Source organism: Cotesia glomerata, linkage group LG2, assembly GCF_020080835.1.
Source record: "Cotesia glomerata isolate CgM1 linkage group LG2, MPM_Cglom_v2.3, whole genome shotgun sequence".
Lineage (NCBI taxonomy): Eukaryota > Metazoa > Arthropoda > Insecta > Hymenoptera > Braconidae > Cotesia > Cotesia glomerata.
Window position 1 is genome coordinate 24,241,755 of NC_058159.1, and position 452,001 is coordinate 24,693,755.

The 452,001-nt window shown below is 29.5% G+C and overlaps 14 protein-coding genes, 2 long non-coding RNA genes and 1 pseudogene across 23 annotated transcripts; 13 read left to right on the top strand and 4 right to left on the bottom strand.

Annotated features, from left to right (window-relative positions):
- Window positions 1-7,995: 7,995 nt before the first annotated feature.
- Window positions 7,996-312,259, bottom strand: LOC123258652. 3 transcript variants are annotated; one of them, XM_044718793.1, is made up of 17 exons: window positions 310,775-312,259; window positions 201,437-201,559; window positions 160,786-160,956; window positions 152,401-152,545; window positions 74,022-74,149; window positions 66,210-66,929; window positions 63,541-63,714; window positions 48,930-49,014; window positions 48,692-48,844; window positions 46,716-46,853; window positions 45,791-45,996; window positions 44,204-44,521; window positions 40,749-40,813; window positions 40,239-40,443; window positions 38,740-38,885; window positions 33,594-33,722; window positions 7,996-8,628 (listed from the first exon to the last, which is right to left on the bottom strand). In XM_044718793.1, exons 1-17 carry the CDS (start codon window positions 310,983-310,985, stop codon window positions 8,362-8,364), a joined length of 3,384 nt encoding a protein of 1,127 aa, XP_044574728.1. In that variant the 5' UTR covers window positions 310,986-312,259; the 3' UTR covers window positions 7,996-8,361. The 3 variants fall into 3 exon arrangements, with proteins under 3 accessions (XP_044574728.1, XP_044574729.1, XP_044574730.1); XM_044718794.1 differs by having other exon boundaries at window positions 7,997-8,628; window positions 66,822-66,929; window positions 310,775-312,255; XM_044718795.1 differs by lacking the exon at window positions 66,210-66,929 and having other exon boundaries at window positions 7,997-8,628; window positions 310,775-312,254.
- LOC123258653 (general odorant-binding protein 56d-like) lies at window positions 37,112-37,980 on the top strand. The gene is made up of 5 exons (XM_044718796.1): window positions 37,112-37,262; window positions 37,341-37,416; window positions 37,518-37,609; window positions 37,676-37,781; window positions 37,877-37,980. The coding sequence occupies exons 1-5, from the start codon at window positions 37,215-37,217 to the stop codon at window positions 37,963-37,965; spliced, it is 411 nt and encodes a 136-aa protein (XP_044574731.1). The 5' UTR covers window positions 37,112-37,214; the 3' UTR covers window positions 37,966-37,980.
- Window positions 115,317-136,266, bottom strand: LOC123258654. The gene is made up of 3 exons (XR_006508112.1): window positions 136,254-136,266; window positions 132,714-132,718; window positions 115,317-115,398 (listed from the first exon to the last, which is right to left on the bottom strand). It is a non-coding gene; the product is annotated as an uncharacterized LOC123258654 (long non-coding RNA).
- An 18,147-nt stretch (window positions 312,260-330,406) lies between the features above and the next one.
- On the bottom strand, window positions 330,407-379,032 carry LOC123259870 (phosphatidylinositol 3-kinase regulatory subunit alpha). 2 transcript variants are annotated; one of them, XM_044720644.1, is made up of 17 exons: window positions 378,776-379,032; window positions 378,582-378,695; window positions 378,329-378,412; window positions 377,957-378,004; window positions 351,745-351,854; window positions 345,881-346,015; window positions 341,351-341,735; window positions 341,039-341,137; window positions 336,546-336,731; window positions 335,208-335,336; window positions 334,914-335,121; window positions 334,516-334,743; window positions 333,771-334,095; window positions 333,437-333,687; window positions 333,144-333,320; window positions 332,825-333,076; window positions 330,407-331,640 (listed from the first exon to the last, which is right to left on the bottom strand). In XM_044720644.1, exons 2-17 carry the CDS (start codon window positions 378,664-378,666, stop codon window positions 331,370-331,372), a joined length of 2,973 nt encoding a protein of 990 aa, XP_044576579.1. In that variant the 5' UTR covers window positions 378,667-378,695; window positions 378,776-379,032; the 3' UTR covers window positions 330,407-331,369. The 2 variants fall into 2 exon arrangements, with proteins under 2 accessions (XP_044576579.1, XP_044576578.1); XM_044720643.1 differs by lacking the exons at window positions 377,957-378,004; window positions 378,329-378,412; window positions 378,582-378,695; window positions 378,776-379,032 and having other exon boundaries at window positions 351,745-353,953.
- A 4,338-nt stretch (window positions 379,033-383,370) lies between these two features.
- Window positions 383,371-386,362, top strand: LOC123259871. Its single transcript, XM_044720645.1, has 9 exons — window positions 383,371-383,778; window positions 383,867-384,139; window positions 384,208-384,326; window positions 384,600-384,642; window positions 384,953-385,228; window positions 385,297-385,415; window positions 385,513-385,546; window positions 385,612-385,997; window positions 386,083-386,362. Exons 1-9 carry the CDS (start codon window positions 383,769-383,771, stop codon window positions 386,104-386,106), a joined length of 1,284 nt encoding a protein of 427 aa, XP_044576580.1. The 5' UTR covers window positions 383,371-383,768; the 3' UTR covers window positions 386,107-386,362.
- A 978-nt stretch (window positions 386,363-387,340) lies between these two features.
- Window positions 387,341-390,924, top strand: LOC123258773 (BTB and MATH domain-containing protein 38-like). Its single transcript, XM_044718986.1, has 10 exons — window positions 387,341-387,672; window positions 387,931-388,215; window positions 388,504-388,622; window positions 388,698-388,734; window positions 388,804-389,076; window positions 389,152-389,270; window positions 390,116-390,149; window positions 390,219-390,491; window positions 390,572-390,693; window positions 390,790-390,924. Exons 1-10 carry the CDS (start codon window positions 387,663-387,665, stop codon window positions 390,838-390,840), a joined length of 1,323 nt encoding a protein of 440 aa, XP_044574921.1. The 5' UTR covers window positions 387,341-387,662; the 3' UTR covers window positions 390,841-390,924.
- Window positions 390,925-396,731: 5,807 nt separating this feature from the next.
- Window positions 396,732-398,665, top strand: LOC123258813. The gene is made up of 8 exons (XM_044719041.1): window positions 396,732-396,864; window positions 396,943-397,224; window positions 397,302-397,414; window positions 397,494-397,536; window positions 397,641-397,907; window positions 397,980-398,098; window positions 398,192-398,225; window positions 398,302-398,665. Exons 1-8 carry the CDS (start codon window positions 396,855-396,857, stop codon window positions 398,619-398,621), a joined length of 1,188 nt encoding a protein of 395 aa, XP_044574976.1. The 5' UTR covers window positions 396,732-396,854; the 3' UTR covers window positions 398,622-398,665.
- A 65-nt stretch (window positions 398,666-398,730) lies between these two features.
- LOC123258814 lies at window positions 398,731-399,005 on the top strand. The gene is made up of 2 exons (XR_006508147.1): window positions 398,731-398,765; window positions 398,934-399,005. It is a non-coding gene; the product is annotated as an uncharacterized LOC123258814 (long non-coding RNA).
- A 171-nt stretch (window positions 399,006-399,176) lies between these two features.
- Window positions 399,177-403,950, top strand: LOC123259332. The gene is made up of 15 exons (XM_044719714.1): window positions 399,177-399,765; window positions 399,865-400,149; window positions 400,223-400,341; window positions 400,433-400,514; window positions 400,675-400,752; window positions 400,841-401,116; window positions 402,004-402,125; window positions 402,194-402,272; window positions 402,341-402,616; window positions 402,690-402,808; window positions 402,888-402,963; window positions 403,045-403,155; window positions 403,229-403,501; window positions 403,579-403,697; window positions 403,793-403,950. The coding sequence occupies exons 1-15, from the start codon at window positions 399,672-399,674 to the stop codon at window positions 403,856-403,858; spliced, it is 2,175 nt and encodes a 724-aa protein (XP_044575649.1). The 5' UTR covers window positions 399,177-399,671; the 3' UTR covers window positions 403,859-403,950.
- A 761-nt stretch (window positions 403,951-404,711) lies between these two features.
- LOC123258602 (ubiquitin carboxyl-terminal hydrolase 7) lies at window positions 404,712-416,866 on the top strand. Of its 5 annotated transcripts, none has more exons than XM_044718732.1 (17): window positions 404,712-404,927; window positions 405,876-406,524; window positions 407,326-407,451; window positions 407,716-407,991; window positions 408,089-408,207; window positions 408,364-408,498; window positions 408,606-408,800; window positions 408,903-409,074; window positions 409,206-409,552; window positions 409,633-409,827; window positions 412,060-412,281; window positions 412,433-412,727; window positions 412,819-413,041; window positions 413,118-413,790; window positions 415,620-415,691; window positions 415,751-415,850; window positions 415,966-416,866. In XM_044718732.1, exons 2-17 carry the CDS (start codon window positions 406,425-406,427, stop codon window positions 416,061-416,063), a joined length of 3,348 nt encoding a protein of 1,115 aa, XP_044574667.1. In that variant the 5' UTR covers window positions 404,712-404,927; window positions 405,876-406,424; the 3' UTR covers window positions 416,064-416,866. The 5 variants fall into 5 exon arrangements, with proteins under 5 accessions (XP_044574667.1, XP_044574670.1, XP_044574668.1 ...); XM_044718735.1 differs by having other exon boundaries at window positions 415,757-415,850; XM_044718733.1 differs by lacking the exon at window positions 404,712-404,927 and adding an exon at window positions 405,229-405,444.
- Window positions 416,867-418,483: 1,617 nt separating this feature from the next.
- LOC123258603 (serine hydroxymethyltransferase) lies at window positions 418,484-422,706 on the top strand. Its single transcript, XM_044718738.1, has 6 exons — window positions 418,484-418,594; window positions 418,805-418,966; window positions 419,360-419,559; window positions 419,885-420,078; window positions 421,191-421,402; window positions 421,510-422,706. Exons 3-6 carry the CDS (start codon window positions 419,395-419,397, stop codon window positions 422,499-422,501), a joined length of 1,563 nt encoding a protein of 520 aa, XP_044574673.1. The 5' UTR covers window positions 418,484-418,594; window positions 418,805-418,966; window positions 419,360-419,394; the 3' UTR covers window positions 422,502-422,706.
- A 368-nt stretch (window positions 422,707-423,074) lies between these two features.
- LOC123258606 (Golgi to ER traffic protein 4 homolog) lies at window positions 423,075-426,608 on the bottom strand. Its single transcript, XM_044718741.1, has 6 exons — window positions 426,229-426,608; window positions 426,030-426,108; window positions 425,661-425,895; window positions 425,441-425,579; window positions 424,003-424,143; window positions 423,075-423,922 (listed from the first exon to the last, which is right to left on the bottom strand). Exons 1-6 carry the CDS (start codon window positions 426,339-426,341, stop codon window positions 423,658-423,660), a joined length of 972 nt encoding a protein of 323 aa, XP_044574676.1. The 5' UTR covers window positions 426,342-426,608; the 3' UTR covers window positions 423,075-423,657.
- Window positions 426,609-427,561: 953 nt separating this feature from the next.
- Window positions 427,562-428,699, top strand: LOC123258607 (microsomal glutathione S-transferase 1). The gene is made up of 2 exons (XM_044718742.1): window positions 427,562-427,826; window positions 428,111-428,699. Exons 1-2 carry the CDS (start codon window positions 427,710-427,712, stop codon window positions 428,432-428,434), a joined length of 441 nt encoding a protein of 146 aa, XP_044574677.1. The 5' UTR covers window positions 427,562-427,709; the 3' UTR covers window positions 428,435-428,699.
- A 1,432-nt stretch (window positions 428,700-430,131) lies between these two features.
- On the top strand, window positions 430,132-433,180 carry LOC123259078 (annotated as a pseudogene).
- Window positions 433,181-434,725: 1,545 nt separating this feature from the next.
- On the top strand, window positions 434,726-438,339 carry LOC123258604 (probable cytochrome P450 6a14). The gene is made up of 4 exons (XM_044718739.1): window positions 434,726-435,691; window positions 437,409-437,630; window positions 437,695-438,114; window positions 438,193-438,339. The coding sequence occupies exons 1-3, from the start codon at window positions 434,833-434,835 to the stop codon at window positions 438,111-438,113; spliced, it is 1,500 nt and encodes a 499-aa protein (XP_044574674.1). The 5' UTR covers window positions 434,726-434,832; the 3' UTR covers window position 438,114; window positions 438,193-438,339.
- A 173-nt stretch (window positions 438,340-438,512) lies between these two features.
- Window positions 438,513-440,425, top strand: LOC123258605 (cytochrome P450 6k1-like). The gene is made up of 3 exons (XM_044718740.1): window positions 438,513-439,534; window positions 439,604-439,825; window positions 439,897-440,425. Exons 1-3 carry the CDS (start codon window positions 438,676-438,678, stop codon window positions 440,307-440,309), a joined length of 1,494 nt encoding a protein of 497 aa, XP_044574675.1. The 5' UTR covers window positions 438,513-438,675; the 3' UTR covers window positions 440,310-440,425.
- A 3,164-nt stretch (window positions 440,426-443,589) lies between these two features.
- Window positions 443,590-449,666, top strand: LOC123259079 (probable cytochrome P450 6a14). Its single transcript, XM_044719346.1, has 6 exons — window positions 443,590-444,627; window positions 445,269-445,490; window positions 445,644-446,054; window positions 447,036-447,896; window positions 448,790-449,011; window positions 449,098-449,666. Exons 1-6 carry the CDS (start codon window positions 443,769-443,771, stop codon window positions 449,514-449,516), a joined length of 2,994 nt encoding a protein of 997 aa, XP_044575281.1. The 5' UTR covers window positions 443,590-443,768; the 3' UTR covers window positions 449,517-449,666.
- Window positions 449,667-452,001: the final 2,335 nt, after the last annotated feature.

Sequence of the window (452,001 nt, forward strand, 5' to 3'; positions counted from 1 at the left end):
CTGGAATTCGATCCCTGGCGATCTTATTTCATAGTCAGACCAACATAACCGAACGCAGCCGTATGCGTATGTATAGAAGCTTGTACCACATGCGGCGTCGTAATTTTAATGATACAACGTCGAACTTTAAGGTTATCTTGTAGTGTTTTTTCTTCCATTAAATAAATTCACAAACTCGTAATTATAATTATTCTTAAATTAATGAAAACAGAAATAATAAAGTAAAAAAAAACTGTCTTTTCGTGTTTGTTTCAACTGCATTGACATTTTTAACTTATTTCGCGCAAATTTATTTACTTATCTTAAATTCTCAAGTTTATTATTTAATGAAAAAGTATTTAGTTGCCGCTTAATAAAATTTATAGACGCAATTTATTTGAAGTTCATAAAACTTTAAGAAGTTAATCTTGTACTTTAAACTTCTTTTAATGTTATTAAAAAATATATATTATGGAATAATGAATTCCACTGATTACGAAGTTAGTGATCAAAGTAACTATATCACTTTTTAAACTTATATTGAAGTAAAAACAATTATTCAAATAGTTGTTCTGGATTTCAATTTTTTGAAAATTTCTACACTATTCATATACTTTTAAGCCCTTAAATAACAAAATAATAAAAATGATTTCACACGTTAAAGGCCCATAAAAAAAAAAGTTCCAGAAACATTTCTCAGAAAAGTTCCGATTATCAGACGATCCGGAACTTTTGCGGAACTTTTCGGGAACTTTTTCGGAATTTTTTAGAAACAACATTAAAAAAGTTTACTTACAAATTTTTGAGTATCCAAAAATTTAAAATTCTTAAAATTTTTGAGGAACTTTTCCGGAACTTTTTCGGAACTCTTTTGAAACAACATTAAAAAAGTTTACTGACAAACTTTTGAGTAACCAAAAATTTTAAATTCTTGAAATTTATAAGGAACTTCTCCGAAACTTTTCCGGAACTTTTGCGGAACTCTTTAGAAACAGTTAAAAAAATTTACTTACAAACTGTTAAGTAATCAAAAATTTTAAATTCTTAAAATTTTTTAGGGACTTCTCCGGAACTTTTGCGGAACTTTTACGGAACTTTTTCGGAACTCTGTAGAAACAACATTAAAAAAGTTTACTTACTAATTTTTGAGTAACCAAAAATTTAAAATTCTTAAAATTTATTAGGAACTTATCTGGAACTTTTCAGGAATCTTTCCGGAACTTTTTTTAAATGTTTTTTGGAACTTTTTTAATACTGTTTCTACAGAGTTCCGGAAACGTTCCGCAAAAGTTCCAAAGAAGTTCCTAAAAAATTTTAAGAATTTCAAATTTTTAGTTACTCAATAGTTTGTAAGTAAATTTTTGAAGTATACTTCAAAGTTTTATAAAACTTCTTTGGGCGCGACTAGGGAGTAACTCAGATTTTTTTTTCTGACGGAAGTAACGCTTACTATAGTCTGTGTAGTTTCCGCTATTTAAAAATAATAATTTGGATTGGTCGTAAGTAAATGTTATATGCTCCGCGCTTCTTGACTTATACGCCAGCTAGTGGAAAATATTATAATCAATTAAGATTATTTATTTCCAATATTTTAAAACGGATCAATTGTGAATAGCAAAGTGAATAAAAATTCAGCAGTTTTAAAAAAATTATTTTAAATTGCAAAGTTTTTTGAAAATTTCTAAGTATACTTATTTATTTATTACTTTTGTAATAAATAAATTATTAATAAATTTTCTGACGGTTGCGACATTCTATAAAATTCAATTTGGAAAATCCAAAAGTTCACGACTCATAATGCTCATTTAATTATGAAATATTAAAAAAAAAAAAAAAAAACATAAGTCGTTCAAAATTAGTTGCCGAAAAAACAGCTGTACTAGGTAGGTAATGCACAGCCGCCCCTGGTAGGATAAATGTACATAATTTGTATAGATATATCACCATCCATGTAAATTGTACATGAATATATATATATATAGTCTTCTGGCTTTTTTATTTTATTAATTATACATGAATGATACTGAATTACCTAACCATTCGCATACGGTGGCCTACAATTATCCTAAAGAATTAAAAAAAAAAATTTTAACTTAATTGATGCATTTTTTCGCAAGTTATAGTGTTTTCAGAGTTTCATACATGACGGACAGGAAAATTTTTTCATCTATTTTGAGGTTTTTTCCGTTTCTAGTAAACTAAATCAATTTTTGAAAAGTGTCAAATTAATCTCCATTAAATTATCTTGACAATGGTATGCAAAATATCGGTGACCGTCTCTTTTTTCTCATGCAAAAATTTCTCACGACAAAAATTGTCAGCAATAATTTCTTGTACAATATTTTTTCACACAAAAACCATAATAAAAGAGCCATGTTAATGTTTTTTTTTAGAAATAATTGTACTTAATTGTAAATAATTGTGAGAAATTTTGGCGGGATTAATAAAGACGGGGAGCCAAATACAGAGTGTCCCAGAAGTAACGGACGCCATTGTAGCATCTGATAAAAATTGAGACGAAAAGTCCCAGCCATTTAATCAGACGCATAGATAATTAATTACATTAAAATAACGTCCTTTATGCGTTAGAGAGAGAGAATCCAGTGTCAAGTCAAGTGTTCCAACGAAGATGCTTTGCACGTGTGAATGTGGCAAATATGTGTGACTACGTTAGCTATAGAAACTAGTTAGTCATACAGTTAGTTGTGTCTTTGTTTGGCACATATTTTACTGGACACTGACGCTCTCTCTCTAACAAATAAAGAGACGTTATTTTTAATTAATAATTAATTATCTATGCGGTTAATTGAAAAATGGCTAAGGACTTTTCGTCTCAGAATTATTTTTTTCATCAGATGCTACAATGGCGTCCGTGACTTTTGGGACACCCTGTATAATTAAATTATAATGTGATATTTATTATTCAAGTTAAAATTTAATCATTTCAGTGATATATGCCGTCAACGCCAAATAAGTTTTACTTCAATCGCGCGTAAAGGTTACATGCACACACTTTTTTTTTAATACTGTTCCAAAGAGTTCCGAAAAAGTTCCGGAGAAGTTCCTAAAAAATTTTAAGAATTTCAAATTTTTGGTTACTTAAAAGTTTGTAAGTAAACTTTTTTAATGTTGTTTCCAAAGAGTTCCGGAAAAGTTCCGGAAAAGTTCCGCAAAAGTTCCAGATCGTCTCATAATCGGAACTTTTCTGAGGAATGTTTCCGGAACTTTTTTTTACACGGGATTATATTGAGCCATTTGTTTAAAAATATATTTTTTAGATATAAGAGACAATATATTATACCACATGACAAAAATTATTCCTGTACCAAAAGAAAAAAATAGATATTACTGTGAATAACTAGTTCACTTTTAAATAAAAGTTCAACCGTATAAATTTTCTTGCTGAAAATTTTAGATTGATCAAGAATAACATATTGAGACATGGAATATCACCAATTATTCCGAATCACAATATAATATGTATCGTGACATATATTTCGTGGAATGTAGTATTAGTTTATAGTTTCTAATATATTATTAACTCATAGTTAAAAAATATATAAGAAGAATATAATCGATACTTATGTACTAAGATGTTGTAACCCAAAAAAAATGGACATTTTTTTTGAAAAATCGATTTATAAAAATGTTATGCAGCTCATATTACAAATTTAAAGGTAAAATTATTTAGTAAATATTTTGATCTGTTTTTACCGTCTGCTGTAGAATTTTATAAATGTCAGTTATTTTTTTTTTTAAGATAGTTTTTATTTTTGCCCAAAAAAATACATATTTTAAATAGTTGAGTTTAAAAATATAAGAAAAAAACTTAGTCAGTAGTATTGCAAGTAATTAAATAATGGCTGGCTGTGGAGGGTAGATCTTGCCATTTACATATATGTAATTATAAAAATAGACATTTATTTTGAATTATGAGAGTTGATATAAATTAACACTATAGTTAACCAATAAATAAATATAAGATGTAAAAAACCACGGTATTAAAAATTCATCTTTTGCACTACAGCATCTTAGAATTTGGGTATCGATATGTAATGGGATACATGTTATACTATAAACATGTGTCGTATAAAAAACCAGCCAAAACAACTATATTATATCATACATATATTCTTTCATATATTATTATGTTATAAGAATATACTATGTCATATATTTCCGACGTATATTATCTTTTCAAACGGATAGTAATAACAATAATCCCATGAATATACAGAAAGAAAGATTTCTTGACTGGAGAACAAAATTCTTGGCTCAAGTAAATTTTCGGTCGCCCGAAGGAAGACCGAAGTTGTCTTGGCCGAAGTAAAAATTTTTCTTGAAATTCTATTCTTGGTGGAAGTAATTTTTTCTTAATTCAAATTTTCATAAATACTTGATACAAGAAATTGTTATATTTGATCAAAATTTTTAGATTAGGGAAGCAGCGCCATCTAGTTCAGCTGAGAAAAAAATTTTCTCATCTTGAGAAAATTTTTCTCTTGAATATTTGATACCCATTTTAGATTATTTTAGCGCGCAATTATACATATTGAATGAAAAAAAATGATTCAATATTATTTGATCTTCCCATTTGACATGTTAGTCAATAGAAATATTAAAGAAAATTTACTATCAAGATATTTAATTTTTTGGAGCAAGAGAAAAATTTTCTCAAGACAAGAAAATTTACTTCTGTCAAGAACTTAATTTTTTGGAGCAAGAGAGAAATTTTCTCAAAACAAGAAAATTTTCTTGACTTAAATAAATTGTCTTGGATCAAGAAACGTATTTCTTGAAGCAAGGGAATTGATTTGTTGGAATAAGTGAAATTTCTTGTGTCAAAAAAAATTTTTTTTTCGCCCAAGTAAATAATTATGAAGAAAAATATTTTCTTGGCTCAAGTGAACCTTTCTTTCTGTGTACCCCTGATTAGCAGTAATAACCGTCAATATAAAACAATAACCTTTTCTACACCCATAAATATTTTCTACGTAGACAGATCCCATAAATTAAATTTTAATTCGCAAAAAAAAAAATCAGCTGCACATGATACATGACCCGAGAAAATATTTATTTAGCCATGGTCATTATGCACTTATATTTACCACATAATACGGTGGCGGTAAAACAGAATGAGATAATATTTGTGAGCTTGACAAATATGTTCACCTTTAACCGTTACAAGTGCCCAAACATTACGCATGATAGATTGCGAACGCACCCACGCATGTGCATTGATACGTAACGCCATCTCTCTCCATTCGCCCTAAACACGTAAATGATTGTATCTACCTGTATCTATTTAGCCTATCTTCAGTGGTATTGGTATATAGAGCAAAGAGAAAGAGAGAAGTGTTATGTAGTGTGTATATGCTCGTTATCCGGCCCTACCGCGTGACATGCTCTCGCTGTATCATAAACTCGCTACATTATTGCTTTTCCGATAACCACGTCATACTTGGTACTCTGGCTCACGGTCGTACGTCTTGACTTAATATAACTCTCTAGATCATACTTATATGTCCTATGAATGTTTCAGGCTGACCAATTCATCTCCACTCGGAGGTTTTTTCGTTTATCCGTGTCGAGGTCACGATCTTTTTTTTTTACTTTTTAAATTCGCCAGCCAATGGATTTTGTGGATTTAACAATCAAAACGTGACTTGTGACATAGTGCACTATTAATTTCCCTCGTAAATTAAATAATAAAATCATTTTTCAGTTTAAAAGTCAAAGTTACTTGATATCTTAGTCTTGGCCCATAACCTTATGGATGATGCACTATGCCCGTGAAAAATTTTCTGATTTGGCCTAATATGGTTTTATATTTCCTGATTTAGTCAGATAATGTCCCCATCAGAGCATACATGAAAATAAAACTATGTTATAATTTTTCAACTTTTTCTTGAAATGTGTACGTCACAATATGTTTAATTAAACAAAGATTGGATTAGAAGTCGATTAAAATAAAAAATTGATATCACAAAAGTCCCAATTATTATATCAGATCATATTGAAGCATATCAGGACATACCAGAAAATTTTTTTATGAGAATTTACTTAATTCCTCGATCTTGGCCCATAACCTTATAGATGATACACTATATAATGTTTTATTATTGTTGTTGTTCATCATAGAATAATTATGACTAAAAGCTATTGGAAATAATACTGGTGCTTTTTTTTGTTTAATTTTGACATGTTACATTTTGATTGTTAGATTATCATTAATCCTCCATAATTTAAAAATATAAAAATATTGGACATACTAAAAATACTTTTTCCGTATAAAGCAAAAATTTCCACGATTTTTTAAAGTGACCAAAAATTATGGAAACTTTGTGAAAAAAGGAAAAAGTGTTTTGATATCAACCAATTGATATTAAATAAAATAAATGACCGTGAGGCAGTATTAAGTATTGAGTGTCAACAGTTCTATTAAAATTATTTACCTCAACTATTTCTAACGGTAGTAAAATTTACAACTATTATCGTAGACATGTACACCTGACAATTTATATCAAACAGTTGTTCGATTAAATTGACATATTTATCATACAATCGCTTCCACGTAACTTACATATTCATTTTTTATTATCCTTCATTTGTTTATCGATCGGTAGAAACGCTGCCTACAGACTAAAAAATTTTTCGTCATTGTGTAGAGTGTTAAAATTTGTGTGTTGAATATTACACTCTAGTGTGTAGAATTTAACATTCTTATGTGTTGATTTAATGATTTAACACACTAGAATGTTAAATTCTACACACTAGAGTGTAATATTCAACACACAAATTTTAACACTCTACACAATGACGAAAAATTTTTTACTGTGTAAACGCTTTTTCTCCCCTGTTTATTTTGTTACTAAGATTAAGAGTTATTTATTATTTTAGTAAGCCGTGTCTCTATTTAGTAGTTTACACATTAGAAACTTTACATTATCATTCGTTTATTTGTCTTAGCAACTCGACGTCACGTAAAAAAAACACTCATCTTCTATAATTTGAAATTTTTTCATAATTGAATTTCGATAATTTCGGGTATGTACAATTTTAAAGGACATTTTTCATTTTTTGGCTGTAAATAAATTTCGAATAATTTTATTTTTAATTAACAGTTAGTCATTTGTCTGTTCTATGATAAATTGAATCGTCTGTGAATGTCTAATAATATATCATAAACCCTATGAAGTTAAATGATATTAAACAAAACCATATATTATAAAATATTGAACATCTTCGAAAACGTCACAAAAATGTCTGAGAAAACTATCAATAATATCTCATAATGTTTTATGTCTGATGTATTGGCTGCGTTCAGGTTTACTAAGTTCTGAGCAGGGCTGACTTTATCTACCAAAAAATTAATTTTAGACACACTTAAATAAATATACCTTGCATTTGTTTCATTATAGATTAAAAAAAAAATAATATAGTTACTTAAAGTTGTTGCTACAAGATATGCTAAGATCTGCCAAGAACTTAGTAAACTTGAACGCAGCCATTGTCTTATCATTGTTAAAAAAATTATTATGTTATAGTACCTCACATAAAGCCTTATTATGTCGAACAACACATTTAGTGAAGAAATTTTTTTATTCGACAATTTGTTTGACAATATAAATCTGGATTCAATTAAAGATATTATGATGATAAGTTGTATTGATAATTTAAAAAAAAATTTTTTTTTTTAATTTAGTGGAGTGAATCCGAAAGTTTAATTTTTTTATTTTCAAAATCTTTTCAAAAACATATTTTTATAAAATTTTTATTTTTAATAAACATTCATGATTTTTACTAAAATCTCATATCTTACGACGTTAAATAATCAAATGATTCATAATATCTTACCGTATTAAAGTTTAATAAAATTTAATGATGTCGATTTATATTTCATAGCGTCTGATAATCGTATTATTATATAATCGTATTATATTCATGAAATTCATTATGAAACTCAATAAAATTGAGAGACATTTTGTCTTTTAAATTAATATTAACTTCTAATAATATTTTAGAAAATTTAATAGCCGATCATTTTTTCATTTCTTTTGTAGTAAAAACTTGTGAAATGTTTTTTATCATTCTAATAATAATCAATAAACTAAAAGCTTTTTGAAATATAAGGAAAAAAAAGTAACGTGACGACGAGTTGACATATATTCTTTCGATCCATACGATAATTGACAGACACACGTAGCAAATAATATTGAACTTTATACATTAAATAAATACTAAAAATTGCTCCTCAAGCTTTGTTGTACACATTCGTAGACAAGAGTACTTTTTATAAAGAAGATGGACCTCCTGTTGCGTTGGTTTTATATATATTTATCTCAACGCTTATATATATAGCGGGGGCTGTTACGTTCTCTGTCACGAAGTTAAGTAACTATTGATATTATTGTTATCGTTATTAAAAGTCGTTAATAAGATAGAATTAATGAGTGTTGTTGTTAGTAAAATAAATATTAATTGTAATAGAGACATTTTTATTACAATAGCTGTTGCTCCGCTGCCTTGAGGCAGCTTAACCTCAACTTCGGCCATTTTGAAGATGGATAGAAGTGGATGAGTGTGGACTTCTTGGTGCTTGTTGTTTATTTTATCACTTAAGTCCTGGAGAATTGCACCGCATTCCTCCTGAAAGTTATACATTTTAATTATATTAATATTAATATTAATAATAATATTCATTTGATAAACTTTATACCTTAATTAGTATGAATTTATGATTCAACTCTTTAATTGTAAAATATTAAATTAATTAATTATAAATGTGTGATTTTTACTTTCCAGTAAAATATAAAAAAAAAAAGAAAAAAAAAGGAATTCTAAAGTCGAAGAGAATAATAAAAATGAATTTAAAAAAATGATTACGGCATGGCACCTTTTTGGAGCTTTCTGCCGGAAATTAAAGATTCAACGAGCCGTAGGTAATTCTGGGTAACAGACTCGAGAAACAAGAAAAAGCGAGAAACGAGGAATGAAGAATGAGGAATGAGAGGGGACAAATCATAGAGGAGAAATTTTAGTTGGATAGACGGAACGGAACCCAGTAATAATGAAAATCGATGCTGGTATGCGTTTGGTGACCGGCGACTGTGCGTTGTCATTAACTTCAACTATGCACTCACTGAATTCCGATTTCATTTCATTTATTCCTGATCTGTAAGCTCATTAACTATATTGCTCGTTATGAGTTATGGATTATGATCAATTGTTAATTTTCCAGTCAATAAAATGTTTATTTTATTTATATATTTTATTGCTATCATTCGGGGCATATTTGTCGACTTTATGGTACACTATTTGAAACTATGATTTCATGACTTAATTAAACTAATATTCATCAATTTATAAAACAGTAATAATGATCTAAATAATAATAATAATAACAGAATAACAAAATTTTAGTGTCTGGCGTATTTAAATGATAAAATAAGTTTTTTAATTGAACTTAGTATCATTGACAAGGTCTTGACCTGATTTTGTACCTTTTTAAAGTTTCATAAGATATTTTCTCAGATAGTTAATTTTTTTGATAACTTATCATAAGTTTTCGAAGTAATTCAAAATAGATTTAAATTTCGCTCTAGATAAAATTTGTTTATTTATTTGTTTTATTTTGTAGATGTTATTGTGGTAATATGTCAAATATCAATCAGTATCATTAAGAGAATAAGAAAAATTTTGTGATGGGCACATTTGTATTAAAAAATGAGTTTATATATATATATATATATATATATATATATATATATATATATATATATATATATATATAGTGAAATTTCATGCCATCAGAAAAATCGTAACCTGAATTTATATCTTTTCTGCTCTCTGGCCAGAAAGTGGCAACTTTCTGGCCGCTGCGCTAAACAAAGTTGCCACATTCCGGCTACGTCGAGCAGAAAAATAGTATACACACCTTGGCCAGTAAATAAGAAAGCCTCAGATCACCTGTTTGTCAACCTCGGCTTCGCCTCGGCCAACAATTACATGTGATCTGAGACTTTTCTTATTTTACTGGCCTAGGTATGTAATATACTATTTCAAGGTTTGATATTTTTTTCAGTGATAATCAATTTATTATCTATATAATTAAAAGAATAAGAAAATTTTTTTGACGGGCATACTTCTATTTTAAGTGGAATTTTTATAGCTAAATTCAGAATCATCAAAAAGGTGATTATCGTGGCACCAATCATCGTGACCTAAATTTGTGCTTTCTCACGATTTTATATATTCTTTGCTGATAGATAATTTTTGTACAAAGTTTTTGGAGGAGTTTTGAATAATTGGTTAGATCTTCTATAAGTTGAGTCCGTGACATTTTTCATTAAATTGTAAGTAAATAATTTTATTATAGCAATATTATTTTTTTAATTTATTTTAAAAGCATACTGTGAATATAGTGATTAAAAATACCGAAAAATCATCGAGCCAAGCTATTTTCATTCACAATTATAATAATTCTTGACATTCTCATTGTGATTTTTATGTTCTAAATAATTTATTAATTTTTTTGAAGTATAAAAATTTTTTTACCAAGCTTCATTTATTTATTTGACAAATAAAATAGATATTAAAATAAAAAATTATTCGATAGATGCACTTGGCAATTAATTTTTCGTATTTACCTCCCGACAAATTTAATCGGTGTGGAAAATTCTAAAACTTGTTCAGTATTTCTCTAGAGATCCAGTATTTTCGTTGAATTAAATAGTCGTAAAAAAGTTCAAGAGTTATAAATATATTTTTTTTCTTTTTTCAATTTATCAATCAATTAATGAATTTGTTTGTTTTTTATTTTTTTCTCTATTTATATTTATCATTTTTATTGACTGTTTTCTCACAAAAATTAAATACGTCAGCGTGGAAAAATAAAAATGAAGATACATATATACATGGGACTGTCAATTCAGTGGTTGGATTGCCGGCGTATGTTTTGGTACAATTGAATCGAACGATCGTCCTGGTATAGGATGAAAACTATATGGCACGGTACGGGAGCTCACTAATAACCAGCTCGCGCTTTCACTCTATCAGCAGGACTCGTAGACAAACACACACACACACACACACACACACACACACACAAATGAACATGCGCAAATATACACACTGACGTGAGCACGCCGAAAACCAACCCGGGATAATAATTCATTTTACATATCGCCCGTGCTAATTGTACCCAGCTTTGGTCTTCTCACCGGATGCGGGGAATTATCCTACCCCTTTTGTCTCACAGCCCCTCTCCTCCTTCTCCACAAACACTCCGCTCCGCCATAATCCTGGACCGCATTTTGATCTCATTTCTCCCGGTGAAATCCTCTGTTTGCGGTTTTTATTTTTCACACGCCAAAAATTAATACTTTTTTGTTGATTTCAACGTACCGTCTACCAACTACCGACTTACTTTCACATTTCGATCACATTTTTATTATTTTTTAATCCTCGAATTATTTAGTTCTCGTATTTATTGTATAATTTCAATTTAAATCTCGTAATACTAAAAATAATTACCGTCTACGAAATTAATTAATTTTATCTGCACTCTGGTTCCTGCTATTTTGGATCCGGAATAATAGATTTTTTGCTTAAATAATTTAATTAAATATCCTATTTGTATGCAAGCTAAATTGCGATCTTTTATACCCTTAAAAGTTTCACGAGATGACCGTGGGTGGACGTTAAAGCTTGTGAAATTATTATGGTATTTTATTGCCAAACAACTAATTAAGGGGGTCAACGTTTCAAATGAGCTCGTTATACTTAAATAGTTATTTTTATTTATTTTTTTTTGTATTTTCATTTTTTTCGAGACTGTAAATGAAACTATTTTTCGATAGAAATGACTGATTGTTATTTTTAAAAATAACGATGTAAACATTTTTTAATCTTCATGTAAATTTTTCCGAGAAATATACATATTTTTTACTCCAGTTTTTTTAATAAAATCAATACATTTTCTAGTGGAATGTAAATATAAAATACGGATGGATAAATAAAGCCGCGATAGCATAATATTGAATTTATCTCTCTTTAAAATTATATTTAATTTAGGTTTTGTAGGCGTCAAGTACTCTCTTGAATGACAAATTCCAAATTTGAAGGTAAGTTTAGTTTATGTTTAATAAATCCATAAAATTACAATATGTATTTATATATTTCTGATAAACAAATGTACTGCCCAAATTAAATCATATTTGTTAACCAAAAAATATTAACCCTAGACTGGTCACCTGTATAGCGTGACGCCGCGTAACAACTATTCAACCTATACCATGTAGGAAACCCCCAGAGTTGACAAAGGGGCCAGGCTTGGGCCAGTACTGGGAAACCTAGCTTCGGCATACCTGTATTGGCCCATGCGTGGGCCAGGCTGTTTAACCCAGCCTCGGCCATGCCAATGATTACCCAACCTTGGGCCAAGACTGGCTAACTCAGCCTTGGCCATTCATTGGTGACCCCAGCGTGGGCCAAGACTGGTTAACCCAGCCTCGGCCATGCCAATAATTATCCAAGCTTGTGCCAAGACTGGCTAATCTAGCCTTGGCGATTCATCGGTGACCCAAGCTTGGGCCAAGATTGGGCAACCACGCCTTGGTCGGCCCAATTATTACCCGAGCCTGGGCCAGAACTGGGTCACCCAGTCACGGCCACAATGATTACCCAAGGGTTAGCCAAGATTGGGAAATCTACACTGAAAAAAAAAATTAACTTAATTCAAGAGAAAAATTTTTGAACCAAGAAAATAACTTTGAAGAGTTTAATTGTCTTCAATCAAAACGAAAAATTCTTTAATTAAATAAAATTTACTTAAATCGAGAAAAATTTCTTAGTTTAAGAATTTTTCTACTCAAATCAAGAAGATGAAATTCTTAAAAATTATTTACTTGATTTAAGTAAATTTTTTTTTCTTTGTAGCCATGGGCGTTGAATGGCAACCAAGACTTGAGCCAGAATTGGGTAACCTAGCCTTAGCCATTCAATGGGAAATTCAAACTTAATAAATCATTAAGTAATAGAATTTTAAACAGTAAACATTTATTGCTTAACGAATATTTGCTAACAAATTCTAAAATTTAAAATTTATTATTTAACCAAGACAATTGCATATCGTCAAAATTGATGTAGTCTTAAAAAAATTAAAATATAATAATTTACAGTTGAATTTTTAATATTGATAATTTTAAACATGAAAATTAATATTAAAAGATTAATATTAATTAAGATTAATATTAATCATAAGATATTAAAAATATACAGAACGATGTACAAAGTTTAAAGTAATATAACAACTTGACTCTTTCATTTTTTTTAACTATAATAAACATTTGTAAAAAATAGTTAATTTTCATCGAAACACAATATTAAATAACATAAATTATATAAATAATAAACCGTCACACTTCGTCACTATATAGATTTAGCTTATTAGAATAATAAGATGTGCATCAACTTATCGGTCGTACGGTGTAGGGGTTAGTTATCGGTCTGGCAAGCGCGCGGCTCGGGTTCGAATCTCGGTTAGAACGGATACGATTTTCACTTTATTTCACGATTAGCAACAGTTAGGTTCGAATTTACTTTACTTACAAAATAAAATAAAAAAATAACATTCCAATAATTCTTTTTTATCATTTTTTATCAAATGGCATGGGCCAGACTTGAAAATTAACTATGGCTCAGCCCTGGTAACCAGGCGTGGGCCAGTCCTGGTAACCAGGCTTGGCCCATCGTTATCATCCCAGACTTCAACTAGGACTGGGCCAAGCCTGGCTTCCAAGCTTGGCCCAGAGTTTTACATAGTTGAGCCAAGGCTGGGCCAAGCTAGGCCCCGTGGTACTTTCCTCTATGGGATAGAGACTCGCTATAGTGCGAGCGAGAAACTAAAAAAATGGTGACCAGTCTAGGGTTAAGATTATACATTCAAAATGATGTTTTGATTTATTACTAAATTATAATTATTTCAATAATTTAAAAACATTGACAAAAAAATGATTTTTCTGTTTTTTAAATAATGTATGATGTTTAATAAATAATTCGCCTAATTAATTTTTTTTCCTTAAATTTGATTAGTAAAAGAGATTTTAATTTTTTCAAAAAATTTTGAATAATTTAAAACCTTTTTTTATCAGAAAAATGTGTTCATAAAACACTATCATTAATCATCAATAATAACAATTTTTATTTCTAAAATTATGAATGAAAATCTCATCTCATTAACCTAATAACCTATACAGCAAGAAATAGTTATAAAACCATCTTATTAATGCATCCATACACTATCCAAAATTTACCAACGAGAATTCCGACCTACTTCACGGTACATCAATGTGGAGCGAAATATAGGTAAGTGCTTCAGCTAGCAGAAGTGACGTTTCACATTACACGGTAAATATTAAATAAACGCATCGATAAAAGCAGTAATCATTCTCCCGGTAATTATGACCATCATTTAGGTAGCGAGCGGCCGGGAGACTGGATGTGAATCTCTTATTAATGATAGGTTAATTGGATCGCCCGAGGCGGGTAGAAAAGGGAAGGCAAGGAGCTCTGGAGCAGAGTTTGAGCAACCAGCAAGACCGATGATAGCTTAACCAGACATTCCCATATACCTCTATCTCATTCTCTCTTTCAGTGCTATCCATCCTCATTTTCGGGCGCCCATCGAGCTACTCTGCTCCTATCCTGTTCTTCCGCCATCCATCCATTTCCATAGTCAATTGTCGTGCGGTTGGATAAACGGCCGAGCTGATCGACCATCCGATTCATCCAATGACCTCTGGTCATATCGATCGCGTATAATAATCGCCCAATATTCTATCAATATTATTACTATTGTTGTTGTGGTGTCTATTTATCTCACCAGAGTTTCGATTAATTACATCTCAATTAAGAGGCATGATGAATCACAAGCTCGGAGTTCAATTCTGGATTTTTAGTCTTCAATTTTTTTTTTTTTTTCAATTAGATAAAAGTTTTATTCTAACTTTTGACGTTTTTCACAGGATCAAAAACGAAAGTTTATGTAGGAAATGTGTCAACTTTTTGTAAAGCTTCATTAAAGTTTTACTTTTGCAACGTAACTTTCGTCTTCGTAACGTAACTTTCACCGAATTTTGGTTTGACCAATCACGTTACTGGTGGGAAAAAAGCGATAACATGACAATCACGGAAAAGGGAGGAATTTTTTATCACATATGAAAATAAAATTTTTTTGTAGAATAAAAAAATTTTGGACATAATGTAAAAAAAATAATTTGTATGAAAATTTTGAACTTTTACAAAATTGAATTTGTTAGAGACAAAAAATAAAAGCTAACAATTGATTGAACTGAAAATAAAGTGATTGACTTAATCAAGTTAAATTTAATCATTTCATATTTTTTGAAAATAAATTTTTAGATTTTAAATTTGAAATGAAAAATATAAAATAAATAAGCATATATAATCAATAAAAAATTAAAATAGAAAAGTTAAGTCACTTGGATTACGATTAGTGGAATTTAAGATTAAGATCGTGCTCAAATCTCGAGCCTTTCGTGAGCACTAAAAACGACATAAAAACGCTATTCACGAAGTATAAGAAAAAAAAATAATAATAATGCCAAATAATAAGAAAGGGCAAAAGCGATTGAAGGAGGGGTTCATTTACATTGCGTGACAAGGCATTTTCTGTAAGCCCGGACGTCTTTTACGTGTTAAAATCCCCTTTATACTCATAAGCCAACTTGTGCGTTGCATGTCATTCTTAGACTTTATTATAATAATATTTTCTCTATTTTTTTTGTTCATTTTATTTCCTGTTATTTTTTTTCTTTTAATATTTTTTGCTCGGTTGATTCTACTTTAAATTTTATTTTTTTTTAAATATGAGCGACAGTCTGTGTCGTTATTGATCAAGTAGAGGGCATGTATAAGTACCGAGGCAGGGTATAATTTCGACCGAGAAACTAGCCTGTTTTTTTGTCGCTAAATTACCTTTAAGCAATTTCTTCGTACTGTTGTATTTTATTTCTTTTTTAGAATTTATGTATGCAGTTTATTGTTTCTGATTGAGCAAAAGTGCGGCCAGAAATATTAAGATTAGATCTTAGTTCAAGAATTTCGAGGCTGAAAAATTTTTGATGCAGCCAAATAAATTTTATTGGTTTAAGATTATTTTTTTTTTATCAAGTTACTCCGACAAATTAATTTACTTATTAAGTTTCTAAAGAAATTCGTAATTTATCCTGATTATGAATGGCACGTTTGTTACTAAATGATATTGAATTAAAAAAAAAAAAACTTTTGTGCCTGGAGTCAATTGACGAAAGCAATTAATTGTGGACAGACGGAAATTAGTTTGATAGTTCGTTGACTTGGTTGATTGGAACAAAAAAAGAAAAACTTTCAATGCGTAGAAATTAATTTAGGTTCAACTATTGCAATGAAAATTGATATTAATTTCGTTCATTTTCTTTGTAATGCTACTGTGCCGAAAAACTTTGTTCGGATCCTTGACCCTGCAGAAGGGCAAATTTATTTGGACTTCTTTGTCTTTGATGTTTGACTTCCGACGAGTATACTTCTAACCTCTTGGCATTGATTTTTATCACTCGACAATGTTTAGTTGACAGTCGAATAATCGTATTTTTCAGAGCGTGAAATAATTCACAAAGCTTTCAATATTTTCTGATTTAGTCTCGTTTATCTTCACAGAAATAGTTTGTGTAGTGAAATTAATTAAAAAATATTTCTGAAAAAAATTTAATGAACGTTGTTATTTAAAGTTTAATAAATTTATAGACTTTGATCTTTGTAAAGTAAAATTCAATTTAAAGATTGATTATTCTATTTTCTTATGAATGCATTTCTATGATTTAATTTGATTTTATTTAAAAGAGCAGAAATCTACAATAAATAATTTTAATAAAAAATTACAGGTCAGTTTATTTTTCATAAATAATTATAACCAAACAATTACACCGTGAATCAATACTTCTACTCGGATAATTATCATGTTCATTCAATTCTACCAACAGTTTAATAAATAACAACTTAGAATCAATAAGACGGTAATAAAAAGAAAACATTTCATTCACAGTAACGCAGTAGTAACAGTAATTGTGTTATCAGACAAAATACCTCGAGCATGTACGCGAACATTTAGAATAAATAATAAATTTCGTAATATCAGTCATACACTTCTTGTATTATTCATCGTGCTATCTACTTTAATTCTTACTAGTTCATGTAAATTTATTTTACCTCTACCTTGCTTCAATGTAATCAATTATTAGCTCACGTTCTTCGAATAACTATACACCGTCTTTTTAAAAGAATAAATGTGAATACATTGTTAATGAAGGAAGTGCCCGTGAAAAAGTTTTTCGATATGGACTGACTTTTCTCTACATATAGCTATATTAGAAAATTTTATATGTCCATATATGGTCTGATTTTGCCATTTATAATTTTTGATATGTCTTGCGATGTTTATAAATGACCGAATATGAAAATTATCCATATCAGAGTTAAAATTGTCTAAAAAATTAAAAATCTTTATTTCAAGGATATAGCACGTCATTTGGAGTAAGAAAAAAAAATTGCTATTGCTTCTAATCAGGCCTAAATTCTTCTATAATTAATTTAAATCAGGATGTTGTAGACCAAATTGATGTTATGTTTTTTATTTCATTTATTTTAACATGCGACGTTTTGTCAGTTTTATTCTGACATCATCAGGCACCTTAAAATTTTACAATATAAAAACACATAGTCCTTAATTTACAAAAAATTACTGCGCATGACATTTTAATATACAGACAAATTTTTTTTATTTTATTTTTATATTTAGAGTCCGTAATAAATAAAATGAACCATATCCAATTAAATATATTAGAAAGCTCGTCAAAAAATTTATCCTATTATTCTCTAGTCAATATTGACAAGTAACAAATTGTCAACAATAATCTTCAAATAAACACGAGGTTTCAGTCCTTGCTTTTTGGAAGATATATCTTTTTGGAAGGTATACTAAAAAATTTCATGCTCAGTAATTTTTTGTAAATTAAGGACTTTGTGTTTTTATATTGTAAAATTTTAAGGTGCTTGATGATGTCAGAATAAAACTGACGAAACGTCGCATGTTAAAATAAAAAAAATAAAAAACATAACATCAATTTGGTCTACAACATCCTGATTTAAATTAATTAAAAAAAATTACTGTAAACTTTTTAGCCATTAATATTAAGAGGTTGATCATCGTTATTTTTTAATCTTTTTTTTTTTTTTGAACGTATTATCATTTTAAACTTTGAAATTATCGAGAGAAAAAATCTCATCGACATATATCATTGAAGCAAATTGAATTCTGTATAAAAGAGGTTTAATTAAAAATTTTCGTCGGACAAGCCGTTTCTATGTAATGGAATCGCAAACATTGATCTGTTTTAATCATTTGATTTTAAAACTTTGGAATTTTGTTACCAATAAACCGGACAATAGTTAAAAAAAAAAACCAATAAATTTTTTTAAAGTAAATTAAATGCTTTTTATAAAAAAAGTCTCTTAACATTTTTTAACAAATCGACTCCTTTAAAAATTATGACCAGATCAGACCATATATGTTACATCAGAAAATTATCAATAAGAAATTGAAGGGTGAAATAGTATATTACACACCTAGGGAAGTAAAGTAAGAAATGTCTCAGATTATATGTAATTGTTGGCCGAGGCGAAGCCGAGGTCAACAAACATGTGATCTGAGGCTTTCTTATTTACTTCCCGTGGAGTGTATACTATTTTTTTGCTCGACGAAGGCAGAAAGGGGCAACTTCGTTTAGCGCAGTGGGCCGAAAGTTGACGATTTCTGCCCGTCGAGCAAAAAAAAAAATTCATGTGAGCTGGTACTAACAGTAATTTCAGTAAGTTTGGAGCCCTCATCTAGATTACACGGTCGAGAATAGCGTTTGAAAATGCGAATAACTGGTACTAATACTATACAAAATGAAGCAGAGTAAGATAGGTGTCTCGGTGCCTGTGTGTGTTGTACCAAGGGAATTAATTTTCATGCCGGTAATGAGAAATTCAGGAGAAGTTAGCAGTGTTGAGTAAAAGAGAGAGAGAAAAAGAATAGAAATGAAAGGAATTAAAGGGATAGAAAGTGAACATAAAGTACTAACGGGCATCCCCCTGTGGGTCAGAACAGAAATCGGCGAGTCGTCGATTCTCAACGGGGAAACGAGGAATTTTAATAACGTCCCAAGCACGTAGGCAAATGTCGATAAAATAACTAGCATGAGAAAACTTTTGTAGAGTAATGTTGAGAGAAAAAGTATGTTTGCTGGTTTGGATAGGGAGACCGGGGTAAAATGAGGACATTAAAAAAATATTCCGAGTAAATGGATTTAAACTGGAGAATTACTTTGTTCTGAATTAAACTTTTGGATATAATGGCTTATATATTCTCTTGTTGCCTAGCTATTCCTTTTAATTCGCAGTAATTCAGACTGACAAATCGAACTGAGGATACAGTTCAAGAATTTCTATAAAAAACGAACAGTTAATTTAAATAAATAGAATAAAATAAATATTTTAATACAAAAGATTATTTGCGTCTTTTTCATTAAGATATAGCGTTTGATGGGTATGGAAACGTCACAAGTTATCGTATATGTATGAAGATCTTAGCTTTTGTATTCTAACTGGCTTGCGGTAACGTCTTTACAGTAAATGTTAAACGTGAAGACTGAATGCGAGTATCATATAACGATAATAATAATAATAATAATAATAATAATAATAATAATGATAATAATAATAGCAGAAATTGAAGCGAGACAGAAACAAGTCTATCGAAGATCTTGTCACCTCGAGTCTGAATTAATGAAACGGAATATCGTTGTCATTATGGAAATTTTAAACTCAACTACTCGATTTAAGAGACTTTGTAATGAATTTCTTTAAACAACCTGACCTATTAATTCCATTCAATACTCATTTTTTATTACTTCTTTTATTCATTCTTTACTTTGTTAAGTAGTTGGCTCAATCATTACGTCAGACTATTTTTTTCTTTACTTCTCTTTTACTACGATTCTTTTCTACTCGAGTATTCTGTTATCTAAATACTCAGTACAAATGAATTCATTGTTCTATAAATTGTATAAATCACTTTTATTGTATCGGAATTTTTTTTTCGATAAGAATATTTCTTTTATAAATAATTATTTTATCGATAAACACAACAATCTGTACTAATAAATGAAGAGACTTAATTTTTAATACCAAACTGAAAAAATGATTAAACCAATAAAAATCTGATTAATGTCATAAAATTGATTTTTTCTTGAGAAATGTTTTAACATAATCATATTTTGTCAATATTTTGTTAATTGAAAAAGTTTCTTTTATAACTTTATTTAAATAAATAAAACGTAATAATTATATTATTTATTGACTCATTTGATAATTTTTAAGTTCAATAAAATCTTGATCGCGATGATAAACGTGTCAATATACAAAACTAAAAACTATTTGTATTTTTCAAGATAAAATTGAAAGGCATTTTTATATTATTGGCACCATTTACCCCTCCAAATTAAAAATTATAAACTCTTACAAAAGTCATCACATTAATTGTAAATTAAAGACTCAAAAAATTTTTATGTTGTATTATAATTTTTCTACACTGGAAAAATAAAAGATTTAAGTAAAAAAATTCTTGAACTGAGAAATTTATCTTGGTTTAAGTAAATTTTAGTTGATTCAAGAATTTTTCGTCTTGATTCAAGGCAGTGAAACTCTTCAAAAAGATTTTCTTGGTTCAAGAATTTTTTCCTTGAATCAGATTAATTTTTTTTATTTTCAGTATAAGTATTTATCACACATAAAAAATTAAATATTAAAATTTACGTAGATTATCGCTACTTTATACTGTTTAAAATTGTACATCGAACTCGGGAATGCAATAACGTAGAATGTTATGAAACATAATGCGAAAAAGTATAACAAAAAATTTTAATTTAATATTGAAAAAAGTTATAACTATTGTAAATAACAAGTCTCACTCTTTTAAAATTATCGTTTTAAACAGTGAAAAGCGTCAAGTCAATTAATATGGTTTCTTTTTTTATCGCTGCGTTTAAAATTTACTTTTTTACCTCGTAAATGTTGATGTTGGCTACATTAAACTATTAAATTCTTACCATTGAAATTTAGAAACCTTTCTTGATATTTTTTACATATTATTCGATAATCTTTTATGTACAAGATAATAAACATTGATGTTTGAATTATTGCTTACTAAACTTGAACTTTTTTTGTATTTTCGTAGCTTCTATTATAATTTGAAATGCCGTTTTTTTTGTATGATGAATGAATTGTAACATTTGAATAATAAATATCATAAATAAACTGTTAAAGTCACGATTTTACTGTTTGAGATAGTATTTATTATCAATTGATCACTATTAATTATAAATCCATTATTATTTATCATAATTTTTCCTTTTTCCATGTACTTATTGAAAAATTTTAACAAAAATTGCAATTATTTGTCATTGGTTAAAAGACATCATAAAAATTCGTCTGAGGGTATTACTTTTTGGTTAAATTAAGCTAGCGTTTGCTTTTTTATTTTATTGACTGTACTCTCTTAATATTGACTGTACTCTCTTAAAATGAATCAGCGGAATTTCACTGTTTCACAGCTATAAGTATATCAAGTGGTATACTTATAACTGTGAAATAGTGAATATAACACTAATTTCCAGTGATTTTCACTGTTTCAGATTTAGAGAGTGATATAATGAATGAAACCAAGTCACCGAAACAAGCTATTAAAGCACTGGAGTTTGCTCAAAACAAATAGATTCGCGCGTTCAAGCATAAATCGAGATTTCCGGAGCGTGCTAACTGCGCACGTTTACTACTCGAGGGTTCCTAGTAACAGTCGCGGTTCCGGTATACGTCAGCCGTCAAAGAAAGCTTTCATTCCCGAGAGGAGAGCTTTAGCTGTTTAAGAAAATACTCTGATGCATCATCAAGCCCCAATGAATTGCTTTAGGAACTGGACGTGTAAATAGCAAGCCCCTGGTCGTGCGCCAGGTAAAACTTATGCTCTATCTATACATTTATTTTCGCTACTAACCACATGAGTTCTGTACTAGCCGTCGAGAGCTCTTGGCTAGGATAAATATACACGCGCAGGTGTTCCACATAGATAGGTACCATTGGCACAATGCCAATAAAAGCACCCCATTGCCGCGACTAAAGTATCGATTTTGGGTATGCGACTTTTCATCGTATTTCCCTAACGCCAAGACTTTACTGCAATCGTTTGTCTTTTCGCTCTCTTTACCCTTTTCATGCTTGTATTACTTTATATTAAAGATCTGTTTGTATAAAGGAAACTACCAACCTACAGCCTTACAAATTGAGCGAATAAATTTTATATTAGTGTAAAAAAGGCGTGGGTATATTTAGGTATTCTCGAATTTAATAAAAGAAAATTTTTTATTGTAAATGTACGCTTTAAGAAATTTTTGGACATCTAGTAACATTTGAGTTTGCAAACTTGTGCGACATAATAAATGATTGGATAAAATAAGTAATGTTTGAAAAAATTATTAATATAATCTAAAATGTTCAAGGAACAAAGTCAAATTTTTTTGAATAATTTTAGTAATTATTGAAGGTGTAATAAAAAAAATATAATTGAGCGCGGCATCACGCTCATACGTTGGCCAGTCTAGGGTTAAATTTACTAATATTTATATTCATAAGATTTTAAAATCAGTTTATTATATATTTGTAAAACATATTGATAAAATTACAAGTCAAAAACATGATAAAATAAAAAACCGGATTTATCAAAGAAAAATCAAACTCTAGTACTTTAGTATTTTTACATAACCGAGTGAAATTACATTACGTCAATTTTTCGTTATTATCAATTCTGATTTATATAGATGCCAAATTTTTTTAATAAATTTATTACCAGACATAATCTTAAAAAAGTACAATAATTAACACGAAAATTTTCTTCTAACAAATTTTAGTTAGAAATTGATTTCTTGTATTTTAACAGTGTATGTGTTATTCATGCAAAATTGTTTGGTATTTTTTTATAAATTTATCTAAAATTTGTTAACTCAAAAAATCAAGACGATTTCAATCTTACGATAAAAAGTTACAAAAAAAAAAATAACTATTTTTTATCAGTTTTTTGCAGGTTATAAATAGTAAAAAGTTTCATAAATTAAGATACAGACTCATGCAGACATATATATTTAGAATGTTCTCAAAAAAATCTAGATAATGTTAAAGTTCTGATCAAAAGTCACATGAAAAAAAAATAACAAAACATGTTTTTTGGTAATTTTTAAAGGTTTAAAAACATTAAAAAGTCAGTTTCAGACTCATTGAGATTTCCAGGAAAAAGTTTTACTTTACGTAAAATGAAACTGTTCTAATTTTTTTTTATTTCTATATTAATAAGTGTCACGAGTGTTGATCAATACACGTCATATACACCTCAATTTTTTATGTAAATTATTAATCGCAAAAATTACATCGTTAAAAATTAAGGTCACACAATATTTTACCACGAAATATCCCGTGACTGCTAGCATTTCGATTAGATAAATACAATCATAACAATATCATTAAAGTGCTGTAAAAAATTATGAAACACATAAAATCAAGCAAACATAAAAAACAACAATGGAAAAATAATGAATTTAGAAAACTAAAATCACGCGATTACATAACTTTTTAAAAGAGTTTGTTACTTGAAAAGAAGTAAGTAGGGGGGGTGCTCGAAGATAGAACACTCGGAAAAACGTTAGATAAGCAGTACACTAAATTATCAAAAGAAGCTCTTAGCCCGTTGTGGCGTTCACTCTAAAAAGAGACTCAAAAAGTGAGAGTAAGAGTGAGAGAGGGGCAATAACGTTAGTTTCGCTGAAAGAAGAGGATCGTGGGGTGAAGTAACGGTGCCCATTATTCAACTATACGAACCCCCGTACATGCTACTGCGGTTAAGTCTTTCCAAGGATAAGATATATATTGTAAGAGTATTCCTTATCGAGGTCGCAAAAGTCTACAGGAATATTCTCACCCAGAAATCGATTAATCGATCATCAAAAAATTACGGAACTCCTGTTTTTTTATCGTCATCTTCCTTCACACCAGTGGATAAAATATTAAGAGCACGATCTCTATCGCGCTCTGGAAAATCGTTTTTACGCGAAAAGCTATGGAGATAGTTCATTTCAATGTTATGATTATCATCGTCACGCCTTATCTAAAAGAAAAATCATGGAAATTCTCGGTATCGTAATTTTGCTGAGCTTTTCAAATTTTCAATTTTGAATAAAGATAAATTGTATCGGTGGTTAAAGTTCATTGATTTAAAAAAATTTTTAATATTCCAACCCAAAACTTGGAAAATTTAATGTTTGATTAATTATTTTTTTTAAATTTATTATTTCAATTCACAATATGTGGATGTAGAATACTGGTTAAATAATAGCTTATAGTAACAAACAATTACGAATGTCAATAAAATACATCCTTAGAAATAATATTTATCTAATTGCATAAACTTTTGTTATAATTATAATCGTACAAAACTTTGTTAGAATCAATTCTTATTCGTTAATAACTGATCACTGACATGCATGTTTTATTGAAAGCCTTTGTTTAGCTCGGGTAGTCAAAACTCACCCTCTTCTGAAATTGTCTTATATAATTCATTCATTGCCACACAATATACTAGAAATGTTTTAGACAATATTCTAGAAATCCGCGTTAGAAATTGAGGTCGCTGAAGCAACAAAAGGTTTAACGATAGCAATAATTTTCTTCAATAAAGTTAGGTTAGTTATTTAAGTGAGTACGAGTTAAAACTTGAAACTTTTTTACGCACTCGAGATCCCTTTGATCCCGTTTTATTATTAGTACAAGAAGTGTATACCCGCACAAGCTTTGGAAAAGCTCAGAAGTTGTTGAGGATAGACGTAAAACAGAGTTGGGTTACTACAACTACTATTCGGCGCATGGTTCTCCAAATTTAACGGACCCTGACCTCTCCTCCTGGGGAAGCCTTCATCTCCTCAAGGGGAAGCTTAATCCCAGCGTGGCAGTTTCTTAGAATCTTGAAATTACAGTGTTGGACTTTCTGAGAAGTCTAAATCGATTTTTCGTTAACTCGAAACTTTAAAAGCTATGAGACTCTTAGACAAAGCTAAGACTACCCATACTGTACCCATACCCCTATCTCATTCCAGGAGACTACACTGCTATATCTACCCCCTTCCTTCCTATTCCTCCTACTCCTCTATATCCAGTTAACTTGCACCATATACCAGTACAAACATACTAACTTCTATTCGGTTAGTATAGTACAAATACAACTATACTACTTGAGTTCGGGATTTATAACACGAGCGTGACTCTATCGAATTATCGACTCAACATAATAACCTCTGTATCATTGATGTAATTCTCTCAAATGTTAATCAATATGATATTCATTTCGTCGTAAACTTTTCCATAACTTAATTGAGGAGTTTAGCTAAATATAATGATAGATGGATTTAACAAGAAAAAAAATTTTTGATATAGTCTAATATGCGAGTATATAATTTGTTTGATGCCTTGATATAGAAATTGGCCATATGAAAATTTTTGACATGTCTTTATATGGGCTTATATGAACTAAAAAAATATACCGGAAATATTTTTGATTTATAAATAAAATATAAATAGCCAGATATATGGAAAATATACTAAAAATGTAGTGAGTGTATATCGAAAACATTTTCGGTGTATTTTTTTTATCTATCAAATACACTTACTAAATAATTATGGTATATCCTCCAAATTATATTTTTTCATATATAGCAAGTATACGCTACGTATATTTTTTTAAACTTCTATTGCATTTTTTATTAGTTATACAATATATATTTCATGTATAATAACATTACTTTGAGCGTATATTTTAATTATATGAAAACTGGCCAAAAGTTATGTAAATGAAATATATTTCAATTGTATGTGTTTTATAAATAATATATATTTTCATGTATTTCGCTTATATTTGACTTATATTTTCTTCTTATCTCATGTATAGATCATTTATATCTGAAAATATATTTGACACATAAATTTTTTCCATGAGGGAATGAACTGTTCTTACCATCTGCTGTAAAATTTTCTAAATGTGAGATACGACGTATTAGAATCGCAGTATTAATATATAATTAATTTATATGAAAATATATGGTCTGATATATCTTAATCAGAACAATTTTCATGTCAGGATATATCAAACGTTAACAATCAATAAATATTTCTTCAATTTTGAAATCTGTTTTATGGAATATTGTATTATGTATTATATTTTATATTTATTGTAAGGATGGAATTTAAAGACTTATTTGACAATTTGTATATTTGACATGTTTTATTCGAATATAATTTATTTATTTGATGTATGTATTTTTAGATTGCCTGAAGAAGTCGGGATGTCCTACGAAACGTAGCAATAAAGTGTGAATTAGATGTCAACATTGCGTTTGTGCTCTGATTAACCTGATTATTATAATTATATATTCCCTTGAACTTGATTAAAACAATTATGGATAAATATTTCTTCATAATACTTATTTATAGTCAATGAAATTTTGTTAATTGTTAATAAATATTCATTAACTGTTAATGAACATTTGTTTAGACCCTTGCAGAGCTAGTCAGTATAAAAATTTCAATTTAACATTTTTTAAAACCCCCAAAATTCCATGATTAATAGAATTTCACCACATCAGGTTAATTATTATAGTTATTTTTGTAAAAAAATAGAAGAATTGAAGCGAATGATGAAACAATAATTGTAATAAAAATTACAGAATTGTTGAGCGTTAAAAATTATTAATGCATCGAATCTTTATTATAAAAATTCATGGCATTATTTGTTAATGAACAGTCTTCACATCGCGCTGTAAACAAAATATATATTCACTCTAAAAAATTTTTTCTTTATACCTCGGTCGAAAGTACGCATCTTTTGCACCTATTTCACGGCAGAAAGTTAAAGATTCGTGCATTCATTAAGCTACACATTCACCTTCTATAACAGCGGGAGCAAATGCTTTCGCTACCGCGACTGACATTAGTCATTTGTTACTAACTATGTTTTGTTTACGCTGATCATTTACGATTGATGGTACAATACAACTTGGTTATATTTCTTTCTTTCTTCTACTTACATGAAATATTTCATATATAGATAGAGATATAGATAAAAATATAACTGTCGTAAGAGTGAGTAGATCATCCGATGTGACTTATAACCAGGTTGTACTGTACTGAGATTCAGTTTGACAGTGACGTGTGTAAAATGGATCAACTTTATTTAATTAATGAATTATTTAGAAAAATGTACGCATTAACAACAATTTAATTTGATTTTTATTAATTGTTGTTAATTTTCAGATAATATGCTCGTTTTTTCTATTTTTAACCGAGAATAATCTTTATGTTTGTTGAATTCAAAAAATTTCAGTTTTATTTAATCTAAAAATTAAAAAAAAAATGTTTTTTAATTATTTTTTATTTTATTTTACATTAATTTTTTTTATTTGATGCCTGCCCTCCGACCAACAGCACTCGCTTCGCTCGTGCCGCAAATGTCGGGGGCAGGCATCAATTTTTTTTCGATACAGTACATGAAATATTTTACGTACTTTCGACCGGCTATAAAGAAAAATAGTATACACTACACGGGCAGAAGTTTGAGAGCTCTGAACTGCGCGCCGTGATGCCCTCGGCTACGCCTCGGGCATGATGGCGCGCAGTGCAGAAATCTCAAACTTTCTGCCCTAATAGTGTAATATACTATACTAACTGATATTGAATATTTGTTAACTTTTAATAAATATTATTCGCTGTTAATAAATATACTTTACAAAAAAATGCTTGGAAATAGTTTAAAATTATTTATTATTCACATTTAATAATTGAATCTACAGACTCGGTAGAAGTCTGGCGCCAAGTATTTTTAATTAATAAATTTAAGCAGCACAAGCTATAGCAACGTAAATTTTTAGTTTTAGAACTTTTTTGGGTGCAAAATCTGACATTCATAGACTATAAAAAATGGTTATGTGCAGTAATTTTATAGGTAGACTGGAAACTCCAGTCTAAAATTGAGTTTTAACAGTTTCTATTTCTACACACTAGAGTGCGACGCGAGAAATTTTACATACACTGTAGTAACTGGATAAAAGTAAACTTTAGGCGCCAAGTTTTAGAATGTCAGACGTAACTATGGGATTATTTGTTTCGGTCATTAAGGGCCAGATTTTTCTATACAGAATTAAAATTATTATATTTCATAAAAAATATATTTATAATAATAATTTAAGGATGTGCCCACGTTCATAAGACTCATTTGAATAACATTGGCACTTTACAAAAAGATGTGAAATCCGAATATATTTTAACGTCATTTCCTACAATTTAAAAGAAAAAAAAATTTTTTAATTTAAAAAACAAAAAAAATTTCTTTTTTCTAACTTTTCTTACAGTAATTTTTATCGTCATTGTGCATCGTAATAAATTTTTTTTCACATCTACAATTACTTTTTCTAAATTTTTAAGTTCTCATTTTACAAATGAATGATTAAAAAAAAAAAAAAGTTGGGGAGTCATTGGTTCCATGCCAGTTTTCGAAAATCAAGTTCGAATCTGATCTTCACATTTTTAAGGTCCTAGGAACTAGTTCTTAATATTCCTACGAGGATATCTGTCGGCGTGAGTGTATGTGAGTGTAAACCTCTAATGTGTCAAAGAAAAATCTTACACAGAAAGAAAAATTTCTTGACTGGAGAACAAAATTCTTGGCTCAAGAAAATTTTCAGGTGCCTGAAGTTGTGTTGCCCGAAATAAAAATTTTTCTTGAAATTCTATTCTTGGTGGAAGTAATTTTTTCTTAATTCAAATTATCATAAACACTTGATGCAATAAATTTTTACATTTGATCAAGATTTTTAGATACTTTAGGGAAGCAGTGCCACCTACTTCAGCTGAGAAAAAAATTTTCTCATCTTGAGAAAATTTTTCTCTTGAATATTTGATACCCATTTTAGATTATTTTAGCGCGCAATTATACATTTTGAATGAAAAAAAATGATTCAATATTATTTGATCTTCCCATTTGACATGTTAGTCAATAGAAATATTAATGAAAATTTACTATCAAGATATTTAATTTTTTGGAGCAAGAGAGAAATTTTCTCAAAACAAGAAAATTTTCTTGACTTAAATAAATTGTTTTGGATCAAGAAACGTATTTCTTGAAGCAAGGGAATTGATTTGTTGGAATAAGTGAAATTTCTTGTGTCAAAAAGAAAATTTTTTTTTTCGCCCAAGTAAATAATTATGAAGAAAAATATTTTCTTGGCTCAAGTCAACCTTTCTTTCTGTGTACCCCTGATTAGCAATAATAACCGTCAATATAAAACAATAACCTTTTCTCCACCCATAAATATTTTCTACGTAGACAGATCCCATAAATTAAATTTTAATTCGCAAAAAAAAAAATCAGCTGCACATGATACATGACCCGAGAAAATATTTATTTAGCCATGGTCATTATGCACTTATATTTACCACATAATACGGTGGCGGTAAAACAGAATGAGATAATATTTGTGAGCTTGACAAATATGTTCACCTTTAATCGTTACAAGTGCCCAAACATTACCCATTTTATATTATTTTAGCGTGCAATTATACATATTGAATGAAAAAAAATGATTCAACATTATTTGATCTTCCCATTTGATATGTTAATCAATAAAAATATTAATGAAAATTTACTTCTTTATATTTATATTTAATTTTTTGGAGCAAGAGGCTGAATTTTCTCAAAACAAGAAGATTTTCTTGACTTAAATAAATTTTCTTGGATCAAGATACATATTTCTTAAAACAAGAGAGTTAATTTTGTTGGAATAAGTGAAATTTCTTGTGTCAAAAAGAAAATTTTTTTTTCGCTCAAGGAAATAATTAGGAAGAAAAATATTTTCTTGGCTCAAGTGAACCTTTTTTTCTGTGTAAACTAACCATTCTAAAATAATGTCTTTTTCAAATAACTTCGAAATTTACTCTCGGATAATTTTTGATGTCATAATTTAACTATCAATGCTCAGAAAACTGTGTCAGAGGCCGCCAATTTCTTCAAAATCATTTGGTGGGCTTGTGAGATATTTAATTTAAAAAGTAAGATCTTCAGGCCTACAAGATCATTAAACTTGAAAAAATTTTCCTGAATCCTTAAACCAAGAAAGAGAGTTCAAAAATATTACGAATGTTTTTTTTCGTGCTATTGCTTAAAATTGCGTGAGAACTATGTCTAAAAAATTTTTCACCGGGAGATCCAAAAATTAGAATCTTCTCAAGGGAACTCTTTTTTTTATCTTGATATTATTTTTACTCAAGCGAAACCCGTCAAAAATTACTACAAAATAAAAAAATTTTTTTTGCTACCTCAATTTTTCTTTTTTGGGTGATTTGTTCATCTCTCTGGGTTCTTTCGTAGACTTATCGATAAGAAAACGTTATTTTTTTAACGACATTTCATTTTCGGATAATGAAATTTTTTTTTCACTTTTTCAGGGGGTACGCCATTATGCCCGCAAAAAAAAATTTTTTTTCTACGGCAACTTGAAATTTGATTATTTTCCTTCAATTACGACTGAAAACGAGAAAAATCAGCATATTTAAGTCCTTAAAATCATAACGGTTTCTTAAGTACCCCATTTTGCCCCCCCCCTCCCCTATAAAATCATATCTATAATTTTGCCACAATAATATAAAAAAATATATTATTTTCATGTATAAACCATATATTCATCAATATATTTGCTTCATATATGCACAATCCATATGTGTATCGGTATAACTTTTTATATATTGATACCTTATACTTAAAATAATGTATCGATAAATATATGGTGTCACATATATTCTTCATATATTGTACATGATATATTATATATGGTTTTTATGTATTCGGTAATATAGCAGATGATATATATTAAACGATATATGGATCATCATGTATTAATGAATATATTATTTAAAATACATGGTTCCATATATAAAATAAAGTTATACTCTTCAATATAGACAATTTTGCCGCCATATATTCATCACTTATTTGCAATATATTGTATAATATATTTTTAACGATATATAGTATTTTCATGCGGGGTACTTGGCGTACGTCATTGAGTACCCCAAATTTTTTCGTGAGCGATATTTAATTTCATGTGCACAAACATATAGAAAACGTTAATGTCTTAAGTTCTAAAAATTTAGGGTACTCAATGACGCACGCCAAGTACGTTAAAAAAGATTTTCATTAAGTTTTAAACTTGCTACTACTTTTTTTCATATTTTTAATAAAGTTATAAACAGTACTTGGAGTTTTTTTGATTTCATATTTTTTTGTAAAAAATGATTATTTTTTTTCGAAGTCTTATGAACGTGGACTTGGCGCGGATTTTTACAGTGAAACTATTTTTGTTCGGATTATTCGTTTCCAAAGAAATTAATTTATTAACTGTTAAAAACTTCTTCAATCAGTGTACCAGGACAATTACAATTCATCGAGTTAATTTATTCTGTACACTTTTTTCCACAGTACGTATTTTAATTTTAATTATTTATTACACCGATCAATAGTTTTAGTAAGCAACTGTAATTCCAATTAGTGTGTATACGCTCACATGTTGCTTGCAACAGTATAGAGATTGTCGGTATACATTGACGTAGAGTCGTTTAGCCAATCCTAGTTGATTATCGGCGTGTATTCTATAGACCGGAATGTCAATCACTTAATAATCCTTGGGTACTTTGTATGTTCAACGGACGGACTGTTTCATATTTACATTATCAAATTGTTTTTTATCAGTTAAAATACACTACAAGGTTAATTTCAGAAGATTTTTTTGGAAATTTGTGTGGTGAAAAAATAAAGGTCAATTGTAGAGAAAAAATATGGAAGAGACAAATAGGTACACTGATAGAAGGATTTGTTTATAGTTAAAAATATTTGTTAATATTTAACAAATCATTTATTAGAGACCACTTTTTAGTCCTTAACAAATATTTCTTAGTATTTAAAAAGATTTATTAATATTTAATAAATGAATATCTGATTTATTAAATACAAACAAATCATTTTAAATACTAAGAAATATTTGTTTGATACTAAAAAATGGTCTCTAATAAATGATTTGTTAACTATTAACAAATATTTTTTTAATACAAATAAATCCTTCTATCAGTGTATGGGGGAGGGAGAGCAAATCACTCTAAAAATAAAGTGAAAAATTTTTAATTAGTGAACAAATCGGAGCGTTCTTATCATCGGACATGTTATGAATAATTTTTATTATTACTAAAGTATCTCTATGTCTGTATAATAATGATCCAATACTATAATTGGCAAAAGAATCGTTAACGAAAATCAATTTATTTGAAACAACACAAAGGAGCTAGTCAATAATAATAGAACGCAACTCAATTATTTAATTATTTTTAATTATAGCTAGAGAGTTAATTAGCCTTCAAATTGGCTCTATTGAAATCACTTTAAAATAATACGGTGTTTTTGAAAGTTTAATTATAAATTTTTCTGTAATAATTGAAAGTATACGAAAAATAAAATTGTAGGAAAAATTAAAATTGTCACATTGTAATTTAGGACCAGATTCTAATATCTTCACTTTCATAATTTTATATTTTTATATTTACGATGCTCCATCGTAAAAATTAGTACGTTAATTACTTTTATACGTATTTTTGTGATGTAACATCATAAATTTTGATACATGTAAAATTATGAAAGTGAAGATATTGAAGTCAAGTTCCGTAATACGATGTAATTTTTCCGACAATTTTTTTCCTGTGTATAATATGACTATAGATAACTTGAATGTTCTAACAACAGAAATATGAACATATATGCACGATTTATGATATTTATTCTAATCTGTATAGTATAGGCTCCCGTGAGTATGGCGCATATTTTTAGTTTGTTAAATATATTTTCAAAAATAATCGATCGAAATATCGAGGGAGAAAATGTGTATAGAATTTTGTAGGGCAAAAATAAACGGAAGCCGCATGAATAGCTTCAATTATTCATATTTTGCGGCTCGTCACAAGCCCGCGTATGCGAACAGTTGACTCTTTGATTAATTTCCATAACCAAACAATTTCATACCGATCGCTAGTGTCCCTCGATGAAATTTATTTTTAATCGTACTATAAATAAATATCATTTATATTTAATTAAATAATAAAATATAATTGTTTGATTTATCAAAACATATCAAACACCATTTCATTCATAGACTCCCTGCATCAAAAATATTATTAACGATTGAATAACATTGAATAGCGCTCTACTCGGTGTTTCAACTCCAGGGTAAGAGTGAGGGTTTAATTAGTTGATTGATAAACATAAAAAATGCTGAAGATAATGGGATTGAATTGAATTGTAAAAAATTTATTACTTTTTTTAACCTTACCTTGATGCGTAGCAGGTGCTGTAAGCTCTGTGCTTGACTGCTATTAGGCGGTGGATTATTTCCGCCGAGTCGCGCCACTGCTATTACATTCTCCTGTGTGACGTTGTATAAGAAGAGGGTACACATGGTCTGGAAAATAATACATTTTCGTTAAATGTGACGCTAAAACAATTACATTGTTCATTTTTCTTTTTTCTAAGATTTAATGAGATCCGCAAATTTTTATCATTCTTGTTTACGATTAAAATTAGCTTATTTTTCATCGATATGATGTCAAAAAAATGTAAAGAGCTTAAAAGACAGAGCCTTAACAGGCGAGACCATCTTTTTCTCGCTTTGCTCTCACGGAGTTCAACGGAACTATCTCTGTCGCACTCCCAACAGCAGAGCAATTGCAGTTTCGATTGGTTTCACGCAACGAATGAAATTTTTGAAAAAAACGCTCTGTGGTGAAATAGTTTATTAAATTATCTAATATCTCTAAAAACGTTTTTTAAAAATTTCCATTTGTTTCGCTAAGCCGATTGAAACTGCAATCACTGGTCTCGGCTGTTAAAAAGGCTGTGTCACAAAATATCCGAACATTAATATCTCAACTAATGATTGCATAGAAAATTGACAGGTGGTTTCAAAAACTACAAAAAATATATCTACCCAGAAAAAAAAATGTTCTTGAATCAAGTATATAATTTTGAAGAACTCGATATTCTTTATTTGAGTAGAAAAATTCTTAATTTAAAGAAATTTTTCTTGATTTGGGAAATTTTACTTGATTCAAGAATTTTTCGTCTTGATTCAAGATAATTACCCTCTTCAAAATTATATTCTTGGTTCAAGAATTTTTGTCTTGACTCAAGTTAATTTTTTTTTCAGTGTACAAGAATCTGACATGAATTTTCAAAAAAAAAAAAAAATTTTTTTCTTTCACCTTTACATGAACGTGAGTATTTCATCCGCGGATATTTTTTCGTGATACCTTCAAAAGATATTTTAGTCTAAAAACTTCAAATTTTGGGCGCTTTTTCAAGTTTAATTAAACAAAAAATATTTTATTTATTTAAAAAATTTAATAATCATTAAAATTAATGATGATAAATAAATGATAAACTTATAATGATACGACAAAGAGATTGACTTGAAGAAAAATGTTATCATATCTGTATTATATCTTCAATTTTTACTATTCGTGTATGCATAATATATAACCTCTGATCTCTTACGTATATTTCAATGACAAAAAGTTACGCATAGAGAAAAAAATATGTGATCTTTATTGTAACATGTTGATTCACTTTTTTTCTACATCTTAATTTTTCTTAATTTCTGACGGAAAATTTTCCATCAATTTTCGATATTGCAATGAATCAATCGACAAGTTATCGTTAATTATAATAAATAAATTTTTTTATCTCAGGAATGTGGACAAGATAGGATCATAATAACAAATTACATTATTATTTCTGCGACGTTTCGGTCATTCACCAATAATCGGTGCCATGCAATAAACAATTTTTATAAGTGTCGTGTTGACTTTTTTCCTGGAGTTTGTAATTAATTAATAAATTTACCAGTTTTATTAATTCTGTAAAGGTTTATATGACTAAGGCAACTGTACAATGTAAGATAGTGATTGTTAGAATGCGTATTATGATGCCTGAGGAAGGTCAAATAAATGACCGAAACGTCGCAGAAATAATAATGTAATTTGTTATTATAATCCTATCTTGTCCATATTCCTGAGATAAAAAAAATTAATTTATGATAACTATGGACGATAATATTAACTATGTTAATTACAATTATAGTTAATATTATCGTCCATAGTTATCATAAATTAATTTTTTTAGCTCAGGAATGTGGACAAGATAGGATCATAATAACAGATTACATTATTATTTCTGCTTTTTTTTTTTTTTTTTTTTTTAACTTCCCGCTAAGAAAATCGAAGATTTTCAAAAATCGGAAAGTTATTGTTTTCACCCCGTTTTGCAAAAATCGAGTTTTCATCAGATCTCGACGTTTGAAGGTCACAGGAAGCTTCCCTGACTATCCCCGCGAGGTTGTCACGGTGTCTGTATGTATGTGTGTGTGTGTGTGTGTGTGTGTGTGTGTGTGTGTGTGTGTGTGTGTGTGTGTGTGTGTGTGTGTGTGTGTGTGAAAGTATGTGAACCGCTTATAACTTTTGAACGGCTTGACCGATTTCATCGCGGTTGGTGCCATTCGAAAGGGCTTGACCAAACTTAGATTTTGAAAACTATTTGGACCGATTCAGATCAATAGATTTTGAGAAATCTTAAAAAAACTGAAAAAAAAATTTTTTTCAAATGTGGTTTTTATGGAATAACTTTTAAACGGCTTAAAGGTTCAATTCCAAAAACTAATCAGCTCTTAACCTCAAAAAACCACGTCGATCGCCACCAGTCCGGTCAAAATCGGTTGATTCGTTCGAGAGATATCGTGAACGAAAGAAAACTGAAAAAAGTGTTTTTTCGGAATAACTCCAAAATTCCTAGCGCGATCAATTCAAAATTTAAGATTCTTCGTGAGGCTTGAAAAACTGCGTCGAATGCTTCTAACCGCGTAAAAATCGGTTTATTCATTCAAAAGTTATTGCGGTTTAAAAATTCAAAAAATAGTGTCTTATCAAATCTCTATTAGACTTTTGAGCTCGAAGAGCTTTAAAGCATAGGAAAGCAATCTCTTTGAGCTCGGAGAGCTCAAAATAACCCATAAATTGTATTTTTGAGCTCGAAGAGCTCAAAAACGTCATTGGTGCAATTTTAAGCGCCTAAGTATGGAATTAGCGGGAAGTTGCAGGGATGGCCTTCAGGGTCAACCGTTTTCCTAATTTTTTTTTTTTTTTGACGTTTCGGTCATTTATTTGACCTTCCTCAGGCATCTGAAAATTTCACATGTTAATAACCAACAACATAACATAACAATTGTTACAAATACAATATTTACTATAATACGAATTCTAACAATCACTATCTTACATTGCACAGTTGCCTTAGTCATATAAATCTTTACAGAATTAATAAAACTGGTAAATTTATTAATTATTACAAACTCCAGAAATAAAGTCAACACGACACTTATAAAAATTGTTAATTGCATGGCACCGATTAGCCCGCCTCCAAAACATTAGGTACATGAATCATAATATACAATCTAAAAACATCTGTCATCTATACTAGCGCCGAACGCGCTAAGTATTAAAATTCAAATGAAATATAAATACAAAATAAATATCAACTTTCCTTACAATGTAAAAATTATACAAATCACAATTACAATTAAAATTATTTCCTTGTTTTAGATTTATAATCTCTTAATATATCATTATATAAAATACTTAAATTATTAGTGTCAGTTCTTTTATTCACAGTATCATTTATTTTAATAAAGAAATAATAATGTAATTTGTTATTATGATCCTATCTTGTCCACATTCCTGAGATAAAAAAATTTATTTAGTTAATTATAATAAAAGTTAACATTGACCTCAATTACTCAATAACTTTGATATGAGAAGTACATAAAATAAATTATTCGATTACTTTTTCATTCAGTAATTACAGGTTTCTGATAGCAACTACAAGTGACAACGTTATATCAAAAATGAAAATATTCGCTTCTATCTTTGTACTTTATTTTGTTGGGGTTTTAGTAAGTACTGGTAATTTTTTTTATCATCAATTAATTCATAATTATTTTAATTTCGAACGAATTTTACTTTTGTACTAGAGCAACATAGCTGATGAAGAATCGGATGACCGCGATTACTTGAAGCATTGTATAGAGGAAAGTGGTGTTGATCAAAGTAATGAATAATTAAATAAACTACAGCATGAATAAAATATATTCATTGAAAGTCTAATTAAATATTTATTGAAAGTCTAATTAAATATTTAAAACTTGCAGATGCCGTTGATAAACTACAAGACAAAATATGGGATATGGATAACAAGAAACTTCAATGTTTTATGAAATGTTTCATGTTACAAATAGGAGTCGTAAGTAATAAATAGTTTAATTTTAAATAAATTTACTAAAGAATTCAATAAAAAAATTGTAATTAGATAAATAATGATGGAACTATAAACGAGGCAAACATGAAGGAAAAGATATCCCATGAGTTTTCAAAAGAACGAATTGATGAGGTCATTATGAAGTGCAAGGACCCGAGTAAGTCTCAATTAATTACGAAGTATATTTTTATAAGTTTTCTTGAGAAAAAATAAGTCATATGTGATCTGGTTTTTTTATTTTGTTTTTTTCAGAAGGTGCCGATGCATGTGAAAATTCTTTATTAATGTTAAAGTGTCTTCACGACAATACTCCATCGATGCAGAAAGATGAAGATAGCTAAAAATAATTTTTAATTTTCATTTTATTGTCTAATTTAAATTTATTTACGATGTATTCTGCAGCAATATTCATTAATGAAAAATAAACAAGGAATTATGATATACTAGTGTTTTTGTTGAATATTGATGAATTGATAGCTCGTTTAAAAGTGTAACATGAACAATCACTGAATTGTAAATTCAGTACTGATTTGCAGAATTATCAGGACAACGTAACTATCGTTGGATTAGACCATAAACATTGGCTGGCAGGAATATCAGTAATTTGATATGCTCACAAAATATTGTATTTCAATGTTTGAGTGAGTGACTATCAAATTTCACGCCATGAATTATTATTAATTAAAATGGTAGGATTTATTAAAATAATAATTCCTCGTGAATTAAATATAATAAAATAAATAAATAATGAAATTTAGTTCTCGTGATAATTAAATAAATTCGTACATTTTCATATTTTAGTAGCAATAATTAATTACTTCACTGTTTGTTGTTAAATTTGTATTAATTTTGTGCATGTTATTTATATGGGGCATGATAATAACGAATAATTAAATAATTACATTAGTTATAGTCGACAATTAATTTTATATGGAAGATAATTAAACTTTTATTATTATTATTTTTATTTTTATTATTTTAAATCAATATTATTAAAATAATGAAAGCAGCTTAACTTATTACAAATTATTTATGAAGTTTTTCGAATATTCAAATAAAAAATTGATATTACTATTATATATTATAGAATATAAAAGTATTAAAATTATAAAAACCTTATTGTTAGCTTCTTCACGAATAAAGCTGTCAAGTGAGTTAACCGCGTCCAGCACAGTTAAATTATTGTAAGTTTTCATGAAATCCTCGTCAGTTTCGCTGTACCCAAGGAACATGAAGACTCCGTGAGGGATATTGTAAGTTTCTGTTTAAACACAAAGATGTTTGTTTGAACGTGACAAGAACAAGAAAGTTATACTTGTACAGTTAAAGTTTATCTATCCACTACGGTAATTGTTCAAACAGTATTTAAATTGAAGATAAATTTAACAATCTATTCCAAATTTTCGTTTATCTTTGCGCGTTTAATCTGTCAATTTATATTACATGTTAGATGATTAAATGGTGATAACTTATAAGTAACAATAACTATTACTACACACAATAATTGTAACCATTTATTACCTTCTTGGGTCACAGACTTTACTTTTATTCAACTAAGTAACAATTATTACTTCAAATATTATTACAATAATAGAAAGATAATTTTTTATAGAATTTTTTCATTAAAAGCCAAGAATAAATTGAAAAATATTAGGTTGGGAACTCGGTTGGTAGCTTAATCAGTCGATAGGTAAACATTAATATATTGGAATAATTAATAAATTAATTTTATTATTATGTAAACGCTTTAATATACCCTTATTAAAAAAAAAAAAAGACAAAACGATTCAACCCATGCAAATTGTATATCAATATATTTGTCAAGTTGAATCTTTCTTAATCGCTTTAAATCATTTCGAATTTTTTCAAATCTCTTTTTCTAATCAGGGTAGCTTAATCAATTAACTGATTATATTAATTTTCATTACTAATAACATTCCAGATGTACAAATAGTGATTATAAAGTAGTGATTATAAATTATTGATTATAAACTAGCAATTAGTGATTATCAATTACTAAAAATTTTTATCTTTTTGTTTTTCTCTTCTCTCAGATCTCTTAAATCTTAAATCTATCTTCTCTTTACAGATGCTATTTATTGTATATAAACATTACTAAACATTCTACCCATGCAAATGTAATATATTCTTGTAAATTGTCGAAGACGTTTCTTTACAAATAAATAAATAAATAATAAATAATAATTTTAGTGACATTAGATAATTTTTTAAGTTTTAATTATTAATTTAAAAACAAATAATTAAAAAACATATTATTTAAAATGCATAACAATAAATTTGATAAGAAATTATCTTCTTGTTAATGTGATATCTAAAGTAAAAAATTAGTTGCTTAGTATAGTTGGGTGAGAGTAAAATCAGTGAATTATTTATTCTAAATTACCGCCGTTAACTCCTTATACCTTTAGTCTAACCTCTACTTTTTATGATTAAAAGACTAGTAATTAAAGATAACCAAGAAGTAATGATACAAGATATAGTAATAGTTCCTTTATTTTTTTTTTTATGTTCTAAGCGAATAAGTTTAAGCATATAATTTACATTATAAATTACGACTCAAAATGATTAATGATAAAAAAGATTGCCTATTTACCAGGAGAAGGCCGCATACATATGAAGCGACCACTGTAACACAAGCAGCGCCCCCTGAAAGCCTGGTAGGCTGGCGCTGCATGATTATAAAAAGCAAAGGGAGTTTTGCAAGGTGAAGGTTGAACGCAGATTGTGTTGCAGACAAGGGTTACACCCTCTCCACACTGACATAGGTCCGAACATTCGGGCTCGTTGTCGCGGTAGAGCTGAAAGTAAATTTTTTAAAATGAATGAATTATGTAAATTTTATATAAAAGCAATGTTCTTTGTAGAGAATTAATATGGGCGTTTGGGGCGTGCATTTTTTGTATTTTTAAAAGTCTTTGTTAGATGTTAAGTTGTAAAGAAAGAAAAAGAATTGATCGTAAAAAATAGTTCAAACACAAGACACAAAAAATAAAAATGCCAATACTGCAAATGACATTTGATTTTTTCAAGGGGCTAAAGTAAAACAAAAATAAAAGGTAAAATAGATTTTTAGACCAAGTAAATTGCTTTTCAGTGTACTTACTCTTTTTCCTTTGCCCTCACGTATGTACTGATGATTTTGCCTCGGTCTTTGAAACACACAAAAACCTAAGAACATAAAGGTACAAAAAATGTATAAGCAAGTGAGCAAACAAACAAAAAATGTACATATAAATATACACGGTCTTTCACTTTTCTACGTCAATTCTTTTACTTGACTCAAACACACGTTCTATAACACTTTTAATGTTTCAGTAGAACTATTCCTATTTCTATTTACTATCTTTCTTCCTCTCTATATATATTTTTCCAATTTCTGAGAGTGTTACTACGATTGAGTAGCTCCCGCGACAAGCCTTTTGGCTTGGAAGTGATTCGCGCGACTGTCGAATGTCGCACCAACGATCAAAGTGTTAGCTAAGCCAGCCATGAATTTGAAAATAAAAATACATTCAAGGAATATTTTTGTTTTCTCTGCTCGGTGCTTAACGGTACAGCACCTAAACAGTTTACTTTAAATTTTTTTCGAGACTTTGATCTTTTCTATTTACATTTTTTAAAATACTCGGTTCATAAATATTGGGTAACAATCACTGCCACTACGAAAGGTTGATTTTTTTTTTTAAAGAATACATGAGTTAACTGAAATTTGACAGTTTGAAAATACTATTCAGAAAATTATTTTAAAGAGAATCGCTTGCTTTGATTTAAAAATTTTTTATTTTAAGAATCGTTCTCTTAGCTCAAGAAATTCTCCTTGATCAAAAGTATCCCGCGAAAAAATTTTCTTATCTGATCATATGTGGCTATTTCAGACTTTATGAGAATTAAAAAAAAAATCTATTCAAAAGTTTTTTTACTTCTTGAACTAAGAAATTTTTCTTGATTTTGAATTTCACTTGATAAGAATTTTTTTGCTTAATTCAAAAAGATTGAACTCTTCAAAATGATGTTTTTGATTCAACACGGAAAAAAGTAAACTGTAATAAATAATAGTCGATTTATAATATGTAATGATCAACTGACAAAAATTACCATTTCAAATTGTGAAATCGTGATTTTAATAATCACTTTATAATATTTATGATTTAAATGTTACAACACGGAAAATAAATTGTGGTAGTGGCAACAGCAACTGTAGTTCCATTTACCGCAGGCTGTAGTATGACCTGAGACAACTCCAAACTGTGGGTAGATTTACTCCAATATTGTAGTTAAGCGTTAACTATAGTAAAAAGTATGATATGGTACAGCATGCGGTATTTGTAACTCCAATTGTAGTTTAATTTACTTAATATGCGGTTAACCAATTGCATAAAAATAAACGGTATATAACCTAAAACTTTTATAGTTTATAATTAAAAATTACTTACTGAGTTATTTATATATAATAAATATGGTAATTATTTACAAGTGGGGTTCATCCATGCTGGGCCATAATATTTTTTTTTTTTGATCAAATTGATCATTTTTTTTTAATTGTTCATTTTTTTATGTATTTAAAAAAAAATATATATATATATTAAAAACATCAAAAAAGATAAAATAGAAACTTTATCCAAAAAAATGAGAGCCAATTTTTTTTCCAACTTTTGATGGCAAAAAAGCTGTCGAAATCTTTATTTTTTTCTCTCACGACATTTTTTATCATATATAAGTCGTAAAAACAAACAGAATAAAAAAAATTAGATAATGTTAATGCTTCACCTAGATATGAACAAAAATAGGGTGGACCCTACTTGTACATAATTACCCTAAATATATTTAGGTTTTAAAAAAGTATGAATTTAAAAAAAATGTCTGTATTTTTTTTTTTTTAATTTTTTGTTTTTATAAAAATAGAAGGATTTATTCGTATTAAAAAATATTTGTTAATAATTAATAAATCATTTATTAGAGACCAGTTTTTAGTATTAAACAAATATTTCTTAGTATTTAAAATAATTTGTTTGTATTTAATAAATCTAATATTAATTCATTAAATATTAATAAATCTTTTTAAATACAAATAAATATTTGTTAAAGACTAAAAAGTGGTCTCTAATAAATGATTTGTTAAATATTAACAAATATTTTTAACTATAAACAAATCCTTCTATCAGTGTTACGTTTAGTATTTTATTTACAGATGATTATTTATGAGACGCTATAATAAACGAGTATACTAACAAGAGACTAACCCCAAATTGGCGAAATAGCGGGAACGGTTCCTTCTGTAGTACTTTCAACTCCCACGTGGAGTATTTGTTATTGCAGTGTGCAGTAGAATTTACCGCAAGATTGGAGTAAATTCAACTTATTGACTTAGTAAAATTTGACGCATATTGAGTAACTGTTATCACTTATATGATATTTGTAACTACAGAAACATTTACTGCAATCTTGTAGTAAATGATACTGCACATTATTTTCCGTGTAAGAATTTTGACTTTGATATTTATCATTTCGTACTTAAAAAATGATCGCATGATATGTAAAAAATATAAAATACAATGACTAAATTTTTGTACAAGCAACGTCAATAGTTAAAAAGTAAAATTGTAAATTTTAAACGCAACGTTAAAAATGAAACTATAATTATTGATTTGCTTAGACTGGTAAAATCTACATTTCGAGTAGAATTTTTACTGTTTCTCTTGTTAAATTCTCCGAGTGTGGGACCTTCCCCTTCTCCTCATTTGTAAAGTTAATGCTCTACGAAAGCATTAGTACTATCTTTTTCGTCAATGCGCATGACTTTATACTGAAATGGCAATTTTTACTGTTTGAAACTATAATTTTTTAAGAGAGAAAGAGTCGTTATTTACTATAGTGACAGCTACCAATCAGTTATTTTCGATATTAAATTGTAAATTGTGGCTTTTACACTTTCTACATTAAGTTTTGTAATATTTACATTTTTGCCATCCCGATGTCCGCTGTACTGTTTGAAACTATAAAAATTAACCGGAATCCGAGTGAATTTTATTGTTTACTTTTTTCCATGAAGATTTTTTTCTTTTGAATCAAGTTAATTTTTTTATCAGTGGGAAAAAATTATGAAAATTAATATTCTAAAAAAAAGTCGGTCATATCTTGAATAAAAGTTACAACGTCTTTGAACTCTTAAGGAAAGAATTCTAGAGTATTAAAAAATACATTCTCTCGTTTGAAAATACTAAAATGCTTCGATTAATTTGTAGAATCATTAGGGTCATGTGGGGCAAGAGTGCGCAGTGGGTAAGAGTACGCAAACCCATTCATTTGAGTCCCAAATACATGGGATTGCACACTCTTACCCGCTGCGCACATTTGCCCTACATGACTCTAAAGGAAGAATTTTTTGTCTTTATTCTCAAGTTTTGGTTTTTCAACTCACAGATGAATTTATTGAATTAATTCAGATTGAAAATCTCAAGAGAGGGCTAAAATTTTTAAGACAATATTTTTCTCGAATCAAGTAGTATTTTCCGGCCTGTGTAATAAAAGACAAAAGAAAAATAAAACCCATGAACTTACGTGGCGGAGTTGTACTTGTAGTAGTTGTCGAAGGAGTAGTAACAGCAGTAGTAGTACTAGTAGAACTAGTTGTACTAATAATAACACTGCTACTAAAACTAAATTGATCTACATCATTCATCGTTGGCTGAGTCGTTGATTTTCTGTTGACTTCTGGAATAACATTATCTTCTTCAACGCTGTCAGTAATCAGCGGAGTGACGGCAAAAAATGTCGACGACGTGCTCCAGGAGTCTGTAGATAGGGTCGTAGTACTGGGCTTTGTATTGGAATGATGGTGATGTTTTTTCCGCGCATGGAAATCCTTCTGCGACTCGACTGTAATTAATTTAACAAGCAAGATTAATGTCGATATTGCGGCGAGTTGGTATTAAATAATACAAATATGGCAACAATGGGTCTAGTTCTGATGAAGGGAGATGAAAGAAAACGTCAATGCATGACCTCGAGCAGCGTTTGTATACCCTCTCTGACAATAGGACACATGGGAAAATTGAATAGTGACTTGTGAACTGGATTTCCACTCGTCTCCTGCTCCATTCGGGCACTTACTTTGAGCATATACGAGGGAGTAGCAAAGGCAACCAAACCAATTTCTTGATATCTAAATTACTTATCTAGTCGGTTGAATACCAGTCACTATGTACTCATGACTGAGTCTTACAACAAATAATAATCAATAATGTAATATACCTTCACGATCTTCATGTGCGTCTATTCATACGGGATAATTAAATAACTTTATTAATAAAAATAGAAGTCTATATTTATATATAGATATTAACAGTGACTCGAACATTCAGCAACACGTTGAAGGACATTTTTAGTTAAATAAAATTGCAATTTAATTGACATAAATGCTTAGATAAAAAAATTGGTTAATTACGTTTTTTTTGTCGAATTTGTTCTCGTAAAATTAATAGAAAACATTCATGTTATTTTTTAAATAAAATTGGTTAATTTTTATAGAATATGATTAAAGCTTAATTCGACAGAATCATAATATAAAATATTGTATATCGAGACAATGTATAATATAATATCAGTCAAATAATTTGAAATCTATTGAAAAATTAACTTGATCGGAGAGGAAAAATTTTTATTGAGAAAAATTAGTTAATATTTAGTAAGCTTTATTAACTGTTGATAAATAACTTATTACACGCAATTTATCAATAATTACCAAATCGTTCATTGAACGCAATTTGTTAACTGTTAATAAATGTACTTTTCTTTTTAAAAAATATCTATTGAAACTTAAAAAATAATTATTTACATTTAATGAATGAATAAATTGTTTCCAAATAATTGAATTCATTAATAGCTAATAGATTTTTCTATCAACAGCAAGAATGAAGAACAAAAAGTTTTGTACTAAATAATATTCACTAAAATAAAAAAAAAAATTTTTTGATTTCAAGAATTTTTCTGGCTAATTAGAGACAAAATAACTTCTCAAAATCTTCTTATTGATTTAAGATTTTTTCTTCTAGGGTCAAATTAATTTTTTTTATCACTGTAGACTAAATGCATCAGCACTTTTAAATTTTCGACTTCCCAATTAATGAAATCGGAAAAAAAACTCACCAACACAAGGATTAACCCAAAGTAATCTCTGCCATCCCAAACAATCATAAAGCTGCGTAAGTTCAGTGCCCTTACAAGCGCAATTGGATCTCAGTTCCGTGCCAAGAATTCCTAGCATTGCTCTTCTGCAGTCAGCGGGCGGACCCGCGCATTTTTTCGTCACGCTATCCACGGCACAGCTCTGCTCGTAGTGCTCCAATTTATTTCTTTAAAAAACACACACCCAGCAAACAGTCATTAGTCATTTTCATTATCATTATAATTATTAATTTTAACAAACTCATCAGCTAATTAATACAATATTATTTAATAAAATATCATCAGCGACAATGATAGTGAGGATCAATATCACCGGTATTAATTAACGTTATTGATAGAGTATTTATTATTTATTTTTAATTAATTTGAATCAAGCGACTGTTCAATAAACGAATGAAATAAAAATTAAAAAAACTTTATGATAGCAAAATATCGCAATACGTTAAAGTAAATTGACAAAATAAATTGCCGAGGAAATGAAAATAAAAATAACCTTAAATTTCGCGGTATTATTGTTATTGAGGTCAAGTGCTAGAAGGTAATCGATTTTTTTTTAAGGTATAACAGACATAAAAGAACTACTGCTCTTAAATTATTTTTTTTTACTGTTGTTGTTGTTGTTATTATTATTGAGCTCGGAATGCTCGATCTTAATTGTATAATTTATAATATATTTCGCGAATTGAGGTCAAGTTTCAAGTGTACATTCGAACCTGAACACCGGAAGAAGAAGTAGGGGTGCCACTTTGGATGAGGCTGATGTAAGGAGATCAAGAGTAGTTCACCTTTGACATTTTCATTACGCTAGTATACTAAGCCGATGATCGTACGGATGATGATGATGATGATAATTATTATGGGTTATTTGATAGGATTAGTAGATTACCTGCATGTGATGTCCTCACGACATGCCAGGGCTAAACTGTGACAGGTTGGGAGCTCGGATAGGTCGTGACCTTGGGCGCAGACTGGGTGCATCTTTTCTTGGGCCACTATGCACGCGTCATCTTTGTCTTGAGTTTTTCTGAAGATAAAAAGCAATAAAAGATCCATTCATTATTCAGTCGTAATTAAAAATTATAAACCGGAAAAAAAAATTTTATATAATTACATAAAAAAATAATTGGTAAATCCAAGTGTACGTGCTTTGAGCGCTCATGTTTTACGTAAACTTATCGAAGTAGTTTAAGTATAATAAAAAAAATAATAAAGCAATTTAAAAGTTATCTCAATAAAGTTTTTAGGAATGGTCTTACAAGTTGAACACCCTCATGAGTATCGAAAGTTTTTTACAAATGACAAATACACGTGAGCACATGAACTCTATAAGAAACTCTGTTTACTAAAAAATGTAATCCATACGGCTGCCTGTTGAGTAAATATTACGATAATACGATGATAGAAATTTTCTATTTCCAATTGAGCAAATAATCATTGAGTCGTGATTTTTAAATTACCTTTAGGCATTATCTATACGGATCGAATCTAAAAAAATTAGGTTAATTAACCGTACTGTTCGAGAGCTATAGAGTTAACAACACTAATATGTTTGTATAAAAAATTTCATTAAATTATTTTTTATTAATTATTTATGTTAAATTGTTTATTACTCAATTCTTACGTATTATTATTTTTCCACTGTTTAAGGAGGTACTGTGCAAAATCACTTTTCTTACAATATTCTTCAATTTTTGAATACGCGTACTTTTCAGTGTCCTCTATACGAATAAATTTTTTTTAATAGTCCTTGCGGTGCTAATTTTCGAAATATTAGCAATTAAAAATCGTACATTTAACATGTATTCCCTATCCTGACCGTAGTTAAAGTGAACATTTTATAGAATAACAACCATATTTTCTTATGATTTTTTTGAAAAACTGAAGAGATTTAATTGAAGTTATAACAAGTATTTTTTATCAAAAATAACACAAACGAGCGGTATTTATTTTTTTATAAAAAATGTTTGAAGTTAGTGACTTTCGATATTTTACGTGAGTGGAAGTAAGTGAGCGATAGTCTGTAAAGAGAGGCAGCACTAGTGCGTGAGAAAGAAACCAATAGCCCTAACCTATTGGTGTCTTTTTCTTGGGGCAATACCTCTTTTACTGGATGTAATTAATTTAAAAAGAAATTAAGTGTTGAAATCGTAAAGTTTTCATTTTTAGATGATAGTATAGAACACACCCACGCACTTTGCATTAAAGATATGCAATTATATATAAATGTTTATAGATAAAATTATACAAGAATTTTGGCCATAAATAATCTTATATGATACATTTTTCCGAAGTAAAATTTTTTAATGCTAAATTTAGATTTTTTTCTTTGTAAATTTAACATTTTTTCCACATGCAAAATTTATTTTATCTTACAACGTAAAATTTACATATTCAGGATAACAGTTTTTTAAAGAAAAAATTACGTATCTAAAAATGTGAATTTAACAGTCATGTCTTGACAGGAGTAAAGTTTTAAATTCAACAGATTGTCCTATAATTTTGACAAAACTTTTTTCCGTATGCAATTGTTAATTAAAATATCAAAGTGTTGTAAGATAAATTGGACGGTTAATTAGGTCCGTGTAAATTTGCGATCGGGATTTCTTGGGTGGTATCTATATAAATGTAACGAATGAATCCAGTTCTAAATTGGTAGAATGTCGAGCGTAGTTGGTTGTTACCATCTCTCAGCTCTTGGTTCATCGTACTTCATGATTACCTTACTCACTTTACCTTACTTTTCCACTCTCTCAGTGAACGGTACTCCAGCTACTAGTCGCCCAACTACAAGTTAAGTCAACCCGCTCGCTGCCCTTATATCCTTCTATTCAAGCCCCAATGTAAATTAAAACAATTACTCACTTGCACAGACAAAAAGCAATCTCCATCGAGTGACTATCATTAGCTTTTTTGTAGAACTTCTGCAATGCATTCATACACTCATTACGAGCACAGCTTGAAGCGTCACAGTGATTCAATATCGGCTGCAACAATCCTCGGCACTCCGTATCATTTCTATTAAATTTGTTTATTGTCGAGGTTATTGTTCAATTCAATTAAAATTATTTTTTTAAGGTTTTTTATCTATGTCTTTACTTACCGACACATTGAATAAGCTTGGTGACACGTACTTGAAAGTATTAACTTTACAGGTTGATGAATTTTTTCAAAATCGATCGATGAATCTGTAAAAAATCACAATTTTATTATTATTATTATTATTTTTGTTGTTATTATTATTATTATAAAGTAAAAAATAAAATAAAATCATTCATAATAAAGTTATAAAATTTGCTATTCAAATTCCTAACTTTTGTATAAATTTCATTAAAACCCAACTATTGTATTTCTTACAAAGTGTAGGTTATATTACATTTTTCAACGTGTTCCAATTAGTAAAAAACTTTTAAACTAAAATTTCACGAATTTTAGTTTAAATGTTTACTTATGGATTACATTTCACATTGTTATTTAGATAACAATAGCAGATTTATTAAAAGTCTGAAAACGAACAAGTATACCATATACGGGGTATTCTATGCCAAATCGACCACTTTTGAACCCGACCCCTTTCGATTTATCTGAAACTTTTCTATTCTTTTCTACCCTTTGAAAGACATTTTTGAGAATTTTTTCAAATTTTTTTATCCAACCCAAAAGAAGTTATGAATTTTTCAAAAAAATGGCTTTTTCATTTTCAAATAGCCATAACTTTATTAGACATTGACCTTTGGGTACCTTTTTTTAACTTCCCGCTAAGAAAATTGAAAATTTCAAAAATCGGGAAGTTATTGTTTTCACCCCGTTTTACGAAAATCGAGTTTTCATCGAATCTCAACGTTTCGAGGTCCTAAGAAGCTTCTCTGACTATTCCCGCGTTGGTGTCTGTATGTGTGTGTGTGTGTGTTTTTTTTTTTTTTTTTTTTTTTTGTAAAGAGGTACGAAAAAAGATCTTCAAAAGACACCGGTATCGTTAACTCTGCCGCCCATCTTCCGGCAGATATCGATAGTCGGTAGTGTGGAGATTTTTACCCACTAAAAAAAACATTCCTCTTCCCCTCTCCCCTAGATGGTACGGGGAGGACTGGATTGGAACCGCGTTAGCATTACTTCAATCCAGTCGTGCTGCGTCTCACGACGCCTACTCCTGGCTACTGGTCCCTTTCTGCGATTTTGTCTTTCAGGAGGTGCTGTGCATAAACTGCAACAGCTGACCAGTTTTCCTCTTGTTTGATCATATAGGTCACCAGGCTTGAGGGGGAGAGCCTGGTGCCTATGATCTCTTCGGTGCTTCTTCTGTAGTCCTTCCATCGAGCACCCTCGAAGAATGTGTGTTCGGCGTCGTCGATTTTATCCGGGCAGTATTTGCACGTTGGTGTGCTGTGCAAACCCATCTTGAAAAGATAGGCGTTGAACTGCCCATGTCCCGTCAATAGCTGGGTCAGGAAGAAGTCCGTATCCCCGTGCTTCCGAGAGAGCCAGACGTTGATGTTTGGGATCAGGCGCGCCGTCCATCTGCCCGTCTCTCCCGATGTCCATCGGTCCTGCCACTCTTGCTGCGTTTCCGCCTTTATCCTCGTTCTTGCGTCCTTCATGTTATCATCACTGTCTTTAGCGTCATAGAGTTTTGCTCTTTCGAACGCTAATAGGTCGATGGGCGCGGCTCCTGCAATGACCAATACAGCCGCTTCGGAAACTGTGCGGTAGGCGCAGGCAACCCTGAGAGCGCCTCGCCGCTGTACTGCTGCGATCTTTCGCCGGTAGGTCTTCTGCTTTAATATGTCTGCCCATATCTCCGCTCCATAAAAGCAGTACCGAGTGGACTGCTTCTAGAAGAACTCTTCTCTTTTTGTTCTTGGTCCCATGGTGTTGGTCATAATTCGTGCTAGGCTAGACACAGTCTTGCTGGCTTTCTTGCATGCACTGTCGAGGTGTTCACGGAAAGATAGTTTCTCGTCTATCATTACCCCTAGATACCGCAGGGCCCTTGTTGACGTCAGCGTTGTTTCTCCCATGTCCATAGCGAATGGTTTTGGAAACCATTTTTGACGAGTCAGAACGACCATCTCGGTTTTCTGTTTGGCGAGTTTCAGGTGATGCTTATCGAGCCAAGTCTCGACGGTGTCGATGGTTTCCCGAACTAGCAGTTCGGCCTCTTCCACGCTGTCCGCCACTATAGTAGCTGCAACGTCGTCTGCAAAGCCTGTTAGCTCTACTTGCTCTGGCAACGGGATTTCAAGAAGCTCGTCGTAGTCTGCGTTCCATAGATCAGGCCCCATTATTGAGCCTTGCGGCACGCCAGCCGTTATGGTGTATTCTTGTGGGCCTTCAGTAGTTTCCACTATTAGCTTTCTATCGTCAAGGTAGTTGTCGACTAGTGCCAGATTTTCTGGCTCCGCGTCAAACTTGTGCTCCAGAGCGTCTAAAATGTCTCCCCAATTTGCGCTGTTAAATGCGTTTTTGACATCTAGCGTGAGGAGAAGACATACTTTACGAGCTTTGAGGCTACCAGACCATGCTTGTGTTGCTGTCTTTATGACTTTCTTGATCGCTCCGACTGTCGAATGACCTTTCCGGAAGCCATGCTGGTTGGTGGCAAAACCTCCAGCACGGTTGATGTCGTCGCGAAGTCTCCCTTGTATGAGCTTCTCGAGCAATTTTCCAGCAATGTCTAGCATACAGAGTGGTCTAAACGACGAAGGTGTTATGGGGGTTCCCTTACCTTTGTCTAAGAGAACCAATCTCTGCTGTTTCCAGACCGCGGAAAAGGTGCCAGTTGCCAAGCATGCGTTGTAGGTGTTCAGGAGTAAGTCTGAGTATTCCAGGGCTATAATCTTGATCACCGATGCCGGGATGCCATCAGGTCCAGGTGCCTTTCCTGTTTTGAGTGACTTGGCCGCGTCTTGTAGTTCCTTAGTTGTGAAGGGCGTTACTTCGTTGTTTTTAGTGTAGTGTTTCTTCTCCCGCGGCGGGTGTTTGGGGAAAAGCTCCGCTACGATGCTATCCATTAAGGCTGGAGGCTTCGGCGCCTCTGGTGAAGCCTTTCCAAGTCGTTTGGCGACAATTTGGTAGGCTTTACCCCAGATGTCATTGTCGAGATCGTTGCAGATCTCTTTCCACAACTTTGCTTTACTTGCTTTGATGGCTCGATTTAGCATCTTTTTGGCCTGCTTGTATTCTTTTGAATACAATTCCTGGCTTGGGGAGCGTTTGGCGGCTCTCGTTGCGCGGCGACGTAGTTGATGGCACATTTTGCGAAGTTCCGCTATGTCTGTTGACCACCAGTACGCCGGCCTGCGAAAACTCCGGTTTTTCAACCGCGGCATAGAGGCGTCACATGCGGCGGAAATCTCCTTCATCGTATTTAGTACTGTCCTTTCTGTCTCGCTGCAAGTATCCGGAGTCGGGTTGTTCTGAAGGGTAGACCAGCTCCGCGCAAGTGAAGCTCGCAGTGCCTCTGGATCAAGCTTCCTGACATTCCACTTTCGCTTAGAAAGGTCGTGTTGTGGTACCGGAGCAGATGCCAATCCAACGTTAAATGTCACGAACTGGTGATCACTGCCACTGTATTTTTCGGATACTGTCCAGTTTTCAATCATGTTGGCAATTTTTGGAGTCGCCAACGAAATGTCGAGGATGGACTCTTGGTACCCCGGTCTTCTGAAAGTCGTGGTGCTCCCAGTATTTAGCACTATGAGGTCGAGTCTAGCCACGACGTCAGCGACCTCGTTGCCTCTGGTGTCGGAGAAATCAGCGCCCCATTCAGCCGATTTAGCATTGAAATCACCAGCTACGATAACTTCGCCGTCGAACTTGGTGATCACATCCTCTATATTTGCCAGTTTCTGTCGGAACACACTAATCCCTTCGTTAGGTGAGAGATAGACGCTGATGAAGTAGGTTATGGGGGTTTGAATCCAGACAAAACCTGCTCCACTTCCGCTGTTGATGGTGGTAACGTTCTTTGTATTTGCAATCCAGATTGCCGCCGTGCCAGTTTTGTCTGCGAACCATGCTCTATCTTGGAGGTTTAGATATTGCTCACAGATGAAGCAAACGTCGATCCTCTCTTCAAAGACTCGCTGGCGAAGTAAATTTTGCGCCAACGCACATCTATTCAGGTTTCCTTGAAGTATGCGTGTCATTTCTGCCCTTTTGTAGCTTCGGCAAGTGCGGTGCGGAATACCTTACAAGCCCCGGAGCCTGGAATATGACATAAGCTATCTGGAGCTTCTTGTTCCTCTGTACAGAGGAAGCACTTTGGCTGTTCAACGCAGTCTGCAGCTTTGTGGTTTCCTCCTCCGCATTTAAAGCAGCACTTGCTTCTGTCAGGCCCCTTGCAGGAGTTCGTCGCGTGCCCGTATCCGAGACATCTGATGCAGCGTGTTACTTTTACAACTGGTCGAATGCGGCAGTTGACCCATCCGATCATTATACGAGCCTTGTCAAGGATTTTGAACGCGCTAGCCTCGTCTATCTCGCAGAAGGCTGCCCGGTTGCCCCGTCGAGTAGGCTTTGTCAAATTTACCCGTTTGATCTCCAAGCTGTCGGTGAAGTCACGTTTGAGTGCTTCGCGGACGTCGTTCTCAGTAGTGATGGCATCCAAGTCCAGGATCTCGATCGTTGCTTTTGGTGCAAGCGTTCTGACTGTACCGATGTTAGCAGTTGCTGTTTTTATCGCAGCCGTGAAAGCGGTAGTGTCTTCAGTCTTGCGACCTATTTCTAGAAGAACGCCCCCTCGCTTCGTTTGTTTGATAGACTTTATGTCTACTCCAGTCTCTGTCGGATTAACCTTGGCTTTGATTTCCTTGAGGAGATCGGCGTATGTTCGCCCTTCAGCTGGTTGGACAAGCACAGCTTTAGTTTTTATCTTCTTCCTCCTCGGTTTCTTGGAGCCAACATTGCTTGGCTGGTTTTGGGCTGTAGCAGATTGAGCCACTGGCTCCTGTTCTTCCTTTTTCTTGTTTTTCCGAGTCACTTTGGTCCAGGTATCACCCCGGGCTGTCTTCTTATGTGCTGGCTTATCGATTTCCGAGGAAGGGCTAGGCGTGGATAGCGGCCTCTTCTTGTTTTTCTCTTCTCTATGCTGTGTTTTCTCAGGAGTGACCGAAAACGTCTGGGATTTTTTGTTCAGATCCGGAGATGTTTGCGTGGTTCTCACCGTCTTCGTTGCTGGTTTGTTGGCCAACTTATATGCCGTGGCAATGGACGCTACTATTTTTCTGAGTTCATGGTGGAGATTTCGTTTATCCTTTATGAACTCAGCTAATTCTTCGATCTTGCTACCGAGCCGTTCCATTGGCGATTGTTGACCGGTGACAGTCGGTAGAGAGTTTATCCTTCCTCGGCATGTGTGAGTGTTGACGGGAGCAACAGGTCTTCCACCTATTGGAGGAAAGTTTGTTTGCTGTGCGTCTACTTCCATCAGAGCTGTTTCTTTACTCCCTGTAGCATTGCTAGCATTGCTAGACAGCAGAGCCATGGGGTCTACTCCACTGTTCAAACGGTCGCTTGATAACGACGAGTTCAGGCCCGTTTGTACGCCTTCCCTCGCCGGCACTGAGGTATCCCTCCTCTGCACCGTAGACGATGTTTGAAATTGTTCTGACATTTCCATACCATCTTTTACTAGGTTTTGGTCCACCCCGAGTATTCTCTTTCCTCGGTACCCGACGCATCTGACGTGCAGATATGCCGGGCATTCCCCTATCCGCCACCTGGGGAGGCGCCCGATGCGGGACCCAGCAAGCCCGACACGAGGTGTGTGTGTGTGTGTGTGTGTGTGTGTGTGTGTGTGTGTGTGTGTGTGTGTGTGTGTGTGTGTGTGTGTGTGTGTGTGAAAAAAAATCGTCAAATTTTCTGAAATAATAACAATTTTTTTTTTTCAATTAAATAAAAAAAATATAAAAAAAAAATCGGCCCTATCCGGCATGAGTGGGAATAGTTGTCAAATTGATTGAAGTTTTTTTTGAGAAAAAAAAATAAAAAAAAAAAAGCGGCCAACTTTGAAAAAATAACGATTTTGTTCAAAAAAACCGATTATTTTATAGAATTGATCATATTTAATTTTTTTTGTATATTTTTTCGAAAAGTTCATTCAAAAACAAAAATTAAAAAAAAAAGGTACCCAAAGGTCAATGTCTAAAAAAGTTATGGCTATTTGAAAATAAAAAAGCCACTTTTTTGGGAAATTCAAAACTTTTTTTGGGTTGGACAAAAAAATTTGAAAAAATTCTTAAAAATGTTTTTCAAAAGGTAGAAAAGAATGATAAAGTTTCAGCTAAATCTAAAGGGATCGAGTTCAAAAGTGGTCGATTTGGCATGGAATACCCCATATACTTATTCAATAAGACTATAAAGTACTTTTGTATCATGAAAATGTCCATAAATAGAATAAAAGTCACAATAAAAATTAAAATTTACAATGATAACATCTAGAACTTTGAAAGCATAAAAAATTTCTACAGACCATAAACCTGTAATAAGATGATCCAACAGACTATCATATTACACATTACATATTATACATCTCTAGAGCCATAATTTTCCTTGACAAAATCCTTGGAAAAAACAATTTTAATGTTTATCCATTTAAAATATCGTAGTGGATTTTTTTTATTATTTTTTCTCTCTTTTATTATTTTTCCAGAAGCATGACGGAGGATATTAGGTCGATATATTCAAGCACCTTGGATATTAAAGTACACCCTCTTGTACCCACGTCTCACGTCGTAGCGGCGCACACCGGCTATGTTCGATTCGATAAGAAAAATGAGGCCAGAATACCACTACCGCAGTAAAGCCAAAAGCCAACGTTTCTACGTAGGATCACTGTACAACCCCTTGCCTGCGATTCCCTTACTACCACTTCTACTCCTACTTCTACTTCCACATCAACTATTACTTCTCTCTTGACTTCCTCTACTGCAACACTAAAGTCTACTTATATCTCGGCGTGCATGAGATAAATTCGACGTGGTTTATTAAGACAAACGAGTAAAAGTAAAACTAACTTCTCTTTCACTAAGTTAACCCTTATTTCCTTCCTTCCTATTCCGAGAGTTAAACTCCGAGACATTTCATCGAAAATGAGACACATCCACATTACACATTACATTCAGTAGTACGAGACGAGTATGGGCAGACATTACATTGAATTGTGTAAACTAAGCACAAATAAAATAATTATTCTAGTGAAACAACTCACCGGGGTTAGAAACAGATTAACACAAGCAAACCCAAAAATAAATATATAATTTCAACGGAAAATACCCTGAGGTTGATGTAAATTTAATACATTGCTGTTTGCCGTAGTTTCTGATGTAATTCTAGCACAAGGTGTCTTACGATATGCTTCTCCTACAACCTAAAAGCAGGAGGATAATATTCCCCGCTCTCATTTCGAGAGGGGTTTACGTCAGGTCGGGCGAGCGAGTTTATCTGGGGAAGATGCCAGCAACAGGGACGCTGAGATGCACCATTTGTGCCTCTAACGGCGCAGTACAAACCTCTTGGCTATTTTGTCAGTTCTGCATAAAATTACTAACCAACAACAACAATAATGATAAAAATAATTATAGTGATATTAGTGGCTGTTATGGAGATGGAATTGCTATTTTTCCTATTTCTGGAGGATTCTTGCTATTTTATCTGAATATTACACGTGGTATAAATTCTTTGTTGTGGAAAAAAGACGGGTTTAGTAAAGATGCAATTGTAAATGAAAATCTTGGTTGGAAAATTCGACATTTATTGGAGTTTTTTTATTAAAGGAATCACAAATAAAAATTGAAGATGTCAAATTCTTCTGAAATGACTTTTTTACATGATTCGATTCATTCACATATGACCATTTTAGATAATTTTAAATGGCTATTACTTCTCTCTTGACTTCCTCTACTGCAAGATTAAAGTCTACTTATAACTCGGCGTGCATAAGATAAATTCAACGTGGTTTATTAACATCAGAAAATTTTAAATGGCGAAAACTTCTGTCAAATTTTCAGAGAGTTTTTTCATTTAAAGGATGACAAAGGAATAAAATACAATGTGATTAATATTCTCACGTTTTGTATTAGCTCACATGAAGAAAAAAACTTTTCTACAATAATAGGAAAATTTTAACTATGCGAGTATAGGAAAATAGCATTTTTTTTTGTTTGACAATGAGTAAAAATTAAGCAAAAAAAAAATCTCCAACAAACGCTCATCCCGAAGACGAATCTTAAAGTTTTGGTGATTGATTAAATGAAAAATAGAGAAGAAAAATAAGTGTTTATTCTTGTTACTAAAGGCTTAGCTTGAACTATTTACTGTAATGAGCTTTTGTAAAAAAGCTGGTAACGACGAATCGAATTTCACTATAGTATAACCTGGGATTATTTTCATTTATTTCTTTTAGTACTTTATCTGTTGTTCGATTTACTTTTTTCAGGAGGATTGTCTTTGATAATGTTGCTATTTGTTTGGGGTAATCGATAAAAAAATAGCGGGCTGGTAGGTAAATATAGTTGGTGCTTTTCGATTAGTTTACTCGAGTTTCGTCAACAAGGGGTCGGGATTGCGATGAGTAAATACACGGGTGATTGATGATACAGCTAATGATTCGAGTTATTGTGTGAATTCCAAGAACTGTTGTCGAGATTAAGATCTTGTTTAACGTTGAAGCGAAATAATGGCGACAGGGATAGGCTTGTTTAAATAAAAATGCTACTACTGAGCGAATACACACGCTCAATCTTTTTTTTTTTTTTTTTACTAGAGAAGAATTTTATAATTTTTTAGTACTTTTGACAGTAAAAATTCAATACCTTCATGATTTTCACGACAAAATCACTTTTTTCTTCAAAATCTCCAGTAAAAATATAGCGTAACAAGTAACATAAATAAATTGGTTAAATAAATTAAATTTTCAACTGCATAAAGATAAAATAATAATTTACGAGTGAATAGTGACAAAAATTATTAATAAAAGTAACCACGTGTGTCGACGAAACAGCTTCAGGTATTATCTATACTTTTGTAATTCTTACGAGTAGTTTTTGAATGTTAATTAACTATTTGACAAAATTTTGTAAGAAATTTAATCAATGAAACTAATTTTATGTTCTACAATATATTCTATAGGGGAAGGGGGGGGGGCAAAATGGGCCCCCTAAAATTTTCAATATCCAAAAATATTTGGGGGCAAAATGGGACCCCAACATTTTCAACTCTCGAAGTGTTTGGGAGGTATAATGGGCTGATTAGACTTTGAAAACCAAAGAATATTTTTCAGTTAAACGTGTTCTAGAATTTTTGAATTATAGAAAAAATTATATAGGTAAAGTACGAACTAGGTCGCGAGTTAAATGACAGCATTATTTACTATATTTTTTGTTAAAAAACTATTTTACAAAAGCTTCCCTGACTATTTTTGCAATGCTGTGTGTGTGTGTGTGTGTGTGTGTGTGTGTGTGTGTGTGTGTGTGTGTGTGTGTGTGTGTGTGTGTGTGTGTCTGTATGAACGTAAACCTCTCATAACTTTTAAACGGCTCGACCGATTCAAACGGGATTGACAGCAATCGAAAGAGTTTCTTTGCCCCTAGATATTTTAGAATATTTAAGGTGATTCAGACCAATAGATTTTGAGTAATCTCGAAAATAAAATTTTCAGAAAATGTTTTTTTTTTTAATAAATTTTAATCTGCTGAATCAATCGTTTTCAAAAACTAATCAGCTCTTAGGCCTAAAAAACTGCGTCGATTGCCGTCAACGCGATCAAAATCGGTCGATTCGTTTGTGAGGTATCGTGAACAAACATCAGGGAAAAAGTGTTTTTTTTTTTTCTTACATAACTCCGACATTTATTCCTGGATCGTTTTTGATTCAACGAGATGATTTTTAGAGCTTAAAAATCACTTCAATCGCCGCCAATAACTTCAAAATCGGTTGAATGGTTCGAGAGATATTTAATTTTAAAAAATTAAAAAAAGTATTTTTTTAACACATCTTTGAAATTTCACGTCCGATTGTTTGGCTAGTGATAAATAATCTTTTCGTTCTAGAAAGACTGCATAGAATGCCTTTAATTTTTTTTAAATCGGTTAATTCATTTGTGAGATATCGTAAAAAAAATTCTTAAAAATTGTTTTTTTTTATGATACATTTTTATTAGCTTCACCAATCGATTCGAAAAACTGATCGGTTTTTAAGCTTAGAAACCCGCGTTGATCGCCTTTAACGCGACTGAAATTGGTTGATTAGTTTGAGAGATACCGTTGTCGAAATAATTCAAAAAACGCGTTTTTTTAAATTACACCGACATTTTTTACCTGATTTATTATTGCTTTTGGCGTGAAATGTGGAGCGCTTAGGTATGGAGATAGCGGGAAGTTGCAGGGATGGCTTTTAGGGTCTATTGTTATCCTAATTTTTTATACTGAATACATAATAAAAAAATTCAAAATATAAAACAAGTAAGAAACATATTGAGTTTTTTGGGAGGCCCGTTTTACCCCACTTTTCTCAATTTTTTAATTTTGATATACACAAAAAAATTAATACCATAAACTCAGTAAAAGGCCAAAAAAAGTAAAACGAGCTGAAAAACTCATATTATAAAAATTTTCGGAAGGTGGCTCATTTTGCCCCACATTTTCAATTTTTCATTTTTAATGGACAGAGCAAATCGAGGTCAAATACTTGGCAAGGGACTAAAAAAAAGTAAAACCAGAGAAAAACACTAAGGATATCAACATTTTTTTCTTAAGGGGCTCATTTTGCCCCCCCCCCCCCTTCCCCTATACTAAATTTGAGTCATGATATTATTAATAAATAGAGAAAGAATTATTATGAATAATTAGAGAAAGAAAAAAAAAAGTGGTTGTATTAGACTGGATAACCAATAAACTGAAAATTTTCAATGAGTTACGTCAGAAAAATATCTATGAAGTATTATAAACCAGTCTTTAGAAAAAATAAATATTAAAATTATACCATCGGCTTTAAAAATGTATTAACAGGAGATCAAGGAAAAAATCAAAAATTAATATCATACTATATTAGAACTACAATTCATGGTTGAGTTTGTCATTAAAAGGTGACTGAATGGTAATTCTGGACAGTGTCTCGGATAGCTTAACAGGTAGAGGCTTTGGCGCGTAACCAAAAGATCCAGGTTCGAGTCCTGGTCTGGGCCGTCCGAATTATTTTTTCAGTCAAATTTATCTTCAATGACAAATTTAGAGACGGAGCGAGTTGTGTTAGCGAAGACGGGGTCGGCTCAGTTAGTGATAGTCTAGTTTAGTTAGTTTTTGGTCTGCGAGCTAACTGGTTAGCCTCCTAGAAGTTGTTCAGTTGTGTTTTAATCAGGCTATGGCGAAGACCAGGCCATTAATTAATTTATTCTATTTCTGGGGATTGTTCATGGAGAGCCTACCTACTGAAGACGAGTTAATTTCACGGAACCGCGACGTAAGCTGCCTTAACTTCGTTTAATCAATTATTGGAGTTTTGATTGTTATTAGATTCATTGACTAAATTGATAAAATCCTTTGTTTGTTAATTAAGAATAAAGTCGTCACGTAGATTCAAAGGAGGAGTAGATCCGAGGGGTTCCTTGTGAGCCTTCTCCTTTATTCAATTTGATTAAATAGTTAATTGTCGAGTCATTGGAAATAAATTTGTTTATTGTTATATCTGTGCCAATAATTTCAACAACCGAGCCTCTTTCCTCTTACTTAGTAGTAATTAATTAAATTAATTTTATTCTGTGACCGAATCAAGTTTTGAATTACCCACTCCCTGAGTGTAAGCTGGCTAAGTAACTCGGTTCCAGGAGGCCGAGTGAATTCAACATCGATAAATTCTCCTGGTGGCGTCCAGACCATCTCTGGCGCGAAATAGCATACCTTGGTTAGGGGGTCACAAAACCTGTCAAGGCAACACTGTTTTAGTCTAATCTGAACCAAGATAAAAAATATTTGGGTCAAATAAATATGTACCTCGTTTAAAAACAATAAAATACTTAGTCGAAGGATAAAATTTTTGAATGAAGATTTTTTCGATCTTCATCCAAAAGTTATAATATAATTTTCTTCAATTAAGAGATGTAAATATTTTGGAACATGACGAAAATTTGGAAAAAAAAATTTACTTAAAAGAAGTTATTTATTTTATGTGCTTTTCAAAGATTTAAAAAAAAAAAGTAAATAAACAAAAGTGAAAACGTAACAATAAGGAATATCTCTTCTTAATTAGCGTGAAGAAAGGACAAAGTGTAAGACGATGAAAGAAAGACTTTCATGGATGACAAAAAGGTCCATTGTGTTTGTTAAAGCCAGTGTGACACTCGAGATCCCGCAACAATAATGAAAGAAACCGAAAGTTTATTTTCCTAAGTTAAGAAACGGAGAAGCCACAAAGGGAAAGAGACTGAGATTAAGACAGACTCGTCAGTCCTCGGTCTGATAATAAAGGTTATTTAGTAAACGTCTTATTATCGGCAGTGTTAAGAAAATCAGGGCGACAAATCGGATTACTAATGAGTAGGTTTCCGTCCTGGGTAAGGTAGTAGCTCAAGTTTCTTAAACTTGTATTGGCATTCAAGTTCTCTATCTGCAGAGATAAGTTACGTAAAAAATAAAAAAGTTGTTGAGATAAATTGGACGACAAACTGGGACTTGGAAGTTGTCTTACATCTAGGAAAAGAGCTAACTTTACGACAGCCATTAGTGTTATCATGATTAATCCCAAAATTTTACCTGGTAAAACTTATTAATTTCAAAGATTTGTGCCAAGAGTCGTATTTACTCAACTATCTTCTAACTTGTCATCGTGATCGTCGGTTATGTCGCGACCGGATTCAGATATATTCGGCTCAGTGACTGAGGAAATGAGAGTCCTGTCAACTAGTTTTAATTTAATTTCATTTTATCTTGCTTGAGTTTAACAGTTTATACTTTAGGGAACAACTTACGACACATGTATATGTTATTTTTGAAGCGCATTTCATTCAATATGAAAATTTTTTCTGTCATCAAAAAAATTGTATCTAAATTTATCCCTTTCGATTGAGGAAGAAAATTTGGTTGAAAGAAACGGTACAAAATTAACCGGAATTTTCGAAAAACTTCTCCTGTCATTAAAGATACATACATAAAAAAAAATTATTCAATTTTTTTGAAAGTAATAAAAGTAGTTTTCATTAAACTATATGACTGTCAAGATTTAAAAATTATTATTAAAAACTATAGTGTAATGATTTTTCGATATTTTAAATTACAATGAACCCAGTTAGGGTACTTTTAAAATAAATTTAAAAAATAAAATTGCTATAATTAGATCAATTACCAATAAAAATCCATTTAAAAATAAGAATTTGCCCGTTAGAAAATTTTCCTTGTTCTCTTAATTATTTAGATAAAAAATTGATTTTAGCCGAAAAAAATATCAACTATGAGAAGGCATAAATTCAGCTCAAAACCTTTTTAATCTTACCAAATTTCATTCTAAGAACCTATTTTATAAAAAAAGATATGCCTATCCACATTGATATGATTCACATTGGTATAATACAAAACAATAGTTATTTATGCTGCATGTGGGATAAGTCGCAAATAATCTGACATTATTATGCGATTATTAATATGCGATTATTATGTACTTCGGAGATGACATACAGCGCTCGAAAAATCAACTTCCAGAACAGGTGTTGTAAAAAATATATTTTCGTCTTCTAGCAAATGTTTGTAACATTCCAATCAAGTTTATTTCAATTGTCAGTTTATAACAGCATAAAAAAGCATTCCTGCAGAGCAATATCGCAGTGATACTCAAATATTTGTTAACTCTTAACATTTAATGGACAATTTTAGCTCTTTTGCCCACACTAAAACATTGTTTTATTTTGTAATTTTTTCACCTCACCGGTCGCGTCCAATTGCATGCAGACGATAATGGAAAAAATCGCTATTTTCTTCGGACTGTAAAATAAGTCGTAAACCCCGTGCCGAAAGTTATAATTCAGGTAATCAGAGGATATTACCTTCGGCAAAGATTTCCCGATTTCGTGTTAAGCTTTAAAACAAAACAAAGAACGAGGGCTTTAAAATATCTGAGCAGAAGATCACGGCAACAGCATTAGTGCAATTCTTGGGCTTATACCGATGCAACTATCGATATTTAGCTTCTCGACATTTTCTCACGTGGAAATAAAATAAAAACAGGGCAGTATAAATCGATTTGCTTTATTATACCCGTCTTCTATTTGGCATTGTATACTTGGCCAGCCGTACGTACCGAGTACTCGGTAGGGGTGTAATTTTCCAATGGTGAAAACCCGAGCGTAACGATTCATCGTATATACTCGATCGTGTCATTACCATCAGCTTAAAGTGCATTTCTAGCGAAAATAAATAGATTCCATTTTAACAATTGCACATATACAGACTACTGACTATCGACGACCGGAGTATGCCCTATCATTTGTAATCGACTCTATCTATTTCGGATCAACTGAAAAATTCAGCGTCTATCTGATTCCAGACTACTTTTTACATTAAAATGCTTTTTATACCGACGGAAATTGTTTTTAAATTTCAATTTTTTTACACTGAAAAAAATTTTTTTTTGAATAATTTTAATATTTCATGTCTTTAATGTAATAAATAAAATCTTACGTGACAACAGATTAGTACAATTTTTTAATAAAAAAAAAAAAATTGACTCACCATCGTCTTCAGTAGTGTGATTCTTCCGATGATGTGGCCGATGCCTGAACCCCGGAAGTGTGAGCTGCTTCAACGCATGAAGGTCTTGATGATCAGCATCAATCAGCGGGTTCTCCAGTTGCGACTCGATGATTTCAAAGCTCGTGGTGTTGTCGGGATGCGAGATGATTTTCACTGTAAGCGCGTAAGCGTGTAACCTGATGATTCAGTTCTACTACTAAGGCTCCTTACTTTAAAGGTTTCGTACAAAAGGAACTGGCGCTTCTGCTAATTAACTAGTTAACAATACTCAAGCCAGTGAAAAAGTCCTTTCAAAGACTCGATTATTGATCTTTGATAATATTAATTTCGTGCAAATGAAAATAAGAGTTTATTAGTTAGTGAGATTGTACTCAAAAGTCTACTTGGGCAGTCCATTCAGCTGAAATTACAACTTTTTTAAGTTATAAATAGTTGGAGATCAATTCTTAAAAGTACACGGATAAAGTGGTGTTCAAATCATACCAATCATTTCGTTGAGTGGATTTTAAAATTATTTTTAAATCAGGGATATACACTCCACTTTTAATGTTATTTACTTAAATAATACTTATTGAATTTGATGGGCATTAATAAATTTTAAAATTATTTATCACTTAAATTCTCAAAAATCGTAGCAATAACTAATTTTAACAAAATATCAAAAATGAAAATAAATTGTTTTTTAGTTAATAAAATTAAATAATTATCACTTATCTGATGGACTAATATTTATCAAAAGAATAAATTTTTTCGTATTTTATATTGACAATTATTTGAATGCATTGAGATCATTTATTGATATTGATTATGTATCGTAAACACCACACAGAAAAAAAGAATTATTTGTCTCAAATAAATCAATTTATTTAAGTCGTTTTTTTAAATATTTCTTTATGACAACCATATATATTTGGTACAAGTAAATATAACAGTTGACTAGAATTATTTTATTATTTGTCAGAAATATATCATTTATTTGTGGTAAAGATGCTAAGTTTGTCCGAAACAACGACATCTTTGGCATTAAAACTCTCAACTACTGATCTCATGACGTCACTTGAACGTTGAAAACAAAACTTGAATTTTTTGATTGCAACTTAAGCTACATCGACGTTTCAAAATAGTATATTACACACCTAGGGAAGTAAAGTAAGAAATGTCTCAGATCACATGTAATTGTTGGCCGAGGCGAAGCCGAGGTCAACAAACATGTGATCTGAGGCTTTCTTATTTACTTCTCGAGGAGTGTATACTATTTTTTTGTCCGACGAAGGCGGAAAGCGGCAACTTAGTTTAGCGCAGCGGGACGAAAGTTGCCACTTTCCGCCCGGAGGGCAAAAAAATAGTTTATTTGCATACATAATAGTGTTTGCTTAAATAATATTAATTAATAACTATTCATTAACTGGGGATTAAAAAAAGTCATACCTAACCTATATGGTAAGGTGCTTAAAATATTATATTTTACGAAAACAAATCTAAATTATCCTTAACCTACAATTAACACTTTCATTATTAAATACAATTAAATATTTCATTATTCAACTAAAAGAATAAAAAATAATTTTTTTTCATTTTAAAGCCATTATAATTTCTGAAAATTGATAAAAATAATTTAGCAGATATTTAATAATTTGTAGAACTTTTGTTAACAAATAAATTATGGCAAAAAAAATAAGAGAAAAAAATTGACATGTAGAAATTTTAAAAAATTAAAAATGCAATTTTTAAAAAATAATTTTTTAGAATTAATTTATTTGTTAAATAAAAATAAAAATTGGTCAAGTGACAGCTAACTTTAATGTTACAATAAATTTTAAAAGTTCATTATTGTCGTCAACTATGATTTATTTACCACAAATAAACCATATCTTTACCATGAATAAACTATTTATTTGACGCAACTAAATCGCTCAAATATATTATATATTTACCAGAAATAAAGATTTATTTGGCCATATCCAACTATCTTATATATTTGGCTCAAATAAATCTTATTTCGATCAAATATTTCTTTTTTTCTGTGCATAATATATTCATTTATTTTTCTGTATTTTGCGGTTTTTGATTAAGTATCTATAAATAGAGATAAAATTTAGCAAACTCAATAATGGTTTAGTTATTCAATCAAATTTCTTTAACTATTGAAAGCAAAACTCACCTTGAAAAAAATTTTCGAGGAATCAAGACCTAGCCAAGAGTCAAACCTGGATCTCTGCTTTCAATGAATAGAAAAATTTTATTTGTGTTTTTTAAAATGAAATCAATTAAAAATTAAATTTGAATAATAAAAACTCGGATCAAAAAGTTTGCGTTTTTTCATTTGTTGAAATTTAAGGTTAAGCACATAAATAGTCATTTGAACGTCTGCAAAAGTTCAGGACCTAATAGTAATTACTAATCAAAAAATATTTTTACACATATATTAAACAAACAAATAAAAAATTACTTCTATTATTCTGTCAATTTTTTTTGCCCAAAAAGAAACCTGCCTAATTTTTGTAAAAATTTATTTTCACCACTCTTCAAGACTCAATATTAGTATGACTTGAATACCGAACTTTTTTTCCGTGCAAGAAACCAAATGATGTATGATAGTAAAACAAAGTAACGCGAAAAGTAACAAACCCCCTTGAAGAATTACGAACCTTGAGCAACGAAGCCCTCGAAGGCTTTACGGAGATCAAAAAGTCGATCAATAGGCAGACCGAAGTCGTCGTCAATCCGGTCGACAACAACAGGTCCATGCTCGTAAGTAGGTCTCGGTGCAAAACGGTTGGTGCCAGGTCTTAGTGCTGGTGCCGATTGTGCAGATACTTTCTCGTTCTGAAGTGCAGGCGATGCAGGCTGTGGTATTGATGATGATGATGGTAATAGTGGTGGTGCAGGAACAGGTGATGGTGCTGAGGGACGATTGTCGTGATGGTGCCGATGGTTGTGATTTTGGTGCTGGTGGTGGTGGTGTTGATTACCGCGGTCAACTTTGTGCTTTTCGAGGTCATGCTCGGTGTCGTTAGAAGCATGCTTGCCGCTGAATTCGTGATAGTAGGAAGGAGAAGAAGCAGAAGAAGAAGAACCGGCTACAGGGTTGCGATCGTGGGGACCCGGGCCCGAAATCGTACGGTCCGATTCCGCGCTGCCAGGCATTTCTGGCAGCCCGTAGTACCCATGACGATGTCGATCGTGGTCGAACTCGTCATTGTTGCTATTGTAGCTGTAAGTGCGCGCGGTCGCGGGGAATAAAAAATAGGGGTACATACTGGTCGGGGGCAACCAGATCTCTTGAAAGCTCTCCTGCTGGGGGTCGAACGGATATAGGGCCGAGTCCGTTCCTGATAGGTCTAAGGACGCGGAGAAGGGCAGAAAGTCTGAAACACAGAAGCAGAGTCCCGGGCACACGAGGTAATAAGTGCACGAGGAAATCTGTCATTTTTGTGAAATTATTATTGTGCAGTTAATATTTTTAATTTTCATTAGAAATTATTTTCTTTGAGAATTTTTAACGTTATTTGAGTTGTATTTATTTTATAAAAAATTTTCCTAAGATTTTATAATTCTGAAAAGAAAATTTTCCTGTTTCTAATGATTTGTGATTTTGTTAAGAAATTGATATTTTTATTTTTTACGACCAAAAAATAGACACTTATTTTTTTTTTTTGATAGCTTTTATAGTCAAAAAAACAATTACAATTATTTCTATATTTTTCAAAATATTGTTTTACACATGTCACTATCAACATTTTTGTACTTTTTATAAATTTGTTACCCGTGCAAAAAAAAAAAATTATCCACTGATGAATTTGATCCTTAATCCAAACTTTTTTTTTTCTAATGTAAATCGATATAAAACGAATAGTGAGTCGAATTTTATCATTTTTTTTTCTCCAGTCAAAATAATAGGAATTTTCCGTTATGTTATGTTATACCACAGAATTTAAGGTAATAAAAAAATGAATAAATTTGGTAGTTTCCTAAAAAATTGATTTCTTTAAGCATATAATAATAACTTTGAAAATTTTATTTTGCGATTGAATGAAATACAGATTTTTGAAATTTACCTCACCATTTTTGAGAAATTGATTTTTTTAATTTGCTTTAAGACGTAAGAAAAAAAAGTTTTAAAAACAAGTTATTGATACTTTTTTGTTTAACCTAATAATTTTTTAGATTTTTAGAAAAAAATTTTTTATGACGAAGAAAAATGAGAGCATCTGCACAATTATAATTTATTTGAAACAAAAATATTTGAACTAATTCATAAAAGTTCAAAATTTCAGAACAAATAGTTTTATTTCACGTATAAATATTTATAAGCATGTAGTAGTAGTGGTATCGTGTACTGTTGAAAAATTTAGGAATTGTTTTGGGGTGGTAAAGAAACACAAGCGGGAGAATAAAAATAAAAGTTTTATAAACAAGATTCCCGTGAGTCACGTTTGCTTTTAAATTTTCATGGCTCCGAATATCTTGTCAAGTAGCTCGGGCTCACTATTTTCCATAGTAATGTTATTTTAATTAATTTTGGTAAATATCAGGTAAGTAATAAGTAATATTTGGCAAAAATATAAGAAATATTATAAGAAAATATTTGTCTGGTAAATAAAAGAGTGTGTATATGTTCGATCGAGTAAGAAAAATATCCAAAGTTTAATTTAATTCGATAAAAAAATATTGTATCTGAGATGTCATAATATAATGTAGTATTTTCTGAAGCGGAATAAAATAATATTTGATCGACGAGCAGTGGACTTTGGGATTTGTGGTATGATAAATGACTGATGGATTCAAGTGAATTCAATGAAATAAATAATGAAAGTTTTAATAGTTTCAAGTATTGAGTTTTGTTGATGTGTGTTTAATTGATGAGTCGATGGAATTACCAAGCTTCTTTTGCTCTATGGGAAAACTCTTTTTTCATATCAATATACACATATATTCATGTAAGTCTGTAAATAGCAACATTTCATGTTTCTTCAAAATTGTCTCATATTTATTGGAGTACACACAAAAAAAAAATTTCATTACACCTATTAAAAAAAAATTTGAAACTTTTTAATTTTTTCTCACAACTAAATTTATAAAATGAATTAAATAATTAATTCCATATTAGAGAAATTTTTTTATCTCAAAAAATGTATTGATGTTATTGATGTTCGTATAATGAAAAAAAAAATTTTTTTTTAGGTAAAATAAATTTCTAATATTTGTATTAAGTAATAATTTTTTAATTAAATTAATTAAAAATAAAGTAAAAGTCTCAAAAATTAAAATTCCATAAAAATGGAGACCTGATTTTTTTTTTATTCTAGTTACAATTATTACATTAATTAATAATATACATAAATACAATATCAACTCACAAGAAAATACTAATTTTTTAATATTCAAAGTTCAATTAAGATTTTGATTTTTTTTTTTTGAGCAAAATATTAATTTTGAATTAGTTATATGTAATTAAAGTAATAAAAAAAAAATTATGAGCATAAAAAAAATTTAATAATAAGTTACATAAAAAAGATTTTTTATGAATACATAACTAAAAATTTTGAATTGTAAACATGGGTGGAAATGTCGGTATAAAACGGTAGACTTTTATGTGTGTATATATGAATATATATGTATATGAAACATAGTTTTATGAATAAGAGAAAGAGGAACATAAACATGCAGAAATGACAAAGCATGCGGTGCAAATATTTTTATATTTTTAATTTTATTTGAAACTTATGCACGGTCTACTTGTTCGTCACAAACAAATTATACATAAATAAAAAATTCATTAACGCATTTTATTTATATTTATATTGTTTTATAATTACACATATGATACACGAGTGTAAACCGCGACTGGAAATGTTTTTTACTCTGGAATAGCGTGTACTTTAACGTGTACACAGCTTGGGAATCGTAATTTTATAGTTAGCAAACAATTTATCCGTTTTATATGATATTTAGTAAAAAAAGGAGTATCTGAATGAATAGTGAGTGGAACTACGAAAATATTTGAAGAATTTATGCAATTCTTCAATTTTCGTTCCATCAAATGCTTGCTTTTATCTTCGAAAACATTCGATGGATTATTTTATACTTTTGGAAAGGACAAACAGCTCGTAAATTCATCTGTATGATGGCGCATTTTATGGTGAGATTGATTCGTGCTCACGTGATGCATTGCAATGACTAGCATTCTGATGGTGTGCATCGGCATCTGTCATGGCTCATTCGAATCTTTATGCGCTCGTCAACATTATGTTTTATGTTTTATTATATTATTTTGTATTATTGTTCAATTACATTTACGAATTGTTCAGTTTATCATTCATCCCATCACGTAAAATTATATATGTTATTAAATATTATTTTAGGTTTCAAATAATAATAAAGTTTTTCCACTGATTTATTATGAGACTATTTAAATTACAAATATAAAACTCAAAAATTAATTTTTTTATAGTGACATAAAAATAAATTGAAACCCGTGAAAAAATTTTCTGGTTGACCATATATGACTTATGATTAGAAGTAGTGTTAAAAATTTTCAACAGAGAGCGCATGCTCGCTGAATCTTCTCCCTACAAGAGAGTTAACTTTTAGATGTTAAGTAATAAAATAAAAATAATTTTTCTGACCATTCTAAGAGGTTTATCTGACATCGATTATTAATTTGATTAACATATTTTTAGATAAAAAAATTAATAAAGTATTCACTATCGTAATATTACCTAATATGGCCTTATATGACCAAACCAGATCATTTATGGCAACATCAGAAAATTTTTTTACAGATAATTTTTAAATTCAAAAAAAAATTTTTGCACTTCTCGTTTTTAATAAAAACAACATTACGGTGTACTTAAATTTTTACTTTTATTCAACTGTCAATAAAATGTTAATTATTTGTAAAAAAAAAAAGCGCTTCTATTACATAAATTATAATTAATCAATAAATCATAAAAGAAAAAGTAAGTAATAAAAAAAGTAGTAAGTACACGTATACTGATAGCGCAAAATTTCCTCGGAAAAGTTATATCTTATTGAAGTTATCGAAAAATTTGCTCATTCATATTCATACACCACAGCTGTGGTTCTATCAGAAAAAAAGGGAAAGGCTGAGGCATTAAAGAAAAAAATAAAAAAAATGAAAGTTTTCGTAGTAAAATAAAATAAAATAAAATAAAGTATAAAGAATCTTTCTCGCTAATAAATTTGAATCCAACCTCAAAAGTTTTAAAACTATCAGCCTTTAGAATAAAAATATCTTGTCTTGATAAATTGTAGTTTTGCAACATAAAAATATCCGGTGAAGTAATATAATTTTCTGTTTGAATTAATTTTATTTTTCCTAGGGAGTTTCGGAATTAAATAACTTTCTTCGTCCTGTATTATGATTTTTTACTTGACTTCACGAGCGAAATTGGTTGGTATATGATAAAATAATAAAACAAAAACATAAATAAAAAAATGATGAGTACAGTTGAATGGGAATTACGTAGAGAGCTTACGGAAATACGAGCAAGGGTATAGCATAGTGATTGTTCCATTTGAGAGGATAACTTTAGAGAATCTCAATGGAAATGTCTGACGGAATAGAGTCCTCGGAAACTTTCAAGAGAATAATACCACTTAAAATTGACTTAAACTCACTCTCACTCACTTACTATATTGCTCTTTGAGACTTTCGTAACCTGATTTAATGTACTAGTAAATTAACTTTTATAAATAGTTTTTATAGTTAATCAATATTTTGTTTTTGTTTCAGGGTATCCATAAATAAATTTACCATTACATTTTATGGGAAAAATATTTAATTTTTATTATCGCAGTATCAAAAAATAAAGCTTTTTTTCAGATTTTTTTTTTTCACATGTTAAATCGATAAATATACATCGAAAAAAAAAAATTTTACGAGCATTACACTACATGACATAAAATTTTATTGAACTGAATTTTTAACTTCCCGCTAAGAAAATCGAAGATTTTCAAAAATCGGGAAGTTATTGTTTTCACCCCGTTTTACAAAAATCGAGTTATCATCAGATCTCGATGTTTGAAGGTCACAGGAAGCTTCCCTGACTATTCCCGCGAGGTTGTCACTATGTCTGTATGTATGGATGTATGTATGTATGTATGTGTGTGTGTGTGTGTGTGTGTGTGTGTGTGTGCGTGTGTGTGTATGTGTGCGTGTGTGTGTGTGCGCATGTGCGCGCGCGCGTGTGTGTGTGTGTGTGTGTGTGGCTATGTGACTCGCTTGTAACTTTTGAATGACTGAACCGATCGGAAAGTACACTGAGAAAACAGTTTGTTTGGCTCAAATGCGCAGATTTATTTGAAATAAATTACAAATATGTATTTAATGTTAACAAATTTCTTCCATTCAAATATATATTACTTTGAATCAAATACTACATCGTTTTGGTTTATTTAACTGAATCGACTCATTTATTTCATTCAAATAAAGATTTGTTAACTATTAACAAATCTTACTTTAAGTAAATTACGCCTGGTGCCGCTGCGGTCGCCACTGTTATTTCTCGACGTGATTTGTAAAAAGTAAATAATGAGAATTAACTCATTTTACAAATGTGTTTGTTTAATTTTTATAGAAATAAATAAAATAAAAAAAAATATACATATGCTTAGACAAATATATGTATTGGAATAGTTAAGTATATAGACATTAATAATTATGATGCTGAAGTTAGCAGACATCTGTCAGTTTTTTTAAGATTTCTCAAAATCTACCCGTCCGAATCGTTTCAATGTATAGTCAAAATCTAAGTTTGGTCAAGCCCTTTCGAATGGCATCAACCGCGATCAAATCGGTCAAGCCGTTCAAAAGTTATGAGAGGTTTACATACATACACATACCCACACACACACACACACACACACACACACACACACACACACACACACACACACACACACACACACACACACACACACACACACACACACACACACACACACACACACACACACACACACACACACATGCGTACATACATACAGACACCATCGCGGGAATAGTCAGGGAAGCTTCCTAGGACCTCAAAACGTCGAGATCTGATGAAAACTCGATTTTCGAAAAACGGGGTAAAAACAATAACTTCCCGATTTTTGAAATTTTCAATTTTCTTAGCGGGAAGTTAAAAATAATCTTGCAAGTATTTTACGGACACACTGAAAATAATTAACGAATGAATAAACAAAAAATGAACCGTTTGTCTTAATGGATCAATAATAAAGAAATTTTATTTGACTTTACTTTAAATTAAAGTATTAATAATTAGTAGTGAAGTGAAAAATATTGAAAAGCAATAGCATAAAAAGTTAAAAGAGATTAAAAGGAGAATTTATCATTGACATTTTCTTTCTCGAATTTCCTCGTAAGCTCTTGAATCCAAGTGAAGATCGATTGGACGGGTGGGCAAATGATTTAATGGATGAAAATCCTCTCGATCTTCATTAATCCAGGTACAACTAATACATTCAGCACATCTATTTCTATATCGAGCTCTCAGCGATACTATAGCGTAAATAGCGTTTTATTAAATTTTAAATCGAGAAATGCTTTCGATATCTTACATGTCCTAATGGCCAATTATTTCTTATTCATATTTAATTGAATAAAATACAACTTAGTTCGACTTCTACTCACGGATAATATCAACATGTGAAAGTATTGATATCCAATTGCCCAATTTCGATATAGTAGTACTGAGGCTATAATGAATGATTATTTATTTTGGCAATAAATTTAATGAAAATCCAGCAAATATATACTGCGTAATGATAATGGTAATAATTAGTAACAGGTAATGAATTTGATAACACAGTTGCAATTAAGTGCTCAGCATGATTATGAACCATGATTCATGATTAATTATGATAGTTAAAGGAATATTCTTTTTTGTAAGTTTTTTTAAAAAATACATATTTATTTTTCGATCAGTTTTTTAGCTTACTTACTGAAAATACTTTAAACATGCATTTGAATTATGGCTGAAAAAAGAAAAAAGTCATTTTTCAAAAATGGGAAATTTAACAATTTTTTTCTTCCAAGTTTTGTTCACCGAAAAAAAAAACGACTAAATTTGAAAAAAATACTTTTTGAAATAAGAGGAAAATTATGAAAATTTGAAAAAAAAATTAGTTGGCTTAATTTAAGAATTTCTTGTTTTGAAACTACATTGCAAAAAATCCTTGATTAATTAAAAAAAATGGTAATTTTTTAAATAATAACAAACGATTTTAAATTCATTAATTTTTTGACTAATCAAGAATACTCCCTTAATGATTTATGACCAATGATATAATAGTTAACGCAAGGACTTGTTTTTTGTATTGTCTTGAACATGTGACAATGTATATGACATTTAATTATGTATTTTATATAGTCAATCATTTCCAAACAATAAAAATATTATTAATATCAAAATAAACTGAAAACGACTTACCCACACACGGATTATGATTAACCGTTGAGAATATTTTATCACAGCGCTTTTTCGCTTGATTGCCTGGACAAATGCATCCGAACATCGGCGATAACCTTAATTGAGTCCAGGCATCATGACAAGCTTCTCTGAAAAATAAAAAGAGGAATTTATGATTAATATTTTATAAAATTGAAATAAGAAAAAATATTTTTTGGGAGAATAGAATGCGATTAACGCTGAATAATTTGATAGTAGCATCGGTAGAAGTTTAAACGGCGAAGGAAAAATGTTAAAGTTAGTTTTGGAGAGAAATGGTAGTGGTGAGTTGTATATGTGTGTGATAGGTAAAATTTTATCAACGTTAGAGCCACTAGGGCAGCGGATGATTAGCGTCGTTATCTAGATCGTTACATGCGGCTGGTGCAAACTATTCCGGGAACTTGGCGAGACACATCCACCTGAGGCCTGAAGGAATGCGAATTATTCCAAATCGTTGGTTCTTGCATTCGTGTGTGAATACGATTAGATATATATCCCATGAGAATTTACGCCTGTGAAAATCTTGTGATGATAATGCCCAATATTTTCTTTTATGTTTGCAATTATCTCAGAAATTTTTAAGTATCTACCCGTGTAAAAAAAAATTGTTCCAAAAATGTCCCAAGCATGGGACATCCAAACGTGACACAATGAGGGACATTTTTGGGACAATTTTGGGACATCTTAGAAATAATCAGAGATTTTAAAATAGTGCATTTAAGTAATTTTTCGTCGATTTGAAGTATTTTTTTTTTAAGATTTTCAGAATACTTCTACAATTTTATGACAATTTTATTACAATTTCAAACGTTTTTTAAATGATTTTGCAAAACATAATTTATTTTTCCACAAATGTAGATTTGTCTAGAAATTAATGGATGAAACATTGATTAAACATTTTTGGGAGAATTTAAGGATTAATTAAGGAAGGCGGAACAAGGAGGGGAGCGACAGCGGCTACCTACTCGACGGTTCAATTCTCGTTTGATTTAATTTGATTTAATGTTGTTTATCGTTTAAAATAAACGTTTATAGTTATATTTTTTTTCAGATAGGTATTATTATTATTATTACGGTTTACTTAGTTCAAATATTATTTAAACTATTAATTTACTTCGTTTTTTATATTAAATTACAAGTTATTTATTATTATTTGTTTAAAAATAAAAAAAAAAAAAAAGACAGAGTCTTAATTATAATTATGACCCAGATTTTACTTTTGTATCTGAGTATTTTAGTTTATTTTTTTTATTAATTACTTAAAAATTAATAGAAACAATTATTGTTATTAGTGCGGCGATTATTATTTAATTTTTGTATTTATTTAATAATTTTATATTATTGTTACCGAAGGTATGATTAAATTGTAAAAGAAATTAAAAGACTGGTAAAATTATTCTAAGTTCCGAAGAAGATTTAGTATGGGAAAGCGATGAATGGATATATAATGAAAGAAATTACGATTAAAATAATAAAGAATTGTGAATTTGACGAAACGAATGGATAGAGAATGAAGGAAATTGCGATTAAAATAATAAAGAATTGAGTTTCAAAAATAAAAACTTAGAATTTGGCGAGACAAATGGATAGAAAATGAAGGAAATTGCGATTAAAATAATAAATAATTATTTTTGAATGCTAGTTCGAGGACACCGGACAGGTGTCTAAAACGACCCTTCCGGTTCGTTACAAGAGAGTTAGGGGAAAAATGATAAACGCCAAAATTTGGCTCGGCAAAAAGGAAGTCTTGTAACAGAGTGGTTATTGTGGTGAATATTCTTCTGACAATAACATCTGGAGGAACATTACCTTGGTTTCGTTTAGAACATTGGTAAGTACCTCTGCACTTTTAACAAGATTTGACTTCCCTGGATTTTTGACCTTCTGTCAAAACTCCAGTAGGTGATCATACGCCGTGTAGGTGGGGGCGAAGAGGATATTCTCCATTCGCTCTCGGGGTAGAGGTTTAGGCCCCAGGGTGACGGCTAGTCTCCTGGGGAAGCGGGGAACCAGCTTTTGGAGTTTAGTTCGCGATTTTGACGTTCACGACGAGCGAGTGTGTGAGGATTTTTATTTTGTAAAGACTAGTTTTGATCGGATCTTCGTTACTGACGAAAGGTACGCGGGCGTAATACCGACGTGAGATAAATTGTTGAATTCGTTTCTTTGTATTTTCGTTTTGATTAACGACACCGGTTAATCTAGATTTAGTTTTGGGGTTTATTATAACCTCAAATTGTACCACGTGTATTTTGTTTACTTGTAAATTTTTTTTTTTCATTGATTTATTTAATTGATTTTGATAAATAAATTGTTTATTTTGTCTTTATCATAACCTGTTTGACTTGGATTTATTTCTTTAGATTTATTTAGATTTAAGTGAGTTTTGTTTTGGCTTTTCTTTCGGTTTTGTATATTGATGACAACCCCTTTTCAACCCTGGAATTCGGCGAGCTTCAAATTCGAGCAAAAGGGGGCGTTTTGTGTCGCAGTGTCCGTTCTTTTTGGTTTTAGTTAATAATAAAAACCTCAAAAATTACCCGTTACAAATTCCAAAAAAACACGTATTTCGGTTTTCTTTCGACAACGATAACTCACGAACGAATCAACCGATTTCGACCGGGTTGGCAGCAATCGACGTGGTTTTTTTTTTATTTTAAGAGCTGATTAGTTTTTGGAATCGATCCGTTAAGCCGTATAAATTTTATTTCAAAAAAACCACATTCGAAAAAAATTATTTTATAGTTTTTTTAAGATTTCTCAAAATCTACTGGATTGGATCGGTTTAAATTGTATTCAAAATCTAAGTTTGGTCAAACCCTTTTGAATGGCATCAACCACGATAAAATTGGTCAAGCCGTTCAAAAGTTATGAAAGGTTTACATACGGCCACACACACACACACACACACACACACACACACACACACACACACACACACACACACACACACACAGCCGCACGAATACCATCGTACCATTATTAGAACCTTAAAAAGTCGAGACTTGATGAAAACTCGATTTTTGTAAAAAGGGGTAAAACCAACAATTTTCCGAATTTAAAAAAATTTCAATTTATCTTAAGCGAGAAGTTAAAAATTCGATTCAACGTTTATTAACAAATTTCTTTTGACGAACAAACAGTAACATTACTTTATATAAAAAAAAATAATCATCTAAATAATACAAAAAAAGTTTTAAATTTTAAATTTTGAAAAATAAGTCTCAAGTATTTTAACTATACAACATAATCTTTCTTTTAGTTAAGTTGTCTAGGCGTCATACTCATACAATAAGTTAATGATTGGGAAATTTTCAAATGCATCAGTCAAACAATATACACTTCATATATGTACACAATACTATATAGATATACAATTAACATGAAGGTAATTATTTTTAATCCTGTTGTGGAATAGGGGGCTCCGGCTTCCAAAAGTAAGCAACCATAAATTATTTTCTTTTGTGAGCACATGCTATTGTTACTGATCGTAGGCGAAAAATTTGTTTGGGCAATTTACACTTTGGCTAACTAGAAGTCTTCCAGTCTTATTTAAGTTTACTACTTACTTAAGTTTATATCTGAGATATATGACATTCACTAATAAGAATTCATAAAGCATACGGTGCGATTGTAATCAAATAAAAATATAAGCTGACTCATAACTTTATAATAATAAAGTTAAAATTTACATAAAAGAAGTAAAACTCAGAAAAAAAATTGTACTTATTAATAACATGAGCAAAGCTTTGGAATCAGTCCGTTCATAAGCAATTATAGAACTTAAATGATTAAACAAAATTTTCTATATTATTTTAATCGAAAAAAAAACCTGTGAAAAGTGACATCTTAATAATAATATTAAAAGTTACGTTTTCGATAGGCATCTTTTTTTACTTTCCCGTAACTATTTGAGAATTAAAAAAAAAATTTCTTCTGCCAGAATTGAAAAATTCATAATTTTGAAATAAAGAAAAAATCAATGCAAAAATTATCATGGTATTTTGTGATTATTCATATCTATATTAACATATTTAAACCCAGAATTAAAAGTAAAAATTCGACAATCTTGACAATTGTTAAATACCCAAAATCGGAAAAATTTTTTAAATCGGGTAAATTTCTTTTAAAACTTTATAGTTTGGCCAAGAATGACCGAAATCACAAATTTTTTTTTAATTTTCTTCGTTTTTGAGTGTAGTTTCTAAAAACAATACAAAAAAATTATTCATATTTTGTTAATTAACAAAAAAATAATTAATAAGAAGAGTGAAATAAAAATTTTTTGCCGTCGTATTATTGTTTATTCAACTTTTCAGCAGGTATCTGATTTTTTTATTCCTTAAAATTCAACTTTAACTAGTTGAAATAATTTTTTTTGTTCAAGCGTCAGAGTAGACCGATGCGTGCGCGCATAGTCACGCGTTATTTCCGTATTTTTGCTATTCAATTAAAATGATTAATAACTATAGTTATTAATCCTATAGGTGTACTTAATATCCTACCTAATATCTAGGTGTACTTTTTGTTCTTGTTGACAGGGCTATTAAGTTTTGCAGCTAAAAATATATTTTCCATAACTATTGGTCGTAGAGAAATTTGATCTCGCTCATTTTACTATTTTTAATATAAAAAAACTTTAAATCGGCTTATTAATTTTTCTAAATCGTATATAAACCGAAGAATACTCCTCAATTGATTGGACTATATACATAGCATAGAATATTCTGTAGCAAGTTTTTCTTTATATTACATTAAGTGGTGCCCCTACTCGGATACATCAAAAATCAGCACCCCCACTCCCTACTTCAAGTACACTTTAACGTTAGCAGTATACTTACTAGTTTAGTATTGCTGCTCAGCTTTTAGCATTCACAACATGCAAATACTAATGTTATATTTCAAACCAAGTGTCATATCGAGTGTTGTTGATAATTTTTAAAATAGCTCATTTTGCAAACCATCAAGTTAGAAAAAAATGGCTCAATTTTTGGGATCTTTTGGTGAAAGAAACTTGCAGTTCACACCAAGTCGGCTCAGCGGAATCGACGAGGTAACTGAACTCCAACTTCTGCAAGAAACGGCGCTACTGATTGGACAAATTACCAAGGGTCTTGGTTTACCAGAGGAGTGCGCCTGGGTGGCTATGACCTACGTTCGTATATTTTATCTTTATGAGTCGCGGGAGTTCTACCAGGATGACCTTGTAGTACCAGGGGCAGTTGTTTTGGCTGCTAAGGTTATCGAGAGACCTCGAAATGTGAACGATGTCTTGGGAGGTCTCTACTTCCACCTTGAACTGCCTTTAGAAACATCAATTGAAAAATATCGTCAAATAGTGCAAGGTGTGTCTAAAATGGAGAGTCAACTTGTGAGATTATTTTCTTTCAATTTGACGATACCACTTCCTACTAAATACCTAAGCAAATTTTTTGCAAAGATCAATGCTAAGGAAGAGCTCATCGCTTCTGTTAGAGGTGTAGTTGGGAACCTACTTCAGTACACCAACATCGGACTAATGTTCTTACCCCAGGAGGTTGCCTGTTTCTCTATTTATATAGTGAAAAAGATGACTTGTTGGGAAATTCCGGAGAAGATTTTGGGGATACCGTGGATGGAGTTCATCTACCGGACTGCGACTCCTGAGCTACTTCACACAATGGAACTTGAGTTCGCTAGAAATTATTCTATGGCACTGTCGTTCGTCAAGTCTCAACTCTTGACAGTGCTCAAGATCGGAGTTCCTGCTGATGACCGGACATATAACAATAACAACAAACGAAAAATCGAAGAAGATCCCGATTTGATTGAAGTAGGAATCAAAAAAATAAAAAGATAGTTTTAAATATTTTCTTTTCTGTTTTTTTTTTTGTTATTCTTGTTCGTCACTTTTTTATTTGATGGTAGCTATAAGAAAAAAAAAACAATGGCCCTTTTCAGGGCCACCAAATTTTTAAAAACGTAACTGACTTTTCAAGTTAAATTTTTACTTGAAAAAAAATTTAGTTATTATTGTGCCCCAATAATGGAATTATTCAGGCTCTATAACCACCTATTTTCATCTGATCTTAAAATATCACTAATGTATTTTCACAGCATTTAGTCCAGTCAGCAGGAGAATATTAGGCGGTTTGTTTACGACTTCCAATGCAAATAGGGTAAGTTGCAATTTTTTTTTTAAATACTCAGAAAAAAATGTAGATCATTAAAAAAAAATTAGGAAAATTTTGAAATTGCACTTATGACTTTTTTGAGCTCTTCGAGCTCAAAAATACAATTTGTGTGTTATTTTGAGCTCTCCAAGCTCAAAGAAATAGCTTTTGTATCCTCATATTATTATTTTATTTAATTTTTTATTCCACGGAATTTTTTTATAAAATAGTCATAAGAATTAAAAAAATCATAGCTTCAAATAAAATTTTAACGCTAGTTAACATCCTAAATACCGTTTAAGTGTTTAATAAATCATTAAATCTAATAATTTATAATTTTACGCATAAATTTTACAACCGCTTCGTTCCACCTTTATCGGGTTGCGAGCATAATACATTAAAATACTACATCGCGCAGATCAATAAAATCTTAGTCTCGAGCATAAACATAAAATTAATAAAAATTTCAATTATAATTAAATCTTTAACTGACAGATTTAAAAAATACATAAAAAGATAGCGCATTGAAGTGGGTATAAAAAAATATTCGATCGTAAAAAGGGTTCTCGTTACACTGTGAACGTAAATCAGAGAACTAAATGTATGAAAACTTGAATGCCCTTAAGAGGGTACTAAAATTTTTATCTCAAGATAGAATTTTAAGAGGATAAAATATAACAAATGATTTTTTTTTCTGATTATAATTTCTATCATTATTATTATTATTTTTATTCCATGGAAAACGTATGTAAGATAAAAATTTAATTCACTCAAGTCGTTGTAGCTCGAGATTTTTAAAAAAGAAAATCCAATGTCTTAAACTAAACCATATGCTCACATTATTTACGTCCTACTTTATTCTGTACTTAATATATATATATATATATATATATATATATATATATATATATATATATATATATATATATATATATATATGTACGTACATACATTTTTTACCATTGCTCAGATTCAGGTTCAGTCGGATACCGAGAATCGTATTATTTTCAAGCAATAATAAAATCGTAAAACATTATTTAACTGTATTGCGCACGTCGAGTCTAATATGAGAGATAAGATGATCGTTGTAATCGCAATGCTGTACTATAAAACTAAAATATTCTTTAATAAATTTTTAATGCATTTATTACGTTCTATTTTTTGTTATTTTATTTTATTTTTTATCAACTTTCAATATCTCTAGAGTCAGCTTGTCTTGTTTATATAAAAAATCATGTATCGATGATCGATTATTGATTATTGACTATTTATTATTTATGATTCATAAGTTACAGTTTAGTTATGATAACATGGATTTAATGAGGGCGAGATAAATTTATTGAACATTAGATCGGTATAAATGAAAAATTAATATTTATCTACGACTGCTATTCACGGAAACAAATAAATAGGTGGTTCAACATGAATCAATCTAGGAGGGTCAACATGATAACTCATGTTGAAGCAAGCTTTTTACAGCTTTGTGGTGGCACTCTGTTGATTTTTATTATTAATTAAAATTGAGTGGCATTCGTTTATTATTTCAAAATAATAAACAATGATACCTGTAAAGTAATGTTTTACGGTGCACTGAAAAAAAAGATTTTTTCCAACTAGGAAATTTTTCCCTCCATTAAAAAAACTGGTATACCTGTGTGGAGAATACCAAAGTTTTTTTCCTACACTAATAAGTATAGTGATTTTTAAAAAACTCGGTTTCTTCCTCAGTAATATATCAAAATAAAAATATGGCCGACTTAACCTCATTTGACACAGATGCATATATGTTTATGATACGGTGGATTTTTTTTTTATAATTAATAAATTAATACTTATTAATTTATAAATTATAATTAAATTTAAGAAAATTAAATAAATTAAATTATAATAATAAAATTAACCAATGACACTGAAGTTGACACACATTAAAAATTTTTTGAGAGTTTTATGGCAATTAAATTATTATAAAAAAAAAATTTTATTAAAAAATTCCACATGTGAAAATTAATAAAAATAAATAATAAATTAGTATATACAACTTTCCAATAATGTAAACAAACACGCCAGGACTATGAAATTGGAGGGAATTCAGAGAATTGGCGGCGCCACCGCTGTGTAAGATAATATATAAGAAGGTATTCCAATCCTGCAATGCATGATGGGAAATGTGTCAAGCGGTTGCGCCACCACGAGTGTGTCAGACACACTAACCGGCAACTAAAGTATTTTCATGCTAACTCTCGCAATAATAATAAATTTTATTTAATAAATAATCATTGCATAAAAAAATTATTTTCACCCTCTAACAATAATAATAAATAATCATAATTAATATAATTAATTAATATAATATAATTAATATAATATAAATAAAAACCTTTAAATAACTTTTTTTATTGCATCCGTAAATTTTCCGGTAAAACCGGTTTTTCTTAAATGCAGTTCATAATTTACCCCTCACATCATTACTTTAAGCTCTGTTGTGGTGTCTATATTTTTTGATAACTTTACATTTACCAAGTCCGGGTTCGAAACTCGGCAATTCTAAATTTTTTTTTTTTTTTTTTTTTTTACAATTATTCTATAGTTTTATTATAATTTTTACTATTCCAATAGATTCTCAGGTCTTATACTGAACGTATTATTATTATTTATTAATTATTGGTAAAAATAGTTAGATTAGAGCTCGTCTAAAAACAGGTAAGTAATTAGTATGTATACAGTCATTTTAATTTATTGAAACAAGTACTTTTTTTTAAGTTTATTGTGTAAAATATATGAAATTATTATTGATCAAATTAACAAATTCAACGTATTACAATGGAAAATATGATGGACAGTATATATAGATAAAATATATTTATTCCAAGGACTAATATATGTATAAAATATTGTCACCCAGCAAGTAACTTTTAAAAATTGAAAGCCTCAATTTTATTGAGAAAGAAGAATAAATAATGTAGTATAATTAACTTATTTACGGACGGTTTTTGTTGACGTGCACATATATGCGCTCTTAGAGCTGAAGACTGCAACATTGGGATTATCAGGTTGCACTGTAATGTCTTTTGCGAGAACATGGAGTCGCAATGAGATAAATTTTCCGAGTATTTTGTCGCGAATACCATGACATTTTGGGAAGACTAATGATTGATCGGCAGTTTCCAGGACACTCTTCATTACTTTTTCATGCACAGATTGCAAATGGAGAAGAGATTTTCTGTAAGTAGCAAAAACTTCTTCCGCAGTCTTCAAAAGTGTATATACTGCCTCTGTCGGATGTTTCAAGTTTCCTCGATTCATTGCATCCGTCTAAGCCGTACTCGCGTTAGGCAATGGAACTGAAGAGATTATTGCTGCCTCACGACATTACAACCGTTCGCACAAGCAAACACTGCCCAACCACAAAGGTAATAAAGCCCATAGTTTTGTATTTCGGATAATTTACAATTTACCGGAATTTCAAGGAAATTTTGTGAATCATCATTAGTAGTTTGGAGTTCAGTTTTTTTTTTGCTTGAGAAACTCAATGTAGTACGGCTCATCATCGTCTTCATATGATGCAGACGCAGGGACACGTAAATACTGAGCCACTGCAATCAAGCGCATTCGGTGGCGTAATTGGCGAAGTTTAGGGTGAATATCACCACCAGCTCGAACCTGAGAAAATAAATTTTCTACAGAACTAGAAGTCTGACGCCCCGTAAGAAGGTACTCCAATTTTTTTGTCAGAACTAGATCTTCTCGTAATTTTAACGCAGTAGTAGTAGCCAGAATGACGCCCCGTTGTATCGGTTTCCATCTATTATCAGAGCTAACTTGTAGTTCTCTGATAATCTCAATAAAGCTCTGCAGAAACTCTACTCATTCTAACGATGCGCCATAAATTCCGTGAGTTACTTTTGTGCCGACAAACCATGAACTCATACCACTGACTACATAATAAAATAAACCACCCAGTGGTCATAGCTGTTTGCGGAAGAAGACCAGTTTGCGCCGCTAGAATTAATGTATGTCCCATTTCATAGCTAAAAATTTTTCTAGCCAGTCCAACGTGCATTTTATCGAACTGTGGTGGGTCTAAAATAGCAGTGGTGAGACCTTTTACTAGAACAGGCCCACCAAGTGATTGGTACTCTACAAGCTGTCGAACGGTGGGTAATATTAACAAAAATGGGAAAAATTTTTTGAATTTAGAAAAATGTACTGAAACGAAGAGTATTATCTTAGATTAAAAATTTTTTCTCTTCACCCAGAAAAATTATTCTTTTCCAAATAGATTTCTTTTTTGGTTCAAGATTTTTTTTCGTCAGGCAAGTTACTTTTTTTATCATGGTGGTAAATACCTCACACAAACGAGAATTCTCAGTAATGGGTTTTGAAATTTTACAAGCAGATGCCCATTTACTTCTCATCTCAACTGAACGAGAAAACCTCAGCATTTTAAAACCCTTTTCACTGCTGTTATGACAGTCAGGAAAGCTACATCCACCCATGATCTGCGTTAATAAATATTAGTTAAGGTATTGTTACATACAATAAAAAGTTATCCAAATGCAGATTTATTAAAAATAAATATCCATACTTACTTAATTTAGCTCTTCAATACACACTCTCAACAACAAAACGTTAAGAAAAAACAAATTGACATTTTTAAACAAATGACAATCGCGAAATTCTATACTACTTGTATCTATCAAATAAATTAAAAATTTTCATTTGACTATACACATACATAAATAAATATTTTTAAGAATAAATAATTGTCATCATAATTTCTATAAAAATATGAATTAATTAGGATAAGAAATAATTTGCAATTAATAAGTACAATCAGATACCTCATAAGGGTAAAGATACCTCATAAATTTGAAATTTCCCACCAGTAGCATTTGAATTGTGAAAAATTTTATTGTTAATATAACCCGATATTGTTCATTATATTTATTATAACATTTTGATAAAAATTTCAATAAATTAAAATGACTGTACATACTAATTACTTACCTGTTATTAGACGAGCTCTAATCTAATTATTTTTACTAATAATTAATAAATAATAATAATACATTCAGTATAAGACCTGAGAATCTATTGGAATAGTAAAAATTATAATAAAACTATAGAATAATTGTAAAAAAAAAAAAAAAATTTAGAATTGCCGAGTTTCGAACCCGGACTTGGTAAATGTAAAGTTATCAAAAAATATAGGCACCACAATATAGCTTAACGGAATAATATAAGAGGTAAATTATAAACTGCGTTTATGAAAAACCGGTTAAACCGGAGAATTTACGGATGCAATAAAAAAGCTATTTAAAGGTTTTTATTTAATTATTATTATTGTTAGAGGGTAAAAATAATTTTTTTATGCAATGATTATTTATTACATAAAATTTATTATTATTGCGAGAGTTAGCATGAAAATACTTTAGTTGCCGGTTAGTGTGTCTGACACACTCGTGGTGGCGCGACCGATTGACACATTTCCCATCATGCATTGCAGGATTGGAATACCTTCTTATATATTATCTTAGTTACTACACTGAGAAAACAGTTTGTTTGGCTCAAATGCATAGATTTATTTGAAATAAATTAAAAATATATATTTAATGTTAACAAATTTCTTTTATTCAAATATAATTTACTTTGAATCAAATACTACCTCGTTTTGGTTTATTTAACTGAATCGACTCATTTATTTCATTTAAATAAAGATTTGTTAACTATTAACAAATCTCACTTTAAGTAAATTACGCTTGGTGTCGCTAGGGTAGCCACTGTTATTTCTCGACGTGATTTGTAAAAAATAAATAATGAAAATTAACTCACTTTACAAATGTATTTTGTTTAATTTTTGTAGAAATAAATAAAATAAAAAATATATATATATGCTTAGACAAATATGTATTGAAATAGATAACTATAATAGACATTAATAATTATGATGCTGAAGTTAGCGAACAGCTGTCAATTTTTTAAATTTTTATTACAGATCAACGATAAAACACATATTTTAATGCACTTGTAATTTTTTTTTAATTTTTAGACGTGGAACTTTTTAATTAAAATTTTTTCGTGATAATTTTATTATTATAAAAGTCCTAAAAATTGACAGATGTTTGTTAATTTATGAAAATTAAGTTAGCCGTCATCTAAAAATTTTTAGAATTTTTTTTATTGAAAAAATTGTTACAAAAGAAATTTTTTTAAAAAACTTCATTCGTAAAAAACTTGAAAAATTATATTATTGTTAATTTCAGTATAATTAATAATTCCAAAAGAATTGCCCATTTAACCCCAAACGTTCGATATGTCTACTTTTACTACTTTCCTAACCTAAAACTAAAAATCATTGCTTTGAGTATATTCAAACATACCATTTATTTATAGTTAACAAATCTGATTTGGTTGAAATATATTATTGTTAGCACCAAAGAAATATTTTTTAACTATAAACAAATCTGGATTTCATTCAAATATACTGTAACTTTGTCTCAAATAAATCAATTTATTTGTATCAAATAAATATTTCTTGTGATATTTAAATAAGAGATTTATTTATAGTTAACGAGCCTCATTTCATTTAAATGAACTGTTTTCTCAGTGTATGGTAACGCAGCATAAAGTTTTAGCTCCAGAAAAAACTTGTATTCTCAGGCGAAAAATACCAGTTTTTTTTATATATTAAGAAAACGTATATTGGATATAAAAAAACTTGGACAAAAATACTTTGTATTCTGGGTGGAAAAATAGTATATTACACACCTGTGGCAAGAAAATGAGAAATGTCTCAGAACACATATATGTTGCCCGAGGCGAAGCCGAGGTCGACATATATGTGATCTGAGATATTTATTATTTTCCTGCCATAGGTTTGTATACTATTTTTCTGTCCGACAGAGGCGGAAAGCGGCAATTTCGTTTAGCGCAGCGGGCCGAAAGTTGCCACTTTCCGCCTGGAGGGCAGAAAAAACTTTTTCTCCCCTCCAGGCGGAAAGCGTCAATTTTCCGCCCGCTGCGCTAAACGAAAATGCCGCTTTCCGCCTCTGTCGAGGAGAAAAATAGTATTCTCACCACGGGCAGGTAATAAGAAAGCCTCAGATCACTCAGATTACATGTAATCTAAGACACTTCTTATTTTCCTGCCCTAGGTAAGAAAAATACTATTTTTTCAGTGTGTAGCATTTATTCAATTTTTACACTGATTTAATACTGGTGTTTAAATACTGTAAAATAACGTTCATTTTCAAAACCAATTTTTATTACAGCTATAAATTTTTTGTAGATAAAGATGATAAATAATTGTCATTACATAACTGTTGAAATTACTAATTATTCAAATTTATATTTTTTCTTTTCTTCTTTTCTTTTGTTTTATGAACTAGAGTCATTAGATGGTAACTTAATTACTTAGATGGACTTTGCTTTGAGACAACGTTACTTATTCTTACTGTATTATTATCATTTCCATTACTGTTGACAACTTTTATTATTACTAAGTATTGATTTATATGTAAGGCCCTTATGGAACTAAAACTTCAGGGTCTAAAATTTTTGATAAATAAATAAATAAATAAAATAATGACTGCTATGTCACCGCAACATGATAATTCATGTTAACCTACCCAAACTGGTTCATGTTGTACCATCTATTTATTTTTTTCCGGGTTCGGGTATAAATGTTTGATAGAGGAAAGTACCTTGAGTATCTTGAGGTATAAGCGTGATATAGTCTGTTAAGAGTGTCTCTTTTTTATGCAGCAAACAATATTGCCTCTTGTTCCACCAAAGAAGTTTTATGAAACGCTTGAAACTCAAGCTCGAGCTAAGCTTCGAGTAAGCTCTTAATACTAATACTAATATAAATCTCAACCTCCTTGTATTTTTTAAAATAATGGTAATAATAATACCGGTAATGATACAAATTGTTCCAGTTTGAACTTTGGCTCCACTTGAGTTTATTATACTCTCGGTCAAATCGTTGAATTGTGAAAAAAATGTAATATAGTAGAATATAAGAGGAACTTTGTTAAAAAAAATATTATATTGGATTTTCGTAAATTTATAGTTATTTTAAATTGTAATTAAAGACACATAAAGAGAAAAGAAAAACCGAGGTTAAAACTGGACAAGTAATAGCGATTCTATTTTTAATTTAAGAATACTGTCGTAATTATAAAATGAAAAAATTACGTGATACGTCATAAAAAAAGTCATTCCGGTCATTTAATAGTTTTTTATTGTAAACAACTCTTAGTTTAATGGAAGCAATAAGATCGACCAGGCTGTATTTGTAGTTAAGTTTAATTCTTAAATAAATTTTATTGCAGTAATAAAATATTTACTTGATTCAAAAAAAAAAAAGTTTGAACCAAGACAATTATTGTGAAGAATTTAAGTATTTTAAATCATGCAAAAATTTTTTTTGATTTAAGTAAATTTATTCAAACTAGAAATATTTATTCTTGATTCAATACGATGAAATTATTATTATTTTTTTTTCAGTGTGGATATAATATGATTTAAATTTGGATTAAATTTATTTTATGGAACAGAATAAAGATAATAAAAATAATAACATTTTTTATTAACCGACTGGACTCCCGAAGTTTTATTAAGTTAAAAAATTAAATAGGAACCTATGATAAGGCTGTAAAGTATTATTATTTCAGCATCATGAATTCAGAAGACTTAAAATAAGCTGGTTTACAAAAAAAAATATAAAATGTTGATAGCAATATATTTTTTCGTGTTCGAATGAAATTCACATGTGAATTTATGAGGTAGAGGACGTATGGACAGTATTAACTGGCAGTATATTTTTTTTTGTTTCACATACATTCTCTTTCATTTTTAAACAAATTATTTTTATTTAACATAGAATGATATATTGAGGTAAAATATAAATATATGAAGTACGAGGAAATTTTTTTTTAATAAATATGTTATTCATATTCTCACTGTCCAATAATTTCTTCAATTTTCATAGATATTTATTATTTTATATTATTTATGATCGAAGGTAGTTTCTCAGCAAGGTTATGGTTTATCGAGGTGCTTATTTCTTTACTTTATAGTGCTGCTTCTCTTATAGACCATCGCTTACTCGTTTCTACTACTAATTTATGATTACATTCAAATGAATTACAAGTTTATTTTGACAAATTTTAAAAAGTTATGTTTTATGTTTGATCTGAATTGGTCCCTTTTCACAATTTTATATATTTTCAGGTTGTTACGTTCCCAAATTTTGGGTTATTTAATTAAAAATTATTTATGTCCAGATTTTGACCTCATTAGGATGTCAATAGACTCCAGGTGGGTCGTGTCACTGATTTATCCGCGAAGTCACTTTAAAATTAAAATGTATAAGTTTTTGATATACTTTCAATTTACCTGCCTTCAGGTAGGTGATGGATGGAGTGCCTAAACGCTGGCTAGTGCTTTGAGCGATTTCACCAGGGTGAAAAACAGCTAATAAGCGCTTACACCTTGGGGGATAAGGTTTTAATAAAAATCCATATTAATCAATTGACAATTAAATATAGATTTATTAATAAGGATTAGGCAGGTTCCGCCTCGGACCAGCAGAGGTTGCTCCTCTGCTAAGTCCGAGGACTGACTGCTTCAGATGAAGTCTGAAGACAGAATGTATTAATAATAATTTTTACAATGAGTTTTTATAATCATTTTTAGCAACGTTGCATCTCAGGTTGCCCTATGTGAACATCAACGCAGTCCAAATCTCACAACGTAGACTGTTTAGTCTACTGGGCTGCGTTGACGTTCTAGAAATCTCTTATCTCGAGGTATTTCCGTTACGAAATACCTCGAATAATAATTAATTAATTAAAATAATAATTAATAAAATTTTAAAATATATTTAAAATTTCCGAGAACGTAACACAGGTGATAGTTCATTTTTTGTGTAAAGTATTGCGAATCAATTTAAATAGTTTGTTGGTTTTAAAAGTTTTTTTTCATCACATTTATTCATTAAAATATTAGAAATTTATCCTATTATAGCAATATTATTCTTTTAATTTATATCAAAAGTACTTATACTATTATGTCGGGCAAGTGTTTAAGCATTTAAAATAGTGTCAAAAATTAAGCGATAAGCATGAAAGAAAAATAAAAATATACATCGGAATAAAAATAAAAATATTATTATTATTATTATTATTATTATGCTTTACTTGTACACCTCTCGGTTTTTACAAGGCTGATTCCTCTTTTTCTCCTAGCTCTACGCTTTTTCTATTTCTCATATTGGACCTCAGCAAGTCCCACCCGACACTTCATTTCTACTTTTAATTTTTGCGGCTGTGGACCGACTTGTGCTTTCTGTACCGTATTCACCCTGAACCTCACCTTCTCAGGCTGTTGGAACAGAATCATGGGGAAACCACAGAGAAAACCCATGATAGTACAGTCGGAGCTGGGCTAAGTCTACAGTGATTGATAAGAAACTCTTCTTTATCGAACACTGGAGCATTAGGCCCCTCTCCTAGTGTGTAGAGATCCCTCGCGCTAGCCAACGCTGACGAAAGTGGTCACCCATTCAAGCTGTTGCTTAAATGTGTGATCGCCCAAGTCAGACGTGTGCCGCCCGGCTATCTCTGCCACTTCCAGAGGCTGGCAACGTAACGTAACGCACATATTTTTAATTATAATCACTGAAAAATATTGGTGCGTGCTGGTATCGAACCCGGGTCCCACTCTTTCGAAAAGTGAGCACCGAGCTGACCAGGCCATTGCCAGCCTTCAATAAAAATAAAAATATATTAATCGAATTCATATTAGCCCCGTACTGCGGGTAAGTATGCGCACTCGTGTGGGCTAAATTTGCGCAACTTAGGGAAGTTCGTGGATTTTTAATGCCCTAATTAGGCAGAAAAAATTATTGACAGAAAAAAAATTAATTTACTTTATTTACTATCCGCAGTAAAGTGTGACAATCTTTGCCATGACAGCGAATTTTATTTTTATAACACCAGATTCTTAGTATTTTCTTTTTTCAAAAAATGAATAATATCATGTGGATTTTTCTTGCATAATTTAATTTTTCACCAACAAAACCTTAATTTGCTTGTACATATCACAAACTTCTCCCTCTCCATTCATAAATAAAGGAGTTGTGTACACTGACCCGCTGCGCACAGTTACCCCACGTGACTCTATACATTGTGATTGAATATATCGAAAAATCATTAAGCCAAATTTTTTTATTTATATTTCTCGATAGTCTCACTTTGACTGCGAGTTACTAGTTCATAATGATAAATAGAACACGTACATGGAATAAGTTCACTATCATTTAGATTTTTCTGCCTTCCAGTTCACTAAAAAAATAACTATAAATGTAAAAATTTAATTAAGAAACACTCTGGAAAAGTGAATTTATAAAGTTTAGATTAAATATAATCAGCCATAATACTTTAGTATAATGATGATACTTTAAATAACAGCAATTTCTTGGTAACTAATTAAATATTCCAATAAATAATGAGAACTGGATTAATCCCGACAATTTATTAATCCAGAAATTTTTCAAAAAGTTTCAGCAACTAAGATTGTAAACAAAGTAATTATTAATGTGAGGTATCAAAGTGGATTTAAGCCGGAAAACACGTGACTGGAACTCAAAATAATATCAGTATCGCTAGTAAGAAGAGCTGTAGGTTAGCAGTCTTTGATTAAAATTCAAAGTGCCGTAACTAGAGAAGCGTCATGAAAATTCTCAGTCCTCTTGTGGGAACTCGTTTGAGTAAACCCTCTTCACATCCCTTCGCTATGTTCTCCCGAGGTTCCTTTGCCGCCATGGCACACACTCAGACTTAGAACTAACGTCTACACCATATCAATCCAGTTTACAGTTCACAGTTTACTGTTTTCAGTATACAGCAATTTACTTACGACTTTCACTCGGTAGCACCTTTAAAAAGGAGCACTAATTCTACATGAGTTTACTTTACAACTCATCCGCAATCTTGAGCAATGATGCCTCGTTCGTTTTAAAATTTAGATTTTTTTATCAAAATTCAAGACGACGGTGATTTTTTTGGTAGAGAGATTTTTTATCATTTAAAAAAAAAATTAAAGCAAGAAATTAAAACGATTACGATTTTCTGTAAAGTGTTATTCCCAATGCAGGATAATAAATAAAAAGCAAGAGCAAAGGAGCAATAAATGTGTAATTAGTAACGCCGGTAGTTATAAATTTATTCTTGCTTTAACGTTTAAAGCTACTGAAGGAAAACGGATGTACACGAGCTAGATGACCGAGTGTTATGAATTTTAATAGGGGCTTACACCGCGATAGACTTAAAGGCTAAGTTTAACAAGATACTATGGTTTTAGATACTTGCTCTGGGCTTTTCGATGTTAATTGTGGCTAAACGATTTTTTTAATTTACTGTGTATTTAATTGAATTATATTAAGAAGCAAAAAATTAAGATTATGATGTAAGTTCATGAATTTCTTTGACTTAATATAAATGAACCATACTTCGATTTCTATACCGATAAAAAACCAACTTGATTTAAGAAAAAAATTTTTGAGCCAAAAAAATGATTTCAGTTGTTAGAATTAAGACAAAAAATTTTTAAATCAAGTAAAATTTATTTAAAATAAGAAAAATTTCTCAATTTAAGAATTTTTCTGATGAATTCAGAACAATTATATTCTTCTAAATAATTTTCTTGGTTTAATTTTTTTATTAGTCTAAAAATAATTGAGTAATAAGCAGTTTTTTTTCTTAACCAAATTTTGTAGACAAAATATTGAGGTTGAAGTTATGCTTAATGTAATCTTGTCAGAAAACAATTTTTTTCAATTTTGGTTAAAATATTATTGCTTGTTTAATTATTTTTGAAAATCGATAAAAATTATTGATTTTGTTCCGAGTTATCTTTTATATAAATTAATGATGATGAATAAGTTCCATTAGTATTGTGCCAATAATTGAATATATTTTAATTGAACATCAAATAAATAACTACAATCACTTAAAATATTACAAACTATTATCCATAACACAAATTTCCGGCAGACTTGTACCGAATTTCAATACCCATATATGTATATAAATATATATAGACGTAACATATACATTACTAATTAGTTAGACAACGTTTGATCTAGCATCTCTAATGCTTCAATTAATATTATGGTTCAGATCCTTCGATCAATATACGCCTCAATTCTATATGTGTTTAATGTTATATTGATATCAAAAGCATTGATATTTATTGTTAATGTTAAGCACAATGGGTACAATGATATATTTTTGAACATTCAATTAACTTTATTGATAAATTATTAAAAAATATTTAATCTATTAAAAATAACTTTCTGTTAAAACAAAAAAAAAGTTACTGAAAAATAGCATCTATTTTTTTTAGAGTATACAAATAAACGGTATACAAAATGAAATATCGACACGTATATAATAGGTTCTATTAAATGCCGCTAGCTAAATAAAGAGAATGAATGAACGGATGAATGAACAAAAACCAATGACAATTAAGTTACGATCAAAATTTCAATAACCAAATAATGGTTATTATTTTCCTTTTATTCAACTCATCACGTGGATAAAAATATATAATTGTAATATCAATTATTAAAAATTAAAAATTTTACTATTTAAATTAACAGATTGTTTGCGAATAACTGATTGATCGTTAAATTAGTGGAGCACGACGCCTAGTAGCGAAAATAATGATGAAGCGGTAAATATATTTAAATATTATTAATAACGATAAAAAAGAAAAATTAGAGGGCTCGGAGGGGAAGGAGGCTATGGAGTGAGAAATATCAGAGATGATAAGAGAGCTCAGACACTTTAAGGAACAATTAATTCCAACAACGTTGTCGACACGTTGTTCGTCATACCATACGCGACATCGGTTCGAAGAATTTGTGGAATTTCGGCTCGTAATCCGCGTCAAGATGAATAATTATTGTGCTTAGTAGATAACGACCCTAGGCCCTCCATTCTTATGACACCTGGTGTCTTCTATCCCTTATCCGTTCATTTTTACGATCTTTTATTATTTTATCAGTTTTTTTTTCTTTTTGTGACAAAAAATAGAAAAATTCTTAGCTTCGATAATCACCTCGTTAAATTATATTTTTTATCTGGCTGAAATAGTTTAAATTATTAGAAAAGATTTAATGTTTATTTCATGACGTTAAGTGTTTTTAATATTTTATCAAAATATTCTGCAAACTAAAAACTGCAGAAGCAAATAATAATACGGGTGGAAAACAAAAGTATGAAATGTTTTTAGCATGATATGAAATGAAATTTTATTTTCTACATGAATTTATTATTACGGCGATATAAAATGAGTATATTAACTTTATCGCTTATTGTGCAATATTAATAAATATTAAATTACTATTTTATTTTAACTTTTCTCATTTTTCTTTATTATGTTTTTGCAATAGTCGTTATAATATATATTTTTACTTACACATACTAAATTTATCAGGCGAAATAAATATCCGAATTATGAATTTGAATGACGGAGAGAGTACAGTCAATGGAGGTTTGTAAATATACAATTAGATCAATGGTGAAAATTTTCGTGAAAACGAAAATAAACTCCAGTACAAACGACTGAGTATATATGAAGTATTATTATGATTAATTAAGTCAATACGCAGAATTAGATATCGGAAATCTCAGAATAGTACAGAGGTTCAGTGTTGGAAAGTTATGGTTATTACATAAATACATTAAACCGCGGGAAAATTTATAATTGGATGAGATCGTTTTTAGTCGTGTATTCTTCTGTAGATATAATATAATTCATTAATATCACTCAAATCGTTCACAGATAGACATATTTAAACCGTTCTTGCATTCCCTATTACAGCGTCCCGAGAAAAACGGATTGGATCTGGCCATATATAAACAGATCTGGTCAGATCTTTAAATTGTCTCTATCTGACGAGATCTGGCCAGATATAATCAGATCTGACCAGATTGTTCAATTGCCCGGGTAAAAAAGATTATATGTACTCATACATAATTATATACGAAAAATGGCCCTATATAATTATATAGAATTATATAGGCGAGCGCGGGAATCGAACCAGGGACCCGACGCTTGAAAGACTAATTCATTACCTGTTTACCTACGAGGCTTACTTGAAGAATAGAGTTTGTAATAACTACAAGTAATGTGAATCTTGTCCATGATCGATGCGTAATCAACAAAGTTTTTTATCAAATTTGCAAATTATTAATTATCAATATACGCTGATAGAAAGATTTATTAACTATTAACAAATTAATTTATTCAAAGACAATTATTTAATTTATTAAATTCTATTAAATATTTTTTAACATTTAATAAATATTTATTTGGGAGGAAAGTATATTTATTAAAATAGTTTATAAGTATTTATTAATAGTTCACAAATATAGTTAGTCTGATGTATTTTTCAACCCAGATATAGTTATATCTGTTTAGATCTGATCAGATATGACTAGATCTGATTATGTCTCCAATCCCGTATCTGATCAGATATAAATAGATCTGACTAGATATAATTAGATCTGACCAGATAAAATTATATCTGGTGAGATCTAAACCTTTTTCCCCGGGGTTGCAGCAAAACTTGATAACAATGACATGACAAAACTATTAAAAAACAACCATTGATTTGAAAATCACGTTTGAAAAATATGACCTAAAATATCCAAAATTTAACAATGATAATTTTTTAGATCATAATCAAATTTAATTTAATTAATAAGTCTCACGAAACTTCGGTCAATGTATTATTTAAAGCTTGAACTTTACCTCCGACACTCTTGACACCAAAACCTTTTATTGATTTATTTATTAAAATAAAACAATGATTTAAGTAAAGATTTTTTTCCCCGAGTCAAACTTTGAACTGCTCCTAAGTGAATGCAAAAAATATTAAATCAATAAATCAAGTGTCTTCAATTATCATGTGTTTACAAACTTGTGAATTTCCCTTTGATCAATCACCAACAGTTCCAAGAGATATTTCGTTTTTAAAATAAATATTCGAGTAATTAGATCTAAAATGATGTCATTTTTACTGTGCAGTATAAATAGATGCAATTTAGATAAAATGTCAGTGTCTAAAATTCGAAATTCATCCAAACAAAGTGTGTCACACTAGAAAAAAAAAAATAACTAAATAGTTGTTATTAATATTTAGTACGTGAATTTATTTTTAATTTAGTCTGTACAAAAATAAATAGCAATAAAATAAACTCAGTATACGATAGAATTCATAACACGAATAAAAATAAACTAGTCGTGTATGCTGTTATGAATACGTCGCAGGCAATTAGTCTCCAGCAATGAATTTTATGTTGTTTTGTATTTAGTTCAATTGTCGCAAATAGTTGATGAACATAAAAAATAAAAATAAAAGCAAAAATCATTTATTGATAAAGTAAATATTATTTTAACTAGATCATTGTTAATGAACTATTTAATAATAATACTGCACAAATAATTTATATAAAAAGTTTAAAAAATAAAACATAATAGTTTTATGAATTTTATTTGCTTTTTTTTATATTTTGATAGTTAGTAAAGCAATGTTTATAAAACGATCCATGTACTCTACAAACTTGTAATAATTTAATTTCAATCTTTCTTAGCCGTCGATTACTAATTAAAAACTAATTTATAATCAACTTAAAAAAATAAATTCTGTAATTAGAATGAGTTTAAATATTTATGACAAATTCTGTGCATGATATCACTCTTAATCAGAGCATTTGTTAGTAAAGTTTAAAATAACATTTTTTTTCAATTTATTAACTTTTATTTTTTTTTTTTATACCCGCCCCGACCAGCAAAGCCTTGGCTTTGCAAGAGTCGGGCGGCGCCCCCCTCACGCCCGGCAAAACCTCGGCTTCGCTTCGGTTTTGCAAAACCCCTTCCACGGGGTTGCGTACTTTTGGCTGAAGAGCAAGAAAAATAGTATACAACTACGCCTCGACCATCATATCCCATACGCCAGGGAATCCAACTTTCTGGCCTTGGGTTGTAATATACTATTTCAAACGTCGAATAAACGCCGAGTTTTAATATAAGTGTAAATATAACACGCTGTTAAAAGCTACGATTATCAATTATTCATTATTAGTTATGTATATAATATACTATGTATATGTATAGATATTTATTATTTATTGCTGGTGTAGTGTTTTTGAAATTTTTTTAACGCCGGTAAATGTGTATTATGTAGGAGTGTACATTACATAGCAAACCGTGGGAATGATGAAAATGAAGAGAGAGAAGAATGTATTTATGTTGAGAGAGAAAATTAACGCAGTAGTTGTGCAGGTAGGTAAATGAGCCCCTCTCACGTTAAATCGCACTGCAAGCATGATAAATCCCTCATAATATTAATATTTCACGTCTCTCAGGGTTTTGCTTACTCACGCTAGATGTTTCATACAATTAAAAGTATGATGCTAATTTTAAACTTTTATAAATAGAATTATATTTACTTATTTTACAGCATACTAATTGTGATAAATACCTACTGATGACTTTGTCGGTTTTTTTTTTTGGACTAATAGAGTTGAACCAAGCGATTTTCACTTTATGATGATTCGCTAACTATAATCATAATCATAATCATCGTCATAATTATAATTACAATCACAATCAGCTCCTATATAATTTATAATCATGATAATTATCTATGTCGTGATTATTAACATTATCTCAATTCCTAACATTATCATGTCATTTAATCACTATGATTATCATCATACTGAAATAAAAGAACAATTTAATTCAAGAAAAATTTTCTTGACACAAAAACATAAATTCAAAAAAATTTTCAAGAATTTATTCTTGTCTGCTGAATTGATTTGAATAATTTTTATTTAATTCAAGTAATCGCTTAGCTAACGAGTGTTTAGAATGACTACATCATAATTTTATTAAGTATGGTGTAGTTTTGTTATATTTTATATCGACTGAGCTGGCTGCATAAATGTGTTTTTACGGAGAAAAATATAATACAGAAAGTAAATAGTTACAAGTATTATCTTCATATAGTAAGTTTTATTTTTTTGGCACTATTTACACTACTGAAGCTTTTTTTTTCTACGTGAAATATAATCTTGTTTAATAAAACAAATATATTAAAGATTTTATGTACCTCGATATATTAATCATTATTATTTGATCGAAGATCTGGCACTCATGGTTTAAAACTAAAGTAGATTCTGAATAGAAAAATTACCTATTTGACCTTTTATATGCATGAGTAAAATCTTGAGATTTTTTTTTAGTCAAGTAGTTTTATTTTGTGTGAAAATTGATAAAATCACAAGTGTAAATGTTTCGTCACTATAATTAAAACACACAATTTCATATTTCAAATTTTTTTAATTCTTTTTTCAAAAATTTCCTTTTCCTTACACCACATTACAATCAAACATAAAACTTCTGCATAAAAAATTCCAGAAGAACGGAAAGTATTAACGCATACCTATGAAGAATTTTTTCGAGTCTTTTCTCCAGCGATTCCCAGACTATTCATATTATATAACGTCTGGCCGTTCCCATCCATTCTGCACTGAATTATCCAGACTCGTTGAGTGAAAGTAACCTCTCCTTTGGCTGTAGTTTTAACATTTGTGTAAAATAACCCCAGAAAAGTGCATAAGTCCACCTGTGTAGGCATTGCGGTACGTATCATCAGTGCGCACACGCAACACATATTCAAACATTTGGCTCACGTTCATACCCGTGCTACAGGTCATTCCTGTCTCTCTATTCTTTATAAATATAGGTACAGGTACAGGTATAGATATAGATATACAGATTGCATCTGATCTGGTCAGGTGAGCTGAGGACTAGAGTGTTGCAGTGCAGAGGGTGGTGGTGTTAGTAATCGTTACACGATAGTAGTGGTGATAGTAGAGCAACGCGACAAGGCCAGACGAAATGGGGTTGAAGTCGAGCGGCATCGGTGGTAGGATAGCTGAACCGTAGCTACCCGTATCCGTATATACGTGGGTTAAACCGCATTGCAGGATTACCCGGCCAGGTTCCTTCTGCCCGGCGAGCATAAAATAACCGCTTCTGAGGATACCCATCAGCTATGAGGAACTATACTACTTCAGGAAGAAGCTCAAGATGTACTTACTGATGTCGATGTGGTTAGAAAACTTTTTTAAATAGTGTGTGTGTGTGTGTATTTGTGTTCAGTCGCGATAAGAGGTATATGGTAGAAAATATTCAGTCAAATAACACAACTTGTATTAGAATTATTTTACACAAAGATAGTAATGATTTTCAACGAGAAAAATATAATTAATTTAAATAATTTTAATGCGATTTGAAAAAAATAAGTTACATGTAAATTTTTGGCCATGCTTGAATAGATATGGATCAATAATTGATTGAGTACAAAAATATTTTTGTGAAAAAATTTTCTGATATGACCATATATGGCCAATCTTTGAGTTTTTTTTTTTTTTCTTGGGGATGAATACGTCAATAAGTATATTATATTCCACAAAAATTGGTTTAGTAATTGATGAAATTAAGAATCAATATCAGATTTGCTCTTTAGGAGAGTCAAACTAATTACTTTAATATTGAAATTGAGTGCTTCAAACTTAACTCTCTTGTAAGGAGATAATTCAGTGATCATGCGCCATCTGTCGGAGAGTTTCAACACTACATCAATTGAAAAATTATATATGATTATATGTGACCTGATATAGTCTGGTATAGTAAATTTTCCTATTCAGTCATATCAAAAATTATATATGGACCTATCATAAAATTTTCCATGGGTTGTTGATTTTGGAAGTATTGTATAGTAAAATTAATTGAAGAGAAAATAAAAAATAAGAATTATTTGAAAAAAGTGTTGATTTATAACAAATCCAAAAAAAAGTCATATTTCCATCAGAACATGGGAGAAATGAGCTATATATCAATTTTTAACTATGTTTGAAGATGTGTAGACATTAAAAGTAAATATATGTTAAGAAATTCTTTGTTTAATAAAAATTGGAGAAACTAAAAAATGAAGATTTTCAGTTAAAATGATTTTTTTCCATGTAGCTCTATAAAGATTATTGACATCATCATCTCAAACACTGAACAGTTCGTAATGTGAAAATAGAGCCTATTTTCAGAAATAAATGTCACATAATAAAAGTTATTGAAGACTGAACGAGAAGAAAAAAAGTATGCGGAAAAAGCGTTGATTCACTAAAAAAAATTTTCAACACCGACCGTTTGCGACGCAAATTCACAATATTTTTCGCTGATTCTAGTCCAGTTGAATATAGATTGAGTTAGATTGAAAAAAAATTGTAAAATATAAAATACAAAACGGTAAATTTAAAACCGCTATTGTATTGTGTCGATCTGTTGTCTGTTGAATAAACTGGATTTGATGCTCAGTGACCTATAAAGTTTGTTTACCGAACAAATTTTTGTTGATCACTTTATCCAGTTTTGAATAAATCCATATTGAGGAATCGAACATTGATAGGTTTTGGTTCAGTATAGCTTTGAGAAGAGGTAAAAGCAATGACTTTGAAATTAGACGCTGAAAATAGTTTTGAATTGGTATGTAAACCCAGGTAGAAGTGGAAATAGGGTTGAATTTGGGTTTGGAATTAAAACTAGTGGTTAGGAATTCCCTTGGCCTGCGACTGAGATAGCTAACGAACTAGTTGACCGACTGAAAATGCTGTGTGTTGTTTTAGTGTCAAAGGAACCGTGTGATGAGTTGAAAATCAAGTTTTCGTGGGTTTGGTAATTTGCTAATACAGAGACAAATCATTGCAAGTCACCAAAAGGACGTCTGGTCATTTAGTGCGTCAAAGCTCCAGTGGTCTTTTGATGTTTCTCGGGGATGTTTGTTTTCGATCAGCCTAAATTTTAAAGCTAAAAATTTTGAAGCTATTTTTCGTAAATCAAATAATTCTTTTCTGAATGTGTAATAAATAATGTCGGAAATAGTCCAAAAAATTTTCTAATATAGCTATACATGGCTTATTTTCATATGACTAGATGCAGTCATATGTAGCCTGATTCAATCATATACAGCTGTAGCAGGCTATATAGGAAGAATAAAAAAATAATTTAATACAATTCTTTAATTTTTTTCTTAAAATGTTTAAGTCAAATGATTTTTATTTGAAAACCTAATACCTCAAAATAAATTCTTTTGTGGGGAGACGATTCATCGATTATACGCCCTCTCTTGGAGAGTTTTAACACTATCTTTGGTTTAAAAATTATATATGAGCAGATCAAGTTATATCAGGATATATTAAGCCGGATACAGGCATATCAAGATATATTATAAAATTTTTTCACGGAAATTTATGAACCCGTAGTTGAAATGCTATCGCACAGCTGATTAAACTAAAATAATAATGAAAACTAGTCTTAGCAAACAGAAAGCTGTAAGAGAAAATCAATTGCCTAGTTGATTGAGGGAAATTTGATTACGGATGATAAATAGCCCGAGGATAGTAAACCCAAAAGCGAATGGCATCGAACAATGAGCAATACAAAATAGACTGACTGACCTTATAATAAAAAATAAATAGAATAGGTTTTTCAGCAGTCTCTTTTACCCAGATAATTCAATTCTACATAACCTTTATATCCCCTCAAAGCCAGTTTCTATGTAGCTTAATAAATTTACTAGACATTTCATCCTCCTGGCTATCCTTTAGATCCAATGTATTCTAACCTTAACGCAATAAAATTTAACACAATTTTTAGTAAAGGAAGAAAAACGGTTCTGTAGAAATAGAAGTAGGAATAAAATGATTCATTTTATGATAACAATGTCTTTGTGTTTATATCGTGTCGTATTTGTAAGTGTAACAAAAAGCGAAATGAATAAAAAAGATATCTGAGTGGAAACTCGTATGGAAAAAATAAAATCTAAAATCCCCCACGGATTTAATGTATTCTCTTGTGAATAATATTTTTTTGTTTTATAATTTTATTTTTTATTTTTTCAGTTGATCTCTAGACGCAGCCACAAAAGAATATATAAAATAAAAGGGGAAATCGTTTGAGCCAGTTGAATGCGTGCATAGAAAATCGGCGCTCTATGGTATTGGTATATGTATACTTTGCCCATGGGAGAGAAGCTTTGGTCTAGATCAAATGGAAATACTGTTGCTAGTAAAGAAGCCCGAGAGGTTTCTCAGCCAATTTAACAGCCATTTGTCGATAGATATCCTCTAATATATCCACGGTGAATCCATCAATTTTATACGTACTTTGTTATATTTTACAATTTTTAACTCGGATTAATTTATTACTTTTCATAAAAATTTTATAAATTTCGAATTCACATAAATTTTCGTTTAAAAATGTAACATAATGTAATATTAACTAACTCTTCAAGTTCACAAAAGCTCTTCAATTAATTACTGCGGCTGTAATTTTATTATTTATATGAATTCTGAAACACTCGGCTCATTACTTATTGAATAAAAACGTTAATAAAAAAATTAACGTAAAAAAATGTTAAACTCTTCATATCCAGCCAAAAAAAAAATTGAAAGTCATGAGAGTATAAAAAAAAAACACTTTTTTGTTATACTCGCTCCAAAAAAACAATTTTTGAGCGCTGGGTGGCGTCCGAAAAGATACTTATTTCTAGAGACTCTACCATACCGTCTTTTTTCCGCGGCCTAGGCCACAAAGTTTACTTCCCCCTTTTTTTCCGTACTGTTTTTGTGCGATCGGATGAAATTTAGAACGAAATAAATCAAATTCTAGTGTACCGACCGATGATTTTGAATCAATTGAGACTTAGTTACTATTGAGTGGCGCTAATTATTTCTCTGCTGGCAGTTTATTACAAAGCGGACCAAATGTTAATAAAATAACAACCACGCCATAAATAAATATTAATAAAAAGATAATTAATATAAAATTAAGTTTTTTTTGCCCTTGTAAAACTTCATAAAATTTGAATATGTCATTATTTGCCTCCTATCCCTGAAAAGTTAAATTTATGGAGCGATAATAACAAAAAATATTGTATGTCATTAGGCCACTAAGTGGTGATTTTGACAACGACGATTTTATGATATTTGCTTTAAAGTTTGTGACGCGAATGTACGAAGACGAGCGTAAATTTCCGTCCTCGGCTTCGCCTCGGACGTTAAAATTACGTCCGTTTTCGTACATTCCCGCCAAAAACCTTGAGCTCATATCGCAACATCGTCGTTGTCAGAAAATCGTCACTATGCGGCCATATGCCATAAATTACTATTTTTTCATATAGTCATATTTTTCCATCTATTCTAGAAATGAGTTATTTTAATATGAAATTTTTCTTTATGGGAATAAGAAGAAATTCCCAAAAAATTGATTTTTTAAATATTTTATCTAATATTGTTTTGCTTGAATAGAAAAATATATTCTTGTCTTTCTCTAAAACCAAACGTTTTTACCACTTGACCTTAAAAAAATAAAATAAAATGTGAAAAGTCGTAGGTTTCCAATCATCAACAACTGTATATCTGGGATCGATCATTTTCTCATCAACCTCACCAGTCAATCATCGTATCTCTTTATCTCAGCTGAAGCACTGAACCAAGTTTCTACGATTACTCGAGACCTCATACATCAAACTCCCCAATCGTCAGACAGGGACAGAGCAAGAAACTACCCGAGCTCTATACCCATATTATCCACCGAGATATATCTGTAGATCCATACATCCATACATCTATGCAGAATGATGAAATACAAAGACAGTGAATGTACGGGATCAAGAGGCTGAGGCGGACTGGGGTGAGCTGAACGGGGTTTTCAAATTGAGGAAAGAGGTGAGGTGAGGGTGAAGAGGGTTGCTTCGGGGCAAACGTAAACGACGATTCCGCGTACGTGCTATCGAAATTCTGCAGTGCAGCTGGCGCACGTGGGCCACAGCCAGAGCAGATGAGGACTGAGTCGGGGAGGATCTACGGAGGGTAACATGGGAAACGCAGATAACTCGAAGCGACTGGTAATGTTAGTGTTGAACTAAATATATATCTCTGCTAAATATGTACATATACATATACATTGGCATATATATGCTAAGGCTTAAGGTTACGTAGCCAAGAAGTACCAATGGGCGCTGACGTTTGCAGGAGCAATATCATCAGATTCGATAGCCGTTTTCGAAAAGCGAACACGTTACCACCTCGCCCACTTCCTCCCGCTTACACCTAATGGCCTCTCAGTATTCTAAGTACGAGAGAACCTATTAACCTATTAACGCCCCGCTCAACCGGTTGCTGCTGCTGCTGCTCCTGCTTCTGCTGGTAGCATGATCACCAATCCTCTCAACACCTTTTCCCACATTCAATAGATATTCCGATTATTCAAATGCTGCGCGATATCTCCCGTAAGAGGACTAGTTCCTGCTCACTGTGCGGTTTGGTTCATTGGAGCTCGTTTATAACAATATTTTATTGATCGAAAATTCAAATCATTGTTATCATTACATCGATAAGTCCTCTGATTAAATTCCCTTGCAAAGAAAAATTTTTCCAGTGAAAAAATTTTTGAAGTGACCATATATGGCCTGATTTCATTATGTATTACCACATCAGATTATATATGTGAATAAAAAAAATTATTCCATATAATTTTTCAAGTTTTTATAGAAATGTGTATGTCCCATATACGAACATGCATGTCGTTATATATGTAGTGGTTTGGCCCCAAAATGCTGGATGGCACGAGAATCGTGCGCCTCTTTCAAGTACTTGTCTACACACCTGTTTCAATGTTTAAAAATTTCCATCTTCTACTGGAAAAAATATATATGATAACATATATGCGATATATCTACATGGAGAAAAAAAACAGCACTCAATATTTGTACAGTACATGGTGGTGTTTTGGAAAAAATTAAGGTTATAATGCTTGGGACAGTACAACATTACCGAGTAATGTACAAAATAGTAATCGTTGCTGTTTTTTTTTTTTTTTTTTTTTTTACCGTGTGATTATGCTACTTTATCTACTATTTTGTCACTTATAGTCCTAAAAAGGATAGAAAGTTTGGAAAATCCAAATGTGCATGCCTTAAGCGCTCGTATTATTTGTAAATTTTTCAAATTCCCGCGGATAGAATGGAAATCTTTGCTAACGCCATCTAGCACGCTCTGATAGAAGAAGCAGATCTTCACTAACTCTGTTTATATATATTTTTTTTATATATGGCAGCCTAAGATGTAAATTTTTTAGCTTCGACAGTACACATTTTATTATTTTATAATCAATCGAATAATAATAGAGTTGTGGTTTTTTAATCAGTTTGTCACAATGAATTTATGGACATATTGAAATAAAATTTAATAGAATTAGTTTTGTTTTTCGAAAGTTATGGTGATTACAAAAAGAGTGCTACATGAATTTGACAGGATTTTTTCTGAAAAATTCATTTTTTATCTAAATTGTGGGTTGGACCAGCTGTTTATTGCTTAGAAAAATGACGATGTTTTCTTTTATTGTGGCATGAAGGCCGATCGACTTTAACCACTATATAATTATTTATTTTTTAAATAAAACTCTGACGGAACCCAGTTTTTTCATTTTTAAGCGAGAGTAGAGCATACCTACGCTCGCGCTTAAAGCTTGCAATAGTACCACGGCTGAAAAAAAAATTAAAATAACAATATTGAAGAATGACAGTAAAAGCTTTATGAAAGATTATATTTTCTTAAAAAGCAGAAGCATGCTGCAGATTGAGTCTAATCCGTGAGTTAAACAATTCCGTCCGTTCCACAGGTTAAAACTTTATTACATCCAGTAAAGTTGCTATAAAATAACTAACCACAACAAAAAGTTGACGGAACATAAAAAAATTCCATGACGAGTTTACAGAGAATTTCTCAGCCTACAAAAAAAGGTCATGACACAGAATAGCAACTTTGGAAATCAAAGTTTGAATTATTTTAAAATTTATACCGTAAATAATAAATAATTTGAATATTTAATTTTATTTGAGAGTTTCGAATTCTTTGTCCTATAAACTCCCTCAGTATATGATCAATAAGAGTAGAAAAATTATATAGACACTAGAAATACCAATGAATATCTGTCATTCCTTTGTTGTCAATAAAAAATTTGTCTCGAGTAAAAATACAAATTATGTTTTTTGTTTCAAAAATTTCAATTTTTCTCATCGTCTAAATGAGAATTTCATATTTGTTTTAAATAACAATTAAACCTTCAAAATTTAATACAAAATTTGACTCGTGAAAAATATTCTGTTACTATTTATCAAAATTAATATTTAAAAAAATGAAAACTAATAAGTTCAACGTGTCATGCAATAGAGACTCGATAGTTCTTTCAAAACAGCATTGGTTAATTTCTTTTACTTAAAATTACAGTAAAATCTAGAAAAATGAGAAACCTCTATAACTGAGACTTTTTGTCAGATCCTGGCACCTTCATCGCTAAAAATCTCTTCAACTGATACTGAGGAATCTCTTTAACTAAACTTTTTTTTTAATCTATTGATTTTCACTATCATAGTTAATACTATTTATTTGATTATAAAGATAACATTTCTTTTGTATGCGTACATAAACGTATATTAAGTACTCGTCAAAAGTGATTATTTACAAAGCTCTTATTTTATTTTTCTACCCTGATATTTCAAATTTGTTTATTTTTACGTTTAGTATAGTTTGCTAAACCATCGATGAATTAGCATGGAGTGACCCATTTGTATTTCACTTTTATTTATCACGTTGATCTTACCTATGTAACTGTCGCTCTATAATTACGAAATCTTGATAAGTGAGAAAAAATTTTAGTCTTTTCGACTCTCACTTATCCAAGTGTTATTGTATCACTATCAAAGTATCAAGTCCGTATAGAGGGGTAAACACGATAACTTTTAAAAATTTTATGTTATAGGTATGAGCTTAGAAATGGACATCAACACTCTTTCATGAATGTACGCATGGTACAAAACAACCATGTCATATTATAACGTCACCGTGAAATTAAGCTCGGCTCATTGAGGCAGAAGTGACGATGGGAAATGGGGAGGTTGTGTAAAACGGTATCGCCCGCAGGATTTGCCGAGTGCTATTACAACAATACAATTACGTCGGGTTTTGAATTTGGAAGGGCACAGCTGTTGTCCCTCATACCTATTCACATTTGTAGAGTTCCTCCTGCTTTAGTTCCTGTTACTGTACTCTCTCTGCAGCCTGCCATCAGTACAATCGATTCCATTTTGGTCAGTTAATTTGTACAGTATTTAATTACCATCTTTCATCCAAACACACACACACACACACACACACACACACACACACAAGGAACACTCATGTGTATGTATATGTACATTAGAAGATACACACTCTCTTTAGCTCCGTGTACCATCCGTTAAATGAATCCAAACGCAACAAATTTATCATCAAACTCCCGAAGGTAGAGGCGACTACAACGGTAAATGGAAAGCCAAAGGTAAATTTTTATGTAAATACAGTGATATAGTTGTAAAGTAATAGTACTGGTACAAGCAATCTATACTATAAAAAATCGGGAGTGAATTTTAATTCGCATTCACTCCCATTACTTGGAGTACCGGAGTGAAATAATTCAACATTCCGCGTTTGGAGTGAATCCGGAGTTTTTTTCAGCGAAGTAATTTCGGAGTGGTTCCGCAGTGAATCTGGATTTTAATCCAGACAACTTCAAAGTACGAAGTTCTTATACTATATAATATATAATAAATTGTTATTTAACTGAAACAAATTTTATGTGCCAAATTATCTTTTTTCATCGGTATAAAATTTATGAATAAATATATACAAATATATACCGTATTGGAAATGGCTGCCTAATTCAGAGTCGTTTAATTATAGTTAATAAAAAACTGAAATTTCGTGTGTCTACACTGATGAAGAATTTACTTTAAACATAAATAATTTCCAAGGTCAACAACTTTCTGGTTTAATTCAATAATTTTTGTTTGTAAAATGGCAGAAGTTTGGAAAAGAAGGTATTCTTAAATCTCTTTCTTTTTACTTTTCCAAATTCTTAAAAAATAGTAAGAATTAAAATTCTTTTATGTCTATTTCAAACGATAAAAAGTGCATTAAGAAATTTCACACCAAATTTCATGTCAATTGGTTCAGTATAATTAAAAATTTAATCATAATTTTTCAATTTAGAAGTGCTTGAAAAATATAAAATTATGTGTATGTTTTTCTAGCACTCCAAGACAAAATACTTATTAATAACTTAGATACTTATATGAAAGTAAATATTTGGAATTTCTTTTTTAAAAGAGAAAATTATCAGCAACTTCAGCAGCCAATTCGAATTATATTTATCTTCAAAATACCCAAGATACATTTATTTCCACAAACCCACAAACTTTAAAGTTTAAAAAAGAATCATAAAAACGTTTTCAATTTTAAACGAATTAATTTTGATCGTTATTATAAAAATGATTCCGAGCATGAATTTCACTTATCTAAAGGAACTTTTCTATACAAGAATGATACAAACAGTTGATTTTTCAGCAAATACAGTTCAACAACAGAAGGAATGCAGCCAGGCGCTTATCCGTGATTTCCGATTTGAAGAAGAATCCGAGATGTACGCTCGAGTTGGTTCTATTTCCACGGTAGAGTGAAACGAGCATTGCAATGTACCAGAGACCGCCATCCGTCCATTCGTACTGTCGTTGTCAGAGCAAGGATACTCTCCACTTTTTTTTTTTTTCGCAATGCTCGAGCTACTGTCGCATTGAATAGCCTGGCGGAGTAGGACAGGTGTAAAATGCTAAAGATGATGCCCTGCTTATATTATTTACAGTTATTATAATAATAATATAAACCAAAGTCCAATTTACACGCAAATAAATCGATCTGTCATTTTACGGAACAACTTTTCAGTGATTCGAAGTCTCAATGCATTAATATTTATAATAAATTACATAAGTGTTGAAAAATTGTAATAAAATCTCGGGAAAAAAAAGTTTTAAACTCGGCCGATGGCTGGAAAATACGAAGGCTTCTATCTACTGTAACCAATAAATACACAAAATAAGGTAAATATTTATTTATCATATCCGACACTTTTGCCCTACTTCCAGTCTATTGTGGGGCTTGGACATTAACGAATGGCTTTTCTAGAGCTCCTGTCTATTGTGGAAAACGTTCGTTCAATTTTTCTCGAGTATCTACAACCTAGACCATCTTTTTGACTCACTAGATATTTCTTTCAACTTACAGCTAAGTATTTTCTTTCCATCTCGTTACTTTTTATTTTTAGGTTATTTTATTTTCTTGGGTTTCAAAGATAAATAAGAGAAAATCTTATGACAAAAACATAAAGATTATAATTATAATCAAATATTAAAGCCCTTCATTGAAAAAATTTTATGATATGTCTATATTTGGCTTGATATAATAATTGGCCATATTAAAATATATCTAGCTTGATATTGCTTAAATACGACCTGATTTGGTCATATATGTACATAAATGATTGTTTGACGAAATTTAATGCTGAAAATCTTTAACAGAGGGCGTCTGATCGCTGAATTCTCCCAATTATAGAGTGAAATCTAAAGTATTAAATTATAAAATAAAAATTAACCCTTATTATCCGTTATTCTGCGACATTCTTCTCTAAAAGGAAATGTGCGTGTCATATACGGGAGTAGAACTGTGCTTCTTATATACGTAGGTTGCTAACTTCATAACAATAACAATAAAGTTTCATTTCTAAAAATAATATAATTTTTCGTATTAAATTTTTCCTACACTGATAGAAGGATTTATTTATAGTTAAAAATATTTGTTAATATTTAACAAATCATTTATTAGAGACCACTTTTTAGTCCTTAACAAATATTTGTTAGTATATAAAAAGATTTATTAATATTTAATAAATGAATATCAGATTTATTAAATACAAATAAATTGTTTTAAATACTAAAAAATATTTGTTTAATACCAAAAAGTGGTCTCTAATAAATGATTTGTTAACTATTAACAAATATTTTTTAATACAAATAAATCCTTCTATCAGTGTACAAATTAAACATATATATTTTAAAAAAAACAAACTTTATAACCTGAAAAAATGAATGTACAGATAAAAAAGTTTTTATAATTATAATTATGAACTGTACAAGCTTATAATTATAAAAACTTGTTTTTTTTTGTACATATGAAATGATGTTAATTAAATGATTACAAAAACGAAATAAATTTTTTTTAGTCTACCAAAGAGCTTATCTGACATTAGTTTTTAGTTTAATTAATTACTAAGCTAAATTTTCCTTGAATACAACATGTTATTGACGTAAATATTAAAAACTCGTAAAATAAAAATTTATTATCCTTAACAATCGATAAGAAATATAATAAATATAATTTTCGATTAAACAAAATAAAAATTATTAATTCCGTAAGCAAGCACCACAAATATAACAATAAATTACAATAGCAAATAATTAATTAGACGTAAATCTGTTTACGTAACAAACAACAAATTGAATTTATCCTAGTCATTAATTTACCCGGAACAGCACACATGCCCACCAAGGCTAGTTACGATCATGTTACGAGTAGCGCGAGTACAAGCATAGTCAGCCATACAGATTCAAACGTTGCCCAATTCTCCTTTTTTTTTTTTTTTTTTTATTTAATTCTCCTATTTTATATGCACTAAATAATTTTCACATTTTATTCTATCCTGTGGTTTTACTGTCGCTGTTTAAAGTCATTCTGTCGGATTTTATACTACAGACCCGGAGTGTCTTTTTTTACAAAATAAGTAAAAGAATGAATTGATTAATATACCGGATCTTGTTCTTATGGAAAGTAAATGCGGAGTTTTAAACAGTAGGTGGAGCTAGTGGATAGTAACTGTCCGACTGCTACTATTGCTATATACATATATATAATATTATACTTGGGAAAATGTTACGGCCGGGCAGCCAGGGAATCCGATGAGTTTTCCGCATGAAGTAACAAATTTTACTCGCACGAATTCCACAAGGTCCGCGTTATCGTTTGTACTGGGATGTGAAATGCACGTACATTGCACTAAAGCTCATATAGCTTATATGTATATTCACATGTATGTATAATGTATAATATATGATGTATGCATGTATGTATCCTTAAATATTATAGAAAGGCATATCGCATGTTCATATGAGTATAGATATTATACACAGATTGAACTCGTCGTTGACTATTAAACGTGTTAGCTTACGTTGAGATGGATTCATAAGCAATAAAGCTAACCCGCGTGTGTGATACAAATTATATCGCAAATCTGGGCAGATGCGTGTACGCACCATCCACTACTCTGTGTATATAGAGCACAGCATATAGCGGTGCTAACGTATACCAGATGAGGGGTGGCATTTAATATGCAGAGGGTGAAGAGAAAGAGAAGGGAAGAAGAGCTAGAATGATACAAAGCGATTGAATCCGCGTGTGATTCCCGGTGTAACGGCTGCGTTGTTTACCGTAGGTTACTTCCAGACTCATATTAGACTGCACGAGTGCCTCCCTGTGTTGAGGTCACGGGGATGAGGAGTAGGTTGAGTGGAAATTACTCCTTATGATACTCCACGGGAAATTGCCCTGAAGAGAACTGAATTGAATGTATGATTATACGATATATTGTATTTTTTTATGATTCAATTTTTTAAATTTATCGTCTGGAAAGTAAACATACTTTTTTTTTTGATTGTGTAAAAGAGATAGCTGAGTAGATAAAGTGATTGAAAAGAATACAGTGAAGTATAATTTTTATAGGTCAACGGGACCTATAAAAAGCACTTCTATATTATTAAAAAAAACTCGCTGTAGCATTGACAGAAAGTTCACTTCGATTTCACTTCCGATTTTTCACGATGAAATGTTACTAAATTTTTTTATTTTTTTTAGGGTTTAATTATAGAGATTAATACAGTTTGCTTTAGAGTTTGTCGATAGTAGAGTGAAAGTAGTTAGAGAAAAAAGTTTCTGTTTTAAATGAACTCTTGTTTTTACTTGTAGTTTTTTTTATAATTTTTTTTATTTAATATTCAAAAGATTGAAAGAAATTAATAAAATCAGATAATCATAGAAATTTATTGATGTTTAATTGATAAGTTCATAAAGAGTGATAGCAAGAAGAGGATTTCAAATTTGATAAAACTATTAATTAAAGAACATTTGAAATCTATATACATTAAATTGCAGCTTTATATTCAATTGAACTTCACAGTCATGTATTTGAAATATTTAAACATAATTCGAGAAAAATACATTGTTTAAAATTTTATTTTCGAAAGAACAATCAATTTTTTTTTATTAATGTTCATTTTAATTCCAGACCAATAAACGTAGAATTTCTTGAGTTCTTTATCAATCTAATAATAGTGACACTTACCCTATTTAATCATTTAATAATTTAAAAATAAAAGTTGAAGATAAATCTGTTACCTTAATTAAATATAATTTAAAGATGGTTGCCCGAGCAGACTGAAGACATAAAATATATTTATTAGTCTTTTTTGTTTTTAATTGAAGGGAGTTATGAAATACCGCACCGTAACGATGTAAATTACTTCCACTGCGGTCGAAATTAACGAACGAAGTGGGAGCTCAGGAGTTGGGTATATAGTGTTAGTGTAGAGGAAGGTTTTGGCCAATGGAAATGAAATTGGGTCACGACTGGACTGGAGCTCGAAAACTAAAGAAAAAGTTGCTTCCTCGTTATGAGGATACTACTTGTAAGAAAGATATAACTCTGCGGAGATATTCGTGAGTTTCCATCATTATTGTATCATTTATTTCTTTATTTCTATCTCTTTTTTATTTCCGGGAAGCCAACAAGAACTCGATGTTATTCTAATTAAAATGTAAATAAAAATAATCTTTTTGTTATTGCTTATTATTTTAATTTTGTTTGAAGATTAAGAGATAAAATTAAATTTATATCTGACCGATTACAGATTAGAAAAATTATGCAAATATCAGCGATCAAAGTAAAATAACGGAAGAGAGGTCAGTGGTGAATTATGAATTAATGACCTCTGACATTTAGTCCTCTGAATAAAAACATATACTTGTATTTTGTTTTGTTTTATAAAAGTACAAGTCATTTTAGTAGAGCGAAATTGATGATGATAACCTTGTAACGTAAACAGCTCGTAAACCCATGAGATATAGCGTCTATCAAACTTTAAATGTGACGCGATCGCCCGTCGATAAAAGTTTATCAATAAACATAAGCTGCGAACAACAGATACGACCTTTTTGATAACGCGATTGATGTTGTGTGTTAACGCTATTGTTCCATTAATAAACAAATATAAAAGTCGATAAAGGTGTAGGTAGTGATAAAATTTAAAAATATAGATGACATATTGTTATTTTGAGTCATTAAAAAATCGTGTCATTTGAGGAATTAAATCCTGTAAATGTTATAGGCTTAATAAAATGAGGGAGAACTTTTTCGACCGCTGTTGGACCGGGCTCGATTGTACTCTGTACTCTGGGTTACAATTTTTAGATTTTATCTTTCGAAGAACCGCAGAGAGCGTGTTAACATAAATTGTGGGGTTAGTTACCAACTTTGTTCTTTAAATATACAGAATTTGTTTTTTTTTTTTTTTTAGAGTTTTGTGTGCTAACTTTTTCAGAAATGCACTGAAAAAAGGATTCGTACGGGTGTAATAAATTAATTGATTTCAATTTTGCTAAGTGACTTTTATTATAAAAAAAGTTATAAGTCCTATAGGTAGACTCTATTTTAACGTTTTGATTTTTTTTCTATAAAAATATGTATCCGTGTGGTACTACAAGGAGAAAAAATTTTTTGTTAAAAAAAAAAAGGACATTGTTGTGACAAGAAATTAATTTGTCGAAAATTTTAAATAATTTTATTTCTTAGATGAATTAATCAAAATTTTTCTCACAGTAACTGTTTGTTGAAAAGTTTTTTAGATTTGGAAAAAAATAATTTTAGATAGACAATTTGCAAATTTATTTCAAAAATCGTTTATTCCAAAATCTATAAAATAAATTAATTTATTATTACAACATTATTAATTTTTTTCTTTCAGTGTAATATGAGTATCTGAAACATCACAATATTTAGTATCGGTGTAGGGCTTATATTTTCTGTACGACACTATAGCAAGTCAACAGTTAATATAGTGGTAAAGTAAAATCATCCAATATAGTCCCATTATACCGGAAGCCTCAAATGAAATTACATTTCTACATATAAATCAATAAAATTTTAAAATGTATTGGCTCAACTTTAAAATAACTTGAAGAATTCAATATAAATTGAGCTTTTAAATTAAATTATCTACTTTATGTTAATTCAACTGACAGTACTGAGTTTATAAAATATAAATACGCAGCGCTATACTTGTTAAAAATATCTACAAAATTGACAAGGTTTCCGGTCGAACAATTTTATTAATAACTGCTCCAATCTGCTGCATATGTTATTTTAATAAACACTCGAGAAAAAAAAATTTTTAAGTAACACAAAAAGTTGGAGAGTAGAAGTATAAAAGTACACTTGGACTGGATATCTCTTGAGATGGAAAAACATAAAACAGTAAAGACGACACTATTCAGCGAAGCACAACGTCAGCCGGATATCGAAACGAGATTACTCGAATGAGATGATACATACAGTAACTCTTCTCGTCATCTTGTCTATTTGCTGCAATATTCTCAAATGGATATTTCGCCTTGGTGTCAATTGCTTTATCTATATATAAACATATTGTATAATATAAATGGATTCATGATCGTGAATATCATGAAAAATTGTCATTTTTCTACTAAAAAAAAAGTAAAATGTTATAATATTTTGTACTTTTATACTTAGTTTGATTTATTTATCATTTTTTTTTTAATATTTACTCAATAAATTTATACTCAATTAAAAATACAATAAAATAAAAACATATTTTTTTTATTATTAGAATTTAACGTACACGGAGAAAAAAATATCGTTAGAATACGGATACGTATCGTTATTCTGACTATACACCGTATATATATTCATGAATCCTTAAATCAGCAATCCGGATCGTTATTTTAAAGAAACGTCATTTGAGAATACGTTGGATAGTCATTTTAACAATATTTTTTTTTCCGTGTATGAAACTTAACTTTCTTGTAACAAGACGACTTAGTGATCATGCGCCGTCTGTAGGTAATTTTAAACATTAACTTTTGTCGAAAAATTATAAATAGCCATATCATGATATATCAAGTCATACATTGACATGTCACGTCATATCAAAAAATTTATTCACAAAAGTAAAAAAAAGACTAATATTTTCTTTTTTTTCCAGCTTACTATATCAAGTATCCTTACAAATTATGAAAGCTCTTAATTCAATCATCCAAAAAATATTGAAAGCTTACACACTTACACATGTGAAAATTTTAAAGGTTTTGTCGTAATTTCTCATGGATTATTTGTTATATTTGTTCCGTGTAGAACGAAGCGTGTGATTAGTGATAACAAGCAACAGAGACATTAGTAGATTTTGAGCTTAGCGGTTGGCTGATATCCAAGAATCGGAGTCCATGTATCTTCAAGCCGACAAGGAAAAATTCGTGAGGACAACCAAGTGACCTATTGCTACGAAGTCCACACGAAATTCTTTAAACTTATGTAGGCACCCATAAATGTTCTATTTTTTGTTTAAAAAAAGAATGTTTAAATTACATCCAACATTTTTCGCAGTTTCTCAAATTCTTTACATTTATGAAAATAACTTTTTCAATCAATTCTTCTCTGTATTAAACATTAGTATCGAAAGAATTAATTATATCGAGAAGAACCAATATTAACATACTGCTTGATATTTGCAGGCTCGTGTGTATATATAGCTCGTGTGTATAGACCCGTTCACATATAAGACATAATTGATAATCACTCAGTCTCAAATTGAATGGAATACATGAATCAACAATTATCCTTTGTTCTCCCTTAATACATCCGGTATGCATACATATCAATATATACACTTGGAGGTATTTGGAGGCATTCATCTTGAGGTCTACGATGATGGTCGTCATCATCATCATCATCACACGATACTCTATTAAGCTACCGGGGTGCAACCAAAATTGAAATGTGATTAGCAATTAGTGATTACAGACATCTGCACCTTGTTGATGGGTGGCTCGGCCGCTGATCGATCAAAGGATTGAGAAAGCGCTCCTCCGATACCTGCCAGGGGATGACATATTGTTTGAATTTGCCGAAGCACAACGATTGCGCCTCTGGCAGTACGGAAATTCTCACTACCTCGAATGTACACTAGCAGTTTAGGAGCAAACCTGTTCGACTGAATAAACGACATCGCACACTGCTTTACTTGCTTCTGCGTTTGATTGTTTTAACGTCAAGAGCCAAGAAACGCCTACGATAACTCATTATCTTTATTATCTTCAAAGTCACAACAATTGTTAGTCTATCAATATTCTCTTCTGATAATGTCTCGCTTCGATTCCTCGATAGCCTCGAACTCATCTTAACATTACCTTGAACTCCTTCGATTCAGTTAAATTAGATTGATTATTATAATTTAAATTGCAATTATATCAAAGAAAAATCACTTTTAAAATCTTTTTAATATAGTTTAATATAAAAGTTCTTATTAAGCAAACAAAGCGAGCTTTTCTATCAATGAAAATTTTATTTTTTATGGAACACTTTATACAAAAAAAAAACTATAGTAAAATTATATTTATATCTACACACAAAAAAGTTTACTTAAGAACATGTAGGACAGAGAATATTCAAATTTTGGACAAAATACTGAGACGCTTTTTGACCAAGTAATTTTTGAACAAAAAATCATTAAACTTGGCAGGAGTATGTTAATAATAGTCTTTCGTAAATTGATTCTTCTATTTTTAAATTTAATCATTGAAAAAAAATAACAAAATGATAAATAAATAGGTAGAGTTCGCGCGTAAAACTGCCTTATCTCCGGGCCCATCATATATTGAAATAAATAAATTTTACTATAAAGAAATTACTCATAAACTTACAACCAATATAATCTTTGAGATTGATTTAATTTTTTGGTTAATCTTTATTTTAGTTTAGATTACTTATAAGACAGAATTATTTAAATGCAACTAGGTTTGAATAGAAAACTAATTATCAACAAAAAATTTCATTTACTATAGTAAATAAACTATAGTTTAATTTTTTTGAACAGTGTTGGGAGTATTGACAGTCAGCTTGATAATCTTCAGTGCATTTTATGTGTTTCAAATAAACAATCCGATATACTCAATTGGCAATTGTTATCATTGGTCCAAACTGATTTACCGACAACAGACTGCATTACATGCTCTTAAATTAAAGAAAAATTGTGAAAAAAATCAAAATTGTTTTGAAACAAGAAGAAATTTTTTTAAGACAAGAAATTTTACTCGATCCATGATAAATTTTATCTTGAGTCAATGTAATATTTTTAACAATATTTCTGGGATAATTCATTCAGACGACTTGTATTGGAAGACATAATAAATAAATGTGTGTAATAAAAATAAACGATTAAAAAAAAACTTTTCGTTAATTGTGTAGTCTTAGACTTTGGAAAAAATATCTGGAAAACGGTTGACCCTGCAGACCATCCCTGGAATTTTCCGCTATGTACGACTTTAAAACGCTCGAGAAATTATCTATCCCGAACTATTAAGCTCTTCAAGCTCAAAAACATAACTTCTCTATGAATTTGAAAATCTAGTGTTTGTTAAAAATATATTTTTTTGAAAATTTTTAATTGCAATATCGTCCGATCGAATTAATCGTTTTTATGAGTCTTGCAGCATTCTACGAAGTTTTTCTTGAACAAAAAGATTGTTTCTTACACCTTTTTGTAATGTTTTAAAATTAAATAACTTCCCGATATTTTTAAAATCATTGAAGATAAAAAATTTACAGAAGACAATAATATATTAATAATTCATCTGACAGAACAAAAAAATGTTTTACATAGAATTTATGTTCTTGATAAATTTTCTAATTTTTAAGATAGGAAAAATTTTTTAATAAATATTTTAAATGATAACTTTACATTTTTTTTTTTACTCTAAAAGAGATGTTCAAAACATTTATGTAGAAGTACACAGAAAAAAAAGTCATCTTGACTCAAGAAAATCATTTTCTTCAAAATTTACTTCTTGTTTCAAGTTATTCTGCTATCTTAGTTGAAAAAATTTATTCTTGAACTAATAATGTCATATACTTATCCCAAGTAAATCTTTCTCTTGGTTTGAGAAAGTAGTGCCAACGTTGGCGACGTGATTTTTTGGAACTAAACCGAAATTTTTTTAATAAAGAATTAAATTAAAAAAAATAACCTTATGCATGATTTTTATTTTTTGTGTTCATTTAATTAGACATTTTGATTAATTTTTAACGTGCTGATTTCCCATTATATTACTGCTTTACAGTTAAGTGTGTAGTGACAAAAATATATGTATATACAAGTATTTGCTCGACTTATACAAAGTACACGGTAAAAAATTTGTTGCGTTAATAAATCAATAACTATAAGTGATATCGACAATCAGAAAAAAGATCCTTAAAGAGGAGGAAATTTCTGAAAAAAAGTCTTGACTCCCGGAACTCTAGCTCCATAAACAATAATTTTTATTTAATGTTGAAAATGGGTTTCCGCGCGGCTGCTGTCCTACTCGGGCCTCGATGCGCCCGTGTGTACATCAAGCAAGTTCAAAAACCAAGAGAATGATTTACTTGGATTAAGAGGTTTTTTTCTTCACTTAAGTTGGTAAGCCTGTTGGAGCTAGGGAATATTTGCTTAAACCAAGATTGACCAATACAAGAAAAAAATTTACTCAACTCAAGAATATATTTTATCTTCAGTTGAATATACTTGGATCAAGTAAATATTACTTGACTCAAGATGACTTTTTTTTCTGTGTAGTAATTCAAAAATGATGCATTGAAAAAACTTATGAGTTTTTTGTTCCTCAATATTGAAAGGCCAAAAATATAAAATGGTAGTTTTGAATATGGGAAGACTTTTCTAGAGTTAATTTAAGAAAAAATCATTTCTATGAAGAAAGTATAAAAATAAACGAAGAATATTTTCAAGGTTGGGAGAGTTGAATTTGAATGAGTGACATCTTGAATTTGGTCGTTGTGCGGGAGGTTGTAATGTAACGGAGGAAGTTTGAAGGGAAAAAGAGGCGGAGTTACAGGGAATGAAAAGCAAATGAGAGTGAGACAGAGATGAAATGAAAGAAAAAGACGGATAGCATCTTGTTCCGCGTTGTAAGGATAGATCTTGAGCAAGACCGCGGTGGTATTGTAGATCCGAGAGTCGTGTCTTATCACAAGGGAGCCATTGCTTCGGGCGGTTAAAACTCGTCGATTCGTTTTTGAAAGTTTCAAGAGATTGAGATGAGTCGTGAGACGGTTTAAAAACATGCATGCGTCGACAGAATCCAACTGAAATTCAACATTTTTGCCTTTTTATTGTCATTGCTTTTTTATTAGTGCTATATGATTGTTATCTTTAGATTTATACTGAATAAGTTATTCGTTTTGGAGGCTATTCTCAGTTTCTGTTTCTGCTGTCTACTCGTGAATCCCGAATACTCCAGCGGCCCGCGGCTAAACTGCCCGGCGTACTGCAATGCAGTACCCACTTTCATTGCCCCCAGGTAGGTCTTCAAGTCTACACTGCGCTGGCAAACGAACTTCCGATAGATCTGTTAAAGTTGTGTGAAGACACATTTTAATAAGGTAAAAATGATTATAATAATATTTATAGTAACAATAATAATAATGACAATTATGACTGATGACATAACTTCATTAATTAGTCAAGTTTGTGCTATAAATTTTCACTACAGAAATTATACTATAATTATCTCTATTGTTCAAAATTTTTCTGGAAAATTTTTCTGTATCCAAGTTCGAGTGTTGGTGCAATTAATTTAATTGGATAACTTCTGTAAGTAAGGACTGATGCTCATTCTTACACTGTCAGCTTGGTTGGTCATCTTGAAGTTTACTATAAATAAATGTGACTCTGACAGCTCGGAACTTAAAGTTATAAACTAATGCACCTGGCAGAAACAAGGAAGTTTATTCTCCAGGGAAGAAACTAATTAGTTTCTCTAGTCTGATTTACATTGGTCTAAAATTGAATAGTGGTTAATCACCGAACATGGCTTGAAACTAAGCTTTTACCAATGTAAGACAGTTATATAATATCAATAGATTCTTGGCAAAGGAACGCTTCAGCATGCTATTATTAGCAGGACCTGTATATATGTATTTATGTAACGGAATCTTTTAACGTCAGTTTTACTTATTATAAAATGTTTAATTTATTATAATATTTTTACATGTATCAAAGACCAATGACAATTCAACAATTTTACAACTCGATTTAGGATCCTGATCAAAATTATCAAGATTAAAAAAAATAACTAATTTTACCGGTGAAACATACACCATCCATGGAATATATGACAGCAAAAATTGTCCTTTCTTTAATTAAATAAGAAATTACAATTTAACATGTGTTAAACAGTGCATTTTCTCATGATTTTTAATTATACTAAAGTATTTGAAAATTAATTGAAGTGAAAATACTAAAAAACATAGTTTAATGGTGGATCAAAGTAAAAAGTAGAAAAAAGTTTAAGAATTTCTTTCAATTAAAATAAGAATACAGTGATTAACAAAAAATTCCTTTCATTGTAAAAGAGCGGAGAGGCGTGAGTTTAAAATATTTTCGTAATGACTCTACTTTTGGAAATGTTTACCAATAAAATATTTATAACAATCAATATCAAAGTATATCAAGTTTTTTTTTACACTATAAATAATTTTTTGTTAATCAAACTATTCTTATTTTAAACTTGTTAAAAATTATCTTTTTCGTTTTAGCCTATTTTCGTTTAAAGCGTATTTTTTGTTCTTTAAACTATAATTTATTTATTCTTGATTCTGATTTTTATTTGAATACAGTGTGTTAAAAATTATCGAAAAGTTTCGAAATTTCTTTAGCTTCATTAATTTTTACGATAAGTGTCTTGCTTCATCTTAAAATTTTTCTCCCTTGCACGATTTGTTTATTTGGGTTCTTTCGTTAAATTATTGATAAGAAAAATTGTTTTTTCAATTTAATTTTTTTATTTTCAGAAAATAAATTTTACCTTCATCTCTTAGAGGGTATCCCATTTTACCCCTTGAAAATGACATTTTTGTCACCATAACTAAAAATTTCTGTTATATACTTTGAATACGACAAAAAATAGAAGACTCAGCGTATTTGAGTCCTTAAAGCCTTAGTATTTCTTTAATTACTCCATTTTGCGTCTTCCTTTGTTTACTGACAAATTTAAGTTGAAAAAAATTTTTGCAATTGAAACTGTTAATATTAAATTTTGTATTTCTATGATTTTAAACTGAAATTACTCTTGTAGCAAATGACAAACGCAAGGATGGGTATTCACAATACACAAACGTTAGCAGTGTTTACGTTTCAATAATTCAGACATCGTCATTTTCAGTTTCGCTCGCCAATTCCTTAATCGATATCGACGTGGCTCTTAATTAATTCTGCTAGATGATTCCGATCATTAAAAAACCCTATAACTGCATTCGAGAGATGGAATAACTTCACAGCGTGAGTGATTTTGAGTGGAACAAAAACCATTGATTCATTGAAGATCGTAGATGGTAGGTTGTAGAATCATCTCCATAAAATAGACAGAACAAAGTAAGGTGAAGAAAAAGCTAGCGATCACCAATTCTGCACAATGGCTTTGCTGTAGTACTCGCGTAGCGGTTGTCTCCCTGGCTCTCTCCTCAGGCGTCTGTAGGCGTCGCGACGGCATCGTGTTCGCGACATAAATCTTAGGAAAAACACGCGTCGCAAAATTGCTACGGGCCGACACTACTCCAGAAAATATGTCACCGTCTTTTACCCAACCGTTGCGCGCTGTATTCTACCCTTTTTTATGTTTTTTTTTGTCTCAGGTTGAGCTTTTTCCTTGTTTCCCATTTTTTTCCCTCCACTTCATATGTACCAATGTATTTTGCGATACCAAATAGAACCGGTTTCTACACGCGACTCGATTTTTCTTTCATGACAGAAAGCACTCTATTTGAGTTACAATATACACTGTAAATATATAATCACTTTAGAAAGCTTAACATCCTTACTTCTTAAATTAAAAATAATTAGCTTACTTACTTGATTAATTTTAAAAGTTGATAAGTTATTTTTATTTAAAGATCTTGAAATTAATTGTAACTAATTAATTTAAAAGTACATCAGTTTTTTTATTCTCATCTATACTAATAAATGGAGAGCCGGTTTTTTGTCCGGTTACACTACGAAAACTACTGAACCGATCGTAACAATAATAACACCATAAGATGCAGCGTGTTTTGGAGAAGGTTTTAGTATATAATATGTTGCTGATCACTTATCCGGAACCTATATGTTTTTTACTTATAAATAATGAATTTTTATTGCAACTAAATTTATGCTATTCGATTGTCATTTGTTTGAAATAAATTTTTTAATTCTATTGGTTATATTTATATACTAGACAGATTTCTTCACTTATGAGACCTGCAATTTTTTTAACTGAAACTTTCAATGCTCATTACATATTTTTTTTTCATATCAATTATTATTCATTTTTGTAAGAAAGACACGGGAATGTTATAATGATTGCACATTGAAAGTTACAATGAATATTAGCGAGAATAATTACATGGATAAAAGGTGCATGCTAATTCGACAGAATTTGGAATCTGTACAAGTCAAAACAATACTCTAATTAAATTTCAAGTCTAGATCTAAAAATGCAATTCTATAAAGCGCCCAGTGAAGCGGGCGAGTAACAGCTAGTTATTTATAAATGACGAAATCGATATAAACATTAAAAATTTCAATCGTTATGTTAAACATATCAAAGTTTCTTATCATAATTCTTTCACTTTACTCTTTATTAAAGTGTAGTTCTCGTTCATCTGAGCCCAAAAATTTAGATCTCTCTTCGAGTACTTTTATGCAACAAATAAAAAGAAATTTATTTCAAGTGAAATTTCCAACGAAAACGAGCCAATTTGTGTGATTAGGCTGCTCTTGAATGCAGCTTCACTGGAAATAGATACTCAAATCCAATTACATCGACGACCCACCCTCTTGTGCTTTATTTATTATTATTTTTTTTTTTTCAATTCTATCAAATTATTTTTCCTGTTTTTGTTTTTTCTATTCACGGCCTTGTAACTTATTCAACAGGCGCATAGACTCAATTATTTTAAATGTTTACATCATTTACCACACCAATTGTTAACAATCTATTTTCAAAGCTTCAATTCTTATTACAATAACCAGAACTTCGTAACGCACTGAAAAAAAAAAAAAAAACGGATTATTTGACTCAAAAAAAAAACATTCTTTAAAATCACTCTTTTGGTTCAAAATCTTTAGTTCGAATTAATGGAAAAAATTTACTCTTTAATCACTAAAGTTAAACTTGAAGATAAAGAGAAAAAATTGTTTATTTAAAAATTTTACGAGTTAATCAATGTTGAAATTTCTTTGATATTCATAAACAAATGCAATATGAAAATCGTAAAGACGATAGGCATTATAAAAAACATTATTTGATCTTGATGTATTAATAGTTGTGAAAAATCGATCTCTAATTCCACTCTAAAAAACTTTGGCGAAATAGAAGCTCATATCGCAAAAATAAGAGCTTCATAATATGGACACAACTTAACTCTCAATTAAACTTACCGAAAGTTTTTTACAACACCATAGCAGTATTCATAATCCGGCTTATAATCGTGTCATAATTATCGTCGATATCATTCAGTATAACTTTGTCTCATTATCATAGCAAGCGTCGTCGAGTGAGACTACCACGTTATGTAGCAGTACGACATTAAATTAACTCGGTTAGAAGTCAAATGGAGTCTGCGGTTTTACTGTGAAACATCCTAGTAAGACCGAGTCTTATGACTATAACACACCTATCCGTTCACTGACTTGCATTCACCTTCCACGCTTTTATCCTCCAGCACGAACTGTCTTTTTTTCACCACTATCCTTCTTTCTCTAGCTCTTTGTCTTTCTCACTCCCTTCAGTCTTTCCGTTTGTCTTCACTCCTTTTTTTCACCTCCTTACCACCCCTGGCTCGAAGCGGCACCATCAAGCTTCGAACGTTTTTCACGTACACTACACTCGTAAACTAGCTCTTTCATTTTATTCTCATTCCCTCTTCTTGCGCCCTTGTCGCCTAGGTAATTGCGTGTTTATCTGCCCAGCTTAATTACGTGTCCGCTTGTCCAGGTGCGGGTGCTAAATTTTATCCTTTAGCAGAAGACGTTTCAACACTCGACATTAATCCAATATTTTTTTTCTTTACACGCTATAATAGTGTACCATTAATTGTAATTAATTTTATTACTTTCAAGAGCCATTTTATTCATGTTATTTTTATTTAATATTAATTCATTTTGCGTTAATAAAGCAAAGAGGGCGTATGAAAAATTTTTTTTTGCTCTAATCAACTCAGGAATGTTTGAAATGTGGAAATTTACTATGAAAAATGGAAAATGACTTTTTTTTTTGAGTTCCACCCTTTTTGCTTTGAGAAATTTTTTTCTCATTCAAATTCTAATTCAGTGGAACAAAATACATTAAAATCATATTCACTCTGAATCTTTTTCATTCTTTTTTATTCTTAACTGGTTGAATTTTTCGAATAAAATGAAGTCGCGCGCAAGGACACCGCTACTTATATAGGAAATGGGGCCGATTGTGGGCGAGGGGTATGGTGCGGGGAAGCGGAGTACAGAATGTTATCAGTCCTCAGATGACCATCATCGAGAACAGACGTATTTTCTGTATGATACATATGAATTTAAGTTGTCAGTAGCTCACCTTCATAGCTACTACAATACCCAGAAAAGGAGGGAAGAGGGGGGGGGGAGTAACTTACCTAAAATATGACTTCCATCTCATCATTATAATCTACTAAAAAACTTGTTCTGGCGAAGGGAGTTGGACAGCCTAAATCCGTGTACACTTTAAAACAGACACGTCTCATCTATCGCACGGATTTAGATGGCCTAAATCCGTGTACACTTTATTAGAGGTGTGTCTCAGTTAGTTTTTTGCGTTTTATTGAAAAAAAAAAAAAAAAAAAAAAAACAAATAAAGAGCTGGGGGAGGGGGAGGAATAATTAATATAAATAGCAGGTGATCTGTTAAAAAAAATTAGTATTGCTAGAGAGGACATTCATTTTTATAATTTAATGTTTACTCAAAACAATATTGATGAAATGATATTAAAACAGTTGAAATGGAAAATTTCAATATGTGAAAATAATCCTATTAATTTACAAAAGTACAATTTAACAAACACCAGACTTTTATAATAATCCATACTTAACTGTGTGCACCCTGTACAATGTTATGTATTTAGCTTGGGTAACTAAACCGAATGATTCTCATAGTTGTGCCGTATATACTTGGTGTCAATTGGTTCGAATTTGGAATCGTGATTAAAACATCAAGTATTAAAACTTCATGGTGAAGAGAAATTCACAGATTCGGTAGAATCTGGCGCCAAGTTCCGTTTAAATCCGTTGTAAACGGAGCGCCAGACTACCGACTATGTTTACTGTAAGCAGAACGGTTTTTTGAGGCTGCGAAATTTTATTTAATTCTACGGTACTTTTTTTACCCAATTTGTTTATCATAACAGTAATTCATAATTTATTTCACCGTACTAATTAATTATATTCACTTATAACAATTTATTTACTTGAAATTATTAAATTTTATCAGCACATACTATAGCTCGCTCACAAATTTCGATCCTGACTTTTTTTTGATGGAGAAAGGTCAGCGCCACAGACTAGATAAAATAAAAATGTGTAGTAATCCTTCTATAGATAAGCAACTACAGTTAAAAAAAGTAATTCACAGCTAACATTTACGGCCGCCAGGGTGCACTGGAATTACATCTACATAAACTGTAGCTTCAAGGGGATAGTTTGCAGTAAAAAATGCAGTCAACACGAGATTTAAGTTGGTACCAATTGTAAATTTTCATTATAATTACAAAAAATACTAAAATCCGAACAAAAACAGTTTCACTGTAAAAAAGTCGCGCCAAGTCCACGTTCATAAGACTATTAGGAAAAAAAAATTTTTTTTTTTCTTTACAAAAAGATACAAAATAAAAAAATAAAAAAATCCAAGTAACCGATATGATTGTTTATGATTTTCGGAAATTAAAAAAAATTTTATTGTAAATTTAAAAATTAAAAAAAAAATTTTAGAACGTACTTGGTGTGCGTCATTGTGTATTTCAATTTTTTTAAAGTCCTAGTAAATAGATTTTACGAATTTCATTAAAAGTAAAATATTTTGCAACCACGCACACTGAATACGTTCTAAAATTTTTTTTTTTATTTCTAAATTTACAATAAAATTTTTTTTAATTTCCGAAAATGTTATGACTTTAAATCGAAATGCCGACATGTCTTCTAATATAAATTCTAATATAAATAATGCTATAAATAATGCAAAGGATGACACGCAAAATCGTGAAGCGTTCCACATTTTTACAAATATAAATAATGCTGTGAAGCGGGAAAGAATAGGAGTTACGGTAATTATTACGTGAAGCGTTCCACATTCACGTAACAGGATATTGGTAGGAGAGGATTGAGAAAGGAATGTGGAGAGGATCATCTTAATGTGAGTTTATAGAATATGCGAGAAAAAATTATTAGATAGCTCGGACTGGGATTCGAACCCAGAACCTTCCGATGACATGTCGGCTACTCTACCATTTGAGCTATCCGGTCTATACTAAATTGAAAAAGAACGTTATGACTTCAATGACGACACTGATGGTAATACCGACAGAGAAGCTCACATACAACACTGTTATGCGGAAAGGCTAAAGAGTAACCATATTCTGTACACTGATAAAAAAATTAACTTGGCTCAAAAGCCGATTTCTTGAACCAAGTGTATCATTTTAAAGAAAATTATTTTCTTGAGTCAAGAGAATAAATTCTTGAGTTAAGAAATTATTCTTGGTCTAATAAAATTTTCTTGTTTCAAGAATTTATTCTCTTGACGCAAGAAAATCATTTTCTTCAAAATGGTATTCTTGGTTCAAGATTTTGGCTCTTGAGTCAACTTAATTTTTTTATCAGTGTATGCCTCTGGCGTAGAGGCGGACAACAAGAATAAATACAAATTTGATTGTTATCAAGAACAATTTAATAATCAACTTTATGGGTATTTTCTGTTAAGACTGCACACATACCATTTATACTCATAAATAATCGTGAAAATATCCATTAAATAAACAATTAGGAAAACGGTTGACCCTAAAGGCCATCCCTTCAACTTCCCGCTAATTTCATACCTAAACGCTTAAAATTGCACTTATGGCGTTTTTGAGCTCTGAGAAATCTGACGAAAACTCGAATTTTGAAAAACGGGGTAAAACCAATAACTTCTCGATTTAAAAAAATTTGCAATTTTCTTAGTGGGAAGTTAAAAAATCGTTGCTTATAAATTAACTTTTATATTTGTCGGTTCAACGAAGTTGACTTTTTGTAAATTTTTTATCAAAAGAAATAATCCTGTATTGAGTAAATAATATCGTATAATTAGAGCGAAATAAAAGTTAAACAATCCGAACCGGAGATAACGAGAGTCAAATCATAAAAAAGATCTAATCCGACGATTAACAAAAGACACATCGATTATTTAATGATAGTTGGGAGGGAGAGCAGAGTGTACACAGATACAGAGAAACAAATAGAGGAGAACGATTGAAATAGATTTTCAATAGCAAAACCAGTGAGGCGGGAAACAGGAGGCCATAGAATGTGTGTGCACATATAAACGACAAGAGAAAGCGAGGAGCGATAGTAGCTCTCTACTCGGTTTTGTGTCGGCTCTCTCGAATGACTAGCCAACCCGAGAGATTGTTTTGGAGAGAATTAGTGGTATAGTGATTCCACCGAGATCCAGAGTTGTTGGGTATCCGACATACGGCCTACAGTACACTAGTGGCTTCTTGGTGTAGAATCGACAAACACCGATCGGTAGTTACCTACAATCCACCTCTAAACCAATAGTCGAGAACTTTAGCAACCCCTTACTCCTTCCTCCTTCTCATTCTCTCAATACACTTTAATGTAATGTCGGCTCCCATACTCTCATACATTGTCTACAACAGACACAATCATCTCCAGATTTCTGACCAACTGAGATACGCCTCAATTCACAGTTTAATTCAACATTTACGAGAGCATTCTTCTTACCATCGCTATAGTATATTTGTTATTTTTCGTCATTAACTCCATCTTTAGTTTCTAACTTTTGTTTGCTCTTAAGGTTACGATAAATAATCTCTGAAAGACAAATTTTTCGATGATTAGCAAGCGATATTGTTCAATAAATCATATATGACAATTGTACCTTCAGTGTCGAGATACACTGAAAAAAATTTTATTTAATAAAAAAAAAATTCGTAAGCTGAGAAAATTATTTTTAAGAGTTTAATTTGATGTATATTACCATTACAATAGACGTAAGATATCATACGCTACCCATAGAAAAATTTTATATTATTTTCTGTGTATATTTTATTCAAGTTGAATGAATAATAATAAATATATAAATTAACAAATTTATCGAATACATAAGGTGCTTAATAATAATAATAATAATAATAATAATAATCAATGATAATAATAATAATAATAATAAGAATAATAATAATAATAATAATAAGCATAATAATATAATAATAATAATAATAATAATAATAATAATAATAATAATAATAATAATAATAATAAATATATAAATTAACAAATTTATCGAATACATAAGGTCCTTAGTAATAATAATAATAATAATAATAATAATAATAATAATAATAATAATAATAATACGATTACTTGAACAATTTTTCTTAGCTATTTTATTCAATTTTAAAAGCTTTGCAAAAAACTACCGTAAATTTTATAACTGCGTAAAAAATAAAAAAATTCTTTAATCAATATTGACCATCTCGCATGCTTTATTCAAACATTCAATAATTGCTATATAACTTTACTCAGTAATGTTATTTTCGTTTAATTCTATAGAATGAAGACAAATAGAAAATTAGAGAACTGTGTTTAAATATTTTAGTAGCTTACGGATTTGGTCTAGGGGGAAAAGTATAGCCCAAATAACTTTTTTTTTGTAAAATAATTTGAATTGATTAATCATTTCATCAGGTTATGGACCTACCCGACTAGAAATTGTAGTGAGGAATGCCGAAGAATTAGTGAGGGGCAAGTTTGGCTTGCCTAACTTAGGCTTGCCTAGGTTGTACCTCATAAAAACCAAGGTAGGCAGAACGAAATGTTTGGCTTGCCATTTGAACGTAACTAGGAAAGTTTCATGGATTCCTTAAGTCTTATATATCATGGGAACGCCGAACTGGTTTCAAGTAACGATAACCTGAGTTTTGCTAGTTTGGAGCGAACTTGGTTTTCCGAACTTAGGCTAGCCCAATTCGAATCTTATTTGTTTTAAATTAGTCAAGCCGAACATTGGTTGTGCTTATAAGTATCTTGAAGTAAGAGGTCGCTCATCATCGGCGTAGCGTCGCGGTATGGTATAGGGCCCTCGTGCGTCGGGCACCGTGTTCGAGTCTCGCGTTCGACATGTACGATTTTTAATAATTAATAATTACTAATTATAATCTACAGATTCAGTAGAATCTGGCGCCAAGTTCTGTTCAAAAATCCCGTTGCAAACGGAGCGCCAGACTACCGAATATGTTTACAGTAAGCAGAACGGTTTTTTGAGGTTACTATTAAGGCGAGTGTGAAGTAAAGTTAAGTGTTATGTGTGATTAGTGTATCTAACTCCTCCATCATCTCCTTCCCCCTTGACTTATTAAATCTACCAATCAAAAAAACCTCTTCACATTAAAAAACGCTCCAAAAAACAAAAAAAAATTACAGAAAAAATAAAATTAAATAATAAAAATAATATTAAATAAAAGCAACAAAGAATTTGTTTTTTTTTTTATTCATGAAATATTTAAATAATTTAGTCCTAAATTTAATATTTATACTTAAAATAGTAAAAGAAGATAAAAAAATAAGCATTTGTTATTATTAATTTTTGCTTGATAATAAAAAAGCTAAAAATCAAGAAATAATTAGATTTGGATTCTTCGTTGCGAATTTGGTTTCCAAACTGCAACCTAATCAAGAAGCCAAGTTAGGCTGAGCCTTGCAACTGCGTTACATCCCAAACTTCGGCCTGGTTTGGATGCCTCACTTACTGCAAGTTTGGAATTCGGCATGCCTTACTTGCGCCAAATCACTGCCTCACTGAAATTTCTAGTCGGGTAGATGTTTCCTCCCGAGTCAAAATTAAAAAACCAATTTCAGCTTCCAAATTCTACTCGAGGGTAAGGAGGCTGAAATCAGTTTTTTAGATTAACCCAAGCTGTACAGCGAAACCTTAATTTCAGCCTAAACTTGGTATTTTTGTCCACTTTTACCAAGTTTAGGTTGAAATTGGTATTACAGAACCCTAAAATGACCCTCCAAAGCCTACAGTTCGATCGAGAAGAAAATCCTCATTGGTTTATATGAAATAGGTGAGAGGAAAGAAGGGAAAGGAGAAGGAATTTAAATAAAAATGGCTGCTGGGAGCGGGAAAAATTTTTAATTTTTATTTTTTTATTTATTCATTATCCTCTTAATTTAAATAGATGAAATATAAATAAGTGTGAAGTTAATTAAGTATCGAATTAACGCAAAAATATGGTGGAAGGGGAGGGAATAAGGTATCACATCACATTTACATTCATTCATCTTAATTAAGTATAACGCTTGCCTTATAAATAATTTTCTAAAAACGCCTATTGCTCTAACCGAGATTCGAACAGTACACCTAACGCACGCGAGACTACAACTTATCCGACAACGTCGCACGAGTTGCACATACTATTTTGTATTACAAATGCGGCGATAGATGAGGGCACAAAATCGGAGTCCACGGGCAAAGCCCCGGCGGGGAGTTAGGGGGGGGGCGCAGCCCCCCCAGTCCATAAAAAACAAATAAAAAGTTTAAAAAAAAGAAACAAATATATATAACATAATAAATGCAAAGTAACTATAGTTAGTTAGTAAGTAACTTAGTTAGTTAATATTATAATATTAGTTAGTTAGTTAGTAACTTTGTTAGTTAATATTATAATATTAACTAACAAAAAATAAATTTACACATTGAAACAATCAACACATAAAATTAAATGACATTAAGTTTAGCTGTCACTACAATTTTTTAATTTTCTTTACAAACAAATTTGTTCCAAAAAGTTATTCATAAAAAATTGCATTTTTTATTTTATAAAATTCCTACAGGTCAATTTTAGAAAAAAATTTTTTTTTGTCATAATTCATTTTTTACAAAAATTATTAAAATGATCAAATTTCTGCTAAATTAATTTTTATCACAATTAGCTCAATATTAATCAATTATTTTTACTTTCGTTAAAAGTATGAACTTTGTAATGTCAACATGAGTAATACAAAATTACTTATTTCAAAGCATTCAAACAAAGAATAATTTATACTAAATTAAAAAATAATTTTCAAATTATTCACTGTTACCAGATATTCTACCGTCATGTTTCACTGTTTTTTATAATGTCAAATTTTTAGTACTGAAATAATTGCTTGAAACATTAGTATCAATCGTAACTCAAATAATGTCAGATATACCGACTATTGAATAATCTGGTGGTAAATTTAATCTTTCATAAAGTCGGATGATTGATATAGCTGAAAAAAATTTTTTGACAATGAAATACGTCAGAAAAACTAACTCATCAAATTAAGCTGTCACATTTCTAATTAAGTACAGTTGAACTTGAAACAGAAAAATTGTTGGATAAAATAATTCTTGTAACAAGTTAAAGCGTAGTTACATTTTATTACTATGATTTTGAAAAAAAAAAAAAAAAATGACAATGCTGAGATATGTTGAGTCTGAAATGATGCAGACAATGGGAATTACCGGGTTAATTTGACACTAGATTAAACCACCAAATTGATAGAGCAAAACAACGATATCCCTTGTGTAGAATAAATGTGTGTACTGTTGCTGTGTTCCAAGTTGGGAATCTGTATAGTGTACAGTAGGGCGGAAGTCTAACAGTGGTGCTGAAGCAAATGCAGACACAATGTCATGTCCAGCAACATTGAACCTCGTTAACCCAAGAATAGGAATACGAATATGATTGCGGCCTCATGGATGACTATGACTATGACCTACTTTACTCACTCACTCTCATCTGTCATGTAATCCGTTCGGTTTCCCACAATTTCTCATTTACGTCCACTTCCATTTTGTAACTCACCACAATATGAACACATCTCTAATTTCAGAGTTTAAACTCCTTTCAATCTACAATCCTCGCTTTAAATTTCCTATCAGATATCGTGGATTCTATTATCAATTTTTTTTAATCTTATTCATCTGCATAATAAATAATTATAGTAATAATAATTTATAGAATTATAAAAATAAGGAAAATTTTGTTTTAAGGTTTCATTTGATTTTTACTAATATTTAATTTTTTATATTAAGTTTTTGGAGCAGTTTTGATTAATTTGTTGGTTGTAAAAGTTTGGACCAACACATTTTCAATTTAATTATTGATAATTGATCATATTATAGCAGTTTCAATTTTTTAATTTACATCAAAAGTGATTACAGATTACTTGTAATAATATTAATGATAATAATTATACATTCTGATTATGTGTAATGTAATATTTAATCAGTTTATGAAACTCCGATTACTGATTAATTTAACATATTCCATCAACCCATAAATTTTGCTTAATCAACTTAAAACGATTTAACTAAATAAATTGTTTTAGTTACCGCTTTACATATTCAATTGGCCTGGTCCTGTAATACTGAGAGAAATAAACGATAAATGAATTTTTATTAATTACAATAATAATAATAATTAAACTCTAAAATAATTGTGCCATTAATAAAAAGAAAGTAGGTTACAAATGAAATTAATTTTTTGTGAAAAATGTAAGACAATAAAATTTAACAATTGCCAGAGATTTCCGAGATGTCACGAGGGAAATAAAAAATGTATATTATAATTCATTTTTTATTTTATTTCGCGTCAACATATGTGATCCAACATGAGCTCAGTGTAAGTCCGGGGTAGTTTAAGACATAGTTTATCTTCGTCAAGCCGCGGGAATGTAAAAAATTTTCGTATGGAAACATTTGTTGCGTAACTTTAAAGATGTCCTTTTATTTACATACACAATGTTTTTTTTTTTTTTTGTTTTACAATGTATTGTACATCAGTATTCTTTCGAACAATTGATCGATAGAAAAAAAATGTTATTTGCACAGTAATTAATGAAATGGTTGGATAAAGTTTATCTAGAGGTTAAATATTGAATATCTTTAATTTGCATTCCTACGATAAATTAATGAACTTCCTACCGCATTGAGTTAACGAGGAGCTAAGAGGCCCTCGTGTATATTTGCCAAAGTAACGAGATCTTCCATTTGTGGCTCGGGTGTTTGTGGTTCGAATTGAGTCCAATCATTATTTACCACTTGATTGAACTTTGTGATTTGTTATTAAGTCTCTCATTTTTTAAATAAATATTTCTGTTCGCGAGACTATTTACTTATGACCAGGTAAATATTAATTGATGCAAAAAGTTTTGATTGATGTTATTAAAAAGATAAAATTCATCAAAGTTTTCTTTGATTGAAAATTTTTAATCAATTGTTTTTAATTAAAAATTTCGTTTTATTTATATTATTAATTTTATTGACAGTTAATTAAAAATAGGTATGAAACTTTTTAGCATAAAATGATATTTTATTTTCTACATGAATTTATTATTATGGTGGTGTAAAATAAGTATATTATTTTTATCGCTTATTGTGAAATATTAATAAATATTAAATAGATTTTTTATAATTAAACTTGTTCCATTTTTTTCTAACGTATTTACATTAGCCGCCATAGGATATATTTTTACTTAATACGTAAAATAAATGTATTTTTATTGCATGAAATAAATGTCCGGGTTAAAAAATGTGAACGGAAATTTAATGACAGGGTAGTTACTCAATGAAGGTTCGTAAATGTACAATTAGATCAATAGTGAAAATTTTAGTGAAAACAAAAATAAACTCCAGTACAAATGATTAGTAAATCCGAAGTACTATTATGCTTTTATAAATTATGCACAGAATTGGATATCGGAAATCTTAGAATAGTACAGAAGTTCAGTGTTCGAAAGCTGTTGTTATTATATAAACACATTATGCGCGAGAAAATTTATCATTAGATGAGATTGTTTTTAGCCGTGTATTTCTGTAAATATGATATAATTCATAAATGTCACTCAATCCGTTCACGGATAGACGAATTTAAACCATTCTTCCATTCCCTATTAAAGCGTTGAAGCAAAGCTTGATAAAAATGACATGGCAATAATTTTCAAAAACAACAACCACTAATTTGAAGATCACGTTTGAAGATATGACCTAAAATATCCAAAAATTGCAATGATAATTTTTTAGATAGTAATCAAATTTAATTTAATTAATAAATCTCATGGAGTTCCCGTCAATGTATTATTTAAAGCTTCGACTTTGCTGCCGACACTCTTGACACCAAAACCTTTTATTGATTTATTTATTAAAATAAAACAACGATTTAAGTAACGTTTTTTTTTTTTTTTTCTTGAATCAGAGTCTTTGAACTGGTCTTAAGCGAATGAAAAAATATTAAATCAATTTATCAAGCGTCTTCAATTACCATGTGTTTGCAAACTTACAAGTCTCCTTTTGATCAATTACCAGCAGTTCCAAAAGATATTTCATTTTTAGAATAAATATTCGAGTAAATAGATCTAAAATTACGTCATTTTTACTGTGCAGTATAAATAGATGCAATTCTGATAAAATTTTAATGTCTAAAATTCGAAATTCATACACTGATAAAAAAATTAACTTGACTCAAGAGCCAAAATCTTGAACCAAGAACACCATTTTGAAGAAAATGATTTTCTTAAGTTAAGAGAATAAATTCTTGAAACAAGAAAAACAAGAATTTATTCTCTTGACTTAAAAAAATCACTTTCTTCAAAATGGTATTTTTGGTTCAAGATTTTGGCTCTTGAGTCAAGTTAATTTTTTTATCAGTGTACAAACAGAGTGTGTCACGCTAGAAGAAAAGTAACTAAATAGTTATTAATATTTTAGTACATGTATTCATATGTTTAATTCAGTTACTATTAACATAAAACAGCAAGAAAAAATTAGGAAAACGGTTGACCCTGAAGGCCATCCCTGCAACTTCCCGCTAATTCTATACCTAAACGCTTGAAATTGCACATGACGTTTTTGAGCTCTTCGAGCTCATAAATACAATTTGTGTGTTATTTTGAGCTCTCTGAGCTCAAAAAAATAGCTTGTGTATGCTTTTGAGCTCTTCGAGCTCAAAGTTTGATACAAGTTTGATAAAATACTATTTTTTGAATTTTCAAATCGCAATAACTTTTGAATGAATGAACCGATTTTCACGCGGTTGGTGGCATTCGACGCAGTTTTTTAAGCTTCATGAAGAATTTCCAAGTTTAAATTGATAAAACGAAAAGTTTTGGAGTAATTCCAAAAAAACACTTTTTTCGGTTTTCTTTCGTCAACAATAACTCATAAACGAATCAACCGATTTTGACCGGACTGGCGGCGATCGACGTGGTTTTTTTATGTTAAGAGCTTATTAGTTTTTGGAATTGATCGGTAGAGCCGTTTAAAAGTTATTCCAAAAAAACCCCATTTGAAAAAAATTTTTTTTATACTTTATTTGCGATTTCTCAAAATTTACCGGTCCGAATCGGTCCAAATTGTATTTAAAATCTAAGTTTGGCCAAACCCTTTCGAATGAGGCCAACCGCGATGAAATCAATCAAATCGTTTAAAAGTTACAGGAGGTTAACACACACACACACACACACACACACACACACACACACACACACACACACACACACACACACACACACACACACACACACACACACACACACACACACACACACACACACACACACACACACACACACACACACACACACACACACACACACATACAGATACCATCGCGAGAATAGTCAGGGAAGCTTCCTAGGACCTCGAAACGTCGAGATTCGATGAAAACTCGATTTTCGTAAAACGGGGTGAAAACAATAACTTCCCGATTTTTGAAAATCTTCGATTTTCTTAGCGGGAAGTTAAAAATGTTTGTCGAATGAAACTATTAAAATTAAATAACTTTCTAATGAATGTAACCCTTTTTCGTGCAATTAAATACGTCAACTTCCCGAAAGAAATTAGGCGTATATAATACATCCATAATAATCAATATTTGTCAAGAGTGTTGGCATAAACCTACAAATGAGCATGTAATTGTATCAAACTAGCAAATGTGTTTATCAAACTTGGTAAAGTGACGTTATTCGCTTACATTTAATACAAATATAACTAATTACCTCTTACGCGAAACTGTGTGATACACACACGCAGAAAGGACCGTCAAGAAATGGCGGGGATAGGCGACGAGAGAAACAAAACCCTTCTCGCTTTTGCAGCCAGCTTATTGCTGTCGTCTGGAACGCGAATTACCCCATCTTGTATAGTGGATACATGAAACTAACACCAATGTAAACTTCACGTGCGATTGTTTAATTGCATTTGGTAATCAAGGCTTAGATCTCGTATATAAAATAAACCATTCGAATAATTCAATTTTTTTTTCTTAATTAAAAAGTTACTTTTTTCACATTATTTTTCATACGTTACAAAAAAAATTATAGAATATTTTCATTTTTCACCAACTCACTGATATTTCTTAATAAATGAAAAAAAAAATAAAAAATAAAAAGTAGCCGTCACCAAGTCAAAAGAAGAGCATCTTAGAAATTTTAAACCGGATTGTGATTTCGCTCCATCAACTTTTATTCCAGGAAAATATTAAAAAAGCTATTAGTTCGCCCGCAGCGAATCTATTTGGCTTCTCATTGGCTTCTGCCATTTTTTTGACTTACCTGTCAGTCAAATTACTAATAAATGGCGAGTGTTGTCGAGTATTTTCGACTGCATAATCAATATTGAGTGACGTATAGACATTATTGATAAGAAATTAACTAGTGACAGCCACTAACAATAAAGAAATTTTTTTCTCGTAAGCTATAGAATAAGAAGCCGATACAATATTCTTCATTGAATTCATAAAATATTTATCAAATTTATATAAAGAAAAGGAAATATTATTGAAAGAGGAAAACAGCCCGTTTAATTCAAATCTGTATCCATCACTCGGAGTTTCGGAGTGAAGTAATTAATCACTCCGCGTAGGGAGTGAATCCGGAGTTTTTATTTGCGGAGTGATTTCAGAGTGATTTCGGAGTGATTTCGAATTTCACTCCGAAATACATCCACGTTCGGAGTTTTTGGAAATAAATAAAATAAGGATGAATTTTCGTTCTACAAAAAAAATCTCAAAATTAATCTTTATATATATATATATTTCTTCTGTGCGTGTGTTTGTCACTGAACTCCTCCTAAACGGCTGGACCGATTTGAATGAAATTTTTTGTGTGTCTTCCGGTGGATTCCAGAATGGTTTAGATTCACAATTCAGTCCACGAGAAAATGTTTATTTAATAGATTTTTTATTTATAAATTGTTGTTGATCTTGACTACCCACATGCACTTTTCATATATTTTATAAATATCATATATATAAGATATATGAAAAAATGCATGTGGGTACTCAAATGAAAGGTCTCGATGAGTATAAAATCATACTGGACTTATATTTATGAAAATGATAATAATCAACGAATGATAATGTATTTTGTTAACTAATGATGTTTTTAACGATATAAGTTCATTCCAATGTTACACTCTTCAAGAGCTTTCATTTGAGTACCCACATGCATTTTTGATATATTTTTCATATATACATATATATAATATATATAAATATATAAAATATATGAAAAATTGATGTGGGTACTCAAATGAAAGGTCTTGATGAGTGTAACATCGAGATGAGCTTATATCTTTAAAAATATCATTAATTGACGAGATTGTTCCGTCGTACGATTAGTTTTATTAGAAAAATTTAAATTAATTAAATAATTTTATATTTTTTATTGTATAGTCAAAAATTATTATTTAAATTAGTAAATAATATAAATAATATATTTTATTTTAAATTCAAACCCGTATTATTAAGTATTTTATGTTATCTAGAAAAAGGTTCATTCATTTGTTCAACTTTATTTATGAGTGTAAATTTCCCAGTCTATGTATTGCAATAGCAGTCTAGATAATTTTTTGCTTTTTTTATATTTTAGTTATTTTCTAGATTTAGAATAGAAAATAAATTTTTAATGGTAGTTTTTGGGATATTTTCCTAAATAGTTTTTAATCTGCTTATGGTCATAAATTTGATACCTGGGTTATATTACTCTGGGTTTTTACTTTTAGTAAATTTTGTATTTTTAATCTTTTTAATTGCCAACTAAGTTTAGAAATATTTTGTAAATCTCGCATGTGGTTCCAAATGTATATAGAATAAGCGAAAGGAAATTTAGTATAGACCGGATAGCTCAAATGGTAGAGTAACCGACATGTCTTCGGAAGGTTCTGGGTTCGAATCCCAGTCCGAGCTATCCAATAATTTTTTCTCGCATATTCTATAAACTCACATTAAGATGATCCTCTCCACATTCCTTTCTCAATCCTTTCCTACCAATATCCTGTTACGTGAATGTGGAACGCTTCTCGTAATAATTACCGTAACTCCTATTCTTTCCCGCTTCACAGCATTATTTATATTTGTATTTGTAAAAATGTGGAATTGTCTCCACTCTCTCTATCTGTCTGTTTCTACATTCCCGCATGGATGCTAAAAAGTACTATAGGTTATTTAGTTTCGTTTACTTCTACAATCGTCCGCCAGGGAAAGTATAAATCGAAAAAAAAAAATTTGGCGACGTCGGTTCTTGTAAACAATTTTCACTTATATTTGAGTTCGTCATTTATTTACGAGTGACAGTTTTATTTTTATTGACAAGATTTTCATATCCGCTAAAAAATATTACTTTAAACTTTAATAACTGTACTAACATAACATTCAACTTTAATGAAAAATAATTGAATTTCAGACATTAATAAAGTTAGTAAATTTATTTATAAATGAATAAAATTTTATTTGCATCCTCTCAAATCCGAATTTCGCCGTTGGTATTACAAAAAAATTTTGTTCGATACAAATCTGCAAAGGTTGGTATTTTGGTAATAAACTTGAAGTGATGACACTCGTCTGAGGTTATGGATACATTCTCAAAAAAACCGAGCACGTTGGTATACGGTCGAGTGAAGCGAGCCCGGATATTACGTACTCGTTTTTGTTGAGAATGCGCCCATAACCTCAGCCTCATGACGTCACTTCAAGCTTACCAAAATACCTATCTTCGCGCATACGTATTGAAAATAACTATTTTCTTATTGGTCGTAATATGCTCATAAATTCTCTGACATCAAAAATTGACCACGTAAGACCATATCAGACTTAATATGGTCACACATGTCTATATTTACGTAATTTTTCAATAAAAATTAGTGTTAAAACATTTGCGACGGAGGTCGCACGATCGCTTAATCGTCTCGTTATAGGAGAGTTAATTTTCAGGAGTTAAGTTTTAAAATAAAAATAATTTTTTTAACTATCTTAAATAACTAGATATTAAAATCGACCATATATGACCGTATCAGAAAATTTTTTCACAGAGAACTTTTCCACGAGTAACTAACTATATTTATCTTGTATCATTACAATTATTAAAATTCTATGTTTACCATTAAAAAATAAAAGCACATTTACAAAGCAAGCTGAAAACTAGAATTTGAAATAAAAATAATCCTCTGTATGGAAATACAATAAAAAAAATACAGGTATTTTTTATAATCCTTTAGATATCAAAAATATATAAAGAGTTGTCTCATATGTATTTTATTTGAGTCAATATTAAATTGACTTTTTATAAATTTATGCACACAAAAGAGTTAACATGATATCTAGAGAAATCTATAGTATCTAGTACAGTTTCATTCTGGAATACTTGAATACCTGGCCTCTTTTTTAGTAGAAGAAATTTTTCTCAATATTTCGAAATAGATGTCGAGTTTGTCATCCTTTTGTACTATTTCCTTTTCACTCGGTACATCATATCTATACACACAGAATTTCATCTTTTTTACTCTTTCTATTACTTTTTCTTCATACTACACTACTTTCTTACAGTCCTTTTATCCAATGTCTTTTTCTCTACTCGACGATAGCACGAGACATAATCTTTCAGCTGCGAGGCTTATCTCATAATGGACATGATGGCTCCTACTGCCAGCCATACTGCCAGATATATCTTGAAAAGTCCATCGTTACTATAGTTTATATACTTACTCACGTTTTTTTAGATCTTGCTAAAACTTTGTAAAAAAAAAAAAAAAACATTTAAAAGAGTACGAGATCGTTAAAACTTATAAGTATTGAAGACTCAAATTTCCAATGATTCTTTTCGATAAAAATACATATAATGGTCTAAGTAGGGTTTACCCGTTTTAGCCTACAAAAATATTTTGCCAAAGTTTGTTTTCTATGTTTTCCTAATCACTTTATTGACCGTAAATTTGAAAATAGAAAAATTCCAGATAATGCCTCTGAGAATCGAAATTGAATATACTTCGAGATTGCAAAATCATAATTTATTTATTTCTGACAGTCGTAGAAGAAATTAAAAATTAATAATCATTTAAACTTCATTGTTTCTATCTTTTTTTTTTATATTGTGATACGTTATTGATACAAAAGTCAGGATTATATTTCTTAAGTAAATTAACAATTCTTCTGAAGCTTAAATATTCAATGTAACCTGATTTAATCGACACGAACTCGATAAAGTTAAATAATTATCATAATTCTGATCTCTCAATGACATCTACTAAATTATTATTGCCATTCTCCATCAAAATTAATAAAGTTTCAAATTTAGTAAATTTATAAATTCATTATTTTGCATTCAGAGCATCCGTTCGCATTTAAATTACTTCCTTATTAAACTAGAGAAAAGAATTTTTTTTCAATTTTTTAAACTCAAAAAATACATAGTAGTTATCAAAGACTTACCACCGCACCAAGCTCTCAAATTAATAATAAGATAATAGTTTATGTTAAAAAATTTTGAAAAAATTCAAAATATTAACTTACTTTAAAAAAAAAAAAAAGAATTTGAAGCTTCAATATATTGTTCGATATAATTTGTTAAGTGAGGTACACGTTTCCAGGAAAAATTAAAAATTAAAAAAATTACTTTTTCATTCTCATATGTAGCCACATATTGGAGCTTACTACATTAAAAAATTTTTAAAAGGATATTAATAGAAAAGTTTCATAAAGAATCAACATGAATTTTTGAGGCATCCACTTTTAACTTTTTCAAACTTTAAGCATAATTCTCAGAAGTGGTTTGGATGAATATGTTCAATAATAAATTCACTTTTTTCCTGTTAAGTACAGGCCGAAAATTTTTACCATTAAGGACGATGGACGAAAAGGATTAACGTTTGCTTTGTCCGCTTAGTGCACAACTGAACAAAATAAGATACGAAAATTTTAAAATTTGAACTGATGAGACTCGGTTATATGTGTATTTAATAAAACATATATCTATCTATCTACATAAATAAAAACGAACTGCTGTTTGTTGATAAGAGTATAAATTGAGAACGGCTGATCGATTGTTTTTTTTTTTTTTTTTTTTTTTTTAATGCTTGTAATAAGCCAAGTCATGTTTTTATGTAAAGAAAATTTGGAAAAATAATTCCATAAAAATGCTTTCCAGCTTAAATTTAAATACAAAGACATTTGTTTTTATTATTATTAGGTATTATCTGCGATGTTGAAGTATTTATTCTACGTTGCAAGTTGAAAATTATTTTAAAATAAAAAATGATTTCAGTATCCAAATTGTTTATGACCAATGCCCAACAAACGGAACAGGGATTGCTAGTTACTAATAACATTTGAACCTTATGAATGTGCGTCAATGTGTGCATATTAACATCCACATATGCACACACCAAAATTATGTAGTAAACCGGCTAAATGCGGGACTAGGAGAAACCGGATATCCGTAGCTCTGGGTGGAATCGGAAAACGGTAGTGAGCTTGGCTTACCAGGAAATCCCGTCAAGTCTTTGGGCTTTTCCGGCGTGGACCCTCTGGCTGCTACCGCAACTTTTTATTCCAGTTCCTTCTCTAACTCTTTTTGCAACTCCACTTCTATTTCGGCATCATATCCACATTTATATATACCATCATGCTCTATATACTCTCTTATTCATCCATATCTCGTTCGCTCATTATATTCTTTCTTTTTTATCATTATTATTATTATCATTGCTTTAATGCTCCATGAACTCGTCTTTTTTCCTTTACTTTGAGTTACCGTTCATTTACCGTAGCTCACTGATGCCCAAGCGTCGATCATTCAAGAAGATAAATTTAACGTTTGACGTCGTGCAAACGTCGTAAAAATCAGCCAATTTTATTTACTGCCTCAGATCCACAGTGTTTCAATTTTTCGCATCAACAATTGTGAATCCTCACGTTCTGTTTGTTGAATTAATAACACACGGTATTTAATTTTTTTTTTTCGTTTCGGTATTTGTTGTTTTATATTTAGATCAGTGAGTCAAAGAAAATTTATAAGCATCACAAAATTTAACTCGAAATAAATATTTATTAAATTATAAATAAATGTACTAGCTATTGAATTGTCATTGTGTTTTATTTATCTAAAAAATAACCTACTATTCCATACAAGCTGTCATACTTATTATTCAAATAGTAATTTATGTCATATGGCCACAAGGTGGCGATTTTCTGACAACGACGATGTTGCGATATGAGCTTAAGGTTTGTGGCGGGAATGTACGAAAACGGGCGTAATTTTAACGTCCGAGGCGAAGCCGAGGATGGAATTTTACGCTCGTTTTCATACAATCGCGTCACAAACTTTAGAGCGAATATCGTAAAATCGTCGTTGTCAAAATCACCACTTAGTGGCCAAATGACATACAATATTTTTTTTGTTATTATCTCTCCATAAGTTTAACTTTTGAGAGATAGGAGGCAAATAATGACATATTCAAATTTTATGAACTTTCACAAGGGTTAAAAAACTTAATTTTATATTAATTATCTTTTTATTAATATTTATTTATGGCGTGGTTGTTATTTTATTAACATTAGGTCCGCTTCGTAATAAACTGTCAGCAAGGAAATAATTAGCGCCACTCAATAGTAACTAAGTCTAAATGTACTCAAAATCATCGGTCGGTACACTAGAATTTGATTTATTTCGTTCTAAATTTCATCCGATTGCACAAGAACAGTACGGAAAAAGGGGAAAAAAAGGGGGAAGTAAACTTTGCGGCCTAGGCCGCGGAAAAAAGACGGTATGGTAGAGTCTCTAGAAATGAGTATCTTTTCGGACGCCACACAACGCTCAAAAGTTGAACTTTTGAAGCGAGTATGACAAAAAATTATTTTTCGTCATATTCGTTCAGTAAGTTCTATTTCCAAGCGTTGAGTGGCGTCCGCAAAAGTACTGATTTCTAGAAACTCAACTTCACTGCCTATTTTTTTCCTACCTAGGTCACAAAAATTACTTTCTTTTTTATTCTCTACTTTTTCTATACTACCAGACGGAATTGAGGGACTGTAAAGAAAAAAATCATCGATTTTGATAGCAGAAAGTTAAAAAATAAATATAAGTTTACCAACAGAAGATTTTAAGATGTTTATCAATTTAGTTACACTTCATGAAAAAGTAAAAAAAAATACCGAGACGATCTTACGTAAAAAAAAACGTCACTTTACACCAAATATTTAATACATTTGACATTGATCGTACTTCTAACGTTACTAAACAAATTAGATCCTGTTTTAAAAAATACCAATTATGTTTGCTTAACCAGTCTCAACATTTGTAACTTATATAATAAAATATTTCAGTCCGATTTCTTTCGAGATTTCAGTTGGATGCCAAACATAATCACGGAACTTAAAAAGCAAAAAAGTATCCGCTTTCAGACAGCTTCATTCATCTTAAATTAGGCCAAGCACTTTAGACTTCTTTTGCAAAGATGACCTAAGGTAGGACCACTACTTTCTATTCAAATAATAAAGAAAAATCTATACATTCATCACATATAGATACATCTAGATACATGCATGTATACATGTATAACAACTCTTTTAGTTACAAATTTAGTCCACACAAACTTCGTGACCTCGTCGTGATAACATCGTTCAATATCAACTTCTCAAAAAACTCCCAAAAGTGATTTATATTCCCAATCACCCCAATGTTGCAATAAAAATTCGAAAAAAAAAACTAGAAGCTTTTCTTTCTTAAAATGTGTTGATTGTATTTAAAATATCTTTATAACCGTGTCAAAAAAGTTTTTACTTCTCTTCTTACTCTAAAATTAACAAACTAAATCCCCCATCTCTTTCATAATTAAAACTAAAAACTTTCCGTCACCATTACTGAAAAAAAATTATAAATTTTCTGCTACGGAAAAAAAAAAGCCTTCTTCAGTAGTCCAGCTCTCACAAACTAAACACTCTAAATAAATACCAACAAAGCCAGTAATAACTTTTTAAATAGCGAATCAGTAGCGATAAATGACATGAATATTTAGTAAAAAGAAAGTTAATTATTTAGCACCGAGAAAGGAGTTTTATTGGTAAGAAACTTATTCGATTATATGCCACGACAGCTTATGAATAAAAGATCTGCCGGATGAAAAATTTAAACCAAAAGTTCTTTTATATCATCTACTATCGCGACACTGAAAAGTGAATAAAAAAAAAAAAAAAAAAAAAAAAAAAGAAAAACATAAATGTATACGTATATTTAATAAATCTAGGTCACAAAATATTTCATTGAGATTTGTGCAAAATCGCTGACCCGGCAATTCTGCTTTTGATATTTTGAAGCATATATATGAAACAAATATATACGGCAGGCTAATCACCAGTATATTGTGTTGCGGAAGAACCCACATGTGCGCATAATATAGCTATACGTATGAATGGATTCAGGAAATGTGTTGTATGGATGTTGTCTATCATGAAAGAGTAATAGAATGAGTGGAGCAGACTCGACACGTATACGACAGCGGTGGATGCGGAATAAACTAGACAGTCTATTATATTGAAGAGGATGACGAGTAGCTAATGGTGATGTGTCAAGTGACACCAAGACAACACATATAAATATAGACATATTAAATAATGAATGTTGAATGTATGAGCTTATGTGAGTAAGGATGATGAACGCATCCTTCTACTGCAAACAATGATACTGATAATAACAATGATAATAATAATGATAGCAGTAACAAGGACAACGGGAATGTCGCAGAACGAGAAAACAATTAACGTGGAAATTTCGCACGGTTCTGATGCAGTTTTCGCGTTCGTCCAATTGTTTTCTCCTGGATTTAGTTCCCTTTCCACTGGTGTGAATACGGATGTGACAATTGGTAGCACCCCATAGGTTTAAGCTCCATTCAGTACACAGTACACACTACACAGTACACCAGAAATTAGCTCACCGGGACCAGAGAGGACTTAATCGGAGATAGAGGGACCGGGTGAAAGATGGATAAACCGGGTATTATTCATCGGGTTGGAACGAGAAAATGAAAAATAGTTTAGATAGATGGAGCGGTTGGTGACGAGTGTGAGAGATTTTCATGTGACAACATGCGATGGGAATTGATGAATTACGGAAATAGAGAGATAACAATGTCCTCTGCTTTCAATGGAAGCCAAATTCACAAAACAATTTCATTTCAGGTAAATAATACGCGGCAATTCGATCCTTTGATTTATATTGATGGTTATTGATTAGTGGATGTTTGTTAGTGGTTGTGGAGAAAAGGCATTAACAAATGTTGTTATGAAATTAATTATATCAATTAAATTGCTCGAGGTGATGAGTCGATGAGTGGCGACATTTAGGATTGGTTTGGAATACTATTAAATTTTTAACTTGTTGCTACGAAAATTGAAAGTTCACAAAATAAACTATACTAATATTAATAATCATGCTTTGGTGTTAAATTTTTCATAACGAATGGACTAATTTTGACAATAAATGGTATGATCAAAATAGTTTATTAAAACTTGGGACAATAAATTTTGAAGCTACTTAAATTATTTAAAAATTATTTATAAAATCAAAATTTTTAAAAATGCTCGATTATGTACGTCTTTTTCGCTCTCAGGAATCATTGAAAAAATAGTGATGCCTATCACTGTCGTACTTGAACAGTGAAATCAAACTTTTCTTCAATTGTTGGAAGAGAAATTTCGAATTTAAATGCCGATTAAGTTGTCGAGTTTGACTTCGAGTTTATATTTAAAGTGGAAAAGTATGCGTGAGTTCGGAACATTATCAGGAAAGTGAAGTGAATAATGTTCTATAATTTTGCACGCTTCACAACGCACTAAGTATACTCTACTGTCGATTATACCTTGTCGCAAATTTTTAACATTGAATTATATCTATCTTAGTTTAACTATCATTCTTAAAAATTACAAATGACAATTTTGATTGTTATTTAAATATACATTGAAATAAGAATCTTCTGAAACTCAAAAAGTTCGAAAACACATGTGTTTTAATTATGCATATTAATTTGTTTAAAGTAGTTCATAGTCAGTGCACTGACAAGATATTTGAATTATTTTGATTTTCCTTCTCGTTCTGCCTTTTTCATGGATTATATCTCATTCCAAAAAAACAAAACTGTTAAACTTACTGGAATGGATCTTTATAAAAGTGGCAATTCCGGAAAAAATTGTATATAGAATAATTATATAATACTAGCAGCGCGTCACTGCTTCGCACGGGTATTTAACAAAAATTTGAAAACATAATATAGCTTGTATCCCCGGGGATAGTGTAGCTTCCCAACAGTGAAAGAATTTTTCAAATCCGTTCAGTAGTTTTGAAGCCTATTCAATGCAAACAAACAAACAAACAAACAATCAAATCTTACCTCTTTATAATATTAGTATAGATTATATAAGAATTTTGGCTGTATATAATTTTATAGAGTGCATTTTTATACATATTTCAATGTGAAATTAATAAATTTTCTAATTTTATATTTACATTTTTTTCTTTGTAAATTTTTTTCCAGAAGCCAACTTCATTATTGTTAAAAAATGTCAGAAGGAATGTTCATCTACTGAACTCACTGTGATTCTTGCACTTACTAATATTAATTTAATTTTAATTAATTAAAAATTTTCTGTATTGATTACATTTAGCCGTAACATAGGCTGAGCAACGTGTCATTATTACTTACAATCCTTTCAATCGAATGTAGTCAATCAATTTCAAATTTTACCAGCGTATGTATTATTTATTCAATTACTTAATTTTCTCAATCATTTAATGCCCTTGAGAACTTATAATGCCCTATAGAAATTTGTCGAAAAAAAAAAAAACGCGGAGTTAAATGTGTTAAGATTTAGGAAATATCGTAGTTTAATTAGTAATAAAATAACAAAAGTATAATAGAATTTTGAAGACGAGTTTTTAATGAAGAAAATGGCTTTTTATTCTGAGTTTTAGTCTTTTAAATGCAAATTAAATAAAGTATAAATTAAGTCGTTTGCAGGAATATTCCTCAAGTGAAACAGAGTATAACATTTATGTAAATTATGTTTACGGCTGTTAACAAGGTGTTCTTTTTATTCCATATCACGTAGAGTAAATTTACTCAGGAATAAAAAATAAAAGCTCTGCGATTATTTAATTTTTTTCCCTAGGACTTTAAATTATCATGCACCAGCCGAAGGGGCTTTAGATTAATACTACCTATGAATAAGTTAAAAAAAATTTCAACTTGAAATGTTTAAGCTATTTGATGGACACTTTAATTCTAAATTATAGAATGAATAATTTTTAATCTGCCTTTGTCTATCATTTAGATAATTAAATAATGTTTCCTCTTAGGTATTAACTCATATCCAAGAACGCTCTTTGATCTATAATATACGAGTAATGGCTCAATAATAGGAGTGCTTCATTTCGACTGTAAAATTCGCTTCTATTTTTTTATTTTGAGCTGCTTTATGAATATATTTCTGTAGATTGAACTTAAACGTTGGGAGTTCAACTCTAACAGGTTGAACTATCTCTAGATCATAACGAATAAATAGATAATAATATGTGCTAATTTTGAGCGATTAATTATGACCGACAATTTTTTTTTTTGAAATCCCCAATCTAATTTTCATAAATTTTGTTGTGGTGTCAATTATTTCATAATTTTTTAACTTCCCGCTAAGAAAATCGAAGATTTTCAAAAATCGGAAAGTTATTATTTTCACCACGTTTTGCAAAAATCGAGTTTTCATCAGATCGCGACGTTTGAAGGTCACAGGAAGCTTCCCTGACTATACCCGCGAGTTTGTCACTATGCCTGTATGTATGTGTGTGTGTGTGTGTGTAAGTATGTGAATCGCTTATAACTTTTGAACGATTGAACCGATCGGAATCTACCAAGCGGCGTTCTAAAGAGTTCCCTCAAACTTAGATTTCCTATGAATTTGAATCGATTCGGACCGATAGATTTTGAGAAATTTTGAGAAATCTAAAAAAAAATCGAAAAAAATTTTTTTTTGAAAGTGGTTTCTTTGGAATAACTTTTAAACGGCTTTATCGATCAACTCCAAAAACTAATCCGCCCTTGAGCTTGAAAAACCACGTCGATCACCGCTAATCCAGTCAAAATCGGTTGATTGGTTCGAGAGATATCCACGACGAAATATTTGGAAACAAAGATTTTTTCAACATAACTCCGAAATTTTTTGAAATAACTTTCAAACAGCTATACCGATCGATTCCAAAAACTTAACAGCTCTTAACATAAAAAAATCACGTCGATCGCCGCCGGTCCGGTCAAAATCGGTTTATCCGTTCGTGAGTTATCGTTGACGAAAGAAAACCGAAAAAAGTGTTTTTTCAGAATTACTCCGAAATTCCTGGTTCGATCAAACTAAACTTACAGATTCTTCATGGGACTTAAAAAATTACGTTGAATGCTGCCAACCGCATGAAAATCGATTCATTTATTCAAAAGTTATTGCAGTTTGAAAATTTAAAAAATTGTGTTTTATCAAACTTCTATCAGACATTTGAGCTCGAAGAGCCCAAAAGCATAGAAAAGCTATCCCTTTAACTTCAGAGAGCTCAAAACAACACATAAATTGTATTTTTGAGCTCGGAGAGCTCAAAAACATCATTAGTGCAATTTTAAGCACCTAGGTATGAAATTAGCGGGAAGTTGCACGGATGGCCTTCAGGGTCTACCGTTTTTCTAATTTTTTTTTCAACTTTTTCGAGAATCATAAATATTGAATATAATGTGGAAAAGTTTGAGGGTAAAAATAATTAAAGTTTGTTCTGAGTTGAAATCTTCGCAATTTTCTTAAATTGACTTTTCTTTACCTCATCTAAACGAACACTTCAAAAACAAAATAATCGAGCTTAATTTTTGTAAGCATAGTAACTTTTTCTGTCAAAACTGATTTTTTTTTAATTTCATTAAAAACTGTCATAAAATTTACTTTTTTTTTTAAGGTTTCACATAATTTTCAGCGATGGTTATTTTGTTGTAATAAGTTGTTAGAGTAATTCTTAATAGATTTGAATTTCTATTTTTTATGAGTCAAATTTCTAATTTTTGTAGGTTAAATTATAATCCTTACAATAAAAAGAAAGGAAAATTTTATGATGGTCATACTTTTATTACAAAAAAGGTTTGTACAATTGAATTAGTTATGATTAGAAAGGTCTTAGTTTGGAATTGTGCCTTTTTATTATTTTATATCTTTTGGTGATTGTTAATTTTTCATGTCAAGTTGTTGGAGGAGTTTTAAATGGTTATATAGTTCCACAAGTTTGTCTCATTACATTTTCCATAAAATTATTGGTAATTGATCCAAACTATCTGTACATTAACAAATAAAAAAAATCATTAAGCCAATGTTATTCGTGATTCACGGTAGTCACATAGTGGCTGCAAGTTGTTAAGTTCAAATAACTAAGATATTGTTTACGAAAATAATTTCAAAAATAAATAGACCCTTCAAATAAAACTGAAACAAGCACCACGGGAATGTAAACAACAACTCAATTCCATTTAGCGGAAAGTGTAGACAAAAATAAAGCCGTAAAATTTGAACAACTAAATTTGCATGTTTAGTCTCAGTCGAGTTATTCCCACGGTTGTTTTAACGTAAACCATCCGTGTCCTCTCACGCGATTTTCACATCGCCGTAAATAATATTAAATAAAAATATACTAAATATTTAGTGCAATTTGGCAGAATCTAGACCTTAAATTTAGCTATAATTTAAATATTTATTCTTCATTGTCGTCACTTTTATATAATTTGAACGAAAAATTTACCAAAAAAATTCTATACACAGAAAAAAAAAATGTTCTTGAATCAAGTATATAATTTTGAAGAACTTAATATTCTTGATTTGAGTAGAAAAATTCTTCATTTAAGGAAATTTTTCTTGATTTAAAGAAATTTTACTTGATAGAAGAATTTTTCGTCTTGATTCAAGACAATTACCCTCTTCAAAATTATATTCTTGGTTCAAAAATTTTTATCTTGAATCAAGTTAATTTTTTTTTTCAGTTTAGGTATAACTTTGAAATTTTCAAATTTAGATGTTATGTGACGATTTATGTGCGTTTTATGTATTTTTCAAACATACGTTTACACAGTGTACATAATGCAGCACTTGTGAAAGAAAATCGAGCAATTCTCTTTTCGTCCTTGTTATTTTTCACCTTCTTCTAACAACTTTCTTTCTCCAACTATTCTATCTTAGACCCTCCACTTTTGTTGCATTTTCTTAAGCTGCAGTAAGACTTTCGGAAGTACTTGAATTGAGTTTCATATTATATATGTACCATATACATATCAGAATAGAAACAACGAACGAGCCGTCCTCTGCATATTTAATGGATATTTACTTGCTAACACGTATCACTCTTACTTTTTATTTTTTCGTCATCTAATACGGATTTACTGTTTATAATATAAATGTATATATTAAATATAAATATAAATATATAAATATATGATATATATACATCGAGGATTCACTTGTTCACAAAACTTTTAAACTATTTTCTCCCCACAGAATATCAACTTTAAAATATCGCATTTTCTACTTTTTTGATAGTCGAAAAAAAAAGCTTTAGTAAAATTGGAAAAAGTTGACTGTTATATTTGATACACATAAAACATAATCGGATAAATTGAATTTTTATTTCGAAAGTGAATTAAAATTAAATAAATAAATAAATAGAAAAGAAACAGGAATTATAATTCAATGACAGACAAATAATTGTTACACTATTAGAAGAATTTATTAGAGAGTAATAAATTGATTCTTTTTTAATTATATTAAGTTATTTTTTTAGAGATAAATAATATTTTTATTAATTAAAAATATTTATTATCATAAAATAAGTTACCTTCTTTGTAATAAAATCAATATTTTTCATGCTAATAAAGGTTTATTCTATTAGAAAGAATTTTTTTTTAATTTTTTTTATTAAACGGTGAGTTATGATAATAAAAAAATGAAAATGTGGCTAAAATATATAATTATTTGCTATTAAATAAATAATCTATGAAGTATCAAAAAATGATTTATAAAATATTAAGAAATATTTTCTAAATAATTTTTGTTAAGAAATCTCTTTAAATACTAAAAAATTGTTTGCAGTATAATAAATAATGCCGTACATTGTGACTTACCGACTCTCCATTTTGCATTTATTCTCTCGTATCTTACAGCTAGCTTTAAAGTCGTCAAAAAGCTTGATACACGACTTGGTGCGCTGGCAAACCATTAGAGCATGGTTGCATGTTAGAAGTGCATCTATTGGATATGGGTCTTTATCTGTAATCAAATAACATTTTTTCGTTTTTATTGTTGTTGATATAATTGTAAGAAATTTCGAAAATTGACTCATTTAAATTGATAAATAGCAGAATTATTTATTTTTAAAAATGTTCTAGAGGTATTATTATTTTTTAATGGGCATTTAAATTTTTTGTGTCATGCAATTAAATAAAAAAGTGTGATGAGTGCTCGAAAGCCATAGAACGGAAGATAAATAAAAAAAAGCAAGTTAAAAAAAGCAACGAAAAGAAAAAATTGTGTGCAGGCAAATCCGAGCAATGATGAAAACGGGAATGCGATGAACTGGAGTACGAGGGTGGGTTTATTTTACCCTCTAGTGAATGAAACGCTAGACGTAAAAAAGATAAAAAAAAAATAACCGAAGAAGTAAGGATAGAAATTCACATAAGGATATAACCAAGTGCAAGTGAATAGATCGACAAGTATTACACACAGAATCATTCGGAATGTTCACAGGACTCGAAAAAAACCCTCTGCGAAAAGACTACTCTGCTCTGAGAAAATGAACAAAGCTGCCGACAGATAAAGAAGAATGATATATACTATGAGAAAAGAATAATAATAAAAAAGTAAGAAAAAAAAAAACTCAAGTGCAGCGAAAAAAATAACAAAAAAAAAAAAAATTCAAAGAAAGCTCCGTATAGTCAAAGATCTTTTGTCTTTTTCCACTCATCCCTGGCTGCATTTCGATCCTTTTGTCGTCAACTATGACAATCTTTACTTTTCTTTTTATTCTTACGACGAATGACGGATAGATAAAATCACAATGTAATTTTTTCAACTTCAATTGACGCGATAAATATACAATTATCTTATAGAGGAGAATTTATAGGGGCTTATTGAAAAATTCTGAATAGATAAAAGATCCGGAAATTACCTTTCGTTCCTTCTTATTCGCTTTCTTTTTCTTTATCTATTATTCGAATAATTTTCTCCCGGAAAGTTGCTACTGATGATTTCAAGCAATCGCTTAAACAATTAGTGATCCAATAATAAAATAATAAATCCCGATCAAGAAAATTTTTCTTTGTTTTACTATTGTCGATAAAATCTTACTACTTTTCTGTCTTAGAATTTTTTTCTTTTTTTGTAAAAACGCTTACGTCTGTTTCATCTCACTTTTTTTTTAAAAATTAGAAATTTTACTGAGCAAATATCATAGCAATGGAAACAATACAATTTGGAACAGTAAATTCAACAGTATAAAATAGACTTTCAGTTACACTACATTTGAAAATCTTATTGTAAGCTCTGTTATGTGTGAAGGTGAGAAAACAATGCAATTCATTCAATTTTTCTTTTGAAACGATGTATTATACCACAATATGAAATGAAGACGGCTTATATTTAGAAAGAATATTTTTTATAACATTTTTAATATTTTATCAATTTAACACATTTTAATAAAAAATTATGCTGAAATATTTTTTTATCAATCTTATTTTTTATACAGGTTAACCATTATCTTAGTTTAATTCTTCTATTGATATTCATATAAATTCTAAAAATGAGTCAAACAATAGTAGAAACATTTTAAATAATCTCTCTGTTCTTAGTAATATTTTATATAAAATAATTCGACGTTTGCAGATTAAAGATTATTATATCATTTTTAAAAGTGATTCTTTGTTTTTTGTAATTCAACTCAAGATTAATAATTATTCAATAAAAAAAAATTTGTGATTCAGTTGAGTTTATTCCCATAAATAACTCCGTACTTGGAAATTTACTTTTACAAATTATTATTTTTTCAAATAATTGGATAATTTAGTTTTCTAAATAATTTTTTTTTCAAATTAAGTGTTTATAGTTGGTCTAGATATAATTGAAGTATTATTGTTTTTGAATAATTTGATAGTTAGTTTTTATTAAATCAAATAATTATTTTTTCTAATTAATAAATTTTCAAGTAATTTAATAAATAATTCTTTCAATTATTTACTTTCTAATAAATAATTAAAAAATAAATTAACTTCATAGTTGATTTTTGATTGAATTATTAATTTCTTTTTCATGATAAAAAACGAGAAAAAATTTTTTTGTACATAATTAATACATTAAGTTCACAACTTTAATTTAATATTTATGTGTTTATGCTAGAAATTGTTATAAATATTTATAAAAATCGGGTAATTTTCAACATTTGAATAATCATAAATAACAACTTTTGAATGTTTAAATAACAATTAGAATTTCAAAAACAATTAGTTGTTATTACAATTTACAAACAAAGTATAATATGTCGAGTGATTATTTAGCAATTAATGTACTTTATGGTTCGGCTAACAGATGTTTCGACATGTGAGTTTATTGAATGATGAACTTAGTAGATGCAATTTGTACGCATGTGTGCGTGTGGATAACAGGGATAACGTATTTAAAAGCCATTAATTAGAGACAATCGAATAAATTATTATTTCTATTTTTTAATGTGATTATTAACTATCATTATAATTAAAGTTTTTGGTTTCAGTAATGGAGTGTATAATTGCGCGATATGCGTTCAATTGGCGATTAAATATACTTTAATCGGATTGAATTATTTTAAGCTAATATAATTTATATTGAGTTTAATACGAGTGAGGAAGAAACTTTGCAGATAATTAACGATAAACTGATGTGATGAATTAATAAGAGCTTGGAAGTATTTAAATTAAAACCCAAAACTTAAGTTGTCTGAATTAATTATATAAATTTATTTAGTTAATAATTGACATTAAGGATTTTTAGGCTAACCATTTTGCAAATAGTCGCCTTGAGTCGAAAGCGGAGATGAAACCGGAGACCCGAGGGTTAAAAGTGTCTCTATACTTGGGTTATCTTGTAAATTACGGTACCTGCTTCAAACCCAAAATAATTGTGAGTCAAGTCTTGGAAATTTTTTTATTCTTATTCTTTTTTAACATTAATGAAAGGCTGAATTTATGATGAGATAATAATTATGTGTATCGTTGTCTGTTTCTTTAAAAAAAAAATTCTTTTCTTAAGAAAATACTTAATTTAAAATTTTATTTTCGTATTTTATTTTTTATAATACTTTGAAAATTAAAATATATTAATTGAAATTCTTACACATTTTATAAAAAAAAATTAAAATTTTCTAGTAAACTAGTCAATTTATTTTTATATGCAACTTTGAATTTTAGGGCTCATACAAATTGCGCATGTACAATTTATGTCACAGGCATTGAAAACTCTTCACGTTATATTTACAACAGCTGAAGCATGATATGATATTTTACATAGCTCGTTCAACTTCTAACTGATCAGTTCAAAAATGAGATTCTGTCAACCATGTCATTTTGCAAGTAATTTTTTGAGTAGTGTTGTATGTAAGCTTATAATTGATTAATATAATTGATTGTATTAAAGTAACATCAAATTATTAAAAATTCGTCAGTGCAACAAATTTTTAAGTAGCATTATCAAGTACATATATAGATTTAATCAATTTGACACAGAAATTTATGAATTGTACTATGCAAAAAATGCTGGAGAATAAGTTTTTTGAAATTTTATTACTAGCTATTTGTAAAAATTGTGTTATTCGAATGTTTAGTAAACATTTCATTTTTTTATAACAAATAACATTTTTTTATCAACGGCTTCGTTCTTATTCAGAGCTTCAAATCGTTTCGAATCCATATCAGCTACATTATTTATCAAAAAAACGATTGTAAAAATAAAACAAAATATTTTTTTATTACCTATACAATTTGGTAGCCGACTTAAAAATTTCATAAAAATACTCGAAGAATTATTGCCTCCACTGTAAAAAGAGCGGTGTTAAAAATGGACTTATTTTAACACCGCGCGGTGTTAAAATAAAATAACACCGGCGTAACTTTTCCGGTGTTAAAATACCGGTGTTAAATCGGTGTAAAACGGAGTAATACCAGTGTATAAGAGGAGTAACCATTCTATTTAAAATATCAAGATTATAAAATCTATAAAACATAATAAAATTTAGTTTTTAAATTAAAAAAATAAATAGAAAATATATTAAAGTAGTATTCATTACACTGGCCCACAAAAAAAAAAGTGGTTTGTACTTTTAACCAGACTTATCTTTATGTATTTTGACGCGCTAAATCCGAATCTGAAGTCAGTTTTGCCCGTACACCCTCAAAATTATGAGTAAAATGAAAAAAAAACCCAAAAAAGCAAAAAATTGCGAAAAACTGCAGTCACGGCGATGAATAAATTTTTGTGAACCCAGATCAAGTATGATTTTCATGTACGTCAATTCACTGAATCTAAATCTAAACGTTAAGTAGCCCCTTGATCCGTCAAAATTTGAAAAAATTGCAAAAAACCGAAAAAAAAGGTAAGAAATCATGAAAAATCGAAATTATCGAGATGAAAAAAATTTTTTGGATTCAGATTGAGTATGATTTTTATGTACTTTGTTCCACTAAATTTGAATCTGAAGTTTTCTTGTCCTATTGACGTTTTAAAATTAAAAAAAAATCTCAAAAAATAAAAAAAATCGAGAAAATTACAGTTTTAAATATGAGAAAAATTCTATTAATCACAATTGTTAATGACTCAACTGCATTTCAATGGATGAAATATGGTCTTAGAATTGAAATATTCACAAAATTTTAAAATCTATACAAAATGAAGTATAAGTAGAATGAAAAGAACGATGACTGCAGTTTTTCGCAATTTTTTGCCTTTTTTGGAGGTTTTTTACATTTTACTCATAATTTTGAGGGTGTGCGGGCACAACTGACTTCAGATTCGGATTCAGCACGTCAAAATACATATAGGTAGGTCCGGTCAAAAGTACAGACCACTTTTTTTTTTTGTGGGCCGGTGTAATTTTTATGATTTTTACTGAAATAAACAAAATTGTGCCTATAAAAGTTAAGAAAAAAATGTATGACATAAAAAAATACAAAAAGTCTATGAGTATCATCCAGAACAAATTTTAATTTCGGTTTGTAGTTATTTAAATTGTTATCTATGTAATACAGACTTTGTTTAAAAATTATACAATTTTACACCTACCATTTCAATAATTAATAGTTTTATGAATTAATGAATATACTGCCCAATAGTAGTAATTTAGTGAATAAAAGTATTCACAGAGTAAAATATCTTCAATATCAAAAAATATTTTAACACCGCTTTCGGTATTGGAATTTAACACCGCAAATTTTAACACCTACACCGCTTTGGACTTACCCCGGTTTTTTTACAGTGTCGTTATGATTATAGAATAATATCAAAAGCTCCGTATTATGTTACGCTTTTAAAATAAGATTTGCAAAAATCGGTCCGTCTACATTCTGGGTATGGTGAATAATATCAACTAAAATGTTAATTAATCGCTTATATGAGAGAGAAAAATCACGATTACCTAAAAAATTTTATTCATAGAACTTTAAAGAAAAAATATTTTTCAGTATAGGGATAAAAATATTACATACTTTGATGTAACATTCTTAGAACCATTTTTATACACCGAACAACCTTCATATACCTATAGTTAGTTTGTGTTTATAACTATAATTGCAGTTAGAACAAGAAGAGCTATATATATATATATATATATATATATATATATATATATATATATATATATAGAGTTGAACTTTTAGATGAGTTTTAAAAAAATTGAATAACTGAGAAATGCTATGTCTCTACCATATGAAGTGGTCTTAGATACGATTGAATTTCTTAATGAGGACGACCTGGTAAATTTTATTATGGCTTTTTGGATAATGTAATTATTCATTCATTATTTTGATTTCTCGTCTTGAAAAATGTAGGTCTAATTTTCTTTGATTAAAAAAAAAAACTATTATTCGTCTTTTGTTTCTTCTGTTGAAATATCATCATATTTAAAATTGTAAATTATTTTTATTTTATTTGATTTTTGATAAAACATCTATCCACCCAACTGAAATGATTTTTTTTCAATTTTATATTCCAATTTGTGAATCTATAATTAATTGAATTTGTCATGTATAAAATATGACGTAATAATAGTAATAATAAACTTGAAATTAGAGATTAATTTTCGAAGTAACAAATGCCGCGTATTAGACGGATAGACGTTTGCATTTTCCCGTTGATGATAAACATCATATTCTCGTGAAACGTTTTACGTTGCATTGAAAATCGGGCTTGTGGAGGGCTTCAACTTGTCATCATAGCATTTCCAACAGCATACGACTAATTTATCGATGTAAATTATAGCAAGCGTTCAACGATATTGACATGAATGACGGATAAAACTGACAACCTAATTTTATCTTTACAGAATTAAAAATAATATTAAAAAAAAAAACAATAATCGTGGTTAGTTTATTCAAATTTAATTTTTTTAATAGACACTGTTTCATTTTATAAATTCACTGATAGAAGGATTTATTAACTATTAATAATTTAATTTATTTGAAGACAATTATTTAATTTATTAAATTTTAATAAATATTTTTTAACATTCAATAAATATTTATTTAAGAGGAAAGTACATTTATTAATAGTTAATAAGTATTTATTAATAGTTAACAAATATTTATTAACAGTTAATAAATATTTTGTTGAGTGAATTTGTTTCGCTTGCAATATCATATGATATGAAGATTGCTTATAAACAAAAATCATCTTTATAAATTATTTGCATTAATTATATTACATTATAATAACGTTTATTGTAAAATACCAAATTCTATCACAGCTCATAATTATCTTTTATATTTTTAAATATTAAAAACGTTAATTTATTTAGTGAATTTAATTATTATCACGTATTCTAGCTGTAGGGTTATAAAAAGTGTCAAAAGAAAATTGCTATTTTTGCTTTTTATTTTAAATAAATATTTGTTAACAGTTAACAAATATTCATTAACCATTAATAACTATTTATTAACTGTTAATAAATAACTGTTAACAAATATTTATTAACATTTAATAAATTGTATTTAATAAAAAATTTATTAACTGTTAATAAATATTTATTAAATCCTTCTATCAGTGTACAGTCTCGAGAGATTAAATGACATTGCTACGGAGAAAATTCATTATTATGAGAACTAAGTAGAACTGGAATAATGTCAGAAAGATAAAATAATTGTGTTGTGAATTTTAAATAACAATTGATGCACTTTATTTTTTCTCACACAAAAGTTTTCAAAAAATAATGAATTATTTAATAATTAATTAGAGTAAAAGTTGTGACTCCATATGATAAAGTAATTAGGCATATAAATTTTATCAATAAAAATAATTGGACTGTTTTGAAAACAGAACAACAAATTTTTATGTTCAATTGACTGTGCACTAAATTGTTTTTTGTTGTTTGACAAATATGAATTAAATTGAATTGAGTAGAGGTATTCGTTATTAAAAGTGATAGTTGTTTTATTTTATTTCAGTTATTTCAATGAACAACCCTGGCTGATGAATCTAAATTGTCAATTTTTGCAGGCGTCTCATGCATGCCCTTTTTGTATCGGTCACAAACATACATTTACTTGTTTCATATCTATGTCTTTGAAAATCAGCAAATGACAATTTGTTCGAAATTTGAAACGTAAATGGGGATCAACGTCTCGCCAGACTCTTCAAAGTTTCAATAAATCCGAAAGAGTGTGTCCGGCTGCCTGAATTTAGTGACAACGTAAACGATAGATGACAGTATTGTCCGGCATATGATTGACATGTTTCACTCTAACAGCGCTCTGACGCGTACTTTCGCTTTTTCGCAAAAAAAAAATTTTTTTTTTTTAAATAATAAATTTATCGGCAAGTATGATGTTTCAGTCAAATAGGATCCGTGAGCAGATCGTTTTACGCTCTAGAGGCTTATTTTTCCGAGGCTATTAAACGAATGGTAGAATCGCTCAAGCTCATTATTTATTTAGACGTTTGAATTTTTCGGCTGTTAATCTTGTGATGTAAACGGAAAGTTGTTAAATGATCAGGATTTGATAGAAGATGAAAAGGAGAAAGGAAACACCAAGGTTACGAAAATTTTAATGTGATGGAAGATTGTTGGTGAAATTAGAGTGGAAATATAAAATTGATTGATTCTGAAAAAACGCTATGATGGATCTTCAATAAAAAATATGAGCAACTCAAGAGGCTTAAATTTCGATATAGTGTATGATTTTTCGACTGCTAATATAATCATTTTTAATTGGGGATTTATTTTTTTCGTCAATAAGGGTCATAAGTCATGAATTATATAAACAATGTCCTACCTTTTTTGAGAACATATATACAAGGGTGATCAAAGAGAAAATTCTGAAAGCTGTTGCACTCTGGATCGACGTGTGGCTCTTTGCAGAGACACGTTGGCCGGAAGAATGAAAACGCTTGGAGAGTTTTCAATGCCGCTTGACACTTGGTCACCGTCACCGTTGAGCACGCCACTGAAAGCATAAATAATTATAATTATATAAATTTGTTGGAATAATTACGTTAATCAGTGGTAATATGAGTGGCTCTTGACTGAAAGAATTGAACTGTGAAAGAAGAACAAGCGAAATGGAAAGAAAAACAAGAGATAAAAAGTTTTGAAAACAATTGAACAGTAAAATTAATAATAAAATTACATAGTTGCCATCCCGTCTCACCCTCGGTGTTCTCAAAATGGGTAAAAATTAAAGTGAAACGACTATGAATTAGACACGAAAATCTTGAAAGTTTCATCAGCAATAATTATTCGCTCGAGGACTCTTTAAAAGTTGAATCTCTCTTAAACTCATAGGGATGATAGTTAGCTATCTCGAGCGGCACTCCAGGTGGTGGTACGACTCAGTCTTGTAAACCCGGTGATCTCTGTCTCTCTTTTATTATTCTTATTCGATTTTTCTTCATCTCGTCGTCTAGTCCAATGGGCGTAACTTTCAGTACCGGAAAAGCTCTCCACCCCGGGCCGGCACAACTCCACCTGACGGTAAACGCGAGAGCTCCGCTCTCTATCTTAAATTAAACATTAACTTCCACTCGGAAGAATTTTATTTTTTACTTTGCTGAAACCCAGCATCCAAGCGCGCAGTCTCTACTCTGCACCCTTATCAACCTTTCATCCACCGTTCCCCATCGTTTTCCTGTCCTATTCCTCTCAATTCGGCTTCGGCGGCAATCTTTGTTTGTATACGCTGCTCAGTAAGCCGGCCAAGATTTGTCATTTTTTTCCATTCATTTATTTTCAACTTTTAATCTTACAGCTCGAATTTTTAGAGCTTAAATTTAAGAAAAAAAAAACACAAAAATTGTAAAAATTTGTTATAAAAAATAAATTATATTGCTGAATTATCAAGTACAATGAAAAAAAAAATTAACAATAAATGAGAAAATGTTTTCTTTTAATACCTAATTGAAAACTACATGAAACTTGAGCGAAAAAAATTCAAAATAAATTGTAACTCAATTTCAGCGAAAATGGTGATTGACAGCCAGTAAAGTCCAAAATAAAAATATGAACCAAAAATTTTACTCTACAATCCATATTATAAACTTAAAACACCATGTTCATTTTATCTAAAATATTTACTGGCATAAAATAGAAGCACTTTTTTAATAAAAATTTTGTTTGATTTTATATTTCGAAGTGTATGGTTTTTAATACAATTTTAATAACAATAATATTATGTATTTGATATTAATGAATCTGGTCCCAGCAAGATTATGAGGAAGTTAAACTGGCGTGGAGTTAGGTTTGGTGGTTATCTGGAGATGACCGCCGGAGGGAGGTTGACTTCCAACCGTGCGAAGCTGGCTTCGGGAGGTGAAAAGGAGTTCTGGATGAACTCTTGGACTCGGTTTCGAGTAATTGTTTACTCGTACACTCGTTTGCTCGTACACTCGTTTGCTCGTACACTCGTTTGCTCGTCCGCTCGTTCGCTCGTTCGTTTCAAATATGATCTGTAAATCGAAGTGAACAATGTAGCTTGTTGTGAGTTTGAATGAAGATTGCGAGAGACTGACAATGGATAAATTGTGGAGAGATAGTGGACTGTATGATCGAGTGATGATTTGAATTTGAGATTCTGATTTCGAAGGTGTGCATTGATTGGATGAAATTTATGTGGAGTAAAAGAGTGAAAAGAACTCGGTTTGAATGATTGCTTTGTGTAGATTATGTAATATTTTAATCTCAATAATTGTGTGAATTTTATGTATGTAATGGGATGCAACTCAAGAAAGGCTCAAAATAACACTGCACATGAATAGTTTGAGAACTTGCTCGTGAAGTCTCAACTCGACTCAAACTCAGTATTCGTATTGTATTATGCAAGCAATGTGAAATATGCGCAGTATCATAATGAGCGTATTGTAATTTAATATGAATTGGAACTAGTAACTCAGCTCAGCACCGGTGGGCGATTTAAAACTGACGGCCGGACCGACATCCTCCCGACGCTGAGGGAAATGTTGTATTGAATATGTATGCAAGTATAAATTTGATTCGTACCTTTTTGGTATTTTAGGTTTACTAAAATACAATACCATGTGCTGCTTGAGCTCTTAAATGTCTGATGAATGTATTAATGTAGCGGTTTAAGCTTGTGACTGTAGAGTTCTGATGATGGTGGTGAATCAACGTCGTGGTGAACTTCAATCACAGATTGATGAAAAGACATTTCACCTCTGATATTTCACCTCACAATTCACTTTAAGTGAAACTCAGCGATTAAATGATGTTAATGTAGATCGTAAAAATTGGTACTTAGTTGAAAAACGAAATGCTAAGAAAGAGGATTCGATTTAAACTTGGAACTTGACTGAAATTGACGTAGTTGTCGCTCGGAGAGATCCTTTTGGACTGACTCTTTTGGTAGTATTTTGTGCACAACAGAGTACAGAGACTCTTTTCATTTTATTATTGGGGGTACATTTCCGAGAAATATTGTTAAGAAAAATACGTTGACAAAAATATTACATATATAAAAAAAGGGAAAGTTAAAACGGAAAATATTTTGAATCGAACCAGATGAGCGCTCGGGTTACGAAGAGAACAAGAGACTGCATTTATATGACCTCAACGGACAGAGTCATAAAAAGTAGGTACTTGAGTCTAGCGACCCGCATGCATGTATCCAAAAACTCACAGCCGAGAGTAAAATATTTAAAGATTTTACGTTTATTTTTCACATACTGAATAATTTTTAAAAAAATTAGTAAATATTATAAAAAATGAAATAATTGATTAATTGTGAAATTAGCTAAGAATTGAACAAATTTATTATGACTCTCCGCTAATTTTTCCGACTTTAATTTCAACTGCATGAAAAATTTCAATCCGTATTTTCGAATTAAGCTTAAAAAAATTAACTTCCAATATTTTACAGCAGTTAAAAAGTTTTTCAGTTCCCTCCAGTACAGAAAACCGACAAAAATCTCAATTATTTCTATTCCCCATCAAATTTATCTCCGAAAAACCGAACGTAGTTTCGTACTCCATTCCAGGCACTATGCACTGTACAATGAGAATGAAAAATTAGGTCAACGGTGGTATATAAATGACTGTAACGGGCGCTATTCGATTGGCATGCCACCACTGTGGGATGGAACTTTTTGCAGCACTCAAAGTGTAAATCTCGAGATAACACGATATCGATTCATAGAATAAGAGAATTGTTATTCTTACACGATAACACATGAGTACGTGAGATAATAATAATAACACTAAAGATACATATCTATGTACACATATATATCTGTCTATAATATCTATAATATCTAAAGAAAGAAGCCCACCCACACAATTGACCTCCTAAAGTGAGTTCGAGTTTGCGATTCCATCGATCGTTTGACCAAGCCGAGGGTCGTTGACACCAAAGTATACCCCAATGAAAACTATTACCTCTAGTAATTTATATGTATCTGCTTAACTTTAACTTCATAGACAACCATAAAAAAATCAATATGGTGGATTATTCTGCAGAGGGGAAAATTTTACGATGAAAATAATTAATTAGCCAGAGACATGCAAAATAATGAATCACTCTTTTAATCCTCAAGTAAATAGTTACAAATTTCAATTTCGCTGATAGCAATGGTTCGAATCCGAACATTAATACACTTTTCGAAGTTCATCACCGTTGTATATTATCTGCAGATCAGTACCGAGATAAATACTGGTGAAAACGCTGCCGAACAGGATATGAGATACAAAATGTAGCTCGTGTTAGCAGATGAGTTAGTAGGGAAAGTGGAGAAAATCCGAGCTGAAATCCAAGAGTTAGTGTTTGATATCCGAGAGATTTGGTTTTATTACATAAGCAGACTGGTGTATCTATATACTGTATCAGTTTGCTCTGACTTTCTTTAAATAATTATGCTACTATGCGGTATTGTTTGAAATTTTTATGTGCGATTAATGTTTAGCATTTGATATCCTGAGTAACTGTCTATTCAATCATTTGTATCTTAAAATATGTAATTATTGATTGATCAATAATTGTTTAACTAGCTAAGTGCATTAACTACAAACGCGAGGTTTAATTAACTTTGACATCGAACTGGTGTTTTCATTAATGATAGCAAGAATTTATTTTTTGGTAGAAATGATAGGAATTTTACGATTATTTATGTTGTGACTGATAAGTAAAAATCATAGAAAATTCAGATAAATGGAATAATGTTTACAACATAGTGAAGATAGATTGAGTTTATTGAAGTCAAATTTTTAACTAAAATTTTGTGGTAATTAAAAAGCCAACCAATTTTTTAATAAAGGATCAGGTTTGTTATATGCGGAAAAAATTATAGGTGAAAATTACAGAAATGGTTATGTAAAAATTACACGTCCATGGTATGTCATATTTGTAAAGGAAAACAGTTAAATTTACGGGTATGAACATGTAAAATTTACATAACTGAATAATGCTAGACAAGAGTATAATAGTAAATTTAACAGATTTTCCTGCAATTTTTACAGGATTTATTTTCCATAAAACAATAAGAATTTTACATAAATTAGGAATTATCTATACTGATAGAAAATTTATGTTGACTCAAGAGATATTTTCTTGATCTAAGAATTTATTTTGGAAGACAAATGATTATTTTACTTTAAGAATTTCTTGTCTTGATTTAGATTTTCTTGGCTTAAGAGCTATATTATCTTCAATCGATACATTTAAGTTTTTCAATCAAAATAACATTATCGTTTAACAAACTTAAAATAATTCATCAAAGTATATTTCAAAAACTAAATAGCCTTTAATTGTTAAACCAAATAAAAATTATTTCTTGGAAATAAGTAAATTAATTAATAAATAAAAAAAAAAGCCATTCTTAACACAAGTCGGTAACATCTTGAATCAATGTTATCGCCTATCTTGAACCAAGAGACAAAAATTCTTGAAAGAAATATATCTATATCTAGTTTCAAGAGTTCAAGGTTTGAAGAAAAAAAGTTTCTTGAATCAAGATTGTTTTTCTATCAGTGTACATCGATTGAAAAAGTTAGTGTTATCAATATCATACAATGTCATCCTCACTTAAATGTTGACTAGCATTCTGATACGACGCTTGAAACGGATATGATCTCTCACAGATATATTTCGTCTGTGGTTAGGGATTCCTTTCAATGACCGAGATAGTTGTGACAAGTAATGCGATCAGTCCTATTCGATTTCAATGTTTGATAGAAATTTCAGACTAAACCTTATCAAGCAGTGATCCAAAATTGGTTGGGTTTATTTGATAAACAGAAAAGTTGATTGTATATAAGCGAAGTAATATTGAATTTCTATTAGTATTAGATAAAGTAATAAAATGCAATTTATCTTTTCACATTTTTTAAACTACTTTTTGCAAATCTCGAAGCTTTTCCGATACTGATTTAGATGAAAAGGATCAAATTTTTCATAGATATTTTTGCAAACGACGAAATCTGCCCTGTTATGACAAAACCACGTATCTCGAGAAACGCTGTCTTGTCGTAACAAAGCTAAAAAGGTTTTTTAGTGTAACTTAATGATAGGGTATCATCAAAATTTTACTAATTTAATTAATTATGCCAATGATATTGATTAAATTAGCCTCTAAAAGAAATGAAAAAAAAACGTATCTGTTTTGCATTGGAAATTAATATAACATTTAATTCTTTAAGTTACAGTGTTTTGTCATAATAATTTCATTTATTTATCAAAACGAGCATTAGTTTCTTAAGATAAAAAAAAACGTATCTTGAGTTACAATGTTTTGTCATGACAGAAATGAATTTTTCTGTTAAATTGTACTCAAATTTAGTGAAAACTTTATACGCTATTTTCTCGAAACTATAACCCGACTAGAAATTGTAGTGAGGAATGCCGAATAATTAGTGAGGGGCAAGTTTGGCTTGCCTAACTTAGGCAAGCCTCATTTGCGCCTTCTTAAATCCACGTTAGGCAAAACGAAGATTGGCATGCCAAATTTGCATGTAATTTGGGACATCTATGGCAAGCCGAACTTCGGCGAGCCTTTGGAATGCCTGACTAGCTGGAAGTAACGATATCCAAAGATTTGCCGAAGTTTGGCTTGCCATAAATGTCCCTAATTACCTTTAAGTTAGGTAAACCGAACTTTCGTAAGCCTTTGGATTTTATAATTTCCTGCAAGTTAGGCATTCCAAACGTTTGACGAACTTCGGCGTTTCTTGCCAAAGTACTCTTAAACGGAGTGGGAGAAGATATTTGGCTTCAAGTCTTTCCAAGGTTAAGCCTTTTAGTTCTATACATATAAAAGTGTGTATTTATGAGAGTATTTGTGTATTGTACATATAAACATAGTGTCTCATGTACCCGACTAGAAATTTCAGTAAGGAATATGCCGAATAACCAATTCGGGGCAAGTTTGGCTTGCCTAACTTAGGATTGCCTAGGTTGTACCTCATAAAAACCAAGGTAGGCAGAACGAAATGTTTGGCTTGCCATATTTGAACGTAACTAGGAAAGTTTCATGGATTCCTTAAGTCTGATATATCATGGGAACGCCGAACTGGTTCCAAGTAACGATAACCTGAGTTTTGCTAGTAAGAGGTCGCTCATCATCGGCGTAGCGTCGCGGTATGATATAGGGCCCTCGTGTGTCGGGTACCGTGTTCGAGTCTCGCGTTTGACATGTACGATTTTTAATAATTAATAATTACTATTAAGGCGAGTGTGAAGTAAAGTTAAGTGTTATGTGTGATTAGTGTATCTAACTCCTCCATCATCTCCTCCCCCTTGACTTATCAAATCTACCAATCAAAAAAACCTCTTCACATTAAAAAATGCTCCAAACAACAAAAAAAAATTACAGAAAAAATAAAATTAAATAATAAAAATAATATTAGATAAAAGCAACAAAGAATTTGTTTTTTTTTTTTATTCATGAAATATTTAAAAAATTTAGTCCTAAATTTAATATTTATACTTAAAATAGTAAAAGAAGATAAAAAAATAAGCATTTGTTATTATTAATTTTCGCTTGATAATAAAAAAGCTAAAAATCAAGAAAGAATTAGATTTGGATTCTTCGTTGCGAATTTGGTTTCCAAACTGCAACCTAATCAGGAAGCCAAGTTAGGTTGAGCCTTGCAACTGCGTTACATCCCAAACTTCGGCCTGGTTTGGATGTCTCACTTATTGCAAGTTTGGAATTCGGCATGCCTTACTTGCGCCAAATCACTGCCTCACTGAAATTTCTAGTCGGGAATTTTCGAGATACGTCGTTTTGTCATGACAGGGCAGAAATATATGTATTATCAATAAGTTATGAGGTAAAACCTTCTGAATTCCAAAAAAATGGCTCATAATTTATTCCTAAAGATTAAAACATCCATCGAAGTAATGGAGCTTAAAATGAAATCCACATTCACTCCAAAATCACCTCACCGAAAAAACTCTATTTACTTTTAACGGCAAGTTGAAACCCTCGAACCTGAAGTGACCCAGGAAATTCAAATTAAAAATTCACTGCAATTCCACTCTCGATTTTCCAGTCTTTTCTCGTCACTATTTTAGTGTTCATTCATTCCATTTTTGACCGCTTCGACTAAAATCTGCTACCGATTTTTTTTTAGGAGTCGCTACTGATATTTAGTCAGTAGTAGTTACCAATTACTTTTTACCGAGCACATTTCTTTTCAAAATCAAATTTACTATTATCTAAAAAAAAAAATAAAATTATATAATAAAAAAAAAAATGATACACGTTGTAAAATTAGGTATTGAATGATATCCAGCAACAACCGGTAAAAATCGATAATAGTACATAAGTTTTATCACACATATAAGAGAGATCGTAAGAAAAATCGCGAATCCATCTCGATTTCACGCTTCAAACGTGAGCGTACAACCTTTTCCTCACGAAATTGAATCTCCAGCATCACACGTACGCGACGCAGCAGTGCACCATAGAGTGCGAGCATATGAAATTAAAATATGCCAGGTCTAACGCTCCGGCATATCAATTCATGCAGAAATAAGCACCAGTACAAGTAAAAGCTCTATATAATGCACATAACTGTGCAGTCAAGTAAACTCCGTACTGGTGAGTACAACGGACTTAATCATTTTTCCATCCACCAGTCCAAGCTCAACCTAAGTCCTGCCATTCTACCCCGTGCACCATAGATCGTGGAACCTCGAACGGCATCTGCCCTCGTTATGAGTGCTTTCTGCCCTGCCGCTATATTGTGCTACAACATGGCTATCGTTAAACTTGTTATTACTACGTGAGATTACACTTATAACGAGTGTGACCTCGTGTTACACATGTTTTAAATATCGTGTACCCACTTTATGCTCCTATCCAGACACATAAATACGTAAACACTCGTACGCATACATACGAGTCGTGTTTAATAGTTTGTTTTATTTTTATTTCGTTTTTTACTACAGACGTATATTATTATTTTTTTTTAATTATAAACCACTGATTTATCTTGTACGACAGTTTTTCACGCTCTAGATGTTAAAGCGGTGATTATATTTGAATAAGTAACCCATTTTTCTCTTTAAATTGTTATAAAATTCAATGAATAAGTAAAAGTTAAGTCGCCGAGAAATTTTTCTTTATAAATAATATTTTAAATCGTCAGTTATGAGCTTTTACTTATATATTATTTTCTTATCGGGTTATATATTGCTCTTTTCCACGATGCATAGTGTACTATACATTGAAACTTAATTTAAAAATTTATGCTCACATATAAGTGGTAAAATTTTTAAGCGATATGTGACCATTTCACAATTTTGAGCTTAAATGTTTGATTTGGAAATTAAAAGCGCATTTATGCTGTATATATAGCCTCAAATTCAAATTGGCCTCAAAAATTATTTGTTATTTATGTAAATGTGTGATAAATATACTGTGAGTAGATAAAAATCTATATCTTTTCGTTTTTTTTTGAGTTTTCAGCTTCCTCTTTCTCCTTCTTCTTCCTTTACTTCCAAATATAGATTGCCGGGGAATCTATCCAGCCGTAAGAAATGTTAAATGTAAATCCCTGCTTTTATGTGTAACTTTTCATTTTATTTTTTCTAAAAAAGTTTTTTGTGTTCGCTTAAAAATACGAGATGTGAAATCACTGACATATTCATTGAATCTCAATAATTTTTTTTTTAGGCAAACATTTATTACTCTAAAATATTTATGTCTTAGAGATTTTCAAAGTTTGATTAGACATTTATAAAAGACTTTCTAGATTTATGACGTGGGTTAAATAGGGTTTTCAGGAAAACTTGAGGGTGAATTTTAGTTGGAATTTAAATGAAAAGTAATACTAACTTTTTTTTCGTAGTAATTGCGTATACTTTCATTAAAATTAGGGTCATTCTAATGAATTAAATTATTGTTACAGCGTGAATTTTGCTAATTGTTTTCGAATTTTATAAAAGTATTATCTGTATCAGAAAAATTTATTTCTCAAAAATTTACTGACCGTCAAGTCAAAATTTTAATTATGATTTCAGATTCAAATTTTCAATTTTTTACAGTAATTTTCTGAGTAGAAAAAATTTCAATAAAAATTCGAATACTTTTTTTTATGTAAAAAATTCTCAACCATCTATTTTTTACGATAAATCACAAGAAACCCTTAAAAATGTTATTGAAGAAGAAACCATAATTTTTCTGGCCTCACTCAGTGAGATAAATCAATTATGATATTCTTCCGATGTAGAAATTTTTTGTTTAATAAGAAATAAATAAAACGTGTCGACGCTATTGGTGTTTTTTATAGCACTGATGAATTTTTTCAATTAATTCTTATTTTTTTTATATTTTTTAACGTTTAGAATCAGTATAGTGTACGAGCTTTATCAAGAAGCTGAATATTAAGTCAATTTCACATTTTAAATTTCACAAAATTCATATTTGATAAGTAGTTATTTCAAAATATCATACGTGGTTTCGAGTTATGAAATTTAAACAAATGAAAACGCAATTTAATTAATGTAAGCAGCAAAAAAATATAAATAGAAATGGAAAACAAAGTCCGAAAAAGTATTTATTGTGGTAAATAAAATAAACTAAATATGCAAAGTGTTTAAATAATTCAATTTAAATTCCATAATTAATTCCGTAGGCGTCTTTTGTCTAGAACATGAGGGATGATGATATAAAGTTTAATGAAAGACAGAAAATAATAAACGAGAGAAAAAATAAAGACCCGGAATATAGCGATCTAGATGTTATCAACGTGTTTTGAGATAAAAATTAGCTGAGCTCCTAAATAAAGGAAAAAGTTTGTTAGAGGAATTAGAGTGAGTTACGAATTACAATGACGATAATGATAACAATAAAATAAAAATGTAAGAAAAAACAGATGATAAGATACCTCGGGGTTTCAACAGATCGTTACCGAAGACGAAGACATAAAACGCGAGCTCCGTGGACAGAATATAGCCACGGGTGGCCGGTATAAAACAACCTCAAGCTAGCGACCCGGTTTGTTGCAATCGTTGATAAACCATCTACTCGTTCTCTTGATTCCCAACAATCGTTATTTTGTTGTACAATCTATATTATCGTGAAATTCAGCTATACTACAGTTATAGTTCAAGTTATAGTCGGTGAAGACCAAAAAAACATTATATCGTGTCACTATCACACTGTTATACCTTTCATCTCCAGAAATTCCCGCATACATTATCCACCCTGCTGAGATGTGGTTATTCGTGTTTCAATCGTTTTCTTTCACAGATTTACGGTATGATAACGGTATAATCTTACGCTTTTACCGATTGGTGGTAATCAGAGGGTGTTTATTTGTCGCATATAATCAGCGATTTTAGTGATCAATCAATTTTTTATCGCATAGCTAAACATTTACTCCATAATTAACATATCTGATTGACTAATTAATTGATTCTGTTATTATCGATGTATTTATTGACGATCAAACAAACAATTTGCTTCAAATCAATGGTGATATACATATATTATGATACACACATATGTGTATCAATAATTTTATCTTGTATTAAAAGAGCTGTTTTACTTTAATACAACCCAAACTAAGTGTTAGTCTTAAGGCGAATCCAGCGTGAATCTACTTTTCAATAGATTTTAACCATTTTTTTATAGTCGATGAATGATTACTATGAAATAGTAATTCCAAATTTGGTAGAAATCTCTGTGTATAATGTCAAGTTCAACTAAGAATGGATTTTCTCGAATTCTAACTCCAATAAGAATTGCGGGGGCGTTAACAATGAGAAGTTCCCTTTTGTAATCGCTCTTATAGGCTCCAAATTTGATAAGAATCTTCTATATGTGATGTAGAAATAATCTAAGCAGATTTTACGACGAACCACCCCTAATAAAGATTGTGGGGGTGGGTTAACAATAAAAAAATCTTAATTTCCAAAATATAGCTTCTAAAAGTTGTAAATTTGGTAGGAATCTTTTATTTGTCATGAGAAGATCATCTCAAAATGGATTTCAAAAAATTCTACTTCCGATAGGGATTGCGGGGGTAGGTGTTAAAATCTCAAATTTTAATTTCCAAACTGTAACTTCTATAGACTACAAATTTAGTAGGAATCTTCGTGGATAATGTCAAGTTCAACTGAGAATGGATTTTCTCGAATTCTAATCCTAAAAGGGATTGCGGGGACGTTAACAATAAAAATCTCCCATTTTCAAACAATAGTTTCTATGGACTCGAAGTTTTGTTGGAACCTTTTATTTATAATGTAGAAATCATCTCGAATAGGATCTTACAAAATATTTCCCCAACATAGGAGTGCGGGGAGTGATACTTGTCAAAAAATTCATACTCCTCAAATACAGTTCTTACAGATATAAAATTTGATAGAATCTTAAGAGAAACAGGATATTACAGGGATGGCCTTCAAGGTCAACCGATTTAAATATTTTTTTCTTCATGTCAATCATTATTGATTTTTGGAAGATAGCCACGGGAATGTTATAGTGATTGCACATTGAAAGTTACAATGAATATTAACCAGAATAATCACATGGATAAAAGGTACAAGCCAATCCGATGGAATTTGGAATCTGTACAAGTCAAAACAATACTCCAATTAAATTTCAAGTCTAGATCTAAAAATACAATTCTATTCAATTCTAAATATAATTTTAATTGCCCAGCGGAGCGGGCGGGTAACAGCTAGTTAATTATAAATTTATTCAACAATTGAAGCTTACACTGTAAAAAATTTGAGGAGTGAATGAAGAGTGAATGATTTTTAATTGATTCACTCCCAGCGGGAGTGATATTTACTCCGAGAAGGAGTTAATTTTTATTAATAATAAAATTCACTCCGCATTCACTCCCAAAATAAATGAATTTAGAAATAAATAAATTTTTGTAAAGAAAATATTTTTATAAACCCTTATTTTAATTAATAACTTATTTTAAACCCTTAATTATTTTTAATTATAATTAATAATTGTCAAAAAAAAATATGTATATATATCTATTAGGGTGTGCCAAAATGTAACTTCCGTGGAGAACCTTTTAAATTGTAATTTTGAGTTCCACTTTTAACAGCAGCTGTGTTTCGGCATTTCCTGCGATATTTCGGGGTGAGAGGATTCATTTAATTATTTATAGGATTTTTAACAGGAGATTTAATTGGGCACTTCCGGCCAAATTTTGAATTTTCGCCGGAAATGCCCAAATTAAGCTTCTGTTAAAAAATTCTATGAAAATCAAATACATCGTCTCACTCCAAAATATCTCAGGAAATGCCCAAACGCAGCCCCTGTTAAAAGCGGAACTCGAAATTCCAATTTTAAAAGGTTCTCCACGGGAGTTACATTTTGGCACACCCTAATATATATATATACTACCGGACCCGACAGACGTTGTCATGTACACACGTCTTAAATTTAGAAATTTTAGGAATGAGCTTGTATAGTTAAAAACATCATTAGTTAACAATATGCAATGGGCATTCTTCAATAATTAACATTTTCCTAAATATAAGCCCATTCTGATTTTATACTCATCAAGAGCTTTCATTTGAGTACCCACATGCATTTTTGATATATTTTATATATTTATATATTTCACAAATAACATATATATAAAATATATAAAAAATGTTAGGTGGGTACTCAAATGAAAGAACTCGATGAGTGTAACATCGGGATGAGCTTATATCTTTCAAAACTTCAATAATTAAGAAATGACATTGTATCTTGTCAACTAATGATATTTTTAAAGATATAAGCTCATCCCGATGTTACACTCATCAAGACCTTCCATTTGAGTACCCACATCAATTTTTCATATATTTTATCTATTAATATAAGGTAAAAGCCCCAATATATGATCATGTACCAGTATATGATCACTCCATGTATTTGTATACCTATATTTGTGAATATAGATATACAAATACATGGAGTGATCATATACTGGTACGTGATCATCTATTGGGGCTTTTACCTTATATTATATATATGTATATATGAAAAATATATCAAAAATGCATGTGGGTACTCAAATGAAAACTCTTGATGAATGTAACGTCGGAATGAGCTTATATCGTTAAAAACATCATTAGTTGACAAAATACATTATCATTCGTTAATTATTAACATTTTCATAAATATGTCCATTATGATTTTATACTCATCGAGACCTTTCATTTGAGTACCCTCATGAATTTTTTCATATATCTTATATGTATGATATTTATAAAATATATGAAAAGTGCATGTGGGTAGTCAAGATCAACAACAATTTATAAATATGTAACAGGGAAAATCGAACTTCCTGGGGTCATTATCGACCACTTAATTAACGCACTGTAGGTAAGGGCTTTCCCTTACCTTTCGATTTTTGACAAGTAGTTTCGACTTGTCACCGGGCGTGCTAATCGAAACTCCCCACTACTGTCCCCGTAAAATGAAACGGGGCAGAACAATAAGAAAGTTCTAAAGCCGGAGTTCGAGGGTTATAAAAGAGCCAGCAAAAAAGACATCGAGGCTTTTTTCCCTTCTGGAAGCCAGTGGCCTTTTGCGTTTGTGAATCAGTGACCTTGTTAAGATCAGTTCAAGTCAATAGAGTGCAAATTTGGACGTCGAGAATAAAGAGCAACTGCAGAGGAAGTTATCGGGGCATTTTGGAATTGGACAACCCTGACCGTAGGCCAGCACCCTGGTTCGAGACGACAAGATGCCAAGCAGCTGAGCCCGCCAAGTTGGACCGGAGTATTAGTCGTCGTTGGATAAAACAATAATTGAGTCTCCAGGTATTTTCGATTATTTTAGGCCAGATTAGATTATTAATTTAATTAAGAGGCTGAAATAATTAAAATTAATTTCTCGAGCGGCCATTTTTATATTAGCGAGTTCGTACCTTAGTTATTTATTGTCAAGTTCAATTAGTTAGTTTTGTCGCTAAACTTTTACATTGAAAATTAAATTTAATTGATTAATTATTAATTTATAGGTAGAAAATTTATTAGTAATTTATTATAGGCCTGTTGGCTATAATAAATTAATTTTAGTTAAGAATTTTCAAGACAAAATTTGAATAAGAAATGAAAATGCGTAATTAAGTTAGTGAAGGTCATTCTATAATGTTCTATGGTTGTAAATCTTGTTGAGACACTTTTGAATTACAGTAGTTGAATTTAAGAAATTGTGGTAAATTAAATTTAGGCCGGTGGGCTAAATTTAATTAATTTAGTTAATTTAGCGAATGCATTTATTGAGAAATTTAGTGAATTTAGAAAATGATTACTGAACTTGTTAAGAAAATTATGTAGTGAACTTTGTTGAAGATTATTTAGTGGAGATCAAGAAATGAAATAAATCAGTGGGTTTAGTAGAATAAATTGATTGATAACTTTAGTAGAAAATTAGGTTAAGTAAGTTGAAAATGAATTTAGTTAAGAAGATGTATTAATGAATTAAAATCGAAGGTCGGAATTTCGTGTTAAGTAATTGTTAGGCGTAATTTTGGTAATTTTGGAGAATGCGTAGTTTTGAGATTCAGTTTTATTGGTAATTAAGGTGTATGAATAAAATTGAGAATTTTGGGAAATTAAGTTAACGTCCGGTGGATGATTTTATATAGAAATTAGTAAGATAATATGTTATTCCGTCAGGTAGACGAGGTTGTTTTATGTGAAATTAGTTCTGGTAATTGAAATAAACTTTTGTTAATTATTGTCAGGTTGGCGTAGCTAATAATGAGTTCATTTAGTATAGATGCGTAATGGTCTATGATTAAAAAGAGTTAGATGATATTTAGTTCGTAAGATTTTGGCGAGTGCCTGCGTAGGTGAGAGGTTTTCACGATAAGTTAGTTTTAAGAAAGATATGGTTAATAAAATTTGTTAATTTTAATTGTTTATACTGAATAAATAATTTAATTGTTATTGTTAATAATTGTTCTCAGCATTGATTTACAGCCTTCTCCCAGACTTCTCACGACCCGATCTTTCCCTTCTCATACTACCCCGGTTTCTGAGACACCGTGTATAAAATCCCAGTGGCGCCCTTTTCAAAAGAGGAAAGGGGTGACCAATTGGACCGGGCTAAACACCCGCGTTTACAAATAAAAAATCTATTAAATAAACATTTTCTCGTGGACTGAATTGTGAATCTAAACCATTCTGGAATCCACCGGAAGACACACAAAAAATTTCATTAAAATCGGTCCAGCCGTTTAGGAAGAGTTCAGTGACAAACACACGCACAGAAGAAATATATATATAAAGATTAATTTTGAGATTTTTTTTGTAGAACGAAAATTCATCCTTATTTTATTTATTTTAAAAACTCCGAACGCGGATGTTTTTCGGAGTGAAATTTGAAATCACTCTGAAATCACTCCGCAAATAAAAACTCCGGATTCACTCCCTACGCGGAATGATTAATTACTTCACTCCGGAACTCCGAGTGATGGGAGTGAAATTCACTCCCGATTCACTCCGGATTTTTCACAGTGTATACTCAAAATATTTACAATAATTATGATGAAAATTTAAATAATATATTTAAAATTGACAGAAAACGTGGAGTAGAAAGAACTGATAAATTTTTTCATGTCTTCGTTATTCAGGTACTCAATTATTTCTATAACACACTTATAAGTAGTGATGTGAAATGACCGTCATTCCGAGTTTTGGTCACAAGACGGTCCGTTGACGGTCTTGTGACTGACAGACTTTAATGGCCGCCTTTTTCGAAGGCGAAATGACCGTCACACAGCTTTTGGTCAATGTCCGTCATTTCATGATCGTCAGATATTTTTTTGTCACAAATTTGATCAGTCACATCTAGCTAGATGAACTAAATAATAATTTGCGACCGTCACGGAATTTTCGTCACAAATTTGAGCTTGGTTACAAATTTGGTTAGTCACATCTAGCTAGATGATTCCTGACGGTTTTTTTGAAAAAAAAAAAATTTTGTCATTTAGAAATTTAACTGTTGAATTAGACAGTTGAATGAAAATTTTATGAATAAAAAATAAGAATTATTAAAATAAAACATCTTAATGTAGTTAGCGCTTTACATGTAGTTTAGTTAGCGCTTCACTCAAAAGTCGGGAGATGCCGCCACAATTGTGACGGTCCGTCATTTATGAAACGATCAGCAGACAGTCTTGTGACCGTGACGTGATGGTCAAAAAAGGACTTGACGGTCAGGCTCCCATCACTACTCATCAAACTATCAACAAACATGAATTGGGGGAAGAAGCGGGGGTAGACATGCTCAAAATAAATTAGTTCTGAGGGTTTCCGCTAGAGACGCGTAAAGTGATTACCAGAATTACCGACTCTTTTCAAAATTATAAAATAGAATAATAAATAAATGATAATAAAAAATTAACGGTAAACTATAATCGTTACTTAAAAAAAAATGAAAAAAATTCTATAAATTTTTTCCTGTATTATAAATGTACCTTCTCTCCAACCATTCCATGAGTCAAACAAATAATTATTTCCTTTTATCTCAAATTGGAAAAAAAAAGAATCTGTTTATAGTTTTATGAATAAAATTTTTAAATTAATTACATTTGAGATAAGATAATGTGTTCTCGATATACCAATGAAAGGATTTGTCAATATTAGTGAAGCTCTATTGCCTGTTAATAAATATTTGTTGAGACTCTTGAATAAAAAGAAAGTGTAAAATTCTACTTTGCCACTACTTTAACGAAAATTTCAAATGGGATATTATGTTAATATTAAACAATTTAAAAACATGATGTAATGTGGACACGAGGTAAGTTGGTTTTTGTGTAACAAAACGTGGAAAGTTGTGTTCTTGACAAAATTGTGACTGTAATTTATCTCAGTTAATAATACTTAACTGGTTTCTTCAGAGAAAAGACAATTTGTATTTAAATTGTAGTTATTACCCGGTAGTCTGAACTGAAACTTTATAAGAGCGTACTGTTAGTATATTCCAGTTTGCGTTAAATCATATGTTAGAACTTTCCGCAGCTACTGAACATGTATAGGTATCTACTATTGTTCTCTCGAGCTAATGCCAGATCCTTACCCTGAATTATTAATATATCGCGTCTCTCACACCAAATGGACGTAGGGGTTATGTGGTTCTATAAAATTACTCTTAAAAATTATACGAAGTTATTAAGTGATCTAAATTGTTTTTCGACTCATTACGCGGTAAAAATTAATTAATTTTTTTTTATAGAACTTGGCATTTATAAATATAATAACCTAATTGTTGATCATATATGATTGTATAAATACTAAACATTTTATTTCTGAATAAAAATTATTGAATAAATTAAAAATTGCTTATTATACAATTTATACTATAAATTCAAAAAAGTTTGGAAAATCCAAAAGTGCACGCCTCATGACGCTCATTCATTTTTTAAGAACAAAATTAATTGTGTAATTGATTAAAAAAAAAAATTATAATTAAGTAGTTTCTTACAGAGTATTTTTTATTTATTTTTTTTTTTTATTATCAGCGCCCTTTTTTCTTGTCATATGCGCACGCAGTCTAAAAAAATCTAGCTTGATCAAGTGGCGTCATAGTTTTCACGTGACAAATAAGAAAAGTTCGTTTTGCTTTGTACGGTTGTATCGCGTAGTGAATTTTAATAAAAATTCAATTAAAAAAAAAATACGTAAACTAGGCCACTGATATGAAATACGGACCCAGTTAATCGAATTCTTAAACTAATAAAAAAGGTCCGGTCTTGAAATATCAATTTGTTCGGGAGTAATCGTTGGTACATCCAAAATGGGGTGACATCGGGACGTCCACGTAAAATTTTTTTCAAAACGTTTTTTTTTCCAAAATAGCAACATGAAATGATTTTAGAAAGTAAAAGATGGTTTAATTTAAGTGTTTTTCCGGTGTACATCTACTTATATCATTGTATAAGTGTAATATGATTGGGATAGAGGCATTTAAAGATCACAAAATTGCTTGACCTTGACGAGTCGAGTATAAAGCACAACCTCACGCGCTTCGCGCTATGAGGCGTGCAATAACAGTTATTAGTGTAATTGAAAAAATATAATTTTGAATCGCTGCTCATTGCATGCTTGTCTGATTAAACCCGTTGATGCATCAATAAATTGAATTGGATCAATTATGAAATTTGTTACTATTTATGGTATAGAATATTGATTTAAAAATAGATATCAAGAATGTGAGCTGGAGTTTAATTTAGTTAAAAGCCCAAGCTTTTGATTGATATTTCGTACATTTTCATTCGAAATATTCGTAAATATTGGTGAAAAAAGAGACCACTCTGCAAGTATTAACTTCTACTAAAGGTGCATTGCTGTATGAATTATAGGATATCTAGTATAAATTCCAGGATATCCAGGAAACAAATTAATATGTTTTGGATGATAGTACAGAAGTGATCATAATACACTGTAAAAAACTTGAAGAGTCACTGGGAGAGTGGATAGTTTTAATTATATTATGGGATTATATTGGTGAATTTTATTTATTTTATTGATAAAAAAAAATTCAGTAAAGTAAATTTTTTTTAATTGAATAAAGTATTAAAATGTTAGTTTTTATTCGTTTAAAAATTACAAAATACGTCTTTAGAGATTTTAAAAATTAATACAAACTTATATTTGGTTTTATATATATAATGGATAAATTGTAATATTGAAAAAAAATTTACATCAATTTTTTTTTTATTTCTACAAGTTGCTTTTTTGATGAATTCTCTCTTTATTAATTTATTCATTAAGAACTCTCAAAAATTGTCCAACATCAAGTAATTTCAGTAATATTGAAATAAATAATTTCATTTAATTAAACCTAATAATATTAATAATTTATTATTTCTTACTTTTTACATTAGCATTTGTCAGCAAGATTTGAAATAGAATCATTTTTATATGATTTTATATCATTTCAATAAAACTGTAACCTAGTAATAAAAGATCTATGAAATTCAAACAGCCAATCAGAAATAAGACTCCAACACAATAACTTTTTATTAATATCATGCATGTACTTATTTATTACGATTTACAATATATATATAATATTACGTGTAACATAAAGTCATTAAAATACCAACAATTAAAACTTGTTAGATTCCTCATCATACTAGTCGTTCATTCGCAAGATATTATTCCCACGATAACCGCAAAATGCAAACTCTGGTCGTAACCTTTCAACCCCTTCTCCGATTGTACAGAACAGCGGAGGGTGGCGGGTATATATATATATATATATATATATATATATATATACTCTTATATATATATATATATATATATATATTTGTACCAACATTGAGATAACTGGGGCATCGAGTATGGCATTTCTGCAAGTGATCGTTTGAAATGATTCCTAACTAGAGAAGTACCGAAGTCTGGAGTCTAGAGTCTGGAGAGTGAATTGAGCATTAAGCACGATGAACTAATCTGCCAAAGTTGTTTAGTTGGTCGGCTAAAATTATGCAGGAGACAGTAGAGTAAGTTATCGTTAGGTCACCGTAATCCATCAATGTATTGTTATTTTATGCATAGTTATTTTTTCAAAGTTTTATTAGTGATTAATTAATTGACACCTCAAAAAGGCGAGCCTTAAATTTTTAGAGTCTTTTTTCCGGAGAATTTTTGATTTTAACCCTTTAGAGTCTGACCTTGAAACCCCACTTTTGGGTCTTGCTATGGATTTGCGCTCCCCCCACTACTCTCACGCAAAGACGTTTCAAGATCCTCTGACTCTAAAGGGTTAAATCACTAGATCCTAGACAATTTTTCGGTCACAAATTTCTTTTTTTGAGACGTTAATTCGATGGACATTAAAATGACATTTTTAACTTCCCGTTAAGAAAATTAATGATTTTCGAAAAATCGGGCAGTTATTGGTTTCACCCCGTTTTGCAAAATTCGAGGTTTCAACAGATCTCGACGTTTTGAAGCCCTAAGAATCTTTCCTGACTATTTTTACGATGATGTCCGTACGCCTGTGTGTGTGTGTGTGTGTGTGTGTGTGTGTGTGTGTGTGTGTGTGTGTGTGTGTGTGTGTGTGTGTGTGTAAACCTCTTATAACTTCTGAACGGCTTGACCGATTTGATCGCAATTGATGTCATTAGAAAGGGCTTCGCCAAACTTAGATTTCCTGTAAGTTGGAACCAATTTGGACCGGTAGATTTTGAGAAATTGCAAAAAAAAAGTGAAAAAAAAAGTTTTTTTTTTTTTTTCATTTTTTCAAAATATCTTCGAATTGGCTGAACCGATCGACCTCAAAAACTACTCAGCTCTTAACCTTGAAAACCCGCATCGATTGCCACCCAGTGCGCTAAAATCGGTTGATGCGTTCGTGAGATATCGTCGAAAAAAATCGAAAAAAGTGTTTTTTTGTAATACCAACCGCGAAACTTGGATTTTCGAGCTATAGTTAGGAAGGGTAAAATGAATGACATCTGGACATCTATAGTTGAGTTTACTTTTCACGCACACGTATCGATAAGTGACATCTCGCTCTCTATCTGTCTCTATATTCCCGCATGGATGCTAAAAAGCACTATAGGATATTTAATTTCGTTTATTCCTACAATCGTCCGCCAGAAAGAGTATGAATCGAAAAAAAAAATCTTTTTTTCTTGTAAACAATTTTACTAATATTTTAGTTTGTCATTTATTTACGTGTGACAGTTCATAAATGAATAAAATTTTAATTGCATCCTCTCAAATCTGAGTTTCGCCGTTGCTATTACAAAAAATTTTGTTCGATACAAATCCGCAAAGGTTGGCATTTTGGAAATAAACTTGAAGTGATGACACTCGTCTGAGATTATAAATACATTCTCAACAAAACCTCGTACGTTTTATCTGGTCTTGCTTCGCTCGACCAATAACAACGTACTCGGTTTTGTTGAGAATGCACTCATAATCTCAGCCTCGTGACGTCACTTCAAACTTACCAAAATACCTACCGTTGCGCATACGTATCGAAAATAACTATTTTGTAATAATTCCGAAATGTTTCATCAGATCAATTTTTCTGTTCCAAATTTTTTATAGAGCTCAAAAAACTACATCGATCGCCGCCTCGGTTCATTCATTCAAAAGTTATTGCAGTTTGAAAATTCAAAAAATAGTGTTTTATTAAACTCCTACCAGACTTTTGAGCTCGGAGAGCTCAAAATGATACGAAAATTATTTTTTTGAACTCAAAGAGCTCAAAAACGTAATTAGTGCAATTTTGAACGCTTAATTATGAATTAGCGGGAAGTTGCAGGGATGGCCTTTAGGGTCAGCCGTTTTCCTAATTTTTTTTTATTAAGTTTAGTTTTTTTAGTTAAATAATAAACAGTAAAAATATTTATAAAAACTATGTGACATATTTTTTTGATGAACTCAAAAGTGAAATAAAGTAGACAATGGTATGGAAAAAAAAAAATAAAACTTTCTGTAAAAATATGGAAAAAAAAATTAAGTATAAAATTTAATATCTTGAAAAGCTTCAGGTGTCATTTTTTAAAAAAAAAAGCTTGAAGTAAATTTGAGCAATACCGAAAAAGTTAAGAAAGACATGAACTATTTGAAAAATATATCACAGTGTAAATGTAATGTAACATGTCAAAAGTGGCTAGATGACAGTTATGATTTTGAAAATTGTCAGCTGGTATGTGGGACATTTTTTCTTGGAAATTGAGTCGGTAGAAAAAGCTTCTAGTATCAAAAGTAAGATATCTTGGATGCGATTTCTCTAATGGAACGAGGCTATAGAGGTATCTCACATCCTATAAAATTGCCGACTGATAAGGGCAAGTGAGATGAGATAGTCATTCGGACAAAATAACAAGAACAAACTAAAAGCTTTGCCTTCAACTTTTGCACTTGACTCTTTATTCTATAATACAATTGTGTTTATTTTTTTTTTGGTTTTTCTTTTCTTTTATTTTTTCTTTCTTTTTTTTTTTTCGCTGCTGTGACATTTACAAAGCAAAAGCTCGTTTGGAACGATGGCTCTGTGGATTCTCAATGAAAGCAGGACGAAATCTTAAAGGCGCAGATGCCAATGATTGTGTACAGCTGTCACACGCGTATAGAACAAAAACCTCTTATTCTTTTTTGGCGTTTTTTCCGTATCGCTTGGATTGTGAGTACTCTAAGGTGAGCTCCACTCCGAATAGACCGAAATCCCGGTGTACGGACAAATTCAGTCGGTCATTTTCGTCACGTGTTAAGAAAACGGTCGGAGACAATCACTACGAATAACAAATAAAAATATATATACTGTAATAGTAATACTAATAAAAATGAACGGAATTCTATGGGATGCTGTTTCAAAATGTAGGTCGTATTTTATTTTTTGTCATAAACTTTTCAAAAAAGTTAAGACATTTAAAATTCGATTTTTCCTAAATAAAATCAATACAAGGATTATTTCTCTATAATGTTTATTATTAAATGTTCTTTAGGTTTCAAAATGAAAAAATTTACCGTAAAATGTGTTTTAAAAATGGTTCGATAATAAACGTTTTTCGAATTTTTTTATAAGTGAATATGAAATTTTAACTTTTTAAATATCACAACAAGTCTTAAAATTTATCTTTGTTATTAAATATAAGAAAATACATTATTGAAATTAACAAAAATTATAAATTTTTATAAAACTGAGTTACTTAATTTTTTATTATACTTTTTTTAAAGCATTTTATCATTTCAAATTAATTTTTTTTTTATAATAAAATAGTTTATTTTTCATTTTAAAACATAGCAATACATCATATACATTTAATGAAACGTAATAGAGTTTTGAAAAAATTTGACTTTATATTGTCAATTAATTTTTTCAAATCCTTTCAAGCACAATAAATATTTATTAACAGTATCAATCAGTCCCATTTTTTTTTAATATGAGTTTACCTCGCCACAAGAAAAATTTCTTAAAAAATTACGATGTATATCCACCGCATTTTATTTTAATTATAATCTTACTTTCAATATTACATAACACGTGGACTTTACACTTTTGTCTATAGTCAAAAACAGACAATTCATTTAAAAAAAAACAGAAAAAGTTCAAATGATTTTTTCATTTGGAAAAACGTTTCAATATATGAGTGAAACAAATGCTCTTAACGTGAATGCTGAAGGGTTAAAATCGGCAATTTAACCCAGTTTTTCCCACAGAAATAATATGTAATTGGGTAATAAATATTAATTTTTTAGCACTTTGATTTCTTATAGACTTTTGAAATATCCTGGTTTAAAGTCATTGACATTTATTGACGTCTTTAGTTTCTTATAAATATTATAAACTATAACACTTTAATCTGAAAAATATCAATATTTTAAGACGACCAGAGAAATTAATTTTCATCATTCAGTAAATTGTAAAAGCTATTTAACTGCATTAATAATAAATATGACTTAATTTAATGAATATAAGATATTAAATATAGATTATACACATCAAAAATTATTAAGAATTGACTCAGAGATTGATTTTAATTAAAAAACATAAAAAATAACAGACTGAAGAATATAAATACTTGATAAGTCTGCTCTTGAATGTTAAATCTCATCAATTATAAACAGAATCACTTTGTGAATAAATTAATAATTAAATTAGTGATTTAGTAATATTATTTCATTCATAAATACTCATATAAGTGACCCAGATTTAAAAATTTCATTATCTTTGAACCCATACTTGAGCATAAATAAATAGAAACTAAATAGGCCTTAAAATAAATAAAAGAGTAGTCAATAATTTATCTAGCTTCCGATTTATTTCAACGATTCCCCGATAACAATGACAAATAGCCCATAGCAATAAATAAACCTCGGGAAATTAAAAGCGAGAGAGCTGAATGATTCTGACATTTTTCTATCTTATTCCATTTTTTTTTTTTTTTTTTTTTTTTTAATACACTGCACTTACTCATACCGCCCTACTCTTCCACTTCCCTGCACACATACACCAACTTACTCACATATTTTCTCGAGAACTCAAGAGCATTATTCATTTATTTTCCGTATACACAAACACGAGCGACATAAAGATAAATAATAAAAGGAAGAGGAAGTGAGCAAGTGAATGAAAGAGTAATAAAAAATAGTGAAACAACAAGTCCTCTGTGCCGTACAAAGTACACGTGGGACACATTGCGCCCATACCCGAATAGAACCGTTGCTCACTTCGTATCGTTCCGTGAGCCATTATAAACTGAGAGACTTTTCAAGGGTACAATAATAATACACTAATATACCATTTGCCATTCGGCCGTTATTACATACATCAACTTAGCTGCCTTATTGTTTATTATCGTTTTAATTATTACTTCATCTTTTTTGTTCAAAAAAAATTAGAGCATGAGCTATATTGAGGCTTCATAGAAACTCTTACAGTGCAATTTTTCAGTTTTTTTTTTTTTTTTTATCAATCAAGTTTAAATTTCTTTAACAATAAAACAAAAATTATCTGTTTACTAATTTAATACTCATTTAATATTATAAATATAATTTATTACTTACATGATAATTAAATAAATCTGCATCAATTAATAAATTATTTTTTCTGTAGAAAAAAAATTTTTTAACTAACATTGGTTTTGAGTTTTGATAAAATAACATTTTAATTTAAATCATTTCTCTCGATAAATTTTAACTAATTATATTTGCACTGATTATTAATATTTGAAATATTTTTTAATTAAAATTGGTTTTCGTTACGAAAGTGGTCATCAATGAATTAATTATTAACAAAATAAATGAATATTTTTAATTTGGTGGCTATAAAATATGCCAACACACAAAGTGCGTAATACTGACCAAAAAATTTTTTTTTAATTCGAATTTTTTTCATACTGACAAAATTAATTTTTCGAAATTTTATCCTGATAAAAAAAATTTTCTGAAATTTGGATTGTTTCTTATATTGTCAACACTGGTTTCTTAAATAATATATTTAGCCTGCCCGTACATATGAGTCGACAGGCGAGGGTTCGAGCCCCGGCGGTAGTTGGAATAATTCTTTCAACAACCGCAGGAGGTCGCTTCAGTAGCCGACTGTACTGACATGGGTTTTTTCTGCGGTTACCTTATATCAATGTGCCAAAGTCTTCAGATTAGGCACATGGTAAATACAGTACTGTAATGCACAAGTCGGTCCACAGTCACATATGCCTAACGCGGAAAAATCCGCAAACGCCAAACTAATCGCCGAACCCGTATTAAGATAAAAAGCGGAATAAATAATTTAATAATGATAAATGGACTCTGTTATGCAATAGTGTGTTAAGTACATAGGATTTCCATAGCACTTAACACATGAATGCATAACAGTGTCCAAATAATTCATTAAAATTTATATAGAATCTTCGTTTAAATTTGAATGATGTACAGTTTATCGAAATTTGTAGACAGTATCTCAAAAATGATATACTTTTTTATAAAACTTCAAACCCTTGTAGCCATAATTGCTGTTACAATAACTCCCTTCATTCTGATTAAAATTTAAACAAATAATTTTCCGTAAAGTTTAGACAATATTATGCTAAAATACTTAATATATCTGATAATCAAAAAGCATATTCCCTTGAAAATTAAATACTAAACGTTTTATTGAAGATACTAATTCTGCTTAGCTCCCTGTTCTCTGGCCCCTATTTACGTCGACACTTATATTGGTATTAATATTCCCCAGACACTTAGAGATAATCTAAACTTTAAGATCATGAAACCACTTGGAAGCACTTTAACAGGTCACCGAAACTCAAACCGAGCGTTTACTAATGTAATACCTCGAGCAGCTTAACTGCTGGTGTATTATACTTGTTATTCTGAATCATACTATTACGAGTAGGTAAACGATAATGAGCTTGGATTATTACTAAAACATAAGTATCCTCAACTGTAACTATAACGAGCATTGACTGAGAAGCCCGAGCACCGAGGGTTCGAGTGCTCCTCGATTTTACCACTAACGATCCTCTACCCTGAACGCTGTCTACTGTCTGCTATTGATTTTACTGTTTTTCTCATTTTCCCAACAAATTTCCAACTAATGGACGAATAAATACTTCACAACTTGATTAAAAAAATAGTTATTCCATGTTACAGATCACATATCACTATTTTTCTTCCTATTTATTCATTCTAGATCCAATTCATTTGGAGCATCACCAAAATTAGTGATATTTCGGATAAAAACATTTTGATCAAATATTGTGAGCTGATTTGGAAATAACTTTTGTGAAAGGATTGTCGATACCACTGAGGATGGTTTATCAACAGTACGCTTGAGTAAACAAATGTACATAGTAAAAGCCTGCTCTGCACTGCAATTACTTTGAATCAGTTGACCGTTGAAGTTTATACTTACCACCGGTTGTTTCTCATTACGCTTGGATGCACTCAAACTTCGCATAATACTATCAGATACGTGATCCGATCTATAGATGCTCTATAAAGAAGCGTCAAATACCGGATGCGGTGAAATTATTTTGTTAATGGATACTTTATGAAGATAATAATCAAGAGCATAAATGAAAAATTTGAAACATCAACAGTTTTAAAGTAAGAGATATAATGCCTTTACTAGAGTGGGTCGGAGGTTCGTGTTCATGCAAAGTAGATATAGGAGTTACTTGTGCATTCCTGATGCTAATCAACCAGGACCAGCTGTTGGTCAACTACAACCTAAACGGATATCTTTCATACTTTCTTTTTGACGTAACAGCTCGCAAAAAAATTTCCTGATATGCCCTGATTTGTTCATCTATAATTTTTGAACTAGAAGTAGTTTTAGAAATCTTGGACAGAGAACGCATTTTTAGTAGATTTCATAGAAATCTAACTATTGCATTGGTCCTTATGACGGAAATTTTGAAAAATTTTGCTATATTCCGACATAACTCGACGAGCTGAGTCAGAAAATACATATGGTTCAAAAGTTTATATATGTATGTATATATATATATATACATATATACATATATATACATATATATACATATACATACATATATATACATATATATATATATATATATATATATATACATATATAGGGTGTCCCAAAAGTCACGGACGCCATTGTAGCATCTGATGAAAAAAATAATTCTGAGACGAAAAGTCCTTAGCCATTTTTCAATTAACCGCATAGATAATTAATTATTAATTAAAAATAACGTCTCTTTATTTGTTAGAGAGAGAGCGCCAGTGTCCAGTAAAGTATGTGCCAAACAAAGACACAACTAACTGTATGACTAACTAGTTTCTATAGCTAACATAGTCACACATATTTACTTACACATTCACACGTGCAAGCGTCTTCGTTGGAACGCACTTGACTTGACACTAGTGCTCTCTCTCTCTCTAACGCATAAAAGGAAATTATTTTAATTAATAATTAATTATCTATGCGTCTAATTAAAAAATGGCTAAGGACTTTTCGTCTCAGAATTATTTTGTTTATCAGATGCTACAATGGCGTCCGTTACTTCTGGGACACTCTGTATATACTTATTCTACAGATAAATACCGTTCAAGTTCGAAGATGAGCTTAATCGATCAAGTAATTTAGAAATGCCAGGATTTAAAAATTTTGAAAATCATAAAAATTCATATTTCTTCACTTTCTTACTCGAATAACTTTTGAATGGGATCACATATTGAAACTCTGTAAATTGCATCTGAAAGCTCTTTAAATAAGCTTTAATTTGAGTACCATATCATATGTGTAGTCTTAAAATTATGTCCTATTCCGCTATTCCAATTATGAAATTTGCTATTGCACTGATTTTAGTATTTTTCCGTCGATATATATTTTTGTCGATTGCTGAGAAGTTAAAAGCCCTAGTTTTGTATATAATTCTCGTTATATTTCTTTTCTATTCATGGTGAAATCTACTTCCATTTCGGCTACCGAATGGTCTTTTTTTAAGATTATTTTTACCTAAATCAGTAAAGGTATCAGTAAATTATAAAAACTTCTACATTATAAACATTTTAAAAATAATTTGTAGTACAATCAAGTAAAAAGGCGAGGCATTGTAAGTTAACAAATATTGAATTACATTAAATTTTATGAAGCGAAAGATCTATGTAGAACAAATGAAGTCAATATAAAATTTTAAAAAATGAAAATAAAATTTTTTTTGATTTTTCTGAAAAGTTTTTTTAATATTATCTTTTAATTAAATCAATTACTAAACCAATTTTCGTTCAATAAAACATATTAATCGATGGACATATTTATAAAAAAAAAAATAAAAAAACTGGAAAATTGTAATAAATTATTTTTTTATTCACATATGTGGCCTGACTATGCTATAAATGTCCATATTAGAGAATTTTTTTCACGGGGATGATTTTGGAAGTTGAAATGACTTATAATCTTCTAATGTTTTATGTTTTACAACTAGAGATAAACGAGTAACTTTTAGAAAAACAATTTGAACTTGTAATAATAATTTAGAAATCGGATGTATAATAGGCGAAATGAATAAACTTTGAATGTAGTTCTGTAGTAATTCCTCGCGGGTTCTTTTCTTTCATTATTTTCTTTCTTTATTTCCGTTTCGTCCCTCTTTCTCGAAACTAACCGCCAATGAGGTAGAAAAAGCGAGGAGGTGGAAGCGAGAGAGTTTATGTAGTCTGCTGGGGGCGATTTGGCGTTTAATGGAATTCATGCAAAAAGCCGAATGAAGGGCTGAAAACGCCACGGGGTTTCAAATTGAAAATTTCTTGCGGCGACTCTTTAGGCAACTATGCCGAGAAATTACACTTACTACCTTTTCTTTCAACCAACTTAGATATTTTATTATTCATTGTTCTACATACCTGGCCATGGAAATTTTGGTCTTTTGTTCTCTCAAATTCACACTTTTAATATTATTTTAGTTAAAGTGTTAAAAATTTTAATGAAAAATTTTACAGATAAGTCAAATATAAATTATTAAAACTAAAAATCAAAAAACTATTTAATTAAAGAAAAATATTTTTTTTCGAAAATTCGTTTATTTTCTTTCCACAAATATTTTAGCCAAAGCTTCAAATTTTTCTTATTATAATTAAGCTCTTATAATAATTCAATTTTAATAAACCCAACTGGTTATAAATTTCAATTAAGAAAACTATTAAAGATGTCTGCACATAATTACGCTCAGTACTGTATAAAAAAAAAGTAACTACAAAACAACAAATGAAATAAGGTAGTATTAAAATGAGTAAGAAAAAATACGTTACGAGGATTATACGCGTGATCATCCACCAATAAATCAGAATTAATTTAAGCACCATGGAAATCCTCTTTGAATCTCCCGGAAAATGTAGTAGGAGGTGGTAGGTTTTACGTTCTACTCGGCCACAAGCTCTCCGAAGTTTATGGTAGAAACGAACCGCCCAGAGATTCATAAATCCAAATAAACGTTGTCTCTCTCGCTCTTACTTGCCCGCTTTTTCATTCGTTCTTCTTCTGTTAATGTAACTCTTTCTCTATCGGATCCTTTTTGTCCGCAACCGTGATTCTTCGATCTAGTCGATAGATTCGTTCTCCAGAAGATGTAGACGTATAATACACATAGATGGGCAGTAGTAACAGTCTTAAGAGCCGAGAGTTGCGGTGATTTATCAAGATAAATAGTTTCCTTATTGCAGCGGTAATAGTATTGCTGAATGAGGAAATGACTGAGTTCGTATCCATTGTAATTCAAATTTATCATTTTTCAATTAGTACTCTATAAGTTTTAATAATTATTAAGTTTACTTTCAACTAACCAAAATAAGGATAATCTACGCAGTTTGTGATACAAATAAAAATTTTATCAAAACTAATTATGATCGATGTCTGAAAAAATTAACTATCTAATCTCAAAAAAATTTATTTAATTTAACGATTTGTATTTCATATGATGAATTACGCTCTTCTAATAATTAAAATTTAAGGTGATTTCTGTTCTTAGTTTATCAAAAAAAATTTTTTTTTATTTCTACATTATCGAAAGACAATATAGAAATTTTTTAGTATAATTCTATATATTTTGATTAAAAAATATAGCTTTTATGGCCGTTTTCTTCAATACTATTGCCTACTGATTTATTAATAATTTCTAAACAACTTTGTGGATAGAAATTTGAAAATTTTTCAAAGTAATTTTAAGTATAACATTATAAATATTAGTTTTTGACAAATTTTTGATTGTTTCTCCGAATGCAGCAAAATAAATTAAAAAATAAATGTTGTTTTTAATTGTAATTATTTAGTGAGGTGAATCGAATTCAAATTTTAATGGAAATTATATTTTAATATACTTAACAAGTATTCAGAAATTTTGGATTTTCTGATTATGCCCTCGACGCAAAACTGCTTAAATAGACATGTAACTAATTTTATAATTTTTTTCAACTAATAGTTTATGATAAAAAAATCTTTTTATTCCACATACAGAATTGTAAAAACAAATGAATGAAATTTTAAAAAACAATTTTTGGATATTCATTTATTTTTCAACCAAAAAAAAGTTAGATATCTTTTATTTTTAGTATCACAAAAAAAGATAGAAACATCGGCAAAAATTCTAGGAAATTTATCGACTATAAATATGTTTCGAATGGAAATATATTTTTTTTTTTTTCACCGGTTATTAAAATTTTTTTGAATATAAAAAATCCATTTCAATAATTCCGATTTTTTTCCACCCAATTAACTCCATACATTATAAAAAAAAAAAAAAATGTCAACTGATTTCTCTAATGTAAAGGAATGAAAAATATTCGAGCCATAAGGCTTAAAGCAAAGATTTTTCTTACGATTTAAAAGCAATCGAAGAACTGAAATAAAACGAGCATGTGGACCCTCTATTTGAACGACCCTCGGACTTTTCAGAAATTCAATGCCAGGTTTTTAATAAGAGATATGGCAGTCACGTATAGCAAAGTTTGTATACAGATATACGGCGTATATTGAACGATTGGTGTAAGACGCGTTATTACTTGGCATACCAACGTTCAGCTTGTCTTACTCTTGGACTACTTTTCTACTTCGGGTAAGATATTTCAGTGATATGTCAAACGAGAAGGTTGACATTAAAGAAGATGCTATGCAGACGCAAGTCATATTACTGTGTGCATCTCGGCTTATTTCTTCACTTACGTTATATATAATATATCTAAATATACAAACATACGTATACTTTCGCTCAATCAATAATACTTTTGTGATTTTGTGTGACATAAAATTCTTATATAGAAATATATATACATACTTCATGCTATTACTTGTCAGTTCAAGTTAAGAATATAATATCCTCACATGTGATTTTATTCAAATATATCGAAATATCATATTATATTATGTACTATGATATAATACACACATGTCACGATAATCAAATCTATTTACAGACCCATTAAATTATTTATGTTTGATTTTAAATTCTACAGATGACCTCGGCAATTAAGTTTTTGACTGTTTTAATTTTATCAGACTAACTTTTCAATTGGCTCGTGAAAAAATTTTCTGATATAGCCCGATATATACATATACACTGATAGGAGGATTTGTTTATAGTTAAAAATATTTGTTAATATTTAATAAATCATTTTTATTAGAGACCACTTTTTAGTATTAAACAAATATTTCTTAGGGCCAGTTTTTCAATCCGGGATAAAATTTTATCCGAGATAAAAGTACTGCCAATATAATAAAAAAATAAATAATTCAGCACAGTGATATTGCCTATGAGTAGTTCTCTCTGAATTCAATCACTTGATTTAAATTAAAATAAATAAATATTTAGCCACATGTCACAGAAATATTAATCTCCAACTGTGAGAACTTGCACTGAGAAAAAAGTATTTTGCACCGGAAAAATATATGACCGGAAAAATTCCCACTGAGTAGGTCCCCCCTTTCCCCTATCCGTTCTTTCCCAACTCCCTTAAAATTTGCTTTGATATGGCTCTTTACCGTAAGATGGACGGTGGCGTTGTTTGCTCGGTGGGTCTTATATACGTGACTGAATAAAGTAGTCAGTACTTGTCTCGGATAGCTTAACTGGTAGAGCCCTTGGCGCGTAACCGAAAGATCTGGGTTCGATTCCCAGTCTGGGCTGTCTGATTATTTTTTCAATTACGGAAAAATTCCCACTGAGTAGGTCCCCCCTTTCCCCTATCCGTTCTTTCCCAACTCCCTTAAAATTTGCTTTGATATTTTGTCATATACTGATCCATGATTATATATTGGGGCTTTTACCTTAATAAGGATATTTTTTTTGATAATCAGAATACTTGGTATTGTGCTACTAAGAATACGTGGTATTTTGATTATCACAATAAGTATACTGATTTTCACAATACCTAGGTATACTGATTATCATTATACCAATGTAACAGACTATTTGATGTTTATAACCTCACTTTACTGGCACAAATCAATTGAATTATAAAGCTAACAAAACAAATTAAAATTAAAATTAAAAATGTAATAATAAATTTTTTTCAAGCTAATATAATAAATATTGGTTGAATTCTATTTTTACCAGTGCATAAATCAAATAAACTAACTGTTAGTGTTAAAACGTCGATGGCAGTGACAGCGCATATATTATAGTTTACTGCGCAGAGTATAGGTCTTGAACTGACTTATATTCTGATAATCACAATACTTGGTATTTTGATTATCAAAATACCAAGTATTGTGATTATCAAAATACTTTTTTCTCAGTGTGCTGATTGTACATAAATAAAAAAAAAATAAATAATATTATTATAATTATTTCTTCTTTCACAATAGAAGTATATCATACGCAATTTACTATTATAGTTTATGGAGAACATTGTTAATTTTGTTTTATCTTCCGACGATGATTCGGATAATAATAATGATGCTGATAATAACAAAAACTACCCCATTTACAAATTAACAAAACTTCCCTCTTAAATATACGACAAAACTCAACTATTTCATCGTATTTATAATCGTATCATCGAGGACATTTTATTTTTTAATGGAATACTTAATTGGTTGTGCTTCTTGCGTTTGACATATATATTACTAATTTATAATTTTGTTAATTAATTTAACATAATTCAATTGACACAATAAGAGTTTATTATTATTTTATGATCTATTTATTTATTTTTATTCGAATGGATGACCAAATTCATGGAGAACTGGCTGAGAGCAATATCACGTCGCTGGATTATTTATTTATTTTTTTTTATTATATTGGCAGTACTTTTATCTCGGATAAAATTTTATTCCGGATTGAAAAACTAGCCCTTAGTGTTTAAAATGATTTATTTGTATTTAATAAATCCGATATTCATTTATTAAATATTAATAAATCTTTTTAAATACTAAGAAATATTTGTTAAGGGATAAAAAGTAGTCTCTATTAAATGATTTATTAAATATTAACAAATATTTTTAACTATAAACAAATTCTTTTATCTGTGTATAACTTTTGATAAGTTCATAAATGGCCTGTTATGAAAATTGGCCACATCAGGAAATATATGGCTTAATATGTTCTGACATGACTTTAAATACCTATATCAGGCTTAATGTAGTAATACATTGAGTAATATATTGAGCATTAGGGTGTATCAACAAAACCGAAAAAAAAATTGTTATTTTCAAATGATCTTGAAATTTCGTCAGAGAAGGTCAAAATAAAAACCCTGTCAAAATTTAAGCCCCTAATACGGATTCCTATTCTCGGGACAATTTAAACAAATATTAAAAGTGAATTGTAAAAAAAAATTTTTTAAATAACAGATAACTTTTAAATTAATTTATTATTTTTATTATAATTAAACTGCTTAGATAAATTTGCGGATAACAAGCGTGCTCAAGACATACATATTAAGATTTACTAAACTTTTTAACTTCCCGCTAAAAAAATTGAAAATTTTCAAAAATCGGGAAGTTATTGGTTTTACCCCGTTTTTCGAAAATCAAGTTTTCATCAGATCTTGACGTTTTGAAGTCCTAGGAAGCTTCCCTGAATGTTTTCGCGATGATGTCCGTATGTCTGTATGTATGTGTGTGTGTGTATGTATATATGTGACCCTCTTATAACTTTTGAACGGCTTGACCGATTTCATCGCGGTTGACGCCATTCGAAAGGGTTTGACCAAACTTAGATTTTAAATACCATTTGGACCGATTCGAACCAGTAGATTTTGAGAAATCTAAAAAAAAATACCAAAAAAAATTTTTTGAACTATGGTTTTTTTAAAATTACTTTTAAATGGCTTTACCGATCAATTCCAAAATCTAATCAGCTCTTAAGATCAAAAAACCACGTCGATCACCGCAAGACCGGTCCAAATCAGTTGATTCGTTCGTGAGTTATCGTTGTCGAAAGAAAACCGAAAAAAGTGTTTTTTCGAAATTACTTCGAAATTCCTGGTTCGATCGATTTAAACTTAAAGATTCTTTATGAGGCTTCAAAAACTGCGTTGAATGCTACCAACCGCGTGAAAATCGGTTCATTTATTCAAAAGTTATTGCAGTTTGAAAATTCAAAAAATGGTGTTTTATTCAACTTCTATCTGACTTTTGAGCTCGGAGAGCTTAAAATGACACGAAAATTATATTTTGAGCTCGAAGAGCTCAAAAACGTACTAAGTGCAATTTTGAGCGCTCAAGTATGGAATTAGCGGGAAGTTGCAGGGATGGCCTTTAGGGTCGACCGTTTTCCAAATTTTTTTTCAAACTCTCAACGATCAATCTTACGGCTTTATAACATGTATTTTAAATATTTTATTATAAATTTTTTTGTTTTCTCATTTGTGTGAAGCTTAACACATCCTTTTACTGAACATAAGTAAAATGAACAGAAATATCTAACACTTCATCCATGAAACTAAAAAGTTTACACATTGGAATAAAAATATTTTCAACGGAGATCAAACTATCTTATAACAAAAAATAAAAATTACATTTTGTAGTAGAATTTAATTGAAGTATAAAAGAAGATTATTTCTTACTAATATGTAAAGTATTAAGTAATAGTATATTACACATCTAGGGCAGTAAAATAAGAAATGTCTCAGATTACATGTAATTGTTGTCCGAGGCGAAGCCGAGGTCAATAAACATGTGATCTGAGGCTTTCTTATTTACTGCCCGTGGTGTGTATACTATTTTTCTCCTCGACGGAGGCAGAAAGCGGCATTTTCGTTTAGCGCAGCGGGAGGAAAATTTACGCTTTCCGCCCGGAAGTGAGAAAAAACTTTTTATTTCAAGAGTATTAATATTTTTAACGATTTAAGGTAAAAGCCCCAATAGATGATCATGTACCAGTATATGATCACTCCATGTATTTGTATACCTATATTTGTGAATATAGATATACAAATACATGGAGTGATCATATACTGGTACGTGATCATCTATTGGGGCTTTTACCTTATATTCATAATAATAAAATACACATTTTGCTACTATTATTCAAAGATTTTATATTATTAATCAAAATAGCATTCCTAAAATTAATTTTTATTTTATTTGAACGTTATTATTTTAGTTAAACTCGCAGCTTTTATTTATCCAATTTTTTTTAAAAGGCAGTAAGTCACTTAAATATTAAAAATTTCAATGCCCACAAAAATAAAAATTCAATCCGGACATAAAATATTCATCTAGAGTTTTAATTCATAATAAACTTCAAAGCTAGTTACTAAAAATATTCCAAATAATAATATATAAAGTATAGCATAAAATAAAAACTATCATTTCGTTTCGTTTCTCATCTCCGGGAGGGGTACATAGGCATTGGCTCGTTTCACCATTTGGAATAGATAAAACGAGCCGCCGTCGGAATCGAAAGAATCTCATATATTCCTACGGGATATTCGACTTGGCCCTCTCGAGTCACTTTTTTTTCTATCGTATCTTGCGTGACTGTGTCACAAAAAAGCTCTCGTTTTCCCATCGGCGTTTCCGCAAGTATTTGCTAGTCCCAGTCAGTACAGGAAGCAGCATGCTCACATCGAGGTCTATCATCAATAGCAAGTAGTGCTCGTAAGTGCAGTCCCGCAAGTAGTCGCACAGGGCAGCCTAGTACTACTATTTTATATACTGTGATACTGAACAAGCCTTTTTTATTTATTTTTTTAATTTTATCTTAAGAACCGTGAAAATTCAAAAATTGATTATTGATTGTTGTTAAAACTTAACTTTTGACACTCAAGCATGACAAGTGGTAAAAATAACAAATCACAAATATGAAATTTAGAAAGTAATAATTTTCTTATAGAACTCATAATAACAATTTCTATTAATCCGTGATAAAATTTTCTGATATGACTATATATGACTAATATTCAAATCAAAAAATTAAAAAAAAATACAAAATTAAAAAATTGTAATAAATTACTTTATCATTCTTACATAATGTACAATAACCATTTATGACATCAAGCTAGATATTTTTTACACTGACAAGAAGTTAAGTAGATTTAATAGAAAAATTCTTGAATCAAGAAAATAACTTTGAAGAACTTCATTATGTTGATTTAAGTGGAATAAATTTTGACTTGAGAAATTGATTTTGATTCTAAATTAGATTTGATTCAAGAATTTTTCGTCTTGATTCAAAACAACGGAACTCTTTAAAATGATTTTTTGGATTCGAGAATTTTTCTCTTGAATCAAATTGATTTTTTTTTCCAGTGTTTGGTCATGCATGGACATATCAGGTAATATCAAAAATTTTTCCTAAGGAAAATGTATAACTTTTTACTTGAGAAAAAAAAACAAAGAACAAAAAAAATTAAAAATTTGCCATTTTCTAAAAAATTTTGTCCTTAAAAATGAATTGTTGATAAATTTTAAGAAATAATAAGTATGTGATATTTTATGAAGAATATAACCATATAAATCACTACTGAAAATATCAAAATCGTTCAACTTTTAAGTTCATAAAGTGAATTCACTTCAACAAATTCTGACTTTCAAGAATTCATCAAACACATATTCCTGAATGCTCGATTTCAAATAATAAGCTTACATTTATTTCCAAAGAGACCTATGCTGATTTCAACTTAAATCCGTCAGAAATCTACTGACGAGGCTCAGCTCAAATACCGGCAAATGGCAATTACCAATCCAATCGACATTAATTTTAACTTCCCCTTTCCGCAGATCCTTATATTTTTCATTGTTTTTGCGCCATCAATTTGTTTACTATTTTTCACAAGCTGCATACATGCTAAAACAGGTACAATGGGTTCTGTATCGCTGGGAAACATCGGGGCTCTCGATGCGAATACGGAAGTTATGGTAAATCGGATTCTCCCAATACGATTACAGGCTTGTCCACGAATTTTGGTACTCACTAGATTTAACATTTAGCATATATATGTATAAATACTGAATTCACATCGATTCGTATAAATAGAAACTCTCATTCTCCAGTCCCTCCATGCGTTGTATTATATTTGTTTTTTTTTTTTTTTTTTTTTTCCCAACATTTCTTTAGTTTATTCTGTTGTTTATATTTTAGTTTTCTTTTTATAATTCTCTCGTGTTGCCACGTTTGCATTCGCTTTACCGAATCCAAATATCGATCCTGAAGTTTCCGGCTCGTTTCCGAACGACTCTGGCCTTTCCTCCCCGCAGCTGCAGAACAGAGCTTGGACCCTGTCAGGTCGCGAACTCTTTCTCTCTTGGGAGAATGCCCTGCATTTTTGGCGAGACAGGTCAACCGGAAGCTACTCTAGTGTGGGAAGGGAGAGTTCTCGTTCACTACCGATTTACGTGTCTCGCTTCTTCTTTTTCACAACTTTATGCATTATACCAATTTAATCGTCTCCTCCTCTACGACAACGAACCGTCGTACAGCTCCTATACCAATCCAACCACGTTTACTGCTCTCATCCTCATCCTAATTTTAATTCTCTGTATACTGCTCATGTGGCGAATAGGCAAGCTTGCGCGGATCGTTTAACTTATCGTCGATGAAGATCGATCGCTCACTCCGTAATTCACCTTTCGACTTTTTCTCTTATAAATATATATTATATATGTACCTTTAATTCGTAAACTCTTTTAAATTTCTATTGCATACCTTAAATTAAGCTACCTCATTACCATCAAAATAAAAATCGAACGACGTGTTTCGAAAACATTACAGTATAGAAATTAAAAAAAAAAATACTGATTTGAACTAATTCTCGGAATTGAAGTCGAATAAAAAAATCAACTAATAGATAAATTTTCGAGCTTTTTGACCTTGAAAATAGCGAGAATGTTATGCTAAAAAAATCAAATTTTGAAAATTATAATAAACTATAAAACTACATAAAAAAAATTTTTTGTCTTAATTCAAGACCATGAAACTCTTTAAAATTATTTTCTTGGTTCAAGAATTTAGTTAATACATTTTGCAAAAAAATGGGTCATAAATGATCATAAGCGATCACTTACAGTCATACATGACCATGGAAATTCTAAGTGAGTATATACATGGTCATACATAAACTCTTCTATGTGATTTAAAAATTTATTTCTTGCCAAATTTTGTTTTAAAAAAACTGCCTTTTATCCCAGCTTTCTGAATACCGTCTTATTAATTACCAAAAAAGCGTTTTAAAAGCTCAAAATATGTAGCTAGAGACATCGAGCTTTTAAAAGCTTTTGAATCTTAAATTATAAATTTTATTGATAACAAAAAAAAGTTTTTCTCGTCCTTCAAAAAAAAAAATAAAATTCTACAACTTCCGAAACATCAATTAAAAATTTACTGATTTTATTTATTTAATTTTCACTTTAGATAAAAATACCAGTTATTAATCTCATAAGACAATAATATGTGAAAAAAATTATAACTAATATCAAGCGGAGCAGGTCAATTTACCGCTAATCCATTTGAAAAATGGTATAATTTATGTGTAAAGAAAAAAAAATTGAAATTTATCTTAGAAAAAATATCGATGAAAAACAAAGTGAAGAAAATAGACCACTCAACTGAAGAGCGATTTAATAAAATTCATGGAAATTTAAGTGAAAAATAATAGCCTGATAGAGTGACGCTGTCGATTCAGAACGCAACGTAAAGGAAACTTTTCTTTAACTTGATTTATTAATTTATCCGATGATCAACTCGCTCATAGACTTTACGACCGCGTTTTCGAGGAACTTCAACAAGCTCATACTCGCTATAACGCTCTCTGTCTCATCCTTATTCCACCTGTTATATTTATCCTCGTCCCTCCTATTATATCCAGCATGCACTTATCCGTCTATTTTACTGGCTGTGGTGGTAGACGCGGATAATAAACTTTTAAAACTCTATCATCTTCTTTTTCTGTTTTCCTCGTTTCTGTTGCATACAAAAACTCACTCAAAATAATTAAGCGGGTACACGGAAAGATTAAAACCCGACTGGTTCGTGTTCTGCACCAGACTCAGTCGTGTGCGGGTTACTTTGCATGGATTCTGGTGCATCACCCGACTGAGTCGTGTGCGCACCAGAGTGTGTCGTGTGCGGACCAGACTGAGTCGTATGCACACACGACTCAGTCGTGTTCTGCACCAGACTCAGTCGGGTGATGCACCAGAATCCGTGCAAAGTAACCCGCACACGACTGAGTCTGGTGCAGAACATCAACCAGTCGGGTTTTAATCTTTCCGTGTATAATTATCTCTCTTAAATAATTTATGTCTTGAACGAAAAATCTGATGCATGATACTGAATGACGAAACAAAAACTTAGTTTTTATTTTGAGAGTGTTTTTGCATGGTGTAGTGGATAATTAAAATGTTTACAGACAACAAAGTTAATAATGAATAAAGTTGTTTGTATATAACCAAGAACACCATACGAAATCCTCTTTTCATTATTCAAATTACTTACAATAACGCTAATTGTACTATCAAAATATATGTGCGTATAAAAGTTTATGTACATTATAAATGAGTTAAAAACTTATCAAGAGCAAAATAATAATAATAATCATAATAATATAAGGATAGTAGAGAATGATGAATACTCACCGAGTTCTGGGCCACAGACTCGAGGAATAATTTCTAGAATGGCACTGCAAGACGGGTCTTCAAAACACAATTGCCGAGCAAATAGACAATTGAGAATTGCCACTGCAGTCTTGACGTTTGGACCTGCAACAATTTAATCATCATTTTATAAGTTTTTGTTTTTTGTTAAACACAAAATTGAAGTAATATTCTTTACAGGGGAAGAAATTTCGTCAATATGTGTTCGTCTTTTTTTCAAAGTTAAAAAATTAACTTGATTCAAAAAAAAATCGTTTGAACCAAAAAAATAAATTTGAGGAATTTATTTGTCACATAAAATAGAAAAATATTGAGTGAGCTAATAAATTTTTCTTGGTTTCATTAAACGTCACAATTTTTTTGCAATAAGTCTGCTGTACAAATGACTCACTACTGTTGCCATTAAATACAACTATATAGAAGTTTTATAAGGTTTTTTGTTTCTTTTTTCAAAAAATTGACTCAAACAATTTCTGAAGTTTTTTTTTGTTGATTTTGTACTTTAGAGCTTATGTAATTTAAAAAATATCAATTTATAATTAATCATATTTAGAAAAATTTACCGAAAATATAGTATCTTGCATCAAAAAATTTTCAATTGTAAATTAAAAATATTTATTAATAATTTTTTTTATTGTAAATTTTGTACAATAACAAAATTAAATAAATTTTTAATTAATTTTTCCGATTGTTATTTTGTTATCTAAAAATTGTAATTTCAAATAATGACACATATTTTTTCAAACAAAACAGATAGTTATTTTTTTATTTTTTTTAATATTTCCGATATCATTAAAAATTTTTTCATTATTACATATATAACAAAAGCATTTTTCTAGAATTTCAAACTTTTCTTCTACTTCGTTTCAATTCCCTTTCTCATTGAACTTAATTAATAGTTAATGATGATTGAAACATCTCGTTCAATTACCTCGAAACAAAATTTCACAGGAGTATCGAATTGCGTGTAACTTATTGAGTTACCTTTTTTCTACCAAAAATGTATATTGCCTCGTGTTTACTAAAAGTGAATCGATCTGTAGGCAGTTACAACTGAATGTACAGTAGAATGGGAGTATGTATGGAGATAATTTTTTATGAGAGGCATACTATCCATCAAGAATAACCATTTGGGAGCTAAATTTCGTATATACGTATTGTGGGAAGTTACTGGTATGTATGTGCTATCCACTCGAGTAGTTACAGTCGGTCGCACAAAGTAGCGTAAAGGTATACTTTATAGCCCAGTCCTGCGGCAGTGAACGTTTTGTAATTAATTGCTGCACCGAGAGCTTCTTTTATCGACTTCCGTTACACTATACTACGTCGTAAAAATCCAGATGACAGCGTGCGTGCTTTTACTCTCTTGAGACCGTTCTCGGTATGGATTTTTTTTCCATACATATTAACTTTTTTTTATACCACATCCAATTACTTTGTCACTATTATATTAATTTATTGCATTATTTCATACCATATAAATTTTTACGCTTTGATTTTTATAATAGATTTGATTTGTAATTAGACTAATTGATTTTAATTTTAGATAAAGTATATTAAATTATTATAAGGTAGTAATTTTTAACTTCCCGCTAAGAAAATCTGAGATTTTCAAAAATCGGGAAGTTATTGGTTTTACCCCGTTTTACAAAAATCGAGTTTTCATCAGATCTCGACGTTTGAGGGTCACAGGAAACTTCCCTGACTATCCCCGCGAGGGTGTCACTATGTCTGTGTGTGTGTGTGTGTGTGTGTGTGTGTGTGTGTGTGTGTGTGTGTGTGTGTGTGTGTGTGTGTGTGTGTGTGTGTGTGTGTGTGTGTGTGTGTGTGTAAGTATGTAAACCTCTCATATCTTTTAAATGGCCCCACCGATTCGATCGCGGTTGGCGCCATTCGAAAGGGCTTGTCCAAACTTAGATTTTGGATACAATTTGAATCGATTCGGACCAATAGATTCGAAAAATCTAAAAAAAACTGTAAAAAAAATTTTTTTCAAAAAATGTTTTTTTGGAATAACTTTCGAACGGCTTTATCGATCAACTCCAAAAACTAATCAGCTCTTAACCTTGAAAAACCACGTCGATCGCTGCTAATCCGGTCAAAATCGGTTGATTCATTCGAGAGATATCGTGCAGGAAAGAAAACTCAAAAAAGTTTAATCAATTCAAACTTCAAGATTTTTCATAAGGCTTAAAAAACTGCGGTGAATGCCGCCAACCGCGTGAAAATCGATTCCTTCATTCAAAAGTTATTGCGGTTTGAAAACTCAAAAAATATTTTTTATTAACCTTCTATCACACTTTTGATAGAAAAGTTATCTTTTTGAGCTTGGAGAGCTCAAAACAACATATAAATTGTATTTTTGAGCTTAAAGAGCTCAAAAACGTCGTAAATGCGATTTTAAGCGCCCAGGTATGGAATTAGCGGGAAGTTGCAGGGATGGCCTTCAGGGTCAACCGTTTTCCTAATTTTTTTTTATTTTAATAAAAAATCGGTAACTGAAAAGTCAAAGGAATTGTGAACTTTGCAAGCTTGAAAAACAGAGAAAAGAATAAAAAATTTTCTCCTCGATATTTATAATATTGACATTGCTAGCCAAAATATTTTTTGATAAAATTTGATGAAATTTTATAGGAAGATATAAATAAAAAGTTTACCGAAAATTCATTTAAATAACTTAACTTACGATTTATCGCATGGCTCAATTGAGATTCGCAGCCCGAAAATAGTGTTTAATCCCTCAAAAAACTAGGGTCTTTATAAAATACGTTAGTTGAATTTATAAAATCCTAATGTGATCAATTGTGCGTGAGTTTTCTCCACTTGAGATATTTTATGTTGCAAGTAAAGAATTTTTATTAATTTTATATTTATATCCCATTATATAAATGAAAACATTATTTTGACTAACTAATGAACAATAAATTTCAGAAAATAATTATAGTTCAAATTAACATTGACTAAAAAAATTGTGTTAAAGTGAAAATAGTTACTTTTAGTTGTAAGCGAAAATTTGACATAGTTTTAAATTTAAAAGTTTAAGCTTGTAAAAAAAAAAAAAAAAAAAAAAACTTGTAGAGTAATCTTGTAAGTATTTTACGAGGACATTAATATGAAAATAATTTGTCAGGATAATAAAACAGGAGTTTTTTTCCTGACTAACGGCTTAGTTAGTAATCTCTGAGAATAATTCCAAAAGTTGAAAAAATTTTTTTGCTTGCGGAAACATGTGGGTTCCTTAAAAAAAAAAATAATTCCTATGGGGTAAGTCCAAGTCCATTCAATAAATCTTAGCGATTGCATCTGACTGATCGCGCCATTAACTTCGGAGCACTTGGTCGTCATTTGGGATCCCTTTATAATAAAGGATCGGTGGCGAAAGAGGCAACACACTGAAGATTCATCGTAAATGTCGGTGAGGAAACAAGTTTGCACCGTGGATAGGATTTGGAGAAAAAAAAATAACTCAAGAGGGAAAAACGCGGTGTAATAAAAACAAAGATGAAAAGAAAAAAAAATAAAAGATGAGAGAGAAAAAAAAAAGGAAGGGAAGAAGAATATAAATGTCATTCAGAAAGGTCAAACGGGAAAACCGATACCTTTGACATGAGTTTGTGCTCCCAGTTTTGGGCTCACCGCGACTATTTCCTCGGCTCACAAGACACTTACTTCTGTTCGTATATTTATTACTCCGTGTTGACACTGTCAATAACCGGAATCCGACAAATCCACTTAAAATAAATCCAACCATTTTTTCCGACACGGTTTGTGCCGTTTTGTTATCGCCTTTTTTAATTTTTACTTCCGGGTATCGAAAGTCATCATCATCGGATAGAAGCAAGTCATCTTATCTCACAATATAAAAAATTTCATAGCATGGTCTGTATTTTTATCTCCGTTCGCTCTGGGACAATAGTGGCTAATGTTATTTTAGAACGTTTTCTTATTGCGATCGATCAAATGAACTGGATGTAGAGTAATTTATATAGAAATAGATGACAAGATGAGCGTTCGATTTAAGCTATTTCGAGACACTGTAACTGGAACGAATGTAATACTATGATATAGAAAAGGAAATATAACCTCTTCCGGTGTCTAGTCTGTTCCCAAGAATGGTACAATGTCAATGTTTCCAATAAAATTTTTTTTTATAGATAGAATAAAACTAAATCATATTTCTCTACTGAAACTCGTTTCATGTAGCACAGCCTGTACCTTTGCAAATCGATTTTGCTAGTCAACTTAGTCTGGAAATCGCATATATGTTCAAAAAAAAATAATATTTGAATTTGAATTTTATTCAATAGGTTTATTGTATTAGAGTCATCTTTTAAAAAACAAAGGATAGAAAGAACCCGTTCTAAAGTAGTAGAAATTCAAAATTAATTTAAAAAAAATTTTTTTCTTGTGTTATTTAAATAGGAAATAGAACAAAGGGTTAAGGCAAACCTTAATATCAACATTAAGACCTTGGGAGCAAAATTTTATTTTTAGAAGTACTGTCTATTTTTAAACGCCATTAAAAATAAACAAAAATTTCGTTTTATAAGCATCCTACTGTCCATTGAATTGTAAGTATTTTTATTTATTACATAAAGTTACATAACCTGATGTCATTACTAATATCAGTAAACTAAATTGTTTACTAAAACTCCGTTTGTTTTTTTTTAATTAATATATTTACCTCTTACTATGTTATTTTTGATTTACAAGCAATTTGTCTCTATCTTTATTCTTCTTACGAAATTGGCAATGTTTGATATTTTATAACTTCAAAGGAAATAAGTCAAAATTTTCCTTACCAACTAGACTTCAAGTGCCTTATTTTTTACTATTTCGAGTTAGCCTAGATAGCAAATATCATCGAAGCAGCACATTGCGTTTGAGTGAATAAGTTATATCAATTAAAATTTACATATAAACACTGTTCGATGGAAAATTCAGTATACTTAAACTCCTAGAGCCCTTCATAGTTATGCTATCAAAATTTTTTTTCTTAAATCAAACAATTTTAATTTAAATGAATTCAAAGTTCCTGAAGCTTCATGTACTGCATGAAATTTTCGATTTTTAATATTGTTTCCAATTATTTCTTAAACTTTCTCAGTTTTATTTAGGTAATTTAATTCAAACTCAAAAACAAAACATCATAATGTTTAAAAGACAAAATTATATCGAGAAATATGAATGAATAATGATTTTTTTTTTAACCAAAAAATTATTATTCTAACAGTATTCTCAGAACTAAGTGGCTCATATGAAGTTAATAACTGTATAAAAAATTAATGCTAAAAGCAAATTTCCGCATAAAGCATTGCAAAAAAACAAAAAAATAAATACATGAAGTATCCAAAGGATTACTTTAATCGAGTGTATTCAACTGTACAGTAAAATTTAAAAAAAAAAAAAAAAAAAAAAAAAAACTAACCAACATCCCAAATAAGGTAAATTTGGTCTAGCCGAAAAAACTTTAAACTCGTTTTTACAAGTTGATATTTATATGATTGTTTTTTATTCAAACAGTCGACAAACTGGAGGTTTCAAAAGTGCTGTTACAAAAATATGAATAGTTATTTTATCTCTTTGATTTTATTTTTTATTTAGTACCTATCTCACTTTGTTTTTATTTTTTCAGTAGGTTTTTCGTAATCCAACATCGCATAAAAGCCGTATAAAAATTTCATTTGAAGGGCTTTTTGTTCGCTATTTTTCGTGTTCTCATTTTTGTTGATTGTTTTAACATTTAACAGTTTTTTGGTAGCATTGTCCAGCTCCATTACTTTTTTTTTCCTACCTTCTATTTTATTTATTTTCGTTCAGTTTATTTAGTTTTTTCCGTAATCTAGCTGGCACATGAGTTGAATGTTACGACGACAAGAGTTGTTCAGGTGCGAGCACTCAGTAGAGGTTGCGTGGTTTTACGCTTCTCTCTCTCCGGCTTCGGCTTCTGTCTGTTTCCATCATCAAATCGTGATCGAATATCGAATGCTCTCGCGCTAGTTTCGCGGCTCGTTCGCTAGCCCATCTTGTCCCCATTTAACGTTCACGAGCGATCGGATGGAAACAGGTTTATCCTAAAATGCTCACTACCAAACGCGTTCAGCCTTCCCAACTCTGTTCCTCGTCCCCTCAAAATCCTCTCATTTATCTTTCAGCTCTCTCTCCCCCCCCTCTTTCTCTCTCTCTCTCTCTCTCTCTCTCTCTCTCTCTCTCTCTCTTTGCCCTCGTATCCTTAATGCGTGTATGCACGCTCTAACGACAATTTCGGCCTCGCTTTCGGTTTTCGCTACGCTCCACAGAATGCCTCTAGTCATTGCTGTAGTTGAGATGACAACGAACGAGAACGTAAATCGGGAAATGCTTCTATCGCCGTTAAAATTGCTGTATAGCCAGCTTATCATGTCCACCCATTTAAATTTTCATCTACCTCCAATAATCAATATATACCGATCTACAATAAATTTTACCACACATCATATATTTACTTGACTAATCAATATTGTTGTGAAAACATCGCACCAAATTTCTATATTAAATTTGCTGTGTACTAAATTGTTTTTTGTTGTTTGACAAGTATGGATTAAATTGAATTGAGTAGAGGTATTTGTTATTAAAAGTGATAGTTGTTTCATATTATTTTAGTTATTTCAATGAACAACCCAGGCTGATGAATCTGTATTGTCAATTTTTGCAGGCGTTTCATGTATGCCCTTTTTGTATCGGTCACAAACATACATTTACTTGTTTCATATCTATGTCTTTAAAAATCAGCAAATGACAATTTGTTCGAAATTTGAAACGTAAATGGGGATCAACGTCTCGCTAGACTTTTCAAAGTTTCAATAAATCCGAAAGAGTGTGTCCAGTTGCCTGAATTTAGCGACAATGCAAACGATAGATGAAAGCATTGTCCGGCATATGATTGACATGTTTCACTCTAACAGCACTTCTGACGCGTACTTTCGCTTTTTCGCAAAAAATTTTTATAAATAATAAATTTATAGGCACACGAAAAAAAGTAAACTGTAGTAAACAACAATCGATTTATAATAAGTAATGATCAACTGCTAAAAATTACCGTACTGTAAGAGAAAACCGGTGTGAGTCCATGCAGTGTACGGTGTTAAAAATTCCGGTGTTAAATTCAACACCGAAATCGGTGTAGCAGTAACACCGGTCGCGGTGTAAATATTTTTTTTCGGTGTTAAATCGGTGTTATAAATTTTCCGGCCTTGATAATATTTTAACTAACATAATTTTTATAGTTAAACTTTTTATGTTTAATAATTAAAGATAAATAATCAAAAAAAGTTAATATTTAATTTAGAAAGTTTAAAATAATAAAATATTAAGTAGATAAAAATTTTTGATTAAAATAAATACACTGTAAAAAATTATGATGTAAAAATGGACCCAGAGCACTTTACACGGCCGTGTAGTGTGAAATAGTGGTGTGAAATTCTCTCGGTGTAAATTTTCAATCCGTGTTACTTTAACACCATTATTAAAGAACAATCTTAGGATATCATATAGATAATCAGAAACTCTAAAATAGTGGATTTTAGTAATTATTTCATAACTTTTAAGTATTTTTCTTAAGATTTTCGGAATACTTCTAAGATAATTTTAGAATCAATGCAATTTATTTGAAGCAATTTAGTGGAAATTTGTCCTTAAATCTTATGTGGAACCTTTTTTGAATAATCTGAAAACATTTTTTTAACTATTTGAGAACAAATTTTGAAGACATTTGAGACATTTTTCGGATATTTTTAAGACAATTTTGGAACATTTCTTGAACAGTTTTAGAGTGTTTTTACAACAAATTTGAAACATTTTCAGAACAATTTTACGACAATTTGAACGTTTTTTAAATGATTTTCATAGAGATAATTTATTTTTGCACAGCTGTAGATTTGTCATGTTTAAAACATCCATTATATTGTGAGAAACATCATGGTTACGATAAAAATAATTATTATATTGTTCCTAAACATTTAATATTGTAAATAATATTTAACTTGTTGTATAACATTCATTAAATCGATTTCTGCGTAATTTTATAAATTGAAAATTCTTAAATAAATGTTACTTGTTTCATTTTGATAAATATTGAATATTAATTGTGTTTTATGGATCATGTAATATTCATACTCCGATACGGTGTAAATTTATTCTACTGTTACACCGATATTACACCGGTTTAACACCGGATTTTTAACACCGCAAAAGAGCACCGCTACACCGGTGTTAATACACAGGTGTTACATAGCGGTATTAAAATGAGTCCATTTTAACACCGCTTTTTTTACAGTGCATTTCAAACAGTAAAATCGTGATTTTACTATTCACTTTATAATATTTACCATTTAAACGTTACAATTTACTCTTTACATGGAAGAAAATACTATTTCAAACAGTAATATTTGCTATGTAAATGTCTAAAATGTTAAAGTATAATAATTAAGAATTCAGACTTTGATATTTATCATTTCGTACCTAAAAAATGATCTTATGATATATAAAAAGTATAAAATAAAGTTAGTAAATTTCTAATACAAGCAATGTCAATATTTACAAAGTAAAATGGTAAATTTTAAACGCAACGCTAAAAATCAAACTGTAATTATTGACTTGCTTGGACTGGTAAAATGTATATTTTAAAAGTATAATTTTTACTGTTTCAAATGTTAAATTCTCCCAGAATGAGACCCCCTTCTCTTTCATCTGAGTTCCCCTTTTCCTCATAATATGGACTACATATTGAAATGGCAATTTTTACTGTTTGAAACTGTAGTTTTTTAAGATAAAAGAGTCGTTATTTACTATAGTGACGGCTACTAATCACTTATTTTGGATATTAAATTATAAGTTGTGGCTTTTATACTTTCTACATTAAGTTCTGTAATATTTATATTTTTGCTACTCCGATGTCCGCTTTACTGTTTAAAACCATAAAAATTAACCGGAATCCGAGTGAATATTACAGTTTACTTTTTTCCGTGCAAGTATGATGTTTCAGTCAAATGGGATCCGTAAGCAGATCGTTTTACGCTCTAGAGGCTTATTTTTCCGAGGCTATTAAACGAATGGTAGAATCGCTCAAGCTCATTATTTATTTAGACGTTTGAATTTTTCGGCCGTTAATCTTGTGATGTAAACGAAAAATTGTTGAATGATCAGGGTCTGATAGAAGATGAAAAGGAGAAAGGAAACACTAAGGTCACGAGAATGTCATTGTGATGGGGGATTCCTGATGAAATTTGAGTAGAAATATAAATTTGGATGATTCTGAAATGACGCTGTGACGGATCTTTAATCAAAAATACGAGCAATTCAAGAGACTCAAATTATGATATTGTCATTATTAGTTCATATTTACCGTATATGATTTTCGAATGCAGAAAAAGGTTGCATGAAAAATTACGCGATGATAATATATTAAAGTAATGAATGAAATCCGGAGAACTGAATAAATAATAATAAAGAGGGGTCAAAGTTCGATTTTTCGACTGTTTTAAAATAAAAAAAAAAGTTTTAAAATGAAATTATTTGTGTTTTTTTTTTATTTTATATAATAATACAAAAAAAAAGTTTTGAAGACAATAATTCAGTAAAAACTTTAACTCAATAGATTTTTCTTGAAGATGTTGCCACGAAAACGAATGCCGACTTCTTTGTGCTTATAATTAAAGCGCACACTGAGAAAAAAGTATTTTGATAATCAAAATACCAAGTATTGTGATTATCAGAATATAAGTCAGTTCAAGACCTATACTCTGCGCAGTAAAGTATAATATATGCGCTGTCACTGCCATCGACGTTTTAACACTAACAGTTAGTTTATTTGATTTATGCACTGGTAAAAATAGAATTCAACTAATATTTATTATATTAGCTTGAAAAAAATTTATTATTACACTTTTAATTTTAATTTTAATTTGTTTTGTTAGCTTTATAAGTCAATTGATTTGTGCCAGTAAAGTGAGGTTATAAACATCTAATAGTATGTTACATTGGTATACTGATAATCAGTATACCTAGGTATTGTAAAAATCAGTATACTTATTGTGATAATCAAAATACCACGTATTCTTAGTAGCACAATACCAAGTATTCTGATTATCAAAAAAAATATCCTTAATAGCAAAATACTTTTTTCTCAGTGCAAGCGAAATTTTTCCGAGACTACAGCTCAATCTCATCACGAAAATAATTTCTGAACCGCAAAAATAACGATACCTTCCACACTAGCATGAATAAATAAATTTAGCACGACATTTTACTCAAAGAAACATTTAAATTGTAAAAATTTATGGTTTTACTTGTACTGAAGTCTCAAATTGAAAGCCATAGTTTTAAAAACAGAAAGTTAATCGCAAAAAATGCAAGTCCAATTTTCTAAAGACTGGTAAGTATACTTCAAGAGTACTAAGATAAAAAAGCTCATGGTATAAAAAATTATAATAATAAAGAAAAGATAAAAATGTTAAAAAATCTCATGACTCTATGAGCTTGGAGCGCGATAGGACCAATCACAGGGTAGATAAGAATCGCGCCAACACGCGACACACCAGAGAGCGACTTTAATTGCGAACCACGGATCGATTTGTCGCCAGCGCGGCCTAGCCCCTTCTTTAGCTTGAGTTAAACCAAGACTTTATTTTTCCCGCGTGTTGCTTTACTCTAGACACACTTATGCACGCACCCTTGCCTATTTGCCACCTTCCGCTTCCACTTAATTACTTTTTTCCTTCTTCTCTCATTTATTTTTCCCTTAAACAAAAAACTTCTCACCGGCTAATAAAATTACTCAGCGGACCTCGAAATTTAAATTTTGTTTTTAAGGAATTTTACTGTCAACTTTATTTGTCAATTAAAAGTAATTAATAATTTTAAAGTAAAAGAAGAAATTATCGATGCAGCACCGTGAAGAAATATTTTTGGTATAGCCATACATGACTTAATCTTGTCAAATATCGTCATATCAGGCTACATATGATAATAAAAAAGTAATTTATTGTAATTTTATAATTTTTTCTAAAAACGTATTCAACCATTAACATCATTTTATTGAAAAAAAAAAAATTGGTTTAGTGATTGATTAAACTAAAAACCAATGTCAGATAAGTTTCTTAGGAGAATTAAAAAAAAAGTTTTTCAGCTTCAATTTTTAAACCTTTATTGATAATTTTTATGTTTCTATGTTATTTATAAATTGTTACAATATATTAAATTTGATTAAAAGTAATTATTTTATAATTCCTCACTTTGGATTAACCATTTCAAACCCTATTTTGTTAGTATATATTTTGATATTTTTCGTTTTGATTTTGTTAATCTTATTCAGGTAAAATTATTATAAAAAATCTAATTAAATGTTATTATTAACTATTAATTAAAAAAAAATTTATTTCAGAATTGAATACCTTGAAATTAACTCTTTTGTAGGGAGATGATTCAGCGATCACGCGCCCTCTGTCAAAAATTTTCACACCACCTTTGGTTGAAAAATTTTATATATGGAACATATATGACCATATCAAACCTATCAGATCATATCAGGATTAGGGTGCGTCAAAATTTAATCTTCGAAAGCAACCTTCTAAAATTGGAATTTTGAGTTTCGCTTTTAACAGGAGCTGTATTTGGGCATTTCCTGATATATTTTGGTGTGTCACAATTTATTTGATATTCACAGAATTTTTTAACAGGAGTTTCGTTTGGCCAAACTTTTAAATTTTTAAATTCCAGAAAAATTGCTTCAACAAAACTCCTATTAAAAAAAAATTCGAAAAATCCAAAAGTGCACGACTCATAATGCTCATTTAATTATGAAATATTAATAAAACAAAGAATGGAAATATTAATAAAACAAAGTAAGGTAATGCACAGGCGCCCATGGTGGACAAATGTACATAATATCTATAGATATAGATATATCGCCATCTATGTTAATTTTACATGGATATATATAGATATACAGATTTGTAGTTTTCGTTTTTTATTAATTGTAATTAAACGACACTGAATTAACTAGCCATTTGCATTCGGTGACCTACAATTCTCAAGACAAATTAAAAAAAAAAAATTTAACTCAAATAATGGATTTTTTCACAAGTTACAGTGTTTCCGGGGTTTCATACATGACGGACAGGAAAATTTTTTGACTTATTCTGATGTTTTTTTCCGTTTCTATTGCATTAAATCAATTTTTAAAAAGTATAGAATTAATCTCCATTAAATTATCTCGATAATAGTATGCAAAATATCTTGATTCCGTCAACTAACAAAGCTATAATAATAAAAATAGTTGCCAAAATGAGGCGAAAAAAATTTTTCGATCGTAAAGCACTCTCTGATGCTTCGCATCATGAGTCGTGCAATTATGTGAGCATCAAATAAATCCTGACACATCAAAATATCTCAGGAAATGCTCAAACCTAACTCCTGCTAAAAGCGAAACTCAAAGTTCCAATTTTAAAAGGTTGCTTTTAGAGATTAAATTTTGACGGACCCTAATCAGGATATATCAGGTCATGTCAGGCTCTATTAAGCCAAATATGTTGTGATTTAACTGGGTGTTTCCATATATAGTCTGATATGACTAATAATTATTTAAATTAAATTACATATGGGCACATTAGGAAATGTAAAAAATTATATATGAACATTCATCAGGAAAATTTTTTATGGGTTTTATATTAATGTTTATTTTATTATCTGTGATATCAAAATAATCTTATAAATTTTTATTAAAACACTACACTTGAACTATGATGCAGGTAGAAAAAAAAAATAGCCGAGTTAAGTAAAAAAACAAGAATAAAAAAAAAATAAATGCAAGTAACGCTTTCGAAAGTTAAACTTGCTGATGGATAGACGTTTTGAAAAGTTGAAATCCTCACAACTCAGTTCGCCACCAACTTTGCAACATCATGTTCCGTTGAAAAAAGTTTTTTCAGTTCTTTCAAGAACTCGGTTGACGTTCAACGAGTCTATTTATTCTAAAATCATTCCATATATTTACTTATTATTATCATCATTGTTAACCCCATCCATTCTTACCCTAAAAAAGACATCGATTTTCCACTAAAGATTTTCTACTTTTAACATATAGGTGTATATAATTGTATTCCTCCAGTACTCAGAGCAGAAGAATTACGAACAATAAAAAAGCTACCGCAGTTGTAACCGGAAAAAATTTCACATACTTTTATAATAAGCTACGTTATTTAACGGTTAAATGAATGTAGTACAGTGTCATTACCTAGTGAATCACTTCAAAGTCCTGAAAGAGTTGTGTACAAGCTTTTTCATCCTATAAAATTCTCTTTAGGTTCTTTGAGAGTTTTAAGTCGCCGGAAGACACTGGTCTTTTGACTACTACAATTTTCTCCTTTTTTTATTTTATTGTTATTCTACTAGATATGAAAAAAAAAATTACACTTTAAATATATTGAGGCTTACAAACACCCAAAGCGATTCGCTGTTCCTATCTCAACGCAATCGAGAACTAATTTTGTCTCTTAAAAAAAAAAAAAACTTGAACTAAACTCAAGTTTGAATCCAATGGAACGCACCAGCGCGTGGAAACGAGTCGATAAATTACGATCACAGTGTATCCGAGTCGCGAGAACCAAAATTAAGTTTTATCGAGTAGTCGATCGAGCTTTATCGAAAGCTCGAGAGTCTCTAATCGAATTTTGTGAGCTTGAACTTTCGTTGCCGTTTATCCGTGGTTACTATTCTATGTACTTTTCTCTCTCTTTCTCTATGTATATTCAATATATATATGCAGAGTATAGTTAGCACTACTTGGTCTCTCTGGCAGGGTCGTAATTACATGTCGAATGATTTAGTCGAAGGCTAGCCGTGCGGGAAAGTGCGCAGACGAGAATCTCGTTAAAGTTACTTTTAACGTATCGTGCTTCGTACCCAATGAGATGTATTTTTTTTTATTCTCAATTATATAATTATTATTATTATTATTATTATTTAATTAAAAAATCAAACACATTATATTACTGCAAATAAAGCTACCAATTAACTTTGTCGAACAATTTCATCGATAAAAATATTATTAAAAGTTAATTTATCGTGTGGCAAATTAATCTCGCTCACTGGTTATTTTTCTTTCATTCAATTTCATCCAATGTTTATTTATTATTTATTCATACTATTTTATACTATAATATATTATTTAGCGATTCTCGTGACGCGGCATTAGCAATGCTACGATTGGTCAATTAAATTTAATGGCTCTAAATAAATTTTTTAATTTCCATCACATCAAATTGTCTCTCACATTCATTGTGCCAGAATATTTCGTCGGATAGGAAGAATTTTTTTTCATTGCAAATTAAATAAATGGATTTTTCAAGTCAAGCATAGTTTTCAATAAAAAATCACTGGCCGTGAATAAACAGTTTCATCTTTTTTATTTTTTTGTTTTTTCAGTACTAATATTTAATAAATTTATTTTATTCAACTGAGACAATGATTGTAAAAAAAATTTCTTTAATTTTTTCTGAATCTTAAGTCAAGTTACGTCAACATTATTTATTTCAATATAATGTATGAAATTTATACTTATAAAATTTATTAATTTAATCACTAATATTTTTCTGAGTTAAAGAATTCAAATATTGATTGTTTATAGTATTTTTAAGGATGAACAAAGCATTAAATACTCTATCATCGACATTATTACATCTTTCTAGCCATCCGTTAAAGAAAAAGTAAATACAAGTGTAAACAAACATACAAAAATAAGCCGATGTCAAGGACAATATACGTTCAATTTGCGATAAGGAAAAACATAAATTTCTTTAGAATTTCGAGGTATAGAGTCTAAATTTATATGAATAATACTTCACAGGATGGAATACATTGTTCGAGTTACAGAGTCAAAAAAGTTCGAAATATCGCGTATTATTAACAGTGCACTATCCTATGGAGACGTTTATTATAAAAATTTATTATTTTTTAATTATAGCACCTGTAGATTCGAAACTCTCCTGAAATATTTCTGTTCTCATGCAAGAATCAGCTTACGAAATATTACGATATTTGCGAATGGAAAATTATTAGGTCCTTAAAAGTTGATGTATTCTAAGATGTTTGAAGCTTTAAACCAAGAGTTCAAATTTGACAAATTTTTTTTTAACAATTAGAGATTAACTGCTATCAGATTTTGCGAAAACCGACTCTACAAGCAGATTGCGGAGATGTTATAACAGATACATGTCTAAGGTTCATAAAGAATATCAGCTACAATCAACAAATGTACAGAAAATATAATACATTAAAAAATATACGTATATTTTTAAATTTAAATCTGTAGAAGTAGAAGTATAAGAGAAATGTTTTAGTCAAGTTTCAAGTCTAGATTTCAAAAATTAATTTTATTATACGCTCAGCAAAGCGGGCGGGAAACAGCTAGTAATATTATTAATTCACCAATAAAAAGAATTAATATGAATGCGCAAAATTTATTGCAAAAAATATTTTAATTCATAATTGATAATTAAGTAATTGAAATATTGAATATTTATTTTTTTTTATCATTTCAAAGTCCATCGTTTTCCAGTTCATCGAAATTAATGTGCCGTTATAATATTGAAAAAATTTTATTTACTCGTCTGTAACCAAGCATGAAATTTTTTAAGCTAAAATAAATCGTTATTTCAATATAAGACTATAATAAACGTCTTTAATAAAGTTAATTGACCACCAGAATTAATAAAATATATCGATGCGATCTATTATAGCAGTCTATAAATCGAAGGTGTACATTTAAACCAGACATGTAATTTTAGGTGACCAGCCATAAATCCCTCGTAATTAATATATCCGCAAATAATGTCCTAGTAAAAATATCACCAGCACATAAATATTTTATGACAGAAAGCCCGTGTAAAAATATCAGACGTCGATTATTTATACTGAATTGATGGACTTCCACAATAATTAATAGACAGTCTGAAAAATAACTCTCTTCTATTTTTACTTAATTAATTTGCTTACTTGAAATTTTTATTTTACGTTATTGTATTATTTTTTAAGAATCTCTGATGTTTTTATTCTTTTTTTGTTTTTATTTCGACTCAAAATATTAATTGTTACTTTAAAAATGTTTTGTATTATCATTCATTGTTTTGAAAAGGTAAATTGCAATCAAGAACATTTTTATCACCAAAATTTTTTTCTATAGCTAAAAAGCTTTTTTTTACCAACTAAAAATAATAAAAAATATTCCCGAGACTAGACTCGAAACCTGATCGGACCACGTTCTTAAAAATGAATGATTAATCCTAAATAGTTTATCTTCAAGTAAAAAAAAAAAAAAAAGTTTGGAAAATCCAAAAGTGCACGCCTCATAACGCTCATTCATTTTTTAAGAAAAAAATTAATTGTGTAATTGATAAAAAGAAAAAAATATAATTAAGTAATTTCTTACAGAGTATTTTTTATTTTTTTTTTAAATATCAGCGCCCTTTTTTCTTGTCATATGCGCACGCAGTCTAAAAAAATCTAGCTTGATTAAGTGGCGCCATAGTTTTCACGTGACAAATAAGAAAAGTTCGTTTGGTTTTATACGGTTGTATCGTGACTTTTAATAAAAATTCAATTAAAAAAAAAAAAAAATACGTAAACTAGGCCACTGGTATGAAATACGGACCCAGTTGATCGAATTCTTAAACTAATGAAAACGGTCCGGTCTTGAAATATCAATTTGTTTAGGAGTAATTGTTGGTACATCCAAAATGGGGTGACATCCAGACGTCCACGTAAAATTTTTTTCAAAATAACAACATGAAATGATTTTAGAAAGTAAAAGATGGTTTAATTTAAGTGTTTTTTTGGTGTATATCTACTTATATCATTGTATAAGTGTAAATGGTTGTGATAGAGGCATTTAAAGATCACAAAATTGCTTGACCTTGACGAGTCGAGTATAAAGCACAACCTCACGCGCTTCGCGCTATGAGGCGTGCAAAAAATATTTATTGTAAAATAATTTCATTTTTTTCAAATCTTTAATATTTTTTAATAAAAATGTTCAATATAAAAAAAACAATTTACTGGAATCAAGATGTTCGTCGCTTTTCTAAAAATTTTCAACCCCAAATATTTTTCTTAAGTCAATATATTCTTTAATATAATATAGAGTCAATAGATTCTTTTTTACATAGAACTCAAGTAGATTACTATTATTATTTTTTACTTTTAATTATTTGATGTAATAGATTAAGTAAGTTTGTTAATTATCTGAATTATCTCTTAAGTACTTGTAAAGAAATTTAACTTTTCTCGAAAATAAATAATCAAGCGATCTTCAGAGTATCAAATTACAAACACAAGAAAATAAAGATTTTTCTTTTTCTTTCAAAGGTAAAAATTTTTTAAAGTGTAATTGGATTATTTAAACTTTTTTATAAGTCCAAAAGTTGTACATCACAGTTATAAGTTATGGCTATAACAGTCGAAGTCTTATAAACATTTTTATAAATATTTTAAATGTTAGATAAAGGATAAAAGGAATAAAATGATTCAGTCACGCTACTCAAAAAGTTGTTACTGAGTCAGCGTTTAAACTTTCACCCTTCTGAATCGTACTCCCTTACCGGAAGATTTTTAACATCATTGTGTTGACTTAAGGCGAAAAGGAAAGAAAGATTGAAAGTAAATCTTTTAACCTTATAATTTTTCAATAATAATAAACACAAATCTGTCGGAAATGTCTCGTAAGAATAATAAATAATTCATTTTTTTTGTTCAATAGAAAAATAAAAAAAAAGATATTGATAAAAAATCTGTCCTCATTCGCAACTTTGGTGTTTAAGTATTAAGTGTAAAATGAAAAAAATTAACAAAAAGTTGTTACAAATGACAATCGATCAGCAACGACTTGCAATAAATCTTGTTATACGTGTTGAAAATAATCGAATAAGACGTATGGTGATTTCTAACGATTCCTTCGGCAGATACCGATTTTTTATCATCTAACAAGACAAATGAGATGACAGTAACTTAACTCTTCACTCTGGAGCTTTTTAAAGATAAATTCATTCAAAAGGAATCATTTTTAAAAAATACTTCGCCAATAACTAAAAAATTTCAAGTCGAACTCGGGAAAAATCTCATCAATCAATCGAGCTAGAAGAATAAAATGGTATCTATGAAAAATATTTTCTGCACGCCGTAGAACGCGGAGCTCTCTACTTGTCAAGGTCAATCAATTCAACTTGTACAATACTGTTAATCAATAGTGAAACATTAATTCATAATTCAGCTTTAAAGAGTGTTCCAAGAATAATTTACTTTAAGAAACTTATTTAAAACAGCATTCAATTATTTAGTTGGCGTAACAAATATTTACAAAATCCATTTACAACTACTTAAAGTAGGTGTTATCCATTGTATACACAAGACGATAGGATGATCGAAAGATGTACGGAAACAAAATAAGTAATAAAAAAAGAAATCTGCACAGTATAGTTATACAAACAAAATAAGAAGAAAAGCTCTCGAAGTTACCTCAAGCTGCATCTCACCCGGTCGGTTTTTCTCTCGGGACGTGAACTCAAGCCAATTTGAATCTTGAAGCTCACATGGGGATTCGATCCGGGATCTCTAGCACATCCGTATAGCATTGAGACAGCAGAGCCTTTAAGAGATACGACAGTCGATATTTTCAAAAGTAGGTCCTCGTTCTCGAGAGTTTTTATTATTATTATTTTCTTTCATAACTAGGTCTTACTTTAAAAATTTTGATAAATTACATTTTTTTTTTCGATGATAATAATTAGTAGTAATTGTTATTATACGCGAAATTGGTAAGGTTTTTAATGTATTATTAATTTTACAATATTAAAGCCATCTTAATTTTTAAATTTACGCTATTTTTATTGATAATTTTGATCACAACGTGAAGGCAAAAAAAATTTTTTTTTTTGAAGATTTTTTCAATTTTTTACAATGAAAGTTATAATTCAAATTTAAAGATATAATTTGAATGAGTAGAGTTATAGATGCGTAATCGGGGGAAACCAGGTTTGACTCCTAGCTTGGTCTAGTACCAATAATTTTTCAAGATTTTTTTGTACTTTCTAGTGAATTTTCATTATAACTTTCAATGTTAAATTAAATAAATTACCAGAAGAAGAAAAATTGTTCGCCGAAACGTCGTGATTAAAATTATCAATAAAAAATTAATATTGTAGATTAGAAAGAAATAATAATAATTACTATTATTATAATAAATAGTGTAACGTAAAAACAAGTGCTCATGTTAATTAACGTATACATAAATCTCTCAATGTGCGGTTTTTAAATGAACATAAACCTGAGAATAGTGCAATATCCAGAAAATCCTTGAGAAATGTTCTAAAAGTTATGACTTTTCCCTTTATTTTGTCCTTTGAAAGCAATACAAAGTCTTCTATAGAATGATGTTAGTGTGGTACATTATTTACTGCTTATTATTTCAGTACTTTCAATAAATAACTTTTTATAACTGCACATAAAAAACATTTTTTTAATTACACAAAAGTAAGCGTTATATCTTAAACCATATGAACAATAAAACAAGAAAAGGAGAAATGTAAGGAGGATAAGAAGCAAGTGAGAAAAATAAAACAACTTTCATTAAATGAAATTTTCTGTCTGTCATTAATAATGCATTACATCTAATTGTTTTGAGATTAATTAATTTCGTAAGTCGGTCAAAAGTTCACCCGCAATAACCATTTACTATATTCAGTAACTTGATGTTATTATTTTTTGTAAATTTAATTACCACGCTTACATTTGTTTTTTTCAAATTAATTGGCTCCACAATGTTTTTTTCTACTTAAAAAGGATTAGAAAGTATATACACCGAAAGGTTATCAATTAAATAAGTAGAATACTTTTCATCGGACTTGAAATTAAACTCAGAAGTCTTTTTTATCCACTTCAAATTAATTGGAAAAATAATTTATCTATAGAATCGTCATCAATCCAATGAAAAAAAAAAAAACTTATTCAGAATATTTTGTTTAAAGGCAGCAAAAAGTTAACTCTATTTTGCTAGAACGAATACATAAAAAACAATTAAAAACGTCTTTATTTGCAACAACAAAAAATATTAATTTTCAGAGTTTCCCCATTTTTGTCTCTATTCTCTTATAAAAAATTAAATCATTTAATTTCCTTTTTTTCAGCGCTTTTATATATTTACAGACATTTTTAAATTTTGTCCTCTCTAAATCCTGAGTTTCTTCATCACATCATGCACCCAGCTCACCCCGAGTGATAACGAGCAGAAAAATAAATGCATAAGATTTAATAATTGTATTAATTTAAGCAAACAGTGATAATTAACTTAATTATAAAGTTATAAAAAATGTATGGAACGTTTTTATGTTCATTCACCCTAAAAACACTGACACTCAATTCACACAGCTGTGGTTTACAACTTCATTGAATCTCCAAGTGTCTCAGTCTCGTAGAATTAAAAAAGTCGGGGATGTTTTTTTATTTTATTTCTTCTTTTTTTTTTTCCATAATAACTAGTGGTGAATTCACGTGATGTCAATGACAAAGCGAAACAACCACTGTGAGAGTTAAATAAAAGTAAAAATGAGAAAGAGAAAAGAGAGAAAGGCGAGAAGGCGTAGGTTGTCGAACAAGCTTCTTCAATTGTACAGCAGCACAAAAGTTGAAGTGATGCAGAAGCCAAACTGGAAACGAGGCACTTGACAAAGTGGTGAGAGTAAAGGTAATGGAGGCTAGAGGCTGGAGGCTGGAAGCTGGAGGCTGAAGACTGGAGAATGGAGGTTGTAGTACAGTCTTACAGTATAGCAGCAGTATGTAGTATGTAGTAATAGTGATAGTCTGATGATAGTCACGGTAGTGGTGGTAGCTTGTAGCTCCACAAGATGGAAAATAAGAAAGAACCGTTGAACGTGCTTGACGATTCTCGAAAAATGTAGACGAGAGTGAAAGAGCTATGAAAACAGTGCTACGTTGTGCTAAGATAGGAAAAAGAAAAAATATGTATATATATATATATATATATATATATATATATATATAGATCGTACAGCAGTTGCAGATCCAGCAGTTTAGAGTCTAAGGAATTTGGGCTGAGCCCAAATCTACGAGAAAATTTTATTGTATATTCAAGACATGTTTCGACTTAAAAATTCACGATAAAGAGAAGGAAGAGAAGGAGTGAGAGGAGTTAAACTTACATCAGCTATTGGAACGTTTTAAACAAAAGAATTGGAAAAGGAAGATTACTATAAAATCCGACACAAATTTAAGTCCACCTTCACTTGATATGTATCTAAGACTTCAACGAGCGCCACGTGACATCCAAATCCCCGTTTTTTTCACTCGAATTTATTTATTTAAATACCCGGGGATGAAACTAAGACCCTGTTTTTAAGAGAGGATTGTTTTTGTTTGTGGGCCAAAAGGAAGGTGCATTCAATTAAATCGATATTTTGAACGAGTTGTTTCATTTTTTTGCGATTGAAGACGGCGAAAACAATTTCTGAAACGAAAATAGGCCTAATCTGACCATATATGGGCATATCAGGACGAATTTGGTTTTTTATGGCTTAATATGTTCTGATGTGACTTGATATGCCTACACTAATAGAAGTATTTAGTTCGATATAGTAACAGATACTAAATGATTTATTAACAAACCTTTCCTTACCAAATATTTAGTAATAGGTACTAAATCGTTTATTAAAGCCCATTTAGTCGCACCAAGTAAATATTTAGTAGTATTTAACAAATGATTTATTGGTACTCGATAAATCGTTTATTGGTATCAAAGAAATTAATTTTTTAGCTTATTTTAGCGTGTCATCTAACTTTTTAACTTAAAATAAATAAAAATAATTCGAAAAAATAATTTTAAGTAAAAATATAAAGTATTATAAAGAAAAGAATCTCATTAAATTATATTTTTTTGTTTGAGACATTTATAAAATTTAAAATTAAACAAGTTTTTAACATATCAATAATAGACAAATTAAAAAATGTAAACTAAACTCCACTGAGAAAAGACATAAATAGAAGACATTTATTGGGAGTATGTGTGTTTTTAAAGGTTTAATAAATCTCCCAAAATTGAGCTGAATAAAATAATCTAAGTTAGTGAATAGGTTATGTATCACATAAACATTGGAATTAAAGCATATACCGACAATACTTGCCAAAGAAATATTTAGTACCTGTTACTAAATATTATTTGGTGGAACTAAATATTTATTTCCATGTAGTAAGGCTTTGTTCATATAAAGAAATTATTTATTAAACTGTAACAAATATTATTGATAGGTACAAAATATTTGTTTCTCCCAAATAAATGAATAAAAATTTTGTTACTAAATCAGTTTAGTACTCCGTACTAAATCCTTCTTTCAGTGTATGTATATAATTGTTCGACCGAAGGTAGACTGCAAAACCAACAAAAATTTATTTAAAAAAAGTTATTTTCCCCAAAAATCTATTATTCCATTAAGAAAAATTCTTCATAAACTTTTGCAGAACTATTTTCCATGAAAATGACTTTTTCATGTATTTTACCTTGAAAAATAACCCTAAGCTTTTGAGCGTTGACAGCAATTTTTTGACATAACTATAGTGCGCTCTATTATTAAATCAAATAAACGAATGAAAAAATGGTTTTGTATAATATTTTTTGAAAATTTTTAATTAATAAAATTTTCAGGTAATTTTAATGAAATTTAAGTTGTTTTATTTTTATTTAATTGACTACAAAAACAAATTTTAGTTAAAGTAATATGTTATTTGCCATATACATTTTTATAAAAAATAAAAAAATTATAATGCTCTTTTTTTTTTATTCTCATATATATAGTTTGATATGACTATAAAAAATTTTTTACTGGGACACTATTATGCCATTTTCGATAATACTTTTTATGGCAAATAATTAATAAGATTCTAACAGAAATTATGGAATTAAAATAATAAAAAATCTGCAATAATCTTAAATTATTTAAGCAACACAATTTTTCTTAAAATTAATGAGAATCATTATCACTTTGATATGATTAAGTGTTAAGAATAAACTGTAACGCATAAAATATGGCATCGTTTCTTACGAACGCTTTTAACCAGTCGCAGTTTTCGTATATTTTTAAAAATACATATATTTTTTAGTAACTGACGTAAAGCATTTATTTTTTTTAATAATTTTTTTATTTCAATTATACATGTCACTCAATATTATTTTTGCATCGGGAAAATTCTACTTTCATTTTTAGAGATAAAATTTACTTAAACGATGATGTATCGATTAATAAATTATTATCAACTAAATATCATTAATATTTACTGATAAAAACGCTAAAGTTTAAAAGAAAAATATTAAATGCTAACTTAGATTTAATATTAGTTATACAAAAAGACCATGGACTGAATTCAAAATCTTTAAAATTTTATGACATTCGTTCAGAAATAACCTCCTATCTTTTATTTGTAAATTCAGTTAATTTTTCATTTCCATTAAGTGAATAAATATTTAAAAATTTTCTTGGTCTGTTTTTCAAAATTCAAACAAATTTTAATTTACCTTTTACATATCATTAGAAGACTGACATATTTTATTCTCGTAGTGAAATTTTCACACTGTAAAAAACTTTAATTATTTTTACAATTAGTTTTTAATCATTGATTTTTTTATTAATTTCCAAGGGTAAGTACAAAATATAAATTTTCAGAAATGAAGTAGTCGATAATAATGTATAATTGAAGGACAATTGGCAGCATGTAACACTCTGTGGCAAAATAATTATTCAATAACGCGACAATGTGGAGAGAACTAATTCAAATAATTATTAACTTGACATAAATTCAGGTAAAGCTGTGCGCTGTATGAGGAGAATATAATATGACGGATCGATAGTTACGGTTGACTCCAGCGACAGGATCAACAAGCGGCTCAGTGACACTGCTAGAATTTAAAGTTTAAAGATAAAAGATAAAAAAGTGGGTTAAATTTTTATCTGATATCTTTAGCAACTTTTGCTGTCAGTGGTGTGGGTTTTCCTCAATTTACCGCGCATTCAATCACTCGGCAACTCCTCGCGGTTAACATCATGGAAGGATCAACGAGACGAGAAAGGGAAAGAGCAAAAGGGAAAGGGAGAGTGGGAGAGAGCCTGAGGGTGGTAAAGTACACAGAGTAATAGGAGTGAGGTCATGGATTTAAACGAGAGGTAGTTACTATACACACACATATATACATTATTTACATACATACGTAGGAATATAACATGTATTGGTAACTACATAATCGAACTGATTTCAATTTTCTGGTTGCCTAGCTTCAATACAGGAACCTCAATAAATATATATATTGGTATCAGAATAACCGATAATTATTCAAAAGTTTGTCGAGCCGTTTGAATAGACACACGGGAAATGAATATAAAAAATAACGACAACTGTGTAACGAAAAATTTTTTTAAAATGTAAAAACCGGAGCCGCGATTTCCGATTTGCGACTCCTATCCAGTCCCCGATGATAGTTTATCGGTCATTTTTCACCCACCCAATAGAACCAGTTTGTTTGTGGATTGTGGAAAGTAAAATACAAAATAAATAATAAAAATCAAGGTATCCGAGAAGAACTGAAGAGAAAGACAACAAGCGGTTTTTTAACGGTCCATAAAACTTAAATTTCTCGGCCTGTCGACTTTTACTGCACACGACGATTCATCGCTTCGAGAATTAAATCCAAGTTGTCTTTACGATACATCATTCACATCAACTAACTTGTGAAAAAATGATACAATTATGTGAGTTATTATTAATCGCGATTTTAAAGGTATAATTGACATTAACGTCTAGTTTGTTTCCAAGAAAACCTATGTGTAAGTCATTCCTTAATAAAAAGCAATGTATTTTATCTGGACTCTAAATAATTTTTTCCTTCAAAGTATAAAGAGTTATCTGTACTTAAAAAACTGCGCCGAATGCTGCAAGTCCTATCAAAAAAACAATCGATTTGATTGGAAGAAATCGCAATTTCAAAATAGTATGTTTTTACAGCCACTAGATTTTAGAGCTCGAAAAAGTATACTAGTTGCATTTTTGAACTCAAAGAGCTCAAAACTTTGGAGTAGATAGTTTCTCGAGCATTTTGAACTCGTACTCAAAAAAAAATTTTTGCGTCATTGCGTGAAAAAACTAAGTGTTAAAAATTTTTGTGTTAAATATTTAACATAAAAATTTTTAATACAAAATTTTTTGACGCAATGACGCAAAATTTTTTGCTGTGTAAATAGCGGGAAGTTCCAGGGATGGCCTGCAGGGTCAACTGTTTTCCAGATATTTTTATTTTAAGTAATTATTTAACTGAAATTATGTTTCGCTTTTTAAATTGTCGAGAACAGTCGTTGATTTTCATAAAACAATTTATTTTTTTCTAGTCATCTATTTGTTGAAGATAGTTTCACTTTGAAGATTCCAAAAATTTTATACCACTACACTAAAAAAAAATTAACTTGATTCAAGTTAAAAATTCTTGAACGAAGAAAATAATTTTGAATAGGGTAATTGTCTTGAATCAAGACGAAAAATTCTTGAATCAAGTAAAATTTCCTTAAATCAAGAAAAATTTATTAGTTCAAGAATTTTTCTACTCAAATGAAAAAGATTAAGTTCTTTAAAATTATTTAAGTACTTGATTCGTTAATTAAGAATAAGTACTTGATTCAAGAACATTTTTTTTTCTGTATAATATTTCAAAAACATCAAAACTGATCTTAGATTTTCAAGCAATGGTAAAGCATTGCGGTTAAAGCTAGCCATAAGTTTTGTTTTCCTCTCTATGACACTTTGATTTTTTAATCATTTTGGGTCGTTAAAATTTTTCATTCTTTTTAATTTTTCTTTTGTTTTTAACTCGGCACTCAACCTACTATTCGCAGGGCGTTCTTTTTCCTCTTACTACTTCTACTATTCTATACTCGTACTTATACTGATGGTAGTAGTACGGCACTAGTACTAGCACTACGACTAGGACTTGCGGGTTTTGGGAGATTTATGTGGAGCAACGAGAGTTCGTGACGCTCTTTCGACGGCGTCACGCCGCGAGTACGCCCGGAAAATTCATGCATAACTTTCACGGTGATTCGCCTCGCAAATTAATCTCGGTGAAATGGTGAGAATGCGGTCTCGAAGCTTTATAAGATAGAACGGGACGTACGATGTCATTTTATCGAATATATATATTCATACTATATATATCTATATGATACGGGAATATCGCAATTGGAAGCAATTTAAGAAGACACAAAAATATTTTACAACCATCTAAGAATTTGAATAAATTTATTATATTTTTAATTCCATTTCATTTTATATCAAATATTTTTTTAAGTTATGGCGTGATTTATTCTCGGGATTTACACTCAAGTGAAATTTTTAGTGATAAATTCTAAGTTAATAAATTTAGAATGCCAGAAAAATAATACATTCTTGTTATTTATTAACGAAACATATAAAAAAAATAATTATTTCTCTTACAATAATCGTTTATTTCAAAGTTTCTTTTTTATTCACTATATTTTAAGATCACTACTGTACATTAAAGTAGTTTGAATTGATAAAAATGTGAGTTTAAAAAAAAAATTCTAGAACCAAAAATATTATTTTGAAAAGTGTCATTATCTCAAATCAAGTATAAAATTATTGAACTAAAATATCAATCTTGGTTTAAGTAAATTTTACTTGATTTAAAATTTTTTCGCTTGAACCAATTTATTTTTGTAATTTTACGGAAAATAAAAATTATTATAAATCAATTGTATTATTAAAATGAAAAATTCGTTTTTAAATATTCGATTAATTTATTTCGATAATAATGACGCAAAAAAATGTAATAAAAAAAAAGTAGAATTTTATTATAAAAAATAGAAATAAAAACAAATGATTATTTTGAACTTTTAGGCATTAATAGTTTAGGGGTGTATAGCAGAGTAAGATATATAGAATGCACCCACTGATGACAACTCCAGTTCCAATAACTGCTCCCGTTAATCAAATCCACACTTTCCGGCACGAGACCAATGTTCTGGCAAAACCCGTGTCTGGATGTGACGTCCGGCAGCGCGAGGATTTTATTTTTATTTTTATTATTTTTATTTGGGCTTCCGTTGTGAAAATCGAGAGCGTGACTTTTCCTACTTTAATATACAATTTTATTATATTTTATTTATCTCTTTACCAGTGTTTGTTTTTAGTTTCATTTAAAAATTTATACATATATCCATAACACTCTCACCCACACATATATGAATATTATTTTCACCTCAACTTTCACAATATCATACCTCTATTCCACTGATTGCAATTTTTCGTCTACATTTAACTATGGAAAATTTAGGTATTTATATAATATCTATTTACAGAATGCTGAATCGTGAATTCGCGGATTGGATTGATTTTTTATTTTTATTATATTTCAACATTACCTCTTATAATCTGATATTTCACTTTTAATTTAAACGATAACGCTAGGATATAATTTACATTTATACGTATTTTATATTTTATCATCTAAAAATACCCACAGCTTAAACTGATGTATTTCATTTTAATAATAATTTCTTTTTCAAATTGTTTATTTTGAAAGAAGTAAACCCTCACAGGATTTTTGAACAAATTTTATTTAAAAAATACAAATTTATTCCATACACAAGATTGATCGACGATCATAAATTCCATGAGAATAATGAGCAATTAAACTTAAATCTTCAAGCTGTTAGTCCCAAGTAATAAGCTTGGAAATTCTGAAATTTAAACGATCAATCAATCATTGACGTGATACTAAATAATTTTATGGTCAATCTTCAGAAAATCTAAGCTTCAAGTACCTCTAATAAATATAGTTTGTGCTATTAATTTATTTAATTTATCTCTTATTTAATAGCTAAATGAAGTCAGAATGCAAAATTAAAGAAAAATTTTATTTTTAAACTTAGAAAATAAAACGAAACATTTACCCACTATCTTCCTAAGCTCAAAATTTTTCAAATTGATCAATGATTTATTTGAAAAAAAAAACTAACAAAAATCAATAGAGGAAAAAGTTTTTTTGGAATAGCATTTAAAAACAAAAATTTTAGAAGAATAAACGATCCGGTAGGTGCATTTTTGGCAAAGTGATGAGCATATGAAAAAAAAATTTTCAATTAAAAAAAATCATATCTCAGAAAACGATGGTCAAAAAATTTTGAAAAAAATCGTGAATACGTTTTTTATTAATCCCAAAAACATATAAAATCTCTGTACCAAAAAAACTTCAAATTTGTCGAGTAATTTCAAATTTTAATAGCATGTGCTTATTAAAAAATATTCATTCGCATACATACTACGTTAAACTTAAGAACATTCAATCAATATATAAAAATTTTCAAACAAAATAAATCCAATTTTTTAACTCAAAACTCAAATTCGACTAGTTACACTGTAAAAAATTTGCGGAGTGAACGCGGAGTGAATGAAGAGTGAATGATTTTTAATTGATTCACTCCCAGCGGGAGTGATATTTACTCCGAGAAGGAGTTAATTTTTATTAATAATAAAATTCACTCCGCATTCACTCCCAAAATAAATGAATTTAGAAATAAATAAATTTTTGTAAAGAAAATATTTTTATAAACCCTTTTTATATTTAATTATTAAAAATTTAATTTATTATTTTTAATAATATTTCATTTTAATTATTATTATAATGTTTTCATTTGGGTCATTCTTTTTTCTTAAATTTTTTTGTTTTTTTATCCTAATTGAGTTTGGCAAATCGCGTAATTTTGATATTTGTTTATTATTGGTTATTCGAAATTGTCATGCCGCTATTCCCATTTCAAGTGATGTGATGAGAGTAAAAACCTTATCCTCATCTGAGGAAGGAAAGGATTTTCGGTTAAAAAATACAGATATCTACGAGTTAGTTGAAGAACCAGATATTAAAAGCAGGTAAAAAACTGAAATTTTTGTGTTAGTACTTTATCTATATTAAGTTTGGATTTAAAGATTGATGTTATATTAACATTTTTCAGGCTAAAAAAAAGAAAAGGAGCAAGAACAGTAAAAGAAGAATTAAAGAAAAAAAGACTTTTGTAACAGAATGTAAAGTGAACTTACACTTGAAATGCCCTATTAAATAAATGAATAACCAATAATAATCAAATACAATTAATGTTTTTTTTTCTCATCATTATGCCACTAAATAAAATTTCAACTGTTCAAAATATCAAAATCACGCAATTTGCCACACTCAATCAGGATAAAAAAAAAAAAAATTAAGAAAAAATTTTTTTTTTAACAAATTTCAAAAATTCATATTTTTGAAAAAACAAAAAACACAGTTCCAAAAATGTCAGGATCTTTTAAGATTGGTACAAGGTAGTACACAAAAAAATTTGAGCCAAAAATTTTTGTCGACGGTCAATTTTGACAATTTTCAAAAATTCAAAATTTCACAAATTGGAGATCTTTCAAAATTTTTTTTCGGAAATTTTTTTTTTAATAGCCCCAAGTATCCCCTTTGAAACTTACTCAATGCGATTTTTTTTAATTGTAATAGTTTTCGAGATTTTTAAAACATAAGTTTAAAAAATATGAAAAGTAGTGAAATTTTGGATTTTGCATAACTTTTGAAAAAAATTTTTTTAATTTTTTTCCTTTGGCAGAACTTTGTTATAGGATAGAAGAAAACTTCTGACCAAAATTTGTCCAAATCGAAAGGGGTCGAATTCAACTATAGGTCGACTTGACGTGGAATGACCCTTATAGTAAATTAATTTTGAGATTTTTTTTGTAGAACGAAAATTCATCTTTATTTTATTTATTTTAAAAACTCCGAACGCGGATGTTTTCGGAGTGAAATTCGAAATCACTCCGAAATCACTCCGCAAATAAAAACTCCGGATTCACTCTCTACGCGGAGTGATTAATTACTTCACTCCGGAACTCCGAGTGATGAGAGTGAAATTCACTCCCGATTTTTTACAGTGTAATAATACCTAAATGTTCAAATCAATCGACTTCCTAATTTACAAATTTAACATGTTAATTGTTTATCCTGAGAATTAAATTAGTGATAGAGCAAAAAACATAAGGAGAAGAGAATGACTCGGGAATTCCTCAGGCTTAAAAGAAGTATCAAGAATACAACGATTTGTCATTGTGTGACAACCAAATACCAAAACAAAGTGGAACTTACCACGTGAAAGCGGTTAAGCGATTAAGATTGGTTGTCAACGATCAAACTTCCAAGTAACGTAACATGTAAGAAGTTAGAGTTTCAAGTTCACGGTATTGTTCTTATAGCATATCCGAACTCATAACAGGTTGCTAGAGTTTCATGTGTGATAAACTTTGTATTCTGATACACTGTACCAGAAGTTTGTAATAGATAATACAATATAAAATAATTGACGTGATTAAACGCGTTTGAATTGATTTAACAAATAATCTTCGTGCGATAAAACTATTTCAACTTTTCAGTTTGCTCTTGAAAGTTTGTTGCTTAAGAAAGTTTGAATTTTTGTATGAATTTGAAATATTCTTTAAGAGAATAAAGATAGATCTGGCTTATTGATACTACTTATTAACCCGATGATTAAGAATCAAAATCATTTTAATTCCCATTATTGAATTTTTGAGATTTCCGTGCAGAAAAGAATATTCATGTGAAATTTAGATTAAAAAAAAAAATTACTATAATAAATTTAGCATTGAATCACCCATTTCGTTAAAAAAATATTTAAAATATAATGAATCAAATATCATGAAATTTTTTTTATACTTCAAACGCAGAATGCAGAATGTTCAAAAGTTTTTTACACATAAATTTAATGACGGAAAATGTCTGATTAGATTTTCCGATAAAAAAGATGGTTTTGTATCATCATCTAACTGGGACATCACTGTAGCGATATGTGAGTAAAATTTTGAATAAAGACAAAAAAATTCTATTACAAAATCTAGTTTGACTACTTTAAAATAATAATTTTAACGAGTTCTATTATTTTGAATCAAGAAAAAAAATTCTCGAATCAAGTGAAATTTATTCAAACCAAGAAAAATTTCTTTCTTGTTCGTTTAAGAATTCTTCTACTCAAATCAAGAAGATGGAACTCTTCGAAATTATTTATTTAATTCAAGTGATTTTTTTTTTTAGTGTGATCTAAAATCTGCATTTAAAGCATAAAAAAAAATTCATAAAATTTGGGTAAATTTTTTTTTCTACATTTTTGAGAGAAAATTAGGATGATCTAATGCTAAATTTATTAGAAAGTTAAATGTTTTAAAATCAGAATTTCATATAAATTCATGAGCAATATAATTTTTTTTTACAAGAGTTCGATGCAAAAATTTTGATTAGGTATTTACAAAAAACGAAGACAATCTATTTATGTGTCGGTTAATATAATCGCATTGCAACTATCATCATGAATCGGCTGTCTTCTTTGGTGATAGGTTGTCATGTGTTCTTACGCTAGATTTACGGGGTTTAGTATACGGCAAACCTTTTCGCAGGCACCACGCAATTCGCGTATCAATCAAACCAACTGGTATGCCACTGTACCTTGCTTACAAACTACAGCCCCCATTACCACCATCAGAATGTTATCCCTCTCTCTTTACCCAATGTATATATATATATATATATATATATATATATATATCAATCGTATTTTAAAGTTTTCGCACACACATTCAAACACACTTATAAATATTTAACGGATATAAGTAACATTAAAAAAAAAATAAATAAGCAGACGCTAAAAGTTGTTAGTTGATCCCCTTTGAGCGTGACCCAAGTAATCGGGTGGGACTTTGACGTGCCGTTTGTGATTTCGCAGTCTCTAATTTACTGTAATACATCCGAGTTACCATGAAAATAAATTATTTTTAATCTGTACTTAAAATTGGAAATTTTTTTCTGCATTCGCTTGTTTTGTTAATAAATATAATAAATATTAAATTTGTGATTAAACCTCAATATTACACGGCTTTGCCAAAATTAAACATTGATCAAACATATTTGTTACGATGAGGATTAATCTTTTACATCAAATTGAGATCGATACTGTAATTAATTTTCGAGATTACACAGTGCAATAATTAGTTTAACCATGAAATGGCAATATTTATTTTAGTTATGATAAATACTGATAATTATAATTATTTCAAGAATACATTGATTTTATCATTAATAGATTCGAAAAAAAATTTCAATATTATATCAATAAAAAAGTAATTTTCCAGAAGATTTAATGAATCATAATGAAATAATTTCTGTCATTGTGCCAGAAATATTTGTTTAAAATAAAATCCACTAAATTAAATTAACACAGAAAAGTATTAAATATTTAATATGAAAATTTTAATACAAATTTCTTTGATGGAAGTAATAAAAATTTTCACTTTTGATAAATTTTATTTTACTAAAAACCTTATAATTTTTTTCGAAAAAAAAGTGACAGTATAAAAGAAGAATTGTCATAATTATTGAGAAAATAAACTTTCGGAATTGGATTAAACAACTTTGTAACATAATTAATCAGTACAGTAAAAAAAAAATGTAATGGGATTTAAGAGCAAGACTCTTGAACCCAGAAAATCACTTTAAAGAGTTCAATTATTGTGAATCAAGTAGAAAAGTTTTTAAACTAATAAAGAATTTTTACTTAAATAAATTTTATTTGTTCCAAAAATTTTTTGTCTTGACAATTATTTGTCAGCGTAAATAATTACGACTTGAACAATTTTCGAATAAATGTAACTATTTTTTATTTATTAAATTATTATTTACTTTTCCGAACAATTTATCACTTAGTGTTGATTTTTAATCCAGTTTTCAGCAACTTTAAATCCTGCACATCTTCTTAAAGTTTATCCCCGCTTCTCTAAGCAAACTTTTTCCCGATTACTGCAAATCCCCAACAGATAGTAAACTTTATTTATTTCACGCATATCAATGAGTCAATGAATAAAAAATTTATGAACCCATCTAGCATTTGTATCTTACTTTCTTCCATACTAAATTTACTTTTATTAATATTTAATTATTTATACCTAATACATGAGTCATTTTTATTTTAAAAATCCTGCTCAAGTCGTCGTTCATCATAATCACTGTTAATGGAGTTTTCGTGATAGTAATAAATTTGTCTTTTGGTCTTAAAAAAATAAAGATTATAATGTGAGATAATTTAGGTTTAGATAAAAAAAAATCCAAGAACCAAGAAAGTATTTTATAAACATAATTTATGAAATTACTTCAAGCCTCATCAATTTTGAGCTTACATTTAAAATATAAAACCTCCCTTTATTTTCTTAGCTCACTTGACCTGTCCGATTTATCAAAAACATTGCGTGCAGCTCAAAAGCGATTTTTATCATTAAAAGCAACGTAAAAGTAATTTTCGCTTCTTAATGATGCACTTGGATTTACTTACGCTCTTAAACGACGGATTAAACTCCCGGTACAAAGTTAATTTACTCTTTAAAAGTTTTGTTGATGATTTAAATAACTGATATATATTTAAAGGTCAATTCATTCAACTTTGTATCAACTTCTGATAATTTTTTTCAGTGTCCTAACTTTGTTAATCGTCACCAGTGATCGTGAGTCGTGTGGCGTTATCACTTTGTTAAGATCGAGATTTCTATCGTCTGACGAACGAAAAAGGGAAAAGTAGCTGGATATGATTCAGGAATAGAACTTAACAGTGATAAATTAAAAATGAAAACTACGAAGACAAGGAAGACGTTATTTGAAACGACCGAATTGGAATTATGATTAAAATTAATTAATCAATTAATTAAATAAGTAAACTCGTGGCCTAATTTTTAGATAATTTTATACCATCCAATTTGTCCCGATTTAACGAAGCAGACCGGAAATTAAAAAATTCATTACCCTATCGACTGGAGCTCTTTACTCTCGAGTGAAAATATTTGATCAATACATTGTACCTTAATAAGTAAGTTGAGTTTAATTGATGAAAATAATTGTATTTTTAAACATCGGGATTTAAATTTAAAATGAGAAATATTTCAACTTCTTTTAATACAAGACGTTCATCCCTCATGTAAAGTTAAATTATTGTTATTTTAAACTCAGATGGAGTACAGAATTTAATTTAGCTCGGAAAATAAGATACTTTTGGTTGACATAACTCTCTCTGGTGGGATTTGCGGAACGAAAGGAGCAAACTGGAAAGAAGAAAGTGCTGGACGAGCATTAAAGCTCTGACTTTTGAACAAGTCCCATTGGTGATGTTTCTATGTATTTGTGTTGGAAAAAGTTTAGTATCTCTTCATCGAAATAAAGTAAATGTGTGCAGGTGTCGGTTTAGAAAAAAATGTGTCAGATGTTTTTAAATCTGTAAATTTATATATTAAATTATTCTTATATAAAATGGATTTTAGGGTGAGGGAAATGTTTTAAACTTTATGTAAAAAAATATATTGAAGAGATTCTTGTGATAATTAGGTATTAATTTTTAACTGATTTAAGTGCATTATTTTATGATGACTCCTTTAGGAGCCACCTTATATTGATATTTTGTTGAGAGAAGATTATGATTTGATGTTAAAGTTTTAATGTTTTCTTGAAATAAAATATTTAAAACATTAATTTGCTGTACTGCAGATTACATTTACTTTTAGTTGCGATCAATTGTAACTAAACAATTTAGCGAAAGAGTGCTTATTAAAAATATATAATCCATCGAGTATTACTTAAATTGCCACTATGATAATTATACCCTTCAAAAATATTTTCTATCTAAGCTCTATAAGTTTGGACATGAAGGGAAGTATTTTTTTCACTTATATTTTACATAATATTTTTTGAAAATTTATTTTGATGCACTAAAAAAATTTTTAACTTATACCTTTAAAATTAGAATTTATAAACAGAGACATGAAATTTTGACTTCGAAAATGGTTTACAGAATAATTTTAGATATAGTAATTTTAAATACTTCATAATTTATATTTTGCTTTGTACTGAATCTTATATCCCCAAAAAAAATCAATTTTTTAAAATATGTATTCAACAAAATTAGTTATCATAAAACTATCTTGATATATTTATAAAATCCTCCTAATAGTAGTTAAAAAATACAAGTAAAAATACCGAGATGATAATGTTGTACATTGATGAATAATTAATTACAAAAATTTTGTTCGCTCATAAATTCTTCATTAGTTTTTAAAGTGATTTTAAGTTAAAATATTTACGTAATTTATTAATTTAGAAGAAATTAATATGTGAGAGCCATGAAATTAACTTTCTCTCGTTTAAAACGAAATTATAGATTAATTTAATAAGTACAGAACTCAAGTTTGTAACGTTTAAATTTTAATTGCTGAATGTAAAATTTATCTTAAATAAAAGCCCGAATAATTTAAATTTCAATCAGAGTATATTCTATTATATACAATATTTGAGTCAAATTAAATTATTTGCTAAGTTTTTAAATGAAATACAACAGGAAAACTCGATGAATTTTTAATTTTTGAAAGTTAGTATTTATTTAAGGAAAAAAAAACTTTTGGAGTCACAAAAAATAAAACTATCTAAATATTTATAAAAGCTTTTATGAAATGTAGAATAATATATTCAAGATTTTACATAATTTATACATTTTATTTAATTGAATATCTCGGTTTTACTGAGTACATAAACGTATAAATCATGAAAGTTGAGTTAACGACCTGCATCACGGGCAGTTTGAAATTCAAAGAACAGAAAACTTGATGAAGCAGATTGAAGTAATGGAAAAAAGTAAGATAAAAAAAATAAATAAAAATAACGACAAGATGAAAAAGAAAATAGTTGAAGGGATTGCCGTCAACTTTTGCAAAACACCGACTCTTTCATCAGGACTAGCTGAGAAAACAAAGTTTTCTTCGCAAGTAAAGAAGAGACTCAACCGGGAGTTTCTACCGAGTGGAAATCTCATTCACTCTATATATATATATATATATAGTTTAAGATAGAGAACATACGATACAGTAAGACAAAGTCGACGAGTCGAATGTCCGTTAGTAAAAGGTAAAACTTGAAAGTTGTCAGTAAATTACTGCTGCGTCGTCCATTTTAAAACCCAATTGAATTTAATTTTAAATGATATAAATGTCGTGAAACATAAATTAAAGCAACATTTATGACGCTAAATTCAACAAAATTTATCCAATTAATATTAAAGTTTATAAGATGAGCAAGCAACAGAAAGTTGCTCGATGTCTGTTGTCCTTGTCGCTCCAGACATTATTTATAAGATAACTAAAGTCTCTTTGGATTCTAGATAAAATTTGATTTATGGAATTTGCCTCAAAAATATTTATGCACCACTAAATTCCATTAAGTAATAACTGAGTTTGTCATCTTTACAGTTTACAAAACACTTAAGGAAGTCCTTTCGCTCCAGTTGAGTCATAACAACTGTAGTAGTAAATTTTCAATAAATTAAAATACAAAACCCATAAAAATTCCTAAAATTAAAAAATAAATAGTATATGAGGCATTAATCGTTGAAATTTTGAAAATTAAAAAAAAAATAGTTAAATACAAAAATTAATTTGACTGTTGTAAATCAGCTATTAGTAACCTGTCCGTGATTTGGCAACGCTTTATTTCGGTTGTTTACATTTTTATTTGCATAATATAACCTTAACCGTGTTTAACTTTTTGCAGTCAGTGTAAATAAATAAATTAATTAAAAATGTTTAGTCACAAAACCATAACATTCTCATGTCTCATGGCAGGAATGCTAGTATTTTTTAATTATTGTTTTATTTTTCAATTATGAATTATGAAAATTTGTTAACAATGAATTAACTAATAAGTATGCATGAAAAACATAAGCGCGTTAAAATTTAGTTTGAATTTATTGAATGGTCTGAAGCTCGCGCGCTACGCAACGTTGCCAAATCTTTTGACTTCATTTTATTGTAGGTAACTTGAGAATTTTTTGTGATTTTTAAATATTAATTTCTCAATAAATATCTCGGTAACTGATATATTTTATTGCAAAAAAAGAAACCTGAATATTTCGAAAATCTGATTTTTAGTTTTTTTTTACTTCATCTAATCCATGACTGATAGTATAATTCGAGAAATACTGCAAACGTCTGATTTTCTCGTAAGACTCTGAACAAATACTAACATTTAAAAATTTTATTTTTTCAAAAATTTGTCCGGTAAAGTATAATTTAAACCTCACTATAAGATAAATAAGGACCTTAACTATTAGAAAAAAATTAAATTTACTCATAATCTAATATTTTTTATTTTACATTGGCGGCGAAAGGACCTCCTTAATATATTAATCAGCTTGCACTAAAAGCGACACACGAATTAATTTAGTTAACCCAACACTTCATTATGAAGACAATCCGCGAAGTTTACTTAAGCAATCATACAAATGTACGTATGAAAGCTTTTGCTCCTCGTTATGCTTTCAATGCCAGTGCGGGGTATTTACACACTTATCGTTATAACAACACGTCTTAAGCTGGATTAAATACACACATATGAATAATGCTTGAGAATTATCAATATTAGTAGTTCGGTTTTATTTCTTTAAACGAAGACTAAAAATGCAAGCACCAAAGATAACTTATGTAAACTGACTAAAGTTTTTTTTTTTTTTTCAATGACATCAAGACAATAGATTTTTTTTTAAATTTAATAGCTTTATTCAGTAAAAATGTAATTTTTTAAAAAAGAGATTCCACTTTAACCCTGAATAAGTTTTGAATCAATTGCTCAGTAAAAAATTTTTCGTCATTGTGTAAAGTTTTTAATGGTCAAAATTACAATACTATGTATCTGCACAACTTTACCTTATTTAAAAGTTGCAAAAAACAAGAAAAAATTGTTTTTTGAAATTCAACAATTCATATTTAAAAAAAAAACACAGTTCTAAAAATTTCAGGGTCTTTTAAGATCAGTACACGGTACTATTCAAATAAATTGAGCCAAAATTTTAATGTCGATCGTCATTTTTGACGATTTTCAAAAATTTAAAATTTGACAAATTTGGCATTTTTCAAAATTTTTTTCCAAAATATTTTTTTTTTCAATAGCCCCAAGTGACCCCTTTCAAACAAACGAAAGGCCATTCCTGTATCTATAAATAGCGTACGGGATATTTCTAAAATAAAATTGAAAAAAAAGCGAAATTTCGAATTTGCATATCTTTTGAAAAAAATTTTTTAATTTTTTTTCTTTTGGCAGAAGTTCGTTGTATGATAAAAGAAAATTTCTGACCAAAATTGATCCAAATTAAAAGGGGTCAATTCCAACTGTTGGTCAATTTGACATGGAATGACCCAACTATATTTTACTATTAAGTCGCAACAACAGTAGTAATCCTGTTGCTGCAACATGGCTGCCTCCTGTTGCAGCTGCAGGAAAATCCTGTTGCTGTAACAGGATTTTGTCCTGTTGCATCAACAGCTTATTTTTTTCCGTGTAGAGTTATGGCGCCACTGAACCATAGCAGAGTTTTCTGTTTTTTATTATTTTGCTTTTTATCTTTTATTTTAATCAATTATACTGTGAAAAATGAGATTATGAGGCGTGCACTTTTGGATTTTCCAAACTTTTTTTAAATATTTCAACAAAATTTTAAAAAATAATAAAATTGACTAACTTCATAGTGTCAATATTAAATTAAATAAATCGATAATTTCTATTAACAATAAAATAAAGCTTTTCATTACCGTACAAGATTTATTTACTCAGAAAAAAATCTTAAAGCATTTTGTGCAAATAAACTTAAAATTTAAAGTATGCAATTTATCTCATCATCAAGAAAAATCTAGCTTTGAAATTCATAAAATAATTATCACCTTGAGAATTTATCAGCTCTCATTATTTTCTTTTGTCTCCAGAAAATACTTAAACAAATTTATTTCTTGCGAAGAATTCCAATAACAATGAAAATAAAATTACTCATAATGATAATTTTATAAAAAATCAGCAAAGTGTTAAGACCGAAGCGGTTTACAAAGTGGAGCGAGTAATGGAGTGAATCATAATCGGAAAGAAGAATTACAGGAAAATAGCATTTTATAAGTAAAGCGTAAAACGTCGTCACTGCCGTTAGGACGAAGGGGTGAAAATATAAGGGGTAAAAACAGTTAAATTGTAATATGACGAGTAAATAAAGCGGAGATCGAGCCGGAAACAACCAGAAGGAGGAACGTGATGTATACAAGAAGAGGCCGGATCTAGTCGATAGTCGGCAGTCGGTCTGGGTTATTGAGTTTCTCAAATCTATTTAACATCGTCAGCTTTTTGTTTGTAATACTCCGGCGGTTTACGTTGGAAAAAGATGTCAAACGGACACACGGCGCTGTTACTTCAACCTGGTCTCGCTTTTGGTCTTGTGGGTAATCCAGGCGCTCTTGGCTTATTTACACAAAGAGATTGAGCTTGAGAGAGAAAGAAAATAAGGGTTGTCAGTTAGTGGCTCACCATCGAAGACTCGGAGGTACATGTCGCATTCGTCTTCACCAACCCCTAACACTCTACTCCAAGATTCGCTGAGCTCTCGCATCTATACCTTCAGATACCTACAGATATACTAAACTAAACCTTCACATAATATACCTACATACGAAGGAAACTGTTTGAAAGCTGGGTGATGGATTCGTGGATCAGTCTCGAGTTCACCTCGGTGCATACAAACCGAACTTGAAACCGATCCTCTATCTTTTTACACTTTATCCCTGTCTTTTATATTTATTTCTTGGATATGTGTTATAGCCTTCATGGTTGTAGAATAACAATTTTACAAAAATCTTGTATTTTTTTTAGTTTTTTTTTTTTTTCTAGGGACAATGAAAAAATTATCTAAGTGTAACAGCTGTCATATCTCATAAGAAAATTTTCTAATATGGTTTCTTTCCATATATTTTTTCTTAAATGTCTTTAAATGCCTATGTATGTTTTGATACAACTTGATATTTCTATTTCAGGCCTGACATGGTCATATATAATTTTTCGACCAAAAGTAGTGTTGAAAACCTCCGACAGATGGCTCATGGCCGTTAAATTATCTTCTTACAAGAAAAGTTCTGAAGTCTTAAATTATAGAATAATAATCATTTTTTACTCGTCTAAAGAGCGTGTCTGATATTGGTTTTTAATTTAATCAACTACTAAACCAATTTTTAATTAATGAAAACTAATAAAATTAATGCAATAATTTCTAGAAAAAACAACAAATTCGAATAAACAATTTCATTAATCTCCTACATAGACTCCTACATAGTCTGATACATTGCCAAAAATGAAAATTAATCATATCATAAAAATTTTTCACGAGGTACTTTGTCTACTCAGTTGCTACTAATTTTTGGAATGCCTTGGAATTTAATAAATATGAGACATCTAGTGGTGAAAAATGAACTAGATAAAGTAGACTCAATTGTCGTTTTCATCGACTTTTAGTCTATAAAAAGAGTCAAAACGTCAAAATATCGATTGAAGGTTACACGCGTTTCTTTTCCCGTTATACAGAACCCTCTTGGTCGTACATTTACTTTCTTATGACACTTTAATGAGGGTGGATTTTTTTTGGCTCTAAAAAAGCTGAGTTGCGTGTTTAAATAACCATTTATACGATTTAAATATCTGATGCTTTTTTAAAGATTCCCAGATTATGGAAATTGACTTTTAGTTTTTTAACAGCATTTGCAGGATTTTTTATTACAATGCTTCAGGGTCTGTTTTGTTAATAACGATATTAAAGTTTTCGGCTATTAAGTCACTCAAAATCATTCCGTTCCTGAGAAGTCAAACGTTTAAAAAAATAAAAAGGTTATATACCACGAATAGCAAACTTTAACTTCAGTTTAATTCGTTCAGTCTCGACTTTCGTTTTATTATTTACATAATCGACTATTTTAGTATAGTAGGGAGATTTTATTTGACTTTTAGCTGTACTGGGTATCACAACACATTCGATGAATTTTTTAGTATTTTTGATTTAAATAACGGAAACATTGAAAAGACTGTTTGTTTAACAAAAGTTGTCGATTATTTACGGTATTATCTACCTAAGTCGATACATTTAATAATTCTAGAAATAAATGAGACCTTATATTCGAAAATGAATTTAATGAAATACTACATCAATATACTATCAACTTATAGGATATTAAGAGGGAACACCACTGTGCATTTGAAAAATTTTTATTTTTAAGATTTTTTTAGCCGGGTTAAAAAAAACAGTAAGAATAATGAGAAAATTTTCAATGAGTCGTCATTTTTTTAAAAATTAAAATTTTCAAAATTCCGTACGTGCGACAATAACTATATCCTTACTGATTAAAAAGCAATTTGGGTTTTTATTTTCAGATGATCCGTTTTTGAGTTATCGAACCGACCATGGAGGGGGAAATTTTTTCTAGTGCTCTACGAGATTGCTAATAACTTTGTAATGATTAAATATTTTTTAGTAAAAATTTAGAGTAATAATCTTTAATGTACCCTTAATAAAATAAAAAAAAAATCCCGATTCCCAAATTCCTTTATTTTCCCTGTCGAAAAAATTCCCGAAAATTACCTGTTTTTTTCGATCATCACAGTGGTGTTCCCCCTTAAAAATCCAAAATCAAGCTTGTAAATGAAGTAGGATATGAAAGAAATCAAGAAAATATACAACAAAAAAATTGTGATCACAGTCACGATTTTTTTTCCTTTCCTGAGAAAAGAATTTGTTAGAGAATGGTAAATTAATTTTTCTGCCCTCCGGCCGGAAAGTGGCAACTTTCTGGCCGCTGCGCTAAACAAAGTTGCCACATTCCGGCTACGTCGAGCAGAAAAATAGTATACACACCTTGGCCAGTAAATAAGAAAGCCTCAGATCACATGTTTGTCAACCTCGGCTTCGCCTCGGCCAACAATTACATGTGATCTGAGACTTTTCTTATTTTACTGGCCTAGGTATGTAATATACTATTTTAACTTCCCGCTAAGAAAATTGTAAATTTTTAAAAATTGGGAAATTATTGGTTTTACCCCGTTTTTCGAAAATCGAGTTTTCATCAGATCTCGACGTTTTGAGGTCCTAGGAAGCTTCCCTGACTATTCCCACGAGGGTGTCACTATGTCTGTATGTATGTGTGTGTGTGTGTGTGTGTGTGTAAACCTCTTATAACTTTTGAACGGTTGAACCGATTTCATCGCGGTTGGTACCATTCGAAAGGGCTTTGCCAAACTTAAATTTCCTGAAAATTTGAACCGATTCTGACCGATAGATTTTGAGAAATTTGGAGAAATCTAAAAAAAAATAGGAAAAAAAATTTTTTCAGAAGTGATTTTTTTGGAATAACTTTTAAACGGATCAACCGATATATTCTAAAAACTAATCAGCTCTCAACCTTGAAAAACCACGTTGATCGCCGCCAATCTGGTCAAAATCGGTTGATTCGTTCGTGAGTTATCGTTGTCGAAAGAAAACCGAAAAAAAGTGTTTTTTCGGAATTACTTCGAAATTCCTGGTTCGATCGATTTAAACTTGAAGATTATTTATGAGGCTTAAAAAACTGCGTAGAATGCCGCTAACCGCGTAAAAATCGGTTCATTCATTCAAAAGTTATTGCGGTTTGAAAATTCAAAAAATAGTGTTCTATGAAACTTCTATCAGACTTTTGAGCTCAAGAGCTCAAAAACATAGAATAGGTATCGTTTTGAGCTCGGAGAACTCAAAGCAACACACAAATTGTATTTTTGAGCTCAAAGAGGTCAAAAAAAACGGCCATGTATTAACGGAATCAGCGGGAAGTTGCAGGGATGGCCTTTAGGGTCAACCGTTTTCCTAATTTTTTTAATTAATAACACTTTCGTTGAGAATTGTTCTCAAAATATCAGTGAGGACTATAATATTAATTAATATATAATGTAATAATTAGATAAGAGATTAAAGGATCGTACAGAGGTGGATAAAATAACCGCGAAGCATAATGCAAGGAAGCACTTGTGGTGAATAGTTGTTTTGCGGTGTCGGTCAGGGGGCATAGGAAACATGAGTCGGGTGTGGAGTCAATAGAAGTAGAATGGGTTGAAGTTGTTGCGACTTTGTGAAAGTTCGCTAGTGTAGCTTGTGTTTCGTTTTACTTGAAACGAGGAGAAACTTGAAAACAGCGGTTGACTAGTTTGGATTATCGCGTACTCCAAAGTGCACGCAAAGATTCTAATCGTCTGAAATGACGCGAAACTACTCCTTGCATAAACGCACACACCCTGAGCTAAGTTATGTTATTACGTGCGTGAGTGTACTTAAATGCTCGTGCCCTTGTTTGTGAGTTTTCTTCATCTGATTAATTATTCATTACCTGATAATTTTACCAACTGTTTAAATATTTTATCACTTTACGATAAGTCACATTAATTATTCCTCTAGGATTTCCGACATGTCCACTTGCATGTTTTTCAGTTAATTAAAACCAACAACGCTAATTTTTCCCATGTTGCTCAATTAATTAGTAAACAACATAGAATCATTCTATTATCAATTATAATATTTTTGAGTTTTACATTTTGAGATCACTGTGATTTTTTACGGTAAAAAAAAATTTTCATTATACCTTAGTCGAAAGTACGCACTTCCCTCTCCAATTTTAACGGCTAAAGTCTGATTTCCCTCCCCTGGTGGGATTACACGCGCCTCACTTACATCGCCGGGAGCAAATAATTTTTTCGTGTCTACAGAAACAGCCGGCTGCTGCCATCTAGAGATCGCCTACCACTTTATCAATAAAATTTTTCACGATAACCTCGTAGATCGTTGCTTTATATATACTTCAGTATTTTTGTGTCTCGTTGTATGTAATATTTTAATTAAACATTGTACTTACAATTAATAATAAGATGAATGAAAAAGTTTCATCGGATGAATCTTGTTGTGTCCAGGATAGTCATATGATAAAATTGGTTTTTTTAGTGTAATTTAGTGCCATTACAATGGTCTTGACTTGAATTTGTGCCTTTTCAAGGTTTCATATTATTTTCACCGATAGTCAATTTATTATGATGAGTATTTCGGCTGCATTCGAAAATTCTCTATCTCTAGATACATAATTAAGAAATGACCTTGTATCTTGTGAACTATTGACATTTTTAAAGATATAAGCTCACCCCGACATTACACTCATGGAGACCTTTCATTTGAGTACCCACATCAATTTTTTCATATATATATATATATATATATATATATATATATATATATATATATATATATATATATATATATATATATGTATAGATGAAAAATATATCAAAATGCATTTCATAGGCGTAAATTTATTTATTTCGAAAAAAGATAATTATTAATTATTTTTTATTTTTTGTAAATATAATTATGTCTTTTTTTTTGTTTTATTTTTGATGCCTGCCCCCGCCAACCTGACGCACTCGCTTCGCTCGTGCTTTCAAATGTCGCGGGGCAGGCATCAAGAACGCAACAAAAAAAAATTAAAGTTTTATGTAAGTCCGAAAGAGGCGCGCCGATAGGGAGCAAATGAAAAAAACATGGCTGACCTGTCAGCTGAAGGCAGAACGTGGTTGTGTTGTTGATAGTTTTTAAAAATGTGATTAATAAACGTACTTTCGACTAGGTATAAAAAAAAATCGTATACACCACACCGGAAGATAGTTGAAAGCCCTGCCCTGTGTGTCATGATGCCCTCGGCTTCGCCTCGGGCATCATATCACACAGGGCAGAAATTTCAACTTTCTTCCCTCGTAGTGAAATATACTATTTTCAATTAAATTTTTCAGTTAAAAAATTACCAAAAACTTTCAATTTTTATTTAACGTTCAATTTTTTAATTAAGCAAAAAAATTATCGAATCAAGATAAAGAAATTCTTAAAAATAATTTTCTTCGTTTAAGATTTATTCTCTTGAATCAAGTTAATTTTTCTATAAATGTAAGTAATTTACCAACTGAGACTGAAAAGAAACTACTTAAATCAAGAGAAATGTTCTTGATCCAGTAAAAAAATTATTTTAAAAAGAACTGGTTATCTTGATTCAAATTTTTTTGAATCTTATTTTTTAGCTAGAGAATTTATTCATTTCTGATCAACAGTAAATTATTTTCGTGGTCAAATTTTTCATCAAAAACTACAATTCTCTTCAACTAAAAATAATTTCATAATCCTGGAAGATTTTTAGATATTATTTTCTTAAGAAACAGTTTCTTCCTTCAAAGAAGTATTTAAAAAAAATTTTTTTCACTTTAAAAATTCATAAAATTATTGAATAAGGAACTTTTTGTCCTTGAATTTATTTTTTTAAATTCAAAAGTGAATTTATTGAATTAAGAAAACTTGACGTCTTGAAACAAGAGCAAAATTTTGAAGAGAGTAATTCTCTTGAGTCAATTTGTTCTGTTACAACGTACACAGAAAAAAAGGTTCACTTGAGCCAAGAAAATATTTTTCTTCCTAATTATTTTCTTGAGCGAAAAAAAAAATTTTTTTTTGACTCAAGAAATTTCACTTATTCCAACAAAATTAACTCTCTTGCTTTAAGAAATACGTATCTTGATTCAAGAAAATTTATTTAAGTCAAGAAAATCTTCTTATTTTGTAATCTTCTTTCTTATTAAAAAAAGAAATTTTAGAACTTACTTGGTGTGCGCCATTGTGTATTTCAATTTTTTTAAAGTCCTAGTAAATAGATTTTACGAATTTCATTAAAAGTAAAATATTTTGTAACCACGCACACTAAATACGTTCTAAAATTTTTTTTTTTAATTTTTAAATTTACAATAAGATTTTTTTTAATTTCCGAAAATCATAAACAATCATATCGGTTACTTGGATTTTTTAATTTTTTTATTTTGTATCTTTTTGTAAAGAAAAAAAAAATTTTTTTTTTCCTAATAGTCTTATGAACGTGGACTTGGCGCGATTTTTTTACAGTGAAACTGTTTTTGTTCGGATTTTTCTTTCTATGTACTGTCTGCTATCTATAGATCAAAATTAAAAAAGAATATATTGACTAATCAATTTCTGAAAATTTCTCAGCTATTTGAATAATAATGCTCATGAATACATGTAAACTTCAAATTGTATTTAATTCATTTGTAATTCATGGGTATTTAGTGCTTAATCGGTTAAAAACAACACGGGAAATGAAAACTGTAGGTCCCAATAAAAATCAAAACCCCAAAACTTCAATACTTGAGCTATAATTTGTAATAAAATAATTAATGACTGCTATTCATTAAAGATAAAAGCTGGTGAGCCTGTTTCCGAGGGAAAAGTAAATCAGTAATTTCCCTTAGCATATTTAACTTAACCATTTCTTAATGTAATTGAAACCGAAAGTTTGGAGGGTTAGATCGGGGAATATAAAAGGTATGTAAAAATGAAATTTATATACAGTTGTGCTCATTTTGTGTGTGGAAGGAAAATCAGTAAGAGCTAGGGGAAAAAACAGGGCAGGGAATGTTTAAAGTCACTCGGGTCGGGGTTCGAGTGAGGTTGTGACCCTCTCGATGACTGAGGACCGGTGCCAGCGAATCAAAGTCGAGACGGGACAATAGAATCGAGTTGAGTGTGTGTTATACTAGTATACTGACTATCCGGGACACACACAAGAGAGGTGATATACTAAAACGAAAACTAAAGGAAAATAGATAGAGATGGATGAGTATGAAATTTAGTGAACAAGTGAAGGAGTAAGTGAGACTTTTGAGCAGGGTTGTGGGCACTTTGAGTGTTATAGAAACTGGAGTCGCACGAGGGTACACCGGCTCATCCGTGGAAGAAAAATTGACGTGTTTTTTAGGGTTGATACTTTTTAGACTTGTTCCAACTTAGTTTAGATAAAGTTAATCTTACTTAAATAAATTCATATCATGTAAAGAATCGTTAAACCGAAACAGCATAGATATTTATAAATTAAAAGACTTTGATAAATATTTTAAATAGTTTTTGGAAATTTATTTTTTTACAGCAGTGTAAGAAATTTTGAAATACTATTTCAAAACACAAATTTGACATTTCACAGATGGCTTAAAATTTTTTTTACGAAAAAAAATTGGCATTATAAATTGGTGAAAAATCTGACAAAAAAAATTTTCAGAAAAGAAACCGTTAAATTGTTTACTTAAGATAAAAAAAAAAATGCAAAAATTTAGAAAAAAAAAAGAACAGGTCGAAAAATTACTGTTACTGTGACTTTTAAAAAATTTCATAACTTTTTGTAAACAAATTGAATTTGTTTTTTGATAAATTAATTACAAAGTTATATTTATTTTTAAACATAAATTTAAGAATGAAATTCATAATGAAACTTTTTTTTGCACAGGCAAATTGATTAATTTAAGTAAACTGTAATATACGTTGTCAGTTTTTCTGCATTTTTGGAATTGAATAAAAATCTTATCAATTCACTACTTTGTTCATCTTTTCGAGTATTAAATGAAAAAAAAACAAGAAATATAGTAGGTACAGAAGATACTCGTGGATTCTTGCAGATATTATCAAAAACTTAGTCGAAGCCCGCAAATACTAAGTTTCCAGAGGCAGAACTTTTTTCCTCTTGCTCATTTTTTCGCAATCTTTCTTCCCTTATTTCCTTTAAGTTTTTTTCTCGGTTCGATTCGGTGTTTTTTAGACACGATAGCACCCTTACAATTTTATGGGCGGCATGTGAAGACGAATGGCAGTTTCAATGAGTTTTTTCGAGCATCAACCATCGAAAATCCAATAAATGTGTATAATACTTTTGTCATAAAGTCAAATCTATTTTCATTCATCGTCTCTCTGTCAATATGCATACTTTCATATTTTTGGACATTAAGGGCATAAATATTTAAGTAATATTGTTTAATTAATTATATTTATCCTGGAAATAAGTACAGTATAAATAGTATTTATATATAAATGTCATGTATAGATTAGATGATTAATCGGTTTCACGACTGATTATGCCGACATGAAATTCATGAGTTTTATTATAAAGTCAAATATCTTCAGTTGTCCTCAATTTATCTCTCGTGCATCATACAAATTCCAAATAAATTTAACTTCGATTTCTTTCGTTCATCTGAAATAAAATCTCTCATTTGAGTTTTAACTTTAAATTTAGTCGCACATTTATTTACATATCATAAATATATTTAAATTAACTTTACTTTATTTTAATTGTGTCATACTCATTAATTATTTACACTGTCAAAATAATAGAATTAGCTTTAATATTTTTTTTTATAACTCAACAAAGCTCACATATATAAAAATAAACTCAACTAAGAAATTTTTTTGGGTCTAAGTGAATTTATTCGATTCAATATTACCATTTAATTGTACGGAACAAAGTTGATTTGAAAAATATGATTCAAATATCAATAATCCATCATAATACAATTAGAGATATATTTAGCAGATAATAAATTAAATAAACCTCTACGTTACGTACCATTATCCTACATTCCCCAATAATCAATAATTAAATAACACATTGATTAATGCGAAAATATTTTGACCCGATTAAATAGTTACAATACTTAATTAATGTTATCAGTGGATATAATGTAAATCAAATAAATTATTTCGGGTAATTTGTACAATCTCTTTTCAAAATAACTGTCGATATCTTCATTCCACGTACAATATATAATCATGCTAATAAACGTAACCATGTAAATCGATATTATTCATAGGCAATAACCAATAGTCCCTCGTTTGTCTTATTCCCTAAATGACTAGCAAATAATCCACAGATAATCTCCACAGTCCTGAGGAGTCTATCGTCTATGATGAAGTTAGAAGCAAATTGTACCTTCACTAATAAAAAAATTCACTTGATTTATGAGATGAACATCATTTTTAACTTCCCGCTAAAAATCTCAGATTTTCAAAAATCGGGAAGTTATTGTTTTCACCCCATTTTGCAAAAATCGAGTTTTCATCAGATCTCGACGTTTGAAGGTTACAGGAAGCTTCCCTGACTATCCCCGCGAGGTTGTCACTATGTCTGTATGTATGTGTGTGTGTGTGTGTGTGTGTGTGTGTGTGTGTGTGTGTGTGTGTGTGTGTGTGTGTGTGTGTGTGTGTGTGTGTGTGTGTGTGTGTGTGTGTGTGTGTGTGTGTGTGTAAGTATGTGAATCACTTATAACTTTTGAACGGTTGAACCAATTTCATCGCGGTTGGTGCCATTCGAAAGGGCTTCGCCAAACTTAAATTTCCTGAGAATTTGAACCGATTCGGACCGATAGATTTTGAGAAATTTTGAAAAATCTCAAAAAAAATTAGAAAAAAATCATTTTTGAAAGTGGTTTTTTTGGAATATCTTTTAAACGGCTCGATCGATCAATTTCAAAAACTAATCAGCTCTTAACGTCAAAAACCACGCCGATCGGCGCTAATCCGGTCAAAATCGGTTGATTCGTTCGAGAGATAGCGTGAACGAAATAAAACCGAAAAACCGAAAACTGTTTTTCACATAACTTCGTCATTTCTTCTCGGATCGTTTTTGATGATATAGAATAATTTCAGAGGTTAAAACCGCGTCGATTGCCGCCGAAAACGTGGAAATCGGTTGATTAGTTCGAGAGATATCCTCGACGAAATATTTGGAAATAAGGATTTTTCAACATAACTTCGACATTTTTGGAATAACTTTCAAACAGCTCTACCGATCGATTCCAAAACTAATCAGCTCTTAACATCATAAAACCACGTCGATTGCCACCAAGCTGGTCAAAATCGGTTGATTCGTTCGAGAGATATCGTGAACGAAAGAAAACCGAAAAAAGTGTTTTTTCAGAGTTACTCCGAAATTTCTAGTTTGACCAATTGAAACTTAGAAATTATTTATAAGGCTTAAAAAACTACGTAGAATGCCGCCAACCGCGTAAAAATCGGTTCATTCATTCAAAAGTTATTGCGGTATGAACATTCAAAAAATAGTGTTCCATGAAACTTCTATCAGACTTTTGAGCTCAAAGAGCTCAAAAGCATAGAAAAGGTATCTTTTTGAGCTCGGAGAGCTTAAAACAACACACAGATTGTACTTTTTGAAGAGCTCAAAAAAGCGGCCAGGTATTAACGGAATTAGCGGGAAGTTGCAGGGATGGCCTTTAGGGTCAACCGTTTTCCTAATTTTTTTGAACCAATTCAAAAAATTCCTAAATCAAGTCAAATTTACTTGAACAAAAAATAATTTTGTAGATCAAAAATTTTTTAACTTGATTCAAGACGATTGAATTTTCAAAATTATTTGGAAAAAAAAATCAAGCTTATTTCTTATCAATGTAATTTTTCAAAAATGAATAAATCCTTCAATTTACAATGAAGTTTGAAAAGTTATCTTGAGTTTTACATAAATTGTGACCTTTCATAATAATGAAATAGTGAGTTGAAATGCTCAAGTTACGAGAAAAAAATCTTACAGTACCTAACCACGTAAGTAGATGGTACAAGTGCTTTGCTATTCGCCTCCGGCAAGTACCGAGCTAGTATAGAAAAACCATAACATCATTTTGGTCCCACTCACCCTTATAACTAGTAAGCAAAGTACGTCAGCATATAAGCCTTGCCTACGAATCCACTGACGTGTTAAAGATAAAAACTACACTATACTAACCAAAATAATAATTTTAAAAGTCAACACAAATGGTAGTAAGAATTAATTATATCATAAATAGAAGGAAAAATATGTTCCAGGAAATTTAAAATTTGTCTATTTAAGTACATGTAAATTTTTTTATCAACCTCACGACTTGAATTTGTGTTCGTTTCTCTTGAATTATTTATAACAAAAATTATTTTTTTGCTTTTTAAGTGTCACAGTCAGTTAAAAGTTTGACGATTAATTTTCTTCAATTATTAAATCATTTTTCTCTTCATAATTTTAGACTTTTTAAAGGTTTTATTATCGAGAGTATGTAAATTTTTCACCGGATATGCAAATTTATTAAAAATAGATCACGATTGAGAATATTTACTGTTATTTTTAAGTCAATGAATCAAAAGTATCTTACAGTAAAATTATTATTTTTTTATGTTTCCCATTTTAGCGACAGCTTGTTTAATCAATGAAGAATTCTTAACATTTTATCTAACTTATACACGTTAAAAGGATTGAAATTGACCGGAAAATAATATATTAAAATTTACTTTTAGTTTATCAATTTAATTAGTTTATTTAAGCTGGTTTGCGCTATAAATAATCTTAGCACATTTAAATGAAGCCATTTCTTATAAGTACCAAAAAAATTATATTTAGCCATAAAATCTGGAAAATTAAAAAATGACTGTGTTCGGGATTCGAACCCGTGACCATTAGTACCGCATGACTAGTGATCGCTCTAAATTATACCAACTTTTTTTTATTGCAGAAGTTTGTTTGCTTTCAAAGTTTATATAAAAATTTAGTACATAAAATTCTGCAACCAGTAACTTCAAAAAAGCCAAACAGGGATTCTTATAATGTCGTTTATTGTTTTTAAGTACAAGTCTTCTTGATTAGATAAGCTGAAGCTAATCATTTTATCTTGAAAAAAATTTTTATTAATAAATGTTTCCTCTATTATTTCTTTTTAATAGTAATTCGATTTTCTAAACCTACTAAATTCAGTTTATTATATTTCGGCGGTGGAAAAATTTTCTGAAAAACCAAACCACCTTAGGAAATTTAAACAACCAGAAAATCGAACGCGCTTTGCGCGCTTCCGTCAAAATGTTTATCATCGACAATTTAATTAATCAATATTTTTACGAATTTTACTCATTTATATTTAACCATTTCCATGGTCAGCGTTACCATAGTAACCGTTGCTATGGTAGCCATTGCCATGGTAACCGTTTCCAAAGTGGTCACCATAGCAACGAAAAGTGACAACAATGAAAACGTCACATCAACACTGGAAAAAAATTAACTTGATTCAAGAGAAAAATTCTTGAACCAAGAATATAATTTTGAAGAGGGTAATTGTCTTGAATCAAGACGAAAAATTCTTAAATAAAGAAAAATTTCCTTAAATCAAGAATTTTTCTACTCAAATCAAAAATATTAAGTTCTTCGCTGATAGAAGGATTTGTTTATAGTTAAAAATATTTGTTAATATTTAATAAATCATTTATTAAAGATCACTTTTTAGTATTAAACAAATATTTCTTAGTATTTAAAATGATTTGTTTGTAATTAATAAATCTGACATTCATTTATTAAATATTAATAAATCTTTTTAAATACTAAGAAATATTTGTTAAGGATTAAAAAGTAGTCTTTAATAAATGATTTATTAAATATTAAAAAATATTTTTTAACTATAAACAAATCCTTCTATCAGTGTTCAAAATTATGTACTTGATTCAAGAACATTTTTTTTCTGTGAACTTTTTAATAAAGGATAAACAAAACTACTGAGCTTAAATTACAATTCCGATCCGACAATAATATCATAATTATAAATAAAAATATTGAGGTTACTCGATTTGTTCTTTAACCAGGGCAATAACTAAATCGAAATAGAAATAATGAAACCCAATAACCGATATCCAGCTCGTTTTACTTGCTCCCTTAAATAATTATCTAAACGACGATGTGGGCACTCAATTGGATCCAAGTGAACATTTAATCGTATTTAGAGATCAATCTCAGAGGAAACAGAGGAGGTTGATCGTTTGCTGTAGCAAGTGCAGCTGAGGCTTCTTGAGTTGCCAAATGAACAAGAGCTACGAGTATACTTTCTCACTCTCTTTATCTCCCTCTCTAGTGTCTAGTGTTGACTATTTTCATTCAACTTTAAACCAAGACGACTATAATATACTACTTTATATAAAATAAAATATATATATATAGCGAAGTAGTCAGTGTAAAACGCGTTCCCGTGCTTTACGAGCCAATTTTCCAGTCACTGGCTGCATTCGCGCTTACATTCAACTAGCATTTATCTCTCTTACTTTATTTCTTTCTCTTGTACTCAGTAATGCAGAGTCTAGTCCACGAACGGATGCTATATATCTTTTGGTCTTGTTTGTTAACTTTCAGCCTCTTTATATTCGTCTTGATTGTTATTGGAAAGAATTATTATCTACACGAAAAAAAATAGGTGCTGCATCAGGATGTAGTCCTGTGGGAGCAACATGATTTTCATGGTGCAGCAACAGGGCTGCTCTTGTGGGAGTAACATGATTTTCATGGTGCAGCAACAGGACTGCTTCTGTGGGAGCAACATGATAAAATCCTATTGCAGCAGCAGGATTTTTCCTGTGGGAGCTACAAGATCAAATTAAAAAATTTTAAATAACTATTATTTTTTTCTTCATGACCCATTATGTATATATAAATTAAAGTTTTTTCATGCCTACTGGTCAAGTGACTAGTGAAACTTATTCAAGCCAAGCGATGGACATTCCATCTGTACTATTGGTCGAGAGACATTCTCTCTTTGCATTAGTTCTATGGGGTCCATCGAACTTGAATACTAGTAAAGCTGGAAGTTTTGTGGTATCTGTTCGAGTTGTAAAGATGTTAAACAAATGAAAGAAACTACATGAGAGCAAAGATAAACTTTGAAAAAATAAATGGGGTAGGTTACCAAGCCAGGAATCGAACCTGGATCTCCCTGATAACATGTCAGGAGAGAATGTCTCTCGACCAATAGTACAGATGGAATGTCCATCGCTTGGTTTGAATAAGGTTCACTAGTCACTTGACCAGTAGGCATGAAAAAACTTTAATTTTAAATAACGTTCATTTTTAGCAATTATACACTGGATACAGTCGGGAATGAATTTGGAGTAAATTTTTATTTCTATCACTCAGAATACCGGACTGAATTAATATAAATATTTTTTAATCAATTAAAATAAGTCTCATACGTAAATTTTTTCTTGTCGAGATTAAAGAAATATTTAAATTAAAAAAAAATAATTAAATTTATAAAAAAACTCAAATTTTTTCGTGAAAAAAATTAGAATTTGAAAAGTAAAATTCGAATTTTCAAAGAAATTCCTGCCCTAGGTGTTTAATATACTAAGGTAAAAGCCCCAATTATTGACGGGGGTCTAAATATTGACACCCTAAATTATCTTTAAATATATTAAATTATCTGTAATAAGAATAACGATCAAATAAATTTTTATTAAATTCTAATTAATTAAAAAATTGAAAAAAAATCACTTTCAGTTCAAAATATTAAATATTAATTATTAAAAAAAAAATAAAGTTACCACCAGTTCATCAAATCAGCTTACGAGCGTCTATTTTCTTAACAACTTTGGTTAGAAAAGCATTTTTTTTAACTGCCGAGTTTAAATTAATTTTTTCATATAATTATATGACCTATTTTTTTTTTAATTAACAGTACATGAAATATTTATAAAATTGAATAATCGAAATTAATTGTATGCTTTATAGTATTTAAATAATGGGAGTCAATAACTAGTTCATAATTTTTATGGTGAATCCCATATTGACAGCCAGTCAACAGCGCTATGACGCCTTTTTTTTAAGTATAAAATACGTTACGCGATTATATACAAGGCTTTTAACTGTCAAATAACTCGGCGTGTTTTGGTGTTAAATAAGTTTTTGAATAAATTGTTATATTTTTAATAATAATTAATCATTCATAGAAATTATTATTAGTTAACTTTAATAATATTGATTACTTTATATCAAGTTTTGATAAATAAAAATATAACCAAATGATTCGACGCATGCGCAGTAGGGGCGTCAATAATTGGGGTTACGGTACGTCAATATTTAGATCAATCAGTTTTTTAACCCGTCAATAATTGGTGTATCCAGATTATCTATTTAATTATTTAAAATTAATTAGTAAATATCACTGATTATCATTTTAAAAAAATAAATTGATTAGTTAAAACATTACTTAAGACATTACCACAAACAAAATTCAACGATATTTATATTTGATTGCTTAAAAAAAATCAAATCATAACTTTGTCTCTTATAGCGTCAATAATTGGGGCTTTTACCTTATTCTTGGCTCAAAAAAATCGAAAATAAATTTGATTTTTTAAAAAACGGGGTTTTTGTCAACGTCTAGTCAGCCATGTTCTCTATATCCGCCGAAAATGCTGGCAGCCAGTTTCAGTTGTCTTTCAAACAAGAAAATTCAAAAATATTCCTAAAAGAAAAATTTTTTTGGATTTCGAGTCGGATTTCATCATTACATAATTTAATGTCAGAAAATAATTTATAAGCCGTCAATAAAGCTTATTCAATATTAACAAATTCTTCTATTAGTTCACAGACTGTCTCACATTTGAATTAATGCAATAATAATGTAATGATGCATAATTCAAGGATTGGGAGTAAAAGCTTTACTTTACACTCAAAACTCTATACTCTACATTTCAGTATCTGATAGTTACTTAGTTACTGACGATGTGACGTTTTCCGGCTGTTAATCCCCGGACGGTAGGAAACCTTAACGAAGAAGGAGTTTAATATCGGTACCTACGAAGGCTTACTTTCGACGATGCATCAGCTAGCATCGATGTAATTACTATCACGGAAGACTTGCTAATAGTCATGTTCCATTAGGACTTGCTGAGATTATTATTATCATCACTATTATTATAACTATTATCAATTAATCTACTTCCAATGTACGTAATGCCACTGAGATTACAAGACTCTAATTCAATACTTAGATTAAAACTGTTAATTGTAACAAAACTTTTGGTTATACTCTTTCAACTTTTATTTTCATTTCAAATCTCATTTAAATTGACTTTCATTTAAATTAGAATTCTATTCTATTCTATTTTATTAACTTGTTATTTGGTGAAAAAAAAACTTCATTTAAATTCAACGTTGGAATTAAAACTTTTTTTAATTCCATTTTATTTTACGAATTACAAAACTTTTAAATAAATTTTATAAATGAATAACGACATTCTTTTTTGCTCAGTTATAATTTAAATCGGACTACGGATTTACCAGGAGGTAAAAATTTGTCGAATGTAAAAAATTTAATTTTACAATTTTTCATTAAATACATATAAAATGACCAATGAGTAATGCTAAAAATGTAAACACTGCATTTCAATTTTATTCACATGTTAAATATTTCCAAGCATCGCTCAAATAAAATAATAGCTCTCTGCAGATTAATGGCCGACATATTATTATTATTATTTTATTATTTATTTATTTATTTATTTATATTTGTTAATAGATTTTTTTATCATTTTATATTACTGGCGCTATAGAGGCATGTAATATTTTATTATATATTTGGCCTTATTTAAGCTTATGTTCGCTAATCCTCTCTATATATAATAAAATTCAATTGAATCAGATGTTAATTTATAAAATAAAAAAAATTTGTTTACTATGATTGATTTTAATCAATTACTAAACCAATTTTTATTTCATAAAACATGTTGATTGATATAAAAATTTTCATAGAAAAAAAATTAAAATAATTTATTTTTTCTTGTCATATATAGTCTAATATGACCATCTATGACTAGATTTTAAAATTGGCCATGTCAGAAAAATTTTTTTACGACTTTGAACATAAATATATCTTAAATTGATTGACTCATTGTCAGTATAACCACGTAATCGATCTTTTTAGGAATGCACCTCAACCTTAGACCAGTGAGTCACTTTAAGCATATTAAAATCCCTACTTTTGCGCATACCTATCGAAAATAATCAGTTTTCCCAGTATAATGAAATAAAATCATTAATATACTAAACTAATACTAACAGAAAAATTAACACAGAATATTTATTATAAAACCACATATTGAGGTAAATATTATCATGTTATATATGTAAATATTTTAGTTACGTCGCTGAATCAATAATTGATTTCATGATAAACATCCTATGTTCACTTTCCTGCTAGTAGAAATTTAATATATTAATTCAAATAATTTCTAAATTAGAATTAAATTTAATTTAAATTAGATTTATTAAATTATTATTATTATTTTTATTTTATAATAATTTTAATGAAATAATATGAATTTTTCATAATTAAAAAATTTTTTTCGGGTCTATTTTTTCCGATTACCATTAATTTAAAATGGATGCAACGATTATTAATAAAAAAAAAAAAAACCATTAATTTGATAATTTTTTAAAAATTATGTTTGATTTTCGAAATTTGTTGAATGATTCAACTTATATTAGGTATTATAATTCTTGTGATAATTAAAAACTCTCAAGAAATTCTGAAGTTAAATCCTTAGATTAATAATTCAGCGGGTTTGAAGATAGTTAAAGAGATAAAATTTTCTATTCGAATTTAGTAAATAGTTTAAATATTTCGCCTATCGATCAAAAATCATAAATATCATTCTTATTTTTTCAAAAGCATCGAAAAGTTTGCGCACCTATATACATTCATCTTAAAATTAGGTAAAATATTCTTTAGGAGGTCAAAAATATATTTGAAGAAAATTTTTAAGTCCTCACTATTAGACTTAATTTTCTTGAAAGATAATAAAATTTTTGGATTTTTTAATCATTATCCTACATTTTATTTTTATAATAATTTGATAATCGAAAAATTATGCGACAATAAAACAATTTTATAGCTCATAAAAGTAGAAATAATGAAAATTTTTAATTAAGAAAACAAACGACTAAAACGTAATAAGAAAATAAAAAAAATAACAAAATGAAAGCCAGTTATTAAACAATGTTATAGCGGGTCTGAGCTGAATAAATCGGCGGGATTGAGACGATATGTAGCAGTGAAATAAAATAAAGAGATACAAGGTAAAAATAAATGAGGAGGTAACACCGAAATATTTGTCATGAGTTACAGTTCATGAGATACAATTATTGAGGGCATAGAACTGAGAAATAGGGTAGGTAAATCGGGGAGCTTCGATAGTTGACCCTAATGTCTTTAGTCACCGTAATCTCTCTCGGTCTCTACAATGCGTAAGACATGATCACGGATATACTAGACGATCCCGTGTGTCCATTGAAAATACCTCTGACAAATTAGATCGTTGACCGAGACAAATGGGACACCAGTGCTTTAGGCAACTACTTTATATACCGATCTATCCAACTATCTATCTATCTATATGTCTCTCTTCTCTGCATTATCCGTTCCCATTATACATATACACAGATATATTATAGATACTTTGGTTTAATATGTCGCTTATCCTCGCTTTTCGAAACTTGTCAATATTCCCGTGAGGGCAAATCGATATCACGCGAGATAATTATCTCGTCACTGCTGAAGCGCGAGTAGTCCACTCGACGATCACTCGTTCGTTCATTCAGCTCATACACCCTCTGGCGGTGAGAAGATATATTCTGGAATCGCCGTTAAATCAAGGATATGCTCTACATAGATACACCCTCACACATATCCACTGATTTTAACCATCATGTTCAATTACTTGCCGTGTATTATATGTATTCAATCTCAGTTTATCTCCGGGCAAATATACTTGATGAAATTTTTTACTGAAATCATTTTTGCGGGAAACAAATCTAATTGACCGTTAAAATTAATTGGACAAACAACTATTTTTAGTTTTCAATATTTGTTAAACGTTTGTGGAGTAGATGTAAATTGGACCATTTTTTTCTTCATTTAGTCTCTGATGAGTAAACTTTACTTTGAGGGAAAATTTTATTTGAAGTAGTCAGGAAAATCTGGGCAAAGTTGACAAATAATAATGTGGCTTGGATAATAAGTTAGTTAAATCGCTAAGATATATCAAAAAATTTTTTATATCAATTTATAAATTTTTATATTAATTTATTGATATCAATACTCAAGCAATTTGTCATATACTTTTATCAAAAATAACTTTGTTATTACATGCATGGAAAAAAATTATATGTGAAAATCACAGAAATGGATATGTACAAATTAAATGGCCATTTTATGTCATATTTGCATTTTTCCTCATGTAAATTTGGAATTTTCGGGTCAACAATTTTTATGTCAAAAATTTGATTTATAAAAATGTAAATTTGACATTTATGTTTTGACAGGAATAAATTATGAATTTAACAGATTTTTCTGTAATTTTGACAGGACTTTTTTTCTGTGTGGTGGTATTATAGCTTTTTTTTTTTTTTATATTGAAAATGTAAGAGAAGGCTTGAGCTACCGCTCACTCTGCCATAATTACATTTAGTTACAAATAATTTTACTTATCTACTAAGGCTCCTTCAAGGAGTAATACAACACTTATAAGTTATTTTTAATACTCTAGGTATTATAGCTTTATTGTGGCCCTTTTGCAGTGTCATCTTGACTTTTTTTTTTTTTTTAACAAAATAGAAGTTATTTTTTTTTTTTTAATTAGTTCATTTTGTTTTTTAATAATTAAACTAAGTCAGTATTAAAAATTATGAAAAAGAAATAACTTACAATAAAATAATTTTTTCTAAGGTTTCAAATAACCTTTCATAAAAACTAATAAAAAGTCAAAACTTAGTATCAACTTGACTAAACCCTATAGAAGAAAAAATGCCACATTTCTCCAAAATAACTTCACTAAAAATACAAATTTTGTTTTCTTCATACTTTGAACAGTATATTTATTTTTTTTAAGTTTCCAAATATTAAGTGAGTAAGTAAGTTTGCATAAACTATTCACTAGAGCTTTTCCAAAGTGTAAGTTAAATAACAGTAATAAATTATAATTTACTTTATCGTCGGAAGTATAAGAAAAAGGTGTAACCCGCTAAAAAAATTCAATGGCTCTTCAGATTGGCGACAAATTAAGCTTTAGAGGTGGGCAAAAAAATAGTAAGATTAAAAAAGGCAACTAGCAAGAATAGAAGTAAAAAAAAAGAAAAGAATTAAAGTAAAGGGATGACAAAATAGAAACGAGCAAAGAAGAAAATAGAAAGAGTAAAAAGTAAGAAGGGAAATAAGTATAAGAAGAAGAAAGAGAGGCAATCACGAATTACCGAACCGTCGAAGCGGATAAAAACCCGTCTATATCTTGAATCCGGCGGAGTTTCAACCCATTAAAGCTCTCCATTGCCCTCCTCAATTCCTTTTCCCGCTTTCTTCCCTAGGATTTCTTCTCTCTCTCTCTCTTGGGCTTTTTCTGGGTTTCGGTCGGCTCCCAGACCAAAGTACAGTCAGTTTTTCTCCTGGAGAACCCCATTGTGTAACCCCTTCCGGGATGCGATCGCTCGGCATTGTGGAAAATACAGTCGGCCACCAGCGTAGTGAGATTCAACTCGGAAAATATAAAAATATAAATATAAATAAATATAAAAAACTGGGGCTGCCGAGTCGCATAAAATCCAAGGCTCTATCCACGACTTTCGAATGTCGACGAGCCGAGTGTAACGTAAACTCGCAGAGATAAAGCTCCTCTTGGTGGAAATCAATCGAATCCATTTGCTTTTTCATCGGTTTGGAAGTAATCTAAAAATGGATTTAACTGCAACAAAGTAGCTGTGACATCTCTGCGTTATTTCGTTCCATTTTATTTTATTTAATATTTTTATTTATCTTCCTCTTGCTTTCTTTATTCCTTCTTCCCCCGTTTTTTTTCTTAATAAAAAAAATAGCCCCAAACTTGGAACTGTCCATATTTTTTTTTAATACTCGGGAGAAAAAATTAAAAAAACAAAAATAAGTTCTTGTTCAACCAAGAAGATTGTAAGAGCACAAACATCTGTGCTGGTAGAAAATTATTGATAATCTCCACGTAATCCCTCCAAGCCCTGTTGAACTCATATATATATACATATATATATATATATATATATATATATATATATATGTATGATACATACTTTGCATATAGTTTACTCTTTCCTTCTTTTCTCTTTTTTTCAGAATCTCTCTCATATTCTTTTTTTTTTTTGCTCTTCTTGCTCTCAGAAACTTATAATCCCTAACCGTCTCTCTACTCTTCTATTGGATCTTTGATTCAACGTGAACTAGTTTAACGCGCGAAAGGACGTGCATCCAACCCAGATCCAGATCTCTTACCGTCATGTCACGAGATTATTTCAACCTTTCCAATATCCCGTGAAAAAATTTTTCGATCCGACCAAATATAATTTATTGTTATTTTTCATTTTTTCTAAAAATGTGTACATCAATTCACATATCATATTTAAAGAAAAAAAAGTCGTTTAGTTCTTGATTAAACTAAAAAACAATGCCAGATAAGCTCCTTATGAGAGTCAAAAAAAAATTTGTTATTTTATAATTTAACAACTCACTTAGCTTTCTTGTAAAAAAACGATTTAGCAACTATTAGCCCGCTATGAGATTTTCAACACTACACGGAAAAAATTTTTCTTTAAAAATTACCGTTGAAGTCGATTATAATTGATAATAGTCTTCAGTTTTTTTAATGTTGCACGACTCATGATGCGAAGCATCAGAGTGCTTTACGATCGAAAAATTTTTTTCGCCTCATTTTGGCGGCTATTTTTATTATTATAGCCTTGTTAGTTCACGGAATCAAGATATTTTGCATACTATTGTCGAGATAATTTAATGGAAATTAATTTCATACTTTTTAAAAATTGATTTACTGCAATAGAATTGGAAAAAAACACCAAAATAGGTCAAAAAATTTTCCTGTCCGTCATGTGTGAAACCCGGAAACACTGTAACTTGTGAAAAAATCCATTATTTGAGTTAAATTTTTTTTTTTTAAATTCTAATCGACGATTGTAGGTCACTGAATGCGAATGATTAATTAATTCAGTGTCGTTTAATTGCAATTAATAAAAAACGAAAACTACAAGACTGTATATCTATATATATCCATGTAAAATTAACATGGATGGTGATATATCTATATCTATAGATATTATGTACATTTTATTCCACCAGGGGCGCTAGTGCAGTACCTTCCTACTACAGCTGTTTTTTCGGCAATTAATTTTGAACGACTTAAGTTTTTTTTTTTTTTTTTTTTATATTTCATAATTAAATGAGCATTATGAGTCGTGCACTTTTGGATTTTCCACACTTTTTTTTTTATGCAAGAATTTTTCTTTAACGATTACCTCGAAGGAAAGGTATTTTTTAAAGAAATTTTTCTGATCAAAAATGAATATTTTTGAAAAAAAAGTTTATTCTAATAAAACTTCAAGAAAATAAATGAGACTTGAACAAAGATTCTGGAGAGTTGAAATATTTTTGACCCGACTTTTAAATAGTTTTTCTGTTTTTCTTATAAATAATTTTTCTTTTTAAAAACAAGTTTCTACACGGAAATAAGTAAATTGTAATAAATAATAGTCGATTTATAATAAGTAATGATCAACTGGAAAAAATTTCCATTTTGAACAGTAAAATCGTGATTTTAACAATCACTTTATAATATTTATCATTTAAATGCTACAATTTATTATTTACATGGAATAAAATACTATTTGTCATCTGTGTTTGAGAATAATTGATACTCAGAATACCAATAAATCAATTTGCTTTGCACGTTATTTATCCAGATGTGTGAAGTAAGTAGTTTATTGCAAAACGAGATCACTCTCAATGAGTGTGAAGTTGACTGCTCGAACCTTAGGCGAAGATAAACACATCACGAAACGAATTGTGTATTTCCTTTGTTGAAGATACTCGGAACGAGACAATTTATAAGCTTTCATGCATATACGATTCAACTGTTAACTTTGTTGGTTAGGACGATGTAGAGGTATATGGGTGTTGTGAAGTCAAACGAATGCGATTGGAGGTCTCGAGTGAAGTCAGAAACTAGTTACGTCCCTTAGGGAAGAAACTGATTATTTGCAACCCACTGATTTGCATTGGTCTCAAATTGGTTTGTTTCAGTTGGGTAAAATATCCATTAAAACTCTGCGTATCAATACAAATAGATATCAATGTTAGACACAAGAATTTGCAAGTCATGAGTATGTTTATGGTACATTTCATTTTAGGATAATAACATATGATTTGAAATCAAATTTTGAAGAAAATGTTTTTCTTAAATTGAATAAGTTACTTTTTAGTGTATTGTTTTCTATTTACAAATTGATTAATCATAATAAAAAAAAAAAATTGTTATTAAATTTACAATTCTTACTAAATAGATTGAAGTCAGGCAATTTTTTAGTTTTATCAAGTTCTGTATTTTTTTTCTAAATAAAGATTTTTATCAATTTTATATTTTTTCTCAGCAAATTTTTTATACCTTAAATATTTTTATAGTTTTTACATTAGATTTATTTTTTGTAAGTTAATGATAATTAAAATAAATCTAATTAGTGCAACTCAATATTTATTTAGTGTTAACATTGAATAAAATCAAAATAAAACGACGCGTTTAAAAGATATTGAAGTTTAAAAATTCTAAAAGAATGTTCTAAAATAATTCTCAGATTTATTAGCCAATAAGTAATCGAAAAATTGTCGAGCGTTTTAATTAAGCGAGAAGTTTCTGTGATTTTTTTTTCAATTCAAGTAATCGAACTGTTTGTATTTAAAATAATTATTAATCAAATTAATGAACCATAATCTCTAGTCAAATGAGGGTTAAGCAAGTATTTTCAAAAACTATTTATCCACGTTGAAAAGACTAAAATAACAAAAGGATCTCATTAGAGTTTTCCGATGGACACTTCGGAAATATAAAGGAGCGAAGTATTAATGAAAGTAAAATAACGAAGGTAGTGTGTTAAGATTCACTGTAATCAGTTGTTGTACACAGCGTATAGGTTCACAAAGAGCCTTTAGGCCACGACAGCGCCGTCAGCTCCGATGACTTTGTCGGGGTAAATTGTTAATTAATACAGTAATTAATTTTGCGGTACTGTGCACGCCCGCGTGTGCTGTACGGTGTACTGGAGAACGCCACGGCTAATTCCAAGCGACTCGTTAAACGTGTGTGCGGCTACCGCAGCCTGTCGAGTCGACTCGCTTTAAATCTCTCTCTTTCTTTCACGCATCTCCATCCACTTTCTCTCTCACACTCACGAGCTTTTTGTCTCTCGACAACACACTCAAGGGCTCTGAAACGAGTGTAGGCAGAGAAGCTTGTACGTTGTTTCCTGATTATATGGTTGCTGGTACCAACGTCACGGGACATATTAACTTTTTAAATTATGTACAAGAATATACAATATACAATACTTATATGTGCCAACTTAATTTATTAACTCGATCAAAGGAAAGCAAATGAGCTAACGATCCGCTTATTGAGGTTGTCTTGAAAATTACTCGTTGCGATCTATTTTAAATATAGTTAATTAATTTATAAACTTATTTCACTTTCCATGACGTTTGACTTAAGGGTAATACAGTTAATTATAAATCTCATTTAGTAAACATACACATTTAATTAAAATTTAACTTCAAAGACTGAAATATAGTAAAAACCTTTTTAACTTTAGAACCTCTAATTTACATAATAATTTTTTTTTAGGCCAAATTGAAGAAGAAAATAAATAATAAATAGTAAACTTTTAGCTAAAGAGTAAAAATACAAATTACTGAACAGAAAAAGAAAACCGATATTCGGTTGATCCTACAGAACATACCGAACATTTTCCAATATTTCTGAAACGATACTCTGAAAAAATAATAACTTGGTTCGAGAGAAAAATTCTCGAAACAAAAAAATCACCTAAAAAGTTTTATTCTCTTGAACCAAGACGAAAGATGCTTAAATAAAATAAAATTTCTTAAGCCAATAAAAATTTCTCAACTCAAGAATTTTATTACTTAAATCGAGACAAAGCTCTTCAAAATAATTTTTCTAAAACTATTTTTCCATAAAAAAGATTATTTAATGTATTCTACATTAATTACAAATTACAAAAGCCGAAAGTTTCGAAATATTCCGTAGACTGTGCTATGATTATTATTTCCAAAATTATTGATCTGCTATATTGAACGTTTATTACTGCTATTGAAGGTTGTTGAGCTTTGTATAACACAAGTATTATTTATAAGCATGATTAACATGTTATTACTGTTAATTACTATATTTATTTTGATTTTATTTTTATGTATCTAAAACTCTGTACATCATACACTAATTATAAATGTATATTTGATGATGGTTCTGAGGGAGCCTAGGCTCCAGAATCCAATAAAATTATTATCTATCTATCTATCTATCTATCTACATTTAAAAATGACCTTACACTTTTAAACGTAGACAGCAATTTTTTGACCCATTCGATTATTTAAACCAATAAACTGATGAGAAATTGTGCAGTACAATTTTTGTTGGAAATTTTAAGCTTTACAATTTTCAATCAATCAAATTTTCTGTGACCTATATATAGAGGAGGGGGGGGGGGGCAAAATGGGCCCCTTAAGAAAAAAATGTTGATATCTTTAGTGTTTTTCTCTGGTTTTACTTTTTTTTAGTCCCTTGCCAAGTATTTGACCTCAATTTTCTGTGTTCATTAAAAATAAAAAATTGAAAATGTGGGGTAAAACGGGCCCCCCAAAAAACTCAATATGTTTCTTACTTGTTTTATATTTTGAATTTTTTTATTATGTATTCAGTATAAAAAATTAGGATAACAGTGGACCCTAAAAGCCATCCCTGCAACTTCCCGCTAATTCCATACCTAAGCGCTCCACATTTCACGCCAAAAGCAATAATAAATCAGGTAAAAAATGTCGGAGTAATTTCAAAAAAACGCGTTTTTTGAAATATTTCGACAACGGTATCTCTCAAACTAATCAACCAATTTCAATCGGGTTAGCGGCGATCAACGCGGGTTTCCAAGCTTAAAAACCGATCAGTTTTCAGAATCGATTGGTGGAGCCAATAAAAATGTATCACAAGAAAAAACAATTTTTTAGAATTTTTTTGACAACCATATCTCACAAATGAATTAACCGATTTAAAAAAAAATTAAAGGCATTCTATGCAGTTTTTCTAGAACAAAAAGATTATTTATTACTAACCAAACAATCGGACATGCAATTTCAAAGATGTGTTAAAAAAATACTTTTTTTAATTTTTTAAAATTAAATATCTCTTGAACCATTAAACCGATTTTGACGTTATTGGCGGCGATTTAAGTGATTTTTTTAAGCTCTAAAAATCATCTCGTTGAATCAAAAACGATCCAGGAATAAATGTCGGAGTTATGTAAGAAAAAAAAAACACTTTTCCCAAATATTTTGTTCACGATACCTCGCAAACGAATCGACTGATTTTGATCGCGTTGACGGCGATCGACGCAGTTTTTTAAGCTTAAGAGCTGATTAGTTTTTGAAAACGATTGATTCAGCAGATTAAAATTTATTTAAAAAAAACATTTTTTGAAAATTTTATTTTTGAGATTACTCAAAATCTATTGGCCCGAATTACCTTAAATAATATAAAATATCTAAGGGCAAACAAACTCTTTCGATTGCTGTTAATCCCGTTTGAATCGGTCGAGCCGTTTAAAAGTTATGAGAGGTTCACACACACACACACACACACACACACACACACACACACACACACACACACACCATCGCAAAAATAGTCAGGGAAGCTTCTGTAAAATAAATAGTTTTTTAACAAAAAATATAGTAAATAAAGCTGTTATTTAACTCGCGACCTAGTTCGTACTTTACGTATATATAATTTTTTCTATAATTCAAAAATTCTAGAACGCGTTTAACTGAAAATTATTCTTTGGTTTTTAAAGTCTAATCAGCCTATTATACCTCCCAAACACTTCGAGAGCTGAAAATGATGGGGACCCATTTTGCCCCTAGGGGCCCATTTTGCCCCCCCCCCCTTTCCCTACTTTCAGTTATTTCACAAAAACTGGGAAAACTTTAAAACTGACGCTTTTTCTTTATGTTTTTCGGCTGTAGTGCTTAACTAGAGTTGACTTTTGACAAAACTTTTTTTTGCTTTTCTAATAGTTGGTAATTGTTCCAATTTCTCTTTTTTTCAAGGCTTTTCTTGCCTGATCTATTATTACGAACTCAAAATTAATTTTTCACTGTAGTAATTAGTAATTAATAATTACCAATTTTGATGTTGTTAAAAATTATCAAAAATTTCCAGATAAAAGTTGATTGAAAACAAAAAAATATGAAACCACGTAAAGTTTACTCAAGTCAAAAATTTTTTTGCTTAAATCAAGACAATTTTTTCAAAAAAATTTTCTTGGTTAGTGGATTTCTCTTTTGAATCAAGTTAATTTTTTTTTCAGTAAACAAACAAGAATTAGTCCTAAAAAATTCAAAAATGAATTATCAAGCCTATTTAATGAAACCCAATGATAAAAAAATTCGATAAATAACTCATGGAAGTCACAGAGGTTACTTTTTAGTGGAGATATTGATAGAATGTTAGTAAGCATGCCACGAGGGTCCATCAATCTTACATCTCCCGCGATACGTTGATCTTGAGCACGTGCCCAGTGTAGGAGCAAAGTGGTTGTGGTAGTGAGTGTAGTAGCACAGTAGCTGTAGTGATAAGGAGAATGTTGGATGTAGCAGAGATGAGAGAAGAAAGATGCAGCAACACGAGGTCGAGGGTAGTGATTATAGAGGGCTTGAGGGCTTAGAAAGCTTCAAATCGCATCCAAAACTCTCCCTGGCACACATTGATCCCTGCTCACATTTTCTCTCTTACACCCACACCTCCCTTACTTACACCCACACCTCTCAAATAATTTCTCTTTGTCAGAGGTTTCGACGATGCCGTAGTCGTATCGCCAGTAGCATTCCCGTTAGCGATTATTTTATCACCCGTCGGCGATCTGCCAAAAGCCACCGCCGCGGCAAAATAAACCCAACACAAGAGCCGAGTACTGTCGGGCATCAACAAGACCCGTAAAATGAATCGAGGACGAAGAATGCGGCATTTTTGGCTTTTACATTTATCGAAAGGGCATCATTGCGTCATACCGTCATACCACCACTTTTACTAGCAGTATAGATGCTTATATCCATATATTTACATTACTGATGATGAGAATCGACAAATTCAAATGCTGCAGTGCGCTATATCTGATCTTTAAATATATATTTTACTGAATCTAGGCCAAGTGTGTACATTGCTCTGTCGACGGTCGTTAGGTTGCGAGGAATAATATTTTATTTTTGTGGAAAAAAATAATATAAGTTAAAATCCCGGGAATGAGCGGATAAAAATAGTGTACATGGTTACTGTGAAATGTCCTTTTTTTTAACCGCAGGCTGTTATTTTTTTTTTTTTCACTTTCTGTGGATATAAAATGTAGGCGAGTATGACATGGTGTGACCGATATAATGTAACTAGTGATATCAACAAATGTCAGTCAGCCGCACTATCTGCACGGAAAGAAAAGAATAGAACTTATTCCTATGTAGAATGGTAACCATTAACATATTACATAGTAACGGAAATCTTTGTGAGAACCCTGTGTAAATTTAATAATAAAAATCTTAGAAATTGTGATGAAAATATGAACAATCACTCATTCGATGCGGAATTAAATTCTGAAAATAACGTTGTTGTTTTTTTATTTTTTTGATGAAAATTTCAATTTGTTATTAACAAAAAACATAACCGAAATAAAAAATCTCAGTTTTTCGTAAATAACTCAATAACTATTGATGATATTAAAAATCGGAAAAGAGATCCTTAAAGAGTTGAATCCTATTTTCAACATTAAATAAAAATTATTGTTTTTCAAGCTAGAGTTCCGGGAGTTGAGACTTTTTTTCAGAAATTTCCTTCTCTTTAAGGATCTCTTTTCCGATTTTTGATATCATCAATAGTTATTGAGTTATTTACAAAAAATTGAGATTTTTATTTTGGTTATGTTTTTTGTTAATAACAAATTGAAATTTTCATCAAAAAAATAAAAAAACAACATTATTTTTAGAATTTAATTCCGCATCGAATGAGTGATTGTTTATATTTTTATCACAATTTCTAAGATTTTTATAAGCGAATTTACACAGGGTTCTCATAAAAATTTCCGTTACTATGTAACATGGTAATGGTTACCATTCTAACATAGGAATGAGTTCTATTTTTTTCTCTCTGTGTACCGTTCTTACGCCTCGGAACAATTTTATTACGGGATTCATGCGGGGCGAATGATTAAAATCTTTACATTGTCACCATTTTTAGTGGAATGTATTCTTAGCGTTTAAATAAAATTATTACTTAATAGTTCTCTACATTAGCTAGATTTAAAATAAATTAATAAAGAGAAAGTGAGGAATTAAAAACACGTCATCAAAGTATGTACATCTACAGTTGCCACATGGAAAACACTAAATTATAAAATTTACTTAGCAGAATTCTAAATATTAAATATAATTTTAAAAAGTATAAAAACCAAAATTTATAATTTAATATTGAAAAAAGTGTTCTATAGCATTTATTATAGTATATATCCGACTGTCACTTGTTGAAAATTATAATTTCTAACAGTATAAAGTACTAAGTCAATAATTGTACTATTAAAAATTTTATTAAATTTAGTAACTTTTTTAGTATACAAATATATTTTCATATGAAGTATCGAGTTTACAAATAAAATTAATAATTTATGCATGGTAATAATACGATATTGCCTTTTAGGTTTAAAATTTATTTATTAAGTTTATTAATTTTTTTAATCCATATGCATAAAAAATTAGCTTCTTATATATTTAACAATATGATGGTAAAATTACAAAACAAAAGCACGCTAAAATAAAATACCGGATTTTATAAAAACAAATTCAACTTTCGTAAACTAAACTTACAAAATTAGAAAATTTTATTATAATTTTAATAACATTTTTATAATGTTAATACATATTTGCGAAATTTTAGAAAATACAACGAGATTTTTAATTAATTTTTTTTTTTCTATTTTTAATCTATACAATCTCTATCTATAGTTTCTATTTTATTATTATTTTATAATTAAATGAGGATTATGAGTCGTGAACTTTGGGATTTTGCAAACTTTTAAAAAATTTTATTTTGATATATAGCCACACATCAGAAAATTTTTTCACACAAAGAATATAAGGACTTTAAATTAGTTCATGTAATAATAATAAAAAAAAAGATTTCTATCAAAAAACGACTCATAATTAACCTGTCAAATTTATTAACGCTTTTCGTTTATGCCCCAATCAACCTGTCAACTCGTTAATTATTTTTCAAAGGGTACTCACTTTAAATTGGCGTATTAACATTACAGGCAAGTTAACTTAGCTTATAAAAACGATTTCAGTTTTATTATTCAGTTAGTCTAGTTTAGTTTAGTTTAGTTTGGGTTCAAGGTTACTCCAAAAACGAATACTGTGTGCTTTATTACCGCGACTGTTTCAGCGGCATGCAAGGGTTTATAGACTTTAAAGCATAATCTAAAGACTTAGGCTGTCTGTCAAAACGAGTAGTCTTTATCGATATCTACTCGGGTAGGAATATGCCAGCAGGGGTCATGACTGCAGAAAAGGAGAACGAATTATTGCCTTGTAAAGCGCTTACTGTGGCGCACTGTGACGTCACCCGACATTTAACTCGTCTTCGATCCAATCAAGCTCCGGTATTTTATGGATTACCTATATGTATATCTATATACGATCCCGGGCGACCTTGCGATTAATAAAACTTACAAGTATAGTACCGTATCCATATCCATATCCAAGTATAAGTACCAGAGGTATATAAATCGATAAGTAATTGGAGACTTTATAATACTGCATATTCCCGTTGATGACATAAAGCACTCGATGGTAGTTGACAGTGTCTATGACAAACGGCAGTCATTAATATTACTTGACTATACTTTGCCCACTTCTATCTCAGATTATAGATAAATTTATTGTAACGGAACTATTATATTATATAACTATTCAATGAAAAAAACGACGGGAAAAATCAAATGACAAAGCTTCCGAGGACAATGAGAAAGATATTAATGAGCGATCAAGCTCATGGAACGAGTCAACCCTTTTTGAATCCCTCGGAAAAAAGTATCTTTTGCAGCTGGGCTCTTATTGAGGTGAGAATTAATGCCAAGATAAAAAATAATATATTAATTGAGAATTCTAATCTATAATTTTTGTTTTAAAAGATTTTTTAAAATTTATGCTGATGAGCAAAAAATTTAATAATGAATAGACGAAATTCTTTTTAAGAAAACGGGTTGTTGTAATAAAAAAATTTATTATTAGCAAAATTTTTTCAAATCTTTATTTTTTATTTGTTTAAAGTCGCATAAACTATTAAGGTCATGAGCGACTACGGTAGGGAGTAAACTTTTGTGGTTAGACTCGTTTTATTTTTTTGGGCTGAGCAAAATAATACACTTAAATATTGAAAATATTTTCAAATCTTGTCATTTTTTTCCAACGTACATAAATAAATTTATTATAAATAATTGTTTTTCTCAGAAAAGTTTCATTAATTCTAAACTTATCGCTCAAAATAAAAATCAATTGATTTTGAAAAAAAAAAAAAAGTAATTGTTAATGTCCTTATACTTGTTAGTAGTCCTGGACAGTACTTGGGGGTTGATTAATGAGCTACTTATCTTTCTAGAGTCTTCACTTTTAATTTTATTTTTAATCCCTCGTTCGGTGGTACCGAGGGTTTGCTCGGGACCAGGTTTCTACCGTACCAAGTGCACGTAGAGTACGATCCCCAGACATTTATAAAGGGGCAATGTTAGTCGGCAGTCGGGTGGAAGCTGGAAAGCAAACTCGCGGTCGTTTCGTCCTAAACGTTCTTTATGGTGCACCATATATTTCACAGCGATCTCATGAGAGCAGGCCAAAAGTCAAGAGAAACTTCTACAAGTATTCAAGTTTCTCATCGATCCAAAGTGAAATCACGTCGGGGATTTCTCATTTAGGGCCATAAATCTCTCCCCAAAAAATTATTATTTTTTCCTCCAGCTGATTATAAGTTCAGGCATTAATTTCTCGTTGTTAATTGTTAATACGTGATAATGATAAGATATGAGTGTGATTAATAATAGAATTAATAATAATAATAATAATAATCCTCGCGGTTTTGCTGAATCTACATTTGGCTGTCGAAGGATTTAATACAAGTACGCAGTAAGCTTGCGGTGAATAAATAATAAAAGTAGGAACATGTAAAATTAAAAATTAACCAACGAGTTAAAACCGAGGAAAAAAATAAAAAAAAAATAAAAATAAAAATTGATGTTATACGAAGCATAATTCTTTGGGACTTATATCAGCAGGGGACCAGCTTGAAAAATGCATCAAACGTGCAGCTTAAATTTTCATTTAAAGCATTAATTTTATATTCCAGAGATGCAGCGACAGTCGGCCCGTAGTGGTTAGTAATAATTAAAAAGCCCCTTAAATAGATTAACGACAATGAATGGCGAGAGGAAAATCTGTAGCGTCTCTTTATCTCAGGCTTCGTACTGTAGACTCTAGCTCCATTTCTATGACGACAAATACTGCTGTGCACTGGAGTCGTTAATCTGGAGAGAACGAACGAAGTAGTGACGCAAAGATTTGACGTGAATATTCATAAAGCGAGAGGATAGAACGTCAAGAAGAAAACCTCATGAAACAATAACAATTCCCATTGACTTTAATTTATCTTTTGAATATTATTAGATATATTCATTGAGTTCGGTATACATATACACAGAGATACCGAGATTAAGAGGGGCATTCGGTATTGTTTTCTTATTTTTTATATGAATTTAAATGTACAGAGTTTATTTCTTTTGCAATCTTTTATTATTCTGATATAAGTTATTTCAAGTAATAATCTTAAAATTAATTCAATTTTGAAGAATTAGACTCACGCTAAATTGAAACTTTTTATGACAACAACAATAATAAAGTAAAGCGATCCATAAATTTCTGCTTTCAATGCAAAACTATTGAAGGCTTCTAGTCTCTAGACTTGTTGACTATCAAAAATTACGATCCGGGTTCGAGTCCCGGTCTGGGCTGTCCGAATTATTTTTTCGGTTACCGAAAAATTCCTACTGAGTAAGGTCCCCCCTCTCCCTTTATCCTTTATTTCCCCAATTCCCAAATTTGTCTTTAATGACAAATTTAGCTATAAATTATGGCTTGAAAAATATGTTTATTTTTTTAAATTTCATTCACTAAATCATAATTCTGTATGAAGACAACTTTATTTGCTGTATACATTAAAAATAAAATTTTATATACCAACTAATGATATTTGCCATTAACGTGAATTATATAAAATCTATTACATTAGTTATTTAAGATTAAAATTCAATCATACTGAATAATTTTAATCTTAAAAAGTACCATTAATTATTTATAATAATAACTCAATTTTTACCAGAAGTTAATTAATGATATTTCCTCTTCTAAAAAGTTGATGGCCGGATGTCGTATCGTTTTACGTCACTTCTGTAACTATTTTATTCGATTGTTGATTGGTCGACAATAATGACGGGATTTTTGAATGAATGAATGAATGAATGAAGGCGAGCGAGGCGAGCATGATATGTCTAGTATTTCAAAAAAGAGTGAATAAATTCAATTACAGATTAAGGTTAAGTAATGCCATGCTTTTGAAGTAACAAATATTATATGACATCCGTTCTGTAAACTGATAGAAAAATTATTTTAGAAAAGTTCTTTGTCTTGGATAAAGTAAAAAAGTTCTTGAACCAAAAAAGAATTTCTCTGCTTATTTCACGACAATAAATTTTTAAAAATAATTTTTTCTCGAATCAAGATTTTTTTTGTCTTGTATTCTACTGGGTTAATTTCTTGAAAATTGACTCATTTATTAATTCCACGAAAAAAAAAAATAAAAACTATTTTTATAAATTTCAAATTATCTAAATTTTTCATGATAAAATAGATAAATTTAGTGCAAAAAAAAACGAAAATGATTGATGATCATTACGCACAAAAATAATTAGTAAAATGACTCGTAAATATAGAACCAGGTGTCAATAAAGAAAATCGATGATGTTCACTAATAATCATCAGAGCATTTGTTATTTATCGATACATTTTTATTATTTATTAAAAATTACAAAGACTGTTATTACAAATTATTATTATCATGATCATTGGCGGCATAACTCTGGCTATAAAGAATAGTATTCCAAATTGCAGATAAAAAAATACAGAAACATACAACTCGTGAAACGTGAACTGAACCATCTATTAAAATTATTGGTAATAGAAAAAGTAGTAATTGAATAAATGTATATCGAACACGGTAAAGTCCGATGACGTGACACTAGCAATTTGAAGCACGTTTGGAATTTGAGTTTGGATTAAATCGATCGACAAACGACGCCGGGAATGTCATCGACGTCAAATGCATTATCGAGTAAACACGCACGTTCCTCACTACACCTCCTGCGTTAGAGGAATCCGTTAACTAAACTCTCCAGCGAGTGTCGATTGATCAATTATGCGTAAGCTAAATTGTGGTCACTCCGTCGTCATGTAATTATAATTATATCACGCAATTGAAATTAATACCACCGCATTTGATGCAACACTTAACATATTTCCCTTTAAGCACTGATAACAAAATTAACTTAAGTCAAGAAAAAAATCTGCGAGGTTATTCGGACACGACATATTTTTTGCGCCATTGCTTTCCTTTTTATTCGCTAGTGCTGAATTTCTCGCGACTATTGTTCGTGGCTATTTTTTAAATAAAAATCACAAAAGGTATCATGATCTCTTGCAAGACCAAAGAACTCTTATACAACGTATGGAAACGTGATAAAAATAATATTAAGCTTAAGAATGAATATCATAGTTATAATAAAATTTTAAGTAAATTAATCAAGGCTGCTAAAAATTTGTATGAGACTGATAGAGTTAAAAAGTTCTGTAAGGATAGTAAAAAAATATGGAAATTTGTTAACAGTAAATTAGGCAAAAATGTAATGAACAAAAATGAAATTGACAGTATACTGTCAATTTCATACAATATATTGTATGTAATGATGAAATTATTAATGATAAGAAAATTATCGCTGATAGTTTTGCTACACTTTTTACTGATATTGGTGAAAATTTAGCTAAGAAAATTAAAGTTAAAGAATGTAATATTGAATCGCGTATACAACAAAACTGTAATAGTCTTTTCTTAAAACCAACTAGTCAAACTGAAATTGAAAAAACTATACTAGAACTAAAAGATAAAAACGGAGGTGTTGATTATATACATAGTAAAGTACTTAAACATATTTCAAAGGATATTAGTCGTCCCCTGGAATATGCTTTTAACATCTGTATAAGTAAAGCAATTTGGCCTGAGGCTTTAAAAGAAGCTGATGTCATTTTTAAAGTGATACCAAGCAATGCTATAGTTTCTTATGCTGATGACACAGCTATTTCTTGTACTGGAAATAGCTGGAATGAAGTCCAATATAAATTAACTGATTGGCTTAATAAGATAGATATATGGCTCAGGGAAAACCAACTATCTCTTAATGTGGGAAAATCTACTTTTATTACCTTTGGAAGCTACATAGACAGTATTCCAAAAAAGTTCGATTTACAAATAAATGGTAAGCCTCTGACAAGAGTTGATAATTGTAAAATCTAGGGATATATTTTGATAAGCACTTGAAGTGGGATAAACATGCCTATGAATTATCTAAGAAGCTTAACTATTTCACTTTCCTCTTTTACAAGCTTAGCCAGGTACTTAATTCTTCTATTTTAAAAACTATTTATCATAGACTGTTTGAAAGCATAATAAACTATGGCATTGTTGCATGGGGAGGAGCCTATAACAATTCAATTAAACCTGTCACATCTCTTCAATATAAAATAATTAAAAAGCTATGTATAAATAATTACAACAATATCCCCTTGACGATAAGAGACTCATTTATAATAAATGCATTAACTTACTACTATCAAGAATGTAAAAGCATATTCTATGAAAAATGTACAAATACAAGATTTAAGTTACTAGTTCTACCAAAAATAAACAAAACTATTAGTACACAGAATGCTTATTATGTAGCAATTAAATATTATGCCAAACTCCCTGCTGATATGAAAACTATAGACTGTAGTAAAAAATTGTTAAAAAAAAAGTTGTTACTGGATAAGAAACCTTAATGGTTAACATGCTTAAAAAATGTAATGGAAAATGCGAGTATTTGATTGGATATTTTTTTTTCTGACAATTATTTATAATTTTGTATTTCTTTCTCTATAAATTTATTACTTTTTGTACTTATTATCTCTTTGCATTGTATTATCGACAAAAATTTTGTAAAAAGTATATGTATTATAAAATTGTTATTTTTGTACTGGTTCTATACACAGGTGTCTTTACAACTCGATAGAATTCCTTACCAGATAAATAAATAAATAAAATTAATGAAATCTTTCATAAGAATATTTTTGTTTAATTTTAATGTAATATACAAAAAGCGATCACACACTGAAAAACAAGTTAGCTTGATTCAGAAGAAAAATTAATAAACCAAGACAATAATTTTGAAGAGTTTCATCGTCATAATTTAAGTAGAAAATTTCATTAATTGCAAAATTTTTCTTTGATTAAATAAATTTCAATTGATTCAAGAATTTTTTGTCTTGATTAAAAACAATATGTAACGTTTTAAAATGACTTTCGTAGTTCCAGAATTTTTCTCTTGAATCAAATTTATTTGTTTTTTTTTTTTTTTTCAGTAAAACAATAAAATTTTTCTTATCCTCAGTAACATCAATAAAATTATTTAAAATAAATGTGTTTGGCTAATATTTATGATTTTTGATAATTAATTGCACAAAAAATTTTCCTTAAATTTTTTTAAAAAAATTATTTCATTCATATTTAATACAGATTAACAACCCATTAATAAATTGCCTTAGTGTTGCGTTAAAAAAATTTTTCTTAGTTCCAGAAATTTATTGGTTTAAGATTTTTTTCCTCAAATCAAGTTCATTTTTTATCAGCGAATTATCGCTCGATTCTACTATATCGCTAGGTGGTATTTTTTTATATTTTTACCTCCATTTTTCCGAGGGAATAAAATTCCATTAGGTTCAATCGATATTCAGTGAAAGGCCGATTGTTTTTTTGTCTAACTGCCGCGTTGCTGAAGTCCACCCTCTTGTGTGTCTCGGTTACATATATGTGTAGATAGGAAGATATAAATATAGGTATAGATACATGTATAAATATAAATATAGAGAAGAGTCCACTTGACGGCGACCACGAGGCAACCGAGTGCAAAAACCGAATATCCACCCTTCGACAAGTAATTCTAGAACGTTCGATCGGCTCGGCTGTTATGCCGCACAATTTACTCCTCCCTCTGTCCACCTGTTGCATTCAAGTATTTGTATAATGAACGCTGAAGTTCATTATAATAACAGTTACTGTATGATCAAGTATTTATTTATTATCTTTCATTTTTATTTAAAAATACTCGATAATATTCAATTTTATAATGCCTCTATTTTTTTAATTATTTGTATGCATAAATATGTAATCTAAAATCTACCTACTAATTTATATTGTTATTTATTATTATTATTATTTATATAATTTAAATGTCAAGACTCAGCAGCCAAATGGCAAAAATATACAATGTATATATATTAGTACAAGTGTACAAACAAGTACTAAAATTTCAGAAGTTTCAACACAAAATTTCACAATTTACCTTCTACCTCAAGGTTTAAAAAATAATTCGAAGCTTTTGATTTAAAAGAATTTAAACTATGTGAGCTTGTGATTTCAGTCAGCAATCTTACTTTTTGTAAAAAAGATAATATTGTACTTTGCTTCTAGTCTATCTGATCTTCTAACATCTTCATCCTTCTCAACGAATAAATTTCGGAAAAATTTATACGTATATTTATACTTTATTGAAAAGAAAAAAAAAATCTTTTAAAAACCCTTAATTATAATTTTTACTCTATTTACCATAACTGATTTCACATGATTGATAGTTTAATTTATTTTTTTAAATTCTATTTGTAAATATTTTTTAAAATAAGAAATGTAATTAAATAAGATAATTATTTTTTTTTATCAATTTTTAACATTTTCAACTAAATATAAACATTATGTTTTTAAAATAATTTTATAAATTATTAGATTACGTTATAGTTATTATTGAAATTTTTTTCCCAAATCATAATCATAAAATTATGTCATGGTTTATATAAAATATAAATGATATGTCATGATATTTTTTTGACTTACCAGCGGCGATTTTACTAAATATCCATAAAATTTCAAATATCAATCAAATTGATTTGCAACTTCACAGATAATTTAAACGTTATCACAGATTTCAACAGAATCTTTATTAAGAGAAGATGGTACTCTTTAAAGTTGAAAATTTATCTCAAGAAGAAATAAGTATGATTGTGGGATGATTGATATGTTTAATTTAAATATTTCTGCACAGTAAAATAATATTTGTTCTAATTTTAAAAATTGTTAATTTGTTACAAATATCAGGTCACATGAATTTTTAATTTAAATATCACACTGATAATTTATTCACTATCAATTAATAATTTCAAATAAAATATTATAGTTGAAAGAGGTAAAATTATTATTCTGTCATATTTTAGCGAATCTGATCTGAATATTTATTTAAAGCTTACTTGAAAATTCGAACGTCACCCGACAATTAGACGGCAATATTCACCATTAAATTTTGCAAGAAGAATTTTTCGTTAAATTTACTTTTTTATTTATTTATATTTTTTATTTATTTATAAAAATTTCATATGATTATTATTATAAATTGCAAAATATTTTATCAAATGAAGCAATTTATTAATATTAGTACCAATATAGAAAATAATTATAATTAAATAATCTGCATTGCAATTTATAAATGCAATAATCCTAATTATGATTAAAAATAAATAAAATATAAAACAAATGTCATGAAATAAAACTAATAATAGCAAAATAACGAGCAATGTATTGTAAAATTAACAAGATTTTTACCCGCGTAAATTCTGCTCTTTTGTTCCTTTATTATCGTGTATACATATACTTGCATACATATTGCTTGAAGCATTGAATGTAACAAACAGGGTGAGCCACAACGACTTTAGAGTCTCTTAGGGACCCCGTTAGGATCGTTTATTACCATCAGATGCCGGGTGCTCAACTCTCTTGTTGTGTATATATTTACCAGTTACTTGTAAATTCACGGGCTCACGGGATCGACGTGCATCCCTTTAAAATAACCACTACAAACAATACACACAGTGTTACTGCCCCTAAATGTATCTGTATATAGTTCACGTAAAGATGTAGATAAAGTTCACCAAACCCAAAAAGGTTATTCAAAACATAACATAGTAGGTCAAATTACCAGAAGTTTCATTTCAGCCATGACTCATGAGTCCTGAGGTTAGAAAAAAATTGCATATGAGTTGGAAAATTATAAATTGCATCTCTTCGACGTTAATGAGAAACGCTAAGAATTATTCTAAAAAATTTCCTTTACAAAATACATCCATGAAAGTTCTTAATCTATTCGTGTATCCTTCACGCATAACACATGACCACGTATGTTTCAAAGTGAGAATATGTCTATAATATTTTTTTCTCCTACCGACGCCGAAAGTTCGGTTTTCCTCCCGCTGTACAGAGAAGAAAGTCTCACTTTTTCTCCCTGCACGGAGAGAAAAGAATAGAACTTATTCCTTTGTATTCCGTCGTATTTTAGCATCGGCGTGGCCGTGTGACAAAAGTCGCGCGGAACCTTATTTTCAACATTAAATAAAATAGTACATTTCTTCCCGATTATTTTCTTGCGAAAAAAAAATTTTTTTTTGACACAAAAAATTTTACTTATTTAAACTAAATTAATTCTCTTGCTTTAAGAAATACGTATCTTGATCGAAGAAAATTCATTCAAGTCAAGAAAATCTTGTTGTTTTGAGAAAATTCAGCCTCTTGCTCCAAAAAATTTAGTTCTTGATAGAAGTAAAGTTTCTTGTCTTGAGAATTTTTTGAAAATTTCTCTCTTGCTCCAGAAAATTAAATATAAAGATAGAAATAAATTTTTATTAATATTTTTATTGATTAACATGTCAAATGGGAAGATCAAATAATATTTTATCATTTTTTTTCATTCAATATGTATAATCGCACGTTAAAATAATATAAAATGTGTCAGCTGAAGTAGGTGGCGCTGCTTCCCTAAAGTATCTAAAAATCTTGATCAAATATAAAAATTTATTGTATCAAGTATTTATGATAATTTGAATTGAAGGGGAAATCTTTAAACACCTGGGTCGAGGTCTTAATATTAATATTAAGGGCCCAAACTTGCAGGGTATTTTTTTTTTTTGGGTATTTGCAACAAAATTTCACGATGGGACAGGAAAAAAAAATTGTTGAAAAAAAAAGCACCCTAATACCCACATATAATTTTTCGACTAAATATAGTTCTAAAATAAAAATAATTTTTCAACTCTCCTAAATTTATGTGACATCGGTTTTTGTTTAATCATGTAATAGACCAATTTTTTTTTATACGGCATGTTAATTAACGTACACATTTCTAGAAAAAATTACAATAAATTATAATATATCGACGGTCTAATTAGCAATTTGTCTAACTCCTTATTTTTTAGAGGGTGATTTTTTAACATTTTGATGTAGTAATGATCCAATTATAAATTATTTGAATGATTCAAACCTAAATATTATATCTCTATTAGATATTAATGATATTAAATGGTTTTTAAAAGTGATAATAAATTTTGAACTAATTGTTTTTTTCGTACAGATAGAAGATTTTCTGAAATGGAGTTAGACAATTTGCTAATTAGAACGTCGATACTCTCTTAAAAGAAATCAGTGGAATTTCACTGATTCCAACCAGTGAATGCAATTTCACTGGTGAATCAGTGAACAAAATATCTACGCGCATGCGCGCTGTTATGTCCACTGGTTAAATCAGTGGAATTCCACTGATTTATTTTAAGAGAGTATCCAAAGAAGACCATATAAGTTTTATATTACTGAATGCATGATTATATCTTATTATATATATATATATATATATATATACTGATAAAAAATAAGTTTGATTCAAGAGAAAAATCCTTGAACTACGAAAATCATTTTAAAGAGTTTCATCGTCTTAGATCAAGACAAAAAATTCTAAAATCAAGATAATATGTATGATAATATATTTTTTTCTACCGAAGACATTGTATCTTCATTTATCAGAAAAGTTGATACGATTGTATACGTCTAAATATGATTACATCAAATACCATGACCATACCAGATTCCATACCATATAGGACCAATTTTTATATATTGTCATCATTATATATAGTACTCTTTTTATATACTCATACAAAAATTTTTTTGTCGGAATCTACTTAAATTAATGATTTTTATGAAAACGGATTTAAATTATTAAACAAAAGTATCCTGTCTACATTATTAGTAATTAGTATTCCTAGTACTGTCGACTATGACATTTTGCGCTCATCCAATTAATAGAAGGAAGAAGACAATGAAAATGAATGCATGATTATGCCACCAGCGTGTGTAAGTGTACAAGAGATGTATACGAAGATAACAACGTTAAGCGATGTTAATTAGATAGAAATGCTACTGAAATTCAACGTACGACCGTCATGAATTTTATGAAATGTGAAACCTCCACTCATTTACATTTTGATGTACTACAACTCTGCGTATTCTCATTTAATCTCCAATTTATATTACGGATAGATAAATATTTTTCATTCAACCAGATCCAATTTATATTTACAATTAAAATACTCATTAAAACTTTTTTTACCCTTTTAATTTACTTTTTATAAGTTATACTGACTAATATTTTTTTATCTACTGGGACAAATTTAACAAGTTAATAAAAAGTTAAATATATTACTCACTCTATTTAAAACGATCATTAATCGATAAACCAAATTTTATTAATATAATACAAAATCACGGATCGTATTACACAAAAGTATCAAGCGATGACATACAAATTAACTATTTAAAAGTTCAATATTCAATTAGGAGCAACAGACACGATTTCAAGGGACCAAAACTCGAGTTCGATCTCCGAATTAAATTACTGTTATTTTTTGTCACATTATTTTTTACTCTCACCGACTGACTGAGTAAGATTCTAAGAATAAAAATTATTAATTTGTACAAAAAGACTTTTAACCAATGATTGCTTGTCATCTGATAATCTTCTATTTTCTTTAGCACGTGTTAATTAATTACGACTTTACTAACAATTTTGTGATACAAATTATCGAAATAGATTAAATGGAGATTTTTAATTAATTATAATAGCTAATTCAACTATCATAGAAATTTTTATTTCTGAACCAAAAATATTTGCCAGTTTTCTTTCATCGACATTTATTTTTTATTAGAAGATAGTCTGTTAAGATAAAAAATATATTACTAAATTTCTATAAATATTAAAAATTAAAAATTTCATTGTAGCCAACATCAACATTTACAAGATAAATAATAAATGTAGTTAATATTATCGTGCATAATTATCAACAATAATTTGTATATCAGGAAAGTGGACAAGATAGGATCATAATAACAAAATTACATTATTATTTCTGCGACGTTTCGATCATTTATTAGACCTTCTTCAGGCATCTGAAAATTTCACATGTTAATAACCAACAAAATAACATAACAATTGGTACAATTACAATATTTACCATAATACGAATTCTAACAATCACTACTTTATATTGCACAGTTTCCTTAGTTAATAAATGACCGAAACGTCGCAGAAATAATAATGTAATTTTGTTATTATGATCCTATCTTGTTCACATTTCTGATATACAAATTATTATAAATAATAAACTTCAAACGGATATGCAAAGATAAAAATAAAACTATAATTATTAAGTTGGTGCTTTTTACTGTTTCAATCGATAATTCTTAAAGAAAGTAAGTTGTTATTTACGAGAGTAATGCCTACAAATCACTTCTTTTAATATTTAATTATAAAAGTTTTTTTTTATATTTTTTGACAGTATGTTTCGTAATATTTAATGTTATCCCACCCCAGAATCCGATGTACCATTTGAAACACTAAAAAGTAACCAGAATTTGTGTAAATTTTAGTATTTAGATTTTTCTGTGTACATTTAAAATCAAATAAAAAAATTTTTTATCTTTAATAAGCTTTCACTCAACATCTATACCATCCAACGTCCAAATATTAAAAACTTTTCACTCTTGCACTTATGCATGCAAAATGTTTTTTTTCAGCCCTGAACCTCAGTGACAATAAATTCTTTTATCATTTTCAGAAGTAGGTTAATTTAACTACAAAAAATAAAAATAAAAAAATAAATGATTACTGAAACGAAAAAAAGCTTAATGAAAAATGACACATTCGGTATTTATGTAAGAAAGCGATAAGTTGTCACGTTGTCAATCATTTATTATCTGTACAGCGGGTTCCGACGCATTTTCCGTCAACGTAAAATAAACGTCCGCCTCAATAAACTGACAAACTGCGGAAGTCAGTTGTCAACGATTATCCCCATGTCAAGCTCAAAGATATCGGAACACACCGATACAAACAGCTTTTACCTCGAAAGCTTGTGGGATGCTTTTTTAAACACACACACTCTCCCTTTACTTGTACAAATATAGATTGTATGACCTGTACTGAACTCAGTGGACTTTTCAGTGATATTGATTTACCCGAAAATCACTCACACACTTGCCCACTCGTCTTGTATTTCTCTAGAGCTTCTCGTTTCAACGATACTCGAACCATCCGTCCGCTTCATCCTTTTCTCAGACTACGATCCATCTTCAACCTTCCGTCTTATCTCTTGGCAAACCATCGACGAGCCTGGCTTTCTACTTTAACTATCTTCTTTCCTAATTCAATCCTCTCAGTTCGGAAAAAAATAAAAATATAAAAATGTATACAACATAAAATAAAATAAAATAAAATAAAATAAAATAAAATAAAATGAAACTCTAAATTAATCTCGGATTAATTTGTAAGACTCAAAAAAAACTATACTACTTGAAGTTACTAATTGAGGTCTTACGAATCTTCACAATTGGTTGAGTATCGTGAAAGAAAAAAAAAAAAAAAAAAAAAAAAAAAAAAAAAAAAAACCACCGTAATTAAAGAATCGAAAATGATAATTCCATTAAATTTATTATTTATCAAAAATTAGGGAACAGAACATTTATACTTTTATTTTACCCGTAAAATTTATAAAAAAAGAATTATTTTCTCTTCAAAAGTTCTAAAATTTTAAAAATATATTTTTACGTTATTTTGCGCTATTTAGAAAAAGAAAAAGAAATTTTTCATTATGTAATAAAAAAAAAAAGTTTGTTTAAAATGTTTTTAACATGGTCGAAAATAATTTTTAACGTCATTGTACACCGGTACGATTAAAAAAAAATTTCTGTACATCTCTAAATTTATTTTTTTTTTTTTGTAAAATTATTTGTCAAGTAACATGCACATCATTTCGTCAGAAGTTGTCATTAAAAAATAAAAAAAATAAAAATAATCGTTCCAATAGTAATAAAATCTATAAAAACTACTCTGCAAGTCTAGAAATATCCACTCGGGAATATGACGAGAAAACGAATGGAGAAACGAGATCGGAGATGAAGTAAGAGCAAGTTAAATAAATATGAAAAAAAAAGTAAGCAAAATGCTTATGTAAAAAGTGCAACGAAAGAAATCATAGCAAAAAACGTTGCTGTCACTCGTAAAAGTTAAGGGTATCTCATAAAGTATAAGTATAATGTCTTCAGAAATGAACGTTCTCAATTTACAAATAGCATAAGCGAAAAAAATAACGATAAATTTCTTTTTAAATTATAGTTTATCAATTTTTTAATTTATACTTTTTCATATTGGCTTGATTAATACTTAAATAAAAGCGTTCTATAAATTACTTCTGACCTTCTTAGAGGCTCTTAGACACGTTACTGGCTGCTGTGAAATTCCATAAGGTTCTTCTACGTTTTATTGACAGCAAATAAATTTTAGGAGACTTCCTAGATGTTTTCAGAAGGGTTTTAAAGGCTTTATTAACTGTTAAAAATCTGGGAAGCCTTTCAAAAAGTTTTACGGAATTACGTCGGTAGTAAAAAAATTTTACAAGGTCAACTAAAAAATTATAGAAAGTTAAATGCTTTAGTGGTTTTAAAGTAGTCTAGTTTTCAAAAAAAAATTCTTAAATATTCACAAGTAAAGTAGACCTAATTTTTTTTGGAATTTCATGAAATATCTCATGAAATCTATTCGAAAAAATCATGGGATATATCTTATAAGATCACTTAAAATTGTGTCAAAAAAGTTAGCTTATTATGGAATTAATTTTTTACGCACTAAACATTTTATTTATAAAAAAGAGCACCAGCTTAGTTAAAGTCAGAAAACAATAATGACTACTGTAAAAGAGAAAAAAATGTTAATTAATGTATTTTTGGAAAAAGATGAGCTTAATTACGGCAAGCAAGCCATTCAGTGTACAATTACTTAATTGGTATTGTTTATTCAAAAAATATAAGGTAAAAAAAACAGTTGAAGAGACGTTGATTTACGTTGTATAACTTTGAATTGTTTGATAAAGACCTCGTTTTCGTACGGAATTCGAATGAAATAGTTTGAACGAGAGTATACACGGAACATTCATTCCCGAGAAATAATATAGGCTCAGTTTCAACATTCGTATACACACAACTAACGAAAGCTTAAAAGCATGAGGAGGTTTCGGTAAGGCCAAACTTATCTCGTCAGAACTTTCTCAGTCTCTCACTTCAACTTTCATTTTCTGCGATTGATACTTGAGGCACGTTATAAATGTAACTACACAACTCGCCTACAAAAAACATTTATACCCTTACAATGATAATTAAAATATTCCTACGTTTTACTTCAATGTATAGATAAATTTGTTATATCTTGAAATATGAAAATATGAAAATATTAATTTTCAGTTGGATTAATTATTTATCATTATTTCATAATCATAACATTTTAATTACAAATCATGCTATTGAGAAAAATAATTTAATAATAAATTATAGTTTAAAAAAACTAAAAACTACAATTTAATCGAAAATTAAACTCAATAGTAGAAAATAATTTTGAATAAGTTAAAAATAAGAGTAAAGTGATTAACAAAAAAATTTATAACAAATGTAAATATTTTAAAAGTAAATATTTGTAAAAGTAAAATTATAAAATCATCTCACGCTTTTTTTTTAAAGAAAATGAATTTATTGTTAATTACTCTGTTATTACTTGAAACTTATTTAAAATAACCCAAAATTATTGTTTACTTCTTAGTTTGTTTTACTTTTAAATCTTATTTTTTAGTTATATTTTTTACCTATAAAAGAATTGAATTTTTCTTTATTCTATTAGTGCAAATTTTTTAATTAATTAGACTCTCAAAGTCGGTAAAAATGACGTTGAATGATTCATCAATCAGATACATGCGTACACTGATAGAAAAACTATCTTAATTCAAGAAACACTAGAAATTTAAATAGCGCGCTACGCGCGCGCCTAAATTTTAACCAATAATGAATCGTGGCCCGTTTTTTGCGAGTTTTGACCTTTGACTAACTTCAAGACTTTCATCGATTTTATAATATAGGATCTTTTCTTCAAAAGTTGATTTTTGTTTCAAAATTTCTAGCTGTCTTAATTCAAGAAATAAACTTTTGAGACTAGATGTAGATATATTTCATTCAAGAATTTTTGTCTCTTGGTTCAAGATAAGCGATAACATGATCCAAGATATTACCAACTTGTGTTAAGAATTGCTTTTTAACTTCCCGCTAAAAAAATTGAAAATTTTCAAAAATCGGGAAGTTATTTGTTTTACCCCGTTTTGCCAAAATCGGGTTTTCATCAGATCTCGACATTTTAAGGTCACAGGAAGCTTCCCTGACTCTTCCCGCGATGGTGTCCGTGCGGCTGTGTGTGTGTGTGTGTGTGTGTGTGTGTGTGTGTGTGTGTGTGTGTGTGTGTGTGTGTGTGTGTGTGTGTGTGTGTGTGTATGTAAACTTCTTGTAACTTTTGTACGACTCGGCCGATCGGATCGAAATAGGTGGCGATCCAAAGAGTATCATTGCCATTAAATTTCGTAAAAATTTGAATTGATTCGGTTTGCTAGATTTTGAGAAATCTCAAAAATAAAATTTTCAAAAAATCGTTTTTTTGGAATAACTTTTAAACGGCTTCATCGATCAACTCCAAAAACTAATCCGCTCTTAAGTTTGAAAAACCACGTAGATTGCCACCAGTCCCGTCAAAATCGGTTGATTCGTTCAAGAGTTATCGAAAACGAAAACGAAAAATTTCGAAAAAAGGGTCTTTTTTTCACATAACTTCGACATTTCTCTTTGGATCGTTTTGGATGAAATGGAATAATTATTAGAGTTCAAAAAACCACATCGATCGTCACCAAGAACGTGAAAATCGGTTGATTGGTTCGTGGGTTATCGTTGTCGAAAAAATTCGGAAAAAGTGAATTTTTCAAATTTCTCTAAGATTTTGGGTACAACCAGTTTGTGTTTAAAAGTATATTATAGAATTGAAAAAACTGTGTAATACTGCCAACCGCCTGAAAATCAGTTCATTCAGAAATTATTGCCGTTTAGTTTGAAAATTCAAAAAATACTGTTTTATTAAACTTCTATCAGACTTTTGAGCTCGAAGAGTTGAGAGAGCTCGAAATAACATACAAATTATATTTTTGAGCTTGAAGAGCTAAAAAACGTCATAAGTGCAATTTTAAGCGCTTAGGGATGGCCTTTAGGGTCAACCGTTTTCCAGATTTTTTTTTTTGAGTCATTAATTTACTATGTGAATTTCTATAAATTTATGTAATTATATTTAATTATAATAAATTATATTTAATTATAATATTACTATATTTTCACAATTATGTTAAATTGAAAATCTATAAAAAAATTCAATAACATTTTGAATAAAGAAATTATCATTTAAACCAAAAATTTAAAGTTTTTTAAACGATAATGTTATTTTGGTTGAAAAACTTAAATGTATCGATTGAAGATAATATAGTTTTGAGTAAAGATACACGACTTATTCAACGAAGACATACATTTCTTAAGCCAAGAAAATTTAAACCAAGACAAGAAATTTTGGAAGCAAAATAATCATTTGTCTTCCAAAATAAATTCTTAGATCAAGAAAATATCTCTTGAGTCAACATAAATTTTCTATCAGTGTACACACAAGTCAACCTAATATTTTGTTGTTATTTTTTTTTAATACATCAAATTAATTTTTACTGACGACAGAATCAATCTTTACTAAATTATCTGTATAACAATGCGTAATCCATTGTGGTGATGTGAACTAACAAGATTATTATCATAAAAATAGTTGGAAAGAAAAATTTTACTTTCCACTGAGTCATTGCCAAAAAGAAAAAAAAAATTCAGTTTAAAAGTAGCCTAGAATAGTCTTTTGTACCCATTATAAAATGTACTCCAATAAATCTCACGGTTCAAAGATTAATGCATGCATATAAGTATACATTGAGTACAATATGAGAGTGTTTGTAAAGCCATTGCAGAATTTTGTTTAGTGGCTTCCTCAAGCCGTGGGGTAAGCACAAATAGCAACCCAGCAAGAAAACAACAACAGCTCAACAAAACAAAACACCAGAACACAACAGAACACGAAATGAAGTACAAGGAGGCTTTCGGATAACTCACTCTGGTACTAATCCACCCGTTATTCCGGCGTTAGAAGACAAGGAAATGTGATGGAAAGCGTCTAGTAAGAGCTGCCGAAACTCCAGAGAAAGAGAGGATAGGAATTGAGGTAAAATACCAGCTACCAGCTAGTATACTATATTTAACCTACCGATGTACCTTTATACGTAGTATAACCCTAGAAGACTAGACTGGGGTGCTCTTTACTCAACAGCATCAACAGTAAACCATCGCCCGAATTTCTCTAAGCTGTCTTCCTCTCTCCAACTCGCCTTATAATATAGTCTTATCAGCCTTGTTAGACGTCTCAAATAACTCTGACGTCATTCAAAATGGTACACAAATACCATGTGGTTTATAATAACTGTTACTTTGCCCCGTGAATTATCTCGGCTCCACATTTCGCTGTAAACTCACCCTTAATTTTCTTTCACGAATCTTCGCTATCAACTATATATTTTATCATACCGTAAAAGTAAGTGGAGTTTGAAATATTGTGAGGCACTGAATAACCGCTGCTAATTACCCCGGAAAAATTAAAACAACACTGACTTTTATCAACACAGGAAAAAAATTAAAATTTTAACATCGTAATCTACTACCAGACATTCTATACAGTTACTTTGATGATTTTACATTTTAAATTTTATGATGTAACAACGTAATTTTTCCTACAATTTTTTTTTCGTGAAGGATACTAGCTTTAACAGTAAATTCATATTCACTTCCCATAAAAATTTTTTGATATTTGAATTGGCCAACTCTTATATTTGGGTTTATATGAAAATAAAAGAATAATTTTTTGATTTTTCATTCTTTTTACATATTTGTATGTCAATATACATTTCATATCGAACAAAACAATTGGTCTAGTGGTGGAAAAAAAATCAAAATCAACGTCACATAAGCTCGTTAGAAGGCTAAAAAAATGACTTTAATTGTATTCCTAAATACCTCAAAATTAACTATCTTGTAGTAAGATAGTTCAGTGATCATGCGCCCACTGTCGGATATTTTAAAATAGTATATTACACTATTAGGGCAGAAAGTTTGAGATTTCTGCACTGCGCGCCATCATGCCCGAGGCGTAGCCGAGGGCATCACGGCGCGCAGTTCAGAGCTCTCAAACTTCTGCCCGTGTAGTGTATACTATTTTTCTTTATAGCCGGTCGAAAGTACGTAAAATATTTCATGTACTGTATCGAAAAAAAATTGATGCCTGCCCCCGACATTTGCGGCACGAGCGAAGCGAGTGCTGTTGGTCGGGGGGGGGGGGGGGGCGGGCATCAAATAAAAAAAATTAATGTAAAATAAAATAAAAAATAATTAAAAAACATTTTTTTTTTAATTTTTAGATTAAATAAAACTGAAATTTTTTGAATTCAACAAACATAAAGATTATTCTCGGTTAAAAATAGAAAAAACGAGCATATTATCTGAAAATTAACAACAATTAATAAAAATCAAATTAAATTGTTGTTAATGCGTACATTTTTCTAAATAATTCATTAATTAAATAAAGTTGATCCATTTTACACACGTCAGTGTCAAACTGAATCTCAGTACAGTACAACCTGGTTATAAGTCACATCGGATGATCTACTCACTCTTACGACAGTTATATTTTTATCTATATCTCTATCTATATATGAAATATTTCATGTAAGTAGAAGAAAGAAAGAAATATAACCAAGTTGTATTGTACCATCAATCGTAAATGATCAGCGTAAACAAAACATAGTTAGTAACAAATGACTAATGTCAGTCGCGGTAGCGAAAGCATTTGCTCCCGCTGTTATAGAAGGTGAATGTGTAGCTTAATGAATGCACGAATCTTTAACTTTCTGCCGTGAAATAGGTGCAAAAGATGCGTACTTTCGACCGAGGTATAAAGAAATAGTATATTACACACCTAGGGAAGTAAAGTAAGAAATGTCTCAGATCACATGTAATTGTTGTCCGAGGCGAAGCCGAGGTCAACAAACATGTGATCTGAGGCTTTCTTATTTACTTCCCGTGGAGTGTATACTATTTTTTTGTCCGACGAAGGCGGAAAGCGGCAACTTTGTTTAGCGCAGCGGGACGAAAGTTGCCACTTTCCGCCCGGAGGGCAAAAAAATTAGATTATTTCAAAGATTATAAATTGCTTTTTTTATTCTTTTTTTTTTTTAAACTTATCAATCAAGTCGTATTACGGAAAAATTCACTTGACAGGTTACAGTGACAGCCGATTAAAACCCATCAGATGCTTAACCGATGAAATAAAAAGTTGTCTCTACGTTTTATTTTTATGTATCAACAAGTATTTATTATTTAACAGCAAAAGTTAAGAATAATTTTCAATTACTTTTTGAAGATTATACAGCCATAAGATATGAACATTTTATTAAAAACGTGAACATTATTTTATTTAATCAATCAATAATAATTTTCCGGTGAAGATAATTTGAATTAAATTTTTGACGATTAATATTCTCAATTATTAAATGTGGGATTTTTATTTATCGTTGTTTACGAAATTTTAAATTGCTGTTACTAGTTATTAATTCGAAAATATTTGAATCATTTTCATATTTAAGGTAGATTTATTAATTTAATCACTGGAAATTCAAAATAAAATTTCGTTAAGAATTTACATTGCTAAAAAAATATATTGACTGAAATTCTCCACTGAAATTTATTATAACTTGTAACGTTCGAACAGTGCCGATAATTTAGAAAAAAAATAATAATTGTATAATAGTGCCAAAAGGTCACGAAATACGTTTTATCGTACGACATGTGCTTCATCGAGCCTCAAGAGTGCGAAAGATGGACCATCAAATGTTCGTATAACATTGTATCACATTCACGAAAGAATAATAAAAAAAAAAAAAAAGTATAAAAAGTTTAGATAAAGTTACAACGCGCGATATTACATTTTAAAATTTTAAAACTTTTTTACGATTAATTTAAATATTTCGACGTGTAAATTCTTTTATTGTAAAAAATATTAAATATTTAACAACTGATGGTTTATTTATATAAAGTGTTAAATATATATTTTGGGTATAACTTTTTTGTGAGCTTTTTGACACTTGATTATATCTGTTATTCTGACGGTAAATTTTGTTAAAAATCCCGACTAATAAAATTTTGTAAAGGGGCAAATATTCTGAAGTTGGAAAAATTTCTAAAGATTTTTCTGCGATTAACTATTAAAGATGTAAATTTTTTCATGGCTCACTGGTATCTGAGCCGCAAAGTTAATTCGATCAGGTACACGAAAGAAAGTTTAGTGCTTTCGATCGTGTGGCATGTCAACATGAGTAAAAGAATAAAAAGTGCAAAGAAAATAAAAGAAAATGAGAAGGAGAAAGAGGAAGGAAGAACTAACGGAGGAGTTAATTTAGCTCAGAACAAAACTCGTTCGTACGAGTAATTCGACGACTGACGATATTAAACTTTTCAGGAGAATGTGCCATCCGGGAGCTGGTAATGGATAAAAGGATACTCTTGACGGGATTAATCAACCAAGTAGTCTCTTTGGTGATCACAATCCAGCAAGACAAATCGTATAGGCTATTTTGCGCCATACATTTACTCTCTACATCCTAATAACTTTAATTTTATCGATAATTTTATTTTTTAGCTCCTTAAACACGTTCTATGTAACATTTTTATAAATAGAAATTTAAATTATAATTTATATGGATTTTTAAAAGAATGATTACATAAATAAATTTTATCCCGAAGCTAAATAAATATTAAATATTAAAAAAAAAAATTTAATGAATTCAATTAACAATGAAACTGTGAGATCTTATTACTGTTTCATTGTAAATTCTAAAAATGGAAAATTACACCAGAGATTAAGCAAAAGTACGCTCTGAAGGATTAACACCTAACAAATTATGTATTCAGCTATTTTTATCGTATGAAAACAGAGCAAGATTCGTTTTTAGATTAATAAAAAAATTACTTCTGTGCTTTAATCGTCTCCAGACGTACTATTATAAATAATTTATTGGTAAATTGCAAGATACACTGATAGAAGGATTTCTTAACATTTAAGAATATTTCTTTGTATTTAAGAAATCATTTCTTAAACATCATTTCTTAGTATTTAAAAAATATTTCTTTGTATTTAAGAAATATTTCTTAAATATTAAGAAATATATATATTTTTTAAATACTAATAAATATTGCTTAAATATTAAGATATATTTTTTAAATACTAAAAAATGATGTTTAAGAAATGATTTCTTAAATACAAATAAATCTTCTTAAATACTAAGAAATCCTTCTATCACTGTAGCTTGTTTTTTTTATTTATACAACAATTAAGTTGAAATCCATATACACGAAAAAAGAATTTAACTATTTGTTTTATCAAAGTAAAGAACGAAGTAATATCTATTTTAAAAATTTTTTAATACGCATCTTGTAATTTATAAACAAGTAACTATTTTTTATTTTCGGTCAGTTAATATCAATAAAATTTTTCTGCAAATTTTTTACAGTGCAAACTTCTGAAAAAAATTATAAATGATAGTAAATAATTTTTTTACTTTCATACGCACATAGTCTGATATGATAAAAAATAAAAATGAGTCGTAAAAAAATTTTTTTGCGCCATAAATTAAATCAAAATAATATTTTTTATAATTATTTAAAAAAAATTTAACAAAGCAGTAACCTCGCTACTCATCAATGTTTCGTAACCGTTTTACTGACAGCGCTCAAATATCGATTACTAATTATTATTTATTATAATTAAAAATTTTGCCGGAAAATTCAATCAGTAATGGACAGCATTACCATCAGCGTTCTCTTGAAAAATGCTTTCTGCTGTTATGTAAACATAAATTACAACAAATTATCACGCATCGATGGGTAACAAAAGGTGAAAGTCGATAATCACCAATAGTAATTAAATGTAAACACTTCAAATACAACAGAAACTCATTTAAATTCTTGTTCGTAATTTGCAGCAGAGCAGTGGATAGTACACATACTCACGCATGTTTTGTAAAGGAGCATACACCTATATATATAAAATACAAATTGCTGAGTGAGCATCGTATCGCGTGGCATCGCACTACACTCAGTGATCGAAAATTGACTCGCGTGACGAACCGCCACCTCAACGACAATATTAAAGTCTCGACGCCCAGGTTTACTGTATACCGCCGAATTAACATCGAATTAATGACTCCCACGCTTCTCCCCCGCCCCCTTTTCTTCCGCCTACTGAAAACTCGAGAAACACGGGTTCATTAAACTTTGCGTGTCAACCTAAGAAACTTCCATTAATATATTAATATATACCTACTACACTTATACTTCTTGTACTTGGCATTTTTTTATTACTTTAATTGTTTGATCGATAGTAATTGTTGTTGTTGTTGTCGCTGTTATTGTTGTTGTGACTGTTAAATGCTGTGATATTTTCACTCGGCACAAGAATTACTTCAGTAAAAGCTTTACATAACTTAAAAGAGGTCGAAGAAGTTATAAATTCATGGAGAAGTAAAGCTTTTTAAAAATTAAATGTTTAATTTACCAAAAACTGATTCAATATTCATCAAGGTGATTTAATAATACGTAATTACGCGAGGTCCGGAAATAAATTTATAATCATTTTTGCAGTAATGTTGGGATGCAGTTTAATTATTTACTTGTCTACGTCAATTTAATCTAATTAACAATCGCAATTTTAACCTACAAAACAATTTCATTATTAGTTACTTGTTTTACGCCTAAATTTAATTGTTTAAATACATTGTATAATACTGGTGGGTAATTTTATGGTTACAATTAAATTAATGATACTTTAATTGGCTTTTTTAGATGATAAACAAATCTTTCATTAAATTTTAATAAAAAATTACCGAATGGAAAACCATTATATATGTTAAATAATGTATTCATGCACTGACAACGTGACACGAGGCGGCAGAAAGTCCGAAAGTCGGTAGTCGCGCTCACTCTTATAAGCTTCACGTAATAATTACCGTAACTCCTATTCTTTCCCGCTTCACAGCATTATTTATATTTGTAAAAAATGCTTGCCGTAAGATGGACGGTGTGGCTTAATGTATATAGAATAAGTGAAAGGAAATTTAGTATAGACCGGATAGCTCAAATGGTAGAGTAGCCGACATGTCTTCGGAAGGTTCTGGGTTCGAATCCCAGTCCGAGCTATCTAATAATTTTTTCTCGCATATTCTATAAACTCACATTAAGATGATCCTCTCCACTTTCCTTTCTCAATCCTTCCCTACCAATATCCTGTTACGTGAATGTGGAACGCTTCACGTAATAATTACCGTAACTCCTATTCTTTCCCGCTTCACAGCATTATTTATATTTGTATATAAGCCGTTTATAAGCCTAACCTTACTTGTGATTGTAATGAATGTATCTGTCTTGTTATGTGTCAATGATTTTAGGTTGAAACTAAGTTAATTAAAGAAAATAAATATTTATTTTAATGAAATGAGACTTATTAATTATTTAAATTGCAAAAAAAAAAACGAGAAATATTTTTTATTCTGATAGATATTTTCAAATAAATAAATTCATTATTGAACAAATAATTATTTGAAAAAATACACAGATTTTTTTCTTAATTATTTTTTCTATGCATTTTACGATTATTATTTCATTTTTCTATTTTTTTTTATTTTTAAAATCAGAGTTAATTTATAATATATTTATAATTTTAAATTTATTTAATTAAATTAAGATCATTTTTCAAAAGAAAGTAGTAATATGATAGATTATAAATTAATATCTTTATTAACAGGTGTATTTGATGCCTGCCCCTCGACCAGCAGCACTCACTTCGCTCGTGCCGCAAATGTCGGGGGCAGGCATCAATTTTTTTCAACGCAATTTTTTGCATACTTTCGACCGGAAAGTAAGAAAACTAGTATACACTACGAGGGCAGAAATTTGAGAACCCTGAACCGCGCGCCATGATGCCCTCGGCTTCGCCTCAGCCACATGGCGCGCAGTGCAGGAATCTCAACTTTCTGCCCTTGTAGTGTAATATACTATTGAAGACTTTCATTATCTTGAATCGAGACAAAAATTATTAGAGTCAAGTAAATTTTACTTAATCCAAGAAAAATTTCTCAGTTCAAAAATTTTTCTTCTTAAATCAAGACGAACTCCTTTTAAAGAATTTTCTTGTTTCAAATATTTTTCTCTTAAATCAACTTTTTTTTCAGTGCAAAAGAAAGAAAAATTATTGAAAAACTAAATATTTTTACAAAAAGTAAAAATTTCTTTTATTCAAATAATTTTCTTTAAAAAATAATTTTCTTCAGTAGAAATAAAATATTTGTATTCTATAAATATGACTTAACACAATTGAGTGTGACTAAAGATTGACCCAATTCTGATAAAAATAATTTTTGACTTCTGCTTACAAATATTTAGTAATAAGAATATTTATCGTAATGTGTCACGCACTACAAATTTTAATTAAATTATCGAGAATACTACCAAAATGAATCACAACAAAACATACAGCAATAATAGGGTATTTATCCAATAAAATCTAATTTGTTACGGAGTATATTATTACCAAAACGTAAAGTTTATTATTAGCTCGGGCGGATCGATAAACGGGCAAAGTAGCGGTAATAGTAAATCCTAAAACCCTCCTATCCGATCCGTATCCGTATAGACTTAAAAAATGTAAAAAGGCCAGAGAGTACTGCAATCGATCACGGTGGCATCAATTGAGGATAAAGACATGTCTCCGCTACTAGTATCGGCGCGGAAAGATATTTTCATCTATCTAGTATCGGACAGTCAAGTGTGTGACATTTTAACGTATCTTTTTAATTTTTTTTTAAATCATTATTATTGTTATCATACCTCTCTTATTATGTATTCCCCCTAATGCATATCTGAAGGAAATAGACACGCGATCGATCGTGCGTGCTCCCAGCCGCAACAACTCACGCCTTTTTATTTTATTTAAATATTAATATTAATATTCAAATACACGGCGACAATTAATAGTAATAAACAATCAACCGGTTGTCAAAACCATTCCACTCAATAAACATTCAATTCAATAAGCAGAAGTAGTTCAGTCATGCAATTTATATGACATTACATTAAGAAAATTATTTTAACTTAATATTAGCTAATAGAAATAACTACCTTGATTTGTTTGTTATTTATTTAATTATTCTGTGCGGTGAAATATTTCTCAGTAGTCGATACTATTGACATTTAGATTTATTCGTTCACCAGCAGCGATTTGAATAATTACGGAAAGTTTTAGGCTGAGACAATTGAGACAATATTAAGGAATGGGACAGATAAAGTTTTTAAGTGTTATAGAATAGTTTGAATAAACGCCTTGATGATAGAGTTAAATTTAACACGATGCCAAAATCGATAATTGAGTTAAGCGACATTCAACTCGTTTGTATTAACGATATCTGTATATAGTGTATAGAATATAGAATACAGTGAATAGTATATAATATGTGTGTAGGTGGAAGTTTGTAGGAGATAGTTTAACCAAACTAATCTCAAGTATCTCGAGTGATACTCATATCAACGTTTGCCTATTCCAATACCCACGTGCTTTGAATCCAATCAGTTGGTTTCAAATTATAAATTCTGAATTTGATAACTTTTTGTTTTGGATTATGTACTGCTCGAAATTCGAGAGTTCTGGTCCAATTATCAAAGTACTTTTGATCAACCAAATAATGCTTATGAGTGATGAGAAATTTATAAATTTAATTTAAAACATTCAGGCTGTAAAAGGAAAATTTTTGTCATGAATTATAAACAAATAAAGTTAGTTGAAACTTTGGCTGAAATATCATAGCCATGGTCAAATTAAAAAAAAAATAAAAAACAAATTAGATTGGTGAGTTATTTTAATAAAATTATTTAATTTAAAAGCGATTGTTGAAGGATACTGGCGGGTTTTTTCCCAATCGTCTATAACTTTCCGTATGAAAAAAAAAATGGATATATATATGCATAAAATAACTACAATAATATATCAATCCCAAAAGTCAGTCGAGTTCAGAATAAAATTTATTTAAAGGGTTAAGGGTAGGCAGAGACATGAAAAAATGAGAATTTTCAATCATTTTTTTTTTGCTAGTAAATCATTTTACTTTATAAAAGTAATAATATGGCATCATTACACAATATTTTGACTTGACTTCACGAAAATTTGAAAAAAAAAAATTCATCATTCCAAAAGTTATGGCTGTTTTTGTTGATCGCGTTCTAACAAACGGTCCTTGCGATGACCATCATAAATCCTTGGAGATTCATCTAAAATCAATCGGACAAGAAAAAATAGTTTTATTAATAGATAATCTAATGCCTGATCGAAGCTTTTTTTTTTGAAAATTAACAAAATGACGGCCTCAGGAAATTTTTCTCGATTTTCGGAAAAAAACCAACTGTTAATTGTTCATAAAAATCGAAATTTTTGAAAAAAAAAAAAATCTTCGATCAGGCACTAGTTTTTTATGTTTTTAAAAAACTGTATGAATTTCATTGAAATCTACTGAGTGGTTTTTAAGTAACAGTGGTCACCAATTCAAAAAACATAGTTTTGAGAAAACGCATTTAACGTTTTACACTCGAGAGCTATTTGCTCTTTGTTATTTGTCGAATAACTAGAAAAGTATTTATCGGATTCACTTCAAATTTTCAGCGAATATTTTTAAGATATTATACTTAAAGAAAATGCAATAAAAATCGATTTTTTGAAAATTCTGACTATCCCTAACTCCTTAAATAAACTGTCAAAGTTAAAATTTTATATAAAATCATAACTAAAATCTAATAATAACTTTGATCACAATGAATAAATATTGAGTTTATATCATTTCTCGACATTGTATGAAGTTAAAAGAACAATTAATTTACAACAAGTATTTTTGACCGTATCATCGATGGTCTAATTTTGAAATGTCATAAGTCATAACCCACAAAATTGGGGACGCGTACTTATGACTACGGTTGATTTCTTATATATTACACTTTAAAATAAATTCGGTTGTACGTTCAATTCATCACATTAAATAAAGTACTTTAATAATACCTTCTTATCATCTCTTAATATATTTATTTCAAAGATGACGATATTTCATAATTAGGCCATCTAATAATGACGCATGATTATTTATTCACTATAAATAATTTTACCAATAAAAAGTGTCCTACATTAATAAAAAATAATTTAAGTAACTTCTGGAATAGAATATTTCTATTTCTATAAAAAAAAAAAAAAAAGTTTTAGTTATAATTTATATTCAATTTAGATAATTGTCAACCACCATTAGCAATTACGAAAATACACGGATTTAGTACTACGTACTTCTCTGACAAAGTTTAATAGTTCAATTAAATTTTATCAGAAATAGAGATTGACAATGTATAATAAGTTATTACAGTGAAAAAACTCACAACTAAAAAACTTGATGAATTATAATAACTTTTTGCGAAAGTATTATTTAAATCTTTTTTTATTTAATACTAAACTAAATTATTAATTTTTTTACAGATCTATTTTTTTTTATGGTGTTGAGAATCGAACCCAGATCTTCCACTTAAGAGTAATTTATTTTGATACAACTTAGGCATAAATGAACTAACTTAACAATGTAAAAAATTTCTATCTAAATTTCATATATTTTATAATTATTATGATCACTTTTACTATGTATTAAAAGCTATTTATGTAAGAATGTTTTCACTTAGCCAGTATCGATATGCTCAATGTCTTCAGAGTGACCATCATATTATTGGTTTTTTGATTAAATTTTCTTAAAAAACATAATAGTCATAATATAAGATAAACAAAGTCATACGAGATATAATTGATTCCGTCTTAAGTGAACAAAAAAAAATAAATTTTTCCTGTCAAAAAATTTTTCATCAGAAAAAATTGTTGTAACTAATACAATTTTCTTAAATGAAAACATTAAATCTGTTATTATTTTCTATATTTGAGAAACTCATGCTTTAATTGTAATAAAAATTGTCTATTTATCTCGAAAAATTGAAAATATTATCTAATCCGACTGTACAAATAATAGTTGAACTTTATACAGAGCTTTAGTGATTTATTATGAAAACAATACGGTATAAAGAACAATCGATAATTAACAAATAAAAGTCAATTATAGCATTGTTATTGGAAATACGAATGAGGATGTATGTTAAATAATAATTTGAATTGGAATCAGTAATCGTCAGTAATCAGTAATCACGTTTATTGTGGTTTCTGTATCGTGGTTTAATCGAATATCGAGGGGTTTTTGCAAAGTAGTATTAAACCAATGAATAAATTAATATATTTTGAAATGGCTATCTAAAATACATGATATTTGAATATATTAATGTTTAATATTAGAATTTCCCATCTATATATATATATATATATATATATATATATATATATATATATATATATGGAAGAGGTTTGTTCCGAGGATTAAGGCGGACTTCTTTTTCTCTACCTCATATCCATATTTTAATTAATTCCATTACTCGAATATGTATTAACTACAATTGATTTTTTCTACCGAAAGCTATTTTAGAATATTCTTTCATTTGATTCTTTATACAAATGCAATTAAAATATATAAATGCATCAAAAGTTTAAAAACGTCAGAAATTAAAAGATTATTTTTCACGGTTTACCATGAAAAAATTATTTTAACTCAGATACCGTGACAGTTTAAATTACCGTATTTCTGTAAAAAAACCTCTTAAAAGTTTTTTATATTAAATTACTTCCATGCGTGCTAATAACGTGAAACAATTTTCTACAGTTCAGCTAAAAAAAAGTTCAATGCTTAAATCGATTATTATTGTATGAATAAATAATTTTTTTATTTCCAATTTGTTAAATCATTATTACTGCTTTAAAAATGTTTTCGACGCTTGAATTTCCTCTGAAAAAATAAATAAACAAAACATTTTTTCATGTATTGGTTAATAACTCTCGTTATTTATTTATCTTTTAATATTAAACCATCGAAAAATATTGTATGCACATTACAATCCATTTATAAATACTCCAAAAAATAAACAAGTTGAATAAACTCCCCGCTTTTAAAACAATGAGACTAAAAAAATAAAAATCTGATAAATAAACAGAAAATAGTCCCAACATCACTGCATTAATGAAGATAAATAAATAAAAAAAAATAACGCTATTAAAAAGGAGAATTATAAACAAATTGAATGTTTAAATAAAGTTTTTTCTTTTTAACTCTAGTCAATTCAACTTTATAAAGTGGAAAAGCTACAGACTTGCTCTATTTTATTCCTTTGTTTTATTCTTTTTGTTTTATTTTATTTTACTGGAGATCCTTTCTTTTTTTATTCTACAAAACTAGCTACCTACTAACAGTAGTACTCACTGTTTGACTACAAAACTTGTGTCACCCGCATTCGATATTGGTTCGCCGAATGTTATTTACCCTCAAGAGAATCTCACTGTGTGGTTCTCACGCGTTTCCTTACACTGGCACTACCGAGAGTGTGCCATATGCCAGCGACAGTTTTTAAATAAAAGTTCGACGTCCGACTATGCACCCACTCTTTCTACTGAATCTTGAGAGCTTGTTGAACCTTTCTTTTTTAATACTTACTTTCTCTTATTAACTTACACTCTTCCTTTCGCTTATTTTTTTATGTATCATAAAAGTGCTGTTTTTCTTACATTAAAGATGTTCGAAGCATAATCTTACTATTTGGAAAAAAGTTTTACTTTTAGGGTTGGCTAATTTAAATTTATAATAATTATAGTCCTGAATATCGGTTTTGTTAAAAGAATTAAGTTTTGCATTCATTTTTTTTTTATTGGTAGATAATTTATATAGTTTAGTGTTTTGTGAAAAAAGTATAAAAATTTATAAAATTTAATTTAATAAATTATTGAACCATTAAAAAATAGGTGAATAATTATCATTAATTATTGATCGAAATTTTTTATTTAAAAAAACGGCATCTTCCTTTCTCTTTTATATTTTATGATAGACAAAAATTTGTTAGATCGAAGTAATTTCAATTAGACATCATACAATTTAATAAATTATCGACTTTCTATGATTTCAAGATTGAAATGTTACTCATTTTTAGTGATGCAAATGAAAAAAAAAAATTTTTATTACATCACAAAATGTTCATTTTTGAGAAATTAGTTTTGTTTATTTAATCAATTAAAAACAATAAAAATTTGAACAGGTTTTATGCAAAAAAAAAAAAAAAAAGAATTTTTAATAAATTTTATAGAAATTGTGAAATCTCACTATGGAATTTTTCATGACACTTTTCGAGAACTTTGGCATTTTCCAGCTCAACTCATTAAACGGGTTCAATTCTCAATAGGCTCCAATAAAACTTGGCATACTTATTTTCTTAGACAATTATCGAAATCAATAAAAGTTTACAGCATAAATGTTCTTACTCTGAAAAAGATTTATTCCAGACTCTATTATTTACTTCAAAACAACTTCGTCTACCTTAAAGATTTTCTTATTTCATGTTTTTTTTTGTGTACGCTTATTACCTTTAAAAATAAACTTCTCGTAAATATTGAATACGAAAAAGAAAACACTTATAATTCTTTAATGATTAAAAAAAAAACCTTTTTAATAGAAACTGAAAATTTAATTTCAAACTTTAATTGCTTCGAGTACTAATATAAATAATAATGTATTTACTTAAATTAATATTGTCTGTATGATAAATATATCAAAGTAAATAATAATTCAATAATCTCTTCATTTACGTCTTTTTGTTAAACTTTTTATAAAAACTGAAAAAAATCTTGTAACATTCTTGTTTTCCACATCACTGTTTTATACAAACTAACAATACTTTGAGTAAATACTCGTACTCTGTTAAAAGCCGGAAAAAAAGCAAACTGCCACACTAGTGTAAAAGATCGTGAACAGAAATTCACAATGGAAAACAAAATAAAATAACAGCATAAAGAAAGAAAATTTGTAGCTGTAAACATTCAACGCAGATGAAAACAAAAACTATTAACCTCACAAAAACTAAAACCAAAAAAATAACCGTCTAATTATAGCAGAAAAAAGTATTCAATCAACACAATAAAAAAATGAGATTCAGTCGATATTCAAATTAACGTTAAAATAATTAAAATTTTTTTCCCTTTATAATTATAACCATTATGTTTTTTTTTTTACATAAGATGAAATTATTATTTATTATTATGCTTTACTTGTACACCTCTCGGTTTTTACAAGGCTGATTCCTCTTTTTCTCCTAGCTCTACGCTTTTTCTATTTCTCATATTGGACCTCAGCAAGTTCCACCCGACACTTCATTTCTACTGTTAATTTTTGCGGCTGTGGACCGACTTGTGCTTTCTGTACCGTATTCACCCTGAACCTCACCTCTCAGGCTGTTGGAACAGAACCAAGGGGAAACCACAGAGAAAACCCATGATAGTACAGTCGGAGCTGGGCTAAGTTTACAATGATTGATAAGAAACTCTTCTTTAGCGACCACTGGAGCATTAGGCCCCTCTCCTAGTGTGCAGAGATCCCTCGCGCTAACCAACGCCGACTAGAGTGGTCACCCATTCAAGTTGTTGCTTAAATGGGTGATCACCCAAGTCAGACGTGTGCCGCCCGGCTATCTCTGCCACTTTCAAAAGCTGGCAACGTAACGCACATATTTTTATTTATAATCACTGAAAAATAGTGGTACGTGCCGGAATCGAACCCGGGTCCCACTCTTTCGAAAAGAGGGCACCGAGCCGACTAGGCTATTGCCCGCCTCTCATAAGATGAAATTAAAAAAATGAATTTAGTTACTCTATTTTACTTATGTACGTTTCAAAAGTAATGATAAACTCATCCAACAATTTAATTTACTCGGGTGAAAAAATTTAATAATAATAAAACAAAAAAGCATGCTCTTTCTCTTCATACGAGTAATTAGTGATTCTTAAATAAGAATATTAAATTTACAAACTATGCAGACAAGTGAAAAGTGAAAAGCAATTAATTAAAATTAATATTGAAATTGAAAACAAAAATAAATCATTCAGTACAAAAGTAAATTCAATCGTTTTCAAATAATAATTATTCAAAATTAAAGTTATTAAAATCTCAGTGACGTCTTAAAGTGCGAGGGTAACAAGCAAAAGAGTAGCAAGTCTCCTCGAGCCACAGGCGTTCTACCGAACAGAGAAATAGTCCTAAAGCGACCTCGTTACGAGTCGAGGATACGGCCGCGAAGTAGGTCGCGCGGAAATAGCGACATCGCTTAAAGCCTGAGCCCTCTACTATATACGATTTAACGTCAATAGAGTTTTACTCTCAAGTAACTAAAGACAAACATTCATTTTTTTCCACTGTCCCTCTACTTCTCATTTTTTTACCTTTTTTCCTTTACCTTTTCCTTCTTTACAGTCAACGCTCTCTGTATTGGACCTCTCTGTATTTGACCACATTCTTCCTCTGTATTTGACGATTTTACACAGCTCTTATGGACAAGGACGAGTCAAATACAGAGAATGGTCCTGTACGGGTGAGTCAAATACAGAGAGCGTTGACTGTATCCTTTTGTATTATTTTTATTACATTTTTTATATTCTTAAACTTTAAAAATACTTTTATTGCTTCCCATAACGACTCTAATAACCGATATATTGCTAGAATCTCAAATCTATCGGAAATATCTTTTAATATTATGTCATTACAACCCATTAATTTTTATTTTTAACTTCCCGCTAAGAAAATTGAAAATTTTCGAAAATCGGGAAGTTATTGGTTTTACCCCGTTTTTCGAAAATCGAGTTCTCATCATATCTCGACGTTTTGAGGTCCTAGAAAGCTTCCCCGAATGTTTCTGCGATGATGTCCGTATGTCCGTATGTCTGTATGTGTGTGTGTGTGTGTGTGTGTGTGTGTGTGTGTGTGTGTGTGTGTGTGTGTGTGTGTGTGTGTGTGTGTGTGTGTGTATGTGACCCTCTTATAACTTTTGAACGACTTGACCGATTTCTTCGCGGTTGGCGCCATTCGAAAAGGTTTGACCAAACTTAGATTTTGAATATAATTTGGACCGATTCGAACCGGTAAATTTTGAGAAATCTCAAAAAAACTACAAAAAAAAATTTTTTGAAATGTAGTTTTTTTTCAATAACTTTTAAACGGCTCTACCGATCGATTCTAAAAACTAATCAGCTCTTAACATCAAAAAACCACGTTGATCGCCGTCAGCCCGGTCGAAATCGGTTGATTCGTTCGTGAGTTATCGTTGTCGAAAGAAACCCAAAAAAAATGTTTTTTCGGAATCAATCCAAAATTTCTAGTTTGATTAATTCATACTCAAAAATTCTTCATGAGGCTTCGAAAACTGCGTCGAATGCTGCCAACCGCGTGAAAATCGGTTCATTCATTCAAAAGTTATTGCGGTTTGAAAATTCAAAAAGTTGTGTTTTATTAAGCTGCTATGAGAGTTTTGAGCTCGAAAAGCTCAAAATGACACAAGTATCATATTTTGAGCTTGAAGAGCTCAAAAACGTAATGTGTAATTTTGAGCGCTTAAGTACAAAGTGAGCGGGAAGTTGCAGAGATGGCCTTTAGGGTCAACCGTCGTCCTAATTTTTTTCCTATTAATCCTCAAAAAAATCAATTATTTCTGGCAAAAAATTTTAAAATAAAAAATTTTTCTCTAAAATAATCGATATTATTAAAAAAATAAGCAAAATTTTGTGGCCAGTGTATTTATATGATAAAATGGGTTGTTACACGGAAAAAAATAATCGGTAGCAGATAGCGATTATTTTCGGTAGAGTCTACCGATTTTTTCGGTGCAGGCTACCGATTACCACACGGAGAGAATTTTATGTTAACGGTAAACATCCTTATTTTGTAGCTTCTATGCAGGATGGTTATTAATTTTTGCAAAGTTAAGATGATAAATGCAACTATCCGGCGATTGTAATTAGTACAATCAGTATATATTAATTCCCACAATTATGATAATACGGTTTATTATCTAGATGGTAACTTTTACCATCGGAGATAGTTAAAATCTTCATGATTGTAATCATATAAAAACTACACAGGAAGTATAAAAAACTAAACTTTTTCGATTTTAGAGTCAGAATATAATAACATTCTAATGTTTGACATAAGAGTGAGTATTGAAAAAAGTATATTTATATTATTAAGAGAATAACAAAAATTTTGTCTCCAAGATAGTTATATGATAAAATCGGGTTTTTTTAGTGAAATATAGTGTCATTGCAAAGGTCTTGACTTGAATTTGCGCCTTTTTAAGGTTTCATATCATTCTCATCGATAGTCAATTTATCATGATAAGTATTTAGGCTGCATTCGAAAATGCTTCATTTCTAGACACATAATTAAGAAATGACCTTTTATCTTGTTAACTATTGACATTTTTAAAGATATAAGCTCATCCCGATATTACACTCATCGAGACCTTTCGTTTGAGTACCCACATCAATTTTTCATATATTTATATATATTATATATATGTATATATCAAAAATATATCAAAAATGCATGTGGGTACTCAAATGAAAGCTCTTGATGAGTGTGACATCAGGATGAGCTTACATCTTTAAAAATATCAATAATTAAGAAATGACCTTGTATCTTGTAAACTATTGACATTTTCATTTGAGTATCCACATTGACAATTTCATTTGAGTACCCACATCAACTTTTCATATATTTTATATATATATATATATATATATATATATATATATATATATATATATATATATACTCACATACAAAATAATTAAAAAAATAATTTTTTGGGACTTGGATGATATTTCTCGGTTAGTTTCTAAACAGAATCTATACCGATTTTTTCGATTGCGACTACCAAAAGGTATTTAATATAATAAAAATTTATAATAAAAAAATACCTAATAAATACTCCTCATTTTTAATATTTTGTATTTAAGTAAGTGTTATTTGTATCTCAAATGAAGTTCCTTTTTTTTATTCATTAAGAAGTGAGAATTTAACTTCTCGTTAAGAAGATAAGAAATTTTCAAAAATTGGTAATCGGTAGCCTGCACCGAAAAAATCGGTAGCAGCTACCGATTATTTTTTACCGTGTATGGTTAAATTTGGTAACGTTGGAAAAGTCTTGACCTACAATTGTGCCTTTTCAATGTTTCATATCATTCTCACCAATAGTCAATTTATTATGATAAGTATTTAGGCTGCATTCAAAAATGCTCTATCTCTAGATACATAATTAAGAAATGACCTTGTATCTCGTGAACTATTAACATTTTTAAAGATATAAGCTCACCCCGATATTACACTTATCGAGACCTTTCATTTAAGTATCCACATCAATTTTTCATATATTTATATATCTATACTAATAAATGGAGAGCCGGTTTATTTGTCCGGTTATACTGCGAAAACTACTGAACCGATCGGAATAATACTTATACCATAAGATGCAGCGTGTTTTGGAGAAGGTTTTAGCATATGATATGTTGGTGATTACTTATCCGGAGCCTATATTTTTTTTACTTAGAAACAGTGTTTTTATTGTAACTAAATTTATTCTATTTGATTGTCATTTGTTTAAAATAAATTTTTTAATTCTATTGGTTATGTTTATATATACTAGGCAGATTTCTTCACTTATGAGACCTGCAATTTCTTTAACTGGAACTTTCAATGCTCATTACAAATTTTTTTTTTTTCAAATCAATTATTATTCATTTTTGTAAGAAAGACACGGGAATGTTATAATGATTGCACATTGAAAGTTACAATGAATATTAGCTAGAATAATTATATGGATAAAAGGTGCATGCCAATTCGATAGAATTGAGAATCTGTGCAAGTCAAAACAATACTATAATTAAATTTCAAGTCTTCATCTAAAAATGTAATTCTATCAAAATGCATGTGGGTACTCAAATGAAAGCTCTTGATGAGTGTATCATCGGGATGAGCTTATATCTTTAAAAACGTCAACAGTTAAGAAAGTACAGTGCAATTTAACAAAAGTCATTATTTAATAAACACAGAAAAAAGAAATATATAAGATAGTTGGATAATCCGGATCACACCGAAAGTATCATCGAGTTACTACAGAAATTTAAACTATTAAAAAGTCTATGATTATCTAAAATTCATATTATTTGTTTTGTTTTTCTCTATATTTATATGTAAATTATATATGTAATCTGAGGTCACTAATAACTAAGCAGTTGATGTGACCATAAATTTATTAAATAAAAAAAAAAAAGACAGTTGGATATGGCCAAATAAATATTTATTTCTGGTAAATATATAATATATTTAAGCGATTTAGTTGCGTCAAATAAATATTTTATTCATGGTAAAGATATGATTTATTTGTGGTAAATAAATCATAGTTGACGACAATAATGAACTTTTAAAATTTATTGTAACATTAAAGTTAGCTTAGACTTGACCAATTTTTAATTTTATTTAACAAATAAATTAATTCTAAAAAATTATTTTTTAAAAATTGCATTTTTAATTTTTAAAAATTTCTACATATCAATTTTTTTCTCTTATTTTTTTTTGCCATAATTTATTTTTTAACAAAAGTTCTACAAATTATTAAATATCTGCTAAATTATTTTTATCAATTTTCAGAAATTATAATGGCTTAAAATGAAAAAAAAATTATTTTTTATTCTTTCAGTTGAATAATGAAATATTTTCCGTGTCTTCTATTGAATGAAAGTGTTAATTGTAGATTAAGGATAATTTAGATTTGTTTTCGTAAAATATAATATTTTAATCACCTTACCATATAGGTTAGGTATGACTTTTTTTAATCCCCAATTAATGAATAGTTATTAATTAATATTATTTATGCAAACACTATTATTCATGCAAATAAACTATTTTTTGAAACGTCGCTGTAGCTTAAGTTGCAATCAAAACATTCAAGTTTTGTTTTCAACGTTCAAGTGACGTCATCAGAGCAGTAGTTGAGAGTTTTAATGCCAAAGATTTCGTTGTTTCGGACAAACTTAGAATCTTAATCTGACAAATTATAAAATAATTCGAGTCAACTGTTATATTTACTTGTACCAAATATATATTAATGTATATAGAATAAGCGAAAGGAAATTTAGTATAGACTGGATAGCTCAAATGGTAGAGTAGCCGACATGTCTTCGGAAGGTTCTGGGTTCGAATCCCAGTCCGAGCTATCTAATAATTTTTTCTCGCATATTCTATAAACTCACATTAAGATGATCCTCTCCACATTCCTTTCTCAATCCTTTCCTACCAATATCCTGTTACGTGAATGTGGAACGCTTCACGTAATAATTACCGTAACTCCTATTCTTTCCCGCTTCACAGCATTATTTATATTTTATAGTTGTAATAATAATAATATATAAATATGGTCATCATAAAGAAATATTTAAAAAAAACGACTCAAATAAATTGATTTATTTGAGACAAATAATTCTTTTTTTCTGTGAAGCAAAATTTCATTTATTTATAGTTCACAAGTCACGGCAGTCACATAGTGACTGCAAGGGTGCTAGTTAAACATTAATTTAATTAATGAAAAAAAAGCTTACCACTTCTGCCCGTTGGAGTAGGCACCGATGGAGCCTTGCTGGTCGGCTCTGGTATTGGATAAATTGGATCGCAACATTCCCGCTCGGGAAACTCACTAGCTGCGACAAAATTTTCTGCAATTAGCGTAAACAATACTAGCAACACTGGGAGCGAAAGATGCGACAGCATCAATAGCTTGGAACGTGCCAAGATATTCGCGACACGTGACATTGTTATCGCTTATTTCTTCTTCAGGTCTCTGACTCTGTATCTATCTTCACACATACTTGAATTAATGATAATTCATAATAATAATCCACATTTACGAGTAACTTTTAGTTTTTAAATTATTAAAATTTTTCAGTATTTATTTTATTATTTTTGATATCTCGGAAACAGTGACGGTGAGAGTCGCCAAATTACCACCATGTTCAGGACTTGCACCAGCCAACTCATCCTCGTTTTGATCTACTCACTTTAACGCTGCAAGCAATAGTTTTTTTTTTTATATTATTATTGTTATTGTTATTACGATGATTATTATTTTTTTTAATTCACTTTCTCAAAGTCTCACAACCAAATCCAGAAAACACTGATGAGTTGCTCTTCATGTTTGTTTACTTAGGCGTAAAAAAATATGATGACACGACAGAAGAAAGTCGAGTGAGAGTGATATGAGGAAGAGCGAAAGGCGCCAACCAAAGACTTGTAAAAATGTCTGAGTGCAAGTGAAGCACGCGGAAGAATTAAAGCACCCGAGGGTGATGATGTACACGAGCAGTCAAGTGTATTTCATCCGCAAAAAACGTCACGCTGTAAACAATGATGAACAAAAAAATAAATAAGGGATAAGTCGAGGAGTCGGAGACCCACTCACGAGGTTACCCAACCACGCGCTCCTACAAATTTACCAGAAGTCTTTAATTCCGTACATTATCATTATTTTTTAACGAAAAAAAAATTTCAAATTTTATGACCAAAAATTGCGATATTTTAATGTAAAAATTTTAACAACAGCAGTGCAATTGGTACGACAAAAAAAACTTTAAAAAACAAATATATCCCTTGAAAAGAGAACAGAGAATGGTGCTGGCCCGTGCCAGTCTACAAATTCGCCAACAACTTTTTCGTTATCACACTACCACCGATTTTTTATTGACAATATTACTCCTTTTTATTTGCACAGCACAAGTTATTTATTTAAATATAATCACTTAACTTCAACACAAATCAACATTTTTTTTATTTAAAAAAAAAAAATAACCAACAACAAAATTCACGGAAACAAAATTCACCTGGTGAAGAAATAATTACTTAAACTTAAAAACTTTATCAATAAGATATCAAGAAAATATGAACATTAATTTTATGAATTTCAAATTGGACACGAGACAGAGCCAGAATAGCTCGCACGACGCGGCGTCTCGACGCCCAATGACTACCACCGCGAATCTGAGTGCCAGATCGTAGTAGTACGCGCCGGCAGAGCGTGGCTCTCGTCCACCTTTTTACCCCTACCTGCTAGCTACTACAGTCCACCCTTCCCGCAATACTCATACTCATACCCATACCTTTGCTCACCTTTTCACATACATATATATATATATAGAAGTTGAGTTTACCTTGGCGCCTCTTTCTCCCACCGCGAATCACTCACCCTCTCCCTTGATTCGACTCGGACCCCTCTTCCACGTTTCACCCTCTCTTTAAGCTCAACCTCTACCTCTACCTCTAGTACAGTACAGTAGTGTAGTAGAGCAGGTCGCAAGCGCTGTCGAGAAAACTTCACCGTACTATCGTCAATCGTGGACGAGGATTCCGCTCCGAGGTCTCACGAGCCTATCCGAACCCCACCAACCTGCCAATTCCGCCGGAATACACCTGTACCAATATAGACGTACACAAGTGTACTGGTACCAACACTTGGATAAGACTGTGCAGATGAGCAGGTTGCTGTAACGTGGTAGGCCGCGTTCGCGTTCCTGACCTAGTTCTACTCTATTCCACAGTTTGTTAGGATCGGTGACGGAGCTTGGATGCTCGTCCTCCAGTAGCATTCGTGCTTTTACACGAGCTGGAAGTAATTCTGCCCGGAGCATTCAGCTTGAACCTCGTCTGGTCTATTCCGGCTCTCTGGGACTCGATTCATCCCCCGGGTGCTATTCGCACCTGCAAAACATCGACGTCATTCGCGATAATTATCGTAACTAATGCAACCGACTGCCAATAACGCTAATGCTTTCAGTGCTGACGATTAAATGATAACTCGCTGGACTGTAGACTGATAAAATAAAATTGTTCTTTTTTTTTTGGGCTTACAGAGAGGAAGAGAGAACAATTGAGCTTTTTTAGTATTTTTAGGGAAGAAAGAAAGAAAAACATTGATGTGGATCTGGAGGTTTTGCAACTGCTACTGTTTCTGGTTCTGGTACTGGTGGAATGACTGCGGAGGGATTTAACAAAGCTGTGGAAAAAAAGTTTGCTCGCTGACACCTGCGGTTGGACGATTTAACAATGATACTTCCGTCGCTTGTCTGCTTTGTTTTTACCCAACTTTTTCTTTTACTGTCTCCTTAAACTTTTGACAGGTTATTATGTACTTTTGTTAATGGACAATTTATGGTTTATTGTTTTGTTTGTTTTCAAGGGTTCAGGAGAGAGACAGGGTAAAGTAACTGAGAATTCACTTTTTTTGGAATAGAACTTTTGGGTAAATGTTTACGTGTCATTTATTGAGGAAACTTGTTTGATTTTGAGAAATTTAGGGTATTGTTTTTTTATCAACTTTATTTTACATTTTAATCATATTTTACAAAAAAAGTTTGGAAAATCCAAAAGTGCACGCCTCATAACGCTCATTCATTTTTTAAGAAAAAAATTAATTGTGTAATTCATTAAAAAAAAAAATAATTAAGTAATTTCTTACATATTTTTTATTTTTTTTTTAATATCAGCGCCCTTTTTTCTTGTCATATGCGCACGCAGTCTAAAAAAATCTAGCTTGATCAAGTGGCGCCATAGTTTTCACGTGACAAATAAGAAAAGTTCATTTGGCTTTGTACGGTTGTATCGTAGTGAATTTTAATAAAAATTCAATTAAAAAAAAAAATACGTAAACTAGGCCACTGATATGAAATACGGACCCAGTTCATCGAATTCTTAAACTAATAAAAAAGGTCCGGTCTTGAAATATCAATTTGTTCGGGAGTAATTGTTGGTACATCCAAAATGGGGTGACGTCCGGACGTCCACGTAAAATTTTTTTCAAAACGTTTTTTTTTTTCAGAATAGCAACATGAAATGATTTTAGAAAGTAAAAGATGGTTTAATTTAAGTGTTTTTTCGATGTACATCTACTTATATCATTGTATAAGTGTAATATGGTTGTGATAGAGGCATTTAAAAATCACAAAATTGCTTGACCTAGACGAGTCGAGTATAAAGCACAACTTCACGCGCTTCGCGCTATGAGGCGTGCAAAAATCAATTATACATTTGAATCATATAAAATATTAAACAGCAATGTACTTCATTTGATGTAAAGTAAAAGCCCACATTGTAGACACAAAGAGTGACCGAGAACAAATGAATTTTTTATCAATCAATTTTCATATAATGAATTTAATAAATTTTTGCTTGCGTAGGATATTTTAATCAATGGTTTTTATATATATAATTTAATTAATTAATTAACTTGAAAAGCAAGAAATTTAATAATTATTATTATTGTTACTATATCAACTTGAAGCTAACGAGTCGGATGTATAGCTCTTGATTACTGTTAAATTTATATTAATTATATTCATTTATATCGAATATGAAAAAATAACAATAATAGAATAATAATTAATGTATAAAATTCATTAAAGACTTAACTTTCCGATATTTTTTATCAGCTCTTTTTTTCGGCTTCTTTTTGAATTTTTTTTCTAATCTTAAAGGTTTTGACTCTTAGTATAAAATTGCATGACAACATATAAACATAAATATGTTGAAAAGGTCAAGTTACTTCAAATTATGCTCTGTCGCCGGTTGACGCAAGTGAATTTTTGTGTACTATATTAACTATGGACACCCGTATTGCTTGATGATGCGAAGCATCAGAGAGTGCTTTACGATCGGAAAATTTTTTTTGCCTCCTTTTTACAATTACTTTTATTAATACACACTTGTAAGCTTACGAAACTTAACTAAGTTGTACATTATCGGCTAGAGAATTTAACAAAGAATAATTTTATTACCTTTGAAGACTTATTTGATGTATTAAAAAACGAGAAAAACAGCAAAATTATTTGGATCACTTTTTTTTTAAAAAAGATTATTTTAAGGCCGAAGAATAAGTGTATCATAAATGGCCATCATATTTGGTTTCGTTTAATTATAATTAATAAAAAAAATTTAACTAATTTTGGAAACAATATTTTTCAATTTTTGGTACCTGTTACCCTTAAACACAGCCCAATATGCATTATATTTATGATGAATTGTGATTAATTAATAAGTAAATTGGATAAATGGGTTTTGACTTAAGGAAAAATAAAAACAAAAAATCCTATACAATAAGGTCAACGTCGAGTCGTTTTTTTTCGTTTTGAAAGTATTTTTATTAATATAAAATACATTAGAAAAATAATACAGTACTTAAGTATAAATATGCTTTTCAATTTTTGTCTTTATAGACTCAACTCGTATTAATTATGGATATAATTTATTTTTATGTTTTTATAGATTTTAAGGTAGTTCTTTCCTAACCTATAGTTTATGCTATTTCTGTCTTTTTCATTCGCTAGTGTCACCTCTCTTACGGGCTATTGCTCACTTACTTCCACGTATGACTTTATTTATTTACTTTATTAGTTTATCAATAATTTTTCAAAAACTATGTGGTAGGGAATTCTAGAATTTTTTAGGGTAATTATACATGTAATAATCTAAGTAATATTAGTTTTTCGTGAAATTCTTAAAATTTCTTCAATACAGAAATAATAAAACTTCACGGTTTTCTCTCTCTTTTCCCATACCATCTGTGTAAAAATGTCATTTTCAATTGCAATTATCTTTGGTTAGAAGTGATAAATCGTCTTCAAATTTTAATAGTACGTGCATTATGCATTTAATTACTTATATTATAAATTTCGAAGGTTTCTTAAAATTTTGCTCTCATGATCCAACTACCTTAATGTTGTTCTCTACAAAAACCTAATTTAATAATTTTTCTTTTATTCTTACATACTAAATAACAATAGTAAACTATGTACATATTTAATAAAAATAGCCCTTCCGCTAATTAATTTTAATATGTATCTGTTGAGATACTTTGTATTTATTCAACGGATTATAATCTGTGTCTCAAATATGTTTTAGGATGTCTAATATTTTCAGAACGTCATCTCATTTATTTAAATTTAGAACGTTTAATTTAACTCTCTTTTATTGAGAGAAAATTCAGCCACGGTACGCCATCTAACAAAAATTGTATAATTCTTAAATTTAAGGATAAGTAGATTTCTTTCGACCTATTTTCAACAAAACAATCATCTTAAATTCGGAACAATTATTCAAATCTCAATAAAAGATTTTGACACATTTTAACTCTTTCTTCTGTATCATTAAATTACATAAATAATTCCACATTTTAAGTAATTGAGCAAAAAAACTTAAACCCTTAAAAAATAATCCTTTTTACAAAAAAAAAAATAATAAAAAATTAAAAGAGTATCAAATTAGTCGGGGCTTGACCTTATTTATTAATACACATAATACCCTTAAAAGCTCACTTGTAAACATTTTCAAGCATTTAAAAACGAAAAATCTCCCTGGTAGCCTAATGTAAAAAAAAGAGGAGTACTTCCCTCATGCTCTTTATACGTTACAAGGACCCTTGTGTCCAGCCGACCCACGGAAATACTTTTGGTGAGGCGAAAAAAGTGGTGGTCGGTCTCGAGAGTCTTGCTAGTGCCTCAAGAATATTCCATCCATAAATAACTCTTTTATTACTTAATGCAAATCAACGCCTAGATATATCTGTATGTACAACGAGTTCTTATTGATTGGGAGTTTAAATTAATCCCTGCATCCCGTTCCAGCGGTGTTATTTCAAGAAAGGGGGGGGGGGTGGTGAGGAGTACCAGATGCCTGGATCAGTAGTGTGGTGTAAAACGGTTGCAAAGGGGCCAAAGTTATACCACTATCGTATACAACAACTAAACCGTATCCCAAAAGTCACGATTCTCATGTCGTCGTCTGAGGTCATGGTATGGAAGGAAGTGACAGCCACCGGTAGTATCTGCATAATGACTTGACTGCAGCCCTTTTATGTAATGCGCAAGTCCAATATCTAAGTGCGACTCCTGTTTAATTTATCTGTTATATCATTTATCTTTACCATTTATCGTATTTATATCAATTTTTCTGCCCTCCGGCCGGAAAGTGGCAACTTTCTGACCGCTGCGCTAAACGAAGTTGCCACATTCCGGCTACATCGAGTAGAAAAATAGTATATACACCTTGGCCAGTAAAAAGTAAAACCTCAGACCACATGTTTGTCAACCTCGGCCGACAATTACATGTGATCTGAGCCTTTTCTTATTTTACTGGCCTAGGTATGTAGTATACTATATCTGAACAAAAACAGTTTCACTGTAAAAAAATCGCGCCAAGTCCACGTTCATAAGACTATTAAGAAAAAAAAATTTGTTTTTTTCTTTACAAAAATATATAAAATAAAAAAATTAAAAAATCCAAGTAACCGATATGATTGCTTATGATTTTTGGAAATTAAAAAAAATTTTGTTATAAATTTAAAAATTAAGAAAAAAATTTTGGAACGTATTTAGTGTGCGCGGTTGCAAAATATTTTACTTTTAATGAAATTCGTAAAATCTATTTACTAGGACTTTAAAAAAATTGAAATACACAATGACGCACACCAAGTACGTTCCAAAATTTTTTTCTTAATTTTTAAATTTATAACACAATTTTTTTTTAATTTCCAAAAATCATAAACAATCATATCGGTTACTTGGATTTTTTATTTTTTAATTTTATATATTTTTGTAAAGAAAAAAACAAATTTTTTTTTTCTTAATAGTCTTATGAACGTGGACTTGGCGCGATTTTTTACAGTGAAACTGTTTTTGTTCAGATTTTATTATTTTTTGTAATTATAATAAAATTTACAATTGGTACCAACTTAAATCTCGCGTTGGTTGCATTTTTATAGCAAACTATCCCCTTGAAACTACAGTTTATGCAAAAATAATTCCAGCGCACCCTGGCGGGTGTAGATGCAAGCTGTGAAATATCTTTTTAACTGTAGTTTCCCATCTAATGAAGGATTACTATGCATTCTCGAATTATTTAGTCTGTGGCAGATCACTTTGCCCATCGAAAACGTCAGGATCGAAATTTTTGCGTTGCTATAGTTTGTGCTGATTAAATTTAATAATTTCAATTAGATTAATTGTTATAAGTGAATATAATTAATTAATAACAGTCAAATAAAAGTATGAATTACTGTTATAATATACAATTTAGGAAAAAAAGTACCGTAGAATTAAATAAAATTTTGCAACCTCAAAATACCGTTCTGCTTACAGTAAACATAGTCGGTAGTCTGATGGCGCTCCGTTTACAGCAGATTTGAACGGAACTTGGCGCCAGATTCTACCGAATCTGTGGATATATATAAATTCAAAGTTACACACTTTGAATGTTCATTTGTTAATAAATGTAATCAGTTAAATTAGTTAACAATTGACTAGAATAATAACGTTTTATGAAAAGTTTGAAATTTTCAGAACAATATTTTTTTTGAATAATTTTCAAACTACTATACCGAATACTTGCAAAATTTCATAAGCTTTTAACGAAAATTACAAGATTAATTGCCGCATATTGCATCAAAATCTATTGATTTATTCAAAATGTATCGTTGACAAACAATGATGAAAAAAGCGTTTTTTTTTTTTAATATCTTCAAAATTTTTTGTAAGATTATTTTTTTCAGCCTTTGTTTGGACTTAAAAAACTGCGTCAAATTCTGTAAGCTGCATCAAAATCGACTTATTTATTAAAAAAAACATCGAAGTTCAAAAATTAAAAAAAATGTTTTCTTCATAATAAAAACTTTAATATTTTATTACCACACTTTTTTTTACGCCTGAAAATTTTTTTCATTGATATTTATTCAAAGAACATTTTAATGCTTGAAAATATTTTTTAATAATTTTTTTTTTCACGTTTAAAATTTTTCATGTCTTCTGTCTATAAATCAAAATTATTATCAGTTTAGAATGTAAAGTTTTTTAGTATAAGGCAAATTTAAAGAAAGGTTCAAAAAATATCAATTTATTGGTTTAAAAATAGGAGAGCTTTGTAAGCTATTATAAAAATTTCAACTTCAAAATTATATTAATTAAGAAATTTAAATCACAATTTAAAAAAAAAATTCAAAATTTTGATGCATCAAATAAATTAAAAAAATGACATGAATAATGACTAACACTAAAAAATAAAATAAATTTTTGTTCAAAAAATTTTTTTCTTAATGCGGTAAAAATTTTTTTAGTACCGCAAGCCACAATAGTACGTAATCTGATTGTAAATTTTTTTATGTTAACGCGAACTGTTCTCTTACTATTACCGCAACGGTGTCGTGGAGGTTTCAGTTGGTGTGTTGAGAGTTTACCACCACTCTACTCCTTTTACTTCTCTGACAATAATGACCTCATACTATACCCCTTCTAGTTAACAACCAGCCGGTGCGATATAATATTTTTTTCAACGGGGGTATAAAAGGGGCGCTTTCGCGCATGTCTACTGCTAATAATATATATATATATGTGACCTTTTTGGCTATTCTTGCGCAAGTCAAAATTACATTTCTATATTAAATTCAAAGAACGTGCGACTAGCTACACATCGGTCGCAGCATGCCGAGCGACAAGGTTAGTCGTTGTATGAATTAATTATTGCCAACCCGATATAACACGACAGGGTGTTATGCTATGCCAGCTACACATGTACGCTCTACTCATACCAGAATGTCTGAGTGACTTCGATTAGTAGGTTGAAAAAAAAAAAATAAATAAAAGGCGTTCGCAAGAATTTAAAAAGTCTATAAACGAGGTAGTAAAGTTGTGAAATAAAATATAATGAGCGTTGATATTTTTTCTGGGAAATAAGAAATTGCAAAAGGTGGAATATTGAATTATTACGGTCTTAAATGTTATTAAGATTGAGATAAATCGGGAAAAATAGTTAATGGTCTTGTTGCCGATAATATTTTTAAGAAATATAGTTCTTATTCAAATGTCTGGGTAATTATTTGCACCACATTTTCCGAGTCAGAATATTGAGTTTTATGATTTCAATTGCTTATTAAAAAATAGAAACATTCAAATAATTTTTTCAACTTACATTTCATTTATGTTGTTTTAAGAAATAAATAATTTAAAGATTAACAAATAAAATACATCAAATATCTTTGTGCTCTTAACGATAAAAAAAATAAATTTAAAATAAGCAGCCAATAAACTAAGCAATTTTTAAAAGCCATGTCTCGGAATTTTATAATCAATTTTTTAAATATAGATTGATATTTTATTAAAAATCATCTGTATTTTTATATTTGATACTGAAATTAGCAGATATCTGACAACTTTTAGAATTTGTATAACAAATCAATTATTATAAAAAATATATTTTAAAAAATTTGCACTTATAATTTTTTATAACTTCTACATGTGGAATTTGTTTGTTAAATTCATTTCATTGTTATTTAAATATTATAAAAATCGAAAAATTGTTAAATTTTTGTTAAATTCAGTATCATTTCTTAAAATTATATTACTATATCATATTACATTACTAAAATTTAATTGTAATACTTTACGCTAACTATTTGGTTTTTTTTTTTTAAGTCCTTAGAGAATATTTGTTCTAGGGCCGTCAAATGTAATAAATAAATAAATAAATATGTATTCTATTTATTGATTTTCTAATTGTTCATTCCTGACTAAACAACTGAGAATCATAAATGTAGGGTCAAATAATTATTTTATTTTTTTTTTTGAATAATTGAAATCACCATGTAAGCGCATGAAAGGTCAATATTTTTAACCTGGTACTCGGGTGAAATATTTTGGGAATATATCTCGAGGAATATTTAGTTTATAAAAGTCACTAGAATTAAAAAGATGATAAGCGGTCATAATTCAATGTCTAGTGAGAAGTGGGGACTAAATAAGCCTTGGAATTTTTTTTTAATTACTTTAAGAGACTAAATGAAGACGATTTATTATTTTTTACACTTATAAGAAAATTTTCAAGTTACTTTTTTATTAAATTGAAAGAAATTTTATTTAAAACTGGTAATAAATTACCGAAAACGATATATGAGTTTGACTGAATTACTTTTCTTCAAAATTGATTAGCTAAATTAAGCAAACGAAAAAAAAACTTTAGATTAACTCACAAAATTTTTTTTATTCTCTCATTTATAAGAATTAATATTTGACTTATAATGACATTCACCTCTACAGAATAAAATAAATGAAATCAAATTTTATCAAGCGCGAAATTTGAATCTATTTATAAATACTATAAAGCTTATCATAGTAAACTAGCTACCTATCATTGAAAACCATGTAAAACTTAGAAGAGGAACAAATTTAGGCCAAGACCTTTCTAATTATACTAAATTTAACTAAAAAAATCGATTTTATCATATAAATACACCGAAGATAAATTTTTCTTACAGATGAAAGGAAAATAGGACAAATCTACAGCTGTGCAAAAATAAATTAACACTTCTTAAACCATTAAAAAATTGTTCCAAAATTGTTCTCAAATTGTCCAAAATATTTTCCAAAATTTTCCAAAAAATGTTCCAAAATTTGTGCTCAAATTGTTGAAAAAATGTTTTAAGATTATTCAAAAAATGCTCCACATAAAATTTTTAGGACAAATTGTAACTTCATTGTTTAAAATAAAACGTGTTGATTCTAAAATTATCTTAGAAGTATTTTGAAAATCTTAAAAAAAAATACTTAAAATTAAAAAAAAAGCTCTTAAAATGCACTATTTAGAAATTTCCGATTATTTTTGTAAAGTCCCAAAATTGTCCAAAAAATGTCCCTTATTGTGTCACATTTAGATGTCCACGCTTGGGACAATTTTTTTTTCACACGGAACATTTGAACAAATCAAAGAAATTATTATTTAAAGATTGAATAAAAAAATATTAATATTACTAAATGATTTTCAATAGATATTACGGAACTTTATTTTTTTACCCCGACTTCAGAATTTTTTTACGACTGGATCGATACCAAATATTGCTTCTGCAGTTAAAGTAGAAATAATAAAGAAAAATTACCTCAGTATTTTTGTATTAAGTGACCACTTTTCTACCCTCCCTTTTACTTGAAATAAATATAAATTCTAACACGCGTATACGGATGTTATAGCATAATAAACTGAGCCTCTCATTCTAGTTTTAACAAATAAAATAATAATTTTTTTGTAAAATAAGTACGAATTTTTCAAAAAAATAACTAAAATTTCATTTATTTTTTTTAAGAAAAAATTTCCACTCTGGTAATTCACAAGTCGGACCAAAATTAGCTTGTACTACTTGCGCCTGACTATAATAATCTTAAACTACTTGACACTTAATAGGATAGGTAAAAAAATAAAAAGACCAAAAATTATAATTAAAACATATTAATCATATGCAAATATAAATGGTTTTACAGATTGATTTCTACGAAATTAAATTTACAATACGATAATGGCTATTTTCGTTTTGTTATTTTATTTTGTAATTATCATCGTCATCATTATCATCATCATCATCATCATCATCATTTTTACTTCCTTTGCGCAAACAAATGGACCAACACACACTCCAGAATTGAAGCAACATTAACTGAATTATTTTTGAGTTATTAATTCAACAATGATTCAGTAAATATTTAAAAACAACAATCCCATTATGAAGCACCGTTCGACATAAAATTGTTTTTGACAAAAAGCTCTCGATGAATTTTAGAGCGGTAGGACGCAAAGCAGAGAAATCACATGTTGCACTGTTACATTACAATAATTAATCATTAATCATTATCATTATTTATTTTATTTTAATATTAGACAGACAAATTAATGATTTATTTTAAAATACAATGATTATCAAATATAGAGCCTAAAGCTCAGGATAATACTGTACTTTCGGCCGGAAATTCTATTTTCATTAATCATTGATATATTTATTATTTTTAATGCAATTATCAATACGGCTATTGTTTATTTAATTATTTATTCACTATCACCAGCCTCAAGACTGTTTGCATCGTCGAACGGTGTTATGTTTTATTAACCTTAACCCTCACATTCATTAGTAAACCCACCGTATCATACAAATCATTATTATTTTATTTTATTTTATTATTAATAATTAATAATTAATAATGACGCAATCAAGCGCCTCTTATTAGTTGTACGTCTACAGATGTACGCACAGACTAACATATATGTAATAATGTCCTCAATGTTAGTACAATCAACATTTTATTATTTCTTACAATATGTAGTCAATACATACACGATATAATTTTTTTTAAATATTTTATTTTTTTCAATACCTATTACAGTAGTATATATATTTTACATGCATAAACAAAAGTTTTATCACAGTGGGACAGCGTACATTTTTATTTGTTTAATTTTTTTAATAATTGCCATATAATTGCATCGATAGATCCTATACTTTCCTTGTCATTCCATCTTCATCCTTTCTTACTCACTCTCACGCTCTCTCACTGCTTACATGACTCGTCTTTGCCAACTGTAATAAATAATTTTATTATTAAACTTCCCGAGTTTTATAATTGCTTCAATTTTTATGCAACTCTGCTGTATTTATTTTTAATCCCGATTAGCCTTGCAGCAATATACCCAGTCTCTTTAATTATCGATTTTAGTATTTTTTTTTTTTTTTTTTTTTTTTTTTTTTTTTTTTTTTTTACGGTTCATTATTAATAACTTTACCATTATTTTTAATACCTATTTCATAGAGATCAATTTATTTTTTTGTTCTTATTTTTTGTCATTATTATTATCAATTATAATATTTACTATCATAATAACGACTATTAATAGTAATATTATTATTTACTTATTTAGATTATTTTTATTGGTTCGGCAGTAAATCTAAGAGTAGAGATGCATTGACATTCTTTCGTGAACTACAAACTTTAAATTAATAATCATAAACTAGATAGTTGGCTTATTGGTAAACATGCATCACTTTGGACAATGACTGTTATCGTAGGATTGTACACAAGGATATTGATCATAATAACGAATCGATTAATTTGTTATTAATTATCAATATATTACCATACCCATGGTAATTAATTGGTGTTATTATTTATCAATATTTATTATTATTATTTTAGCTTAGTAATTATTTATTCAATTAATATTAATATAATTCAATATTATAATTAATATTTGATCCTCAAGTTGTAACAAAAAATTATTTTCAATGATACGTCTTAATAGTTTTATTATTTATGATAAACACTAGCAGTGTGTTTAAATAATTTGATTATCTGTGGTCATATATTGCAATGTATATGCACATTTTGTAGCTGCAAGGCTTACTCGTAAATGTTTCTTCAAAATTTCCAGCAAGAGTAAATTTAATCATTCAATCAATCAATCAATTCTTCATATATGACTTGGCCGTTTCAAATCTCTTGTACAATCATTTATTCATAATCGACATTACGCTGTCTTTCATTCGATTATCTCAACAAAATTTTATACATTTTATCATTTATTTATAATTTTTTTATTTCGTCTAAATGACCTTCCTTACACCCGAAGTGTAACTTTCACATCAGGTGTATTTAAACGCTCTATCACTTTTTAAAAATAATAATATTTTGTTTAAAAAATTGCCTCCTTCCAATACTTAATCTCTCAGTCTGACGGCGTCACGTACACGTCGACTTACTCATACAAGCATTACATTCTTTACTACAATGCTTTACTTGTACAAAAGCTAAGGCAACGTTTTATATTATTTTTCTCCTGTCCGAAAAGACAATACGATCAATTTATTTAAGATGGTAATTTATTTTTTATTATTGTATTGAGTTTTTTTTTTTTTTAGTAATTAATAAATTTATCATAAATTTTACAATTTTTTTATATTAAATTATCATTCAATTAATGAAATATAAATTTATCGTCGCTCATGACCTTTTGATCAAAAGTTGCGCCATCTTATTTACAATTTTTTAAAAATAGTTTTACAGAATACAAAAATTGACAATAAATTATAGACAATTTCACAAATTATTTTGATTTTTTTAAATTTATAATTATTTTATAGACCAATGGCGGTCACAGTGTTGCCAAACTTCTCGCTATTCAGCGTTTATATTCAAGTGTCTATGAGTATTGTCGGTAAATTTGGCAAAATGGTCCGACAAGATGGCGCAACCTTTATATACGCTTGAAAAATTTTCCAAATTACAGACGCTAAGATTAATTTACAATAAATATAAAACAGATCTATAATGAAAAAAAAAAACTAATTTTTTAAGATCTAAAAATAATAAATTTTTATAAAATGGCTATTTTAATTCTAAAATATTGAAATTACCATAAAAATCTTTTTAGATACAATGGTCGAGTGAAAAACAGTTAAGAATTTTATTAATTTGTACAAACTATTGAAATTTATAAGTAAAAAAATTTTGATTTTTATATCCGAAAAATTTTAAGTCAATTTTTACAAATATTAATAAGTTTGTTTATCAGGGAATTATTTAATAAAAAAAAATAATTACAGATTATTGTTTCTTCACAGAAAAAATCTAAAAATTTTAATCAACAGCTGTTATTGTTGTTTAATACAATTCAATTAAATATTTATGATAGATCTATTAATTTTAATACAGATCTATATTGAGTGAATTTGTTTCAGTGAATAAAAGTCCTTAACAATCACATTGTTCAGTATATAAATAATTATTTATTCCCCTGACTATTTTTATATCAAGTGCCGTTGGCATAAAAATTCGTTATTTATTAATAATTCACGACTCTAACATATATGAAAGTATTTTATAATAAAAGTCACCAGTCCTTTGAGGGTTTCTTTTCAGTTTCTTCTCACTACCTCTTCATATTAAGATTTTATTTAATTATTCATATAATATTATTTTTTCACAATGATTTTCATTAATAATCATCTAATGTAGATATTATACTTGATGAAAATGTCGAATTTCATTCTTATTATTTTTATAAGAATATTATAATATATATCTATGTATTTTATATACTCAAATTGGTTTGACATGGACGTTGGAATAAACTCAACGATCACGCCAGCGGAAATAACGATTATACATGTATGAATCAATGGTAGTTGATAAATTTACAAGAATAAAATAAATGTATTGTAAATAAAAAAAAAAGTCATCAATTTATTCGAACGGTCATCGAGATGTAAAATAGTCGCATCACTCTTTTACAATATTTACACTATGATATTTAAGCCTCGGGCATGATTCACGATACTCGATTGCACTAATTTTTTATTTAAAATGTTTTTTATTCCCTCTATTCCCTTTGGGTACTTTTTTTTAATTCTATTTAGAATTTTAAAATTCGTGCTACGAAACGCTTGGGATGAATAACCCCCGGCAAAATATGTTCGCCATGAGAAAAGTAATTTCGATAGTTGCTCTGTTCTGGAGTGACATGTACGTATAATATTCACATGTGTTACATATGTATGTGCAAAAATATAAAGTTTTAATTTTTTGAATATTCGACCGCGAGCAGAAAAAATAAAAAAAAAATGTTTCCACATTCTTTTTTTTTTTATTTAAAATTCAAAAGAGATGAAGCGGTTACGACTATTTTTAGTTGAATAATATAAGTATATTTTTTTATCATTTTTTTTACTACTATTATTATTTATTATGATTATTATTATTTTTATTTTTATTATTATAGCTGTTGTTATTGTGTATTTATGTGTAATATGACTGATAAAATTGATAACTTGCCATAAGATTGTTATACACTGGAGAATGTGGAAAATGCTCGACATCAGTCTCTACAAATTCGATGAAAGTTTGTGACTTACAATGCAAGCACGCGTACAATCGATTAATTATAATTTATGGAAGTGTTTTTATTATTTTTACCACAAATGTCTTTTGACTAAAAAATAAAAAAAAATTTTTAAGAAAATGTACAATATCTACTAAAAAAACTATTTCTTGTTAATTAAATTCATATTTAGATCTGATAATTGAGGAAAAGATAGTAAGAATTAAAAAACTGAATTCATTTACTCCAACTTATGAAACCTTGTTTACCCAGCGGATTAAAAAAAGGAATTAGTAACAAGATAAATTTTATTGAAAATAACAAATTTTTATTCTAAAAAAATTTTTCGCTTGCCAGTTATCCTGTCGACTGCCAATTGACATAAAAAATGAAGACGGAATGATTTATTCTTATGAAGTTCTAGGTGAATACAACTTACTTCATATTTAAAATCATAAGATGTATAATTAGGAAAAAATTGCTGTTTATTTACTTAAAAAAAAAAAAACTTGAGGAATCAATTTAATTAAAAACAACCAATTAAATAAAATCGAAAACTTTTTTAATAATTTACTTAAAATTCTCGTATATGATTCGAAATAATTGACTTCAAAATATATTTATTCAAAAAAAATCTTTAAAAGTTATTTACAATAAAAATAATAAATTTATCCCGTACCTGCATATAGTCAATGACAATATGATTCTACGCGTTTAGATATTCGTGTTTACACATATATATATATATATATATATATATATATATATATATATATATATATATATATATATATATATATATATAAATAATTAAATGGCTAAAGATTTTTTGTTGAAAGTAAGTAAAAATATAGTATATATGTAAATATATATGTATATATGTATGTATATATAGAATTTTTTTCGCTTTTTTTTTTAAATTCTTTTTACAATTGTTGAGTAAGTATATATATACATATGTTTATATATATACTTTTAACATTCTGTTGTTGTTCACACAATGGGACGACGAGACATGTGACGTAATATTTTGAAAACTCTCATCTATATTAAACATTAAAATATGTATATATGATAGCAAGGAAATAATTTTTATTGTTTTATTCATTATTATTTAAATTCTTTTAATCTTTTATTTGTTTTTTTTTTTTTTTTTTTTTTTTTTAATTTTAGTGTCGACTCTATTGCGACGTCGACAATTGAGATCATTACAAACCAGAATTCGCCGTTATATTATTTAATGGAAGGATTTTTTCATTGTTGAAAAGCCCTTCGGCAAACTGCACTCATAATTAAATTTTACATAATTACTTTCTTCTTACGTCCATTACTATTGTTAATATCTAATAATATTTATTGTTATTATTTTTATTTTTATATTATTAATCGTATTATTAGTATTAATTTTATTGTTTATATATATATATATATATATATATATATATATATATATATATATATATATATATATATATATTTATATATTTATATATTTATATATTTATAATTATTTTTAGTTTTTTAAATCCATTAAATATTATTAGTTGCTTACTATATTTATTAATAATAATTTATTTTTTGTTCATCACAAGAGCACCTTAAAGAGCCTCTGGTTATATATAAAATATCACGAGTCCTGACACATTTGATATTCCATCTCTTAAAGCTTATCCAATGCGTGATTTAATCATTATCATTACTCATTACTCATAATCATTATTATTTATTAATAAATCAATGAAATAAAAAATATTGCAGAGGCAAAAACGTTGTGCTCAAATAAAAAAAATATCAATCGAGAAAAAAAAATCTATCCGATTGAGTTCAACGCCTACCAATGCCAGCTCGGCATAAAAAATTTGTTCTATTTAATTAATTAATTAATTACTAATTATTTGAAATAATATATCGAGTTTACTTATTTAATTGTTAAATCAGTTAATAAAATTCGTAACAATTTTTTACGTAAAAAAGATTATCTATTTAAGAGCTACTTTTCAAAAGATTAATAATATCTTTGATAATAATTTTACATATATTACAATTACTCGGATCTTCCTAACTGACTTTTAATAGAAATTATAAATTTACTTAATTATCCGTTGTCATATTTAATATTTAATCTTGATCCTCGTCGTCCCGCGGTTATTAATAAACTCGTGTCATTCTTCGATCAGTTATTCAGATAAACATTCTCCAATTAAATGTTAACAAACAATATTAAAAATTCATTTAATAATTACAATTAAAAACAAATTCATTCACTCCTTTACAATTTTATTTTATAATCCATCTTCAGTGACTTTGGTATTGTGAACAATCAAGCGCACTTACATTTATTATTTTTTTTTATCCGTTTTAATACAATAGACATATAATTCAATATTATGTTTAAAATTTTTTTTACGGAAAATTAATTTTTAAACGTACTTGCTGCTGATACACTTGTACATTTACTGACCGCTCTGTAAACGGACAATTTCTCAGTAACAAAACGTTTCAACGTATAAAATTTTTAATTTACAATGTATATACTGTGTGTGCTCGATTATCACAAAGCTTGAGATCTTTGTCGACAATACAACAAATCTTGAGAATGATTATAACTCAGCGATGTTAAAGACACGAGTTGAAAGTTGGTAATTTTATAATAATAATAACTTATATTATTATACATTTATGATCCATTAACGATCAGGATCAAATTATACATCAACATTAATATTTTTAATTCTCAAGCAGAATCATAAATAAAACTTTACAAATAATTATACAATTTAGTTAGTAAAAAATATTGATAGTTAAAAAATTACAGTTACAAAGTAAAAAAATTTGTATAAAATTATATTCTAATCTGTAATATCAAAACTATCTTACAATTATTTTTTATTAATAATCTTTTTTTTTTAACAATTAGTCTCACATTGAGTTATTTATAAAAATTTGATAATTAAAAACGAGTGCTTGAGATTTAAAAAAAATTAATTGAGTACAATAATCATGCCCTCATACACTACGCATTCGTTATTCAATGCTCTCATTATCGTTTAATTACATACATGACATAAAAAAAAAAAAAAATTCGAGGGCTCAACACACCCATAAATACATAATAATTGTTCTTTTTTTTTTTCCTCTCTGAAAAATCTTACTCGTATTCATGCTCGTACTGATTTAATTTTATAGTTTCTATTTAATTATAGATTGATTTTACTATCTCCCTGGACAGTAGAGTTATCACGTAAAAAAAATGTTCTCATTATATCATTTTAACTCAATTACATATTTCAGATTGCTCAAATATGTGAATACAAAGATTTTTCTTGTTATTAAATTAATAAGATAGTCTCTATTCTCTAAACTTTCTTATTCGATATTTGCGCGTTCCTACTTATAAAATAAAATTACTAAAAAAAAATTATTTTATTATTTTGTTTAATAAAAAAATTTTATTATTTATTCATAGAGACCGTTTATTTATTGATTTATTTATTTATCATTTATTTTTTTTGATAATCTTGTGCTCAACACAAGAATAATATAAAGTGGGTTCATAGAGAGAGAGAGAGAGAGAGAGAGAAAGAGAGAGAGAGAGAAAGTTATAAGAAAAGAAATAAAAAGCTGAAAAATAATTAAGCAATAACAAAAAAAGTTACTGACAAAAAAAAAGACCTCATCTCGTCTTATCGATCCAAAATCACAGACAGTTATTCTACAAACCCTTTTGTTTTGCGTACTCGGTCGGGTGCGCAACTTAGGGCTGGCACAGCATTTATATTTCTACGTATTAATAAATCATCAATTAATAAATTTTCATTATTTTAATGATTTAAATTCTCCCCTTCGTAATCAAGAAAATTCGTTGTATAACGATGGAGAAAATTCGATGGGATGACGATTTACTGTTACACCTTTATATCTTTTGTTCTTGTATTGTTAATCAATTAACATATTTAATTAATTAATAAAAATGTCTCAAGTTTGTTATTTCTATTATATATAATTAGTGATTAATTATTATTATTATTTTAATTCATCATTAACTATTATTTGTTGTGATTTTATTGTTGATTAAAGTTAATCAAAGTTATATCATCTAGCATTCAATTATTATAATTTATAATAATAATAATAATAATAAACTTATGGGAATTTAATATCGGAAAGACTATTCTCAAGTGGCTTCTTCAATAACGGCAAGATTATAATAACTATTTACGAAATAAAAGTTTCAAGTGTCATTATTATTACCTTTGTTTATATTCCCCCCTGATTACTCTCTCTCACCAACCTCTTTTTTATTGACATCACAAATGTCCAAGCATCACAAATCTCACAACCATCATCCACACCTCGCGGACTCACAGCTAAAGATGACCAAGTTATTACCTTGATCAGTTATTAATTTTTACCATTTTTTCATAAAAAAGGTATTAATACATATTTTAAATCACGAGGAGCGTTATTTAGGGCGATCAACCGCCCATACGCAGACTGTTGACCATATCTAAGTGATTTTGATTTTGCGAAATTATTTGCTGGGTTTGCCGATGACCTAGACTCGGCAGAGGCGCTAATGCTGGGTACATCAAAGTTGTGTTGAGACTTTCGTTGTGCTCTTCAAGAGAATTTGTCGCGTAATGCAGTACCAAATCTTTTAGCGTATTGTGAATGTTGTATGGCTCTGCAAAACCATACCCTCTTTCTGTTGCATATATAATACAATGATTTACCGTACCATTACACCTAAAACAATTAAATAATATATTAGTTATCAAAGCCATTCAATTTTTAGTTATTTAATAACAGCCACTGATGAAATAATATCACGTAATTAAAGTCAAAAATGCGTATCTCAAAACATACACCCTTTTGGCTTTGTAAAGCCAAAAGAGCGTATAAAAAAAATTTTTTTTTGACATACGCCTTTTTGACTGAAAAAGAAAATTTTTAAAGCCAAAATGGCATATATGAAAAAATAGTCAACGTAGTGTCTAAGAACCTCCTACCGTCGAGATCTAATGAAAAAATGAGTTTTGAAAATTGAACTGAAAATACTGTCACAGCTGAATTTTTTTAAATTGTCAACTTATGTTAGAAGTTAAAAATTTTATTTTAATTTTTTTCAGTGAATTTTCACAAAATACAAAAAATTAAAAATTTTAAGAAATTGGGATGTGTTAGTTTTTTCAGATCAATTTTCAAAAATCAATTTTTCGTTAGATCTCGACATCGTCAAATCTTTATTCGAATAAATAGCTGACGATAAACGAGTTACAAACATAAAATTTAACTTTAAATATTTCAAAAATTATATCGGTTATGTATTATTATTAAATTGTTTTTATATTTTGCAATAATCCAAGTTTCTTGTGTATAGTTTTTTGTCCGTTAAAGTTGGGAGATTAATATTGAAAAAAATAATTAAAGTCTCGACAAAAGTTTATCCGCCATAAGATCCCGTGTATAAGGAGATAAAATATGTGATTTTTAAAATTTAATATCTAAATAACTAAACGGTGAATCTTTTTAAAATTTTGGGACTAGATAAATGACGTATTTATTTATACGTATACTTAATTTTAAATCTCAATGTTGGAAATTATTTTTTACATTAGATTCGCTCGAACCTCCTTAAGGTTCTTAGAAACTACTTTGACTATTTTTTCATGTAAAAATTTTTTTTCTCAAAGTCAAAAGGGCGTATGTCGAAAAAAAAATTTTTTTGCGTTTTTCAACAAGATTTTTACTTTTTTACATTCCCTAGTTCATTGAAGAAAAAAAATTTTTTTATACTCCTTTCTGGTTCTCCAAAGCCAAAAGGTAGTTATATTTTGAGATACGCCCTTTTGACTTTAGTAACGCGATATTTAAAGAAAAATTTATTTTATTATTTCAATAATAGCCATATTGAGTAATAAAATACTTACATAATTGAAAGAGCGTACTGTCCAGTTCTTGATTTACGCACAAGAAAAGTTCCATTAGGTCGTCCAGACAATAATATATCAGCATCTGTTCTGGAACCTTCAAGATAAAGCCACGTCGCTTCATTATAGTGCACTAAATCAACCTCTTGCAAGTCACCTAGCACCGAATCTCCACCAAATTGATTTGATAGCGCATGATTTGATGTCAATTGATCAATCCTCGACTGTTTCATTCCGTGATTCCTCAGCCACCTAAAAAAAAATTGAATTAGCACTCAGCAATCATTAAAAATAAATATTTAAAAATAAAAATACATACAGAGAGTATTTATCTTGACTTCTTGTAAGCTCTATAAGATCTGGTTTGAGTTTATGCATTTCACGCTCAAGAGAACGATTGTAAGTTACTTGAGTTCTTAAACTCTCTTCAAGCTGGTCACGACTATCTTCCAATGATTTCAATCTGCTTCTCAGTAATTCAGCATTATCAGTCAATCTACGGTAACAAAAAAATGATTTATTATCAATAGGATTATGATAGCAAAAAAAAAACCTGTTAATCCTTTGACAGAGTTTTAATTTTATTTATCACATCAAATATAATAAACTTACGTAGATATCTCGTGTGGCTGCGCTTCTTCTTGATATTTGTCTTGAAGTTTACTCTGTTCTTCAAATAATTTAATAGCTTCACAGAATGCTTCCAGTGCCTGACGTTTCATTTGAACCTCATACGCTGTCTTGTGATACTCGGATGCGTATTCTTGATATTTTTTAGTTTGCACTTCGACTTTTTTATTCAGATCAATTAACTTTTTAATAACATCTGGCATATCTTTAGTAGTACTTGTTATTTCATCGTCCTAAATAATTATTTGCACAAGAATTAATAATTATCTATGAGTTTTTTAATTGATTTATTTATTTAATTTAAAAATAAAATTACCTGTTGGAATCTTGAGACTGGGTAGAGTAATTTGATATCTAAAGTTGAATTATACTGTGCAAGTGAGCAGTTGCGATAATAATCAACCAATTCGATTACCGAATGAAAGTTGTACGGCTCGGAAAAACCATATTTGCCGTTACGGTGACAAATTTTAATCAATTTGTTTGTACTGCCTTTTCGTAATGTCAATGTATACTCTCCGCCTTTGGAAGACGCATTACGTACTAAAAATGTACCATCTGGTGCATCAATCATCATTTCATTAACATCATCTCTCGTTATGTCGCCCCAATACCATTCAGCATCTTGGAGAGTTCGTGGCCTATAAAAATACAAATGAATAAATAATTTATGAGATTGGATATCACAATGAAAGAAGCAGCTTTAAACTTTAAATTTAATAAAATTACAAATTGATAAAAAGCAACTTAAAAAGTAATTTTTTTTTTTTTTTTTTTTTTTTTTTTTTAAGAAGATACACGGAAAGAACAGATTATACTCAGTGATATCTGTAGTAAAAAAAAATTTCAGATAGTAGCTAAAAAAATCCAGATTATACTGTGTGATATCTGGATTATACTAGCTACTATCTGAATTTTTTTTTCACTCAGTATAATCTGGAATGATATCCAGTGTCATCTTTTTCTTTCCGTGTATACTTCAGTTTGTCATACTTAAAATCGTAAATATGAAATCTAATAAGAAATAATATAAAATGAAAAATATATTCTACAATATTAACCTGTGAGTTTGATGTTCTTTATTATCAATACAAATTTGACGATCACTTATAACATTATCATCATCCATAGTATTAAATTGTTCATGTACTGGAAACTGTGGCCTCGAAACTTTACGTGGTGGTAAACGTGGAGGATTTGCAAACTCTGGTAACCTCTCACCCCAATTACCGTGCAATAATAACAATTCCATTATACGTATATGTGCCTCAGTATTGTGTACTACTTGTCTGTAAAGTAGTAATAATAACAATAACAATACAATTGGTTAATAAAGTAAACATTGTATACATTAATAGAATAATGATAATATATTATTTATATATTGGTATCGTATTCAAATAAAAAATCACCTGATCAATACAAAGTTTTAAAATTACCAATTACAAACGTTACTTACATAATGCGTTCCCAAGGAGGCCTCAGGAATATATGACACAATACTTGTACAAGAATTGTCGGCGGTTCCGTGAACCCTCGCGTGTGTTGCAATTTACAAATTCGACAAAAATGAGCCATTAAATAGTACAATGTACTTCTATGATGCTCCGGTAATTCTGTTACTAATTGATTTAGCCTCACTGCACATTGTTCATCATTTTTCAGACCTGTTATAAATTTTAATATTTATTAAAGTTATTATTTTTTCTTACTTTCTTACTATTGAATAAAAATTAATTATTTTTTTACACACCTGAGACTTCTAAAAATCTATCGTACCATTGAACTGGTATCACAGGGTCGGGTAGTTCCCGTAAAAATTTTTTCAACACACTGGCGATACATTGAAGGCTATAGGAACTCAAATCAGTATTGCAGACATCTAAAAAAAATATATATATAATTAGTAAAATATTATTTTTATCATAATTTTATTTATAGTACAATCTCATTAAAAATTACAAACTCTGAATATAAATTTATTTTAATTTAAAATTTTTACTATCTATTAAGCGAATATTAATAGTTACTTATACTAAGATAATTAATTCAATAATAATAAATAATAAGTTTAATGAAGTAAAATAAGAAAAAATTTACATCAATAAAAATCTTTAATTTTCTATAAATTAAAAAAAAATTGACCGTAAAAGAACTACATACTAGTCGAACAATTCCAGAAATAGAACTTCTTATAAAAGTGACTCCTTATAAAATTTATAACACCTTAAACGAGCAAAAGACTTAAACGTTTAAAAGGAATGTTGTAAAGTCTAGTTGCTGCTAATTGCAATAGTTAAACTAAAGTATTTTAATTTAAAACACCTAAACATTTTACTTCCTTTCAAATACTCAAATATACAAAAGGTGTTTTATAGTAAAGCACTTGGGCTTCTATTATCCGACTAAGTGCCGCAATTTTAATGAAAGAATAAAATAAAAAAAGGTCAGTGTAATTTTATTCTTGAATCAATACATTTTTTTAAATAATCTTACCAACTTCCAGTTTTCAATCTTTTTGAGAAATTTTGTAATTCAATATTCGAGGTCATACATCAAAATCATTTTATCTATCTTGTAGCTTCATTTAATAATATAACTGCTCTGTTTAATATTAAGGATAATTAAATTATAAATGCCCTAACCCACAACACTAAATTGCACACAAAATTTACTTCGGAGGAAGTTGAAATATTGATTATTCTCTAAGACCGACAAGTCACTTATGAGATAAGTTTATTTTTTCCTTTGTAACCTATGCACTGTATTATTGATAATTTTGTATTCGAATTTTATAATTTATAAATTATCTTTTGTTTATTATTCTGGTTCTATGTACAGGCACTTTGCACCTCTATAGAATATACCGGAATTAAAAAATAAAATAAAATAAAAAATACTATCTACCAACTAAATTATTATTAATATTATTATAAAATCTACAATATAAAAAATCTTGACTTATTCATTCCAATGATAAAGAATCTTTAATTTTCAATTTAAAAATAAATAAAATATGCAAATGAAAATAAAATATAATTTTAATTAAATATTCAGAGTATGGTAATTTACTAAATAATTGTTGACATACCTTGATTGAGCTTTTGACGTAATTCTAAGGTTTGTTCATTAGGCGGACTGTTGTAATAAACTTTATATAAATCTAATGATAAATCATTAAAAGCTCTTTCTTCGAGAACACGAGTGCATCTTTCGACGAGTATCGGCGCCGATCGTACCTTCGTGTCAAATTGAGAGCATAATGCAAGGCCAAAAACTGAAAAAATAAATAAAACACATGAGTCATTTTAAAATTAATCATCAATGTATGTTTATTCATAAACCATTGTATTTAAAAAAAAAAAGTTTAGTATATATAAGTATTTTTTTTATTAAAATAATAATAAAATAAAGTATAATATTACAAGTATTAAAGAGCTTCTGTAGTTAAAATCTATAAAATAGGTCATAAAGATAAAATAACAGTTTCTTTTATAAAAAGATAAAATGATATTGTTAAATTAATGCCTCAGTAAAATATATAGTATTTTAAATCTAAACTATTTATTGAGTAACGATAACTATTTTAATATCTATTGTTTTTTAAAAATACTTTACTCGAATGCTTGGTAGTTTATTATCCGTTTATTTTAAATTTAATAAATTTTAATATAAAATTTATAAAAAACAAAATAAAAATTTAAAAGTTTTTTAAGTCGATAAAACTTTAAACCCACGAATGCCGTAATAAAATTTTATTTTTAAAAACTTTAAATTCAATAAAAAGCTTAAGATTTAATTTTCTATGTATTTAAACTCAAGATTTATTTTGTTTGAATTTATTAAACCAACTTTGAACTTTTTAAAATGTTAATTTAATTCAAATCCTATCAACGATTATGATTATGATTATGATTAAAAATAATATAAAACTTGATACTCAATGTCCCGATCCGTATAATATAATTATATCCGATGATACAAATACGATTACACACTTAATTTTGGTGTTAATTTTAATTAAAAAAAATTTTATAATTGTTTTTTTCTTTTTCTGAGCTTAGCGTAAAATAATTATACAAAATTATTATGACAACTTATAAAACTTTTTGGGGAGTATATTTTTTGTGAGTACGTCAGTCAAAATAATTGAGACACTCGAACGTAGCAGATGATCGTGTGACCCCGATCTGCAACTTACTACACATCATCATCATCGTCAACTTCATAATCGTGTAGTGGTCGTAACTATAAACATGCAGATGTTTTATAAAGCACATTTAGTTTAAGTTGTTGGTTTTATACGTTTATGGTTCTATAAACGATCTTATATATATATATATATATGTATGTACGAATTCAACAACGATATGAAGCAGTCCATGGCGCCGCGTGGGACATAACGACTTCAATTGTTAGAAGCATGAATTACACGACTCATAAAAGCAACACATGGGTATATGTGCATATATGTATAAATATATTATATATGTATAATATAAACCAGAGAATGAAGGAAAAAAAATAATAAAATAATAAAAAGTTAATTTCTACAGCTGCTACTGCAGCACCCACGGTTTTAGCGACGATTGTGTCTGCTTTTGGTTTTAATGTTTAATTTTTAAAGTTTTTTTTTAATTGAATCAACAATAAAAATAATGCAATTAAAAAAAAATACTATAAATTAAAAATAATAATAAGGATGATAACAATAATTCAATTATTAAACAATACCAGACGTCATTGATAAAAACGGGCGGTGCAATTTGAGTTTGAATTTAAAATAACTTGATGCTACTGATTAGTATTAGTGTAAGTAGTGGTTGTTGAATAACGTCTCGGTTGTCTTTGTTCGTGACTATCGTTAACGATGTCAGCGATAAATTTACTTACAAATGAGAAGCACACCTCTTTCTCTCTCAGTGACTCATCATCTCATTTAGAGTGTCTTTATAAATGAAATTAAATGTCATATTATTAATGCTACGTTTATTGACGTTTTTCTTATCAATGACAGCCTACTCGACCAAAAATAATTAATTAAATACTAGTTACTAAAACATACATACATCCATACAGATTTATATTTATGTAATAAGATTAGATCTCTATTTATAATTTATAATCAAAAACTATTTGATACTCTTAGATACAATTATTTTAAATTTTAATGAAGTCCAATTTTATAGAATTGAATCGAATGTTAACAGATATCTTTATTGTTCATTAAATTGTTTAGAAATACAAATATATATGAGAAAAAAATGGATATAATGTGAAAACTATTAGCAAATTATTATAAATTAAAATTATGTTATGTTAGGAAGTATTTTATCATAAGTAAAACTTGATAATTAATGATTTATACTTATTATTTTTTGTTCAATACAACCGGATTCATAGAAGCTTTGATAATGTACAAAGAGCATCTATTAATGGCTAATAATTTGTGTAATTTATATTCTGATATAATATAATGTAATAAAATTAATAATTACGTATTTATTCATGTAAATTAATTTTTTTAAGAATTCAAGTAATATTTAATATTATTTTCCGTAAAGATAAAGATATTAAATAGTGTTTTATGTAATCAGAGTTGATTTCATGTTAAATGTTATTAAAATTTGTGATCTGTTAATCAAAACTAATCTACACAACAAAAAATTTTTAAAATAGTACTTTATGTTAAGCCATTAATCTTTTACCAGTTAATGTACCATAATTTAAAAGTTTTAGACAACTTATATTGTACATTCATAAAGTTTTAATTGTTTCTATTGATTCGCGTTTTTTAAAATATTTTTTTTTTTCCATAATAAAGTATTTTATTTATTACACTTCTTAACAAGCTTACATTTTCTTATTTTTGAAATAATTTATGTTTTAACACCCTTATAAAATTTAATCTCTTTATCAAAATTTAGAGATAAAAATTCCAATCATTGATTCACGACAAATTATGATATCATTTTAAATAGACCGATGGTAATTTTTAATGTTTTAATTTTCATTTCTTCACAGTAAATTATTAAAAATATAAAATAAAAAAAAATTGTATCTATAACAATTAAGATTAAGACAAAATAAAATAAATGATAGCTAATTTCAATTCCTATTAATAATAGTGATTTCAAAATAATTAATTAAAGACGCAATATTTTGAAATAAAAATTATTTATAGACATTGATGTTTGTTAATCGATAGATTATTAATGACTATAATTTTGTATAATAATACAAAATGATATATAATTATATTTAAACATTTTTTTTCATTCTATCGAATATTGGTTTATCCACACTTAAAAGACATACACACATACATAAATAATCACTCACGTAAAACTCTCCTGTAGTTACCGATAAGTTGAATAAATGGTGTGTCTCAACTTGACAATTGTCTGTAAATTAAATTACGAGAAATACAACGAAGGAAGACGATAAATGGTGATGATGAAGTGAGTAAAGTAATGGCACGGGTCCGTAGTCTCTTTGGTCTGGCGCCATCACACAACACTATACTATTATATATTATTATATTATACCAACACACACACACATACAAAGATGAAAATTAAACCAACATAAAGCTCATGAATGCGCATAGCAGTTTCTCGTGTAGTCATATACACCACGTGTAATGTTTTTACAAAATTTATTATGCCACAGCACTTATGAATCAAGAAGTAATAACTCGGCAATAATACCGGGGACATTAACGACTATTTTCACTATTAACTCCGAGAATAGAAGCCGTTGATGTTAAAAGGTGGCTAAAGTTAATGTAATAAAAGGTTAATATAATCCCGATTATAAAATAAGCAAACAACATTTTTTTTTTTTCTAAATTAAACATTTTTTACATTAAATTTAACTAGAGTAAATTTTTCATTATACTTGATACGTATGTCATGATGTGTTTGCTTAAAACTTCCGGTTGTAAATATACATTTATGAAGATCACGAAAATTGTCTTAAGTTGTTATAAGGTGTATCTTTTTAGGTAATAAATAGCATGATGATGATAATAACCAGTAAACACACTGATGTTTTGTGGTTTACTACAAACAACCGAAAATTACAACTTGCTGGTATCAGTGTAAATTTATATGGTGGTAAAACAAGTAAGGATCACGATACACCCAATATCTGCTCGTGGTTAGCTTTTTTACCGGAAAATAATAATTGTATTATTTCTTTTGAATAATTGATAAAGTTTAAATACATTTTTACCACAAACTAATTTCCAGATAAAATTCAATTTAAGAAAAAAAAAATATCAACGATAATGGTTTATGTTTTAATATAATAATGAGAGATAATAAGAATAAATATATCTAGATATTATACATAATAACCATTGACTGGTATTTGGGGGACGATGAAGAAAAATCCTTGTCATTCAACGTATCACGAGATCAAGGTGAGTATCTCATCAATACAAGAGGGAACAAAGTGATATAAATAATCTAGCTCACTGGTGTGATTCGTTGTGGGAGAATTTAAATAAAATAATAAAAAAAAAAAACTATCAGTTGTAAAAATAAAATAAAGTTGGAGTAAAAAAAAATTTTAGCGCACCTGAAACCAATCGGTTAGCACGACTCTCTTGGTCAGATGGTATGCAAGCCGTGGGCAAACCCGTTGCTGAGCACGTTCTGTGGGCGACCAAACCACAATCTGTAAGAAAAAAATAATATAATAATCAAGTGAGTTCTGTGATTCTGATTCGGCCATGTTATATATATAAAAGGAAAAAGAAAAAAAGAAATATATTTATAAATAAAATTTGACATCCTGCAGAATATTTTTGGATGAACATAATGCTTTTTGCGATTATACCGGTATACTGATACACCAATAAAATAAATATAATAGTGATGGTAATAATACCTTGACAGAGGAATCCTTGATGCAAAAGACCCCGAAGATATTTGTGGCACTTGTCGCACCTCTCTAACACACTAAAACTATGTGGTATTAGATTATGCTTCTGATTATTAACTGCATCGTTGGTGGTTGCTGCAGCAAGGGCAACTGATGATGATGATGATGATGATGATAAAGAGGTTGATGATAGTGATAGTGATGGATGATCACTACCAGTATTACTATTATTAGTTGATGTTATATCATTATTGATTGTCAGCTGCTGGGATTTGTTGGTACTGTTATCGGCTGCGGATGCTGGTAATGCTGGCAATGAAGATGGCCGACACAACTCTTCAATGCACACCAATATATTTTTTTGATGGAATTCATCTTTTATTCCCATATTCTGAAATTAAAATGAGAAACGAAAATTTAGATATGAATATTAAATATTAAATATTTAAAAATGAATGTGTATTTTTTCAATACCCTTATTAGGTAAAATATTCGTTTGAAAAAAAAAAATTAATCAATTTTTTTAATTTTCATTCTGATCTCATTAAATGCTATAAATATTAAAACTTTATGAAATTTTTCCAAAAAAATAAAATTTAATTTAGTGACACATGTTTGTACTATTTGTTTAATAAAGTAAAATAAGAAAATTGATTAATTTTTAACCAAAAAGATGCTTTTTGTATTACGTCTGCAAACATTTAATTTATACGACAACCCTAATAAATATAAATAAAAATAAAAATCTATATCCATGATAAAAGTTTAATCAACCGTAGACTTGTAGAATATGACACGAGGTACGTGGTCAACGAAACGTGACATTTGTTTCAGAGTGTACTCGTGAGCCAAAATCAAGTCACAGGCGAGTGATAGAGAACCGAATAGAAGTAAAGGCAAAGATAATGTCGACGAGGCTAAAAACTAAGAGGAGAAGAAAAATAAAAGAGAGAGCTCGAGCTTGATAGGGGCCAGGAGGGAGGTGTAGGAGGTTTAGGAGGTGAAGAAGGGAAAGGTAATGGCGAAGAAGTTTTAAAGATAAGCGCAATGTATCGAGAGTCGCGGGATAGGAGATGAGTACGAGAGAAGACTCTTGGATACTCAGACAAGACAAAGATGGTTATTCTTCTTGTTCGTTTTTATTTTTCTTTGTGTAGTAGTTGTTGGGTGTATAGTAGTGGGAGTTACTTCTCCAAGATCACGGTGGGGTTACACGAGTTAAGAGGAGAGATAGAGGCCGTTTTCACGGACAGAAAGGACACGAGTTGAGCATAATTTACGAGTCGATTAGTATGTTAATACGGATTAACAGTGATGATGATGATGATGATGATGATGATGAAAAAAATTTTAAATAAAAATCGTGGCGCCTTGCATTTTTGTCGCCTCACTTTCTTTTCTTTATACACGGAGAAAAAAGTGTTGCTATTATCACGATACAGTATAGTGATGATCACGATCTGAACAAAAACAGTTTCACTGTAAAAAAATCACGCCAAGTCCACGTTCATAAGACTATCAAGATAAAAAAATTTCTTTTTTCTTTACAAAAAGATATAAAATAAAAAAATTAAAAAATCCAAGTAACCGATATGATTGTATTTGATTTTCGGAAATTAAAAAAAATTTTATTGTAAATTTGAAAATTAAAAAAAAAATTTTGGAACGTATTTAGTGTGCGTGGTTGCAAAATATTTTACTTTTAATGAAATTCGTAAAATCTATTTACTAGGACTTTAAAAAAATTGAAATACACAATGACGCACACCAAGTACGTTCTAAAATTTTTTTTTTAATTTTCAAATTTACAATAAAATTTTTTTTAATTTCCGAAAATCAAATACAATCATATCGGTTACTTGGATTTTTTTATTTTTTTATTTTATATCTTTTTGTAAAGAAAAAAGAAATTTTTTTATCTTGATAGTCTTATGAACGTGGACTTGGCGCGATTTTTTTACAGTGAAACTGTTTTTGTTCAGATTTTAGTATTTTTTGTAATTATAATAAAAATTTACAATTGGTACCAACTTAAATCTCGCGTTGGCTGCATTTTTTATAGCAAACTATCCCCTTGAAGCTACAGTTTATGTAAAAACAATTCCAGCGCACCCTGGCGGATGTAGATGCAAGCTGTGAAATGTATTTTTTTAACTGTAGTTTCCCATCTATTGGAAGATTACCATGAATTCTCGAATTATTTAGTCTGTGGCATGTCACTTTTTACATAGAAAAAAGTCAGGATCGAAATTTTGAGCTTGCTATAGTTTGTGCTGATAAAATTTAATAATTTCAAGTAGATTAATTGTTATAATTGAATATAATTAATTAATATCAGTAAAATAAAGCATGAATTACTGTTATAATATAAAATTTAGGAACAAGAAGTACCGTAGAATTAAATAAAATTTTGCAACCTCAAAATACCGTTCTGCTTACAGTAAACACAGTCGGTAGTCTCGCGCTCCGTTTACAACGAATTTGAACGGAACTTGGCACCAGATTTTACCGAATCTGTGGATCCACGTATGACTATACTTTAGATGCGCATATGTCCAATCTAGTGGATCGTGATTATCACGATCCACATGGATTCGGATATCGACTATCTATATTGCTATGGTTTATAGATGATTATTAGTTGTTTTTGATTAAATGTTAATTATATGTTATTGCAGATTATTTTTTTTTTTAGTTTTTTCGTATATTATTGTTATAAACATAAATACGAATTCCTTGTATAGCTTGATTAGTTTAAAATTTTTGTGTAGTTTATATGACAGTTAAGAATTAGGTTATAGGTTTAAAAATGTTTAAATAATGACTGACAGCAGTTGGAATTTATTTTATATGACTTTTTTTTTTGATTTTTAAAAATATTAGCCTAGAAATTTGTATTATTGATATATTCATTAAAAATACGCAATTATTTTTATCATAAGAAAAATATTTTTTAATGGAATTTTTACTTCTTTATTACTCCATATACTTTATAAAAAAAATAACATATTTTTGAATAAAGTAGTATGGGATCAAATTATTTATGCTAAAAAAACCTTTTATGAAAACACAAATGTTATTTATTTAATACAATATATAATGTTCATTGTTTTTCTTTATCAACGCAGTAGAATTATATACAATAACCACGGACACAGCATTAACCCTAAACTGGTCACCCGTATAGCGTGACGCCACATAACAACTACTCAACCTATAGAGACTCGCTATAGTGCGAGCGAGAAACTAAAAAAAATGGTTACCAGTCTAGGGTTAACACAGTTAACATAGGAAGATTTATTTCTTTACTAGACCTTCAAAAAACGACACGAGTTTTTCAAGATTCCACTCGAGTAATTTATCAACAACTCAATTGTCCATATCGCTGTTAATATAAATTGGTGCAATTATCGCTATTTCATCACCAAAATTGTAAATAAATAAACTCGTAAGTTTCAGACTTGGTTATGTGTGGTGGCGCTGAACGCGTCGTGGATAGTGATAATCACGATCCGTTTCACTGTAGTAAGAAAACGTTTTGAGATATTCACTATACAGTTGAGCGTGGTATTCAGTATTCACTGTTTCGAGCATAACTGTATTCGTATGGTGAATATGACAATACTGTTTTGAGCTAATCACGATACTTCGTTCACGATCCACTGGATCGCTATAATAGCAATACTTTTTTCTCCGTATACGAGTTTTTGATAAGCTCTGAACCTACAATTAATCCTTTTAAAAGTTTCATTCAAATTATCCTTAGTTTCACAAATTTTTATTGCTAATTAATTGAATAAAATTTTCCATTAATGTACTAAAACATAAGAACTATTATTATTTAAAGTTGTGAATTTAATAGCCTATGAGACCTTCAATTGATTAAGTGTAAGCGAGTAATTTGAATAATATTAAAAAAAAAAAAAAAATAATCTTGAGAACCTTCAAGAGGCATTAAAAATCTCGATACTGATTTGATTATTATATGATGAGCATGTGTATGGATAGAATGTGAATGTAAATGTGTGTATGTATTAAAGCCAATAGAATAGAATATTTAGTTTTGTATATCTGAATCGTTAGTTGGCTCTTTGGTTGTTCATTTTATTGCTTTATCTCGAAAACTACTGTAGCAAAAGAGAAGACAACCCGCAGTGGTATAACGTAGTAGAGAACATAACGGTCCAGGTCGAGAGTAGTAAAGAGAGAACCAAACGGGGATATCCGAGTACCAGAGCGAGCGAATGATCGTAAAACTGAGCTAATAACGATCCACAGAAAACCGCTTGCCGTCTTTATCGCTCGACCTTTCGCTTCGCAAGTTTAATGCTTCGACGGTGCCTGCCACCCTTGTACATTTTTTTTCACAAAACGATTAGAAACAACCCAAGAAAAAATACACCATAAAATAGCTACAGAAAAAAATAATAAAAAAAAAAACTTGTAAGTTTTATTAGTTAGATAAGTAAAATACGAGATACAAGTTTAACTAGATTAATTTATTTTATTTATTTAAGTATAAATAATTAAGCTCACCATCAGCTTATCCCGATCCAAATGAATAAGATCGGCGCCTTTGATGTCCTTAGACTTGAAGACGTCTGCATAGCGGTATAGATTTAGGGCCGACATCCATTCAACGACATTCAGCGATGTCCATTCGTTGACGGGCTGCAATGAATATAAATATATAAATATATACATAAGTAAAATGAGACAATGCAGGAAGATTAGATTTAGATTTATATTTAAATAAAATAAATACGTATGTACATAATTAAGGAAAAAAATAGTGTGTATTGTTGTGATCAAAAGAGGCTGGTACTATCAATCAGTTTAATAGACCGCGCAAAATCAATTAGCTTATCCGATATTAACTTGGAAACCTTGACTAGTTAAACTGTCATTTGCGGTGCAAACTGGGCGTCAAACGAACGTGATTTTCAACTTCTTGTGTATATTACTTATGAAACAAAAAGCGACAGTATAAGTTAATTATTAAATTTATTCACTTGTATTTTTTTTTTTTTTTTTTTTTTTGTATAAATAATATCTCACTTTGCAAAATAAAATTAATGACTGAGAGTGAAAGTTTAGTAATAAATCGAAAATAAATATTAAACTACATAACATAACAGGACTATGGTGAGATAACAACCATGCCCACTGAGAGCAATTCTCCTTGTATTAATCCAAACCCTTATTTAAATTTGGTAGATTGCCAGTACAGGTCAACTAGGGATAATGAATTAAAGGTCGGCGAATAACTTTAAGGAAATTGCCAACTGGCACAAGTGATGAACAGTTAATGAGGATTAGCTTAAACTTGGTGCGAACAACTAGTACGGAAAAAAAATAACTTTATTTATGTTTAAGCAATAAACAGAATAAATTCAAAATTGACCACTTGGCTGTGTGTGTGTGTGTGTGTGTGTGTGTGTGTGTGTGTGTGTGTGTGTGTGTGTGTGTGTGTGTGTGTGTGTGTGTGTGTGTGTCCAGTACAGGCGTCTATATCTACATCATTTGTCTCCTCTTCTTCTTATTCTTCTGCTTTGTACTTTTTTGCTGAGCCTCAATCACTTTTTTACGATACTTTTTTTAGCAGTCCACAAACTGAACGGGTTATCAGTCAACTAGTTTAGTCTGAAATTACCTCTCTACTCTTCAACTCTGGTGAATGTTTAATACAGAGGAGAAATAGACAAAAAAATCTATAAAGACAAGTAACATCAGTAGCTCAACATCGAGTCTATAGCGAAGGTCTCCGCCTACTTTAATTCTTCTTCTTCTTCTTTTTCTTCTTCTTCTTCTTCTTCTTCTTTATTATCATCATTATAATTATTATCTTCTTTTTTTTATTTACAGTTTTAGTTTTCTTTAGTGGTTTGCAGAATCTCTGAGGGAACATTGTCCAACTGAACCAAATGATAAAGCAATCGCAAAATCATATACCGTAAGTACATCGGTAGATAATACAACTTTTATGGTTATGTGTTGGTTAACTACTGCCAAATTACTGCATTAATTTTTATTTTTATTTATATTAGTATTCGGTTTGTTTTATTTTATTTTATAAAAACTGAAAGCTCATTTCGCCTTTAATTATGAAGAAAAAATATAAAGTCAATTAGATGATACTAGGGACCCGCAAATTACAGTTGTAATTTTACATTACTTTGATCTGGCTCAATAAGCTATCATCAGAAGCATAAGCAGAAGCAGAAGCAGAAGCAGAAGTAGAAGCAGAAGCAGAAGCAGAAGCAGAAAGAGCGGTTCAGGCAGTGGCAATAAATGAAAGAGAGAAAATAAAATGAGAGATGAGATGGGATGAAATTAAATGAAAAGAAATGAAATGAAATAAAATGAACGAATGCCTCAATCGGAATCAATGCTATTAATTGATGAGCTCTTGTTCACAGGCGTGTCTTTCAACGAAAGGTACCACCTACTTTTCATTCTCAAAGTAAATTTGCTTTTTAAATGTCTACAGTGATACACACCAGATAAAATTATTGATTTATGTTTGTAAATAATGAGTAAGTTATTAAAATATTAATGGATTTTAAACAAATTGGTGGATGGATTTAGATATGCTCCGTATAGGTCACTTATAAATCATCCTTTTCTTTTGCTTATTTCATATCTGGGCTATTCTGAACCAACTCAAACTGTTGTGAAACGTCTTTTTTTTTATTCAGTTAAAGATTTTTATTTTTGGTCAAGTTGAATAACTTTTCAATTCTTTTTATCTGTTTTTAAGATTGCCAATTTTTTAACGCTGTTAATTTATGAAAAAATTTATGATTTTAATTTTTAATCTTAACTATTATATAAAGTTGAATTTAATCAATATTTAAATTTTATAAATTATACTTAATTTTTTTTTTAATTCAATAAATCACAAATCAAATTTTAAAACAAACAGTATTAATAAATTATAATTTTAAAAGTTTAATAATTATTTAATTATAAAATAAATTTTGAAATTTTTTAAATTACTATTTAAATTTTCAAACAAAATTTTTTATCACAAATAGTTTAAAAATTTACTATTATTTATTCTTAATCATTTAATAAAAATATAAAATGTTTATTTGAGATTCTCAATCATTCATACATACTCCTTAAATTAATCTTAAGGACAGTTGTTTTATTTTTCTCTAAAATGTTATCTATTAGTCCTCTAACTAATCTCTTGATTTGTACATTCGTTGTTACTAATGTACTTTTCAAGGATAATTTGTAGAGACGTCCAGTAGACACAAATGAAATTTACTGTCAGCGCGTCTTAGTTACTCATTAATCATTCTGTACTATTTGTGATGATACTATTCAAAATAAAAAATTTACTTAACTTATTTTATTGAATTATATCAAAATAAATACTTAAATAGTAATAGCAGGTACTTTTAATGATGAGAAAAAATTAATTTTCCAAGTGTAAAAAAATGATTACCAATAATTGGTGTAAAAATGACTCACAGATAAAAACTCTTTAATGCTTTTTTAATAGCTCCTAACGGCCGGTAACTAATTTTATTCTGTTTCATACTTATAGTGGATTATACTAATTGTACCATTAAATAAACGATCACTATATAATTATAATTATCTACGCCACCAATTAAAAATATTTAATTTAAAATTAAAAAATTAAATTTGCATTCGATAATTTTCAATAGACTGTTAATAAATTAAATACTAAAAATTAAAATAAATTCAAGTATCTAATGTTAACGGCTAACTAGTAATAATGATTAATTACCCGCTAATCTATTTTAGTATATAATTAAAAATTTTAAAAGCGATTTTTTGGTGTGTTAGTCGGTGTGAGCGTTAATTTACAGTCTGATATCGTAAAGACAATAAATATTGATAGATATTTAATTTATAGAGTTCTGTCATTCGAATAAGTTAAATGCTAATTGGCAAATAGTATATAGAAAAAAATTAATGCCAACAAGTTACCGGTGTTTAATTTATTAACGTTAATATACACACCGTGTAATTATATTTAAAAAATTCATAATATACCTATATCTTTATATATAAATATGCTCGATCAAGTTCTGGCTGTTAAGCTCATTTGAATTTCATAAGTATTAAATGTTTTCCTGTGTAATAATTTCGATATATCGTAAACTAGAAGCCATTTGCCGATATTCAGAACGTATTATCGATAGTATGGTATATGCATGCGCAGAACCGATTTTTTAATAAATATTTATATTGCATCATTTTTTTTATATTTTATTTTTCATCAAAAATTCTCTTTTGATCTATTTTCCTCTGCAATTTTAAACTTTGATGTTTAAAATTTTAAACTAAAAAATATAAAATCATACAAGACGATATCAATTGGACTTAAATCATCGAGTTTAACGAGAATGCCACCAGTTTTACGGCTTTCTAGGGCAGCCCATAAAGTTTTCAAGCTACAAATACATTTATAGAGTGTTTTAAACACTTGTACATGGATATATGTATGTACATCTACACGTAAGTGAACGATGACGACGACGACGACAACGACGATGGCGCCGAGTACGGGGGGCAAATGAAAAAAAGCCACCGGAGCTATAACTCGGTACATTGTGCACCTTTCGCTTGCTTGAGTTCTCTTATATTTTTCCCTTGGTGACTTGCTGCTGGATCAGATGTTGTATCCAATCTCAATTTCATTTCGTAACACAACTAAACGATCACTGGCTATTTTCTGGTCCAGCAAATTAAACAGAAGCAAGTTGAATTTTATAAAAACTTAAGTTTAGTTAGCTAAATGCTGAACTTAAGCACAAGCGCTTTACCCCAAAATACCAAAAATTAAGATTTCTTTAGAAGCTATACGATCGTTTATAGTAAAACCACGTTCGTTGCCTTTGATATCTATTATTACATTGTAATATACACATACGTGTATTAATATTATATCTGTTATGTTAAGTCTTGTAGAAAAATTTAAGTGTGTGTGGTCTTAGGCTGAGTAAATAAATACCCGAGTCTATATACTCAAATCTATCAGTTGACTGTATACTGTATACTGTACGATTGCCGCGATAAAAATACATTAAGCGTGTATAAATGTCAAATGGTTTATATTTTATTAAAAGTATAAAATAAATTTTTTCTTTTTACGTTCCAGAGATTTATATGTATATTATGTACACTGTAAAAATTACTCTGGGCTGGTGTGAATATAGTATTTTATTTTCTAGTCACGAGACATTTTTTTCGTTACGAATTTTCATGTATCCAAAAATTATGATGTAAATCGTAAATATCAGACTTTTTATCGACGAATTATTGAAACAAAATTTAAAAATTCACACAATCTATTTCTTGAGAAGAAAAAACTTACCAAATATTTATTAATGAAAATTTTGGATTATTAATGAAAATTTTTGGAGTAATAGTATAAAAGTATTCATTAAAATTTGAAATCACTTGTAAAATTTTTGCAACAAACTTAAAATTTAAATGATACAAAATTAAAACATCTACGGTTAAAAAACACCAAAATATTTTTTAGAACTGTTTTCACACCAACAATTTATACAGTATACAATAAATATTAATATTATTATTAAATTATAAATAAACTGGAGTTTATTATTGTAAATGTAAAAACGACTTTGGTGCACTTGATAACACTGAGCTATCTCTCCATGATTTCAGATGACATTGCAAACGCAATGTGTCTTTAAATTTACATACATCTGTATATATGTCTGTGTGATAATAATGTATTAACGTATGACTAACAAAACCGTGTATATGCATAAATAAAAGAGAATGTGTGTATATACAATGAGTGTTTGAATAATTTATACGGTAAATAAATTCAGGAAATGAGTATGTATCTATGCTTCAAACAAAATTATTTTTTTTCCTACATGTTTTTTTTTTTTTTTTAATAAACTGTAAGAATTTCAGAGCAGAAAACCGAGTGTGAATGACATCGTTTGATTACTATACTCCATACATATAATACACTTGAAACATTTCAATTGTTTGCTGAACATATCTGTATTAATAAGAACGTAAGTGAGTATGTATAATTATTATTGTTACATATATTGTTCTTAAGAGAATGACCTCGGTCTGAGAAATCGGTTCAATGCTCGCGACACGTTACACACCCTAGTGCGACGAGGTCCTCATCGGATAACCCTTGCGATTAATGTTAATGAGAAAAAAATCTTAAATAAAGTAAACGTAATTGTAATTATAATTACTAAGACGTAGTATTTAAGAGATTTACGTTCTTTCAAGATAATCAAAATCTTATTTGAAGAGTATAAATACTTACAGCGCAATAAAGATAAGGACGAAATAAAAATTGTGTGTGTATTGACTAAAAAATAAAAATATTAAAGTTGAAGAAAGAAAAAAAAACTCACCTTTTCTACATCGTAAACTTGCCCCGGCAATGCATGACCCTTCGGGATCCACTGGCACAAGTGCTGACCGCTGAACTCCTTGCAAACAATGTGGAAACAGGCGTGACACTCTGTAGGACAAATAGATCCACACATACAACAACAGAGACTTGAAAATTTATTACTATCAATAACATTATTGTGTCGATGATGTGTATTTAATATTTTAAACTGTTTGTTATTAGCATTATTGTTATCAACAACCCCATTACTATTTCTTGTATTACAAATAATACCGTTAATACTTTTGTAATTAACGATATTATTGCTCCGGGTTAACAACTGCTGTTCATCACAATTATTAAAACTCTCTTTGACTTTGAGAACCTGACCAGAATCAACACCGGGGAGTTCAATGAGCCTGTCGACCTTGTCGACATTAGTTTGTTGCTCATTGCTAGAATTTGTTGGGACCAGGACGACTTTACTAGCGCTAGTGCACCAACACATGTGCCGGTGAAAAGAAAGAGGTCGTGCGCATGATACATGCTGCTGTTTAAGCTGTAGCTGGATACTGTTACTATCAACATTTAGCTCACTACCGGCGTTCTCCACCGTCCACTCCGACGATTTTATACGCGAATTATTATCACTAAATTTCATCAACTGAATATCAGTCAATTGTGCTTTATTGTTAATATTATTATTACTATTAGTATTATTTTGCAATAAATTCTGTGTTGTCAGGGCGTTGAAGAGGACCGTATCGAATATTTTTTCCGGAAGACGTGTCTTGCCATTGCCTTGATGGCCGTAACAGGAGGAAGTGAGGAGAGCTGCTGAAGAGGAATTGCTACTGCTATTGTCGGTATTACTGGTGCTGATGCTTTTGCTATTGCTGGTAGTAATTGTAGTTGAGACTGTACTGTTACTGGTACTGGTACTAGAACTGGTATTAATGGTGATACTGGTAGTGGTGGTGGTGGTGCTGCTGCTGCTGGTGGTACAAGTGGTGATGTTGGTGTTGTTTGCGGATAAGATGGGAGAAGTGGAGTCACAGCTGCCGACTGTCGTGTTGCTCATTTGCGTTTGACTCGCTGAGCGACGTTGAACGCCTGTGGCGCCGCCCCGCGACCTCGAGGAACGTTTCTCCAAGTCACCGTTTCCATGCGGCTGCTCCGGGTGGTGTTGCGCGGTGAAGGACGTTAACGATTGGCCGGTCTCGTTGCCGGGTGACGAGGCGCATGCCGAGTTTTCGCACGTGCTCGTTGATGAAGATATTGAATTCTTAATTGAATTATTATAATCCGGTGTTACTATTCCTGTTACATCTGATCCTGAACCTGATCCCGATTCTGAACTGGAGTATAAGGATGAGGAGCTATTGTTGGATTTCCAATTATTGTTGCTGTTGCTATTATTACTATTATTATTATTGTTATTTGTATTATTACTAATATTATTATTATTATTATTGGTACTGTTACTGTTGGAATTATTTAAAGTAAAGCGCGATTGACTGTGCTCGGATTGGGCTCCGATAACGATCGTATCGGCGACAATATTACTTGAGGGGCTGATTGTATTATTGGTATTACCGGTGGTGGGACTCGTTGTCACGAGATTTGGTACCACCGAGGACATCGGCCCGCTGGTGGTTGTTGAGGTGACAACGACACCGTTGCTGGTACCACTGGACGAAGAAGAACCTTTGCGCAGCATATAATTGTCGGCATCAACCTCTAAAATTCTCGACATTCCCGGTGGTGTTTTAGCTTTTGAATCCTGCTGGTGGTCATCTTTTTTTGGTGAACTGTTATGGTGCTGGTCCTTAATCTCCGATGATGATATTAATGACCTAGTTGAACAAGAATTGTGATCCTCGACAATAACTGGATCAGATTCAGCTGAACGCCGATAGAGATCTTGTCTTATTCTTCCGATTAAAACTAATGACTGCACTTGGGCAGTTGTAGGCGAATTCGCCGTCTGCTTCATCACTAAACAAGACAATATAACTGATCATTAGATATTTTATAAAACTATTATATATACATGTATATATATATATACATATATATATATATATATATATATATGTTTATGTATATAGATATATTAAGTTTTGCAACGATCGACACTGCGTTGACCACCTCCAAATAAATCTTGAGCTTCACTTGAACAATTTAGCTCCATTGTCATCGCGTTTATCACTATTTATTTATTTATTTATTTATTTATTTATTTATTTATTTATTTATTTATATATATATATATATATATATATATATATATATTTATTTATTTATAAATTATTTTTTTTTATTTGGCATATGGTGAATTCTATCACGTATACAGGCATCCACCAGAAGGCAACTCAATAGACAACCTCCAAGAGACACACGTCGACACTCAATCAAATCACTTTCAACGCTAAAAAATTCCAAACTTTTTACAATCTTCTCGATGATGAGAATAAAAAAAATTACCCGTTCCCTTTCTTCCTCTTTCAATTTATTTCTCTTTATTGATGAGGATATTATTATTATTATTATTAGTACTGGTGTGTCGACTTTATTCGGCACAAAAGTGTGTTCCTCATCCGCTATTCTTCGTTCTCGATTGCTATTAACATTAACAAGAGAGTCTGTTGAGTGTGTCCTTGCGTAAATTCAGTTTTTTTTTAATATTATTTTTTTATCATCATCATCGTCATTATCATTATTATTATTATTTTAAAACTCATGCTTCTTCCCACAAAGCGACCAATGTAAACGCGAGTTTCACGAAGCTGAACGAAACCGGTTTTTAAAAGGCGGGTACATACTATTCTTCGGCGCAGTATTCCATAGAGGTTGGCAAGGAACGGTCTCGATCAAGATGATATGCCTAAGGAATCTCTTCTTCTCCGTTCATACCACGAGGTACCAAAGGATTATTCGAGATACGAGGTGCCTTCTCAGAGGTGCAACCGTCACTCCCAGTCCAAGTCCACCTTCCACCTTTGCCGACTAATTTTCTTCTCCAAACAATTATTTTTATTTCAACAAAACTATTTAAACAATATGTCCAACATAAATAAATTAAATTCAAAAATTTAACTGAATCATTACTGGCTTAGACACCTTTTCAGCTAATAATATGTATTGTATATAATATATACATATATATATATATATATATTCATATGTATGTATGTATATATATATATATATTATATTTATCTCTACAATGGAGATATGTTTGTTGGACGAGGCCTCACATCAACTATAAATCGTTCAATCTAATGCTTATTCTGTTGACTATCGTCCTAATCTTGTGTTCCACGCGGAAACCCAATGATTTTAACGGCCTCGTACTCTCGAAGGTCATTGCTGTAAGCCCACCGTAGCCTGGCCTTTATCCCACTCCAAACTCGTTAATATATATAAATTTTTTTTTATTTTATTTTTCTTTATTCTTATTCTCTTTTTCGCTCCTCACCGTTAGGTACTCGCTATCTCTATTTTTTTTTCCAACTGAAATTCACAGGCAAGCCTTTATGTCGCAATACCTCCCGGCGAAACAGTCTCGTCCACCACGAGTCACTAGACGAGGATAGCTTATACCAGAGTTTGAAAAATAAAAAAAACTTTAACATACAACAGCCACAAGCACTGAGTTTGCCAACTCTACTCTCAAGCACTGACTCTTCTCTGTGATCGTTAAGACGATTCACTCATTTTTTTTTTTTTGCACTTTTTTTATCTGAGATTAAAGTTGGACTTGAAGGTTATTCAGCACAGTTTACTTGATATTCTAAAAATAATTTTTTCTTATAATTTTCATCCAAATCCAAAACTTTCACATAAATAATCCTGGTGATAATTATGAATATTTTATTTAACCAAAAAAGGAGTGAACTAGTGGAAGGATCTCGTGAGTTATCAGCAGATTACGATAAGCCAACCAACAAGCAAGCAACCGGTCGGTAAGAGCGGAGCAGATATAATACAGACATAGACAGCAGTAGTCAGCCCGTTCATCAGCGGACTATTGTAAGAAAAATCACTCCACACTGATACATATACAGATACAATGTGGGTGCATCTACTGACACTAGATCAGTTGAGGAACTGTATAATGCATAACACTTATTTCTTCTCTTATTCTTGCACAGCCCCGGCGGGTCTACCTCCACTGACGTACGTTGATTTTTCTACTTCACTGGACACTCATTACTTTGCTCATATCAGCCGCATTGTCTCCTTACGGATAATAAATATCGTCATCCATTAACCATACACATACTACTTACAAGTGCAACATAAATTAATTAATCTGACGAGAAAATTGAAATGAAATTTTTAACAAACCATCAGTTCACAATAACCAGTCAGTGAGTATTATTTATTTAAAATAATAAATTAAAATGTTTGTCACTCAATAAAATCTTCGATCGGCATATTTATTAAAAATCCGTGTATACCTGAGAAATGAATGTTTAAATATATCACATCTCCTCCTTAATCACTGTACTGGGTTATTCGCGCACGCTCCTATCTTCTCTGGTATTTTCTGTAAAAAATTATAAAATTCATTGTTCAAACTTTGAATATTACTTATTAAGTTTTAATTTATTATTTATAAGTAAAAAAAAGTCCACTTTATAGGTGTTTAATCCACCTGACAACCGTGAATTCACGAACCTGTCGCACGTTTGTATAAAACACTTTTCCTCTCATTTACAGCGGCTCTTAACTCTATCTACACATACATACATAGTAACAGATAGAGATAAAAAATATTAAATAATAACAATTACAATTTAAAAACGCTTACACTGACTGTCAACCGCGTTTCTTATTTTATTTTATCTTCTGGTCTCTCATTTGTAAGCACGTCGTCACGATAATGTGTGATGTGAGCTTATGCCTCGTTGTTTAATTCTGAGATCAGCCTGCCGGTCTCTTGTCCTTTAGTTTTACTCCTTATTGATAAAATATTATAGTAATAACAATAATTACTATTATTATTATATTAAATAATCAAATATTATATTGTGTGTCGATAAAAGCCAACCAGTAACTTTAATCAGTACTCCTTTTTGCTATTTTCTTCAATAATCCACCTCGAAATAGTTATTATTAGATTACAATTATTACTCCAACTATTTTAAATAATTAGTCTTGATAAAAATCAATCAATAGCAATAACTATTTAATATTTTTAATATATATTTTTTAATAGTCTTTTAAACCCGATACCAGACAAAATGTCAATGCATAAGTGAGTTAAAAAGCATATATACATTTATATATATATAATATACATATACGCGACTTGACAATAAAATATATATAATCCGGCAAACTCTTGTCTTAAAACCCGTTGAGATGTACCCGTCGTCGAGTCGAATCTCGTTTGTGAGCGAACACGGTGGCGGCGATCCGTGTCGTAATGTCGACCGACGAGGACTGGCTGTCTCACAAACTCAAATGCTGGTGCTGCTTCCCACTGCCGTCTTCACTCCTAACTCCTATATCAATCCCCTTGGTAGTATTGGTGTTGGTTGGTTGGTTGGTTGGTTGGTAGCTCGCTCTATTCGCTCGTTCCTGTTATACGTACTTATACGAATACGAATCGCCCTCGTATTCGTACTCGGTGCGCCGGATTTCCCTGGGCCTGCTTTCAATGTACTGGCAATACTGCCATTACCTTCCCTTCTCTCGCTCTAGCTGCCATCTTTTAAATCCAACACTAATTCCCACTCGCTCACTCGCTCACTCGCTCACACACACTCCGATTGTAATAAAAGACACACACGTGTGCGATAGTATATATCTATAGACGGGTGAGTTTAATTTAACCATCTCCCTCGTATCCACGACATCTAACATCTTTTCTCTTTACCCAGGTCTCTATCTACATCAATACTCTTCTCTCTCTTTCAAATTTATTCACCGTTACTCCTTCTCCGTCCAGCAATCTCCGTACCCAGTCTCTCAATCGCCCTTGATTAGTGAGCACACTCCAACTCTATGTACTTTTATCCATATAAATATCAATGCAATATTATTTATAAATTATTATTCAAATTTTGATAAGAAATAAATAAGTAAAAAATATTGAAATTATGATTAAAATTTTTTTACAGGCATGTCAAGGGTTTTAAGCTACTGGACGATTGTATAACAGTCAAATGACTCGGCTTACAGCTGACCGGCCGGTCCGTGGTGTTCAGTTAATAGCCATAGTTTGTGCTGTAACTTCTATCCCCAAAACCGCGACCGTTTCTACCCAACTGGTACTTACACTACTACTACTGCTGTATTATGTTTCTGTGTGTTGTATGCTGTAATAATACAGTCACACACACAAAGGCACACTCGCTCGATCTCGCGAATGTTCGGTTACGTTCGTGGCCTTTTGTCAGTCAATGCTGTGCGAATTTATTCCGAGAACCCCGTGCTTAAGGTGCCACGAGTTGGTTCAGTTGTTAAACCAGGAGAAAGATTTTTATTTTATTACTTTTGGGAAATTTCCATCCCCTGGATTTTACAGGGTCATGTCCTCACACGGGATTTCCCTTTTTACGAATAGAAATATACTCTACTACTTTTTCAGAGCTTTATTTTTTAGACAAGATACAGTAGTTTCATTGAGGAAATGGTCGAGAGAAAATAAATGATATAAAAAAAATTTTTATATATGAATGTGTGTGTGTATATATATTTTTTTATATATATATAAAAGAGAGGATGTCATTGTTGAACGGGAAGTCAAATAGCGAGTCGGAATAACGATTTGTACAAACTTGTGAGCATCCTGACAAATGATTAATTTTATGATTTTTTTTTTATTGTTTATTTAGTCTCAAGTCTCATCGATAAATTCACTTAAATATTAATCTTATACATATTACTTATATTTTATTCTGTTTATAGACTTTAATTCGAATAAAAAAGTTATTCGAAGTGAATTTTATTAAAAAATCAATAGTATTTAATGATAAAATAAAATAAAAATCAAATATATTTGTATAATCTAAAAATTGAAATCATTAAAGTGCATTCGACAATAAATCTGTCACTCAAGTAATCTATGTTACAAAGGCATTATCATCATCTTGTTTCCGCTCCGATTATAAATGCCAAACCTCACATTATATTACAACTATCCACATACATTCTTGTAATATATGAATGTATTGTAATATTACACACATATTGTTCTCAAGCAATATGTGGCGATTTACTCAAACATACAGATACTTATACTTATACACGCGTATAAATATATAAATGTATAGGTACAGATGTGTATACGTAACTATATAACACTCAAAAGAATAGAATAGAAACGGGCTGATACGGGAGTATGAAAGTGAAAAGCAACTTTCTGGAGGGTCATGGTTGAAGATGTGAAACAGGAGCCCGGTTTTACGATTATCAAACTACCTATTTGTAATTTAATGCGATGCAGTACACACACCAATAAAATAATATAATAAATAAAACAAAATCATATATGCATGTATACATGCCTAAATAAAATAAAAAACGACACGGGGATCACTGCATTAAAAATTACAAGCCAAGGTTAAATTAATAGTAGATAAAGTCTCATTACTTGCCAGATCTCTGATAAAGAATTGTTTAAGTGCAATATAATTTCAAAGTTAATAAATAACTAGATTTATAAGTTGTAACTATCATAATGAATGTATTAAATTTTTAATTTAAGAACCGGTCTGATGTCCGATATAAATCTGGTTGAATTAATCAATCAGATATAGACAATTTTAAACAATAGACAATAATAGATTTTCTTTGGTAAAAGAAGAATATGAGGCAAGGCAAAGGAGAAAAAATGAATCACCCATTATGCGAATGAATGAAAAAATGTCAAAGTTTTCTATTTATATGTATGTATATTTGTACATATGTGTTCATATATATTTATATGTTATATAGAAGTATGGAAGTACAGTGTGACACTTGGTAACACAGGGGAATTGAGAATTGAATCGATTGGAGGTTGGAAGATATTTTTTTCCGGAGCTGCAAACAGCTAAGCTACCCTTGCCAGTTAAGTAGTTACGGACCTGGTTCGGTCGAACAGGGCTCGGACGTTTCCGGCTGTACACTCTACCTCCTTCTTTAAACACCGAGTCTTCACGATTACAAATCAAAGTTACCCGAGTTACAACAAGCAACGTGTGTGAAGGTGTACATATGTGTGTGTGTGTGTACATGTATTAGCGATGAAACCAAGGGGATTCGCGCATGTGCGACATCATCAACTAGCATGAGGAGAGACACGACCCGCTGCTGGTGGTTTTTCGCTCGATTGCCGACCCGGTCGCCACTCGGTCGATCTGCACGAATGTCGAGTCTCATCAAGTCTGTACGCACTCACGTGCAAAATAAAAGAGAATTTGAAGAATACGAATAACACAAAAAATGTATGATAATAATAATAATAATAATAATAAAAATATAGCGAGAGATATTGAAAGGCTTTAATGTATAGATATATGTGTCGGGGTGCTGTTATGTATGGAGATCGATCCCTGACCAAATGTTATATATAACATGTTATATATAACACTCATATATGAGTTATTGAAATTAAAAAAACAAAAAGATATTTTTGGCATGAAATATCACTAAAACTGACATACAGCTATTGTAAAAACTCGAGCTCATAGAGCACGCAAAATAGAATTGGGATATTGCAAAATTTATAAATGGGTTTAAATATCGAGGAAAAATGGGTATGATTAATGGCTCGTTGATATATGGGTGTACGGATGTACGAGGAACCAAAATAATGGCCAGAGAAAGAGAGATGGATGAAAGGGAAAGAAAATAAAAAAGAAATTAACATTTATGGTGGAAATAATAATAAATATGAAACACAAAGCAATAATCTTTTTTCGTTCAACTTTTGTTGGTAGACAAGTCTAAACATCTTACCTTAATCGCGACAATTAACTACATCGAACTATGGGTCTTTGTCAACGCAACTTACGCTATAAATTACAGATTCTTAATTCCTATGCACTGATGAGAGCACGGTATGTTTAATAGGACTAGGAATAGCCTTATCTTTATCTGATGTAAAGCTGGCCATGTGGTGTTAAGCTTAATAGTCTTTAAGATAAATTGTTTCATAGTTTTTTGATTTTTTTTTCTGTAAAGAAAGTAAAAATATTCTTTATAAAAAATATTTTTAACAAAATTAGATCTATTGATTTTGATAGTGGTTATAAAAAAAAAAGTATTATTGATTGCAAAATATTCAAGTCTAATAAAGAGACACCATAAATTTATTTGTTTAAAAGTATTTATATATTTTTAATAATAATACACAAAATATTATCTTGAATCAAATAATGTTTACACAGAAAAAAAATTTCTTGCACCAAGAAAATTTTAAGGAAGACAAAAGTTATTTTGGAGCAAGAAGAAATTTTCTTGACTCAAGAAAATTTTTCATTCAAGAAATTTTCAATCTTCTTTAATATTTTCTTGAGCCAAGAAAATTTACACTCTAATCAAGAATTTTTTTTTTTTTCAGTGTAGGAAAATTGAAATCTTTTTGAATAAAAGGAAAATAATTTTGAATTAAATACTAAAATTTTTTAACTAAAAATTTTTTCTTGGTTTGAGTAAATTTACTGTATTGACTCAGAACAAAGAAATTCTTTAAAATTATTTTTTTTTCTTAAATCAAGTTTATTTTTTTATCAGTGTACTTATAAAAACAAAATAATTGAAAAGTTACTCTTTACGGTACACTCATAAAAGGTGGGTGCCTCGAACAAAAAATTGGAAAAATAATTTGAAAATTAAATTTTTACAAACTCTATAAAAAGTACGTTTAAAAACTGTAAAAATCAATACTTAAAATTTTATTTGATAAAAATGACATTTTTTCGGTTTTTTTTTTATTTAGAACTCCACTCATTACTCCAAAAAAAATCATTTTTCAATTCCTCCTTTTTCCGTATAGTTTAAAAAAAAATTTCAATTTCATCCATGATTATTACAAATCTCATTAATTTTTCTCGATAAAAAATATTTATACTACTTCGAGATTTTCTTTTCATAAAAATTAAACGTTCAATATATTTTATCCACGCGAAACACAAAACCATAAGTTGTAGAAGAAAAACTGTCAGTAGTACTAAAGTATCAATAGGAGTACTGAACTATTACTATTACTGTGACAAGTTAGCTGTTGGCTGTAAGCTGTTATGTTAGCAATGAGTAGAAATTCACAAGAGCATATCGCGTATATGTACCCGGAGCAGCATTTTGATGAGTGAAATGTACCCCAAAAATAAATCACCGTTCCGCGGTTAAGTCGCAAGTAGTAATATAAGAGAAAGAGAAAGATAAAGATAAAGAAGGGGATAAACGTTAATTTACTTGTGTGACCTCTACACAACTATATAATATATGATACATATATACACATACACATACATACATTGGATGAAATAAATGTATCCTCTTTCTCTTTTGGTCGTTGATGTTTACAGCATGCATATCCCCGGGAATAGGTGAGGTGAGTTCGCGGAAACGCACCCGGGGCTAATTTCTATGGAGACGAGCCCGGCGAGACATCAGAATGAAACTGGTCTTTCTCTCACTAAAACTTTATAACATCTCTCTTATTCACTCTCTCGCTTACTCGATCTTTTATCATTCTTTCCTTTCTCTCAGTGCTACTCGGTCTCTCTTATTCGCTCGCACATACTCGCTTACATATTTGCTAACTCGCTCCCTCGCTCACACTGTTTCTCGCCTTTCGCGGTCTCGTTCCAAAGCTCGATCGATACTTTACTTGGACGAGAGAAAAACGTGAGCCACCGTGGCTCAACTCACTCGTGTGCATTCTCTTCCACACCCACCGACACCCTCTGCCCCTCAGTCTTTTCCTATACCCACCGACAACGATTTCGATCCGTCGATCGTACCGTTTGTTTGTTTGTACAGTCACTCAGCTCGTCCGATAGGACTATCGGTGCATTACAGACAATATATATGTATAAATTTATTTATACGTCTAAAAAAATAAAATAAAATGCAAACCCCTGATCGTGTCATTTGGTTCTCAAAAGTTTAAACTTTTAAACTCGGTTCAGGAACAACTGACAACAATGTCCTGCTACGCCCGCAACCATATTATGTGGATAGGGAGGACTTATGTAATCGCCTGTACTGTATCATATACTATTCTTTTGTAGACAATAATCGGAAAGCTTTACTTTTTTATCTTTCTCTGCTTTGTTTATCTTTATTTTTTTTTATTTAGTTTATATACTTTACCAAGAAATCCATTATTTTTATTATTTTAATTTGGTACAGACAGGAAAAAAGACAATGGGGATTATTAAATAGGAAGAGGTCACTATACCCAAGTGCAGTCGAGTATAATTCCCGTCAAACGGGCATGGATGATAATCAAAGGCACAATCAGGAGAGAGTACCACAGTGAAAGAATGTGAGTAGACAGTGTAAAAAATTTGGGGTTTTTGGTTTAAATTCACTTGGAGTTTTGTACTGGGGAAGTTTGTACTTTGATCAAGGATTTACAATGTTTGAATTAATTTTACAGATATCGACGTTCTAATTAGCAAATTTTCTAACTCCATTTTAAAAAATCTTCTATTTGTACGAAAAAAAATAATTAGTTCAAAATTTATTATCACTTTAAAAAACCATTTAATATCATTAATATCTAATAGAGATATTTAAATAATCATATAAATAATTCATACTCGGATTATTACTACATCAAAATGTTAAAAAATCACCCTCTAAAAAATAAGGAGTTAGACAAATTGCTAATTAGACTTTCGATATGTTAGTATATTTTTTTGACTATCTTAACATTATGACATTATTTTTTTTATTCTAATTTAAAATTATGGATGAAATGTTTAAAATAAAAAGAAATTATGTTTTAATTTTCTTTGCAAAAAATTGGTATCAATAATAATCTCTTACTTGACAAAAAAAAAAAAAAAAAAAAAAAAATTGATAATCAATAAATTATTTGTTAAAATAATTAAGAATTAAAAAACTTTTTTTCGAATTTGATATAACGAAAATCAATCATATATATCTTAAATTACTGAATCCATGAATTTTCGCTACTTTTATTTCACTTTCAAGAGTAATATTTTATGAGTACCTCGAGTGAAGTTTCTTTCGCAACAATTGAATAAATAAAAATCATTGGCTCTGTTTAATCCGTGAATACTCAAAAAGTTTTACAGGGTATGCACGTGCAAATTTACTAGATAAATAAATAAATAAGTAACGAAATGTGTATGCGTAGGTATATTTGCTAGTGAAAATTTACTACCGAGCGTGTTACGTGATGGGATACGACAGTTTTAACGGACACTAAAATTCGCTAAACGCATGCGTCACCAACGGAGATATGAACCTTGCAAAATGCATGATTTACGATCAAAGATATACATGCTACCATATATCTACCATACACGCTACTATATTCCATGCAACATCGGTTTTTTTAAAACTTTTTTTTATATGTTAATATTTACTTAAAGTTTAAAATGTGTGAAACAATTTAATTGGTGATTCAATAATGAAAGTGTTAAATTGTTTGAATATTAAATAAACTTGAATAATCTGATAAGCGAATTACAGAGTATCCGACAGATCGAGTTTACTACTGAACTAATTTGTTACACATGAGTAGTTTTATGTGAAAAAATATACAATAAAGTAAAATTATTAACTTAATCAAAGTTTCTATGAGGATTGATGTTTATATAAATACAATATAATTGTTTATTGATATTTATAGCGTTTGTCAATTGTATTATGCTCAATAATTATATAATAAAAATTTGTAATCAATAATAATAATAATAATAATAATAATAATAATAATAATAATAATAATAATAATAATAATAATAATAATAATGATAAATAATGATAATTTATAAATGATGAAAATCATGAGTAAATGGAAGTTAAAAAAATTTTATGACTAAATTACTTTTAAATTATTTCTCATGTCGTTCATTTTTATTATCACGACTCAATATATAATCGACGATTAATTTTTTTAAAATAATATACGAACTCACGGTTTAAAAAATATAAACTCGTGCTTACAAAAAAAAATTATACCGATCAAAATCAAGTTTCAATAACTATTTTTATTGTTCGAAATATAGTAAAAAAATTTTGATACTAAATTTTATTATCTATGCATTATATCTCGCTCAACTAAAATATGAAAATAGATAATATGACCCAAAGCTGAATTTTTTGCTCAAAAAAAAAATATCCAATCAATCTTATCACAATTTTTTATATGTTAACCAGTAGGAAGTACATTACAAGTTCATCCTTGAATAAAAATTATTCATTGCTGTCGTGTTAATATATACATGAATAATAAATTAATGTTAATAATCGGTTACAGATTATTTTCAATTCATTTTTAAACACTAAAAAAAACTATGATAAAACATATTAATAATACAGCTACCTTAAATTTCAAACAATCATACATAATTGTAAATTAATTTATTAAATTAATAATTTTTATTAAACATAAATAAAAAAAAAATTTTTGATATGTATATTTTTTATACCGTCTATTTAAAATTTTTCTCAGCATTTTTTTTTTACATTGTGAAAAGAAAATTAATTCACATCATTGTCGTTCTTTATCCCTCCTTTTAAAAATATATACAGCAGCGTTACGTGAACGTATAGCATACCACATAAATATATGTGTTGAAATTTCACACCAATACTAATTTACTTATACATTACATCGTCCTCAAAGTGCATACTTCCACACATTCTATATATATTAAATTATATCTATATATGTATAAAGTTTTCGATCTCTCTGGATTATACCAGCGGCAATGAGCCGTCGTTTTTCGTTTCGGTTTATGCATTTTACTTGTATAAAACATTTGTCGAGTACAACAGCATATCGGTGCGATATGTTAAAATACAAGTTTGTCGATGTATGGATTATTATTATTATTTATTTATTTATTTTTAAAAATATCATTATAAATTTTACATTATTGTTGTTATTTTAAAATAATAAATGTTATACCCGGGTAACATTCACGTTCAATTCATATATCATCGTGTATAATAATATATATGTTTAATTTAATGTGTATTTATATATAGATATTTTAACAAACAAACGACCTTGACCTTGAAAAACAATTCTAGCGTGACGATTAAGGATGCAACATGATGAATCTTAGCCGCGGGATCGCGTGAGGATTAAGTTGACAACGTTATTAACAATTGTACAAAAAAATTAAAAAAATCGAAATTTTCAAGGAACGGTACTCGTGTCGACAAACGTTGTCGAAACCTTATATTTAATAATTAATTTATCATCACATTATTAATATTAATGCTATTATTAAGAGAAAAATTCTTGAACCAAGAAAATAATTTTAAAGACTTTCATTATCTTGAATCAAGACGAAAAATTCTTCAATTAATTAAGTGAAATTTATTCAAACTATACTAAAAAAAAATTCTTTACTGAAGGGTATATTTATTGACTCAAGAAAATATTAAGGAAAATTGAAAATTTCTTAAATGAAGTCCAAGTTTCTTGAGCTAAGAAAATTTCTTCTTGCTCCAAAATAACTTTTTTCTTCCTTAAAATTTTCTTGATTCAAGAAGTTTTTTTTTTCTGTGTATTATTATTATTATTGTTCTGTTATTCAATGTAAAATTATATTAATATTGATATTTATATTTAATGAATGCAAATTATTTATACAGTTATTCGGCAGATAGCGATGTAACCGACGGATAAATATTTTTGCAAGTATAGGTAAAGCTCAGCAGTATTATATTATGAAGCTGATGGCTTGCGCCATATACGAATGCACGTGGATCTGATGGATCTCGCGTGCATACACAATACATATAGCGTTAATGCTTTTGAAATTCACCCAACGTAACGCAAGCGCGCGCGTGTACTTGGCAGTGACACTTGGTATGCTGGACGTATGTGCATATGCGTAAAGGGTTTTAATATTCAACTTTTAAATTTAAGTGTAGTTTACCTTTGATAAATATAAATGTTAACGAACTTTCGTTTCATTAGATTATTTCATTCAATAAATAAATATAATAAATAATAATAACTTTGGCATTCATTTTTATTATTTTCAATCCTTCACTTCAAGTATTATTGTTAGTGTTATGGCTGGTGGAAAATTTTAGATTTATTTAGATGCAGTCGTTCGATACGCACCACTGCTTACTTAACTTTCATGTATATATTTATACTACCGACGCATTTTTTGGGATATGACTTTAAATAAACGCCAATTTTTTTTTTATTCATAAATTTTTTTTCTTTTAAATAATTTCAGAAGAGTAATTTTTTAACACAGCTTTAAGAATAATAATTTTTTATTAAAGCTTTCAATCGATTTTGCTCTGTCATGAATTCATAGTTTCGAATTAGGTATAATTTGGTGTTAAAATGTTAAACTAGATAATACTAAACATTTCATTTTTCGTTGGCACGAATTGTAATAAGTTTGATAAAAGAATAAAAAAATTAATTCTCATATTAATAATTTTTCAATTCGAGTTTATTTTACGTTTTTAAAAATTTTTATAATGAGATGTAATGGAAAATAAAAAAAAATAATGGACCTAAAATACTTTTAGCAGCGGAAATAAAAGAGCTAATAAAAAAAATTGTTTTCTTCATATACATTTAATAAACCTTTCCGATAAAATTATTACTCTTAAAAATGTAAAGTAATTTTTTTTAATTTATTTATATTAATAAATACCAAATAAGAGAGGTAGGAGGTAATTACGACTAAATAAAAAATTGAGGTTGATGGAAAAAATTAAATGTTGAAATTTTCAAATTGATGATGTTAGAAATTACTCGGCATTTTGCTGAAGAGTGATCTTATAGATTTTAATATAAAATAAAAATATCTATTTATCTTTTTTGTAAAATTTTTTTAGTAGGATACTGCAATGAAATACTATCTTATTAAATATTGCAGCTTAAACAAACACATAAATCATTTTACATGTGTTATATTAATAACACTACACAACACGATGAAGTGTTATCTGATGAAAAAAACTCGTTTTAAATTACAGGGCCGACGTCAACTTCAACTTTTGCAGAAGCTCCTACACTGTAACTTCATTTTATTAATCGGTACAAAAGAACAAATAACTTAATTTATAGTTATCGATAAATTTTACCCGCTATAAGCTATTCATAAGCACAAGAACATCCAATTAATTGAAAATAAATTAAGCTCAAACTTCTATAGGTCATATAAACTTTACATAAATTAATTAAATTCAAATCAATTCGAATAACGATTATGTCAATAATTTCATACAATGTGAAAATTGAATTTTAAAACAAAAAATAACTAAAATCTATCGCTACTTGATAATTACAAACAAATGTTCGATATAATAACCGCCAGAGCTTATTAATTATTTAAAAAATTTTTAGTTATTTGTACTTATTTGAGTCACAGAAGTTTGCATAAAGTTTAATAACTATCCAAGACAAACTTTAAACTTTTCTTATTATTATTATTATTTTAAAGTGTTACAAACTATTATTATACATTGCAGTTGGTCTTTACGTAAAATGCAATAAATCATGAGGGACAATTTTAAATTACTAGTTAGGTCAACGGTTTTAAAAACGGGTACTCTGCACTAAAGTATCGACATATGTTTATAATTCACATTTAAATAATTTAAATATACTCAATAAATCATATGCTTGATTTAAGTAAAAACGATTTTTCAGCTATAATTTATTGCTATAGAACGCTATCAAAAAATTACTGTTCAGCTGTTTGATGGAAATTATTTTAAACTCAAATGGTATCAAAGTTTAATTATACAAAGTGTTCATTTTTTTTTACTGCAAAAAACTTGAAAAAATGTATATTATAAAAATTTTAATAATTCAAAATCAAACTTGTGAGAATTGATTTTTTTTTCAAAAGTAATTCTCATTTTTCAAGTAGAATATCAATTTTATATTAAAAAATTTTCACACCAAGGTATGAGGGTATAAAATTTTTAAAGACCATTTTCGCTTTTACAATTTTCAGTACACATTATATATATATAAAAAAAAATAAACCAATACGTATGTAATAAAAGTAGATTAAGTTTCCAATGACTCAAACTTATATAGTTAATAAAAATGTCTCTAAAAATATATCGTATGCATAGTAAAGACTAGCAAGTAAAGAGCCGAGTGTATAATATAGATACACACATAAATAAATCGAGTATGAAACTTGGAAGTATCATTCAACTCAGTGGATATAGCAAGAGAAAAGAGAATCAAAACGGCATGAAAAACGACGTGGAGAAGATGCAGATGAAGAGAGAAAGTTGGACAGGCATGAAGGTGGTCATTGTGTGTATTACTTATGTGTAGTTATATATACTTATATGTATGAATTTAAAGTATATTTACACATACACTTAACAACCAGTATATAGTATATATACTAAGTCGCGAATAAGTCTTTCATACATAGATATTTTAATGTATATATAAATATGTGGGCAAGAGTGCGAGGGAGTTACTCTCGAGGTCGATGGATTTAATTCAATCGATTAAGGCCAAAGGCTACGGACCTGGTATATATATATAATACGTGCAGGCCATTACGCGTTGTATTGCGAGAGTCCAGGACCCCAACTAACGATACGAGTTTTGTCCGGAGTACAGAGACGATGCAATACCACAAACGAGAAACGAGAAAATAATAAAAATTTATAAAAAATAAAAAAAGGCCCCGGCCCAGAGAAACTTTGGAATAATTCAAGATCTGCAACAACTATAAACTATAAACTCGTTACAGCGAAATCCCAAGACGCTTTAGCTCTACACTCACAGAGTTACTTATTTTCCTACCCGTATTTACCCTTTATCTCAATCGTAATTAACATTAATAACGAATAGCGACTAGCGACTGGTGAAAAGAAAAAATAAATTTCCCCATGCGTCATTATACGCGAAAGAGTAGGTACATATATGTATAAATTTAAAAGAGAGAGGGAGAGGGAGAAAAATAAAAGAGAAATAGAGTGGGTGAGTTAGGAACGGGATATAGAGGTGTAGGTCTGGTTATTTGATGCACATATATGCTATGTACCTGCTAGGCCATGTAATTCCGGGCGTGCAGTATATACACCGTCATCGTGCAGAGCTAGCTCGGATGGAACCAAGGGGTACGGGCAAAAGAGGAGGTATGATGCCATCGTGACATGGTAATTGCCACGAGCGCGGCAGACACGAAAGTCCGTGAACAACACGACAATAGTAGTGTACTCTACAATGTATAGTAATAGTGCATATTCAAGAGAAAAAGAAGACGAACAAGAACAAGAACAAGAAGAACGTACAGTAAGAGGATACATTGGAGTTTATATAGAGGAACAACCAGAACCAGAATATGTATACATATAATACACATAACATGTAATAGCTGAGTATAGAAGTAAAGAGGACACACTGAAAATACACGCCTTTTACGATAAAGAGACAGTAGTACTCACTCATACTCATATGTGTTATTATACACATTATATCGTCTAGTAGTATTGTCTGTCTGCAGTGTGTAGTCTCAAAATTTGCCTACTCCTTATACGTATATTGCTATACATTACCTTACCCACTGTACTTAGCTGTACAGTGTACACACTAGTCATACATGTCATTCCCGCTGTACTGTCTTTACGATACATAATATCACGTGTCACTTGTCTGGGTGCTCTTACTAGTGTATGTATATTATTATATGTGTGTCTGTACTCTTACTGTGCGAACACGTGAAATAAAAAAAAAAATTTTACGTCAATACTACACTTTTATGAATTATAAATTATAATTGTCTGCAAAAGTAAATTTACACACAAACGCTAATCCTATAATGCTAATAAATTAAAATATATATTTTTTATTAAAATATCCAAATGTATGTTGAGAATTGCAATTATTACTTTGTTGGCAGTCGGAAAAATTATTTTTGGATCATCAAATCCCCGAATTTTGACTCAAAGTATCCGAATACTATAAATAAAAGTATGTTTCAGAGTAAAAGTTACTCAGTGTGAATCGAGTGAATCCAGAATGATTATCTTAACATTAACTTAGTGTTCAATGCACGTTTACCCCAGAAATTTATTACAGTGCTGTGTTAATAAGTAGATTTCGAATTTCCAATAACTGATTTATTAGTGATCACTTTAAATTTTAAATAGTTTTAATTAAACAACAGAGGCTAAATGATGGCTCCCAATAGGGGCGTTATACTTGAGTTATTATCTAATGCTCACGCAAAACGAATTAAATTGATTGATTGCGTATTAGGGGTTAGTGTTTACGTATACGCATTGCGATTGATACAGCGATAATGAAAATTATGTGATGACCCGTTAAAAAATTTTCTGATATAATCATATCGAATTATAAATGAAAATAATAAATAATTTTTTATTTTTTATAGAAGTTTTTACGACAATTAACATGTTTTATTAAATTAACCAACTAGATTTTTCAGTTACAATGTTAAGTTTTTTTAGAATAGCTTAATTTAAATATTAAGTGTTGTCATGTGAAAAAAAAAAAAAACACCCACACAAGTAAAAGGAATTATTTTAATTTCAAAGCAAAATACTTTAGATTTAACTCTTTTATAAGAAAAAGAAAATTCAGCGATCACGCGATATCTGTCCGAGATTTTCAGCATTAGCTTTGGCGAAAAATTTTATACGGGTATATTAAATCATATATGGCTACATAATAAAAATTTTTCACGGAAAATCAAATAATATTCAAGTGAAAAGTATGAACAAGTAAAAAAATAATCTCGGTAAATGAATAATGTATAAGCTACTTGTTATGTATTAAATTTGTGTTAAAGAGAAATTGAGATAAACAAATATATCGTAAGTCTGAATAAAATGAATCGAATCTAGTTTAGTAGGTTCAGTATGGAAGGAGGAAGCGTTTGTTATTGGATAAAGAAATAAGGTAATAGTATAATGAAAAATACATCGATCTCAGAAGTAAAGTTAGTTTAAGAGTATAAGAGTGAGGGAGTGTAGGAAAATTTACCCAAAATTTACTTTAAGGATTTAGTTTGAATCCAGTTAACTCACTAGCTATTTGGTTATCGATTTAGCAGACAGGGGCGGGGGTTAAAAAAGAGAGGAATATCGGAACCCGGGTGATGGAAGAAGAGAGAAATCTTGTGAACGAATCACCCGGAGTCGCGTAAACGGAAATGGAATAGCAAATCGAAAGATCGTGCAAGATCGCCCTGAGATATACGACATGACGATGGAGATGGATCCTTGTCGACGGGGCACACGGAGATTGGAAAAACGGAAGTGGTATAATTTCCTGAAGAAAGAAGAACAAGTCGAGGGAGTTATATACGCCGAAGAGAGTGAGCCAACCCAAGATTAGCTAGTCAGCTATATATATTGAGAAGGGGGTGAGATGAGGTGGACTCAAGAGGGAGAGAGGAAAGGAACGGAGAGTTGATAGTACAGCGTTAGCTCTTCTGGCTTCACGTAGCAACAAGAGGATTTTCGACCCCATTCGATTGTTTCTTAGTACCCTTCACTCCTACAACTCACTCTCAGTGGCATCCCGTGCTCTATCTCATCGTCGAATATTCCTTGGTTTAATAATAAACTTCAAGCTTAATAAAAAAATTACTACTTGATTATATCATTCTCACTCATTCACGTCCATCATTATCTCCATTTCACCAATTCGATAATTTTTTCTTTGTGTTGAAATTTAAGATAATGCAGAGTCTTTTTGACCCCGACTGCGCGAAATATAAAATAAAGAAGGTTGTCTTTGACTGGTCGTCTTGAGAATTTTTTAATTATACTCGACTTTTCTTTTAATTTTATAAACTGAAAGAATCAATTGATTACTTAAAATATTCAGAATTCCACGCTAGTAGTTGAAGAGTACATTTTTTTAATTATAAGTCTATAATTTTAACAATTTAATTAATTACAAAAATGATTGGTCAAGAATTTAGTGTTAAAATAAAATGTTTCTGTCACTTTTTCAGGATTTTAATATTGATAATGTGAATTATAACGATATGTTGGCAAACGCACGTAATTTAATAGTATTTTTCTAATTACTTATTGAAAAAATTTTTCAATAAGGTAAGATAAGCTTCTGTAATAGTTAGTAATATGTCTTTTCAGAAACTTTATTAGATACAAAAATTTATTAGAGACATAATTAGAAAAAAAAATTTCTGAAAATATGTTTATTACGGCTTAGTCTTAGTAATGTTAATAAAAAAAATTTTTTTAATAAATTTAAAAAATATCTCTTTACCAATTGAAAAACTTAATGTTTTATTTATTATACTGATAATGATAATAAATGAAAAGAAACAGTCTACTTTTTTTTTTTTTTTTTTTTTTCAAGTAATTTATTTTATTGAGATCGGGTTTTCTCACATCTATCAAACTTCGCCTCTTATCCAAAGTGTCAGACATTTACTGATAACAATTTTAATCGCAACAAAGCTTAACGTATCGCGTCTTTTAAAACTGCGGTTGTATTAATGTTCGAGATAAAACGAGTAAAGAGAGAGTATTTTATTATTAGAGAGTATTTAAAATAAAATAAAGGTGGTGATGATGATAAAAAGTAAAATAAAATGATAATAACAATAAGTAATGAGAAAGAATAAAATAAAAAATGTATAAGATGAGTTGGCTTAACGTTGAGCAAAGAATTTTCCCCTTGAAAGCGTCGTGAAGAGAGATTAACGAGACATGGGCGTCGGGACGCCTCACTCACGGTAATAATTTTCCAAAGTGTATAAACGAAAATTTGTATGCTCGCAATAGCACCACAGGCAATACGAGTGAATGAAAAAAAAGTTTTTAAAATTTTTAAATTGTCATGTACGAATAATCCCGGTGCTGTGATTGGTTATTTCGACATTAAATTATCCGTGGAATTTACATTCTGTGGAATAAATATACGTATTCAGGGAATATTTAGACAAAGAAGTGTTAAAATAAAACACTTAAATTACACGTTCAATTTTTACTGGCAGACTTTCGGTAGTTAAGGCTGTAGGTGCACTTACAAATAATCGTCTGATTTTAAAAAATAACTTGGCATAATATATTTATATGTATGGATAACGAAAAAGAATAAGAAACAAAGAGGATATAAATATTGGAGCGCATCATCGTTAATCAAGTAAATCTATGCGCTATCTTGAGCCAAAAAATTTAAGCAATTTTTATTTAAAATAAACATCAGAGCCACTGAAAAAATTACATAGTTTTTAAATTTGTAGGCGGTAAAGATATAAACCAGCTAATGTCTTACGTACAAAGAAATAATAAATAAAATAAATATATTAAAGAAAAATAATCAAGTAGTCCATTTCAATTCGACCTTGAATCACCTTGTGACCTATTCATACGTGACGAATTATAATCAGGAAACAATTATTGATCGCCAGTGTGCCAAGATCGTGTCGATAATACATATATATATTGGTATAGTATATACATATATTTATATACGTACTGAATGAGTAATATGTTATATATATTAAAGACTTATTACTTATTTGTGTAGTATCTCACTGTAAAAAATTTCTGGTCTCCAGGTGGAATAAAAATTTTTAGCACTTATATATAATAGCTTAACAGTAACATTATTAAAAATGATTTATTTTTTAATGCATTAGTAAAAGATTTAGTTCCTTATAAAATAAACCTCTTATCAATTTCGTAACATATTTTATTTTTGAGAAAGAATTCAAGCTAAAAGTAAAAAATTCTTCAGAGTAGCTTAATAAAAAAAAAAATTAATTAACAAAAGTTTTAAATAAAAATTGAGAGCAAAGTATTAAAACCTTGAAATTTGTTTTTCAGAAAATTGGATTTTTGTTTCGTAGTAATGCATGGAACAGAATTTAAATTAACAGTAAAAATTCAAAGGATTTATAAATGTGGACACTTATAACATATAATTACGAGCTTTTAATTAAAAATTTAGTACTAAAGACATTTTACACCGTTTTATTTTGCATCAAGTTGATCGCTTCAAATTTTTGAAACCATTTTCACACAGAAATTTTTCTTCAGTGTATGTGAAAAAAAAAGTAAAAATGTATAAATATATATATATATATATATATATATATATATATAAAATAGATCGTATACACATGGAGACTATCATCAAAACGGTTAGGACTTTTGGGGTAGGTAATAGTGCAGACGATTTACGATAAAACCATTGATTCGATGAGCCAACTTTATCTCCAAAACATTCTCCCTCATTGTATCTAATGACCCAAAAGGCCTGAGGGAAGAATGAAAGAGATAACGAGAAAATTTTCATAGTTATCCTGATGTAAGAAAATAAAAATCTAAAAAAATAAAAACAGTATAAAATAAAATGGAAAAAAAACAATGACGAGCAAAGGCCTACAGCCGGACTAAGAGACGTGGCTTTTCGAAATTGCATTCGACCGCTGCGGTGACCCGAGGCGTTTCTGGATCGTACGATGACGATGAGGCCAACCAGCGGTAGAAGGTGTGTAGGTGGGCAAAAGGGGGAAAAGGCGGGATGAGAGGGAACCAGCAACTACGAGCGAGTAGCCGCGGGGAGAAAGACGCCGAGAGGGAGCCAGATGAAAGAGCGAGAGGAATATTACGGGGAAGAACGCGTGGAGACCAGGTTCACGACGAGCAAGAGTAAAGAGTTAAGAGTTAAGAGTTAAGAGTTGAGAGTTGAGAGTGTACTGTAGGGATCGCAGAGGTACAAGAGGAGAGGATCAAGTTTAAAGAAGAAACTGGTGGTCTAGCTCTCGAGAATGCTTTTGAGATGAGTGAATTGATGCAAGAGTTCTGAGGAGCAACCGTGAGGTCGACAATGATGAAGAGGAAACTACGGTAGTGGTATTGCATCTTCATGTACTAGATTTTTACGTGCACATGCACATCCACATCCACATCGAGATGGAGATCTACACACACAACCCTCCTCTTCATCAGCAACAGCAGAAGCACCAACGAATGTACGCCTGTACACGCGTTACTATGCTACGGTGTCGCCTCCTCGACGATTCGCGAGCGAAACACACCCGGGAATTGACTGATGAACACAAGAGAATACACATCACATCATTTGATATTATATCGTTTGTTGCATTTAATACTTTTACATTGTATGTTGTATATTGAATGGTATCAAAGCGCCACGCATCAAGACGTTCGCAATAAACTTAATTTTTTTTTTTTATTTATATATACACATATTTATACACGGTGAATTATTCTCCCAACAACAATTCACTTATGTACTGGTTAATATATGCAAAAACTCTATAAAAATCTTGGAAAATGTATTTATGCATACATTATATTATGCGAATAACGTGTTAATTAATTACTAATTGTTATATTATGCTTTTTTTAAGACATATTATTTATATGACTCAACATTACGGTTAGCTGACTTTTTTATTAGGTGTAAAAATATTTTCAATTAAAATCATTAAGTAAAAAATATCTTAATCGATAAAATGAAAAATTTTAATTTAACTATTTGAAATAATCAACAAAGAGTTAAATATTTTATTAATTAGAGCAATTATTATTTATTTATTAAAATAATTTTAATTTATAATAATACTATTTAATCTCTGTTTGGATAATCGGGGAATGCAAAGCCTCTGCAAAATTGGCAGCGTGACAAGTAACCGAGTTGGGTATATCAATTTAGATATCCAAAAATATTTCTAACCACTGGCTTATGTGTTAAACGTCAAATGTTGTATAAAGAAGGATGAAAAATAAAAAATAGAAAAAAAAAATAAGCATTAAATAAAAAATGAAGAATGACATAAGAAATTTAAAATAAAATTAATGCTGGGTAATAGGCACACACTACTTATTTCTTGTAAATAAGGAAAAACGAGTTGAGATTTAAGGCAAAAAAAAGTTTAATATCCGACAAATTATCAAGTACTTGGATAAACTCGAGTACATGTTATTGAAGTTGTATATGATGTTGTGAAAAACGGTATGAGTGTCATCTTTTTCGCATTGTGTGATAAGAATGTAAGTTTCATGACGCGTTCAATGTCTCTCACGATTCCCCTTTTTGCAAAAAAATCTCGAATAAAAATAAAAAAATAACCCGAAGACCAGGAAAAAAATGAGGGAGCACCAAAATGACTCGACATCTGGCACGAATGAGATACACGTGTCGAGATATACGACGCTCAACCGTATCTCAAGCAATATCATGTCGACACACATATAACAAAGAATACCAAGTAAGAATGCAATAGACTAACAAGTAAAGCTCCAATCTATACCACACTAGTTTCATCGTATAGTTGTAATAGTGAATAGAGCCTTTAAATTAAGTAAAGATGATGCTGTAATTAGTTGTTTAATAAATTTTATGCAAGCAAAAGACCCGCATAATCAACAGTCAAGATATTTTACTTGAATTTAACACAAAATGCGCGATATATTGCTAAGATATATTATTAAAATTATAATTATAATTATAATAATAATTATTATTTGAGCTAGTAAGACGTAATCGCATTTGACTTACATAAATACTTGTATATAACAAGTATATAAACACACCTGCCTATAAATGTAGTTAAATTCTTAGCACGACTGATAGACTGAGACTAAACTCATGGCATATTAACAAAATAGAAAAAAAAAAACTTATCAAAAATGCAACAGCAGTAGTAAAGTATTCCTAATAATCGGGCCAGCCGATTGCAGAAGCTTGGGACCTGCATATACATGTACGAACGTACGCTCATACATACATGCATTCGTACATACACAAATATTATTATTATGCAAAACGTTGTATACGTTAAATATAGGATATACATTATCTGTATGCAGTGTGTTATGTGTGTTGCAAATGTGGTGGATTATTTAATGCTAATAATCGCAGTCAAACAATAGCCAACACACTAAGGATCACTGAACTTGTGTCCTTGTGATTATCTTTGTACACTTTGTTGAGATTCTTTATCATTATAACATCTGGATCGACACAATTGTTTTTATTTAATATTATTTCATGCGATATATCTATTTATTATAGTATTACTCACCACTACACTTGACGCCAACTTTGCCAGTACCCCAAATGTAATCTTCACCTGGAAAGTTTATTTAATTAATATTAATTGAGATTTTTTATCAATGCACTGTTTGTTATTGTTTTAATTGTAATAAGTAATTAAAAGAATAAATCTTATTAACTGATTAATTAAAAAAAAATTAAATTATTTTTTTTACGGAAATTTAAATAAAATTAAAATTTTAATAGCTTATAAGAAATACTTTTAACACAATTCATAGTGATAGTAATATTTAGATGTATCGAGTATATTTATAAAAAGATGTTTAAAAAATAAGTCTCTAAAATGTCTAGTGAAAATAAACTTCCGGGTTCCATGTAGATAATAATATATAATACTTACATTGCACACATAAAATAGGCGTCACGAAGTAAACATCGACAAGATTATGTCTAAATTTATCAGTCTCCGAATTCGAGGGTCCAACTATAAAAAAAGAATATATTTGCTATTAATTTTATTGCAGAAAAATTAAACGACGCAAATGTTTTTAAATTAGGGTAATAAAAAATAAAATAAAATCAACAAAAAAAAAAAGTTGTAAACTTTCTAATTAATGTCTGTAATAAATAGCGAATAAAAAATTATTATTTACCATAAGGGCCATTGCTAAGTGTAACGTAGGATGACTCTTCTTCGTTATGAGTATCTAGATGAGATAAAATATTTCCTTTCAGCATTAGGAATTGTTCGAATATAACTCTATAAACTGTAAAACAGAAAATTAAAATTAGTTGATAATTTAAACATTAAAATATAAAAAAAATTAATTTAGTAAATAAAATTTACCAGGTACAAAAGCTCGAATTTATCACGCTGTCAACGTGACTATTTATTTCAAAAGATAAAATTTATTTATAAAGTTTTTTGCAATAAAAAAACTCTAAAGGTTCTTTAAGTCTCAGGAAGATAATCCTGGATATGTAATAAACGGAATCCGTTTTTCATGCATCCTTTAGTCACAAAAGTATCTCCATAACTTTTTAAAAACTAAGCAAGAAAATAAACAATTAAATTTATTATCTTGCAAATACTTTTATGCATTTATTTGATTACTTTATTATTAATCAATAATAATATATTGTATTGGAAGAGAGTTAACATACTTTATCAAATAATTATTTTTATTACTATTATTTTATTAGCACTCGATGAAATATGCTCAGTCTTTATATAAATCATTAGAATAATTGTATACTGAGCTATTGCTCTATTTTTTAATTAATTATTATTGATGATGACACATAAAAAAAAATTGTTATTAAAATGCATCTAAAAAAAATTATCTAATATTTTTGACAATCCTCGTGTTTCTTGTGATATTTTCTTGGATATTTATTGAGTTGTCGTATTACTTTTATTTCAAATTTATGTATTGTATCCATACAATTTTGAGTATTTGCACAACAATATGCTTTGCTTTTTTTTATTTTATTTTGTTTTCTCTTTTTAAATTTGTTTATTCAATTCACATCACAGATTGAGCATGACTTTAGTCCTGTAAATAAAAAAAATACTTTTTATTTATCACATAACAATAGTATTTCACTACTTAAATAATGATAATAATAATAATAAAATAAAAAATGATAATAAAATCAATAATGATAAAAGATAAATAAAATAGATAATAAATATTTTATATCGTGCATTTAAAAATTTTATTTTATAACTGCATGTCTATTTATAATCAAGCCAAAATTGATAAAATTAATTCATTTATAAAAGATTTAATTTGATTAATCATTAATACTAATTTTATGAATCAATTTTACTTATATTTCAAGTATAGATGTAAAAATTAAGTTTTTTTTTTATCAAATTTGTCGGAAATCATTATTAGAAATGATAAAGTTAAAACTAATGATAGCTAAGCTAGTGTAATGATATTAATTAATTTAATGAGAAAATTTATTATAGATTTGAAGATATAACTTTTTTAATTAAGTTAAATGTAGTACACAAAAATATGATTTGAGAAATTGAATCGTTTTTATAAAAAAAAAAAATTACTGCAATTTAGCAAAAATCGATTAAAAATTTGCAATGCTCAAAAATTTTAAAAAGTTTACTTATCATTTAATTATTTTCATTGTTGACGAATAAAAAAAAAAATAAAAATTTTATAAAATTATTGAAATATCAAAATAAAATAAAAAATTTAGCGGTTGAAAAAAAAATGCTCGACTTTTTTTGGAACACATTAAAACGGCAAGGAAACTTCTGAGATGTTGATACAAAAAAATAAGGACGCGTTAATTAAACAATAAAATGTAATAAATAATCGTGACTAAATTCGTATCATAATTTGCACGGAAATTGATTTCCGTCACATGGCGGCGGATGCTACGTTAAGTATCACGTCTTTCGCAGCTTAAAAAAATTAATATATATGCATCTATAAATTTATAGAGTAAACTTAAATTTCTTCCCATTACGAACGTACAAAAATAAAATAAATACGTTTGAAAATAACTGAAAGAAAAAAAAAATTAGCGAATAGCAAAAAAAGTAGCAAGCGAAATGACCAAAGAAAATAGTATAGATGTTACAATAAAAAGTTCAGGTATAAAAAAAAATGTTTTATGAATTCTTACTTTTTTTGAAGCAATAAGTCTGATTATAAACATATACAAAGGCACACTTATTTCCTGGATCAAGTATTAGTTGCTTCAAATGGTAATTATATGAACTTAATGTCTCCAGTGATAATAATTATTGTTTACCTTAATCACAACACGACGACAACTTATAACCCATAGATGGAAGGCAGTAGGAGTCACTGGCTGCATTTTTACACCATTCTTACACAAACCTACACAGATGGTTTCATTTCCTACTGTTTCTTAAACACTCGCTCTTTTATTTCGTAACAATCGACACCCGATGACGCCACGCGTTTCTGCTTAAATTTCGCCGCCATTTTTCGCCCTCACCCCGCGTAAGTTTCTCTTACTTTGAAAACATTTTAATCACTTTTTATTAAACCACTTAAATAATTTATCAATTTAAATAAGGTAAAAGCCCCAATTATTGACGCTATAAGAGACAAAGTTATGATTTCATTTTTTTTAAGCAATCAAATATAAATATCGATGAATTTTGTTTGTGGTAATGTCTTCAGTAATGTTTTAACTAATCAATTTCTTTTTTTAAAATGATACACCAATTATTGACGGGTTAAAAAACTGATTGATCTAATTATTGACGTACCGTAACCCCAATTATTGACGCCCCTACTGCACATGCGTCGAATCATTTGGTTATATTGTTATTTATCAAAAACTTGATATAAAGTAATCAATATTATTAAAGTTAATTAATAATAATTTCTATGAATGAATAATTATTATGAAAAATATAACAATTTATTTAAAAACTTATTTAACACTAAAACACGCCGAGTTATTTGACAGTTAAAAGCCTTGAATATAATCGCATATATAACGTATTTTATACTTAAAAAAAAAAGGCGTCATAGCGCTGTCGACTGGCTGTCAATATGGGATTCACCATGAAAATTATGAACTAGTTATTGACTCCCATTATTTAAATATCATAAAGCATACAATTAATTTCGATTATTTAATTTTATAAATATTTCATATATTGTTAATTAAAAAAAAAATAGATCATATAATTACATGAAAAAATTAATTTAAACTCGGCAGTTAAAAAAAAATGCTTTTCTAACCAAAGTTGTTAAGAAAATAGACGCTCGTAAGCTGATTTGATGAACTGGTGCTAACTTTATTTTTTTTTAATAATTAATATTTAATATTTTTAACTGAATGTGATTTTTTTCAATTTTTTAATTAATTAGAATTTAATAAAAATTTATTTGATCGTTATTCTTATTACAGATAATTTAATATATTTAAAAATAATTTAGGGTGTCAATATTTAGACCCCCGTCAATAATTGGGGCTTTTACCTTACTTGAATTAATTATGCAGTTTATTTAATAAATAATTATAATTCAACATGCGTTGAAATTTTTTCAAACCACTAATTGAAACAAAATAAAATTTATTTATTTAACTCAGTTTTTTTTTTAATCACTAGTTCAATATTTTAAAAAAATTAATTAAAATAACATCTCTTTTAAATTAAAGAAATTTTTAGAAATACTTGTATCAACATTAAAACTCAAAACTCGATAAATTTAAAAACTTATAATTCGATACGTTAGATAAATTTATTTGTTATTATTGATTTAATATTAACAATTAAATGCGCTTAATAAATACTTTGAATTTAAATAACTAACGATGATTGTTTAAATGAATAAAAAATACCATATGTGAACTTTGTATTCAGTAAGTAAAATATGAAATAATTCTGAAGAAGTTTTAAAGAAGAATTTGACGTGACTGATATGTCTGATGCAACAGATTAACAAAACTGAATCATTTCTGCGCTTCAGCTCTGCGCAACTACGGACGACAGCTGATGTAACTTCACGCACCAAAATCCCAAAATTCATTTTGAAATATCCAATTTTAAAAGTTATCAATAATTTGATCTTACCTTTAAGCTTCAATTTACATTTTTTAATTTTATTTTTAAATTTCTGTAATTGTCGTTCGTCGTACATCAAAACTTTAAGAAGGATTTACATTTTTTCTCTCTCTCGCCCTCTATTGGACAAATGAAAGTATCTCTGACATACATACTTGTACAACAAATGGAATCTTAAAACGCATTTTATACATAAATAAATGAAAATTTTCCAAAAAAGCGCTTCTCTCTTCGATAGATAATTAAATTATCTATCGAAGAGCGAAGCGTTTTTTTTTCGAAATTTTATCACATACATGAGAAAAACACGTTTGAAAATCAACTATAAACCGCTCTTAAGATAAACATTTTATAATACTAAAGTTACCCGACGTTTCTAATCTTTTTATTTTTTTTTTCATTCATTAAATTGAAACAAAAAAATATTTTTTTTTAATTGCACATAAGTTTTTCAAGTTTTTTACAAACGAAAATGTTTTTCTTATTTTTTTGTTGTAATTTTTTCAATAAAAAAAAATTATAAAAAATTTTAGATATCAGCTAACTTAATTGTCAAAAACATTTTAAAAATAAAAAATTTATTTCAAAAACAGCTGTTGTATAAACTAATATAACCTATTTTACAAATATTATTTTCACATTATTAAATAATATATAATAATTCCATCAAAATTTCTATAAACATTTTTTTGACGACGAACCAAGTTTAATTATTTGATGTCAAAAAGTACGAAGAAATAACAAAGTGTCAAAATATCGATATATTGTATTTATTGTTATAATTTTAAATATAATAGATAAAAATAAATATAACTCGCAGTTTTATTTGTATTTAAGACCTCCGACTTCTCAAAAAAGAATTTGATACATTAATGAGTGTTTATGAAATAAATTTAAAAAAACAAAAACAAAGAAAGATAGAAATACTTGGGTTAACCATAGCAGGAAAGGTAGATACCCAAGAATAACCAGTAAGTGACAATGCCCAGTATTGTTGTTTACTATGAATAATTACGTTTACTAATTTAATTAATATCCTGACTTTTCAAATCAAAAAGTGTAATTTTTTCAGCCTCTGAGAAAAGTTTTCAATCAATTGTTACAACTTTTTAATTTTCCTAATAAATTAAAACTACAATTTTTTTTATTATTCTTTTGTTAACCTCAAACATTTAAGCGTCTTATTCAAACAAAGAAGAATCGTCAACTTTTAAAATTCTTGGTACTTTTATCTTAAGCACACGATTATTTTACTGACAACATGAATCCAAGTAATATTGTTATATTTTATTAATTATAATTTAGTATCTGAATTTAATTAATAAGACTAATATTTATTTTTTATTATTATGTTGACAGAAAGACTTAAATTCACGGTGACCGAGTCAAAATTTAAGTTTACAGTGGATCATATTTCGAAAATAAAAGATTCAATCTCATCACCTCAGTGTGTCATCCAGCATTTACCTTGGAATATTATTGTTAAGCCAGAGTATGAAACTCAGAAAGAAAGACAACCTCTTGGACTTTCTATTATTTGTGAAGGAAATAATACAAAAAATTGGACGTGTCTGGCTGATGTTCAGTTTAGTTTATATTCCAGTAAAAAAAATCGAAGACCATTTTCCCGACGTAAGTTTTTTATTAATCACACCATTAATTATCATAACAATCTGCTGACTTTGCTTTTTTGTTTACAGAACTTCAACATTTGTTTAGCAGTGGTCAATGCGCTGCGGGTTTTAAAAATTTCATATCTTGGCAAGATTTAACTGATCACAAAAAAAGTTTTATTACAGATAATTCTATAATTTTTGAGGTAATAAATTTATTTTACAATACACAATGAAAATTAATTTAACATGTATTTAATAATTTTTTAAATTCTATAACAAATAAATTATGGCAAAAAAAAATTGACATTTGAAAATTAAAAAAAATAAAAAATGCAATTTTTCAAAAATGACTTTTTGGGAAAAATTTTTTTGTTAAATAAAATTAAAAAATTGTTAAGTGACTGCTAACTTTAGTGTCATCAATACGCAATATTGCTAATAAATAAAATTGTTATTAATTTTTTTTCAATCAATAGGTTTGTGTAATACCAAACATACCTGATAATGAATCTGATGAATGTAAGTAATTAAAATTAAAATGAAAATTAAATTAGCCGACATTTGAAAATTTTGATAATTTATTTTATTGAAAAATAATTTTTAAAAAATTAAAACAAAAATTTTCACAGGTAGAAAATTTGAAAAATTATCCGCGGAATTTTTTAAAAATAGTTTTTTAGTTCTGATTTTTAATTAAAAAAAAAAAACAAAAATTTTTGAATGTCGGCTAACTTAATTTTCATAAAATTAAAAACTGGAAGTGATAAATTTTTATTTTTAACTTCAAATCTCTTCATTTGATATCATGATGGGAATTGTATTTTTTCAGTAAATAATTCGCTGACAGAAGTGAGATTTCGGCATACTTACAAAAATATTTTGAATATGCAAGAACCACTTACGCTAGGCCCATTTATAGCATATGATTTAGCATGGAAGATTTTGGTGAAGCCGCCATCAATGATAGTATCAGTTGAACCAAAGTCTATTGGATTATTTTTACAGTGCAACAATGAAGTTCATTCGGATACCTGGAGCTGTCGTGCCCGAGCTGTATTAGGAATATGTTCTAGGACAGAAAAAAACGATGATACTATTTCTCGAAGTACTTTTTAAAATTGTTTCTTAATTGAAATAAAATTATGAATTTTTAATACCTTTGTTTATTTACAGCAATTGAACATACGTTTTGCAGTAAAAGGAACACAGCAGGTTGGGATAGTTTGGTGTTGTGGAAAGATTTATTAGATGCTGGTAAACAGTATATCAAAGACGACTCGATTATTGTTCAGGTAAATTTTATTAATTAATCCTCAGAGCATTGATATCAATTTATGATTATAATTTGTTTTTTTTTTTTTAATAAATTAAATTAAATACTTTTTACAGGCTCACGTTTTTCCAGAAGAGTTTAATTTATGTGGTAAGAAAAAATATTTTTTTCAATTTATTGTATTTCATTTTAAATTATTAATTTCATTTTTACAGCGTATTTAAGCGTAAGGGAAGCAACATTTTGGTTTACAGTAAAAAATATTTCCACATTAAATGAAATTCAGTCTTCATTGCCATGCTTTATAGCAAATATGCCATGGAAAATAAGAATAGGTCCCGTTAAAATCAACGGACAGAAGTCACTCAGTTTCTTTTTAAATTGTAACGAGACAAACAACGTAATAGCATGGAGTTGTAATGCCGACGCGGAATTACGTATTGTTCCTTGTAATGATGACCAGAAACCTTTTACCAGAAAACTGTTTCCAAGAATTTATTCGGTTGGACATGATAGCTGGGGAACTAAAAACTTCATGATGTGGGATGATTTAGTAAATCCAGAGAAGGGTTTCATTGAAGATGATTCTGTTATATTTGAAGTAAAAATTTTTTTTACATTTTCTATACACTTAATAATTGTAAATAAATTTCTGTATTACAAATAATTTTTAATTTTTTCCTCAGGCATACGTCAAAGTTATTGATTAAATCAATGAAGGCACGCTTGATTATTTTATTTACACGAATGTTAAGATATATATTTATTTTTTAATGTTAAAATTAAGATGCTTCAAGCTTCTAATTAACTTAATTATAAAGAAACAACTTGAAGTAGTTTTGAAAATACATTTACTTATCAGTTATCTGTTTAGTTAAAATGTACTGCTGTCACAAATAGTTGAAAGTAATATTGATTAAACCTTTGTTAACTTAGTTTATAAGGATTAATAAATATTTAATTGTAAGGCGCTTTTTATTTTATAAAATAAAACTTTCTCTTCAAAAAAAAAAATAATATTTCTAATTAGTTATAAATTTCTAGAATTATAAGTAAATAAAAATACATCTTTATAAATCATTTTGTTTAGCAGCTTAATTTTGCCTACTCCTCAACCGGTACGGAAGTTGCATTACTCTTCCCCGGAAGAGGACCACCTCTTCGCCGCAAGTAACCACTCCTGGATTGCCAGAACCTTCCACGCAGAACTCCTTTCCTCGAGATTGGCGCTAGGGCCTTTCATCATCAGTTTTGTGGTTGCGCACGAGTTTGGGACTGTGTCCCTTCATTAGCTGCTCCGGAGAGCTTGGTTGCGGAAGACTGCGTGATTGCAATGATACCCCTCGTGAGAGAAGACCTTTGGCGCTCCAGGAAACAACAGAGAGAAACAAGCAGAGAGCTGAGACAAGCGATGATGGTCACACTGCGACGAACCCTTAGGCTTCCAACATGACTCGTTGGAGGTGCCTGAAAACTTTGAATGATAAGAAGAAACTAATATAATAATATAAATATTAATATTAATAAATAATAATATTAACACTACTCGAAAAATTGTTATATTTTACAATTCTCTAACCAAGATGCATCTGATAATTTTTATACAGAATTAATCATCAAAAAAATTAAGTCAAAAAATTCAACATGAACTGTAAAAAAAAATTACAAGTACCTGCGAATTGAAAAAAAAAAATTTTTATCAAAATTAATTTGTTAAAAAAATTTTTTTAAAATGTCAGATGCCTGTTGATTTTAGTATCATCATATTCTTACTGTTCGCATTATTATTACTAATTTACGTAATATTGTTTAAATTAATATTACTGTAGAGTATGATAATTGACAATTTTTTTTTTTTCAAATTGATAATTGATTTTCATTTTTTTTTTTTTTTTGTCATTTTATCGAACATACAAGTTGGTATTGTAACTGAACCATTGTAAGTAGAAAACGTAGTTAGCGCTAAATGCAAAGAAATGAACCAGAGACAATGATAGCACGATTTATTCTAAACAAGAATAAAACTTAATTATAAACAATTAATGAAAGTAAATAATATTGTTTCAACTCAAGAAACATAAAAAATCAATTAGTTGATGAAATTTTTGTTATTTTTATAATTTTTACAATGGTTAATTTTGATGGTAGTGAGTTAATTGATTCTTTTAACCTCAATTCATAGTTGGTATCAAACATCTGTCCCATACAAAGAGTTTTTAAATACTTGAAATATCTAATAAAGGAAGTTTTGGGTAACAATAAGATAATGGACTCAGGTAATTATTTTTATTATATTTACTGATAATTTTCAGTCACTACATGACGTATATAACTTAAATACTTATAAATGTAACCGTCATTTGAAAATTGCATACACACAATGGCAACAATTAGAATAATGAAGATAATTTCTAATATGGTTATTACAAAATTTTCTATACCTTTTTTCCAAATTATAGAAAAGATCATAAATAATAATTGAAATACAAAAATTTGGTAATTTAATTGTTATATTTTTTTAAATTATATTTTAGAGAACTCTCAGTTGACTACTGTGACAGAATCAACGTTCCAGTTCACAGTAGAAAACGTTTCTGAATTAAAAACATCAGTTTTATCATCACCAGTGATATGCCAACACCTCCCATGGAACATTGTGGTAAAGCCAAATTTTGAAACAAGCATTGGTAAACAACCTCTCGGGTTTTTTATTACATGTGATGGAAATGATGGAAACTCTTCAAAAGACTGGATGTGTCAAGCTGCCGTTGAATTTAGTCTGTACCATTGTAAAAAAACCCGAAAACCATTCACACGAAGTACAATTTTTTAACTTTTTTTTACTAAGCTAAAAGATCCAGTTATTGACACTGGCGTAATTTTATTTTAATTAAAAAAAAAAAAAACAAATCAAATCTAGTAAAGTAATAAATATAATTTTTGAACTATAAATTTTAAGATAATTGATTTTCTGAGAACATTTTATTTTTTTAATTAGAATAAAATTGCATGTGTCAAACAACTAGACCAGTGTCAATAACTGGGTCTTTTACCTTACAATTAAAATCTTGATTTTTAATCATCTAAATTCAATTATTTGTTTCAAGGATTTTCACATATGTTTTGTATTGAAAGAAATACTGTCGGTATTGAAAATTTTCTACTCTGGGAAGAAGTCATTGATGATGCTAACGGTTATGTCAAGGATGATTCTCTTACTTTTGAGGTAATTGAATTTAGTGTCTTATCACAATTTAATTTAAGTATTAATCATAATAAACGCATAATTATGTTTGTTTAGGTTTGTGTAATGCCTGAATTGCCCGACGATAAAAAAGGTAAAAATTTTTAATATTAATAATTAAATAATTAGCTTATGTTATTTATTTTATTTTTTTAATTTACAGCTGATTTCTCTGTAACTGAAGTTGTGTTCCGACATACCCTGAAAAATATTTTAAATATCAACAAGCCAGTACAACTAGGGCCGTTTACAGCTTGCGATTTTGCTTGGAAAATTAATGTTAAACTACCATCTAAAAAATTACTAGAAAAACCTCATTCTCTTGGACTTCACCTTCAATGCAACAGAGAAGTTTTCTCAAATAGTTGGACATGCCATGCTCGAGTTGAATTATGCTTACTCTCTCGAAAGAAAATTCCAGAAAAATTGTATCGAAGTAATTATATCAATTCACGTCTTATTAATTGTTTACTCATTCATAGTTAATTCATTTTTATATTTATGTATCAAGTATTGCAACATCAATTTTCAAGTAGAAACAACACAGTAGGAGTTGAAGATCTAATTTTGTGGAAAGATTTATTGAATGAGGACAAAGGGTATATTATAAATGACTCCATCATTGTTGAGGTAAAATTATAATAATTATAATCATAAGAAAATAAATATTTATGCATAGCACTTTAGGCAATCGTAGGCTATGAATATATGTTCATATATTAATTAAGGGGGAAAATACGTGTAGAAGGCCGTTTTTATGCTGATTTTCATTAATTTTTTTAAGGTATAAAAAATTAATATTATTTATTAAAACTATCAGGTTATTTTATAGATATATTTATGAGTATTTTTTTCGTATTAAACAACAATATAATTTAACAAATAGCGGAGATATCAGCTGATACATATCGTAGGTTGTCATCCGACTCAACAGTTGGTGTGTAATATAGAAGCTACAATTTTTATCTGAAATCAATGGCACAGAAAAATTATTTTTTTTATATGTGAATCTTCTTTATGAACCCCAATTCCAAAAAAAAGTAAAAATTTGCATTTTTTAGAGGGCTGTTACAATGTCGTGATTTTTTACCATTTTTTCATATATTGTTCATAATACAAAAAAATACTTGAAATAAAAATATCTCTTCAGATTGAGGTTCATATTCAGCGTAATTGTATAAAGAAGAGTAATTTTTCTGTGCCATTGAATTCAGATAAAAATTGTGGCTTCCATACTACTCACCAACTGCTAAGTCGGATGACAACCTACGACGTGTTTTAGCTGATATCTCCGCTACTTTTAAAGTTATATTATCGTAAAATATAGAAAAATATAAATATATGTATAAAATAACCTGATAGTTTCAATAAATAACGTTAATTTTCATACCTTAAAAAAATTAATAAAAAAATCCGCAAGAAAACGTCTTTCTACACGTATTTCCCCCCTTAATAAAAAAAAAAACTTTTATTAGGTACACGTGATTCCGGATAAATTTGATTTGAAAGGTAAGATTGTTGAATTTATACCTCTTTCTTCAATAAAATTTATAAAATCATCAATCTATATTTTTATAGCTTACTTAAATGTAACTGAAGCAACATTTTGGTATACATTTGAAAGTGTGTCAAAAATAAATGTATCTAGACTGTCACCGCCATGTTTCATCGGGAATTTACCGTGGAGAATAAAAATTCTACCGAATAAATTAAAAGACGGACTTGCACATTCTTTATTCGGATGTTACATATATTGTAACGAAGGAAACAAATCCAAGAGTTGGGGTTGTAATGCCATAGGAGAATTACGCATAGTCTCAAATCAAAAAGGAAGACAAGCTTTTGCTCGAAGTAAGATTTGCAACCAATAATACTTAATCTACTTTGAATTGATAATTCTTTTAATTTTTAATTCAAATTGATTCACTTAGAATTGCTTCCACATCACTTCGATGGGCAACACAATAACTGGGGGTTTGATTGTTTCATGCTGTGGAAGGATGTAATAAATCCGAGTGTGGGTTTCATACAAAATGATTCAATCACTATTGAGGTAACAAATTTTATTTATTCAAATGCTTAATAATTATAATTCAAAATAAACTCTATATGAATACTAAATTTATATAATTTTCAATATTTCCATAAGGCATGCGTCAGGATCATTGGTGAACCTTCTGAAACCATTCTTATAACTTAATACCGAATCGTTAAAATCGAAGTAATATTTGATTAAATATTTTAGATTCTATGTTCTTTGCAACTCATTTTAAAATATAATGAAAATTTTAAAAGCAATTTTTTTTATGGTTTATAAAACGACTTTTAAAGATTAAAAATATAAATAAATCTAGGACTCGATGTATTATCAATAATATTATATTGAACAATGTAATTAAGAAAAAATTATAATAAAATGACTGTATTGCTGTGTTTACATTTTTAATAAAGACTCTATTTTATGAATGTTATTAAAATTAAATACTTTAAATGTTGTATTAGTCTCTTAAAAATTTATTTTTCGAATCATAATCCGGAAAATAAAAAAAAATTATTTTTAAAATAGTTTAAGTTGAGCTAAAAAATCTATATTAAAAACTATAGGTAGCTGCACTGTCATCTTCACATACGATGTAAAATTTTTTTGAAACAAAATTATAAAAAAAATGTGTGTGTGTGCAAGTCACACACGGTAGAAGTGAAACTTCTGAAAAGTCCCTGAATAAAAATACTAATTGAAAAGTATTGAAAAAATGAACAGTCGCTTCATGTAAACTGTATATTTATAAATACATAAAAAAAAAATTAGGATTATTGAAAACAATTAAAATCTCATCATTTTCGATACTTTTTAATGAGTATTTTCAATCAGGGGTAGGCTTCGAGAGATTGAGATAGATATATAGAGTATCAAAAGTATTATGATAAATGTAAGATTAATTATTTTTCACCGAATTTAAAAATTATTTAATATTTTAATGGGCTTGTTTAAGTTTACTAAGTTCTTCGCTGGACTGAGCTTAGATTAGTATACCTTGCATTGTTTTCTTACAGATATTCTTTACAGAGAATGTAGACACTTTTAGTTTTTGGTACATGATCTGCTAAGATCTCCCAAGAGCTTAGTAAACTTGCACGAGCCCGAAGTAAACAATTATATTACATATACTACACATTATTAAGTCTCTATATTTTCACATTGAACAAATGACACGAGAGGTTTATAGTAACTGAAATATGAAAAAAATGCTCTAGTTTCAATTTGATTTATATATCTTTGGGGTAATAATTTACAAGTAAGTTAAAAGACCCGGTTATTGACACTTTCAATTTTATTTAAATTAAATAAAACAAATCGACTCTAATAAATTAATAAATATAATTTTTGAATTATAAATTTTAAGGTAGTTGGTTTTTTGAGAAGATTTTATTTTTTTAATTAGAACAAAATTGTAAGTGTCAATCAACTAGGCCAGTGTCAATAACTGGGTTTTTTACCTTACACGGAAAAAAGAAAACTCAAAAAATTACAATATATAATGTAACGTAGCGCTCCTTGGTGAAAACTGGAAAAATTACAGTTTCAGATTGTAATTATTACAGATTGTATAAGAATTACATTGTAGAATGTAATGTTTACATTGAAAGCTCTGAAAATTAAAATTCAAAGTTTAAATTCAGAAAAATGTTATTTCGAACTGTAATTTTTCCATTTTTTAATACAGCAGGACACTTATTACTATTTATAATGTAATTTTTCGAGTTTTCTTTTTTCCATGTAAGATCAACCCCATTTTGGGCCACAACTAAGTGAAAAATTAAAATTTTTTTTACTCTGCTTGTTTTTACGGCGCATTTGAGATAAAAATGTCGTGAAAGAAAAAAATAATGATTTCGATAGCTTTTTTGCCTTCAAAAGGAAAAAATTTTGGTTTTAATTTTTTTTTGATAAAATTTCTATTTTATATTTTTTTGATGTTTTAGATATACTTTTTTTAAAAAGTACATAAAAAAACGAACAATTTGAAAAGAAAATCGTTCAATTTGATGAAAAAAAAAATTAACATAGCTTAGCTTGGGTTGATCCCACTTGTAAATAATAACCATCTTTGGAAAACAGCGTCAATTACTGTTTTTGATCTGATAGTTTTTGGCATATGCGGCAAGTCCGCATATCATCCCAGTTGTCACAAAGAAGCACTAAAAACCAAATTACCAAATAGTTGCTGCATTACAGCGTGTATTACGCCTTCATCACCGATTGAATCAACTTCTACTGCTCATATACAGCCCTCACGTTTCAACTTTCAAAGACCGCCCAGTGTTTCTAGTGTTAGTCTGCGAAAATCGACTTTGTCTAGCACATCGACTCAGTCTAGCTTCAAATCGTTAACTTCCTCACCAGGAACACCGCCTATAGTATCTGTAGGAGAGGATTCTGTTTTTTCTCCAACAATCATCTCAAATTCACCAAAAATGACTGAATCCTCACAGAATAAACCAGATTGGTCTAATTTAAATATGGACGAAAAAATGAATTTGTTGCTTGACATTTCGTTTAAAAACAGTCAACAAATACAAAATTTCTCAGATAGCTTAAGTAAACATAGTGAAGATATAAAGAAGTTGTCTGAGAAATTTGAAATGAGCAACGATAAAATTACCAAGCTATCAGAAGATTTAACTACTGTAAATGGAATATTAGCTGAGGTCTCGGAACAACATGCTTCTTCCGTAAGACAAATCAAGAAACTGACAGATAATGTGTCTTCAAATACCAAGAAATGCGAAGAAAATTTCAATTCTATTGTGTCTCTAAATTCTAAAATGGATTCGCTTATAATTGTACCTAATTCTCATCAACAACTTGATTCTTCTTCTTCGTCTCAATTATTGGTTTCTGGTGTTCCTGAGACAGTGGTGTCTGAATTATCATCTTCGATAATTATAAAACAAATTCTGGATAAACTTGAGCTTTCTAACCTTGAAAACGACATCCTGAACATTCGGATATTAAAAGGAAAGAATGATCATTCAAGAAAATCATCATTCACTTCATTTATTGTCAATCTTAAATCACCGCAAATCCGTGATCATATTATTGATACCAAACGTCGCTCACAGAAGCTGTTAGTTAAAGATACTTTCAAGATTAATGGTATTTCTGCATTTGGAGGACAAGTCTTCATAAATGAATTCTTGCAAACGGAAACCTATAAACTTTTAAAGCTTACCAAAGCAAGAGCCAGAGAAATAAGCTACAAATATGCATGGGTATATAAAAGCATTGTTTATATAAAGAAGAACGATGATTCAGGAAAAATTGCCATTCATACTGTTGATGATTTAAATAAATTAGAATAGCCATCATTAAACCAGCCTACTATTTCTCCTACTACTCTCAAATTACTAAGTCTTAATATTATTGCAGCGACTTGTTAATAATGCTATTCGATTCATTTTTAATCTGAGGCGAGATGAGCACATCACACCATATCGACGGTCATTAAATTGGTTAAATGTAAAGTCACGGAGGTTATACTTTCTAGCCTGCGTGTTCTTCAAATTGTTATCAACAGGCGAACCAAAATTTCTACGTGATTTATTTATTGAAGAAGACCCTGTTATCAGACGATCACAAAGAATAGCCAGCAGAAATAATAATGTCACTTTTAAAATACCCAACTTTGTTACCACAATCTACGAGCATTCGTTTGTTATATCAGCTATACGGTTCTGGCAAGATCTACCTCCTGAAATTACAAATTCTCTTGGTCTAGAATCCTTCAAAACAAAAGTATTTGATTTTCTTATAAATCTCGAAAAATGACAAAATAGTGAGCTGGTTAATAAGTTTAATATGTTTAAAAACATTATGTCCATTTGAACATTATATAAATTCTATATTTTATACTATCATGCAAATTTCATATTTCCATTATGTATATATTAGCTGTACTTATGTGAATTATAATTTTATGTATATCATTTTTGCCATTCGGCTTTGTGCCTTGGCATTTACACCAAATAAATAAATAAATAAATAAATAAAAATAATTGTAAAATTAAGGAGATGAAAATATTGAGGCTGTGTTACAGGTCTACTCATAAAATCTCTACTTACAGCCATCAACGACATCTGCACTCAATTACATTTTTATTCAAAATTATCTTCATTCAGTCACAGCTTTATTCATTTAAATGTTTACTCTGATTCAACTTTATTCAATATTATTTGCCTTCAGGTAGAACTTTAATCAGTTACAGCCTTACTCAAATTCAACAGTACAATTACAACTTTGCTCAGTTTCAATTGTATTCATTTTCAAGTCTACTCCCTGAATTTTTAACTCAGTTACATCTCTATTCACAAAGAATTTATTCACTTACATTTGTAATCATTTACAACTGTACTCACGTTCATCTCTACTCACAAATTTATAGTTAATTGATAATGTAAAAATTTGTGAGTAGAGATGAACGTGAGTACAGTTGTAAATGATTACAAATGTACGTGAATAGATTCTTTGTGAGTAGAGATGTAACTGAGTTAAAAATTCAGTGAATAGACTTGAAAATGAATACAATTGAAACTGAGCAAAGTTGTAATTGACTACTGTTGAATTTGAGTAAGGCTGTAACTGATTAAAGTTCTACCTGAAGGCAAATAATATTGAATAAAGTTGAATCAGAGTAAACATTTAAGGTAGTTGTAGCGTGATAGGCATTTCAACAGAAAATTATGAAATTTTTTTTATTGAAAGATAAATATATTAATAATTCACTACCAAAATTTCAGATCAATTGACCGCACCGTTTTTAAGTAATTAATTTTCGAAATTGCATCTTTTACACGTAGAGGTATAGAGAGATGGTAAAGTTAGTATGAAATCTTTGGCCCACTCGAGTGGTACGGAAGATTTCATACTAACTTCACCATCTCTCTATACCTCTACGTGTAAAAGATGCAATTTCGAAAATTAATTACTTAAAAACGGTGCGGTCAATTGATCTGAAATTTTGGTAGTGAATTATTAATTTATTTATCTTTCGATAAAAAAAATTTTATAATTTTCTGTTGAAATGCCTATCACGCTACAACTACCTTAAATGAATAAAGCTGTGACTGAATGAAGATGATTTTGAATAAAAATGTAATTGAGTGCAGATGTCGTTGATGGCTGTGAGTAGAGATTTTATGAGTAGACCTGTAACACAGCCAATATTGACACAAATAAAAATTCATCAACAATCAAGACACACGCAAACACATGCATTAAACACATATATACTAACATAACACGTAGAACGCTCGGACCTGGAGCAAGATATCGATATAGATACACTGACTGTCCCACTACACAGGAGCATACATATGGACAATGTTTAGTAGACGATAGTGGGGATGCTACGAAGAGTCGAACAAAGAGAAGACCGAGAAAATCTAATGTGTTCTATCTCATTCTCTCGCCGGCTGAATCCTATACATTTATGTGTTTGTGTCTCTATGGACTTATTTTTTCGTTTCATCGAGTTTGAAATCACAACGATTCTAAAGAAGTTTCACTTCAAAAATTGTAAATAATAAATAATATTTTCAATATTTAGTTTGTCATTGAATTAAGTAAATTTCGCGAATGTCACTGGGAAAATATTTAAAAAATAAGAATTTTTCCAATAGAAAATTTAATTTTTTCAATAATAATTCAAAGGAACTTTTTCTATGTGTGACTTTTTTTTTTTTAAACTTAAACGCAATTTATGAATGTCGATAAATTATCAACTCGCGATTCAGTAAAGAAGTTGAAGATTTTTTAAAATAGAATAGTGGGGGTTGTGTAAATGTATATAACCCGGAAGTAGTGGGAGACGAATATTTTGGAAGGTTAGCTTCAGTTGAAAAGACAGTGAATTTATAAGATTAACAGAATATTGAGCCAGTGACAATCAAATGTGTTGTAGACTATTTACTAACAATAAATTTTCTAAATTATTGTTAACAAATAATTAGAGGGTACATAAAAGAAATATACTTTTAAAAAATTATGTTCGCAGAATTACTTCCATATATAATAAAAAAATTTATTTGAATAATAATTTGGTAACAATAGGCTATCCTTTCTTAACCTTTATTCTAATAAAATAATAACTGTTGATCTATTATTGCCGCATTCAATCGGAAGAAAATCGGAAACTGATAACAAAACTACTACGATGGCGGAAGGTGGTAACATTTTCATTATTAAATCTATTTAGGAATTTAGTTGAGATACGATTGATATAATTTTTAATTAATTTGTAGTTAAGCCTGAATTGAGTATGGTTTTAAAAGAAGCTACCATTGAGTATACAGTTCAAAATTTTTCTACACTGAAAGACTCAATTACATTACCACCATGTACAATACAACACTTGCCATGGAATGTATTGGTGAAACCTTTTTATGAAACTGATCTTGGGAAACTACCTTTTGGATTTTTTATCACATGTGATGGAAATGATTCAACTAACTGGACTTGTCGGGCTGATGTTGAATTTAATATTTATCCTTTTAATAAAAAATGTCGAGTACCATATTCGAGACGTAAGTCTCTTTTTTAGTTCTTTTATTATGTATCTGTTTATAATTAATTAAATAGAATAATTATGTGTGACTTACAGGAAGGAAACATACTTTTTCTGCTAAAGCAAATACAACGGGATTCGAAATACTTTGGGAAAAAATAACCACCTCAGAAAAACGCTTGATTGACAATGATTCTATCATTCTGGAGGTAAGAAATTTATTTTAATTGAATATCACTGTAATATATTTATTAACATTACATAATAAAATGTAAATATGTCTATTAGGTCTGTATTAATTGTCACCCAAAGGATAATGAAGAAGCAAATGGTAATTTTTTTATATTAATAGAAAACGCTAAGCAATTAATGAACTTTTATTTTATTTTATTTTTAATATTCATTATTTTATTAATGGTTAATGGAAACTTTCAGCCGACTATTCAGTTGTAGAAACAGTTTTTCGACACACCATTAAAAATATCTCCAAGATCCAGAAAACATTTATATTGGGACCTTTTCCCGCACTCAATCTTTCGTGGAAAATTATTGCAAATTTTCCAACAATACCTACTGAACCTCAATCTCTTGGATTATACTTACAATGTAACAAGGATGTTTATTCAGATACTTGGAATTGTGACGCCCGCATAGAATTACGCCTACTGAACCACCAAAAGAGTGATGAAAAATTATGTCGAAGTATAATAATCAGCACCAGCTTTATTTATTATCTACAAATTTGACATATTTCAAAACTCTTTTCTTTTATAGTTGTTCAGCATCAATTTTCTGGTAGGGATAACACAGCAGGGGTTGATGATTTCATTCAATGGAAAGATTTATTAAATGTTGCCAAAGGTTTCATTAAAGATGATTCTATCATTGTTGAGGTAAAATTATATGAATAATTTAATTTCAAATTTAAGATAGTATTATTATTTACATGAGTACGTTATATAACTGAAAAAACAAATTTTGTTAAGGTCTATGTAATTCCCGCTAAATTTGATCTCCAAGGCAAGTATTTTATAAAGCAGCAATAATTAATTTATTTTTTCTCAAATTTTTAATTGGATATAATTTTGTTACACAGCCTATTTGAATGTTCGCGAAGGGACATTTTGGTTCAAATTCGAAAATATATCGAAAATAACCGGCGATCAGTTATCGTCCCCATGCATAATAGGGAATTTTCCTTGGAAAATCTTGATTAAGCAATTCAAAAAATCGGACGAAGAATTATATCTTGGATGTTTTTTAGAGTATGGTCAAGTAAATCCCTCGACCAGTTCGAGTTGTGATGCAATAGCAACTTTGAGCCTTCTTTCCATTGAAAAAGATCAAAAATCCTACACAAAAAGTGAGTTAATTTCATGTATAAAATTGTATTCTAATATAGTACATGAGTTTTGAATTTCTTGTTACTTGAAAATAGATATACCGCCAAAGCATTTTACAAATGAAATTAATTCATGGGGATTTAAACAATTTATTCTGTGGAAAGATCTACTAGATTCAGAAAAAGGTTACATAAAAAATGATTCAATAACTATTGAAGTAAGATTTAATTTCGACTTTTTACTATTGGATCTTATTATAAGCTTATTTGGTTTCTTTTTTTTTTTTTTTTTATTTATGAACCAGGAATATAACTATTAGTCTTATAACGAAGTCCAACTGTAAATGTATTTTTCTTATTTTCATGTTTTATTTTCATCACACCAGATTCATGTCAAGATTTTGGAAGAACCAAAGGAAAGCATAGAAATAAAATAATGCTGAGCTGTGATTGTTAGTGAAAAGATATTTTTACGGAAAGGATGTTTTTGATGATGCACATTAATTTTTTTAGTTAAAAAAGAATAATTATTACGCTAATCTTTATAATTTATTTAACCAGTCATGCACTCGATATTAATTTCAGTATCGTGATTTAAGTATTAATAAAAAAATAAATTTTTAATATTTATACTAAAGCTTTAATAAATTTCAAATAAATACAATTCACTGCATTTTATTTGAACAAGTTTTTATTCTTACCGACTGACAAATAAATCTTCGGTAAGTTATGATTTGTTGATAATTACTTTGTACATATATATGTATACTATTACTTAAGCCGTAATTGAAATTTATCCTTGATAAATTGTGGGGGAACTCATAATGTGTAGACATACGCGAGTGTACAGTCAACATAAATTAGTTGCTTGCTTTAGTATATTCATTCTAACGTCAATAAAACAAAATCAAATCTAAATCTTTGAATAAATAAAATAATAACTAGTCAAGCGTTTTTTGTGTTGTATATACAAGTTTCATAGATAACAGATAACGCGCAACAACGACGATTGTTCTCTAAATCATTTCTTCGTTATTTTGAGAAAGTATCACATCTTTATCTTGATTAATCATAAATTATTACGGATAACAGCGAAAAAATTGATTTAAACTTGCAAAATAAATATGTCCTCAAATTTATCTTCATCTGAAATCAAAGATTTGAGTGTTGTTCCGAACAGAAGACAATTTTTCGATTTAAGTGATGAAATGGATGGCGGTAAATATAGTATTTCTTGTTTAAAAATTTATTTTTTAGTTATAAAATTATTATTAACAATAATAGAACAAATAAATGAATGTTCTTTTTTTTTTTTAGCGGAAATTATTTTTTCCGTAACTGAAGGAACGTTACGGTACACTGTAAAAAACATATCAAAAATGAAAACACCTCAATATTCTTCAATGTGGGTAATACGCAATTTACCTTGGAAAATTATGGTCCATCCGGTATCTAGTGGTGGATTAAAAAATCAATCACCCGAATCACTTGGGTTTTTTCTTCAATGTGATACAAAGGATTTATCGAATAGTTGGGGCTGTGACGCCGTTGTTGAGTTGCGTTTGTTATCAAACAAAAAAGGCGAAAAACCTTTTACTCGAAGTAATTTAGTTCTACTCTATTTTTATATTTTTTATTTATTTCATTTTATTTAAATTCATTATTTTACGAATAGGAATTCAACATTTTTATTATAGCTTAGAAAGTGATTGGGGTTTTACACATTTTATACCATGGAAAGATCTTCTAGATCCAGAAAATGGTTATATTGAAGATAATTCTATAACAGTTGAGGTAACAATTTATGTTTTCAAACTAATATTTGTTTTTTGTTCGATATTTTACTATAATTTGTAAATATAATGATGGTGTTTATAATTTTTAGGCTCATGTAGTTACCGGAGAACCTATTGAAATTGATTTAGAAAAACTCAAATTTTTAGAAGACAGTGTGACTCAGCGTCGAGGTATTTTATATCAATTCATCTAATCACTAATTTTATAGTATTTACTGTTGACAGTAGATATTTTCATAATTAAAGACAATAGAATTAATCGCTTGTAACCACTTGAGTTAGAAACTTTATCATTGATAAATGAAGATTAATATTTACTTATGACTTTCAGAATCTTTAAGCACTAGTGATGGAGATAGCAGTAACCCCAAAGGCGATTCCGATTCCAGTGTTGATACGATAAAGCCAGGTATTTATATAGTTTAAAATTATCTTTACAATCTTTTATTAAGATTATGCATTTGCGATTATTCTCTTCAAATAATTTTTATTTTCAGTTAAGAAGAAATCGATAGGAAAACTCCGGTACACTGTAAAAAATTTAGCGAGATTGAAGAAATGTGAATATTCACCTCCATTTAATATCAATAATTTGTCTTGGCATATAGTAGTAAAACCAAATGTCCGCAGTGAAGAAAAAAATCAGCAAGAGAAATACGTTGGCGTTTATGTAAAATGTGATGGTCTTGGAAATTCTTCTCCGTGGTTGGTGTATGCTTCTGTATTTATGCGCGTGATTCCGGTTAAAGAAGATGTTGATGGTTTCGATAAAGGCAAGGTTATTTTTTTAATTTTTTAAAAGCATAGTTCTTGCTAAGTATAGTTATCTATGTTATTAAAAGAATAAAAAACATTTTGTGGCCAGTGTATTTATAAGATAAAATGGGTTTTTATGTTTAAATTTGGTATCGTTAGAAAGGTCTTGACCTGGAGTGGTGTCTTTTCAAGGTTTCATATCATTCTCACCAATAGTCAATTTAAGATGATAAGTATTTAGGCTGCATTTGAAAATGCTCTATCTCTAGATACATAATTAAGAAATGACCTTGTATCTCGTGAATTATTGAGATTTTCAAAGATATAAGCTCATGCTGATGTTACACTCATCAAGACCTTTCATTTGAGTACTCACATCAATTTTTCATATATTTATATATATATGTATATATGAAAAATATATCAGAATGCATGTGGGTACTCAAATTAAAGCTCTTGATGAGTGTAACACCAGGATGAGCTTATATCTTAAAACGTCAATAGTTAATAAAGTACAGTGCAATTTAACATAATTAAGAAATGACCTTGTATCTCGTGAACTATTGACGTTTTTTAAGATATAAGCTCATCCCGATGTTACACTCATCAATACCTTTCATTTGAGTACCCACATCAATTTTTCATATATTTATATATATTATATATATAAATATATGAAAAATATATCAAAAATGCATGTGGGTACTCAAATGAAAGCTCTCGATGAGTGTAACATCGGGATGATCTTATATCTTAAAAAACGTCAATAGTTAAAAAAGTACACTGCAATTCAACAAAAGTCATTATTTAATAAAGCAAAATTTTATTTATTTATACTTCACAAGTCACGGAAGTCACAATGACTGTAAGGTTGCTAGTTATTATTATTCAATTTTGTTTACAGTTTTTAGCCATTATTTTACTTGTGAAGAAGTCACCTGCGGTATTTCTTATTTTTTACCAATAGACTTTTTATTAAATCCAGAAAATGGCTTCATTACTGAGAATGGATCTGTAACATTTGAGGTATAAAAAATAAATTTTTATTTATTATTGTAAAAACTATTATTAAAAACTAATTATACCGTTTTTAGTCTCACATGTTTGTTGACAAATGTCAAGGTATTACCTTAGATTCTCGAAGATTTTTCAGTGCGATTGACCCGAATGAATGTAAGTTAATTATACCTTTGTTCGTAAGTAAATAGTAGTAAATATAAATATTTTTTATTTTTTATTAGGCAATGCTGAATCTGAGGTAGTATATAAATTTAAAGTCGATCAGATTTCTACTTTGGAAGAATCGCGATTATCACCAACATTTAAATTGCACGGCTTATCATGGAGTATAATAATTTCTCCAGAAGTAATTTATGACCATTGTGACGAACCTATTGAAACACTTGGATTTTTTTTACGATGTCAAGGACTACCATTATTAAAAAATTGGTGCTGTTATGCGGCAGCTGAGCTACGTTTGTTGTCAATCAAACCTGATCAACAACCATTTTCACGAAGTAAAATTCTCATTGATTATTTTATCTAGTTTAAATTTAATTTTTATAAATAATATTTTATTTTTGCGAACAGGAATTTATCATATTTTCAACAATTTTAAAAAAACCTGGGGTTTCAAAGAATTTTTGCCGTGGAAACAAGTTCTGGCCCCAGAAAACGGATATACTGTTAACGATTCTATCACTGCTGAGGTAAAAAAAAAAATCATTTGTACTATTTATTGTTAACAGCATATCAAAATAAATTTATTTAACTTAAATCAATTTACAGATTCATGTTCTAGCAGAACCTCCGTACATAAGTAAAATGAAGAGATATAACAATAAATTACCACTAAAGTTACTTAGTAAGTATCGAATTTTATTTTTGATAAATACTAATAACATAATTTGAATATATATATGTTTTTTTTTTTTATTGACACTAGATGTTATTGATGAAGATGAAAGTTCAATACCTACACCAGGAAGACAAGAAGAAAAATTAATAATTAATAATTTGTTTTCTTTTACTTGCAATGATCCAAAAAATAAATCAGGTATGATTTTTATTATTTATATAAATTATATAAATGGCTTGTATAAACTAAAAAAACTCTTTTATTCTCTTAGATGAAAAAATGCCTGAAGTTAAGTTTCAGTTTATTGTACAAAATGTATCACAGTTATCAGAAGTATTATATTCACCGCAAATTGTCGTCAGTAATTTATTATGGAGGATGAAAATTGTCCCCCGAATCCGTGAAAGCATCCTTCAAGCGGAAATGTTAGCTTTCTTCTTAGAATGTGGACCGATAACTGAAACGAGTAAACCTTGGTGCTGTTATGCAAATGCTACACTACGTTTATTATCTTGCCAAAAAGACAAGCCAAATCTCAGTAAAAGTAAATTTATTTATTATAATTTTTTAATATTCTATTTATTATTTAATTACGTAACATTTATTATTTACTCTGTATAGAAATTCAACACCTTTTTAATCCAAAAGATGCTAGCTCGGGTTGTATTGAATTCATTCGATGGGATGATTTATTAGATCATGAAAATGGTTTTATCGAAAATGATACCGTGACATTCGAGGTATTAATTTTTAATTTTTCCAGCAAATAATCATATCTTTGAAATTATCATTAAGTTACACTTTTATATTAATTATTAAAAAATTGTTTTTTCAGATTGATTTGATTGCGGATCCACCATACAATATTAATTCGAGCAAAAAATCTTCAAATTCGGATTAACTTCTTAACTGAATACAAAGTACTTTTTATGATAAATTATTATTGTATGATAAATATTAAAAACTTTATAGTTACATACATTAACTTACTAATATATATTAATATTAACTACGTAAGTTATTACAATAATTAAAAATGTATTAAAAGTATTAGAAATTAAAAATAAAGTGACAAATGACTCGGTTTATCATGACATTAAAATTAGCAGTCACTTGACCATTTTTTAATTTTTTTTAACAAACAAATTTGTTCCAAAAAATTATTTTAAAAAATTGCATTTTTAATTTTTAAAAATTTCTCCATGTCAATTTTTTTTTTCATTTTTTTTTGCCATATATTTATTTTTCAAAAAGATTCTAAAAATTATAAAATATTTGCTAAATTAATTTTCATCGGTTTATTTTATAATTATTGAAATGTAAAAAATTTCATGACAGTGTTTTTAAATGATATTAAAGTTAGCAGTCATTTGATCATTTTTTAATTTTATTTAACAAAAAAATTATTTCTAAAAAATTGCATTTTTAATTTTTTAAAATTTCTACATGTCAATTTTAAAAAAAAAATTTTTTTGCCAGAATTTATTTATTACAAAAATTCTCAAAATTATTAATTATCTGCTTAATTAATTTTCATGATTTTAAAATGTAAAATCTTTTTGAAATAAAATTAAATTTAGCGCCTTGCAGAAAAATACGATGCAAAGAAATAAATAATTGTTGATAAGTTACCACGTGTCGGTATTTGACAGGAGAAATTACTGTGAAATTGCGAACTGAAGATTTTTTCATAGTCTAGGGACTTCAAAATGACATTATGAGTGCTGTTTTTAGCAAGGAAAGGTAGTTGGCACTTGCAATAAGTGCAAGAGTGAAGGATTATTTAGAGTATACAGAGGGCGATTAACATCGCAGTCGCCATTTTGTTTATTTTCACGTAAAAGTAAACGGGATTTATCAAAGCCCGTGAATAAAATAGCTAAATAAATATAACTAAAAGTACTTTTGTGAGCCGTGTTAGGCGTAGTTACATGACAACTGTGTGAAACTGCGTGACGATACATTAAAAGGTGAATTTTACCGGCTCAATCATCATCAATAGTTATACATACATGCATTAAATATCCTCTCGACTAGGACAGCGACGACGTGTGTTAGTGAGGTCGTGGCCAAATAATTTGCAGCATCGGTTGTTGCTAAAAAAATAACCCCTATACGATAAATGTTGTAATTATAAATAAATAAAAAAAAAAAAAAATCTCATCGACGTATACGGTAGCGACAAAATTAATTAAAAAAAAAAAAGAGTAAACGAGCGTCGTCAGGTATTAAACGTTTTATTTGTATATTTTTTTATTTTAAAGCCGCAACCAGAGTGAGAGAGAGCGACCGCGGTAGAAAGAGTGAGACAGATAGCGTGAAGACGGAGTAGAGAAGTAGAAGAAGACTCGGGGGAAAAAAAAACGCGTAGCAATAAGAACGTGGCGCCGGTGTAGCACGGTTAAAATTTTCTTTGATTCATTGTCGCGTTTCAGGACACTGGATATCCTGAACGTCGTCAAAGACTTGGAGCTAATTGCTATTAAGGTAGTGCTGAAATAATGAGGAAAAAAGATACCTATAGAGTGGGTTAGTTGTATGTTGGTATTGTGTGTCGTGTATGCTGGTACGTTGTATAGGTATGTGCATGTACATTAATAAAAAAAGAGAGAATGCTAGAGAAGAGTGATAGAGGGAGTGAGTAAATGTATAGTAGGCGCGTGTTAGTACATGGGTTGTCGCTACTGCGCGTTGTGAAGTTGCGCCTGCGGAAATCTAAAGCGCGACATTTCTCTTGGCACAAGCACAAACGCTGTTTGTCTGTGTATTAAAATTAAGTTCTCCATTTATCATATCATATTATTATCTTCACCATCATCATCATCATCATCATCATTACCGTCGTTATTACTATCACCGTAATTTTTCTAAGTATTAGTGGGCGATTAAATTTACGATACTCTGATTTTCTCCTCAAGGTGGCAGCCACGGGGACAATAACGAGTCAAAAAAGCATCTAAAATCTTGGCAAAAGAAGGGGAAGAAGAATACGTACGCGCCCTAAAACAGAAACAGTATTGTAGGACCGTGGAGGAGAGCAAACTCCAGGGTAAAATATATGGTGTGGGCGTCCCCGAAGTCCGCGGGGGCATATTACGGCCGCAGAAATTGGGCGAATCGCAAGTAAGTACCAAACGTCGTCGTGTGGTAAAGCGACTTCACCGACGGGTCGTCGTAGCAGCAGCAGTGGTGACACCATCGACGAGGCAAACGTTGTTGTCCTGGACTATCACCAGCATCACCAAGATAATTTACAAGAGCTTCAACAGCCGCAACAACAACTCCTACAGGAAGTGACTGAGACGGAGCAGTTATCACCGAAGCTAACTCAGGAGAAATCCTCAGCGACTCTCGAGTCGGCGGTGTTACAGCCGGAGATAAATATTATTCCCAAAGTCACCTCGACGGCGCCAGTCGTCCGCGAGGTACAGAGCTCCGACAAGACGACCATCAACATTGGTGTCGCGATGAACCACGTTAATGACCAGGATAATAATACAAAGCAACAAAAGTTCAAACGTGCACTTGTTATTGACAATTTCGACGACTTAATGGATACACAAGAAGGTAAGTTTACTTTTTTTCAATTTGTCACTTTGTTAATTTTTTTGTATATATTGTTGTAAATAATAGCAGTTGTGAGTTTATATCGTCTAATGGTTTATCTTTATATAAGTTGATTCATTACTGGACAATTATTAAAATGCTCCCAAGGTTTTAAATTGTCGACACTTTATATTCATTTTTTCTTTTAGTGTTCTCGACCTAAGCCAATATTTATGTTACATGTATTTTCTTATTTAATTTTGATCGTTTTTTTTTAAATGAACTCTGGTAAAAAATTTTATTTCTACTTTTATTTATAAAAATACAAAACTTGAAACATTGATTTTTATTATTTATTTATTAATTGATAAACAATAAAATGTGTAATTATACATATATATTTATTTTTTTAATGTGATGCTAGATCTTCAATTTATTTATTTCTAACCAAATTGATAGCTCTCAATAAAAAAAAAAAAAATCTCTGTTAAATCATCCGTTAAAATATTTTAAATTTAACTTTGCTCCAATTATCCAAATAAAATTTATTCTTATTGAATTTAATAAGTGTTTATGTATAATAGGAAAACGTTATTTACTAAATTATCATAACTATTTATAAGCATATACTTAAAAACTATTTGAATTATTTATTTAAAATAAGATTTGTGATTCGTAGAAAATAACAAAATACCGTTAGGTCGATAAATGTAAATAATGATTATTTTTCAAAAATAATCATACTAACATAAATGTGATTAAGATAGAGAGCTTGTGGATTATAATAATATATAATTACTATTTTTGTATTAAAATTTTCAGAAACACCAAATGATGGAGGAGGGGATGGAAATGATTTACGACCAATCAATGGAGAACTAGAATTTGAGTTAGCAGCAGTTGATGAAATGTCTAGTTGCATTGGTTTAGATCAAGAAATGGATGAAGGTATTTTGTTATAAATATATTTAAGCTTTGTTTATATTAAAGTATTTTTAACCAAATTATGGCTTTGTGGCAACTCGTGAAACTTAATTGGAAAAATTTTTTCCTGTTGATAAATAATTGTAATAAAAGTTTAGAAATAGAAACTCAACCAAAAAGTAATGTTCAATGTGTGTGGTATATTTTTTTTTTTACATTTTTTTTATAAAAATAAATTAATAATAAAAATGTGGATTATTCTTTGGTATCATTGTGAAATTATTGCAGACGAAGCACGATCTGAAGCGACGTTTCGCTACACAGTAGAAAATGTATCAAAAATGAAAGAATCTCAGTTATCACCACCATGTATTGTGAGAAATTTGCCGTGGAAAATAATGGTGATGCCGCGGTCAAGTCAAACTCAAGAAAGACAACCACAGCGATCATTGGGATTTTTCCTACAGTGTAACGGAGAGAGTGAATCAACGACTTGGAGTTGCTATGCAGTTGCTGAATTACGTCTCCTTTCATGTAAAGAGGGCCAAGAACCTTTTAGTCGAAGTAAGTTATTTATTCTCAATTTATAATCAAATTTTTTATTGATTTATTAATTTATTTATAAAATTTAATTAATACTATTCTTAAATTTTCTTTTCAGAAATTCAACATCTATTTTACACTAAGGAAAATGACTGGGGATTCAGTCACTTTATGTTGTGGCAAGATGTGTTGGATCCAGACAAGGGTTATATCAAAGACGACTCTATCACGCTTGAAGTAAGAACAACAAATAATATTTAACAGCCATTTACTCTGTGGTGTGAATACGTTGTAAAGTTATTCATAACTTGGTGTATGGCTTCTAAATCAATACCTTTAGTTGTTTTGTGTGGACTAATGCAATCAATTACAAATGTTTTTTTTTTTCTTTAGGTCCATGTAGTTGCAGATGCACCCCATGGAGTTAGCTGGGACAGTAAAAAACATACGGGTTACGTTGGATTGAAAAATCAGGGTGCAACTTGTTACATGAATTCTCTTCTTCAGACACTTTATTTTACAAATCAAGTATGTTGGCATTATCTTTATTTTGTAGCTTTTTTAAATTTAAAAATTTGCTTTCTCATTCATGTTTAAATATATTAATCTTCTTTATTTTCTGAATTTATTAATAGCTGAGGAAGGCAGTTTACAAAATGCCAACGGAAAGCGACGACTCAAGTAAAAGTGTAGCCCTCGCATTGCAACGAGTATTTCATGAATTACAATTTTCTGACAAGCCAGTTGGTACAAAAAAATTAACAAAAAGTTTTGGCTGGGAAGCGCTTGATTCATTTATGCAGCATGACGTACAAGAATTTTTGCGTGTGGTAAGTCATAACATAGACAATAACATACACTGTTATTATTGTACAATTAAAAATTTATTTAAAATTTTTATTAATCGATATTGTTTTATTTTTCAACAATAGCTGTTGGACAAACTTGAAAGTAAAATGAAAGGAACGTGTGTAGAAGGAACGGTGCCCAAATTATTTGAAGGTAAAATGGCATCTTTTATTAAATGCAAGAATATTAATTACACATCCACAAGAGTTGAAACATTTTACGATATACAATTGAACATCAAAGGAAAAAAGAACAGTAAGTATTGATTAGCAATATAATATTAACTACTAAAAGAGTTTGTCGACTGTTGTATGTGTGTTTATATGTGATGTGTGTAATGAACTTCGCATCATTAAATATAATTGCTATTATTCGCATCATTTTAGTTTACGAGTCATTTAGAGATTATGTGAGTACGGAAATCCTTGACGGTGACAATAAGTACGACGCCGGTGATCATGGTCTTCAAGAAGCTGAAAAAGGCGTTGTTTTCCAATCTTTTCCACCAGTACTTCATCTACACCTCATGAGATTTCAATACGACCCAGTGACAGATTGTTCGGTTAAATTCAATGATCGATTTGAATTTTATGATAAAATATCTTTGGGTGAATATTTACAAGTCGAAGAATCAACAAATGCAAATTATACACTGCACGCAGTTCTGGTTCACAGTGGTGATAATCACGGAGGTCACTATGTCGTATTTATTAACCCAGCTGGTGACGGCAAAGTAAGTTTTTTTAATTATCTGCAGTTTATTTATTTTATTAAATATTTTATTTATTGATGATTTGAATTTTTTTTTTCCAGTGGTGTAAGTTTGACGACGATGTGGTCTCACGATGTACAAAGCAGGAAGCAATTGAACACAACTACGGTGGTCAAGATGAGGACATGTCCATGGCAGTGAAACATTGTACCAACGCTTACATGTTGGTCTACATCCGCAACTCAGAGTTGGAGAATGTTCTTCAAGAGGTTAAAGAAGAGGACATACCTCAAGAGGTCAGAAACGACTTTCAAAGAGAACATTCCCAGGAGATGTATGATCATAAGCGTGACAAAGACATGACCGATAGTATCAGAGATAATCGCGACACCGACATTGCTACGTTACGACCGTGCACGCAAAATCCACGAAATCCAAATCTTTATATTCATGATTTTTAATTTAAATTATTAATTAACTTAAAATTTTAGATCCGTGGTCATTTTTACGCGAGCGAGCTGCTGGAGTGAGTCAGTCAGTCAAAGAATGATTCATATTTTTATTTTCAACAATTAAAAATTAAAATTGTAAAAAAATCAAAAATCAATTTTTCGATAAAGCTATCACTTATTTTTTTTTTAGAGTTTTTTTTAGCGATGTATTTTTGTTTTAAAATGAGAAGTTACGTGTACGTTCTTAAATCATTGTTTTTGAAGCATTTTGTGATCGCGGATGTATTTAAAATTGACGTATTTCGTGTGAATTGTTTATACAATAAAAGAAAAAAATAACAAGTAATTAGAATTGATTAAATATAAAGAGATAGACTCTAAAATCTATTTCTTTCTTTATAAATGAATTTAAATTATAAATAAATTTTTCTAACTCTGTTGACGGGCTTTCAGGCAAAAGCTTTTTATTCTCGCGATATTTTAATACAGTTTTCTTACTATTATAATTTTTTCTTCTTTCGTTTTTTTTTTTTTTTTTTTTTATTCATCCGAAAGATCGGCTGTAATTAATATAAATGAATCAAATCTTTAGGATTGTCTAGCCAAGATTAATAAAAATGTATTATATTATCTGCAAAGAAAAAAAAAAACAATTGTAATATATGTGAATTTGAGACTCGGACGCAGCGCGTTGTGATTTTAGGAACGGGTCGATGGAGTTTAAAATGTTTCGTTTTTTTTTTTTTTTTTTTTTCTGAAATTAATTAGTTTGCTTTTTAACTAGAGTTGAATTAAAGAATTTTAATAATAGTAATACGTGAATGAAAGAAAGAAAATTACCACGTAAAGTAAAAACAAAAATAAAAAAGAGTGGAAGACCCACGATTCAATAGCGACTATCAGCTTCCCTCATGTCTTCTGTAATGTATTTTTCTTATTTAACTCAGATTAATTGACGCGCCAACGACATTGTACCGTCGCGACTGACTCGGAAGGTCCGCGGATTAAAGACAGCTAAAAAATAAATTAAAAAAAAAAAATAACGTAAAACAACCAATTCTTTTGGTTTAATTATTTTTAAATGAAAAAATTATAACGAGATAAATCATCCGTGTCCGTCCTTGTCGGAGGGCAAGCCTTCGTGTGAGTTAAAGCGTAATGTTTTAATATTAATAATTAATAATGATAATAATTATATCAATGAATCATGAACATAAAATTTCATCTATGTTGATAGTGATTACGAGTATTGACAGATGCTTATCTATTTATTTGTTGTTACGTATTAATAAATAGAAAAAAATAATAATAAGTAACAAATTAAAAAAAAAATATCGTCGCCAGAATAAATAATTTATAATGACTGTAAACGTTGAGGTCCCTTGATTTTTTTTTCTCTACCACTTTCTTAATATTTAGAAAACAAAAAGGACGTAAAAAATAATAAAATAGTAGTAATAATAATAATAATAATAATAATAATAATAATAATAATAATAAATATACACAAAGTAAAGCGAGCTTATTGTCATCATCATCGTGCTTGAATCGTCGTCTATTCTTCTCTCTCATTCACTGCCTTCTTGTCTCATTCAGCTGTCTCTAGATATAAAAACAGTACATCGCATTTGGATACGATGCAGCCTTCTCTTGCTTGCTGAATAATTATCATTTTGTTGTAATTTAATATCATTTATAAATAAATATATAAAAATACGTATTTATATAAATAATAATAATAATATTATAAATAATAACAGTTAAAAAAATCTATATTTAAAACAATAAAAAAAAGCAGTGTCGGTATTGTCGGCAGATGAACAAAATTAAAATTATTTAAACGCACTGAAGATAATGACAAAGCGGCCAAAAAAATAATAAAAAAAGATATTGCTTTTCAAAATCTCGTCTATTGATTAATTAGTTATAATGAAATAATTAATGAAAAATAAAAATTTATTTCGAATTAATAAAGACCAAAAATATAAATAAAATCAAAATTCAGATAAAGATTTTAAAAATCGATAACGGGAAAATAATGTTCACACTTGGATAATTTTAATTTTGTTGGTCTAGCTGGTGGACAGGCTACAAGAGGAGAAGAGGCTGGAATATATACGAAGAAAGGAGAGAAACGATGCGCATTTATATATGACCGTGAACGTCCTCCTCGAGGACAGCTTTGACGGTCACCAAGGCAACGATCTCTACGACCCGGAGCGCGCGCTCTACCGCGTATTCCGCATCCGTAAACAGGCGACCCTCCATGAGTTTCTAGAATTACTCAGCGACAGTCTGGTAAGTTTTATAAAGTTCAATTTTCTCTCACGATTATTACCGTAAGTAATAAAATAAAACCTTGAGATAATAATAATAATTATGATAGTCAATAAACTATATTTTTATTATACTAAAATTTATAAATAAATATTTTTTCTATTTCTCACAGAAATATCCTATTGAGCAAATCCGTGTGTGGCCATTCAGCTCCCGTACCAATCAGACATGCAGACCAACATTGATTGAAGCAGAAGCTGATCTCCAGAAGAGTATGTCTATGTGCGCTGAAAATGCCAATCCTTGGCCTGTATTTGTTGAACTTGTTCCACCGGATTCTGGTCTTACTGCCTTGCCGCCTTTCGACAAAGACACTGACGTTTTGCTATTTTTCAAACTCTACGACCCGAAGAACAAAAAAATTCATTACGCTGGTCATCACTACATGCCGGTTACAGCGAAAGTTCGTAAGTAAACATTTTTATACATTTGTGAAGTATTTTATTGGACCAACTTTAATATTGATTAATTTTTTTTTTTTGTTATTTGTATTTAAAGAGGAACTTATTCCTATTCTAAATGAGAGAGCTGGTTTTCCACCTGACACTGAGCTGGCACTTTATGAAGAAATAAAACCTAATATGGTGGAGAAAATAGAAAACATGACAGAATCTTTGGAGAAAGTACTTGAGGAATTGATGGACGGTGATATTATTGTGTTCCAAAAAGAAGAAAGAGATAATGAAATGTATGAATTACCAACTTGCCGAGACTATTTTAAGTATGTATTAAAAAATTTTTTTGTCATTAAACTTTTTTTATTAATGTTTAATTGATATTTTATTTTTATTTCTCAGGGACTTATTCTATAGGGTAGAAGTTACTTTCTGCGATAAATCAATTCCAAATGATCCAGGTTTCACGATGGAACTGTCTCTGAGAATGACGTACGATCAAATGGCTAAGGCTGTAGCACAGAGGGTCGGTACAGATCCATATCTGTTACAATTTTTTAGATGTCAAAATTACAAAGACTTACCGGGGCATCCGCTAAAGTGTACATTTGATGGCACTCTAAAAGATTTGGTTGCATACTGTAAACCAAAAACTAAGAAAATATTTTATCAACAATTAAGTATTCGAGTTAATGAACTTGAAAATAAAAAACAATTTAAATGCATTTGGGTTGGACTGTCACTTAAGGAAGAAAAAGAAATAATACTTTATCCAAATAAGAATGGTACTGTTGCTACACTTTTAGAGGAGGCTAAAAAACAAGTTGAATTATCTGAAAATGGTTCAGGAAAATTGAGGCTATTAGAAATAAATTGTAACAGATTATTACCGGGTCCAAAAGAAGATGTGTCTTTGGAAAGTCTTACGACTATTGGCACAAAGGCGTACAGGATAGAAGAAATACCTAAAGATGAAGTTAATCTTGCTGAAGATGAAATGCTCGTACCCGTTGCTCACTTTCACAAAGATGTATTCTCACCATTTGGAATTCCATTTATGTTTAAAATCAAACATGTAAGTCACGTATAATTTTTTGATGATTTGGTAATAACACTTGTTTTTATCATGTTGTATCAGCTCCTTAATTATAAATATTATTACACTTCAGAGGGTCATTATTGGAGCGGGCAAATAAGTTAATACTTTTTGTTTAACGCAACGTTTCGCAATTATTTCGCGTGCCTCAAGGTAAAAGGGCGCATTTTTTTTTTTTATTACCAATCGAGTAGTTGACATTCTACGCTTAAACTTGAGAAAAAAAAATTGCAAAGGTAAAAGGGCGTATATCTTTAACTATCCGTCCTTTTACCTATTATCCTTTTTAATTTTTTTTCGGCCAGTTTACAAAAGAACATAAGGTAAAGTACCCAGTACTTGAACACTTATAAAAATGGGACCAGTACTTGAACAAACTTTTTGAATTGTTATAATACAAAATCCGTAAATTTATTATGAGTAATATGCGCATATAATAATTATTAAATGATACAGTAATTGATTTCTGTAAGTTTTTTCAATTATAAATCAAAACAGTTATATTTTTATTAACTTAAAAGTTGACATGTCGAGAATCGCCGATAGGTGCTATTTTTTTCATGAAAAAGGTACTAAATCGTAAACCGAACAATCAGTAAAAAAAACGGTATATCATCATTTTAAATAAAAAAAATTGTACCATCTAATGAAATAGTCTTTTATAAATAACATATATTTTTTGCAAAGACATAAACTATAATTTTTATATTAAATTTTAGCGTTCAACTATACCTCCAAATTTTCAAAGCGGTACCTAGAACTTGAACAGGCTGAGGCCGTATAATTTTAACAGCATTATAATCTCTAATAGGTTTATAGACTAGTGATCAGCATTGTGATTTGTATTAATTACTGCAATTTAAATAAGTTTTATGACTAAAAATTAGTGTAGTTAAAAATTATTGAACGTTTTGAATTGAGTTTTTTTTTATTTATAATTGAAAATTTGCTTTGTCATTCATAAAAAATTTAATTCAAAAATTAAATATAAATATTTATCATTTTTAAATGAACATATTAAATATTCACAGTATTATTTTTAATATTATTCAATAATGTGTTATATTTCTTTTGATATTTCAATAAAACGTTGAAAATTTTTGCTGTGCCTATTGCCATATATTTTATTAGTTCAACTACTGCTTCCGGAGTGTTCAACTACTGCGGCTTGTCAGAATTGATTGTTCAACTACTACTCCTTTTATAGTCTTTTTTAAAAACGTCAAAATATAAACAATTATCTGCGTTATTTTGCACTTCAACCAATTCAAAATTGTTTATATTTTCATGAAAATCACTAATTTGAACTAATAATTACATCTTTATATATTAAAAGTAGGGTCAAATATGTTTTACTTTGAAACATGTTTAATTACTGGGTACTTTACCTTATTCGTAGTTTAAAAATCTGAAAAAAAAAAACTTTCTGTGGTAGTAGCGGCGTAATACTTCAACTATACAATGTTTTAAAGTTAAAAAAGAAAATATATCCAAAAAACAATAAATTACGCGTGATTATTTTTTCGCTTTTTATTTTAAGAAATAGTTATTATAAAATTTGGATTCTGGATTCTTGATCATGATGAAACAGCTATTGAAACTCGTAACAAATAAATTAAATAATCATATATTTGAATAGTAAAAACAATAACTTAGTCATAAGTTGCTGATCACGTCTACACGCTGAAAGGTAGCGTTAAACAAAAAGTAACTTATCTGTCTGCTTCAATAATGATCCTCTGAAGTGTAATAACACTTGTTTTTATATTATTAATTATTATATGTTTTGTTTTTGTTTTATTTTTTAGGGTGAACCTTTCACAAAAGTCAAGGACAGGTTATTGAAAAAATTAGGCGTTCAGGAAAAGGAATTTGAGAAGGTAAGCTTACACATTTGTTTGATAATAATATTTTATGAGAGTTCATAAAAACTTTAAAGTTTAAGTTCGCGATCGTGTCTATGGGGAAACCACAATTTATCACCGAGGAAGCAGACTATTACATCAATCTTGCCGAATTCCGAACTACTTCCAGTCAAGGTAAATTAGTCGACGTTTTTTTTTTTTTTTCTTCATCAACAGTCCTCTATTATTATTTAAGGCCATTTTCGTTTATTATTTTTATTAAAAACGCAACAACAATTTATTATTACAGCATTGCAAAGGCCTTGGCTCGGTCTGGACCATGTTAACAAAGCCCCGAAGCGTCCACGAATCAACTACCTCGAAAAGGCCATTAAAATATACAATTAAATAGCCGGCCTGTGTAAACGAACGATTTGGTCCAGGCAGCTAAACCCTTGTTATTTATACGAATCATTGTATAGTGGGCGCGGTATTGATGTCGTGAATGAGAAAAAAAATCTAAAATGAAAAAAAAATGAAAAAAAAAAATCGAGCGTGGAAGAGATTGGTGAACGAGAATAAAAAAAGCGTACAAGAATATATTGAACATTGAAAAACATACGATAAATTTTGCGTCTAAGTACACAAGTTAAAGTTATAGTTGGTTTTAAATTACTGTCGCTTTACTAATAAGCTAAATCACCGCAATTTTGTCGAATTTTTAATGATTAATATGCGATCATTAAAAATAAAGAGCTAATGATTAATTAATAAATATAAATATCAAAAAAGTTGATGTAATTTTTTACATGACTTCAAAGCGACACGATTTGTGCAAATCTTTTTAAAAATTATTGCCTATGTTTTTTTTTTTTATTTTATTTCTTTCGTAATTGTACAAAAGTCAACATAACAGATCGATTCACAACTATTATCAAGATCAAATATATCGTAGCAGCATCATCAACATTATTACCACCACCGTCATCATGATTATTATTATATTATGAAGTCTTCAGCTGATTTTTCACAGATACAAATACTGCGTTTGCTCCACGACAACAGTCTCAAATTTTAAACACGGTTTGATACATGAATTAAAATTAATTTCAAAATAATATGACAAGTCGTTTTGGAGAAAGTATAGTCGTGTTACTCAAATTCAATCGTGGAATTACATAAAAAAAAAAAAAAATATTAACTATTTAAATGAATAAGATAATCCTAGTATTTTTAAATGACAGATAAACTGGCCTGGATGACAAAACCAAACAAATAATAAAAAAAAATAAATAAATATATTTATAAATATATAAATAAATATGAAAAGTACGATATTGCAAATTTGATGGCTCGTTACGTTATTCCGGCGACTTTAAGCAAAAAAAAATATAACGAATTAAATTTAAATGTAGCAAATAACGCGTTAGTGATTTATTAGTAACAATCATGAATTATAAAATAATAAAATTAATTGTAAAATTGCAGTCAGTTGATAACTTAAAATAAATAACGAATTTTAATTAATTGTCAAACGGTTTAATCTAATATTATTTAATAAAAATAGTTAATTAATCTATTAACGCCGGATACGATAACGATTCAATTGTTTATACAATAAAAAAGTCTTTATTTTTAAAACAATATCACAATAGTTTTGAATTTTCTATAAGTATCAAGTCTACGTTCAGGATCATCATATGTTTTATTATTATATATTTAAAAAGTATGATCACAACGTAAGCATTTTAAGGATTTTATATATATAAACCATTAAAAAAAAAAAATCAATTTAAATATGTATATATACAATCCTTGTATATGTTAAAAATGCACTGTTGTCAATTTCTCTTTTTGAAAAATTTTTTTTCCTTATTATTACTATTACACACAATATAATCTGTTAAAAAATAAACTAGACAATAGAAAATAAATCAAGAAAATTAAAATTAACAATCAATAATTAATTGAAATGAAAAATGCTATTTTATTTCTTTTAATGGAGCGTGTGTTTATATTACTGTCTGCAAATAAATTAATTATTATAGACACTTGGCGGTTATAGAGTCTTAATATAAATTATAATAATAATAACATTAATAATAATAATAATTAACAATAATAAAATAAATGGAAGGAAGTAATATTTTATTTATAATATTTAAAGACTCTATTACATTAACGAGTAATGGATACTATCACATTATTATTATTATATATTGTATTCATAAATCATGTTACGTTATTTATATATATTAAATAAATAGATATTTTGTTGTCAAGATTGCGCTTGTAATCACCATCGTAATGAAACTAAATTTACATTCAAGTTAAAATAATTAAATAATAATAATAATAATAATAATAATGATTAAGTAATTAAAGTAATACGGTGATTGATGTTTAATAAAGTAAAAATAAAATAGACTAATTGAATTGGAGACAAATTTAACATTTGTTTTTAGTTTGAATAAATTTTTGATAATTGTATGTTTTTTTTCGCAAAAACGCATAAGTCTTAATGTTTTTTAAGTTATTATTGTATCATATTAACAATAAATAGATAACATTCAGTCATTTTCTACTCTTTTTTTAACGTAATACACTTTTAAGATATATAATGATTTATGTTAATTGTTTATGAGTTACTATTTTGGTTATCGATACGTGCATGCGCATTTATTTTTGCACTCTATGTTCCTATCTACTCCTATATAGCAAGTTCTGTGCAAACTCTGTATAGTTGACCAATTTTTTATCACAATATTTTTTTGTTACTTAGTATTGTCTCGCTATATGACGTTTTTAATTGTTTATATATTTATTTGTCAATTTTCATATTATTAAATAAATATATTAAATTACAAGATAATCTTTAAACTTTTAATCGTATTTTTGACCCTACTTTCAAGTCAACTTTAAAACCAACTAACTAGGGGGTAATTTTTTAATTCAGTTTTAATATTTCATAACTTATAAATAAGATTAATAAGTATATACTTTTTTTCATTTATAATTGATAAGGAATTTTAAGCATTGGAAATTTTTATACGAATCAAAGTTTTTAGGCAAGTTGATTGCATTTTTTTTTATTTTTAAAGAAGAAAATTACTGTTGATTTTATTAAAATATATTTGTTAATATTTCAGGTAAAATAAATAGAAAGGTGAACTTAGAACTAGATCACGAGGGTAATTCTAAGAGAATGTTGTTTTACATGTTTTCCCGGTGAATTTTTTTTTATCTGCAAAATCAATTTCTCTAATGAATTCTCTTAGCAACGGTAAACAACGATAAATTATCAAAAGTAAGTAAGTCTTTTGAATTACTTTGATACTTAAATAAAATTAAACATTTTTATTGTTAATAAAATTAAGAGACATTTGAAATAATTTTTTCAACAAATAAATTATGACAGAAAAAATATTTCAAACTAAAAAAATATTAACAAAATTATTTTTAAAATAATTTTTTATAAATAATTTATTTTTTAAATAAAATCTAAAAAAAAAGTTATATGTCTGCTGATTATTGTTATATTTTACTTGTAGTAATTAAATTTAGGTTATCTTAAACAAATGTTGCAATTACATTTTTTTATATACAATAAAATGCATTTGTTGAACACTTTTTACATAAACTTTTTATTTCAGTATGCAAAGAAATTTTTTCATCATAAAAAAATTCAGTATTGACATTTATAGGGTTATTTTATTGGAAAAAAAAAGAAAAAAAAAAAATGGTGACCAAATGGCCGAGTTTAAACATCTATGTCGTTCGATTGGCCGGAAATTCATTGATGAACCTACATAAGCCGGTAAAACAAGCATCTCAAGGTCGTGTAACAAAGTCCATGTTCTTTTCTAGATCTATTAGTACAGCTAGCACGTGTTTCAATAGCGACGTAAGTATTCCACACATTTTTAAATTTTACCAACAAACATTTATTTAAATTATTATTATTTTATATAATCACAATGTCATAAATTGTTAAAAAAAACATTTATACAAATATTTATCCATTATTGTATGTTATCTTTAAAACATTAGAGATTATTATTTCGCAAAGTTCATTTCATCATTTACTTATCAACGTTTAAAACTGTATTAACAAATAAATTATACTTGATTGCAAGCTGTTCAGTTTTCACTTCGCGTTTTCTTGCGACAGTCATTAACTATTTACCTATTCATTTACTAATTTATTTATTTTCTGATTTTTTTAATAGAAAATGCCTGGAACTCTTCATCAAAATTTGTGGGAATCTGACCCAGAGTTGTTTAAACTTATAAAAAAGGAAAAACAACGACAGAAAAGTGGATTGGAGTTGATTGCCAGTGAAAACTTTACATCTTTGAGTGTCCTTCAGTGTTTGAGTTCATGTTTGCACAATAAATACAGCGAAGGGCTTCCTGGTCAACGGTAAATAATTTATTAAATACTTTAATTTTATTTCTCTAAGCATTCAATTAGATAGTTAATTAATTAACTAGCAACCTTGCAGTCACTATGTGACTGCCGTAACTTGTGAACTACAAATCAATAAAATTTTGCTTCATTAAGTAATGACTTGTTAGATTGCACTGTACTTTTTCAAGTATTGACATTTTTAAAGATATAAGCTCATCCCGATGTTACACTCATCAAGAGCTTTCATTTGAGTACCCACATGCATTTTTATATATTTTTCATATATACATATATATATAATTTATATAAATATATGAAAAATGGATGTGGGTATTCAAATGAAAGGTCTCAATGAGTGTAACATCGGGATGAGTTTATATCTTTAAAAATGTAAATATTTCACAAGATACAAGGTCATTTCTTAATTAATATTGATATTTTTAAAGATATAAGCTTATCCCGACGTTACACTCATCAAGAGCTTTCATTTGAGTACCTACATGCATTTTGATATATTTTTCATAATTACATAAATATATGAAAAATTGATATGGGTACTCAAATGAAAGGTCTCGATGAGTGTAATGTCGAAGTGAGCTTATATCTTTAAAAATGTCAATAGTTTACAAGATATAAGGTCGTTTCTTAATTATTGATATTTTTAAAGATGTAAGCTCATTCTGATGTTACACTCATCAAGAGCTTTCATTTGAGTACCCACATGCATTTTTTCATATATTTTATAAATAGGGTATTTGTGAAATGTATAAATATATAAAATATATGAAAAATTCATGTGGGTACTCAAATGAAAGGTCTTGATGAGTGTAAGATCGGGATGAGCTTATATCTTTAAAAATCTCAATAATTCACGAGATACAAGGTCATTTCTTTATTATGTATCTAGAGATAGAGCATTTTCGAATGCAGCCTAAATACTTATCATCATAAATTGACTATTGGTGAGAATGATATGAAACCTTGAAAAGGCACCACTTCTGGTCAAGACTTTTCCAACGACACCAAATTTAATCATAAAAACCCATTTTATCATATTAATACCCTGGCCACAAAATTTTGCTTATTCTCTTAATAATATAGATTAATTAATTACTTGTATGTAGATACTATGGAGGAAATGAATTTATTGACGAAATCGAACTGTTGGCTCAAAAACGAGCTCTTGAAGCATTTAATTTGGATCCTGAAAAGTGGGGTTGCAATGTTCAACCTTACTCTGGTAGTCCAGCAAACTTTGCTGTATATACAGGATTGATTGAACCTCATGGTAGAATAATGGGTCTTGATCTACCTGATGGTGGTCATCTTACTCATGGTATGTATCATTCATTATTAACCAAATTCATCAAATACATTTTTAAAACATAAAATTTCTAATTTTATTGGTTAAAAAAAAAATTGATAAATAATTGACTTTTACAGGATTTTTTACTCCAACAAAAAAAATTTCTGCTACATCGATATTCTTCGAGTCTATGCCTTACAAAGTGGATCCATCCACGGGATTGATTGAGTACGAAAAATTGGCCGAGCATGCAAAACTCTTTAAACCTAAAATAATAATCGCCGGAGTGTCGTGCTACAGTAGATGCTTAAACTACAAAAAATTCCGTGAAATAGCTGATGAAAATGGAGCTTATTTATTCAGTGACATGGCACATATTTCTGGTCTAGTGGCAGCTGGAGTGATACCGAGTCCTTTTGAGTACAGCGACGTGGTTTCAACGACAACTCACAAAACTCTACGCGGTCCCCGAGCTGGTGTTATTTTCTTCCGTAAGGGTTTGAGAAGTGTAGGCAAGAACGGAGAGAAGATAATGTACGATTTTGAAAGTAAAATTAACCAAGCAGTGTTCCCAGGATTACAGGGTGGTCCTCACAACCATGCTATTGCCGGTATTGCAACAGCAATGAAGCAAGCGCATACACCGGAATTTGTTAACTACCAAAAGCAAGTTATTGCCAATGCACAGCAGCTATGCAAGAGCTTACAATCTTTCGGGTACAAAATTAGCACTGACGGTACTGATGTCCACATGTTACTCGTTGATTTAAGGAACACAGGAATAACTGGATCAAAAGCTGAACGTATTTTAGAAGACATTTCTATTGCATGTAATAAAAATACCGTTCCCGGTGACAAGAGTGCTTTTAATCCAAGCGGAATTAGATTAGGTACTCCAGCACTTACTACTCGTGGATTGAAAGAAGAAAACTTTGAAGCTGTAGCTGAATTTATTCATCGTGGGTTACAGTTATCCAAAGAAGTCACAGCTAAATCTGGACCCAAGCTCGTTGATTTCAAATCAGTATTGGAGAATGATTCGGAAATAAAAGCCAAGGTCTCTGCGCTTCGTCATGAAGTTGAAAAATACGCTAATAAATTTCCGATGCCTGGGTTAGAAGAATACTAAAATAATATTTTATAAATGAATTCAACTCGATTTTTTCATTTATTTTTCTTTCATTCCGATTTTTTTTTTTTTTTGTGTTTATAATATACGAATTTTCTTACATATTATCTTAAATACTTTTGATAATGTTGAATATTTCTATTTTTATACATAGAAATAAATAATTTTTGATACAGAAATAAAATATTTGATTCGTTATTTTTTATCAAGGAAAGCATTTAAATGTTTTTAACTCCATATTCACTCAAACTTTTTTTTTTTCAATTTTAGATCCATTTGGTATTAAATACAAATCCTTGAATAACAACCGATTATATTATATACATTTGCAATCTAAAAAAAATTCATTAAGTAATTATTTAATTTTTACACAAGGAAGATTTAATTAAAACCTGATAATGCTATTTCATTAGTTTACATTAAAAGTACATGAGTATAATTATTGTTATTATTTTTTTTTAATATGTGACAGATAGAAAAATTCAATTTGCATTATAAGTAAACTAGTATTTCTTTCTTTTTTCACTAAATTACAAAAAAATTCATCAATTCATTACATTGTTTTTTCTTTTCATATCAAGTAATAAGTATTTAAACAATATAATTACAAGTCACTAAATCCACGTATTTATTTGTACATTGCATTAATCCTCCATGACTCTTGATTAGTCTTTAAATTATTATCGACTTTTACAAATAATTGCCTTTATAAAGACAATTAAATAACTAAGCCAACTAAACAAACTTCTTACTCTCATAAATAAAGTTTACGCTTAATTCAAAACAGTCAGTAACAAATATCGAAGAATTAATTAAATATAAGAATAAAAATAAGAAAAACGAAATTAACTCATTAAATTAGCAATATATCAAATTAATTATTAAGTTTATTGTACCGAGGTTTATTGAACCCTCGATCAGACCAGCAGGACACAAATCCTTTTTTTAGATCTTAATTTTAATTACCGTGTACCTATGCATAAAACATCAAGTGCACATAATCGAGAATAACTCACACGAGTCATATATATAGGTTATAAATTCTATGTTTTTTTTTCTTTTTCTTTTTTTTTCTTTTCTTTTTTACAAACCAAGTAAAATATATCTATATGTAAAAGTTATCCATCGACTATATTACACTGTAGCATGTAAGAAATCAGTCAAGCTCTTGGACTGCGTGTGAAGTAGAGGCATTATTGCTAGCTTGCCTTGATGTTTCTTCCCCATCAGATTCATCATCTTCAAGACCGTTGAAAAATGATTGAAGAAGACTACCAAAGAGTCCTTGTCGTCGTGAACGTGGAGCGGGAACGTCGAAAAATAATTGAGCTATTTTATCGAGGTATGTGCGGTAACTAGGGTCTCTATTCAAACTCAATTGATATTGTTCACATAATACTGTGAACGCTCCAAATGATGACCTGGTGAATAAAATTTTTTTTATTTTTTTCCCCCTAATTACATCAGATAGAAATTAATAACTTTATGATTAGTTACTTACAACTGGATTGTTTTAAGAAGAAAAAATAAAAAGTTCAGCAAAGGTAATAGATAAGGAGGCTCGCTATTTATTTTTGGATGTCGTGATGTGTACGAATCAAAGGCCTCTTGTGCTGTTGATGCATTGTGCAAACATAAATATCTATAAGAAAAAAAAATTCGTATTTAATTAATAAAATTATCAAGACTAAATTTACAGAGTTTATGTTTGTAGAAACAATTTAGGATTAAATTGTATCTCGAATTTTTTTTGAGTTTTTGGCATACACTTTTTTTTTTTGTAATTTTTAATTTTTACTCTACCAAAATTCAATTTGTTTACTCTAAAATAAAAGATATTGTCAGGTGTCTGCTGCGTTTAGTGTGGTAATTTTTTTATTGAATTTATATTAAGAAATCTATATTATTAAGAGAATAAGCATAATTTTGTGGCCAATGTATTTATATTATAAAATGGGTTTTTATGGTTAAATTTGGTATCGTTAGAAAAGTCGTGACTTGGAGTTGTGCCTTTTTGAGGTTCTATATCATTCTCACGAATAGTCAATTTATGATGATAAGTATTTAGGCTGAATTCGAAAATGCTCTATTTCTAGATACATAATGAAGAAATGACCTTGTATTTCGTAAATTATTGAAATTTTTAAAGATATAGGCTCATCTCGATGTTACACTCATCAAGACCTTTCATTTGAGTACCCACATCAATTTTTCATATATTTTATATATTTATATAATTCACAAATACCATATTTATAAAATATATAAAAAAAATGTATGTGGGTACTCAAATGAAAGCTCTTGATGAGTGTAACATCAGAATGAGCTTACATTTTTAAAAATATCGATAATTAAGAAACGACCTTGTATCTTGTGAAATATTGACATTTTTAGAGATATAAGCTCATCCCGATATTACACTCATCGAGACCTTTCATTTGAGTACCCACATTAATTTTTCATATATTTATATATATATTATATATATGTATATATGAAAAATATATCAAAATACATGTGGGTATTCAAATGAAAGCTCTTGATGAGCGTAACATCAGGATGAGCTTACATCTTTAAAATATCAATAGTTAAGAAATTACAGTGCAATTCAACAAAGGTTATTTAATAAAGCAAAATTCTATTTGTTTATAGTTGACAAGTCTCGGTAGTCACTTAGTGACTGCAAGATTGCTAGTATTTTTTAATGTTCCAGATAAAACTAGTAATCAAATCGAATTTTATATTACATTAACACGTTTTATCATTTTGATAACATTGTCAATTGTTAATAAGCGATAGATTATTATTATTAATTAGTCATGTCGTGTGATAAAAATGAAATCTAATGAAAAAAAAAGGGAGCTTAATTTTATCTTAAAACTTGAATAATTAATATTAATATTGCTTAATTGAGTAAGCCTAGGTATAAAATAACTCACTGTAAGACAACTTGAGCGATAAAAAGATCAACTTCATTGGAGTAACCACGCTGTTGATGCAATTCTACAAGCATCGCTGCACATCCTGCACCATCATCACTGTACACAAAGTGCTGTCTTGCCATTGTATAATTTTTTTCTGTTGTAAAATTAACAGTTTAATGACAATTTCCAATATACAATATATAAATATAAAATAATCATAATAAAAATAAGCTACCTTGCCAAAAAACTTCAGCTATCATTTTATGTAATTCAGGATGCCCCCATTTACAATTAGTATGTTTTAAACTCCATCTAAGTGCATTATGAAGAAATGTTTCTCTCTCAGGTGTACCCGGTTTCATAATACTGAATAAATTTGCTATTTTTCCAAAATAACTTGTCGGCTCTGTTGTTTCTGCTTTATTTAATACATCAATAAATAAAATTCCTAAATCAGCACCGCTTGCATGCTATTTAAAAATAACAATTATTCTCATTAGTACTGAATTAAACATAAACATAAAATAATTGCAAATAACTTTTAAAAATCCTTTATTTTTAATATAATACTCCAATAAAAAATATATAATAAATAAATAAATACCTGATCACGTTGAAGTAAAAGAATGGCACCGTTGTAAAGTAACTCCAATAAATCCATGTACTTTTTTTTAGCAAGATATCTATAAATGAAGTTAAAATTAATTATTCATGAGTAAATAATTCAACAATAACAACATATTAAATTCACAAACGTAAACAAAGTGACGTTTTTTATTAACATATATGTAATAATAAATTACCTAAAATAAAGCGTTCTGTACATTTGGTGGGCTTCATAGTAATTACCAGAATTAACAGAAGCCTCTAATTTACCTAAAACCCTTTGGATACCTTGATTATATCTTGAGGCCATATTTTATCGAAAATAGCAGAAAACGAGTACGTGGGATAGTTTTAGATGTCACGATTGATGTCCTTGATAATGTTTCTTGAATGTTCTCCGATTATTCCTTTTCAAGATGTGCTTGTGCTTCATCAAATTTTATACACTACTTTTTTTACGATTACATTTACAAATACTAATTTAATAATAATAATTATAATAATAACATACAAGTATTTATGTATTGTACAACCACGAATTTATTATCGAAGAGTATCGGATAGAGGAGAATCAACCGATTAGAACCAACGTTAAATCGTAGTATACGAGTTTCAGCGCCTCTATTGGGTAAAACTTTAAAGAAAATTCGAAATCACCATTGCATTAAATTCAATTTAAAGATTATCAGTTGTGTTTTACATGGCGTCATTTGATTTTGATGTTTGAACACAAATATTGGAAAAATTATTTCACGTGTAATAAAAAATTGTTAAAAAAAAAAAAAAAAAAATTTGGTTACTGAAACCAATTTCGAATTTTAAATCATTCTATACGACATTTAAGTTAGCTGTCACGTGACAATTTTTTAATTTTATTTAATTATTTCTTAAGAATTAACAAAAAGAATTTTTCCAAAAAATTATTTTTAAAAAATTGCATTTTTTATTTTTTTAAATTTCTAAATGTCAATTTTTTTTCTTATTTTTTTTACCATAATTTATTTGTATAATACTAAAGTTAGCCGACGTTTTTAATTTTTTGTTGTTTTTTTCATTTATTAATTTATAACTAAAAAATATTTTTAAAAAATTGCATGTGTAGTTTTTAAATTTTTTACAAATGAATTTTTTTTCAATTTTTTTGTAATAATTTTTTTAATAAAAAAAAATTCTAAAAATTTCTAATTGTCGGCTAACTCAATTTTCATTTTATTTGTTACAAAATTTTTAAAATTATTAAATATGTGCTACATTAATTTTCATCATTCTATCATAAAATCTAGAAAACGCTCCTCTCCAATCAAACAGTTATTCAGTTACTCATGCAGATATTGATAATTTCCAAATAAGGGATATTTTATAATTTTTTTTATTATCAAAATAATATTTTCTGTGTTATTGACAGAGAGAGCGTAAATTGTATTTAAAACTTCATCAGCTGTGAGAAGCAGCGCTGGTAGTTTGTGACAACACATAATTGTTACGTCATCAAAATCGCCTCACTAGTGTTTCATCGACTTACTTGTTATGATTATTTTATTATTGTGTATTTAACTGCGTGATCGTGCATTTTGCCGGTGTTCTCGTCTTCAGTTGGTTCGTCCTGTGTTGAATAACAAGTACAATTAATTATCAATTACTTTTTTAATAATTACAATCTAAAAGTAATTTGAAGACAATGGCTACTATTATCCGTGAAGAATTATTAAAAGAATTTGGTTTCTGGAGTACGGTGCTCGTCGTTAAAATTTTGATAATGGCTATTCTTACTGCACGTCAACGTTTTGCTAAAAAGGTATAATAAAAATTAAGTTAGCCGACATCTGAAAATTGTTAGAATTTTTTTTATTGAAAAAATTATTACAAAACAATTTTCATTTATAAAAAACTTGAAAAACTGTAAGTGCAATTTTTAATATTCTTTTGTTCTAATTTAATTAATAAAAAAAAATCAAAAAATTAAAAACGTCGGCTAACTTTAGTATTATAAAGATATAATTAATAATTATTCATTATTATTATAAAGTCATTAAATAATACGAATGTTATAGAATTAATGAGAAAATTTTTAATTATTAGGTCTTTTCAAATCCTGAAGATCGCATGGACAAATCCTCCAAGATAACTACCGAAGACCCTGATGTTGAACGTGTTCGTCGCGCGCATCAGAATGATTTGGAAAATATTCTGCCCTGGTTTGTTATGACACTCATTTGGCTCACAACCGGACCTTCAAAGTTCCTCGCCGTGACACTTATCAGAACCTTTACGTTTGCTAGAATAATTCATACCATTGCTTACGCTATTTTTGCTGTTCAACCTTACAGAGCAATTGCATTTTTTGTTGGGTATGGAATCACCATTTACGAAGCTATTTCTACGTTGATTTATTACAGCGCTTAATTTTTTACGTTAATTTTATTGTGATGAGTTCATAAGTGATGACTTTCACATTTTAGCGTATTAAGAGTTGTCTATTTTTTTAATGAAGCACGATGAGATAGAGATTAATTTTATAAATGTTGAAACTTTAGATTATTTTAATATCAAAGTTTTATATTGTATAGTTAATATTTTTTTTACGCACTGATAAGGAAATTGATTTTTATACTTTAATGTAATCCAATATCTTTATCTTGAAATTAAAAAATAAAAAAAATCAAATCAATATTGGGTTTATTTTATTATACTTATTTAAGTAATAATAAGTAATTTTTTTTGCAGGATAAAAGAGTTATGACTATTATACATATTTTTAAAGGCATTCATTAGGGAAAATAGTTTTATGTAAAACCGGTTTATGAACGACAATCGATTAATTTTTTAGAGAGAATAAAAAGTACAGTTAAAACAACTATTTACAGAATATTAATAAATACTTATAAAGTAAAAAAGTTTTATTCAAGGTTTATATATTTTTTATTATTGTTGATAATTTTTAGACTTAATTGATAAATTTTGCATTTTTAATTTTTAGTGACTCATTTCCTTTTTTTTTTTTTCAAAAAAAAATGTTAAAAGTTTTTATCAGTTGATATCTAAAGAATGTTAAAGTTATTTTATCAACAATTTGAAATCACTTGTTTGATAAAATTATTTAAAAAAATCAAACGATAGATTAATTTTGCTTACTATAATTAATTATTACATGTTTTACACCAAAAAATTGAAATATTGAAAAAATTTATGAAAATTCAAGCTTTAATAATTCATAAAAGTATTGATTTTTCAAAATAAAATTCTATTGATATTAATAAAATATTATATTAAGGTAGTTGGGTTCTGCAAGGCATACTTAAAGAAAATTATGAAATTTTTTTTTATCGAAAGATAGATATATTAATAATTCACTACCAAAATACCAGATCAATTCACCTCACCGTTTTTGAATAATTAATTTTCGAAATTGCATCATTTACACGCAGAGATGTAGAGAGATGGTAAAGTTAGTATGAAACCTCTCGTACCACTCGAGTGATGCAAATAAGATTTTATAAGTTTACAAAGAAAATATTTTTTATATTTTTATGAGTTATTTTATCGCCGATCAAAAGACACTTGTCAAATGTTAAATAAAAGATAATATGATCTTCAGTATCAGAAAGTTAATTAAATTTACTTTGAAAATTAAGAAATATTACTGAAAAAATAAAATAAAAATTCAAAAATTAGTAGTCCATCAGTTGATCTCACTTTAAAAGCGTATACTGAAAAAAAAAATTGACTTGATTCAAGAGAAAAATTTTTGAACCAAGAAAATAATTTTGAAGACGGTAATTGTTTTGAATCAAGACGAAAAATTCTTGAATCAAGTAAAATTTCCTTAAATCAAGAAAAATTTATTAGTTCAAGAATTTTTCTACTCAAATCACGAAGATTAAGTTCTTCAAAATTATATAATTGATTCAAGAACATTTTTTTTGCCCAGGACATTAAAATCAAAAGTATTCAAAAATAAAATAAGACAATTAAGAAAATGGATTACGAACTAATTACAATATCAACAATAATCGTGGGGATTATTCTTGCTTTTTTTATACTGGTCCACAGCAACGTTTAATCATTGGAAGGATTTAGGAATACCCGGCCCAAAACCATATCCGTTGGTTGGGAACATGGGTCCTTTATTCTTCGGACAAACATCTTTTGTGGAAATACAACGCAAAATGTACGAGGAGTGGAAAAAAGAACCATACTTCGGTTTCTTTAATGCACGCGAGCCAGTCCTGATGGTAAACGATCTGAATTTGATTCATCAAATTTTGATAAAGGATTTCGAGGTTTTTCGCGCGGAGTTGTTTTGAATAATAATGACCCGCTGTCGCAAAACTTGTTTAATGTTGACGGTCACAAATGGAAATCATTAAGAGGTAAACTAACACCTGCGTTTACAACAGGCAAAATTAAACAAATGTTCACGTTAATGGGCGAGTGTGTGAAAAACTTTGAAAGGTATCTTTTGAATCAAGTTGGCGAAGGCAAAGTTTTTGAATGTCGTTCATTAGCGGCTAAATATTCACTGAGCTGTATATGTTCATTTGCATTTGGAATTCACTTGATCACATTTGATCAAGAAAACAATGAGTTTCAAGTCATCGCGAGATATTTATTTATACCCTCTTTTTATAATTTGATAAAACAAATGGCAAGTGTCGCAGCGCCAAAGTTATACAAGTTTTTGGGATTAACGATAATGCCTAAGAAATATTCTAACTTTTTTATCAATTTTATAAAAGAAACTGTAGAACGTCGAAAAAGAGAAAAAGTTGTTAGAAATGATGTTATTGACTTACTGATAGATATGGACAAAAATCGGCAAGATTTTGATTTTGGTAAATATTTTATGTTTTGCATTCAATAAAATGTATTATAAAAAATATTATAATTATTTTAGATTCAACCGATTCTCTTTTGGCATCTCAAGCTTTTGTGTTTTTTGTTGCGGGTTTTGAAGCTATATCAGCAACTATTTCTTTCGCTCTTTATGAAATGGCAATTGTTCCTGAAATTCAAGAGAAAATAAGATCAGAAATTTTAGAAACATTGAAAAAACATAATGGTCAATTGTCCTACGATATTATCAATGAAATGAAATATCTCATCATGGTTATTTACGGTAAATTTTTTCAATTTTACTGCTTACGCGGAAAAAAAATTAAATCAAAATTTACGATATGAATATCATAATTTAAGACCCGACTTTCAATATCAAGATCTATTATTTTGTGTTTTTAAATTTACTAGTTACATACGAAATTTTACGACATAGTAAGAATATACATATAACTAGTAAATTTTAAAATGTAAAATGAAAGAATCTAATATATATAAAAATTCGGGTCTTGAATTATCGTATTCATGTCGTAATTTTTAGTAATTAGTAAAAAAAAATTAGGAAAACGGTTGACCCTGAAGGCCATCCCTGCAACTTCTCGCTAATTCCATACCTAGGCGCTTAAAATTGCACTTATGACTTTTTTGAGCTCTTCGAGCTCAAAAATACAGTTTATGTGTTATTTTGAGCTCTCCGAGCTCAAAGAGATAGCTTTCCTATGCTTTTGAGCTCTTCGAGCTCAAAAATCTTATCAAAGTTCGATAAAACACGATTTTTTTAATTTTCAAACTGCTATAACTTTTGAATGAATCAACCGATTTGCACGCGGTTAGCGGCAATCGATGTAGTTTTTTGAGCTCTACAAATAATTTTGAACAAAAAAATTGATCTGATCAAAAATTTCGGAGTTATTAAAAAAAAACACTTTTTTCGATTTTTTTCGACAACGATATCTCACGAACGCATCAACCGATTCTGACGCTTTTGGTGGCGATCGATGCGGGTTTTCAAGGTTAAGAGCTGATTAGTTTTTGAGGTCGATCGGTTCAGCCAATTCGGAGATATTTAAAAAAAATGAAAAAAAAAAAACTTTTTTTGTTCACTTTTTTGCAATTTCTCGAAATCTACTGGTCCGAATCGGTTCCAACTTACAGGAAATCTAACTTTAGCGAAGACCTTTCGAATGACACCAACTGCGATCAAATCGTTAAAGACTTTCAGAAGTTATAAGAGGTTTACACACACACACACACACACACACACACACACACACACACACACACACACAGACGTACGGACATCATCGTAACAATAGTCAGGGAAGCTTCTTAGGGCTTCTTAGGACAAAACGGGGTGAAAACAATAACTTCCCGATTTTTCGAAAATCTTCCTTTCGGATTTTCTTAGCGGGAAGTTAAAAATCATACTATTTTTAGTTGAGAATTTTCATATGAAACATATAACTCTTGAGAATACTTTTTGTCCTACAGTATAGTTAAATACTAAGAAACAGAAATATGCCCCGCTCCCAAGTTTACACGCATGGATACATAACATTTCATACTTGTAAAGATCGACCTTGTTATTCCGCCGTACATCTTACGGCTTTAAATAAATCATATTATTTTTAGTGACAGTAAAAAATTTTGTGTAAAAAAAAACACAATTTTTGTATTAAATACGGTTGACACAAAACTTGTGTTGAAATTCAACAACAAAGTAACACACTTTATGTTAAATTAATTTAACACAAACTCTGTATTATTTTAAAACGAATTTTATGTTCTTCTAACATAGTCCATATTTCAACACAAATACAAAATATTTCGTACTGTGCGTGTAATATTTGATTTTATATTTTTTTAATTAAATTTAATAAATTTTATAGAAACATTGAGAAAAAATCCACCAGGCCTTGTATTGCTCAGAAAATCAGTAAAACCTTTCAAATTACCTGGAAGTAAAGGAATACTGCCAACAGGATCATTGGTTTTTATCTCACCATACTGTCTCCATTACGATGAACAATATTACCCAAACTCAGAGATTTTTGATCCTGAGCGGTTCAAAGATGATAGAAAACAATCAGTTTTTTTTATCTTTTGGTGATGGCTCAAGAAACTGTGTAGGTACTAGATTTGGAATTTACCAATCCGCTCTCGGGATTATTTCTATCTTAAAACACTTCCGAGTTTCACCTTCTGAATTTTTTCAAGTTCCTTTTAAAATTAACAAAGTCTCTATTGTTTTATCAGCTATCGGAGGCATTAATTTAAAATTTGAACCACTAACTTTATAGAAATATATTCTTCATAGTGAATTAAATTCAACGTATTTATTATTATGCCTTAATTTATTTTTCTATAAATAAAATAAAATATACTTTAGTTAGTTAACGAAGTCCGTTTTACGAAAAAATAACGGCGTATTTTTAACTTCCCGCTAAGAAAATCTCAGATTTTCAAAAATCGGGAAGTTATTGTTTTCACCCCGTTTTGCAAAAATCGAGTTTTCATCAGATCTCGACGTTTGAAGATCACAGGAAGCTTCCCTGACTATCCCCGCGAGGTTGTCACGGTGTGTGTGTGTGTGTGTGTGTGTGTGTGTGTGTGTGTGTGTGTGTGTGAAAGTATGTGAACCGCTTATAACTTTTGAACGGCTTGACCGATTTCATCGCGGTTGGTGCCATTCGAAAGGGCTTGACCAAACTTAGATTTTGAAAACTATTTGGACCGATTCAGATCAATAGATTTTGAGAAATCTTCAAAAGACTGAAAAAAAAATTTTTTTCAAATGTGGTTTTTTTGGAATTACTTTTAAACGGCTTGATGGTTCAATTCCAAAAACTAATCAGCTCTTAACCTCAAAAAGCCACGTCGATCGCCACCAGTCCGGTCAAAATCGGTTGATTCGTTCGAGAGATATCGTGAACGAAAGAAAACCGAAAAAAGTGTTTTTTCGGAATAACTCCGAAATTCCTAGCGCGATCAATTCAAAATTTGAGTTTATTTGTGAGGCTTAAAAAACTGCGTCGAATGCTGCCAACCGCGTGAAAATCGATTTATTCATTCAAAAGTTATTGCGGTTTAAGAATTCAAAAAATAGTGTCTTATCAAATCTCTATCAGACTTTTGAGCTCGAAGAGCTCAAAAGCATAGGAAAGCAATCTCTTTGAGCTCGGAGAGCTCAAAATAACCCATAAATTGTATTTTTAAGCTCGAAGAGCTCAAAAACGTCATTGGTGCAATTTTAAGCGCCTAAGTATGGAATTAGCGGGAAGTTGCAGGGATGGCCTTCAGGGTCAACCGTTTTCCTAATTTTTTTTTTAACATTTCTTAGTTCAAATGGATTTATTTTAACTATCAGAAATATTTGAATCTCATTTTTATAATCCTTGCAAAATGTTATTTTATCTTTTTTATTTTTTATATTTTTTTATATCTTTTTTATATTTTATCAAAAAAATTTTATTTTATCAACTGTTGAGATTTGATTGGAAAATTAATCTACATATTATTAAATTTCTTAAACGTGAAGAATTACAAAATATTTACAAACGCTTTAGCGTTTTCGGGTGTAAATGACAAATCAATGATTTTATATTCATTTTATTTTAATAAAATAAAATTAAAATCTCTCGTTGTGTAATCTCTAGTTTTTTAGTCCAACGTCCTCGTGTTCCGCTACCGCTCTATAAAATGCCTTCGACATAATCACATCTACTAGAGAGATACTTTTTTTTTAGTGTGAGTATCATACGTGCAATTATTATTATTATACATATTGCATAATTTTCAATGTCTGAGAAGGATGAACTGTTATTAGCATTTATGAGATGTAACTTGCAATATTAATAAGCAAATAAAAATCAGTCTTGGTGATACTTTAAACGAAGCATCTTCCGTTCTTGTAATGTTCATAAAATTAAATATTAAAAAAATTTTTAATTTACAAAAATAAAAATAAAATGGAGTTAGGGTCGATTGATTTAGTGATTATAATAGTAGGAATTATTGTTGGTTTTTATTATTGGTCAACAGCGACTCATAATCATTGGAAACGATTGAACGTTCCTGGTCCGAAACCACTTCCACTAGTTGGTAACTTTGGTTCTTTTTATTTTGGACAAAAAGCATTTGCAGATATTCACCAACAATTTTACAAGGAATGGAAACGCGAACCATTTTATGGTATTTACAATGCACGTTTGCCGACTCTAATGGTGACAGATCCAGAGTTAATACGTCATATCTTGATAAAAGACTTCAATGTCTTCAATGGTCGTGGAATTAACATCAATGAAAGTGACCCGTTGGCGCATCACCTATTCAACATTGAAGGGCATGAGTGGAAAGTACTACGCTCTAAATTGACACCCGCATTCACGACAGGTAAACTCAAGCACATGATCGATTTGATGATCGAGTGCGCAGATCACTATGAAAAGTTTTTGAAGGACCAAATTGGAAGTGGCAAAGTACTTGAGAGTCGAGAATTGGCGGCGAAATTCACCACGGATGTTATTGGATCTTGTGCGTTTGGCATTAATATGAACGCTATTGGTCAAGAAGACAGTCAATTTCGAATAATTGGAAGAAAAATTTTTGAACCGACTATTTGGAATATGGTTAAACGATTGATGTCAATTTTGACACCGGGACTGTTCAGGTTTTTGGGCTTGCAGACTTTGTCAAATGAACATACTAATTTTTTTATAAATTCTATAAAAGAGACCATAAAGTTCCGTTTAAAAGAAAAAATTGTTCGTCATGATCTGGTTGACATGTTGATCGATATTAAGAGACATCAAAATGAAATCGATTTCGGTAAATTTATTTTTTATATATTAGTTTATTTTGTTTTAATTTATTAGCTTACAATAAGAAAAAAAAATACTTCTTTTAAGAATTAATGTTTTTCTCTGATTAAGAAATCTAATTTTAAATGATTAAAAACAATTTTAAATGATTTGAGTTGACTAATATATAGATATACATTTTGTATGTGTTGAATAATTTCAAATTAGATTTCTTAATAAGAATTAATACAAGAATAGATATTATTCAAAATTTCCAACAATGTACTTTTTTGTCTGAAATATTATTTCTTCTCTGAAGAATTGGTCGCATTGATCAAAATAATTTTTATTTAATTCAAGTAAAGATATTTATTTGTTTGCTTATAATGATTGCAACGAATATTCACAGTAAAAAATTTTGTGTTAAATATTCAACACATTTATGGGTAAATTTCTCTTGAATTAACACATAAAAGTGTTAAATGTTAAACACTAATTTTTAACTTCCCGCTAAGGAAATTGAAAATTTTCAAAAATCTGGAAGTTATTGTTTTCACCCCGTTTTGCAAAATTCGAGTTATCATCAGATCTCGACATTTGAAGGTCATAGAGGAAGCATCCCTGACAACCCCTGCGATTTTGTCACTATGTCTGTATGTATATGTGTGTGTGTGTGTGTGTGTGTGTGTGTGTGTGTGTGTGTGTGTGTGTGTGTGTGTGTGTGTGTGTGTGTGTGTGTGTGTGTGTGTGTGTGTGTGTGTGTGTGTGTGTGTGTGTGTGTGTGTGTGTGTGTGTGTGTGTGTGTGTGTGTGTGTGACTATGTGACTCGCTTATAACTTTTGAACGGTTGAACCGATTTCATCGCGGTTGGTGCCATTCGAAAGGGCTACGCTGAACTTAGATTTCCTGAGAATTTGAACCGATTCGACCGATAGATTTTAAGAAATCTTGAAAATCTTAAAAAATAAGAAAAATCATTTTGAAAGTAGTTTTGGAATATCTTTTAAACGGCTCTATCGATCAACTTCAAAAACTAATCCGCCCTTAAGCTTGAAAACCACGCCGATCGGCGTCAACCCGATCAAAATCGGTTGATTCGTTCGAGAGATAGCGTGAACGAAAGAAACCGAAAAAATGTTTTTTCACATAACTTCGTCATATCTTCTCGGAGCACTCTTGATGACATAGCATAATTTATAGAGCTTAAAAAACCGCGTCGATTGCCGCCCAAAACGTAGAAAGCGGTTAATTAGTTCAAAAGATATCGTCAAGAAAAGATTTGAAAACAAGTGTTTTAAAATCACTGCGACATTTTAACTTCCCACTCAACAAAATCGAAGATTTTCAAAAATTAGGAAGTTATTGTTTTCACCCTGTTTTTTTTTTTCTTTACTCACGTCTTAACGATAATAATTTTTTGAATGAGCTTGGATAGCTCAAAATGACACGAAAATTATATTTATGAGCTCGAAAAGCGCAAAAAGTAATAAGTGCAATTTTAAGCGCTTAAGTATGGAATTAGCGGGAAGTTGCCGGGATGGCCGTTAGGGTCAATCGTTTTCCAAATTTTTTGACGCAATGACGGAAAAATTTTTACTGTGTTGATATTATTTTATCAAACAATTAATATCTTAAATTGTTCATTTTAAAAAATTCTTGAGTAAAAAAATCCTTGTTTAGAAAAATTTTTTTTTCGCAGTGTAAATATCAATTTATCCATAATATCATTTACAATTACTTTACAGAGTTAACAGAGGCTCTTCTGGCATCGCAAGCTTTCGTTTTCTTCGCCGCGGGCTTTGAAACTTCCTCAACCACAATTTCTTTCGCTTTGTACGAATTAGCAACTGTTCCTGAAACTCAAGAAAAATTAAGAACTGAAATTATTGAAACACTTGCAAAACACAATGGTCAAATATCATACGAAGTTATCAACGAAATGAAATACCTCAATATGGTTTTACAAGGTTCATATTTATTTCACCGCTTACTGGCCTATAATTTAATATTAATTTTATATAATTATTTCAGAAACGTTGAGAAAAAATCCTCCAGTTATTCTTCTTCAAAGAAAATCGATACAACCTTATGAAGTACCTGGAAGTGATGTAACATTACCTACAGGAACAAGAGTATTTATCCCGGTGTACAGTATCCATCACGATGAGCAATACTTTCCAAACCCAGAACTTTTTGATCCTGAGCGATTTGACGAAGATGATAAGAAACATTCTATGACCAATTTGCCCTTCGGCGACGGTCCTAAGAACTGTATCGGCGCGAGATTTGCTGCTTATCAATCAAAACTAGGACTCATTTGTATTCTTAAACATTTCAAAGTATTGCCATCACAATCCACTAAAGTTCCCTATGAAATTGACAAAGCTGCTATCGTTTTATCCGTTAGCGGAGGTATTAATTTGAAATTTGAACCGCTCAATACAAAATGATGTAAGTATTGAATTACTCATATCAAATCGAGTATTTTCATTCTTATTCAAATGATAATTAACTTTATTTTTTGCTCAGTCATATAAACGACGTATAAATATTATCTTCTATCTAAAAGCGATATTAATAATCAAATTGTTTTCACAACTAAGATATTGTAAGTAAATAATGGACTCGACTAATAATTTTATTAATTGTACAACATTTTTTTATAAATTAATCTGAAACGATTTTTTCAATGAGTCAGTAATAAATTTTTCAATATTAAAAAAATATGCAAATAAAGTTTTATTAAAATACCAACGCAAGTTTTTTTGATTGTAGCTATTAGCAATTAGTTTTAATATGAGGAATAATACCAGGAAAAATTAATTACATAACTCGCGTAAACTAAGAATTATTATTATTACTGCAAGTCACTGAGTAAGAATACGTTTTGTGTATTGAACATGATATGATAAATAATTTTTAGGCCAGTCATTGTAAAGCTTTTGCGGTGATAAGCAGTGTGTTAGTGATCACAGTGAGTGTTGTAATAAATAATTAGATTTACAGACCAAAATGGAGTACGGAGTGCAAGAAATTTTAATTATAACCGCTGGGATTATTCTTGCTATTTATTATTGGTCCACAGCGAAGCATAATCACTGGAAACGCTTGGGAGTTCCTGGACCAGCGCCAACACCATTGGTTGGAAATATGGGTCCGTTTTTCTTAGGGAAGAAAGCGATGGCTGAAAGACAAGAAGAAATGTACAAAGAGTGGAAAAATGAACCGTTTTTTGGTTTTTTCAATTCACGAATGCCAGTTTTAATGATAACTGACCCCGATTTGATACGACAGGTGTTGATAAAAGATTTCCAGGCTTTTTCAGGTCGTGGAATTAATATCAAAGACGACGACCCTCTGGCAAATCATCTGTTCAATATCGACGGGCATAAATGGAAAGTACTGAGAGCCAAGTTAACACCAGCGTTTACTACAGGGAAACTTAAGTTGATGATTGATTTGATGGTAGAATGTGCAAACCATTTTGAAAGATATTTGTTAAATCAAGTTGGCAAAGGAAAAGTTATCGAGTGTCGTGAAATAGCGGCTAAATTTACCACGGACGTAATTGGGTCTACAGCTTTTGGGATTAATATGAACGCGCTGGATAGAGAGGATAGTCAGTTTAGGATAATAGGAAGAAAAATGTTCGAGCCGTCTGTTATCAATATGTGTAAGCGGATGTTACGGGATTTTTCACCGAGACTTTTTAATCTTCTGAACATTGAAATAATCCCCAAAGCCCATACTGATTTTTTTGTGAATTCTATTCGAGAGACGATAGAATTCCGTGAAAAAGAAAAGATTGTTCGTCATGATCTTGTTGATCTTTTGAAAGATATAAAAAAAAATCAGCATGAAATTGATTTTGGTAAGTATTTTAAATTTATTTTTTTGTTAACTGATGATTATAATTATTTATGTAATAATTAATTTAAAGAGGTGACCGAAGGACTCCTGACATCTCAAGCTTTTGTATTTTTTGCGGCTGGTTTTGAAACTTCTTCAACGACAATTTCTTTTGCTCTTTATGAAATGGCGCTTAATCTTGAAATTCAAGAAAAATTGAGGAATGAAATACATGAAACATTAAAAAAACACAACGGTAAATTGTCTTACGACATTATTAATGAAATGAAATATCTCAATATGGTTTTACAAGGTAATTTTTTCAAAATATTGAAAGTATTATTTTTTTTTGCTCTTAAATTAATTCAAGCGTTTGATTTTCAGAAACTTTAAGAAAAGATTCACCTGCAATTCTATTGAGAAGAAAATCAGTTCTACCTTATAAAATACCTGACAGCAATATAACTTTGCCAACTGGCACCGCGATTGAGATTCCGGTGTACAGTATTCACCACGACGAGCGGTATTACCCAAATCCAGAAGTTTTTGACCCAGAAAGGTTCAACGAAAATGAGAAGAGACATCAGATGGTTTATTTACCTTTCGGTGACGGGCCTAAGAACTGTATTGGATTAAGATTTGCTGCTTATCAATCTAAACTTGGTATTATTTCTGTTTTGAGACACTTTAAAGTTTTACCTTCAGACTCTCTTCAAATACCTTACCAAATCCACAAAGCATCTATTATTCTATCAGCTGCCGGTGGGATTAATTTGAAATTCGAACCACTGGTTTGATGTAAAATATATTTCAAGTTCATAATTATTGATTATACTCGTGTATGTTATTGTAAGATTATTATAGGAAGCAATTACCTCTATATGGATCGCTGTGTAACCTTGAAATAATTATCGAAAAAAATCGTTAACGTTTTCATCACACCTAGTGATTATCTGATTATACTTTATAAATAAATTATATTTTTGTTTTTTATAATTCTATAGAATTATACAATATATTGTATGGATAAGATAAAAAATTATTTGTTGATTACAAATAAGTACCTATAATTACTTAAAAACTATAAATATCTCTGATTAAGAAACTGAATTAGAATAATGTACTTAAATGTAAATGAATATTGTTCAGGATTTATCTGTAATTAATAATTATAAGATTATTACAAACTGAAGATAATGAAAAGCGACAATAGTTTGATTTATTAAAATATATTATATATTATTATGAAAAAATGGTAATTTCTTAAATTATTATTAAATTACTAAATATATAATTTAAAACTTTTTTATGAAATAAACAAATTTTTGTTTGTAATGTTCACAATTAAAAAAAAAAAAAATAATTTTAATAATAATTGAATAAACTAGTATTATTTAATACATAATATTATATATTTATGATATTATGATGTAATCTTGATTACATTATTATGATGTTGATATTGTGTATTTGTCGACAGTCTTTTCACCTCTTCGATAGACACAGCAGTAGCGTTATATTATACACACGTATTAATATACATAAAGTTGTATTTGTGTCCTTGAATTATTGTAGTACTTATAAAAATAAAAAAATATACGTTATAATATTCTTTAATTCAGAGTAGATTTAACGTGCGCGCGCTAGCGCGCGTCTGGATGTTGGTATCCCAAGCGGCACAAATTTTTTTTTGTTAATATTTTGTTGAATTTAAGTTGACGATTATTAACTTTTTAACTTCTTCTTGAGTGAAATCTATCAAAAAGTCAACATTTTTTTGTGATGCTTGGGGTGAAATTATATATATTTTCATGCTTATGATATATTTGACCAATTACATTACGAATAAATTTGCTTCATATATATTTCATCTCAATTTTATGTGGGGAATGTTGAGATTATATAACGTATGTTTATGATGAAGATTATTTTTATTTTCTGTTAAATACTATCAACCGCATTTATATCTTCAGTCATGAGTTACCGTTCCTTCCTGATACATGTCGCAAAAAGTGTCAAATATTAAACTGCACATTAAATTCACACGGAAAAAAAAAATCGGTAGAGTCTACTGATTTTTTCGGTGCAGGCTACCGATTACCACACGGAGAGAATTTTATGTTAACGGTAAACATCCTTATTTTGTAGCTTCTACTATGCAAGATGGTTATTAATTTTTGCAAAGTTAAGATGATAAATGCAACTATCCGGCGATTGTAATTAGTACAATCAGTATATATTAATTCCCACAATTATGATAATACGGTTTATTATCTAGATGGTAACTTTTACCATCGGAGATAGTTAAAATCTTCATGATTGTAATCATATAAAAACTACACAGGAAGTATAAAAAACTAAACTTTTTCGATTTTAGAGTCAGAATATAATAACATTCTAATGTTTGACATAAGAGTGAGTATTGAAAAAAGTATATTTATATTATTAAGAGAATAACAAAAATTTTGTCTCCAGGATAGTCATATGATAAAATCGGGTTTTTTTAAGTGAAATATAGTGTCATTGCAAAGGTCTTGACTTAAATTTGCGCCTTTTTAAGGTTTCATATCATTCTCATCGATAGTCAATTTATCATGATAAGTATTTAGGCTGCATTCGAAAATGCTTCATTTCTAGACACATAATTAAGAAATGACCTTTTATCTTGTTAACTATTGACATTTTTAAAGATATAAGCTCATCCCGACATTACACTCATCGAGACCTTTCGTTTGAGTACCCACATCAATTTTTCATATATTTTATATATTTATATATGAAAAATATATCAAAATGCATGTGAGTACTCAAATGAAAGCTCTTGGTGAGTGTGACATCAGGATGAGCTTATATATTAAAAAATGTCAATAATTAAGAACTGACATTGCTATCTTGTCTACTATTGACATTTTTAAAGATATAAGCTCACCCCGACATTACACTCGTCGAGACCTTTCATTTGAGTACCCACATCAATTTTTCATATATTTCATATATTTATATATATTTAGTATATAATATTTCATATATTTACATATATTTAGTGGGTAGGGGTGTCAGCGCCGAGTTTTAGTATGACGCTGCGTCGAGTCGCCACATATCCAGGCCAAACAGCTATGCCTAGAATCCGTAAAAAGGATTCCCCCCCCTAAGGAAAAAAAAAAACACACACACACACACACAGACATACAGACACCATCGCGGGAATAGTCAGGGAGGCTTCCTAGGACCTCGAAACGTCGAGATTCGATGAAAACTCGATTTTCGTAAAACGGGGTGAAAACAATAACTTCCCGATTTTTGAAAATCTTCGATTTTCTTAGCGAGAAGTTAAAAATTTATTTACTTGGGTGATTAAGCTAATAATAATCTATTTATAAATTTTAGAAACACTGAGAAAAAATCCACTGGTAGCTATATTAGTCAGAAAATCGGTTGAGCCGTACAAACTACCGGGAACTGACATAATTTTGCCAACAGGTACCACGGTACAAATTCCAGCATATAGTATCCATCATGACGAGCAATATTATCCAAAACCTGAAGTTTTTCAACCCGAAAGATTCAACGATGACGAATCTAGACACCCGATGGTTTATTTGCCATTCGGTGATGGTCCGAAAAATTGCATCGGCGCAAGATTCGCCGTTTACCAATCTAAACTTGGAATAATTACAATACTGAAGAATTATAGAGTCACACCTTCAGAACTTACAGAAGTCCCATATAAAATTGATAGAGCAGGTTCAGTTCTTACAGCCAAAGGTGGCATTAATCTTAAATTAGAAGCTTTAAATTCGTATAATTAAAATACTACATATATCATACACATTTATAATTTGTGAATATTACATTCATATCTATGTTTTGTCTAACATATGAAATTGATAATATTATTTTTATAATTATTACAAGTCAAATTATTAAATCATTAAATTATCAGAATTCAAGGCCTTGATGATGATTTTGCGGCTTATTATTAGTAACATACAAAAAAACATCATCTTAGCAAAAAAATAATCATTAATTTCTGTAATTTTAATGAAAATTTATTCGAACATAATCACATAATGTGTTCAAGTAATACTTGAGATTGTGAGATTTATGCATTGTCACTGTTTGTTAGTCATTGCATGAACATACACGTAAACTGCGCACTTTATCGAATGGACTTGTAAGATCTGTTTATGTCAGTTTATATTAAATCTCATTTTACATAAATCGCAGTAATTATCTTAAAAATAAATAAATAAAAAATGGAGCTGGGAGTTCAAGAAATTTTAGTGATAGTTTCGGGAGTTTTACTTACTATTTATTATTGGACTGTCTCTACACATAATCATTGGAAGCGTATGGGAATTTCTGGGCCAAGGCCATCACCGCTAGTTGGTAATATGGGTTCTTTTTTTGTGGGAAAAGTGTCTATAGTCGAACTGTTGGATGATTTGTACAACAAGTGGAAGAACGAAAGATTTATCGGAATCTTCAACGGGCGTACTCCGGTTTTGATGGTTATGGACCCCGATTTAGTTCGAAATATTTTAATAAAAGACTTCAATATCTTCCCGGGTCGCGGAATGCACATTAATGAAGCCGATCCTTTAGCTCAAAATTTATTCGCCATTGATGGGCATAAATGGAAAGTCATGAGAAGTAAATTAACTCCTATATTTACAACAGGAAAATTGAAACAGATGGTTGACTTGATGATCGAGTGTGTTGAACACTTTGAAAAGTATCTTAAAAACCAAGTTGGCAGTGGTAAAGTTGTTGATTGTCGTGAAGCTGCCGCGAAATTTACCACGGACGTAATTGGCAGCTGCGCTTTTGGGATCAACATGAACGCTCTTAACAGAGAAGACAGCCAGTTTAGAATAATAGGAAGAAAAATTTTCGAATCGTCTTATTTAAAATTGTTAAAGCGATTGTTTCAGGAAGCCGCTCCAAGATTTTGCAGGCTTATCGGGATGAAAGGAATGCCTAAAGAAAGTATCGATTTCTTTGTTAATACTATAAGAGAGACAATGGAATTTCGCGAAAAAAACAATCTAGTTCGACATGATTTAGTTGACATTTTGAGAGACATAAAGAAAAATCAAAATGAAATTGATTTTGGTAAGTTAATTTTTTTAATATTTCTATTTTTATATATAAAAAAAAAATTAACTTGAATCAAGTAAATAATTTTAAAGAATTTTATCTTCTTGATTTGAGTAGAAAAATTCTTAAACTAAGAAATTTTTCTTGGTTAAAGTAAAGTTTAGTTGATTTAAGAATTTTTCGTCTTGATCCAAGACAATGAAACTCTTCAAAATTATTTTCTTGGTTTAAGAATTTTTCTCTTGATTCAAATGAATTTTTTTTTCTGTGTACACTGAGAGAAAAAATTGAGCAATGTTGTAATACAAAAATAATTTGTTGAAAATTTAAAACAATTTTGTTTCTTAATTGAAAAAATCAAAATTTTTATCACAGTAACTTTATTGATGAAAAAATTTTCTAGATTTGGAAAAAAATAATTTTGGATAAAAATTTGCAAGTTGTCTATCTAAAACTGTTTTTTTCCAAATCAAAAAAACTTTTTTATAACACAAAAGTTACTGTGAGAAAAATTTTGATTTCTTCAGTTAAAAAATAAAACTGTTTAATATTTTCAACAAATTAATTTCTTGTCCCAACATTGCCCATTTTTTTCAAAATAAATTGTTTTCCTTATTGCATATGAAATTAATTGATGGTTTATTGAATTATTCTAGAGATTACAGAAAATTTATTGGCTGCCCAGGCGTTCGTTTTCTTTGCAGCGGGTTTCGAAACTTCTTCTACGACAATTTCCTTCGCGTTGTATGAATTGGCGCTTAATCTTAAAGCTCAAGAAAAATTAAGAGCTGAAATTTTGGAAACATTGAAAAAACACAATGGTCAATTGTCCTACGACATCGTTAACGAAATGAAGTACCTCAATATGGTTTTAGAAGGTATGCAGTATTATACTAATATACATTCTGTTAAAAAAATGTTAAATTGTTTTATCTTGATCGCAATCTATAAATTTTCAATACAAAAATTTGATTAAAGATTGCCAATGATATGAACTATAAATAATAATAACAATAATTTTGTACGTTTAGAAACACTGAGAAAAGATTCACCAGCAGGGCTATTGATAAGAAAGTCAGTAGAACCTTATAAAATACCAGACAGCAACATAACTTTGCCGACTGGTACAACAATACAGATACCAGTCTACAGTTTTCATCACGACGAGCAATACTATCCTAATCCAGAAGTCTTTGACCCGGAAAGGTTCAATGAAAATGAGAAGAGACATCCAATGGTTCATTTACCTTTCGGTGACGGCCCTAAAAATTGTATTGGCTCGAGATTTGCTGTTTATCAATCAAAACTAGGATTAATTGCAGTACTAAAAAATTTTAGAGTTACACCTTCAAAATCAACACGCGTGCCATTCAAAATTGATAGTAAAGCTTTGGTTCTTTCAGCGGTCGAAGGAATAAATTTGACGCTTGAACCTTTGAAATAATTTAAATATAAACTAATTTTTAATAATCTTGAGAAAATATTCTTAAAGTGATTATCATTTCTTTTTTTATTAAAACAATCAGATTTCTTTAGCTACAATGTAATTAATTGTCGTAAATAAAAAGGACATATAAATTTTTTTGAATGTAATTAATCACTTCAAATAATGAAATTGTGAGCGGAATTTTAATTTATTATATATTATTATTTTTATTAAATTATCGAACTTGAATTATACCGGCCATTTTAATGTAATACACTGATAAAAAAATTTGACTCAAGAGAAAAAAAATTCTTGCGTCAAGAAATTATTCTTAGTTTAAGTAAATTTTTCTTCAATAATTTTTTTTCTTGGCTCAAAAGTCATTTTCTTTAAAATGGTATTTTTGGTTCCAGATTTTTTATCTTGAATCAAATTAACTTTTTTATCAATGCATGCATTATAACTAAAAAAATATTTTATATTGTATATTATTTCAAATATTCAAAATATGAATAATTTGTATTGATTTAATAATTAAAACAAAAAATTAATTCATTAAATCTTTATCCGTTGCTACTACGTATGCAGTTGATTTATTATCTCAATTACTGATTACAGCTCGACTAATATCAAGTCATAACTTTCCGTACATTAATCCAAATGTTTTAAATAAAAATTATATTTAGTAAAAAAATTTCAAGTATCAATGGAAGTGTAATTAAATATGGTACTGTGAGCAGATTTTCAAATTTATCGCAAGTCAAAAAATAAATAAAATAAGTAATATTTTATTGTCCGTTATGTAATTTGTGATATCATATTTACCAGTCATTCATCATGATATGCAGTAGAGATATATATACTTTGTATAGATATGATCAATTTAATGCTCAGTCATGCTTGTTACTCAGCTTTTTATTAGTACGTCGTATTTCTCGTGCATTAAATAGTAGTTAAAGTGCTGAAATTCGATTAGTAAGTACGTAGTAATTTAAAATAATGGATTTCGGCTTACAAGAATTGCTAATAATAACTGTAGGAGTTATTCTTGCATTTTATTATTGGTCAACATCAACGTACAATTACTGGAAGCAATTAGGCGTTCGTGGTCCAAAACCAACGCCGCTTGTCGGCAACATGGGTCCGGTTTTCTTCGGCAGAATGTCAATAAACGAATTATTGATGAAACTATATAAGAAGTGGAAAAGTGAAAGCTTTATTGGAATCTACAATGCAAGATTTCCGGTGCTAATGATTACCGATCCCAATCTAGTGCGTCATGTTTTAATAAAAGATTTCCATGTCTTCCCAGGTCGCGGAACAAAAGTAAATGACAACGATCCTCTAGGACAGCACTTGATTAGTCTCGAAGGTCATAAGTGGAAAGTAATGAGAGCTAAATTAACGCCGATTTTTACCACTGGTAAACTTAAGTACATGGTTGATTTAATGATTGATTGTGCGAATCATTTTGAAAAGTATCTAGAAAATAAAATTGGGAGTGGTAAAGTGCTTGAATGTCGCGAGATAGCGGCTAAATTTACTACAGATGTCATTGGATCTACGGCTTTTGGAATTAATATGAATGCGCTTGAAAATGAGGACAGCCCGTTTAGAATAGTAGGACGAAAAATATTTGAGCCGTCTGTTTACAATATGATAAGACGAATGCTTTTTGATTATTCACCGAGACTATTAAAGCTTCTCAACATGATAAGTTCACGTAAAAATCACACTAATTTCTTCATCAATTCTATTCGAGAGACTATGGAATTTCGGGTAAGAGAAAAAATCATTCGTCACGATCTGGTCGATCTGTTGATGGACATAAAGAAAAATCAAAATGACATTGATTTTGGTAAGAAATTAATTTTCAATATTTTGTAATAACTTATTTATTCATCCGCATCATCAATTATTTCGCGTTGCAGATACCATAAGAGCGTACGTATACCGGCGAAATTTACCGTTCAAAAGGAATAAGAAAATATCAAAAAATTTTTTTTCGAGAATCAACGTATTAATAATCTAGAAGTATAATAATAACAATAAAAAAATAGTTTTTTTAAATTTGAATTTTTTATTAGTTTTATGCTTCTAGATCATAATTATGTCGATTCACGAAAAAAAAATTTTGATAAGCTCTTATGACTTCCGGGGTAGGAATCAGAAAAGCTGTAAGTGTGTATCAAAAACTTCAAATTTTAATAAAATTGTTTCTTGTCATTATTATAGTACCCCAAGCGACACGTACATTTTTTTGGTAATATTTTGCTGTATTTAAGTTAACAATTATTAATTTTTGACTTCTTATTCTTTATTAAAAAATTGATGTGAAGTTTTCATTGTTGTCGCTTTTCGTTGCTATGGAGATCACTTTGGCAACGGTTACCATGGCAACGGTTGAATATTAATGATTAAAATTTGCAAAAATATTGATTAATTAAATTGTCGATATAAACATTTTGACAGAAGCGCGCAAAGCGCGTTCGATTTTCTAGTTTAATAAAATCTTTCAAAAATATTTTCAAAATTTTTATTTCATGATGATTGAGACTCGATTATAATTAAGTCAATTCACAGAAAAATTGAAATTTGTAATAAAATTAAGAATACTTCTTGATCATAATTACGCCAATTTCCAAAAAAAAAGTTTTGGTACGCTCTGACGGTTTCCGGGTAGCATAGGCCGTATAATAATCTTACGACTTTTTAGCATCTGTAGCGCAATTCAATAAATATTAATTTCAGAGGTAACTGAGGGTCTTCTGACATCTCAAGCTTTCGTTTTCTTCCTCGCCGGTTTCGAAACTTCGTCAACCACGATTTCTTTTGCTCTATATGAACTTGCGACTTCTCCCAAAGTTCAAGAAAAATTAAGATCTGAAATTCGTGAAACACTGAAATTAAACAACGGTCAGTTATCATATGATGTGATCAATGAGATGAAGTATCTTAATATGGTCATACAAGGTTTGAATTACTGTTAACAATAATAATTTTTATATGACTTAGTTATATTGGATTACTTATATAATTTTATTTATGTTCATATCTAGAAACTCTGAGGAAGAATCCACCAGTTTCAGTATTACGAAGAAAATCAGTACAACCATACAAATTACCTGGAACTGATATAACCCTGCCTACTGGTACAGCAATACAAATTCCAGTATACACTTTACATCACGATGAACAGTATTATTCAAAGCCTGAAGTATTTGATCCCGAAAGATTCAATAAAAATGAAGCAAAAACTTCCCTCTCAGGAATTTATTTGCCATTTGGAGATGGTCCAAAAAATTGCATTGGGGCGAGATTCGCTAGTTATCAATCGAAACTAGGACTGGTTACAATATTGAAGAACTTTAGAGTGTCGCCTTCCGAATCTACTACAGTACCATACAAAATTGATAAAACCGCCATAATATTATCTGCCGCTGGAGGCATGAATTTAAAATTTGAGCCATTAATTTAAACTTTCGTACATTATGTAATTGTATTTGGCATAAATAATGTTAAATTAATTGAACTATTATTACATACAGCGACTTTTCATCTTTATTTATTCTGACTTAATTATTAATTTCTTAAAAATACATTAATAAATAAATACAACAATACAAAATACCATATTATATTATATATTGCATATTGTTATTATTGCATTTTATTTATGAATATTGTAATATGTAATGTAACAGACTCAATATTTATTTTTATATATATGGGCGGCCCTTAGAAAACATTTATTCTAAAGCCGTTAAATTTAATAAACAAGTAAATAAATAAAAATAAATACATGCTACTATTATTAATCATCAGGGCCTGGAAGTTGGGGCAAAAAAATTAAAAATAAAAAAAGAGCGAAATTCACACGACAATGCCTAGCAATAAAACAATAGCGAGCAAATTCACACGCATAATTTATGTCATAGCCTAGAAATTAAATGTCAAAACAAAATAAGTTTGGCAGCAAAAACACGTGTGTTTATATTGAAGAACTCTGAAATTAGCTGTAAAATGAAATATAAATAAATTTATTACTTGGTGCGCTTGCAGACAAAAAGTAAGACAAAAAATAATACAAAAAATAAGACAAAAAGTAAGACAAAAAATAAGACATGAAATAAGACAAAAAGTAAGACAAAGAATAAAACAGAAAATAAGACAAAAAATCTGGAAATCGGTTGACCGCGCAGGCCAACCCTAGAATTTCCCGCTAAGTTTGGATTTCAAGCGCCTTAGAATGAGTTTTTGGTTAATATTTGAGCTTTTAAGCTTAAAGCACTGTTTTCATATATTGAGCTGTTTGAGCTCAAAATATATTTATTAAACTATAACTTTTGAATGCGTCGTTCGATTTTCATTTTTTAAAAAGTATTCGACGCAGTTTTTAAAGCACAAAAAGAAAATCTATAGGTTCATATTGATTGGCTGAGGAATCTCAGATATTTTTTAAAAATACCGAAAAATAATTTTGTGAATTTTTAAACAACTAAAACTTTTGAATGCGTTGTTCTATTTTAATTTTCGAAAATGCATTCGAAGCAGTTTTTCAAGCACAAAAAATGTATGTATAACACAAAATATCTATAGTACAAATTTATATTATAATATTTATAGCTTAAAGAGCTCAATATATGAAAAACGGTGCTTTTAAGCTTAAAAGCTCAAATATTAACCAAAAACTCATTCTAAGGCGCTTGAAATCCCGGTCTGGGCTGTTTTAAGGAAACTTAGCGGGAAATTCTAGGGTTGGCCTGCGCGGTCAACCGATTTCCAGATTTTTTGTCTTATTTTCTGTTTTATTCTTTGTCTTACTTGTTGTCTTACTTTTTGTCTTATTTTTTGTATTATTTTTTGTCTTACTTTTTGTCTTATTTTTTGTATTATTTTTTGTCTTACTTTTTGTCTGCAAGCGCACCAAGTAATAAATTTATTTATATTTCATTTTACAGCTAATTTCAGAGTTCTTCAATATAAACACACGTGTTTTTGCTGCCAAACTTATTTTGTTTTGACATTTAATTTCTAGGCTATGACATGAATTATGCGTGTGAATTTCGCTCTTTTTTTATTTTTAATTGTTTTGCCCCAACTTCCAGGCCCTGTTAATCATTAATCAGTAAAATAACATAACATAATATACTATTCAAAAATTTATATATGATCAACATTCGCTAAATGAAATTTAAAAAAAATTAATCATTACGCATCTGTATTTTTTTGCTGTCTCTGGTGTTTCCTATTTAGCTGGCCTCTAATCATGTATTGTATATTGAGTTTATTAACAAAAACATACACAGAAGAAAAAATGTTCTTGAATCAAGTATATAATTTTGAAGAACTTGATTTAAGGAAATTTTACTTTATTCAAGAATTTTTTGTCTTGATTCAAGACAATTACCTTCTTCAAAGTTATATGCTTGGTTCAAGAATTGTTCTCTTGAATTAAGTTAATTTTTTTATCAGTGTAAAAATTATTTATTTAAATGATCATGAAATTTTTTTCAGAAAATGCCAAAATAAAAACCCCGTTAAAAGTTACAGCTATTAATATTGATTTTTAAGGGTCGCGAATTAAAATTTTCCATTTCCTGTTTAAATTACATGAGAAACATAGACTCGAAATTTTGTAATTTTATATTTTGCAATACAAACGGCTTACCAGTTAGCGCAATACATATTTTTGTAAGAAATTAAACGCTCTTCAAAAAAAAGTTTTTTATAATTTTCGAATAAATTTACTTTTTAAAAAATGATTCAAAGTCAAAGATGGACCTATCCTAAAGTCGTAATTTTATTTTCATTTTTAGCAAAATCTTTATCTTTTTATCATTAAAATACATTTAGAGTTGAAGTTTAAGTCGCTCACAAACACTTTGAACAACAGTTGGAAAGTAAGAAGTTAACGGATAATCGACCATAGAATATGCATTCTTATATAGATAGATAGATAC

What these genes read in the sequence shown, in the direction of transcription:
- LOC123258653 (XM_044718796.1), top strand. Translation starts at nt 37,215, where the DNA reads ATGAAAATATTCGCTTCTATCTTTGTACTTTATTTTGTTGGGGTTTTA. An exon ending in GGAAAGTGGTGTTGATCAAA is followed by an intron (nt 37,417 to 37,517) that starts GTAATGAATAAT and finishes TAAAACTTGCAG; the next exon opens with ATGCCGTTGATAAACTACAA. An exon ending in TATGAAGTGCAAGGACCCGA is followed by an intron (nt 37,782 to 37,876) that starts GTAAGTCTCAAT and finishes TGTTTTTTTCAG; the next exon opens with AAGGTGCCGATGCATGTGAA.
- LOC123258652 (XM_044718793.1), bottom strand. Translation starts at nt 310,985, where the DNA reads ATGTCACGTGTCGCGAATATCTTGGCACGTTCCAAGCTATTGATGCTG. An exon ending in CGAGGGCTTCGTTGCTCAAG is followed by an intron (nt 63,715 to 66,209) that starts GTTCGTAATTCT and finishes ACGCGCTTACAG; the next exon opens with TGAAAATCATCTCGCATCCC. An exon ending in GTGAAGAAGCTAACAATAAG is followed by an intron (nt 33,723 to 38,739) that starts GTTTTTATAATT and finishes ATTATTTTCCAG; the next exon opens with ACCATGTGTACCCTCTTCTT.
- LOC123259870 (XM_044720643.1), bottom strand. Translation starts at nt 353,721, where the DNA reads ATGAAGCAGACGGCGAATTCGCCTACAACTGCCCAAGTGCAGTCATTA. An exon ending in TGGATCGGGATAAGCTGATG is followed by an intron (nt 341,736 to 345,880) that starts GTGAGCTTAATT and finishes TTTTAATTTCAG; the next exon opens with AATATGGGAATAAAAGATGA. An exon ending in CAGTACGCTCTTTCAATTAT is followed by an intron (nt 331,641 to 332,824) that starts GTAAGTATTTTA and finishes TAATTGTTTTAG; the next exon opens with GTGTAATGGTACGGTAAATC.
- LOC123259871 (XM_044720645.1), top strand. An exon ending in TGATAATGAATCTGATGAAT is followed by an intron (nt 384,643 to 384,952) that starts GTAAGTAATTAA and finishes GTATTTTTTCAG; the next exon opens with TAAATAATTCGCTGACAGAA. An exon ending in CGATGATACTATTTCTCGAA is followed by an intron (nt 385,229 to 385,296) that starts GTACTTTTTAAA and finishes GTTTATTTACAG; the next exon opens with CAATTGAACATACGTTTTGC.
- LOC123258773 (XM_044718986.1), top strand. An exon ending in CCGAAAACCATTCACACGAA is followed by an intron (nt 388,216 to 388,503) that starts GTACAATTTTTT and finishes ATTTGTTTCAAG; the next exon opens with GATTTTCACATATGTTTTGT. An exon ending in AAGACAAGCTTTTGCTCGAA is followed by an intron (nt 390,492 to 390,571) that starts GTAAGATTTGCA and finishes TGATTCACTTAG; the next exon opens with AATTGCTTCCACATCACTTC.
- LOC123258813 (XM_044719041.1), top strand. An exon ending in GGATAATGAAGAAGCAAATG is followed by an intron (nt 397,537 to 397,640) that starts GTAATTTTTTTA and finishes GGAAACTTTCAG; the next exon opens with CCGACTATTCAGTTGTAGAA. An exon ending in ATGATTCTATCATTGTTGAG is followed by an intron (nt 398,099 to 398,191) that starts GTAAAATTATAT and finishes AATTTTGTTAAG; the next exon opens with GTCTATGTAATTCCCGCTAA.
- LOC123259332 (XM_044719714.1), top strand. Translation starts at nt 399,672, where the DNA reads ATGTCCTCAAATTTATCTTCATCTGAAATCAAAGATTTGAGTGTTGTT. An exon ending in AAGTGATGAAATGGATGGCG is followed by an intron (nt 399,766 to 399,864) that starts GTAAATATAGTA and finishes TTTTTTTTTTAG; the next exon opens with CGGAAATTATTTTTTCCGTA. An exon ending in TCAACAACCATTTTCACGAA is followed by an intron (nt 402,617 to 402,689) that starts GTAAAATTCTCA and finishes TTTTGCGAACAG; the next exon opens with GAATTTATCATATTTTCAAC.
- LOC123258602 (XM_044718732.1), top strand. Translation starts at nt 406,425, where the DNA reads ATGAACCACGTTAATGACCAGGATAATAATACAAAGCAACAAAAGTTC. An exon ending in CCAAGAACCTTTTAGTCGAA is followed by an intron (nt 407,992 to 408,088) that starts GTAAGTTATTTA and finishes TTTTCTTTTCAG; the next exon opens with AAATTCAACATCTATTTTAC. An exon ending in TACAAGAATTTTTGCGTGTG is followed by an intron (nt 408,801 to 408,902) that starts GTAAGTCATAAC and finishes TTTCAACAATAG; the next exon opens with CTGTTGGACAAACTTGAAAG.
- LOC123258603 (XM_044718738.1), top strand. Translation starts at nt 419,395, where the DNA reads ATGGTGACCAAATGGCCGAGTTTAAACATCTATGTCGTTCGATTGGCC. An exon ending in GAAGGGCTTCCTGGTCAACG is followed by an intron (nt 420,079 to 421,190) that starts GTAAATAATTTA and finishes ACTTGTATGTAG; the next exon opens with ATACTATGGAGGAAATGAAT. An exon ending in TGGTGGTCATCTTACTCATG is followed by an intron (nt 421,403 to 421,509) that starts GTATGTATCATT and finishes TGACTTTTACAG; the next exon opens with GATTTTTTACTCCAACAAAA.
- LOC123258606 (XM_044718741.1), bottom strand. Translation starts at nt 426,341, where the DNA reads ATGGCCTCAAGATATAATCAAGGTATCCAAAGGGTTTTAGGTAAATTA. An exon ending in TTTTACTTCAACGTGATCAG is followed by an intron (nt 425,896 to 426,029) that starts GTATTTATTTAT and finishes ATTTTTAAATAG; the next exon opens with CATGCAAGCGGTGCTGATTT. An exon ending in AGCTGAAGTTTTTTGGCAAG is followed by an intron (nt 425,580 to 425,660) that starts GTAGCTTATTTT and finishes ATTTTACAACAG; the next exon opens with AAAAAAATTATACAATGGCA.
- LOC123258607 (XM_044718742.1), top strand. Translation starts at nt 427,710, where the DNA reads ATGGCTACTATTATCCGTGAAGAATTATTAAAAGAATTTGGTTTCTGG. An exon ending in GTCAACGTTTTGCTAAAAAG is followed by an intron (nt 427,827 to 428,110) that starts GTATAATAAAAA and finishes TTTAATTATTAG; the next exon opens with GTCTTTTCAAATCCTGAAGA.
- LOC123258604 (XM_044718739.1), top strand. Translation starts at nt 434,833, where the DNA reads ATGGAGTTAGGGTCGATTGATTTAGTGATTATAATAGTAGGAATTATT. An exon ending in TCAAAATGAAATCGATTTCG is followed by an intron (nt 435,692 to 437,408) that starts GTAAATTTATTT and finishes ATTACTTTACAG; the next exon opens with AGTTAACAGAGGCTCTTCTG. An exon ending in CCTCAATATGGTTTTACAAG is followed by an intron (nt 437,631 to 437,694) that starts GTTCATATTTAT and finishes TAATTATTTCAG; the next exon opens with AAACGTTGAGAAAAAATCCT.
- LOC123258605 (XM_044718740.1), top strand. Translation starts at nt 438,676, where the DNA reads ATGGAGTACGGAGTGCAAGAAATTTTAATTATAACCGCTGGGATTATT. An exon ending in TCAGCATGAAATTGATTTTG is followed by an intron (nt 439,535 to 439,603) that starts GTAAGTATTTTA and finishes ATTAATTTAAAG; the next exon opens with AGGTGACCGAAGGACTCCTG. An exon ending in TCTCAATATGGTTTTACAAG is followed by an intron (nt 439,826 to 439,896) that starts GTAATTTTTTCA and finishes TTTGATTTTCAG; the next exon opens with AAACTTTAAGAAAAGATTCA.
- LOC123259079 (XM_044719346.1), top strand. Translation starts at nt 443,769, where the DNA reads ATGGAGCTGGGAGTTCAAGAAATTTTAGTGATAGTTTCGGGAGTTTTA. An exon ending in CCTCAATATGGTTTTAGAAG is followed by an intron (nt 445,491 to 445,643) that starts GTATGCAGTATT and finishes TTGTACGTTTAG; the next exon opens with AAACACTGAGAAAAGATTCA. An exon ending in TCTTAATATGGTCATACAAG is followed by an intron (nt 449,012 to 449,097) that starts GTTTGAATTACT and finishes GTTCATATCTAG; the next exon opens with AAACTCTGAGGAAGAATCCA.